Genomic DNA, 576,716 nt, shown 5'->3' on the forward strand with positions numbered 1-576,716 from the left:
TAGCTTAATTAATTGCACTTATCCAGAATGAGTCATCAGCAGAGACAATGTTTTACAATGCTCCAGTAATACACGGACTATTCTGCCTTGTCATTTTTTGCTTTCTACACAATTATCAGTGTTGATATCAGGGAATCATTGATGTATAACCTGGTATTCTGATTTTAGTTGGTTACATTTATGATTTTAATTAGTTTTAAGTGGGAAGTGTGATGCCTGATGGTACCCTAATTTATCAAAAGAATGGAAACATAATTATGTGTATTTCATTTTGTTTATATATAAACAAACATGTTTGTTTATAACCATTTTTTTATGTCTTCAAGTCACCAACAATTCCAAAAGTAGTTTCAACAGCCCCTTTGTCATCTAGTGTACCTTTTTAACTTTCTTAAATTCTAGTTAAATAAGTGACATCTTGAATAAAGACTAAATTTCTTTAAGTATCACGTATCACCATGTATTCCTCATTGGCTTTGATGAATTAAAAATGCACTATTGGACCACATCTTATATAAATAAATCTCAATAGCTCCACATGGCTTTAGAGCACATAGACAACACAAACACCTATGTCAAGATGCTGTTCATCGACTATGGCTCAGCATTTAATACCATCATTCCCACAATCCTGATTGAGAAGTTGCAGAACCTGGACCTCCCTCTGTAATTGGATCCTTGACTTCCTATCTGAAAGACCACAGTCTGTGCGGATTGGTGAAAACATACTTTCCTTGCTGACGATCAAAACTAGCGCACCTCAGGTGTGTGCTTCGTCAACTGCTCTGCTCTCTGTATACACTTGACTGTGTGGCTAGGCATAGCTCAAATACCATCTATAAATTTGCTGACTATGCAACCATTGCTGATCGAATCTCAGGTGGTGATGAGAGGGTGTACAGGAGTGAGATATGCCAGCTAGTGGAATGGTGTCACAGCAACAACCTGGCACTCAATGTCAGTAAGGCAAAAGAGCTGATTGTGGACTTCAGGAAGGGTAGACGAAGGAACACATACCAATCATCATAGAGGGATCAGAAGTGGAGAGAATGAGCAGCTTCAATTTCCTCAGTGTAAAGATCTCTGACGATCTAACTTGGTCCAACCTACCGATGTAGTTATAAAGAAGGCAAGACAGCGGCTATACTTCATTAGGAGTTTGAAGAGATTTGGCATGTCAACAAATACACTCAAAAACTTACACAGTTGTACCGTGGAGAGCATTCTGACAGGCTGCATCACTGTCTGGTATTGGGGGTGGGGGGGGGGGGTACTGCACAGGACCGAAAGAAACTGCTGCAGAAGGCTGTAAATCTAGTCAGCTCTATCTTGGGCACTAGTCATAGTCATACTTTATTGATCCCGGGGGAAATTCGTTTTCGTTACAGTTACACCATAAATAATTAAATAGTAATATGTAAATTATGCCAGGAAATAAGTCCAGGACCAACCTACTGGCTCAGGGTGTCTGACCCTCCAAGGGAGGGGTTGTAAAATTTGATAGCCACAGGCAGGAATGACTTCCTATGACACTCTGTTTTGCATCTCAGTGGAATGAGTTTCTGGCTGAATGTACTCCTGTGCCCAACCAGTACATTATGTAGTGGGTGGAAGACATTGTCCAAGATGGCATGCAATTTGGACAGCATCCTCTTTTCAGACACCACAGTCAGAGAGTCCAGTTCCATCCCCACAACATCACTGGCCTTAAGAATGAGTTTGTTGATTCTGTTGGTGTCTGCTACCCTCAGCCTGCTGCCCCAGCACACAACAACAAACATGATCGCACTGGCCACCACAGACTCGTAGAACATCCTCAGCATCGTCCAGCAGATGTTAAAGGACCTCAGTCCCCTCAGGAAATAGAGACGGCTCTGACCCTTCTTGTAGACAACCTCAGTGTTCTTTGACCAGTCCAGTTTATTGTCAATTCGTATCCCCAAGTATTTGTAATCCTCCACCATGTCCACACTGACCCCCTGGATGGAAACAGGGGTCACCGGTACCTTAGCTCTCCTCAGGTCTACCACCAGCTCCTACAAAGTACCCAGGACATCTATAGGGAGTGGTATTGGAAAAAAGCAGCATCCATTATTAAAGACTTCCAGTACCCAGGGCACGCCCTTTTCTCACTGTTACCATCAGGTAGGAGATAGAGAAGCTTGAAGACACACACTCAGCGATTCAGGAACAGCTTCTTCCCCTCTGCCATCCAATTCCTAAATGGACATTGAAGCTTTGGACACTACTACACTTTTTATTGAATATACAGTATGTCTATTTTTGCACATTTTAATTCTATTCAATATACGTAATTGATTTACTTGTTTGTTTATTATGTTTTCTTATCATTTTTTTCTCTCTGCTAGATTATGTATTGTATTGAACTGCTGCTAAGATAACAAATTTCATGTCACATACCGGTGATGATAAATCTGATTCTGATAATTCCTTCAAGAAGATGTTCAGATGCAGTGAATTACATAGATTGTAAACTGTTGGAAACTTTGTATGTAGATCTGGGCAAATAGTTGTCTTTTAGCCTATGTTATTAAAGTTTTCCATTACAGATATTTATTGAACTAGGAGATATGAAACTGCTGTTGTTAAAATCTGCAACACAAAACAAACTGTTGGAGGAACTCGGTGCTTTCAGCAACAATCATGAAGTCAACATTTTGAGTCAACACCTTGCATCAAGACTGAGAATGTGGAAGGGAGCTATCTAGTATGAAAATGAGGGAAAGGTGATGCAGGGACTGACAGGTGATAGGTGGGACCAAGTTGAGATGGTACCGGGGAGGGGTCTGGCAGGGAGACCGGCTAGTGGATGATCGGTAGAAATAGATCTTGTATTTGGGTATTGTGAACCAAATAATTGATCGGGCAAATGACCAATAAGATTTATGAAGGTGAATTACATGATATGGTCCTTATTTCTAGTAGTACCTGTCTTCCTCTGTCTTACACGATTGCGTAGGATAATGACTAGGTTGAAAACAGTAGATTTACAAAACTGAAATTAAATAGTTATATTTCCTCTTAACAGTTCATTTATTTGAATACATTCAAAGGAAACCCCGGTCCTTTCTTTTACATATGAATTTAAATCTGTGTTGGAAAATAATGTAAAATTTTAACAACTGGTTCATGTCGGTAGGAAAAAATATGAAAACTAATTTGTATTGTTATGGGTGCATAGTGGTGTAATAGGTGGTGCTGCTATCTCAGCTTGGATCCTGCTCTCAAATAACATCCATGTGGAGTCTCCACATTCTCTCTTGTTAGCACAAGTGTTCGTCTGTTCCATCTCAGGAATGTGCTGGTATAAGTTAAGTGGGTGGTAGCAGAAACAGTGTGGACTTGATGGGCATGTGAAGGAGAACTGTTTTGTGAGTCAGCATAGGCTTGAGGACAATCGCCTTATCCCTATGTCATAAAATATAATTTTGAAGTAGATACAAAAGCGGATTTCTGAAATCTATGATCATGGTAGGACAAGTTGAGAAACATTTGTTTAAAAGCGAAACCTATACTTTAAATGCCTTGAATGTATCTTCTAAATCATGAAGTGTCAGCTTCAGTACTGCATACAATTCTAGATGTCATAATCGACATCCTTCTGAAAGGGGTGGAGATGAAATTTAATAAAAGCAGGATTGAAGGATCAAAACTGTAGATGCTGACGTTTGAAAAAGATTCAAAATCGAATTATTTTGAAACAAAAGTAACATTTCAAGTTCATAGTTTTGATGAAATACTTTCCCCATGTGATGGGTGAATAACCATATTTTCGGTGTCATTCTGATCTTTTCTAAACCCACACCAGAAAATGAGCATGCAAATAAGCAATGCTTCATGTTTGCTCTGACTTGTAACTCTGTAATACTCCAAGATCCTTACTTTCCAACTTACACTCCCCTGGATTTCATCATTCTATCGTTGATGACTGCACTTCTAGCTCTCTTGGCCCTTACTTTCTTTTATTCTTTTGAGGCTTTTCTTGAAACATCTTGGAAAGTATTGGATCAAAGTTGCTGGTGAACGCAGCAGGCCAGGCAGCATCTGTAGGAAGAGGTGCAGTCGACGTTTCAGGCCGAGACCCTGACGAAGGTCTTGGCCTGAAACGTCGACTGCACCTCTTCCTACAGATGCTGCCTGGCCTGCTGCGTTCACCAGCGACTTTGATGTGTGTTGCTTGAATTTCCAGCATCTGCAGAATTCCTGTTGTTTGTTGGAAAGTATTGGGTTCACTTGCCTAGTGTTTTTATTTTCTTGCATGTTTGAAAGGACAAGTGAAATGTGGTTTTCTATACTGAGGTGAGAGTGATGGTTAACACCAGCAATCATTTACTACCTTGGAGTGCTGCAGCGCTAGTTACCAGCTCCTTGTGTTTTTGTTATACGTGCTGTGCACAGTAAGTATCATCAATGCCAGGAAGCTGACCACTTCATGCCATCTTCTGTGGAACAGTCTTTGACCTTATCAATTATTGCAGAACTTGGAATCATACTTGATTTCGAGGGACTCAGAAGGTTTTCATTTGAAATAACTTTGTATTTATCATTTGGGTTGAAATATACTGAATCAGAAAACTTCATTTAAATTTTAACCTTTTACACCTGAGTAAACTTCATGCCACCTCAAGGGTAAAACCGAGCTTGCCCTATTCCTACACCTGTGTAAAGACACTGAAGATTCTAAAGGTTTTGTAGTTTACTTTAGGGTTTAGATACAATTGGTGAGCAAAACTGTAGAGGATGAAGTTCTCCGTATCGCACAAAATAGCAGCATAATAGATGGGGTAATGAAGATTGGGACTACTTGGAATATATCAGAATTGTTACGTTATAGGACAGTGACTCATTGCTGGCTTTGTCACCCCATAGTTCTGTTTCCCTATAATCGTGCAGATTTTCGCGTATGTACTGTAATTTTCTTTTGAAGATAATTGATTGCTTCACTAAGTCTTGAAACAAAAGTTTCCTTGTTCCCTTGTATCTTGCTGAAAAAAAATATTGCATTATTCACTGATGAAATGGATCTTTTTACCCCCATCCAAAACAATAGCAAGAGGAAATATTGTGCAAAAACGATAAATAACAATCATTAAGCTGCAAAATTTAAAGTAGGAAATAGGATTTAACAGGTAGTTTCAAATATATATTTTATTTTACCTTGCGTGTAAAATAAAACCCACCATTGTTTAATTAATGTTAATGTTGATTAATGTCATCTACTAGAATTGGGAGAGTGCAGTGCGGAATCGTACAGTGCGTCAGACGGGTGTCCGCTGTCATCTTCGCTCCACCCCTTGGGGGTGTGGGTGGCGGAAGAACCCGAACATGGTGCTGAACAGAAGTTTGTAAAATTGACGAGGTGGAGGCGTGGCTGGTTTGATGGTTGCTCCGGGTCGGGTAAGCAGCAGTGTCATTGTCATTGTCCTGGAGTGAGTGCTCTGTGTGTAGCGGCTAGGTGACGCTGCTCCGCTCGTGGCTCGATCACAATCTCCGGGCGGTGACGAGGTGACGGCTCTGGCTGAGGCTGCCGCAGTTGGCAAACTTAGTCCTGTCAAGTGCGGGATGGGGTCTCAGGAGCAGTGCCTGGGGGAGAAGCTGCTGCAGGAGGCCGAGCCAAAGCCCGGGGGCTCAGTGCGGGTCCTACAGGTGAGAAGCAGCTAGGAAATCAAATGCTAAAAAGATCGGTCGTTTGCTGAGGAGCAAAAGGGGAAATGCAGATTTTAAATATGCAATAGGTGTTAAGGTAACGGAAAGAGATCAAAGCTTGCTGGAATAAAACCGAAATACTAAAAAATTTAGCATCTCGGACAGCATCTGTGCCGAGAGCAATTGTTAATGAGTTGGGCAAGTACTGGATAAAGTTAGAGGAGACTGTGGAGAAGTTAAATTGGAGAATTTAAGCTGCAAAGTGACAGTAGTTGTGAGACGAGTTGCTGTGTGGTCGAAAAGTACTCCTTCCACAGGAATGAGCTCTGCATTTCAGCCTCCTGTGGTAACAAGTTAAGAGCCCATGACATTTAAGGAAATGTGTTAGCATCGATAGAGCTTTGGCTAATTGGCAGGAGGCAAAAAGTGGGAATAAAGGGAGCCTTTCCTGATTGACTGCCGGTGACTAATGGTGTTCTACAGGGGGTTTGTGTAGGACCGCTTTATTTTGCATATATGTCAATAATTTTGGCGAGGGGTTTTGTGGCTAAGTTTGCAGAGATACGAAGGTAGGTGGAGGGGCAGATAGCGTTGAGGAAGCAGTGAGGCTATAGAAGGATATAGACAGATTAGGAGAATGGACAAAGAAGTGGCAGATGTGGTACAGTGTTGGGAAGTGTATGGTAAGTAGACTATTTTCTAAATGGAGAGAAAAAGCAAAAATCTGAGGTGAAAAGGGACTTGGGAGTCCTCGTGCAGGATTCCCTAAAGGTTTAATTTGCAGGATGAGTCGGTGGTGAAGAAGGTAAATGAAATGTTAGCACTCATTTCAAGAGGACTAGGATATAAAAACGAGGATGTAATATTGAGGTTTTATAGAGCACTGGTAAAGGCTCACTTTAAGTATTGTGAACAGTTTTGGGCCCCTTATCGAAGGAAGGATGTGCCGACATTGGAAAGGGTTCAAAGGAAGTTCATGAAAACGATTCTGGGATTGAAAAGCTTATCATTTGATCAGTGTTGATTGCGCTGGACCTGTATTCACTGGAATTCAGAAGGATGGGGGAGGAGGGTTGATCTCACTGAAACCTATTGAATGTTGAAAGGCCTCAATATAGTGGATATGGAGATGATGTCTCCTTTGGTGGGGGAATCTAAGACCAGAAGACGCAGCCTCAGACCAGAGGGATGTCTATTTAGGAAGGAGATAAATAGGAATTTCTTTAGCCAGGGAGTGGGGATTCTGTGGAATTCTTTGCCACAGGTGGCTGTGAAGGCCAAGTCATTGGGTATATTTAAGGCAGAGATTGATAGATTCTTGATTAATTAGGGCATGAAGAGGTATGGGGAGAAGGCAGGAGATTGGGGTTGAGAGGGAAATGAATCAGTCATGGTGGTGCAGACTAGATGGGCCAAATGTCCTAATTCTGCTCCTATATCTTATGGTAACCCTTAAATTAATTTGACAGAACATTTATTTTAACTAACTGCCAGAACAAAATACAAGCCTGCTTAAAATTTAACAAGATAAATTCCAAAATACTTTTGGCCATATTTAAGAGGACCAGTCAAAGCAGTAATGATTCCTTTTAGATCCAGTGTTTCCTTTTAGCAATTATTCCCGAGGGATTTGGAGTGAGATCAGAACAGGAGGCGATTGTGAAACATTCTGTAGTAAAATACCTGGCACATGAAGGAATATTGACTGGGTGAGTTACCAAAATTTGTTGATGATTGAGGAACAATATTTCAGTAAGGACAGTATAACAAGGAAGAATAGGAATATTGATAACATGACCTTTAGTTTAACTGTCTGTTTAATCATGCCTTTCTCTGAATCTGTTGGTCTTTCTTCCCCACAGAAGAGCAATAGACAAGCACTGCCACTTTCCCAGAAATTTTGTTTTGCTGTGGGAGGTGCTCCATATCAAATGACAGGGAATGCTATTGGGTTTTTCCTCCAGATCTTCTTGCTGGATGTGGTCCAGGTAGGACTTAAGTACATAAATCCTCCTTCATTTCCAAATTTACTAATCTGTGTAATCTGGTTGGATTTGTTTATCTCTCTTCACTGTTGAACTGGGATATCCAGACTTCTCCTTTCTTACTGAAAGTTCCCAAAGTGAAATCATACAAAGCAAACTAATGTAACTTGCCCCACGTCCGAAAGATGGCTAGCTATTAGGTTAATTGGCCATTCTTTCTTCAGCAAGATGATTGATGTTACCAGTAATGCAATCATGCAATATCTGATCACTCGTAGCCTGTTAATTAATTCACTGTTCTGGATATGTTGATCTACTTTGCTCAAGGCACAGTGTCACGTACCCCATGACGGGGATAAAGAACCAGCAGAAATGGAAGTCACTTTGGAGTCTCGTATTGCTAACAACTAATAATATTTATTAGTAACTATGCAATACAGTAATATCAAAGTAAATAATTCACACAGGTTAGCAATGAATATATATATATATATATATGTACACAAGTCAGTAAGTGTGGAAATATGTGTATGAAAACCAAGCTTCTTTAAGTCTAGGGGTAAAAAGATACAGTCTTACGATGTTGAGTAAAGTTCAGTTCAGTTCATGGTATGTAGTTGAATAGCACTGGAGAGAGAGAGAGAGTTGAGTCTTCAGGTGAGCTGATGTCGTCGATCTTCTCATCGTCCTCTGAAATCCTTTACAAGTCACCGACTGTGACTTTTACCAGGGGGACCGGTTTTCCTGTGGTGGAGCTATCACTCTGGCAAGGGTGGACACATAAACAACTCCCCACCAGTCAACCCCTTCTCCTTCACTGGAATAGCAATTTGGATCGATCTGCCTAATCGATCCTTCAAAACCCACTTTCTCTGTGGGCACAACAATGCTCATTCAGTGTCCAGATCATGTGTCTGAGGTCTGTATCAACTGACCTCCCATTTATTTAACCAGGCTGAGCATCACCTGTCATTCAAAGAGTCCCTCCTTCCTTTGTCCGTGAAGAAATGCACAAGCAGGCAACAAGTCCTTGAAAGTAACATCAATAATGTCCTGTCAGTCACCATAGCAACTTTCGAGCTGCTCGGTGATGTCTCCAACTCCAAACTCAGTAGAAATCCAAAGTTACTTCCAATGCCTTAAAGTGACAGTCCAACTGTTAATCTTCATCTCTCTCTCCTTTCCAAACAACCCATCAATGACGAATGTCTCTCTCTGTCTCTCTTCAAACAGTTAATAGGTGCACTCCTGGATCCCCTCACAATAGTTACAGCTGAGATTGTTCTGTTGTATCCACTGCAATAGAATCCATGCATCTGATGTATGTAGATTGGTAACTTGTCCACCAACCCTCATTTTAAAGTCTTCCAAGATATTGCTGCTACTCACTTTTTAATCATTTGTACTGTTGCAGCTATATTGCCTTGACCTTGGCACTATGTCCTGGAATTAGTTCCTGAACATTACTGATTCATTTTTAAGGCATACCCAATTGTTCTGTATTATTTCCTTTTGATGTTTGGTGTTCACTGCCCATGTGAAATTGTATTTTTTAATGTTTTATGAATGTTATATAAATTTAGATTTAAGTGTTAGCCTGCATTATTTTGTATCAATCTGATTCATTTGGAGGCTTTCTCCTGACTTTTAAATTAAATCTGGGGCTTAAAAAAAATTGTGAACCATATATGCACAGTAATATGTTTTGTGAACCTTTTGTTTCAGATGGAGGCTTTCTATGCATCTCTGATTATCTTCATTGGTCGAGTTTGGGATGCCTTCACTGATCCTATTGTTGGGTTCCTTGTCAGCAAAAGCAGAAGAACAAGATTTGGCAAGTTGCTTCCTTGGTAAGGTTGTCCTAAATAATATAAATGTATAGAATTGCAAACAGCAATATGTTTGGAGCTGTGTTTTATAATAGACTCTGTGGTCAGGAGAATTTCACTTGCTTTGTTCTTTGAACTAAGCAAAGGTATTATGAGTTAGGTGAGAGATCACACAAAATTCTTGCTTGGCAGTTGAAAACAGAGCAGGCTCCAAAACAATAAATGCATTTAGAACAAGTGCAAATAAAATTACTTATAAACCTTTAGAAATCAATGAAACCTTCAAAAGTTTCCACTCTGAATTATATCAATTGCAGTCACAAAACGATGTTAATGAGATAGGAAGATTTTGATCACAAATAACTCTTCCAAAATTGAATTCAGAAGAACAGAAGGGATTAGATATGCCTTTTACATTAAAAGAGGTTGAAGAAGCTTTAGGATCACTTCAAAGTAATAAATCTCCAGGAGAGGATGGTTTTCTGCCTGAGTTTTATAAAAAGTTTAAAGATTTATTAATTTCTCCTTTTATGGAGTTAATACGTCAAGCGGAAAAAACACATAAACTTCCAGAATCTTTCTCGACAGCGATTGTAATAGTATTGCCAAAAAAAGATAGAGATCCTTTAAAACCAGTATCATATAGGCCTATTTCTTTGTTGAACACGGATTATAAAATAATAACAAAAATTTTATCTAGTAGATTACTACATATTTACCAAAATTAATACATATGGATCAAACAGGATTTATTAAAAATAGAAAATTGGCAGATAATGTAACTCGGCTACTTAGTATAATTCATTTGGCACAAAAAAGGGAGGAAATGAGTATGGTAGTAGCCTTGGATGCAGAAAAAGCATTTGATAGATTGGAATGGGATTTTTTAATTTAATGTATTAGAAAAATATCGGTTAGGAGTACCTTTTATAAACTGGATTAAAACCTTAAACACTAATCCTAACGCTAAAGTAGTGACAAATAGTCAAATTTCAACACCATTTCCAGTTAAAAAGGTCAGCTAGACAAGGTTGTCCATTATCACCTGCTTTATTTGTATTGGCGATAGAACCATTAGCAGAACTAATTAGAATTGATTCAGATATTAAGGGTTTTAGAGTTAATCAGGAGGAATATAAGATTAATTTATTTGCTGATGATGTTTTGATTTATTTAACAAACCCACTGTATTCGTTACGTAAACTATCTTCTAGATTGGAAGAACATGGGAAAGCATCAGGGTATAAAATAAATTGGGATAAAAGTGAATTCTTATCTCTTACTAAAGGAGACTATAGTCAATGTCGATTAGCAACCCAATTTAGATGGCCGATAAATGGTATAAAGTATTTAGGTATAAGACTTGATAATGATATAAAGAATTTATATGAATTTAATTATTTACCACTGTTGGAAAAAATTCAAGAAGATCTTGACAAATGGATGATGTTACCAATAACATTAGTGGGTAGAGTTAATGCTGTAAAAATGAATATATTTCCTAGATTACAGTATTTATTTCAAACACTACCAATACAACTGCCACAGAAATTTCTTCAAGAGTTAAATAAATGTGTGAGGAAATTTCTTTGGAAAGGTAAGATGTCAAGAATATCATTGGAAAAGTTGACATGGAAATTTGAGTTAGGTGGGTTACAACTTCCAAATTTTAAGAATTATTATAAAGCAAATCAACTTAGATTTATTGCGTCTTTCTTTGACGAACGAAAACTGGCATGGATTAGAATAGAATTAGATAAGATAGGACAAAATATACCCGAAGATTTTATATATAAATGGGAATCTAAATGGCTATAGGAAAAGAAAGAATCTCCTATATTAAAACGTTCGATTGATCTATAAGATAAATGTTGATGATGAAATAAAGAAATCTTTATTAGCAAGGAGACCTTTGATCCAAAACAGACATTCCTTTTACAATGGATAATCAACCTTTATATAATTGGTACCAAAAAGGGATTAGGTGTATAGGAGACTGTTACGAAGGAGGTATATTGATGTCATTTGAACAATTAAAGAATAAATAGAAAATATCAAATAACACTTTCTTTTGTTACCTTCAATTAAGGGCTTATTTAAGAGACAAACTGGGTCAAACAATGTTTTTGCCGAAACCTAATGAAATTGAAATTTTAATTCAAAAAGGAAAAACTTAAAAAAATATTTTTTTTATGTATAATCTGATTCAAAACCAGACACTTAAACAAGGAATTCACAAGTCAAGACAAAAATGGGAAATGGATTTGAGTATTAATATTGATGAAACAAATTGGTCAAGACTATGTCTTGACAGTATGACAAATACAATAAATGTTCAACTCAGATTAATACAATATAATTTTTACACCTATTATATATTACACCGCAAAAAATAAATAGATTAAATTCAAACTTATTTGATCAATGTTTTCGGTGTAATCAAGAAATCGGTACTTTTTTACATTCTAGTTGGTCCTGTTCCAAAATTCACCCTTTTTGGATAAATTTAAGGGTTTTATTGGAACAAATTACTGGAACTCAACTTCCACATAACCCTATATTATTTTTATTAGGTGATATTGAAGGGATAAAACCGAAACTTAAATTGAATAAATACCAGAAAGAATTTATGAAAATTGCATTGGCAGTAGCCAAGAAGGCTATAGCAGTTACTTGGAAATCGGATTCGTATTTAAGTATGGATCGTTGGAATAATGAAATTTTTAGCTGTGTTCCACTTGAAAAAATTACTTATAATTTAAGAGATAAATATGATACATTTTTGAATATTTGGCACCCTTATTTACAAAAGATAGGTTGGCATATCTAGGTGCTCCAATGATAAAGATGTTGGTCCTTGGGGAAAGTAACAAATAAATATATTAAATTTATTTCGAATCCCATGGAGCATGTGAAGACCTTCCAATATCCAGGCAGTCTTTCTTTCTTTCTTTTTTTTCTTTTTCTTTTCTTTCTTTTAGGTAGGGGTATATATCGGGGGAAGGGTTGGGGGGGGAGGGTAGATATTATTATTCCATGTAATCAAGTTTGAAAACTCATTAAAAATTATGTATATATATATATATATATATATATATAGGAACAAACTTATATGAAGCAATTTCCCTGTCAGCTCAGCAGTTTTTGATTCAGCTTCTGTTAAACATGCTGTGATTTTAAGCTCAGAGTATTCACTTAACATTGTGCATATTATAGTCACTACTGTTGATATAAAAAGACTGGATCCACCATCTTCAGTGATCATGATAAAGATTAGTTTTTTTTGTCATGTGCACAATTGAACATGCAGTGAAATGTGTCATTAGCGTCAAATCAAATCAGTGAGGATTATTCTGGGGGTAGCCTGCAAGTATCGCCCGTGCCAATGTAACATGCTCATAACTAACCCTGACTGTACGTTCTTGGAATATGGGAGAAAGCAAGAGAGCTTAGAGGAAACCCACACGGTCACGGGATAATGTATGAACTTCTAACAGACAACTGCGGGAATCGAATCCCAATCAGTGATCGCATGTGAGGTAGTGTGATATTGCTAACTGCTATGTTACCCTGCTACCTGGTTTCCTTAAGAGGAAAAGCTGCATGACAAATCTGTTGGAATTCTTTGAGGAAATAACAGGTAGAATAGACAAAGGAGAGTAAGTGGATGTTCCTTACTTGGATTTTCAGAACGTGCCACACATGAGGCTGCTAAGTGAGATAAAAGCCTATTATATTACAGGAAGGGTACTGGCATTCTGCCAAATAATTGGCTGACTAGCAGAAGGCAGTAATAAATGTGGCCTTTTCTGATTGGCTAGCTGTGTTCTGCAGGGGTCAGTGTTAGGTCTGCTACTTTTCACGTTATATGTTAATGATCTGGATGACAGAATTGATGGCTTTGTGACCAAGTTTGTGGATGATATAAAGATAGGTGGAGGGACAGATAGCGTAGAGGAAGCAGCAATTTGCAGAAAAACTTGGACCTATTAGGAGAACAGACTAGAAAATGGCAGATGGAATACCGTGTAGAGAAATGTATGGTCAGATTCAGGAATCAGAAGTGCACAGGGACTTGGGAGTCCCTAAATGTTACTTTACAGGTTGAATCGGTGGTGAGGAAGGTAAATGCAATGTTAGAATTTATTTCAAGAGGATTAGAATATGAAAGGAAGAAAGTAATGGTGAGGCTATTATAAGGTGTTGATCAGACTAGGAGTATTATAAGCAGTTTAGGCTTACAGTTTAGTATTATAGGCTCAGGAGCTTGAAGACTCGTACAGCCAGATTTGGGAACAGCTTCTTTCCAACTGTGATAAGACTGCTGAACAGATCATGACCCAGATCTGGGCCGTACCCTCCAAATAACTGGACTTGCTTCTCGGTTTTTTTTTTTGCACTACCTTACTTTCCCTTTTCTATTTTCTATTTATGATTTATAATTTAAATTTTTAAAATTTACTATCGATTTGTACCCCAGGTAGCACAAAGCGCAGAATCAAATATCACTGTAATGATTGTATGCTCTAGTATCAATTGTTTGGCGACAATAAAGTATAAAGTTTTATGCCCTTTAAGAAAGGATATGCTGGCATTGGAGAGGGTCCAGAGGAAGTTTACGAGAATGTTCCCAGGAAAGGAGGGGTTAACCTATGATGAGCATTTGATGGCTCTGGGTCAAAACCCACTGGGGTTTAGACGAATGAAGGGGACCTCATTGAAACATATCAAATATTGAAAACTTAGATAGTCTGGATGTGGAGAAGATGTTCCATTTGTGGGAGAGTCCAGGACCAGAGGGCTCAGACTCAGAGTAGAAGGATGATCCTTTAGAACAGAGATGAGGAAGACTTTCTTTAGATTGAGGGTGGTGAATCTGAGAAATGTATTGCCAAAGACAGCTGTGGAGGCCAAGCCAATGGGTATATTTAAAGCAGAAGTTGATAGGGGTTCTTAATTAGTAAGGATGTCAAAGGTTATGTGAAGAAGGCAGGAGAATAGGGTTGAAAGAGAAAATAAATCAGACGTGATTGAATGTCAGAACAGACTTGATGGGCCAGATAGCCTCATTCTGCTTCCATGGCTTATGGTCTTAAAGCATCTATTATTCATTCTTTAGCAAGACTTTCTGGTGATTAACATTTCTAAGGAAAATGTTCTCCTTCTCCTTATTACAATGTGCAATCCATTTTACTACTGACAAATATTCTATGCTTGTCTTTTAATTGATGCTATAGAATCACTTTAATTCTTGAAGCCTTTTACCATGTAGATGAGGTAAATTATGATTCTGTTCTAACACAAAAAGCTAGGATCAAAGTTTTGCGTTGTATGTAACAGCAAAAAAGCTGAGAAGGATCAGCAGGCCAAGCAGCATCTGTAGAAAGGAAAACAGTATTTCAGGTGTAACATCTTCATCAGACTGGTCTTTCTCTTGAAACACTAAATCTGGTTGTGTAGCTAGTGGAGCTGCTACATTAGTTTCAGAGACCTGGGTTCAATATTGACTGGGTGATCAGTTTGTGGACATGAGGAATTTCTTTAGCCAGAGAATGGTGAATCTGTGGAATTAGGCCTGTATATCGGATATATTTAAGGCAGTGGTTGATAGATTCTTGATTAGTCAGGGCGTGAAGGGTAACGGGGGAAGGCAGGAGATTGTGGCTGAGAGGGAAATTAGATCTTCTATGATGAAATGGTGGATCTGACTCGATGGTGAGAAAATGAGTGGCCGAATTCTGCTCCTATATTTTATTGTCTTTTGGTCTTCCCACGGTGCCTGTTTCACCTCACTACTCCATTTTCCTCTCACATCATGTAAGCTGGTGCTAGTGTGTAGGTGAGTGTTAGAATCTGAAGGGAGGCAATGAGAATATGGGAAAATTAAAATAGGGATTGATGTTGATGGTTGATACAGACGTGGTGGGCCACAGGGTCTCATTCTTTGCCATTTCTCTGTATGGTGTTATGATTCTATAGATCAGGAGTTTCTAGCCTTTATTTTGCCATGGACTCTATCGTTAACTGAGGGGTCAGTGGACCCTAGGTTGTGGCTCCTGCTATACATGTTGCTTTCTAAAATTAAGAACATTTTCTTTCTTTATACCCTATATTCACACTATTAGTTTCTTGGACACTTTTTTGTCAACCATGCAGAGATTAAAGAAATGTTTTATCATGAAATAGAACCTGAACGATAAAGAAGATCTATTAGAAAAACAAATATTTATTAATGAATGCAGTGCATATTTTCAATGTCTTAACCAGCAATTGTTCTGAATACAGTCGTCCCTCAGTATCTGCAGCAGGATTGGTTCCAGGACCCCCCCGCAGATACCAAAATCCGTGGATGCTCAAGTCCCTTATATAAAATGGCGTAGTATTTGCATATAACCTATGCACATCCGCCGGTGTACTTTAACTCATCTCTAGATTACTTATAATACCTAATACAATATAAATGCTATGTAAATAGTTGTTATATTGTATTGTTCAGGAAATAATGACAAGAAAAAAAGTCTGTACATGTTCAGTACAGACGCAACCATCGTAGCTCTTCTGGGAACGCTGATGCTCCCATGATCTTTAAGTTCTTGAGGCTGTAGTGCTTTACATAGCCAGCCAGCCAGCCCTTACTAGCCTTAAACTCCTTCCTCTCGCTCACAACACAAGTGGCGAACGAACGAGACGAGAGGCGAACAATGCTCAAATTCAAGTTTTGCTCTTTGGAACTTTCTGGAATTTTTTTTTCAAATGTTTTCGATCCGAGGTTGGTTGAATCCGCAGATGCTGAACCTGCGGATACAGAGGACCGACTGTACAAGTCATATATTCATTCTTCAGTCAGATGTTCTATATCTTCAGTCGTGATGAAGGTCTCGGCCTGAAACATCAACAATTTATTCCTCTCTGTAGATGCTGCCTGGTCTGCTGAGCTGCTCCAGCATTTTGTGGGTGTTATTCTGAATATTAGTATCATAAATTGGTCATTAGGTGGTGGGACTGTTCGCTGTGAATCAATCATTTATACGTGCAGGTGTGAAAACACATGTGGTGCACACTACAGCCAAACTAAATCTCAGGAATTAAGTGAAGGGAAGAAAATATTCTACAAATAACGTTTTTTTTGGATTTAATTTTAAAGAATCTTGCCACTGCTGAATAATTTCTACATTCTGATTTTTCCAGGATTATGTTTTCCATGCCATTTGGAATTGTATCATATTTCCTGTTATGGTTCAGTCCTTCTTATACAATGTCCTGGGAATACAGTTTCGTCTGGTACCTTATGACCTACTGTGCCTTTCATACCTGCATGAGTGTAAGTATTTTTTTTAAATCTGACGACCTAATTAAACTCAGTTGTATTGTAACAAGCTAATGCTTGCTGATCCATGTAGGATGTTCAATATCATATCTGTGGATCTAAATATTGGGACCTTTTTCCTCCCTGTTCTGAGAAGCAAAGCATTTTGAGTTCAAGAGTCAAGAGGCTACGTTGCAACTTTATAAAACTCTGGTTAGACTGCACCTGGAGTATTGCATACAGTTCTGGTCGCCACACTATAGGAAGAATGTTGAGGCTTTGGAGAGGGTGCAGAAGAGGTTTGTCAGGTTGCTGTCTGGTTTAGGAGACATGTGATATCACGAGAGGCTGGACAAACGTGGGTTGTTTTCTTTGGAATGCCGGAGGCTGAGGGGAGATGTAAGGATGTAATGTTGAGACTTTATAAAGCACTGGTGAGGCCTCACTTTGAGAATTGTGAGCAGTTTGGGGCCTCTTTCCTTAGAAATGATGTACTGAAACTGGAGAGGATTCAAAGGAGGTTCATGAAAATGATTCCAGAATTGAATGGCTTGTCATATGAAGAGCGTTTGATAGCTCTAGGCCAGTATTTACTGGAATCCGGAAGAATGAAGGGCAAACTGATTGAAACCTATCGAATGGTGAAAGAATGGATGTGGAGAGGATGTTTCCTAGGGTGGGAGAGTCTTAAGACCAGAGTACCAGTCTCAGAATAGAGGAATGTCCTTTTAGAATGGAGATGAGGAGGAATTTCTTTAGCCAGAGAATGGTGAAACTGGAATTCTTTGCCACAGGCAGCAGTGGAGGCCAAGTCTTTGTGTATATTTAAGGCAGAAGTTGATAGATTCTTGATTGGTCAGAACATAAAGGGATACAGGGAGAAGGCAGGAGATTAGGGCTGAGGAAAATTGGATCAGCCATGATAAAATGGCGGAGCAGACTCACTGGGCCAAATGGTCTAATTCTGCTCTGATACTTTATGGTCTTATGGAAGAACTGATGGAGGTTTACAAGATTATGGAAGGCATAGATAGAGTGGATAGAGAATATCTGCTTCTCAAGATTGCAATGTCTAATACCAGAGGGCATGCATTGAAGGTGAGAAGGGGTAGGTTCAAGGGGGATATGAAGGGTGGATGCCTGGAATGCGCTGCCTAGTATGGTGGTAATGACAATGTATTCAAGGCTTTTAAGAGACATTTGGATGGACATATGGATGTAAGGAAGATGAAGGAATATGAACAAGGTGTAGGTAGGAGGGATTAATGTTTGCATCTTTTTGATTTGCTTTTTAGCTGGTTCAGCACAATGTGGACTGAAGTCCGGTTCCTGTGCTGTACTGTTCTATCTTCTATTAAACTGTATAAAATAATATCCTAACGTGACAGATGTTTACAAGGAAGTATGGGGATAAAAGACAGTAATGTAATTCAATTCTTCTTTGAGTTAAATCCAGCATGCAAAATTAAGCCATTCTTTGTGATGCTTTGAGATTAAACTGTAGATAAATACAAAGTAAAGCTGCTTTCGTGCCATATCATTCAAAGTTTAGATCGAGCAGATAGTCAGATTTTTTTTCCCCCAGAGTGGAAGTGCCTACTAGCAGGGGGTATAATTTTAAGGTGATTGGGAGAAAGTCTGAGGTAAATTCTTTACACAGAGTGGTGAGTGTGTGGATCACACTGCCAGGGATGGTGGTAGAAGCAGATACATTAGGGACATGTAAGAAACTCTTAGATAGGCTTAGATGATAAAAAAAAAAATGAAGGGCTGTGTAGGAGGGAAGTGTTAGATTGATCTCAGAGTAGGTTAAAAGCTCGGCATAAAATCGTGAACTAAAGGGCCTATGCTATGCTATAATGTTTGGAATCCATCATTAGGTGGTTTACTTCACTTCATTAACATCTGAATTGGATGTTTTGTTTAGATTTAGGTCGAAAAAAGCTGAGGGTGACACGTTATCTCACTGTGGCATCTAAATGATGTCTTTACAGTTGCCTGGTCTGTTTGAGCTAAGGGGGAGAAAGGCTGCAGACATGTTAGTTCTCTTCAGTTTCTAAGATGCTAAAACTGCATAATTTCCAGTACTGCTAGACGAAGTTTGTAGGTGTGCAGGCACGTTCGGAGCAGTAGTGATGCACTATTTTGACAGTAGAATTAAAACATGGTGAAACCAGTTAGGTTCCTTGTGCCCGCACTGTTATTCATTTAGGTTGTGGCTGATTATATTTTTTAACTTCAGCTTTACTTTTCTGTACTATATCTGTGTAGACTGATAGAGCAACACAGCACAGGTGCAATCTCTTCAGCCTTATGTCCCCATGCTGAACACTGCGCCAACCTAACTAGTCAGAATTTGCCATGTTTGACCCTTGCCCCTTTAAGCCCCGCCCCTCCACGCATCTATCCAGTGCTTCTTAAATGATACTGCTCAACTAGCCTCAACCACTTCCTCTGGCAGGTTATTGCACATATTTGCTATCCTCTGTGTGTAAAAGGTGCCCTCGGGCCTCTTTTAAATCTTTTCCGTCTCACCCTAAACCTACGCCCATAGTTTCCCCTAACCTGGGGAATAGACTGTAACCATCAACCCTATCTATGCCTCATAATTTTAAACACTTCTCTAAAGTTGCTCTTCATTCTCCTATGTTCCAAGAAATAATGACTTGGCCTGGCCATCCTCTTCCTATGATCCACATCCTTGAAATCTGGTAACATCCTTTTTAAATCCTTTCTATACTCTTTCCGGTTTAACCATGTCTTTTCTGTAATATGGTGAGCAAAACTGTACACAGTAGTCCATGAGTGACCTCACCAGTGACTTAAACAACTGGACTACAATGTCCCAACTCTTATATTCAATGCTTTATTGATTAATGCCTTTAAAATCTTTTACCAATCTGATGTAGCAAGTGTGGTCTTCTTTGTGGCTTTTTGTTGAGGAAGCAGCATCGGTGCTGGTGATGCAAAAAGACTAAATAAACTCACTAAAAAGCCTGGATCTGTCCTTGGCTACAACCCGGACTCTTGTGTTAGTGGTGGAGAGGAAATTCTTAAACAAACTGTTATCCATTATGGACAATCTGACACATCCTCTCCATGACCTACTGAATAAGCAGTGGAGCACCCTTTCAAACAGACTCATTTAGCCCCGCTGTCACAAAGATCCTTACAGAAAATCTTTCCTAGCAAATGCAATAAGCATATACAGCCATTCATCTCTGTGCGACAGGAGAACACACTGTACAATAGTCTCTGTTTTATTATTTTGTACATTATTATTGCACATTGGTAAATTATTGTGTATAGTTTTATTCTGTACTTTATTAGTTAAGTCTACACTGCTAAGTGTGTTTTAAATGTTGCTGCTGTAACAAAAGAATCTCACATTCGGGATCAATAAAGTATTTATTATTATTATTATTTTTAAAAATAATTTCTGTCTTGTGTATATTCAGTGACTGAGCTTCAACAGCCTTTGTTCAGAGAATTCCAAATACTTACTGTTGTGCTAAATCTCAAACCATCTAAATCACCATTATTATAAACTGCACTTCCTGTAGTTTGGATTCTCCCCCACTGTACATATGGTAAACTGTTGCATTTATCTAAAGTTTAATTTTTAAATATGATTTCTAACTGCACATGAAGCAACTGTTATTTTTGCTCAGGGATTTATTTAGTCCTGTAAAGCCTTCTTTCATTTACTGCTAACTTCCAAACTTGGTATCAATGTTATGCATATGCAACTTGGCTGGAGATCTTCCTAAAATCCTTAAAGAATCTAAGCCAACAGTATAAGCAAAGTGTCTTTTCCCTCTTAACCTTGACGAGAATGATAATTCAGATTTCACGGGAGGAAGCACATTCTTATCCCACTTAATCTCTTAATCCTGATTAGTTAATTATTTGATGTTGCCTATAAAATCTTGGCATTTGTGGATCTGTCTCTGGCAATTGCTTACAGGTTTTTTTCGTGCTTTGAATATTTCTGTTCCTACAGTGTTTCCATGTACCCTATTCGGCATTAACCATGTTTCTAGGTGGTGGTCAGCGCGACAGGGATTCAGCAACAGCATACCGTAAGTGTTAATTTGCCCTCTTCCAAAGCGTTAATATTATTTTAGCTGCTTCTGACAATTCCATGTGGTTACTCTTTCCTTGTGTTTTATGTTTTGCATATCTAATATTTACTACTTTCCCAGAATAATTCTTTTGGTGTAGTTAATCTCTGTTGGAATACAATTTCTTAATCAGGAAGATACCACATCCTGCCAGCTGAATGTGTTGAGTTTAACTGATCTTGACTGAGAGAGTGGCAGAAATATTACAAATTGATTTCGGTCTCTACAAGGCATCGAATGAGTCAGTCGGGTAGGATTCCTCGTGATCAATATGCAGAGGTGCAAACTGTTTGCTAAGACATTGAATGGAAAGGCTTTAAACTTGGCAGTTCTGCAATTAGTAACATTCTTATAGGTTTACAAATGGCTATTCCAGTACTTAGTATTGATCATTCCATACCCTTTATCTGTAGTTATTCAAATTTCAGCAAAAACATAACACAAAAGCCTTTTCTGGAGAATGGATGACTTAGATATTTTGTCAAGTAGGGCAATAAAGTAACCATGTTAGGATCATGTATTGAAACTGTGTGTGGTAATGCTAATGGGCTATTGTAGAGTATGTTTTCTTATTTTATAATTGGGTGATCTTGTCTGTCCATTTATAGGAATGGGAGTCGAAGTTGTGGCAACTCTGGCAGGAGCTGCTATTCAGGGGCAGATTGTAGGTGCCTATCACAAGCAAACTGTAAAAACCTGTCGCTTGATCCAGAATGGGACAGCAGACAACGATACTGTTCCACTAGTAAACAGCCTCAATGACACGGTCAGTGGTGCTCTTTGAGAAACCTCAGGAACGTCTTCAGTCTATAGCAATTTTGTTCAGAGATGAGTGGATATGACAGAAGGGCAAATCTGTACTGTTGTATGTTATGAATATAACTTCCCTGAAGCCAGCATCTTTCTTTTCTAGATTCAGCACATAAATTTTTGTGTCTTTTTAAAGTGGGAGCTTGATCAGATTAAAGTTAGTCTAACCAGAAATTATATATAAACTCAACTCTCCAATCTGTATTGTGAATCTTATTACAAGGTTTTTCTTTGTCTGCTGTTGCTGGGGCAACCTCCTTGGTAAAATGGAGTCAGAAGGTAGGATAATGTTTCCTAATGCTACTTCCTGTATTCTCCGTATCCATGTTAAAATTACAAGCCCAGAGTAGATTCTGCTGTCACTGTATTTCCTCAATCTATTCTGTAGAGGGCAAAATTTTGTGTTTTAGGTTATAAGAAAATACGAAAAGTGTCTCTTAAACCTGTTCTAAAATTCACGGAAGTCATAGCTGAACTCCATCAACGTGCTTAAGATCCATTTCCTGTAACTGTATCTTGCAAATTGAGGCAGTTAGCAATATGATAGTCATTGCATGGTCTCTGTGTTACTTTGAGCACAATGAAATAAATGATCAGTAAACCAAAATGGAAGCTATTATGTGATCCTTTTGGTATTCATTTCTAAATAAAAAGAGAAATTAGATGGAGAGCGAAAGAAACCAGAACACAGCTAAATGCAAATTTAAACCATAAAGCAAAATACTGCAGATGTTGTTAATCTGGGGGGTGAGGGGGAGAAAGTAAAAAAAATATTAGAGATACTCTGCAGCTGATGCAGCATTACTGAGGAGCAAAACACTTAACTAATCAGTTGGCGATCTTTTATCAAAACTGGGTAACATTTGGCATGAAATGAGTTTATAGTTGTAGAAAATGAGATGATGGGTGGAGAGAAGAAAAAGAAATCATTATGATGGAGTGGAGACTAAAATTTAATTAGTTAGTGCTGGTGCCGACTGAAAGAAGCCCTTATCACAGTCTTGCAGCAGGCACTCCTACTACTTGATTTGCTCTTTCCAGCATTTTCAATATTTATTACACCTAATATGTTAAACACTCTGGTCTATATGCAGTATTTTACTTTGACAAGGACAAATGTGTGCACAGCAGAAGAGTAACTGGGAAAAGCAAATGCATTACTGTATTGTACAGTGAGAACAACAAAAGATACATTAGAGACAGCAGTTTTTGAACTTGAGAATGCTGTTACTCTAATCTGCCTGAGGCAGTGACTGCTGTTCAATGTATTGTTGATTTCCCTGCATTTCCTGTTCAAATCATGATGCCATTGCTTGCAGTATCCCACTTGCTTCCGTAGAAGACCAAAAGAGCAGTAGAACTTGAAGTTCTACTGCTGTTTTGTCTTCTGTGACTGCTAGTGCTGTAGTAATTTAAGGTCTGTATATGGCATAGGGAAGAGTGAAAAATGGCCCCAGGAATTAAGGGAGTGTGTTAGGAGAAAGAGAGCAGAAACTTGGCTTTTTTGTTAAATAAGAATGGTCTTGTAACCCTGCATAATAAATAATTTTTTAGAAAGTAAGTACATCCATAACACTAGCATGGTTTAATGAAACATTAAAGAGTAAAGGGGAACATATTGAAAATTTAAGATCACTTCTTCTTTATATCTCTTAGGCAGTCCCACGGGATCAAATCAAAGTTGCTGGTGAACGCAGCAGGCCAGGCAGCATCTCTAGGAAGAGGTTCTTATCTAGGGAGAGATTCTTACTAGCTCTTCCTTCAGTTAGTCCTGACGAAAGGTCTCGGCCCGAAACGTCGACTGCACCTCTTCCTAGAGATGCTGCCTGGCCTGCTGCGTTCACCAGCAACTTTGATGTGTGTTGCTTGAATTTCCAGCATCTGCAGAATTCCTCGAGTTTACGTGCCCACGGGATCAAATATGACTTGTTTCTGTTCTGGTTTGTGTTGTGAAATGGCTAAAGAGGCTAATGTAGGAACTGCAGAGCGTACCACAGATAGGGCAAGAGCTGGTAGATGTGTAGTGTCTGAAGTAATGCCCTCCTTCTTGGCCACTTTGGCAGGGCTTTGATATGCTCTCCAATACATGCCTTTTAAGGTTCTCAATACCTCCCTGAAGGCTTGGCATAAAAATTGATCAATAAGTGGAATAAGTTTCAGTTAGAATATTTGGTTAAATAAAGTAATTGAGTAGCTTGATTACTTTTTAATCAGAAGAATTATTCGTACAGTTACAATTGTCTAAGGAGATTTTATATACGTGGGTTTAGGTTTTTCCATACCAGAAACAGGTCATTTTCTATTTCTACAGAAATGGGCTTATATGCTGGCAGCAATAGTGATCGTCGGTCTTTACTTACTCTGTTCATTGATTCTGCTGCTTGGAGTAAAGGAACATGCAGGTAAGTGACTGGGATGTGACTGCAATCCAGAGACGTGAAAGCAAATTAAGGTTGCTCAGTTTTAATTGCTGCCTGGATGCTGTTATGCTGAATTACTTTTTTACATTTTTTTCCTTTTTTTTTCTCCATTCCTATCTATTAAAGATTGCATCCTGTTGGAGTCAGTTGACATCCAATACCTTACCAGAGCAGCCACTTTTCATGCATGGGGCCAGCTACTGAATTTTACAACTTAGTTTAAGAATGGCAAACAGATTGGACAGGTTTAAGTTTTACACATTCTTGACAGGTTTTACTCATTACATATATCCTCAGGAGGTGACTGAACCATTTAGTTGTATTTCAAAGGTATTATTTGTATAATAATTGGCTGTTTAATTTTTTTTGAAACCTCTGCAACTGGATCCTTGACTTCCTAACCGGAAGACCACAATCTGTACGGATTGGAAATAACACCTCCACCTTGCTGATAACACTGGCGTTCCACAGGGATGTGTGCTTAGCCCACTGCTTTACTCTCTCCACACCCATGGCTTTGTGGCTAGCCATAGCTCAAACAGCATCTATAAATTTGCTGATGATACAGCCATTGTTGGCAGAATTTCAGATGGTGACGAAAGGGCATACAGGAGCAAAATAATACCAGTTAGCTGAGTGAGGTCACAGCAACAACCTTGCTCTCAACATCAGCAAGACCAAAGACCAGATGATGGACTTCAGGAAAGGGTAAGATGAGGGAACACAAACCAATCCTCATCGAGGGATCAGAAGTGGAGAGAGTGAGCAATTTCAAGTTCCTGCGTGTTAATATCTCTGAGGACCTGGATGCAACTTACTGATGCAGCAATAAAGAAGGCAAGACAGTGGCTATATTTCAATTTCATTAGGAGTTTGAGGAGATTTAGTTTGTCAACTAAAACACTCAAAAACTTCTACAAATGTACGGTGGAGAACATTTTGGCTGGCTGCATCACCATTTGGTTTGGGGTGGTGGGTGACTACTGCACAAGATTGGAAAAAGCTGCAGAAACTTGTAAAATTAGTCAGCTCTATCATGGGTACCAGCCTCCATAATATCCAGGACATCTTCAAGGAGCAGTGCCTTAAGAGGTGGTGTCCATCATTAAGGAACCCCACTACCCAAGACACGCCCTCTTCACACTGTTACCATTGGGAAGCAGGTAAAGAAGCCTGAAGGCACACACTCAGCTCCTTCCCTTCTGCCTCCTGATTTCTAAATGGACGTTGAACCCACGAACACTACCTCATTACTTTTTATTTCTGTTATTTTGCGCTACTTATTTTAACATAACTATTTAATAGTCCATACATATACTGAATGTAACTCAGTTTTTTTTCTCTATATCTATTTATCACGTATTTCATTGTATTGCTGCTGTAAAGTTAAGAAATTTCATGACATATGCTGGTGCTATTAAATCTGATTCTGATCAATGCAGGTTGTTACGCTGCCAAGGAACATTTACGTGTGTCATATAGGACAGGTTTGAAGCTCGTAATGAGTCACAGACCATACCTGAACCTAACCTTTGGCTTTCTGTGTGTCTCATTAGCTTTTCAGGTAACTGAACAAGCAAAAATGTTGCAGTGTATTTACTTGTTGTTATTAGGCTTTTGCATCAACTATTTATTTAAAAAAAAGCTTGTTTTTGATGTAGAAAATCAACAGTAGTGCATCTGAATAAATGGCATAGTCTTGAATTCTCTATTTGATTACTCATAATTCTGTCAATAAATCTGGCCCTACATTATCTTGAAACTAATGGCATTATGATCACGAGATGCAAAGTGTTCCCCTGCACAACTTCTGTCACTTGCCCTGTCTTATTCCCGAACAGGAGATCTATTATTGCCCTTTCTCTAGATGAGACCTCTATGTATTGATTAAGAAAACTTTCTTGAACACATTTCCCAAACCCTATCCCATCTAGCCTTTTTACTGTATGAGAAGTATGTGGAAAGTTAAAATCACCTACTATCACAACCTTATGTTTCTTACAACAGTATGCGATCTCTCTACAAATTTGCTCTTCTAAATCCCACTGACTGCTAGGTGGTCTATAATATAATCTCATTGACATGGACATCCCTTTCTTATTCCCCAGTTCCACACACATAGCTTCAATAAATGAGTTCTCCAGCCTATCCTGTCTGAGCACTGCCGTGACTGATAATGCCATCCTTCCCCCTCTAATCCCTCCTGCGCTATCATGTCTAAAATATTAAAACTCCGGACATTGAACTGCCAAGTCTCACTAATGGTTACATTGTCGTAATTCCACATGCTGATCCATGACCGAAGTTCATTCACTTTTCCAACAATACTCCTTGCATTGAAATATACCAAACTCAGAACATTCGTCCCATCGTGCTCAACCTTTCAATTCTTAACTTTATATGTAAGCTCGACAACATCTTTCCCCACAACCACTCCAGTATCTGCTCTGGCATTCTGGTTCCTATCTTCCTGTAATTCTAGCTTAAGTCACTTTCCCTGTGTAGCACTAGCAAACCTTCCCGTAAAGGTATTAACCCTCTCCACCATAGGTGTAACCTGCCCATCTGCACAGATCCCACCTTCCCTGGAAGAATGCCCAATGATCCAAAAATTTGAGGCCCTCCCACCTGCCCAATCTCCTGAGTCACATGTTAATAGAACATAGAACAGTACAGCACAGTACAGGCCCTTCAGCCCACAATGTTGTGCCCACCCTTAAACCCTGCCTCCCATGTAGCCCCCCCCCACCTTAAATTCCTCCATATACCTGTCTAGTAGTCTCTTAAATTTCACGAGTGTATCTGCCTCCACCACTGACTCAGGCAGTGCATTCCACGCACCAACCACTCTCTGAGTAAAAAGCCTTCCTCTAATATCCCCCTTGAACTTCCCACCCCTTACCTTAAAGCCATGTCCTCTTGTATTGAGCAGTGGTGCCCTGGGGAAGAGGCACTGACTGTCCACTCTGTCTATTCCTCTTAACATCTTGTATACCTCTATCATGTCTCCTTTCATCCTCCTTCTCTCCAGAGAGCAAAGCCCTAGCTCCCTTAATCTCTGATCATAATGCATACTCTCTAAACCAGGCAGCATCCTGGTAAATCTCCTCTGTACCCTTTCCAATGCTTCCACATCCTTCCTATAGTGAGACGACCAGAACTGAACACAGTGCTTCAAGCGTGACCTAACCAGAGTTTTATAGAGCTGCATCATTACCCAGCGACTCTTAAAATCTGTCCCTCGGCTTATGAAAGCTAACACTCCATAAGCTTTCTTAACTACCCTATCTACCTGTGAAGCAACTTTCAGGGATCTGTGGACATGTACCCCCAGATCCCTCTGCTCCTCCACACTTCCAAGTATCCTGCCATTTACTTTGCCTTGGAGTTTGTCCTTCTAAAGTGTACCACCTCACACTTCTCCAGGTTAAATTCCATCTGCCACTTCTCAGCTCACTTCTGCATCCTATCAATGTCTCTCTGCAAACTTTGACAATTCTCTACACTATCCACAACACCACCATCCTTTGTATCATCTGCAAACTTGCCAACCCACCCTTCTAACCCACATCCAGGTCGTTAATAAAAATCACGAAAAGTAGAGGTCCCAGAACAGATCCTTGTGGGACACCACTAGTCATAACCCTTTCCAATGCTTCTACATCTGTACGATCTTCCTATTTATGGCCTCAGTAGCACGTGGGATGTTAGCAACCCTGAGATCACAACACTCGTGGACCTGTCCTTTAACTTTGCACCTAACTCCCAGACATCATCCCCCCTCTGATCTATGTCATTGGTACTGACGTAGATCACGACCACTGGCTGCTCACCCTACCAGTTAAGATTGTTCTGGGCTTGATACAAAATGTTTCTGACCCTGGCACCCAGGAGGCAACATACTTTTTGGGAATCTTGTTCTCATCCACAGTATCTCCTATCTGTTCCCTAAGCAATTAAACTCTTATCACCTCAAACAGGAGGAAATCTGCAGATGCTGGAAATTCAAGCAAAACACACAAAATGCTGGTGGAACGTAGCACGCCAGGCAGCATCTATAGGAAGAAGTACAGTCGATGTTTTGGGCCGAGACCCTTCATCAGGACTACGAAGAGTCTCGGCCCGAATTGTCGACTGTGCTTCTTCCTATAGATGCTGCCTGGCCGCTGCAAACTCTTATCACTACAGTTCACTTCACTTCTTTTCCCTTCTGAGCCACAGAGCCAAACTCAGTGCCAGAGACCTGAGTGCTGCGACTTTCCTCTGCTAGGCATCACCCCAATGGTATCCAAATTGGTACATCTGTTATTGATGGGAATGGCTACAGGGTACTCTGCCTAACCCTTTCAGCTCCATGATGTTACTACCTCCCAGTATTGCCTGTAGGTCAACCGCTCAGCCTTAAGAATGATTCAGAGTTCATCCAGCTCTATCTCCAATTCCGTAACACAGTCTGAAAGAAGCAATTAGATTCACTTCTTGCAGATGTAGTCATCAGAGATGATAGAAGTCTCCTGGCCTTCCCACATCTCAAAAGAGGAGCATTCCACTATCCCTTGCCTGGCATCCCCACTGCTCTAACTATGCAATAAAAAAGAAAGAAAAAAATGAAGAATAAACATCTACCTACAGCCTAAAGCTCTCCTCACCAAAGTCTCTCTGAGCCAAAGCCTGAACTCCCCTACTCCAATATTGGTCCACTCCAACAATGGCCACACCACTTAAGCCTGGCTTCTTTTTATTGGTCCTTGCCAAGTGCCTAATTCAGTATCTTTGGGAATGGTGGTGCGCACAATGTTCTGACTGCACCCACCTTTTTTCTCTTGAAATCTTTCTCCCACTATGCAAAATTCAATGTCTCGTCAGTAATTGTGATGCACAGAATGTCCTGACTCCCCCCCTCTCTTATTTTGAAACCTCCCTCCTGTTACGCAGAATCCAACATCTCCTCGGGAACTGTGGTGTGCAGAATGCCCTGACTGCCCCCTGCTCTCTTCCTTTGAAATCTGTCTCCCACTGTGTAAACTCCAACGGGTCCAAAATCCAATGATATTAATCCTGATTTTGATTCTACTTTCCAAATGAAGACATTGAGTACAAATCATATTGTGGCAAAGAGAACATGAGAAGAGAAGGCAATGGAGGAATGCACTGTGTATTCTAGCACTTCCAGTAGGGCAAACAAATGAGAAAATCTGCAGATGTTGGAAATCCAAGCAACACACACAAATGCTGCAGGAACTATCTATGCTGCCTGACCTGCTGAGTTCTTGGAGCATTTTGTGCATTACTTCCAGTAGGGTTCAACCAGCTTCACGAGTAGGAAGACCAGGTACTGCCTTTGGTATTCACAGAGAAACCAAATATAGATTGAGTGACAGCTTTGCAGAACTCCATCATTCACTCTGCAAGAAAGATTTGGACCTTTCATTTTCCCCCTCACTTTCTCTCTGTGTCCCATTCCCAGTCCAAGTACAAGCCTGTTCCAGAGAAAGCTCAAGAACCATTAACTTGACTCTTTATCTTTCTTGCAAGTGCTGCCTAACTTACTGAGTACTTCCTGAATTCTTTTATATTTAGATTTCATAATTCCAACATTTGCAATGTTTGCTGTGTCAGAGTATTATTTCAGCATTGATTATTTTCCACCTTCTTCTGCCCTAACTACTATTTCTTATTCTCATCTCCAGTTAGATCAATTGTGATTAACAAACTTAACTACTGTAACTCTCAGCTGTAACCAACTCCATTTGTGTGCAAAAGAAAAACGTGTCATTCAGTCCCACTTGGTCACCATGTCATATTTTCTCCTCCTTGTATTTCTGCAATTCTTCAAGTGTGCTGCCTGAATTACTGAGTATTCCCAATATTTTCTGCTTTTAAATGCTTTCAGCAAACGAGTGAGGAAATAATGGAATTCAGCGGCACTACAGTATTCTCCAGTGCTCCCGCCTCACCCTATCCCCACAAACTAGTGACCTTTGCATTCTCTGTTTTGAAACATGTGAAAATGACCATACGCGTAAGGAGCTGGAACACAGAGTGAGCATCAAATGGAAAATAAATTCCAAAGCAATTTTATGTGCATTGCTCTAATTTCCAAGATTTACAATCAAAATTTGTGTTTGCTTTATTAAAAATAGCCTGGTTTATATCAAAATTTAATATGTATAATATTTCTTCCTGTTGCTTTCCTACTCAGCTCGTCCAGAATAATTTTGCTTTGTTTTGCACCCATGCTGCTGGTCTAGGCAGTCACTTTCAGCACATCATCTTTGTAATTTTGGTATGTAAACTGTTCACTTCCTCAAATTTAATTCCACATGGAACTCTTTTGAGTGATTAATATGGTTATGCAAACATATTTAAATCTTTCCCAATTGCAAAACTTTTTTTTTTTCTTGCCTGCCTACATATCAGAGACATTTCATTATTTGCTGTTTGGATCTTTTGATCACATGAATTCTGGTAAATCTGAAGATTTGTTCCAGTTACTTTTTATGAATATCAGCACTATTATTAAGTGGACCATTTCAAACAAAGTTTACCTCAAGTTTGTTCACATATGTAAAGAATTTGTACAAGTCTCATCCAAATTGACTTTAATGTTTCTTAAAGTAGATGCATTACATTTTGTCTTGTCACTACCTGAATATATTTGGTTGTCTTTTATGTTCCCATAAAAAGGGTGAGCAATCTCAGCAAACCTTTCAACACTAGTTCAAATTTGCTTCCCTGAAAGATAACATATTACAGGGAAATGGAATGATGCAGAATAAGGAAAAGCTAAAACTCACAAATTCTACAAAATATTAAGAAGTAATATAGCAATTTAGAGACACACATCCATTGAAGTGTGGAACATAATTTACCTACTCACTAGTTACTCTCCCTCATAAATATAGATTAGATAATCAGTACTTGTCCCATGTACATCAAATCACAGTGAAATCCATCATTTCCAAGGACGTGCGGGGGGGGGGCAGTCCACAAGTGTCACTGTGTTTCCAGCGCCAGCATGGCATGCCCACAACTTAATAATCCAAACCTGTATGTCTTTGGAATGTGGGGAGAAACTGGAGCACCTGGAGGATATCCGCGTGGTTATGGGGAGATGATACAAACTCCTTATGAATAGTGTGAGAATTAAACTCCAATCGCTGATCTCTGGTGCTGTAAAGCATTGCATTAATCTATGTTGCACCTTGGTGGAGGTTAAGGGGATGTACATATAAAGTTTTAAAAAGAGTTAAAAGATAATTGATTATTACAAAGGAATAGGTCTAACTAGGAGAAAGGGAACCAGACCATAGGCTGGGTTTTGTGATAACTGTAATAGAGGTCATCACTTAAGCCACAGTGACTCAAATAAATATTTCCCATTTGTACTTGTGCACATAAATACGGAAATACAGAATTATTCTGCTCCTTAGCAGATTGTCTAAATATAGCTATGCTGATTGACTATAGAGGAATATGCCATGTTAACAAAGTACACATTACTGATGACAGTATAAATTAGGGCTGGGCCATCTACAACATCCTTCCATGCAGTATATTTAGCTGATAGGCAGTTTGCAAAAATCCTCTTTGTTCTTTTGTATCGTTATTTCTTCTCATTGGGCCCCATAGAAATGCTGTGTTGGTCATTAAAAAAGTGAAAATGATCACTTTAGAACTTTGATTTCTCATGGAAAGCATGAATGGTTAGCCATATGATCTGTTATCTACAGGTAGAATGCCCAGTAAATCACCGTCAGGCAGTGCACAGATGCTTAGTGGTGTTATGTATTTCTGGTTATCAATCCATTCAAGCTTCAGGCTATTTACTTTTCGTTTCAATGTACAATAGATTTATTCTGGTTTTGTTTTCCAGTGGTAATGGCTTTGCATCATTGGTATTTTGGTGCTAAATGCCTTATACTGCTACAGCAAGTTCTCAGATCTCAGAAGGATTTTTGAGTATGTATCTTCATCTCTTCCCCCATTGATTAGGGCTGATCTTATTGCACAGGACATGAATTGTACATGAAAAATGGTAAAAACCAGGGCTAATAATTTAACGTAGAAATCACTATAACTTGGCTGCCTCTTGCGTACAGTATTTTGAGCAATTTCTCATCACTTAACCAAATGTTGTTGTTGAGATTGCCAGAGACTGATGGTCCTTCAGCTCACCATGTCCATGCCAAGCAACAAATAACTCTATACTAATTCCATTGCTGCATGATATCCCTAAGTCTGATTTCATTTTAATGTAACGTTATTGGCTTATTAATTTTTGTTTTATTTCTCATCAGGTCTCTGCAACAATTACAGTTCCAGTCTGGCAATGGGTCTTGGTAAAAGTAGGAAAGAAAGTTGCACTCTTTGTAGGACTGATCGTGAGTTAATTTATTCATTATTAAAGCTGAATTCTTCTCTTTCAGCTTTCTAAAAGCCATAGAATGAAAATCATCTTGGCTTTCAGTGGATGTTCCTTGTTTCAGATTGTATTGACAATTGTTTAAATGGTGATGGGGTATGCTGAGTGGGATATTTGGGGTAGTCTTTCCTGCTGCTGAACACATTCAGATGTATGAGAGGGCATGGGGTGGCGTACTGAGCTCAAAATGGAAGGACAAAATGGTTATAGCATATTGACCAAATTTATTCTGCATGCTTCTGAACAACATACGTTAAAACACTGTTGTCAATATAACATTGGGTGTGATTTATCCCACACCATGGACATGATTTTGATGCTCTCACGGTGGCCAGTAGTTCATTAACTTGGAAGGTGGAAGGAAACCAGCGCACCCAAGGAAAACGTATGCGGGCATGGGGAGAACGTACAAACTCCTTACAGACAGTGGCGGAATTGAAGCTAGGTTGCTGGCACTGTAATGTTATGCTAACCCTACACCACTGTGCTGCCATTAATTGTTATTTTTCTTGTAGATGCATTCTAGCTTTATGTGATAACTGTACTTAGACAACAAATTTATGTTTTTCCATTGCTCCTAATCGCATCATTTAAAATTAATCAATCTTTCATTGATCCAAACCCTAACCCTAAGAGTGGGGAATGTAAAAAGAGAAGGGAAGGGAAAAATGAGGAGGAGAGGGGTAATTACTGGAAGGTAAAGAAATTGATATTCATGCCATCAGGCTACCGAACAGAATATGAGATGTTGCTCCACCAAGCTGAGTTTGATCTCATCGTGGCAATGAGACAATTGCAGATATTTTGGTATGGGAATGGGTAAAATGAAATGGGTGGAAATCCTGACTTTTGCAGTGGACGGAGCAAAGGTGTTCAATGAAATGGACCCCAATCTGCACTGAGTCTCACCAGTGTAGAGGAGGCTGCACTGGGATGCAATAGGTTACCCAATAGACTTTCAGGTGAAGTGTTGCTTCACTGGAAGGACTGTTTGGGGTCCTGAATGGTGTTGAAAGAGGAGATGTAGGAGAAAGTGAGGCACTTATCACAGTTGCAGGGATAAGCGCCAGGAGGGAGATCAGTGGGGAGAAACGAGTGGGCAAGGGAGTCATGTAGAGAGCAATCTCCACATAAAGCAGGTGGAGAAAAACTCAGTTGTCACTCCAGATGCAAAATCTGCAGCGTGGTTTCAGAGTGAAACTTTTCTTGTGTCCTTGCAGTCTAGGAGGGGATGATCTAGTTCATTAAGTCTAAGACAGCCAATCCTATTCTTCCATATAGTCCCTTGCAATCTATTTTCTCATGCTCATTTACATTGCCACCCTCCATCCTCAGTTTTCCTGCTACCCACCTGCACCTAGGTTTCTTCACATCAGCTATTTAGCCTAATTAACATGTCTTTTGGAATGAGGCAAAAACTAGTGCATCCTTAGAACAGTTCTGTGGTCACAGGAACAACATGCAAGCTCAGTGCTCAATGCACAATGCAATGGATCAGGACTGGTTCAGTGGAGCTATGAGGTGGTGCATTACCTGCTGTTCTGATTCATGTCAACTTGTATGAAGTGTAGAAAGAAAGAAATGATGAATTTGGTCCTTATTTTTATCTCCACTGGTTTTAATCAACTACAGATTTTAAAGTTGAACCCAGTAATGGACCTCTTACAGAATTAAGCAGGTAAAATATTGAGCAGGAAGGTTGATTTGTTAAACAGTGAAAAGCCATCACACATTATGCTGATTGTCAGTTTAATCTTGTTATAGTTTTTATTTGCTATCATCAGTTAGGTAGTATATTTCTAAAAGAGCTGCTGTAAATGCTCTAAACTTGCCAATTTTTTTTAGCATTGTATTTTGATTGATTGTTTTAGTTCTCACCACTCGAAGTCTGGACTTTGTCAATGACAGATATATCTTTTCCTTTTTTCTCTTCTGCTCAGTGGTATATTCCACCGTTGATCACTATCGTTACAGTTAATGGTAACCTGCCAGTTATCATCGTCATGGCCATTGCCACTGGTATTAGTCTTGCTGTTGCTTTCTTGTTACCATGGTAAGTTTTATGCAGTCACTGTGATGTCATGTTCTAGATGAAACATGTTCCATTAATGTGATGAGTAATAAGCTTCAGTGTGTTGAAATTTTAAAGCAAGGTAGAATATAAAGGGAATGAGCGATTCAGAACCTAAAGAAGAACAGGGTTAAAATGGACAACAAACCAAAATGAAAATCAGAAAGAGAGCTGAAAATTTTAACTGAGAAGTTGCTTTTTTAGCAAGGTCTTAGTAGAAGGAAGTTTGCATTTAAGAAGAGTTTCCTGTGTTTATTTTTGGGAGAGTTTCAGCTGAAATACTACATTGCCCAATCATTTTGGAAACTTGGAGCTATGTTAGTTTTTAACTGTTTGCTTGTCTGCTAGCCAATTCCAGGTGCACGGCTTATTGTTCTGAATTCTTTTTCTAGGTCAATGCTGCCAGATGTGGTGGATGATTTTCGAGCAAAGAACCCTCGTTGCATAGACCTGGAACCACTATTCTACTCCTTCTATGTGTTCTTCACTAAATTTGCTGCAGGGGCTTCCCTTGGATTTTCTACTTTGTGTTTGCAGTATGTCTCTGTTATATATTCTTGAGTATTTGCTTGATCCAGGCTTATAGCTGGCTTTGTATTTCATAGTTCTAGAGTGTGAAATGTGATGTAAAATACAGGTATATTACTCATGTTCACAGTAAGCACTGGCACATTTCAATCTTTAACAATGTGCTTTGGTAAAATGCTTGTTTCATAGACATTATCCTTTTAATCACTCCTTACATTAAATCTTTCATTTATTTGAAAGGCTGTATTCCCCAACTTCCCACAGGAGTCTGTTGCATTCTGGGACAGCTGAGAGGTCATAGGAACTGTTGATGGAAGTCGGTTACAATATCCCACTCACATTTCAGTGATAAGGATACATAACCTATCACTAAGTAACTGTAAAAAGAGACATCCTATGGCCTCACTTGTGAAAGACCATGGAAACAAGCTGAAGGTTAGATGCCAGCACATCTGATCAGCTGCTGAATTCAGCATTGAATTGGTCCAATGACTCTTAAGTTTCATAGACACAGGAGGCACTGCAGATGCTAAAAATCTAGAGCAATACACGGAATGTGCTGGCCGACATTTCAGGCTGAGACCCTGCTGAAGACTGTCCTGATGAAAGGACTCAGCTCAAAACTTTGACTGCTTATTCCCATCCATAGATGCTGCCTGACCTACTGAGCTCCCCCAGCTCATGCGTGTGTGAGTTTTGTGTCATTTCAGCTTTTGGTGAAATCCTTGTCAAAACTCTAAATCACCACTATTGGTATAACTCTGGGAATGATATAGCATTGAATTCAATTTTTGATTTTTAAAATCTCATTCTGTCTTCTATTATCAGACAGAAGGTTGAAATGGTGCTCAGGTATCTGGATTGGACTGAGATGCTTTGATTCTTTCATCATGACCTTTTTAATATAAATCAAATGGCAGTGCCGGGCCAGAAAAAGATCCCTGATTCACTAAAGAAAAATGCATCCAGGATTCTGTGCTTCATTAACCGAGGCAAGGAATCCAAAAGTCAGATGTTAATGCTAGACATTTACAAAGTAAGATGACAAGGGGATACTTTAATGTATATTCTAACTGTACAGACTTTTTGATAGGGCAAGTGGGAAGTGTTACCACTGATAGGTCTGACAATTGAAGGAAGCGCAGAGATTTAAAATTATTTTCAGCATTTACTCTTGGTCCTGTGTTGGGCCTTGGCAAGTGGTGCAGTTGCTCAGCGTTGCAATGTCAGGCTTGGGATACCACACTGAATTTGGGCCATTGCTGGGGACTGGCAGTGGATGTTCCATAGACTGTCCAATTCCTACAGATTTTCTCAACACTAACAGTAGGATGTGATATGAACTGCTACATCCATCTCTGAAAAGTTCCAAGCTTGTTGCTATAGAAAAACCCCACCGTAGCAGCTGGAATGAATGCTTCAATTAATGATCTGGAATTTCTAAAAAGAGTTATAAGTAATGATGACAGCAAAACTACCAAATTGTCTGCAAAAATCTACCTATATCACTGACATCATCTGTACGTGGCAGCGGACTCAAAGGTGGCATCAGCACTTCAGTGCTCTCTGAAATGGATCAATTCAGTGGCAGTTAGGGATAGGTACTAAGGGTTGCCAACAGCAGCCTGAAAAATGAATAAATATGTTTTAAAGAAAATCAGGCAAATCTCAACAAAAGGCTCCTTATGCTCCCATCAATAGACACCAACAGTCTGAATCTGATGCAGCCTGAGTTCTGTTCAGGGTATTTTGAATAAAGGATTTTGATTGTGACCGTGTGGGTGAGAAAAGGTAGAAGTGGACTGTCTGGAAGTAGGAGTGTAATTAGTTTATCGTGGAGATTTATTGATTCAAAACTGATAAAGAGGCTAAAATGGGACAGCTGTTACTAACGGCACCTAAAATATTCCCACTTAAACCATGAGCTGATAATCACAAGTGAAAGTGAAACAAGAGGATAGACCATCATTCCTGCTGTGGAAAACTAATTATCACTGCACTGAGCTATTCCTTTGATTTGCAGGTTGTGGGCATTAGCGGGGCTCACATATGACCTAACACAGTCTCAGAGATCAGGTTGATCTATCACATGCCTATAGGTATATATTACATCTTCTGCAATACTTAGCCAAACTGGCTCAACCTTCAGAGCAAGGGGAGGGGATTGATAAAGAATCTCTTTTGTAACATACAGTATAAGCAAGTCATCTTTGTTTAATCAGAATCAGGTTTAATATCACTGGGATATGCCATGAAATTTGTCTTTGCAGCAGCAGTAAAAAGAAATACATAATATTAGAAAAAAACTGAATTACAGTAAGTATATATATATATCCTCAGAATAGAGGGGCATCTATTTAAAGCAGAGATGCAGAGAAATGTCTTTAGCCAGAGGATGGTGAGTTTGTGGAATTTATTACCAGAGGCGGCTGTGGAGGTCAGGTATTTGTGTATTTGGCAGAGATTGATAGGTTCTTGATTAGTTACGGGAGAAAAAAAGCATCAGCCATGATTGAAGGGTGGAGTAGTCTCAATGGGCCAAATGACCTAATTCTACTCCTATGTCTTATGGTTTTTATGGTTTGTGCCTTCAGCCTCCATACCTCCGTATCTCCTCCCTGATGGTGGCAATGAGAAGAGGGCATGATTTGGGTGATGGGGGTCCTTAATGATGGATGCCACCTTTTTGAGGCATCACTCCTTGAAGATACTCTGGATACTACAGAGGCTAGTACCCATAATGACAATGACTAAATTTACAAGTCTCTGCAGCTTATTTCAATCCTGTGCAGTGGCCACTCCGCACTTGCATGCCAGATGGTAATGCAGCCAGTTAGAATGCTCTCCATGGTACACATGTAGAAATTTACAAATGTCTTTGGTGACATCCCAATATCTCCTCAAACTCCTAATGAAATATAGCTGCTGTCATGCCTTCTTAGTAGCTGCATCGATATGTTTCAGTATAACAATATGTATAATTTTAATTTATTTTGCTTCTGAAATGTTATGGTGTTAAGGGGCAGAATCACAGCTTTTATGAATCTGGATTTATTTTTACCTATAGTTATGGAAGCGGAGGTGGAGGTGAGAATGGCCACAGTTACACACGTGGTTTGGTTTCAGTTTACCACCACAGAATTGCTTTATGGAAGAAATAGTGTGTAAGCGGAAGGCAAAGAAAGTAATGCTAGAAGGGAAGAAAGAATGTTTTTTTCAGTTATACTTTCCGCAACCTATTCTATCCCTAACTGTTTGACAGTGGAAGTAATACTTTATGAATCGTAATGTGTTGACAGCAAGACCACACAGACAGCAATAAGCAGGCACTTTGTTCTACTAATGCTGTTAGTGCTGGCAAGACTCAAGAAGTTTGTAGCTCATTTGTATAATGGAGTCTTTTATATCTAGCAGAGTGCAATCAGGACGTCAATTTAACATTCTTCAAATGCAGCTATTCTGACAATAGAGCAATTCATATACCCGCCACCAAAATTGTATCAAGTCTTTCAGCTGGAACACATGACTAACTTTGGGGTAAGGGAGAAGGGAGTGGTGAGAAGTGTGGTTTTGTGTGTTCCTAACTATCATCATTGATATCATTACTGATGCTACCAGAACTTTGGAAGAGAATAATGTCAGGAAGGGACTAATACTATTCTTAAAATGAACGTCAGACTTAAATGTTAGTGCAACCTAGTTTTTCAGAATCAGGTTTGATATCACCGGCTTATGCCATGGATTTTGTTGTATTTTCAGTAGCAGTACAATGCAATACATAATAATAGTAAAAAAAATCTGTGAATTACTGTAAGTATATACGTCAGAAATTGGATGGCAGAGGAAAAGAATCTGGGAGTGTGTGCCTTTTTGACTTTTTAAAATTGCCTTCCTACTGCCTGTTATGCAGCTGGCATTTAAGGCAGCAAGATGGGGCCTCTATCTCTGGCAGTGTTTAGGGCTTCCTTCATCTTGTCAGTAGCTCGGTTTCTGCTCATGCAAATTCTGGGTGGAGGCTCAGGAATACCGTCGCACTCAAATATAGAATGATTCTTCTTTGATGTTTCCAAAACAATTTTGTTGTACCAGTCAGGGTTGTTAGCCCTGAGCTAAACCCCAGAAACTGGAGGAATGGTGGACCACTCTACCTGTTTGGTATGGGTGACCCTGACAAGAGCCAAAGCATCAAGCCCTGACTTCAGCCAACATAGCTCTCCGGGTCATTGAGGCACGCAAGCCTCCAAACCAGGACATTTGTGGTCCTGTTGGAGATTTTTAAAAATGAAATTAGTGTAAGTGAGGTAGTACTGCCCCACTGTAATGTGATGTTCCAAAAAAACATTGGTACTTCAGGTGGTTGGACATGAATGGTCAATGGACTGTCTTTTTGCACTATCCTGTTCCTTAATGAGTTCATATCTTATATCATTGTTGTATTTCTTGTGCATGGATACATTTCATTAGCTGGCATGTTAACAACTCTCCAGAGTTTACAGGAGTTGCATTATTTGTGTATCTGTTCAGCTTTTCAGGTTACAGACCAGGTTCCTGTGAGCACGTTCCAACTGTGGCAAAGACACTGAAGGTGTTGATGGCACCGGTCCCAATAACGCTGGTGATCATTGGTTTAATAATATTCTATTTTTATCCAATAAACGAAGCTCGAAGAAAGGAATTAAAAGTGGAGCTTGAAGGAGTCGTGTAAGTGTGTGGATTATCAATCTCTATATATTTTTTGTTTGGGTCTTTGGTTGAGAAGAAAGTTAGCAAGAGTGAATTGATTCAAGTGAAGTTCAGGATTTGTCTGTACCAGAAACCCCCAGGTTACCACAGGGTTACATTCTGAGAGCTGGTTATAACTCAGAAATGAACAAAGACGTGTGTATGTGTGTGCAAGAGCCTCACAAAAACAACTGTGACAGTAGAGTGAGCAGGCATGGGTAGAGTGACGCACAGCCATCTGCACTGACTCCCAGCTCTGCTCGACTTGACCCAGCTCCCGATTGGAGGTAGAGCTCCCTCTCAATAGAAGAGGCTTGCAAACTTACAGCGGCTGGCAAATGCAATCCCATCCATTCCATATGTATGGGTTGACCTTATTCTGGCACTTGTAGCGGGGAGAACCTGTACACAGTGCTTAAGGACAGAGGGTAGAATAATTGAATATGTTTGTAACTGCCTCCCTGCCCAGTCACCTGGGTCTTGTGTGGGATGAAACTAAAGTACTGAACAAAATTTGTCCTTTTTACACATCCATCCCACTCCTTCTCGAAATGTCCTGCCTAATAATTGCTTATCTCACCTGCCTTGTCTTCTAAGGGAATGACCTTGATTCCACTCCTTCTCATTCTCCAAAGTGTCTACTGATTCTATCTCCAATGTGTAATCCAACCTAATGATATTTTGTGTGATGTTGCCAGGGCATTTCTGTTATCTATCAGATGTAATAGGGTGAGGCAGTCATGCCCAGTCACAACCATGGAGCTTTGAAAGGAAGGGTGCTTTGTAGCCTGCTATTCCTGTACATGCAGGCTTTCCAGGAGGAAGAGTGGGAGAGTGATATAGCGTAGCCAATGTGTAATTAGCTCATCTGTTTTGTGTGTAAATGAAGGAATCTTTGAACAATGATAAAGAATTGAAGAATAACTGGAGTATCAGTGTCTTAGTACAGGTGATACTCCATGTGTGTACTTGTGGTATACTCATGTTCTTTGGGTTTGCTGAACATATTTTACACAAACCATATAAATAGCAGCACTGAACTGTCTTCTGGGAGGTACAATATATTCAGGTTTATTACTTGAAAATGCTAGCATCATACTTTTAGATATCTTTTGACAATTGAAATTAAAATATTTAGATTGGTTTAAAGCATTGCTTATTTCTTTACAATCTGTATATAAAGGAGTAATTAATACAGTTATTTAATGTGTTATTGGTTATCTGTCAATGCTTTACTACTATTTAAAAAATGAAACAGTTGAGAATACAAAGGAGAATTAATCATCCCTTATTGTTGCACATTTTTGCTTTTGTAATATGCTATAACAACAAACTATGAAACTACATTCACTTAATTATTTTATTTGTGAAGCAATTCTTGAAAAGTAACATTGGCCTGTATCACTCCTCATAAGCAATTGTGCTGTACAAGGAAAGTTGCAGTATCAGTTACCATCATGAAACAAAGCAAATTGTAGGATTTGAATAGATCAGAGAAAAGCTTTGTACGGTTGTTATTATGTAACCTGATCATCAACAATATCTTTCTTTGATAGAAAACACTGGGAGATGGAACTTGAAGAGAATACACTTTAAAGCAAAATGAACACCCTTCATAAGACCTGTGACTTGTGCGGATTCTGGCTTCAGATGGGTTGAGATGCAGAGTTCTTGGAATACAGATATAAGGATGACAGCTCACTAAAGTGTGCTTCCTTGTGTAAATAACCACATCTAGCTCATCAGTGAGTTGTCACAGAGAGATATGGAGACTGAAGTAGACCACAACAAACCAAACCTTGCCTCATGACCCATTATGGCCAAAACAACCTCAAACTAAAAATAAAGGGAATTTGTTTTTAGTTTTTTTAATTAAAAACATGTTTATTAGTTTGTATCAAACCATGCACTAACTCAGTCTTCTCATACAGCAGAAGTTTATTAAGGGACCCCAGTGCTTTGGATGAGATGCAGAAGTTGAGAATATTTCTTTGACACTTATTCTTTTTTTTAAACTTCTGCGTGCCACATTTGACATTATTGCAAAGGAAGCAAGTATGAAATGTAATGTCATAAATGCAGGTTACATTTTCAATATCTCATTTATAAAAGATGGATTTAATATATAATATCAGTTAAACTGAGGCATGTGCAATAAATGAATTGAACTACAGAAGCCAACTGCAAAAAGAAAAATCCCTATAATAGTGTGAATTTTGCCTTGTAGTCTATGGGAGAGAGGCCTTCATCATTGCTTAAGTGTTTCTCCAGTCAAACTTGTGTACAAGTATAGGAAATTAGTTTATTAATTTTTGCAGCAAGCATTAATATAGATTCAGTAAAATAATTTAATCCAATGCATACTGCTCCAAATGCCACTTAGTTTTGGTCAGAATCATTTGAAAACTATTTGGGAGAGCAATGACTGTGTTCATGCTGTCAAAAGAACAGAATTTCAATCCTTTAGTGCTCTAGTTTTTGCTCTAAGCTGGTACATGGAGGTTAATGGTTGTTAATTTTTTTAAGTATTAAATTAAATACTTCTCAGAAAAATGCCACTATATTTTTACACAATACTAGATAAATGCACTGCATAAATGTGAACAAGTATGAAAATGTTATATTAAAATAAGTAAATGAGTAATAGGAACAAGAAGGATATATGTAATTGGATGTTTATTTTTGGTGATGTTATGGGGTGTTTAGCATTTTCTGAAAATGATTTAAGCTCTTGATTTGAAGAATGAGCCATTCTGTTTTTGTTCTGAGGTCTAGTTGATGGTGAATCTGAGACTATTCTGCTATTATTGAACTGATCTTAAGAGGACTGATGCAATTCATGCTGACAGCGGTTTCTTGGAAAAGAACCAAAATATAACCACTTCCTACCAAGATCTATTACTAAATTTAAATACAAAGTAAATTAAACTGCATTCTGTACCAATATACAAAATGACTTGAGAGGCTCAGTAATTTTTTCAGTGCTCCTCCTATGGTCTCATTCATCCTCTAAATTTAATTTTCAGGTACGAACAGTGTATTGTGAATGAGATCAAAACAAATCCAACACAAACAACATACAGATGATTATCTGTTACAGACTTCAGTAAATAATCCTGATACAGTTCCCAACCTCTGGATTCAAATAGTGAAACATTTGACATTTCCGTAAAGAAAATTACAACATGTAAATGATGTGTAAAAAGCATTGTGACTTTATGCAGGAATGAGACCATTGGCAGCTTCCAGTAAACAGTGTAAATTAAATGACAGTGGAGGACTTCTGTGTATAGAAATTAAAAATCTTATTAATAGCAACATACCTTTCAAACAAATGATGATCATAGTGTACCATGATTTCTGTTCTCCCCTCATCGACCCTCTTCACCCCCCCCCCCAGTAGTCTTCTGCTGCTATAGCCCATCTCTTTCAAGGTTCAACATGTTCTGTATTCAAGCATGCTCTTCTGCAAACCACTGTTGCAACATATAATTATTTGAGTTACCGTCGCCTTCCTTTCAGCTTTAACCAGACTGGCGATTCTCCTCTAACCTCTTTCATCAGCAGGGTGTTTTTGCCCACAGAACTGCCGCTCACATGATGTTTTATTTGGTTTTCCACACCATTCTCTGTAAACACGAGAAACTGTCATATGTGAAAATGCCAGGAGGTCAGTTTCTCAGCTCAAACCACTCTATCTGGCAACAACAATCACTCCCTGGTTAAAGTCACTTAGATCACGCTTCTTCCCCATTCTGATGTTTGGTCTGAACAACTGAACCTCTTAATTATGTCTGCATGCTTTTAAGCACTGAATTGCTGATTAGATATTTGCATTAGTGAGCAGGTGTACAGGTGCATCTATAAAGTGGCCACAGAGTGTATGTTAGTATTGAATATTTTTAGAAAGTAGTTTATTGTAAAATATTTCTGAAACTTAATTTGTAAAATCTGTTGTAAGTTTATATCTTTTGTATTCTCTGATTACATGACGTGAATTTACTTTGCTGTTTGCAAGATTACATATTAAATTTATTAAATGTTTCTTTTCCAACTTCTTGACCAGTTTTAATTATAACTTTGGTGTTCCCAGTGAATGGCATTGGCCTAACTGAACTTCGGATTTACTGTGTTTTATTAATAATATACTAGACAAGTATTTATTACAGGCAGTCTCAATTGGTTTATACAATAAATTTAACCTATACAGATACTCTGTTCTCAAATATTCAAAGTGCAAAACTGGCTCCCCATTAAACTGAGGCCATAATGAACATCAGCCTTAAAATCAAGTCTTATTTCCCCTTGGACTTCGCTGTCTTCATCTAATCACCAGTCCTTCCATAAGATAAACGTCACTGACTTTTTTGATGACTATTATCTGTCTCGTTCTCACGCTATGCTTATCCACAGTTTACAAAGCTATTGCAATTGTTGCATTTCTTAAAGATCCAATTGGTATATTATTTTCACATATGCTGAGGTACAGTGGAAAAACTTCTTGCATATGGTCCATACTGTCCAAACAGATTAATTCATTACAAAGAGCATTGAGATAGTCCAAGGTAAAACAATAAGAGTGCAGAATAAAATGTTCGACAGTGTGAAAGTGCAGTGCGGGTAGGCAGTGTAAGATGCAAGGTTGCAATGAGGTAGAGTGTGAGGTCAAGAGTCCATCTTATCATTCCAGAGAACCATTCAGTAGCTGTATTACAGTGGGCTAGCACGTCATTCTGCCTGGTGGTACATGTTTCCAGAATTTTGCAACTTCGGTTCTCTTCAACTAAATCTCCATTTTGCGCCTTCCCCAGCAATTCTTAATGAACCCATGCATATCTCGGCCACAGCTCTTTTAAAATCACCTAAATCAAGAGCTCTTCTTCGATGAACACTTGGTTGGATCACAATGCATGAAACCTTTTCAACATTTGAAACGTCATGGTTTGTTGACTGAGCAAGGCATTTCAATGGTTCAATGCCTTACAAGGAAAAATTGATGTCCTTGCTAAACATCACTAGTGACACGTAAAACTTCTGGTTTATCGTCAGGGATACTTGGATCCAATAATAGTTAATTGGAAGAGAAAGCTATCTTATATTGTATGTTTATGAAATTCATCTCATGGATACTATATTCCTGATAGTCCTAGTTTTGAGTAAGAGTATTCAGGCATGTGGGTAATCATATATTGAAATAAATATGAGATGGATTTACATATTGTAGTTAACCAGTCCAGTTTATTTCACTTTTTTAATTTGAGTTTCCAAATTTTCATCAGGCACCCTAATTTTTTTTTTAACTCTATGGCATATTATAAGACACAGGAGTGGAGTTAGGCCATTTGGTCTATCAGCCATTTCATCATGGCTGATTTATTTTCCCTCTCAACCCCATTCTCCTGCCTTCTTCCTGTAACCTTTGACACCCTTAGTAATCAGGATCTTATCAACCTTCATTTTAAATATTCCCAATCACTTGGCCTCCACAGGTATCTGTGGCAATGAATTGCACAGATTCACCACCCTCTGGCTAAATAAATTCCTCCTCATCTCTGTTCTAAAGGGACTTCCTTCTATTCTGAGGGTGTGTCCTTGGGTCTGAGGCTCATGCAATGTCCTCTCCACATCCCCTCTGTCTCATCTTCAATATTTGATAGACATTATTAATCATGTAAGTTTTTTCATATACACAATACTTAAGTTATTTGAAAGTTTATCAATTTATTATTCCTGTACATTGGTTAAGGCAATGCTAGCAACTTGTTGATAAGATCTGTAAAAGATGCTATCGACCTGCACAACTTGGTCTTATTTCAGCATAACCATGGAAATATATATTGGGTGGCTGCTCACAGCATCTCAAGTAGTTCTGCTAAGTTTGGAAGCAAGTTTTTCACATTCATGAAAGATATAACCTACCCATCAGTTCCTGTAAAATCTGCTGAATCCTTTGATGTCATAAGGCGGTGGCTGGGAACGGACCCAAGTGCAAGACACAGACACTGAAGTACTAGGGACAGGACTAGGATACAGGGTGAGGGCAAGGACATGGACACAAAAACTGGGAACCCGGAACAGGACCGGACAAGAGAGTTAGGAGCCCCGGCTTGGACTTGGAGCCAGAGACTGGACAAGGACCCAGTACCTGGGTCTTGCCTGAGGCCCGGACCCCAGAACTAGGCAAGGACGAGGCTGGAGTCTTCAGGCTTGAGGCTAGAGGCGAGGCTTGGCAGGAGGCAGGAGGCTGGAGTAGTCAGGCTTGAGGCTAGAGGCTAGGCTTGGCAGGAGGCTGGAGGCTAGAGGCCAGAGACCTGAGGCGAGGCTTGGCAGGAGGCTGGAGTCTTCAGGCTTCAGGCTAGGCAGGAGGCTGGAGTCTTCAGGCTTGAGGCTAGGCAGGAGGCTGGAGTCTTCAGGCTTGAGGCTAGGCAGGAGGCTGGAGTCTTCAGGCTTGAGGCTAGGCAGGAGGCTGCAGTCTTCAGGCTTGAGGCTAGGCAGGCTCCTCCTGGGCAGGGCATGGATCACCACCCGATGGAGGCATAGGATAGGAAGGGACAGAACCAACCACAGGTAACGGCAAGATGGCCTGGCTTACCTGGGCGGAGGCAAGGGGCAGGCAGGGAGCTAGGTACAGGGTGGCTCCAGGACAAGACTGCAGGTGAGACGAGGCGAGAGTTACCAGCAAGACAAGGTAAGGATTCAGGCAATGCAAGGCGAGACGAGAAGTTCAGGCAAGGCAAGAGTTACTGGCAAGACAAGGCAGGGCTTCAGGCAAGGAAACAGAAGGCAGAGGAAGGGATACAAGGAGTAAGGACAAGAAAAATCCAGCAGCCACGCCCTGGTCTCTGAAGGTATTTATGCAGCCAGCCCCAACAAGCATCGGCTGGCTCAATTAGAGCTCAACAAGAAAAGAAACAGGGTTGACAGTAAAACCTGGAGCAAGGGTCGATGGACCGGACTGTGAACCGGAATACAGACTTCACGGATCGGACCATGACAGTACCCCACCACCCCCCCCCAACCCCAAGGGAGCCTCCTGGCGACCAAACAGGGTATCCAGACTATGGACGACCCGGGTGGGTGGCAGGGTATTTAACACAAGGGAACCCCGGATGGCAAGAGGAAAACGACAGTGTCTGTGTCGCTGGGTACATGGTTGGCTGGATTGTTCTGTCATAAGGGGGTGGCTGGGAATGGACTCAAGTGCAAGACACAGACACTGAAGTACTAGAAACAGGACTAGGATACAGGGTGAGGGCGAGGACATGGACACGGAACCCGGAACAGGACTGGACAAGAGAACTAGGAGCCCGGGCTTGGACTCGGAGCCAGAGACAGTTCCTGGGTCTTGCCTCTGGCTCAGACCCCAGAACTAGGCAAGGACGAGGCTGGAGTCTTAGAGATTTGAGGTGAGGCTTGGCAGGAGACTTGAGGCGAGGCTTGGCAGGAGGCAGGAGGCCAGAGACTTGAGGCTAGGCTTGGCAGGAGGCAGGAGGCCAGAAACTTGAGGCTAGGCTTGGCAGGAGGCAGGAGGCAGGAGGCCAGAGACTTGAGATGAGGCTTGGTAGGAGGCAGGAGGCCAGAGACTTGAGATGAGGCTTGGCAGGAGGCTGAAGTCTTCAGGCTTGAGGCTAGAGGCTAGAGACCTGAGGCGAGGCTTGGCAGGAGGCTGGGCTCTTCAGGCTTGAGGCTAAGCAGGAGGCTGGAGTCTCCAGGCTTGAAGCTAGGCAGGAGGCTGGAGTCTTTAGGCTTGAAGCTAGGCAGGCTCTTCCTGGGCAGGGTGCGGTATTCCTGGGTGGAGTGCGGATCACCACCCGACGGAGGCATGGGACAAGAAGGGACAGAACGAACTGCAGGTAACGGCAAGACGGCTTGGCTTACCCGACGGAGGCAAGGGACAAGAAGGGACAGAACCAACCGCAGGTAACGGCAAGGCGGCCTGGCTTACCTGGGCGGAGGCAAGGGACAGGAAGGGAGCTAGGTACAGGGTGGCTCCAGGACATAACTGCAGGCGAGACGAGGCGAAAGTTACCAGCAAGACAAGGTAAGGCTTCAGGCAATGCAAGGCAAGACGAGAACTTCAGGCGAGGTGAGAGTTACTGGCAAGGCAAGGCAGGGCTTCAGGCGAGAAAACAGAAGGCAGAGGAAGGGATACAAGGAGGAAGAACAAGAACAATCCAACAGCCGCGCCCTGGTCTCTGAAGGTATTTATGCAGCCAGCCCTAATGAGCTTCGGCTGGCTCAAGAACAGAAACAGGGTAGACAGTAAAACCTGGAGCAAAGGTCGATGGACCAGACCGTGAACCGGAATACGGACTTCACTGACCAGACCATGACATTTAATCCTTTTTCAAGAATAAACAATATTAAATTTTATATAAGATTAAACTGTAAAAGGGTTCCTTTAAAAACTTACTGACAAGGATGCTCTGCACTTCAAATGATCTCTTGGATGGAGGTCCTGGGTTCATTTGGGAATTAATTCAACATCATAGACAATGTGAATGTGTATTTAACATCTGCAAACAGAACTATAAGTACAAACTTAGGATATTGGAATCTATAATTAGAAGAGGTCCACACAACCTAATTGAATTTATAGCAAAATTTTTGGAATTTCCTAAAAAAAACTGTTAGTTTGATTATTTAGTTGGCTTACTATCCTCAGAGGAGGGTGAGGGAATAAAGCTAGGTGAACAAATCATCTTGTCACATGCTGAGGTTGGTACGTTGAGTATTCACAAGACCATAGGATATAGGGGCAGATTTAGACAACTTGGCCCATCGAGCCTGCTCCACCACTTCATCACAGCTGATGCAATTCCCCTCAGCCTCGATCTCATGCTTTCTCTCTGTAACCCTTCATGTCCTGACCAATCAAGAATCAATCAACCTCTGCCTTAAATATACATAAAGATTTGAACTCCACAGCTGCCTGTGGCAAAGGATTCCACAGGTACTTCACTCTATGACCAAAGAAATTTCTCCTCACCTCCATTCTAAAGGGATTAAAAGGATGCCCCCATCCCCATTCTGAGGCTGTGTTCTCTGATTTTAGACTCTCCCACCATAGGAAACATTCTTTCCACATCTAATCTGTCAAGGCCTTTTACCATTCGATAGGTTTCAATCAGGTCATCCCTCATTCTCCTGAATCCAGTGAAAACAGGCCCAGAGCCATCAAATGCTCTTTGTATGATAAGCCATTCAATCTTGGAATTATTTTCGTGAAACTCCTTTGAACCCTCTCCAGTTTCAGCACATCCTTTCTAAGATCTAGGGCTCCCAGTACTCCAAGTGAGGCTTTATAAAGTCTCAACATTACATCCTTGCTTTTATATTCTTGTCCTCTTCAAATGAATGCTAACATTGCATTTGCCTTCCTCACCACAGACTTAACCAGCAAATTAACCTTTAGGGAAGCTCTTCCCACCCCGCCACATGCAAAAATGCCATTCCCTATTCCCAGTTCACTGGTTTTCATAAACTATGTTGTGCTTAAATTTGGAAAAAATTAGAAGTGTGGTTTACACCCCTTCCATTAAATTTGAAAAAACTTGGAGACCATTTATTCAGCATTTTCATATGATGTAATTTGACCATTTCGAAACTTATTTTACTTCTCTATAGCGTTGGTTGAGAGGAACGAAGTCGTTGACACTAGGGTTTTCTTTTCTCCCATTTTTTATGATGTTAAAACAGCCCAGGTCTTTTTTTTCAGTTTATTTGATTAATTCTGTTAAGATTCATTTTTTTTTTAAGGTTTTTTTAATTTTTTTTCTTTTTTCATGATTTTTGTCCAGATTTTTTTTTGTTCTGCATTATTCATTGGTATCATATATGATTGGGAGTTTTGTCAATTAAGTACTATTTGGTTCTATAATTACTCATGTTAAGTATAACAATGTATCCCAATAACTTTGTACTATTATTATGTTATGTTTATATTTTATGAAACTAATAAAAAGATTGAAAAAGAGACAGGGAAGTTATGGTAGGGGACGGGAACCATGGTGTACAAAGGCTGTAATAAATCTAGTCAAGAAGAAAAACAAAGCTTACAAAAGGTTCAGAGAGCTAGGTAATGTTAGAGATCTAGAAGATTATAAGGCTAATAGGAAGGAGCTTAAGAAGGAAATTAGGAGAGACAGAAGGGGCGATGAGAAGGCCTTGGCGGGCAGGATTAAGGAAAACCCCAATGCATTCTACAAGTATGTGAAGAGCAAGAGGATAAGGTGTGAAAGAATAGGACCTATCAAATGTGACAGTGGGAAAGTGTGTATGGAACAGGAGGAAATAGCAGAGGTACTTAATGAATACTTTACTTCAGTATTCACTGTGGAAAAGGATATTGGTGATTGTAGTGATGACTTTCAGCAGACTGAAAAGCTTGAACATGTAGATATTAAGAAAGAGGATGTGCTGGAGTTTTTGGAAAGTATCAAGTTGGATAAGTCGCTGGGACTGGATGAGATGTACCCCAGGCTACTGTGGGAGGCGAGGGAGGTGATTGCTGAGTCTCTAGCAATGATCTTTGCATCATCAATGGGGACGGGAGGGGTTCCGAAGGATTGGAGTATTGCGAAAGTTGTTCCTTTATTCAAGAAAGGGAGTAGAGATAGCCCAGGAAATTATAGATCAGTGAGTCTTACCTCAGTGGTTGGTAAGTTGATGGAGAAGATCCTGAGAGGCAGCATTTATGAACATTTGGAGAGCCATAATATGATTAGGAGTAGTCAGCATGGCTTTGTCAAGGGCAGGTCATGCCTTATGAGCCTGATTGAATTTTTTGAGGATGTGACTAAACACATTGATGAAGGAAGAGCAGTAGATGTAGTGTATATGGATTTCAGCAAAGCATTTGATAAGGTACCCCATGTAAGGCTTATTGAGAAAGTAAAGAGGCATGGGATCCAAGGGGACATTGCTTTGTGGATCCAGAACTGCCTTGCCCACAGAAGGCAAAGAGTGGTTGTAGATGGGTCGTATTCTGCATGGAGGTCAGTCACCAGTGGGGTGCCTCAGGGATCTGTTCTGGGACCCTTACTCTTTGTGATTTTTATAAATGACCTAGATGAGGAAGTGGAGGGATAGGTTAGTAAGTTTGCTGCTGACACAAAGGTTGGAGGTGTTGTGGATAGTGTGGAGGGCTGTCAGAGGTTACAGCGGGACATTGATGGGATGCAAAACTGGGCTGAGAAGTGGCAGGTGGAGTTCAACCCAGATAAGTGTGAAGTGGTTCATTTTGTAGGTCACATATGATGGCAGAATATAGTATTAATGGTAAGACTCTTGGCAGTGTGGAGGATCAGAGGGATCTTGGGGTCTGAGTCCATAGGACACTCAAAGCAGCTACGCAGTTTGACTCTGTGGTTAAGAAGGCGTACGGTGTATTGGCCTTCATCAATCGTGGAATTGAATTTAGGAGCCGAGAGGTAATGCTGCAGCTATATAGGACCCTGTTCAGACCCCACTTGGAGTACACTCACAACACGCTGGAGGAACTCAGTAGGTCGGGCAGCATCCGTGGAAAAGATCGGTTGACGTTTCGGGCTGGAACCCTTCATCAGGACTGTAGAGGGAAGGGGCAGAGGCCCTATAAAGAAGGTGGGGGGAGGGTGGGAAGGCTGGTAGGTTCCAGGTGAAAAACTAGTAAGGGGAAAGGTAAAGGGGTGGGGGAAGGGAGGCAGGGAGGTGATAGGCAGGAAAGGTGAAGAACTACCTCAACTATACCTCTTCCCACCTCGCCACATTCAAAAATGCCATTCCCTATTCCCAGTTCCTCCGTCTCCGCCGCATCTGCTCCGAGGATGAAGTTTTCTGTTCCAGGACATCTCAAATCTCCTCTTTCTTTAAGGATTGTGGTTTCCCTTCTGCTGTCATCAATAATGCCCTCACTCGCATCTCCTCCATTTCCCGCACTTCGGCCCTCACCCCATCCTCCCGCCACCACAACAGGGGCAGAGTTCCCCTTGTCCTCACCTACCACCCCACCAGCCTCTGGATCCAGCACATTATCATCCACAACTTCTGCCACCTTCAACAGGACCCCACAACTAAGCACATCTTTCCCCCTCCACCCCTCTCTGCTTTCCGCAGGGATCGGTCCCCCTGCGACTCCCTGATCCACATGTCCCTCCCCACAGATCTCCCACCTGGCACTTATCCCTGTAAGCGCAAGTGCTACACCTGTCCCTACACCTCCTCTCTTGCCACCATTCAGGGCCCCATCAGTCCTTCCAAGTGAGGCAACACTTCACTTGTGAGTCTGTTGGGGTCATCTGTTGCTCCTGGTGCGGCCTCCTCTACATCACTGAAACCCGATGCAGATTGGGGGACCACTTCGTCAAGCACCTCCACTCCATCCGCCAAAACAGACAGGATCTCCCAGTAGCCACCCATTTCAACTCTGTTTCCCACTCCCATTCAAGTATGTCCATACGTGGCCTCCTCTACTGCCATGACGAGGCTAAACTCAGGTTGGAGGAGCAACACCTCATATACTGTCTAGGTAGTCTCCAGCCCCTTGGTATGAACATGGAATTCTCCAACTTCTGGTAATTCCCTCCCCCTCTCTTCCTCCATCCCTATGTCACTCTGCCCCCTCCCCCAGCTGCCTATCACCTCCCTCATGGTTCCGCCTCCTTCTACTACCCATTGTGTTTTCCCCTATTTTTTCTTCACCTTTCCTGCCTATCACCGCCCTGCCTCCCTTCCCCTACCCCTTTATCTTTCCCCTTACTGGTTTTTCACCTGGAACCTACCAGCCTTCTCCTTCCCATCCTTCCCCCACCTTCTTTATAGGGCCTCTGCCCCTTCCCTCTACAGACCTGATGAAGGGTTCCGGCCCGAAATGTCGACCAATCTTTTCCACGGATGCTACCCAACCTGCTGAGTTCCTCCAGCGTGTTGTGAGTGTTGCTTTGACCCCAGCATCTGCAGATTATCTTGTGTTTACCACTTGGAGTACTGTGGTCAGTTCTGGTCGCCTCACTACAGGAAGGATGTGGAAGCCATAGAAAGGGTGCAGAGGAGATTTACAAGGATGTTGCCTGGATTGGGGAGCATGCCTTATGAGAATAGGTTGAGTGAACTCAGCCTTTTCTCCTTGGAGCGACGGAGGATGAGAGGTGACCTGATAGAGGTGTATAAGATGATGAGAGGCATTGATCATGTGGATAGTCAGAGGCTTTTTCCCAGGGCTGAAATGGTTGCCACAAAAGGACACAGGTTTAAGGTGCTGGGAAGTAGGTACAGAGGAGATGTCAGGGTAAGTTTTTTACTCAGAGAGTGGTGAGTGCATGGAATGGGCTGCCGGCAATAGTGGTGGAGGCGGATACAACAGGGTCTTTTAAGAGACATTTAGATAGGTACATGGAGCTTAATAAAATAGAGGGCTATAGGTAAGCCTAGTAATTTCTAAGGTAGGAACATGTTCGGCACAACTTTGTGGGCCGAAGGACCTGTATTATGCTGTAGGTTTGCTATGTTCTATGTTTCTATGTTCTATCCCACTTTTAGGTGCTTGAGATCTCCATGATACCATGTAAATAAAATTCTTTAGTCTGAAACAACTCTCTGAGTCGGCCTGATCTATTCTGTCTGCTGCTCCTGAGATTTATCCGCAATAGTTGGCAACGAGGATGGGATCCTCAATCTGGTCTCCTAGCTGAAAGGGGGAGGCTAGAAGAGTAGGATCCAAAAAAGACCCCTTGGCAGAAAAGGAGAAGCAAGACAGAAAAGTGCCTTCCAAGTTGGGAAGGAAAAGGTGCCTTCCAAGTTGGGAAGGAAAATCAGTCTCCTAGCTGAAAGGGGGAGACTGGTGGCCTGTCTCCTAGCTGAAAGGGGGACGGTAGGGAGTTCCTGTAGGAAAATCAGTCTCCTAGCTGAAAGGGGGATGACGGGGAGGGGGGTGGGGTGCTCGTGGGAGTACCAATGTAGCTACCGATTTATTCCGTGACCGAACTCAGAGACTTGTGGAAAGACAGAGGAAGCACAACCAGTGGGTGCTCATTGTGTACACAGTGTGAATTGTGCTGTCTTAACTGAAATTGAAATCCTGAACAGGAAAAACAGGAAGTGCGAGCAGTCGATCGGCTAGTGCTGATCCTGCTAATAAACTAAAGAGTTCCAGTGGTAAGACGAAGGCTTTGAACACTCAACTACAGGTAGGAAAAAGGCTGCCAAAAAGAAAAAAAAAAGATTAAAAAGATAAAACGGCACCAGCAGCAAATAGGAGACCCTTTAGTTCTGCCTGGATCCCTGGCGGATATGGTAATCAGAGAGACTGGAGTTGATCCTTATGCGGTAACATTCAGTTGTGATTTGCATGAGAGGTCACATGAGGGTTGGCTATATGGAGGAAGTTTTAATTTGAGACTAATCCAGCACTGGGAGGACACCACTCGAAATGGAGACAGTGACCCAAATTGGGATGCTGATTACATGTTAAGACGTTTTAAATGATGGAAGGAGGTGCTTAAAAGACACCAACCTCCAAAGAAAAGGAGATTAAGCAGCTTGAAACAGAGAAGGCTGGGGGTGAAACAAAACCTGCCACAGGACTTTATCCCCCAACTCCCTGTACCGGCTAGTGCCCCACTGGCACCCAATAGTCAAAAAGACTATTTAATAATGACGGTAACTGCCTTGGGATGACCCGCACCCACTCCTTGCAACCCCCCATGCCAGAGGTGCAGGCACCTGACACTCCCAGCGGAGCAGGTATCTCTGTTATGAGTGAGGGTTCTCAGGAAAGAGGAATTGAAGCTAAGAGAGCTGAAGGAAGTGTTAGCAGTAGTAGAGATGAGAAAAAAAATGCTTGAAAAGAAAAAAAAAGAGGCAGGAAAAGAGAAAAAGAGAATGGAGGATAAGCTTTTAACAGACACCTTCATTATATCTAGAACAGCCCCACTTCCCCTGCTGGGTCCACAGACCCTTTATAAATTAGGGGCAACACTGCACAGTACAGCTGAAGGTATATACTTGGAGCTTCCTCAGATTAGGGTCCTTCAAATGCTAAAATTAATGAATGGGCGAGAAAAGGACAGTTCAGGACCCATACTATACTGTTGGCAGCTGGACAGCAATCTCTGTGCTTGGCAAGTTAAGAGACTGTATAACACAGAGATAGGACGAGCCAACCTCCACATGTAAAATCTGCAGTACTTGATTAATAGCAGCCGAGAAAAGAAGCAGCTCCATTGCATAGTCTTTTACACTTTATAAACTGACCCACACTACAACCAGCCTGTACACTCTTATTTAAATGGTAAAGCTGAAGGCAACAACCAGGGCCAGATTAACCTAGTAGCAAAAGTAGCATATGTTACGGGCCCCGCATTTTCAAGGGCCCCGCCCGCACTAAATGCTTGCAAGCTGCAGTCTGGTGAAATCGGCATCTCACCGTATTCTCACAACTGTTAGAGTGAGTTTTGGGTAGACGGTTCATTTACACTTAAATAAATGACTTCAGCCATCAGTCTTCTGTTCTTTGACAAAGTACTGTGGATTGAGTTCATAACAATGTATGTCCTAAAAGCTGTGACCCCAGGAAAAGACTGGTAAAGACAAATGTAGGTCCCCTACAGACAGAAACAGGTGAATTGATTATGGGGAGCAAAGGACATGGCAGACCAATTGAATAATTACTTTGGTTCTGTCTTCACTAAAGAGGACATAAATAATCTTCCAGAAATAGTAGGGGACAGAGGGTCCAGTGAGATGGAGGAACTGAGCGAAATACATGTTAGTAGGGAAGTCGTGTTAGGTAAATTGAAGGGATTGAAGGCAGATAAATCCCCAGGGCCAGATGGTCTGCATCCCAGAGTGCTTAAGGAAGTAGCCCAAGAAATAGTGGATGCATTAGTGATATTTTTTCAAAACTCGTTAGATTCTGGACTAGTTCCTGAGGATTGGAGGGCGGCTAATGTAACCCCACTTTTTAAAAAAGGAGGGAGAGAGAAACCGGGGAATTATAGACCGGTTAGCCTAACGTCGGTGGCGGGGAAACTGCTGGAGTCAGTTATCAAAGATGTGATAACAGCACATTTGGAAAGCGGTGAAATCATCGGACAAAGTCAGCATGGATTTGTGAAAGGAAGATCACGTCTGACGAATCTAATAGAATTTTTTGAGGATGTAACTAGTAGAGTGGATAGGGGAGAACCAGTGGATGTGGTATATTTGGATTTTCAAAAGGCTTTTGACAAGGTCCCACACAGGAGATTAGTGTGCAAACTTAAAGCACACGGTATTGGGGGTAAGGTATTGATGTGGATGGAGAATTGGTTAGCAGACAGGAAGCAAAGAGTGGGAATAAACGGGACCTTTTCAGAATGGCAGGCGGTGACTAGTGGGGTACCGCAAGGCTCAGTGCTGGGACCCCAGTTGCTTACAATATATATTAATGACTTGGATGAGGGAATTAAATGCAGCATCTCCAAGTTTGCGGATGACACGAAGCTGGGTGGCAGTGTTAGCTGTGAGGAGGATGCTAAGAGGATGCAGAGTGACTTGAATAGGTTGGGTGAGTGGACAAATTCATGGCAGATACAATTTAATGTGGATAAATGTGAAATTATCCACTTTGGTGGCAAAAATAGGAAAACAGATTATTATCTGAATGGTGGCCGATTAGGAAAAGGGGAGGTGCAACGAGACCTGGGTGTCATTATACACCAGTCATTGAAAGTGGGCATGCAGGTACAGCAGGCGGTGAAAAAGGCGAATGGTATGCTGGCATTTATAGCGAGAGGATTCGAGTACAGGAGCAGGGAGGTACTACTGCAGTTGTACAAGGCCTTGGTGAGACCACACCTGGAGTATTGTGTGCAGTTTTGGTCCCCTAATCTGAGGAAAGACATCCTTGCCACAGAGGGAGTACAAAGAAGGTTCACCAGATTGATTCCTGGTATGGCAGGACTTTCATATGAAGAAAGACTGGATGAACTGGGCTTGTACTCGTTGGAACTTAGAAGATTGAGGGGGGATCTGATTGAAACGTATAAAATCCTAAAGGGATTGGACAGGCTAGATGCAGGAAGATTGTTCCCGATATTGGGGAAGTCCAGAACGAGGGGTCACAGTTTGAGGATAAAGGGGAAGCCTTTTAGGACCGAGATTAGGAAAAACTTCTTCACACAGAGAGTGGTGAATCTGTGGAATTCTCTGCCACAGGAAACAGTTGAGGCCAGTTCATTGGCTATACTTAAGAGGGAGTTAGATATGGCCCTTGTGGCTACAGGGATCAGGGGGTATGGAGGGAAGGCTGGGGCAGGGTTCTGAGTTGGATGATCAGCCATGATCATAATAGATGGCGGTGCAGGCTCAAAGGGCCAAATGGCCTACTCCTGCACCTATTTTCTATGTTTCTATGTTTCTATGTTTCATTTGTAACAATGCATCTCTGGCGCCTCTGAGACAAGAATGCTAAGTTTACAGGTAGTTGCGAAGACACCCTAATCTATGCATTTTGAATATGAATTGTCCTCTATGTTAGCACATAACATACCAAATAATGTATTATGGATTTTAACTTGCATTCCTAAAGGACATGAATGCCAGTTTAGGCATGCTGGCACCAGTAGAATGAACTTAATCAAAAGATGTGAAAACTTCAAAGAATTGTCTATACTTGTAACTATGAACTGTCCTTTGTGTTGAGCAAATAAATATGGAGCCTCAATCACAAGGCAGTTAGATCTGTTCTGCCAGGGGTCTCTGCCAGCTGTAACCTTGTTTTGTCGAATAAAGAAATTGTCTTGTACCTACCGGTAATGCAACACTCTGTGATTTCATCCATGCCACAACAACAACGATCTGGCAATGCTGTTATTTTCATGTCGGGGGAGCTGCATGCTATATGGTACAGTATGTGTGTGCAACATGAGTGGCAAGTATAGTGGCTTACAAGCATGAATTAAAGAGATGAATGAGTTTGCGGATTACATTCCATGTTTTGCATGTTCACTAAATTTGGTTGGAAAATGTGCTGCTGAATGTTGTCAAGAAGCATTAATTTTATTTCAATTTGTAGAAAGCCTGTACACTTCTTTTTCTGCTTCTACTTCCTGCTGCATTATCTGATGGTGGTGCTCATTTGCCCATTGTGAAAAGATTGGCAGATACCAGTTGGTCAGCTCGTGCAGATGCAACAAAAGCACTTTTACACAGCTGTCTGCAATGAAACAAGTTTTAGATGACATTTCAAATAACAATGATCAGAAGGCAGAGTGTCAACAACAGGCTTGTGGACTACTTTCAACCATGATGAAGTTGGAAACAGGAATAATGGTCATATTGTGGGATCAAGTATTACAGCGTTTTCAAATGACCAGTGCTTCTTTGCAATCTTCTGGCCAAGACTTGAACACAGTGTTACATACCTCATGGATATCTTGTGACTGTCTTATGAGGATGATGTAATGGTCTTTTGGAGGTCACCTGATGTAATTTTCCTGCCGATGTGAGGTCACGTGATGACCTGTTCACCACAGGTATAAAAAGAGACCCTGGGGTGACGCAGTTGGTTTTCCAGTTAGAACGTTAGCCAGAGACTCCGCTCCGTTGCGTATTTGCCTTATGACGCAGTTTCGATTTAAAACAGAGCTTTACATTCTATTGTAAGGTACAACAGTGTTGGGCCGGCAGTGTAATCAATTGCTGCCAGGTTTGTTGATGTATCTTTTCAGTAATATTGGAGAGTGAAGAAGGAAACCTGAAGGAGTCGTTCGACGGTTGAAAGGATCGACCACCACTGAATTTGTTCAAGCAAGAATGATCTGCATGAGATAGCCTCTGCTAAAAGTGGCAGAAAAGGCTGTGCAGGATATAGTACCTAGAAGGAAAGGTCAGTGCCTTTAAACCGTTTTATTTCCGTCATTGTGGATCCTGTGGACAGGGCAGGATCCGGCTGGGACTGGCGTGATGTTGTGTCTTCGAGGAATTCTTTACTTCAGGAAAGTCTCTCCTAATTACTGTATAAATCTCTTGGACTTTCGAATTTACCATTTTAAGAACTGTGTTTGAATTTACCGCTTTAAGAGTTGTTTTCGCATTTATCGCTTTAAGAACTAGTACTGAGTGGCGGTTTGTTAAATGGCCGCATAGCAGTTTACTTCTGGTTAAGATTTTCGTTTGTTTTTTTTATATTAAGCAGAGTTTAATAAATGTTTGATTGTTTTTATAAAACCTGACTCAATTCGATTGATACATTCATTGTTGCCAGTCACGTGACAACAGCTTGTGTAGTCTATGAATCCTTGCATGGATATATTCAAGCTATGCGGTCTACTTCTTCAGATATTGAGCAAAAAGCCAAGGATCTGACTAAGTGTGAAGATTATCAACAGCAAACTCGAAGAAAACACAAGCAAAATCGCATGTATGATGATTTCAGTGGTTCCAGCATTCTTGATTCACTTGGTGAATCTCAAAAGCCTTCTCAGAAGTTTAAAAGCTGAACATTTCTTGCCATTATTGACAGCTTGCTTTCTGCCCTGTCAGAAAGGCAGAAAACTTATCTAAGGGTGAATGGTGTTTTTGGATTCCTTCATCAGTTACAATCGTTTACACCTGAAGAGATCGTAAAGAGGTCATCAAATTTTATTAAATCATATCTGGAAGATCTGGAAGAAAGTCTTAATGAAGAATTTGTGCAGTTTACTGAACTGTTGAAAACTGATCTTGCTTCTCATATTGGTGCCAAACCAGACCTTGTAGAGTTACAGTTGTACCGTTTCATAAAACTGACAATTCTTTGGAGTCATGTTTTCCAAATGTAGAAAATACCTTGCACATCTATTTATCACTCATGGTTACCAACTGCAGTGGAGAGCGCTCGTTTTCAAAACTGAAAAGGATTAAAAATGAACTAAGGATCACCATGGGTCAAAACAGATTGAACAATCTCACTCTAGTGAGCATTGAACATGAACTTCTGCATGAAATAGACATTTCCAGTACCATCAACAAATTTGCTCATGCTAAATCTAGAAAACGTAACTTTTAAATTTTAGTTTTGTTATTTTTCACATTTGAAATTGATACCTACAAGTAAGTAATTCTATTACTGAAGTGTCAGACATTTGTTGTATTATCTGGCTGTACAGCAAATGAAAAAATTGAATTACTTTACTATGCAAGTAAATAATTTATGTTTTAATACTTATGTGCATTTTTAAAATTTAGGGCCCCTTTATAACATATGCTACAGGCACCGCACTAGCTTAATCCGGCCCTGGCAACACTGTACGTGCATTTTGGTCCCGAGGAATTAGGGCTCCTGGTGGACTTAGTGGAAGATCAGGAAAAAAGATTCTGACCTCAATGCCTCATTTGACAGTGGCCATAAAACCACCAGCAAAGCCTAAAGATATCGGGACGATGATAAAATGATTGGCGAAAGAAACCAAGGCTGCTTATACTGTAACTCTGCCAGTACTGGGAGAAGCCCAAATAGAATTCTTTAACAAAAAGGAGGGGAGAATTATGTTAAAGTCCGAGAGCTGGGAAACAATCTTTGAAAAGCAACAACCACCAACAGAAGACCCTCTACTTCCCCCTAGAACCTTAGCGCAGGTACCAGGGAACATATGGGTCCAACATAAAAATCATGTGGGAAAAGCCCAAGTATCTCTGGAGCATAAAGTTACTCAAAAAAAGAATGTTCCACTGCTCTGTATTAAACAGTACCGTATAGCTACTGAAGCTGAAAAAGGTGTCGCTCCAGTATTTGCAGACATCCCACCCTGCAAAAATTCATTTCAGGGAGATAGCACCATCAATTTGCGGGAGACTTCCGGGAGAGGTGGGATGTCTGCAATAGAGTAGCTCCTTAGCAGCTAGCCAGCTAGTTTAAGTAACGTTAGCTATGCTACTGAACGAATGACACCTGTTAAAGTCACCTCAACATGTCTTTTACAGTCTTAACCCACCATGGGCAATAGAAAAGTCACTGTTGCAAACAGCGCAGCGAGCAACATTGTCATTATTTTTGACCCCTATTAGACAGGGGTACACTTTAGTGTAGTCTGGGGTGACGTACGTTTTATATTTTTTTGGAACAGTGCCACCCTCTGACTTTTTTTGGAACTCTCTCACTCTTGCTCTTGCTCTCTATCGCGCGCGCTCTGTTGCTCGTACTCGCGCTTGCTTTCCTGCTCTTGCTCTAACTGCTTGCGCTTGCTTTCTCGCGCTCTCTCTCACGCTTGCTTTCTCACTCTCTCTCACGCATCCTCTCTCTCTCTTGTGGTCGCTCTCACTCGCTCTCTCTCTTGTGGTCACTCGTGCTCACTCTCTCGCTCTTGCTCTCGCTCTCTCGCTCTCACTCTCGCGCTTGCTTTCTCGCTCTCACTCTCGCGCTTGCTTTCTCGCTCTCTCTTTCGCGCATGCGCTCACTCGCTCTCTCTCGTGGTCACTTGGGCTCGCTCTCTCGCTCTCACGCTCTCTTGCGCTTGCTTTCTCACTCTCACTCTCTCTCGTGCTTGCTTTCTTGCTTTTGCGCTCTCTCTCGCGCACGTTCTCTCACGTTCGCTCTCAAAAAATTCAATTTTCGGGACATTGTATATAATTTGCGAGCATCAGGGAGCTACTATTAATACGTGGGAGACTCCCAGAACTTCTGGGAGAGGTGCGATGTCTGTAATTGACTCATTGCAGCAAGGGGTGCTGGTGAAGACACAAAGCCCGTGTAACACCCCTATATTACTTATCCCAAAAGCGGGCCGGAGAAATGAGTGGCATTTTATGCAGGACCGTAAGAACCATTAATGAGATAGTCATCCCTATCACTCCGCTGGTTCTGGACACCAACATTATGCTTACTTCTATACCTGCAGGAGCTCGTACCTTTACTGTAGTCGATCAGCGCTCAGCATTTTTCTCCATACCTGAGCACGAGGATAGCCAGTATTTATTTTCCTTACTTATAAGAAAGAGCAATATACGTGGACCCGTCTGCCCCAGGGATATACCGAAAGACCCGCAGCTTAAGATGCAGCAGTTAAAAATGATTTGGCTGAATGCCAGCTGTCCGAATATTCCACACTGATTCAGTATGCAGACAACATCCTGATAGCTTCTGCTACAGGGCCACAACATCTGACCGATTCTTTAGCACTCCTTGAACTTTTGGTGAGAAGAGGGTATGATATACTTGTACATGCACTCATGAGCAGATGATTAAAGTTGGTGCACATGCGCCATTGTTTTTACCTGAAATATCTGTCTCGAAACATGGTGGCTGCGGTGGGATTGGGAAAATTGCTTTTTTCAACCGCAGCCCCGGGTTTTCTCAACTTGCAGTTGGCAGCATAATAGTAGCGCAACTCTGAAACATCGGAGGGTGAGTGTAAGAGTAGGAAAATGTCGATCAAGACGAGCAACCAGCCACAAATAGAGACGGGTGCAGTAGCAATGCCGGGAGGTGAGACAGCAGAATCTCAGTGGCACCCAGCACCTGCGGGCGACCCCATGCCGGGGAACCATGGTCGGGGCAGGAGTCTTCTCCCAGTCAGCGGCATCCGCCGGCCACCAGCCGTGACGGTGAACCGCAGAGTGATAGACGGATGGAAGACATGGCAGCAGATGTGGACTAACTACAGCGTCGTAGCACAACTGCACAAACAGGTTCCAGCATACCAGACGGCATTATTTTTACATACAATTGGACCGTCAGGACTTGAGGTCTACAACAGTTTTGTGTTCGCAGATGAGGCTGAAGGCCAAGACCTCACAAAGATTTTAGCTGCGTTTGACAGATATGCTATCGGTGAGAAAACTGAGCCATATGAACGGTACTTGTTCAACAAGCGGCAACAAGAACAAGGTGAGACCTTTGCATGGTTTCTTGCCAGCCTTAGATCTCTTGCAAAGACATGTAATTTTTGCTCGTGTTTGTCAGATAGTCTGCTGAGAGACAAGATCATACTGGGCATTAATGACTCCCAAACCAGAAAACGCCTGTTACAAGAGAGAAAGCTATCACTCAGTGATTGTATTGACATCTGTAAAAGCACAGAAATGGCTGAATCACACCGACAAGCATTCAGTACAGCTGCAGACAGCAGGTCCGCTACTGTCCATGGGATTAAACCTCGCACTAACAAGGAAGATTCAAAGCATCCTGGACAGAAGACTAGTGCTAGTGGTGGAGCCAGAGCAAAAGGCACCTTGAACAGCCACCGAAGCAAAGCGAACCCTTGCAGGTATTGTGGCACAGAACATGCAGGAGACGAGCAACAATGCCCAGCAATCAGACAGGTGTGCAAGGTGAGTGGTATTCGAAATTACTTTGCAAAGGTGTGCAAGCAGAAGCCCGGGCATGGGGTGGAAGCACAAAGCGGTGACCAAGCCGACAGTGAGTTTATCCACAATGTCACACTGGTGGTCAACAGTCTGAAGACAAAGGATGTCGTATTCATGCAGATGCTCATCAATGGAAAGCCAACAGACTTCCGAGTCGACAGTGGGGCGAGCATTAACATCTTACCCTCAAATACTTGGAGGGAGTAGACCACACACTAAGACAATGCACAAAAAAGCTGACGATGTGGAACAAAACCACCATAGATGCAGAAGGGATGTGCAGTTTGAAATTACGTAACCCATGACGAACCACAAGCATTCTGTCGAATTTGTCGTGGTCATTGACGACTTTACACCATTGCTGAGAAGCAGGGCCAGCCAGCAAATGAAGCTGATTACGGTCAACAATGACAACTTTCGCAGGGTGCATGCATCTACACTTAAAGAAAAACAACGCACACCAGAAGAACGTTATGCAGAGGTGTTTGATGATGCGCTTGGGGAGCTTCTGGATGCAGCCTACCTGCAGATTGATGAGGAAGTTCAACCCATAGTGTTACCCCCACGACGTCTGCCTCACGCTATGAAGCCGAAAGTGAAAACTGAGCTTGATCAACTGGTAGACCGCAAGGTGATAGCTCCAGTCCATGAACCTACAAGGTGGGGTAGCCAGTTAGTGGTGGCAGAGAAGAAGAACGGCAATCTTTGTATATGCATTGACCCTCGATCATTGAATAAAGTGCTAAGGAGAGAACAATACCCCCTTCCAGTGATAGAGGACAGTTTGCCAGATCTTGGCCAGGCTAAGGTTTTCAACAAGCTTGATACGAGTTCTGCATTCTGGCAAATGAAATTGGACAGTGAATCAAGAGTGCTCACCACTTTCAACACACCTTTCGGGCGGTATAGATGGCTCAGACTCCCATTTGGAACCAGCATTTCATCAGAGATCCTCCAGCGCAGGCTGTATCAGGAGTTGGAATGACTATCGGGAGTGATCTGCATGCAGACGACATTTTGGTGTACGGAAAAGGGGAAACGCAGGAAAAGGCAATCGCCGATCATGATGTGAAACTTGAGCTGCTATTACAGCGTTGTGCAGGGCGGCATATCATGCTCAACAAGAACAAATCTGTCTTCAGAGCAACAGAGATACCCTTTTTGGGGCATCTCATCACAAGTGAGGGACTTCAGCCTGATCCTAAAAAGGTTGCTGACGTTCTCAACATGCCAGCATCAACGGATGTGCAGGGAGTGCAGCGATTAAGTGGATTTGTCAACTACCTGAGCTGTTTTCAACCAAGTCTCTCAGATACCCTTGAGCCAATAAGACAGCTGACAAAGCCAGATGTAGCATGGGAGTGGTCAGCTGAGCAGCAAAACGCTCTCTCCAAGATCCAGCGGATGGTATCCGGTGTTAGCATACCACAATTCTAAGGAAGAGCTAACCATCCAAAGTGACGCCAGCAACAAAGGCCTAGGAGCAGCACTCCTCCAGAATGGACGTCCAATCACATATGCAAGCAGAGCGCTATCAGACACAGAAACGCGCAGCGATCGAAAAGGAAATGCTCGCAATCGTTTTCGCACTTGAGCATTTTCATCCATACACTTTTGGCCGCTTCACAAGAGTACTCAGCGATCACAAGTCACTCGAAATGATAGCTAAGGAGCCGTTGGTGAAGGCACCAAAGCGCCTACAGGGAATGCTTCATCGCCTGCAGAGCTATGACTTCGACATCATCTACTGTCAAGGAAAGCTCATGCACTGCGCGGATACACAATCGCAAGCAGTTAGCGGTACTCCAGGCCAGGAGAACAGCTTCTACGGTCAACATGCTATCGCACCTGCCAAACCGCGATGAGCGTCTAGAGCAGATTCGCATAGAAACAGCGAAAGATGACACACTACAGATGTTGAAACGGGTAATCATCAGTGAATGGCTGAGCGAACGTGACGCGCTACCAGAGCAACTCACAGCTTACTACAGCTATAGGGATGAGCTCGCAGTCCAAGACAGCTTAATCTTCAAAGGTGAGTGTGTCATCATACCGCAAAGTGAGCAAAAGCAAATGAAGGAAAGAATTCATTCGTCACATTTGGGCGTAGAAGGATGCCTCAGACACGCACGCGAATGTCTTTTTTGACCAGGCATGAGCAGCGACATCAAGCAATATATTGCCACATGTGATGTTTGTTGCACATACAAAATGAGTCAGCAGAAACAATTGCTTATGAGTCATGAGGTACCTGCTCGGCCGTGGGAAAAGATAGGTACCGACCTGTTTACATTCGAAGGAAAAGAATACCTCGTCATTGTTGATTACTACAGCAATTTCTTTGAGTTAGGTCTTTGTGATACGACCAGCGCAGCCATTATTCACAAATTGAAGGCTCATTTTGCGAGATATGGTAGCCCAACACAAGTGGTTAGTGATAATGGGCCACAATACACGTCAGCGAAGTTTCACAGATTTGCATGAGAATGGGATTTTGAGCACTTGTGTCGCAGCCCCGGAAACAGCAGAGCGAATGGAAAAGCTGAATCAGCAGTTAAAACAGCGAAGCGGATCCTCACAAAGAGCAACAAATCACGAGCAGATCCCTACCTCGCACTTCTAGACCATCGCAACACATCTTTGCAAGGGCTCAGCACGAGTCCTGCCCAGCGTTTGATGAATCGCCCACACGCACGCTCCTGCCTACAACGGAGAGTTTACTGGAACCCAGATTTGTACGCGAACGCGCGCGTATGAAACAACACGTCCAGCAGCAGGCCAACAATTACAACAAATCAGCCAAAGATCTTGCCCCACTCGATGAAGGGGGTACCGTGCGCATGCAACCCCTGGTGCAAGGTAAAAAGAATGGGGAGAAAGCAATCGTGTGTCGACGCCTTGATGAGCGTTATTATGTAGTTCAAACCCCTTCTGAGATCTACCAACGTATCGCACACATCTACGAAAGATGGCTGAGGAACCGCCTGAAAAGCTAATCACATACGAACAGGCAAAACTAGGTCAAGCAACCGAGATCTGTGACCACAGTGCGCCTACCACACAAGCAAATGCACACAGCCAAACACTAGCAGAGGCTAATGACACAACACAAACACTAACACAAACGTTGAAACATGCAAATAACAAACAACAGGACTTGGACAAAACAGTAAAAACTCGTTCTGGCCGCACAATGAAAAGGCCACAATATCTAGAAGACTTTGTCCCACATTGAATAATTACATGAACAATTGAACAATAAGTCTGTGACACTAGTTGGCATTTTAATGTCATGTTTATACTCAAAGAAGGACAATGCCCTATTTGAGGTTGTGTAGTTTGTACGTTTGTAGTTTGAAGTTAGAGTTGAATTTTAGTATGCTTTATATTTAAAAGCGCTGGGGACTGGAAAGCAAACTTCAGAGAAATTGAGTTTAATTGTTAATAAAATTGTTCCTTTTCTTTGTTTTGCTAAAAAGGGGGATGTTATGATATACTTGTACACACACATGTGAGCAGATAATTAAAGTTGGTGCACATGCGCTGTTGTTTTTGTCTGTGGAGAAAATGCAGTTTTGCCAAGAGACTGTCCAGTACCTTGGATTCCAGCTCAGTAAAGGTTGGTGAAGTTTGGGAAGGGATCGAATAAAAGCAATAAAGAAGGCCCCAGTCCCCAAAACAAAAAATGACATTCTTTCTTTCCTGGGCATGGTAGGGACAATAGGAACATCAGTGCAGGCGGCAGAACTCTATGCCATTACCTTTGCTTGCATTTTGGCGTAAGGAAAAGCTGCCAATGTTTATTCCGACTCATATTATGTGTTTAGGATAGCACATGACTTTGGGCAATTGTGGAAAAATAGAGGATTTATCACCTCCTCGGGGAAAGCGATTAAACACGCCTCCTTCGTACTGAGCCTTTTAGAAGCTATACAGTTGCCACAGACTTCAGTAAAAATTAAGTGCGAGGCACACACCTCCGCCGAGAATGAGGTCTCCAAGGGGAATCGGTTTGCAGGCATGGTAGCAAAACAGGTGGCCCTTCAGCGACAACCTGTGCTACAAACCACTCAGGCTGAATCGGGAAGGAAGGAGCTCCCTGTGTGTATTGACGTCCAGCAGCTGCAGGAAGCCCAAAATCTTGCCTCACAGCAGGAGAAGTGTGCCTGGAGCAAACCTGCATGTTACCAGAATACCGGGCTATGGCGTCACCCAGACGGCCGAGTAGTGTGCCCACATAGTTTACTTTTGCCCGGCTTGCCTGGCACATGGCCAGGCTCATATGGACAAAGGAGGGTTTGTAGCATGCTATCACTCAACAATGGTACGTCCCTGCAAATTGACTTTGTACATATGCCTGCTGAAAGGAGGTTTAAGTATATATTGGTAATAGTAGACTTGTTTTCCAGATGGGCGGAGGCCTATCCAACTAGGAGGAATGAAGCAAGAACTGTGGTGACTATATTGATGAAAGAAATTATACCTAGGTTTGGATTCCCCTAGGGTTAAATAGCGACAGGGGAACCCATTTTACAAGTAAATTTGTGCAGGGACTGAAGGAAACCTTGAGGTGCCAATAGAAATTGCATATCCTCTACCAGCCTCAGTCCTCAGGTATGATAGGAAGAGAAAACAGGCAAATAAAAGCGGCTTTGACAAAAGTTTGTCAGCAAAACGGTCTTGGACAGCAAGAGGCAATGCCCTTAGTAACGTACACTCTGCAAAATCAGAAGAATAGAAATACAGGACTTACTCCTCATGAAATTTTGATGGGGCAGCCATCAAACAGGAACTAAGCCTCCCATGACCCCAGAAAAGGTAGTGCTAATATGGAGTGATGAGAAGACACTGAAATACACACAAGCATTGTGTCAGGAGGCAGGGACATTGTATGAGAAGGTCTGGCAAGCCCAGGCACCTGTAACTGAAAGCAATGTGCATCCGTTTAAGCCAGGAAATAGATTATACATGAGATCAATGAATAAAGGTTCTCTCTCTCCCAGGCTGCTGAGGACCCACACAGCAATTAAGGTGACGGAGAAACCTGACTGGATACTTGGCACCAGGTTCAAGCTGCACCACGACGAGGACGAAATAAAATACTGAACAAGTAACATCTTCCCCGAGAGAGAGAGAGGAACGACACAGAGAACCAAGAACAAAGTGTTATTGAGAGACTGGAACATAAATCTATCTTAACCTGCACCTCATGTTATATACATAGTGACTGATTATTAACAAAATATATATCAATAGAGGACTAACATGAAGGAAGTAGTGGTAATAATCACATGGGGGGTGGGATTGAAGGAATATTTTCCTGGCTACAGCCCCTCTTTTACTGCCTCATTGCCCTGGTCTGCTTAGCGGTGGTAGTGCATTGTGTCATACAACTATGCATTTGCTGGATCTGCGCCCATACAAAGTCAGAGTCGGGGGAGACGGTAGCATTACTCTATGCTCAATCACACAAGCACGTTAATGAGAAAGTTAAGGAGATTAGGAAGGTGGGAGAACAGTGGAGGATCTTGGTGGGACGGAATATGGGGATGGTTTTCTGGCTGGGGAAGCTGGATAACGCATGGAATACTATTAGTGGCAATGATATGTGTTTTAGGGTGCAGTGCATGTGGAGCACTGAGGTTGCGCTGTTATCAGTTGATAAAAAGGTCTTTGTCCAGCCCCGCGGGTGTCCCGATGATACCCCAGATGGTAAAAGATAAAGCTAGCAAGGAGCACTGGTGGGGTGAAGAGGTGTGCCCAGGGAAGGAAAGACCCTTCCCCTGTGGATATGTTTCCCCTTATGAGGAAGAGGAGGAAATACCACAGTAAGAAATGTTAATCTAGAAGATTAACAAGGAGGGAACTGTGGAAGAAAAATAGTAAGACATTGTGACGAATGTTAAGGGGTTAATGACATTTTTCTAGTATGTGAATTCGAAGTCTGTAATCACTTATCTGCGACTAATGTACACTGTGTGACTGAAGTGTGCTTTGTAGACAGGATGGAAAAAGAACTATGTCTGTGCTTCCTTGTTCTAAGAATCATCACATGTCTGCACTTGGGAAAGCCTGAAATACTGTCCTGAGAACCAACACTTAGGAAAATGTATAACCTCTCAAGGACATATTGTGAAACTTCACTATTCTGTAGAATTGTAGTTTAAGTTCCTCCTTACAGATTTGAGTGCTATTTGGTGTATAAATAAGAGTGTACTCTATTGTTAAGCAGAATTCTAAGATCCCGCTTTTAGGTGCTTGGGGTCTCCATGATAATCATGTACAGTAAATAAAATCCTTTAGTCTGAAACAACTCTCTGAGTCGGCCTGATCTATTCTGTCTGCTGCTCCTGAGATTTATCTGCAACAGTCTGAATGGTCTCAGTCTGAAACATTGACTGCACTCTTTTCCACAGATGCTGCCTGGCCTTCTGAGTTCCTCTAGCATTTTGCGTGTTTTGCTTGAGTTTCCAGAATTAGCAGATATTCTCTTGTTTGTGCTAGGATATTAGTCCCTCTCCAGTTCAGGTGCAAACTCTCCCTTCTGTACAAGTCCTATCTTCTCTGGAAGAGAACCAATGATCCAAAATTCTTAGGCCCTCCCTCCTACACCAATTCCTTAGCCACGTATTAAACTGTATAATCTTCCTAGTCTTGGCCTCACTAGCACGTAGCATGCGTAGCAATCCTGAGATCACAACCCTGAAGGTCCTGCCTTTTAACTTAGCACCTAACTCCCTGCACTGCCTATGCAGAACCTTGACATTCATCTTACCCATGTCATTGATAGCTACATGGACCATGACCTTTGGCTCTTCACCCTCCCTCTTCAGATCCTCAGATTTTTGTATTTTCTCCTCATTTAGGAAATAGTTTACACCTTTATTCCGACTACCAAAGTTCATGATCATAAACTTTCCTACACTATATTCCATCTGCTACTTGCTTGCTCATTTTTCCAATCTGCCTAACTCCTCCTGCAATCTTCCTGCTTCCTCAACACTACCTGTTCCTCCACCTAGGTATCTTTGTTTCATCTGCAAAGCTGGCCACAAGCCATCAATTCCATCATCCAAATCATTGACCTATAGTGTGAAAAGAAGCAGCTCCAGTAATGGCCCCTGTAGCACACCACTAGTTAGGAGCAGGCGACCAGAATACACCCACTTTATTCCCACCCGTGTCTCTTGCCAGTTAGCCAATCTTTTATCCATGTGAATATCTTTCCTGTAATACCACGTGCTCTTATCTTGTTAAGCAGTCTCATGTGCAGCACCTTGTCAAAGGCCTTCTGAAAATCCAAGTTAATAACATCCACTGACTCTCCTTTGTCTATTCTGCCTATTATTTCCTCAACAAATTCCAACAGATTTATCAGGCAAGATTTCCCCCTTAAGGCAACCATGCTGACTTTGGCTTACTTTATCATGTGCCTCCAAGTACCCCAAAATCTCATCCTTAATAATGGACTCCAACATCTTCCCAACCACTGAGGTTATGCTAACTGGCCTATAATTTCCTTTCTTCTGCCTCCCTTAAAGAGCAGTCCTCTGAAACCATTCCAGAATCTCATCATTCTTGCAAGATCATTACTAATGCCTCTACAATCTCTTCAGCTGCCTCTTTCAGAACCCTGGGGTATAATCTATCTGGCCCAGTTAATTAGCTATCTTCAGACTTTTCAGCTTCCCAAGCACCTTCTCCTTAGTAATGGCAACTACACTCACTTCTGCCCCCGATGGTCTCAAATTTCTGGCATACTACTAGTGTTTTCCACAGTGAGGACTGACGCAATATACTTATTAAGTAACATCCTCCAGAACAGATGCCAATAGGCAGTAATATAAACTTAGCAGTTGAAATCGTATTGTGGAAGAAAACTGATAATCTCTTTGTTTTTGTTAATGTATGAGTATGGGACAATAAACAATCTCTCGACTGCCAATCTTTTCCTGATGGCTGATTTGGGAGATAGACCAGTAACTGCAAGAACATTTAAATTGATTTATTCAGAATTTACTAAATACATAATAAAGATTAAAACCTGTCTCTAGCATCTGGAGTGTGCAAGAGCTGGATAATGGTGGTAAAATTTTAAATGGGTTTTGGAACAGACCTTATGCAAGCAAGGGGTTTGTACATTTACAGTTGCAAGATTCTACAGAACTGTATCCATGTCAGCTTGGTAGTGTGCCCTCTGAAAAGCAGAACTCAGCTGTGGTAAGTAATATGTTTCCTAGCTATGTTATCACCAGAAACTTTGTACCAGCTTTTGCATGTGTATGATTTTTATTTCGCTTTTCTGAACAAAATATTTCAAGTTTACAGCTTACTACAAAAAAGAAATGGGAACCAGTGTTTTGGTGGGTTTTTGTGTAAGTGTGCTACTTTCAATGTCTTCTAGTTTGGTAATTAAAGGCTGAATGTTATATGTGAACTCCACATGGATAATTCAAGTGATCTGGAAAATGATTTGACCATAAGTCATCGTGAAAGCTACTATATCCATCAGGAGGGCCCTGATCATCATTGGCACCACCGAGGAGTTACGAGAATTAATTTGTCCTCTGTGCCAAGCCTTGAAACAAGTTGAAGTCAGAGAAACCTCCATGCTCTACATTGTTTACAATCTCGCTGGCAGGCTTCACAATGCACTGAACATTTCCCTCTGCCTTCTTTGTCTAGCTGAGCCCTCCTTTTGAATTCTCAGCAACAGAAACAGAATGCCACCTATTTCCCTGCTCTAAACCTATGCACTTCTAACTGTAAATTGCATGTGTCAAAAAACCTTCTAGTCTAATAACCTGTGCATCTGAGTTAATCACAAAAGGTTGATTAAGTATTGGTGCATTTTTTTTTGGTAGGCTTGTTCCAGCATCTGGAAGAAAAGAGAGGGCTAAAAGATAACGTAGAGGAGAAGAAATGAAGAGAATGTTGTTAACATTCACGATCGTTCAAACTAAACCTTTGGAATGAGAGAAACATAATAAATTAGGCATCACTGTACCCCTTTTCTTGCTTTCTCCCCATGACCACTTACATTCTTCTTCAACTAAATAGTACAATCATTCATTTTAATACTGGTGTACTAAACCACAATGTATTCCACACCATTATTGAAATACCTTATTGAGACAGAGTCATAGAACACTACAGCACAGAACCAGGCCCTTTGGCCTACGTAGTCAATGCTGAACCATTAATATGCTTAGTCTCATTGAGCTGTATCTGAATCATTGTTGTCCATGTCCCTCCCATCCGTGTACCCATCCAAATTTCTCTTAAAATCGAACATGTATCCATCATTTGCAGAGGGACCTTATTCCACCCTCTCACCACCCCCTGAGTAAAGAAGTTCGCCCTCATGTTCCCCTTCAACATTTCACTTTTCAGTCTTAACCCATGATCTCTTGCTGTAGTCTTACCCTAACTCAGTGAAAAATTCCTGCTTGCGTTTACATTATCTACACCCTTCATAATTTTGTATACCTCTATCAAATCTCCCCTCGATCTTTTATGTTTTGTGGAATAAAGGCCTAACCTTTTCAGCCTTGTCCTATGACTCAGGTCCTCAAGTCCTGGCAACGTCCTTGTAAATTTTCTTTGCACTCTTTCAATCTTCTTTACATCTTTACTGTATGTAGGTAACCAGAGCTGCACACAATACTCCAAATTAGACCTTAACAACATCTTATAGAACTTCAACATAACATCTCATCTCCTGTACTCAGTACTTTGATTCATGAAGGCCAATGTGCCTAAAGCTTACTTTATGGTCCTGTCTACCTGTGATGCCATTTTCAAGGAATTATAGACCTGTATTTCCAGATCCTTCTATTTACTGCACTCCCCAGTCCCCTACTGCTACCTACCCTGGTTTGTCCTTCCAAGGTGCACATCTCACACTTGTCTGCATTAAATTCTATCAGCCCATTTTTCCAGCTGGCCCAGATCCCGCTGCAAGATCTGATGGTTTTCCTCTCTGCCCACTACACTTCCAATCTTTGTGTCTGCAAATTTGCTGATCCAGTTTACTGCATTATCATCCAGATCATTGATATAGATAACGAACTACAATGGACCCAGCACCTATCTCCTTTACATATGTTCACTTGCTTATGTCCATGGTCATTTTCTGATGCCTAAACACATTACCTAACAGACTCTGTAATCAATGAATGGACATTATGAATATATAATGTGACTACTATCTGCGGACACCTACTGATTAATATATACTGTACATACTGCATATGATAGTCTCTGCCCAGTGTTCATTTTCGTTACCACGTATCTCCAGTCATGAGCCCGGATCTTCCAATCACTAGACTGTATTACTACTTAGATCAGTGCTCTACTATTGGACTCCCTTCAGGTGGTGTTTGGGTTACAACCCTATCTATATTTTCAATCAATAGGGTAGAAAGTTTACCCCCTAGACCCATTTAACATAAATGCATCATGCAGGTCTTTCGACTGTAATGGTCAAGATCATTCAGTGAGAAAAGGGCGAGTCTATAGGTCTTGGTAAAATAGATGTAGAGTCGATGTTTCCCCTATCAGAATATCTGGAACCAGTCTCAAGTTAACGACTCAAGCAATCAGAACTGAGGCGAGAAAGAAATAATTATTCTTTACCCATTAGAGAGAGAATCATTGGACTCTTTACACAAGAGGACAAGCTGAGTTGTTCAGAATCAAATTTATTATCACTGTCATAAATTATGTGGAATCTGTTCTTTCCCAGCAACAGTGCAGTGCAAAGGCATAAAACTACTATACATTCCAAAAAACAAGTAAATAGTGCCAAATGAAGGAATAGTGTGGTTGTATTTATGGCTTCTTAACCCATATTCAAGACCGAAAGATAGATTTTTTTGATATTCAGTGAATCAAGGAATACCTGATTAGATCAGGAAACTGGTGCGGAAGTAAAAATTATTCATGATCTATTGAATGCAGGAACAGGCACGTAGAGACCAAATGATCTCATATTTCTACTTTCTTATGTTTCGATATAAAATTTTAAGCTGTATCAGAAAGGAGGTACAGGAACTTTTCCCCAATAGACCATAAGGTATTGGAGCAGAATTAGGCTATTTGGCCCATTGAGTCTACTGCACCATTTCACCATGGCTGATCCATTTTCCCTCTCAGCCCCAATCTCCTGCCTTCTCCCTGTATCCCCTCATGGCCTGACTAATCAAGAATCTGTCAATCTCTCCCTGAAAAATAGATAAGGACTCGGATCAACTGCCTGTGGCAACAAATTCCGCAGATTCACCTCTCTCTGGCCACATTACCAGGTTTAGGAACAGTTATAACCCTTCAACCATCAGGTTCTTAATATCCATCAAGTAAGAAAAAAACTACTATAGACACTTCAACAACATCAAGAACCCCCACCATACAAGTTATGTTCTCTTCTCTCTGCTGCCATTGGGAAGGAGGTACAGGAGCCTAAGGTCCAACCCCACCCTATTCTGGAACCGTTATTATTCTTCAACCATCAGGCTCCTGAACTAGCGTGGATAACTTCACTCAGCTCAACTCTGAACTGATTCCACAACCTATGGACTCTCTTTCAAGGACTCTACAACTCATGTCTACAGCATTATTATTTATTTATTTTCACTGTTTGTCTTCTTTCTCACAATGGTTCTTTGTCAGCCTTTGTGTGTAATTTTTCACTGATTATAATGTATCTCTCTGCTCTACTGTGAATGCCTGCAAGAAAATGAATCTTAGGGCAATATATAATGACATAAACGTACTTTGAACTTTTGGCTTCATAATTTCATTTTATAAAGTTCAAAGTAAACTTATTATCAAAGTGCCTATGTATTGAAAGTATGGGCATGTGGCCAAGCGGTTAAGGCATTGGACTAGCAAACTGAAGGTCATGAGTTCGAGCCCCAGCTGAGGCAACATGTTGTGTCCTTGAGCAAGGCACTTAATCACACATTGCTCTGTGATGACACTGGTGCCAAGCTGTATGGGACAACATTGGTGTCGTGGAGATGGGGGACTTGCAGCATGGCCTTCCATACAACCTTGCCCAGGCCTGCGCCCTGGAGAGTGAAGACTTTCCAGGCACAGATCCACGGTCTCGCAAGACTAACGGATGCCTTTACTTTACTTTATCGATTGAAATGATACAACTAGGTTATAGTTTTTAATTGATCCCTAGTGATCTGAAGACCCTTCTATATTTTTTCGTAAGATCTTTAAGATTAAATAGATCTTTAATTGTTAATTATTTTTGATTGCATTTTAACCTTTGTGAATATTAGGCAATCTCACAAGCAGTCAATCTCATTGATTGCTTTGGCAGCTGGTAATGAAGTGTGCAAGGCTTAAATGGTTCTCAAAGTTTTTCAAGGTATAGAGTTTGCCTACTTAGACTGGAAATATCCTGTATTGTACTGAACCTCAACAATCAGCTGGGAAATGACTTCACAGCAGAAGTGTGCACCCCCAATTCTCATCAGGTACGACCGGGATTCGAGGGCAGGCAACCAATGAGCCTGGGGAACTTGCAGCTCAGCAGCATATTTACTTTACTTCACACTCATGTGGATTATTCTGATGCTCATATTCATCACTTGAATTCCATAGACATTATCTACTGCACATGATGAGTATTGCTAAAAATGGAAGCAGCATTTAATCTGTAGTTTAAACAATATATTGGCATTGGACAAAGTATTTACTACTTGCTTTCCCTTGCACCCAGTACTTTGATTTATTAATCCCAATTGTGCAAAACTACTTTTTCAGCCTTTTTAATCTACACTCACAGAACTACCTATCAATCCAGCATTTCAGTTAATGACCACACAAGTAATTTTGTAATAAAATACCCTGTAGTACACTTTTATTGACTTTAAAATTTAAATTTATCTTTGGTTTATTAGTATCTTTAAATTTAAACAGTCTCTAAAAAATTTAAGCACACTGCACCTTATCTGAAAAAGATTGGAGATTGGGAGTATCTCAGTTTTTGTTCTCTTAAAGTTAGCTTGCGAATGTTTATCTGCATGTTTTGCCTCTCTGTGGAGCTTATTTGTTACTTGCTGCTGGAGAGTGTGGATGTTCACAATATTCATTGTAGCATGAACCCATGAGCTTAGCTGCTTGCTCTGCATCTGTAATTTCCACACATCGCTGTTTCCCTAAATCTATCCAAATAGTCTCAAAATTTTCTTGAGACATATTTCTTACGGTTAGTAATTTCGTGTTAGCTCTCACCAAGTAGCACATATATTTCTAAATACCAATGAATTATGTCTGCAGTTATGAGTTCAGAAGGACCTGATAGAGAACAAAGGAAAAATAGATGAGATTTGATTTCATAAACCTTAGTATTTCCTGACGCTGTATTCTCATTTATGTTTGGAGCTTCAAATAATGAATTCACATGGCCAAAAGGCTGGATATAGAGGTTAGCTGCTCCGTATAAGGCACGCCTTGGTTCTGCCTCCTTCTACTACCCATTGTGTTTTCCCCTATTCTTTCTTCACCTTTCCTGCCTATCACCTCCCTGCCTCCCTTCCCCCATCCCTTTATCTTTCCCCTTACTGGTTTTTCACCTGGAACCTACCAGCCTTCTCCTTCCCAGCCTCCCCCCACCTTCTTTATAGGGCCTCTGCCCCTTCCCCCTACAGTCCTGACGAAGGGTTTCGGCCCGAAACGTCGACCGATCTTTTCCACGGATGCTGACCGACCTGCTGAGTTCCTCCAGCGTGTTGTGAGTGTTGTTATAAAGCACGGTAGTGTAGCAGTTAGCACAGTGCTTTACAGCCGCCAGCTGAAAGACTGGGGTTCAATTCTCACTGCTCTCTATATGTTATTCCCATGACCATGTGTGTTTCCTCCAGTTTCTCCAGTTTCCTCCCACATTCCAAACAAGTATGGTTAGGTTTAGTGAGATGTGGGCATGCCTAAAGTGGGCCAACACTTCCTGATACAATCTGATGCAAATGGCACATTTCACTTTATGCTTCAAGGCTTTGATGTACAGGTAATCTTCAAAATATGCTCAATGCTAAATGAGTAAAGATAAAGATCTTCCTTTATTATTACTAAAGAATAATAAAATTCTTTATTCATTTAGTGCTGAGCATATTTTCATACATAATATTTGTTACCATAGAAGTGCAGTCACAGGAAGACAGGATTTCTGGCATGCTGGCCTTTGTGAGTCAGGGCATTGAGTTTAAAAACTGGGAGGTCATGAATCTGTTGTACAAATTGCAGGTGAGGCCACACTTGGAGGATTGTGTTCGGTTTTGGTTGATGCTGATATCGGAATGATGGTTTTTTTAAACTCTGAAGAGTGTAGAAAATATTTTCAAGGATATTGTCCGGATCTGAGGGACAGCGTACGGGGAGATATTGGACAGACGAGGACTTTATTCTTAAGATTGTAGAGCTTCGAGATGATGTTATAGAAGTGTATAAAATCATGAGGGGCCTAGACAGGGAAAGAGCGCTCAACCTTTTCCCCTTGGTTGGGAAATCAAGAACCAGTGGAGATAGGATTAAGGTGAAAATAGAAAAATATAATAGGACCTTGAGGAGCAACTTTTTACACAAGAGTGCTATGGATGAGCTGCAAGAGGAGGTGAATAAGGCAGGTACAATGCCAATTGTTAGAAGTTATTTGGACAGGTATGTGAATTGGAATTCTTTAGACATTTATGGCTCAAACGCTGACAAAAAGGAATAGCGTGGATGGGTTAACTTCCTTGTCATAGATCAGTGGTGTTGAAGAACCTATTTCTCTGCTGTACAAGTCCAGACTCTATAATGTTTCGAAAGGCAACAGACATTTCCTGAGGCACTGGAAGTGATGAATGTTACATATCAAGATTGCTATGACAAGTTACTGCACTGTCTAAATAGTCTCCTGTGGTTTATTAATATGTTCAGTTTTTTCTTGCTGATTTCTGGCACGGACAGTTTTTCACCTGGAATTTCCCTCCTCTGTTATTTTGTCAGCAATCACCAGGTGGCAGCATTTCATATTGAATATTCCCGTTAGATGTTCAGGGAAAAAAAAATGTTTCCAGTTTTTTTTCCAGGAAACACCTGACACATAAACAGCTTATGGTAAAATTAGTAAACATCCAACAATCAGTGAACCAAAATATTACAAAAGTACATCGTAAATTTTCGAAAGCATCATTTCAATAAGATCAATACACACAATGTGCTGAAGGAGTTCAGCAGGTCAGGCAGCATCTTTAGAAGATCTATAGATGCTCCCTGATCTGCTGAGCCCCTCCAGCCAATTGAGGGTATTGCTCTAGATTTCCAGCACCTGCAGTGCTTCTTGTGTCTATTTCAACATGATATTAGGACTACAGTCTGGAAGGGGATCAGAATGGGAATTAAAAATTTAATTTCATTCTGATCTCATTCTGGAGTGCAGGGCTAATATCTCACATAAGTACTGCATCTTGTTAGCAACATGGTGCCTATTTGTGCAGTAATTTATCAAATGTCAGGTCTGGATATGGATAAGGTGTTAAGGCACAGCCGGACAGAGATGAAAATCCCGCTAACACCCACTTTCTGCACCTACCAACTGAGAGTAGTGTCTGTCCCTGGCAAATTGGCATTGAAAAGGAGATCAGATCTGGGGTGGATTAGTCATGATCATATTATATGGTGAGCGAGGCTTGAGAGGCTGAGAAGCCCACTCCTGCTCCAATTTTCTTATTATCTTACTGGTCATCTTCTGGCACTACATGATGAAGTGCATTCTCACTAATGTCACTCTGTTTCACCCTCTTAAAAACATGCAATGTGAAGTCGTAACACGGATCTGTGGAAGAGGTTTGAAAAGCATCTCACTTGCTTCCCTATTTCTAGACAAAGTTAAATTACCAATATTAATGATAGGTACATATACTACAGTTACAGCATCTATTTTTGTAGCTGGAGAAGCAGACTATATATCTGTGATCCCTCTTGTCATCATTGGTACACTCTCTGGCAGCAACGTGCAAATCATTTTACTTATACTTTGTATTCAGAGTAAAGGTGTCCTCAATATATGATCCAATATGAAAGCTACCAGTGATTAACGTTGATAACGTCGGTAATCAAAGCTTATCAATAGATTATTTAAAACCATGGCTAGTCCCAGATGCATCAAAACAAAAAATAAGTGCTGTAGAGCCACATAGGAGAAATCACCAGATGACTATTATCATGGAGAAAGTCATGATGCTTTAAGGTGTTTCCGAAAGGAGGAGCAAAAGAGATGGAGATGAAGACCCTGAACAAATGGAGGCTGGACATTCAAAGTTCAAAGTAAATTTATTACTGAAGTACATAAATGTCACCTTATACTACTCTGAAATTCATTTTCTTGCAGACATTCACAGTAGAAATGCAGCAGAAACAATGAAAACATACATAAAGATTGACAAACAATGTGTGAAAGAAGGCAAACCGTGCAAGTCAATAAATAAATAAATAACATCGAGAACGTGAGTTATGGAGTCATTGAAAGTGAGTTATAGTCTGTGGAATCAGTTCATTGTTGAGTGAAACTATCCATGTTGGTTCAGGAGCTCGATGGTTAAAGAGTAATAACTGCTCCTGAATCTGGTGGTGTGAGTCCAGAGGCTCCTGTACCTCTTTCCCACTGGCAGCAGCGAGACGAGGGCAAGGCTTGGATGGTGGGGGTCCTTGACGATGGAATGATGATACTGCAGTTAAATTCAACAATTATACGAGTCCAGAATTAGAGAACAAATATCTCAAGTGGCCATGGTTGAGAAGGAAGTTATTCAGACTGTGGGGTATAAGACCATAAGGTATAGGAGCAGAAGTAGGCCATTTGGCCCATCGAGTCTGCTCCGCCATTCAGTCATGGGCTGATCCAATTCTTCCAGTCATCCCCACTCCCCTGCCTTCTGGCCATACCCTTTGATGTCCTGGCTAATCAAGAACCTATCTATCTCTGCCTTAAATACACCTAATGACTTGGTCACAACAGCCGCTCATGGCAACAAGTTTCACAGATTTACCACTCTTTGACTAATTTCTCCGCATTTCAGTTCTGAATCGACGATCTTCAATCCTGAAGTCCTGTCCTCTTGTCCTAGACTCCCCTACCATGGGAAATAATAATCTATGAGATTCCCCCATCATTCTCCTGACCTTCAGGGAATACAGTCCAAGAGCTGCCAGATGTTCCTCATATGGTAACCCTTTCATTCCTGGACTCATTCTTGTGAATCTTCTCTGAACCCTCTCCAATGTCAGATTCCCAGGATTCCCACATCTGACACCCAGAGCAAAATACAAACCCTACCGATATGCTCTCTTTAAAAAAAAAAAAAAATGCAACTCTGTAGGCACCCTGGAGGAATGTAAAATCAAAGGTTAGAATTTTAAAATTCAGCAGTTACCTAACTGCGAGACAGGACAGTTTAGGAAGTTCAAAAGCATGCCAGGTGAGTGATTGGACTACTGGAAGTTTAGATTTAGTCAGCAGAGTCTTTGGTGGTATCAATTTTACACTTAAATATGCGATTCTGAGTTATCAGCTGCTACAATCAGGATGGCCATCCTGGTCTCTATTGAAATTGGCAGGTCTGGAGGGAAGACAAGAATGGGCGAGCCACGGATGTTTCACTTAGAAGGGTTGGTTGGTACCAGTGGACATTGTTTCAGAATATAGGATTACCAATTTCAGATATAGATGAGGAGAAAATTCTTCACTGAAGAACCTTTGGAAGTTCTTACCCCAGAGAGTTGTGTAATATTTTTGAAGTTCAAGATTAAATGACATTTTAAACTACAAAGAAATTGAAGGGATTTGCAGAAAGAGTACAGAAGTGCTGAGGTTAAGATTAGATCAACCTTCATCTTATTGAATGGTGAAAGAGGTTGAAAAGACTGATTAGTCTTCTGCTGTTCTTTTATGATTTTACACCAGGCAGCAGTTGTGGAGAGAGAAACAGAACTGAAGGATTATTGACATGAAATATTAACTCTGTTACTCTCGCCATTGATAAGTTGCTGCTGGAAGTTTCAACAGGAACTTATGTCTGACATCTGAAGTTCAACTTGGTGAAGTATGACACTGAAATGGCAAACAATTTCATTCAGTTTATAGAGAGAAGGATGGACTAGTTACTAGAAGAAATTAAAACTATTTTCCCCATTTAATAAATACTGAATGCTTGAGTTGAGTGAATTACTTCCATTCACATGTACATTAGTGAATGAAAATAATGCATCCACCCCGAATTTATTTTTAGAGAAATTCCCATTTTATTTTCATTTACTTAAAAACTGGGTGATTAATGTCAAAGTGTGCACATCCTTCTTCATCACATCCAAATTCCATGTCCTTTCTTACCCTTTTCAACATGATAATTTTTCAACAAAATCTTCACATATTTCTCTTTATTATCATTTTCTGCATTATCCTTCTGCTGAGAAGGAGGAAATGACAGCAGCCTCGAGTTGTGCAGAAAGATAGTATGCTTGCTATTTGCCTGCATTTACTGTGTATAAATTTTTACTATAAGATGTCATGTACATATCCCTTTTAACCTTCTCCTTTATTCTTTTGTTATTTGGTGGACACTTAATAACATAGACCCACTGTAGTTATAGAACCTATATTTGTAAAATAACAGAGTACTTCCTGAAGCTTCTGTTGAAACATGCACACAATGACAAATGCTGATGAATGCAATCAGGCAATTGTTTTCAAAATTAGATTAGAAAATATTATTTGAGATAGATAATCTGCTGTAGGAAGATTAATACAGTTTTTTCAAAAAGTAATTGGCTATATGGTGCTGCATTCAACCTCCCCATTCAGAGTTCCCAACCATTTAGACTCTCCTTGGCTGGGTGCATAGGGCCAATAAAGTTGGTCTTCCACAATCATGAAGCATGTGTCAAGATGAAGAGAGGCCTCAGGGGAGAGAGTACTTACCACTAAAGGTCAGCTCCTGGAGTACAGTATCTATTTAACCACAGGGAAAGATCCTTGCCTTTTGTCAAACTCTTCTGAAGTTTTTTACAATTTTAATATTTCTTTGATAGCTAGAGTCATTTGCAAAGTGCTAATATAAAAATAACCATGTTGTCAAAATGAAATGAAATACTTAATGAATTTTAACTGAAATGTTGAAATGACTGGCTATCCATCTCAAATCAATGGGTCACAGATATTATGGTGGAAAGTCCCACTATAATGAGTTCCAAGGCTGACATGAAATTCAGTGGCAGAGCAGAGTGACTGAAACAATGGTATTAGCCAGTCATAGCAGATCTGCCCACCGCCACTAGAACAATTATATATCAGCAATTCCCTTTGAAACAGCTGACCACATCCAGACTACTTCCGCCCATTGGGTTTAGTTATAACATATATGCATCTTTATCATGGTGTTGAAGCCTCCAATTGGAAAGAAAATACATTTCATAGAAGAGATACAGCCATGTGTCCCACCATAAGAGCATTGATTCTCTGCCATAACAACTCATTGTCACCCTCTCTGCCCTTTCTCCATAATCTTGTAAGCTTTAATTCAGCATATATTCACCCAGTTTCATCCTACTTAAATGATCAAAAATGACTTTAACAAAGACCAGAACACCATAGGACATAGGAGTAGAAGTAAGCCATTCAGCCCATCGAATCTACTCCATGGGCTGATCCAATTGTTCCAGTCATCCCTACTCCTCTGCCTTCTCTGCATACCCTTTGATGCCCTGGCTAATCAAGAACCTATCTATCTCTGCCTTAAATGCACCCAATGACTTGGGCAACAAATTCCACAGATTTACCACCCTCTGACTAAAGTAATTTCTCTGCATCTCTGTTCTAAATGGCCATCCTTCAATCCTGAAGTCACGCCCTCTTGTCCTAAACTTCTCTACCATGGGAAATAACTTTGCCATAACTAATGTGCTCAGGCATTTTAACATTCAGAATGTTTCTACCCCTCACTCTCCTGAAATCCAGGGAATACAGCCCAAGAGCTGCCAGATGTTCCTCATATTTTAACCCTTTCATTCCTGGAATCATTCTCATGAATCTTCTCTGAACCCTTTCCAATGTCAGAAGATCCTTTCCAAAATCAGGAGCCCATAACTGCACACAATACTCCAAGTGTGGTCTCACGAGTGCCTTATAGAGCCCAATATCACATCCCTGCTCTTATATTCTATACCTCTAGAAATGAATGCCAACATTGTATTTGCCTTCTTCACCACCGACTCAAACTGGAGGTTAACCTTTAGGGTATCCTGCACAAGGACTCCCAAGTCCCTATGCATCTCTGCATTTTGAATTCTCCTCCCATCTAGATAATAGTCTGCCCATTTATTTCTTCCACTAAAGTGCATGACCATACACTTTCCAACATTGTATTTCATTTGCCACTTCTTTGCCCATTCTCCTAAATTATCCAAGTCTCCCTGCAGGCTTTCCATTTCCTCAACGCTACCTGCTCCTCCACCTATCATTGTATCATTGGCAAATTTAGCCACAAATCCATTAATCCCATAGTCCAAATCATTGACATACATCATAAAAAGCAGCGGTCCCAACACCGACCCCTGTGGAACTCCACTGGTAACTGGCAGCCAGCCAGAATAGGATCCCTTTATTCCCACTCTCCGTTTTCTGCCAACCAGCCAATGTTCCACCCAAAGCTAAGGGGATTTTTTGTGCATTATATTTGTTCATAGTAATCTATTTTTCAGTGTGCTAAAATGAATGAAAGCTTTTCGATGACCTTCACTGGAGCCCTTGCACATTCAAAGACATTCTCAATTTTCAGAGACTCCACAAAAGGCTGCAAAGGAGTGTAATTATTGGAAAATTGTCATGGTGATTAATTCATTTTAAGGATGGGGCTAATTTGTGGTGTCAGCATGAAGCAGAGTGGTCTTTAGAGCAGTGTAGTGATCCAGAACCTGGATTTACAGTGGATGCAATTTGCACTTGAAAATTATTAGTTGTTTTTTTTTGTTTTGTCTGTGTTATTTTAGGTGAATTCTAGCAGAAACCCCCTTGCATGGATAATGCCATTGATTAGTTGGCTGATCCAAAAATAATTTTATGGATTTGAAATACTTTTAAAATATAATACTCAATTTAAGCAACTGTATTTAAACTTTGCTAACAGGGAAAGAAGATCAAATACCAAAACAGTATGACAAAAATTGGACAAATAACAAAGTAGGGAAAAGTTTACTTTTGTGTCATTGGTGCTTGTTTATTCTTTGTACATGGAATTTATTTCTTGGAAAATAATCTTAGTTCTTATTAAAACTTGGTAAATAATACCACTCTGTTAATTCAAATTCGCCTTTGTTTTATTTTGCAGTGCAGCCTGAGATATTTCTGGTAGATGAAATTTTCAAATCATTCAGAGGTGTTCAGAGTTACTACGTATAAATGACACCACGTATGGAGATTGGTGTGTATTATGTTTGCATCAGATAGTCAAAGTCTAGTACCAGCATTTCCTTCACTTTGTAATATTAAGGGTTTTGTCCATTTGAGTTTAATAAGCAATATTTCAATTTGTAAATTCTAAGTACTGCAGAAATATTTCTTTCTGATTTAATGAAAAGTGTTGTCATTATAGTTTTAATAAGATCTGAAGAATGATACTTTATGTGCTGATTTTTTCTGTAGCTCTTTACATTCCTCTTAATCTACTTTAAGATACTCTATTAGCATGATAAATGCATAGAAAATCAATTTTCAAAGATAGATATGATACTCAGGGTATCGTTAGCATTCAGATGCTAATTTCAAAAGGACATTGAATAGGGGAGGTATTTCTTAACAAAATACCTTCGTTCTTCAAATTGTTGCTGAAATTTATCCTTACCCATTTCTATGCTAAATTCTGTTTGATTTTACTGTCCGAACAAACAGAATGTGCCACAAAACTGTTTTAAAAATTGGTAAGGTTTTAGGCTTGTTGATAAAGGCTATAGACAGACACTTATTTAACACATCACAGTAAAATTTTAATAGTATTTTAAAAAGGTTTTAGTCTTGTAACTGATGTTTGTTGTCGACGTTGTTTCAGCAGTCCGAAGATTACAGACTGTTTCAACACTAATGTGAGAAAGTTACAATTACAAAATCAGATATTCTATTCTTGTTTAAAATGCCTGAAAGAATTAAAATATTAATACACAAGCTCAGACAAACACCTCATAATAACAACAACTTGTTTGTACAACTGCATCATATGCAACAATGTTTCTCAAAATTCATATTATATCTGTAAGAAATGTTAAAGGGCAAATTTTACAACATATTCTAGATAACTTTAGCAATAGTTGAATGGTCTGTAGGGACCAGCACACAAAGGTATGGCGAGTTGGAGAGATTTTAATACTGTGGTCTTTTCTTTGGTGCTTGCTCATTTCAAAGAGTGCATTTCAGTTTGAGGCAGGGATTATTCAATTCACTCATTAGATTTTGAACTAGCCGTTCATTTATATATTCTGATAGTAACCTACTTTGATGACAAATTATTTTATAAACAATGTTGCAATTAATGCAATCTTACTAACAATGCACACAGTTTTTTTTAAAGTAACTATTTACAGTCTGGAATGATTCATTTACTGGATTAATAATTCTCCATAACTTGTGTATCAAAAATGTCCCTTGAAAAGAATTACACATTTTCATTTGAAAAAGCAAGCAAATTGTAAACCACATCAACTTTGTTTTGTGCTTCATGTTAGAACATTTTAAAAAAAAAGGTAAATTTTCACTTAGTCTGCTAGATCATAATTGATTGTACCCATTTTTAGATTGTTATTTATAAATTCATCTCCGGTCACCCTCAGTAACTGTGCTATTGTGGTGCCAGCATCTTCCACTCTGGCTTGGAACTGAATTTTGGAGGCAGAGTAGACTGCATTGTGGATAGGATGTAAAAAGTTGGTGACGGGAAATATGCTGTATTCCTATGCATATGATTTTGTTCAGTTAAGGATTACCTGACATTCCAACTTCAGACTATTTGGGAACGCTAACTGATCCAATTTTATTCTGTTAGATTAATCTGTATACAACAAAGGAGTGTTAAATTTCTTAGTCTATGGTTTATTTCATAGCAAATGATTCATTTTTACTTATACCTAAATGAAAAAAATTAGGCTAGAAATCCAACACAGCCAATAGAAACTACTGTAATTTGGAAGAGGGTTATAACACACAATTGTAACGATATTGTGCATCCAGTGCCAGAGATAAATTTTATGCTTTCCTTTTTTAAAAGAAGAAAAATCCAGATTTTCATTTCATCATTTATGTAAAGTCAAGTTTCAATGAAAGCATTACAGCTGAACTTATGGAACTTAATTCAACACGGAACAAGATATTAAAACTTATTAACAATTAGATAAGTCAAAGAGCTAATTTTAAAATGTAATTGAATTCCTGACATTACATGTAGCCGGACATTCCAAATTGTATTACTTAAATTCTAAACCACTTAAATGAACTTCATTGATGGATATAAATGCAGTAAATATTTACAAATATAATTTTACTTATTGTACAGAAGCTGCTCTCCCTTAAATGTATGTACTTCAAAGGTGTATAGAAATAGAGGGCTTAAACTGAATGAACACACCATCATGGCAACAAAGCAGAATTCTCAGAATTATGCTGGTAATTGCTAAAATCATTATGCACTATTAAAGCATTCAGTTCCTTTTCTGTTCAAACCAAAAGTCATATTCTATAAGATCTTCTCCAGTTATTTCACCTTGTTCTGTGATACTCATTTCCATTTATCTCTCCTGCATTTGCATTGATATTTGATCCAGTCGTCCAAATTGGTCTTAACTGGTTGATTCTTCTCAAAGACCCATTGGCAGTGGCTGAAACTTGCATGACTTCATTACCAACAAATTACAACTTGCACTGGTAAGTATCCAATAACTCCAGTGTTCCACGAAAAATAAATCACCTCTCTCCTCCATGACTGTAGAATCGCTCGTTTACTGTATTTCAATAATATGGTATGCTGAAATGATGGCTTGAGAACAAAGGATGGAATGCTTTGAGCAAATAGGCTAATAATCAATGGAAGAGACTTTCCACTCTCATTTACATAATTGGCCCTTGAAAGTTTGTTTTCATTAAATTTCCCCAGCAGTGTGAACCTTCTATCTACATAAGCCCCATAGTTTATCCAATCTTCAAGGCTAAAAATGAAATTCAGTCCATGATCATACAGGATTACCATCCTGTCAGTATGGACTTTCAAGTTGTCACCAGTTGATGTTGTTGATGAAGTCATCATTGTCCAGAGTCTAACCTTCCCATCCTTCCCAGAGTTGTCCTCTGAAATAAACCATGAAACAAGGTTAAATGATAGGAAAATGATGTTGGAATATGAAAAGCCTTGGCAATTGTTTACTACTTTAAATAATGTAGGTCTTGCATCATAATATAGCAAATAAAAGCTGAGCAAATGAGAGTTTTTGTTTATAAGCAAGGGAAAGATGCTTAATGTTGGAGCACAAGGATTTCACGTTTCCCTTAACTAGAGAAGTCCAAATTTGAATACAGGTGAGATGAACAGGCAAATATAAAGCATATTTGGATTGATGGCAAACTAATTCTTTGGGTACATTTAAACTTGAAATGGATGCGTAACAACTGACTCAGGTAAGCAATGTGATGCGTAGGAATAGTGGCAGCATTGGGGCCAAATGGTAAGTCATGAACACAAGAGGTTCTGCAGATGATGGAAACTGAGGGCAACACAATTCTGGAGGAACTCAGCAAGTCAGGCAGCATCTATGAAAATGAATAAACAGTCGATGTTTCAGGCTGAGACTTTTCATCAGGACTAGAAAGGAAGGGGGAAGACACCGAATAAAAATGTGGAGGGCAGGCTAGAAGGTGATAGCTAGGTAGGTGGGAAAGGTAAAGGGCTGGAAAAGAAGGAATATGATAGGAGAAGAGAGTGGGCCATGGGAGACAGGGAAGAAGGAGGGGCACCAGGGGAGGTGACAGGCAGATGAGGAGAAGTAAGAGGCCAGAGTGGGGAATAGAAGAAGAGAGAAAAGGGGGCGGAAAAAGGAAAAAAAGAGAAAAATGCCAGAAAGTGAAATAGATGTTCATGACATATATGGGTGGTAAGTGAAACAAAATCACTTCTGGGTCATTTGTAGATCAAACAATGCTCTGAGAGAGGATCTACCATTTACTTAATGGTGCAGAGCAAGTCAAGTGTCAAATTCTACAAAGTAAGGCAGGTATCTTTTTTAATAAAAGAATTTTTACCTGAATTTCAATAGTGATCCATCTGAGGACCATCTGTATCTCCATAGAGATATGGAACAGTTGCTGACTCTGTGTTTGGAGTCATACAACAGGGTTTTGATTTTTATTTAGATTTTGGAGTCTGGGTGTTGCAGGCATTTATCATCCATCCACAGTTGTCCTTAAGGTGATAATAAGTTGCCCTCTTTGAGTGGCTGCAGTCCTTCTATGAAGGTACCCCCAACTCTGTAGGTTGGGAAGGTGTTGCAGGATTTTGACCTGAAGATAATGAATACCGATGGCATATTTCTGATTTGGAACTTGGAGGAGCACATGCACCTGCTGCCCTTGTCCTTGCTGGTGAATGTTCTAGATTTGGAGTTGCTATGGCAGTATTGCTTTGTGGTGCAACTGGAACCACAGCCACTGTGCACTGGTGTGAGGTAGTGAATGTCCAAGGTAGTGGATAGTATGCAAATCAAGTGGACTGTTTAAGCCTAGGTGGTTAAAAACTTCCAATCTTTGATCTGATCTATGGTTATGTGAATTGTACACCGTTTTTGATACTATCTTATTTTACAACTCCAACAGGTTGACACTTTATCTTAGGTGTGTCTGGTGTAGCTCTTCTACTCTGCATTGGACTAGGGCACATTCATTGGCTTGATACCAATGCCAGAGTGAGTGATACACCAGGCCATGAGTGACAGCTTATGACAGTGTACACATCTGCTTTTCATGCTGCTGCTGGAATTTAGTGCTCTTGGATACCTAACTTTAAGTTTCTAGATCTGCTCTATGCCTATTCTTTTTAACACCATTGTGAAGCCACACATTATTATGTGTGAAGACAAAGCCTCCTAGTCTCCACATGTCTGTGTGCTGTTTACTTCTATCAACACAGATACATCAGCCATAGCATGCTCCTTTCTAACGTTGTTCACCGTGAAGAAGCAATGGTGCGGCTGAGCAAGGAGAGTAATGGCAATCAGAAAGAGGTTTCCTTTTCCATGTTTGATCTACTGACAGGAGACTTCATGTGAGCTGGAGTCAAATCCCATGTCCTGTATATTAACTGTGCTACTCTCGCTGGTGAGTCAGTTCTAGGTGTGGAACAGTATGTAACTAGGAGAAAGCAAGAAATAGTTGAAGTATTCAGCCAGTCAAACAGCATCCGTGGAAAGGGAAACCAGTAGTCTGAGAAAGGGTCACTTTCTCAGACTGTTTTGTCTGGTTCAGTACTTCAAGTCTCTATTTTTGGATTCCAACATCTGTAGATTTGTTTTCCACGACGTATTCAGAGATTGTGAAAGTGAACCTGGCACTTTAACTTTGAGGCATAAGTCTGTGAGTCCAACTGTGTCAGACTATTGTTTGACTGACGGGTTTGTGCAATAAATTCCACCAGTCCCAGATATTCATATGAAGCATTTTTCAAGGTCCATTGGGCTGGGGAGTGACACGGACATATCCAAGTTCATTGCCTGGGGCAAGGCCAGCTGGTTCATCTGGTTTTATTTATTCTTTAGTTCAATGTAACTGTTATGGTTTGTTGTGTTTCTAAATATCAACAACATTACTGGGTCTGAGGATGGGTTGCTTTGAATAAAGATGGCTCATGATTAATACAATAATAAATACCCATACTATTAACAATATTCCAGATAGTCAAGATGTCGGGAATTTAAATTTGAGCCTCTGGCCTTTTAGTCCAATTTTAATCACTGCTCTGCTGCTATACGCCCAGTGGGGTCCACCGAGAACCATAGTGAAAGGGTATTCTACATGATTTAGGCAGGCATGCTATTTTCCAGTTATCACATTTGCAAAGTTCATGTTTAGAAACCAGACATGAAAGTTATTAGTTATTCATATTAAAATTTTCACAATACCTTAAAAATAAGAAAGATAGTCAAAGAACATTAACAATGATAGGGGAATTAGATGAAGAACATGAAGGAATGTTAGCAAAGGTTGCCACACTAATATCATTTCAAATAAAAACCAAACTCACAAACGTTATGAGTGCATGCAGTGTTTTAGCAGGCTAATCCAGCAGAAGAGAAATAAAGAATGTTTTGAGTTCTCCTTCACTGAGAAATCAATGCTGATGAAAAGAAAAGTAAAAGACAGTAGTTAGGATTTTGGAGTCATAGAACGAAACAGTTACCACACGTTCCATTAAATGTAATTTCTTTTTGTTTGTTTTCAATACAATTTCCAAATCTTTCAAAGTCTTGTGTTATGCTCTTTGCTACAAAATATCAAACCAAGCATGAAGTGATTCTAGAGACTGTAAACATATTTACATAAACTGTACCTCAGTACTGTAGTCACGTTTGTGTTAAAATTTATGAAAAGGTAGGTTTTTGGAATAGTTGTAATGCTGCCAAAATATAAAAAAAGTAATATTGTGGATTTAATTGGTTATTTCATTCATTATATCCAGCTTTCCTGTGTTTTGGGGACTTTCCTGGCCCTCCTGAGAGGCTGAGATGATAGTCCCTGCAAGAATCTGTAATACCTTATGTATTTTCTCATTACAAAAAATTTGACTCAGACAAAAATTATTTTAAACCGGTCAAATTTAATCAGGAAACTGATCTTGTTGTACTTTATTTGATCATCCCTTTGCTATTATTGATTCCATTCTTGTCATTTGCAGCTGAATCAACTCTGATGGGCATTTTCACAGTGGTTTTAGTACATGACGCCTTCCACCTGCAGATTCATCCACCCAGCATCATGCCCAATTTTTTAATTTAAAATATTGTATTTGTATAACAATGTTTATAAGAAATTAGTGTGCTCATGGAAGGTGAAAAAAATCATTTACCTTTTTTTTGGCCATAGAATTCTCATGGATTTGGCTTAGAAGATGTTTACCAGGATGTTGCCTGGATTAGAGAGTAAATGTGATAAGGAGACAAACTTGATTGTTTTCTCTGGAGCAGACAAGGCTAAGAGGATACCTGACAGAAGTTTATAAAATTATGGGAGGTATAGATAGGGAGCCAGCCAGAATCGATTTCCCAGGGTAGAACTATTATACTAGAGGGCATACCATGAGGTTGAGAGAGGAAAGATTGAGGGGGTAGGTGGGTCAAGTTGTTTATTTGCACAGAGAGTGGTAGGTGTCTGGAACACACTGCAAGGGGTGGTAGTTGAAGTAGATATGATTGTGGTGTTAGAAGGCTTATAGATGGGCACATGAATATGCAGGGCCTGGAGCGATTTGGATCATGTGCACGAAGAAGGGATTACTTTAATTTGGCATCGTGCTCAGCTGAAGGGTCTCCTCCTGTGCTGTAATGTAATGTTCTACGTTCTGCAATGAACCTTAAATCAGAGACCCCAAAATACAAACTTTATTGCCAGTACTACCAACTGACATTCGCAAATAACGATCAGCCCTCTTACACTCCTGTGTGCACTCACAGTCTTACAGGATTCCACCTACCAATTGTCACTGATCCTCTGTAGCAGTGTTAACTAGCAAATCATAATGCAAATACTTCTATGTGGTAGTTTCATTATTGACCACAAAAGTTACACTTAGTTAACCTCAATGGCACAGGTAAAGAATTAACAATCTGCTACAATACTATCCTTATCAGAGATCTCTGAATTATACTAGTCTTCATTACAACACTCTGGTCTGAGCTAGGACTTAGTAACCAATACATGATGAAAACTTGATCAACAAATTTGTAGTCAATAGTACATATCATGATTTCTCAGAATGCACAGGCTTTGCGGAGATAGATCTGTTCACAGGTTAGCAAGTTCAGAGCATCCATCAGTATTTCACTATCCAGGATATGCCCTCTTCTCATTACTACCATTGGGGAGGACGTATAGAAGCCTGAAGGTTCACACTCAGTGATTTAGGACAGCTTCTTCCCTTCCACCATCAGATTTTTGAACAGTCCACGAACTATTTACTTATTTTGTAATTTATCGTAATTTTATGCCTTTGCACTGTACTGATGCTGCAAAACAACACATTTCACATATCCAAGTCAGTCATAATAAAACAAATTCTGGTTTGCAAATGAGATAATGGGTCTTTCCTGAGATAAATAGCTTCTGCAGCGTTGTTTTGAAGGCAATTAATCTATGCAGAGAAGCAGAGAGAACTGACAAGTCTGCCTCAGGTAGATAAAAAATATACTGAAGCAATCTGCGAGATGAGGAGCCTCCTCGAGGTAAGAAATTTATGGAAGAGAACGCACACACTTGAAACACCCTTCTGACACTAAATTGTTGGGCTCCTTCCCAGAGCTTCTAATAAATCTTTCTCATCTTTGACAAAGCACCCCAGACTTCTCTACAATCTTTCTTCCAGCTCTTCCTACTCTCTACTACCTCTCTTAGTAGAAGAAAGCCCAAGCAAAGTCCAAGTTATAGCTGAGGTACAGGTATTCCTGGTAGATGCCAGCTATAGTTATAGAAAGAGTAACTCTATGAATTTACATCTTTCTTATTTCTGATGAAAGGCCTTCAACCTGTAAAGTGGACAGTTTATTTTTCCACTGATGTATCCTGATTGCTGAAATATTCTAGTATTTTCTATTATAATTTCAGATTTCCAGCATCTGTATTTTTTAAAATTTTCCTGGAATTTGTTTGGACCTGAGTTGTTTAGCGTGGTTCTATGAGTTTCATTCTTAGTTTGTTCATTGATTGGTAACCCGACTAGTTTTTGATTACAGGGTAGAGTTTTTCAAATTTGCTGTGCATATTAATTCCTCAGTATAGATTTGTTGCTTTGCAAATAGAATAGCTGAGCAAAAGAAATGCAAATACAATGCTTCACCTGTCTCAATTTCAAAATGCTGAGGCAAATACAAGACTTCATACAAATAGATAAATAGAAATCATGTGTGAGTAACTGTTTCTTTGAAATAATCTCTCCAAGTGCATATTATATAGGAAGCCTTTTTCCAGACATGCTATTGTGAAGTAACATGGAGAATTAGTGGTGTAAATGCTCTGGCTATGCATGCAAGAAGCAGCAAGCGGTTTGCTGCAGTTGCAGAGTTGTAGGCAGATCTATTGAAGCAGTTCTTGCACAACTCACAGGGACTTGGAGTTTGGTCTCTTCGTTTTAGGCCATTTCCGACGCTGATATTGCCTGTTGTTTAAGCAGCAAAACAAACAAACAAATAATAATGCTTAGCATCTTGAAACAGGAACTCAAAAGGGGAACATACATGAAAGTAGTATTGAGTTTGTTCATGTTGAGTGCAAACTCAATTCCTGGATGAAAAACTATGAAGAGAAACATGCTGAAAATTGGATGCTATACATATTTACTGATATCTGCGTGTACCTATAATCTTATCCTACCATATCATTCCAGTTTGTCATTTCCGTACATAAACAATCTGTGTGGCTCTTTTAAAGAGAGATCATGAAAAGCAATATTCTGATGAAAGGTTATTGACCCGAAACACTGTTTCTCAATACAGACATGCTGCACATAAATAGCTCAGTTCTTTCTCAACATAGATACAATGATTCTGTCATTTCCTAATTATCTACCCACAATAAACTAGAACAAATACAGTGGATTCTGATTAATTGGGCCATCAGTTAATCGGGCCAGCCTCTGAATTGGGACAACTTTTAAAGAACAAAACCTAATTGAGAAAATTGTTGGGAGGATTCCCTTCATTTATTTGGGACACTATGCTGCTTAATTGCGGCAGGGGACTGTTGCCGAACAGTCTTGAAGCAGAGTCTGTTGCGTGCACTTGTGTGGCTGTTAGGCACGACACCGTGCTTGGAGTGCACACTTTTCAAATACCACCACTTGCATATGTTTCTGCTCAACAATCAGAGATTTTTATCACTGATAGTTGGTGAGCAATAAACAGCAAGACAATTCAGCACAGTTTTGCTCACTGGCATTTCAAGCATTTAGGCTTAGAGATGCCAGAAACAGCTTGGGATTGAAAATGAAACACTTTTGCTACTTCAACAAGTTAGGAACTATGCAGAATTTGAAGGTTTTTACAATTATCTTGAATATTTCAATGAAAATGAAGATTTGGAGGATACAATCATCAAAAGCTTTGTATGAAGGTATTTCATTATCTGCACTAGTTGTCTGTGCTGATTTTGTTCATTTGCAGTCAATATAAAGGTCTTGCAGTGTACCCTGGATGAATTCCTCCATTGATAACTATTAAGAATTAATACACAGTTTTATAGTACCGATGTAGTATTGGTACTGTTCTAATTTGTTCTCTATTTCATTTAAGTACATAATTTATTACTCAGTGAAACTTTGTTTTTATTTTTTTTTGTACATTTTTACCTATTTCCATGAAAGTTCAGCAAATTGAGGCACATGCTTAATTGGGCCAAAATTTACTGGTCCCAATGTATCCTAATTAATCAGAATTCACTGTAATAAAAACATTCATGAAGAATAAACAGGCTTTTATTGCATTAATTGATATCGTTGCCAATGCATAAAAAAACAATATTAGATGAAATGGCTACCTGTATTGATCAAACTTCTCTTCATCTTTTCCTCCTAAACAGAGAAAAAGTCTTGAAATTATTTAAGTGAGTCACAAGGCTGCTTGAATTTAAAGAATTCAGTTTGTATTTTTGAAGAATCATTACCATGCAACTAAACAAAATGGAGGAACTATTAGAATGAGCTTGGATTTTCCCACAGACTTTCAGTTTTAGGTGAAATTTGAATGACTAGCCACCCTCACCAATATGAATGTCTTCACTGTAAGAGTGCAGAGATGTATAACACACAACTCAGCCCTTGGGCTAGCCCATACTCCATAAAAATCAATATTAATGACATACCAGATATGAACTCAGACCTTTGTTCAGTCATAATGGTCAATCCTAAATTTTAAAAAAGGATATTAATTTCTGAATGAACTGTATTATAAAATTAATAGGCCCCATGATGAATCTAATATTTTTATTGAACTATCAGACTTCTCTCGTGATCCATAAATTATAAACATAGAAAAATAATGTTACTTGCTCACATGTAAAAATAATTAAGTTTGATATTAAAAGTTATTACATTTGGCATTCTTCATAATGAGTATGACATTCTTACCTGTGTCCATATTCCTGGTCCGTGGGTTACACTTCTTAAAACCACGGCAGGTTCGTAATTCCATTAGCTGAACATGCAGCTGGTTCAAAACATCTCGATCTAATGTGTTCACTGCATTCATCAGCTATAAGTGGAAAATATGGAATTTCATTAAATGATTCTTATGCATTAAGATTATTTTCCTTGATGTACTCTTCAGGGTAGACAAGCTAGAATTCTAAGTAGTCCTCGAGGACAGATACTGTCTCTATGCTTTTAGAAATTATTAGCCATACTTCAATGGCAGACTACATTTTTCCACAGCGTAGTTTGGTTTGTTAAAACAGCATGAACAGACCTTATTATGCAAATCAAGTGAATCGGCTTCCACCTCCTATACAGTCAGTTTGCATGATGCTGTGTTTAAAGCGTGTGGCGTGTGGTCAGGTGGTTAGGACATTGCACTGAAGGTCGTGGGTTTGAGCCTCGGCTGAGGTAGCGTGTGTATGCTTGAGCAAGGCACTTAACCACGCAATGCTCCAGTCTACCTAGCTGAGAATGGGCACTGGCAAACCTCGCAATAAACTGGCATCCTATCCGGGGGGGTGGGGGAGTCTCGTACAGTCGCTTCATGCCATGGAAACTGGCATAAGCACCGGCCTGATGGGCCACAAGGCCCGTGACAGACTTTAATCTGTTTACAGTGTTAATTTTACTCTTTACAGTACTAGTACATTACTGATATAAGAGTTCCTAATTTTTCTGTGCATATTTTAAAGTGCCCTTTTTTCAGGCCATGCTTTTCATTTTGTGCGATGATGATTTCGTAAAGAAGCAGAATCTTGACACTTTGTTCTTTTTTTTGTTTGCAGATGTGGCATTTCAGCTCTGTTGTACCTTCACAAGTGGGTGATATAGGCAGAACAATCAAGCAGCACCTTGGAAGTTGGTGTGGTCTGAGCTCAAAGGGTAAGGGCAAACCAGGAAGGATGGCTCCAAAGTACTCATTTAGAATCAGTAAGCAACTGTAGTGTCTAAGACTTGAGGGAGTAACTGTGTAACAAATGGTCATTCATTTTCTTTTAATCCTAATTAGTGATTAGGTCATCTACAAATGAGCAAAGCAGTTGTTTTGCAGGTGGAGATGATGTGTTATAAACCTTAATGAACTGCTGCTTCTCTCAAAGGTGAAAGAGAAGTTTGATCCCTGGACCTAAGCATTTTTGCAACAGTTGCAGTAATATGTGGCCTTTCAGTGTTGGCTAGTGTCAGCCACTCTTGAGGTGAAAAGATATGTTAAGAAGAAGACAGGCTAATGGTCATTCTGTTATCCATCTCTATTTGGATATTATTACTGAAAGCTCCCACTACTTATTAAATTTTCCCAATGGCATGCATCTCCAATAGCCTCTGACAACCAAGTCCAACTTTTGGCCTCCATATGTGGCTTAACTGCAAAGCCTGGCAGAACAGTTTCCACTGACAGGAGAAGGGGCAAAAGGATTTTACTAGCGCCTTACAGCCAGTTGCTTCAAGTAGATGGGGCTTGTCAGCTGTGGTTGGCAGCTCACCTAGGAGAAGGACAATTCTGATCTCAAACCTCTGCTCTTTTGTGGCTACACCCACTCTTGGGGAAGGCTTCAGGAATAAATCCCGAGGAAAAATCCAGAGCTGGAGTCCCTGAGGCAGTCCTACATTGAGTTCAACGCCTACTGGCAGCCCCTGCGATAGTGCTGGTCCCAAAATGTATTGGTCTCTGCTGTTCCTTTGGATTCTTCAGCTGTGTGGAGAGGGGAAGCCTACTACATGGGCAACAGTTTATTCTCCGTATCGTTCTGTCCCAGCTTGCACATCATTTAGACCGCTAGGACGCAGCATCCCCTGTTGACTCCGACCAGCAGAGGGCCTCACTGCAACCTTAGTCAGTTGCATTAGAACAGTCCAGTGAGTGTTTATAATATATAAAGATGCAATCAGTCTGTTTTATGGATAGTTGTTCAAAGCATTTTCAAATCAACTGCTAGTTTAATGCAACTAAATGCCCAACTCTAATTGTTCCAATGCCAGCGGTTAGAAAATTTCTGTGAACACTGCTTTATGCTTGCCTCTCACTCTTTTAGGATCTATGTTCTGAAGGTGGTGTAGCTATGTCGCTCTTTGGTTGTGACTACATGGGAACAGATTGTGCCAAGCAAAATGTCTCAGTTAGCCCAAAACAAAATGTACTTAAGGTATGAAAATAAGACACTCAATATAACAGGTTATTGGCAAAGTCAATATTCTACACTAGCCTTTTCCACTAATATATTCTCCTATAACTTTCTTCTTTCATGCGCCTATCTATCCTTCCTTTGGATGTATTAATGTTACTCCCCTCAGCAGCTCTATGTGGCATCTGCTTCCCAGTCTAAACATTTGCTGAATAAAAAGATTCTCAGGATTTTCCTTTAGATTGTTGATGACTTTCCTGCCCAGCACTGAGTACATTTATAATAAAGCAGCATCCATCATCAACCCCAACCATCCAGGCTTTGCCCCCTTCCCACTATTGCCATCAGGCAGGAGGTACACAAGCATTAGGTCTCACAACACCAGCTTCAGGAACTGCTACTACAACCATCGGGCTCTTGAACCAGGGTGGATAACGTCATTCACTCTGAACTGATTTACTCTGAATCTACAGACTCACTTTCAAGGACTCTTTACAGCTCATGTTTTCAGTATTATCTTTATTTGCATTGTTTGTATTCTTTTGCACATTAGCGTTTGGCAGTAATTGTTTGTTTTTGCATAGTTTCTCATAAATTCTATTTTATTTCTTTTTTCTCTGTTAATCCCTGCAAGAAAATGAATCTCAGGGTAGTACGTATATGGGTAACATTTGATAGTAAGTTAACTTTGAACTTCGAAGTTGAATCTTATTCTCTTGCCTAGTTCTAGTCTCTGTCTCTGCTCTTTCGAGTTCCTGCATATTCCTGAGGAACTCTACCAGACATTCCCTGGATGTCTTTCTGATGAAAAGAGATTCAATCTTCTTGATCATTCTAGAGAGATATAGAAATAGTCCTGGTATCACTCTGGGAAAACATTCCCCAGAATCTTTATATAATTTGTATAATTAAACTGTTCTCATTACTCCAACTGTGGCACAGCCAAGGCTCTATAAAAGTCTAACATTGTTTACTGATCATACCGCAAGACAGGCAATTAGAAACTTGAAAGAAGCACCAGATGGTGTGCATAATTAAGGAGTACATAGAGGGGACAGGATTCAATTAGCAAGGTATTGACATTCAACAGATCCTTCTTCATATAAAAGTCCAGATAATGCTCAATGTTTGCAGCAGCACCATTTGTATTCTGTAGAATGTATTTGAATATGTGTATTAGAACATCTCAAACGTGACTGTGTGATACTGAAAGAATTTTCTGTAATACAGAACCAATGGAACTAGTGTCAATAAATGGAACAATAATAAGAATTGTTTGCAGTTAATAGCAATTACTAATCTGTTCACTTTGCATATCATGAATTTGTAACAATTTTGTTCTGCTGCAGAGCTATATGTATAAACAATTCATACTGGTTTAGTTTGTAATATGTTAGTAAATATCCTACAGTTAAATGGAAATGATAAGAGATGGAAAACCATTTTCTTTCCAGCTTGTATTTATGCAAGAAAATTGTTTTTAAAATATTGCAGAGCTGATCGGCATTCTCCCAGGAACTAGTGAGTAAATTTACCTGGTAAGGGTCTGTGTTGAGATCAAAGTACTCCAGGAAACCAGTCGCAAACTCACAGAACAGGAAGTTATGGGTCTCATTGAATGTCCTCAAGCACCAGTAGGTGTTGTTATTTGCACTGGTACATGCACAGAAAGGTCCCACTAGAAGAGATGTTTGATTTACAAAAAGAAAAATATTGGTGACAGATCAAACCTCTTAATTACTGTTGTTGAATTGTATATTGGACTGTCTAGCTATTATTTACTCACAAACAAAACAGCACTAATTAAACTAAGCACTAATAAATCAAAATTTCTGTTTTCTTGTCCTCCCGCTTAGAAACAAATGATGGGTGACTTGATTTATTTGATTCAGACCAGAGCTGAGCTTCACATCCCATTTTCTTTTCATCACCTAGAATGTTTATTAATGGTTCCACAACATTTTCCATTTCTGAATTCCACAATCATGGAAGTACATTAATATTTTCAATAGAATAGTCGACTTTAATTCCAATTTGCAGGAATACATTCCTCAGGAAATCCAAATGACTAAAAACTCCATGTTGATTTAAGCCATCATCTACCATACTTATAAATGAGTCACATCCTATATTACTCCTCCTAATATTTAGCTGTCAAAATCTTCATAATTCCCTTAACTTACTTAATTTATATAACTCCGTCAAACCCTCTACTTTCTCCTAATCCTCTAGCTTTGCTCTTCTGTTCATTTATCTTCATCAATTCACTACACATAGGGTGACAGAAATGAGTCTCACATTGTGTTCTGTTTTTACCAGCTACAGAAACATCCAGAGTGCATCCATTGTTCATAATTTTGATCCACTTTTACAACTTTCTCACTATAGTTCAACACCTCTTTTCCCTTATCTGTGAAACAGTTATCTCCATATTCTACTTTCAAGATGCAATAAACCAAGAATAAATTATTGCTGTCACTTTTCAAGAATCTTAGTAGACTTCATTATGCAAGTCTGATTTACGTAGGTCAGATTCTACATGTACAATTTTAACTTGCAATCTACTGTATTGTTCTCTTACATGTCCAGAATGGAGGTGACTGCCAGTGCTGGTTGTCATGTGTGAAACAAGTAAGGCCAGGCATACTGCACGTGTCATTGTTTCTCAGTCTCTTCAGCATTTTTCGTAACTTCTTTCTTTTTCTTTCATCCTTAAACATCCAAGCATTCTCACTTCTTTCCTGGCCTCCTTTCCTGTGGTTAACAGCAAAAATTGAGACAAAAGCTTGAAATATTCTCATCACTTTGATGCATTTTCAAATGACCCACCAAATTCATCCCACTTTTTTATTGAATTCATTATATAATGTAACATGTTAGTTAATTGGGTAGCCTGGTCAAATAGACATAAAGTTATGCAACTGCGAGACAGACTCTTCCGTTCACCATTCCAACCTACAACCGATTCTGATCCCATACACCAGCACTTGGAATATATGCCTTGGTGATCCAAGTGCTCATCTAGACACTTCCTAAATGTTCTGAGAATACCTGCCTCTACCAACTCTCTTCAGGCCATGTGTTTCTGATTCCAGTCATGATCTAGGTGAGAGAACTCCTCCTTAGGGTCTTCCCAAACCTCTTGCTTTACTCTAACCCTTGATACATAAACATTTACCCAAAGCCATCTAACTTAGGCACTTCTGCAAGAGGGTAATGTTTCCTACTGCCTACCTCATGTTCATCACTATCTACCTATCAAATTTCCCTCAGCCACTTCTATTCTGAAAATGACAAACCCATCGTAGTTAGTGTCTCCTCATAACTGAAATGTTCCATCACAGGCAACTTTCTAGTAAATCTCCTTGCATTCACTCTAATGCACATAAAAATGTTTAAATAATACTCTGAAATTAATGACACTTTGGATACCATAATTATTGACACGTAGGCCTCTGGATAGAATGATAAATTTGTTACATCTTATTGTACATATAATTTCCTAGTAGCATCAAAGCCTAATTATATTTTATCCAGTTTTAAACAATATCGTTACTTATAAGATAGATAGTTTCATAGACAAGATATGGGAATTACAAAAAATAAATTTATGTGGTGGAATAAGGAATCCAGTGTCCTAAACCCAAATGTTTATGGCTGATTTGTTCCTCTTTTCCCAGAAAACAGTTTAATAAACATTGTTTCCATGCTGTCGGACGCTATATCTCAAAAAACTAACAGAGAGCTATGGCAAGCTTCTGTAATAGGATTTTTAATGGTGTAATTGTACAATTCTAGAAAACATCATCATGATAATACAATCAACCCACACAAAAAATGCTGGTGAATGCAACAGGCCAAGCAGCATCTATAGGAAGAGGTACAGTCAACGTTTTGGGCCAAGACCCTTCGTCAGGACTAACTGTAAGAGATTTGAAAGTAGGAGGGGGAGAGGGAGATCCGAAATGATAGGAGAAGACAGGAGGGGGAGGGATGGAGCCAAGAGCTGGAAAGTTGATTGGCAAAAGGGATGGAGAAGGGAGAGGATCATGGGACGGGAGGCCTATGGAGAAAGAAAGGGGGAGGGGGGGAAGCCCAGAGGATGGGCAAGGAGTTATAGTGAGAGGGACAAAGGGAGACAAAAGAGGGAAAAAAGGGAAAAGAAAAATAATAAATAAATAAATAAGGGATGGGTACAAAGGGGAGGTGGTGCATTAACAGAAATTAGCGAAGTCAATGTTCATGCCATCAGGTTGGAGGCTACCCAGACGGAATATAAGGTGTTGTTCCTCCAACCTGAGTGTGGCTTCATCTTGACAGTAGAGGAGACCGTGGGTAGACATATCAGAATGGGAATCGGACGTGGAGTTAAAATATGTGGCCACTGGGAAATCCTGCTTTCTCTGGTGGACAGAACGTAGGTGTTCAGCGAAACAGTCTCCCATCCTGCGTTGGGTCTCACCAATATATAGAAGGCCGCATCGGGAGCACAGGAACAGGACCTGGTAAATGTAAAGGGAGTGTAAAATATGGAAACCCAGTCGATTCAAAGGAAGTGCTGGAAGCAGAACCAGGAGAGCCTAATGCTTAACCATTGGGATTGGTGTATTATTGTTATGTACTGAGGTACTGAGTGAAAAATTTATCTTGCATATCATTTGTACAGATGATTACAGTGCATTAAGATAGTACAAGATAAAACAATAACATAATGTAGATTAAGATGTAACAGGTGCAGAGAAAGTGACGTGTAGGTAGACAGTAAAGAGCAAGGTTGTTTAAGATCATAGCAAGTTGGACTGTGAAGTCAAGGGTCCATTTTATCATACTTGGAAACCATTCAGTAGTCTTATAGCAGAGGGATAGAAGTTATCCTTGATCTTCTGTCCAATGAGAGAGGGGAAAAGAGAGAACATCCGGGGTGCCTAGGTTCATTGCTTGCATTGCTGAGGCAGCAAGGAGCATGGACAGAGTTAACGGAGGGGAGGCTGGTTTCTGTGATGTGCTGAGCTATATCCACAACCGTCTGTGGTTTCTTCTGGTCAAGGACTCAGCAGTTGCCATACCAAGTAATGACACATCATCTCGATAAAATGCTTTCTATGGTGTATTGATTAAAATTGATAAGAACTGACAGGGATATGCCAAATTTACTTAGCTTCCAGAGGAAGTAGAGGCATTGGTGAGCTTTCTTTGCTATGATCCCAACATGGTTGGACCAGGACAAGCTGTTGCTGATATTCATTCCTAGGAAATCGAAGCTCTCAACCTTCTCAACCTTAGCACCACTGATGAAGGCAGCAGCATGTCCTTCCTAAAGTCAATCTCCTTCCTGTACTTCAACTTATTGTCATCTGAGAGGTGGCTCACTATTGTGGTATCATTTGCAAACTTATAGAAGGAGTTCAAGCAGAATCAGTTCATGCAGTCATGAGTGTACAGGCAGTAGGGGGTTGAGGATGCAACCTTGTGGAATATCAGTCTTTAAAATGAACATGGCAGAGGTGTTGCTGTCTACATTTACTGTAGAATTTTTGATACTTTGGGCAAAACTTCATGTACTCTAAAATGCATTAAGCAGTTAGAAAAATCATTTTTTCTAATTTCTGCTCCACTATTCAATGAAATCATGTCCTATCTTTTTACCTCAGTACCACTTTCCTATACCATCTGTAATGCCTCTGTTCTCCCATAATATCCAAATATTCATCAATTTATTAATTTCTCTCTTGGATTTACTCTGAGCTTCCAGAGCTAATGGAGATATAGTAAATAATCATGAAGACATTAATAATATTTTTCAGGATTTTTATTCTGATCTTTATAGATCTCAATTTCCTGCAGACTCCTCCAAAATGAAGGCTTTTTTACATAAGATTAAATTTCTTTTCATTTTAGTCCTGAATAACACACCCATTATTTGGTGAGTGTGACAACTGGTTCTACCATCCTATCCAAAGAAAATAACATCCCCATCCTGTCAAATCCCATTAAAATTTATAAATCTAAATGATATCAACGCTTCTTTCTTTTTAACTTTTTAACTCTGGTGTGCTTAATCCTTCCTCGTTTAATAATTCCTCATCCCAGGATCAATCTGTTGAATTTTCACTGCAATCAATGTTTGGTATCATTTACACTAACCCTAAACTTTTCAGCCAATCCCACTGCATTAAAATTTAAAACCATAGCATTTATGGCAGTTGGCATATTGAAGATGTATGTAACAGTTTCAGTTACAGTCAACAACACACTCTCAGAAACATGACTATCTCCAGTCCCAGGAGCTGAGGTTACTGTGGTGATCACTCCAATCTGGCTCTTTAAATAGGATTAAGTATACTCAGTGGCTTAGTCTAAATAAATGGTCTAGATTTGCAGTAATATTGTCAGGGTAGTTAGTCCCTGGTTGAAATATATGATTCCAAAGTTGCTAACAAATGATTTGCTGTGCTGTGATCTTCATATAAAATACAATTGCTTATATGATGATTTCCATCAACAACTGTTAGCAGTTTATAATTTATAGTAAAAAGGTCTAAACCAGCAATTTTTAACATAAGAGAACTATGACAGAAAATATCAGAAGTAGTAATGGAATAGCTTATCTGATACTCACTCCCTACAGCAACAGATTGTAGAGTAATCATTTGCCCATGCTCACATGTTAAACATCTATCATTATAGTGTATCCATTTTGAAAGTGAATTTCAGGATCTATGCAAAGCTAATTTATTTGGATACTTAGCACATGTCAACAAGAATGATTTATAATTATGTGTTACATCATATTTTAGTACAAATGTTGAAGCCATTGGTGAAGCCAAATTTGGAGTACTGTGTGCAATTCTGGCCACCTACTTATAGGAAGGATATCGATAATATTGAATAAGTACAGGGAAAACTTGCACAGATGTTGCTGGGTCTTGAGACCCTGAGTTAAAGGGAAAGGCTGAGTAGGTTAGGACTATTTTCCAGAGTGTAAGAGAATGAGGGGAGATTTGATAGAGGTATACAAAATTATGAGGGATGTAGATGGGGTTAATGTAAGCAAGCTTCTTCAGTGAGACAAGAACTGCAGGTGATAGGTTAAGGGTGAAAGGTGAAATATTTAAGGGGAACCTGAGTGGGAACTTTTTCACTCAGAAGGTTCTGCCAGGGTGGAATGAGCTTCCTGCAGAAATTATGGGTGAGGGTTTGATTTCAACATTTAAGAGAAGTTTGTATAAGTACATGGATTGGAGAGTTAGAAGGTCTTTGTTCCAGGTGTGGGCCAATGGGCTAGCCAAAATAATAGTTCAGCATGGACTAGTTGCATCAAAGAGTCTATTTCTGGACTGTAGTGCTCTGTGACTCTAAATGTATTAATTTAAGCACTTATTCTTTTCCTACTTTTCTAAAGAAGGTTGTGAGGAGTGAATCACCCACTGGAGACTTGTTTCAATGTTTCCTTCTAAAACTAACTGGAGCTCCTTTTCCTGCAATCTCTGTAAACTCACAGGGCCTTGTTTCCCATGCTTCCTCCAAACAGACTGGGCCCTGTCTCCTGTACTCCCTTTAACTACGGCTCATTGATTGGAAAATTTATTATATTACTCTGCATCATCTAAAGAAAAGTGAATTAAAATTTGGCTGCAGTATTAAAAGGAGCATTGTCCAGTATCTCAGGAAATCTGACAGCCCAGCACTACCAAAGACCCAAGGAAATTGGACTATCAGAGTTTTACTCTTACACTCTTGTGCTTGGTAGATGACGCTTGGCAGACAGATAACTCGAATGAAGAGTTAATGTTTTTAAAATGTGTTCTTTATATTTAATTGGTTTATATTCTAAGCCAAAGCATAGATTTGAGGGATTAACATGAATTAATTATACTCCTATCAACCTCCACTGACTTACAGCTCAGATTTATTGTTTTTTTAAAAATATTTTGATTGTTTAATTTTTAATAGTTTTGTTTTCAGTTTTTCAGAATGGTTTGACAAAGAGGGGAGATAGGGGTCAGGTTAGGGTTATAGGAATAGGGTTCTGGGGAATTAGAGATCAGGCTGAAATTTAAGTCTTCTCTCCGCATTTGAGGACTAGCAACACAGACATGGGACATCTGTGGTTGAATGATGGATACCAGGCCAGCAGAGAGTGGACAAAGACTTCGCCCCGTCCTTCATTGCCCCAGGTCAGTGAGCTGTTGGCTCTTTCAGTGCAGGCAGGAGGTATGAGTTCTGACAGCCCCTTGGGCTGGCGAATCGGTGAGACTGGAATTTGAGGCTTGGTGCTCAGGTTTCTGCCGACAGCGATTCCAGATTTCGAGGCCTGGTGTCTGGTGATCAGTGGGTCCTGGGATCATTGCTGAGCCTGTGAACCTCTGTGAGTCCACTGGTGAGGTCGAAGCCCAATGTCTGCAAACCAGTGTCTATGTCTGTTGGAGGCTGGAGTAGTGGACCTGTCTTGGGGTTAAAGGACTGTGTATGTGCGTGGATGGAAGTGAAGAACGGGGCTTGATTTTGTTGTGCTTGTTTGTTACTTTTTGTGTTCTATGTTGTTCTACTGAGCTTAGTGGGCATGATATATTGATGCCAGAATGTGTGGTGACACTTGTGAGCTGTCCCAAGCACATCCTTGGAAGTGTTAGTTGTTAATGCAAATGGAACATGCACGTTTCAATGTACATGTGAAAATAAGCTTGGATCTTAAAACATAAAAGTCCTGCTGTTGAAGAACTATCCCAGACATTTCAATGGTTTGGCTCTGAACATCACCATAGCAACAAGATAGTTGAATCCTTAAAACAATATAGCTGAGCATTTCAGTTTATTGTAAATAATTAACTCTATCTAGTCCCAGGATTGATGCAGAAGAAAAAGTTTACTTTACAAATGTCTGGTTGTGACGTTTCTCTATTTTATTTGTGTGCCTCAATGACCCGGAGAGCTATGTTGGCTGAAGTCAGGGCTTTATGCTTCGGCTCTTGGTAGGGTCACCTATGCCAAACAAGTCAAAGGGTGGAGGCCAGACTAAGAGTAGTCCACCAGGTTCAGGGGTTCAGCTCAGGGTTAACAAATCTGACTGGTAAAACAAAATTGTTACAGAAACAGCAATAAAGAGTGCAACGGTATTCCTGAGTCTTCACCCGGGACTTGCATGACTGACAGTAGTGAAAACTAAAAGGAAGCAACTGAACTGGCACCTTCAGAGGTGGAAGACCTTCATTGTTGCCCTAAACACCAGGGGTGTAACAGACAGGAAGTCTATTTTATTGCCTAATTTTAAGCAATGCTTGCTTGAAGCAGAACAGTAGCTAAGGCTTTTGACCCAATTATTCCTGTCAATTGGGAGAGCAAGACTTACATAAGATAGTGTTGATTAGAAGCTCTTTGGTCATGTAAAGTTAGTAAACATGAACATAGACAACTAATTCTATTGGTTTACAATGAATGGTACCTTAAATGAATGTTCTTATAGTGGGATCAATGTGAGGTTACCTTGTTATGATTTTGCACCTATTATCTATCTGCGCTGCACTTTGTAACAGTTGTATTTCATTCTGCATTCAATTATTTTTTTGCTTTACCTTGCCTTCATGCACTGTGTGATGATTTGATTTGTATGAACAACACGCAAGACAACCTTTTCACTGTTCCTCAGGTCCTATTCCAATTCTAATTGTAAATACTGTAGAATGTCACTGGATACTTCAGGCATCTCAGTAATGTTCTTAAAGATTTGAGTAAATAACAAACTTACTTGAAGGGATGATTAGCTCCTTTGTGCTTGAGCTTTCCTTTCATTCCCTTATGCTTAGAGGGAAAACTATAGAACACGAAGAGGATGGGACAAACATAATTTATAGGCAATGTGAGTAAATATTTCACTGGTCATTCACAATTTTCAATATTATCGTCAACTTAATTCCCCACAAAATGCACACCCCAAACTATATGAAGAGATTATGTAAGTGAAGGAAAATGATTTTTAGTGTAACTGCAAAGCTCTAAAGTGTGTTATTTTCATAATCTTTGAAAAAAAATTGATTGTAACACCACTCCCTCACCCCCTTCATCAGTTTAACAAATCTCAGTCTTCATTCAGAAGGTTGTATTTTTTATTATAATTTTACCAGTAAACCTTGCCGAACTCATGATCAGTACTTTTAAGTACATATATTGTTAAGTACACTGTTAGTACACAGATTACTACAGGATTATGTAAACTTCCAATGCTCTTGATTTTTTAATTTAAAAAGTCACCAGCTTCACCAAAAGAATTATGAACATTATACTCTAATTAGAAAAAAAAGCTACAAACATTATCTAGGCCTGAAAATGTACAGAACAATTCCAACAGCTGAAATTCATTACAATAGCCACCACTGGCCTTTGATACTAACAGTGTCTGGAATGTGGGGTGAGGAAAGGTTATCCAATCAGTAAATGTGGGTAAGTTTCTGTGTTATTTGGATGTTTGCAGAAAAGACTGGACTTGGAATAGTGGAAGTGCAGGGAAAGTGGCCAGTTGCCACTATAATCAGCTTCATATTCATTTGGTTAGGCCCCATACTAATCTATTGTAAGATTAGGCCCCATGAGAATCCATCTGAAGATGAGGCACTTTGTTAAAGAACCATATAGGAGAAAAGACTCCCTCCTCCAGCCACATCCTCTTGGACATCAAAGACTAAACTTGTTTTGGCTGAAATAAGCCTTGGCATAATAATATCTGAATTCCCCATAACCAGGTCCGAGTTGATTTAAACCTCTCCTTTTGTAGTCCAGATAGAAATGCACTGGAGATATGCTACTGCATCCAAAGAGATAGATGATAAATTACAGTGGGACAATAATAGGACACTGGTACACAGTTACCATTTTAATGTGGTGAGTTCATTAAAAAAAGGACATATCCTTATAGTGAACAATGAAAAGTTTCATAAGGGTATCAACTTAAGTAACAACCTAAGTTGTTTGTTAGCCATCTTTGGCTGTCATCTTCTTTCTCTTATCTGTAAAATGTCACGTAACACCAATTAAAGATACCCACAAAAATGACACAATAAAAGTTACATGCTGCAATATTTAATGGAAACAAAATTGTCAACCAATTGTTCAAAATGTCTTTTTAACTCAGTGTACTTGGGGCGTCTACATGAAAGTTGGTGTATGCAAAGAAGACTATTCTAGTGACATAATGAAGGAAGCTGCAATTCCAGAACAAACCTCATCCTTGAACAGTCACATTCTTCTGGTCTCTTTTTTTTCAAGTGACCCCTGACCTCTCGTAAGTTCTTTATTTTGGTTTGGAGGGTTTCAATCTAAGGACAGAGGTCAAGGGAGGATTACCTGCTTATATCATTAAACCACCAGAATCAAGTTTTCATGTGGTGCAGATTGTACAAAGTATATTTCTAGCTGTAACATTTAAAATAATATATTGTGTCTTGAATATATTAAAAAACATTTAATAGGTTACTCAGCTAATCAAATCCACACTTTCATATTGACAATGTTGAGACGAGACTGATTGGTATCTTACTTACTTAACAGAGAGGAGAAATAGCTAGAGGTTATTTAATGAAGATATTACTCTGCCAAATTATTCATTGAAGGCCAAAGGTATTAAAGAACAATTCCAAGGCATTATTTTAATAATTAAAATCAGCATCATGCAAACCTGACTGACTAAAATCCACAGATACCTGTGCAATAGCCTCAATAAGGTTATGTTAAGATGGTTCCAAATGGTACTTAATCAATACTCAGTTAATCCTTTTTTTTCACCAAGAATTCATTGGACCCTCTGTTAATATAACTTTAACTGCTGGGTCTTTTCCATGAAGCTACATGGAATTCAATAGCGAAATCTTGAGACTTGATTATTTTAAACTTGCCTTCTGGTTTTAGGTAAAGTTTCCTGTATGATTAGAAGACAAACACTTGGAAGTGTGAAACTTTCTACTGAAATTGTTTACACTATTATCTTGTGAAGTCATGACCTATATTAATTTCAAATTAATTCATTCATTGTTTTGAATAAGAGATAAGTTTCATTTATAGCTTGTGTTGGGAAATGTATGATAATGCATTTTGGTAAAAGGAACAATAGGGCAGACTACCATCTAAACGGGAGAAAATTCAAACATCAGGAGGTGCAAAGGGACTTAGGAATCCTTGTGCAAGACTCCTAGAATGTTAACTTACAGGTTGAGTCTGTGGTAAGGAAGGCAAGTGCAATGTTGGTATTTATTTCAAGGGTAATAGAATAAAAAAACAAGAAAATTATGCTGAAGCTTTATAAGACACTAGTCAGGGTGCTCTTGGAGTATTGTCAACAGTTTTGGGCCCCTTATCTCAGGAAAGGGTGTATTGTCATTGAAGAGAGTCCAGAGGAAGTTCTTGAGGATGATTCTTGTAATAAAGGTGTTAACATTTGAAGAGCATTTGGCAGCTTTGGGCCTGTAGTCTCTGGAATTTAAGAGGAGCTCACTGAAACCTACTGAATGTTGCAAGGACTAGATAAGGTGGATATGGAGAGGATGTTTCCTCTGGTGGGGGTATCCAGAACCAGAGGGCACAGCCTCAAAATTGAGGGACAACTTTTTAGAACAGAAGTAAGGAGGAATGTTTTTTAGCCAAAGAGTGGTGAATCTGTGGAATGCTCTGCCACAGACTGTGGAGGAGGCCAATTCCATGGGTATATTTAAAGAGAAAGTTGATAGATTCCTGATTGGTCAGGGCATCAAGGGATATGGAGAGAAGGCAGGTGTATGGGGTTGTAAACACAAAATAATCTGCAGATGCTGGGGTCAAAGCAACACTCTCAACACGCTGGAGGAACTAAGCAGGTCGGGCAGCATCTGTGGAAATGATCAGTTGACGTTTCGGGCTGGAACCCTTTGTCAGGACTGTAGAGGGAAGGGGCAAAGGCCCTATAAAGAAGGTGGGGGGAGGGTGGGAAGGAGAAGGCTGGTAGGTTCCAGGTGAAAAACCAGTAAGGGGAAAGATAAAGGAGTGGGGGAGGGGAAGCAGGGAGGTGATTGGCAGGAAAGGTGAGGAAAGAATAGGGGAAGACGCAATGGGTAGTAGAAGGAGGCAGAACTGAGGGAGGTGATAGGCAGCTGGGGGAGGGGGCAGGGTGACACAGGGATAGAGGGAGGGAGGGGGAGGGAATTACCAGAAGTTGGAGAATTCTATGTTCATACCAAGGGGCTAGAGACTACCTAGATGGTATATGAGGTGTTGCACCTCCAACCTGAGTTTAGCCTCATCATGGCAGTAGAGGAGGCCATGTATGGACATATCTGAATGGGAGTGGGAAGCAGAGTTGAAGTGGGTGGCTACTGGGAGATCCTGTCTGTTGTGGCGGATGGCGCGGAGGTGAATGGGATCTGGAATCAGCCATGATGAAATGGCAGAGTGGTTTCGATGGGTTGAAAAGCCCAATTCTGCTCCTATGTCTTATGGTCTAGCTTGAGATTAGAATCTGCACTAAGTATGTACAAAATTCAATGCATTGATACAGAAATTTAAAAAAACCATTAGCACAAAAATATTCCAGACTCTACATTATGCATGATAAGAATGATATACTTTCAGAATTGATTCAGGGAACACTGAAATTATTTACATTTTTCATGAGTACATTTCAAAATGAAATGTTACTACTTATTTCTCTATGACTAACCTCATGGTCAATGTGTAGTTTGTGATCCTTCCATGCTTGAAGTGATTTGTATAGATCACCATCACACTGAACAGTGTCATTGGCCAATATGAAGCACCTATGAGAATGACAGAACAGTCCGTGTAATTCTGTTTCTCAGCACATAAGCTATGTATAGTAATATACTGACATTTACGGCAGAAGCTGTATGAAAGTAAGTAGTATTCTTTCACAGTAGGCAATAATCTTTGGTTAGTAACCTGGAAGTCTAGACTATTGGTCTGAAGATGCAAGTTCAAAGCCTCCCACGGCAAATTCAGTAAATGAAACAATTTTTTTTATGATTTACACTCAACATTGTTCTTGATTTTGCAAATTGAGATATCTTTAACACCCTCAGACTTCATAAGGGGAGAAACAACACTGTATCTTTGTGTTTGGGTTAAGTTACGAACTTTTCTCATATGAGAAGAAACTTTCCCCTCATGTTTCCCCTGAACTTGCCTTCCATCCTCCTCCAATCCAATACAAATTTTACAATTCCATGTTCTTTCATCCACCATTCCTCCTTAATCAAAATCATTGCAATTCCTTGCATAGTTCCCGAGAAGAATTTCTGTGGGTCCTTAGTAATGGCATGAGTCCCGTCCTAGGGAGATTAACAATTTATTCCATTTTTAAACAGGAGCCAGATTGTGGAATGTGGATGAAGTTCTGACATTGAACTTCTCTGAGGTGCTAGCCTGTCTGCTGCATTCTTTTACGTCTTTCATCCAACTCCTGGCCTGATTTAAAATGCTTTTAATTCAAAGGCAATTCTTCCGCACACAATTTGAATGCCTCTTAAGAATTCCTGGAAATCAAGATAAGTAACATACACCAAGATAAAATCAGTTGAAGTAGGCTAAGATTTGGCCAACCAATGTGATACCTCTGAATCAGAATAGAAACATATTTTCTTGCATTCCTGGTTGCTGAATAATATGACAAGTAAATGCAAATAAAAGAGATGTTAAATAACTTTACTAAATAAATATTGTTAAATGTGGCAACTTACTTATGTGTAACTTTAATTGAAGAAGGTACAATTAATTCATTGCTATTGCCAGTGCCACTGCTTTCACCCATGTTTTCTTCATCCTCATCTGCTACATCGTGTCGTTTTGGCAAAACAGGATCAAATCCCTCATCTAGATCCAGATCATAAACTTCTCCCTCAAGTTCAATGGCTACGGATCGGACTGACCGATTTCGTATATAGCTTTGCTTAAATTCTGAAAGCAAAAAATAAAAACATTAATGAGACTGGAGCCGGCTGGTGGCGCAGTGACATCAGCGCCGGACTCTGGAGCGAAGGTTCCTGAGTTCGAACCCAGTCGGGCCGCTCCCGGGAAAGTTTTCCATCCGTGCCAGGTTGAGTGTCGAGCTCGCAACTTGGCCTCGTAAAAAAACTGTGCTGTGAGAAGGACGTGGGGGACCCCTCACAGAATCTTTCCTCCAAGACAACCACTTGAAACGTGGTCGCCAAGGCTCTGGCAGAGTATGGCACACACACAAAAAAAAATGAGACTGGACTATGAAGTGCACATCTAAAGCTGTAAGGAACAAACATCACAAGTTACTCGCACAACTGTAGACTGAGGTGAGTGTGGTAGGATTCAAAGACAGCTGTATCTTGAAAAATCTGGCAGTGAAGGTACATGCAGAAAGAATAGTGCTTTACTTTACCTTCTTTAGTGGGACAGAACAAATGTATAGTGAAGATAATTTGTTACTCACAAACACAGAATTGTCCAAAGATTTAAAATCTCAACACACCCTGTGAGATGATATGGAGTAGTCGTGAGAATAGAGGGGCAAAGAGAGAGTGAGAAGTGTAATTTGTTAGTCTAATTATATTTTTTTCAGCTGACTCCCTGTAGTTGCTAACTGTACATAGGACTATAAAATTTGTGATACTAGCTCACCTCTGGAGATCTATCTTTGTACTGTTGGAAATACTAATAGCTAAATGGTATTGGATCAGTTGAAAATATTTAGAAAAAGTCCTGAAGGACTCTTTTATTTATATGCAGTCTTTCATTTCTAATGTAATGGTTACTGACTTCGGGCTAGTTTGCTAATCTTGCTTTTTAAACAATAGCTGCAACTTGTAAGATTACAAACAATTGTAAGGAAACTTCCAACTCTCAGTTGTTTAACTGGTGGTCATAAATGGAAGTCAGTCTTCAACTCTTAAAATATAAATAACGAGCAGTAATCAGCTTGAAGTTAAAACAAATACTGTCTATATGACAGCTCTGCAAACAAGCTTTGTAGATAGTAGATGCTCTGTGCATGAGAAGCATGATTGAGCTCATTGCCCATGGTTTATTATTTCTCTAGATGCAGTATAAAATAATGGGTTATTTAAATGGTTTGCTTCCAGTAGACAAACTGACTCTAAGTTGCTTAGTTCAAAGAAGCTTGCAGGATTAGATGGATAATATCATTTAGTATATCAAAAAAACTGATGTGTTTATAGTTGGGAGGTTTATGCACTCAAAGAAGTTAGCTTTACAAGATTAAATGTGAACAGTGAACATTAAACTTGTGTCTCCAAAATGTGTTTATACCATTTGTGTTAAAAGGGTATTTGAGGAAATATCATATGTGTGTGAAGTCACCCAAGTGGTAGGAAAAGGGTGTAAATATAGAGTGCAGTTCAGGCTTATTAGAATAATATCAAGAAGAAGAAGAATAGGAAGACAAGGTGAGTAGAATCCCGTCATCTGGCTTAGGTTTTAAAGTTCAAAGTAAATTTATTATCAAAGCACACATATGTTGTTATATTCAACCCTGAGATTCATTTTTGAGGGCATATTCAATAGATACATAATAGAATAATAACTATAATAGAATTAATGAACGATTGCACCAACTTGTGAGTTCAATCAGTGTAAAAAGGTAATAAACTATGCAAATACAAAAAGAAAGAAATAATAATAAATAAATAAGCAATAAATATCAAAACATGAAAGTGAGTCCATAGGTTGCGGAAACATTTCAATGACGGGATAAATGAAGTTGAGTGAAGTTTTCCCCTTTGGCTCGAGAGCCTGTTGGTTAAGGGTAATAAGTCTTATCCTCCAAAGATATACCAGTTGGTAGGTTAAATGGTCATTGTAAATTGTCCCATGATTAGGCTGGGATTAAATTGGGGGATTGCTGGGTGGTGTGGCTCAAAGTGCCTATTCTGCACTATATGATAACTAATAAATAAATAAATAAACTGTTCCATGATTAGTTTCTGAAATTTGTGGTGTGAACCCTGAGGCTCCTGTACCTTCTTCCTGATGGCAGCAGTCAGAAGAGAGCAAGGTAGAAGTTTATGCAACAGATGGTTCATTTATCTACATTATTGGTATGTCTTTTTTTTAGTTTATAGGAATTGCACCAGTGTTTTGGAAATCCTTTGTATTTTAGAAATGGTTTGAAATTTGGAAATGTTTTATAAGGTAGAAATCCTCTTTGAGTTATAAATGTATTTGAAGAAAATTGGATTTAAACCCATAACACTAAAAATAAATGAACTGTGTTTTAAACTAGCTGGAAATATATTCTCCTTGGTAGAGAAGGGGACCTGTACTGTGTTGAATACTTCAGTAATATCTGAGTAGTATTGTAAATACACTGTTTGATTAAGCATTATTGGCCTTCATTATTCATTATGGTTATATGTATGAAGCACATGAATGGCATACCTCATTATGCCATCATGTCATATGTAACCGCTGCACTGAACTAAAACAAAATAAACACATCATCCTGTGCTCCTGTGTTTTTCTTTTGAATAGTTTCTTAAGTTACAAAATGTAACAATAGCATTGAATGAATTTTAAAACGAACCCGAGAAAAATACCTGCTTGTTGAAGTGCAACACATTTTTTTCTTCTTCAGAAGGGAGAGAGAGACAATCGATTTAAAAATAAATGGCACATATTTCTTCAGAATGGGGAAGGGAACAGTTGAGTTTAAAAAAAACAGAAACCTGATGAAATTTACGGGTACATAAACAGAGAATTCTGGGTGATAATAATAAATGAAAAAAAACCAGAAATGGCTAGTTACATTGGAAAGATAGACACATTTGATTTGGCAACAGATAACTGGGTGAGGTAATCTGAATGAATTGAGCAGTATTTCAAGCAAATGGAATAGCTGTTAAGAAGTGAGTGCAGTATTGCGGAGTATATGTGGAAGGCCACACAGGTTGCTTAAAAGTTTAATTGTTCCAACCAAACCAGCTAAAGTGAGCTTTGATGATATTGTGAACATGATGCAGGAACATTTAGAATCGAGACCATTGTTGATTGCAGAACGTTTTGGGTTTCGTAAGCAGAATCACAAGGAAGGGGAGTCTATTTCAGCTTATGCAGCGGAATTGAAGAAATTTTCTGGGTATTGTCAGTTCAGTGGTGAGCACTGTGAGATCGTTTGGTTTGTGGAATCTTAAAAGAAAGCATTAAAAATGGTTCCTAACTAAAGCACAACTTGCATTTAAAAGAGTTGTTGAAATTGCTGTATCAATGGAAACAATACCAGAGATGCAAATGAGTTGCAAATAGGAATGGAAGTGAGCATGAACAAAATTGCACCATCTAAGCAAAACCTGCTTGGCTAAACCTTGGTGTTACCTTTGTGGTAGGGGCTCACATACACCACACTAATGCAGGTTTAAAGGCGAAGCTTACAGTAAATGCAAAAAAAAGTAGGGCACATATGAAGAACATTTTGGGCAGCTGAAAATGAATAGACTGCCCAGGGAAGGGAAAAAGATAAAAAGTCAAGTCACAGTTTCAAAAGAAACACTAATCTACATGATGTTGATGAAAAATCTGATAATGTTAAGCGTTACACAGGACTGAGTAGCCTTGAGATTTACAATGTGAAAGCTAGCAGGAGACAAACATTATGGCTTCTACCAGCAGTGAATAGCAAATTAATTAAAATGGAAGTGGACACTGGCTCAGCTGTTTCAGTCATTCTACAAAATGAATTTGAATATCATTTCAAAGATACTGAACTGAAGCCAGCAGATATCTAACTAAGAACTTATAATGGAGAAAAGATAATTTCTGTGGGAATGACATTGGTAACAGTGAAATACAACAATTAACAAGCCATACTGGGTTTATAGGAGTTAAAAACAGAAGGGTCAGCATTGCTAGGCCGTGATTGGTTGAGTCAATTACAACTTGATTTGAATTTGACTGGCGATCCATCCACCATTTTCATCCCACACTCAAATATATCAAGGGTAAAAACTATTAAATGAAAATGCCACACCCAAGTTTTATAAAGTCTGTCCAGTTCCGTATACCATCTGTAATAAAGTAGCCTGCAATCTACTACGTCTGTAGATTGCATGGAAGCTGAAGGAATTCTTTCCAGGACTGAGTGGAGCTGACGGGTAACAACAGTAGCCAAAAATAATGGGTCTGCCAGGATTTGTGATCATTTTAAGGTCACCATCAACCCAGTATTGAAAATAGATCAATACTCTCTGCCCAGTATAGAGGATATTTTTGCAAACCTTTCTGGAGGGAAACACTTTACCAAAAGTGGATTTAGCTGAGGCCTACTTCAGACAGAGGTGGAAGAAGAGTCCAAAGGGTTTCTCACCATAAACACTCACAAAGGGCTTTACCACAATAGTAGAATTATTTATGGAGTAGCATCTGTACTTGCACTCTTGCAGAAAGTTATGGGCCAGGTGCTGCAAGGCTGTTGAGGCACTCAGTGTTACCTGGATGACATCATTGTTACCAGTGAGGATGACGTGCAAGGTCTCCAAATTCTCAAAACAGTGTTAAAAAGATTAGAAGCTTAAGGGCTTCTTTAAATCAAGCATCACTTACTGTGGTGACTCATTTGACACAGAAGAATTACACAAGTGCGCTGAGAAAATTCAAGCAATGATGGATGCCCTGAGGCCAAAGCACATATCACAACTGTGATCCATTTTAGGATTTGTCAATTACTATAACAGATTCCTCCCAAATGTGTCTACTATGCGCCACCAAATTTACAAAATATATATTCTCCCTAATACGAATTGAAAGTCTCCCCCTTCTGGCAGAGATTATCCAAAGGGAAGCGATAAAAGACCCCACACTGTCTCAGGTCTATTTGACAGCCCAAAATGACTGAATGTGCAGCAGAAATTCCAGTTCCTCCATTTTTACCACTGCTGGTTTGAATGTGACCCTGATGGGGGTTTCTTTATGTGGAAATTGAGAGTTGTACCATCCAAGCTGAGAGTTGAAGTGTTGGAGGAGCTAGCTACTTGTCATTCATCTAGGAGCGGTCAAAATGAAAGGTTTGGCTCAAAGCTTTGTCTGGTGGCCTGGGACAGGTCAGCCTATCAAGCAGCGTGCCATGTGCTGCTCGGAATGCCAACACGTTCAGAGAGTAGTACCTCTCTATCCCTGGCAATGGCCTGCATTGCCCTGGCAGGGGACACGTGATTTTGCTGGACCACTCATGGGCACAGATTTTTTGGTAGGAGTGGATGCAGCTACAAAGTGGCCAGAAGCGTTCCTAATAGCTTCCACTACAAGCTCGCAGATTGTTGATGTGTTGAGAAGCCTCTTCTCAAGAGTGGTGTTCCAGGACACTTAGTCAGTGACAATTTACCACAGTTTGTTCTGAACAGTCTCAGTTATTTCTGAAAATGAATGGAATAAGACATATTACATCTGCATCGTTTCACCCAGCTACAAATATCTTGGTAGGAAGTTTTGTCCAGAGTCTAAAGAATGCACTGTGACAATCTTAACATAACACACTACACTGACACTGAAGCAGAAACTCGTCATTTGCCTCCTTGTATATCACAATGCAGCACACTCCACAGCCAACAACTCACTGTTCCTGTTTCGTCCCTTGAACTCTTGCTTAGATCTCCTCAAAACCAATTTAAGAAGGAACATGCAAGATAATCAGTTGAGATGAATTGAGGGCTCCTAAACAGGGAGCTTTGATGTTTCACTCCTGAATAAGCAGTCTTGGCGAGGGACTACTAAAGTCGTCAAAAGTGGGTATTTGGAAAGATTAAGGACAGAACTGGATCACTCTCCTGCACAGTGGAGATTGTATCTGTTGTCATCTGGAGGTGGCGCATCGATCGGATGAGGAGAGCAGGCAATTGTTAGAGAAGAAAGGTGTCCAGAGCTGTCAGAACCACTTCCTGCAGTCGCAGTCCCAGAGTCGACTCCTACAACCACCACAGAGGAGGCACCAGAACCTGACACTGTTTCACAGCCACAAGTCTCACTAGGGTGTAGAGTATTTACTATTTCAGTAATATTTGAAGAATATTGTAAATATATTGTTTGATTAAGCGTTCTTTGTGTGTTTACATTATTTGTTATGGTTTCTATGTACAAAGTACGTGAATGGCAGTAAGTATGACATTATACTACCATGTCGTATGTGAGCACTGCACTAAAGTAAAATGAAGTAGTCATGTTATCCTGGGGTCCCGTGTTTTTCTTTCAATTAGTTTCTTAAGTTACAAAACATAATAGGATGCACCGCTTGAATAATGGGTACAAGCTACTAAAGCTTGCCATGGAGAATAAACAGGAAAGCAAACTAGTCTTTGAAGATTGTGTAGTTACAGTATAATCTCCCTTTAGTGAGAGTGCTCGTGGTTATTTATATCCGATCAGCTTAAGATCTCGTTTGAGTTTAAAACTTTGCAGTCAGCAAATCCTATACCATCACACATTTTACACTTAGCTTATTATGAGCAGAAGGAAGGAACTGCAAAGTTTTGAAAGTTTGACTTGCTATCTAATATGCAAGTCCGATGTAAGTATGAAGTTCTGTTTGGTCAGTCCAGCAGGGACAGAAAAATGCAAACCTTGGTGATCAAAGAGAATGCTTCTATTTCAGCCATGGCAAGTAAGGTTTTATCCTAAAATTAATACCTCTCAGGCACTAAGGTCGTGGAGTTAGAAAATGTGATCTAGCCAGTCCTTGGGACATTAGGTTGTTTGCAGATTGACCTCTGGAATGAATGTGAAAGTACACGAGGCTCAGCTTGCAACAGAGAGTGAGTGAAGGAGAAAGGGAAGGGTATCCTGGTGTCAGCTTTCACATAAGGTACTGTAATCTCTCACTGTTGTGTAATGGAATTTCATCACAGAATTAGGAATTCTTGTCTTGTTATTTATTAACAGTTCCTAGTCAGGACTTTGGCACAGTTGATAGTAATTTAAATACCGGCCCATGATAATACTGATAATATGACTATAGTTAAAAAGATAAAAGTGGAAATCAAAGTGTTGAGAGGGGGTGTGGCTATGGGGGTAGAGAAATGGAGAGGAAGGTGGTGGAGAAATTTCAGAAAGGAATTCCAGAACTTAGAGGCTTGACAGTCACGTGCACCGCTAACAGTTTTAGCTTCCTTTCTCCAGCTATTTTCCTAATTTGGGGTTGACAGGTGAGAAATCAAATAACACTCCCTAAAATTTTCATATGTTTATTTACCGTGTGATCATTTCAGTTTGTCACATGCAGGTGGTAATGACCAGGGAGCTCTTTTTCCTGTGCTGTCCTTCTTGGTCAGGCTGGAGAAGGAGAAATTGACAACCTTTCTTATAGCTGCCAAGGGTCTGAGTTCTGGAGATCCTATCTGAGATCCTTCCACCGTAGTCCCCTCCCTCCCACCTCCTTCCTCTCTCCATTTCTCTCACTTCTCACTTTCCTCTTTTAACATGCTCCCTTCATCGACATTTTAGGTAAAGCCTAAGGCTTTTCTCTCATCACATCAGCTGATTTTGATGGTGCTCCTATCAACCATTTGACTCTATTTTGATATGTTAAAATGATACACTGTACAAGTGTAAGTTATTGTTGTAAAGTGAAAACAAAGGGAATGCAGTGGATATGGGATGAGATTGTGCTTTCTAATGATCGCTGATTCTCCGGTTGACATTAAAACAAAGTGTTCAAATCATAGTAAAGGAATTAGTGGTGATTTCTACAATGCCAAAACCAAGTGAATTTTGGATGGAACCTGGCAGAAGTGATGGAAAAGGACAATATCAGCTGGTAAAACATTCCTGATATGATTCACAGTCATATTGTGCTGCATTCCAGAAGTGATCCATTGCTGCCATTTTATCCTTGAGAGTGTGGCTTGCACTTTGCACAGATGAGTGCTCAGAACACTGTGTTTTGCAAAATGTAAAGGGGGAAGAAAATCAAATGGAAGAGCAAGATGGTAACAGAGAAAGACAAAACTGAGCCAAAATTAAAATTTTTAATAAATAAATATTCTGAAGCAGAATATATAATGGAAATGTAATAGACAAAAATAGAAAAAAAATTAGGAGAGAACTTTAACAAAATAGATTGGATATGATACTATAGTTGCATAAAGATAAATATACTGAAAGTTAATGGCAGAAAAAATTACCAATCTCATGAATGAACACGTGGGTGGACATAAATTTGATTATTGTTCTTTGCCAGTGATTTCCTGGTTGTGTCCAACACTGGACTTGTCAAGAAGCTCAGAATGGAACATGAACTCACAATAATTGTTCGGCATTTTACTTAGAAAAACCTGCCTATGAAATCAGCACTGAAAAAGGTTTCAAACTCATTGCTATTATGGAGCCTGCTGTTTAATATTTAATGAAAAATTAATGATATGTATTAAATTTATTTTGAAGTTATAAATTTTTTAAACTATTATAATTACATGTCTGTTATTGTTTCATTAAAAATAATTTATGTGCTAATTTTCAACATGTTTGACTGTTACTAAGCTGTGGGATATGGCTTAATTGGCTATGAATAATTATTCAGTAGTTGCTTGTGTGGGGGTTGTTTTTCCTTTAAACATCTGGTTCCCCCATCCTATACATTTCAGATCAGTCTATGGTATCTCCCCCATCCTATCATTTTCCCAGACAATAGCATTAGTTCACTTGAGGACCTGCTGCCATGCATGGATTCACAATTTATGTATGTAGTAGCTGGAGAAGGGAATTTTACAATGGCAGATCTGCAAAGTTTGCTTTGCACTGACTCCATTGGTCCATGGTTAACTCAGGTGACTTGCCACTGGCAGCAGCCTCTGGCCTGTTACAAATAATGAATAATGAAAGAGATAAAAGTAAATATTGTGTGTCAATAGATGAGCCAGTCTTGCATATCTGAGGAAGGGTTGCTGCTTAAGGCAAGTTTGTTTTCAAATTCTTTCTCCTGATAAGGAATTCCACTCTGTTAAGGCTCGCATGGTAGTGTGGCATTTAGTGTAACACTTTACAGTGCCAGTGATTCAGGTTCAATTCTTGCCACTATCTGCACGTTCTCCCTGTGACCTCGTGGGTTTCCGCCGGTGCTCCAGTTTGCTCCCACATTCATAAGAGTTAGAAAGGGTAAGTAAGCTATGTTGGAGCTAGAATTTGACACTTGCAGGCTGCCATCAGTATATCCTCAGAATAAATTGAACTGAATTGACTTCATTACTTACATCCTTCGTATACGTACATGAGGAGTAAAAATCTTTACGTTACATCTCCGTCTAAATGTGGAATGTGCAATTTATAGTAATTTATAATAAATAGTTTGTACAACCTAACAATCAATATAACATAGAAATATAATTGTATCAGCATGAATTAATCAGTCTGATGGCCTGGTGGGAGAAGCTGTCCCGGAGTCTGTTGGCCCTGGCTCTTATGCTGTGATACAGTTTCCCGGCTGGTAGCAGCTGGAACAGTTTGTGATGGTCCCCAATGATCCTTTGGGTCCTTTTTACACACCTGTCTTTGTAAACGTCCTGAATAGTGGGACGTTCACACCTAGAGATGTGCTGGGCTGTCCGCACCATTCTCTGCAGAGTCCTGCGACTGGGAGAGGTACAGTTCCCATACCAAACTTCTTCAACCGTCTGAGGTAAAAGAGGTACTGTTGTGCTATTTTCACCACACAGCTAGTATGTACAGACTACGTGAGATCCTTGGTGATGTGAATGCTGAAGAATTTAAAGCTGTTCACCCTCTCAATCTCAGATCCATTGATGTCAATAGGGGCTAGTCTGTCTCCATTTCCTCCTGTAGTCCACAACCAGCTCCTTTTTTTTTGCGACATTGAGGGAGAGGTTGTTTTCTTGACACCACTGTGTCAGAGTGATGGCTTCTTCTCTGTAGGCTGCCTCATTATTTGAGATTAGGCCAATCAGTGTAGTGATTTTTTCGACAGCAAATTTGTTGGTGTTAAAATAATAAAGTTAAATAATAAATGTGGCAAAGTGGGTCTGACAGGTCAGTTACTGTAGGTTCATTGGTCAGACCCTTTTCAGGAATGTGTTGGTTGTTGATGCAAATGATACATTTCACTGTATGTTTCAATGCTTTGATGTACATATGACAAATAAAGCTAATCTTTATCTATATTTTCCAGCATATAACTGTCATTTCAAAAGAAAACCTTTAGGTGTCACTAGAAGTCAGCAAAGCTGAGCCAAAGAATGACCAACTGTATTTATCCATTCAAAATGCTGGAGGAACTCAGCAGGCCAGGCAGCATCAATGGAAAAGAGTAAACAGTCAGTGTTTCAGGCCAAGACCCTTCATCAGGACCAGCATTTTGTGTGTGTTACTTGGATTTTCAGCATCTGCAGATTTTCTCATGGTTATATTTATCCATTGAACATCCTACTTTTACAGGAAGCACCCACTTAGACAAAACAGAACTTCCATATTCTGCAATGATAAAGAAATGCAATACCTTTTCATTTAATAAGGGCAACCATACAACATAGGTTATGAGCTGGTATGAATTCTTGGGATAGGAGCACAAGGTGGGAATCGGGTGATCACTGAAAAGGTCGACTTCAGGGTAAAAGAAGAAGTGGAGAATGCGCAGGTCAACTTTGAAGTTTCATATGTGTAAAGGTAGAAAATTAGATGAAGTAGCAACCCAATTATTTGTAATTGTAAACTCATTCGTAACGCCAGTGATGTTGTGGGGATGGAACTGGACTCTCTGACGGTGGTGTCTGGAAAGAGGATGCTGTTCAAGTTGCATGCCATCTTGGACAATGTCTCCCATCCACTACATAACGTACTGGGTGGGCACAGGGGTACATTCAGCCAGAGACTCATTCCACTGCGATGCAACACAGAGCATCATAGGAAGTCATTCCTGCCTGTGGCCATCAAACTTTACAACTCCTCCCTTGGAGGGTCAGACACCCTGCGCCAATAGGCTGGTCCTGGACTTATTTGCATTTGGCATAATTTACATATTATTATTTAATTATTTATGGTCTTATATTGCTATATTTATACTCTATTCTTGGTTGGTGCAACTGTAACTAAACCCAGTTTCCCTCGGGATCAATAAAGTATGTCTATCTATCTATTTCTGGTAGTCCTAATCCACAAGGAACTTAAACAGAGTTAAATAACAAATGTATGCCAGACTTCCTATGGCAAAGTGGATCTGAGGGGTCAGGTACTGCAGGCCCTTTGATCAGGCCCCCTTCAGGAATTTCAAAAGGCCTCAGCTTTGCAATTTAGATTAGGTTTCCACCCCTTCAACCTTCAATGCTGGAATTCCGACAAAATTTAGGGGCAAGGGTGAGTCAGGGGAAGGGGTAAGGACATCTGTACCATCCTAACTTTTTCTTGCACCATTGTTGGGGGAAGTGGCTTATTAACAAGAATATAATGATCTATAACCAACCAGTAACATGGTTTGATGCATTGAATAAACAACAATTATACAAATTAATAGCTTCTCTTGGTTCCAAAAGTATAAAATATTTTTGGTAACAGTATGAATCAGCTATTTTATTTGTAGTATCATTCTTCGCTTAGTCTTACCTTTTTTGCCTTCTTTGTACCTTAACATTGCATCACTTAAAATATTATCCAAAAGATTTCTCACGTAGAATTTAAACTTGTGATTGACAGCCACAGGAAAATTGCAAAAATTGCTTACTTCGCTTGGAGAAAAGTTTCTGTTTCTGTCGGACAGCTGGGCTCAGTTTGTACCCATTCTGCTCACAATCGCAGTCTTGCCCATTGGAGTCGTAGTATTTGGACTGAAATCGCCCAGAGCTCTTCTTGTCAGCGGCTGCAGCGTCAGCTACTCTTTTGCACTTATGAAGTCGAAGCTTTCCTGTGACATCCTCCACGCACTGCCATTTCTAGAAATAATAACCACCTTGTGATTAAAAAGCCAAAGGCAATAAGGCTGCACGGCTTATTCTTCAAGAATATCCACTTAAGTCAATGAACTGGAATAGCCAGGAGTGCATCAAAAATCATATCAGGTTTCCTGCTTGTGATTCCTCATTAGACCTTGCTCAGAATAAGTGGATTTAAGATTCTCCATGGTAACAGCTTCTTAGTAATCACTGTCTCGGTGTTCCCATGAAGAATAGTGACTGGACTAATGATTGAAAGATGTCTGGGCCCATAGAACACTATAAGCCACCATCCTCAGAGAGGAGAGGAAAAAAAACGAGAAGGGTGGTAGCTACATTGACTGAGATGACCATGACATTATAAATGAATCAAATAGATTAAGACTGAAACTACTTTTTACTGCCAACGTGCACTGGGCTGTAGCCAATCAGTCAGCAGCATTGTTAACCAAGTGGCTATGAGCAATAAAAAAAGGTGATTAAGCCAGTCAGTTTTCCAGCTACCGTCACACTGTGCCCCTAAGAAGACTATTGAAAATCAGGGGGAGAAAAGTGAAAAATAAAAAAAACTGAAAGCCAAAAGTGTTTGTCCACTTATTTTCCTGTGTGCTTGCCTCTCACACATGTCCAACATTCACCTACAATAGAGAATTTTCAGTTAGCCTACAGTTAACCAGCACAAATCCTAGGGATGTGGGAGCAAACTAGAGTAATCAGGGAAGCCTATGCAGTCACAGGTAGAACTTGCAAACTCCACACAGACAGCACCAAAGGTCAGGATTAATTCCAAGTCACTGGAACTATGAAGCAACTGTGCTATCTTATGTCAGTTTTTGTTCTTTTGCCAATTACCTTCACTCTCGGAGTCATAATGCTACCCAGATTCCCAACAACTGCCATAATGCATTCATCCTGTGGCAAGCTATCTTTGTCTCTTTGAATCTCCAAACAGACTTACTGTTGTCCATTGTCACGTGCACTGTCACTACGGCGTCCTGTGCTTTTGAATGGCATGGAGGGATTACCAAACAGCCAAGAGATGAGGTACACTGTACAATGAACTCAATGCCCTGGCTTTGTTTGCATACTGTCTGTCTTGCTGATTCGATGCTTTCAGGAATGGTGCTCCTTCTAAATCTTTTTTTAAGCTATCAATGACATGAGTGCTAACTAAGTTTTCCAAGAAGCTACTTCTAAATATTGTATAGAGCTGTATTCACTAGAGTAGTTCTAGAGTTGGTAAAGTGTATCTGTAAACAGAGACATGAGAAACTGAGATTATGATTTCCGGCAACACACATAAAAGTTGCTGGTGAACGCAGCAGGCCAGGCAGCATCTCTAGGAAGAGGTACATACGACTTTTCAGGCCAAGATCCTTCGTCAGACCTGATGAAGGGTCTTGGCCCGAAAAGTCGACTGTACCTCTTCCTAGAGATGCTTCCTGGCCTGCTGCATTCACCAGCAACTTTTATGCGTGTTGCTTGAAATTCCAGCATCTGCAGATTTCCTCGTGTTTATGACTTCTGGTACAGGTGCAGCATGCTTCCAATTTCTGAACAGTTTGACAGAGTAAGGAGAAAGTAGGCACTTTATGTTGGGGAGTTACTGAAGTAGAATTTGATAGAGACACAGAAAAAGTAGAATATACATTACTAGTGCAAAATTAAGTTATTTTATTTGGTTCTATACTAGGATTTCACTGTAAGTACTAAATTTGTTTGCACAGATTAACGACCAATGCTATGCAAGTGACAGGAAATGTAAATAAGGAACACATGTTACCACAGCAAACTGCAAATAAGATAAGGCTGTTTATTTAGTACCACAAGAAGGTGTTAAGTTTATGTAGTGCTGTCTCAAAAAGGGCTTGGATTTATGTAGTGGTAGAGTGGAGCTTAAAACACCACCAATTAGACATTTGTAGAAAGAATAACTGAATCACTTTCCTATCTGGCTACATAGACATTTTTGCATGACCTTGTTATTTTTACAACTATACCTTAATTATTCTTACCTTGTTAAAAATTCAATATTTCATTACAGTACTTTTAATGCTTATTGATCTCCTTAATGTTTAGATTTCTTATAGAGCTTATCCATAACTATATTTGTTTTGACTTTGTAGTTCTCATGAACAATTGACTTTTGAACTACGTCCTTTAGCTCATTAGCTTCCTTCAGGTCTAATTTCTTATGCCAAAGATCTGACTGTGACATCCATTATAGAATCAGTCAGTAAAATGACAATTTCAAGTGATCTAATTTCTCTCTAGATCTAGAGACTGAACAATATTGGTGTGAAGTGAATGCTGTCTACGAGCTTCACAAGGGGTGAGGTGTCATCACTGAAGATGCCATGCATCAGCACAGATCCTCTTGCAGTTCACATGACAACACTTTTTCGGAATTGCACCTATCATTCCAAATCTATGTCATTCACTGAAACAACGTTAGCATTTCGCTGGTAGAGCTAATGCAATTAGGCAGGCAGATTTAATTTAGGAAATAATTTACAATAGCAGTATTTCTTGCAACTCAACTTGATCATTGCTATACCAAATAAAATGATTCAATAAATGATCATGAATCATCTTTGGTTCTTAAAATATTTTGGAACTTGAAGCTAAGAGGAAATGAATCCAGGATTATTTTCCTTAATAAGAATTTAAACTTATATAAATAATTTAAACTTATATTGGCCACTTCATAAGGTACAACTATACATCTGCTCGTTAATACAAATATCTAATCAGCCAATCAAATGTCAACAACTCAATGTCAAGAACTACAGTTGTTGTTCAGACCAAACATCAGAATAGTGAAGAAAAGTGACCTAAGTGACTTTGACCGTGGAATGATTGTTGGTGCCAAATGGGGTGGTTTAAGTATCTCAGAAATTGCTGATCTCTTGGGATTTTCACACACAACAATTTCTCGAATTTACAGAGAAAGAAGCTGCAGAGGGTTATAAATTTAATTGGCTCCATCTTGGGTACCAGCCTACAAAGTACCCAGGACATCTTCAAGGAGCAGTGTCTCAGAAAAGCAATGTCCATTATTAAGGACCTCCAACACCCAGGGCATGCCCTTTTCTCACTCTTACCATCAGGTAGGAGGTACAGAAGCCTAAAGGCACACACTCAGCGATTCAGGAACAGCTTCTTCCCCCCTGCCATCTGATTCCTAAGTGGACTTTGAACCCTTGAACACTACCTCACTTTTTAAAATATACAGTATATCTGTAATTGATTTATTTATTTATTATTATTTTATTTCGTGTTTATTTTTCTTCTATATTATGTATTGCATTGAACTGCTGCTGCTAAGTTAACAAATTTCACTTCAGATGCCAGTGACAATAAACCTGATTCTGATTCTGATTCTGAATGGTGAAAATAAAGATAAAAAAAAATCCCCTGAGAGGCAGTTCTGTGGGCAAAAGTGCCTTGTTAATGAGAGAGGTCAGAGGAGAATAGCCAGACTGGTTCAAGCTGATAGTAACTCAAGTAACCATACATTATAACAGTGATGTGCGTGTCTAAACGCACAACATATTGAACCTTGAAGTGTATGGTCTACAGCAGTGGATGATCACGTTGTGCCCCATTCGCAATAAAGTAGGCACTGAGTGAGTGTCTGTTTTGCAAGATAATGGAATGAATTCAGTGAGGGTCACCAGAAGGCATGAATTAATTATGACTAAAATAATTTTAAATAAAAAACAGAAAATCTGGAAACACCCATTTGTGGAAAGAGAAATTAAATTAACATTTCAGTTTTAAGACCATTTGTAATAAGTATTTTGGTTTGGATTGCTTCTGGTAAAGATATAGATAAATGCACATAGGTAAGACTAAAGTAAATGCAGAAGATTTTTGTTACAAATGTATAATTTAAAAATAATATTTTGATGAGTGACTGTCTAAGGATGAGTTTATTGCTGCAGTTGAAACTTTACCCACAAAAATGTTGTGGACTGTATCAAGGGTGGAGATGAATCAGCATAGAGGAAGGAGATTGAAAAGTTAGCTGAGTGGTGTAATAACAACACCCTCTCCCTTAATGTCAATAAGACCAAGGAACTGATTGTAGACTTCAGAAGAGGTCCATGAGCCAGTAATAATCCAAGGATCTGAGGTGGAGAGGGTCAGTAACTTTAACTTGCTGGGTGCCACTGTCTCGGAGGACCTGTCCTGGACACATCATATAAAATATAATTGCAAAGAAAGCATAACACTGTCTCCCTTTCTTCAGGAGTCTGTGGAGATCTGGCATGTTATCAAAAACCTTGGCAAACTTCTATAGATGTGTGGTGGAAAGTGTGCTGACTGGCTGCATTATGACCTGGTACAGGAACACCAATGCCTTTGAGTGGAAAATCCTACAAAAGGTAATTGATTCAGCCTAGTACATCACAGGTGAAGCCCTCTCCAAAGCTGCTGAGCTGCTCCAAAGAGCATTATATATGGTCATTCTTACCCTCGGCATTAGGCTGTATAATGAATCAGCCTATAGCTGGAGAAGTGATGAACCCCTCCTGTTAGACTATTTGAGCTTTCTTAGTTTTTATTCTTTCTTACTTCTCCTCTAATATTTGTATATTTGTATATCTGTGGACTTGTAATGCTACTGTGACATTGTAATTACCTTTGGGATCAAAGATCTAACTATCTGTCAGAATCAGGTTTATTATCACCGGTATGTCTTGTGAAATTTGTTAACTTACCAGCAGCAGTTCACAGCAATACATAACATAGAAGGAGAAACATATAAATAAATAAATGAATTACAGTATATGTGTATTGGAGCTTAAAACTCATGCAAAAACAGAAATAATATACGAGGGGTGATTGATAAGTTCGTGGCCTAGGGTAGAAGGAGTCAATTTTAGAAAACCTAGCACATTTATTTTTCAATATGGTCCCCTCCTACATTTACACACTTAGTCCAGCGGTCATGGAGCTTATGGATGGCTTTGTCAAAGTTGGCGTCTTGGACCTCCAGAAAGTGGTCCACAGCAGGGGTGATTGATAAGTTCGTGGCCTAAGGTAGAAGGAGGTGGGTTATTAACTTCAAACTTTCTGCATTATCACTCAAAGAGTTGAACTGCACGTGCATGTAACGAGAGCTGTATAACTTATCTCCTTCTAACTTAGGCCACAAACTTATCAATCACCCCTGCTGTGGACCACTTGCTGGAGGTCCAAGAAGCCGCCTTCTACAAAGAAGGGATCCGTATGCTCCACGACTGTTGGACTAAGTGTGTAAATGTAGGAGAGGACTATGTTGAAAAATAAATGTGCTAGGTTTTCTAAAATTGACTCCTTCTACCTTAGGCCACAAACTTATCAATCACCCCTCGTATATTGAAAAAGTAAGGTTGTGTTCACGGGTTCAATGTCCAGTTAGGAATCAGATGGCAGTGGAGAACAAGCTGTTCCTGAATCACTGAGCGCAGCTACATGAAACGTTTCTGCAGGAAAGCAGCATCAATCATCAAAGATTCTCACCACGCAGGCCATGCTCTTTTCACACTGCTGCCATCAGGTAGAAGATACAGGTGCCTCAGGACTCGCATGGCCAGGTTCAGGAACAGTTACTACCCCTCAACCATCAGGTTCTTGAACAAAACTACACTCATTCTATTTCTGGTGGTCCCACAACCAATGATCTGACTTTAAGGACTCTTTATCTTGTTATTTCATGCTCTTGTTATTTATATCTATTTATTAATATTTACATTTGCACTGTTTGATATTCATTGATCCTGTTTATAGTTACTGTTCTATAGATTTGCTAAGTCTTCCTGTAGGAAAAATGAATCTCAGGGTTGTATGTGGTGACATGTATGTACTCCGATAAAAAATTTTATTCTGAACTTTGAACTTTTAAAATGAATGGCAAACATTGGAATGGAAAGTAAATTTGTGTCTCTATTTCAAAAAGAAAATCAATTATTATTGGCTTAATATGCCTTAAATATTAACAAATGAAAGCAACACTAGAAATTCCAGTATTAAAAATCAACTACAGTGCTACATTTCCATGAAATTTCGGCCTAAGAAGCTTATCTGTATTGAAAGCGAGATCCTCAACAATAGATGATTCAAACTGGGTAATATTTGGTGTGCTGGTTCAAGAGAGGCAGAAACCTCTCTAGAACTGGCATTATACACCAAGCAATTAGGGAGTCAAATGGCACTTTGGCCTTTATTGTGAGGGATTTTAAGTACAAGGATTTAAGCAAGTGTTTCTGAGCTTGAACTGGGCTTTGAAAAGGCCACACTTATCTCTATACTTGGAAGAATATACTTGTCAGAATCAGAATTAGAATTCAGGTTTAATTTTATTGGCATATTTTTTTGAAATTCATTGTTATATGATAGCAGTACATTGCAATACATAATAAAATCTGTAATTTACAAGTAAGTATATATACTCAACATATCTAGTAAACCAGCTTTCTGAACTGATATTGAAGAGTTTATATGTAAGGGGGTTTCAGCTTTTATGTTACTGCGGAGGCTAATTAAAATGGCGTCTTTGTTATGTTAATCTGGGGAATGCGGCTTTGTTGTTTTAAACGCTGAGAAAGTTTGCGCTAGCAGCTTGTTTTTGCTTTAGAGTGTGATAAGAGAGTGCTATTAACCAATTGGGATAGTTGCTATGGTTTTGGTGTATTTGAAGATACTGTATGCGCAGGGTTTTGGGGCAGAAGGCGGGAGAGCGAGACAGAGGATGGACCACGTGCTGTGAGTCCGCTAACGGGGTTGGACCCCGAGCGGGACGTTCGGCGAGGAGATGGAGACGGACTCAAGTGGAGCGTCTGGTTGACCACCGTTGTTGGTCCCAGGTGGCTGGTCGAGGTGGTCCGAGGGGGTCGCAGGGTGAAGAAGAAGGTCCTTGAGCTCCAACGGTTTTTGTGCACGAAGAGATTGAACTTTGATAAGTGTGGTGCCTTTTATTTTCCTTTTATATTTTATTCTCTCTTAATTATATAGTTCCAGTAATATATATAAACTGTATATCTGATACATCTGATGTATTGTCTGTTATTTGGGCGGGGTGGGGTACCTCCCACAGCATCCACACAAACGAATTACCCAGTTTGCCGAGGCCGAGGCTGTTTCCCTAGATGACAGTGAGCCGAGCAACCCTGAGGGTGGCCGGGGTGGGGGGGGGGCTACATATATATATTTAAAAAGTTAAATTAAATAAGTAGCGCAAAAAGAAAGAGAAATTAGGGAGGTAGTATTCATGGGTTTAATGTCCATTCAGAATTCTGATGGCGGGGGGAAGAAGGTGTCATGTGGCACAGGTTTACTAGATTAAGTGGTAGAATGAAGGCTTTGCATACCAAGGAGGCATTGTAAGATTGTCCCTCATGCATTAATGTTTTGAAGTTTAAGAGCTGATCTCAATGAGAAATGCAAGATTCTGAGAATGGCTATCAGGATGTCTGGTAGAGATTCATAGGGTTATAGAATGCAAAAACAGAGCTTTCAGCCCACCTCATCCATGCTAACCACGCTGGGTAATCAAGATGAGTTAGTTTCATCTGTCTGTTAGGCCCATATCCCTCTAATTTTGCCATCCATGCACTTACCCAAATATCTTTAAATTTTGTTATTGAACTGATAGCTACCATGTCTTCTGGAAGCTCGTTCCACATACCCACCACCATCTATGTGAAAAAAATGCCCTTCAGCTTCCATTTAAATCTTTTTCTTCTCTGTCAAGAATGATGAATACTGCAGCCACTGCACATTTGCTAACAAGTCAGGGCCTCAAAACAGCCCCAGCCTCTCCAGTGTCTCCTTAAAGCTCAAGCCATTCAGTGCTAGTAATGTCTTTGTAAATCCTCTCTCTGCCTTTTCCACCAGTTTTCTGAGTTGTTGATGGTATTCAATTCTGAAATTGTTAGAATTTTGGACACTAACAGAGTCAAAGGTATGGTAAGAAAACTAGCATGATATAAACATAAACACTAGGCAGGCAGAAGAGACTTGAACAATTTGTGTTCATTTTTACCAAATAATTGCAAAACTGATAAATATTTCATAATTTAAGCAAAACACAGCCTTTATCTATCTATCTATATTGTACTTTTAGTGAAGAGAAGAAGGCGAATTATATAGGATTAAAAGAAGAAAATAGCAGAACCTGGATCCCAGACAACTGAAATGGGGCCATAATGCAGAAAGTGGTCTTAATAGATGATGTGACCTCAGATGGGACTTTGAGTTTCTACATCATTTCCAACCATCATGTACTGAAGATCACAAAAGGGTCAGCAGGATTCCGGACAATTATCTCTGTCTCAGTTACAAAAAATTTCATATTTTATTAAATATTGGAAATGAAAGTGACAATTGTAGAAAATGGAAATAATTGGGAGTGTTGAAGGAAAACCATCTGATAGCCGTGCTTTTCAATCTGATTGTAGATTAATAAGTAGTTTAAATAGAAAAGGAGCATGATTTGGGCATAGTCTTGAATTTTAGAAGTTTAAAACAGATTTGCACCAGAATTGTCGTTTTTCAGATACTTTCTTGAGCTACTGTAGATCAAGATTACTCTAAAAAGATCTGTTACAAAATATTTCCGGAAATCTTCCTGCAATGCCATTGTAGTTTCATTGAATACGACAGTGTGTGTAGACTCATCTCTGTGTGCAAACAAATTCCCACTGTACTTCTGGTGAAGTTTCAATGATTGGGCAGGAAAATGTTTGAGAATTTTCCTGGCCCTGACCTGGCTGTGAAATTTCATAAATGGCCTTGAACAGAAATCTATTAACCAATTTACTTCTTATGATTAAGTTCCCATTCCTCATATTTCATGTTACTCATATGCTTTCTACTACGTGGCACTCAAACTGTACACAGTGAGCTTGTTCTTTTATATTTACAGTTAAAATCCTGAAGCTCTAATTATATCCACTGTGTAAATTATGTGTAACAGAAGCTTCTCCAAATATATTTCTCAAATATAGCAAAAACACAGTGGTACCGACTCCTTGCCCTCACACTCTGTCTTCCCCAGCTCACCCTCCAATCATTAGGAGTGAGCTGACTAATTCAAATGACCTGCATTGGAGCCTCCATTACAGCCAACAAGTTTACCAGCCCTGTTTGAGTGAGGCAAAAGCCTTGATTTCTTTAATGAGAACTGTTGCATCTCACATGCCTTTCTTCCAGCCAGAGGATAAAATACTGAGTTGGCTTTAAATAAATGTTTGTCCAGTGATATGTCTACATGGCAACACACAATGGTTTACAAACTGAAAATTATATTTTGCAAAAATGAAGTACACTTGAAAAGTAATTTTCAAGTGGTATGACACATTTATGTTCAATATAACACAAAGGACAGGATGTTCAAAATTTGTTAAACAGTTTTACAAGGGAATAGTTGACAATTTGACACTGAAAATACAGATTGGTGTTAAGTGAAAAAATGATTGTGTTTTTAGCATTGAAGAGAGTACTTATCACATTGCATCTCAGACAGATTAGTGACTTAATATTCCCTGTATAAGACCATCAGCCATAGGAGCAGATTTAGGCTGCTCGGTCCATTGAGTCTGCTCCACCATTTCATCATGGCTGATCCATTTCTCTCTGAACCCCATTTTAATGCCTTCTCCCCATAACCTTTCACAATCTGTCTAATCAAGAACCCATGAACATCCGTCCTAAATGCACCTTTCTTTTTCTTAACCTGCGCCACAATATATCTCGAAAACTAAAGTTCTATAAACCTGTTATTCTTGCCTTTTATCTGACTGGAACATACAAACATTGTACTCTCAAAATTTTACTTTTGAAGGCCTCCCACTTATCAAGTACACCTTTGCCAGAGAACTACCTGTCCCAATAAACACTTGCCAGATCCTTTCTGATATCATCAAAATTGGCCCTTCTCCAATTTAGAATCTCAACCTGAGCACCAGGCCTATGCTTCTCCATAATTACCTTGAAACAAATGGTATCATAATCATTAGATGCAAAGTGTTCCCCTACACAAACTTCTTTCACATGCCCTGTCTCATTCCCCAATAGGAGATCTGGTATTGGACTCTCTGTAGTTGGGACAACTCTACACTGATTGAGGAAATTGTCCTAAAGATATCTGAGAAACTGTAACCCGTCCAGTCCCTTTACAATATGGGAGTCCCAGTCAGTATGTGGAAAGTTAAAACTAGCATAGAAACCTTATGTTTCTAGCATCTCTCTACAAACTTGCTGTGACATTTTCCCTGATGAGTAATGCCACACCTTGCCTGGTAATCCTTCCCGCTCTATCATGTCTAAAACAGCAGAACCCTGGAACACTGAGCTGCTAATCTTGCCCTTCCTGAAACCACATCTCACTGATAGCTACAATGTCATAATTCCATGATTTAATCCATGCCCTAAGCTCATCTGCCTTTCCTACAATATTCATTGAACTGAAATATACACAACTCAGAACGTAAGTCCCACCATGTTCAACCATTCGATTCCTGGCTTGCCACATGGGCTTAACCACATTTTTCCCAGTTACCACTCCATTATATGCTCTGGCACTGTGTTCCTATCCATCTGCAACTCTCGTTTAACCACCTCTCCCCCTCCATGCTGCACTAGAAAACATTCCCGCAAGGATATCAATCCCCCTCTAGTTCATCCCTTCTGTACAGGTCCTGCCTTCCCAGAAAGAGAGCCCAATGCGCCAAAAATCTGAAGCCCTCCCACATGCACCATCTTATTAGTCATGTGTTAAACTCCATCATCTTCCTATTTCTGGTGCCTCTAGCACATGGTACGGATATCCATCTTGAGATCACAACTCTGGTGGTCCTGTCCTTTAACTTAGCACCCAGCTTCCTGAACTCACTTTGTAGGACCTCGTCACCTTTCCTACTCATGTCATTGGTACTGACGTGGACTGTGACCTCTGGCTATTCATGACACTTCATGACTGCCATGGACACCATCTGAAATGTCCCTGACTTGGCACCTGGGAGACAATATATCATCTGGGAGTCTTGTTCTCGTCCACAGAATCTCCTGTCTGTTTCCATAACCAGTGAATCCTCTATCACTCCAGCTCACCTTTTCTCCCCACTTCCCTTCTGAGCCAGACTCAATGCCAGAGATTTGGCCATTGTGACATTCCGCTACTATGTCATTCCAACCCCCCCACCCACAAATAGTATCCAAAACAGTGTACCTGTTGATAGGATCAGCCACAGGGATACTCTGCACTGGCTGCCAATCCCCCTTCCCCCTTCTGATGTTCATCCAGTTACCTGTGCCCTGCCCACATCCTGGGTGTAACTGCAGTACCTCCCTGTCTGTCCTGTTGATCAACCCCTTAGCCTCCTGATTGATTAGGAGTTCATCCAGCTCCAGTTCCGATTCCTTAACATGGTCTGAGAAAAGCTGCAAGTGGATGCACTTTTTGCAGGTGTAATCATCAGGAGCACTGGAGGCCTCACTGCCTTCCCACATCCCACAACAGGAGCACTCCATTAACCATCCTGGCATCCCCACTATTCCAACTGTGCAATAAGAAAGAAAGTAAAAATAAACAAAAAACCTACCTACAGTCTCTGCCTCTCCTCACCAAAGCCTGATCTCCGACTCTAACACTGGTGCACTCACACAATGACCACTTCGCTTAAACCGAAACTCATTTTATTGGACCTTACCAAATAATTAGTTATGCACACTCTGAGGTCTCCTCAGGATCTGTGGCATGAAGAATGTCATGACTGCTTCCACTCGCTTCTTTTGAAATCTCTCTCCCACTATGCAATTCAGCATCTCCTTGGGAACTGTGGCACGCAAAATGACCTGACTGTCCCGCTCACTTCTTTTGAAATCTCTCTCCCATTATGCAATCCAATGTCTCTTCAGGAATATGTTCAGAGAAAAGTGCTTGGTTCTGTTGTGTGCTTGCATGGTACTGAGTAATAATTTCTGCACTGCAGTGAATTTGAGAATTTATAGTCCACTGATCTCAAATTGAATCCACAGATGAAATGAGGTGCCCCTCATTCAATCTGCCAGTTATTTAATGATGTTCAATAAAATCATCAAGTACAAGTCCAGTCCAATCTAAGCCGTAAAATTGTCCTCAAATGTTTCACTGTATGACTGAGTACACTTTAATGTTCATATTTTCTGGCTGGAGTTCAATATTTATAAATCCTAAATACAGGATTGAAACCAAATTCCACATTCTGAAGCAATCAATGTAAATTAACAAAATAAAATAGGTCATACTAGAAGTAAGCTCAAAAACCTAATGCATCTATTCTTAACACAATTCCATATTTTAACTCTTGGTACAAAACCTACTTGAGAATACTAAGTCTTTACCATTTTTCTCTTTTCCTTGCTGTTAAATCCTCCACCTTTTCATTCCCGTTTCCATATCCTATGCACATTCCAAATCTTTTACATGGAGCCACATATTATCAGACTTTCACATGAAATTCACTTAATCATCATAATTTATGTATAATTATATGAATTCCTGAATCACAGAGTTAATGAAGAGCCCTGGGATTTGTTTTGAGGAAGCTTGTCCCTGTGATTGGAATTATTAATTTATTCTGCAGTTCACGAGCTTCAGTACCAGAATGTCCTTACCTGACCAATTTGCTCACAGGGTGTCTGGTATTCTGCCTTCTGGCAAAGATCTTTTACTCTTTCATATTTGGGTAGGAAATTTTCTTCTTGAGTGTTTTTAGTTTCATCTCTTTTGTGGAGTAGTTTACTAATAAAACAAAAGCACTGCTGCATTAAGTCTTGCTTTATGGAAACAATGATCATGCATTTTTTGCTTAAGAAATTTGTATTTCATACCCTCTTTCCACAAGAAATGAATCTCGCCAGACCTTGGTTTTCTTGTTTGAGTTGAACCTGCAAATAACAGAATGATTACATTAGTAAACTAAATACAGGTTTTTGTCTATCAGTATTAGTGGGATCTGTATAATGTTCATTCCTTTTTCTGTATAATGTTCATTCCTTTTTCTGTATAATGTTCATCTCCAATGCCAGTACAGTCGGCCCTCCTTATCCGTGGGGATTGGTTCCGGGACCCCTCGCGGATGCCAAAAAACGCGGATGCTCAAGTCCCTTATTCAACCAGTCTCAATGAGGTGGACCTTAGGACCCAGCGGAACCCCGGACCTTATTTAACCTGTCTCAGTGCGGTGGGCATTAGGACCGGCGGTGGAGCTCTGAAACCGCAGTGTTTCTGTTCACGAAAATAACCACGATCGCGATTGAAAATAAAGTGGAAATAATAAAGCAATAGGAAAGAGGTGAAACGCCATCGATCATTAGAAAAGTGTTAGGCTACAGTCGGTCAACGATCAGAACAATTTTAAAGGATAAAGTGAGAAAGGTCTTGTCCCAATGAAAGCTACAATTATTACTAAGCAACGCAGTGGTTTAATTATTGGGGTTTGGGGTTTTGGGTTTTTGATCCTCCACAAACCGGCAGGGATGGAGAGCGCGTTTGGGAGTGGTCTGTCACTGGATCGAACTGAAAAATAGCCTGGTGCTGAAACATACGTTTCTTAAGTGTTTTATATGCATAGAAAGGTAAAATATATACTATATACTAAAACAAACGTTCGACTAACTGATGCTAAATAATATCGGATGTACCTGTTCCAACTTACTTAGAAAGAGAACTTCCGTTTTTTTCTCGATCCCGATCCACGATAACCTATGCACATCCTCCTGTACACTTTAACTCATCTCTAGATTACTTACAATACCAAATACAAGGTAAATGCCATGTAAAATAGTTGTTGTACTGCATTGTTCAGGGAATAATGACAAGAAAAAAAAGTCTTTCATGCTTGAACAACAAGTGCTGGAAGAGCACTTCCGGGTTTCTCGATTCGTGGTTGGTTGAATTCGCGCATGCGGAACTCGCGGATAAGGAGGGCCGACTGTATATCCTTTCTTAGATATAGAACCCAATACCGTTCGCATTGCTCCAAATGTGCTCTGACCAGTGCCTTATAAAGTCTTAGCATTATCAAGTCTTAGCTTTGACAATTAGCTTTGACATTCTAGTCCTGTGGAAATGAATGCTAATATTGCATTTCCCTCCTTACTCCAAGTAATCTAAGGATTTTTGATCTTTCCATGACAAAGAACACATAATAGAATCATAAGAATAATGAAAATGTCCTGCAAAAACTAATTGCATGCATTTTATGAATTTTAATCAGTTTAATTATTAAAATGGCTTAAGTGGAAAACAAGCACAGTCATAGAAAATTATTGAAAAAGATCCATTAAAATGTCAGAAATTTAGATAATAATACACAAATTTGATGTACTTAGTATCAGTAAATTAGGGCACTCTTACCTGTTGACAGGTTTCTCAGTGTCTAACAGTTTCAGAATGGATTTGCCATCCATGTCAGCTGGAATATCTAGACCTGCAATATCTAAAATTGTCGGTGCGAGGTCTATGTTTAAAACGATTTGAGGAATGCTGAGAATAAGTAACAAAAAAGAAGATGATTTAAATAGGATCTGCACTGATTCTTTCACTCTACAAACAGCAAATGCTGAATGACTGCATTACTGACCAAAGTTGTTGTTAGCAGTCATAGGATTAACCAAGCATGTATTTCTTAAAACAGCCAAATTTGTAACCTGCAGTCCCCTCATTTTAAACCACAGTAAGACTGAACAATTACAGAGTTATGCACCATAGAAACATGTCCCTTGTCCCATCGAGTTCATGCTTCCATCAGACACCCATTTACACTAATCCAATTTTATTCTTCCTACATTCCTAGCAGATTCTATCACTCATTCACAACATAGGGACAATTTACAGCAGTCAGTTAACTTACCAGCCCATTTATCTATCTATCTCTCTATTTATTTATTAACATACGTTCTCTTCTGGTTCTTTGACCCGCAAAACCCAGCAACCCGATTTAACCCTAGCCTAATCACAGGACAATTTACAATGAGCAATTACCCTACCAACCGAAACGTCTTTGGACTGTGGGAGGAAACCAAAGCACCTGGAGGAAACCCACGCAGCCATGAGGAGAACATACAAACTCCTTACAGACAGCAGTGGGAAATGAACACAGGTCGCTGACACTGTAAAGCATTGTGCTAACCACTGTGCTACTGTGTTGCCCCTTTAAGGACGTGGAAGGAAACCCAAGCACTCGGAAGAAACTCTCTCACATGGACGACTTACAAATGCTACGCAGACAATCCTGGAGGTTGGGATCAAACCCAGGTCACTGAAGCTGTGGGGAAGTGGCTGTATTCTGCATCACTCTCAAAATTTAGCATGTTTGCAGATCTCCCATAAACTCTTAATTACATCCAATTAATCATGTAGAAAAAGGTCTGAGGTGAAAATCTCTCTTCAATTTAATACTTATTTTTAATTCATCTTAGGAACACTGTAACATTCACATATCAGTCAGTGTCACTTATATTTTATCAATGTGATTCTATGTGTAACTTAGTTCATGAACAGCATGGTCAATGACCAATGAATAACTGGGTATCAGGATACTGTTCCGCTATATAACTCTGCAGTTTGCACTCTTTTTCATATGAGTCATTTGAAACCTGCTTGTGCAATACTGACTACATAGTGTTTTTTGCTGCATGGATTTCAGACTGGGTGCATTAGTAGGTCACTTTGCTCTGCCAGCCAGAATATGACCTTGGGTATGATTTCTACACTCCTATCAGTTTCCTTCCTCTTCACCCATTCATCATAGGCTTCACCTATCACCTTCTAGCTATCCTCCTTTCCCCGCCCCCTTCCACCCCACAACCTTCTTATTCTGCCATATTCCCCTTTCCTTTCCAGTCCTGAAGAAGGGTCTCATCCTGAAATGTCAATTGCTTATTCATTTCCACAGATGCTGCCTGTCCAGCATTTTGTGTGTTGTTCTTTATGATAGTTGGGTATGCTAGCCTAAATTCAGGGGCACTCCAAAGCAGAAACTTATTTTCTCTCCCTAACACGAGGATATCTGATGCAATTTTTTCACATGTATTACAAGACCGACTGATTAAAAGCAAAACTGGAACCTTTGTGATTCGTGTCAATCATTTGCTGAACTTCTGGGGAGGATCATAATGCCACTAAAACAAATTAAAGTCATTATAATCAACCTTAACATCCAGCCTTTATTCATCAGCCATAATTTACTTTTCCTCAGCTATCGATGGTAGTGAAGTCACATAAAACTATCATTCTCTGAATCATGCATGTGACTTTGATTATACTGCTATTAACTTAAATTCTTATACAATCTTTTTAATCTGAGAAGAACGTTTTGCTAGAATTCACAAATGAAAGCATTGCTTAATCCTCATTTCATCTAATGAGTAACTTTCCAAATTTAGTTTCACTGTTCCCTGTTCCTGGTTCATTCAAAGTAAGGAATCGCATTAATTACATTAATGAGGCATAATTTAAATCTTAATCATAGAACCATAGAACCATAGAAACTACAGCATAGAAACAGGCCCTTTGGCCCTTCTTGGCTGTGCCAAACTATTTTCTGCCTGGTCCCACTGACCTGCACACGGACCATGTCCCTCCATACACCTCCCATCCATGTATCTGTCCAATTTATTCTTAAATGTTAAAAAAGAACCCGCATTTACCACCTCGTCTGGCAGCTCATTCCATACTCCCGCCACTCTCTGTGTGAAGAAGCCCCCACTAATGTTCCCTTTAAGCTTTTCCCCCCTCACCCTTAACCCATGTCCTCTGGTTTTTTTCTCCCCTTGCCTCAGTGGAAAAAGCCTGCTTGCATTCACTCTATCTATATCCATCATAATTTTATATACCTCTATCAAATCTCCCCTCATTCTTCTACGCTCCAAGGAATAATGTCCTAACCTATTCAACCTTTCTCTGTAACTGAGTTTCTCAAGTCCCGGCAACATCCTTGTAAACCTTCTCTGCACTCTTTCAACCTTACTTATATCCTTCCTGTAATTTGGTGACCGAAACTAAACACAATACTCCAGATTTGGCCTCACCAATGCCTTATACAACCTCATAATAACATTCCAGCTCTTATACTCAATACTTCGATTAATAAAGACCAATGTACCAAAAGCTCTCTTTACGACTCTATCTACCTGTGATGACACTTTTAGGGAATTTTGTATCTGTATTCCCAGATCCCTCTGTTCCACTGCACTCCTCAGTGCCTTACCATTAACCCTGTATGTTCTACGTTGGTTTGTCCTTCCAACGTGCAATACCTCACGCTTGTCAGTATTAAGCTCCATCTGCCATTTTTCAGCCCATTTTTCCAGCTGGTCCAAGTCCCTCTGCAGGCTCTGAAAACCTTCCTCACTGTCTACTACACCTCCAATCTTTGTATCATCAGCAAACTTGCTGATCCAATTTACCACATTATCATCCAGATCATTGATATAGATGACAAATAACAATGGACCCAGCACTGATCCCTGTGGCACACCACTAGTCACAGGCCTCCACTCAGAGAAGCAATCCTCTACCACCACTCTCTGGCTTCTTCCATCGAGCCAATGTCTAATCCAATTTACCACCTCTCCATGTATACCTAGCGACTGAATTTTCCTAACTAACCTCCCATGCGGGACCTTGTCAAAGGCCTTACTGAAGTCCATGTAGACAATATCCACTGCCTTCCCTTCATCCACTTTCCTGGTAATGTCCTCGAAAAACTCCAACAGATTGGTCAAACATGACCTACCACGCACAAAGCCATGTTGACTCTCCCTAATAAGCCCCTGTCTATCCAAATGCTTGTAGATTCTGTCTCTTAGTACTCCCTCCAATAACTTACCTACTACTGACATTAAACTCACTGGCCTATAATCATAAGTAGAAGCAGCTAAGAAAGCTTTAGGAAAATAAATTACTAAGTTCCCAAGCTTAAGGCAGAGAAAATGTCCACTTCATATTCTATGACTGCAGTATTTGCAACTAAAAACTTTAATATTTTTATATATTGCAACTTCAGTCTTCCTGAAGCATAAGAACAAGAGAAAAGCTGATTATACTTGCAATTTACATTTAAAAGTACTGTAATCATAGAATTTACAATTTATTTATGTTAATGCCAACGTTCGTGGAGCCTCCAAGGGTGTCCCCACCCGGCATCACCTCAGGTACTCTGACCACATATCCATTTTGCTAATCCTTGCTAATCATTGATAACCGAGTCAAACCAGTTCACAGGGAGATTAGGACCTGGCCAGAAGGTGTCACCTTAGCAATGCAGGACTGCGTCAAAAGCATGAACTGGAGCTTATTCAGAGAGGCGGCTACCTAACTCCGATCATCACATCAACATAAAGGAATATGCAGGATTGGTGACTGGAAAGTGCATTGAGGATATTCCCATGTTTAAACACTACACTGCCAGGGCAAACTAGAAACCATGGCTAACTGCAGAGGCTCATGCACTGCTTAGGGATCGGGATGCTGCCTTCAGATAGTAAACCGGATGACTCTAAGGTCAGCAAGAGCGTGAGTATGCACAGAAAATTCACAGATACCTTTATGCATCAGGGACATGCGATGCATGTTGAAAACTATACAAACTATGACAGATTACAAGTCCACCCTGCGCGTCAATGACCATGACGCCTCCCTATCTGATAGGCTGAATGCCTCCTATGCACTGTTGGATTCACTGAATCAAGTGACATTGAGGAACACCCTCTCTCCTCCTAAGGAACAGGCTCCCCCGTCTGGCCACAGCCGAGGAGAGGAGGATCCTAGCCAAGGTAAACCCACACAAAACTGTGGGGGCGGACAACATACCTGGTAATGTGCTTAAGGACCGTGTGGCCCAGTTAACAGAAGTCTTTAATATCTCTCTGAAGCAGATCTCTGTTACTGTAGGCTTCAAGGCAGCCATGATCACTCCAGTGCCCAAGAGAGCAACTGTAACTGGTCGAACTGATTACCACCCAGTGGTGCTGACTTCAATAATCATGAAGTGCTTTGAGCATCTGGTATTGGATCATATAAATCCCACCTTCCAGCTACATTGGGCCCTTTCTAGCTCTCTTACTGCTCAAACTAATCCACTGACGATGCCACAGCTTTGACCCTCCACTCTGTCCTGCCCTACCCAGAAAATGATAGCTCATACAGCAGGATGTTGTTCATTGACTTCAGCTCAGCATTTAACACGATCAATCATCTGTCAGAGGCTGGTAGGTAAACAGTCCTAGTTGGGACTCAACACCCTTCCCTGTAACTGGATCTTGGACTTCTTGATGTAAAGACCCCAGTCAGTCACAAATGGCAGCAACATCTCAAGTTCCATCATGCTGAGTACTGATGCTCACCAAGGCTGTGCACTCAGCCAATGACTGTTCATGCTACTGACTCGCAACTGCACTGGCGGGTTCTGCTCAAACTGCATCATCAAGTTCACCTTCACTGATGATATGACAGTTTTTGGACTCATCAGCAGCAATGATGAGTTGGCCAACGGAGAGGAGGTAGAGAGATGTTAAATGGTGCGAGAATAACAACCTAAGTCTCAATGTGGACAAGTCAAAAGAGATGTTTGTGGATTTCTGGAAGGCTCGGGTTGACCACTCTCCATTGCACATCAATGGCTCTGCCGTGGACAGAGTGAAGAGCACAAAGATCCTTGATGTGTATGTAATGGATGAGACAACCCGGATCCATAACATCTCCTCACTAGTCAAGAAAGCACTGGAGCATCTATACTTTGAGGAGATTGAGGTGTGTATTGTTCCCCGTCCCTATTCTAACAGGAGCACCACTGAGAGTGTTCTGTGTGGCTGCAACACAGTGCGGTACGGAAGCTGCAAGACATCAGAGGACAAAAAAAATATCCAGAGGATGATTGGATCCTATTTGTGAAATTTACTGTGAGTGTTACAGACATAGGGTGCAAAATATTGTCAAGGATCCCCAGTATCCATCCTTCAATCTATCTGATCCACTGCCGTGAAGAAGGAGGTAAAGGAGCATCAGGACTTGGACTGCTAGACTGGATAATAGCTTCTTCCCTCAGGCTGTGAGACTAATGAATGCCCCGCCAACGCTGAGGTCTTGTCACTAGGACAGTGAGCTGTTTGCTGTCTACTGTACTGCTTACTGTTTACCTGTGCTGTATAATACATGCTTTTTGAGTTGCATTTTATGAAATTATTTGATAGTAATTGTAATTTCTATTTTTTTTGAGCAATGGCCACCACCCACTTAGCACTATGTATTAATCTGTAGGCTGTGCATGCATTGTTGTCTATACATTCACATTGTTCTTGCTCTCTCACTGCAATGCAAGTACACCAGTAAAGCCATCTCCCACATCCATGCTTTTATTTTAATATGTATGTAGTTGTGCACAGACACAACAAATTGGCGATGAGTACAAACCTGAATGTCAGAAAGTATCATGAACTGCACTGACAGTTACAGAACAAAACAGCGCGAGAAAGCTGAAGGACCTGTGAGTAACAGTGAAAGATGTACGGAATCTAAAGGGAAAGTAACATGGCGAGGGCTTCAGTCGGGAAAGTTGGTGAATTTGATAGCACTACTGAAGGCTGGGAGATGTATATTGAGAGGCTTGAACTGTATTGTAACACAAACACCGTGAAGGGTCAAAAGACAACTCTCTTACTTCTTAGCTTAATGGGTTCAAGGACATACAATCTCTTATGCAACCTAGTAACTCCTGCAAAGCCAGCAACCAAGACGTTTGATGAAATTCTTACAATTTTACAAAACCATGAGCCTTAAACCACTGGCAATAACTGAGAGATTTAGATTTTACAAAAGGAACCAGTCAAAAGATGAAAACATTCCTGAATATATTGAAGAACTATGCAATCTTTCCCAATACTGTGACTTTAGAATGGACTTTCTGATGCATTGTGGGACAGGCTTGCATGTGGCATGCATAGTCAAAGCACTCAAGAGAGGCTATTATTCAAAAGAGACCTAACCTTAGAATGGGCCTAGACCATTGCAATATCATTAGAGACTGCAGCAAAGGATGCAGCAGAACGACAAAAAGGAGGCCAGAACATGAAATGCACAAAATGAACCTGAATGGTGCACAATGCCAAAGATGTTATCGATATGGCAAATCCTCCCATGGTTCAAAGAAAAAGTCTGCAGAAAGTGTCACAGACAAGGTCACATAGAGAGAATGTGCAAGGAAGACAAAAAGCACAACTGACTGAAAAGTCTCAGACACAAAACTAAGCAAATGCATAAAGTTACCGAATATAAAACAGCATCAGATAACATAGAGTTTGACAAGGGTGAACTGTCATGTCTACAACTGCACAGTATTACTAAAGCAGATCGCACAATCATATAGATCACAATAGATGTGTCCTGTGTAAAACTGAAAATGGAGCTGGATGCAGTGTCAGCTTTGTCTATAATTCCAGAGGCTGACTATAACAGACTGTTTTCTAAGATACCATTAGTGAAGACTTCAATGAAGCTAAAGACTTACACAGGTGAAAAAGTGTCTCACAAATGCAAACTGAAAGTAAATGTAATGTCTGGAGGCCAAACACATTAGTTTGAGCTTTATGTACTGAAAAGTCGAGGGCCAGCACTTTTTGGATATGAATGGTTGAGAAAAATCCAACTAGACTGTCACTCTATCAAAGTTCTCAGTGTGGCATCAACAGGCAACGGCTCCCAGATGGTAGCACTAAAAAGAGACTGGCACAGCTGCTTAATGCTAATGAGAAGGTGTTTGAGAACGGAATTGCACATGAAGGCCAGAATAGAATTGAATGAAGCAGCAACACCAAGATTCCGCAAAGCACGTCCAGTGGGTTACGCCTACGTCCTAAAGTGGATGCTGAACTGTAGAGCTTGGATGCATCTGGAATTCTCTCTAAGGTTGAGTGGGCCACACCCATTGTCCCAGTGATCAGAAAGGGAAGGCTGGAGTTGTTCGCATATCTAGAGATTTCAAGGTGAACATCAACCGGTGTTGCATACTGTGCAGTATCCCCTGCCACACATAGAAGACATGTTTGCATCTTTGGCAGGCAGGGAGAGGTTTTCAAAGACTGACTTGTTACAAGCCTATCTGCAAATGGAGACTGAGGAGTCAGGCAGGAAGATTCTCATAATCAACATTCACAAGGGACTGTTCCAGAATAATCGTCTTGTCTTTGGCATCACATCAGCTCCAGCGGCCTTGGTAAAGTGTTTACCAGGCTGAGTAAGTATGGTCTGTGCACAAAGAGAGAGAACTGAGAGTTTTCAAGAATGAAATCTCATATAGTGGACATGTCATTGACAAGTATAGCTTACATAAGTCACAGGAGAAGATTGAAGCAGTGCTCCAGGCACCAAAACCTGAAAATGTGTCACAACTGAGGACATACTTGGGCCTGGTAAACTACTACTTTCCCCCAAACATTCTACAGTGCTGCACACATTGAATGCATTGTTACAGGCAGGAGCAAAGCCGGAATGGTTAGAAAGATGTGAAAGACCATTCAAGGAAACAAAGAGACGAATAACATTAAATGAACTGCTTACCCATTATGACCCATCCTGCCCATCAGACTGGTGTGCGTTGCATCCTTTTACCGCAATGGAGCCGTTTTGTCGCACATTATGAAAGATGGATCTGAATGCCTGATTGCTTTTGCTTTGAGATCACTGATGATCACAGAATGCAGCTATGCACAGATGGACCGAGAGGCCCTTGGTCTAATATGGGGAATAAAGAATTTCTGCCACTACATTCACGGACAAAATTTTATACTGGTGACAAATCGTTAGCTCCTTGTGTCCATTTTTAATCCCAGGCAGGGAATTCCAGTGATGACTGCTACCTGGTTACAACGTTGGGCACTATTCCTCGGAGCCCACTCTTATGAAATCAAAATGCAATACTGGCTAGCTCATGGTAACCCTATGCTTCCAGAGTTCTCAGCAAGACAAGACCAACTGTCAGTTTGTCAAAGAATGCTGATTTGTGGATCTCATGTTGTGGTTCCCCCTAAGCTGCACATTAGTGTGTTAGAAAATCTGCATGAAGGACACCTAGGTACAATTAAAATGAAGAGTCTCGCTTGGAGCGATGTGTGGTGGCTGGGAATAGATAAACAGATTGAAAACTTAGCCAAAAGCTATTTGGGGGATGCCAAAAATTCAAAACGAACCCATATAGGCAACGTTACACCTGTGGGAGTGGCCAACATCACCATGGCAAAGAGCACATATTGACTTTGCTGGGCCATTCATGGACTCCATGTTTCTGATTGCCGTGGATGCTCGTTTGAAGTGGCCTGAGGTTATAGCAATGAAGTCAACACCTCAGTAAAGACCGTTTCTGCTCCAAGGACTATCTTTGCTAGAAATAACTTACCAGAACAAATTGTGAGTGACAATGGACCATGATACACATCATAAGAATTCCAACTGTTCATGAAGAAAAATAGTATCAGGTATTTCAAGTCACCTCCTCAGCACCCAGTAATGAATGGGTTAGCTGAAAGGTTTATCCAAACCTTCAAGAAGTCCTTTAAAGCAATGGACAAGGAGAACATTTCTCTCCAATACAAAGTGGACAACTTCCTTTTTGTGTATCGGATCTCTGTTCATGCGGCAACAAATCAAATACCTGCAATGCTGTTGATGAATAGAAATCTGAGATCTCACATAGATTTCCGGAAACCAGATCTATGGAGGGAAGTGCAGAATAAACCGTTCAACTGGTTGCTAAGTGAAGCAGCAAGGAACTTTGAGATTGGACAAGAAGACCTAGCACGTGATTACCGAGAAGACAAGTGGACACTCAGTCAGACAGCTACAAGAACTGGACCACTGATGTACATGGTAGATGTTGGAGATCAGACATGGAGATGTCATGTAGACCAACTACTGGAAGCTCAACCGAAGAACACACCTGAGTCAACTACATCCAACAAGATGGACACATTACAGTCACTGGACTTGCCTCTCAGTGATGATGTCACTGACAGCAATGTGACACTGGAAACTGAGAACGTTGTCTTAAACAAGACACTAACCAAACCCCAATGGCTCTTCACAGGTCCAGAGGTGTGACGAGAATGTTATCATAGACAAGACACCTGCTAAACCTGATACCATGGCACAGGTCCAGAGGTGTTATCCCGAAAGAAGCAGGGTGCCACCCAAAAGACTGAATCCTTAGAACTGTGAAGTTAGTGATAGACTGTTATTGTGAAAGCACGCTTATTTTAAATTTGGGTTTATGAAAGGGGAATTGAATGTTTTGTACACATATAGTTTTATGTTGCATTAATCTAAAGGGGAATGAAGTGGAATGTATGGATCTATTTCTTTTAGAGCAATGACTCTCCCTTAGGACTACATGTTGATCTATTGGCTGTGCATGCACATTGCTCTCTCTCTCTCGCTGCGAAGTGAAAGACATCTTCTGTGTCCATGCTTTTATTTTAATATATGTGTATTTGTGTACAGCCACAACAGTGGTTTATGTGCCGTGTGTGATATAAGCTTTGTGGCTGCACTGTGGTCTAGAGGAACATTGTTTCATTTGAGGTATATATGTACAGACATATGACAATAAACTTCAACTTGAACCATTTTAATTCAATGTAAATACATTCAATCAATTTTAAATAATAATTAAAGTATTCATTTTGTGTCACATGACACAAAAGCAAAGGCTTCATGCTGGTAAACAATAGGAGAACTGGTGATAGAGATTGTGGAAAGTCACTCCCCCATACCGTATGAGAATTAAACATTTCCTTCTTTAATTACTGTTGCAAGTAAATGTATTCTAACATGAATAACTTCCTTCCAGATCACGTAAACCCAATAGCAGCATTAATGTAGATCACATATCCAATTATGAGTTGGTCCAGGTCACCGAGAAAAACACATCAATGCAAAAATAAATGAAAAATAAGTTTGTATTATTGCAATATTAACTTATGTTCCATGTTCTATTTCTTAAGTTGTGTAATGAGATCTTCAGGATGTGCCTAAACAATCAGAAACACAGGAATGACGTTTGGTCTCATGCTGTACCCACACGTGCAAACCACCACTTTCTTACTGGGAGTTTGCAGAGAACGGCATGATACCTTACTGTATGGAACATACAATGGAACTTCTGTCAGTTTCGATCACATGTCTAAAACAGCTTCTGAATAATATGCAGCTCCAACTATATAATGAGATCTTACATTGATCCTGGTTCCACATTTGGTCCCCGCATGAAAAATGGCACTCGGATGTCAAACTCATACGGCATAGATTTTCCTTTCACAAGGCCAAACTGTCCAATGTGATAGCCATGGTCTGCTGTGTAAATGATGTAGGTGTTGTCCACTTCACCCAATTCAACAAGCATATTGTAGAGCTGAAACATCAATTAAATGCATTTTTGGTGAAAATAATAATGCATCATTTAACCTTTTCAACATTTCTAGGTTCTGCTGACAACGAAGGGTCATTCATTTTTGATTACTGATCAAATAAAACCATTCCGAAACTTAACTACATCCCTGATGTGATGCTAATTTTTGTGCAGGCACTGGGAATGAAGCAAGGGCAATCATGATAATATTGAAGGTGGTTTGCATCACTGACATAAGCACTGGATGAGTAAGTTCTCTATTCTGATTTGCATTGATGTGGAAGATTTGCTTTATATTAGGGCTCTGTCATAGCTGATCTGGAATGATTCTCTGCAGAAGCCTAAGAATAGTCTCGAATAATTCACATAATTCACCTTTCTCAACTTGCATGTCCCCAGTAATATCTAACTGCAAGATCAGTGACTTGAAGTAAAAATTACATTGCAGTGCTATGCAACATTAGATGAAAAGACCTTGCATTTCAAGGTCTTTGTCTGGATTAAAATCATAGAACTAAATAAGAGTACTTTATAATGTCTTCATTTTCTTGCTAAGGATTGTGGTGAAGTGAAGAACAATGTGTGTCATGGAAAAAGCTGCAACATATTTTTGTTCATTCAAAAAAAAAATCTCAAATAAAGTGATTATTCTACTTGAATCTGACTGGTCTGTTGCACACACAGAGTATGTGAGATTTTCACCTGAACAACTTGGGTATCATAATTATTAAGTTGCAAAATATACTCAGTCAAAGTCAGGGAACTTCTGTTTAGTGAATGAAATATTAGGAAAACAAAAGAAGTTATAATTTTATCGGATCTTAGTGATAAACTGTGCATTTATGCACTTGTTCAAAGATCTCTAACACGGCAGCAGTTAGCTTTTATCCAATTTCAGGATTGACTATTTACAACAATTGCTGTAAGTGACAGAATGGCCTTGAAATAATTCAATGTCTGGAAAGGCAGTGAATTGTAGGGGTATTTCTTTATGGACTAAACCCCACAGCCTGGACCAACATAGGGAAGTCTTGTTAAGTAACCCTGATGTAGGCCTGCGTGTGCTTTTGCTTTTGCTCAGTGTTTGGGTCATATGGGAAATGACACTCTGTTAGAATTTCATTATGTCTGTTGGGGTGTGCATTAGTACGTAACAGCCACAGAAAATATGGATAGTATTGAGCATAGAAGATAGAACTGTACAGCACAGTATAGGCTCTCTGGCCACGAGGTTTTGCCAACCTATACAAACACACCACATGATTAATCGAACCCGTCCCTCCTACACAGCCCATAATTCTCATTTTTCTTACATCCATGTGCCTATCTAAGAGACTTTTAAATGTTCCTATTGTAACAACTTCTAGCATAACTCAGTCATGTACTCCAGGCATCCACTGCCTGTATTTCTGGTTTTGCTCATTTTTTAGTAATTTATTCAATATGTGTAATTTACTTGTTTATTTATTATTATGTTTTATTTTATTTATTATTATTATTTTTTCTCTCTCTGCTAGTTTATGTATTGCATTGAACTGCTGCTGCTAAGTTTACAAATTTCACATCACATGCCAGTGATAATAAACCTGATTCTGATTCATAAAAAACTGCCTCTGACATCCTTACGCTCTCCTCCACTCATATTAAACAGATGCCCTCGGTATTGGCTATTGCTGCTATGGGAAATGATGCTAACTGCCCATTCTATCGATGCTTTTCATAATATTATACGTCTCTATTCAGTCACATCTCACCTGCTGTTACTCCAAAGAGAAAAGCCCTAGCTCGCTCAGCCTTTCCTCACAAGACATATGCTCTAATCCAGGTAGCGTCCTGGTAAATCTCCTCTGCATCCTCTCTAAAGCTTCCACATTCTTCCTGTAATGACTCAACTAGCACTGAATACAGTACTCCATGTGTGATGTAAGCGGAGTCTTATAGACCTGCAACACAACTGTGTGGCTCTTTAACTCAGTCACCAGATAAATGAAGGCCAACACCATACACCTTCTTAACCACCCGATTAACTTGTGTAGCAACTGTGTGGGATCTAGGGACTTGACCCCAAGCTCCCCCTGTTTCTCTATGCTACTAAGAAATCTGCCATTGATCTTGTACTCTGTTTTCAAGTTCAATCTTTGAAAGTGTAAATCTCCCACTTCTCTTCAACACACACAAAATGCTGGAGAAACTCAGCAGGTCAGGCAGCATCTATGGAAAGAGGTACAGTTGACATTTCAGGCCAAGACCCTTTGGCAGGACCACTTCACTGCCCAACTCTGCATCCTGTTGTAACCTGTGACAGCCTTCTACACTATCCACACCTTCGACGTTCATGTCACCTAACTAACCCACCCCTCTATTTTCTCATCCAAGTCATTTATAAAAATCGCAAAGATCAGGGATTCCAGAACAGATCACTCTGGGATATCACAAGCCACTGACCTTCGAGCAGAACACGCTCCATCTATTACCACCCTCTGCCTTTTGTGAGCAAGCCAATTCTGAACCCATACAGCAATGTCCCCATGGATCACATGCCTCATGACTTTCTGAATGAGATGACCATATGAAACCTTGTCAAATGTCTTACTGAAATGCATATCCATCACATCTATCAATCTAATTTCATCAATTTGTTTTGTCACCTCGTCGTAAAAATACATTAATCTCGTGAGGCATGACCTGCAGTTCGCAAATCCGTAATAGCTATCCCTGATAAGACTATGCTTCTTAAACGTTTGTAAATCCAGTCCCTAAGAATCCTTTCCAATACTTTGCCTAGCACTGATGTAAGACTCACTGGTCTATAATTTCCAGGATTATCCCTACTACCTTTCCTGAACAACAGAACAATACTTCTCATCCTCCAATCCTCTGGTACCAATCTCCCGGCCAGGAAAGATGCAAATATCTGCATCAATGGCCCATCAATCTCTTCCCTTGGTTCCTGTAGTAACCAGGAGTATATCTCTTCCAGCCCCAGTGAATATCCTAATGATTTCAGACACTATGCAAATATTCCACACAGTAAATCTTACAAATTTCTACAGATGTACAGTGAAGAGCATTCTAATTGGTTGCATCACCATCTGGTATGGATGGGCCACTGCACAGGATTGGAACAAGTTGCAGAAAATTGCAGATTCAGCCGACTCCCATCATGGACACTAGCTTTCCCAGCATTGAGGACATTTTCAAAAAGCAATGCCTCAAAAAGGTGGCATCCATCATTAAGGACCCCATCACCCAGGACATGCCCCCTTCTCATTGCTACCGTCAGGTAGGAGGTACAGCAGCCTGAATGTACCTCGATGTTTCAGGAACAGTTTCTTCCCCACTGCCTTCAGATTTTTGAATGGACAATGAACCCATGTACAGTAGTACCTCTTTTTTTTTTGCTTTTTTGCACTGCTCACTTAATTTAATTATAAATATACATATTTCTTATTGTAATTTAAATTAAGTTATTTAAATTTAAATCTACATTTAAATTAAGTATTACAATGTACTGCTGCTGTAAAACAACATATTTCATGACATACATCAGTAATATTAAGCTTCATTCTGGTTCTAAGCATATACAAATTTTTGCTATGCAATAGAATTTGTAAGCCAGTGAGTTTCAAGCTTTTCCATCAAATTACCTAATAAGTTCCTGTATTTTTTTTTAAAATAGTGCGTGTAGTCAGAGTAAAATAAGTTTACCATAATCACTTGGGAGATCTATGTGCAATAATTCAAAATGGTCTACTATAAAATTTCACATAGTACACGACTGCACAGGGACAAATCCTTCTGCCCACGATGATATATTGAACTGATTAAATTAGTAATCAAATCCCAACTAATTCCTTCTACCTATACTATATCTATACCCATCATTTTCCTACGTGTTCATGTGCCTCTCTAAGATCTAATTAAATGCTTCTATCAAGCCTCTATCACCATTTCAGGCAGCACATTCCAGGCATCCACTGGTCTCAGTATAAAAGATCTTGCCCCACACATCTCCTTCGAACTTACCCTCTTTCTCCTTAAATTCATGCCCTCTGGTATTGGACATTACAACCCTGGGAAAAACACACTGGCTATCTAGTGTTAAATATAGATTTTTAGCTTCAAAAACTGTCAAAGGTTTTGACAGCAATTAGTTTTATCTCAATTTGTGAATGACTTCCTGGTGTTTTATTTTGAGACAGGAGGATTCTGAATTTGCTTATGGAAGTATTATTTCACAGCTGCCATTTGATGTTATTTTTGTTGTCAATAGAATTTGTAAATCAAAGTCATAATGGTAGGGCAGAAGGGTGTGCTCAGCAAGCAGTGTATATAAAAGCATAACATACATTGTATGTATATTAAAGATCATAATGGCTTTTTTATTTACGATGCTTGCCACTCACCTTCCCACCAAGCCTCTTCTTACCTTGAGCTGGCCCTCACTAATATGTGTTTTTTTTAAATGGCCAGTCCCTGCACAGTGCAGAGCCTTTTCATTTTGCACCATATATTACTTCAATTGATTTTTTTTCAGATACCAAAATTTGTTTATTTTGTCATGAAGGCATTTCTAACGGTACATGCAACTTACCCTTTCAATTGATTCATCCACTGACATCAAGGTCTGCAGTCTCTTCCTCTGTAGCATGTTAGTAAATTCCATGTGAATGGGTTTCATTGGGCCAGTGTACCTCATGATCCAATGTTTGTCTGGATTAGGAGCATAATTATAGCTCGGAGTGCTGCAGGTGTGATTATAAAAATATATTAATCATATACTTTTCAAAGATTAGATATATAGACGTTAAAAATCTCTTTGCCTTGATTCCTACACACTCAATTCCACACATAAATTTATTTTTCCATTCTCTATACACAAAACTTAATATTGTTATTGCCTGGGGTGGTAGTGGGGAGAGCTCTCGCTACTTAATAAATGGTCCCAGTGGCGTGTGCCGTAAATAGCCTCTGACAGCCTAGTCCAGGTTCACGTGTGGCTTAGCTGCTAAGTCTGGCAGAACCATTTCTACTGACAGGAGAAGGGGCAAAGGTGGGTTGCTGGTGCCCTAAAACCAGTCGCTTCAGGCAGATGGGGTCTGTCAGCCGTGGGGAAGGAAATCTCTGATCTCAACCCTCCGCTTCTTTGTGGCTATACCCAGTAATGGAGAAGGCTTCAGGAGCAAAAACTGAGGAAAAAAATCCCAAGTTGGAGTTCCTAAGGCAGTCCTACATTGAGTTCAATACTGACTGGCAACTCCCGTGATGCTGCCGGTGCCAAATTGTATCAGCCTCTGCCATTCATTTGGGTTCATCAGATGCATAGAGAGGGGGAGCTTGCTCTCCATATTGTATTGCCCACGCTTGCATACCTAGACAGCTAGAACACACTACCCATGGTCAACCCTGACCAACGGAACCTTCATATGCACAAAACAATTGGAATTTGCTTTGCTTCACAACCTTTTATTCCAGCAGGGTCTGTACGTGGGTGAGAAATCGTAAGCTGATAGCTTTGTGTGAGTGTTCTTAGCAGTGAAATTTTAACTTGTTCTCAGTGAAGGAGTGGTGGGTGGAAATGTAGGGTGGAGTCAGTCATTGGAGGTGGTGATGGCGATATTGGACAGGGTGTCAGTTGGAATGTTGATGGGACTGGGAATGGGTGGAGGTTGAGAGATGCTTGGTGAGGGAGAGAATGGTGGGGGGTAAGGTTTCTGGAGAGAGGGTCAGCACTGCATCTGACAACTGTCTGTTTATTCTTCCAATACTTCCATGTCCCTCTTGGAAATGTTTACAGTTTGCCATGGCACCTAATTTAGTGTCATCAGAAAATTTGTTCCTATGCCTAAATCATTTATATAAATAGAAAATAACAGATGTCCCAGCTCAGAACCTTAGGTGGCATCACAATTTGTATCCTGCCAACTCAGAAAACATTAATTTGCTCCTGCCTTGTTTTCTCACAATCATCATATCCCACGCTTTATATTCACTTCAATGGCATGTGCCATAATTTTTCAATGCCTTTCATGAGACTTCTGCAAATTCATATCTTCACTGTCAACTGAATCATCTTTGCTTTTTACCTTCAGCTGCCAATCCTGCTGAGTGTCACTATTTAACTTAAGCATTTCTGAATGTTCATGAATTTTATACTGTGTATTTAGAATAGAAGAGGAACACCATCTAGGTTTGACCTAGAGCATCAGCTGGATTTATGGTTCTAGGTAGGTCTTCTAACGCCCTACAGGTGGGAGCTCTCCACTCTGGGAGCAGCCTTGGATATGCTCCTCTGTCAGGAAGCATCTGCAAGGTTTGCAACACATCCGCCTTTTAAATTATCCCCCTGATCCTCTGGCATTATCATTCGTCAGGCAATTAACATGATAGCAGGGGGTACAGAAAACAGGGAGGATGGAAACAATTGAAATTCTGTCATAATAACCACCCATCTGCTTCGCTTACACCTTGAGGATGGAGCTAAAATCTGATTACAGATTTACAGTAATTTTGTAGTTTAACTATTATTTTTGACTCAACTTTTTTGATCACATGCAGTCAGTTTTCTCACAGCTGTGATGGGCAGTTATAAAATTGGATGCAGTCATGGAAAGATGACAAGATGGAATTTAGAAGTATTTAGGTAAATGTTCAAATATATAAAGACTAATTAGATTTAGAAGGATATTGTGGAATAGCAAGTTACTGTAACTATACAGAAATAAGTATATGCAGAAAGTTAAGACCATAAGACATCAAGACATAGGAGCAGAACTAAGCTACTTGGAACATCAAGTCTGCTCTGCTATCATGGTTGATTTATTCTCCCTCTCAAACTCATTCTTCTGCCTCCTCCCAATAATCTTTGACACCCTTACTAATCAAGAACTTAACAAGCTCTGCTTTAAATATACCAAATGATTTGGCCTCAACAGCCATCTGTAGCAATGAATTCCACAGATTCACCACCCTCTGGAGCAGGTTTTCCCAACTCAGGGTCCATTGACCCCTTACTTAATGGTATTGGTCCATGGTATTAAAAAAAGTTGCAAACCCCTGCTCTTGAGAGATGTAATGAAATAATTGGCGGCATTGATAAAGAGAAATAGATATTGAGATGGATATGTTACAACAAACTGATTAAGAGGTTGGCTCTGTAACTGCATCTGACAATGGAGTGCTTCATACGGATGATTGATCTTTGTGAATATACTGTATGTATTTGTGTATCATTCAATGATGGATAAGAAAATGACCGATCACATCAATAGAATATAATGGGAGTACAAATCATTGAAAGCAGCTTATTGAAAATTAACTCAGGTTTCTGACACATGATAAGGCAACATCAATTCTTGTCTTTGGAATACCCAAGGCTGTTAACAAAGGCATTCTCCAAAGCAGAACTACATTAAGGTTACTAAAATATCAAATAAATGAACATTCAGGAATATACAAAATGAGAAAAAAAAAACAAGCCATCATTCAATTCTTCAAGCAATGTCAATATTCGATTATTTGGTTAGAGAAACATTCCCAAATTTGGAATCATTTCCTAAGAACACATTTCCTGGTGAAAATCATCTGTATTAAACTTCTGTTACTCTCAAATGCTATACAGGTTCTCCCGAGCTTATGGACTGTCAGCTTATGGACAGTAGATACATATGAAAGAGCATTTGTGAGATGGGTGGTATGGATTTACTGTCCACTGCAGTACTGCAGGCATCTCCTGGCATTCCACATTTCTGACTTGTGAACTGTCTGGGTTATGAACAGTTCACAGGAATGGAGTTACATTATAAGCTGGGGAGGAACTGTATTTAAACATGTCAAGATAACTTCTATAAATGTATCATATTCCACCTGTTCACTATCCTGCAAGAGTAAGAGGAGGATTTTCTTAACTTTCTGGAGGTTTTAAATTTTCTAGTAATTCATTTTTTGTAGTTCAATTATTATTTCTGATTTCATATTTTCAATTAGCTTTCCATGTAACCATTTTATTAATTTAGCCCTCTGATGCTATTTTAACTTGCTTGAAGTTAGTTCAGGAAGGTTGATCATGTCAGAGGAGATGAGGTATTTTTAAATAATGATTGTGTCTCATATCAATAAGATATATCTTGGCTGGAGTGCATTTGTTTGCCATATTCTCCAAGTTTTCAACTTTGTATGCATCAGTTTTATTTTTAGTTTCCATTATTTTGAACAATGGTTTGCATTATGTCTGTCTATTTGAACAGCATGTTTAAGAGATGTGCCTACGATGCTAATTTACAGAGCATGGCTTGCAGACCTGATTCAATGAGTTTAATATTACCATTTGTATGTGTCTTACACTGGAGAGTGAATGTGACATTAACTTAGCATCATCTTACTTCTACTGAATATTTCAAAAGAAAATAGGCAATTCAAAATGTATAAATGAACAAAATTAATGCCAAATTGGCACTGACACAAACAAGGCAAATCTCGATGGTAGATTTAACACTGGTACAGATTGAAACACATGGATGCCTGCCAGTATAAACTGCATCTTCCCACCACCTGTCACTTTCCTCATCTCCCCAGCAGGTAGTATGTAAAACAAATCTGTGTGCCTGTGCGAACAACATCTACTGGGCTCACATGTGTAACAAGTACACTTTTGTTCAAGTGCATTGAGTATTGGTGAAGGAACCTATCTGCACCTTAAATCTTAATACATTTACCCATATTGTCAGGTTTGCATTATATCTGCAAAGACTTCATTCAGATAATAATGTCTTATGATGTCAGAAAAACATCAGAATGATTGCAATGTACTGTGCTGACCTTTGTACTGCTTTATGACCCTGGTTATTGGGAAATGTGGATAATCTTGTTGTATATCAGTAGATAAGCTCTTCTTTCACAGAATGTGTCTTTCTCCACATGCCTAGTTACAGGTTTAACTCTAGTATCTATCTGGCAGACATTTATAAGCTTATCAGAAATATTGAGAAGAAAGAGGCTCAACCTCAAACTACATGGCACAAAATGATTTATTCAAGATGCTGATATCAGGTAAAGGATCTTGTCAGCAGACAGCTGCGAAGAAGTGAACAAGTGTGGTTATTTAAAACCAAAAGCAAGATGTCATGTGACAGATAGCTGCAACACCCCTCCCCTTCATTTCATAACAGATTTTTTCCACTAAACTCATAATTAATGCCCATTATACTTTTGGGCTTCAATATTCACCCCATGCTACAAATGACAGGAAAGGATGTTTCAATAATAATTAAATTAGTATAGTGTGGCCTCAATATCCCAGAAGCACCTAGTGTCATTTCTCTAGCTGCGAATATTGTGGCTTCCAGCAGTTCACTATGAAGAGTTAGCATAATTCATTGTATAACTGAGGACCAATATTAACATAATCCTGCTCAGCATTCCCAATGATAGAGACACCTGAGAATGAAATAAAAACTGAGAGTTGCTAGCTTCACAAATTAAGTACTTATGCAGCTTTGTGTGAGGGCCAAGAGGAGCAAAGTCAGTCAGCCCTACCTCTCAAGGAAATCATGAGCCACCCTCTTGCCCATCTCCACAGAGGGCAGGTGCACTCAATGAACAGATGATGTCTCACACACCGCAGACAGACAAGCACATGTTATCAAGATGTTTTGCCTTTGAAGGATGCTGCAGGATGCTTGTAAGGTCTGCTCAGCTGGATGCAGATACTGCATCCTGATGGTGTTGAAGAACAGAGAACTCAAACTAGACAAGCAAAAGTGTGTGAGGCCCTGTGAATTCCGGCTGAGAAAGATGAGGGGTGCTGTTTTTTTCCTAGTGAAGAGGATGATGTTTGATGATGTGCTGAGTATCTCAGGCTGTATCCCAATGAATGCCAACAGGTTCTCACCAAAAAACTGCATACACTATGTTCCCTCTAAGCTGTGCGCGCATGCGTGCGCACACACGTTTTTCAACCAGTGCACAAAGGAAATTAATGTGCGCACAAAAGGTTAGTTACCTAATGTAGTAATTAATTATTACACTTATCGAAAATAAGTTTCTATTGGAAAAGATCAGTCAAATGACCCTGTGACTAAATAATGTCACAAGAAATTGATAAACATTACATACACAGTAGCTTTACAGGTTTTAAGTGATGTCTTTGATGAAATGGCTGCACTGTGCAAGGTTCTGCAAAAGAGTGACCTGACACTGATTGATTCACTTCATTTTGCGTGAGGCAAAATTAACAAGATAAGACCATAAGACCGTAAGACAAAGGAGCAGAAGTCGGCCATCTGGCCCATCGAGTCTGCTCCACCATTTTATCATGAGCTGATCCATTCTCTCAGAAAGCATTAACTGGGAGACAATGTTTCGTGGAGTGACAAAGTTAAAGTTTCGCTAAGCCAACAACATGAAGAAAACGTCACAGTAGATACAAGTTTGCTGTTGACTTTTATAAATAGTCTTTGTATTCATTTAGAAGAAAAGTTTTCTGAAGATGAGGTACAAGAATGGTCAGCTTTTGATTTCTCCACAATTGCAGATTATGACTTCACATTTGGCGATGAACAAGTTAATGCCTTATGTCTAAAATATCATGATATTCTAGCTGAAAATACTGTAATAGTTAGACAGATTAATGATATCAAATTTTCCATGCAAGAAAAAATTAAATCCAAATTTATTTCAAACTTTGCTCAAATGGTGGCACTTGTACTTCAAAATGAACAGTTCTGCAACCTTGTATAGTTGATGGACATTGGGGGAACCTTCCTTGTGTCTCGTCCGGACTGTGAGTGAGGTTTTAACCTAATGAATCGACTCAAAAACAAGCTGAGAAACCGTTTAGGTGAATGTCATTTGGATATGTTAATGAAAATCAAAAGCTATCAATTGGATGGAAGTTCTATTAGTCTAGATACAGTTAACAAAGAATGGGTAAATGCCAAAGACAGGAGAGAGAAAAAATAACTGAGTGACTTAAATATGCATGTTATTTTGTTGTTATTCTGTGCAGTTTTATGTCAATTATTTTGCAAACTTACATAAACTGTGCCATGTGTGCATTTGGTGCGCACATACATTTGTCACAGGAAAAAAATTGCACGACATAAGATTTTTGCGCACACTGACTACTGAAAATTAGAGGGAATGTTGACTATGAGTGCCTAATCTCCTGGACATGGCTAATAACCAACTTATAATAAATTTATTGTGCCATTCATTGATAGCAGGAAAATAAGGAAAGGTCATGAAAGATCTGATTGGTATTGGTTATCGAGAGATGAAGCAATGATAAAGCTGCTTCTCTTTCTCAACCGTTATGTATTCCTCAGTTGGAAAGCCCCAATGTATGAGTCTGCCTTTGCATAAAGGTAAGATCTCAGCATAAGGGTATTCATGGGGTTCAAAGTACCAGGGATGTGACAAGCATCCAAGGATCCTGAGTGAATCCACAGGAACTGTTCTGAGTAAGGTTCATAGGAAAAGGAAAAATACATATTCTTGCAGAAAATTATGCAGATGAGGATTTTATACAAGGTATTGAATTTTCTTTGCTTGTAATCATGTAAAAATAATTGCAGATTGAGTTGTAGACACAGCCAGCTCTATCACAGGGACAACCCTCCCCACCACTGAGGACATATTCGAGAGGTGGTGCTTCAAGGTGATGGCATCCATCTCTAAGGACTGTCACCATCTTGGACATGTCCTCTTCTCATTACTACCATCAGGGAAGTGCAACAGGAGCCTGAAGACCCACACTCAATGAGTCAGAAAGAGTTTCTTCCCCTCCACCATCAAATTTCTGAATTGACCATAAACTCATGATCCTTTTTTTGCCCTATATATTTAATAAGTAATTTATACTAATTTTATGTCTTTGCACTGCTCTGCTGCATCAAAATAAGTATTTCATGTTCTGTAAGACAGTGATAATAAACCTGATTCTGATTCTAATTACTGCCTGCTATCAGTTCTGGTTCAACATTTATATCTGTAATCATGCTGCAAGCAGAAACTGGACAAGGAATGGTAGAGGATAGAGAGTTGAGAATTTTCCATCTAAAATTGACTTGGTAGCTTCGACTGAATTCGTCAGTGTAACCTCAGCATGCTGTGCAATAACGTGTGTTGCTCCTCTTTCAACAGCTGAATTTGCTTCCTACTCCCCCTCCACCTGCTCGTTGTCAAAGAATCAATGTCCTTTTTACTGGTGCATTCCACACTCACAACAGCAAAATCCAGTGTAGAGCTCAGCAGACATCATTTTTCTTAGAACCTGGGTAAAATTATATCCTCTGGAGTAGTCAAGATCTAAAACGCAATTGAAGTAATTCATTGACTGGTTCTATTGCATTCAAGTGACTGTCTAACTTCAGATGTAGTGCTCTGATGGCTGGCATCTCATTAGGACAGGAGTCAGGTTTTTTTTTCCTTTATTAGCTACTCTTCAGTCTGCTTCAAGGATTGAATAAGATGGATGATGGAAGTAGGCTGCTGTACGTTTCTAAGCAGCTGATTATCCCAAACATTCTGCCTTTCCCCCCATCTCTTTTACCTCTGCTTTCCCACAAGCAGCTGTCCTTCACAAGGCAAACAAGAAAAAATCTTCAGATGCTGGAAATCTGAGCAAAGCACACAAAATGCCGGGGGAATACAGCAAGCCAGACAGTATCAATGGAAAAGAGTACCGTCAATGTTTCAGACTGAAACCCCTCGGCAGATTGCTGAAGGGTCTCGGCCCGAAATGTCAACTGTACTCTTTTCCATAGATGCTGCCTAGCCTACTGAGTTCCTCCAGCACTTTGTGTGTGTCCTTCAAAGGACATTGCTTCTCAAGCCCTACAAATGAAATTCTCTACACAGGATCTCTTATTGTATGACACTAAACTAGACTGCCTAATTCAGTACTGTTTTAGGTATAAATACGGGTCCTTGATGATCTGCACAGCTCAAAAGTGTGACAAAACCAGTGCTCCATTTATTTTATGATCTAGAACAATGAAGCTATTAAAATGTAAATTTGTAACAAACCACTGGTAAGTGAGTTGAAGGGCTAAATAAGAAAATGATAATATCTGTGGCCACAAGACCATATTATAATAATAATACTCACATATGCTGGGAAGCATTTGGAAAAAGGTGGGAGAATTGTGGGGCTGAATCTTCAGGGCCGTGGGGTGCTGCATGACTGATCAGCAGCATAACTGGTCTATGTGGATAAATTTTCTTGGATGATTTAAAGTAATTGATGCTGTCATTTGTCATCAAGTCTGTTAGGTAATCCTACAAAAAAGAAAAGTAATGCATTGATTGTTAAATATTTTAAAAGAGACATTACATTGAAACGATTACAGTAACAAATTTCTCAGATTTGTAACCTTTTTGTGCAATACACAGTATTCTTAAAGATATCTTTGCAGACAAGAACATTAGTCAGTGCTATAGAACAGGGGTCCCCAACCTTTTTTGTACCGCGGACTGGTTTAATATTAACAATATTCTTGCAGACCGGCCGACCTGGGGGAAGGGTGGGGCGGGGTGGGTGTTAATCACGACCAGAATATAGGTGATAAGTCAACTATAAGTCACTTATAAGTGGCTAATACACACAACTTTGTTTCTAAAGGGGTTTATCTAACGAATTTGATATTAAACACGCAGCAGATATTTTCCTCGCATGAATGTAGTGATACGTCAATTATATCAGTGGTCCCCAATCCTCCGGGCTACCGACCGATACATTGCCGTGAAGAATGCAGCGGTACAGCGGTGGCCGGAATGCACCCAACACATCTTTAAGAATAAAGCTGAAGTAAACAAGCTAATTGATTAGGTGCTGCCCGGCATGTAAATGTCGACCCAGATCAGAGGTGATGCAATCAACAATCGCCTCTGATCTGGGCCGACATTTACGTGCTGGATGGCACCTAATTAATTAGCTTATTTATTTTGGCTTTTTTCTTAAAGATGTGCTGGGTGTGTTCCAGCCACCGCTGTACTGCTGCATTCTTCGCAGCCCGGAGGTTGGGGACCACTGAATTATAAGTCACTTATAAGTCAATAGCATCATAACATTTTAAGTAACGTTTGGATATTAAACACACAGCACATATTTTCCCCGTATGAACACATAAAATCATTGCAACACACATCGAGAGGTGATGGGAGACAGCGATACTCGAAGGGGGTTCCTTATGTCCAGTCTATTCCGCAATTTAGTTTTCGTTGCACTCATTGCAGAAAAACTCCGCTTCGCAGCGATATGATGTTGGAAATGGAAGCAACGTTTTCAGTGCTTTTGTGGCTATCTCAGGATATGCAACCTTGACTTTGATCCAGAATGCCGACAAAGACGTTATGTCAAACATACTTTTCAGCCCACCGTCATTTGCAAGCTCGAGGAGTTGATCTTTTTCCTGCGCTGACATGGAAGATTCACCAGAAACATTCACAAATGGGTCACGGACCCATTCCTTTGCATGTCTTGGGTCATTTGCATCTTGGGTCACTAATGACCTCACGTGCGTTAAAGTTCAACAGTGGGTGTGACAGGGAATGAGGAAAGGTGCAGCTGACCCATATCGTTTCATATCGTCAAATCATATCGTTTCCTCGCGGCCCGGTAGCACATGCTTTGCGGCCCGGTGGTTGGGGACCGCTGCTATAGAACTATACATTGTGTATGTGCTCTTGCATTAAACAACACATTCTATGCATATTTATTGAAAACATGCACAAAATGTGGCAGCTGCAAAATATTAGTGTTTAAGGCCAAGGATCAGCTTGGAGAATGTGAGAAGCAGGAAGCATCTTATTGCAATTGATGAAGCACTGTAATATATTGGCAGTGAAGCTGGCAGTAGTTTGATTATCAGTATAGTGAAGGGAAGAAATAAACAGTCTAAAGATAAAACAGAAGAAATTCTGCAGCTGCAGAATAACACACACAACATGCTGGAGGAACTCAGTGGTGGTGTGGTCAACCATTTTAATTCCACTACCCATTTCTCTTCGCACATGTCGGCCCAAGGTGTCCTATACTGCTACTATAAGGCCACTCACATAGTAGTGGAGCAATACCTCATGTTCTGACAGGGTAGCCTCCAACCTGATGGCATAAACATTGATTTCTCTAATTTCCAGTCATTTCTCCCTTATCCACTTCTCTCTTTTTCTTTTCCCTATTTTGGCTCCCCTCTTACCTATTCTGTTCTCCCCCACCTGCTCATCACCTCCCTCTGATGCTCATTTTCCTTCCTTTTCTCCCATGGTTCAAAGCTCAAGGTAAATTTATTATCCGAGTACATATATGTCACCATATACAACCCTGAGATTTGTTTTCTTGTGAGCATACTCGATAAATTCAATAACCATAACAGAATCAATGAAAGACCTCATTCAACAGGCTGGACATCCAGTGTGCAAAGGACAATATACTGTGCAAATACAAAAGAAAAAAAAAGAAATAATAATAATAATAAATAAGCAATAACATCAAAAATATGAGTTGAAGAGTCCTTGAAAGTGAGTCCTGGGTTGTGGGAACAGTTCAGTGGTGGGGCAAGTGAAGTTGAGTGAAGTTATTCCCTCTGGTTCAAGAGCCTGATTTTTGAGAGATACAATAATAACTGTTCCTGAACTTTCCTCTCTGATTGGATTCATTCTTCTTCTGCCCTTTATCTTTTCCACTAACACCTCCCAGCTTCTCACTTCATCTCCTCTCCCCCACCCACTCACTTTCCCCCACCAACTGCAACCCTTCCCTCCTCCCAACTTCTTTTTCTTCCTCTTTCCTTTCTAGTTCCGATGAAGGGTCTCAGCATGAAACATTGACTATTTATTGCTCTCCATAGATGCTGCCTGATCTGCTGAGTCCTCCAACATTTTTGTGTGTTACTCAGCCTGAAGACGATCTTTAACATTTTATTTCAAAGAACTGTACACGTTGCAACCCAGAAGAATTTTAATCCATTGTATTAACATGCATTAGTATTTTCCCAAATAAACCAGTAATTTTATTGTAGAATTTGAATGGAAAATTTTTGAGCATAAAGAGTAAATAGCAGAAAGGAAGAAAGTAATCTGTCATGACAAGAAGGTCTTTGACAAGATGCTGCACATGAGGCTGCTTAGCAACATAAGAATCCATGGTACTATGGGAACAATACTAGCATGGAGAGAGTATTGACTGATTAGCAGGAGGCAAAGAATGGGAATAAAGGGAGCCTTTTCTGATTGGCGGGCTGTGACTAATGTGTTCTACTGGGGTTGGTGTCGTGACCACTTTTTTTTACGTTGTTTGCCAATGACTTGGATGACACAATTGATGGCTTTGTGTCAATGTCTGCGGACAATATGAAGATAGGTGGAGAGACAAGTGGTGTTGAGGAAGTAGGGAGGCTGAAGAAGGGCTCAGATAGATCAGGGAGAATGGTCAAAAAAATAGCAGATGGAATATGGTGTAGAGAAGTATATAGTTGTGCACTTTGGAAGAAGGAATAAAGGCAAAGACTATTTTCTAAGCAGGAGAAAATTCAAAAATCAGAGGTGTAAAGGCACTTGGGAGTCCATGTGCAGGATTCCCTAAAGGTTAACTTGAAGATTGAATCAGTGGTAAGGAAGGCAAGTGAAATGTTAGCATTCGTTTTGAGAGGACTGCAATATAAGAACAGGGATGTAAGGCACTGGTGAGGCTTCACTTGGAACATTGTGAGCAATTTTGGTCTCCTTACTGAAGAAAAGATGTGGTAACATTGGAGAGAGTGCAAAGGAAGTTCACAAAAATGATTCTGGGAATGAAAGGTTTAATGTATGAGGAGCATTTGATGGCTTTGGGCCTGTGCTCACTGGAATTTAGAAGAATGAGGGGGGAGGATCTCATTGAAATCTATTGAATGTTTAAAAGCCTAGATAGCATGGATATGGAGAAGATATTTCCTATAGTGGGGGAGTCTAGGAGCAGAGGGCACAACCTCAGAATGGAGGGACATCCATTTAGAATGGAGATGAGGAGGAACTTCTTTAGCCAGAGGGTGGTAAATCTGTGGAATTCATTGCCACTGATCGCTGTGAAGGCCAGGTCATTGAGTGTACTCAAGGCAGAGGCTGATAGGTTCTTGATTTGGCAGGGTGTGAAGGTTTATAGGGAAATGGATCAGCCATGATGAAATGGTGGGACAAACGTGATGGGCCAAGTGGCCTAATTCTGCTCCTATGTCTTATGGTCCTACGGACATAAAGGGTTACGTTCTTTCTTATGCAATACTTCCAACATTTCAGAAAAATATATCTGCTCATATTTGGATTTTGTTCCATTTAATCCTTTATCTTATTGAACATTAAGACTGTATAAAACATTTATTCTCTATAGAACTTGGTAATTATGTTGTTCAGACTAAACACAGTATTCGAAAATAGTGGTAGTATCTAATCTGCCAGAATCTTTAAAATACGTGCCTTTCCAATTGCTTACTGGAAGTAATTATGCTTCCATGCTTTTATGAAAAACAGTTATGCTTTTCTTCATATTACATCATAATCTATTACTTTGGCTGTCACTAGCCTTTAACATTTAAACCACTAGCCAACTGAAAGTTTTGCCCGACCCTCCATACTATTTGAATGAAATCAATTTAATCTGGCCACAGTAGCCCAGTTATCAGCAGGGCACAACGAATGGTGCAGCTAGCAGAACTGCTGCCTCACTGCTCCAGGGACTGGGGTTTGTTCCTGACCTCTGCTGTTGTCTGTGTGGAGTCTGCAGGTTCTAGCTAAAACTTCATGCGTTTCCTCCAAATACTCTGGTTTCTTCTCATATCCCAAAGACGTGTGGTTTGGTCAGTTGATTAGGTATGGTAATTTGCCCTAGTATGTAGGTGAATGACACAATCTGAGAAGAATAAAGTTAGATTAGTTTAAATGGGTGTTTCAATGCTGGAGCAGACTCTGTGAGCTAAAGGACATTTATTCTTGTTTTGTGTAAGTCTTAGCGCCTAAATTCCAAAATGGATGTTGCCCTTTCAAGTGCACTAGAATTGCTGGGTACAAGAGTTCACTGGAATAAGGTCTGGAAAATAAACCATTAGTTTTAGCCAGATGGTGACAATTTTTTAAAGTATTTTGCACAAAGCTGTAGGAGTACTAAAAAGCTGAATTTCTGTCTCTTGCTCTAAAACCTGCTCTTCTTCTCCACATCTAGGTCAAAGCCAAAAAAAGCTCTACGTGTTCCATACTTCTGAGGTTTGGATCAAAATATCAGTCAAAAATTTAATGAGGATATATTTACAGAGTAAAAATTATTCTGGTGCTGTCACTGTGTAAAAAAAAACAGCCAGATTAATTGAAGTTCTTATTGCACACTAGCTAAGATGAATATACTGGTAACAAAGATATTTTGAGAATAGATGGTTGTGCACTAAAAACAGGCAGTTTAGCAATAGCGAAGCATAGTTCTCAAATAAAAACACCACCAACTGAATGACATATCAGAAATCAACAACAGTTAATGGAAACCAAATACTAGTTAAGCATCAATGTGAACTACAAGTTATACTAATTTCCCCCAGATGTAATTAAAACGACAGGGCATGGATATGAATTTGAAATTGAGCTACAGTGGTTCAAACAATATTCTTAAAACTGAGGTTTTGCTGAGCAGAAGCCCAGAACATCCACTAGAATGACCCAGGGTTAATAGAAACATGAGTAAAATTTATTTTCAACCACCTGCAATCAGTTACAATGCTCCATCCCAATAAAAAGCTTGGAAATTTAATGATTTTAAAATACATATGATATAGTTATTCTCAGACTAATTAGTAAGTTTCAAATTACCCGATTTTGTTTTGAAATCTGCTTCCTTGAATAATCTTCCTTGAGTATTCATTTCTTGCTGAGGAATGGCAACTATTAAGTAACAAGTGTTGTGGATACTGAGCAACAAACAAAAGGGAAGAGGCAGAAAGTGACTAGGGTGTCAGGTAACTTTTAGGTATTTCTCAGGTAGCTTTGCCATACTTACCCCATGGCAAAGTGCAAGATTTGGATATATAGAGAGTTGATCACGTGGTTGCAGCGCTAATAACTAACGATAGAAGGAGACAAGGACAATGCGCAGTGGGACAAAAGGGAGAGTTAGGGATAGATGATGGTTGGAAAGGATGGAAAACCTTCAGGTGTTTTTACGTGTCATGAAATGAAAAAGCCTGCTGGGGGACTGATGCAAACATTTCAGAAGTTAAATTGCCAATGCTGATAATTTTAAATGCAGGATTAAAAATGCCGTGCCATTATGGTTAGTTATCCAGATTAAAATGACAATAGAGTGGATGGGGGTGGGGGGGTGAGGTATAAGACAATATAGAAGATGGAGAACATGGTAAGGGTGTGAAGTTTGTGGCACGAGTGAAATATGGAGGACAGTTGGATGGTGAATCCATTCAAGAATATAGATGTAATGCAGGAATGGAGAGTTGCCAGAGAGGTAAAAGTGGGTGTCATTAGCTTACGAGAACCTACATCCACCCACGTATGAAGTTTCTAAGTGGAAGAAGACAGAGGAGAAAGATTTAAAATAAAGTTTTAGCAGAGAACCTTTCATTTGGTTTGTTCTCTTCTTCCTTTCATACTAACTGGATGAGAAAACTGTAAATAAATGACCAAATAATGGCTTCAATTATACAATCAGTGATGAAGTGCCAGCTTTTACCAAGATGTAGTGATCTCTGTGGTCTGTGCTTCACATTTCCCAATGTCATTTGTTGACAAGCATCAGCTCACAAGGAGCACTTATGTCCTATAACAATGGTATCAATTACTAATTTACACAGAAGAGTTCTTACAAGCTCCAAACTTTGGAGAAGAAAGTTAGTTTTTTATGATTACACAGCAAGGGTAATAGATTAGAGAGAACAAGGGAGAAGTTGAACTTCCTTAGCATTTTAAAAACCAGTCTTTTTGAGCCAGCAGGATAGTTGGGAACACGAAGTATAGCACAACTACTCTGCCTTTTGCAAAGTGCAGTACTTTTACAAGAGTAATTCTGAATTGTCAGGTGCTAGAAATCCTTTCACATTAAATTCCTTTTGCATAATGTTGTGTAACCCAGAAGTTGGTTATTAAACACAGATGAGTTTTGTGTGTGTGTGTGTGTGTGTGTGTGTGTGTGTGTGTGTGTGTGTGTGTGTGTGTGTGTGTGTGTGCGCGCGCGTGTGTGTGTGCGTGTGTGTGTGTGTGCGCGCGCACATGCACGTTTATTTGCATTCACATCTGTTCACTCATTGTGGGTCACACAGTCAAAAGAAATACGTATTTGCAGAGGCCGCTAGATATTTGTAGCGACATTACACAGCATTTAAGACATGTCTTGACTCCCCACTGTAAAATTAATTTGGCCATTTGTGGCTTGCAAATGTTACAAGTCACTCACACTGAAGTTGACCCTAACTGGAGAGTTGACGTCACTTTTGTACTAAAAGGGACCAGGCTTACAAGAATGTGATTCTGAAGTGTCTTACAGCAGATTTATCCTGTAGGCCTTCTGTGGTGTTTACTCCTAACTTTCTACTTGCCAACACTGAGGCACTTGATCATATGTCAAACCTGATTAAAGTTTGTGTTGACCCAATGCTCTTCACCTTGATACTGTCCCTTCCCTTAATATCACTCCTTGTTTTGATGTTATCACTTCATGCTTCAATTTCCAGACACTGAACCTCTCTAAGCCCACCCTTTAACTTTGTTCAATTGCATCTTCACTCTATCGATCGTCTCTCTTTCCTTCCCTGTCATTTTCACTCCCATAAAGCTGCTTGATATTTCCTTAATATAGGGCTAGTCACAGAAGTGTCTTTGTGTACCAAGTCAATCGTATAACCTCACCAGATGTCATGAGCAAAAGAATGTTGCTGACAAATGTCCTTGCACAGAACTGGCACTACAACACCAGTTCAATATTTATTTTATGTGCTGAAGAATTTCTGGGTCTGGAAGTACTTACCAGATCAAGAAACTCTGGAAACTCTGGAAAGTTTGCTTACAAAACATCTCCAGCAAAGTCTTCACAAATCACTAGGTAACAGTGAATCACTAACACATTTTGAATTTTGCATTATATACAATACATATGCACTCCAGAAACTGGTGACACTTACTCTTCATCATTATAGATTTTTAATTGCTTCTCACCATAAATCCTGGCAAAATGTAACCTAAATTTGCTCAGATAGACAGAATAGAAATCAAATGAATAAGGATCAGTAGATTTAAACACTTTTTTTTCAGTTGGCACACTTTTACAACACATCATTTAAATCTTAAACATCTGGAACTAATAGCCAGATATACTGAATTGTAAGCATTTCCAACTGTAGGCTCTCTTCAGATCATTTAAAAGATGTTGCATGCTGTTTTTTCGGTGGTGGAACGGAGATCACATCTCTACCAAAGGAGGTGTAAGACACTCCTTTCCTCTGCTAGCCTGTAGGTCACCCCTGGGCAAGATGTAACACCTGTTTATACCCCCAATCAGGGTTATGTGAAGCCATGAAAACAGGTGGTGGATGGTCATATAAGCAGGAGGTGCATATCACAAGTCCTGGTTATGTGACCATTGGCACCAGGCAGACAATCTCTGAAGAGTAATGATAAATGGCTGGGGTCACCCGTCTTGTAAAGACACTGCCCAGAAGAAGGCAATGGCAAACCGCTTCTGTAGAAAAGTTTGCCAAGAACAATGCTGGTCATGGAAAGACCATGATCATCTACGTCATACAAAAAGACACGACACGTAATGAATGAATGAGCATGCTGCTTTTATAAATAATACAGTAGTTGCTTTTACCGGCCTATATCCCTAGTGCTGAAATGTAGTACTTTAATCACTTACCTTTGGGAATATACTGAAAAACAAAGTATTTTGGGTAAGTTAGGCTACTGAGATACTGCCTCAATTGCTTTGATTATACCAGGTGCATCTTAGTCAGATATACTGTTCATCTCAAGCATTCGATTCTCATTTAAATATGCTTAAACTAAACAGCGTGAGGTACCTTTCAGGATACTATTGGGTTCCGTAATGTATGAATTACAAATTCACTTGAATGTGAGGTCAGGTTTTAAGATGTCTTCAGGCAGTCTGGTGCAACTTATGGCACTTTATTAATTTAGCACTGAGTTTTTAATGCTCTGAAAAACCGGGCGAAACTGCTTGTAAAGAAGAAACCTGCACTTACCTGATAGGGAAATGTGCAGCGCTGTCAGAATATATCTCAACAACACAGGGAATGGTCTGCATTAATCATACCATTGCTGTGATATAATGGCACCTTTTAAATATAGATTGAGCATCCTCAATAAACATTTGCACTCAAACATACAAGTGCACACAGCCTTCAGTGTGCACAATAAATTATAAAAACAGAGCCAATGGTCTTTTTAGTTTATATGACTGAATCAAGTGCCTTGGATGCAGTCTTCATGCAATGACAAGATCAGAAATGACAAGAAACTCTGTGCACCCAAATGGGTAGCTGGATAAGTGAGCTGCTTCTGCTGTTGGGTTTCCTGTTGTGAATTCATTTATGGGTGAGGCCATTTTTTGCTTTATGGAAAATGTAGCAAGCGGTATTTACTCCCAAGACTAGGTTCAAACAGGAAGGGCGAGGAAAGATTGTGTTGGTAGTCAGCTGTAGATCGAATAGTTCTCTGCTTGTGTGGGAGGGATGGAAGGAGTAATTGGTAACTTGTGGTGGGGAAGGGAGGGTGGCATTCTGTATTGCCACAGTGACAGGGTTAGGGGGACGGAGCCTACAATGTCATTTATGAGGCTGTTGTAGATATTCTTATTGTCACCATGGAGATGGAGTAAGCCTGCACTGTCACTGTCATGGGTGTGGGAAGATACAGAAGTTGTACTGTCACTTTGGTAGGAGGAATGGGAGCAGCGTACATTGTTGCTCTGTTTGGGGATGGAAAGAGATGGAATCTGTAACGTCACTCTGGTGGAGAAGATGTACCGCTGTTGTGGAAGGATGAAAGGGAATGGGAGTTTGGAGGATGTGGCCTTGCCCTCAGGGTGTCACAGGTTCAGAAGGTCACGGTGAAAGAGTATGATGGGCACACAGTTGGGAAGTACAGGAGAAAGCAAATGCATGGAGTTTGCTGGGTGAGAATAACAAACCAGCAGTGGCTCCACAGTTTTTCCCAGGGCAACTTGCTCCTAGTTCCTCAGCAAAGGTCTAAGGAGGTTGTTTTGTGGGAATTAGAACATCCTTGGTCCCAATGCAAAAATCACTTGAAAATGCCCTGCTGAATCTTTGGAATAATGCCACAACACCTGAAAATAGTTGTTATCACATTTCGCTGAAGAGAAAACAAAAATCAATTTTCAACCATATAACACAGAAATAAAAACCCAGTGCTTATCCATTAAATAATGTAATGAAACTGCGAAGCAAAATGTTGTTAGGTCTCAAGAAATTGCCAAGAAATCCTACTGATGTTGCAAAGCATGTAAACTCAACCCATTCTGAGAGCATTTTCTAGGCTCATGCACTTTAAGTAAAATTAGAATGCATACAATAATTGAAAGAATTGACATTCAAAGCACTTTTATATGGAAATATTGTATGTATCACATCTGACTATTTTCACAATGGAAATATCCAATGATTATGATAAGCTGAAAGGCGAACATTTGTTCTATTTGATTTTTACACAAATTCTGGAAGATTTTAGGAAGAGTTTTACAGTTACAAAATCCCACCATATTCAGGAATATTATAGTAACAGCATATTACAGAAATATTCCTAAACAAAAATACAGAAAAGTTACACAGAAAAATACAAAACAATCCCAACTAACTACCCCTCCTCCCAACCCATCATAGTGTCAAGTGCTCAGAGGGATCTAAGATTCATGTCACGGACATCTGAAAGGGCCAAAGAGAAACTGTGCTCTTTAAAAGCACTTCTGAAGAATTTCTGCACTGATCTGCTTAAGCAATTGAGAAATGCAAAAACCAATATTTAACTACAGCAGAGCTACTTAGTCAGAAGGTTCAATGGCACTAATCATATTTCAGTTTGCTTTTAAACTTCCTCATTTTTAAAAGTGGTTCTAAGGAAAATGAGTTCAGCCATGGGAACAGATTGGAACAGTTGTTCACCGTGGACCAAAGAAGGTACAATGAGGATCCTTGAGAGAGGTACAGAACATCATGACTCTGCAGAGAAGCCCAGCGCTTCTGTAGATGTGAATTGCCCTCTATTCAGGACATTTACAGAGACAGGTGCATAAAAAGGACCCAAAGGATCATTGGGGACCGGAGTCAACCCAACCACAAACTGTTCCAGCTGCTACCATCCAAAAAAGAGCACTGCAGCAAAAAGCCAGGACCAATAGGCTCCAGGACAGCTTCTTCCACCAGGCCATCAGACCGATTAATTCACGCCAATACAACTGTATTTCTATGTTATATTGACTGTCCATATTATTTACCACAAATTAGTAGAAATTGCACATTGCACATTTAGATGGAGATGTAATGTAAAGATTTTTACTCCTCATGTATGTGAAGGATGTAAGAAATAAAGTCAATTCAATCCATTCAAGAGTGATTGAGCTAGTGTACACCAAAGTTAGATGTCCTCATCTATTAATGGTTGAAGGATTGCAGAGTAGTTCAACGGGGATATGAGGAATATCCTTTACATGCAAAGAATATTTATGATCTGACATTTGACACCCGACAAGATGGCAGAAACAATGTGACTTAAAAAATTATGGGTAAGCACTTGTGAAAGAATATTTTGCGTGATTATGGGGTAAGGATGAGTGAATGTGACTGAGATGCCAACAAAGCAGCCAACAAAGACTCAATGGGCTAAATGGCTTTCTTTTGCAGTGTAGCAATTCTATGTTTTTTTTTACATTTGCTGTCTTGATGCAAAAAGAAAGGTAATTGTGTTACGGATATTGTGAACAGTTCAAAAGTGGTCAAAAAGGGAGAAAATTATTTTTTTTTACCAGTTTTGGCTAATTGTTCACCAGTGCACCATGAAGACTTTCTAATTTCAGGATGAACTTCCTGTGTTAATTTTCCAAATATTTCTCTTCATCAATTATCCATGCTGAGATAATTTGTTAAAGCTGAATAACAGTTTATACCATGCTAGGTTACTTAAATTGGTTAGCATTAAAATCCTTCTGAGGGGCTATAGTATTGAAGTGAAGCAAGAATAGAACTTTTTGCTACTTTCAAACATCTAAACTATGAGCAACTTTTCTATGGATACCAAAGTGATATTTGGGCACTTGCAATCTGCAGAAATGAGAGAAGAGTAGGTGGTTAATTTGTGTATTGTCTTGCTGGAATGAATTGATGACAATTTATAAATAAAAATGCCTTAAAACTCTCTTTTGAATCAATTAGTTTCCTAGTGACAAATTGATTAGTCAGTGTGGATAAATGGATTCATTTACATTAGAAACAAGATCAGGCCTCCAGCAAGTAATTATTGTAGCTGCTAAATACAGGATTGCATTTCAATCAGGTCAATAGAAGTAGAAGGTGCAAGCATTTCAATACAGATCTGCTCTTAGTTCTCTTTTCCTGAGATATCATCTTCCACTTGTAACCTATGTTAAAATGTACACGACAAAAGGTGCCCATTGTATAAATGGATTGCATTTCAAATTTCTCCTGTGCTTAGACAGGTAATAAGTGGGGTTGCTTCCCCAACAAAAAGGAAGTTGTTCACAGTTTATATACTTGCATATAAATTAGTTCATAGAAGAACATACTGTACTGTACTGGAGAAAAAAATCAAGTGACCATTCCAGTTTCACCAGGTTTGGACCTCTTGTACAACTACTTAAACGATTGTAGCATTTTTGGTACAAATTATTTCAATAGGTAAAGGGTAAATAGGTAATAAATAAATCTTAGATTTGTGTAGAAAAATATGTATTATTAAGCATGTTCTATCTGAATATTTTGAAGCTAATATGAATTCACAGTGACCCATATCAAATTCATCCCACTTTGAGTAACTGACATAGATTCCAGTATCTGGTGGGAATTTAGCTGAGAATAAACTATTTAGCACTTTGGACAATTTTCAAAATAAAACTAATTAAAATTAGGGGATGAGAGATTCACATGGCCTTGTAAGGTGACTGGAAAATAGAAACTACAACATGCAGAGACAATGCCGTATGTAACAGGATTATAACTTTTGCACTGAGGGCACACTATAGAGTATTATTATTCTGGACTCTTCTATTCAGTTTTCCATCGAAATCCGATGATGATGTCCACTCCTTTATCCACAGTTCAGCATTGAACATGATAATCCTCTCCAGACTCGACAGGAAGCTCAGAGACCTCGGCCTTGACCCTGCCTTGTGCAGCTGGATCCTGGACTTCCTGTCAGATCGCCGCAACACAGGAGCTCTTCAGGGCTGTGTGCTAAGTCCCCTCCTTTACTCCCTGTATACCCACGACTGTGTCACCACCCACAGCTCTAATCTGCTAATTAAATTTGTCAACAACACTATATTGATTGGCCTAATCTCAAACATTAACGAAGTGGCCTACAGGGAAGAAGTCATCTCTCTGACACAGTAGTGTCAAGAAAACAACCTCTCCCTCAATGTCGCAAAAACAAAGGAGCTGGTTGTGGATTACTGGAAGAATGGAGACAGGCTAACCCCTATTGACATCAATGGATCTGGTGTTGAGAGGGTAAACAGCTTTACCCTATTGACATCAATGGATCTGGTGTTGAGAGGGTAAACAGCTTTAAATTCCTTGACATCCACATCACCAAGGATCTCACGTGGTCCGCACACACCAGCTGTGTGGTGAAAAAGGTACAACAGCACTTCTTTCACCTCAGAGAGTCGAAGAAGTTTGGTGTGGGCCCCCAAATCCTAAGAATTTCCTACAAGGGCACAATTGAGAGCATCCTGACTGGCTGCATCACTGCCTGGTATGGGAACTGTACCTCCCTCAGTCACAGGACTCTGCAGAGAGTGATGTTTACAGCCCAGCGCATCTGTAGTTGTGAACTTCCAATGATTCAGGATGTTTACAAAGACTGGTGTGGAAAAAAGGGCCTGAAAGATCATTGGGGACCCAAGTCACTCCAACCACGATCTATTCCAGCTGCTACCATCCAGGAAACAGTACAGCAGGTTAAAAGCCAGGACCAATAGGCTCTGGGACAGCTTCTTCCACCAAGCCACCAGACTGATTAACTCACACTGATTTGAATGCATTTCTATGTTAAATTGACTGTTCTATTTATTATAAATTATTATAAATTACTGTGATTGCACATTGCACATTTAGATGGAGACATAAAGTAAAGATTTTTACTCCTCATGTATGTGAAGGATGTAAGAAATAAAGTCAGTTCAATTCAATTCACATGACATTGCTTGAACATAACTAATCTATAGTTATGCTGTGGACAAATACCTTTGAATAGTCAAATCCATGCTTTTCCTTTACACCATTTCTATTAAGTGTATAATTGTAGAATCGCGAGTTCTTTATTAATCCAACCCACTCACGCCAACCAGGTGGAATGTAGCTGCCATTGTATTCATTCAGGTATTTTCCAAAGAATGCTGTAATGCAAAAGGAGGAGATTAAATACCATCCAATTGAAAAGACTGTGCATTTAACCTGTTGCTTTAATAGCTCCAATTAACAGATCAGCAAACTGTAGATTACTGATCAATTTGTTCTTTATTGAACAACATCATTAGTTTGAGGCTTTGAGTTATTCTGAAATCTGTTACTCTTACCCAGTAATCAACTGTTAGGTAGTAAAAGTGAAAGAAACAGTTGAGCTGAAATGTATACCTTAAGGTCAATTTAGCTGGAGTCTGCTGGAATGACAAGTATTCTGAGCCAAACTTCTCAGGTAGTTTTGTGAAGTGCAGCTACAGAAAAAAGTTTTCTACTTAAGGTATTCTTATTACCTAGACTTTATAAATCCTCAGCTTAATGTCTGTGATTAGTATCGTGTGAGGGATGAAAGGTCATGTATTGTTAGACTGATTATAGGCCACTGCATGTTGGTGGTTAGACTATAGTCCAGACTATGATTATAAAAAGGGATTTCTTGGTGTTGTTTGTATTTGTAATTTGCTTAAAATTTGTACCACTTGGAAACTAGCTTTGGCATTTAGTAACACACACAAAATGCTGGGAGTAACTCCACAGGTCAGGCAGCATCTTTGGAAAGGGATAAGAAGTTTGCAATTTGGGCTGATACCTTTCGGCAGAACTTACTAGAAAGGTTCAGCTGGAAATGTTGACTGTTTATTCCTTTCCCTAGATGCTGACTGGCCTGCTGAGTTCCTCCAGCTTTTTGAGTGTGTTGCTCTGGATATCTACAGAATCTCACAAAGAGTGCTTTGTCACTCCATCTGCAACAAGCAGGATTTCATGGTGGTCAATCATTTTAATTCCAACCCCTGTTTGCATTTTGACATGTCAGTCCATGGCCTCTTCTTCTGCAATGATGAAGCCACTCTCAGGCTGGAGGAGCAACACGTCATATTCCATCTGGGTAGCCTCCAACCTGATCGCCTTCCCCCTTCCAACTTCTTCTATTCCTCACTCTGGTTCCCCTCTTACCCCCTCTCTTCTCCTCACCCATATCTCATGATTATTCTGTTTGATGGTAATTTATGTGTTTAATTTGGCGAGTGCATCCTCCACAGTAATTAAGCAGATGAAACATATTTCTTGGAAGGTTGAGACAAATGGGTGCCAGGGTCTATTTCTATTCATATCCAAGTTTACCAAGATTGTTCAAATTGAACAGATTGTGTTCAAAGTCTTGTAGCATTTCTGATGGAAAAGCTACCATTGCCAATGAATGGTGTGCAGTCAATAGAAGAGCACCTGGTTAAGTTTCCCTTTCCATTTCATCCATCCCATTATAGAAGCAGATTCAAGCAAAACTGAGCCCAATCTTTCTATGGCAGTAGTACTGAAAAGTGGAGAAAATAACTTTTGCAGAAGTATCTATAATGAGATTGTAAACAGAAAACTTATGATTTATTCAGTATCGAATATATTGTTTTGAAGAAAGTTATTAAAAATAGCAGCTAGGAAATAAAATTAAAAGTAGAATAAAGATTTTAAGTGCAGATATTTTAAGGCCAATTATGTACTACAGGTGATTATTATGCTAAAAAATAACTACATTGAATAATCAAATAACCAGTCCAATATTAGGGCTTGTTGAACATCACATTATGTGAGCTGATAATTTTTAAAATTTCCAACCCAGAGAAGCCAAAATTTCAAAAGCTGCTAGTACACAGATTTATATTTACTAAATGGAATGCAAATCTACCAGCCTCTGTTCATTATGATGGGCAAAATCAAGAGTTCAAAATGCTACAAACCTACCACCTCATCTACACACTAATTTATACAAAATTATATGAAGGCATCTAGTGGAAGATATTTTTTAAAATGTAACTATTGTTTCAACAGCCATCAAAATTTCTATATTGTACACTGTGTTATGGAAATTTGCCCTTACTAAATTTGAAAAAAAGTATCAAAATATTTCAGATAAGGAATAAAAATGTGTTGGTGAGATTATGTGAGGAAAAGCATAACTAAATAAATTCTTGGTTGCTATGTGATACAGTTAAAGGGAAGCAGAAGTTCAGAGTATTATTACCAACAATATTTTTTTATGTAAACTAAAGTTAATTTCATGTTATGCATTGAAGTAAAACTATATTTGGTCATGAGATGTGCAGTTATGGTCTATTCTTGTATTCCAGATCTCGCTATCCATTTAAAAAATATGGACCAAGTGCTCATAAGCGCAAATCAAAAATATGATTAGGTATTGTGAATAACTTAAATGGAAATGGGTTGTAGTTTAGAATAGGTTTCCTGATCTTAATTCCATTAAACTACAGATGGCATGTATATTTTGGTAAAGAGTAATTGAATTGTAAAGCAGAGTAGAATATTGGCCCATCATTCCCGAACTGATTTTGTGAAAAGAAGTATTGATTTGTTTTGGTTCCCTTGCCCATTTTTCTTATCCATATACCTCTTAATAGCTATTATGCATTTTGCTTTTATCACATTTGCCTTGAAATCCGACCAGTGAAACTAATTTCTCTTTATAAATATAAGAGCTTGCACAATCTTTGGAGTTTTGATGTAATTCGTGGTAAGTACATTACTTAAGACATATCTCAAAATGCACTATTATTTGACTCAAACTGTGTATATATCTCAAGAACATTTTACTTAAGGGGCAAACAAGCTATTGATGCTTCTTGTGGAGATATTTAGCTAACCTCTACTTTTTACAGAAGCACAAAATAATTTTCTGAGGTTATACTTATTATTAAATCAAAGATTTTGTAGTGTCAAAATAAGTTATTCCAAATCTGAATGTCAAGGCAAATTTCCCCAAAGATATTTCATTAGGGAATGTTTTGCCAATTGTCACTGAGCAACTTTTTAGGCAATTTCAAAGGCTGGAAGGAACATTTAGAAGTTTCACTGAAACCTAAAGGCCGAAACACTTTTATGAGTAAATCAGAGAGTATCAATTACATTCTGCATGGAATCAATAGAACCATCAGTAGGACTTCTGTTTAAATAAACCTCAAAGAACTAGGAAGAAAAAAATTTAGCTGTGAAGTATAACTCAATGTCAAAGCAATATCTGATATATGTTTTGAAATGTATGCTTTGAAATAAATCCGGAACCCATTTTCTGGATTGAACACATTTGTAATAAAATATATTTTTCTTACTTGTGGGTCTGTAAAATGTTACTGTTTAAGATTTTCAATATTTACAGATAAATAATTTCTTTCTACAAATGAATAATGATTAGCTTACAAGACGAGAAATTGTTTCATAACTATTTATACGTTCAATAACCATGTTCGATCAAAGAATGTAACAAGTAGTTATTCAGTCAAATCTTATATCTTATCATCTTAAAAAGCTGGAGGTTGAGTAGTCTTTATAAAGATCAACCAAAATGACTTCTGACGAAAAAAATGATACGGGATAGATTCCAAAAACATGATAATTCCCGCATATTCAATTAAATGCATTGCACCAATCCACTTGAAAGACTTGAAGATTTGCAGTCTGAAGAAAGTTTGTTTTTTTGTTAAGAATTTGTCAGTTATTAGGGTGTCAAACTGTCTAGTACTTGTGACTGAAACGATCTTAATTAAACAAGGAACCAGAAAATATTGATTAGAACAGCATTCTCACAAAATTTGTGTACTATTATTTATTCATTTATTAATTTAGAGACTCAATGCTCTCCTGAGGGTACCCAGAATCTCTTAATTATTGTTTTTCGATTTACAGATTTGAATTGAGAGAAAGTGATCAAGAAGTTAACTAGCCATATGGCATGGTTCGAAATCCATCAGTTTCCTATTATTTAAATAAGGGCCTTCCCAAAGATCTTTCTTCAGTTTATTTTCTACTATTAATAATAGTTTCCAACAACTGAAACTTACTCTATACTTCATTTATACATTTGCTTTCCATTTTATGTCACATTGGTTTTAATTTCAATATTTGAAACTGAACAAACTACAGATAGAATGGACAGTGGTTGGATGGTGGAGTGTTTCAGTTTCTATTTCACATTGCACAAACACTATACATGCTCCAAGGTCAAATTTTTGGTATACCTCTTCAAGGCAACTTAAGGAGAACTATTACAGGTCACACTCCTATAAATTCCTACCAACAGAATATTCAGTTATTGCTGTTTCAACATCCTGATCCTTACAAGATAACATTCTTGCTGGAGCTAAAGAGACAGAACTCAGACATCTGACCATAAAATATCATGTGGATTAACATTTTGTTTAAGACAAGGAATGTTAGATGCTCATCATATATCAACAGGGTACAAATTGCATCAAAATATGCTGTCTAGCCATGAAGGATACAGCCAAGCTTTGTTTTCATTTTGGCAACATGTAGATTTCCATCTGGTATGCTATTCACAAAATGATGTTAGTGACCAATATATTTTTAGAAACTTTTATAAGAGTTGAAATAACTGAATATCTGTCTATAACGGGCAACTTTCTCCTGCAAAATAGAAATTGTTAAACCATGGCTATTTTTCAGAATTATATTTGATAATGTCACACTTTATGAAATTTATAATTTTTATATTGGCATGACATAATATCAACTCCATGGCAAGACTAAATCCAATAAGATATGAACACATTTGGACTTGTATTGCAATTCTTCTAATTGAATCATGGAGCTTCCTAGTCTGAAAGAATCAGGTATTCAGCGAGAAAAGTTGCTGAGCTGTCAGGGAAGTTATAAAATGTTATCTTAAAAAACCTTTTTTAGATTTTCCATCATCTGTTCCCTACAGGGCCTGAGTGAAATTGCCAACTGGAACTGATTTCACTGACCAATTTACCTATGGCCAGGGCTGATGTGCTTTACTGCTAGAAATGTGAATAGAACTCACAACTGCTATTCATTACACTTTATCTCAGTAAAGGACGTCAATTAAATAAACAGAGAATACCTACAGCAAAATTATTTATGAGTGTTTATCAAACCACTGTGAGAAGGAACCACAAAATAATATATCACACCTTCCATTGTAAGACTCGTTGCAGCTAGTGGCATGATCTCAGGGGTGGCGCCCCCTCTCCGACCAAACTTTAGCACTCTTGTTTGGGTGGATGCTGTGTGCTGTGTCACCTGTGTAACATCAGTACCCCGAAATAACATTCAGTCCACAATGTACAGTTAAATGATTAAGATTTTATATTTAAGTATGGGGTTAGTAGAGAAATTATAACCCAAACATGCTGCTACAGAGAACTCAAACAACAGGAAATCTGCAGATGCTGGAAATTCAAGCAACACACATAAAAGTTGCTGGTGAACGCAGCAGGCCAGGCAGCATCTCTAGGAAGAGGTGCAGTCGACGTTTCAGGCCGAGACCCTTCGTCAGGACTAACTGAAGGAAGATTGAGTAAGGGATTTGAAAGTTGGAGGGGGAGGGGGAGATCCAAAATGATAGGAGAAGACAGGAGGGGGAGGGATGGAGCCAAGAGCTGGACAGGTGATAGGCAAAAGGGATACGAGAGGATCATGGGACAGGAGGTCCGGGAAGAAAGACGGGGGGGGGGGGACCCAGAGGATGGACAAGGGGTATATTCAGAGGGACAGAGGGAGAAAAAGGAGAGTGAGAGAAAGAATGTGTGTATAAAAATAAGTAACAGATGGGGTACGAGGGGGAGGTGGGGCATTAGCAGAAGTTAGAGAAGTCGATGTTCATGCCATCAGGTTGGAGGCTACCCAGACAGAATATAAGGTGTCGTTCCTCCAACCTGAGTGTGGCTTCATCTTTACAGTAGAGGAGGCCATAGACGTCCGCCAGAGAAAGCAGGATCTCCCAGTGGCCACACATTTTAATTCCACATCCCATTCCCATTCTGACATGTCTATCCACGGCCTCCTCTACTGCAAAGGAGTCTTGATGTTCTCCCCGTGTCCACTTGGGTTTCCTCTAGGTGTCCTGGTTTCCTCCCACTGTCCAAAGATGTACTGGTTGGTAAGTTAATTGGTCCTTGTAAAATTGTCCTATGATCAGGCTAGCATTAAAATTGGGTGCTTGCTGGGCAGCACAGCTCAAAGAGCCAGAAAGGCCCACTTCATGTTGTATCCATGATGTAGACATAATCAAACAACACATTCCAAACATTTGAGCTCTATATCAAATAGGTTAATGGGATTGGAATTACTTGTTTCATTATGACAACATCTGGTGAGGCAGATGATGATGAAAAAGGTTAAAGATCAACCTTCATCAGAGCACAATATCTCATGAATGTTGATTTGCTTCTTGCAAATCTGACTTTAAATGAAAGATATGTAATTTTCAGAAATATGCTGAAAGGGACTGTATTCTATTTGTGTAGATTTTCTATCCAATCCACCAAGTATGGGGGAAAAACAGCTATGTTGGGAATTGCTTCAAACTACCCAATACACCTTTTGAAACACCATGTACAATTTCTATTTTGATCATACTTGCATTGTCCTTAAACTATCACTTTCAAAGGTAAAATTGTAAAAGAAAAATAGATTTTAATGAGTCCAGGTCAAAGTGCTCCTCGGCTGTTAAGAATTTTCTTGAAGAAGTCAGCCCCTGCTTGTTCTTGCTCACATAGTCTACTATCTGAGTTATACAGTTTGGACAAATCACCCTTGCACTTTTTGTCATTTCTGTTTTGGGATCTGTGCCTGCTGGCAAGGCCAGCAAGTATTGCTCATCCCTAATTGACCAGGAGAAGATTTTAGTCAGCCGTGTCCTTGAATCATTGCAGTCCTTCTGCTGAAACGTACTGCGACAGTGCACAGTGCTGTACGTAGGCAGCTCCAGAATTTAGACCAGTGACAATGAGTCAGCACTGTATTGTGTTTCTGAATAAGAGAAGTGTGACATGGAGGAATGTACAGGTCATGGGTATTCACTGAACTTGCATCCCAAGTCTGTCTTCATGATAGAGGCTGCAAATTTGAGAGATGCTTTTGGAGTAGCCTAGGTGAAAAATAGTAACACCTTTTAATGAAGTTGCCGTGATCTGACACAGGTCATTTGGAAACAGACAATGATTGGTCCTTCAAAGTGCATATGTACTGTATATAGATTATAGAGCAACAAACAATCTGCTTGAAGGTTAAGCATCATCTGGGGATTAAAGGGATAGTTAAAGTTTCAGGTTGAAAAGCAAGCTGTCTTGATACCTCAGAAAATCAAGTACTGTCTTGGTTTCAAGAATAGTCTCTCTCTCTCCTCACCTCTAGAATCTAGCTCTTTGTTCTATGTTTTGACTAAGATTGTGATAAGGTCAGGAGCTGAATACACCTAATGGAACCCAAATTGGTACTAAATATTGCTTGATGTAACTGTTAATTACAGTTTATATCTCATTGCTTGATATTAGACTAATTTGATGGTTATTATTTGGATTGAATTTGTCTTGCTTTTTGTGGACTGGGCAGTTTTACACATTGTCAGTTAGATGTCAGTGTGGTCACTGTACAGGAAGAGCTTGGCTGGAGGACCAGTGACGTTTGGAGTGCAGGTTTTCAGTACTACAGCTGGGATATTAACTGATCCTGTAGCCTTTGGCTGTCCAGTGCCCTCATCAGTTTCTCGATATCACATGGAGTGAATCAAATTTGGCTGGAGTCTGTCTTCAATGAATGTAAGGCTTGCAGGAAGAAGCTGAGATGATTCATCTTTTTGTTATTTCTGGAGGGAGGTTGTTGCAAATGTTCAGCCTTGCCTTTAACACTGTCATGCGGAGTTCCAGTGTTACTGAGGGAGGAGATGTACGTAAAGCTGCCTCATTTCATTAGCTGTTTAGTTGTCCATCACCAACCCTGACTAAATGTAGGAACTCTTCTTTGGACATGAGAATACTTAGTTGTTCATTGCATACCATTCTACAGTTTATTGTGCTTGCAGAACTGTACTGTGGGCACCTCATTGTTCGTGGGGGTGCCTAATGCTGCTCACAGCTCTTGTCCTCACTTGTCATTAATAATGATGGTACAATGAGGGACCTGCCAGGTCAAGAGGCAAGAGACTGTGGTAGTGTCTATTTTATGCTGTTGCTATTGGTCTACAGCACTTTCTGGATGCCCATTTATCAGCTGACAGACCACTTGTGAATCAGTCCCATGCAACACAATTATAGTGCTGCACAATATTATTGAGGGCTTTCCTATGTGAAAACAGGACTTTATTACTGGAATCACTGTGAGTCAATCACTTCTACTAACTCTGCCAACATCAGGTGGTTTATCAGTAGGTAGTTTTGTGAGGACAAGATTTAGTAGGTTACCCTTCACATCAGTCCATTCACTACCTGTAGGATTCAGACAGCTCAGGTCCGTAAGCAGTGCTGCCAAGCTACTCTTGGTGACGGACATTAAAATCCCCAAAAAATGTTCTGTGCCCTTGTTCTTTTCAGAGCTTCCTCCAAGCATTGTTCAGCATGGAGAAGCAACAATTTATCAAGCTGAGAGAGGACTATAGACGGTAACCAGGAGGAGATTTCAGTGCCATGAGACTTCATGAGTTCTGGAGTCAATTTCAAGCATTCTAAGGACTACTTCTTCATGTCTGTGTACCAAAGTGCCGCCATTTCTTGAACATGGAAGTAATAATACAACTGAATAGCTAGTTGGTCATCTTAAGAGTCAATTACATGGTGTTCGTCTGGATTCAACCGTAGCATGATGACAGATGACAGACAAGGTGGCACGGTAGAGTAGTGGTTAGCACAATACTTTGCAGGTTCAATTCCCACTGCTGTCTGTAAGGAGTTTGGATGTTCTCCTGCATCTGGGTGGACTTCCTCTGGGTGCTCCAGTTTCCTCCCACAGTCCAAAGACACAGGTTAATTGGTCACTGTAAATTGTCCTGAGATTAGGTTAGGGTTAAATTGGGGGTTGCTGGGTGGCACGGCTCAAAGGGCTGGAATTGCCTACTCTGCACTGTACCTCAATAAATAGATAAGTAAATAAACTTTCTCCCTTGAAGGGTATATATGAAGCATGGGGGTTTTTGCAACAACCTAGTAATTTTCATTGTCATCATTACTTAGAATAGTTGGTCTTTCCCCAAATCATTTACTTGAATTTAGATTCAACAAGTATCCCGATGCGATGTGAACTCATGTCTCTGGATTCTTTGTGAAGACTCTTCAACTACAGATCTGGAAATCTAACTGTGATGGTCACCACTGTACCTATGCATGGAAAAACATCAAGGCCAGCAGGTAAAAAATATTACTGACATAGGAAGGGAGCTTCTCCAATAATTTTAATTATTTCATTAAATCAAGTGCAAGGTATTAAGAAATATGTAAATTTTTAGCTTAGAAGAATTCTTCAAAAGCCACCAACCATTGCAAGCTTTCATTGCAAGACTTTTGTTGCTCACTTGATGTAATAATGTTTTGTGTATTAATCTGAAAATGGAAGTTAAGTTCTTAAATAAGGTACACTTGCCTCTAATTGCTTATCAAAAATATCTATTGTCAGAGGCTGGCCACCAATTTTGTGTTGTGCTTAAGGAGCTGTGATGCATGGAATGTCTTGCAAAATATATCATTTTAAAATGTTTTTATTATGAGTGCACTATCCTGTTTTCTGGGAATGTATTATAGCAGTGTTAAGTTACCTGGAATGCTATGTGGAATTATCTAGTTTCATTTGAGTTGTTAAGCCAGCTTTAAAAAAATCAGTAACTTCAGACATTCCTCAGACACAATCTGAAAGCACATACAGGTTGTTCCAATAAAATAAAAACCAAAAGAGATCAACCTTATCCAAGACTGGTTTGACCATATCCAGGTACAAACTTGGACTACGGATGATGACAATAAAGATGTCATATTGTCATTTTTTGATAGCCATAAGATTATTAATTACCCTGGCTGAAAAAAATTTGTATCACTTTCTACTGGAATATATTATAACTTTTATAAAGAAATATAATCTTCATTTACTTAGCAAACATCTGCTTTCATTTAACTTAAATAAATTCCATCCATGAAGATCTTTCCTTTAATGTTTATGACTTTATCTGAAAGACTGGGGGAAATTAGGCTCAGAAATAATTACTACTCAGTGTTATTAGAGCCATTGATGGTCCAAATGGAGTGTATGTAATTGTGGGGCAATTTTCACCAGACAGAGTTTTAGTGACAGTGTTGATAAATGTGGAGTAAATGTGTGCAGAGCAGACAGATTGCAGTCATTCAGAGTTCTCCCTCACATATTGTATTTTGCATAGCACATCACTTTTTCCAGATTTGGGTCTCCCATCAAATGAATGCCAAAAACTCCTCCAGCCTCACAGCATCACACATTAAGCCCATAATAATTTATTGCTCTCAAATGTATTGTTAGTTAGAAGTGTCAATAAGAATTCTATAAATGATGCTTATCCCAAATATCCTTCAGTTCTTCGACTGAAATATTACCACATGACATGTAAGCCTCATTACTTGAAGGATTCTTTTTCTCCCATTTGCACGCACACCTCTTTTTCTTACAAATATCCAGTTCACTTTGAATAGATAGCATGAAGTCAGTAACAGACTGCAATGTTTTACAACAACCTACCAGTCCTATAACCAGTGCTGTTCAGATACACAGCAAATGTACGCTGTTCATGTGTAGCCTGCCAGGAAGAGGATGAGCAGTTCTCATTGTTGGTGTAGGTGTTGTGGTTGTGGACGTATTTCCCTGTCAACATGGATGATCTTGAAGGGCAGCACATGGGTGTTGTCACAAAAGCGTTTGTAAAATGAGCTCCTCCTTGTTCCATGATCCGTCTTGTCTTGTTCATCACTTCCAAGGATCCTAGAATTATTCAAATTGTAATTATCACTGCTCAGAATTCATGCTGTTAACATCATTTGATGAAGATTTGCAGACTGGAAATACTGACTATTTCTCTTTCTACAGATGCTGCCTGAGATTTCTAACATTTTCTGTTTTTATTACTCACAGTGTTTAGTTTGTCTGAGACAAATCCCTGGAGAGGTCATTTTGACTTTGGCTCAGTGACAAAAACTAAATTTTCAAAATTTGAATAGGAAAATCAGGATATTTGCTTACATTATAGCATCAGTAGAAAGCCATCACCGTATTACCTGGAGTCCCAAATATCACTATTATTTTCCATCATTATTCCTCAGTGACCTTAATCAAATACTTCAATAGAAAATTACCATTATTAAGGAATTATGTATCCCAAGCATGTCTGCAGCTTTAACTCTGACATTAGATAAGAGTTTAAGAATTTGCAGGTAACAATACCAAAATCAGAATTTTAGTTTTTTATCTCTAAAGGCCCTAAGACATCTTCTCTCCTGATTCAGTCATCAGCTCTATTGTCATTCACATGCATTATCATTTTCTAAATCAACTATCTACTTCACAAAACCTTCAGGAGTAATATTAGCCTTAGAAAATCAACCTTTAGTTGTGCCTACTGGAAAACACAGCCGGGCAGCTTCCGTGGAGAGAGAAGCAGATTTAACCATTAGGTTGGAGATCCCTCAGCAGTAGGGTATTTAACCTGGAATAGTAATTCTATTTCATTTTCCATAGGTGGTACCTGACTGTGAGACCTTCACTGGTCGGGGTCGACCATGCATGTTGTATTCCAGCTGTCTATGATCAGTTGATACACAATCTAGCATGCAAAACAGGGCAGTACGATATGGAGAGCAAGCTGTTGCTCACGCAGCAGACTCCCCATCTCCATACAGCTGATGAATCCAAAGGAACGGCAGACACCGATTCAGTATGGAACCAGTGATGTCACAGGAGTTGCCAGTCAACATTAAACTCAACATAGGACTGCATTAGGAACCCAAGCTCTCGGCTTTTCCTTGGGATTACATCTGAAGCCTTCCCCATGAGTAGGTATAGCCACCAGGCAGCGGAGGTTTCAGATAAGTTTTTCTTCTGGTACCTGCCTATTGAATGGAGGTATATATATATATATATATATATATGTGGAAAGGAAAGAATAGATACTTTGTCAAAAATATTTAAAGGTGTTCCAGTTGATCTTTCAACTTTCTTAATGATTTATTTCTTGGTTAACACTGCCAGGTAATCAAAAATTTAAAAAAAACCTTCATTTATTATCAAATTATTTATGCAGTACACAACTCTGAGATTCTTCTTCTTCAGATAGCCACAAAACAAAGAAAGCCATTGAAGTTCAAAGAAAAGCATCAAAACCCTGCCACACAAAAAAGACTTACAAATCGCCTCTAATTACATCATACAACATGTGCATTAAACTCCACCCTCACACTGCAGAAAAACAAATCGGGCAAAACGTGAAAACATCAAACCCCAACCCAGATTATTCCAAATTTAAATCGCTCAGTAGGCATCAATTAGTCTCATGAGACCATGGATTTGTGCCTTGGAAGGTTTCCAGGGTGCAGGCCTGGGCAAGGTTGTATGGAAGACCAGCAGTTGCCCATGCTGCAAGTCTCCCCTCTCCACGCCGCCGATGTTGTCCAAGGGAAGGGCATTAGGACCCATAGAGCTTGACACCGGTATCGTCGCAAAACAATGTGTGGTTAAGTGCCCTGCTCAAGGACAAACACGCTGCCTCAGCCAAGGCTCGAACTAGCCACCTTCAAATCACTAGACGAACACCTTAACCACTTGGCCACGCACCAACGCTTAAATCGCTCATTGGCAGCAATATCAACAAGCCACCCCCAGCCCTGCAGGAAGACAAATCAGATGAAAGGCGAGAACCAGTATCACACCCTCCCCCCACTGCACAAAAAAAGCTTACAAATCCCAGCAAAATTAAATTGCTTAGAAAGAATAGGAGAAAAAAAAGAATGTAACTGACAAAAATGATATGATGTTACTTGAAAACACATTTTATCCAACCTAAATACAAGCATAATATATTACACATTATGTTTTATGCTGCTGCACATTTAAACTTCCATATCAGAATTAAGATTGAGCGGACTTCTCTAAAATAAAATTTCATTTCCACAGAAAATAGCTTCCTATTGATTCCGAGGTAAAGTTAGACTGAACTATAATGAAGGGTTGCCAAAATAAAATCAGCTTCTAATTGATGCAGGAAGGTAAAGTAATTACTCACAAAGCCCAAAAATTCTTGCAAAAGTTAAATACAGCTGCACTTTAGCAGAAAACAATACGTCAATTCTAATGGATTATAATGACTCTGTAATGTGAAAACTGCTTGGTTAGAGTAAGAGTCAGGATGTTGGGAATATATATTCTGCATAGATGAATCAGGTATTCACAACAGGCAATGGGTAGTAAAATAGAGACCAATTTTAAGAGGCCTGAATCCCAGTTATAATGAAAAGAAGACTTTTTATGTGATATTTTTAAAATATAACAATTGCTTCATAATTAAGGTGTTTAACAAAAGAACCCAAAGTGATATGAGAAGAAAATACTTGCTTAATAAATGGTTAGGATCAGGAATGGATCCCAGAGCTCTTATTGAAAGTAGTCTTAATCAAGACATTCAAACAGGAAATCAATAAGGATATGAAAGGCAAGAATTTAATCAGTGTGGTAGATATGAGGGAATGGGATGAATGGTGTTTCTCTTGCATTGAACAGTACAGATTTAATGGGTGGAATGGATTCCTTCCACGCTCTAAGACTGTGAAACCACCTTTCCTGATCCATGACTGGCCTGGAACAAGATGCTAACAGTTGGCCTGTCTGTGCATTCAGAAAATGGATATACAGTTCCCAAATTAGTGGATATATTTCCACAACTATCCGTCCACACCTCTATGGCAATGCTCTACAGAGGTTACAATGACATCTGAAGATATAAAATTGCTTATTTAGGCATTTCTTATGCCAACATTAAAGTTCCAAAAGAGCCTTCTTCCACACATACTATATATTTAAGCTTTAACTATCTTTAAACCTATATATTATAATATATATAGGCATTCGTTAGTCTTGTGAGACCATGGATTTGCACTTTGGAAGGTTTCCAGGGAGCAGGCCTGGGCAAGGTTGTATGGAAGACCGGCAGTTTCCCATGCTGCAAGTCTCCCCTCTCCAGGCCACCGATGTTGTCCAAAGGAAGGGCATTAGGACCCATACAGCTTGGCACCGGTGTCGTCGCAGAGGAATGTGTGGTTAAGTGCCTTGCTCAAGGACACAACATACTGCCTCAGCCAAGGCTCAAACTAGCGACCTTCAAATCACTAGATGAAAGCCTTAACCACTTGGTCAAGTTTGTCCAACCACTCGTTATAGTGCATGTCATCTAATTCGAGCAACATCTTGGTAAACACCTTTTGCACCCTTTCCAAAGACTAGATATCCTTCCTATAATGGAGTGACCAGAACTGTTTGAAATATTGCCGATGCAGTCTAACTAGAGTTTTAAAAAGCTGCAACATACTGTAACCTCTCAACGTTTTGACTTATAAAGGCAAGCATGCCATCTGCCTTCTTAACCACCCTGTACCACTTTCAGGGAGCTATAAACTTGGACTGCAAGACCCCACTGCTCATTAACATTGTTAAGAATCTTGCCCTTATCAGTGTACTGTCTCTTTGCAATTGACCTACCAAGGTGTAATATTTCACATTTGGCTGGGTTAAACTCCATCTGCCATTTCTCTATCCATATCCGCAAGTAATCTTGCAGAAAATGGCGGTGCGACACAGCTTGCAGCGGCCACTCCGATGAATGATATCTGTTATCTGTGAAGTAGGGTGTCATGCACAATCCTGATTTGATGGAGACAGACATGAGAGCATGGACAAACATCTGTGAAACTTCTGAAATGACTGCTTCGCTGCCGCTGCTACTGTGTGATCCAGAATCTCCGGAGGGGAAAGCCCGGAGTCCTCGGCTTTGCTTGTTACTTGACAGCCGGGGCAGGGTCGAAGCCGCCGGCGGAGATAGTGCTCGGTGCTCGGTGTCGGAGGGCTGGTCGGAGGCTTAAAGTTTTCAGACGGACTCAGAGTCGGGTGTGGTCGGGTGCTTCCAAAGCAACCGCAAGTTTGCGGCGCTTGGAGTTCATGGCAAGGAGAGTTTCTCCCTTTTACCGTCTGCGTGAGATGATGGGGTTATCGGGACTTGAGACTTTTTTTTTTTACCGTGCCCATGATCTGCTCTTTATCAAATTACGGTATTGCTTTGTACTGTTGTAACTATATGTTATAATTATGTGGTTTTGTCAGTTTTAGTCTTGGTTTGTCCTGTGTTTCTGTGATATCTTTCTGGAGGAACATTGTATCATTTTTTAATGTATGCATTTCTAAATGACAATAAACGAGGACTAAGTGTCATCATAATCTAAAAAAAATCTATATCCCATTGTATTCTTTGCCAGTCATCTACACTATCCACAACACCTCCAGTCTATATATCATCTGCAAACTTAATAACCTACCCATCTACATTTTCATCCAGTTCACTTATATACAGTACATCACGAACAGCAGATGTCTCGGTGCAGATCCCTGCTGAACACCATGAATCACAGACATCCAGCTAGAATAAATCCCTTTGACCATTACCCTCCATCTTCTATGGTAAGCCAATTCTGAATCCAAATAGCCAATCCACCATGGATCCCACACACCTTAATCTTCTGGATGAGACTCCAATGAGGGACCTTGTAAAAACCTTACTAAAATCTATGTAGACAACATCCATGGTCTACCTTTATCAACCACCATCATCATCTTATCAAAAAACTCATTGAAGTTAGTAAGACGCAACCTGTCCCTCATAAAGTATTGCTGGCTTTCTCTAATTAGGCCATGGTTCACCAAATGCCCATAAATCCCATCCCTAAGAATTCTCTCCAGTAACTTCCCTACCATTGATATGAGACTCACCAGTCTATAGTTTCTTGAGTTATCCCAGGTTCCCTTCTTGAATAATGGAACAACATTAGCTACGTGCCAGTCCTCCGCGACCTCATCTGTGGCTAAAGATGACTTGACGATTGTGATCAAGGCCCCAGTAAACTTTTCTTGCTTCTCTCAGTAACGTGGGGTATATCCTATCAGCCCTGGAAACTTATCAATCTCAATGCCCTTTTAGAGACCTACCGTAACACTACTTCCTCCTTCACCTGGAATTGCCCTGGCATATTAAAATGATTGGCATTGATCTCCCTATCCTCCACATGCTTCTCCTTGGTAAATACTGACATAAAGTACTCATTAAAGACCTCACCCACATCCTCCGCATCCAAGCAAATGTTCCCCCCTTTATCCTTGAGTGGTTCTACCCTCTCCCTAGTTATCCTCTTGCTCTTGACATTTGTATAGAAAGCTTTGGGATTCTCATTAATACTACTAGCAAAGGACTTTTTTTTAGCCCCTCTTGGCTTTCCTAATTTCCTTCTTGAGTTCTTTTCCGGGTTCTTTATAATCTTCCTGGGCTCTAGCTTCGTAATCTTTAAATAATTTTCAATTTTCTCCTTGATTAAATTCATCACCTCTCTTGACACCCAAGTTTCTCTTACCTTGTCATCCTTGTCCTTCCTTCTGACTGGAACATACCTGTTCTGTACTCTGTGCAGTTGGTCTTTAAACATCTTCCATATTTTGGATGTGGACTTGCTCCAAACCAGCTGTTCCCTATCAATTCTCCCTAGTTCATGCCTAATGCTTTCATAATTTGCCCTGCTCCAATTTAATTCTCTCTCGTGAAATCCGTACTTATTCTTATCTATAGGTATCTTAAAACTTGAGAAGTTGTGGTCACTGTTCCCTAGCCATTCACCCACTGAAAGGTCGATCAGCTAGCCAGGCTCATTATCCAACACCAGGTCCAGTACAGCCCCTCCTCTTGTTGGACTGTTTACACATTGATTTAAGAAACCTTTCCTGGAACTACCTAAAAAAAATTGCCCAATCTAAACATCTTGCACTCAGAAGAACCCAGTTTATATTAGGCAAGTTGATGTTCCCCATGACAACAACATTATTGGTTTTACACCTCTCCTTAATCTGCCTGCATATCTGTTCCTCAATGTCCCGGTATCTATTGGGAGGTCTGTAGTACAATCCCATCAGGGTGATTGCACCCTTCTTATTTTTGAATTCTACCCATTTTGACTCGGTGAATGAAGCCACCATTATGTTTCTCCTGATGGCGGCTATGATATTATCCCTGATTAGTAGTGCAACTTGGGGGGCTTGCGGGTTGAGCATGGAGTGAGTAGGTGCGTGTAAGAGTGGCTCCCCATTTTTATTGAAAATCTACCTGTTTATCTTTGCCGTACGCTCAAGATAACTGAATATTTAACATTGTGAACAACCTGGGACGTTGCTGGACACTGAAATGGCAAATAAAATGCACCTCTGAAGTAAAACTGGGGAAAAAGACAGCAAAGCCTCAAGCAAGAAAGCTGATGTTATGGTTATGGCGCCGTTGCACGATGGCGGGCCTGTGCTACCTGATGACCTCAAGAGGCTTCGCTTAGTACTTCTGACTGACATGACGCAAGCGGTGCATTCTGCCCTAAAAAGAGAACTTGAAGATGCTTTGTCACCAGTGAACGCTACCATGGAACAAATTATGTCTTATTACGAGTCATAGGATGAACGCATTTGTGAGGTTGAAGATGGCCTAAATGATTACAGTGACCGACTGCAACCGAGTGCAATGGTGAGCACCGAAGCTGCCATTGCAGCATTGCAGAGTGAAAGTGCATTTCTGAAGGGGAAGCTAGATGACTTTTCGAAAATCGGTCGCGGAGATCCAATTTGAGAGTGGTCGGCATTCCTGAAAATTTGGAAGGTTCGGACCCTGTTAAATTTATGACCGAGTTTTCGACGAAGTGCTGGGGACAAATTTCTTCCCAAGGCCTCTCGTGCTTTCGCGTGCTTACCGGTCGGGCCTAAACCATCCAGCGTCCCTGAAGCCAAGCAAACGAGATCAAGAACGTTCCTGGTTCTGTTTCACTACTTTCAAGACAAGCAATGCATCATCAGTAGACAAAAGCAGGAGCTGTATTTCCGTGGGCACCGGGTGTTTTTTTAATGAGGATTTTAGTGGGGAGCTGGGGGGAAAACGAACAGCATTCAAGGAGGTGAAATCCCTGCTTTACGGGAAAGGGGTCAGGTTCGGCCTCTTGCTTCCTGCTGGGCTCCAGGTCACCCATGAAGGTAAAAAGCATTATTTTGATATACCAGAAGCAGCCAAAGAGTTTTACCATTCGCGCTGGGGAGAAGAAGAATGAGAAGAGCAATAACCTTTTTTTTAAGTTATTCATGCAGCATTAAAGAGGCCTCCCACTGAGGTAAACTGTTAATTTTCGCAACCCACTTCTTTGTTCCTTTTTTCCAGTTTAATTTGTGGAACGTGATCGGGTTGAACTGTTATGCTGCGGAATCTGATTAAGAAGAACTTTCAACCAGCAAAATGTAAATATTTGCAATTTGCATCTCTGGCGTTTAGTTTCCTAGTTTCTTGTTTTTAATGTTTTGCTTGGACTGTTATCTTTAGCCTATATATATTGAAGGTAGAATAAGGAAGTGTACAAATTTTAAGGAGGGGAGCTACCCTAGATTAGATTGAAAGTTTTAGTTGTATGGTGAATGCTTTGGAAGTTTTTTGTTTGGTAATGCCTGCGATCATCCTCAGTTGGGGAGGTAGATCTAGGTTTTGGGGGTTAATTGTCTTTTCTTGTTTGTGTAAAGGGGTGGGGGGAGTGTTTTGGGGGATCACCATGGCAGTTTATTCTTTTGTGTATTACGGATGGGTCAGACTTTTTTTTTCATTGTGCGTTATTGTGTGCAGTTTGTGCCATCGCACTGTTTTGGATTGTAGGCCCTGTGTGTCTTTTGATATGGTTAACATGGGTGATGGTGATGGAGGCCACCCTGTGAGGTTTATTTCTTGGAATGTAAAGGGGCTCAATGGTCCTGCTAAAAGAGCTAAAGTTTTCTCTCATCTGAAACAATTAAAAGCAGATATACTATTTCTACAAGAGACACATTTAAGAGTGGAAGACCATAATAGACTCCGTAAAGCATGGATTAGTCAGGTTTTTCATTCCAGATTTAATAGCAGGTCCAGAGGGGTGGCAATATTAATCACCAAAAGAATGCAGTTTACACCATCTGATGTAATCAGTGACACTAATGGTCACTTTATTATAGTCTCTGGATCTCTTTTTCAGATACCTGTCATTTTGGTAAATGTTTATGCCCCTAATTGGGACAATGTCCACTTTGCGAATAAGGTTTTGTCATTAATACCTAACCTGAATACACACCAGCGAATCTTTTCAGGAGATTTGAACTGTGCTATTGACCCACTGCTTGATAGGTCTAGCTCTGGGGAACTTCTTCTAGTATGGCAAAGGCTTTCTCTGTGTTTATGCTACAAAATGGCTATATGGACCTTGGAGATTTTTGAATCCATCAGTTAGGCAATTCTCTTTCTTTTCTCATGTTCACCACTCCTATTCCAGGCTAGACTATTTCATTATAGATAGCTCCATGATACCAATGATTAGACAAATTGAGTACACTGCTAGTTATATTTGATCACTCTCCCATGAAACTGGACCTATGTTTTTATTAAACATTAGAGAACGGCCTCTGTGGAGACTTAAACCCCTTTTGCTTTCCAATGAGAAACTTTGTAGTTATATACGGTTAACATTGATGCATTCTTCGAGGCTAACAAAACTGACTTGGTATCCTATTTTTTACTTTGGGAAATTTTAAAAGCTTACTTGAGGGTCAAATAATATCTTCTACTTCACATGCCAATAAAGAGCGTAGGAAGGAAATGCAAGTGTTATCGCAATCTATTTTGGACCTGGATAGGCAATATTCTGAGGCACCCACTGCAGAATTATATAAAATCTGGGCTGATTTGCAAGCAAAGTTTAATCTCCTATCTACAAAACCTATCAGAACAATTAATTCTTAAGACACATGGCCTCTTTTATGAATATGGTGACAAGGCAAGCTGGCTTATGGCTCATCAGTTGAAATGTCAAGCTGCATCACAACTTATTCCCCAGATAAGAGACACGCACCAAAACTTGACAAGCAATCCAAAAGAAATTAACAATATCTTTGCAGCTTTTTATTCCTCTGTATACCTCAGAGTTTCCCTCAGATACAACAAATATGGAACGTTTTTTAGATAACTCTTGAATCAGAGAAAGTGGAGAATTTAGATCGGGCTCTTGGGCGGGAAGAGATTAATAACACCATTATGGCTATGCAGAGTGGTAAGTCCCCAGGCCCTGATGGTTATCCAAAAGAATTTTATAAGAAATTTAAGGGTAAGCTCACACCAGTCCTTCTAGAAGTGTTTCAGGAATCTTTGGAGAATGGCTCCTTACCCCCTACTCTTTCACAGGCATCTATTTCGCTACTTCTTAAAAAGGACAAGGACCTGACGACTCAATGTGGATCATATAGCCCCATCTCACTTTTGAATATGGATTTGAAAATTTTGGCTAAAGTGCTTGCGTGCCGTTTAGAACACCCCCCTTCCCAAGATAATCTCAGATAATCAAACAGGTTTTATTAAAAATCTCCATTTTTTAAAATATCTGTCGACTGGTTGATGTGGTTTATTCACCCAGTGCCTCTCTGAGTCCGAAGGTTGTTATCTCCTTGGACGCGGAAAAGGGGTTCGATAGAGTGGAGTGGGTATACTTGCTTAGTGTTTTGGAGAAACTTGGATTTGGCAGAATATTTGTAGCTTGGGTTAAGCTATTATATCACTCGCCTTTAGCGTACATACAGACGAATTATTCTCGATCTATTTCCCATTAACACGTGGCACTTGCCAATACTGCCCATTGTCCCCTCTTCTTTTTGCAACTGCAATTGAGCCTCTTTCTATTGCACTTAATTCAACTACATTATTTCAAGGTGTTAGAAGAGGGGACATGGAACACTATATCCCTATATGCTGATGACCACTTACTTTATGTTAGCGACCCTGTAAGTAGCAGTCCTGCTATTGTGTCATTATTAGGTCAATATGGAGCCTTCTCTAGCTATAAAATGAACTTTCAAAAAAGCAAATACTTTCCCATTAATAACTTGGCCCTACAGATCCAACAGGAATCTTTGCCTTTTCCTTTATCTCAAGATGGTTTTGTATACCTGGGAATACACATTACTCACTCTTTTACATCTCTGTTGAAGCTAACTACAGGCCTCAGGTTAGCCAAATGAAGGCTGATTTTGAGAGATGGTGCAGTTTATCTCTTACTATAGCTGGGAGAATTCAATCAGTGAAAATGACTATATTTCCTAGATTTCTTTACTTGTTCCAGTGCTTGCCAGTTTTCTTACCTAAATCATTTTTCAAGTCAGTCGACCAAGCTATAACCTCCTTTATTTGGGAAAATAAGGTCCCAAGGGTTAATAAGCACATTCTCCAAAGAGGTCGTGACGTAGGTGGAATGGGCCTTCCTAGCTTTATTCATTATTACTGGGCACCGAACATTCAAAAGGTATTATTTTGGCTCCACCAGCCAGATAAAAACTGGTGCCTGCTTGAGACACAGTCTTGCCACTTCCTGTCCCTCCCAGCTTTAGTGTATTCTTCCTTGCCATTGAAATTCTCTCAATTCACATCTAACCCAGTCGTGCTCTCCACCCTCAAAATTTTTAATCAATTTCGCTGCCACTATAAGTTCACATCAGCTTCAGTTTTGGGTCCCATTCATAGAAACCATTTATTTCCCCCCTCTACACTCGATTCAGTTTTTAGACAATGGGGTTTGAATGGACTTATGCACATTAAGGATTTGTACACTGATAATATATTTGATAGTTTTGATGACCTGTGCAGTAAATACGGTCTTTCACATAATCATTTTTTTAAATACCCGCAGACTCGCCACTTTGTCAAGGAAAAATTTCCCTCTTTTCCTGATCTACCACCTCCTATGGTGTGGGAAAAACTCACTCTTAGCTTTAATGATAAAGGGCTGATCTCTTTATCAGCTGATGTCTTTGGGAGTTCAAGATCTAAATAAAACTAAGACTAGGTGGGAGGACGACCTTGGTATGGATCTGGCTGAGGAATATTGGATAAAAGCACTGAATAGGGTTCATTCTTTGTCATCATGTGCTAAACTAGGGCTCATACAATTTAAAGTTTTATGCAGGGTACACTTAAGTAAAGCCAGGCTTGCTGACATATATCCTGGGACAGACACTGGCTATGACAGGTGTTCCTTCTCTTCGGCTGGTTTAGTACATGCATTTTGATCTTGCCCTGGGCTTGATGGCTATTGGGCACTGGTTTTTAAAATTTTCAGTGAGGTTTTGGGGGTGACACTGAGTCCTTGCCTGGTTATAGTGGTATTTGATGTGGCAGATGATGTTTTGGGTTTAAATGCAAACCAGTCGGATATTATTGCATTTACATCGCTTTTGGCCCATAGGAGAATCTCGGTGGTCTGGAAATCTGCCACTCCCCATCTGCTGCTGCTTGGTGAGAGGACGTAATGTTTTTTCTGAAACTAGAAAAGATTAAATTTACTCTGAGGGGGTCTGTGAAAAAGTTCTATTCAAAATGGGGACCTTTCTTGTCATATTTTAGGAGCCTTAAGGAATTACCTACCAGTTGAGGGCACTTAATTGTACTTGGGGATTTACCCCTTTTAACGTATTTACCTCATAGGGTGGTTGATGCATTGTTATATGAGTGTATTCTGGATCATCTGACATTTTGTGGATGTGTGTGGGCCTTTGTCTTGAAGGAATGTGAGGGTATGGCTGTGTTATATGAGTGTATTCTGGATCATCTGACATTTTGTGGATGTGTGTGGGACTTTGTCTTGAGGAAATGTGAGGGTATGGCTGTGAAATGTCCGTCCTTGTATTTGTGAAGTGTTGTATTGTAAGTATATTAGCTGCCATGGTATGTTCGGGGAGGGTGGGTGAGGGGAGTTTTGTTTGAGGGTAAGATATAAAAGCAAAATGGAGGAAAATGTAATGCATTACGTATTCTGTATTGTGTCATTCCTTCAATAAAAAAATAAATAAAGTAGTGCAACTCCTCCACCTCTTTATCCTCCTTCTCTATCTTTTCTAAAACTTTGAAACCCTGAGACATTAAGCATCCATTTCTATCCCTCTCTCAACCAAGTTCCTGTAATAACCACAATATCATAGTTCCATAGACTGACCAATGCGTTCAGTTCATCACCTTTACCCATAATAATCCTAGCATCAAAATACACACACTTCAAACTATCCTTCCTATTGTATCTATTTGCACCTACCCGTTGTTACTGGCCCTGACATCGATCTTCCTCCCCATCCCTCCACTTTCTGATCTGGTGCTCTGGTCCTTGTGGTAGCAAGTTGCATGTTCTAACTATTTTTTAAAATTCTGACTGATTATCCTTTTGAGAATATTGCCAATTATCCAGTAATTACAGTATATCTATGGGGCAGGTTTCATATACATCTCCACATAAAGTTGTGGAATCCTTTTACAGCTTTGAAGATCTCTGTTGAGGTACTCATCTGCTTACCTTTATCTAGAGATTGGAGTCCTAGCCTGCTTAATCCTTCCTGATAGGCATAACCACCCAATAAAAATCAAAAATTCCTAACAAGATTTGCATGCAGCGTGGACTCTCCTCCAGCCAGAAGTGGTGCATTAAGGAGCATAATAGCAATACAGTACTCAGGGTGAAGAGTGGTGCAGCTGTTAGAGCTACTGGCATGCACACCTGAAACTTGGGTTTAATCTTGACCGTAGGTGCTGTTCGTGTGGAGTTTGCATTTTCTCTCTAGGAGTGTGTGAGTTTCTCCTGCATTTTCCAGTATCCTCCCACAACCTGAAGACATACAGTGTAGATTGTTAGGCTAACTGACCTCTGTAAATTGCCTTAGTGTACAACAAGTGGTAGAAACTGGAGGTAGTTAGCAAGGATGTTTGGAGAGTTAAAAAGGTAATGGGATTAATAGACGATTAGTGCGTATGGGTGGTTGATCATCTGTGAAATCAGGGGGATGAAGGTTCTACTCCCGTGTTCCATGCCTCACCAACCCCTTGTAAACACCTTATTCAGCACTAATCCCATTTCATCAGGCATCTGACATCAAGGCTAATGGTATTCTGTTTGGTAATTACCACTGACTCTTTTATTACCTTTGAATTTAATTGGTGTTCCAATTTTAGCCTCATTTCTTTTCCCATATGTACAATCTTAGGAAATATTTGAAAATATTTAATAAACATGATAAGTTTGAAGTACTGAAATAATGTTCACATATCTACTCTTGCTTGACTGTATCTCGATATTTTGCAATGGTTCAATAAAAGCTATCTATTCTCCGTTCCAGGGTCAGAATATCCAATTGACCTATCTTAATTATAAAATTAAAGCAAGACAAGGCATCTATTTACTTTGTGTGACAAATATGTGATGTATTTGCAATTCTGTCAAAACCCTGAAAGAACCACAAATATACATGTATGGTGCAATCTATTTCAGCAATGGTAATGGTTGGTTGCTGTGCAAAATCTCCTTTATGTATAATTTGTTTTGGAACATAATCAAACTGATGACATTTTCATTGCCTTGAAACTAACAGAATAAATCCAGAAGGCCTATTATAGATTTGGTAACAAAACAGTTAGTAAATTAATTATTATTATTGCAATATTTCTAACCAATGCAAAGATATTAGAAAGCCAGATCCATTTTTAACATTACGTCAATATACATATATAATGACGATTAAAGAAATCTTGCTTCAGGTCAATTAATATAATTAGAAAGAATTATATATATATATATGTATTTCTTAATGCTGAAATGCCCAGAATTTTAACTATGTAAAAGAGCAATAATGAAATAAATGTGTGTGTGTGTGTGTGTGTAAAAATTACATTGAGCGTTACTGGTTTGGTCTTATCATTTTCATTGAGGATCATTTATCAAATGTTGTTTGGTGGCTGGAAAATTGGCCTTGATATTAACTGGATGCAGATATGCTATGATAACAAAAAATGGTTAGAACCTAGTTTGAAAGAAGTGAGGAATGAAAATCAAATATCGCAGTTTCCGAAAATGTAAAATAAAATCTAGAAAACGCTTCTGACAATCAACAGTCAAGCAGCTTCTGAGGAAAGAGAAAGAGTTAACATATCAGGTCGAAGATCTTTTGCTGAAAGATGCATTGCCTGGCTGATTTAAACCGATGGGCCTATTTACATAAAACTCAACTGTCTCCATCCATAAGACCATAAGACAAAGGAGCAGAAGTAGGCCATTCGGCCCACCGAGTCTGCTCCGCCATTTCATCATGAGCAGATCCATTTTATCCTATTTAGTCCCACTGCCCCGCCTTCTCACCATAACCTTTGATGCCCTGGCTACTCAGATACCTATCAATCTCTGCCTTAAAGACACCCAATGACTTGGCCTCCACTGCTGCCCGTGGCAACAAATTCCATAGATTCACCACCCTCTGACTAAAAAAATTTTTTCACATTTCTGTTCTGAAAGGGCGCCCTTCAATCCTGAAGTCATGCCCTCTCGTACTAGACTCCCCCATCATGGGAAACAACTTTGCCACATCCACTCTGTCCATGCCTTTTAACATTCGAAATGTTTCTATGAGGTCTCCCCTCATTCTTCTAAACTCCAAGGAATACAGTCCAAGAGCAGACAAACGTTCCTCATATGTTAACCCTCTCATTCCCTGAATCATTCTAGTGGATCTTCTCTGTACCCTCTCCAACGTCAGCACATCCTTTCCTAAATAAGGAGACCAAAACTGCCCACAGTACTCCAAGTGAGGTCTCACCAGCGCCTTATAGAGCCTCAACATCACATCCCTACTCCTATACTCTATTCCTCTAGAAATGAATGCCAACATTGCATTCGCCTTCTTCACTACCGACTCAACCTGAAGGTTAATTTTAAGGGAATCCTGTACGAGGACTCCCAAGTCCTGTTGCATTTCAGAACTTTGAATTCTTTCCCCATTTAAATAATAGTCTGCCCGTTTATTTTTTCTGCCAAAGTGCATAACCATACACTTTCCAACATTGTACTTCATTTGCCACTTCTCTGCCCATTCTTCCAATCTATCCAAGTCTCTCTGCAGACTCTCCGTTTCCTCAGCACTACCGGCCCCTCCACCTATCTTCGTATCGTCAGCAAACTTAGCCACAAAGCCCTCTATTCCATAATCCAAATCGTTGATGTACAATGTAAAAAGAAGCGGCCCCAACACTGATCCCTGTGGAACACCACTGGTAACCGGCAGCCAACCAGAATAGGATCCCTTTATTCCCACTCTCTGTTTCCTGCCAATCAGTCAACGCTCTATCCACGTATGTAACTTTCCTGTAATTCCATGGGCTCTTATCTTGTTAAGCAGCCTCATGTGTGGCACCTTGTCAAAGGCCTTCTGAAAATCCAAATATACAACATCCACTGCATCTCCCTTGTCTAGCCTACTGGTAATTTCCTCAAAAAATTGCAATAGGTTTGTCAGGCAGGATTTTCCTTTAAGGAATCCATGCTGAGTTCTGCCTATCTTGTCATATGCCTCCAGGTACTCTGTAACCTCATCCTTGACAATCGACTCCAACAACTTCCCAACCACCGACGTCAAGCTAACGGGTCTATAATTTCCTTTTTGCTTCCTTGCCCCGTTCTTAAATAGCGGAGTGACATTTGCAATCTTCCACTCCTCCGGAACCATGCCAGAATCTATCGACTTTTGAAAGATCATCGCTAATGCCTCCACAATCTCCACAGCTACTTCCTTCAGAACACGAGGGTGCATTCCATCTGGTCCAGGAGATTTATCAATCTTTAGCCTATTCAGCTTCCTGAGTACTTTCTCTGTCGTAATTGTGACTGCGCACACTTCTCTTCCCTGCCACCCTTGCGTGTCTGGTATCCTGCTGTCTTCCTCAGTGAAGACTGATGCAAAATACTTGTTCAGTTCCTCTGCCATCTCCTCATCTCCCATTACAATTTCTCCAGTATCATTTTCTATCGGTCCTATATCTACTCTCACCTGTCTTTTACTCTTTATATACTTGAAAAAGCTTTTAGTATCCTCTTCGATATTATTTGCTAGTTTCCTTTCATAGTTAATCTTTTCTCTCTTAATGACCTTCTTGGTTTCCTTTTGTAAGGTCTTAAAGACTTCCCAATCCTCTGTCTTCCCACTAATTTTTGCTTCCTTGTATGCCCTCTCCTTAGCTTTAACTTTGGCTTTGACTTCTCTTGTCAACGACGGTTGCATCCTTTTTCCACTCAAAAATTTCTTCTTTTTTGGAATATACCTGTCTTGCACATTCCTCATTTCTCGCATAAACTCCAGCCACTGCTGCTCTGCCGTCTTTCCCGCCAGTGTCTCTTTCCAGTCAACTTTGGCCAGTTCCTCTCTCATGCCACTGTAGTTTCCTTTACTCCACTGAAAACACCGACACATCAGATTTCGGCTTCTCTTTTTCTAATTTCACAGTGAACTCAATCATGTTATGATCACTGTCTCCTAAGGGTTCCTTCACCTCAATCTCTCTAATCACCTCTGGTTCATTACACAATACCCAATCCAGTACAGCCGATCCCCTAGTGGGCTCAACAACAAACTGTTCTAAAAGGCAATCTCGCAGACGTTCTACAAATTATCTCTCTTGAGATACAGTGCCGACCAATTTTTCCAATCTACTCGCATGTTAAAATCCCCCACAATTATCATAACACTGCCCTGCTGACAAGCCTTTTCTATTTCCAGTTGTAATTTGTAGTCCACATCCCTGCAGCTGTTTGGAGGCCTATAAATAACTGCCATCAGGGTCCTTTTACCCCTGCTATTCCTTAGCTCAACCCATAAAGATTCTGCACCTTCCGATCCTATATCACCTCTTTCTAATGATTTAATATCATTTCTTACCAATAAAGCCACGCCTCCCCCTCTGCCTACCTTCCTATCCTTCCGATAAACTGTGTACCCTTGGACGTTCAACTCACAGAGACATGCATCCTTTAGCCAGGTCTCAGTGATGGCCACAATATCATACCTGCCAATCTGTAGCTGTACAACAAGATCATCCACTTTATTTCTTATGCTGCGTGCATTTAAGTACAACACCTTAAGACCAGTATTTGATACATTTTGCTTTGATTTCACTGCAACTTTATTGCACTGCAACTCATCCCAATGGCTACACATTTGTCCCATCACCTGCCTGTCTTTCCTGACATCTTTACTGCTCACTATCTTAGATTTATTTCTGTTTTCCCCTTCCTCCGCTCTATCATTCCGGTTCCCATCCCCCTGCCAAATTAGTTTAAACCCTCCCTAACAGCTCTATTAAACTTTCCCGCCAGGATATTGGTCCCCTTCGGGTTCAGGTGTAACCTGTCCTTTTTGAACAGGTCATACTTCCCCCAGAAGAGATTCCAATTATCCAAGAATCTGAAGCGCTGCCCCCTACACCAGTCTCTCAGCCAGGCATTCATCTGCCTGATCCGACTACTCTTGCCCTCGCTAGCACGTGGCACAGTTAGCAATCCCGAGATTACTACCCTGGAGGTCCAGCTTCTCAGCTTCCTTCCTAACTCCTGGAAATCTCTCTTCAGGACCTCCTCCTTTGTCCTATCTATGTCATTGGTACCAACATGTACCAAGACAACTGGCTGCTAAAGTTAATGGAAGCCAACATCTGCCTAAAACATAAGATTATGATAGAAGGTAGATGGAAAGTACAGGCAGTACAAACTGAGATTGTAGTCTAAGGGAGGACAGGAATGCAGAAAAGCAAAGCTCAAGATTCCCTGTGAATCATGTCTGCTATTCATAATCTTTCTAACTTTGTCCTTGTCAGGTTGCCCCAAAAATGAAGTTACCACTTTTCTCCTGTTCATATCTTGGGTTTGATGATTTCGTTAGAGGCCAGTATTTTAATTGCTTGCAGTTTGTTATAGATGTTCAAATCACTGCGAGCCACCACTGATTGAATTTCCACTTCCTATTTACAGTATACTAGTCCTGCTCAGTTGACATACTTGGATTGTTGTGAAAATAATTCTGGAGATGTTCTGATTTACTAATACAGTGATTGGAAAGTCACATTTGGGTGGGCTGTGTAGGAAGTGATCCAGGTCAGCTTTTTCTGAGCCACTGGCAGTGAAACTCCATTCTGCACAAGGTGTGAACTGTCGAACAGGGTGTGCACATTTTGTAGCCAAGGAGAATTTTCATCCAAAATCTGCAGCAATTGTGAAGTTGTCAGGGGAATCCATTGGACTTCAGGAGATGAAGGGCAGGGTTGGAAAAGAGAATTAGAGGATCAGAGGTAAAATTGGGAGGAGGGATGTGGGTAAGACAGAGCGGAGGTTGAAGAGGCTTTGACATTATTGTGCTCTGATTAGAGATGAAAAGGAATGATGAATGAACTAAAAATGAGTGGCAACAACCACACCAATTCTTTCCTTGCTAATCCGGATTGCCCCCTTCAAGAATTCCCATTTTAAGACTCCCACCATGTTAGGAAAGCATGTGTACTAAGTTGGTGGAGTGGTACCACAACAATAACCTTGCACTCAATGTCAGGAACACCAATGAATTGATTGTGGGCTTCACAAAGGGGATGTTGGGAGAACATGTACCAGTCCTCATTGAGGGGTCAGTGGTAGAAAGGGTAAGTTCCTGGCTGTGAACATCTTGGAGAATCTGTCCTGAGCTCAACACATTGACACAATCATAAAGAAGGCATGTCAGTTATGTGTTGTTATGCGTTGGAGGAGATTTGGTATGTCACCAAAGACTCTTGCAAATTTCTATTGATGTACAGTGAAGAGCATTCTGACTGGTTGCATCACCAGCTGGTATGGAAACTCCAATGCACAAGATCAAAGGGGGCTGATGAGGGCTGTAGTCTCAGCCAGTTCCACCATAAGCACAACCTTCCTGAACATTGCAAGAGGCATTAAAAACCCTCCTAATTTTGAACATGTTTTTTTCTCATGATTACTGTCAGAGAGGAGGTACAGGGGCCTGAAAACCCATAGTCAGTGACTTAGGAACAGTTTCTTCCGCTCTACCTTCAGATTTATGAATGGTCCATGAACCCACGACTACTACCTTATTATTCCTTTATGTATACTATTTATTTATTATACATATTTCTTTTTTTAGGCATCCGTTAGTCTCGTGAGACCATGGATTTGTGCCTTGGAAGGTTTCCAGGGTGCAGGCCTGGGCAAAGTTGTGTGGAAGACTGACGGTTGCCCATGCTCCAGGTCTCCCCGCTCCACACCACCGATGTTGTTCAAAGGAAGGGCATTAGGACCCATACAGCTTGGCACTAGTGTCATCGCAGAGAAATGTGTGGTTAAGTGCCTTGCTCAAGGACACAACACGCTGCCTCAGCCAAGGTTCAAACTAGCGACCTTCAGATCACTAGACGAATGCCTTAACCACTTGGCCACGCGCCAACACATTATACAAATTCGACAAATTAAAGTAATGTAATGTACGGCTACCACAAAACAACAAATTTCATATCTTATAAGATAATGAACCTGATTCTGATTCTGAGCCAATTCTGCTGCCAATCATCCAGCTATGGCATTGGCATTAGACTCCGCCACACTCCAGTAGAACATCCTATCCTGCTATTTTAACACACTTCTTCATCATCTTCTCGTTATTCCAATAATTCATAGCAGCCCAAGCTGCAAGTTATCATAAATAGCCAACCCTGCCCCAAAGTTTCTCTGCAACATAAAACCAATGTGCTTTCTCTCTCTGCTGCTTCAGATGGAGAACCTTCAGACTGAAATGTTAACTGTTTTCCTTCCCTCAGAGGTTGAATAATCTTCTGAGTGTTTCCAGGATATTTTGTTTAGGTTTCAGAACATATTAAATGTCTGTGTTGGAGGAAAAGCTAAGAGTTTTGACAAAGAAAATACTATGAATGGACATCAAGAAGGAAATCAAAGCAAGGCGCAAGTAAACGAATGGTTTCATAGCAATGAAACCATTTCCTATGAAAAAATATAGGAAAGACAATATACATGAATTCATTATAGAATTCATATTTTTGAACAGCCACTGTGTTTTTGTTAAATGATCTTACCAAGCTCCACATCCTGATCATCAGTGTAAATAAGGATGATATTTGGTCTGATATTCCTGCGGTCTCGCTGAAAGCGGCCTTTCAATCGTTGAGAAAGGAGAGCAGAACCGGGACTCATAAAAACCGTGACACCTAACACAATCCATCCAAGGGCAAGCCTTGACTGTAACATTTTGTCTCGCTTGAGTTCTTGCGACCTTCCAGTAAATCCTTCCTTTATCTATTTTCTGTCCTGCAATTTAAAAGAAAACAATGATGCAGCATTTGACAAGATGCACAATGTATGACTTTTCTTCATTTTAGACTGAGAAAATTGGCTCCACTCGGCAATTCCTCCTTTCGTTAACAGTTGGCTTACAGAATAGTACAAAATGTCGAGTACTTTTTAATCTTTTGTGGTTGAAATTGGTATGGCTGTGATCACGATCTTTTTGGGTTAACAAGAAATTTACATGAGCTGAAGTGTCTTTTGTTCTCCAAATCAATTGTCAGAAATAACTTTTCAGTGATATCTTCTTGTTGAGCAGTTAACAGGCTTGACAACAAGAAGATACCACTGAAGAGCAGAGTGCAGGGGGTTGGAGTGAAGTGTGTGGAGAATTAGTGCATCCTCTTACTGATTGCTTTTCTTAAGAGATCTAAATCAGCCATAACTTCTCTCGTGACGATGCATACATAGTCTTGTCCAGCTTCTATGGATTATTGAATAAGCTCGCTATGGCATTAGACATATTTCAGAGCACCAGAGCCCTGCAAAAATTGGTTCTATCCATTTCCTATCTAGAAAATGTACTTGACAATTTAGTATATGTCTTTTTGAGGTTATAATGGCATAAGACACCAAAGTAGGACTATACTTTCTAAAATAGTGCAGCAGCATTTTCACATCAAGGAAAGCATACTAGAAGAAATTACAATACATATATATTAGGGACAAATATATAATATGCCCACAACATATATCTTTGAAGATGTAAGTTTGCTCAAAAACATAGTTGTTCTGTCATATAAGGAGCATAGTTGTTGACTGTATCAATTGACGTGATGAAAACAAATGCAAAATGATCATGGGGAAAATATTATGAATTGATATGATAGTGAATGTTTCAACTTCAGGGAAAACCTTTAGTAAAAAAGTCTTTGACATAGTTATACACAGATCTTTATTTAACTGAAGCCACTCTGATCTTATTGTCAGAATCACGTTCATTTATGCAGGTATCAATGAGTTCAGACAATGCAGCTGGCTAATGACTCCTAATGACTAATATACACTTTTAGAATCATAAGAGGAGGACAGAGATAAAAGGAAGCTCAGAATGAATGTGGTGCCCAGAAATAATGCAAATGGAGTTTTAAACATGCAGTTTGACGTACCAAAGTATGAAACAACAGCAACACACACAAAATGCAGAAGGAACTCAGCAGATCAGACAGCATCTATGGAAATGAATTAATAGTCGACATTTTGTGCTACAATCCTTCTTCAGGTCCCTTCTACACAAACTGGGACTTAGGGATAATAGAAAACAAAGCAGATAGTCAGTTTGTAGGCAGTTTAAATGGTTTGGCACAATCTCGATGGGCCAAGGAGCCTGTTTCTGTGCTGTACTTTTCTATGACTCTATGACTCTAAAATGATGGGGACACTCAGTAGGTGGTACAGTATCAATAGAGAGACAAACAGAGTCAACATATCAAGCCAAAATGGTTCACCATCATAAAATCATTTAAATTAGTTTTCTAATCCATGTCGATATGTAGCTGAACTTTGTGCAGAGGATATGTGATGTGCACATTAGAACATGCAGGAAAGGTGAGGAATGGGGATGGATAGGTCAGAGGGAGTATCTCTGGTAGGGTGAGATCAGGATTAACATTAGGCTAAACTGTACATGTCATCCGGTAGATGGATGAATATGATTCAGTAAGAGATTGAGATACAGATAAAGGAATAAGGGAAGTGTGAAATGCATGATCATGCATGTCCATCTCACCGATACTAATAGCATGGTAAACAAACTAAGCCAACTTTACAGATGGTTCTATTACAGCTGAAGTTCCCAGCTCCGTTTTATATTTAGGAATTGAAGTATCTGAAATTGTATAATTTAATATTGGGTCCAGAAGGGTACAAAGTGCCTGGATGGAGGATTCAGTGATGTTCCTCACATTTGTGTAGCAATGCAGGATGCCATGGACCGAGTTTGAGTGGAATGGAAAAACAAAATAGCAGACAGCTGCGAACTCTGAGTGATCCTCCAATGGATTTAATGTAAGGAGGTAACCTAATCTAACATACTGCATGCTGTGTTCACAATGTGGAATCCTCTGGACCAGAGAAACCAAATGCAGATTGGGTGGCATTTTTGATTATTTATCACTATTACTCTCCAGAGCAAACCCGCTGTACATATCACATAATCCTCTGCACAAAGTGGAGCAATGCTCATTCTGTATAAACTGTTTAAAACAAAGGTCAACTCTTCTGAGAACAGCAGATACTATTTGTCTGGAAGATTGCATTTTCATTTTCTTAATTTTTATGCATTTCTTTTAGTAATTGTGTCAATCATCTTTAACAATACACAGATAGTTTCTGAAATCATTTACTTTAAGAAAACAAAAGGCTGGAAGACTGACCATTACCAGTTGGTGTTGCATTCAGTACCACCTCTGTTATTCAGAATCTATGAAGCTATTTCCTTGGATATATCAATTATCAGCATCCAGCTGAGTGCCGGAACCTAATGATCCTACATTGTTAACTACACCGATAGACATTTTGAAACATTACCATCCTACCTCAATTGTTGAGTCTTGTTCACAACTTCCATCTCCAGAGCTCCAAGTCCAGCCTTACAGTGTTCCTTCAGACTATGTAAGTCAGACAGCCGTGGCCCTTGCAAATGTACTACTTTAATTTCTCTGCATTAGCTCCTAAACATTCAGCTTCAATAAATGAAACTGGAGGTAATTTACCACCTTGTAGCCCTCTATCTTGTGGATAAACTGAGATTTATTTTGTCGATACACACTCCAGTGGGGATTTAAATGCTGAATGACAATAAAACATCCAGGCATCTATATTAGACGAGTGTTTAATTCTCTGAGAGCAGCAAAGCCATTGGTGCAGCTTTTACATTAGAGCAGATCAGTACTATAGTTCATTGGCTAAATGCTTTTTAACTCTATGCATTTAGGGACCAGCTTATTTTCCCAACAATGCTAATATTTTAATACATGTTTCTTAATTAACAACAAAATGGTTAAACATTATAACCACATTTGAATTAGTTTTCTAATCTATGTTGGCAAGTAGCTGAGCTCTGGTAAAATTCCACATTTGAATTTACAACTATTAGTCTTTAAATTTTAGAGCAGATCAACTGTTTTATTAAAATTCTGTGGTTGGCACACTAAGGGAGCCTTGAATTTAGCAGGATTCACAGGAAAATGGCATCAACTTGAGCTATTGTAATTATACTGCAATGTACAAGCTTGTGTATGATCACTAATGACATGGCCATGTCAAGAAAAAATATCCACAGATAGGTCATAATTCACTGTCAGAATAACAATGAGATGAATAACACATGATTTTATTGACACACAAATTGCAGAGCAATTTGGGGTCAGGAGCAGCAAGCAATACAGTAAAACTGTCCTTTGATTTCTTTTGCCTCCTATTTTCAGCTCCTCCAGGCTGTTTATGACTAATATGTCTCCATCAACTCTTTCAACTCAGACCATCATTACTCGCCTTTCAATCTCACTTCCTCTCCAGCCTAACACAAATATCACTTTAGTTCCCGCCACACCTCCCCAGTAATCTGTATGCTTGATTTCTAAATTTTCTCAGTTTCTGAGGAATGGCCAATTAATCTGAAGTATCACTCTCCACAGATGCAGCCTGACCTGCTGAACATTCGTGACTATTTCTGTTTTCAGTTCAGCCATCTGGCACCTGCAGTGATTTGTTCTTACTTTCAGCTCCTTTAGCTGATTGTGTATCAACACTTTGTTTCGTTAATCTCCACACTACAGCAAAACCAACTAAAGTAGATATTGTTACTGTGGGATCAATTTAAGTAAATTGGTAAAAAAGATTGAGGAAAGATAAAAGTAGATCAGATTGAAAAGATTGTTGATAACATGAAAACCAAAATAAATCAAAATCAAAGAATAATATTCTTATATTCTTGACCTTAAGACATTTCCCCCAGCTATGGACAATTAGCCTCACTGCCTTGTGGGCAGCCTTGGGAGAGACAAAGGCTACAGGACTAAATCAGGTGGAGAGCCCCAAAGGTGACAGGGTGTCACTGAACATCCTTATGGCAGCTCCTACAGCCAAGCTGGTGCCAAACATATTGCTTTGCTTTCTTTTGGACTACACTGATGAGGCCAAGAGGGGGATGTTGATGACTTGGCATCTCAGGATCTTTATACCTTCCGCCCAGGCTCGTGCTCTGGAGAGGTCACTCCAGTGCTGCTCTCTGCTGTCCTTTGAGAAAGATGGATGCCATCATCATCAGGACATTTCAATAACATACTGGTAAAAGTGGATCAAAGCAAAAAACAAACATTGCTTTTCCCAAACGTTATAGACAATGAAAGTAAATTAGCCAATAATATTAAAGAGGATACCAAAATTTTCTTCGGATGCATAAGAGAGGCGAGTGTGGATATTGGACCACTGAAAACTGATGTTGGAGAGGTCATAATAGGGGGACAAGGAAATGGGAGACAAACTGAGTAAGTATTTTGCATCAGTGAGGACACCAGCTGTATGGTAGAAGTTCCTGGTGTCAGGGGTCATGAGGTGTGTGAAGTTACCATAACTAGAGGGAAGGTTCTTGGGAAACTGAAAGGTTTGAAAGCAGATAAGTCACATGGACCAGATGGTGTACACCCCAGGGTTCTGAAAGAGGTGGTTGAAGAGATCGTGGAGGCATTTGTAATGATCTTTCAAGAATCACTAGATTCTAGAATCTTTCTGAAAGATTAGAAAATTGCAAATGTCACTCCACTCTTCTAGAAGAGAGAAAGACTGAAGAAACAAAACTATTGGCCAGTTAGTCTGACGTCAGTGGTTGGGAAGATGTTGGAGTTGATTATTAAGAATGAAGTCTCAGGGTGTTTGGAGGGACATGATAAATTAAACCATAGACAGCATGGTTTCTTTGAGGAAATAACAAGCAGGTTAGAAGAAGGAGAATTGGTCGATGTTGTGTATTTGGATTTCCAGAAGGCCTTTGACAAAGTGCCACACATGAGGCTGCTCAACAAGCTACATGCCCATGGTATTACAAGAAAGATTGTAACATAGATAAAGCAGTGGCTAATTGGCAGGAGGCAAAGAGTGGCAATAAAGAGAGCCTTTTTTGGTTGGCTGCTGGTGACTAGTGGTGTTTTGCAGGGTTACATGTTGGGAGCATTTCTTTTACATTATATGTCAATGATTTGGATGATGGAATTGATAGATTTGTTACAAAGTTTGCAGATGCTATGAAGATAGGTGGAGGGGAAGGTAGTTTTGAGGAAGTAGAGGGGTATAGAAGGACATGGACAGGTTAGGAGAATGGGCAAAATAATGGCAGATGGAATACAGTGTCAGGAAGTGTATGGTGGAAGAAATGAAAGTGCAGGTTATTTTCCAAATGGAGAGAAAATACAAAAGACTGAGGCTCAAATGGACTTGGGAGTCCTTGTGCAGGATTCCCAAAAGGGTCAATTTGCAGGTTGGATCCGTGGTGAGGAAGGCAAATGGAACATTAGCATTCACTTCAAAAGGACTAGAATATAAAAGCAAGGATGTAATATCGAGACTTTATAAAGTACTGTGAGCAGTTTTGGACTTGTTACCTTAGCAGGAATGTGTTGAAACTGGAGGGAGTTCAAAGATGATTCACAAAAATGATTCCTGTATTGAAAGGTTTGTCATTTGAAGAGCTTTTGATGGCTCTGGGCCTATGTTCACTGGAATTCAGGAGTATGAGGGGTGACCTAATTGAAACCAATCAAATGTTGAAAGTCTTTGATAGAGTGGATGCGGAGAGGATGTTTCCTATGGTGGGAGAGTCTAAGACCAGAGGACACAGACTCAGAATATAGGGGTGTCCTTTTAGAATGGAGATGGAGAAATTTCTTCAGTCAGGAGGTGGTGAACCTGTGGAATTCTTTGCCACAGGCAGCAGTGGAGACCAAGTCTTTATTCTTACTTGGGGCAGAAGCTGACAGGTTTTTGGTTGCTTAGGGCATGAAGGGAATTGGGGAGAAGGCAGGACATTGTGGCTGAGAGGAAAATTGGATCAGCCATGATGAAATGGTGGAGCAGACTCGATGGGACAAATGGCCTAATTCTGCTCCGATATCTTATGGTCTTATCGTAAGTAAGTACTGTACAAAGTGACTCTGGCTACAGACATTAAACATTATAGTGTCTCACATGAAATCACACATTCACTGCTGTCTATTCCTCAATCCGAAAAACAAAGTCAAAGTGCTGCATTTACAAGAATGCAGACGGTAATTTGTTTCTGCCCAATCTGATCTGCACTACAGACTAATTAGATTATGGATTTTGTCTATCAAATCTGACAATATTATGTCTTTTATGATTGACTGTGACAGTTCAATGCATTAAGCAAATTATTTTATTAATTAATTGGTATATTTTATTGGCTCGTATCCTGAAACAAGTTATAATAAAAATAAAAAAAATAAAGTTAAAGATCATTCCAAATGCTATGAAGAATGACACCTATTAAGGGCCCATTTGCCACTACTTAATTTAATCCATATTCCCTTTCCTTCACCTTAGCCCATGGTCACCATACTGACACAGTAGCCTCCTTAATTTGTCTTTCTACATGGGGGGTTTAGTAGCATGGTGATTATGTTCCTGCACCAATAATTCAGGGACCTAGATTAATGATCCACTACAAGAGTTCAAATCCCACCATGGCAACAAGGGAATTTAAATTCAATTAATTATATCAATCACATCCTGTGTAAACCAAGGAGCCTTCTCTTGGCAGACTTCCTCAAGCTTGAATTTTATCACCTACTCCCACGTCTTTTGATTATTGGCTTTAGTTTTGACTCTGCCTGCCACCTTTTATCAAGCAGATCTTTTGGAGCGTTTCTGATCTAAAAGAACATACTGTTCATCACTTCATCTACTTGATAGAAGGCTGTTTGAGTCCTTTGAAGTTGCCAGACACAACCTAGAAATTAAATTGTATAGAGCTTTTTACTCTGTGCTGCAGACTTCCCACCCCTTTTACCCCCTCTTGTAGAGCTCATCACTGTTCAGGCCATTCTAGAAATTAAACGACAATATTCCTTCTCATGAAAGTGATGTGAGATGTGAGTCCCTATACACCTTCTAGGCGCCTAAGTTGTACACTACAATAGTCAAGGCAGTCTTTGAAGTGGGGCTACAATTAAATATTATTTCTGTCTCAGTGTGGCAGGTCTTGTAAACTGAATTGTGTGTTTGGTGCACCCACAGTTCACTTGAATTCATTCCTATCCTAGTCCTTTGGAGCCAGAACTGAAAATAGTTCTGTGCAAACGAGTATTGAGTATTTGACACAACAGAAAGAAATTGAGAGCTCAGGGGATTAAGGACAGAGTGGAGCAAAACTACCAATTTCCTGTAGTGGGATTGGTATCTAAATGTACTCAACTCTTGTTCATTCCAGTGCAGAGATGCATTAAACTCATTACAGTTTGGCTTCATTAAGTAAATAGAACTCTGCATAAGAAATGAGTAAATCAGATCTATTCAGTTACTTATTGATTATTGCATCACCTAAAATGAGAAATTTAGCCAAGTGCTTAAAACTAGGCTATGGCTGATTTCCACATAATTGGCTGCTAACATAATAAATGGAAATCAGTAGGGCACAGCTGCAAATACATAGAAATAAATGTAGATTTAATGATGCTTAGGTGTTCCAGTCGACTACAGGAGGGAACACCATTGTGTTGATTGATAAAGCTACTAAGCTTACAGTATATCACAGCTTGGCTGTACATAATTTTCTAACTGAACAAAAATGTATTGCCCTATTAAAGATCATTTTAATTAACTAATTAAAATAGACTATTTTAGTAACAATGAGAAACTCTCCTTGTTTAGGGACATTTTGCATTGAGTTTAACATTTAAGATTCATTGTCATTCAAAACGCCAAGAAAAAATTCTTACACTTAATTATCACATATAAGTATGAATAGCTGTAATAGAGAAGAGAAATTAGTGTTGTACATTGAACTGACCTTACATAATACATAGGCCCATTTTATCATTTTAAAATCAAACAATCATTGAGCTTTCTCACAAGTAAATCTTATCACATTAATAAAGGAGCAAAAGATTGGTAATGAAGCTATTGCAAAAAATTATGAATAAAAATTCTAGAAATGAGTCCCGGATGATTGTCTGAACTTATAACTTCCTGACTGATTAATGTTGTATCAACATGCATAAATTGTGAAATCATTATTTCACAGATAAATGAAGAGCATCATTTCCTTTTCTTATATTTTGTGACATAGGGTCACAGTCATACAGCGTAGAACCAGGCCCTACAGCCTGATTGGTGTAGGCCAGCTAGAACATCCTCCCTGCTAGCCGCAGTTCCCCACATTCAGTCCATAACCGTCCATGCATTTATCAAAATGCTTCTTAAATGTTACAATTGTACTGCTTCAACCACTTCCTCTGGCAGCACAGATACTCACTACTCTGTGTCAAGAAACTGCTTGTCAGGTCTCTGCCCTCTTACCTTGTACCTATACCCTCTAGTTCTGGACTCACCGACCCTGGGGAAAAAACTATGACTGTCCACCTTTTCTATATCAGCCAGGGGTTTATGGGGTGTCAGGGAGGGGTAGCACCTCTGGTGGGGTAACATGTAATGTCCTTTTCAAGGCGGTTAGTCCACCTTTGCTCCCCACCTGGCACTCAACTCTCACCTGTGGCTCCCTGTAGCTGTTTGCATGTGACAGCGGCCACACCGCGGGCAATGGCTTTGACAAGCCGGCTAAACCAGGTGAAGGTAGCCGACGGGTCTCAAACCCTTGGTGAGATAGGGAGTTGTCTATCCCAGCATGTGAGACAGACTCCTTTGGATTGAGTGGACGAGACCAATGGAAGGTCCAACGGTCAAGAAGGCGTCTCTGCAAGTGTTGTGGAATGTGTAGAGCATGATAAGACACAGAAGAAGTCTAGGTCATCCACTGCGCCTAGTCCCATCTCCAATCGTCTCGACTCTTGTTTTGCCACTGGACCCAGATGGGAATTGGGAAGAGAGGGTGAGGCTGATGCTACGCAACTCTCCCTCACTTAAATCCGAATCAAGCGCTAGTCGAGGTCTTCATCAACGTCGATGATGGACGAACAACATCAGCCATGATTTTATAAACTTCTCTGAGGTTACCCCCTCATTCTCCTGATCTCCAAGGAATAAAAATCCAGCAAGAACAATCTCTCCCTATAACTCCGGAGGTCTCTAGTCCAGGCAGCATCATCATAAATCTCTTCACACAACACTCCAAGTCTCTTACTCCTAAACTCAGTGCTCTGACTGATGAAGGCCAGCATGCTAAATGGCTTCTTTGCCACTCTGTCGACTTGTGTGGCTGCTTCCAGTGAACTATGCACTTGGAGTCCTGATCCTTCTGTTCCCTTTGTGACAATCAGGAAAAGGAAAGGGGTTAAGGTACCAATGCAAAGTACTCCTGTAGCCATCCCCTCAACAACAGGTATATCACTTTGGATACTGTCTGGGGCGGGGGGGGGGGTTGACCTATCACAGTGATCTGGTCTCTAGCACTGGCTCTGGCTCTGTGGCTCAGAAAGGAAGGGGCAAGCTGTGGTGATAGGGGATTCATTAGACAGAAGGTTCCGTAGGTGTGAAGGAGATTTCCGGATGGTATGTTACTACCCAGTGTCAGGGCCCAGAATATCTCAGAGGATGGGAGGGTGAACAGCCTAAAATCATGGACCATATAGGCTTCAATTACATAGGTAGGATGAGTAATGAGGTTCTGCAGAGGGAGTTCAGGGAGTTAGGTGCTAAGTTAAAGGGCAGGACCTTCAGGTTTGTGATCTCAAGAATGCTAACCATGCCACGTGTTAGTGAGGCCAGAACTAGGAAGACTATACAGTTTAATATGTGGCTAAGAAGTTGGTGCAGGAGGGAGCGCATAAGATTTTGCATCATTGGGCTCTCTTCCAGGGAAGGTGGGACCTGTACAGAAGGGACGGTTTTCACCTGAAATGGAGGGGGACTAATATCCTAGCGGGAAGGTTTGTTAATGCAGCCTGGAGGGGTTTAAACTAGAGTTGCCGGGGGGTGGGAATCAGAGTGTCACAGTTAGTGGAGAGGTTGTGGAGGCAGGTGTTGGCAAGACCTCAGACAAAGTTAGGAATCAAAAGGTTGAGCGACTAGTATCGTGAGCTGCCTGTATTTCAATGCAGGAAGTATCACAGGAAAGCTAGATAATAGTGCTGAAAGTGAGGTAGCTGGTTTACAAACAGAGGCATTGCGTAGTGAGGAGAGGCTGTTGATAGGGCAGAATTGTAGTCAACAGGATCAGTTGCAACCTAAAATCAGAGAAAATTGAAAAGGGTGAATACAGGACTGCAGGTGTTATATTTGAATGCATGCAATATACGGAATAAAGTCGATGAACTTGTAGCCCAGTTGCAGATTGGCAGGTATGATGTTGTAGGCATCACTGAATCATGGCTGAAGGAAGATTATAGCTGCAAGCTTAATGACCAAGTATACACAATGTATCGAAAGGATAGGCAGGAAGGCAGAGGGGGCAGCATTGCTCTATTAGTATAAAAATAAATCAAATTATTAGAAAGAGGCGACATAGGGTCGGAAGGTATTGAATCATTGTGGATAGAGCTAAAGAAATGCAAGGGTGAAAAGATCCTGAAAAGAGTTGTATACAGATCCCCAAACAGAAGTAAGGATCAAGTAGGAGAATGGGAAAAGAAATGGCAGATGGAATACAATGTCAGGAAGTGCAGGGTCATGCACTTTCATAAATGAAATGAAATGGTTGACTATTTTCAAAATAGAGAGAAAATACAAAAAACTGAGGTGAAATGGGGCTTGGGAGATCTTGTGCAGGATTCCCCGAGGTTTAATTTTCAGGTTGTATTCACTGGAATTCAGAAGAATGATGGGGTTCTCATTGAAAACTATCAAATGGTGAAAGACCTTGATAGAGTGGATGTGGAGAGGATGTTTCCTATGATGAGAGAGTCTAAGACCAGAGGAGCCAGCTTCAGAATAGAGAGGCATGTTTTTGAATAAAGATGAGGAGGAATTTGTTTAGCCAGAGAGTGGTGAATTCTTTGCCACAGGCAGCTGTGGAGACCAAGTCTTGAAGTATATTAAAGGCAAGGTTGATAGATTCTTGATTAGTCAGGGCATGAAGGGATGCAGGGAGAAGGCAGGAGATTGGGACTGAGGGGAATATTGGATCAGCCATGATGAAATGGTGGAACAGAGTTGATGGGCCAAATGGCCTAATTCTGCTCCAGTATCTTATGGTTTTATGGTCTTATGACACCTGTCAGTGCTCTGCCATTCACTTTCTAAATCCTATGCTAGTTTTACTCTCCAAAATGCATCACCTCATACTCATTTAAGTGGAAATCTGCCTGCCATTCCTCAGCACATCTCCCTAATAGATCAAGATCTTTTTGCAAATCATTGTAACTTGCTTCACTCTCAACAAACTGCCTAATTTAGATTTGTCAGCAAACTTGTTAATTATGGTATATATATTCGTATCCAAATTACTTACATAAATAATGAATGATAGCAGTCTTAACAGTGACCCCTGAAACATCCCACCAGTCACTGGTCTGCAGTGGGAAAATCATCCTTCAGGCATCACCCCCTGCTTCTTATCATCAAGTCAATTCTGAATCCACCTTGCCAGTTCCCTCCCTGTGACTTAACCTTTCAGAACAGCCTTCCATGCAAGACCATGACAAAGATCATAAGATGGTCTGCAGGGAAACATACACTGCCTTACCTTCATCTATCCCCTTTATTAACTCTTCAAAAAACTCCACTGGATTTATCAGACATGACTTCCCAAGCACAAATCCATTCAGACTGTTCCGAATCAGGCCTTGATTATCCAAGTGATGGTAAATCTTGTTCCTCAGAATCCCCTCCAGTAACTTACCTGCAAATGAAGTCAGGCTCACCATTCCCTGACCTGTCCTTGCTACTCTCCTTGAACAATGGAGCAACATTAGCCACCCTCCAGTCTTCTGGAATTTCGCCAATGGCTAACTATGAAGCAAGTATCTCTACAAGGGTCCACATTTTCGATGATAGCCGTACAGCACCTCTGCAGTCTCTCATAGATATCTGTAGTCAGTTATTGTCCAAGCCTGATTAATGATAACTTTAGGTCATCTTCTTGAATTAATTTATATAGTCAGTGTGGTAGATACACCCAAACTTTGATTTCCCTTCAGCATCATAGATTAGGATTTCTGGAACTTCCTAACCAATGTACCCAAGTAAGGATGGTCTACAATGTAAAAAGGGGAAATGGAGATGATGGTGATCCCATGCTAAGCTGCCTTTTGAAATTGCCGGTGTTGGATGTACCAACAACTGGAGTAGTTCACTGTGGGTTCAGAACATACTGTAGCTATGGCATGTGAGAAAGGAATGGTTGTTCGAACCGATGGATGGGGCACTGGTCAGACTATTGCTTGATGGCTCCTGCATATTGTTGCAGCAATCCAGATGTATGAACAACATTGCACTACGACACTTTCATTTCCCTTATTGGAGCTGAAGAAAAATTTAGGAGTAAGATGAGAGCAATTTTCTGTAGAACACCAAGCCTCTTATTTTGTGAATTAGAACCATTGATTATGTGCAGATCTAGTTAAGTCCTGGTTCTGGTTGTTAAGAGGTGTATGGTATGTTGGTCTTCATTAACCTTGGGATTGAGTTCAAGAGGCAGGAGGTAATGTTACAGCTACTTCGGACCTTAGTTAGATCCCTCTTGGAATACTGTGTTCATTTCTGGTCACCTTATTACAGGAAGGATGTGGATGCTGTAGAGAGAGTGCAGAGGAGATTTACCATGATGTTGCTTGGATTGGAGAGTATGCCTTATGAGAATAGGTTGAGTGAACTTGATCTTGAAGAGGATGAGAGGTACTGATCATGTGGATAGCCAGAGGCTTTTTCACAGGGCTGAAATGGCTGACATGAGGAGGCATAGTTTTAAGGTGCTTGGAAATAGGTACAAGGGGGATATCAGAGTTAAGTTTTTCCCCACAGAGTGGCCAGTGCATGGAATGCACTGCTAGCGAAGGTGGTAGAGTCGGATACAATAGGGTCTTTTAAGCGACTCTTAGATAGGTACATGGAGCTTAGGAAAGTAGGGGTCTATGCTGTAGGGAAATTCTAGGCAGCTTCTAGAGTAGGTTACATGGTCGGCACAACTTTGTGGCCTGAAGGACCTGTAATGTGCTGTAGATTTTCTATGTTCTATGATCTGGTCACTGATGACTACAAATGCAGATGTTGCTGTATTCAACATGCTCTTTGCCATTAAGTATCTAAGAGAATTGACTAGATTTTTATTTCTTGTTCTGTTACTCTGGGACTTTTATTGAACTGGAGTTTCTAATGCAAGCATATCTACAATTAACCATTTTGCATCAGATGTATATAGAACCTTAATTTTGTCCTTTAATCATTCTGCAGGGGAAAACGGATTAAGAAAACACTTTTCTTTGCAGTCTTATTCATAAAAAAAGGATGAATTTTAGATAACTACATTCAACATTATGAAAGTTAGCTTAAAGTTGATTTTCATGAAGAACACTTTTTTCATCACATTGGTGAACAGCGGTCCAGTGGCACAGCTTGAAGACCTGTTGCCTTACAGTTCTAGTGACCAGGGTTCAATCCTACCTCCTGTGTGGTCTGTCCAGTGGCTGCATGTTCTTTGTGTGAATGGATGGGTTTCTTCTAAGTATTCTGGTGTTCTCTGACTTCCTCAGTTCCCTCTGCTGTGTAGATGTGTGGTAGAATATGGAGGAGTTGATGGGAATATTGGGAGAATAGAGAATGAGATTGGTGTAAACGGTGCCTTCTGGTCAGCATGAAGAGAGTGGGCAAAGCTAAGTTCAGTATATGAATCCAGTTCTTCAGTCACCGTCTGAAGTGTACTGTAGTTGCTGCCACTTTAAATTTTCCATCTAGTTGCATAAAAATATGAACTCAACAAAGCTTCAAGATTAAATCTCAGATAAAAGTAACTTCACGAGGACAATTATTTTCTAAATGGCTATCACAGGCAGTTGTTATCTCTCGGGCCAGGGGACCAAGCATGTTTCAATGATGAATGTAGAACAGCATGCCAGGACTGGCATCAGGTGTATCTAAAACGGAAATGCCAATCTGATGAAGCCATGGCACAGCATGCAAGCGCATAGCGGAGGCAGCATTCTACTCTCAGCATGCTAAAAGCGAAATGCCAGTGAGCTGAAGATACAGCGTATGACAATCTGTGGAAGCAGCATGTTGCAGGCAAAGCTAAATGATCCAAATATCAATAGATCAAATGAAGGGTCAGAAGTCCTTGCATATCCAGTTGTAAATAGCTGTGAAGTGAAAACATCCACAGACATTATTACAGTTGGCGGAATGAAATATATTAGAGTAAAAGTAGACTGAATTGTTCATAACCATCCTCAATGGAATTACCAGACAGATAGAACATAGATCCATAGAACATAGAATAGTACAGCACAGGAAAAGGCCCTTCAGCCCACAATATTGTTCTGAACCAATTAAGCTAATAATCAAATGGTCAACAGAACTAATTCCTCATGCCTACATAATTTTCATATCCTGTTTTCCTTCATATTCATGTGTCTACCTAAATGTCTCTTAAAAATTCCAAATATATCTGCCTTTATTACCACCCTAGGCAGCGCATTCCAGGTACCCACCATTCTCTGTGCTGAAAAAAAGCTTTCCCCTCACACCTGCTTTGAAATTACCCCCTCTCACTTTAAGTAGATGCCCTATGGTGTCAGGCATTTCAACTGTTGGACAAAGATGTGGTCGTCTACTCTATCGCTGCTTCTCATAATCTTATAAACCTCTATCGGATCTCTGCTCAGTCTTCAGAGAAAATAATCCAAGTTTGTCCAACTTCTCATTATAGTATATGCCCTCTAATCCAGGCAGTATCCTGGTGAACCTCTTCTGCACCTTCTCCAAAGCCTCCACATCCTTCCTATCCCAGCGTAGTGGTTAGTTCGTGGAATCAGAAGTTTGGAGTTCAATTCTGGCATCCTCTGTAAGGAGCCTCTGTACGTCCTCCCTGTGAAATGGGTGGGTTTCCTTCAGTTGTTTCTGTTTCCTCCCACAGCCCAAAAATATACCGGGCAGGTTAGATGGTAATTAAGTTTGGGTTATATTGGGATTGTTGGGGGTTGCTGGGCAGTGTATCTCAAAGGGCTGAAACAGTATATTTCATGCTGTATTGAAAAAAAATGGGGTGACCAGAACTGTATGAAATTATCTATTTCAGCCTCTTGCTGAGGATCCCAGCAACACAGTCTTCAGCTAATTCCACTTAAGCCATGCAACATCAAGGAAGAACAGGATGCGTTGGAAACAGCAAAGACTAAGGCTCCAACAAAATCTGGGCTGTGTTGCTGAAAACATTTGTGCTCTGGAGCTAATGCATTTCTGGCAGGCTACTCAAGTATAATGGTAGCATTGACACTGAGCCAGAAATTGCCCAGGTATGTCCTGCCCAGAAATGCAGGACAAATTCAATCTGGCTCATTGCCACCTAATTTGCCTACTCTCCATGAACCAGAAAAATAATGGAAAATGTTGTCAGTGGTGCACTGAAGTTGCTTTTCCTCTCCAGTGTTTCTCTGAAGCTCAGCTTGGACTTGGCAGGGCCGTTTGGCTCTTACTTATATCACAATAAGAGAACTCAATTCCAAAGGCAAAGTTGAGAATTACTGCTCTCTGCAGCAGGCAACAGGCAGAATGTGAATTGAGTGTGGCATCAAAGAAGCCCTCAATAAGGTTGAAGGTTGCCTCCACTGTAAAAAGAGATAACAAATTTATTTTGGAGGCCCAACACCCATACACTCCTGGACAACACTTCAAGAGTTCCTCAGGATAGTAACCCAAGGCCAGATATCTTTGGTTGCATAGGTCTCTCTCCTCTATAACATCAAAATTGGGAATGTTCACTAACAATTGTCCAAAGGCTTCATTCATAAGACTCCGTGTAATGAAGCAACCTTTAATTGCTAATGCTTAAGGACATTCATGTTCAGGATTATAAAAGACAAATAACGTCTACACTTCTTAAAACATAACCGTCTCCAATAAAAAAGTGCAAAAACTTACTCCTGCCACTCTGCAACATTACTATTCTTGTTCCCAGATCAACATCCTGCAGGTCATTGTGAACCAGAAATGTAAATATGCACACAGTGACAACAAGAACAAGACAGTGGAAACGTTCATAGTGATGGAGAGGTTACAAACCAACGTGCAACATCCACACCATCAGCAACTTCCAAGACTTCATCAACGGAGCCACCCGAGATAGTTACCTATCATATTTAGAAGGGCAGGGCAGTACCTGTAAGACCCCAAATTGCAGAGTATCATTCATCATCTCTGGGATATCATTCTGGATCTCCCTAACTAAAAGCACTATGCTGATACCTTCACCAATGCTGATGCAACTAGACACCATTTCTATCTCTATTGTATCTAAGAATGAACTTGCCTTGTCAGTAACATCCACATTTACTGTATGTGAATAAAAAAACAATCTGTAATCTGAAAACAGCCTTTTGGTAATCATATAAATATTTTCCCAAAATTATTTAGAAGGTTACTCTCCTGAGGAACTCTTGCAGTATTTTCCTCGGGTATGGGGGATGGGCCTCCAAAAAACTCAATGATCACCTTTTGCAATGGAGGTAACCATCAAACTTATTGAGGGATTCTTTGATGCCACACTCAAATCAAATGCTGCCTGTTGCCTAGTGCAGAAAGCAGTAATTCTCAGCTTGCCTGTTGACACCTATAACAATTTTGTAAGTTTCAATGAGATTCCTTCTCATTTTTTTCCTAAACTACAGAGTACGGCCCAAGTTCAAAGTAAATTTATTATTACACTGTTTCTTTGTATTGTTTGTGATTTAAATAAGGATGTTACTTTGAGTTTGAAATATTTGAATTATACTAAGAGTTTTTTTCCTATGGTTCAGTCAGTATTACAGCAGATCGGTTGCTTTTTTTCTGAGTTGTTTTTATTTAAATTGTTAGAAAATTAAGATGGATTTTAGTTAAGTGCTCAGATTTAAAAGAAACATCATTTCATCTTCTCTCAATTGGCAAATCATTGATGTTCCTAAGGGAATTGCTGTCTGATCTGTCAGTGACTGACCCTAAAGAATGTAGGGACAAGTCTATATTTAGATTTACAGTCTTATATTCATCCCTTTCTATTAATTCTGGATCACGACAGTCAGTTCCTCAATGGTAAAATTAAACAATTTAGCAATGAAAGACACAAGTCCGTGTTATCTGACGAGATTTATCTTTGTTAAACCTAATGTCCAATAATCAAAATATTTGTATTGTTATCTGCTTGGGAAACACATCCTAAATATTTCAGTCCTTCTCTGCTTCTTTAAAAATATGTAATTTTTTTACATGGGTGGTGGTGAAACTGTGCTTTGAACCATGATCCATCATGTATCTCGCTAACTGAACCATACCTATCCCTTCCTCTCCACCTCCAGTTCAATAGTTTAGCAGCAGTTAATTAAAACATATGCAAATTAGGCCAACATATTTGGTTGAATAGTGGGTACAGTGAATAAACTGAGATTTACAGACAAGACCAAGAAATGATTCCAAATGCCAGGTGTTTGCTTAAGCTCTCAGAACAATGCCTTGGACAGGATCAGCTATGCAATTTGAATAATTAAAGTTGGCAGTTTTCATGAACACTTCCGATGCTGCTGACAATTTCTTGCCGTGATTTGTTTTGTTCCAGTTTCAGGAGTGTTTAAAAATCTGAATTTTTCCCTGCTGCCCTGTTTCCAACGGTCTGAAGATATAATCCCCAAACAATCGGTGGAAAATCCCAACTGATTTGGTTTATTTCATGAGGAAGAGACTGGTCACTGGACCCTAGAGAAAATAATTGCCATGTAGAAATTTCCATCCCTTTATCTTCTGGAGTTAGTGACTCCCTTCAAATTGATTTTGATTGCAAAGTCTATGTTGAGCTTGCTTACTTTCCTGAGGGATTTCACATACCTTGCTTATAAATCATGATTTGATAAGCACAATACTGTCTCAAGTTTGTGCCTATTAACGGATGTACAGTAGCTATCAAGGCAAATTAGAAAGGGAAGAAATTTCAGTTTGTTGCTCTGAAATTTGGCAGGAAATTCCTTATATAGTCCACAAAATCACTGGGAGTTGCCACTCATCATTTTGATCATGTCATTACTGACAGTCAGGAATCATATTGCAGATGGAAGGTCAGTTTCTAATGCCTGGTGGAACTGAAAGAAAGCTCACTGCATTAATAAATTCAGTCAGACACTGGGCAATTTCAGCTCGAAACAACCCCCATAAATAAACCAATATCTGACAAAATCACAAGCGAGGTTTTTCTGTGTATTAAATTCCACAGTCACCCACTTTAGGTATTACAATGAGTTGTTTATGTGGCAGACCTCTGCATTGAACAAGTTAAGTAAAACAAACACAAAAATTAGAAGGATTTGCGAGTATCTCTATAAGCAATGAATATTTTTTCATTTTTTCATATTTAAGCATCACTGCCAAGCCACCTCTTAAAAGCCTTTAAGAATGTGGCAGTACGCTGATGCTTTAAAATACAGCTTTCTTTCTGGAGAATACCCTCTCCCATTCTTTATTATTCTCTCTCATTCTCTCTCTCTTGAAGATAGCTTCTCCATGACCATTTGGATCCTTCCAATGTTGACCTCTACTACTTTGTCTTACCAACCCCCAACACCCCCCACTCGCCTCACCTGCTAATCCATTTTTTAAAACTCCAGTCAGACACCCCTAACAGTCTTTAAGAAGGTGCAGGTATATAGAAGATGAAACTTCCATAGTTATGTCATGCAGGGGTTGATCATTACAGTACTGGTGTCATTGCAAGAGGCTTTAGTTTTAGCTGTGCTTTTTTGTTATTTGAAGTAAGGCAACATTGCTATCCCTCATGAATAACAAGGATTTAGTGTATGGTGTAAGGAGAAACACTGCCTTCCTGAAGCACTTCAAACTTCAAGTAATGCTTTTGTGGATAGATTGACACTGTTATACAGCATGGAAAGAAGTCTTTCAACCTAACTTGTTCACTGTCTAACCCTATTTGCCTATCTTTGGCCCATGTCCCTGTAAATCTTCTCTATACATGTACCTGTCCAAATGTTTCAACCGTCTTTTAAAAATTGTAATTATACCTGCCTCTGCCACATACTTTGCCAACTTGTTCCACATATCCAGCCAGCTTTGTGAAAATCTGACCCCTCAGAATTCCTTTAAGTCTTTCCTCTCTCAATTAAACCTGACTTTAGATTACCCTGCCTTCGGAAAAAGACTGTGGCAATTTATCCTTTCTATGGCCCTCATAATCTTATAGGCTTCTATCAAGTTTCAGCCTCCTCTGCTCCATGAAAAACAGTGTCAAGCCCTGAAACACAAGCAAAATTTCTGTGAATTGTTCTGAGTAGGCTCTTGCTTAATCACATCCTTCTAATGGAGTGGTAAATAGAGCAGCACACAATAGTCCACCTGAGGCCTCACCAATGATATGTATTTTTCTTCTCCTTAAGGGTAAAACATCATGTGTATTTAATCACTGTTCCTATAAGCCAATAGGCTAAAAAAAATCTGATTTCTAAAGAAATGGCAATTTAAGATTGCCACAAGAGGATCAATAATCTCATTCATTTACCATGATCTGGTACCTAAAGGATTTTATAAAATTGTCAGTAATCAAGCTAATCATGAGGAAAGCAGCATAAAAGGAACGTTCATAGCTCATGGCTTGATATCAAACTGAGAATGCAAAAGAGGTATTTTGCACCCTTTCCCACAGAATTCCTAAGCACTGCTAGGCAATGATTGGCATGTCAATTTTATTCACAGCTTTAAAGATGCAGAACACAGAAATCTTAGACAATATACTGCCTCTACCATAACACATCACATCCACATGAATTTTGCTCCCAGGCACAGCCCTTCACACAACCACAATGTCGCTACTATGTTCTCAATCCAGAATGTAGACGATCTCTTGCACTTCACTAATATAGATGATCCAAAAATGAAGCTATTGTTTCAAAAGAAGAACATTTTTGAATTCTGTTCCAAAGAGTTATAGATTATTAATGTACTATATTTTCCCAATTTAATTTTAGACAAGATCAAAAAATATAATGGTGTGGTATTTAAGTACAAAACATTTGCCACTTTCCAAAACATATTGTTGTTACAATGTAATCATTGCCCGATGTTTTAAAGAAAAACTAGAATTTTATCATAAGGTGATTGAAACAGAAGCTATAGGTTCCGTTAAAGGAGGGAAAGAAATAATCAAAACAGGATATAGGAATATCAGCCAAAATTTCAAAGCTAAAGAGTTAGCACCGTTCAAAAACAGAATGACCTTTTAATTTCTTCAAGTCTACAGGTCAGCCCAGCCACTTAAGCAGTGTTCACTCAAAAGGAACATCATCCTTACTGATTAATATGTCTGTAAGTTTGCGGTAAGGTCACAACTGAGAGCAATGGGAGTTAAAACCATTGCTTCAACAAGAAGAACTCAGCAGGCCAGGCATAATCTGTGGAAAAAAGTACAGTCAACGTTTCGGGCCGAGACCCTTCAGCAGGACTCTGAGTCCTCCAACATTTTGTGTGTGTTGCTCAGATTTCCAGCATCTGAAGATTTTCTCTTGTTTGTGGTTCAGCAAGAGTCTCATTCACACTTGTCCTGTTGCAAATATGTTCGAAGACATTTCAAGGTTTCAATGTTATGCAACTATATTTGGGAAGTTTTGTTTAAAAAACATTAAATTGAACTAGCAGTGATATTTTTGTTTTGTATGTTGAAATTTAAAGTCTGGAAATTTTATTCCACATCAAAATAGCATGTACTCTGTTTTCCTTTCTCTTTTGTATTCTGGTCCTGTTTCACCATCTAAGTCCCAGTAAATTCAAATAGTAACATGATTTATGGACAGAATAAATATTTTTATACAACATAGCTGGAAGCAATAAAAATCCATCTTGTTAGTTGAAAATGTCAGTAACTACCACTCCATTCTCTCAGCTAAATGCTTCTGTGAAATTGTCTATTTTTTGAAATTCTTTATTTGTATACTAAACCAATTAGGTTGAATCCTAAGAGGGCCTAAATAGATTAAAAAAAAACTATTAAAGCACTTTATCACTGTCAACTGTGAGGCTCGGCCTATAAAATAGGAATCCCTGATCTGAATGGGGTTATTTTCCATTGCTGTATATCCCAGCATTCCATCGTAATGTGCGCTTGTTATTCACCTTTTAGTTATATCAGAAAAGATCTTTATTATAATGCTAAATTCTATTTTAATCTCTTGCATAAATTTGAATTGTGGGTTACATGAAATGAGCAATAACAACTCGATTGTTTCTACCACTGAGTTTGCATACTCCAGATTGTATTTAGCTATCACCCATTTTATACCCCAAAACTCATTTGTTTTGCTTCTCAGAGATATTTTGTTTTCACATACTGGAATGCCATGAGAAGTAGATGTAAGAAACACTACAAATAATATTCTTTATTACAGCATTGATAAAAGAATGCTAACAATCTTCTATACTGGTGTCCCACTTATTTTCTATTGAAGCAAACACACTTTTGTTTCTGAGTAACCCGTGGTGCAGTAACACACAATTTCTATTGTTGTAGAATAACATGCACAAGATGCTGGAGGAATTCAGCAGGTCAAGCAGCATCTATGGAGAGTAGATCGTTTCAGGCTGAAATCCTTCATCAGGATTCTGTAGTAGAATCTCTTCACCACACCACAACATTGGTGTCAACATAACTAGTTCGGCAATATGCTGTACTATTAAAATCAGTGTTCATCCTTCTTGTAAAGCTGTTGACTTAGAAGTCCATTATCTGATACACAGGGCAATCAAATGCTGCAACTGATGACAATGACAATGAAAATACAGTGCCTATAAAAAGTATTCACCCCCTTTTGGAAGCTTCCATGCTTTATTGTGTTACAACATTGAATCACAATGGATTTAATTTAGCTTTTTTGACACTGATCAACAGAAAAAGATTCTTCCACGTCAACATGAAAACAGATCTCTACAAAGTGATCTAAGTTATCTACAAATATAAAACCCATAATAACTGATTATATAAGTTTCATCCCTTTAATATGACACACTAAATCATCACTGGTGCAGCGAATTGGTTTTAGAAATCACATCATTAGTTAAATGAGGATCACCGTGTGCAGTCAAGGTATTTCAATTGTTTGTAGTAAAAATACTCCTGTATCTGGAAGGTCCAACTCCTGGTGAGTCAGTATTCTGTTCAAACTTCTCAATTTTATGGAGTATATAATCTGTGAGTTCTCCCGCCTTCGTATTTGAGCCCATGATGTTGCCATATCCCTTTTACGTAGAAAGTTAATGATTTCTTCATAATTGTCTGTCTTATGCTTTGATTCTCAGGTTTTCCCACACATAGTCAGACACACACAAATGATTTCTTGAATGAGTATACATGGACTCTTTGGCATCCCGAATGGTATCTCCCAAACTATGCAAGTGTTCTCAGCTATCACACTCCCCTTAATTGGTTGCCTGGCATATCCTTTGGTATCCCACTAGTCAGTAGCCACCTTTCCCAACTGGTGGCCCTGTCTCGACAAACTACCCAGCGCTGTCTGGCAGCTGGCCTCCTACTCAAAAAATGTGTGCGCGCGCACACACACAGCTACACTTTCACAACTACCTCTCCAATTCTTTGATACCTCATGACCATGGTCATTGGCAGATATAAGCAGATCTAAGCATGGTATGTCACAGTCAGAAATATTCTTCCTCCTTAGACTGCTGAGGTTGCTGGTGATGTAAATGGGTCACAAATATAACCTGGATGAATCTCCAAATATGACTGTGATCAAAGTTGTCGGACAGACATTGCAGCTGTGGATATGAAAGTCTTTATTTATCATGACAGACGTTCTAATGGAGTCACTCATAGTAGAGGCTCACAAACCCAAAAATATATCACATTTCAATACCCTTAAGATTAAAGGTTACAGTAATTGATTCAATACAATTTCAAAAATTACAATGACATTATTTACTTCAATAATTTGGGTTGACAAATGGTTCTTTTGAGGTACAATTCATATTTACAGTGGGAGCATGTTGTTTTTGATAAAACATCACTGAGGGTTCAAATACCTTTGCCTATTGAATTTATTTACAATTGTGCAAATTATTTAAAGCGATAGCTGACTGGATGGCTGCAGGGTAATTAACTCAACTCTGTTTTTTTAGCATTGGCTAATGCATATGCAAATATCTCACTGTCACCATTTTATAAACCATATCTCATAGCCTGTGGGACAGTTTAACTTCAATTTACTGCTTGCAATTTACCAGAAAAATTGGTCTGGTTCTTCCTTGAATTAATATTGGTAATATTCACATGACTCCAGAATATACCCTAATAAGAGCTTAGAGAAAAACCTTGTTCAGGATAATGAACAAATATAACATACTTGCAATCAGAAGCAAAATGCGTCTTAGGATCTTTTAAGTTGTCCAAAGTTCCCTTAGCTTACCGGTTATATTTTACACCCCTAACCAGACTCAAGGTCTCTCTGTCAATCTGTGCATAACTTTTCCTCTGCAGTGGTAAGGAAATGTGGTGCAAAGCCTATGTGGTGTTCACTTCCATCACTCATCACATGTAATATGACTGCACCTATACCATAAGGCGAGGCAACGCGAACAAGCTTCAGTGGATGATGTGGATGGATCATAATGTGTGAGTACAGTGTCTGACATCGCCTTTTCCCTTGTCTTTTGGAAAGCCACCTCTGCTTTGCCCACAGCCATCTCCTCCGGATCTGTAGTAAAGCATTCAAGGAGTGGAGCACAGTAGCCTCATTTAGCAGGAACCTGTTATAGTAATTGACAAATCCTAAAAAGGACCACAACTGCGACACATTCTTGGGGCATCCAACACAGCTCAAAATATTTTTCAGCGCACTTGTGTAAATCCTTGTGTGTTAAAGGTATGACAGCAGTAAGTAATGCTTGGTTTAAATAATTCACACTTGTTGCATTGTGCTCTGAGCCCATAATCTTCTGACATTTTTAACACTGTCTTGAAATTTTGGAGGTGGTCCTTGTCATCTTCACTGGTAACAATGATGTCATCCAGGTAACACTGAGTGCCTGGGCAGCCTAGAAGGAAATAGACCATTGCTTTCTGCCAGAGTGCAGTTCCAGATGCTACTCCAAAACTAAACTTATTATACCGATAAGGCCCTTTGTGAGAGTTTATGGTGAGAAATACTTTGGACACATCTTCCATCTCCTTTTGTAGGAAGGTCTCAACAAAAATATCCTCTATCCTGGCTATTGATCTACTTTCAGTACAGGATTGACTGTGACCTTAAAATCTCCACAGATTCTGGTAGACCCATCTTTCTTGACTACTGGGACCATTGGTGATGTGCTCCACTCAAATTTTGGAAGAATTCCTTCAGCTTCCATGCAATCTAGCTCATTGGCTAATTTATTATAGGTAGTATAAAGAACAGGAGGGATATTGTAAACTTGGATGTGGCATTTTTATTTAAAATTAGTTTAACTTGCTCTGTTTGAAATTTCTGATGCCATTCCTGAACATCATCCAGTACTTTTCTTAATTCTCTTTCAGTTGACTCCATTGCAGGGGATGTGGCATATATCTGGTGAATGGATCTCCAATTAAGTTGCTGTTGTCTCGGCCAGTCATGGCTCCACAAAGCTGACTCTCCTGTTCTTACTACATAAAACCAAATGTGGCTTATTGGTTGTTGTATTTCACTGTTACAAACGTCATTCCCACAGAAGTTATCTTTTCTGCAGTAGAAGCTCTTAGTTGGATGTCTGCAGGCTTCAGTTCAGTACCTTTGAAATGCTGTTCAAACTCATTTTGTGAAATGACTGAAACAGCCAAGTCATTGTGTCCAATTCCATTTTAATTAGTTTATTCATTTCTAGTGTAAACCATATTACTTGTCTCTAGTTAGCTTTCATATTGTAAATCTTAAGGCTACTCCATCCTGTGTCACTTTCATCATTATCAGATTTTTCATCAACAGCATGCAGATTTGTGTTCCTTTTAAAATTGTAACTTGACTTTTTAACTTCCTCTCTTCCCTGTGCAGTACATTTATTTTTGTCTGCACGACATGCTCTTCATATGTGTCCTATTTTGTTGCATTTTCTGCAAGTTTTGCCTTTAAATCTGCATTGGTCAGGTGTATGTGAGGCCCTGCCACAACGGTAACACAATTTGTTCAGCCATTTCTGCTTAGACATTGCACTTTTGGTTCATGCTCACGTTCATATCTGACTGCAACTCAATTTTGTCTCTGGCTGATGTTTCCATTGATAAAGCAATTTCAACTGCTCTTTAAGTTGTAAGTTGTGCTTCAGTTAGGAGCCATTTTTGAATGCTTTCTTGTAAGATTCCACAAACTAAACTATTTCTCAATGTATCATTAAGCCTATTACTGCATTGGCAAAGCTGGGACAATTTCTTCAATTCAGCCACCTAAGCAGAAATAGACTCCCCTTCCTTCTGATTCTATTTGTGAAACCTAAAGTATTCTACAATCAACAATGCTTTCAGTTCTAAATGTTCCTGCATTTCTTTTATGATATCAGCAAAGCTCATTTCGGCTAGTTTGGTTGAAGCAGTTAAACTTCTAAGCAAAAAGTACCTTCTTCCACCTATTGCATTCAATAACACTAGCACTCACTTGGTTATTTCATTTTCTTCAAAATACTGCTCAATTTTCTCAGTATATTGTACTTCATCCAGTTATCTTTTGTGCAACCAAATGCCTCTATCTTTCCAATGTCTTTTCTGCTTTTTTTTTCATTTATAATTACTATCACCTGGTACTGACTATTTATGAATCTGTAACTTTCATCCATCTTCTGCCTTTTAAAAAAAACTTGAACATCTCTCTCCTCGTTCCAAAGAGAAATGTGCTGCACCTTTTTTAAAAACTCAAATGTCTCACTGTGCTTCAATGTGTAGATAGTCATATCGGATTAATTTTAAAACTACCTCCCCTCCACTATTATATTTTTTTAACTCCAGAAACTAATGGAAAGTAAAACATGAGAGACTGGGAAGTGTGACTTCTTTATTTCTCTTTAGTGAGGAGCTCGTGTATGACACTGTGGCATGATGGTGTATACTATTCATGTACTTTTACATGTAACCATAATGAATGTAGCCACACGTATGTTTAATCAAACAATATACTTACAAATATTACTGAAATATTAGACACACAACAGTCTCCACTACCGCCTGTGGCAATGAATGTCACAGATTCACTACCCTCTGACTCAGGAAATTCCTCCTCTTCTCTGCTCTGAATGGGCGTCCCTTTAGTCTGAGGCTGTGCCCTTTGGTCCTACATCTGGAATATTGTACAGGTCTTACTGCATGGAGTTGAAAATGAAACTGAAGAAAACACTTACAACAGTAAACATCCCATATCTGAACTCATGAATTCCAAAGTTCTGGTGCCCTTAATATGAATAAACTGTTTTGTGATATTAATCCTAAATAAACTAAGGCTCCAGGATTATTGCCCTGGTTCTTGATTATTGCTAGAACAAACAGTTTCTCTGCATAAAATATCTTTATCTTTTTAAACAGATTGATTGGACTACATCAGATATGCGTACTGTTGTTTTCAGCCTCCCCTGCTTCGGTATCATCCCCATATCATCTCCTTGTTTAACCTATTTTTCTAAAGCAAATGTAGCAACCAGATACCTCCTTCTATGCAGTGCCAGGGATTACTGTTCTTACATTTTGACAAAACGCAATCTATATAGGTAAGAGATGTTTTCAGATGTTATGCACCCATATTGACCAGTTTTTCAGTTGACATTATTTCAACAATCTTTACTGAAATCTAAATAATATACACTGTTTCCTTAGTCATAACCCTTACTGTGTTCTCAAAAGTATGCATGATATCCATCATAAAGTACAATTGTGTTTTCTCTTATAGTTCAGTATTTCTTCCAATAGTACATCATGCTTTCTATCACAGTGTCTTCTTTTGGTTTTCTTAAGATGGATGTTGAACCAAACAATTTCAAGTACCACAGTCATTTCTAAGGATAACACAAAATACTCTACAAATGCTGGAGTCAAAACAACACTCACAACACACTGGAGGAACTCAGCAGGTCAGGCAGGATCCATGGAAACGATCAGTCAACGTTTCGGGCCGGAACTCTTCATCGGGAGGGGCCCTAAATAGCCTCTGCCTCTTCCCTCTTCAGTCCTGACGAAGGGTTCCGGCCCAAAACGTTGACTGATCGTTTCTACGGATGCTGCCCGACCTGCTGAGTTCCTCCAGCGTGTTGTGAGTGTCATTTCTTAGGACGCCAACTTTAGTTAATGATAAAATATGCGTAAATTGGATATGCAAAGATGCAGAAATACAAAACAAATTCTCGAGCTTAGTTTTCATGTCTCAATGGACTGAAGTCAGGAAACACATAAAGATTACTTCCAATTTGCCTGTTTTGTAAAGAGTCTTAAGAAGATCTTTAGCTAGGTTTCTATCAAAATGCAGGAAACAGAAGGTTGTGAACAGTAAATCTCTCAGCATGAGGACTCTTGCAACCAACATGACAGAGAGGTCCATCTGTTGGGTGCAGAAGAATAGGAAAGAGCCATTTTTCTCCAACGTATACTGATTTGCAATTTAATAATCTAACAACAAGAATGTGAGGATACTTACTTCATTAATTTAATTTAACATAACCTTCCAATTTTACGATGGGTTATTGGCCTGAAGTGCTGGCATACAGAGTATAAGTACTGTAACATATTTTACAAGTTCAGACAGAAAGTGTTTATTCTTTTGGAGGTGCTTTTTATTACATAGGAAAATGGCCAAAAATGTTCCTCGTAGATACAGAACTTACATAGCCTGCAGAAATTAGATAGAATGTTTCAGAATTGGTAAAGACTGATGGTCCTGGAACTTTTGGCTGACATTGTGTTCAATTAAACTGTAGGTTTTGTTAGTTTGAAGTTATGCCATGGGGTTGTATGAAAACACTCTGCCAGAGAGACAGATTGGCACTTATATTCAACATTGAATTTTTGAACTCCATAGATTATTAACAGTAATAGACACAAGAACAAAGAGAAAAAAATAGAAATACAAGGAATATAGAAAATAATCTGCAGTTTTTCACTTTTCTAAGCAGAATACATTCTATTTTCAAGTTTCTTGTGAGTCTTTTGAGTCAGAAGTATAGAATGAACTGAACTAAATAATTTGCAAACTATATTTTTGCTGTTTCTTCTGATAGGGTTTCCAGCATTTCCCTTCTAAAGGCTATGGAATTAGGTAGGGTTTTTTTTATGATACTTTACCATTGTTTATTAATTTTTAAATAGTTGTATAAATAGGGAAAATCTGCCACTAAATTATTCCATTCTTATAAATTTATTGTATTTATGCTCTGAATAGGAATATTAAATAATAATTATACAACAATATTACAGAAATAAAACAATGGTATGTTTATATCTGTTGCACAATACCTCTAATCATTCATAAATTATACAGGTTGTTTATGTAGGATAGAATGTTTTCTCCCACCTGTTTTGTGATATTTTTACATTTAAGAAGTACCACTAGCTTACTATCTTACACCTTCTATTAATGATAGTGTTCAAAGTACAAAGTTGCATGTTTGTGTTTGCAATATTTGTGATTACCGTTTTACATGATTTAACTTGCAGTGATCACCAATTAGTGCAAACTACAAGATCCTATATAAAACATGATCACAAAAATGTTTAATTATTAAAACATCCTACAGGAAAGATGTAACGGCTTCTGTAGAGTATATATGTCATCTGCATTAGTGAGTAATTCTGGGAACTTCAATATTTTAAGGGCTGAACTGGAAGTAATTGAAAACACTTTTGCCAACATTTTAAAATTTAATAGCCCAGTAATTACTATTGCCTAATGTTACAGGGATGAATGTTTAACATGTTCATGTGTCATTTCTAATTTAATACAAATATTAAACTATTGGGCTAACTTGCCTCTTTTAAAATGGTGGATGAAATATGGTTTACATATGCAATAGGCATTCATTTGGTAATCTTAGAACAACATCAGTTTCCTGGTTAATGCAAATATGAATGAAAGCCCATTCATCAATGATTTACTTTTCAGATAAAAGGTTTGAATTTTTCACTGAAAATCATTATTCCATCTATATTCCAATCCTATACTGAAATCCGTTGATTGACTGTGTAGGTGTTATCAATGTTTTCTTCTAAATATCTATGAATTATAATTAACATATTTTTGGGGATAATATCCTTCTCATGTCCTGGACCCTTCTATAAATTATTTGTCAACACCAAGTTATAAATCAAAGGAAAGTGCAGGTGTCCAAAGTATGGTAAAACACAGAAATGTTGTAAACACTTCCTTAATTCAGTTAATTCTATTTCTTTTTCCTCAGATTCTGTTTGACCTAGAGTCATAGAGACATAGAACTTTACAACACAGAAAAAGGACCTTTGGCTATCTGGTCTATGCTGAACCATGCTAGTCCTGTCAATCTGCTCCCAGACTCTAGAACTCCGTGCCCTTCCTATCCATGCACCAATCCAAATTTCTCTTAAATGTTGAAATCAAACCCAAATTCACCACTTCTGCGAGCAGCTCGTTCTGCTCTCTCACCTCCCTCTGAGTGAAGAAGTTCCCCCTCATGTTCCCCTGAAGCTTATCACCCCTTAACCCAAGACTTCTAGTTCTAGCCTCACCCAAACTCAGCGGAAAAAGACTGCCTGCATTTATCCCGATCTATACCCCTCACAAAAAAATATGTATTTTGAAGTGTCTAGATAAGGTGAATCGAAGTATGCCTACTGATTGTTTGCAGCATTTTTTTGTTTTTATGTAATAAGTTTTACATTTTCAACATATCAACAGAATAGTATGTTTTTGGCATGTGTAAACTTCACAGCCAGAGACAGGAAGTACTTCCTAGCAAAAAGAAAAAAATAATTAACTGGCAACACACACAAAAACTGCTGGTGAACACAGCAGGCCAGGCAGCATCTATAGCAAGAGGTACAGTCGACATTTCGGGCCGAGACCCTTCATCAGGACTAACTGAAAGAAGAGATAGTAAGAGATTTGAAAGTGGGGGGGAGGGGGGAGATCTGAAATGATAGGAGAAGACAGGACAGGAGGGGTCGACCTGGTATCCTTCTTAGAACATAGAATAATACAGCACAGTACAGGCCCTTCGGCCCACAATGTTCTGCTGACCATCAAACTCTGCCTCCCATATAAGCCCCCACCTTAAATTCCTCCATATACCTGTCTAGTAGTCTCTTAAACTTCACGAGTGTATCTGCCTCCACCACTGACTCAGGCAGTGTATTCCACGCACGAACCACTCTCTGAGTGAAAAACCTTCCTCTAATATTCCCCTTGAACTTCCCACGCCTTACCTTAAAGCCATGTCCTCTTGTATTGAGCAGTGGTGCCCTGGGGAAAAGGCGCTGGCTATCCACTCTATCTGTTCCTCTTATTATCTTGAACACCTCTATCATGTCTCCTCTCATCCTCCTTCTCTCCAAAGCCCTAGCTCCCTTAATCTCTGATCATGATGTATATTCTCTAAACCAGGCAGCATTCTGGTATATCTCCTCTGTACCCTTTCCAATGCTTCCACATCCTTCCTATAGGGAGGCGACCAGAACTGGACACAGTACTCCAAGTGTGGCCTAACCAGAGTTTTATAGAGCTGCACCATTACATTGCAACTCTTAAACTCTATCCCTCAACTTATGACAGCTAACACCCCATAAGCTTTCTTAACTACCCTATCCACCTGTGAGGCAACTTTCAGGGATCTGTGGACATGTACCCCCAGATCCCTCTGCTCCTCCACACTACCAAGTATCCTGCAATTTACTTTGTACTCTGCCTTGGAGTTTGTCCTTCCAAAGTGTACCACCTCACACTTCCCCGGGTTGAACTCCATCTGCCACTTCTCAGCCCACTCCTGCATCCAATCAATGTCTCTCTGCAATCTTTGACAATCCTCTACACTATCTACAACACCACCAACCTTTGTGTCGTCTGCAAACTTGCCAACCCACCCTTCTACCCCCACATCCAGATCATTAATGAAAATCACGAAAAGTAGAGGTCCCAGAACAGATCCTTGTGGGACACCACTAGTCACAATCCTCCAAACTCAATGTACTCCCTCCAACACGACCCTCTGCCTTCTGCAGGCCAGCCAATTCTGAATCCACCTGGCCAAACTTCCCTGGATCCCATGCCTTCTGACTTTCTGAATAAGCTTACCGTGTGGAACCTTGTCCAATGCCTTACTAAAATCCATATAGATCACATCCACTGCACTACCCTCATCTATATGCCTGGTCACCTCCTCGAAGAAATCTATCAGGCTTGTTAGACACAATCTGCCCTTTACAGAGCCATGCTGACCATCCCTGATCAGACCATGATTCTCTAAATGCCCAGAGATCTTATCTCTAAGAAGTGTCTTCCAACAGCTTTCCCACCACAGACGTAAGGCACACTAGTCTATAATTATCCAGACTATCCCTACTACCTTTTTTGAACAAGGGGACAACATTCGCCTCCCTCCAATCCTCTGGTACCATTCCTGTGGACAACGAGGACATAAAGATCTTAGCCAGAGGCTCAGCAATCTCTTCCCTCACCTCGTGGAGCAGTCTGGGGAATACTCCATCAGGCCCCGGGGACTTATCCATCCTAATGTATTTTAACAACTCCAACACCTCCTCTGCCTTAATATCAACATGCTCCAGAACATCAACCTCACTCATATTGTCCTCACCATCATCAAGTTCCCTCTCATTGGTGCATACCGAAGAGAAGTATTCATTGAGGACCTCGCTCACTTCCACAACCTCCAGGCACATCTTCCCACCTTTATCTCTAATTGGTCCTACCTTCACTCCTGTCATCCTTTTTTTCTTCACATAATTGAAGAATGCCTTGGGGTTTTCCTTTACCCTACTCACCAAGGCCTTCTCATGCCCCCTTCTTGCTCTTCTCAGCCCCTTCTTAAGCTCCTTTCTTGCTTCCCTATATTCCTCAATAGACCCACCTGATCCTTGCTTCCTAAATCTCATGTATGCTACCTTCTTCCACCTGACTAGACTTTCCACCTCACTTGTCACCCATAGTTCCTTCACCCTGCCATCCTTTATCTTCCTCACCGGGACAAATTTATTCCTAACATCTTGCAAGAGATCTCTAAACATCGATCACACGTCCATAGCACATTTCCCTGCAAAAACATCATCCCAATTCACACCCACAAGTTCTAGCCTTATAGCCTCATAATTTGTCCTTCCCCAATTAAAAAATTTCCTGTCCTCTCTGATTCTATCCTTTTCCATGATAATGCTAAAGGCCAGGGAGCGATGGTCACTGTCCCCCAGATGCTCACCTACTGAGAGATCTGTGACCTGACCCGGTTCATTACCAAGTACTAGATCTAGTATGGCATTCCCCCTAGTCGGCCTGTCCACATACTGTGACAGGAATCTGTCCTGGACACACTTAACAAACTCTGCCCCATCTAAACCCTTGGAACTAATCAGGTGCCAATCAATATTGGGGAAGTTAAAGTCACCCATGATTACAACTCTGTTATTTTTGCACCTTTCCAAAATCTGCCTCCCAATCTGCTCCTCTGTATCTCTGCTGCTACCAGGGGGCCTATAGAATATCCCCAGTAGAGTAACTCCTCCCTTCCTGTTCCTGACTTCCACCCATACTGACTCAAAAGAGGATCCTGCTACATTACCCACCCTTTCTGTAGCTGTAATGGTATCCTTGACCAGTAATGCCACCCCCTCCCCTTTTTCCGCCCTCTCTATCCCTTTTAAAGCACTGAAATCCAGGAATATTGAGAATCCATTCCTGCGCTGGTGCCAGCCAAGTCTCTGTAATGGCCACTACATCATAATTCCATGTATGTATCCAAGCTCTCAGTTCATCACCTTTATTCCTGATGCTTTTTGCATTGAGGTACACACACTTCAGCCCTTCTACCTTACTGTCTTTACACCATTTATTCTGCTTCTCTTTCCTCAAAGCCTCTCTATATGTTAGATCTGGCTTTACTCCATGCACTTCTTTCACTGCTCTATCGCTCCGGGTCCATCCCCCTTGCAAATTAGTTTAAACCCTCCCGAACCATGCTAGCAAACCTACCTGCAAGGATATTGCTCCCCCTCGAGTTCAGGTGCAACCCATCCAATTTGTGCAGGTCCCACTTCCCCAGAAGAGATCCCAATGATCCAAAAATCTAAAACCCTGCCCCCTGCACCAACTCCTCAGCCACGCATTCAACTGTCATCTCCTCCAATTCTTACCATCACTGTCACGTAGCACTGGCAGCAATCCTGAGAACGCCACCCTTGAGGTCCTGTTCTTCAGCCTTCTGCCTAGTTCCTGAAACTCACACTTCAGGACCTCATTCCTCTTCCTGCCTATGTCATTGGTCCCTACATGTATCACAACTTCTGGTTGCTTTCCCTCTCGTACCAGAATGTCGTGCACTCGGTCAGAGACATCCCGGACCCTGGCACCCGGGAGGCAACAAACCATGCGGGTGTCCTTCTCATGTCCACAAAATCTCCTGTCTGCTCCCCTGACTATAGAGTTTCCAATGACGACAGCTCTCCTCTTCTCCGTCCCACCCTTCTGCACCACCGGGTCAGACTCATTTTTGCCAATCAACTTTCCAGCTTTTAGATCCACCCCTCCCCTCCTGTCTTCTCCTCTCATTTCGGGTCTCCCCCTCCCCCTCCCCCTTTCAAATCTCTTACTATCTCTTCTTTCAGTTAGTCCTGACGAAGGGTCCCGGCCAGAAATGTCAACTGTGCCTCTTGCTATAGATGTTGCCTGGCCTGCTGCGTTCACCAGCATTTTTTGTGTGTGTTGCTTGAATTTCCAGCATCTGCAGATTTCCTCGTGTCTGCGTTTTTAAATAATTAACTGATATAATTGCGTCAGTTGCAACTATTCTGATGAAATAAGGAATTTCATTTACAGTTTGTGGTACCTTGCTTAGCCTACAGACATCTTACACTCATTTACAATGAGGTACTTACTGAATTACAACCACTAAGCATTGTTATAATGTTGGAGCCACAAGAACCAATGCGTCACTGTTACGAAAAATGGCATTTACATCTACCTGAAAAACATGCTGTTGCTAGGCGACCTTACTTTTGGAGAGGAAGCAACAGCCAGCAGCTGCAGGGTAGGGGTTTTGGGAATAGAAGACAGACATAAAGGAGATGAGTGGTGAGGAACTGAATGGGAAGGATTGCAGAAAATGATTTTCAGTGAAAGAGTACATTGATCAAGCAGAGGACAGCAAATAGAGCTGTTGCCTTACAGTCCAGTCGCACGAGTCCAATCCTGACATCTGGTGCTATCGGTGTGGAGTCTGCATATTCTTCCTGTTCCCCACTTCCCTACTACCCTCACCCCCAGATGCTCTACTTTCCTCCCACCTCATCATGACAAGTAAATTGGTAATTGCCTCTTGTGTGTAGGCAGCTGGTGGAACCTGACTGGTGGAGATGGAGATTATGAGAATGTGAAGAGAATAGGTGACAGGAAAATTCGTCACCTTGATGGATATCACTAATGTTGCATCTGCAAAGTTCTCCAATTTCACTAGAAGGATAAGTAAAGCAAATTCATTGTTCTCTGCCATACCATTAGAAGGCTTGGAAGATCATCAGGGACACAAGTCACGTCAACTATAAACTGATTCAGCTGCTTCTGTCTGGCAAATGCTACCACAGCATTAAAGCCAGGACCAACAGGCTACAGGACAGCTTCTTTCTACAAGCCATTAGACTTTTAAATCCACATGCCTGTACATTGCAACGGAGTCAAAATGCAAAGATCATTACTCTCTCATGTTGTGGGATGGATGTAAGATTTAAATAAATTCCAATTCTAATCTCCACCATCAAGGCCCAATTACATTCATTTGGAGCCATTTTGCTGGCATGTCCAACATTAAACCCTCAAAGCAAGTATTTTCTTCTGAGCTCTCTGTCACTGGAAGAAATTTCAAAAAGGAAAATAGTCAAGGAAGTTTTCAAATCCTCCTTGCCAAGAAATGGGATGCTCAAGCCTATTTCTGCTGAAAGTAGAGGAGATCAGTTCCATCCTCAGGAGCGCACAGAAACCCAAAATAAACTGCAGGAGGAGGGCCATAATTCACAAATCCTCTGAGGGCCTCACGTCACTTGTCTTACTTCCCCCGAACATTGGTCCAAGAGCTGATTTTGTCAAGGCTGCATCGTAGCCAGTGCTTAACCATTTGATGAATAAAATCAGGAAATCATGCAGAGGAATCTCTCATTCCTCTGAATGAGTTGAAGTAAGTCATCTTCGAATCCACGGGACTCTTTCAGGTAATGAAAAGTCTGATGTTTGTGGATGATTGATGATAGGTATTCATGGAACACAGAAATGTAACTCCACATTGAACTCCAAGTGAGCACTTTACACTACATCTAGTCTTACCTTTCATCATAATTTATCAGATTTATTAAGTACTGACTGCTGCCATATCGAAGAGCAACAATCACAAATAAAGTATTTAATTTTTACCCTTCAGAAGGTTGGGCAACTGATCTTAACATGTTTAACCAGATTACATGTAGCCATATATTACATATACTAATAAGTTGATAGAATGCAATACACTAAATTGATAATATGTCACAGGAGAACATGTTTAATGTGTAGCGCTGTTTTACTTTGACAACAGACAATATCTCATCAAACATATGCCCTGCTTCCTCTGCTTGCGCTCTTTCTCTGACAATTTCAGCTTTATATAACACAGAATTTTATTCTTTGAAGTGCTATTAATTTTACAAATCGCAACAGCAAATGATGCTTTCTTGTAATATAACCGGGTTTGGACAACTAATTTTTTTTAATTGATTGCTGTAATGTGCAACAAATAATTTTGAGGCTCATGAAGATTTTTAAAAAATTATTTATATATTTTATAAATATTTATATGTTTTTGTATTTCCTTCCTTTTTTGCCACAGTGTTTTATCCAACTGCTTTATTTTCTTTCTACCCTGGTCCAGCAGGTCAAGCAGAAATCTATTTCCTGACCGAAAGGACACAATCAGTGCATTTGCTGCTGTGTCTCAGGTTAATCCTAACCTTGGGAACTACCTGTGTGAAAATACAGGATATTGGAAGAGGCTATGGACCCTGCTCCAACTTCAGTAGATATTACATAAAATGCTGGAGAAACTCAGTTGGCCAGGCAGCATCTACAGAAAAGAGTAAACTGTCAACATTTTTGGCCAGGGCCCTTCTTTAAGATTGACATCCACCAGCATTTTTATGTGTTGTTTTGGATTTCTAGCATCTGCAGCTATTCTCATGTTCTCGATCTGATGTACCGGGATACTGCTCTTCCTCCATTATCTTTTGCAATGAGAAGCTTACATAATTCCTTCTTCAATATATTAAGCAACTTTGCTCTTCAGCTCTTCATAATAAATTTTGCAGGTTCATCATCCTCAGTCTGACGTAATTTCTTATCACCTCAGTCCTAAATCTCTTGTCCCGTGAGTTGAATTTGTACATTACAAATTGAGAGTTTGTAAGTTTGTAAGTAAGAATTAAGTTGAGAGTTAAGGGGCAAAAGTTTAGGGTAACACTAGGGGGAACTTCTTTACTTAGAGAGTGGTAGCTGTGTGGAACGAGCTTCCAGTAGAAGTGGTAGAGGCAGGGTCGATTTTGTCACTTAAAAATAAAATTGGATAGGTATATGGACAGGAAAGCAATGGAGGGTTATGGGCTGAGTGCAGATCGGTGGGACTAGGTGAGGGTAAGCGTTCAGCATGGACTAGGAGGGCCGAGATGGCCTGTTTCCGTGCTGTAATTGTTATATGGTCATATTATCCCGTGACTCATTGGGTTCCCCCCCAGGTTGCTCCACTTTCTACTCACATCCCTAAGGTAGACTGGGATGTGAATTACCCTTTAACACAGGCGGATGATAGAAGAATCAAAGAGGAGTTGATGGGTATATGAGAAAATGTTGTAGAAGTCTAAGGAGGCAGAGAATGGCTTCCAAAGTTCAAAGTAAATTTTATTATCAGAGTACATATGTGTCACCACATACAGCCCTGAGAATCATTTTCCTGCAGGCATACTCAGCAAACCTATAGAATGGTAACGACAACAGGATCAGTGAAAGATCTCGTTGAGTGTAGAAGACAACAAACTGTGCAAATGCAAATGTAAATAAATAGCTATAAGTAAGGAGAACATGAAATAAAAAGATAAAGAGTCCTTAAAGTGAGTGTATTTGTTGTGGGAATATCTCAATAGATGGCGAGTGAGTATAGTTATCCCCTTTTGTTCAAGAGCCTGATTGTCATGGGGCAGTAACTGGATGGTAATAATTATTAATTATACCAATAAGTTATTTGTTTACTTATAGTTAATTTCACTTTGTGTGAGAATGAGAGGTAAATCCTAAAGTTGCAATTGTGTACCTCTGCCTAAATGAACTCCAAAGCTAAAACATAACAGCCATCTGTAAATCTGAATGGCAAAGAAGGTACACTTTCACAATCATTGCCTCTGAGGGCTATTTAATTTACAATTACCAGCCAATCTAGGATTGCTGATTGCTCACTTAGACCCTACTCAGTACTTGGTAAATTGGATTGGCTGACCAAGCTGCCCATTAGACCTGCTCAACTGGGCAGCACAGTGATGAAGCAATCAAAGCTGCTGCCAAACAGGCCCAATCATCAGATTTAGTTTGGACCTTGGCTGCTGTCAGTGTGAAATTTGCATTTTCTTCTATAACCATGTGAGCTTCATCCTCTCTTGCTACTAATTAAATTGGCAACTGTAAATTGCATCTGCTTGGGAAGATGATGGGCAAGTGAGAAAGAATAGTTTTCAAGGAAATAAGGGAATGCAAATGATGGCAAAATTCTGAGAGACAGTATAGGCTCAATAAGCTGAATGGCCTCCTTCCAATGCCTTGAGGAAATTGGAATGGACCCTATTAATCAAGTAGCCGACTTGCTCCACTCTCAGATGTAAACTGTTTACTTTATACTTTTATTGTCGCCAAACAATTGATACTAGAGCGTACAATCATCACAGTGGTATTTGATTCTGCTCTTCGTGCTCCCTGGAGTACAAATCGATAGTAAATATTAAAAATTTAAATTATAAATCATAAATAGAAAATAGAAAAGGGAAAGTAAGGTAGTGCAAAAAAAACTGAGAGGCAGGTCCGGATATTTCGAGGGTACGACCCAGATCAGTGTCAAGATCCGTTCAACAGTCTTATCACAGTTGGAAAGAAGCTGTTCCCAAATCTGGCCAAGGCAGAACTTCTGCTATGACAGTCAGCACTTAGACCATCAGTAGGGGCAAAGGTAATCTAATTTAATTACTTATCTATCATTGCTTCTAGTATGATCTTATTATGCACGAATAGACTTCTGTGTTACTTAACTTCAGAACATTGAACTCTTTTGACACTAGGTAATGAAAGGTACCACATAAATGCAAATTGTATTTGAAACCTACATTACATAATCTTTATTTAATTTTCTATGAACTTGTTGCATAATCTATTACTAGAGTTTATAGATATTAATACTGTAAATTCCTTTGCCCACCATACTGGACCTTCAGCTTTGGAGCCGTGAGTAAATGAGGGAAATAAAATAGCAAGGAGCCGAATTAAAAGGTAAAATGTTTTAACTGAATGATATGAAGTTTAAGTTTGTATATAAAGCTCAGGTTTCTCATAAACCAAACCCACTTTGTTTGAAAAGCTACATTTACTGAGTGTATAAGAACCTAACTTTTTTTTATTGAATACCACATGTTAATTAGCTGAAGTCGGAACATCTTCAATAGGCCCATCGTGGTATTTTGTCTATCGTCCCTGGCGCTAGATTATTGATAATATATCCTTTCCAGAAACTTGCAGCTTCTAAATGACTACATGAATTAATAATGTATATCTGCATTTCCTTTGGCGAATTGTAATAGCTGAAATTTGCTGCATTATTTAAAGTGCCATGTAATCTATACCACTATACACGTACGAATGAAGTTCCAATGGAAAGTTAACTATTAAAATAACACAAATTCAAGATTAAAAGATGGCTTGCAATTCAAAATATAATGCAAAACTTGGTATTGTTACAAAACTGGATTTTGCATTATGCGTAATTTATTAGAAAAATCAGTAAGTTTAATCTCTCATTGTTTAATAAAGTAAACCTATTATCATAACAATACAATTTCTTCTTTTACTGTACAGTATCAATTTGAGTCATACTCTATGTAGGAATTAACCTACTGCTGGTGGGAACATCATCAAAATTATTTATCAAGAGGTGCTATTCTATGCAAATTTGAAATGAAACTGGCAGGGAGTATGTTGGGTTCTACACTACACTCTAATTGCTTCTCCCTCTTCTACACATCATCGTTTATGCTAACATATTTCAAGAAGTACAAAATAAACTGTTAGGTGTTCTGCTGCAATATCCAGATTTGTCTTTCTGCCTCACCAATTGTTTATTAAAGGTAGAATAGAACTTGTGTTTTTAAAGCACCTTTCATAAATTCAGAAATCCCCAGATAGTGAAGTACCTGACGGTTTCCCTGATGACTACATCTGTGGGAAGGGCACCCAATTTCAGCACCTATCTGACTGGGTCAAGGCATTAGATATACTCAGTTGGATGTACTCAGGATCATTCAGGGAGCTGAAGATATAATCGATGAGACTTTTGAAGAGGAAGTCACACCCAGAGTACAGGCTTCAGGCAGTAGAGGTAAGGGAATCAAGAGGTCAGTGCAAGGCTCCCCATGGCCATTCCCTTCAATAACCAGTATACTGCTTGGTAGGGGGGTGTGACCCATTGGAGCACGGCGGCAGCAGCCAGGCTGGTGGCACTGTGGCCAGCTCTGAGGCTCAACAGGGAAAGATAAAGTCAGGCAGTGTGATAGTTATCGGGGACTCGATGTTTAGGGAGACAGAAAGGAGATTCTCTGGCTGCAAAAGAGACACCAGCATGGCGCGTTGCCTCCCAGGCACAAGGATCCAGGATGTTTCAGAATGGCTGCAGGATATTCTCGAGGGAGAGACTGAACAGCCAGAGGTCATGGTGCATATTGGCACCAATGACATAGGCAGAACAGTAGAAGAGGTCCTACTCAGTGAGTGTATAGGATTAGGAAAGTGGCTGAAGAGAAGGACCTCCAAGGTAGTAATCACCCATTGCTCCCGGTGGCATGGGCTAGTGCAGGTATGAATGGGGTGATAGCACAAATGAATGAATGGTTGAGCAGAACTGGAGCAGGAGATCAGTTAGCAGAAGATTGGACTGGAAGTTAGGTGTTCAGCAAGGTAGTGAAAGAAAAAATCAAAATAACGGGAATGATGGGTCAGATGGTTTGAAGTGTGGATATTTTAATGCTAGGAGTATTATGGGCAAGGGTGACAAACTTAGAGCATGGATCAGTACACAGAAATACAATGTTGTGGCCACCACTGAAAATTGGTTGAGAGATGGGTGATTAATGTACCAGGCTTTCAAAGTTTTAGAAAAGCTTGAGGGGGAGGAGAGTCACACTACCAATTAGAGACAATATCACAGCTGCGCTTGGGGGAGACGTAATGGAGGGGTCAGACACTGCATCCATTTGGATAGAACTCAGGAATAGAAAGGGTGCAACCAGATTGATGTGATCGCTCACTGGACCTGCTGTAGGGTAATGAGACTGGCCAGGTGACTGATCTTTCAGTGGGTGTGTTAGGAAATAGTGACCACAACTCCTTAACTTTCAGGATAGCTATAGCTAAGGATAGGTACGGTCCTTGCAGGGGAGTTTTAAAATTGGCGTGGGCAAATTATGACACTATTAGGCAGGAACTAAGAAGAGTTCATTAGGAACACTTCTTCTCCAGCAAGTCCAGATCAGAGATGTCGAGAGTAATTGAAGTTCACTTGCACAGTGCCCAGGAAAAGTATGTTCCTGTTAGAAGGAAAGATGGGGATGAAACAATAACAGAAACTTGGATTTCCAGAGACGTGATGAATTCAATCAAGAAGAAAAAGTAAATGTACGTAAAGCTTTGGAAGTTAGGATCAGACGAAGCACATAAGGAGTATAAAGAAGCCAGAAAAGAAATAAAGAAGGGAATGAGGAAAGCCAGGAGGGCTTATGGAAAGTCCTTGTTTATTAGGATTAAGGTGAATCCCAAGGCATTCTATACATACATCAAGAGCAAGAGGATAACTAGGGAGAGTGTGGGACCACTTAAGCATAAAGGGGAGAACATTTGTTTGGATGTGGAGAATGTAAGTGAGGTACTTAATAAGTACTTTGCTTCAGTATTTACCAAGGAAAAAGATATGGAGGACCAGGAGATCAGAGCTGAGTGTATAACTACATTAGGGCATTTAGAGGTGAAGAAGGAGGAAGTGTTGTGCCTCCTAATGAGAATTAAGGTGGATATGTCGCCAGGACCTGATGGGATTTCCCCAGGTTATTGAAGGAGTCAAGGGATAAACTTTCTAGGGCCTTGACCAGTACCTTGGTGTCCTCTCTAAGCATAGGCATGATATCAAGGTTGGTGAAGCTGTGAATAGTGTAGAAGACTGGCGAAGAATACAGCGCGATATAGATCAGTTGCAGATATGCACAGAGAAATGGCAGATGGTGTTTAACCCAGGTAAATGTGAGGTGTTGCACTTTAGTGGGCAAATGCAAGGAGACAGTACACTGTTAAGAGCAAGATATTTTACAGTGTTGCTGAGCAGAAAGATCTTGGGATCCAAGTTCATAGCTCTTTGAAAGTGGCCGATAAGCTGGTGGAGAAGGTTTATGGAATGCTTGCTTTTATTAGTCAAGGCACTGAGTTCAAAAGTCAAGAGGTTATGTTGCAACTTTATAAAACTCTAGTTAGGCTGCACCTGGAGTATTGTGTACAGTTCTGGATGCTCCTCTATAGGAAGGATATTGAGGCCTTGGAGAGGGTGCAGAAGAGGTTTACTAGGATGCTACCTGGTTTAAAGGGCATATGCTATTATGAAAAATTGGATAAACTTGGGTTGTTTTCTCTGGAGTGCCAGAGGTTGAGGGGAGATATGATAGACATTTATGAGATTATGAGAGGCATAGATAGAGTAGACAGGGAGTATCTGTTTCTAAGGGTTGAAATATCTCATACCAGAGGGTATGCATTGAAGGCAAAAGGCCGTAGATTCAAGGGGGATGTCAGGTAAGTTTTTTCACTCAGAGAGTGGTGGATGCCTAGAATACACTGTCTGGTATGGTGGTAGAGGCAAATACATTGGAGGCTTTTAAGAGGCACGGATATAAGGAAGATGGAGGGATATGGACATGGTGTAAGTAGGAGGGATTAGTGTTTGGATATTTTTGATTTACTTTTTAGCTGGTTTGGTACAACATTGTGAGCTGAATTGCCTGTTCCTGTGCTGTACTGTTCTATGTACATCTCAAGTGTAGTCATGCTGTAAAGCATAATTTTCTTTTACCTCACTCCTACACTGCTGTAGTAGAGAGCAAATTGCTTCACGATTTTTGCTCCAATTCTCCGAAATACCACTGCACAAAGTCTCCCACTGTAGCTTTATTAATGTCTTCAGTCAAAGAAGATGCAACAATGGACTATTTGTGTAAGCTAATATCAGGCGTGTATCTGTAGACAAATTTATCTAGATGGAAACTGGACTCCATGTTAGTGAATCCACAGCTGCTATTTAAACATCTAAAGATGAGTCTTTTAATGATTTCAAAAGTTTTTTTGTCCTTTGAATTAAAGAATACAAGAACAGCAATTTCATTACAGAATCTTTTTTGTTCACTAGTATATATATATATATATATATGTAAAGGCCATGGCTTTAAGTTCAAATATCCTTGTGAATTATTTTATGAACTGATTAAAATCTTCTCCTACCACAGCCTCAGTTATGGTATATTTGGAAGCAATCAGAGAAAACCACCACAGTTGCTCTGAATAAGCTTAAGTCATTGGTGCATGTCTTTCCTAAAGTAAGGACAAGTAAACACTGCGAATACATGGAACTCTCTCTAATCCTTACTCACCCTCCTCTCCATATCGTACTAATATCAATGAGAAGGTAAGAAGGGTATTAAATGAGTATTTGTTTTTTATGGTATACATTCATTTTTAATATACACGATACTCTTCATTGTTACTTATCCAATTGTTGGCACCACATTGCCTACTAATATCCAGCTACTTCCAAATCTCACAGCCAGAATGGCGGCTTTTCCTTGGAGTACCATTGCCAGGTCAGTGAAGAACCTTTGGAGACATTTGGTTTTATGATCAAAGGGAGGAGTCATTCATGAGGTTCTTGTGCATGTGGTTGAAGATGAGGGTGAAGGAGGCAGCAGAGAAAGCTGTAAAAACTAGGCTTGAAATAGAGTCTGGCAGTTGAGTTAACCTTTCAATTCTAAAGTGATCCTTAATTATTGAGAAGGTTCAGCTGAGGAACTCAATGCCCAATGGTCCTTATTGTGCCCCTGACATATTCAGCAATGAACAAGTGGTATTGTGATAAAGTATCTGTAAGCAGCATTGCGCTTGTAGTTTTGAACCTTGGAGCCTGAGGGAACGATGATGTAGACTTTTTTTCAGAGAGCAAACAGTTTGTGTGATAATGCAAATTTTAGTAGTAACATGAGTATTTGAATGGTATGGGGTGATTGAGCAGTCTGATGACTGAGGAGATACTGTGGTGAATGGAATCCAAAGCATAGAAAGGTGGGTGTTTGAAAATGCAATATGAATGACTTGGTAAAATGCTTTTAGGCATGGGTGCAAAGGAGACAGACTTGCGTTGACATAGCATCTTTCATATATATTTCTAAGGGCCTTGAACTATTTTACAATCAATAAATGTATTTGAAATGAAATCCCTATCAAAAACTAGCAACATTCTCTCTACATTATTTCCCACAGGAGCCTATTAAAAAACTGTGATCATGACCAAGTTGATGGATAAATAGTGGATGAGACACAGGGGAACTTCAACTGTGAAAAATAGGAACTTTTATACCAATCCCAACTTGCAGACAGAGCCTGAGTGATGCCTTCCTTCCATGGACTCTGCCAACACTTCTAGAAGCAGGCATAATCAAAGGCCCCACCCACCACAAGCAGAATATACAATAGCCTGATAGCAGATACCACTAGGCTCAAGGACAGCTTCTACCCCAGTTATAAGACTAATGAATGGTTTTGAGGGTAAGAAGGATTCTTAACCTCAAAATGTACCTCATTGTGACCATACATCTCACCTTCTGACTACTTACACTGCACTTCCTCTGTACTGTAACTGCTCATCTGCACTCTTTTATTGTTTAACCTTGCACCAATTCAATGCACTGTTGTAATGGATTGATCTGTATGGACAGTATGCACTGTAGCTCAGGCATCTGACAATAATAAAATAATTTACCAATTTATGTCTTCTCCAAAAATCTATTCAACTTTGTATGAAAAGGATTTAAGTTGTATGTTTTATAGGTTTAGAAGATGTTTGAATTAAAAACATAGTATTTTGTGGTACTGGAGTCTGCATCAACCATATTTTTTGGGAAAATTCCAGGATTAAGCCTGCCTAAAATAAGGTATGATTCCCAGCACCTGAAGAAATTGTTAAATCAGATGATAGCTTCGTAAATTTCTTATAAATTCACAGAAAATATCACTACTTATCTCTTTAGGACACTCAACACATTTTACTTTACATGTTCACATAGAGAAAACATGTATTTTAAAATCAAATACACTAAATTCCAATGATAAAGTTCCACATTTAAAGTCAATTGATAATCTAAGTATATGTATGTCACCATATACAACCCGAGATTCATTTTCTTGCGGGCATTCACAGTAGATCCAAAAAACAAAGAGGAATCAGTGAAAGACTGCACCCAACAAGAGAGACAATCAATGTGTAAAAAGTAACAAACTGCAAATACATAAAGAAAGAGGAAACAAAGAAATAATAATAATAATTAAATAAGCAAAAAATATTGAAAACATGGGATTGAGTCCTTGAAAGCGAGTCCATAGGTACACCAAAAATGAATATTTATTAGCCATTTTATCACATTCTTATCTGCTTAACCACCCTGTATCATCAAGAATTAATGGAAAACTATAATTATTCATTGGCATCAAATTATCTCAATACTAAAGATTTCGTAACTGGAGCAATGATACGGTAAAGAAGAATGAGATTTTAATTGGCTATATGCAGACAAAATACTATTGCATATAATTAGACAATTTGTTGGGAATATCTTTCCTCCTCAGACATGAAAACGTGATTATTCTGTTACTTGAATTATTATAATTATTATGTTTCAAATTGTTTTCATGTTGCTTCCACACAGTACACAGGATATTTCTGTCTAGGCGGTTTAAATCTGTATGGTTAACTCAAGAGTTTAAAATTGGATTTCCACCATAAATACATCTGCAGTCTCTTTGTTGAAGTAAAACTTGCAAAACATTTTCATGCAAAGAAGGCCAGAGATCATCACCAATGAATAAACAAGAAAAACGTGGCTTCTCAAGTGTGAAGTAGGGTTTAAATCCATTGTTGACTAAGTGCTTGTGGTTCTCAGGCAGCAAGGTCACTTGAAGAAGAAGAAAGCAGTTTAACCACAGTAGATTCAATTGTCATTGTCCTATCATATTTTTATTTGCAGTAGGTGTTTTCAACAGAAAATTATGTCTTGAGGTCAGCTAGACCTACAAGATTTTCTCGATAATTTTAATATCTTAGCAATTTAATACCCTCTCCTATTCTTAGAATCCTAGGATTCACAATTTCCTTTTATTTTCAAAATATATTAGTAATGCAGTTTTGGATGGATTATAGGAATAGATGCAGCAATGCTTTTAGCTTTAAATTCATTTTTAGACATACTCTCAGAGCATTTGTGCTGACAATTTTGTGATTGTGGGCTTTCTGTTTATTACAGTAGGAATGTAATACCAAACAGATTATGGAACTACATCCAGTTGTGCTTTAAGATATAAATTTAGACTTTGGCATGTTCCTGTAGACTGCATTGACATCATATTTATACTGTGCATTTACTGCCACATCTGTCTTGTACAAATATCAATCTGTGCCAACTTCTTCCTTTGTACCCTGCATTCACAAATCACATTTACACTCTACTTCCTAGGCATTCAATCAATTAGCTCCCAATTCTCATGCATATGTCATGCAAAGATCAATTTAACCTGGAGTAGATCACACTTGCGATCATTTCTAGACAAATTTGTGCTTAATGGAAAATTGAATTGGCCACATAAGTTTGATTAGCCAGCCAGTGATGTAGTGGCATCAGCACCAAAATTCGAGGTGAGTGGTCCCAAGTTCAAATCTGGCCTGGATACTTCACGTTTTCCATCCGTGCTGGGTTGAGCCTCGAACTAGCAACTTGGCCTCGTTAAAAAGAAGTCAAGTGCTATGGAAATAGCAAAAACAAAATGGTGCCCAATGTGCCACAAGGGACGAAAAGGAACAACACACATATCAGTGTGATATTCATTTTAGCAGCTCTGATGTATTTCTGGCCAAACACCAAGTTACTGTACGTCACTATTCATGCATTGCCCTTTGACTCTTCTCGACATAAATTAAAGCTTCGGTGTGCAAGTCTCAGTAAAACTAGGAGCATTTTTTTTGTTGTTTTGAACACTATTTCAATTACATATTCTACTAACATTGGCAAATGTCTGGGCAGCCATTGAATTCACTACTGGCTTTGTCAACATCTTCAAAAGTCACAACCTTCTCCAATTGACAAAAAGTGCTTTCTCCAGCATTTAGCTGCTGCTGTACTCATCCATTTAGTGCCTTAGTAATGCCACCAATGACATTCTGGCAATGACTGGACACGTTGAGTGAATCAGAGACTTTGAGGCCTCAGGCAAAGATAATGCTCTTTTGGAAATAGCCTACAGTGTCTTCAGGGACATTACTTCCTACCTGGATGTCTCGAATGAACGACTTCACAGCTAGCCTCGGTTCTGCAAAGGTGGCAATCACTGAGGAATTTGTAGGAAGACCTACACTGAGGATTTGTAGGTCATGCTCCTGTGCCTGGACTGCACATTCTGTCAAACTTAAGGCTATATTATATTAAATCTTCTTGCCATAGCTTCCTTCCATGAAACATAGCAGATAATGGCCTACTTCTCAATTTATTGGCTGTTTTGACTTTGAAGAGGTCACTGTATTTGCATTTAATCTGATTTCATACTCAGGTGCTAGGAGTCACTGGGTGTTTTCCCTGGTAGCAGTATCCAAAGAAATTCACAGAGAGATGATGGTGACCTTCACAGTTTACAGAAGCTCACTCTTTGAACACACCAGCTAAATGGAAACAGAACATCAGCCTCACAAGTAGGAGAATGGCAGGGGAGATTATCATTGCTCTGTCACAGTGCAGTCAACTTGTTGGGACTTCATAATAGTGGGATCATGAAAGTGAAGGCTAAAGAACAGCAAAAGCAAGAAGAACAGAAGGAGGTCCTAAGGGAACACCCATAAGAAGGGGTGGGAGGCTTTGAAACATAGGCTATAAGGAGGGGTCACTGATAGATGCTTTTTTACCAGGAGGCTGCTGAGTCATAGTCCCCAGCCAAAGGTACTCATACACTTCAGTATCAACACAGATACCCAATAGTCAACCAGGAGAATCTAGATGACACTCTCTGATCCTCCTCTGTAGAACAAACTGCATTAATGAATGAATCTCTTTTACATCTACCGATGTGGCTCACTTGTACTGTTTTCAGTAGTGCACAGCTCCTTGTGCCATATACTGTATCTGTCTGTTGTATACTCCTGTCAGTGGATCTGAAAGCTCACTGCCTCTCTCTCCTAGCTGGCAATAATGGTACGTGGCTGAGGTTGGGCCGTAATGGTGACTGAGTATCCAAGGGCCAATACCATTATTATTTTGGAAAATACCAAATTGTTGGATGTTGTGTTCGGTTGAGCTTCATCCAATCACATCTGTCCCATTTAGGCATGGTAAACCAGGCTCACCCAATTTCAAGTGATTTTGGCAGATTGCAAGCTTTTATTAAATCCATTTGAACTTTAGCTCAAACTAAAGCAACAGCTTGCCATGCCAAAAATTTGATCTATCCAATTTCCGGACAGGCATCCATATCCTGCATAAATAGCTTCTAATCCATAACCTGAATTCACACCATGACAACTACATTTCATACCACCTCTTCACTGACAACGTGTTGATTTTCTGCAGCTACACAAAGTATAATTGGTTTACTCAGTCTCTGAGTGATCTTTTTTTTTTGAACATAGCTATGAGACTGAAGTAAACAATATCATAGTGGTGAATGGAACTCCTCTCTTCCCCCACCAGTTTAATATACAAGTATGCTCAAAATATAATGGTAGAAGTTGCTTTTGTATTAAAATTTCAACATTCATGTTTAGTTATTGCCAAAATATGATAAAATTTTCATGATATCATAAAATTTCATGATAAAATTTTCATCCTACCTTCTCCTAAGCTATTATTTTTTTTAAAGAAAGCATTACTTGTATTATCAGCAGCATGCACAAACATGAAGTTTATTATCGTCACAAAATGAGAAATCAGCAAAATCAAAGTATCTGGTCTCTCTCAGCCTCCGGGCGCCTGCTAATGAGCTTACACCATTGCAAACCTTTAAACAATCTCTGATGAATCACTCTTCAGATCATGTTGTTCATACCAAGCCTATAGCTCGCTATTAATCAGCTGGGGCCTTATCCTGCCAAAGGATTCCTCAAATTCAGTGCAGCTCCAGTAAACAAGTTCTTATTATTTTACAAAAAATAATTTCTTCTATTAACATTTTCATTGTATATATTGAAAGAATAAAAAACACCTGAATAGATTCTAAAAGTTTATCCTGTTTAATGAAGTTCAAAAGAATGAACAGAGGCTCTTCTTATTGTGTACAAGCACAGTAAGCATTCTACAGTAGAGATGAATTATAAAGAGGAAAGGAACTATGTATCTCCTAGAACACAAAGTAAATGTATCCAAAGCAAAAATCTGGCCAATGCCAAAATGGTAGAGAAACTCATCAATTGATAAGCTTCAGTGGAGAAAGGAAGCTTTCATGTCGCATTGTTTTTTTCTGTGAATGGGGGTTGGGGTTTTGCTTTTCCAGCTGCAGCTTTCCATGGGGGTCGATCTGTTAGTTTTTTTTTGTGAGGGAGGAGGTGGGGGGTTTTGGGGTTGCGAGTTTTGTTTCTATTTCAGGCTGGATGTGGGGGGAGTTGATGTCTTTTCTTTCATCAAACCCTATGGTTTTTCTGTATTTCATGGCTTTCTGGAGAAGATTAATATCAGAGTTGTATTGTACATGTCCAGATGAAATCAGAAGTTTACATACACCTTAGCCAAATATATTTAAACTCAGTGTTTCACAATTCCTGACATTTAATCCTAGAAAACATTCTCTGTCTTAGATCAGTTAGGATCACTACTTTATTTTAAGAATGTGAAATGTCAGAATAATAGTAGAGAGAATGATTTATTTCAGCTTTTATCTCTTTCATCACATTCCCAGTGAATTAGAAGTTCACATACACTTTGTTAGTATTTGGTAGCATTGCCTTTAAATTGTTTAACTTGGGTGAAACATTTTGGGTGGCCTTCCACAAGCTTCTCACAATAAGTTGCTGGAATCTTGTTCCATTCCTCCAGACAGAACTGGTGTAACTGAGTCAGGTTTGTAGGCCTCCTTGCTCGCACATGCTTTTTCAGTTGTGCCCACAAATTTTCTATCAGATTGAGGTCAGGGCTTTGTGATGCCCACTCCAACACCTTGACTTTGTTGTCCTTAAGCAATTTTGCCACAACTTTGGAGGTATGCTTGGGGCCATTGTTCATTTGGAAGACTCATTTGCGACCGAACTTCCTGGCTGATGTCTTGAGATGTTGCTTCGATATATCCACATCATTTTCCTTCCTCATGATGCCATCTAGTTTGTGAAGTGCTCCAGTCCCTCCTGCAGCAAAGCACCCCCACAACATGATGCTGCCACCCCCATGCTTCACGATTGGGATGGTGTTCTTCGGCTGCAAGCCTCACCCTTTTTCCTCCAAACATAACGATGGTCATTATGGCCAAACAGTTCAATTTTTGTTTCATCAGACCAGAGGACATTTCTCCAAAAAGTAAGATCTTTGTCCCCATGTGCACTTGCAAACTGTAGTCTGGCTTTTTTATGGCAGTTTTGGAGCAGTGGCTTCTTCCTTGCTGAGCAGCCTTTCAGGTTATGTTGATATAGGACTCGTTTTACTGTGGGTATAGATACTTGTCTACCTGTTTCCTCCGGCATCTTCACAAGGTCCTTTGCCGTTGTTCTGGGATTGATTTGTACTTTTTGTGCCAAAGTACGTTCATCTCTCGGAGACAGAATGCGTCTCCTTCCTGAGCAGTATGACGACTGTGTGGTCCCATGGTGTTTATACTTGTGTACTATTGTTTGTACAGACGAACATGGGACCTTCAGGCGTTTGGAAATTGCTTCCAAGAATGAACCAGACTTATGGAGGTCCACATTTTTTTCTCTGAGGTCTTGGGTGATTTCTTTTGATTTTGTTTGTAAACTTCTGACCCACTGGAATTGTGATATAGTCAACTAAAAGTGAAATAATCTGTCTGTAAACAATTGTTGAAAAAATTACTTATGTCATGCACAAGGTAGATGTCCTCAATGTCTTGCCAAAACTATAGTTTGCTAATATAAAATCTGTGGAGTGGTTAAACGATGAGTTTTAATGACTTCAGCCTAAGCGTATGTAAACTTCTGACTTCAGCTGTATACTTTAACAATACAATGGACCTTTGACAGAGAAATAAATCAACTGTAAATCTACCAATGGCCATTCATCAGTGTTAAAGTTGATTCATATAAGAATTAATTGATTTAGAAAGCAAAAGGAAAACAAAACCTCTCGACACTAGAAGTTGGAAATAAAAGCAGAAAGTGGTGGGGTTACCAAGCAGATTAGGTCTGTGAGGGAGAAACAGCTAACGTTTCAGTCGATGACTTCATCAGAAGTGCAAAGATTAAGAAAACTATCGGGTTTTAAGATTCTAGATTATTTATTGTTATTCTTCAGTACAGGAGTATAAAGGAGAATGAAATGATTGTTCCTCCAGATCCAATGCATGAAAGTAATCTTACAAAGTACAACGTACATGTGTCTGTTAAGTGTGGCTGTATTACTAAGGTTATATAACTGTGGTTTAAGATTATATAAGTGTGGCTATATAACTAAGATTAGTTATGTACATAGACTTTTTGTATGTACATTAAGTGACGCTAGGTGTAGTGTATCTGAGCATTAAGTCACTCTGACAGGAAATGATGAAGTAGCAAAGTGACTTTTGGCAAGAGGAATTCTTCTAGGTAGCAGCAGGTCATGTGAAAACACAGTAAGACATTGACTGCGTCTATGCAGTTATGAAGAGTGAAGTGTAAGTATAAAGCGGCAGTGCATAGTGGGTGAAGGGGCTGAGAGGCTGATGTAGATGTGGGAGGAGGGGGGTGTAGTGGGTGGAAGTGTTGATCAGCCTGACGGCTTGAGGGAAGTAACTGTTTAGTGATCCTAGTATGTATACTGTGTAGCCTCTTTACTGATGGGAGTGGGACAAACAGTCGATAAGCAGGATGGGTAGGATCCTTCATGATATTGTTGGCCTTATAAGTAGGGTTCAATAGGAAGGATGGAGAGAACAAAGGGAATATCTGTCCAGGTGATGCAATTGTGTGCATTCAAGACTGATGAACTCACGTTGATTTGAGTGTACTCTATATTACATTGTCTGTTCTATTTATTATAAATTACTATGATTGCACATTTAGATGGAGGCGTAATGTAAAGATTTTTACTCCTCGTGTATGTGAAGGATGTAAGAAATAAAGTCAATTCAATTCAAGGGAGGAGTGTGGCATGTAGGCAGATATATACAAAGGGTAGAGAAAAGATCATAACAAAACATGTTGTAAGTGTCCAAACTGTAGGATCGTATTGGGAAATGAAATCATGAAACAAGTAAACAACTTCAGGTACCTTGGATCAAGGGTAACATCTGATGGCAAATGCGAAACAGACATAAAAGCAAGAATAGCAATGGCAAGAACAGCATTTACAGAAATGAGAAACATCCTAACGAAGAAGAAAATAGCAATTGACATCCGCCTTAGAGCTCTCAGCGGCTACATTTCCTATATTGATGTATGGCTGCGAGTCATGGACCATCACAAATGCAACGGAAAAAAGAATCAATTCAGCAGAGGTGTGGTTCCTCAGAAGAACGCTATGCATATCATATACAGTCTGGATAACCAATGAAGAAGTTCTACAGAGAACAAAAACAAAATGTACATTACTTTAAAAAATCAGAAAACAGCAATCAAAATTCTTTGAACACATTATGCGAAGAGAGACATTAGAACATTTAGTTACAACTGGAAAGCTGGAAGCAAAAAGAAGCAGAAGCATACAGAGAATGAAAATGATAGATGGATTAACATCAAGTCAAGTCAAGTCAAGTTTATTGTCATTTCGACCATAAGCTGCTGGTACAGTACACGGTAAAAATGAAACAACGTTCCTCCAGGACCATGGTGCTACATGAAACAACACTAAACTACACTAGACTATGTGAGACAGCACAAGGCTACACTAGACTACGTAAAACAACATAAAAACTACACTAGACTACAGACCTGCACAGGACTACATAAAGTGCACAAAACAGTGCAGGGTAGTACAATAGTTAATAAACAAGACAATAGACACAGTAGAGGACAAATTACAATATAACAATAAATGATGTAGATATCAGTCTAGACTCTGAGTATTGAAGAGTCTGATGGCTTGGGGGAAGAAACTTGTTGCACAGTCTAGTCGTGAGAGCCCAAATGCTTTGGTACCTTTTGCCAGATGGTAGGAGGGAGAAGAGTTTGTGTGAGGGGTGAGTGGGGTCCTTCACAATACTATTAGCTTTGCGGGTGCAGCGTGTGGTGTAAATGTCTGTAATAGCGGGAAGAGAGACCTCGATGATCCTCTCAGCTGACCTCACTATCCGCTGCAGGGTCTTGCATTGAAACCTGGTTAGAAACAGGGGAGGCAACAAATACAATTCGGGGTCAGGGACCGTGATGGATGGAGAGACATGATTGCCCATGCTGAACAGCAAGGCACCTAATCTAATCTAAATGTCCAAATAATAATCCATGGTGTTTGCTAGATGTATGAATGATTCTATAGCAGACAGCTCTGGAAAGGTAGTGCAGCTTGCTCTTCACATTCATTAGTCATCAAGAAATGGTACAAGTTGATATAGTAGCCCTTCTCAAGTGGTATAAGGGATAGGAAGTTGCTATAGGGCACAGAGCAAGACCACAGCAAGATTAGGTCAGCAATGACAAGTCCCATATGGGCCTTGAACAAACATTTGGTATCAAATTGTGCACATACAGAAGGAAAATAACATACTACAGCAGAGTTGGCAAAATCAGTCTAAAAATAAAATCAGAACATTTTGAAAATACTTAACAGGTCAGGAGCACCCATAGTAACACAAATGGTTAATGATCTTTGATCAGAGATGAAAATTCTAGACTGTTTTAAGATCTTGCTGCTTTAAATTCATTATTTTAACACTGTGACCAAGTTTCCATTCTTCCAGAATTGTCAAAGACTAACAGAAAAGAAGCAATGGGAAGGCTATAATGAGATGAGGCAAGGACACCATGCAAGAAATCATAAGACACTTTGTGTCTGTACACTTATGGAGAGATTGCTTAACAACTTAAACAGTGTTGTTTCAAAGACCCATTTATATTTAAATCAATATTAATTGGCAGATGCAGGTCAATGGGAGCATTAGGTTTCATTAAATGATAACTTCAATTATTTAAAAATAAGTCATATATAGTGACAGAGTTTCTCCACAATCACCTGTAACGTTCCGTTATATTGGCTCGTGTATGTCTAGGGGAAATCCCACCCAGCACCTGCCTCAACACTCCCCACAGGGTTGGTCGCTGCCCGAATCAATCACAAACATCAATCATCAACCAGCACACCCAGTAAATTTTAACAAGTACACTTTATAGATATTACTAATTCTATGACATTGATATAAATTTGATACAGAGGGGAAAGTAATGAAAAAAAAGGTGCCAAGACTTATCAAAGTCCAAGTTCTTCGTGCGCTACCGTTGAAGCTCAATCAATTCCTGACGACCACCCGAATCCTGTCGACTCACAGCTCGGGACCACCAGGAGTGATCAACCGAGCCTTTCCGCACGTCCGCCGTCCTCCCTGTCTCTCCTCCAACTCCCCGCCAAAACCCCGTCCCCAGTCATATGATACAGCATTGTATCCGAAAACAAAACGATACATGACCACCCATTGGCTAATAGCACCCTGCTATCTATATTAACCCAAGCAACTGTCTAGTTAGAGACTTTCTCAGCATTCCTCAGTATAACATAACAAAAGAAGCCATTTTAAATTTAACAAAAAGAAAGACCCCGTACACACCTATTTTTGTTTAAGTGAATTATTGCTATCATCAAATTAAATAATTTGAAAATATCTTCTCAGGGCATTTTTAGGACATTTTACAAGAAATATTCTGAAGTGAAAAGGATACAAGATCTACTTTCATGTCTATATTCATAAAGGGGGAAAGTTTTTAATCTTTCATAGCTTTCTCTGGTCATAAGAAGTAATAAATTGTTTAAACCACTGTTTCCAATTTTATATCTAAAACCTTTCAACCAACCTTTCATTCCAAATTAAATTAACATTTTATTTCAGGGAGTAAAAATCCATTGATAGCATCTTCAATTATATTGTCCCTGAAATTTACCTTGCCTGCGTTGGTACAAATGTTCTATAATAATGCTGCAAGATTACTCTATAAAATCCACAGCTGAAGTCTGCTCAAATGAGTGTACTGTTATATTGCATGAAATATGGAAAAAATATGAAACATTGCTGAATAAATTAACAATACATGACTGAAACCTACTATTTCTAACTCGTATTTCTGGTTGGCATTGAGACAAATTTTGCTAGGATGAATTACTCATTTAAAAAAATATTTATTGAGTCCGTTTTGTATATAAGGAAGTTTACTTTGAGGAATTTTGCATCGAAGCACTGTTAAAGTCACGTTCTTGCTCTTTACATTGATAATGTAACTTGTCTAAATCTGTATTGAGTTACTTGAACACTTTATACAATCATTAGATCCTGAGGATGGAGATGAATAAATCTGAATAGCTTGCACTTCCACAACAGAAAAAGAATCTAAACTATTAATCTGTAAGTCTCCAGAAGTAGCTGAGCATCTGGAGTTCTAAAAAATCATCAGTTCCAAAACTAAAGGATCTTGTGTGGCAAACTTATGCTTATTTCAGAATCAGAAGCAGGTTTAATATCATTGGCATATGTCGTGAAATTTGTTAACTTAGCGGCCGCAGCAATACATGATAATATAGAAAAAAATAAGTAAGTCAATTACAGTAAGTACATATGTATATTAGTTAAATAAAAGATAGTGGAAAAACAGAAAATAATTTTAAAAAGTGAGGTAGTGTCCATGGTTTCAATGTCTCAAAGTGCCAATACAGTTGTAATCATTTAACAAGATCCTTAGTAAAGAGCATTGTCAAATTCAGTTGTGTAATGACAGCATGGATGAATGATCTGTCATATGGTAACTCTGAGCAGCTCCCAACACTCTGTCTTGGAGCTGCCCATTGAGATCCACCCCTTAGAGGCACACACTTACCACAACTACAATCAATGAAGCTGTGCAAATAATGTCTGCAATTAATCTTGGAAACATGCTTCAAAATTCATTCAGTGCAGCTTGGAGAGGCTGAAGGGACAAAAAGTCAACTGCATGCAAGGTGCTAAGGAAAACATCCCAGGTTCTGAAGGGAGATTGCTGATACACCTCTGTAAGAGCAAACCCCAAGGTTGAAAAAAGCTTTGTTTTGGGCAGTCAGAAAATCCTCAAAAACAGTCTTATCTTGCCTGAGAGATGGGGAAGATGTCTTCTCTCCTTGCTTACTGGGTTTTGATGATCTCTGTAATGCAGGAGCGGACAGCAAGGTGAGTGTGTTGGTACCTATCATTCACAGCAACTGGGAATATGATCCTGACCTGAGGAAGTTGACTGTGATTTGTGTTGTGGTGCTGTAAAATGCTGGGGAATGTTACCCCTTAACTGTCTGCCAATGACAGTTGCTTAAGTGTAATTGATCTTTTAAAACAGCATTACTAAAAGCTGTTGTCCTGCAAATGAATAATGATTGCTATTGTTTAAATAATTGAGATCAAATATTATTCTGGAATGCCAAGAAATAGCAGTGAACCAATGCTGATATCGTCAAGGTGAATGTCATACTTGAACCTTGTTTGCAGTGCAATCAAAGATTGCATGGAAAGTCAAGGGTCAAATTTCCTGTGTGCAGAGACTTGGAAATGGGTACAACTTTGCTTGGCTCTGGTTTAAGTCTATTTTTAATTGCACAGTAAAGTGAAAGTACATTTCAAAACTATTATCTCTGTGAACTTTTAAAAATTTGGTAGTCCTGTCTTCAGAGATGCTCTTGCTGACTGTATGATCAACTTCTTTGATGGTGTCAGCTTTTATCTGTTTCAACATCTCAAGCTAACATACAGAGTCCAATCTAATCTGAAACATTGAACATATTCAGATATACTATAGAAGTTCAAAAGGGCCCTGAAACAGCCTCGCTGAGGAATGTTTTTGCAACTTAGCTTTACTGAATAATTAAGACAAAATTGCTTTCAATTCAAATACTAGGGATTCTAATTACATCCATTACATTTCCTAAAACTTCTCACATTATTCTGAAGAAGTAAAACACACATGTCAAAGTATAAATGTTACCAGACAGCACAGATCTCATTCCACTAAGCCCAAAGGATGGGCTAAAATAGTTGATCAAAATTGAAATGTGCTATCAAAAACAATCAGGGATACAGTAATAAAACACTGCAAATTATTAATTTCTTTAACTGGACTGCTACCTGTGGATCATAATTGCAAACAATCATAAACTAACATTTTATTGGAAAATAAAGCTTTTAAAACATCACCAGAGAATATTAAGATTTATTTATTCTTGTAGTTGTAGAAGTCAACTTATGAGAAGTTAACTTTTGACATGTCACAAGTTATGAAACTGAAGGTTGTGGAATTACCTCTGGAACCACAATTCTCTGTGTTCACATCAAGATCTCTACTACTCTGTTCCATTTCCCACTTCCATAGCCGTTCTTGAATGTTAATACTAAGACCGTCAGTTAACATAAAGGTTATTTTAACTTCACATGAATTTAGTTGCATGACAGCAAATGATTAAATTACTGGAACAATATTTAGGGTTATAAACCATTTATCCAGAGTTATGCATTCAAAACTTGCCATTAAGGAGCATCAGACAATTGTCTCCTGCATTATCACCAACTTCATTGTCTCTGGAGATCTCGCATCCACCACTATCAGCCTCATAGTTCCCTTATCCCTTACTTCTCATTTCTACCTCCTACCTGAGAATCACAAACCTGACTGTCCGGATAGGCTCATTGTTACTCCCTATTCCTGCCCCACCTCTTGAACTTATCTCTGCCTACCTCTTCAGGCCTCTTGGTTCAGTCCCTTCCCATCTCCATCCATGACACTTCACACACTCTCTATCGCCGCAATCACTTAAAGTTCCCTGGTCCCAATTGCTTCATTACCACTATGGATGTCCGGTCCTGAAGCACTCCTAACCCCCAACAGGAAGGCTTTAAATCTCTCTGCTTCTTTCTAGACAGCAGACCTAAACAGTTCCCCTCTGCCACAGACCTCCTCCATCTGGAAGAACTGGTCCTCATCCTCAACAATTTCTCTTTTGGCTCCTACCACTTCCTCCAATCCCAAGGTGCAGCCACGGGCACCTGTGTGCCTTTCTGTTGGCTATGTGGAACAGATCATGTCCAAGCCTACACTGGTAATATTCCCCAACTCTTTTTATACTACATTGATGACTACATTAATGGTACTTTATCCACCTATGGTGAGCTCATTAACTTTACCTCCAACTTCCACCCTGACCTCAAATTTACCTCTCTCCCTTTCTCAGTCTCTCTCTGTCCCAAGCCCTGGAGATATACTGTCTACTGATATATTTTATAATATCTGTCACATGTAAAAATGCTATCCCCTTTTCTCAGTTCTTCCATCTCTGCACTATCTATTCTCAGGACAAAGCTTTTCATTCCAGAAAATATGAGATGTCCTCTTCCTTCAAAGAATGGTATTTCCTTTCCTCTCCTATTGATGCTGCTCTCACCTGCATCTTCTCAATTTCCCGGACATCCACCCTTGCCCTCATCTTCCCACCGTTGTAACAGGGATAAAGTTCCCTTTGCTCTTCTTAGCAGTCCGTGAGATTCCACAGCCAGCACATTATTCCCCATAACCTCTGCCATCTTCAATGGGATCCTACTACTAAACACATCTTTCCCTCCCTCCACCCCCACTCTCTGCTTTCTGCAGGGATCACTTTCTACATAAAACCCTTGTTCATGTGTCCTCCCCCACTGAACCTCCTCCTGGCACAAATACCTGCAAGTGTGCCTACACCTCTTCCCTCTCCGCCATTCAGCACCCCAAACATCCCTTCCAGATGAGGTGATACTTCACCTGTACCTTAGGGTGTGGAATTAGCTGGATTGCTCTTACATAGATCCAGTATGGGTTTGACAGGCTGAGTGGCCTCCTCCTGTACTGTTACCATTTTATGACTCTGTAATTCTGTGAAGATCAAGGGAGTTTGCTTCAGCATTACTTGTTTCTCATTCCACATCATCAGAACAGATTATTTGGTTGTTGTGAATTTGGGGACCTTGCCACACTCCAATTAGCTGCTCCGTTTCCCATATTAATACATACCTTCAAAATGGCATTATTCAAACACAGAGATAAAGAAGTTTCTTTTAATCCCTCTACTTTTTTTTCTTTGCTGAAGTATCATGAAAAACATTATAAATTAACCAAATTAATAGTACTGTACAGTGAAAGCTGAATAAGTTGATCTTGAGGGCATTACTTGTTGAGGGCTTCCTGTGATATTCTAAGAAATGATTCCTATTTGGTGGAAAACATTTCCTTTTCATCTGAAGTCCTCTCCCTCCCATTAGTTACTATAGAAACATAATAGCAGTAATCACAGAATTCAGTAGGTATAGCACTGTGCTCTTGGCTAATACTAAATTTTATTGACTTGCATGGATTAGCCTGCAACCTTTATGATTATATATACAGAGCATAGTCAATTGTTTCCTCATCAAATCTGCCAAAAATCTATTAACTGCTCCTTAATTTCCCTTGCTCTTTGTGAGATCTTGCTATAGGCATATTAGCCTAGATAATAACGATGATTACATTTGAAAAGATAATACTTTGGCTGCAAGGTGTTTTATGGTGATTATAAAGACACAGAAACAGGCCCTTTGGCTCTTCAAGTCTGCTGCAAGAATCAGCTACCTATTTACACTAATACTACTTTAATCAGATTTTCGATTTTCCCCTGATTCTCTTCAGTATCACTCCACCTCCCATTCCAAGATTCTACCATTCACCTACATAGTGCAGGCCAATTTACAGTAGTAATTTAATCTACCAATCTACAAATCTTTGGGCTAGGGGAACAAATCCTTTCTGTCACGATGAGAAAGTCACTGAGACGGCACAGGTGGTCAGAGTTGAATCCAGGTTATTAGAACGCAAGACAGCAGTCAACTGCTCGTGATGCCCTGCATTTAGCATTGTGAGAGCTCTACTGGCTCTGATGCCTGGTGCTTGTGATGCTGGAACTATCATTGGTAGTTGCTGTGAACTTCTGCAACATTCTGAATTATTGTGTGCAGGAATGACATCTCTGAGGAAGTTAGACATTTTCAAGACAGCCAGGATCTAGCATCAGTTTTAGTAGTAACAGCTTAGATTAGTGATATGTACTACAGCTCCAAGTATTTCCTTGCAAAGTTAGAAACAAAGGTTTGTTTTGAAGAAAGAGAATGTATTTTCTCTTCGCTTTGTGCCCATATCTTATTGCTTCTGAATTGGTTGGCTGCATAAAATTAATGTCGGCGCTGATACAAAATGTTACAGTCCCAATATCCGCTAATAAAATGTACAAAATTTATTCCACCAGTATGGTGCATTTGTCCTAACCTCAAAAATATTAAGCTATAGAGAGACAGCAGCAGTTTGTAACAGGAAAATCAGCATTAGTGCACAAATTTTAGTCTTGAGAGTAATTTATCATGCAAAGGTAAATAATAGAGAAACATTGATATTAATTACTTGTTTGTTGTATTAGGTTAGTGAATTAAAAAGAAATTAGTGAAACTATTTCAGAAGTGGAATACAACATCTAGATTCTGCTATATTGCATATTTGGTGCATCTAATCTGATGATGAATTCCTTCTCTAATGTTTCTGTATCCATGGGGATCTGGAGCCAGTGGCTCACTCATTCATTTCTTTGAAATATCACAAGTGAAACTAATCTTCTTGAAATGAATTTCAATAAACACACACCTTTCCCATCTGTAATTTTTTAAATCTGTGGAAAATTGCACCATAAATTCACTTTAAAAACCACGGGGAAAAGTGTGCTGTAGTCATCAGCGTGCTACCATAGTTGAAGAGATGGAGACATTTTTTTTGACTGGTGTGAGTAAAATCCCTGATGGCAATCATTACTTTTATAAAGAGTGTGAATCCAGTGAATAAGCCTGTATTGAATGTTGCTGAAGCAGAATTATGATTTTTAAAGGATGTTGTGGATTTATAAAAGACGGTGTATATGGCCATAGAAAGTAAGGCAGTAAGTGGTATGGATGAAGGTGGTCTATGTGGTAAAGAATACTAGCACATAGCTGAGAGATCAGGGAGCCAGTTTCTTTGCTATAATATTGTGCTCCAGTGTTTATCAACAACTACTCAAAGCTACCTCATGAAACCAGCCAACGGTTTCACTCCAATCAATTTCCCCACAATTCAAAAAAACAACCAACCAACCAATACTAGCCCTTGAGAATAGAGGTATCCCTTTTACCGAATAAATTAGGTAGGAGATTCTCTATTTTAAAGTTTTCTGATGTCAGAATAAACCTTGTTTGCCCTTTGTCCAGAACTGTTTGTACAGTACTGTTTAAGGTATCTGAAATATTTGCTACAGATTAATAAAACCATTTTGCAAATTATAATAGATTTCAATATAACAAAATAAAAAGACACAACCTTCCTTTCAATACTTCTAATTTTTCACTGGTCATGCACCTTAATACCTTACTGATCTAAGTCAGCCCTCCAAGAGGGCTACAAGTTAGTTGTGGTTTGGAATCTTGTGTGCCTCAAGGACCTAGAGAGCTATGTTGGCTGGAGTCAGGTCTTTATGCTTTGCCTGTTAGTAGGTTCACCAATGCCAAACAGATCAAAGGGTAGAGGCCAGACTAAGAGTAGTCTGCCTGTCCTCCAGGCTTGGGGACTAACAACCTTGACTGGTAAAACAATATTGTTACGGAAACAGCAATGAAAAATCCTTTTGTATCTGAGTGCAACAGTATTCCTGAGTCTCCACCTGGGACTTGCATGGTTGACAGTAGTGAAAACCAAAAGGAAGCTACTGACACTATGAAGGTAGCCTTGAACACCGCTACAGATGGAGGACATTCATTGCTGCCCTAAACGCCAGTGGTGTTATGGACAGTAAGTAAGTAAGATCCAAGTAGGCATTGTAAGCCTGCAGAAAAATCACATCCACACTACTCTGGTCAATCATTATTACAAATATCCATTTTAAAGGCTATCAGACAGCTCTTCACTACATTTAAAGTTCTAGTGTAATTATGTTATGCACATGATAACATATTATAAGCCACACATTGAAACCTTAGGCAGGCAGAATTTACTTTGAAGTACTTCACTTATCTAGTGCCGTGCAGAACACCACAAAGAATATACCTATAAATGGAAGTTCTGCACAACCTGAGCCCGTTGCACAACTAACGTTTTACCTTCTTGAATAATCTGCTGTGAAAGACCAGTTAAAGAATGTCTCTGCAGAATCCCGCTGTGATGATATTTCATCTAATTTAGGTATAAAATTTAGTAAGTAATGCTTCAATGCCATACTCTAATGTGTACTATAATCAACATAGTATAGCTATACATCATCAAATATTTTGGTGAAACTTAATTTCATTGAAATCCTACAAAATCCTTAATTTCCTTCTTTAGTAAAGTTACTTGGAAGAAATTGTGGAAATGACATTTCAAGAAGAAGAATGAGAGAAAGGCCTTGAAATACCAGCCCTTAGTGCAGGAGTCCAAAGACAAGGGATGGCAGGCATGGTTGTTCCCTGTGGAGATCGGCTACAGAGGTTTCCCAGCCAAATCAGCTTGGCGGTTGTTGTCAGCTCTGGGCCTGGATGAAAGGAGCAAAAAACAAGCAGCTCGTAGGATGGAGGAAGAGGCAGAATGAGCCTCTTGTTGGATTTGGAGTAGGAGAGAAGAGGGAAGCTGGAAGCCAGGAGCAAATGGGCAGTGATTTGGCTACCACTGCCGGCCCACCAACTGGAGAGTGTCGTGGCTAAGGGTCAAAACACTCTGTGAAGGTTGAGAACCACCTGATGACATCTGCTCCTGGCTGAAGGCTATGGTTACTTATAGGGTATCTGGAGAATGCACCCTAACAAGTGTATGTAACAAATAATGAGGTTGAAATGTTTCATATTTTGCTGGTGAGATATGATAGAAACTGGATATTTGCAAGGACTGTAGTGTTCATTTTAACATTGCTCCAAAAAATAATTTAGTTGAAAAAAAACCAACAAAGTTTTCAGCAAGGATGTGAGGTGGGGGAGAGAACAGACTTTGGATGAGAGTGGATTTAATCATGTTAGTATTCCAGTTAGTTGCTGTGGCCTTTACATTTTTGAGGTCATATCCTAAAGTCATAATATAAGTAGCAAACCAGTGTTAGAATACTAGCAGCAAAGCTGATTGTCCGTGGAGAGATGGTTTAGTCAGTCAAAATTCAGATTTTAAAAAATTATATCCTATCACCCTTATTCTGTTGCATTCTCTGATAGCTTTCTAATTGTTCAGCCTGAATGAGTAAGTTTTCATTGTGCAATCTTCTGATTCATCTCTGAATTAATTTGTCTGTTGTTCAAAAGCAACTTCCAAGGGAAACACCAGGTGGTGTCAAGGCAGCAGTCGCTACAGAGGATCATGTCCTTACAAATAAGTCAAGAGCCAGAAAATACAGTGTTAAAACTCTTTTCATTTATGCCACCCTTAACTTTCCATCTTCAAACTTGAAATGGCCCTCTACACATCAATGATACATACATGCATATATCATCACAAGCTTTTGACATTTGTGCACATACAGCGCCGCAAAAAAATGACAGATCTTCTATCATTAGACTATCATTTTCTATCATCAGTTCCTGGCTAATAGTGCATGTTAAACATGAAGTGATCCAGGAACAGGCAAAATCTCAGGATAGTCTGCCAGAGGTGAATAGGTAGAAGGAGGTGAGGAATGTGGATCTCTCAGAGTCTGGCTGATGAATGCCGGAGCAAATGCACTGTGGCATGCAGGTCAAATGATTATTTGAAGCCGAGTTCTTAAAGTGGGCTTAAAGCTGTTAGAGCGCTAATTTACAAATGTTAAGCAACAGGTTTCTTTGTGTGTTCTGAAAGTTACAGAACAGCTCTGGCCAATATGGTAGGCTGCAGACTTTGGGTGCCAAATGAATATGTGCACTCAACAGGTCAGGAAGCACCTTGGGAGAGAAATAAGCAGTTGACATTTCGGGCTGAGTCCCTTCATTGGGCCTGGGAAAAAAAGAGGAACAAAGACAGAATAGGAAGGGGTTGCTGGGGAAGGAGAACAAACTGGCAGGTGGTCGATGAAACCAGGTGAAGAGGATGGTAGGTGGTTGAGGGAGGAGGGATGAAGTGCAAAGATGGGAGGTGATAGGTGGAAAAGGTAGATGGCTGAAGTAAGTGGAATATTATAGAAGAGGAGAATGGACCATGAGAGAAAGGAAGGAGGGGAACCAGACTGAGGTGATGGATAGATGAGGAGAAGAGAAAGAGTAAGAGGAGAGCCAGAATGGGAAATGAAAACAGAGAGAAATTACGAGAAGTTAGTAAAATCGATGTTCATGCCATTAGGTTGGAAGCTACCCAGATGCAATATGAGATGTTGCTCTTTCAACCAAAAGGTGGTCTCACTGTAACCATAGAGGAGGCAATGAAAAATCTTCTTGTATCTGAGGGCGACAGTATTCCTGAGTCTCCACCTGGGACTTGCATGGTTGACAGTAGTAAAAGCCAAAAGGAAGCTACTGACACTATGAAGGAAGCCTTGAACACCGCTAGAAATGGAGGACATTCATTGCTGCCCTAAACGCCAGTGGTGTTACAGACAGTAAGTAAGATCCTAATCCCACATTAACATTTTTGCCCATAATCCTATATGAACAAATACCATTGATTAACATGGATGCACAAGATTTCTGAACCCTAGCATTGTTTTTCTAACATCTAGCTCTCAAATAATGCTAATAGTTGTATTATGTTTAATATTTGTTGCTAGCAATGGTCTGAGTTACAACTGGCTCTGCTGACTCACAGTAAAACTAACTTGTAAGATTGGAAAAGACTCAGAATGAGCATTAATTAAAGGGCAGACACATTTGACATGCAGTCATAGGCTGAAAGTTACACAATTCTCTGCCAAAAAATCACAACAGACTGATCCAGACTGGAATCCCAGTCATTACACCACCACACCTCAGCTGGTTTGAACAGCTTTTCCATAAAATTCAAGTGGTTGAAAATGCCAGAAAAACAAATCCTACAAAGAAAATATTGTTTACTGGTCATCAGAAAAAGCAATGATATAAAACTGGAGGAAGACAACTGACAAAGAAGCTACACTCACAACATTATCAAGGAGTCTGTGCTCTCACTGAATGACTGTGCTTTTGGGAGCTCAGCAGTGCTGAGCTCCTTCAAGGAGAACACAAAAGTCACATTTATCAACGCTGAGAGATTTCGTACTTTGGTGCTAGAGTTATTTCTGATGACTGCAATACAACTGTGACCTTTTGGCTGCAGTGCACAGTACCCAAAAGAATAGGCTCTCATATTAATTACCTTCCATGTGTGACCATGTAGAATATTTCTCCTCAGTTATTACTTGAGGAGAAGGACATGAAGGCTTTGGACTTGGAGACAATTAAAAGGGAGATTGTAAGCTTTACTGCAGAGGAAGTATTAGATGTTTTAAGATATATGAAGGTAGATAAATCTCCAGGATCTGACCAGGTAGATACAAAAGCATTGAAGGAAGCTAGGGAAGAAATTGTGTTTCAAATTATATGGAAATTGTGTTAAATTGTGTGGAAGAAATCCACATTCCTCACCTCCTTCTACCCTGGTTGAGATATATCCATCATCATTAGTGACAGGGAAGTTCTGGAAGACCAGAGGCTGGCTAATGTTGTGTCTTTATTTAAGAAGTGTGTAAAGAATACTCTGGGAACTATAGACCAGTAAGCCTAATATCTGTGTTAGGTAAATTACTTGAGAGGATTCTCAGGAATAAGTTAAAAAGCATTTCAAAAGTTAGCCCCTGATTAGAGATAGTCCACACACTTTATGCGTGGAAGATCATGTCTCACAAATTTGATTGAGTATTTTGAAGAAGCAACTAAGAAGATCTATGAAGGCAAGGAGGTAGATGTGGTCTAAATGGACTTCAATGAACATTGATGAGGTTCCTCACAGTAGGCTGCTTGAAAAGTTGGATCTTATGGGATCTTGGGAAAGCTAGTTAACTGGATACAGAACTGGCCTAATGGAAGTGATGGTGGAAGGCTAGAGACTTGTGATTTCAGTGCTAGGCCAATTTCTATTTGTCACCAATATCAATAATTTGGATAAGAATGCACAAAGCATAGTTAGAAGTTTGCCAATGGCACTAAAATAGCTGGTGTCATTGACTATGAGGATAATTATCAGGGTTTATAGAAGGATCTAGATCCCCTGGGTAAGTGGGCAAAGAATGGCAAATGGAGTTTAATTTGTATAAGGCCAAGGGGTTGCAATTTGGGAAGACGAATAAGGACAGGAATTTCACAGCAGTCAGTAGTGACCTGGAGAGTGTTGTAGAACAGAGGAGGCTAGTAATACAGAAGTGGTATCACAGATAGGCAAGGTACTGAAAAAGGCTTTTACTATTTAGGCCTTCATTAGTCAGGGCACTGAGTACAGAAGTTGGAATATTACGTTGCAGTTGTACGAGGTTGGTAAGGCCACTTTTGGAAAACTGAGCTTAGTTTTATTTATAGGACCCTGCTGTAGGAAAGATGCTATTAGATTGGAAAGAATGCAGAAGAGATTACAAAGATGTTTCCAGGATGCAAGGAACTGGGTTATGGAGAGAGGATGAACAAGTCAGGACATTTTTCATTAGAGTTTAGGAATAAGTGGTGATCTTACAGAGGTGTATTTAAAATTACGAGAAGCATAGATAGGGGCAATGTGCACAGACTCTTGCCAGGGCTGGGGAATTAAAAACTAGAGGCAAAGGTTTAAGATTAGTTTCACTGAATACAGAATTGGCTTGATGACGGGAAGACTGACCTGTTGAGTTTTCCAGAATTTTGTGTTTTTACTTTTTAAGAGTAATACACCTTTGCATGTTAGACGCAACTTACTTATTGACTGCCCATGTATCAGGGTCAGGTGTATCTTGCAGAGGTCCATTCTGGTTGCATTCCCTCCCATCTAGCTTCAGTCTTTTGCGTGGAATCTCCCAACCCCATCCAGACCCAGCACTGGCTGACCATCCTCCCAGTCTTCATGGTTAAAATTTATTTTAGTCGATCACTGTCCTGACCATCATTCTTCCTGTAGACTGCCAGTCCAGCATAAATCCTTTCAATGGATGCCCATTGCCCCACCCCTTTCATGTTGAACCATCTCTTAACCTGAGCTTTCCCAGGATCCTTTGCTTCTGAGAATGGTTTAACGGATACTTAAGTGTGAATTTTTAAATCTGATTGAGAAATCTGATGTAACGTGAAGTAGAAAAAATAGATTTGGAGAGTCTATTACATAGTGCAACCTTTGTGTACATAATACAATGGAAATTGAAATCTAGTAATTCACTTTTTTTTACAGTGCAGGGTATTGCAAATGTGTGAAGCAAATACTGTATATTTAAGTTACAATGCCATTTATAGCAGGAAAATCATAAGACATTCAGTGTCTCAATAGAATTTGAACTCCCGTTTTATTACAAATAAACTCTTCTTGGGTTTCCAGCTGGGTACAGGTTTCAATTTTAACCAATGTTTGGAAAACATGCCTGGGCATCATCCCTGATGAAGATGGCAGAGTTGTCATCGAAATGTTGGTTAAAATCGATACTTGTACCCGGCTGGAAGCCCGAGAAGAGCTTATTTATCATATATGTCGGGAAAGCATGAGATCCTTTTCCCTGTTTTATTGTTCTGCTGATAAATTATATTATTGAAGGAACAAAATCAAATTGCTAAGTAAAATGTGGATGAGTTCATAGAAAGATTAATTGATATTCAGTCCAGGGATGGCAGCACTGACCTTCGTATGTGAAAAGGCTAATTAAAAACTGATAAACATGGTAGCTTCACTATTATTATTTATTTAGTGGTACAGCGTGGAGTCAGCCTTTCCAGTCCTTCAAAGCATGCCGCCCCAGCAACTCCGAACAGGCCCGATTAACCCTGACCTAATCACGGGACAATTTACAATGACAAATTAACCTACCTGGTATGTCTTTTGACTGTGAGAGGAAATCGGAGCACCCGGGGAAAAGCCAGACATTCTACGGGGAGGACGTACAGACTCCTTACAGATGGCGGCAGAATTGAACCCCTGAACTCCAGAGCGTCCCAAGCAGTAATGGCGTTGCACTAACCGTTACACTACCATGGCAGCCATTATGAACATTGCAAATGACTGTCTTTGTTAATTAAAGCTTTCTTTCATGACAGCTAAGAAGTTGCAGACTGGGAGGGCATCTCCCTCCATAAAGACCTTGTTATTGTTGAGAAACTGATAGCACATCCATACTCAGGGACCTGCACTGCAAGATTTATTTTCCAGCACATTCAAGACCAAATACACCTCGGCCTTTCTGAAACATTCTGAAATATCTTAACAGTAATTTCTCCTTTCATTTCTTTGAATGTGCTGCTTCTGAGATACAGTGTATTCACACAGGTCTACGATACTCATTTAAGTTTTGGTTGAACATGCACAAAAAAAAAGCTTACACGTGATTCAATAAGATATGATAGTCATGCATTTGCTGGGATTATACCCAGAATGACAGGTTCTGCACGAGCAGAAGTTATCTGATGCTGGTACAAGTTAAATTTCTGCCGTTCAGTATGACATTTCCTTTCCATTTTGGGAACCTATGCTATGAGTTACGTGAATGCTCATTCTCAGTGCACCTGAATATTATCTGTCCTGAGGCACCTGACACTAATGTCATACCAACAGCCTTTCACCCCAATCTCAATGACTGACTAGACTAAGAAAGTGAGCTAAAATTTCCCTTGCCTACCTTGACTTTGCATGATAATGAGGAAAATGAAGAGCAGTTAATGAAAGAGTAGCATGAATGGTCATTTAAAGAGAAACTTGCCGCTCACAGTTACTCTGATAGATGTCATTGCACTTGTGCTGGTGTTTACTTTCCCACAAACTGCTGTAAGAAATGTTTTTTGCAAATTCCTTCTAAGAAGAATAACACGGGGAAATAGTATGACAGAAGTTCATGAAATTCAGCCCAAAGCTGAATGTTTATTCACTTCCATAGATGCTGCCTGACCTGCTCAGTTCCTCCAGTATTTTGTGCATGTTGCTCTCGATTTCCAGCAGAATCTCTTGCTTTTTGGATCCTTTGTGTTCAGTTCTCAGGACAGGGTTCAAACGCAACATCATTCTTATGTGGAGATGAATGATATCAGAGACACTTAACTTCATGTTTAGACCACAGTAAAATTCTTGTGGAGCAATTAAACCTTGCACAATGCTTTTGTGATGATTGTTGCTGGGAATTTTCAACAACTGATATTATATTTAATTGGCCATAAGATAAAGGGAATGAAAGAAAGCGTCCAATGGTGAAAGGGTATATCAGCACACCATTGTTTGAATGGAAATTGAATATAGCATTTTTCTTATATCTGCTCATTAAAAAACTGGCAAGGTTTCAATAAATACATCTTAAGTTTTAAAACCATTTAATTAACAAAATGACTCATTTTACTTGTAGTCAGTAACTGTTAATTCTGAATTAATGATTGTATTTTCTGAAGTTGTCAGCAAATATCCCTGGTGTCATTCTGGTCTAAAACATCTTTGAATATTCCATCCCAGCAGGTTTGATGCGTGGGATTTATCGTGCTACAGAATCAATTGACTTCATTATGAACAAAGTTTGAGCATGCAGGAATGAGTCAGTGGTTCCACAAAGACACAGAAGGGCCATAGACGTTAAACCATTGATGACAGCTAATTGGATAATTGGTAATTGTTTCATTATTATCACATGTACTGGGATAGCAAAAAGGATAGGTAAGGCAAGCGTACGTCAGTTGATCTTGAAAGAACAAAGTACACTATAATATTTGTGCTTTCTATATTCATTGACTTCTTTAGAATGTAGTCAGGGGAGAAACTGTGCAGCAACAAGTTACTATCCACAAGGCTTTAGTCAAAATATTTTGTCCTTTAAGTTTAGGATGTGAAAGAAATAACCTGAGTGTTTTCAGAACCTTGAAAATTGGGAAATAGCAACTGCAGCATTGGCAACAGTTGAATTCCTTACTGTTTATAACTGATTTATATCATTGCTTTCTTGTGTTTTGTTGAAAATTTCTGTAAAGCAGTCCAGGTTGACTCATATTATTCATTAGTGACTAATTATACAAAACAGAATCTCTCAAAATAAGAACTTAAGATGCATCCACCTCTGTTGTATAACAGCATGAAAAGTGTCACTTCATCTCAAACAAAAGTAAGACTAAAATTGTTCCCTTTACCTGTTGTCAACAATTCACGGACATCATTGTTGTACAGTGGACACTATTTTGGACAATAATTGCTTTTGTGATTGAAAACTATTTCTAGTGGATTATTCTACACTGATACTGATCTCATTATCCATGATTTTGCTGGAACTATTTATTGAATGTCACTGGGTTTATATTAGCTCATCTGAACAAAATCACACAATAATATGGAATTAGTACTAGGGTAAACAGCTCCAGGTGACGATATAAAACTGGCATGTGGAATAGATCAAAAGCCATACTTTATTCTTTAAATTCAACAGTTCCATTCTTTCTACCACACTTGATCTCATTATTTGGCAACTTTACTGAATATTGTGAATTAATAACTAATATGAACACTAAGTTATACATTTTGGTAAACCTGAATTAATAATTAAACCAGAGAAGCATGTTATCTATTAAATCAATTGCTGCTAGCCTCCACTTTTCCTTTAGTCACCTTGTATGATTTCACACTATGCGTTCTCTCCCAATCTCTTTAATATTTTTCCTTTTTAAGCAGAATATATAGACTGCATCTCAGTGGTACTGTGACAGAGATTTTCAAATTTTAACCATTATCTGTGTAAAGCAATGCTTTATAATTTTTTGAATTATGCAATAATTGCATTCTATAATGAGCAGGTCACAGGTTGTTATAATCTATTGCAGTTTTAAGTTATTACTAATAATCCCTTTAATTTTGAGTTTTACAGAAAATTACTATCAACATCAAATTAAAATGATAGTGTGATAGTTCATATAGTCACTTGAAACACTCCTGTCAGAAATCACAGCAAAGTCCTGTCAATAATATGTGTAATATGTTGTTATTCCACCCACTGGGAATGGTTAAACCATGGAAACATAACATAGCAGCTACACCTTTCATCAACCAAGCACTAAACAATCTGCTATCCCAGTCCTGCCTGCCGAGCCCTGCCCTACAGTTGTCTAAGTGTATGTGAAAGTAACATGAGAGCCAGAAGGAAAACATTCAGCACAATCACAAGCATGCATAAATTTTCTTTGAAATTTGATGACAAACTCAAGGCAAAGACATTACCAAATTTGTTTATTCAGTAAAGGCAGCTAAAAAAAGATGCAAGTTATTGGGTTATAAGCAAATTGTAATGCCGCCTTTGTCGCAAAGAATCCACGGTATCAGTATTTGTACTTAATTTGGCACAGTGCTCTGGCACTGCACCCAAATTTGAGGGATTTCCTGTCAACTAACTTTTGAAAATGCAATTTAACAAAGCATAAGGTAATAACATGCCAGTATCAGCTGTCTTGCTTGAAATTGGAATAGTAAACTAGGTCCCTAGGCCACCAAACAGTCTATTAGAGAATTTCTAATAAAAGTTATACCTTGATAGGATCAGGATTTCTGATACGATGAATATACTGTGTGTTTTTCCAATATATCTCAAGTTGCTCTAAAACACCAATGGGAATTTTACTTTTTATCTGTTTTGGTTTGTAATTTATTACAGTTACATAGAACATTTTATTTGAAACTTAAAATACATAGCATGATATGAAGCTGTACATTTATATGCTGAACACTCAATCTGAAAGCAGCAGGAAGCTGATAACATAATATTAGAAAGTTATTTCACCTATTGTGCAGTTCTTCTGAGAACGTCACTCAACACAACAGCTTAACATTCCAATTGAGATTCAATTGATGCAGATGCATAATAGAGAACTTATTCATTATCTTGACAGTTTGCCAGAAACCATGTATCCTTATAATTGATTCAATATCAGTGACAATCACATTCAATTCTATGATATATTCTGTCAGTGCTTTGACCTAATGTGGTTCTGAGCTATCACCCATTTTATTTTCTTATCTTCAAACTTCACCAGTTCAATGCCCTTCTGGCTGGGTTCCCATCCTTTGTTCTCCATAAATTTCAGCCCATTAAAAGCTCTGCCTTCAGTATCCTAATTATTCCAATCTTTTCCAGCTCTCAATGGTTTTCTCAAAATGGTCACTTTAAATTCTAATTCCCTTATGTAAATAGTCTAGACTTTCCTTTCTATAACCTCTTCCATTCCTACAATATCTCCAAAACTCACTATTCTTAAGACCCTGAAGTCCTGTGTAATTTGCTTTCACAAACTTCCAATGCGCCATCCTCCACCCTTAATTGTGATTGCGTTTTAAGACATCAAAATCCCTAAAGTATCCCTTAAGTCATTACTCAAAAAAAATCCCCTCATCTCTAGTTCAGGTTTACCATTTTTTGTGTGATTATGCCATACAAAGCACCTAGGGTATTTTTGTTTACCGCATGTAACTATGGAGACTTAAGTTTTTGTCTTTTTAAATCATTAATCCTTTGAGATTGGGAATGGAACTATGCAGATAAAGTTGAACTGCCAAGCCATCTGTCCACCATACATATGAGGAATATTTATATGGCAGTGAAACAGAGAACATCCTTCCCACTTTGAATGGTTGATCTAGCTTCAATAGTTCTAAAACAGTCCACACAGGATTCATTCTTGGTTTTTATAAAGAAAAAAGGAGAAGGTGTATTTTTATGATGATTAAAGAATGCTACTGACACGCCAGTCTCTCCATTGGTTAGCGTCGACATACACTCAATGGCCACTTTATTAGGTACACATGTACACCAGCTTGTTAATGCAAATATTTAATCAGCCAATCATGTGGTAACAACTCAATGCAGAAAAGCACACAGACATGGTCAAGATGTTCAGTTGTTATTCAGGCCAAACATCAAAATGGGGAATAAGTGTGATCTAAGTGACTTTGACTGTGGAATGTTATGTGCCAAACAGAGTGGTTTAAGTATCTCAGAAACTGACCCTCTGAGATTTCTTTACACACAACAGTCCCTACAGTTTACAGAGAATGGTGCAAAAAACAAACAAAAAATTTCCAGTGAGTGGCAGTTCTGTGGATGAAAATGCCTTGCTGATGGGCGAGGGTCAAAGGAGAATGGCCAGACTGGTTCAAGATGACAGGAAGGAGACAGTATCTCAAATAACCAATGGTGTGCATAACAGCATCTCTGAACGCACAACACGTCAAAACCTGATGGGCTGCAGCAGCAAAAGAACATGAACAGGCACTCAGTGGCCTCTTTATTACCCACAGGGGGTACCTAATAATGTGGTCCGTGAGTGTACACTTTGTAAATTAATGCATGAGTCATTTAACCTCATCCCACTTTTCATCCCATCATCTCAACACAGGTGCCCCCCCCCCACCTCAGGGCTGTGTGCTGAGCCCATTGCTGTATACTCTGCTAACACATGACTACATGGCCAATATCTCCCATCCACTACATAATGTACTGGGTGGGCACAGGAGTACATTCAGCCAGAGACTCATTCCTCTGAGATGCAGCACAGAGCATCATAGGAAGTCATTCCTGCCTGTGGCCATCAAACTTTACAATTCCTCCCTTGGAGGGTCAGACACCCTGAGCCGATAGGCTGGTCCTGGACTTATTTCATAATTTACTGGCATAATTTACATATTACTATTTAACTAATTATGGTTCTATTACTATTTATTATTTATGGTGCAACTGTAACAAAAACCAATTTCCCCTGGGATCAATAAAGTATGACTATGACTATGACACCCAAATAATCACATAATGTTTGCTGATGACATGACAGTAGTGGGGCTAATCACCAACAATGATGCAACAGCCTACCACAAAACAAGGTGGAAGAGTTTGAGGCAAATAAATACTTCCTTAATATCATCTTCCTTAAAGATGAAGGAGATGGTTATTGACTCCAGGAGAACTCATACCACTCACCCACCCCCCACCGACCCTTTAAATCATTGGCATAGCAGTGGAAACTGCAAGCAGTTTCAAACTCCTGGGAGTGCACATCACACACAACCTCTCATGGTCCCAGAACACATCCAACACGGGCAGGAAAGCTCACCAACATCTCTGCTTTCTGAGGAGTCTGAAGAGAGCTGGAGTTTGCACATCCATACTTGTGTAATTCTAGAGATGTACAGTAGAGAGCATCCTGACAAGCTGCATCACCATTTAGTATGGAAACAGCACTGCGGCAGTCATGAAGGATCTACATCGGGTAGTCAAAACTGCCCAACAGGTTACTGGCACCAGCCTTCCTGCTATCAAGGACATGTATACAGAAAGATGCTGGAAAAGGGCAGTTACATTGTGAAGGATCCCACTCACCCTGCTCATAGGCTGTTTGCCCCACTCCCATCAGCGAGGAGCCTACATAGCATCCACTCCAGGACCACCCAATTCAGAAACAGTTACTTTCCCCAAGCAGTAAGACTGATCAATATCTCCAACCACTAACTCTACCACTACTTAATCATTTTCAATCAGTCACCTTATGTGCAACCTAGCTTCACTTTAAGGACACTTTATTAAGCTATCTTATGTGTTTTTATAATATTATTATTGTGTTCTTTATCTTTTGTGGGGGCGTTTTGATGTGTCAGATCTGGAGTAAGAATTATTTTGTCTCCTTAAACTTCTGTAGAGGAAATGACACTAAATAATCTTGAATCTTTTTCTAATAGTTTTCCTTATTCATGTATTGCTCAGAAGAGTGCTGAAAGCAATTTCAGTAGTTGCTTTCATAGGCAAATTAGATAATACTTAAAGTGAAAAATTTTATAGGGCTATGGGGAAAGGGCAGTGAATAGAATTATTTGGATAATTCTACTAAAAACCTGGCATTAGCATCATGGAATGAATGAATAGCCCCTTTCTGTGTCATTTTGGCCTCCAATTTTATGATTTTTCTTTCCCAAATAACCACCCATTTCCTTTTCAAAAGAACATGAACTATCTGTCAACGTTCTAGCTTAAAGATTCTGAAGTCATTGCTTCAGGTGCCTTTTCATATTAGAAACTACAACCAATACAAAAACTATTTGTGAATGCTACATTGTACAATCTGCACCAACATAGCTTTTAAAATGTGAATCAATACAAGAGTATAAATACCTCTGTAGGACTGTCACTATGTAGAAAAAGACCTGGTAATTCTGTTCAAAATTTCATGAGTTAAACTTCATCATTATAATTTAGAATTAATTTCAGGATGTACATAGTTATTAGTCAGGCTCTGAGTCATTTAATAGCAGTGTCTGAGGGGTTGTTTTATTACATTTCTTATGCACTAGTATTATGAAGCATGTCATATTTTGTTTAATAAGCAGATGTGTGCACCATTTTCAACCAATAATCTTGTAGATAAATTATGTTTCAGAAAATGTATTTCATTGCTTTGTATACTTACAGACGAGAAAACTATGATCCATTACATCATCATGAATTGATGCCTTTTAAACATTTTTGTTTGGGTTACAGTTTCAGAAGCATTCATCAATCTTCTCTGCCTTGAACTGAATTAGATGAACATCACTCTTGCCAATATACAAAATTCTATCATAACCAGTGCAAGAACTTTAAAGATCTAAATTTTGAGATGATAAAATGTGTACAAATGTTAGCTTTACTAGTAATGTAAAGAGCTATGATTCAGTCATCTGCATCTGAAAGAAGGTACATTTCATTCCAAATATTGACCACCAACTTACAATCTTTAAAACTCTCTTTGTGTATAGGGTATGCTTAAACACAGAATGTGCCCTCATACTGTCATTTTGTTCAGATGCACCATTTCACTTTGAACAATTTTAATCCTATTCTTTAATCCAGCTGTTAACAGGATAATGAAGAGTATTGTTTAAGTAAGGACAAAAACAATTATAAAATAATAAAATAAGATAATAAATATGAATAAATATTGAGGCAACTGATATATTCTTTAAACCAAACCCAGCCATATTACAGATTAGATCTGTTCATTTCATTCACAACTGAACAGTTTGCAACTTGTATGGAAGTTTATCTCTGCCAGATATGTGTATAATACAAGTCAGAAGAATCTTGGTGAACAGGCAGATTTATAGGCACATTCCGCAGATGCCAGAAATCCAGAGCAACGCCCACACAAAATGCTTGAGAAACTCAGTAGGTCAGGCAGCATCCATGACAATGAACAAACAGTTGCAGTTTCAGGCCAACACCCTTCATCAGGACTGTAAAGGAAGGGGGAAGAAACCAGAATAAAAAAAGATGGGGGAGAGGAAGATAGAAGGTGATAGGTGAAGCCAAATGGGTGAGAAAAGTAATGGGCTGGAGAAAGAGGAATCTGATTGGAGAGGAAGGTAGACCATGGGAGAAATGGAAGAAGGAGGGGCACCAGGGGCGGTGAAGAACAGATAAGAGGCCACTATAGGGAATAAAAGAGGGAAGAGAAGAGGATATAAAAAAAACATTACCAGAAGGAGAAATCAATGTTCATGCCAACAGATTGGAGGCTACGGAGACAGAAAATGAAGTGTTGCTCCTCCACCCTGGCAGTGACTTCATCATGGTGGAAGATGAGACCATGGACTAACATGTCAGAATGGGAATGGGGATAGAAATTAAACTGATACACTACTGAGAAATTCTGCTTTTGAAGGATGGAGCAGAGATGCTCAACAAAGCAATCCCCTGTCTGCATTGGGTCTCAGCAATGTAGCCACCTTGGAAACACCAGATACAATAGACAACCTCAACAGATTCATAGGTGAAGTGTTGCCTCGCCTGGAAGGACTGTTTGGGACCATGAATAGAGGTGAGGAAGGAGATGAAGTGCGCAGTTGTATTATTTATGCCGCTTGCAGGGATGTGTGCCAGGAGGGAGATTAGGGGGAGGAGCAAATGGGCGCAGAGAGAGTGATCCCTGCTGAGAGTCGGGGGGGAAGGTGACAAAATGTTTTTGGTGATAGGATCACATTGAAGCTGGCAGAGATTGCAGAGGATGACGTGTTGGATGCAGAGGCTCGTGGATGGTAGATAAGGACAGGAGGAACTCGATCACAGTTAGGCGGTGGGAAGATAGAATGAACACAGATGTTCAGGATACGACGGAATGCAGGTGATGGCAGCATCAATGGTGGAGGAGGGGAAACCCCATTTGTTGAAGGAGGAGGACAGCTCTGATGTCCTGGAAAGGAAAGCCTCAACCAGATATGGTGGAGATAGCATTTTTACAGGAGACAGGGTGAGAAGAAGTATAGTCAATATAGCCGTAGGTATAGACTTTCTACATGCATATGGGGCTTGCAGATGTGTGATGAGCCCAACGAATACCACAACATCTGACCCTACAGAAGCTGTTGGGATAATACATTCAGCTCCCAGTCTTTCAGTTGGAATGCTCACATTCGTAAGTAGGAGATTGTACATTGCTGCAAGAATTTAATACCCACAGATTCTTAAAGGGAAAACAACATCAAACCTATTGTTGCAGAACAGAAAGGTTACAGATAGAATTTTTAAAGATGTGAATGCTACTATCTCCCCGAATGAGCAAGAAAGAATGACAGTTTGCTACTAACATAGATGCTTATGATACAATCAGTGTAGCAGGTGCTAATATAAGCACAGCCAGTCAATGCAGAAATTAATTTAATACTATTGCTTATCAGGTACATTAAAATTACATGGAAAATGATAGTAATGCTCTACATTAAAAGGATTTGCCACATAGAATAACCTCTCTTTTACACAGACATCGTTGAATGCCTTACCATCAATGCACAGGGTTTTGCACAATCTTGATCTAATAGCTTCCTTCACACACGTTTGTGCATGGCTGGACTCCACCAAGTTCTCAGATGAAATGCAGTCGCTCATTGAATGCAGCTGTTATCATGCCCTTCAACACTGCAGGCAATTTCTGATTTTACTTTGCGTCATGGCTTGTGAGAATATTTCGTCCATTTGCTCTATAGTTTTATCAAGACTGGCAGGGAAAATCATACAGAGCTTGAGAATCCAATCTCAGGCTTCGAACTCACAGTGAACAGGAGGTACAGCACCTTCTGGGGACATCATCAGAACCTTGCATTTAGCAAAGCAGGAGCCCATGGGTGAACCAAAACATCTTATTTCTTTATTTCTTCATGTTTTTATTTAGAGAAACAGCACAGAACAGGTCCTTCAGCCCCAATGAGCCAGAGCCCAGCAACCCATCTATTTAACACTAGCCTAATTGCAGGACAATTTACAATAACCAATTAACCTACTAACCGATATGTCTTTGGACTGGGTGAGGAAACTGGAGCACCTGGAGCAATCCCACACAGCCTCAGGGAGAATGTACAAATTCCTTACAGATGGCACTCGAATTGAACTCCAACCTCTGACACCCCGAGCGGTAATAGCTAGGCAACTGTGGCACCCTTTTTATCTTTGCGCACTAGAGAATATAACTATGAACATTAATTTGAATTAGAAAATCAACTTGCTATTCTCCCAACCCCTATAAGTACTGAAAACTAGTCTGATCTTGTTTCCTTGTTAGATGCGCCATTTGATTATTAAACAAGAAAAAAACACATTGAGAAATTAAATTGGCTCACCGTAGAAATGTTAAGCTGTTGATAAACAATGGATTCTCATATTTTATTTGAGGCCCTGCCAATGCAAATTTTGGAGCTCAAAGCATTGTACATGAGGAAAGACCTTTGCCTCATGAGCTATCACACTAGAGAAATCAGGAAAACAACTAAGTTGCAAGCAGGGAGTTCTTCAATGGGAGTTTTTGATTGGAGTATGGCGCAGACGCAGTAGAAGTGTTTCCACGCAAGTCAGGCAAAGAGCTTTTAAAAACCCAGTCTCCATGAAAGAGGGGTACCATCTAGCAGAGCAGTCATTATGGGAGCGGTTGTCGTTAGAGTGGTCTGAGTCAGAGTGGTAAGGCTTTGGATCAACAGGGCTTTGTCAAGAACAGGCGGAGACAAAGTAAATAGGTAAGTTTATTTCTTACTTAACTCTTGAGAGAATGGTGGGTATGTCTACAGGGCCAGTGTTCTGTTCTGGGTGTCAGATGTGGGATTTCTGGGAGACTGCCAGCCTCCCCGATGGTGACATCTGCACCAGGTGCATCGAGATGCAGCTCCTTAGAGACCGTGTTAAGGAAATGGAGCTGCATCTTGATGACCTTCGGCTTGTTAGGGAAAGTGAACAGGTGATAGACAGGAGCTACAGGGAGGTAGTCACCCCAGAGCTACAATAGACAATAGACAATAGGTGCAGGAGTAGGCCATTCAGCCCTTTGAGCCAGCATTCACTGTGATCATGGCTGATCATCCACAATCAGTACCCCGTTCCTGCCTTCTTCCCATATCCCTTGACTCTGCTATCATTAAGAGCTTTATCTAACTCTTCCTTGAAAGCCTCCAGAGAATTGGCCTCCACTGCCTTCTGAGGCAGAACATTCCACAGATCCATAGCTCTCTGGGTGAAAAACGTTTTTCCTCAACTCCGTTCTAAATGGCCTATCCCTGATTCTCAAACTGTGGCCTCTGGTTCTGGACTCCCCCAACATCGGGAACATGTTTCCTGCCTCTAGCGTGTCCAATCCCTTAATAATCTTATATGTTTCAATCAGATGCTGCTTAACTGCTTAGGAAGTTAAGTGGTTTGCATAAGAGTTCTGAGTGGGGGAACGGGGATGGCCTCACGAAGAAAATCTATCTGCTGGCCATTTATGAATAGACAAAAATCTCAGAAAAGCACAGCACGTCTCTGTGCACATCTGGTCTCCTCTCAGTGTTCATCAGACACATACAGGATCAGGAGGGAAAACATGGACCTTGTGCCTCTCTCATTAAGTCCTTAATCTGCCATTGTGTTTGACTTTTCATCAAATTTGAAGCAGATTGCATATAAAAATGTGATTCCAGATAAACGATGTTCTGGACAATGTTATCATATTGCAGCATGAACTATTATTTTTCTACCTTTAACAAGCACCAGATGGGAAACATCACTCAGGTGGGAAGATCAATATTTTGTTCCACTGAAGAAGTTTGTGTTCTTTCCATAATTCTTCAGTTGCATCTTCTAACTAAGGTTTTCCCAGTTAATGCAATCTATAAATCTACCCAGCTTATGTTAATATTCTGTGCACAATTTTATTTGTTTGTGAGATATGGGAGATGTCGTTAAGACCACTTTTTTGTTCATCTTGAGCTGTCTACACAAGAGAGCTTTTTTTCTTCTGATCAACTGCAGCCTTTGAAGTGAATTCACTCCTCTTATGCAGATTGGAAGGGACTTCTAGAACTTACTCTGTTATATTCAAGTCTTGTTTGAAGGTGAATTTTGGGTTAGTGGCTTGTAGTGACCGAGTCTAAGGACACTGAAACATTGTTGAATTCAATCTGATGACTTGCCATAGCACATTTTGAAGAAAGGATAGAGCTATTGGTGCATCCTTCAAAAGAATTGAGAAAAGACAATGATAAGAATTCTGAAAGCATGGCGTTATCCTTTCTCAATCTCTTCCACTTAACTTAGCTGTCAATAGAATCTCAGAAAACCACACTAGAAGAATGCACTTCACAGTCATGCAACTCTTTGGATTGGTGATAGCATCTCCTCCTTGCTGACAATCAACATATGCACACCTAAGGACGCGTAATTAGTTTACTGCTTTACTCTGTCTACACCTGTGACTGTGTGGCTCGGTAAAGTTCAAATGCCAGTTCTAAATTCACCAATGTTAGCAATATCACAAATGCGAACGAGGCGGTATCCAGGAGCAAGATGGATCAGCTGGTTGAATGGTGTTCCCACAACAATCTTATGCTCAGCATCGGCAAGATCAAAGAATTGATTGCAAACTTCAGGAAGGGGAAATCAGGAGAACACTCAATAATCCTCATTGAGGGGTCATCAGTGGAAAGGGTGAACAGTTTCAAGGACCTGGGTGTCAACATCTGAGGAACTATCCTGGGCCCAACAACTTGATACAATCATGACAAAGACATGCTAACAGCTGTACTTTGTTAGGAGTTGGATGAAATCTCAGCAAAGACTCACACATTTCTATAGATACACTATGGAGACTGGTTGCATCACTCTCTAGTATGGAGGCACCAATGTACAGGATTATAAGAGACTTCAGAGGGTTGTAGGCTAAACGAGCTCCATTACTGGCACAAAGCTCCCCACCATCAAGGACCTCTTCCAAAGATGGTATGTCATGAAGGCAGTAAAGTAAGGACCCTCACCATCCATTAATACCATCTGAGAGGAGGTACCAGAGGCTGAAGACCCACACTCAACATTTTAGGGACAGCTTCTTCCCTTCTGCCATTAGATTTCTGAACGGTCCCTGAACCCATAAATGTTACTTCATTATTCCTCTTTTGCACTATCTATTTAATTTATGTAATTGATAGTAATTTGTTATGCCTGCACTGTACGGCTCCCAGGAACACACAAAATTCATGATTCCTGTCAGTGAGAACAAACCTGACTTTGAATTTGATTCTGCAGTAACAGCAGGCAGAGAAACTGTATTAAACTTACCCAAACTTGTGCAGCTGTAAATGCAAGACCAAAGAAAAGCAAAATCCACATCAGAACCATAAAGAAAATATCTGAGATGAAAACAATCTCCAGGTTAGGTCTATAAAAGCAGAGCTGAAATGCAATATGATCTGGATTAGAGCTTTAAACTATTTTTTTTAAGTTCATGGTGTCAAGTAAAATGAATTGCTGCAAGTACACTACTGCCTGAGGTCTTTTATCTGAAGGAAATGAGACTCAAATTGAAATTGCAAGGCATTTTGAATAAAGGGCAATAATCAGGCATCTTTTTATCTATGAAATGATTGTCAGTTTTCTTTTTCAAAGGAGCAGCAAGATAGCTAATCTTGAGAAATTCTAACAATGTATTTAATACATATCAGGCGTTAATAAAACTGGGCTTGGTACTTGGCATAGATAATACCATACCCTCAACAGAAAATCAGTGGGAACCAAGTGGGTTTCAGCAGCGAACATGAAATAAACACTTCACAGGTAACACCAGAATAAAGTCATCACGACATACACCTAGGAACCAAATGTGTTTTGTTGCTTGGTAATAAATTCTATATGGTCTCAAAAGGTGTGGTTTATTTTGATGAGAACTGCTGATTAAATTGGTGGTGATGTGCTTGGCGTATTTCAGAGAATTACTTTTCTGAAACTAACGTTATGGACTAATGTAAATTTAGTAAATTAATAAAATATTGATGCTGAAAGGCATAAGAGGTACACAATTCTTCCTGCCTCAGTCAGCCTCAGCAACATGAGCCCGCTATAAATGAAGAGTTTTAAGATGACATGTAATGTGCCGGTTAGCAGCAGACTTGGCCTGTGCCTCTCATAGCCATGTTGTTTCCAACAACCTCGATGCTCTTTGTGTCAACTGCGGTGGTAACCAAGCCTCAGGTAGTGCAAGATGAACTCATATCCACAACCCACCCCCCGCCGATGGTCTTCTGACCAATCATGATCAGAGATATAAATAATCAGATTAACAATTAATTAGTAATTAAAAGAGTAAAAAACAAAATTACCTTATAATAAAATTATTAGACATAAAATTGAAACATTAAGTGGAAAGCAAAACTTTTACTTATCATTTTAATGAATGTCAGCTAGTTGCATCATCCGTGTCTGGCATTAAACTGAGAGGTCATCTATTTAGCCCCTCAGTCCAGGTCATTAAAGAATGCCTGGGCTCAATGGATAGGGCAGGAAATCACATGACCTCTAGTGCACTTGAACATCCAAGCAATAGTATGCATGTGTTTAAATCCCGAACTTGCTGATGTCCACACACCACAGCTAATGGCCATTCAGTGTAGATCTTGGCAGCTGTAATCCAACCCAGTACATTTAGAACTACACTGAAAATTGCCTCTTTTACAAGATCAAAGCATTTATTCCCTCTATGGTACCTTCTACTTTATAGCTCTACATTTTCAATTAATATTTAACTACATGAGTGATTAATGCTGTTTTTATACAAGCCACAGATGAATCAGAGTCGGCCAGTGTGATATTGACAAAATAAATATTAAAATTACATGCTTTGAAATTGTAGCCAGAGAAAAGAGCATTCTGCTGGAGTCTGCGGTAGATGTCAGAATCAGAATCAGGTTTAATTTCACTGACATATGTCGTGAAATTTGTTGTTGTATGGGTAATGAGGAATAAAGCTGGCTGTGTGATAGGAGTAAAGAAAACAAAGAAAGCTAACCTAGGCTTGGTATGATTGGTTAAAAAGTGTTCTAGCACCTACTGTTTTTGTCCAGCTGGTACTGCAGACATGCTGGAGACTTTGAGATAAATGCTGCCTTCCATTTGACATCACTATGCTTGCTTTTGTCCTCCATGCCTCAGTCAGTCACATTTCTGGAATTTAGTACTGATCCGCAAAAGATCCAGTTGCATTTAGTGATATGCACACTAACGAATGAGAGTGCAGTTTAAATCTGAACTGAGTAGTACAAAAAATGCACTAAATTATAAAATCTCTACGCCACCGCAGTTACCTAACTGTGAGATTACCGTGTAATCTAATTGTGATATGTGAAACAGTACTCAAAAACTTTGGTAGATTGTATGAGAAGAAAGAAAATTGAACTTGAAAGTTACTAGCTGGATCTAATTGCCAGCTGATAACTCTATGGTCATGAGGGGAATAGGTCTGTCTACTCTCAGCTCAAGATAACATTAGATACCAGTGCCGTATAAATGATTGGGCATTATATATAGGCCCAGGCAATTATCAATAAAATAATTTTACTTAAAATATTTGTTAATTAAAACATAATTCCATTAGCTTGTTCGATTATTTTCTGTATATGTCAATGCCATTTTGATGATCAATGTATATGGACCTCCACCATTTTCATCATTGGAAGGTACCCCTATCATATCACTTTTGCCCGCATTGAATGAAATCTATTTCCTGAATATATTAATATTTCAAAATACTTAATTCTTTTATCTACACTCCTTTCAATGCCAACTATATATTTTTTTGGTTAATTTAAATATATGGACTTCTATCCCATTATCTACCTCAGGAATGGACTATGACAATTCGTGGCTAAAGAACTAAACGACTGTGTTTACAGTGTTAATGAGCACAACCCCAAAAGCGTGATATACGTCACTCTAATCTGACTGGAGAGTGGAGATTGTGAAGGGAATGAATTGGAAAGAGGATCGGTTGAAGGCAGAGGACAGGGAAAAGATCAGGTCAATGATTGCAAGGAACAGTGTGGTCAGACAGATGAATGGAGCAGGGGAGGTGACTGAGGAAACATGGAGTGAAATGTAAAAGTTGGGCAGAGGATTGGAATGTGGAGGCAATTGGTGATGATGTTAATTTAAAGTAGGCTCACATCTGGAGAAAAGCAGAGACCTCATACTCTGGCAAAATACCAGCCATGATTGGTTTTATTGCAGAAGAAAGTTTCAACTGTCCATTTGAGACCTACGTTACTACTCCTGTGGCCTTTTATGTGCATTACTCACATCCTGCCTATTACAAAACCTGCCCACTGTTTCTTTTTCTCTACTATTCATTTTCATAAACTGGTCAAAATTAGCTTTCTGTTCCACAAGTTGAAACTTTAACTAATAATCTCTTACTATAGAACACATCAAAAGCCTTATAAAAGACAATATAATTAACATCAATTTACTTTTGAATTTTCACAACTTTAAGCAGGAAATGTAATTCGTTATCCAGGCATAAACTATTATTAAAAATGTCTAAGGGAGGAGCAGACTACGTTAGAACTGACAAATGGGGATCAGCTTAAAATGCGGCCGTGTCAAATGTAGGCAGTTAAAATGTTTTCTAGTAGGCAGGATAATAGCAAATGCAATTATTTTATTCAGTTTTGGTAGAGTCATCCTCATCATATCAACAAATAAAAACAAAATCATCTTGAAAAATTGGAAGTGAGAAAAAATAATATTGCACAACATGATTTTAAGAAAATCATTGGATCACGCATTCTGGAAGTAAAATTGTACTTTAAAAATAACAGTCAGATACTTCTTCAGTCAAAGCAATATAATGTGTATTAATAATTCACTTAGCCATTATTAAAAGGGTTTACTAACTTTCTAACACATCATTGTTCCATAGTGAATAAAACATTTTTAGCAGCACACACAAAATGCTGGAGGAATTCAGCAGGCCAGGCAGCATCTCTGGAAATGAATAAACAGTTGACATTTCAGGCCAAGACCCTTCTTCAGGACATTTCAAAGAAGGCACACAATTATAATAGTAATCTAAGATTGTTTTCAGAAACTTTTCAAAATTTTAGTTCAATATGGTGCCTCTGTTCAAATAAAGACAACTCAGTTCGTGTTTAAGTAAGGTGCTATGGAAACCAAAGCAGCTTTGCTGAAAATTATTGAGTCTAATGTCAATTGTCCTGTAACTCAGAGTTTCAGTGTTAATTATTTCTGCTCAGATGGCTACATGAATATTACATAGAAAATTAAATAGAAGATTGGCTGACTCCAGAAGGCAAATAGTGGGAATAAAGGAGGCCTTTGCTAGTTGGTTGCTGGTAATTAGTGGCTTTCCTTAAGTGTCAGTGCTAGATCCATTTAATTTCACATTATATGTCAATGATTTGGATGATGGAATTAATAGCTTTGTGGCTAACTTTGCAAATGACACATACTGTAGATAGGTGGAGGGGCAGGTAGTATTGAGGTAGTAGGGAGTCCGCAGAAGGACAAGCTCTGCCACAAGCTCCAGTGGAGGCCAAGTCAATGGGTATATTTAAGGTAGAAGTTGACAGTTTCCTGATTGGTTAGGGCATTAAAGGATATGGCAAGAAGGCAGGTATATGAGATTGAGTGGGATTCAGGATCAACCATGATGGGTTGAATAGCCTAATTCTGCTCTTACGTCTTATGGTTTTATAGTCTTATAAGAATGTGCAAAGAAGTGGCAGATGGAATACAGCGTAGGAAAGTGTATGCCATGCACTTTCGCAGAAGGAATAAAGACATTAAGTATTTTCTAAATAGGGTGAAAATTCAGACATCAGAGGTGCAAAAGGACTTGAGAGTCCTAGTGTAGGTGTCCACAAAGCTTAACTTGTAGGTTGGGTCAGTAGTAAGGAAGGCAAATGCAATGTTAATATTTATTTCAAGAGGACTAGAATGTAAAAGAAAGGATGTGATGCTGAGGCTTTATAAGGCACTGGCCAGACCACATATGGAGCATTGTAAGCTATTTCAGCCCCATAGCTAAGGAAGGATGTTCTGGCATTGGAGGGGATCCTGAGGAGGCTTACAATAATGATGCTGGTATTAAAGGAATGTATGAGGTGCATTTGATGGCTCTGTGCATGTACTCACTGGAGCTTAGAAGGATGATGAGTGATCTCATTGAAACCTATCAAATATTGAAGTATCTGGATAGAATGGATGAGGAGAGAATGTTTACAACAGAGGGAGAAGCTAGACTCAGATGGCCCAGCCTCAGTATAAAACAATGTCCCTTACAACAGAGACAAGGAGGAATTTCTTTAACCTGAGGGTAGTGAATCTATGGAATTCATTTCAACAGCGACCTGTGGAGGCCAAGTCTTTGGGTGTAAGTAAAGCGGAGGTTGATAGATTCTTGATTAGTAAGGGTGTTCAGGGTTATGGAGAGAAACCAGAAGCATTCGGTTGAGAGGGACAACTAAATCAGCCATGATCAAATAGCACAGCAGGTGCCGTGGGCTAACTAACCTAATTTTGCTCCTCTGTCTTATGGACTTATACAAACTTCACCCTGTGATTGCCACAGGTACCAGGGATAAAATGTACAGGGCTTAAGGAGATCCACACAATGGTGAATAGTGGTTTATACCATCTGCACTAACAATACTACACGTTTGTAGAATCAATGGAAAAACTAACTTCTGAAAGGGTTAAAATTTGATTGAACAGGTTTATGTTAATCTTCCCGGAAAAAAAAGAAAGGCAAGATATTTGATGGACTTTGATAACTATCTTATCAAAAACACAAAACAATCCATACTTTTGAAAAGGCTACATAAGTAATAGCAACTAACTAGGCTTCTTAAATCAGAAAAAAGCAAGTCGTTAAATAGAAAAGTGCTCTAAAATTGAGAGTTAAATCATCATTGTAATGATTAAGGTCCCTTGTATAGCCGCTGCCCTATGCCTTCCTACAGTTCTTTCAGACTGCAAGACATTAATTAGCTGCACAAAACCTTCATAGATCATGACAAAAATACTAAACTTAGGGCTCTTTGCATTGCCTGTGGGACCTATGTTTCTGTCTATCTGCTCTGAAATCTCACCGAGCCAAAAATCCACCAGTGGCTTAATTCATTGACAAGAGGCTACATATTTTCATGCTGGTGTGATGTGAAAGGATAGCATGTCTTTGTTCACTCTCTCTGTGGGGAATTGTGGAAAAGTGATAGCGTTGTCAGTTACCTCACTATAACCACATAAATGGAGTTTTTTAAAATCATATTCAACTTCAGACAAATTAAAACCTACAATGAATACTGATCACTGATGCCTCCAAGGGAAAGAAAAAGATTTTCTTTAATTACAGAACATGATAAATGTACCCCTGAGATATCTGGCATGGGAATATTTTCACCTGTTGGTTTGAAAATAAACATTTGTTTATTGTAGCTTTTTATTATCATATTTCTTAACAATACATCTTTCAATCCATTGGTGAGAAACCAGAAAATAACTATTGTGATTGTAGGCTAATAAATGAAAATCTATGATTTAGCTTGCTGAAAAAAAATAGCTATTACACACTTTTTATAGCCATTTCTTTTGTATATCAGAAAATGGCTTTGTACAATATTGTCAGGTATCAATATTCCAGCCAATATCCCCTGTAATTTTCTTCTACAATTGTAGGAAATAGTCCAGGCAAATAAGAACATTAGATTATGTTAGACAAATAGGGCTTTGTCTTAGAATCGCAATGAGCACAGTTCAGAAGCAAACCTGCTGACATTAGAATCTGTTGAACGTGAGACCAAACTCCCTGAAATCATGGCTCACTACTAAATCACTGAAGACTAGTGGTGCTTGGCATCCTTAAACAATCACCAGGTAAGCACTCCCAAAACAATTTTCTTAATGAACTCTGCCAGCAGAAAGACTTGCTCAAACATGACTCAATAACTTTCAATGTGAGCAGGGAAAAAAAGCCATGAGGAATGTGCTTTCCTTTCCCCTTACCGCTCCATTGCTTCACGTTTAATTATGGCATTGCAAGATAGATCTGGATCAAAATTACACTGCAGCACATTTACTATTAAGTTTGCAGAATACAACTTCCTTCTGCTTCCCATGATAACATTTGGCTTCTCCCACACTTAGTCTGGTTTTGATATGAATTTTTCTAAACAATGATGAAGGTGTTGAACATCCCCCTTCAGAATAAATGAGCATTATCTTAGTACTGTAGAGCAATAACTAGAATAGTACTTGCAAAAAATACTACCCCAGGAAAAAAGGCTAGATCTTATTAAACGCTCTTCATGTAATAAGTGATCCATCAGTAAAATTAGAAAGTTAAATCTTCCGCCTCCAAATATACTCTAGTTACTGCATTTTCTAGTTTCCAAAAGCCAGTTAACTTTATTAATATCACAATGCATGCCAAATATGTGCATTCTGTTTTGAAGGTTAAACAGTAAATTCTTTTTGATTAAAAACAGAAAATAGTCAATAGGTCATCAACCTGAAACGTAGTCTCCAATTGTCTCTCCACAGCTGCTGCCTTAGTTGTTGAGTATTATCTGAATTTTCACTTATTTATTTCAGCTTTCCTGCGTATTGTTTACTTTTGATTAACTACCTCCTTGGCTGTTCTTCTATATTGCTATTAGTAAGTTAATGGAGAAATTTCCATCAAACCACTATCAGTGTGATGCTATTACAGCTTGGGCCGTTCCAGTGTTTGGAGTTCAGTTCCAGCGCCCTTCTGTAACGAGACTTTCTACATCCTCCCCGTGAAATGCGCGAGTTTTCACTAGGCGCACCAGTTTACTCCCATAGTCCAAAAGTGTACCGGGTAGGTTAATCAGTCACTGTAAATTGTTGTGATTAGTTCAGGGTTAAATTGGGGTTGTTGGGGACTGCTCAGCTCAAAGGGCCTATTCCACGCTCTATCGTTAAATAATATTCTGCTACAAAATCCAGGAATAATTCAAGGCTGATGCTATTTCTAATACTTTCTTTTTTCCTGTGATTTGGTATTAAGTTGACCTTGAGACATCAGAGCAGAAATAAGTCACTTGGCACAACAAGTCTGCTCCACCATTTCATCATGGCTGATTCATTATCTTTCTCAACCAAACTCTCCTGCCTTCTCTCTGTAATCTTTGAACCCTTAGTTATCAAGAACCTATCAACCTTTGCTTCAAATATACCCAATGCTCTGGCCTCCACAGCCATCTGTGGCAATGAACTCCACAGATTCTCCACTTTCTAGCTAAAGAAATTCCTTCTCATCTCTGCTCTAAAGGGACATTCATCTGTTCTGAAGCTGTGTTCTCCAGCCCTAGTCTCCCCCACTACAGGAAACATCCTTTTCACGTCCACTTGGCCTTTCAATATTCGATGGGTTTCAATGTGATCCCCCTTCATCGTTCCAAACTCCAGTGAGTACAGGCCCAGAGACATCCAATGCTCTTCATGTTAACCCTTTCATTCCCAGGATCATTATTGTGAACTTCCTCTCAACCCTCTCCAATGCTAGCACATCTTTTCTTAGGTAAGGATCCAAAACTTCTCACAATAGTCCAAGTGCAATCTGACCAATACCTTATTAAGCCCCAGCATTACATCCTTGCTTTTATATTCTATTCCCCTCAAAATCAATGCTAAGATTGCATTTCCCTTATCATTACAGACTCAACTTTCAAGTTATCCTCAAGGGAACTCTGCACAAGGACTCCCAAGTTCCTCTGCATTCTGATTCTATGATTTCTGAATTTGCTCCCCATTTAGAAAATAGTCTGCGTCTTTACTCCTTCTAACGAAGTGCATGACCATACAATTATGATTTAAGTATAAACCTTGCTAGAGGCATTTCTTTGAATACTGATGCCAGTGTAAAGTTTCTTGAAACCGTATAACCATATAACAATTACAGCATGGAAACAGGCCATCTCGGCCCTTCTAGTCCGTGCTGAACGCTTACTCTCACCTAGTCCCATCTACCTTCACTCAGCCCATAACCCTCCATTCCTTTCCTGTCTATATAGCTATCCAATTTTTTTTAAGTGACAAAATCGAACCTGCCTCTACCACTTCTACTGGAAGCTTGTTCTACACAGCTACCACTCTCTGAGTAAAGAAGTTCCCCCTTGTGTTACCCCTAAACTTTTGCCCCTTAACTCTTAACTCATGTCCTCTTGTTTGAATCTCCCCTACTCTCAATGGAAAAAGCCTATCCATGTCAACTCTATCTATCCCCCTCATAATTTTAAATACCTCTATCAAGTTCCCCCTCAACCTTCTATGCTCCAAACAACTAGTTTACAATTAAATTAGGATTTGTTTTAGAACAGCATGTAGAATTCGACTTTTGTTTACTACAAAGTTGAATACATGTATCAAATGAACCAAAAATGATTTTTTCTGCAGAGATTAGAGACAGTGGATAGAGCATTTAATATACTTTGGACCAAAAGATTAAAAGATTTGATAATATAATAAAAGTGAAATTGAGAATAAATGTAGTCATATAAAGGACTCTTGATACACCAAGAACTTTTAAAACTATCCAGCATAATTTAGTGCTTCATGGAAAGCTATTAGAAGAACATTCAATATAATTGCCCTATCTCCTAAATGAAATATGGAAGTGTATAGATAAGCTATTAGATTGTCTTTTTAAGTTCATCTCCACATACAAAGGGTTCTTGGTGTACATTAATTTTAATGGAATACCCATCTGCTTCCAAATAGTAAATATCACAATTTGTTTCAGAATCAAAATTATTAAACCTAATGACATTTTCATTACTTATTAAATAAAATCCAAAGCTTTTTTGTAAGTTGCATCTTATTTAAAATGTGCTGGTGACTTATCTGAAAAATGCTTTGCCAATTGCAATTAAACAACTGGCTTTTATAGCAGAAAGCACAGCAGCTTTGCTGCCAGTTTAGTTTTGTGAATACTCTGAGTGACTAGGTTCTGTTTTCTTATTGGTTTAGCAAGGTATTCAGTTTCTGATAAAAACAGAAAATGCTGGAAACACTCAGAAGGTCAGGTGGCATCTATGGAAGGAGAAACTCGGTTAATGTTTCAGCTCAATGACCAGTGATCTGAGCTGAAATTATTTATTTATAAAAGCCTCATTTTAATTTGCATAGAAGTGGGGAGAGTGAGAAAATAGAGACAATGTCTTTATTAAAGCAGAAATCAAGTGAATATTTACCTGCAGTATCTCTACCAACTATTTTTGCTTGGTCTTCACCCTGTCACAATCATTCCCCATGTTCTCCTCAGTCTTGATTTACCTTTGCAACTTAAATTATGACTGCTTTCTAACTTCTACCAGTTTTGTTCAAGTTTTATTGTCCTAACATGTTACATTTTTATCTTTTCCAGGGATGCTGCTGGGCCTGCTGAATACATTCAACGTTTTCTATTCCTCTTTCAGATCCGTAGCAACTGCAGTTTTTGTTTAGAATTGGCTGATGCTTTGAGACAATCAGCCATTGAATCTCACGCTACCTAATATCCCTTTTCTCCCCTTCAGACAGAAGTGCAGCTCCTGCAGGTGTTCTGATACCCATTCCAATTTGAGAGATTTTCAAGAATTGTTTTTTTAGAAGATTGCACTGACCTTTGCAGTTTTTCACGTTTGGATGAGGAAGTGCACAAAAGAAATGGCTTGTGTTTATTGGGAGCTGAGAGACTCTGCAGTGACACTCTGGTCAGGGAGGAGAGGTTTGATAGTCAGTGCTGTGAAGTCAGCCTAAAAACATGGATACAGTGCACCAGAAAATCAAATGACCTTCCTTGCCCACATATTCCAATGAAAATTTCCACCAATATCTAGTGTCTTCCCGTAAATCTGCCTCATTATCTGCTGCACAACCTTTGTGATAATCTTCACTGTAAATTGGTTGAAAACAAACAGGAAAAGAGGGAAAGTGAAGGAAGGACATTATTTGACTGAGCTTTGTAATTTGTCACTACAAGTGCTGTTGTTCAGTGTAATTTGGAGATTGGTTTGATGGTAGTATCTGTATGTCATGCATCACCACGCCTGCGTGATTAATAGTCAAAAAAGGGGGATAAGAGACTGCAAGTCCCTTGAAGGCTATGATTGCACATAGAGTCTGTTATAAAGTACTTGGCTAAATACTCCAATGAGCTACCCACTGAAGAAATGTGGGAGTGTGCACCCTGCATAGATATGATCTGGCGCTTCTTCCAGTGAGGCCACACACAATGTCAAGTGCCATGTAGGAGTTGGGGAGCAACTTTACAGCGACTTTCGTATAGAATTTGGATTCTATCTTTTCTACTGTGGAATTAGGTCCAGGAATGTTGAGGTTGTCCTTTAGTATGGATGTGAATTCAACCATTAATGCTACATCTGATCACTGATATCTCTGTTATGATTCAAGATTGCTTAAGATTCAAGATTGTTTAATATTATTTCCTCAACACAAGCGTAAAGAGAGTGAAATAATTGTTACTTCAGATCCGATCCAGCACCAAAATAGCTCAAAAGATAAAAAACACAATCATAAAAATAAAAAAAGAACATACAATAAATGTAAATACTTAAAATAGATTATATACATCGATCAATTGTATGTCCATAAAGTGACGCTAGATTGTAAGAAAGTGATTGATGGGAAATAGTAAAGTAGTGTAGTTAGTACATGGAGGTGTTGATAGGCCTCACTGCTTGGGGAAAGTAACTGTTTTTGAGTCTGGTGGTCCTGGTGTGGATGCTACATAGCCTCCTCCCTGATGGGAGTGGAACAAACAGTCCATGAGCAAGGTGTGTGGAATCTTTCATGATGTCACTTGCCCTTTTCTTGTGCCATTCTGTATATATGTCCTTGATGGTGGATAGGCTGGTGTCAGTGATGCATTGGGCAGTTTTGACTACTCACTGTAGAGCCTTTCTGTCTGCCAATGTGCAGTTTCCATATAAGGCAGTGTTGTAGCATGCTAGATTCTCTCTCCTGCAAAGTCCAGCTCTCTTCAGGTTCATAAGCAAATAGAGGGTTGGCGTGGTTTCTTGATGGTGTACGGTATGTTCTGAAACTATGTGTGATGTGCACTCCCAGAAGTTTGAAACTGCTTGCAGTTTGCATTGTAATGCCACCAGTGCAAAGGGTGGTGTGGGTGCTCCTGAAGTCAATAACCATCTCGTTGACATTGAGCAATGTCAATTCATCTTGTTGACATTGAGCAATAGGTTATTTGCCTGGCACCAGACCTCGAGCTCTTCCGCATCCATCTCGTAGGCTGTTTCATCATTGTAGGTGAGCCTCACTACTGTTGTGTCATCAATTTCAAGCATTCGGGCTTGGAGATGCCAGAAATGGCCGGGATTAGAAATTAAGCAATTTCACTACTTCAACAGGCTAGGAACGATGAAGAATTTGAAGGTATCAACAATCATGTTGAAAGTTACAATGAAAATGAAGATTTGGAGGATGCAATTGCCGAAAGCATTGTATGAAGTTAGTCCATTATCTGCACTAGGTGTGCGCACTGATTTTGTTTATTTACAGTCAATCAAAAGAGTGCTGCACTGTACACTAAATGAATTCCTTTGTTGATAACTATTAGGAACTAATACACAATTTTATTATAATCAATAGTATTAGTAATGTTCTAATTTATTCTATATTTCATTTAAATACATTCTTTGTACTCAGTTAAAAGGCAGTTTGTCTTTTTGTACCTTTTTAACTATTTCCATGGAACTTTGGCCAATATGAGCAGCCACTTAATTGGGCCAAGATATATTGGTCCTGATGTGCTCCAATTAACCAGAACTCACTGTACTGGCAAAGCAGTCCACACTCTGCTTTTTGTTTTCTTGCTTGGCTGGAGCGATGTCATCATTTATCAGGGATTCCTTACTAAAATGCATGCACTTCACACTCTGCTCCTTGCTAAATTCCAGGTAGAATTGTTCTGAGAATACCTTTGGCACTGTTGGCAGATTGAATCTGTCAATTACTCGTCCTTCAGCAAGCTTCCCACCCTGCCAGAACTTGGCTCATTCTTCCAGTCAAAGCAGACACAAAAAGGAATGCTGTTATGTGCACTCTAATGTTTGTGCTAAATCTTTAATACAAAACAAAATACTTCACCACCTGCTGCACAGGTCTCTGTAGACCTTACCAACTTCAAATAACTCCAGAAAACATGATCATAGAATCATAGCAACACTAGTATTTGTCAACAACAACTTTTCATATAACACTTGCAGGAGTTCTACCTGCATTCAAAACCTTGTCCTGATACATGAGGGTAATAATAAATAAAAAGAGATTTTGGGAGGAATTATCACATTCAAATTGTGAAACATTGGCATTAAGTCGTTGTTACTTAGGGAATGGCATTTTAATCTACTGGATGATATTAGTTATGCATTTACTAATGGCCTTACTAATGTGGTGACCAATCAAAACAGTCCTAAATTTGAATTTGGTTTTACACCCACATGGGTTTTAAGCAATGATTCCAAGAGAAAAGCAAAGCTGAAAATCAAACACAGGTAGTTTACAATGTCCTTTTTGCTTAAGATTATTGCAACAACGCAATGAATGCAAACTATAAAATATCAAGTATAATACTGAGTAAGCAAGACTCAACACTGACTGAGAGGAAAACCTTTACCAGTTTCTATCATTTAAGCTCAATCTGCGTGAATTCAACTAAAACTTAAGTATAATGCGACTATTGGCTCGTGGAAAGCAGGTGATTCTTTTCAAAGGAGTAATGTCAGGAGGAAGTGTGTATTGTAGGAGCGGTTGTCAGGGCCACGGGTATGTAATTTAGATTAACAACTTAATTTCAGGAGTCAATGGAAACATAGACGATACCAACCAAAAAGCAGGCAGTTGAATCCAAGCAGGCTCCAGGGACCCTCTGTGCGAGTTACATTAAATATGTAAGTGGCAGGTGAAATTTAATATCAATAACCGCTGTACAGCAAAGAAATGAAATAACCATGAAAATATTCCATAAGTGTCACAATCACTCAAGGGTTGTAGGAGGTTTAGGGAGGTTTTACATTCTTAGCTCATCACCATCCAGCACTATGACAAATGGAACAAGGCTAATGGAATTCTGAATGACTGGAAGTCTGAGGGCATTTTGCTGAGGACGATTTGCTCAGAACATATGTTGAACATTGGTTTTATCTCTGGCCACTAAAAGCATGCTGAGACATTGTCCAGTAAGTAGATCAAAGAAAGATTCCAAGGAAATGAATGAAACATTTGGATGCTTCCCCCCTCCCCCCCCAAAAGAGCACAATGATGTAAAGTTTTGCTGTATTTGTTCATGTTGGTGGCAAATTCTCCCATCATTAATTACTTCCAAGTTGCCAATAAGGCCATTTCAGAGAGAAGTCAAGATCCAATTACAATGGTGAGTTTGAATTAGACTGGATAATGACAGAGAGATTCTTGAGAACCAATTATATTGTTAACAATAATCAAACAACAGGAATTCTGCAGATGCTGGAAATTCAAGCAACACACATCAAAGTTGCTGGTGAACGCAGCAGGCCAGGCAGCATCTCTAGGAAGAGGTACAGTCAACGTTTCAGGCCGAGTCCCTTCATCAGGACTAATAATAATCATAATCATTAACAATAATCATGTTGTTTTCTGATACCAACTTCCACATTTACTTGAACATGAATTTAAATTTAAATGCGATTCAAACTATTTTTCTGATTAGTAGGTCAGATGTGTTAGTCATGGGCTGTAAGTTGTAACATAAGAAGAAGATGCAAAATTTAATGGAAAGAATCTTCACATTTTAATGAAAACATAATTGCAACAGAACTTCAAACTAAACTTTAAAATAGTTTAGTTAGACTTAAAGATTTCTTTTCTTCATACACAATGTGGTCAACACAGGAAATGGACTTCCAAGTTGAGATAAACATCGGGATATGGTTTGCATGCTTACTGGGAGGAGATGTTTTCTAAGCTGAGATATCCCAGATTTGTCTATCTTCAGATTTTATGGTAGGTACCACAGTTTGTAGACACAAATGAAAAACATCCATCTATAAGGAGTCTATAGGATTGAACCACACAATAGGACTAACTTGTTCAGTCTAAGCTGATACTTCACTATTGGACTTGGAGTATGGAGCATTGTCCCAGTCCCCGTCCTTCCTGTCTGACATTCCAGTAGAATTTGAAGGTATCACATGACACTATTTCAAAGCAGCTTTAACAAAAACCTAACTGATTACTTCTGTGCCATGTGTTCTATGATTCCATCTCACTGGTATCTTCTAGAGTTAGTGGACATTTTAAAAGATGCTCTGCTGAAATGATTTATTGCAATTACAAGTTGTCTTGTGATATTTGTTAAATAAGTAATAAGATACATAGTAGTTATATCAAGTAGCATCAGTTTTTAAGTGCTATTTGACTATGATCAAAATCTCACGTAACAGTTACAAGCATTTTCTTAATAAATTAGTAAATGCAGAGTAAGGAAATTTAACAGTAATTTAGAATCCAACAATCTTCAGCATTAAAAAAAGTCACATGTATAGGAATGAGTCTTGCTGTGCATTACCTAAAGTTACCAAGTGCTATCATGTTTGATCTACTAACCTTCCTCCAGATGGGTCCTCTAAGTTTTCAGTTCACTCCTCTGCACCACTCCCCACTGCTTTGCTGCCAGTGATCCTGTCCCTGGTATCCACAACCTTCTCCCAGAATCTTCACTCCACCTTCACCATCACCATAATTGAGAACCTTGTTCCAGCTGGCTATATCTCCATTACATCCCTTCATGAACTCCACACTTCGTAGGAAATTATAGAGGAAAGACCTCTAGTACAATTTCTTTTTCCATGCAAGACCTTGAACCTGGTGTGGAATTGAATATGGCACCCTTGATAGCACAGTGGAGGTGGCACCTTTCAGCTCCAGCAATCTATTAAATCTTGACCTCCAATTTGTGTGGAGTCTACCCATTCTCCCTGTGGCTGCATAGGTTTCCTCCACATGCTCAGGTTTCCTCTTACATTCCAAAGATGTGTTGGTTGATAAGTTAATTGGCCACTGTAATATGCCCCTAGCATATCACTGAATGTAGAAACTAGGAGAAGTAGAGGGAAAATTGATTGGAATTGGAGTGCTTTGTGACCTGGTGTATATCTAATAAGTCAAAAGAGCCTCCTATATCAAAAGGAAATGGGGAAATATGGGAGCTTGCAGAATTTTGTCATGAGACCCCATTACTATGACTTAAATGCACATCAAAGTATTTAATAAATGGAATGATTTTTTTTCCCATTCTACTGTAAGGGGGTCTCGATTTTTATGTTACTGCGGAGGCTAATTAAAATGGTGTCTTTGTTATGTTAATCTGGGGAATGCAGCTTTGTTGTGTTAAACACTGAGAAAGTTTGCGCTAGCAGCTTGTTGTGGTTTAGAGGGTGATAAGAAATACGTTATTAACCAATTGGGATAGTTGTTATGGTTTTGGTGTATTTGAAGATACTGTATGCGCGGGGTTTTGGGGCAGAAGGCGGGAGAGCGAGACAGAGGATGGATGAGGTGCTGTGAGTCCGTTAACGGGGTCGGACCCTGAGTGGGATGTTCAGCGAGGAGACGGAGACGGACTCAAGTGGAGCGTCTGGTCGACCACCGTTGTTGGTCCCAGGCGGCCGGTCGAGGTGGTCCGAGGGGGTCGCAGGGTGAAGAAGAAGGTCCTTGAGCTCCAACGGTTTTTGTGCACAAAGGGATTGAACTTTGATAAGTGTGGTGCCTTTTATTTTCCTTTTATATTTTATTCTCTTTTAATTATATAGTTCCAGTAATATCTATAAACTGTAAATCATTTAATTGCCTCTGGTGTATTGTCTGTTATTTGGGCAGGGTGGGGTACCTCACACAACATCCACACAAACGAATTATCCAGTTTGGCGGGGCCGAGGCTGTTTACCTAGACGACAGCGAGCCGAGTGACCCTGAGGCTGGCCGGGGGGGGGGCTACATTATTCTTTGGTGTGTTGACCAGTGCAGTGGGTTATATTCCTTTCCAAACCAAATTCTCTCACGTCTGGAGATTTTTGAAATGCATTTTTGGATGATATTTATCACAGAAATTAGTAACCATGGATAATCAGACACATCCTAATTGCGAAAATACTGAGATGATCAAGCAATAGCTGTGGAGAGAGAAACTGAGAGATAATGGTATGTACTGTCTGTGGTTCTGCACCTTGCAGATCTCAGTTTGGAGGCCAAGCTCCACCAGTGACTTTCTGACTACTTTCCTGCATGGAGCTCAGCAGTGGAGCAAGAATTGTTGCAGTTCCTCAACACTCACACAGGTCTCAGATGATGTACCATTTTTCCATGAATAATAAGAAGAATAATATTAATAACTATATTTATATAGAACCTCTCATACTTTTAGATGCAGGCTCAAAATGATTTACATAGATTGTAAAAATAAATCAATATAGTCATAAAACTGAGACAAAATTAAAAATCATAAGTAAAGACAAACATTATATGGAATAATGGATATTCAAATATACTGAATTATCTAAATTTAATTGACATCAATGGGCATTAAGTAATCCTATAAGTAGGCCAAAGTAAAAAAGTATGTTTTTAGAAATATTTTGAAATATTCTACAATACTAGCCTGGTGTATATCCAGTCAGTAGATTATTCAGGTTTTTGGTGCATAAGAGCAAAAGGCCACATTACCAGTTCTTATATGTTTGGCTCTAGGAACACTAACAAACCAGTATTCACGGAGCTAAGACAATTATTGATGTCCCTTTTTTATACCCTTTAGAACAGGGGTAAGGAGGAACTTTTTTAGCCAGACAGTAATCTGTGGAATGCTCTGCCACAAACTGTGATGGAGGCCAAGTCCGTGTATATATTTAAGGTGGAAGTTGATTGTTTCCTGATCAATCAGGGCATCAAAGGATATGGCGAGATGGTAAGTATATGAGGGTTGAGTGGGATCCAGGATGAGGCATGATAGAATCGTGGAGCAGACTCGATGGGCTGAATGACCGATTTCTGCTCCTATGTCTTATGGTTTTCTGGTAAGGGATAGACACTCCAAGATATATGGAGCAACTGGATTATTCAGAGCCTTGTATACAATTAAGAGTATTTTTAAATTGATTCTAAAGGACACAGGCAGCCAGTGCAATGATCAAATCTTTTCTTTTTTTAAAAGTTAAGATTCTTGCTGCTACATTTTGAACAAACTGAAGCCGATTTAGGCAGCCCTGAAAACAATGCATTACAGTAGTCTAAATGACTAAAAATGAAGGCACATATTAATTTTTCTGCATCCTGAGGTGTCCTAAGAAATCAAACTCTTGCAACGTTCTTTAAATGAAGAGATGCAGCGTTAGTAATATGGTTAGCCCAGAGTCAACAACAGCGCCCAAGCGTTTTTACTTTTGGCTTGATTTGTAAGGCCAGATGATCATGTTTATTTCTAACATTCGCACTTTTTTTATATAAACATATTAGTAAAAATATATAAATATATCTACAAACAAAGAATAGAATCTTTGCTGACGCCACCCTGCAGCAGGATCTGAGAATGGAGATTTTATGACTCAGGGAGGGGGAGAGAAAGGTAAGATTACTTCAGTCCTCCATGCCTATCAGCTACTCCCAATTCACCCACCTACCACAGAAGCAATTTAAACCATGAATATATCCTTGAAATGTGGCAGAAGTCAGAACAACTGTGGAAAACCCACATGGTCTCAGGAAGAATATGCAAACTGCGTGCACGTGCGTGCGCGCGCACACACACACACACACACACACATACAATCCAAGGTCAGGATTCAACACAGGTCACCTGATTAGATTGGCAGCACCACCTGCTGCATCACTGTGCTCTCCAATGATGTTCTAGCCGTAAGTGTTTCACTCTCCACAGATGCTGCTTGGCCTGATGAGTATTTCCAGCTTTTTCTGTTTTTATTTCATATCGTTGTACCAGTCTGGTAGCAATGTCAATTAACATAGTTCAGGTGAAGGTCTGTCAAGGAAGCCAACAGGCTCCATTTACAAATTTGCTTTTTTACCCATTTATCATTACTGGGTAACTGTGGCCTTGTCTCTCCCATTATTGAAATCATTTTATTGCAAATAATATGAGACTCTGTTCATAATTTTAAGCTAAAGAGATACAATCTACACCATAGTGAAAGGCATGACTATACGCTTACCAGTGACAAGGAAAAAAGGTCATAATATCATAAGACACAGATTAAATTCTGAATTTCCCTGTTAATATTTCAAGTACCTGAAGAGAATTATAATTGCTGAATGTTGCTGTAAATCTGCTAAAAGTGTTAAATTTGATAATAGGGTGAAAACATATTCTAAATGGATGCTGTACTATTAACGCATGCCTGGTTGGAAGTCTGGCATTAGAATATAATTTTTTATCATAATTATTGTAATTTTAATTAGTCCAGTGGTATGAAATCTGGTTTTATGCCCAAGCAATGAATACATTCCATTTCCATAGAGGAGCATGTGGGCTCCCTATATCCATTCCCATTAATGGTATGGAGTAAGCAGTCCCTTACACAATCAAATGAATCAAATGGCTGAGCTACCGACTAAGAGTACATAGCTTCATGACCACAATGTTGGAAATCTTTAAACTGTTATGAAGAAAGATGCATTCCTGAAAGTTCAGGGGAAAGGAAACGACCTGATTTTCCTCCCTGCAGCAGACGACACTGTTGCACTTGAACTCATTTCAACCTCCATTGACCCTGCAGCATAGGAGGCAATGGTCAAGCTCGTTTTCCTTGTTGATTCCTAACAAGGTGCCTAACAATGCAATACGCTTTTCGTCTTTTCAGGTGCCCAGAATAATTGCTGCCAGAGGATCAGTAAAATCTTGATAAAGGCTCCAGAGATATCTCCCCTGTATTTCAAAACACTTTTCATTTATCCAGCTATATGTTGACAGTGGCAGTTAGCAGAGAAAAGATTGTATGTTTTGAAGTGCTGAAGATATCCTGGTCAATAATTTGCATTCTGGTGGTGACTGATGGGGACAGGATATGGAATAGGTAGTATTACTTCAAATATTGGCTATCAAAACAGCATGTAGCCTCATTCATTGGCAATCAGGAGGATGTCTGCTCCTACAACAAGCTTCAACTCTTTTATCAAGATAATGATGACCAAAAAGCTGACTAAACAAAGTGAGTTAGCTTGCACTCTTTACCACCCAAGAAACCCATCAGTATCTATGGAGAAAATTATTAAAATATTTGGTTTCTTTTGTCAGTTTCTCTGTGTGTGTTTATGTTTCTCTCCTTGGGAAGGATGCAGTGCAGAGTGCTCAGCTTAAAATTCAATTTTTGAAATGAAATGTCAAATCATCCCCACAGTCTAAAGAAAGAAATAGACTGGAATAAAGTTTCACTGTTAAGCTATGGGTGTTCTTGTGTCTAAAATTTTACGGCTGATGAGTTCAAACCTTATTCTTTCAAAAAGATTTAAAGGAGAAAGTAGAATTTGCTGTCACCAGTCCAGATTAAGTCAACACTGCCACCAGTAGTGAACTCCAAACACTACCACTCCTAACCTCATGCAATGTTTTCTCATAATTTTAACTTAGATAATGTCTCAGCCATACTGTAACCTGCAGTTTTGTGTATAAACTGCATTCCTGATGTGTGAGCTCCTTTTAGTGGAGCATGCCAATAAACACAAAATACATTTTCTGTGAAAGCTGCCATGTAGTCTACTGTCAAGAATTTAGCCTACCTGTGGTTACTATACTATTTTAAAATATATTTGAAGTTAGTAGTGTATTTTGAGTTAACAATTAAGGTTTGTATCACAATTGCATCTGAAGTTATGCATAACAATTTATACCTATATAACTATTATTAACATTTTCTGATTTTTTTTTGTCAGTTTCTGTGTGTCTTTATGTTTCTATCTATGGGAATGATGCAGTGCAGAGTGCTTAGTTAATGCACATTTTAACCTCTAACCAAGTAGAGAATCAGTGTAACATTGTCAAGAGAATCAGAGTCAGAATTAGGTTTAATGTCACCAGCATATGTCGTGAAGTTTGTTATCCTAGTGGCAGCGGTACAATGCAATACATGATAACATAGAAAAAAAAGTAAATTAATTACAGTTAGTATATCTATGTATATTAAATAGTTAAATTAAAAATAGTGCATAAACAGAAATTGTAAAAAAGTGAGGTGGTGTTTAAGGGTTCAATGTCCATTTTTGAATTGTATGGCACAGGGAAAGAAGCTGTTCCTGAATTGCTGTGTGCATGCCTTCAGGTTTCTGTACCTGCTTCCTGATGGTAACAATCGAAGAGGGCATGTCCTGGGTGATGTGTATTCTTAATAATGAACTTCGCCTTTCTGAGGTACCATTCTTCAAAGATGTCTTGGATACTATGGAGGCTACCTAAGATAGAGCTGACTAATTCTGGAACTTTCTGTAGCTTATTTCAATCCTGTGCAATAGCTCCCCCCACCTCCATACAAGACAGCGATGCAGCCTGTGAGAATGCTCTCCACAGTACTTCTGTAGAAGTTTACGAATGTTTTAGGTGACAAACCAAATTGCCTCAAACTCCAAATGAAGTATAGCTGCTGTCTTGCCTTCTTTATAGCTGCATCAATATGTTGGAACCAGGTCAGGTCCTCAGTGATCTTGACACCCAGGAACATGAAATTGCTCACTCTCTCCACTTCTGATCCCTCTACGAGCATTGGTTTGTGTTCCCTCGTTCTACCCTTTCTGAAGTCCACCATCAGTTCTGATGTAACAAACAGCTTGAACCTGAAACCTACCGTCTTTTTTACAATTATTTTGCTAGACACACTAAGCAGCATATATTTTGGTTCTGTTTAAATTTAGCAACAATTGTAAACGTATTCGTAGAAATCTGAATTTGTTCCTAGAATACAAGGAAGAATGAATATAAGAGCAGACGATCAAGTTGAGCTGCAACAGACCTCTTCTCCACACGTACAAGTTCCACATAGCTCTTAATTATCTTTAAAAAAATATTATTTACCCACTCTTTAAACTCTCCCCTCAGTAATCTGACAGCCGCAACCCTCAGGAGGTGGGAGTGATGTGGAAGAATGCCAGAGATTCATCACCCTCTGTGAAAAGATTTGTTTTCGACTGTCTCCAAAGCCAGTACATACATTCTAGCATTATATTTTTTTTTTTGAAATTGCAAAATGGCCTTCTGTGGTTTAATCTGAAGTGGATAAGGAACTCACTGTTTATATTGTGAAACTAAACTATAATTTTCAGTAAAAGATATCAGCCATGTATTGAAATCATTCACGGAATTTTGCAAAGACTCTCGAGCAAGATGTAAACCAATAACTTATGAAGAGTGAAGGCGGTTTTAATTGTAATAGATCGGGTGTCAAACATTCTTATCATTCTGGCTGATCTGAACACCTGAGTGGGTATAAGTGGACATTCAGCAATGGGAGATCAGAATCATCATGTAACACACTTTATGTGGTGTGGGAGTCCCTAGGTGGAATTACTTGGAGCACATATGTTATATATGTGACATAACATATGATCACACTAAAATCACAAGATAGCGGGTGATAGAATATGTGGGAGTGGATAAATCACAGGAGATCAGAGATTTCCTTGGAAAGCCCAGCAAATTCATATTTGCCCTCTTAGGGAATTTTCTCACCCATACTTCCCTGTTGTAGCAAAACTAATCCAAAATCAAAACGATTGACACTAGCCTGTGACCACCACTGGGTTGTTATACTTGCATAACATACATTCAGCTCCAATGAAATGATTGTTCCAAAGAGTTGAATTCCTTATTTCTATCCTTTATTCGCAATTAGCAAGCATACAATCTTGAAGTGATATTAATTGGTCAGCAAAGATATTACCTCTGCCAGCCCCAAGTTAAATTTGCAGCAGAATAAGCAAGAATACGTAATTTATTCCCTTCGTTCTTACCATGCCTCCACTTATATGATTAATTAACATAAAAAATGTAATAAATGTGCAACACAGAATACAAAGCAGATAAGAATGGATAGATGGCTCCTACATTCCCCTCCAGCAGGTTTGACCTGATGGGTTAGTCATTATTGTTATTAGTAAAGAGCAAATCAAAACCCTATGACTTTAAGTATGCAAGTCAGGCCTATTAAGAATGCCACTACCTTATTGATGAGTGACTGCTCAGATGCTGAAAACAGCATAGGATCAGACGAAGTAAACAGCTGTCTTCATTTAATGGCTTCCTGACATGTTCCTACCTGATATTGAGCAGATGGGGTGTGGTGATGGGCGATTTTTATTTGCAGGATGTAGTGTGTGACATATTTAAATTCATCTTGGTTGCATACAGTAGTTTTATTGGCACAAGTAGTGCAGGAACCCATCAGAAAGATAAATAGTACCTTCATCCCTGGGAAGCACCTGTAAATTATGGGGAATAGTTACAGAACCAACTATATTAAAGCATATATCCTTTCTCTGACAACTGCAAGATAATTGCATAGATACAGTCAGTGATGCTGAGAAGCATGTGGATTTTCAACATGGTTAAGTCGATGATTTAAGTGCATGCAGCCACAGGAAAGAACTACTGAACAAATATACAGAACTGTTTGATGGCGAAATTAACTATATGCTGTTCCTAAACTCATGTTGCCTGTTGTTTTAAAAGCAACATTACATCTGTGAAATTCATTGGATTGTATTTCAGGTGATTTGGACTGAACACTTTTCAGTGTATAAAGTATTAAATGTGAGTTTTTAAAACAAAGGCATATGCTCACATTAATACTGCTATTCAAATGTTAGGTGGAAGGTCTTGGTGCTTTTTTCCTTTTAGCCAACAGATAATTAATTGATTAGTCTCTCTTTGCAATCAATAAATTCCCTGCTAAAAAGAGCTGGTGGCAAGGTCAGAAAAGACACAAACCAACAGAACACTCGAACAAAGAGTCTACAACCTGATCCAGAAGCAATTCAGGAATACACCGGAATCTGGCTGTTGATACCAAGTTTAAATAAATAAATATAGTTGTGGTCAAAGCCAAGCATGCTTTCTTGGTACAGCAATGTATTTCAACATGCAGAAGAGGGACAAAGACATTTCAGTGGATACATCTCAGACAATGCCCAACCAGTGTAAGCAGGTATTGCAAAGACAAACAGTACAGCGAGAGCAATTCAACATAAAACAGAAAAAAAAACTATAAAGAGCACACAGAGATAGCAAGAAAAAAACTGTGCCATTCGGCCCATCATGCCAAACCTATCATTCAATAAAATCATGGCTGAACTTTAATCCAGCTTCATTTTTCTGCACTGATCCCATATTCTATTAAAGTACAAAAAATGATTGAAGGAATATAATGAATTAAATACAGCAAAGTTCCAACAGATACAATGAGGAGAGATGAAGTAGGCTGGACCTATAATTTCTAGTGTTTAGAAGCATCAGGAGTGATTACAATGAAACATGCATAAGATTGTCAAGGGGTTATGTTTTTTCTGACTATACTCACCCTTCAGAGTCCTCTTGTGTGGTGAATTCCCAAGATTCAATACCCTAGGTGAAGAAATTTCTTTTCATCTCAATTTTGTTTGACTGTCCCTTGGTTCTAAACACACCAGCCAGAGATAATATCTTTGCTAATATCACCCTGCTAATTTTGTACATTTCAATGCAATTAATCTTAATTATTTTAGATATTAAAGATTATAGACCCAGTTTGCTTCTTTTCCCATCATAGAATATACTGTATGTTTCAGATTCAATCTGGAGAATCTTTGTTGTACTTCCTTCACAACAAGTATTTCCTTAAGCAGAAAGAGCAGAACTGCATACGATATTTCATGTGTAATCTATGTTTGTAGCCCTGTGTAACTGAAGTAAGATATCCGTAATCTCCGTTATGAAGTTTTCTTGCACTGAAGGCCAAGATACCACCTGCCTTCTTAATTATCTGCTGGTTTTGCACAAGACTTTATCTATAAAATTGTGCTCAGTTTTAGGGTATTTAATGTACTGAATAACAGAAGCTCTGAAAATGGTTCAAAGAAGAGCTGTACATGAAATGAGCAATTCAAAGATCTCAGCTTTCACAATAGGATTTGTAGGTTGTATTTTGTATTTTTATTCTAAACAAGTACAAGTTAAAGGGAAATTCAACTGAAGTGATTAAAAAGTAAAAAAAAAATCACTATGTGCAAACGGATGGATGCTGGGAGGTGGTGTAGTGGTGGTATAGATGGATGGACTTCAGGGTGGGTGGTCCTGGATTTGAATCTGGCCGGCTCCTTACATGCTTTCCAACCATGCTGGGTTGAGCGTCAAACTAGCAACTTAGCCTCGTAACACAGACAAATGCTAAAGAAACAGAAAGGTTGTCACACAATATGCAAAACAAAGCACAGGGAGGAACTTAAACAGATGGATAATTTTCATTGGATAAAGAGAGAGAAATTATGGTGTTATAGAAATATTTATGGCAAGATTCGATGCCAGGATGTTTATCTAAACATAATGTTGAACAAATTATTATTTTCATGTGGCGAATCTTAGTTTGTTCTATTGGGTCAAAAGGAACGACATAAATTGGATTTTTTTTTTGTGCACCATTGTGTGGTTAGGATCAAGAATATGCTGCCAGGTATAAGTTTTAAGGGGTGATAAAGTAATGTAACCAGGTGCAATTATGGTTTTCAGAAGAGAAAAAATATTCTCCAATTTCAGGTAAACTGCTCCCCTTCTGTCCCTTTACTCTCTCCTCCTGATCTACCCAGTTGCTCTTACACTTAACCCAGCCCCCATCACCCTGTTTACTTCCCTTCCACTAGTTTCACCCCTCCCTCTAGTGTTCCTATCTCACATCCTCCCCTCCTTAATTAATTCCATTCTCTACCTTCCTCTCCTATCAAATTCCATCAGCTGCAGCCCTCTCCCTGTAAGTTCCCAGCCTATCATCTCCTCCATTTGACTATCACCCCACCTACCTCTTGCTAAGCCCTTGCTCCATCCCTTCACTTTTATTATACTGGCTATCTTCCCTCTATTCTAGTCCAGATGAAGGGCCTCAACCTGAAGTATCAACTGTTCATTTCCCTCCACAGATGTTGCCTGGTCTGTGGAGATCGATCCTCCAGAATCTTGCTTATTATATCTGGAACAAATTTGATGGTCTGAATAGCCATTTTCAATGTTCTAACCTTCTGCAACTCTCTAATTCAGGTCATCAATATGAACATGCATCTGAAAATCATGTTCTGATCTGAAGGAGAATGGAAGTGTTCCATCAGAAAACATTTTGTTGAAATCAGTAAAGAGAGCTTAATGATCTAAGGGAGCATTCTCAGTATTTTTATGTGATTACATAAAGAAAAGTTTTGGTTGTTGACGCAAGTGTGTTTGATCAAAACTATTGAGCTCAGTGTTCTCATGTTGTGAAGTGAAGCAGAGATCATATTTTCTAACTTGCTTTTATTGTGGGTTTTCTTGTTTCGTCTTCATAAAGAATGGGAAAGCAGTTGTACAAAGAAGCTGAATGCCTAGTTCAGGTCCAAATGGGATGTTAGTGTTACAGAAAAACATGAACAAAATGCTGGAAATCTGAAACAAAATTAGAAAGTGTCAGTCTTTGATATAATTGATACCAGTGTTGAGTTTGAAAGGTTGACAGAATACCTAGTGGGAAACTGAAGATCTGTTCCTTTGAGTTTTGTGCTTATCATTGTTACAAGTTTGTTGAAATCATTATATTGGAATTTCATGCCACGTAGACTCATTTGTAAGGTGATCAATTACTTACAGAATTGGCAAGTACACCTCAACTATAAAATAATAAATATTCAAGGCAAGACCATAAACAAAATATAAATATTCGTAAGCAGTGTTTGTAAGTATAATGACATGGAGTATTGTATCATTGTGATGAGAACACCTCTCAATTTTCTTGGTTTTTTGCCCTGCTCAAACGAAGGTTTGACTCATGGTCAAAGCTTAATGCTGCAGATAGAGCCTAATGTGTAGACTCTATCTGAAACATAGGTACAGAGTGAAGAATATTTTATATACAGTACTTCTATTTCCAGTTTGTGGTCTCCTTTGATTGCTGTATGGTTTATATCATGCAGCATCCTCTTCAGTTTTTATTCCTGTTTATGCCAACTTAGTTTGGTTCTGTAACTAATACACTGAAATTTAATATTGTAGAATTTAGCCAGTTTCCTTCACATATTGCCACACAACACAGATGGGGGAATATAACAATATCTAGATTGGAATCTTTTCCTATCCTCTTATTTCCTTTTTTCTTCCTTACCTTTAACTGTAAGGACTGAATTGCTGCTTCATTTCTGGCCACAGTAAGTTGGAATTGAAAAGGTATAACCAGCAACTGGGCAATCCAATTTTCAATTGAGTGAACAGTGACAAATGGACTGGGCTGCATCCAAGGCTATGGAAATATCTGAAGTAGTGCAAGAATTGTGTGATAGCAATGTATGCAGAAATTTCATATCCTCACGCAGGGAAATAACAGTGAGTGCTCCAAAAAGATTCAGTTGTACAATCTTTATTGACCATTATATTTGTTTCTCAGGAGTTCTATTGTGCACATTCTGCTGCAGCTCTGTTTTCTTTGATATCACTTAATTAGTTTTTTATTTAGCTTTCACTCTGTTTTGCTCTTCTTCCTGTTCAGTTCCATTATATCATGTTCTTGTGGTTGTAGCAGTGTAGAAGTGTACAAACCTATGAGGGGTATAGATAGGGTGGACATTGAGAAATAATTCCTATAAAAGAGATACATAAAACAAAGGGCATAAGTTTGAGATGAGAAGTAACAGGGTTAGATGATATCTGAGTGGAAAAAGGAATGAAGCTTCAGGATGATTGCATCAGGAATACATTGCTTGAGAAGGCAGAGATGGCAGATACTGTCACAGCAAGTAATAAACTTCTGGATGAGCACTTGAATTCCTAAGACATAGAAGGTTATGGACCAAGTGTAAATAAATGGGAATTGGTTAGATGCCTATTTGAGGATAGTTATGAACATGGTGAGCTGAAGGAACAATTTTTGTGCTTTACTGCTCTATGACTTGGAAATATCAATACCACAAAATGATAAAGAAGTAAGTTTCAGTAAAAAATGACACTATTTCATAGATTACACATTAGTTCCTTCACTGACAGCAATTCTGAAGAAATAAATACAATTTTTCTCCCAGCAACAGCAAGGAATTCTCTTTGTTAAGAATCAATGGCAACTCAGATAAATATGAACTAAATTATTTTTTAACAAATAATCTAAATTATTGGAATAATCAATAACTCACTTAAGCATCAAAAATGCACAAGTAAATAAATAATAATTTTTTGCATTTCAGTAGATGGATTTGCTGTTCCATCTATCAATAATTATGGACATTTACATCCATAATACTATTATAGTCTAAAAAAATTGACCATTCTCCAGAGCATAATTTTCACTCATGATGATATTATAATCAGATTAATCTTTAAAAATGGAAGATTTATTTCAAAACTTACTTCCTATCTTGAATAATAATTGTAAACAAATACCCCATCTTTACACTAGATCAAGGGCATAGAAAAACAAATTACATAAGATCGATTCTATTCCATTGGCAAAATTGCATTACCTGGAAATTTTCTGTAGTCCAATGGGCGCAGTCTATTTGGAAAGAATTTGCTGAATGCGGAATGAAGCACCCTTCTGAGATTTTGATCACCCACCCAGTTTACCTGTAACTGCAAAACAGGGGAATCTATTAGATTATTGTGCTTGAAGAGAAAGAATACAGCTTTGCTAAGATTTCAGTCTTCAACCTTGGGATAGGGTCCCATTGGCACATATATTCCTTTGCAGGCACTGTATATGAAATATGTCCTGTGGTATAATTTAGTATTGGTATCATGAGGGAACAACCTCAAGATCAGCTATACAGGGAGAACCTCAGGGGCCAGGAGGAAAGAGGCAGTCCAAGCAGCTCGTTTTGGTTGGGGTTGTTCATAAATTGCCTGAAAGTGATGTATTTAACCACAGCTTAATTTACCATCCATCTGCAGTCTGCACTGAATCTCTTTTCCATCACAATTAAAGTCAAAATAAAAGAAACATTAAACCTCTAAATGCCTATATAATTCAGTTAATCATCATTGTGCATTCCCTTTCTTCTCTGTGCTAATATTCACTCATCTAGTGTTTGAAGCTTGGCTCATAGAAATGTGTTGAATTTCAGTGTAGAAAATTGCAGCTGGCCTTGATGACATCGAACAGCTTGGGTTTGGCAGCTTGGGTGCAGACTGCACCATCTCAGCTCTGGAGGTGAGGTTGTATTATGCAGGCATACTGTCTGAGAGCAACAACAAAGCCACCAATGGCATGGCAAGGGTTGAAGAAAGGACCATGCTCTCCAGCAATTGTACTCCATGGAAACTACTGCCAGTTCCACTGAAGCAGTCCCTGCGTTCACTGCTGTGAAACTCTGCAGGTTGTTTTGAACTCAGTTGTCTATATACCAATGACTGATGTCGTCTTGCATGTTAGATATCTGACATTCAGCTGCAGGTCAAAGTCATAGGCTAGCCGCTACTGAGTTGGGATGGAACCACAGCAACGGCCGTTCAACACTTCATCATCAGCGCTGCCACTAAGATAGGTTGTTACCACCTCTAGGCTGGAACAGAGATTCCCAAACACTGCAGAAAACTTTGTGCCATTGCGATGCTGGGCTCCTCCATCCTCATTCATAATAATCACAAACTGTTTAAGTTGGCTTCTCATTGTACTAAGTGTTACATACCTCAAGGAGATCTCTGATTTTTTTTTGTGAGAATGATGTAATGGTCTTTTGGAGGTCACCTGATGTAATTTTCCCGCCGATGTGAGGTCACGTGATGACATGTGCCCCACGGGTATATAAGGGAGACCTCAGATGACGCAGTTGGTTTTTAGTTTTTTAATTTTCCAGCTAGAATGTTACTCTGTCTCTGCTTTTGTTGCGTATTTGTTTTTATGACGCCGTTTCATTTTTAAAATGGTTGTTACTTTCTGCTGCAAGGTACAATAGTGCTGGACTGGAAATTTTTGCTAAATGTGTTGATGTACCTTATTCCATCAGTAGTACGGGATAGTGAAGACTTTTTCGAAGTACAGGACCCGAAGGATTGAGAGGAGTTGGTATCATTCGGCAGTTTAACAAAGGATCGACCTTATTGAGTCTTCGTTGAAGGAGTAGTGACCTGCATCAAAGATAACTCTTGCCATAAGAGCAAAGAGTTCATGCAAGGTTCTGTCTAGAATTTAAGGTCAGTTGTTTTAAACTGTTTATTTCCTGCATTGTGAATCCTTTGGACAGAACCAACAGGAAAGTCGCGTCTATGAAGAAATCCTTCTCTAGAGAAGTCTCTCTAAATTGAACGTATAAATCTGTTGGACTTTCGAATTTACCATTTTAAGAACTATATCTGACTTTACCTCTTTAAGAGCTGTTTTCGCATTTAACGCTTTAAGAACCAGTGCCAAGTGACGATAACGGTTAACTTCCGGTTAAGGTATTTGTTTGTTTTTTTCATTGTTTATCCGTGTTTAATAAATGTTTGGTTGTTTTTATATAACCTGTCTCGATTGATATTCATTGTTGCCGGTTAAGTAACATAAGACAGTTTATTATGTACACTCAATCTTCCTCTATAGCTTTCTCCATTGGAGTCCTCATCCAGCAATAAAACTCTTGCTGGAAGTACCTAGAAGGTAATGTAGTGCAAGTTGTGATTTGTTCTGATAAAGAACATCCCACACAGTTATCTTTGCAGGTTTCTGTCCACCGATAACCTCAGTAGTGGCCATTTCAATCAAGGTCAGCCCCAATTAAAAGCTGGAAATCTACTGGCTGCCAAGCCAGAATGAAAATTTGAAATGCCAGTGGTCCACTCAGTAATGGATCCAACATCATGCTCTACCAGTTGAACAGAAGCTTATCTATATTTAACTAACCCTGTCTTGAAATGCATGTTGAGTCCAACACTGATGCAAATGACATCAAATGAAAACAAATTCGAGATGAAAGGTCCCAGAATTAAAATGTTAACTGCTTAACGTTCTACAGATGCCGCCTGAGCTACTGATTTCCCATTTTTATTTCAGATTTCCAGCATGTCCAATTTAATTTGATCTTTACCTGTTGTTTATTATTTTGTCCTATACAGCCATATGTAAAAATCAGAGTTGCCAACATGAAGTAAGAATGTCAGGATTTTATTCTGATTGAATTGTTTTATCCATCTTTCTGGAAATAATCCCATGGCCATTCAAAACTCATCCTTGTGCATCCACCAGATAACACAATTAAGAGTAAAACCATGTACTTCAACAAGGCTGTACCTCAGCAAACTATGCCACCTTGAATAACTGAGACTATTTAATGCACAGGGTTGGCATCGAGGCACACACTGACCACAAGGCTCCAGGCATGTGTGACTTGTTTCCTTGTACATATAAATTACTATTATTCACAAGAAACCAGCCCAGTGTTAGTTCTGTTGTTCGATCTTGGAGAAGAGTCAAAACTGAAGTAAAAGATTAAGCTGTTTCTCATGGCATTACTGTTCTTGGCTATGAGCAATAGGAAATTACATCATTTATATTTTGAAAACATTGGGAAACTTGACACAGGGCAAGTTTAAATTCTGTGATCCAATTGTTTAATTGAGCATATGAGTAAAAACTACTGCCAACCACATTACATTAACGAACTGGGCTCTTGGACTTTTTTCCCCTTTGGGTCAGTATATATACTTTGGATAACATAACCTCCCTGTGAGCCAAAACTCAACAGCAGTGAGATTGCTGAGAAAAAAAAACAATCACTTGGGCCTTTTTCTTAAAGAGAAGTTTAAGGTAAAGGTGTTTATTATGTAATCTTAGAAAATTAAACTATTGCTCCACTAGTAGCTCAGGTGGCCAAGGTGGCATTCAGCTGATGTAGAAAGACAAAAAGAATCATTGTCTGGATCTCAGAAACACTGATTTTATTCAGGGTGATGATAGATCACATATGAGACATTGAGCAGTACAAGGCCAACAGAATAGTTTGGGTCTTTCTATAAAGATAACAGTAGTTCAATGTAAAAGTTAATCCACAAGTTAACCGACAACCATGGTGGAGAACTGTGAAGTGCCACATGTTGTGGCTCAAATTGTATTGCACAAAAGAAACTCAGAGGTTTTATTTCACACCTCTTATTTGCTTTAAAATAGAGTTCTGCCTTATTTCCGAATTGTTATTTGCTATTGAATTATTTGAACTGGTAACACTGAAGAACAATTTTTTCTATAAAAGTGTTGCCTCCTCAGAATTTCTTTTTTTTTTTAATGATAGACCACTTGAAGCTGAACACAAATATAATTTCAGACTACTTGTAACACTTAGGAATTTGAAGAAACAAGAAATTAACTTTTATTGGATATAATGTGTTTAATTGCATAACTTTGCTGATGCTTTACAGTAGTTCAATTAAGCTAAAAGTGTTTTGTTGATGATTTTCATTCATGCTCAGTGTTTGAGGCTTTTCACTTGAGTGTCCAACAATAATCAGCCAGCACTGATGGATTCCAGTTGCCCTGATACTGTTTCTCCATGACCACAATTTCACCATGCTCGTCATTGACAACGCCAAGATTTGCAGGGAAGAAGTCTAAATGGGAATGCAGAAAATGAATCCTTAGTGACATGTTGCAGTTCATGCTTTTGTATGCTTGAAGCATGTTGTCAACCATCTGCATGTAGTTCGGTGCTCTGTAGTTGCCAAGAAAATTTTCAACAACAGCTTTCCATGTGATTTTCTCCGGTCCCACTAGATGTTCTTCAAATTGCCTGTCATTAATGACCTGTTTGATTTGAGGACCCACAAAAATGCCTTCTTAATCTTGGCATCAATTATTCTGGGAAATATTTGTCTCAAATATCAAAATCCTTCACGGAAATGTATAGCCTTTCTAAACTTTGTTGTGCCATGCAGTATCCATCCTGCCTAAACATGCCCATGCATGCCCGGACAAGATGGAAAACTTTTCAGCTTACATTGTGGGCAACATTTTAATTGACTTGAGTTATGAATTGAAATAACAAATATAGGCATTTCCAAAAAGAATACAGTGTGTGATAGAAAAATGTCATGGTGTTTTGCATGATCAGCAGCCCTGAATCAATAAGATACACCCAAAAGTATTGAGGAAGCAAAATCTTTGTTGTCCATTGCAATTAATGATGAATACTCCTTTATCAATAACAAGATTTATGATTCTGCTCTTTCATTTCAACACACAAGTGATATGATTATTTAGTTAGAGATACACTATGGTAACAGTGCCTACCAACTCTTCCATAAACAATCCCCAAACCCGGCTGCAAAAGGAAGAGGATTGGACATGAGACTAGGAAGCCCATCCTGTAAAAACCCAGAGCTACATAAATGCCAACAGAAGCTCCAGCGACATCATCCCTGGGAGAGGAAGGATACAATAAGGTGGGCTAAACCTGGAAACAACTGAAAGACAGGCGCAGGTGAGCTACTGTCAGCAGCCTGTGCCCCAGTAGGGGTGATGGGCTTAACACATTAACAATACAACAGGCCCTATCAGTCCAATGAGCCTGTGCTGCCTGCCCAATTACACCCATGTAACCAATTAACCTACCAACCTGTACGTCTTCAGAATGTGGGAAGAAACCAGAGCACCTGGAGGAAACTCACAGTCACGGGGAGAACATACAAGCTCCTTACAGACAGCAGCAGAAATGAACCTGGTTTACTGGCACTGTAATAGTGTTATGCTAACCACTTATTCATTCATTATTGATTATTCTTCAGAGATTTGAAACTTCTGTTTTTCTTTCTTAATTTTTGTGCCTCTTTTCCCCCATTTTTATTTTTCTCCTTCTTCTTTGAGTTAATACACTATATTTTCATCATCAATACTCCTATTTCTTTACTTGTCCTTTAGTCACACAGTTTAACATATCCCAAAATTCCTATAAAATGGGGGGAAAGAATTTTGATTTTAAACTGCACGGAAAAAAATGCAATTAGCATAACTTGCTACATGATGCTTCACACCTCATCCAAAAAAACATCATAATGTTCCTTTGGTAAAGCATGGGACTGTCAACCTATATTTTGTGCCTAATGACAGGAGAAGAATTCAAACCTGTTTCCTTCTGACTGGGATCCAATAGATTGAAAAGCTTCTGATATTGCTTGTCCATTTTATCTAATAATGAATATTAAATTATATATGGTATATTTTTGTATTACAGAAGGAGTCATATGGATCATGCAGATAGATGGAATTAGATTAATTCAGCCTCACAGTCAGTACAGACATGATGGGCTGAAGGGCATGTTTCTGTGCTGTACTCTTCCATATTCTATGTTATATCTGCAAATGGTGAGGTGGAAATGCATCTGTAACAAAGGAGATGTAAGACACTCCTTCACTCCACTAGCCTGCAGGTCACCCTTGGACAAGGTGTAGCACCTGCCTAGCCCACCCAGCCAGGGTCAGGTGAAGCCATGGGGGCAAGTGGTGGATGGTCATACGAGCAGTTCGTGCATATCACAAGTCCTGGTTATGTGACCACTGACGCCAGGCAGACAATCTCTAAATAGTAATGATAATTGCTGCTATCACCCATCTCATAAAGACACTGCCCAGAAGAAAGCAATGGTAAACCACTTCTATAGAAAAAATTTGCCAAGAACAATCGCGGTCCTGGGACCATGAAGGCCTACATCATACGACATGGCACATTATGATGATGAACTAGTTATATTTAAAAGAGACTGAATTATAAAGTAGAATAAAAACAGACAAAGGAAAAATAAGACCAATATTAAAAATTAATAATTTCTAAATGCTTGAGCAATCAACTTACTACCAAAATAAATGTGACTTAGGTTACCTGGGTGGCTAAGGGCATATTTTGCCCTTATTCAAACTCTGCCACAACACATTACCAGATAGACAGGAGAACCATTTCAAAAATATTCTCAAAGCCTCCTTGAAAATGAGCAATAGCAACATTAGACCCAGAGAGTCGCTAACCCATGACCATATAGATGGAGCTTGAATACACAGGAACACTGAAAACCCAAGCATAATTGTGTGAGGAGTGCATGACCCTACAAACCACACTGCCACTCACTTGTCAAGCTTCTCTTGGTCATCTGCAGTAAGGTGAATGAAGCAATCATACAGATATATGGACTGGTGGACTCTCTTGCAAAGGGGACCAGAGCATGAAAGTAAAATAAACCTTGCTAAAATTGTATTAAACTTGGTGAGACACATCTTGAATATTATGTTCAACTTTGGAGATATATACTTGTATTTCACCAGTTTGATTCCTGGGATGAAGGTTTTACCTTATAAGGAAACAGTCTGAGCTTAGCAGAATTTAGAAGAATCAGGGGTGATTTTATTGAAACATAAAAGGTTTGGAGTGGACTTGACAAGGCAGCTGCTTCCCCTTGTGGAAACATCTATAATTAGGGGTCATAGTCTTAGAATAAAGGGTCACCAATTTAAGAATAAGGTGCTAAAAAATTTCTTCATTAAAGGTTTTGAATCTCTGTAAATCACTACCCCAGGGAACTGCAGAGGCCGAGTCATTAAATATATTCAAAGTAACATAGAGAGGTTTTGATCATTAGGGGAAATCAAGAAGTAACCTCTTACCCACTCTTCCATTTGTAATGTCCTCTTATAACCCCAACTACACAGCTGTTAGCTCCATGGAAAACTATATTGTTGCCTAAATCTTCTGTCAGTTTCAATAAGGTCTGTAGTAGCACTTTAATTGCCAGTTTGTATTTGCCATAAGGACGGTTGGGCTAGTACATTATAATAAATGCATCTTATTAAAAACAAGATTTACATGCCTGCAGGGCTTTTTCTACTCTCACCTCTTTAGCTTTAGAAAAAGGAAATAATTGAAATGGTAGAGTCTCATTTCTATTCTTACTCTTACAGGATTTTTAAAATCTAATGATCTTTCCTTTCCCTCATATTCATTATCTGATTTTTCTCTCTGCTCCTTCATTGTAAAGAAACAGTGCAATAATTGTCTACGTATTTAATTAGGAATCTATGTCTTTTGCTGAGAAGCACATTCTATGAGAGCTATAGTGTCAATGCAGAATTAAATAAGTATTATAATTCATGGGAAATTTAAATTACTCTGATATCATAGATGTGTAGAATTTTTGAAGAAATTAAAATATTTCAGTTTAACTCAATATAATTTCCAAATGCCCTGGAAAAGCATTCTTTCTACAACTAGAATTGAAGATCTATAGGAAATAATTTGAGGCTTTCTTGGAGTTATTTAAGAATTTTAAGTAATACAAAAGAAAGAGAATTGCTTAATGGCACCAAGTATTTTATATATACATTTATCAAATAGTCAATTTAAGAGTGTTAACATAATTGTTTCATTATGAAATGGGAGTACTTACTGTAAAGCAAATGCAGCTCTTTGTTAACCCAAGTCTATACAAAGTGCTGTTGTGAACATGTGATTAATTAGGAACTTGGACATAGTTTAATTTCAAACTAAAATTAAAGTCCAATTAAATTTCCAAAGTTAAATGAAAGGGCAACAGTGCAGACAAATTCAGGACAAATTGCCATTTTCAGCTATCTAGTTTGAATTTCTTGGATGCGAAGAAAATAAACCATATGTCCACTGAACAGGATTGACCTAAACCATTCTGATGCAGCATAGTGATTTTGTTTTAATGAGAAGATATAAAAATGTAAACACAGAAATAGGTATGCATCAGTTTAACTCAATATATCTCTATGCACCATCTATACTTCAGACATTAAGAAATAGGCGGAAAAAGCATAATTCAGTTCCAACAGATTTACTTTTAAATGGCGTGAACTAAATTATTCACAGCACCTACATGTTACAGTTTCTAATTCACGCATGTGGTCATTTTCAGATCATACTTTAGTCCATACTTTGCTGCCATTAATCAGTGGATTTTTTTCTGAGATACATCACTGATTTGCAAAGAAATTACTCTTTTCATGACTCTATGTCGTCCCAAAACACGTCATAGATCATTTAACCTTCTTAACCTCTAATATATTTCTTCTTAAATGAAAATTGATGTACATGTGCTGACATGATTGCTGAGAGGGTTATCTCAAGCCTGGAATTGCCAAAGGTGTGTTGACGTGATTCAAAATTTAAAGACATCCCACCAATTTTTGGTTTATTATTTCTTGCTTTACTTTTTTAAAAAATCTACTCAGGTAATTACCATTATGAAGTACGGGTTTAATATCTGTGTGATCTGTATGGTTCGCCTTGTAATTACAGCTTTAACTTTGTGCAAATATTTCACAAGTATCCTTTCTCCCTATGTAGTAGTTAGCTCTTGTAGGACTGATTCCAGAAACCTCTTCTCAGCTACATTTAAACTCTTTAGGAGTGAAAAGAGGGACAGAAAAATATCAGTGATTGACTGGGACAGATGTAAACCATTTGTTGTCTCATGATTACCCACCATTCAATCTAGTCATGATTGATCTGTACGTTAATTCCACTGGGCCAGGACAATTGCATAATACTTAATGTTTCCCTTCCAAATAAACTATCAGAGTCAGTTTTGACATTGTTGCTGCTGTATACCATTCTTTTACTTACAGTCTTGGTTTAAGGTTATCTATGCCTCTTGTATCCTAACTCAACCTATTCTCCATTCTCAAAAGAGCTTAGTGTATGAGATTGACTTGCAATCAGAGTTACAGAATACACGTGGACTAAGATGTTAACTGTCCTGTGCTATCACCAGTGGGATCATCAGTTGATCTGCCACCTGTCTTCAGGAGTTTCGGCCCGCTTATGATCAAGACTCCCTAAAGGTGGTGGGCCAGCAGTGCTAAAGCACCACCTCCCACTGATGAGCTTAAAAACTTGGCATCTGCCTCTATCGGAGTTGTTGGTCACTTCCATCCAACAGATAGTCTGCTCTTCAGGTGGCTATGCAACTACTGAAGGGTTTGCAAAAGATGTATACACTGTCTGACTACCTGCCCCTCTGGACATACTTGGTCCATACCCATGCTGATCCTTTCTCTGCTGCAGCAGCTACAGCCCTGCTGGTTGACTTGATCTCTCTTCTAGTGAAGCCAAGGTCACGCAGCCACTTCTGGAGAGTGAACGCAATAAACCCACGGCAGCCTACTTCAAATGGATAGCATGAGACCTTCCACCCTCTGTCTCTGCACTCTGATCTTAATTCTGCATACTTGGTTAACTTGCGCTCATGACTTGCAATCATAATAACTTCCATTCTTATGTCATCTGTGTTCAGACCATTACTCATACATGATATCTTGCAGCTCTACAACACTCTGAGTATGGTACATTACATCAGCTCTGCTTCCTTACGATTTTCCATTGCATACAAGCATCCACTGGCAGACTTCCATCCTACCGCTGACCTACACATATTCCTTTCACTTTTCAGATGGCCAAGAAAGGTAATCTGACCAAGTGTTAGTTCAGAAATTGGTAGTAAAGATGGAAGCAATTTATTGCTTCTGTTGCTTGCAGCCATCATTCATGAACCACTTCATGTACAGACTATTCCCAGGCTATGAATGGGTTTCACTTTTATAGATGTCCATAAGATAATTTTATCCATATTTGGAAAAGTACACTGAATCAATCAATATGCTAACCGTACCTTCACATTATTTTAATAAGTAGCATCAACAGCACAGATAAGAAAGAGAGTAAGAGTAATTATGAGAGTGAGGGCGTGAGAGAGGGAGGGTGAGAGATTTATTCTGACACTCTTGGAATAAATTTATGTAAGTACGTATGTCCACTTTTGAATGTAATAAAACTCTGGGAACTCTTTCGCATCTGGGCAAGTCTTTAAGTTAGGTATAACCAGGTATTATTTTTAAGGTAATATTAATTTTATTGTTAAAATGCTCTTATGTGTTCACCCTGGTAATGCTAAAATAGCATTATGAGAAAACAATGACTTTATTATGCATGTGTGGAGTAGAAAGAAGAGTTACAATGTTCTAGAAAAACAAACATCAAGACCAGGAGCTGCTTTTCCTAAGGAGTACTGGTCGTATGGTGAGGAAAGTGAATAATGTTTGATAATATCCATGTAAAATCACTTATACTTTTTTGTAAATTTAGACTATCAGTAATTTCACATGTTTTACATGTAGATGCTTTAGACTTTCATGAGTAAGGAATCAGCACTGGACGACGTGCTTGTGCAAGTTCCTATTGACCTAATAGGTTAGTCTTTCTAGTAATTTAATTACAAGGTAATATATTTTAAGAGTTTTTGTAAAGGTTTATTTTTGTCTTACTTTATTGTTTTATGACTGAATGTGAATGTGACAGAGTAATGTGAATGTGTTCATCTCTGTTCACATAGCATGAGCGAGGAGAACTCGTTTCAGGGGCTATCCTATATGTTTTTGGAAGTTAAGCAGATGTGTGCCAAAGTGAGTATACATCTTAGTTAAAACGAGATATATTTATTCATATTTTTGATGTGTATAAGGTACGGGGTTGGTGGGATTCTAATGTTGTTTGTATTTTTTTTTAAGAATTGCCACCAGCAAATTAGTTTTGTATATTTTGTTTTGTTTATTTTCATACTGCATATGGAGCTAGTTGATGAACAAGTATGAGGACCGAAATTAAGCTGAGATTGTAACAGCAGGAACTGCGTTTTTTTTTAGTCCATTTTGTTGTTTTAATTTTGATACCCTCTTTCTGCATTAAAACATCTAAAACAGATAAAGAGATTAAGGACCTGAAAAAGTATTTGTTGTCCTGAATGTGTGTTTTTCCCGGGCTACAAAATAGGCATTCGCAACCAGTGAATGGACTGTAATAGAGAGGTTAATTAACAGATGGGATCTGAATGTGAGCCCCTGAGTTGAAATGGTTAGCAGCAAGGGTAAATAAAAATGATAGTACAGGAACTATTTCCCCCAAAGGCAAGGTTGTACAAGACTTTTGCTCCAGAGAACAGCTGATGACTTTGGGATAGCCTACAAAAGAAATACCAATGAGCATGTGCAATGAAATGCTTGGTGAACTGTGTAAAATATCAAGTAATCTGAGTAAGTCCAAACTTGAACATGACTTTGAACAGTGTATACAGTTCATCTGTCCAGAATGATTTTGAGTTAAATGAGCAGTTTGTGCATTGTATATTTTATAGCATTTTGATCTGCTTTATTCTCTAAACATTGATCGTAATATCAAAAACACGTTGAAGACTACTTTTGAAATTCATGCCCATTGATTGCAATGGGCATCAGCTGCCTTTCATGTCCTCACCCTAAAAGACCAGTACTCATAAACCTCAGCACAGACCGTCAATAATCTATTTTACCACAGGGGAAATCACAACCAAGCTAAATCCAATGCTTCACCCAGCATTTGGGGTGTTACAAATGGCAGATTTATTCAATAACTGCCACAATCACGAACCCATGGTGGATTACTCAATAGTGTAAAATCAATAACTCATTAAGGTACAGTGAGTATTATTAATGCTATAAATGGTGCCAAATCAATATATTCTTAAAAATGAAAAGATGGTCAAAATAGCCTAAAACTAGTGGAAATCTATAAATGGAAAACAAAAATACCTGTGGAAGATGGCTTAGTTCATCATTCATTGGGATAATGTGGAATGTGCCGGAAAGCATTTGGGCAGGGTTCTGATACTGCATTTGTTCACCTGGCACAGGCTCAATCATAAGGCCAGTTATATCCATAAGACCATAAGACAAAGGAGCAGAAGTAGGCCATTTGGCCCATCGAGTCTGCTCCACCATTTTATCATGAGCTGATCCATTCTCCTATTTATTCCCACTCCCCCGCCTTCTCACCATAACCTTTGATGCCCTGGCTACTCAGATACCTATCAATCTCTGCCTTAAATACACCCAATGACTTAGCCTCCACTGCTGCCCGTGGCAACAAATTCCATAGATTCACCACCCTCTGACTAAAAAAATTTCTTCGCATTTCTGTTCTGAATGGGCGCCCTTCAATCCTTAAGTCATGCCCTCTTGTACTAGACTCCCCCATCATGGGAAACAACTTTGCCACATCCACTCTGTCCATGCCTTTTAACATTCAAAATGTTTCTATGAGGTCTCCCCTCATTCTTCTAAACTCCAAGGAATACAGTCTAAGAGCGGACAAACGTTCCTCAAATGTTCACCCTCTCATTCCCAGAATCATTCTAGTGAATCTTCTCTGTACCCTCTCCAACGTCAGCACATCCTTTCTTAAATAAGGAGACCAAAACTGCCCACGGTACTCCAAGTGAGGTCTCACCAGCGCCTTATAGAGCCTCAACATCACATCCCTGCTCCTATACTCTATTCCCCTAGAAATGAATGCCAACATTGCATTTGCCTTCTTCACTACTGACTCAACCTGGAGGTTAACTTTAAGGGTATCCTGTACGAGGGCTCCCAAGTCCCGTTGCATCTCAGAACTTTGAATTCTTTCCCCGTTTAAATAATAAATTTAAATTCCCCATTTATTATCTTATCTTCAGTGACATCATAGCTTTAAACTTGAACTTGTGGTTTCTACCATAGAATAAGATTCATGATCTCAATCGAGCTACTCTGATCTGTGGTAATTTTTGGCAAGTCATCGCGTGTAGCTGTCACTAGTGCCAAGATCATGTTTTGGAAGCTTTGTCTTCCAGGCCCAAAGCTGCTAGCGATCGTCTTCCAAAGCCATTTGTTGCTGTCCCCATAGTGTCAGTAGCCTTCCATCTATTTGGTGGAGCCTCTAGGCAGGATTATAAGGGACTATAAAGAATTTCAGGATGTATATTGTATACATTTCTCTGACATTAAATGTATCTATTGAAACCTATTGAGTAGTAGACAAAGGCACATAGACGATAGTCACAAAGGGTGTACTCAAGGATGACAGCTTATTGTGAATATGATCTCCATCATAGTCAGATAAGTTAACAAGTTTTTGAATGTTAACCATCCTGAATATTTCTCATTCACTTTAAGCTGACATGGGCCAAGGATTCCCAAGAGCCACTGGGATAATATCCCAAATGCAGCAATTTCTTTTTAACAGTGAAGTGTTGCAGAGTTCTTCATCTTCTCATGAAAAATCAAAAAATACTGCTTGCCACTCACACATATACCACCGTTGGCAAAAATGCACAGGCATGTCAACAGCTAACTCTTTGCCTCGACTTAAGGTATTGTATAAAGAAGTATTATTCCCTTAACAAATGCCAAAAAGAATTTTACCAAGGCTCTTTCCTCCTCTCTGACCGTTAACCTTACTCTGACATCTTCATTTCCTGAAAATCTCACTGCACTGTCTGTGATTTTGTCTCCAGAAAATCTACGTGCATGAAGCACGTTGATGTAACACAGGCATCCAGTTTCTTCTACAAAACATATTGATGTCGACCACCCACCAATGCCACAATAGAATGGATAAAAGGCTCCTTTTCAGCAACAGCACACTGGAACTATGTTTTGCAATCTCAGTCTTTATACAAAATATCAAATTTGGGTGGGCACCATAGCATCGTGGTTAGCACAACACTATAAAGCACAGGAGGCCCAGGTTCAATACCTACCACTGCCTGTAAGGAGTTTGTACGTTCTCCGCGTGACCGCATGGGTTTCCTCCAGTTTTCTCCCACAATTCAAAGATGTACCGGTTGTTTAGTTAATTGGTCATTGTATGTTATCCCATGATTAGGCTCAGTTTAAATCAGGGGATTGCTGGGCAGCATGGCTCAAAGGGCCAGAAGGTCCTGCTCTGTACTGTATTTCAATAAAATAATTTAAAGATTCCTCTGAGTTACCGTCATTTTAAAATAGTATTCTGAGATTTCTTTTACTTCAGTAGAAAGAAACTGTTTAGCCTATTCAGGTCATGTCTCAGAGCATTCCTATCAGTCACAGTTCCCATTTATTTTCCTGTGAATCCTCACATGTCCCTCAAGTCCTTCCCCCAACCTCCACCCCCCCACCCACCCCCCAATCTCTCTTGCTGTCAATCTACACAACAGATAATTTACAACTTCCAATTAACCCACCAGCGCATCTTTGGGACAAAGAGGGGAAATGGAGCCTTGAACTGAATTTATTACTTATATCCTTCATATACATGAGGAGCAAAAACCTTTAGGTTACGTCTCTGGTGCAATGTGCAATTATAGTAACTTATAATAAATTTTATATACAATAGGATAGCCAATATAACACAGAAGTACAGCTGTGTCAGCATGAATTAAGCAGTCTAATGGCCTGGTGGAAGAAGCTGTCCTGGAGCCTGTTGGTCCTGACTTTTATGCTGCGGTACCGGTTCCTGGATGGTAGCAGCTGGAACGATTTGTGGTTGGGGGTGTCTCAGGTCTCCAATGATCCTTTGGGCCCTTTTTACATACCTGTCCTTGTAAACGTCCTGAATAGTGGGAAGTTCACATGGAAAGAGGTGCTGGGCTGTCTGCACGACTCTCTGCAGAAACCTGTGATTGAGGGAAGTACAGTTCCCATATCAGGCACTGATGCAGCCAGTCAGGATGCTCTCAATCATGCCCCTGTAGAAAGTTCTTAGAATCTGGGGTGCGGGGGGGTGGGGGGGGGAGCTATACCAAACTTCTCCAACTGTCAGAGGTGAAAGAGGCGCTGTGAGGAGAAATCCTACATGGTTAGAGGGAGAACATGCAAACCCAGGTCGGGATTGAATATAGGTCACTGAAGCTGTGCATCAGCTGCACAAACTGCTGCACCTCTGTACTGCCAGTATTGCTAAGGAGGCAAGGAAGAAATAATATATATTATCAAAACTTTGAGCCATTTGCTTCAATAGCCATTGAAGCTATATTTTACTCCAGTTGCAACTGCACGCAACATTGTCACAATTCAGCCTAACTGTGGTGTGCAATTATATTTGTAATCCCGAAGGCCTGTTACGGTTTAAGTTAATGAGCCATTGCATTCAAGAACAGCTGTACACAGTCCATTCAACTCATTAAGTAAACATCTGTAGAATCACATTGTGAAATATCCTGAACCATTTACAAATGGGTTTCTTTTTAAAAGAAATTGAGAATATTTCAATGAAAATTGTAAAGTACTATATACATTAGATATTTTGGATATTCCAGCTCTTCATTAGTCATTTATAATATGATATGATGAGTTATCTGTGAGATTAAAGACGAGCAATTTCATCCTTTCCTAATATCCCAGTTATACTGAGGTGTATTACTCTAATTTACTTGCACAGACTCAACCCTCTGCCTGATTCTCTTGATTAACAGCCAGAAACTTTACGTTTAATCAAGACTCAAAAATTCAAACAATAACTTCACAAAATAGCAAGGTAAAATTAGAAGGATGCAACAGTGCAATACTGTTCTTCAAGGACTCCAGTAAGATCCAACGTTGAAGCCAAATAAAGGTGCTTCACTTATATCTAACCCCTTAATCTGGAAATATTTAAAGCTAATTATAATTGCATACATGAAAATATTTTTATGGCTGAATTATTGTACCAAGATATTTCATGAAATTGTAAATTAATGAAATATTTTCCACAATGGTTATGGAACATTACGGTGTGGGCTCCTCACCTACTTGGGAAGCACATAGCTGACATCTTCAAAGCTCACAGGACTTGTTCTACTTGTATATTCGTGGCAAGCTTTGCTTTATTCAATTGTCTTGGGGAATTAAAATGAATGCTCCAGAGTTTCTCCTGACTTGATTACGGTTCCTTTTATTTCCTCAGATTTGTTTTGGCTTTCTCAGGAGAGTTCTGATTTGGGAATGGGGAAATGATGTGCCAGTTGGGCAGTCTTAATAAAGAATGCAACGGGTGTTCCTGCTTTTGATCATGTTGTGTTGATTTTTAAAAATGCTGCAATATTGGGACAAATCCCTCCACTTAAAAAGTACAAACTGCTTCTGCCAACACTGTTAGGGGCATTTTTAAATAACTTCTCCCATAAGAATAAACGGAGGTAATATCTAAAAGAATAGCTAAAATAGAGCACCTCTGACAGTTTAAGTAACATTATTTTCTTCGGTACTCTTAAGACATTCTCCTTGTCTCAGAGGAAGTGGTAACATGATGTAATGTAATCTGCAAAAAGATTATAGAGTCAAAGATGTGAAGATTCCGGCTATTATTGGGTCTACAAAATAGTAAACCACACAAAGCAAATAAGTAAAATATCCAGTTACGCTTTATTACACATTGAATGCTGATCATAAAGGATTCTGAAAATGTTACAAATACTTGAATGCACATAATGTAAGCACATCCTGTGTTTCCAGTCAAACTGCATGTTATCAGAGCAACTGTAGATCCCTGGGACATAATACTGAACATTTTTAACTTTTCAACAAGACTAAATAGTGCACTACAGACACAAATAGAAACTACCCATTTTTTCCCTGAAATGAAAATAGGTCAAAACCGCAAAGAACAGGTCTCTCCAACTATGATGGTGATAATTTTGAAACCCTTTCAACAAAAGATATAGACGACTCATGCCCAAGACAAATTATAGGATAGTCACTTGGAGCTCACACAGGCATCCTTGATCAAATGCAGCAAAAAAATTGCATTAAAGTGCGGTATTAACCTTCCAAAATTTAGCTCCATTAAAAAGCTGAAGATGAACTCAACATGTACGGTATTTGCTACTTATGTTGTGCATTTAATACATACAACTATGCATGATCTTGTACCCATTTCTTCCTGAGGCTTCTGATACTTCAACACTCCTTCATTGCTCCACATCACAATGATGGATAAAGTATAAAGTGGCCAAAATAACAACATTTGAGAAGGTAAAGTTTCATATTGATACCGGGAAAGAATAAATCTACAGGCAACCGACAAAGGGAAAAAAGCTATTATATTTGTGTCATTCTCTTTACTGCTTGCCTCCCAGCTTGTACATTCATTCTTACATAAGCACACACTTAAGTGAGGTACTACGGAGTAGATCATGTATCATTGTAAGTGACAGTAGGAGGCATATAGAATCATAGAGAACTACAGCACAAAAACAGGCCCTTCAGCCCACCTAGTCCATGCCAAACTCCTTAGTCCCATCGACCTGCATCTGGACACACATACCTTCCATCTATATACCTATCCAAACCTCACTTATGTATTGAAATAAAACCTGCATTCACCACCTCTGAAGATGGTTTATTCCACATTCTCATCACCTCTGAGTGAAGAAGTTTTCTTTTATGTCACAGTCCGGTCTGTTGACTCCTCATTTCAGTTAATTTCCTTTTCCCTGTGTTCCACTGGGCTCCTTGATTAGGGCACCTGATCCTCATTCGAACCGACAGCATAAAAACTCCAGCTTACATCTACTCGTGGCTGGTTCATCATCGTAGCCAGTGCGGCTATGCTTGTTCCGGAACCACCGAGAATCATGGACTCTAAGTTGCTTCGGTGCCTGTGGCTGCTTAGTGAATTCAGTGGTTTTCGTGTCCAGCTGAGTTGCTGGCCGATTGCCGCCACTCTGAGCCAAGATACAAATGGATTGTCATTGTTTGGTTTTTGTTGTCTCGTTACCAGCTGAGTAGGTCCCGCTGTTTGCCGCTTCTCCGAGTTGGGAATTCTGTCTCTTCATGTCCAGTTAAGTGATTGCCGGCCATTTGCTCCTTCATGAGCTACTCCGTGTCAAGATTCGTATTGTCAATCACTGGTTGGTTTAGTCGTCTCATTTCCAGCTGAGTAGGTCCGGCCGTTTGCCACTACTCTGAGTTGGGAATTCTGTCTCTTCGTGTCCATCTGAGTGATTACCGGCTGTTTGCCGCTTCATTAGCTACTCAGTGTCAAGATATGAATTGTCTGTTGTTGTTTGGTCGCCGCGTTTCCAGCTGAGTAGGTCCGGCTGTTTGCCGCTACTCCAACTTGGGTATTCTGCCTCCCCGTGTCCAAGTCCAGGTTCCGCGTCCAAGTCCATGTCCATGTCCAAGTCCAAGTCCAGGCACCAAATCCAAGTCCACGCTCTGGGTCCAAGTCAAAGTCCAAGTCCATGCTCCAGGTCCAAGTCCAGGCTTCGGGTCCAAGTCCAAGTCTGGGTTCCACATCCGAGTCCGAGTCCGGTTTCCACATCTGAGTCCAAGTCCAAGTCCAGGTTCCACGTCCGAGTCCATGCTCCGTGGCCAAGTCCAAGTCCGGGTTCCTCTGGTTTGTTGTCCAATGTTTATATCCATGTAAGCATCTAATCCTCGCTCTCCGGCCTTCCTGGTAACTTTTAATATAATACATTTCTGTTAATGTTACCTCCATGTCTGTGTCTTGCACTTGGGTCCGCTCCTCAATGCCCCATTGTAAAATTTTATGTCCACCTTAAACACTTAACCCATGACTTCTAGTTCTAGACTCACCCAACCTTAGTGAAAATGCTTGCATTTACCCTACCTATATCCCTGATAATTTTGTATAGCTCTGACAAATCTCCCCTCATTCTCCTAAGCACTCAGGAATAAAGTCCTAACTTGTTCAACCTTTCCCTATAAATCAGGTCTTCAAGACATGGCAACGTCCTTGTACATGTTCACTGTACTCTTTCAATTTCATTAATAACTTTCCTATAGGTAGGTGACCAGAACTCCATATGATATTCCAAATTTGGTCTCACCAATGTTCTATACAAGTTCCACATAACATCCCAACTCCTGTACTGAATACTTTGATTAATGAATGATCAATGTGCCCTATCTACCTGTGATGCCACCTTCAATGAATAATGGATCTATATTCCAGATCTCTCCGTTTGACCACACTCTTCAGTGCCCTACCATTCACCATGCAAGTCCTACCCTAGTTTGTCCTCCCAAAGTGCAACAGCACACACTAGACTGAATTAAATTTCATCTGCCATTTTTCAGCTCATTTTTCCAGCTGGTCCAGATCCCACTGCAAGCTTTGATAGCCTTTCTTGCTGTTCACTAAGCACCAGGTTTTGATGTCATCCACAAATTTGCTGGTCCAATTTAACACATTATCATTCAGATCATTAATATTGATGACAAACCACAACAAAACCAGCATCAGTCCTTGTGACACATCACTAGTCACAGGCCTCCAGTCAGAGAGGTAACCATCTACTACCGCTCTCTGGCTTCTCCCATGAAGCCAATTTCAAATCCAATTTACTACCTCATTTTAACTGCCAAGCAACTGAACCTTCTTGACCAACATCCCATGTGGGACATTGTGAAAGGCCTTGTTACAGTCCATGTAAACAATATGCCTTGCCATTGCCTTGCCTTCATCAACTTTCCTGGTAACTTCTTGAAAATCTCCACATAAAATTGGTTAGACCTAGATTACCATGCACAAAGCCATGTTGACTATCCCTAATCTATTCCTGTCTATCTAAATACTTATATATCCAATCCCTTAGATTGCCTTCCAATAACTTACCCAATACAGAGGTCAGGTTCACCAACCTATAAATTCTGTGCTTATTCTTAGAGCCTTTCTTAAACAATGAAACACCTTTAGCTATCCTCTAAACCTCTGGCACCTCACTGTTGGCTAAGGATGCTTTAAATACCTCTGCTAGGGCCCGTGCAATTTCTGAAATAGTCTTCCATCAGGTTCAAGGAACACCTTGTCAGACAATGGGGATTTAACCACTTAATTTTCCGTGACAGCAAGCACTTCCTCTTCTGTAATCCATATACAGTACCTGACCCCACTGATGCTTTGCTTCACTTCTATAGCCTCTTTGTCCATCTCCCAAGTAAATACAGATGCAAAAAGTCCATGTAAGATCTCTCCCATCTTTTTCAGCTCCATGCATAGATTACCACATGGATCGTTAAAAGCACCAATTTTGTCCCTTTTGCTCTTAATATATCTGTAGAAGCCCTTGAGATGCTCCTTCATCTTGTCTGATAGAGCAAACCATGCTTTCTTTTAGTCCTCCTCATATACCCCTTAGGGATTCCCTTGTATTTCTTACATTCCTCAAATATCTAATTTTTCCCGTGTTGCCTGTGCACCTCCTTCCTCTTTTTAACTAGGTCCTCAGAAACCGTAAAAAACCAAGGGTCCCTAAAACTGTTAACCTTGCCTTTTATTCTGATAGGAACATACGAAATCTTACTCTCAAATTTCACTTTTGAAGGCTTTCCACTTATTAAGGATTCCTTTCCCAGAAAACAACCTGTTCCAATCCACACTTGCCAGATTCTTTCAGATAGCATCATGACTGGTCTTTCTCCAATTTAGAATCTCTACCCAAGGACCAGCCCTATCTTTCTCCATTATTATCTTGAAACTAATAGCATTATGATCACTAGGTCCAAAGAGTTTCTCCACATACACCTGCTCTCGTTCCCTAAAAGGAGATCCAGGATCATACTCATTCCCTAAAAGGAGATCCAGGATCATACTCTCTCTAGATGGAATCTCTATATAAAGATTAAGGAATCTTGTCTGAACACATTTGACAAACTCTATCCCATCCAGCCCTTTTACAGTATGGGAGTCCCAGTCAATATGTGGAAAGTTAGTCATCTAATATCACAACCTTATGTTCCTTGCAGCTGTCTGTGACCTCTCTACAAATCTGCTCTCCAAATCCTGATGACTATTGGGTGTTCTATAATATAATCCCATTCACATAGTCATCTCCTTCTTATTCTTCACTTCCACCATATAGCCTCAGTAGACATCTCTCCAGTCCGTGTTCTCTGAGCACTGCAGTAACATTTTCCCTGACTAGTAAAGCAACCACGCTCCCTTTAATCCCTCCCACTATGAGTGATCATGTCTAAAGCAACAGAAATCCAGGATATCCTGGAAATATCTTTGGAAAATTATTCCTTTTGGCTTTAGGAGTCACGTAAACGAGCCAGGTGAACTTTCAAAGTCATGACATAATCCTGCATTATTCATTCCACCATTACTGCATCAAAACAGATATGCCCTCATGGAAGAACTGAATTAAATTAGTTTCTTTTTTTTATTTCACTGAATAAGGTGTGCTTGGGGCAGGGATGACATTGAAATTTGCTGGCTACAAAGTGCAAAACATATCTTTGAAAGTCTATATGGAGCACATTCTTCCTCAATTAGAGATGATTCTTTCATGCCCCATGCTAATAATAAAGGCCAATTTATACTTCTGTGTCAAATCTACGCCATACCCTATGCCATAGCCTGACGCACACCTCCCAAAAAATGTAACTACGCGTTGCGGTGACACAGACCACAACAACTGTGATAGGTCTGCTTGGTAGCATCACATTTCCTCCTACGCATTTCCGGTTGCTTCTTCTCGTCAAATCGTCAAATCTACCTGCCGACATCCGAAAACATCTGAAATGCATTTCCTCGCCTATGCCTCTCAGTGGCCGGACAAGCACAGAAAATTCACCCTCCTTCTGCCTCAATCCGCTCAATGGTCTATCTCCTCCGACGTCTTCTTTCTTTTCTGCATTGCAGTAACTTCAATAAAAGTAACTCTTGTTTAAATTTATTAGTTCCAACTCCAACATGATGCGCTCAGTTTCAGTCGCCATTGTTTGAAGTACACGAAGAAACTCAACACGAAGAAACTCCACTGCCAACTAGCGTTTTGGCAGTGAATTGCAGAGCGATGCAGACACACCAACGCACAAGTATAAATGCTCACAACGGCGTAGGCCACTTGCGTAGGCTACGGCGTAGAGCCTACGCAGAAGTATAAATCAGCCCAAAGCTAGAATCCATATACATATATTCTGTGCAGTCAGCTCAAGTGCAAAACATATCTTTGAAAGTCTATATGGAGCAGCACATGACCCAGACATGCAATCCCTCAATGTCGCAAAAACAAAGGAGCTGGTTGTGGATTACAGGAGGAATGGAGATGGGCTAACCCCTATTGACATCAATGGATCTGGGGTTGAGAGGGTAAACAGCTTTATGTTCCTTGAAATCCACATCACTGAGGACCTCACGTGTTCTGTATGCCAGCTGTGTGGTGAAAAAGACACAACAGTGCCTCTTTCACCTCAGATGGTTAAAGTTTGGTATGGAGACCCCAGATCTTAAGAACTTTCTACAGGGGTACAATTGAGAGCATCCTGACTGGCTGCATCACTGCCTGGTAAGGGAACTGTACCTCCCTTAATGGCAGGATTCTGCAGAGAGTGGTGCGGACAGCCCAGCGCATCTTTAGTTGTGAACTTCCCATGATTCAGGACATTTACAAAGACAGGTGTGAAAAAAGGGCCCGAAGCATCATTGGGGACCCAAGTCACCCCATCCACAAACTGTTCCAGCTGCTACCATCCGGGAAACGGTACTGCAGCATAAAAGCCAGGACCAACAGGCCCCAGGACAGCTTCTTCCACCAGCCCATTAACTCATGTTGAATTGTGTACATTTCTATGTTACATTTTCTGTTCTATTTATTATAAATTATTATAAATTACTATGATTGCACATTTATACAGAGATGTAAGGTAAAGATTTTTCTCCTCATGTATGTGAAGGATGTAAGAAATAAAGTCAATTCAATTCAGTAGATACATATCAACTGCAGGATTATCTGTAGAGACTTTGCTGTGGGATTTCTTGGTAAAATTCATCTTGTTTGAAAACTCGCGTTATTATATTGGAGGCATTATTATCTTTGTGCTTGAATTGCTGAAGTGCCCTTCTAAAATTCTGGATTAGATGAAGGAACCCAGGATCAAGGTATAACTATCGTCCAGACACCAAACATGAAGAAATTTATTCTGCATAAACCTCTCACTCTCTTTTTTATAGAAATTTACAACTCACTTAACTATTTCTCACACCTTTCCCAGATTTTCTACATCCACTCCCTGAGCTGGAAATGTATTCCAGATATTAATCGTAATGTGGCAAGGCATTTCTGACAATAATTCAGATCATTTGCTTTACCAATTAGTATCTACAATCCTTTAACATATTGTTACTGTTTAATTCTTAATAGCATTAATAATCCTATGGATTCAGTGAGTGAGATTAATATAAATCTGAAAACTACAGATGCTTGAAGTCTAAAGTAAAAAGCAAAAGGGACCTGGATTTGAATCATAGACCGTTTCTCTTTCCACAGATGCTGCCTGACTTTTTTGTTGAATCTTTCCAGCATTTTGTATTTAACCTTGTGAATACACTTGCTCTGTTGAATGAAACATCAATAACATTCTTAAGTATATCATGGCACTCCAATTGTACTTCGGTAAAAGACAAAAACAAAGGGATCAGAGCTTGGCACGAAGGGATGAAGCTAATACCAGAGCTTGATCACTGTTTTCCTAGTAAACCTCAGGCTGTTCATACTGACTATAATCCGCCATCTCTAATGCCAAGCAGGAGTCTGATGATCCCAACTTGTGCCCCGGATGAGTGCAGTTCTTAAAAAAAAAATACAAAAACACAGCTTTATCCAGGCCTGTTTAATTTGTAAATACAAGTGACTCTATAGATGCTGAAAATCTACAGCAATACACACAAAATTCTAGAGGAACTCTGCAGGTCAAGCAGCATCTATGAAAATGAATAACAGTCACTGTTTTGGGCTGAGACCCTTCATCAGGACTGGAAAGGAAGGGGGATGGAGCCAGAATAAGAAGGTGGGGAGAGGAGAAGGAGTATAAACTAGAAGGTGATAAGAAAAACAGGTGGGGGGGGGGGAAGCAGGATGAAGTAAGAAGCTGGGAAGTGACAGATGACGGCTATAATCACCCAAAGGTTTAAGCTTTTTTATTATCACTGCAAACACAGTTTTAAACTCAGCGTGATCAAACAAGTTTGCAAATCTCTTTAAATCATAATGGTTATTCCAAGCATTGACCTTCAAAACCAAACATTGAACACCTGTGCCAAGCACACTTAATTACCATTTTGTATGACATTGTCTTCAGAGTTAACTACAAAATCAGCTAATGATCTACAAAAGTATATCTTAAAGTCAGTTAATTTAATAGACCTTAGAGGACTATTGGTTAGGAAAATTTCTACAGATGTGCCATGCTTCTGACTGGCTGCATCACTAACTGATATGGGGGCGGGTGCTAATGCACAGGGCTGAAGCAAGCTGCAGAGAGTTGTAAAATTAGTAAGCTTCCTTATGGGTACTAGCCTCCGTAGTATCCAAGGAATCTTCAAGGAGCAATGCCTTAAAAAGGTGGCGTCCATCATTAAGAATCTCCAAGACACAGTACATGCCCTCTTCTCACTGTTTCCATCAGGAAGGAAGTACAAAAGCCTGAAGACACTCACTCAGTGATTCAGGAACAGCTTCCTTCCCCTCTGCCTTTCAATTTCTGAACAGACATTGAAACCATAAACACAAGCTCACTACTTTTTTAATTTATATTTTGCACTACTTATTCAATTTAACTATTTAATATACATACTTACTGTAATTCACAGCTTTTACTCTATTATCCGCTATTGCATTGTCCTCCTGCCGGTGATAATAAGGTTGATTCTGATTCGGTTTCTGAAGATTGGACAGGAAAACGGTGTTGAGAGAGAAGGATAGGTCAGCTGGATTTCATTGATTTTTAGAGTCAAAGGGGGAACGGAGACACAGTGGAAAGGTTATGTACACGCTCATGTTTCGTATGTAGTTTTTTCTTAAGAAAATTTCAAATTTTAGATGTTAGTAGTTTATACATTTGTGACCTGGCTGGAGCACAATTCCAACATCAAGTTTTCCAACACAGAATATATTTATTTAGATTAATTCAACAAATGAAAGTTTTAGATAAAAGTCTCATTCATATGAATTGCCACACATGCAAACTTAAACTGGAATTCCAAAAGTAATTTTACACAAATTAAATCTGAAAACAAAATTGATGCTTTTCATTTAAAAACTGGTGCCATTAATATTAGGTGAACAGTTCATATAAATAATAATCACACCATATATCGTACCGATACTCATTCCCAGTAGGAAGAATGCCATCTACATTTAGTGAATACTTTATTAGGTGCACTTGTACATCGGCACATTAATGCAAATATCTTATCGGCCATTCATGTGGCCGCAATTCAATACATAAAAGCATGCAGACATGGTCAAGAGGTTCAGTTGCTGTTCAGATCAAACATCAGAATTGAGAAGAAATGTGATCTAAGTGACTGACTATGGAATGATTGTTGGTGCCAGATGGGGTGGTTTGAGTGTCTCAGAATCTGCTGATCTCCTGGGATTTTCACACACAACAGTCCCTAGAATTCACAGAGAATGATATAAAAGGCAGAAAAAAAAAATCCAAGAGTGGCAGTTCTGTGGGCAAAAATCACCTTGCTAATGAGACAGGTCAGAGGAGAATGGCCAGACTGGTTCAAGCTGACTGAAAGGCAACAGTAATTCAAATAACCAAGCATTACAACAGTGGTGTATAGAAAAGCATCTCTTAATGCACAACATTTCGAACCTTGAAGTGGATGGGCTGCAGCAGTAGAAGACCACGAAAATATATTCAGAATATTCAGGAGGTACCTAATAAAGTGGCCACTGAGTGTACACTTTGAAAATTAATCCTTCAATGTAGTGTACAGTTTTGGCCAAATATAATTAATAATCTACTGCTACTTGAAAAGTTTAGTGCAATAGGGGCACGGAAGGCTACAATATCTTTTGAGATCTGGATTGTGGATGATGTTCCAAAAGATTGACACTCCAAATCACAGTATCGTTATGATTTCTTTGAATAATTACATGGACTATTTAATATTTTTATTATTGGATCAAATTTATGATATTTCTTCTTGTACAGTGTACTGCCATGAAAGAAAATTGGACTTTCAGGCATCAAACAAACTAGAGCTGAGCTTGCCAAGTTCATCAAATCCACACAACTGAAATATCACTTACCCCACCGTTGCCGGCATTTATGTGAGCCTCCTCCTGTTTATCTTTATTGAACCTCATTAACACACCTTTACCTGTGCTTACCGAGCTTCTTAAAGACATCTGAACTACTAAGCTCAATTGTTCTTGTAACTTAGTGACTAAGTTCTTAGTATGCATTAATCACACCTATACATTTTAAAGATATCTGTTGTTTTCATCTGTCACAATCTTCTATGACAACAATACAGTATATGAACTTCAATCTTAACAAAAAACTATGTTTTGTGTTTTTGTTATGACATTTTACCTAAAGGTAATGATTATAATCTAATTAAACATATGTATGAAAATTAAGAATATTAACTTTGCTTGGGGGTTTAATTTGTTCACAATTGCTTTTGGAATCATGGTTAATTTTACCTTAAACATCTTTATCAGGTTACCTCTTACCTTTTTCATCATCTGTTATGGTTATAAACTCTCAGTACAGGTATCAATTTTATAAATTATTCTTTGTTGCTTCTGTTCCCTCTTTATAATAACAATACTACTATGACTATACACAGTGCTTTTAGCGCGGTCAAACCTATTTTCTGATGATTAAAATAACTTCTTTGTTTTTTAATATTATCCCTCTGGAAACAAACTCAAGTACTCAGTTTGCTTTTTCCACGCTCTTATCTATTCAGAGATCTGCATCTGTTTTTAGCAATTTCTATAATTGCTTTTATGATCTATGTATTTTTAAAAAGGAATCGATAGAAGAAAGACACAGTTAAGAATGTTTCCCTTGAATTTTTAAATGGCAGTGAGAACAGTATAGAGCATAAAATAATACAGCACAGTACAGGCCCTTCGGCCCACAATGTTGTGCCGACCCTTAAACCTTGCCTCCCACATAACCCCCACCTTAAATTCCTCCATATACCTGTCTAGTAGTCTCTTAAATTTCACTAGTGTATCTGCCTCCACCACTAACTCAGGCAGTGCATTCAACGCACCAACTACTCTCTGAGTAAGAAACCCTCCTCTAATATTCCCCTTGAACATCCCACCCCTTACCTTAAACCCGTGTCCTCTTGTATTGAGCAGTGGTGCCCTGGGGAAGAGGCGCTGGCTATCCACTCTATCTATTCCTCTTATTATCTTGTTCACCTCTATCATGTCTCCTCTCATCCTCTTTCTCTCCAAAGAGAGAAGCCCTAGCTCCCTTAATCTCTGATCATAATGCATACTCTCTAAACTAGGCAGCATCCTGGTAAATCTCCTCTGTACCCTTTCCAATGCTTCCACATCCTTCCTATAGTGAGGTGACCAGAACTGGACACAGTACTCCAAGTGTGGCCTAACCAGAGTTTTATAGAGCTGCATCATTACCTCGCAACTCTTAAACTCTATCCCTCGACTTATGAAAGCTAACACCCCATAAGCTTCCTTAACTATCCTATCTACCTATGAGGCAACTTTCAGGGATCTGTGGACATGTACCCCGAGATCCCTCTGCTCCTATACACTACCAAGTATCCTGCTATTTACTTTGTACTCTGCCTTGGAGTTTGTCCTTCCAAAGTGTACCACCTCACACTTCTCCGGGTTGAACTCCATCTGCAACTTCTCAGCCCACTTCTGCATCCTATCAATGTCTCTCTGCAATCTTCGACAATTCTCTACACTATCCACAGCACCACCAACCTTTGTGTCGTCTGCAAACTTGCCAATCTACTCTTCTACCCCCACATCCATGTCGTTAATAAAAATTACGAAAAGTAGAGTCCCAGAACTGATCCTTGTGGGACACCACTAGTCACCATCCTCCAATCTGAATGTACTCCCTCCACCACGGCCCTCTGCTTTCTGCAGGTAAGCCAATTCTGAGTCCACCTGGCTAAACTTCCCCGGATCCCATGCCTTCTGACTTTCTGAATAAGCCTACCATGTGGAACCTTGTCAAATGCCTTACTAAAATCCGTGTAGATCACATCCACTGCACTACCCTCCTCTATATGCCTGGTCACCTCCTCAAAGAACTCTATCAGGCTTGTTAGACACGATCCGTCCTTCACAAAGCCATGCTGACTATCCCTGATCAGACTATGATTCTCTAAATGCCCATAGATCCTCACTCTAAGAATCTTTTCCAACAGCTTTCCCACCACAGACGTAAGGCTCACTGGTCTATAATTACCCGGTCTATCCCTACTACCTTTTTTGAACAAAGGGTCAACATTCACTTCCCTCCAATTCTCTGGCCCCATTCCCATGGACGACGAGGACAAAGATCCTAGCCAGAAGCTCAGCAATCTCTTCCCTCGCTTCGTGGAGCAGCCTGGGGAATACTCCATCAGGCCCCAGGGACTTATCCATCCTAACGTATTTTAACAACTCCAATACCTCCTCTCCCCTTAATATCAGCATGCTTCAGAACATCAACCTCACTCAATCGTTCCCTCTCATTGGTGAATACCGAAGAGAAGTATTCATTGAGGACTACGCTCACTTCCACAGCCTCCAGGCACATCTTCCCATCTTTATCTCTAATCTGTCCTACCTTCACTCTTGTCATCCTTTTGTTCTTCACATAATTGAAGAATGCCTTGGGGTTTTCCTTTACCCTACTCACCAAGGCCTTCTCCTGCCCCCTTCTTGCTCTCCTCAGCCCATTCTTAAACTCTTTTCTTGCTACCTTATATTCCTCAATAGACCCACTTGATCCTTGCTTCCTAAACCTCATGTATGCTGCTGTCTTCCACCTGACTAGATTTTCCACCTCACTTGTCACCCATGGTTCCTTCACCCTACCATTCTTTATCTTCCTCACTGGGACAAATTTATCCCTAACATCCTGCAAGAGATCCCTAAACATCGACCACATGTCCATAGTACATTTCTCTGCAAAAACATCATCCCAATTCACACCTACAAGTTCTAGCCTTATAGCCGCATAATTTACTCTTCTCCAATTAAAAATTTTCCTGTCCTCTGATTCTATCCTTTTCCATGATAATGCGAATGGCCAGCGAGCGGTGGTCACTCTCCCCCAGGTGCTCACCCACTGAGAGATCTGTTGCCTGACCCGGTTTGTTACCTAATACTAGAGCTAGTATGGCATTCCCCCTGGTCAGTCTGTCAACATACTGTGACAGGAATCCATCCTGGACACACTTAAACTCTGCCCCATCTAACCGATTGGAACTAATCAGGTACCAATCAATATTAGGGAAGTTAAAGTCACCCATGATAGCAACCCTGTTATTTTTGCACCTTTCCAAAAATCAGCCTCCCAATCTGCTCCTCTGTATCTCTGCTGCTACCAGGGGGCCTATAGAATACTCCCAATAGAGTAACTGCTCCCTTCCCATTCCTGACTTCTACCCATACTGACTCAAAAGAGGATCCTGCTACATTACCCACCCTTTCTGTAGCTGTAATAATATCCCTGACCAGTAATGCCACCCCTCCTCCCCTTTCCCCCGCTCTCTATACCTTTTAAAGCACTGAAATCCAGGAGTATTGAGAATCCATTCCTGCCCTGGTGCCAGCCAAGTCTCTGTATTGGCCACTACATCATAATTCCATGTATGTATCCAAGCTCTCAGTTCATCATCTTTGTTCTTGATGCTTCTTGCATTGAAGTACACACACTTCAGCCCTTCTACCTTACTGTCTTTACACTGTTTATTCTACTTCTCTTTCCTCAAAGCCTCTCTATATGTTAGATCTGGCTTTACTCCATGCACTTCTTTCACTGCTCTATCGATCTAGGTCCCATCCCTCTTGCAAATTAGTTTAAACCCTCCCGAACCATGCTAGCAAACCTACCTGCAAGGATATCCCTCCCCCTCGAGTTCAGGAGCAACCCATCCAATCTGTACAGGTCCCACCTTCCCCAGAAGAGATCCCAATGATCCAAAAATCTAAAACCCTGCCCCCTGCACCAACTCCTCAGCCACACATTCAGCTGCCATCTCCTCCAATTCTTACCATCACTGTCACGTAGCACTGGCAGCAATCCTGAGAATGTTTTTCAGCCTTCTGATTAGTTCCCGAAACTCACACTTCAGGACCTCATCCCTCTTCCCGCCTACGTCGTTGGTACCAACATGTATCACGATTTCTGGTTGCTTTCCCTCCTGTACCAGGATGTTGTGCACCCGGTCAGAGACATCCTGGACCCTGGCACCCAGGAGGCAACAAACCATGTTTGTTGGAAAATATAGTAGTGGAAAATATTTTATTCTCACAGAGATCAAAACAAAAGAGTAAAATTAAAACCCAAAATAGACTCAATATGCAAAAGAATACTCGATAGCTCACCCAGGTTTTTCGAGACTACATATTAAGTGCAGACAACGTAGGAAGATATTTGAACAACTTACACGTATTTAGCAATATCTTAGCTTCTGAAACGTAACAGATACACACCTCCTTTAGATTTTCTTAGGTTTCATGTGGGAAAGCCTCTGTTCTTCACAAAAACAAGCACTGAGGAGATTTGAGGCTGAGGTCAGCCTCAGTGTTGAGCCTGAGGTCAGCTATTCAATAATTAGAGTGAATTAATCGTGTATTTCAGGCACAGTTATAATTGAGTAGAATAACTTCATTGCAAAGCTAGTAAGATTATTATAATCTCTCAAAGGATTTTTTTTGTTTTGTCAACAAAATGCTGTAATTGGACACTTGTCCTTCTCTATTAAACATGTCGCTTACCTTCAGCTTCTATATCTTGAAACATAAGAGGGGATGCGGTCGTGCTGCTGCTGCTAACCTACTTGCAGCCAGTATGCTCGTCTGGCAAAGATTTGTGGCCACCTAAAACAACATATATAATGTTGGATTATTCGGCAGGAAAACAATTTCAAAGAAACAGTGGAATTAAAACATGACCATTAATTAAGTCATCAGACTTTGCTTAATGCATAGGCAAGTTATTAAATCACAATAAGATCCCACAAGGTAAGAATCACATGAGAAAGTATCCAGATGTATAGTGACTCCAAAATCAGCACCATGGTTTAAACTGCATGCTTGTATGAAGAGTTTGAATACTTTGAAAGGAAAGTCTACATTTATTTTGATATAAAATATGAAAATAGTGACCAGATTTGAGATTCTGTAGGTAGAAACCCCAAAAACCTTTTCAGTGGTTATATTGCTTTTCCATTTGAGGACCATCTACCTTTACTAAATGCAAAAGATTACGGTAACATTGTGATCTCATTTCATTGGCCAGTTTCACCACATTTGATCTCCAGGGATAAGAAATTTAGCCAAGTTAAAAATTCGTTTTAACAGTTTGGCAAGAAGGAAAGAAAATTAAGTCAACCCATGAATTTACTAATGTAGCAAAATGTAATGTACTTTCAGACATAACTAATGACTGTTTAATCCCAAACATTGATGTTTCCTGCCTTCTGGAACAAAAATGATTTTATGATTAAAGTATCATGAGACACAACAATAATAAATGCCAAGCATTGGCAGAACTGTCATACATCCAGCAACTAATCTAAAGGCCTATCAAATGTTTCAACACAGAAATTTCTGGAGGAAAACAGCAGGGTCAGGCAGCACCTATGGAAAGAAATTGACAACATCTCCATCTGGACTGTCAATCTGACCTATTGATTACCTCCAGCTTTTTTGTGTTGCTCCAGATTTCAGCATCTGCAGTCATTTGGCTTATGTCTTGCCGAAGGATGGAAGTATTTCATTGGGATTCAGATTCAGATTTAGATGAAATAAAATGAATGAAATTCAAGTTTAATTATCGTTCAAGCATACATGAATACAGCGGAATGAAACAGCATTCCTCTGGGGCCAAGGTGAGCACACATATAGTCATGCAAGGAGCTATATCTATATATATCCCGCGTCCTGAGTGACATGTCCAGCAAATTGATGGTGAAGTTCCTGGCAGTCCTGAGACAAACACACGAATGCAATCCAGCTTGTCATTCCACTGATTGGACACTGAGAGAAACACCAATGGGAGAGGCCAGCCCCTAACCGAGCATGGGCACCATGCTACAATGCCTCTGGTATTTTCTCTCCTGTACTGCAGCAACAGGCGAGCCCGCTGCTTGAGGCCTAGCCTTCACTGCAACCGAGACTATGCTGCTCCCCTGCCAGCCGTTACACCACCAAGCAAGGTTAACAGGCCTGCGGCATTTTACAATACCAATCTCCAACAGGGTCTTACAGTCAGAAGAGAAAAGTCCAAGACAATCACCCACTGTTACACTGCACACCACCTTTACGGACCAACTCCAATGCCTTCAATGGATTCCTGTAGCAGGCAGCAACAGGGTCTGCAACATATCCAGCTGCTCCACCAATGACCAGCTCTCTGATGGGGTAGACCTGCAGTACCTGAATTTCTTTGAGTCCAGTATTGTCTTGCAATCGTAAAAAAGACATTTAATAAACGAAAAAATGACTTTTGGTTGCCTCCCAAGAGGCTGCTGCATCTGAATATACTGCCGTCTTACCGGAATCTCATGTATGTCGAAGCATACAGTGAAATGTGTCATTTGAATTAACAACCAACCAACCCAAGGACTGGCTGGGGTCAGGCACAAGTGTAACCACAGATTCTGGTGCCAACATAGCATGCCCACAATGTTCGGCACAACAACACAACAAACAACATAGAACAACAATCAGCACCAACAGCAAGGCAAACCACTTTCCCACCCTCCTAGCCCTCATACACACAGGCCTCCAAACCCATGTCAGGTCACCTCCAAGCCTTCAATCCTTGACTCTGGATTCCCAGACGTGCAGACATCTGGCCTATCCTCCATTCTCTGGTCCAGACTCTGGATGGGGCAACTCAGGCATTTCTCCAGCTAGGGTTAAGGTCATTTATTAAAAAAACTCCCAATTCTTGTTTCCACACTCTTCATATTTACCACTACATTTTGGTTCATTAGAGCTTGCACCCTCAAACTATTTTTAAAAATGTACAGGGGAAAAGACCGTTAAAATCAAACACTGGCTGATCTGTAAGCACTTCTGATAAATGAAGGCTGTCAAAAGTGCAAGCACCAGTGTTGCAAGGAATCGTGATTAGTAAGTTCATTTTAAATCAATCTCCGTTGTCCACATGAGCAGACAGACTAGATAGAAAAATGTGCATGTCAAGGGTCAAAATGAACTAGAAATCTAGTTGGTGCCTACCATTTATTATCAAGAGCACAGCCGAAGAGAAATCCATAAACACAGCAAATTGTGTAAATTTACTACTGACAAGGTTGATAACTGAAAATGAAGGTGATTGAGTATTGTATGTTCAAGATCGATTCTGGAATTCTTTACTTTACATATTTCATGTCATATTTATAGCATGGTTTACTGTATTTTAAGAAACCAAATATCAGTGAAATTAATCAAATTCATGAACTATAATGGTACAATCTCTCTCTCTTTCTCACTCACACACAAGCTGGAACAAAGACAATCAGCATTCTTTTGATGGGTTTCATTTAGCTTAGACTGAAACTATTTCTAGGAACTATGTAAACATGAACCTGTTCAAAATTTTAAACAGAAATTTCTGCTACTTAATACACAGGATACTACCATGGTACTGGTTCCAGTTAAGAGTGCATATTTTACAGAATCCACTTCCAGAATTAACGGTGGAATCAGAAAATGATTTCTGATATCAGAAAATAATGTAGATGATAGATAATAATGCCAAGACAGCTTCCACCCAAAATCAAAAACAAACCTTCAGAATAGTTCAACCAATTGAGGACCTATATTTACAACAGTTGCCCTTCATGCAACTCATGTATTCCCAATAAATCAGGAAGTAATGTAACTTAGATAGATGCATGTCCATATACAACAAAAGAAAATAATGATACATTAAGGATGACAAACTGAGCTGTCAATAAGGGAAAGAGATCATGAAACAACAAGAGAATTTAATTTGTGCTGCTCCATGCTAGTTTGGAAACAATCAGCACATGCAGGAAAATTACTCAGATCACATACAGGAGAAGAAGAGACAAAAGGCGTTGGAAGAAAGAAAAATTTCTGGATGGAAGAAAGGGGAAGGACCTCAAAAATTTTGATAAGTGGCGAGATTACAGCATCAGAAGAAAATCATTGAGGATAGTGTTGTGATTGTGAATGAAGTCACTGAAACTGGTGATATAGAAGTCTTTATTCAACACAACAAGCAGGTATCATTCTGGAGACACTCTCGGTAGAGGCTCACAAACCCAAAGGGACATCACATTTTATATCCCTGAGATCAAAGGTGACTGTAGCTGATACCGCACAATTTCAATAGCTACAAAGACATAGCTTCCTTCAATATTTCTGGTTGACGATGCTTCCTTTGAATTACATATCTTCAGTGACAGATGCCTCTGAATGTTCAAACACCTTTGTCACAAAGTAATTTACACAAATAGTCTGAAAGCTTCTGGGGGAAGAAATCTCAGACACACAAAATTAATGTTGTTAAGGCCATCTCTAAATTCACAACTAAGTACATAAAAACTGTTGACTGCCTATACCTATGACCATGTTTGCCATGCTAAGTGACAATGTCTATCTGATGTGCCAGATTGAACTCAGTCACAATGGTGCAAGTAACTTAACCCACATTGCCCAATTTGATGCAGGCCAATTAACACAACCCCATTGTCTTAACATTTGGCTCACGAATATGCAAAAGTCTCATACTCACCATTTTGCACACTGTCTCTTAGTCTGTGGAGCAACTTGTGTTTTTAACTTCACTTCACTGCTCACAAATTACAAAATAAAGACCTGAAGGCTTATTGCAAGCTTCCTAAACTTATTTATATTTAAGGTAAGAACAAAAGCCTGAGTTTTGAATAATATCAGCTATATTCACAATAATGCAGAATACACCCAAATAGATAAGATTACAGATTCTAAGTCATAGGAAATCTTAGCCTTGAGTGAGGTGCTGGAGAACTGGAGGATTGCTAACGTTGTTCTGTTGTTTAAGAAAGATGTAAGAACTCGGGAAATTAATGCCCAGTGCACCTCATGTCAATAGTGGGTAAATTATTGGAAAGTAGTCTAAAGGACTGGATATATAAATATTTGCATGGACAGATCCTGATTAGTGTTAGTCAACATGGCTTGGTATGTGGTAAATCATGTCTAACCAATCTTATAGTGTTTCTTGAGGAGGTTACCAGGAAAGTTGATGAAGGAAAGGCAGTGGAACATTGTCAACATGGACTTTACCAGGGCTTTTGATAAAGTACCTCATGGGGGGGCTGGTCGAGAATGTTCATTCATTTGGCGTTCAGGATGAAATAGTAAATTTGATTCAATATCGGCTTAGTAGAAGCACGAAAATGGTAAGTAAGTGGTTGCCTTGTAAGTGAAGGCCTGTGACTAATGGCAGTGCTAGGTCCGTTGTTGTTTGTAACCTATATTATTAAATTGGATGATAATGTGGTAAACTGGATCAGAAAATTTGCAGATGACACCAAGGTTGGCTGCATAGTGGACAGTGAGGAAGGCTATCAAAGCTGACGCAATTGGCTGAAAAAATAGCAGATGGAATTTAATGCAGACAAGTGTGAGGTGTTGCGTTTGGGTACAAACCAGAGTAGAATTTATACAGTGGATGGTAGGGCTTTGAGGAGTGTAGTCCAACAAAGAGATCTGGGGATACAGATCCATAATCCCCTGGAAGTGGCATCACAAGTAGAAAGGGTTTTAAAGACACTTTTGGCACATTGCCCTTCATAAATATGAAGTTGTATAAGATATTGGTGAGGCCAGATTTGAAGTATTGTGTGCTATTCTGGTCACCTACCTACAAGAAAGATATTAATAAGATTCAGTGAATACAGAGAGCACTTACAAAGGTGTTGCTAGGACTTTAGGACCTGAATTATAGGAAAAGGTTGAATAGGTTAGGACTGTATTTGCTGGAGCATAGGAGAATGAGGAGAGGTTTGCAAAAAGGTATAAATAATGAGGAAGGGTATAGATAGTGTAAAAGCAAGCAAGTTTTTCCACTGAGGTTTGGTGAAACAAAAACTAGAGTCCATAGATTAAGGAGGAATCTGAGGGGGATCTTCCCCACTCAGAGGGTGGAATGATCTGCCAGTGGAAGTGATGGATGCTGGTTCAATTGCACCATTTAAGAGATGGTTGGATAAGTACATAGATAAGAGGGATATGGAGGACTATGGACCAGCTGTGGGTCAATGGGATTAAGTAGCATCAGAGTTCCATGGTAATGAACTCTTTGGTCCTATTTCTGCATTGTAATGCTCTATGACTCCATGTTAAATTATCATGGAACATTGATAGAAAATAGTTGGAACAAACTGATTAGACTTTCATAACACTACAAAACATTAAGACTTACCTTAAAACTATTCCTGAAATTACATTGCAGGCCACAAGCAAAATCATTCAAAATACAGCAAAGTCCAGTTAACTGAGACAGCAGTTTACGTGAGACAACTCTTAAAGAACAAAAGCTAATTTAGAAAATAGCCAGGATTCCCTTTGTTTATTTTGGACACTATGCTGCTTAATTGGGGCAGGAGACTGTTGCCAAACAGCTTTTAACTAGTGTCAGTTGCACATGCCTCTGTGACCATTAGACACTACACTGTGCTTAGGGTGAGCAGTTTTTAAATGGCACCTTGTGTTTAAAAAGGAGTGATTTTTGTCACTGATAGTTGGTGAGAAATGAGCACTGAGGCAATTCAGAACGGTTTGCTCATTGAGTTTTCAATCATTCAGGCTTGGAGATGCCAGAAATGGCCAGGAAAGAAAATGAAATAATTTCACTACTTCAACAAGTTGGGAACTACAAAGAATTTGAAGGTATCAGCAATCCTCTTGGATGTTACTTTTGATCCCCACCAGACACTCAGCCCTCACGGTGGCTCCAAGTAGCTGTTGACATGAAACAATGGACATACGCTGGTGCACTGCTTTAACATGTAGGTGAGGGTCACAGTTGGGTCCAATACCCTGGAGAGATAGGGATATGCCAGTCCTAGCATGCAAAGTCAGCTTCAGAGGACTGGATGGATGAGATCTACAGTACAATCCAACCACCTGGATGGCGGTTTTGCTGTGCTCTGTGGTGTGTGAAGGGTACGATGAGGCACAGAAGTAGTCATGGTCATTCACTACAACCAAGGAAGACCCCAGTTGTGATGATTACTCATACCATTGGACTCAGATTTCAGAGGTAGAGAGTGTAATTACCCCAAAACAATGGCTTTCCACTTTAAAATCTCTTTCACACGGGTTTCCTATTGTCATCGGATATGATGGACAACCTCCAGTGTTATTGATTGTGTTCTAATCCATTCTGTATTTCATTTAAATACATAATTTGTTACTCAGTTAAATGGTGGCTTGTCTTTTTTAACTACTTCCATGAAACTTGGGCTAAGGGGGGCAGCCGCTTAATTGGGCTAAAATGTACTGGTCCTGATGTGTCCCAGTTAAGTGGAACCCACTATATTTATCCTTGGTCCTTAGTGGCCCAGCTCTCATGTCACAGAGGAGACATGGAATCTTACAGCATGATGAGACCTGGTTTTTCACACAGGGTCGATGAACAGCTTCATACGGTCTCCTACAAATGTTTGCCAATCAGGATGAGGGCCAGTTTGGTTATATTTCTCCCCATGTTCTCTGGAAATTTGCACAACCTATTTCTTCAGACACAATTATTATCTTCCGATGAAATGCTTAGGTGATCGCTGAAACACAGAAACAGGGCATGTCCCACAATCACACCATTTATATCAACATCTGGAGCATCTTGCATGTGAGAACCCAGCTCTTTTCCGTAATCAAAAGTGAGTGCAACTCTTCCAAACAGTTTCTGTTTCAACACAGCTGGATTACATGCTGCCTGAGCTCTCTCACTTATGGTAAGGTCAGGGGTGTGGAGAGGTGACTGCATTTGGACTAGGGACTATGTATATCTTAGCAAGATCAGTATGAAAAGTATCTCTCTGAAAGTGAGCCAGTGCATCCTTCCTGAATGATGCAGCTGTGGCATTCTGCTGAAGGAAGGCAGTGATCCTCCACTGTATTCCTTATCATGCAGCATCTTTTGCTTCTGTTGCTCTTTAGTCTGCCCTTCAAGTCCCTTAGGTTCTGACTTTTCAGTCTGCCATCCCTCTAATACTGTCGTTTGCAATCAGATTGTTAGGTTGTGTGATATACAATACATAGTAAAGATACTTGTAGGGTGTTGACCACGGGGGAACCCTGAGCTGTTGCAGATGCCAGAGACTCCTTTTCGGAAGATGATATGCATTCTCCGTGATGCTTTTGTTTCCAGGGCACTCATTTTAACAACCCTCAGCTGTCATGGTAGGACTGCAAGATAGTCGAATTTTTACCAATAGAAATACCAATGGCATTAGCACTGGACTTCAAGGTAGATGGTTCTGAGTTCAAACCCAGCCGGGTCCCAACCTGGGCAGCAGCAGTATCTGCGTGGAAGACAGGCCTGGAAATCTACTTCCGCATCTTGCCGTGAAAAATCTATTGATAAGGTACCCCATGCAAGGCTTATTGAGAAAGTAAGGAGGCATGTGATCCAAGGGGACATTGATTCAAAAGATTCAAAAAACTTTATTGCCATTCTAACCGTACATCAGCTCTGCAGGGCAGAATGAGACAGCATTTCTCAGGAGCAGAACTGGCTTTGTGGATCCAGAACTGGCTTGCCCACAGAAGGCAAAGAGTGGTTGTAGATGGGTCACATTCTGCATGGAGGTCAGTGACCAGTGGTGTGCCTCAGGGATCTGTTCTGGGACCCCTATCCTTCATGATTTTTATAAATGAGCTGGATGAGGAAGTGGAGGGATGAGTTAGTAAATTTGCTGATGACACAAAGGCTGGGGGTGTTGCAGATAGTGTGGAGGGCTGTCAGAGGTTACAGCAGGACATTGATAGGATGAAAAACTGGGCTGAGAAGTGGCAGATGGAGTTCAACCCAGATAAGTGTGAGATGGTTCATTTTGGTAGGTCAAATATGATGGCAGAAAATAGTATTAATGGCAAGACTCTTGGCAGTGTGGAGGATCAGAGGGATCTTGGGGTCGGAGTCCATAGGATAGTAAAAGCAGTTGCGTAGGTTGACTCTGTGGTTAAGAAGGCATATGGTGCATTGGCCTTCATCAACTGTGAGTCTGAGTTTAGAAGCCGAGAGGTAATGTTGCAGCTATATAGGACCCTGGTCAGACCCCACTTGGAGTACTGTACTCAGTTCTGGTCACCTCACTACAGTACGATGTGGAAATCATAGAAAGGGTGCAGAGGAGATTTACAAGGATGTTGCCTGGATTGGGGAAGCATGCCTTATGAAAATAGGTTGAGTGAACTCGGCCTTTTCTCCTTGGAGCGACGGAGGATGAGAGGTGACCTGATGGAGGTGTATAAGATGATGAGAGGCATTGATCGTGTGGATAGTCAGAGGCGTTTTTCCAGGGCTGAAATGGCTAGCACAAGAGGGCACAGTTTTAAGGTAACACACATAAAAGTTGCTGGTGAATGCAGCAGGCCAGGCATCATCTCTAGGAAGAGGTGCAGTCGACGTTTCAGGCCGAGACCCTTCGTCAGGACTAACTGAAGGAAGAGTGAGTTAAGAGTGAGTCACTCTTCCTTCAGTTAGTCCTGACGAAGGGTCTCGGCCTGAAACGTCGACTGCACCTCTTCCTAGAGATGCTGCCTGGCCTGCTGCGTTCACCAGCAACTTTTATGTGTGTTGCTTGAATTTCCAGCACCTGCAGAATTCCTGTCGTTTACAGTTTTAAGGTGCTTGGCAGTAGGTACAGAGGAGATGTCAGGAGTAAGTTGTTTTTTTTTTAAAAACGCAGAGAGTGGTGAGTGCATGGAATAGGTTGCTGGTGACAGTGGTGAAGGCAGATACAATAGGGTCATTTAAGAGACTCCTGGATAGGTACATGGAGCTTAGAAAAATAGAGGGCTATGGGTAATCCTAGGTCATTTCTAAGGTATGGACATGTTCGGTACAGCTTTGTGGGCCGAAGGGCCTGCATTGCGCTATAGGTTTTCTATGTTTCTTCTGTGTTTTCTATGTTTCTATTCAGTGACGATGGAAAACAAGCACATCCTCCATGTAAAATAATAGCTCAGTCCATCGCAACAATAAAAATGACTAAATTAACCTCTGTTGCTACCATAGGATCTAGAATAAAGAGTGATTCATGATCCATGATTGAAGGTGACAGCAGCCATTATGTGTCCATTGGTCAGAGGTATTTTCAGATCTGGACAGCATTATTCAGCAGGCGCAATAATAAAAGAAGATAAATATTTTTTAAAAGACAAGAAAAAAATCAAAACTGATGCAAAACTGAGAGAGTCAACCTGGAGTTTTGCTTTGTGACTGTTAGAGTTATTCTTCCCGTTCCTTTACATAGACTGAAGGATCGCTCACACACATGCAGATGCAGGCAGCTTGAGTTCTTGTTTCTCGTGCTATTCACTGATCTCTCATACCCCTTTCATCCTTCCATCCCATCCCTAATCAGGAATGCCTGGCTAACTGCCATCATCGTTTAATGCAAGTGTCTGGGTGAAACAACATGTCAGTCACATGAAAAGAACCAATTCCATTCTTTCTTTAACGGCAACAACTTTCCCTGACAAATTAGTATGTTTTTACCCACCACAATCAGGGCAGACTCTGGCAGCTCCATGGGATGATTACTGAGGTAAATCATGTGAAAGAAGGAGGTACCCGTACTGTAAATGACCTTAAACAGCTGGTGCATTTTTACTTTGATTCTCAGTCACTGGATTAACTGAATATCCTGCATGTATAATCAATGACTTCTTCAAGCTGCTGTAGTGCCCCAATCCAGGGTTCAACAAGGAAAGAAAAGAATTTAAAAACAGCACAACTTAATTAATTTTCCTTTTCAGGTCAGCATCTGCCATTTTCACTTTCCAGCTGTGCACACAATGGTACCATGTAAGTAAAATTTCATGGCAAATGGAGTAGAGAATAAATTGAAGAGCAAATGCTTAGCTTTGGAAAAATATATACTGCAAGTCTCCTTATGAAGATATGGAAAACATTTACTTTTCCACAAGTTTGTTCTACCATCCTTTCCCAAACAATTTCTGTCTGCCTGTTAAAGCTCTAATAAAATCAGTCAGTAGAAGTGATAAAATGTACAATAAAATTGAATGCTCCTCATTTATTCCTATTATCTCATACCTCTAACAGCTTGCAGTCTGCTGCACTCTGATTGAATGCTCAAGTTGGGTGGTCTTTCATTGATTCTGTTATGGTTATTATTCAATAGATTTACTGGGTACGCCCACAAGAAAATAAATCTCGGGGTTGTATATGGTGACATATATGTACTTCGTCAAATTATATACTGTATGTAAAATTAGTCACCTCCATCATGTGTACTACCCTCGACAGTATCCAAGACACCTTCAAGCAGTGGGGCCTTAGGAAGGTGGCAGCCATCATTAAGGACTGCCCCCCACAACCAGGACATGTCCCCTTTTCATTGCTACCATTGGGAAGGAGATACAGAAGCCGGAAGCCACACACTCAGCAACTCAGGAGCATTTTCTTCCCCTCTGCCATCTGATTTCTAAATGGAGGTTGAACTCATGAACTTATTTCTGGTTTTTTGTACTACTTATTTTAACTTAACTGTTTTATAGATGCATATACGAGGGGTGATTGATAAGTTCGTGGCCTAAGGTAGAAGGAGTCAATTTTAGAAAACCTAGCCCACTTATTTTTCAACATAGTCCTCTCCTACGTTTACACACTTAGTCCAGCGGTTCTTGGAGCATACGGGTCCCTTCTTTGTAGAAGTCGGCGACTTGGACCTCCAGAAAGTGGTCCACAGCAGGGGTAATTGATAAGTTTGTGGCCTAGGGTAGAAGGAGATGAGTTATTAACTTCAACCTTTCTGCATTATCACTCAGAGTTGAAATGCACGTGCATGTAACGAGAGCTGTCTAAGTTGCATGCCATCTTGGTCAATGTTTCCCATCCACTACATAATGTACTGGATGGACAGGAGTACATTCAGCCAGAGACTCATTCCACCAAGATGCAACACAGAGCGTCATAGGAAGTCATTCCTGCCTGTGGCCATTAAACTTTACAACTCCTCCCTTGGAGGGTCAGACACCCTGAGCCAATAGGCTGGTCCTGGACTTATTTCATAATTTACTGGCATAATTTACATATTACCATTTAACTATTTATGGTTCTATTACTATTTATTATTTATGGTGCAACTGTAACAAAAATCAATTTCCCCCGGGATCAATAAAGTATGACTATGACTACTACTACTCATCTCCTTCTACCTTAGGCCACAAACTTATCAATCACCCCTGTCGTGGACCACTTTCTGGAGGTCCAAGACGCCGACTTCTACAAAGAAGGGATCCGTATGCTCCACGACCATGTGTAAATGTAGGAGGGGACTACGTTGAAAAATAAGTGTGCTAGGTTTTCTAAAATTGACTCCTTCAATTAGGCCACGAACTTATCAATCACCCTTCGTACACTTAGGGTAATTCAGTTTTTTATCTATATTTATTTATCATGTTGTAGCGGTGTGCTGCACACAGCGCTAGAATAACCACACAGAGTCGGTGAGTTGGAGTTGCGATGAAAGAGATTTATTCAAACTTCGCGGCCTGCTTTAAAGCCTTCCCGTTCCTGTCCTCCCTGGGCGGGACTACTGTGGGGAATGCATATTCCCAGACCCTGTCTGCGCGCGGGATTTTCCCCCTGCTGGTGACGATGGCCTGGCGCCCTTTTTGGGGCCAGCCCTCTGCCTGCGCACGCTGCTGAGCCGGTTCGTGGGTGCCAGAAAGTGGGTCGCCACATAACCCCCCCCCGAGAACCGGCGATACCTCCCCCAATGTCCACAGTCTGGATTGGCCTCTGTCTGGGAGGTCTGCCCCTGCGCCGCGGTGCCTGAGCCTGGACCGGCTGTGCCAAGTCCACATGGGCCGGTTTGAGTCGGTCCACCGTGAAAACCTCCTCTCTCCCCCCAATGTCCAGCACGAACGTGGACCTGTTGTTCCTGATCACCTTAAACGGCCCCTCGTAGGGCGGCTGTAGTGGTGCCCGGTGTCCGCCCCATCGTACAAAAAGAAAGTTACAGTTCTACAGGTCTTTGGGTACGCAGGTCGGGCTCTGTCCGTGCTGTGAAGTGGGGATGGGGGCCAGGTTACCGAGCCTCTCACGTAGTCTGTCCAGGACTGCTGTGGGTTCTTCCTCTTGCCCCCTTGGGGCTGGTATGAACTCTCCTGGGACTACGGGGGTGCGCCGTACACCAACTCGGCCGACGAGGTGTGCAGATCCTCTTTGGGCGCTGTGCGGATTCCGAGCAGGACCCAGGGAAGTTCGTCCACCCAGTTAGGCCCCTCCAGGTGGGCCATGACAGCCGACTTCAGGTGACGGTGGAAGCGCTCCACTAGTCCGTTCGACTGTGGGTGGTAGGCAGTTGTGTGGTGTAGCTGCGATCCTAAAAGGCTGGCCATAGCCGACCACAGGCTGGAGGTGAACTGGGTGCCCCTGTCGGAGGTAATGTGGGCCGGTACCCCGAAGCGGGCTACCCAGGTTGCGATCAGTGCTCGGGCGCAGGATTCGGAGGTGGTGTCGGTGAGCGGGACGGCCTCTGGCCAACTGGTGAAGCGGTCTATCATAGTTAGGAGGTACCACACTCCTTGCGACACTGGCAGGGGCCCCACAATATCCACATGAATGTGGTCGAACCTCCGGCGAGTGGGTTTGAACTGCTGCGGCGGAGCCTTGGTGTGCCGCTGCACCTTGGCTGTTTGGCACTGCATGCACATTTTGGCCCATTCACTGACCTGTTTACGCAGCCATGCTACACGAACCTGTTGGAGACCAGCCGGACGGTTGTCCTGATGGAGGGGTGCGCTAAGTTGTGAATGGATTCGAAAACCCGCCGGCGCCAGGCTGCTGGGACGAGGGGGCGGGGTTGGCCGGTAGCTACGTCACATAGTAGGGTCCTCTCACCTGGGCCTACGGGGAGGTCTTGGAGCTGTAAACTGGAGACTGCAGTCCTGTAACTGGAGATCTCAGCGTCTGTCTGCTATGCCTCTGCCAGCGCTGCATAGTCCACCCCCTGGGACAGGGCCTGTATGGTAGGTCTGGATAGTGCGTCCGCCATGATGTTGTCCTTTCCCGAGACATGCCGGATGTCCGTTGTGTACTCAGAGATGTAGGACAGATGTCGCTGCTGGCGGGACGACCAGGGGTCGGACACCTTCATGAACGCAAAGTTAAGCGGTTTGTGGTCTGTGAACTCGGTGAAGGGCCTACCTTCTAAGTAGTATCTGAAGTGCCGGATTGCCAGGTATAGTGCCAATAGCTCCCGGTCGAAAGCACTGTATTTGAGTTCAGGTGGTCGTAGGTGTTTGCTGAAGAACACCAGGGGTTGCCAGCGACCCTCGATGAGTTGTTCCAGCACTCCACCGACCGCTGTGTTGGATGCGTCCATAGTGAGGGCAGTAGGAACGTCCGTTCTGGGGTGCACTAGCATCGTGGCGTTTGCCAAGGCTTCTTTGGTTTTAACGAAAGCGGCTGCGGCCTCTTCGTCCCAGGTAATGTCCTTGCCCTTACCCGACATTAGAGTGAACAGGGGGCGCATGGTTCGGGCTGCTGAGGGGAGGAAACGGTGGTAGAAATTCACCATACCCACGAATTCCTGCAGGCCTTTGATTGTGTTGGGTTGGGGAAAGTTGTGGACCGCGTCTACCTTGGCGGGCAGTGGGGTTGCCCCGTCTTTAGTAATCCTGTGGCCCAGGAAGTCGATGGTATCGAGTCCGAACTGGCATTTGGCTGGGTTGACTGTAAGGCCGAATTCTTGCACCATGTAGGTTTGCTGCAAAGTTTTGAATGTGCGGCACAGGGTAGCGGTCTGGCGTTGTAGCCTTGTTCAGTCTGCGGTAGTCACCGCATGGTCTCCAGCCCCCCCGTTGCCTTGGGCACCATGTGCAGGGGGGAGGCCCATGGGCTGTCAGACCGTCGTATGATCCCCAGTTCCTCCATCTTCTTGAACTCCTCCTTCGCCAGTCGGAGCTTGTCTGGGGGAAGCCTTCGAGCACAGGCGTGGAGGGGTGGTCCCTGGGTCGGGATGTGGTGCTGTGCTCAGTGTCTGGGCATGGCTGCCATGAACTGCGGTGTCAGTACTGATGGGAAATCCACCAGGACCCTGGTGAATTCATCGTTGGACAGCGTGATGGAGTCCAGGTGTGGGGCTGGCAACTTCGCTTCACCCAGGGAGAACGTTTGAAAAGTCTTGGCGTGGACTAGTCGCTTCCCTTGCAGGTCGACCAGCAGGCTGTGGGCTCACAGAAAATCCGCCCCCAGGAGTGGTTGGGCCACAGCGGCCCAGTGTGAAGTCTCACGTGAACCGGCTGGAGCTGAACTGTAGCCGCACCGTGCGGGTGCCATAGGTTCGTATTGTGCTGCCATTTGAGGCCCTCAGGGTGGTTCCGGGTTCTCTGTTGCGGGTGTTGTAACTCATTGGAGGTAAAACGTTGATCTCCGCTCCGGTGTCGACCAAAAATCGGCGTCCCAGATGTACAGGAGGCTGTTCTGATGGCCAGCCGCCGTAGCGATCAGCGGCGGCTGTGCCTTGGCGTTTCCCGGGAACTTGCAGGGTGGTCTACAGCGGCGGGCCTCTGTGCCCCACCGCTGGTGGTAGAAGCACCATTGTTTGTTGGGCTCTGCTGCCAGGCCTGGTCTGGTCTGTTGTTGGGCACGCGGTTTGGTGATCTGTGCGACAAACACCCCTCTCTCCTTTTTTGGCATTCCACAACACATCTGCTCGGGCCGCCACCTCCCGGGGGTCGCTGAAATCTGTGTCGGATAGCAGCAGGCGTATGTCCTCGGGGAGTTACTCTAGGAACACCTGCTCAAACATGAGGCAGGGTTTGTGTCCTTCAGCCAGGGCCAGCATTTCGTTCATTAATGCCGATGGCGGCCTGTCTCCCAAACCATCCAGGTGCATTAAGCGGCGTGCTCGTTCGCGCCGCGAGAGTCCAAAAGTCCTAATGAGCAGGGCTTTGAATGCTGTGTATTTGCTGTTCTCTGGGGGCGACTGTATAAACTCCTCAACTTGTGCAGCAGTCTCCTGGTCGAGAGAGCTCAACACGTAGCAATAGTGAGTGGACTCCGAGGTTATCTGCCGAATGTGGAATTGAGCTTCTGCCTGTTCCAACCACAGACGGGGTCTCAGCGGCCAAAAGCTTGGCAGTTGTAATGAAACTGCGTGAACAGATGCGGCGTCGGTCATCTCTGGCCCAAATATCGTTTGGGCCGTCGGGGTCACCAAATGTAGCGGTGTGCTACACACAGCGCTAGAATAACCACATGGAGTCGGTGAGTTGGAGTTGCGATGAAAGAGATTTATTCAAACTTCGCAGCCTGCTTTAAAGCCTTCCCGTTCCTGCCCTCCCTGGGCGGGACTACTGTGGGGAAGGCATATTCCCAGACCCTTTCCGCACGCGGGATTTTCCCCCTGCTGAAGATGGCCTGGCGCTCTTTTTGGGGCCAGCCCTCTGCCTGCGCGCGCTGTTGTGAGTTGGTTCTTGTGTGCTAGGAAGTGAGTCGCCACAATGTATTTCATTGTACTGCTGCCATAAAATTAACAAATTTCACACAACAAATGCCATTGATATTAAACCTGATTCTGATTACAAATTTACTTTGAATTTAGAAACCCAATGCAACAGACTCGGACTCCAGACCAACCCACTCTCCTGATATAAATTCTAATAAACGGGAGACACAGGATACAAGTGAGGTCATTTGAAACTTGCACAGATAAACTACATGGAATTAATTCCTCACTTTGTTCTATTCAGAATACCAAGGAGGGTGATGATTTGCCTTGACAATGAGAATATTTATAATCAAATCATTCGAAATACTTTTCATCAATGCCCACATATCAGTATTTATGTGATCAAGATACATCCTGTATTTGTTATCAATTAGCCGTATAAACAGACCTAAGTACCAAGTGAATTGGTTTAAACACAAGGATGAAAGAGATGAATAACGAAGATGCAAGTCACTTGAGGCAAACTGTGAATCAGAACAAAGAGATGCAGATCTGTGGCTATTAGTTACAAATGAGTTAGAACGCTCTGGGCTTAACTCTGACTGGAGTGAACCTTCAAAGCAGACCCTTCAGTGCAGTATAAATGAACTGCTGCACTGCTGGAAGAACCAAGCGTCTGATGAGATATCAAACCAAACTCCTGTGTGTAAATTCAGGTGAAAGTAAATATCTTATGGCAATTTTGTAACAGAGACAAAACAGTTCTCCAGATTCCTTAAGCAGCATTTCTCACACAACCGGTACTAGTTTGTCAACGAGAACATATTTTGAAATACTTCCATTGGTGCTGAAACATAGGGTCTCTGGAAAATATCCTGCATGCATCCAGTGTCCACTTTATTAGGTACATCTACACACCTGCTCATTAATGCAACTCATGTAGCAACCAATCGTGTGGCCACTACTCACTGTACAAAAGCATGCAGACATGGTCAAGAGGTTCAGTTGTTACTCAGACCAAACATCAGAATGGGGAAGAAATGTGATCTAAGTGATTTCGACCATGGAATGATTGTTGGTGCCATATAGGGTGGGTTGAGTATCTCAAAAACCACTGATCAGGGATTTTCAGACATGACAATCTCTAGTTTACAGAGAATGGTGTGAAAAACAAAAAAACACCTAGTGAGCAGCAAAAATGCCTTGTTAATGAGAGAGGCCAGAGGAGAATGGCCAGACTGTTTCATAGTGAGAGAGAGGTGACAGTAATTTTAAAAAAATCACATGTTAAGAGAGTGGTGTGCAGAAGAGCATTACTGAGCACAATACATGTCAAACCTTGAAGTGGATGGGCTACAGCAGCAAACCACAAACATACACTCTGTGGCCATTTTATTAGGCACAGGAGGCACTTAAGTGGCCAGAGTGTAAATGTACCTGGAAAAAATAAACATTCAAATGAGACATGAGGTTACAAGATTTTTTTTTTTGACTTAAATGGAACTTGTAATTGAAGATCTTGAAGAGGTCAGGCAGCATCTATGGAAAGGAATAAATAATTGACGTTTTGGGCTGACCTCTCAACAGGACTGGAAAGTAAGGAGGAGAGAAGCCAGAATAAGATGGTCAGGAAGGGTAAGTAGTACAAGCTGGAAGGTGATAGTTACACATGACCAAAGAGCCGAAGAGCAGCAGAGATCACAGAGGCGGAGCAGTGAGAAAAGATCTCACTGAACTCCAGAAGGGTTGATTTAACCTTCTTCAGGGTAGAGATCCTTCAAAGGGACTTCACAGAGTGGAGCAGCAAATCAATAACACAAGAGATTCTGCAGATGCTGGACATCCAGAGCAACACACCAGCAGTGCTGGAAGAACTCAGCAGGCCAGGCAATATTGATGGAAAGGAATAAAGAGTCAATGGGAAGGGAGAGCCTTTGTCAGCTGAGAAAGAGCTTCGCCAATACAATGTCCTTAAAGTTTCTCAGTCAGCAGGTCAGCCATAGTCGCTCAGTCAGCAATTCATTCTTTAAATAGCCAAAGGTCTCAGGGTATAGAATTAGGTACAGTTAAAATTGAAAGCGCTTGGGAAGCTAAATGGACTAAGAATAGAGAAGTCTCCCGGACCGGATGAGGTGCACCCACGGGTTCTGAAGGAGATGGCTTTGGAGATTGTGGAGGCATCCAGGAACCCATAGACTCTGGCATGGTTCTGGAGGACTGGAAGGTCACAAATGTAGTTCTGCTGTTTAAGAAAGGAGGGAGGCAGCAAAAAGAAAATTACAGACCTGTTAGTCTGACATCAGTAGTTGGAAAGTTATTGGAGTCGATCCTCAAGGACGAGGTTATGAAATACCTCGAGGTGCATGACAAGATAGGCCGAAGCCAGCATGGTTTCATGAAGCCTCACCAACCTATTGGAATTTTTTGAGGTGATCTCGAATAAGATTGACAAGGGAGAGGCTGTGGATGTTGTGTATTTGGATTTTCAAAAGGCCTTCGATAAGGTGCCGCATATGAGGCTGCTTAATAAGATGAGAGCCCATGGAATTATAGGAAAGTTATTGAAATGGGTGGAGCATTGGCTGATAGGCAGAAAGCAAACGGTGGGAATAAAGGGATCCTATTCTGATTGGTTGCCGGTTACTAGTGGTGTTCCGCAGGGGTCGGTGTTGGGGCCGCTTCTTTTTACAATGGTATATCGATGATTTGGATTATGAATTAAATGGTTTTGTGGCTAAGTTTGCGGATGACACCAAGATAGGTGGAGGAGCAGGAAATGTTGAAGAAACGGAAAGGTTGCAGAAAGACTTGGTCAATTTAGGAGAGTGGGCAAAGAAATGTCAGATGAGGTACAATATTGAGAAAGGTACAATTGTACATTTTGGAAGAAGAAATAATCAGGCAGATTATTTAGATGGGGAGAAAATTCAAAAATCAGAAGTGCAAAGGGACATGGGGGTCCTCATGCCGGATACCCTAAAGGTTAACCACCAGGTGGGATTGGCAGCAAGGAAAGGGAATGCTATGTTGGCATTTATTTCAAGAGGAATAGTGTATCAGAGTGAGGAGGTGTTGATGAGGCTCTATGGGGCACTGGTGAGACCTCATTTGGAATACCGTGTGCAGTTTTGGGCCCTCTATCTTGGAAGGGATGTTCTGATGTTGGAGAGAGTTCAGAGTAGATTTAAGAGGATGATTCCTAGAATGCAGTGGCTAACATATGAGGAGCGTTTGTCAGCTCTTGGACTGTATTCATTAGAGTATAGAAGAATGAGAGGGGATCTCAGAAGCATTTCGAATGTTGAAAGGGTTGGACAGAGTGGATGTGGAAAGGCTGTTTCCCTTGGTGAGTGAGCCCAGGACAAGAGGCCACAGTCTTAGAATTAGAGGGTACCCATTTAAAACAGAGATGAGGAGAAATTTTTTCAGCCAGAGGTCATGGATTTATGGAATTCGTTGCCACTTACTGCCATGGAGGCCCGATCACTGAAGGGTGTTTGAGGAGGAGATTGATAGGTATCTAATTAGTCAGGGTATCAAAGATATGGGGAAAAACCGGGAATCTGGAACTAGATGGGAGAATAGTTTAGCTCATGGTGGAGTGGTGGAGCAGACTTGATGGGCCGAATGGTCTACTTCTGTTCGTCTGTTTTGTGAAATGCACCATTGTACAAAGTACAAGTTACCTGTGGAATTTACAATTTGTTGAAGTGCCAACATGTAGATATATTATTAAGTTGGACAACTCGTTTTTGAAATATTCAGTGTCAGCATGGAAATACCGTTAAGCCAACCAACAGGTAACCATTTATATATTTATTCTACTCTCCTCATATTCCCATTAACTCCTCCTTCCAGATTTTACTGTTACACACAAGGAATAACTTACAATGGTCAATTAAACAACCAACCTGCATATCTTTGGGATGAGAGAGCAAACCAAAACACGCGGAGGAAGCCCATGCAGTGACAGGGAGGACATGCAAACTCTACACAGGAGAGGATCAAACAATAGCTCTGCCAGCTGCACCACTGAATGGCCTTCCAAAATGGATCTATGCCTTTTTGGAGACTTCTAAATGTTTTAAAAACACTTGCATCGCAGCAAATGGTCCTGTTAGGAACACAAATAAAGACTAAAATAGCCAAAATTCGACAAATATCCTTTGTTAATTCAAGAGCATTATTCAAATCATGTGTGTGAGCTCTTATTACTGAGACCTGTGGGTAATATTGTCATTGACTGTAATAAAAGAAGGTGATTCTAATGCACAGAGAGAGAAGAACAAAATGAATGAGCAAAATTATTAGCTCCCTTCCTAAGCTATGCCTTTGAGAATGTATCAGAGTGAATGCCCTAGACTGGAAGTTACTAGTGTGTGACAACAGTGTGACATTGTTGAGTAGCTTGTTTAAACAGCATAAATGAGATGTTGATTTTCCTCGGCTATATAATCTGTCTAGAATTGGAAGCAGCAGCCACTTTGGTGAAGTTTATCAATTTTTTTTTTGCATTCTGCTGTTGGCCAGACTCAGGATTAACTACCATGGTTGATAAGCATCATAATAGCTGGTGAAGTGATCTATTTCAAAGACTGTGTATGAAAATTCTTCAAAGCCCAGACATAGTGCAGTGACACTCTACAAAAAAAAGTGAAATAGTCCACAAGGATTAAAGTGCATTGTACATTCTAAGTGTAACAGATGTTTAAATTTCATTTTAATATACTAACCAGCAGAGTCAATATCAGCTAATTATAAAACAGATTTAACATAGTTTAATTTATTTTATTAAAGATATTTTCCTGAATGCATTTTAACAGATCTGGATACTGTTTCATCTAGGATGGGAATTTGCACTGAGTGATGCACCTCCTGATACTTTAAAGCCTGTAGACTAGCGACAGTGCAGAAGGCAAGAATATGATGGAATACTGCCAACTTCCCTGGATGAATGCAACACCAGCAACACTCAAGAAATTAAACACCATTCCAAGCATTAATTCTTTTCACAGTGATCACAGTGTTTACTGTCTTCAAAATGCACTGCAGTTATTTACCAAGCTATTCCAATAGCACGTCCCAATCCGGTGACCTTGTCCAAGAAGCATAGTAATATTAAGCACACGGAAACACCACTATAGATTCCTGTTTGAGTTTAAACACTATCATAAATTATTGTCACTGGTTCTGAATTTCATTCCATTCCTTCTCCAGAAAGGAGGCAGTTCTTATCAAGGGCAATAAGAGGTATGTAATAAATGGTAGTCTTAGCAACAATTTTCAGATCCACAAAAAAATGAATTAAAAATATCTTCACGATGTCAGTAAGCAACCCTCCTCTTTACAATAAAAGATGATAATAACCCAGCATGAACACATTTTCCATTCTTCTTAATCAGGTAGATTCTTTGATAAATGCAATTTTATCCAATGTCTTAGTTTCCTTAATGTACATTGAAGGCAATTTATCTGATTACAATGAATGCAAGCATATTTCATGGCTTGAAATGTTAAATTATATGAACATTGTAACGATCACTTCAATCAAACATTCAGGTTAATGAAATTCAGATTCCAATATTAGGAATGTATTTATTAAAGTGACATATTACAATAAGTCAAAATGACTTCATTTAAAAAAAATACGATTATCAAGAATTTTCTAGAAGGTCAATACTATACTAAAGGTGTCCAGTACCCAGTAACTTGTATCAAAGAAGAGATATGTTCTGAATTATGAATTACCATAATCAAATAGACAATTTACATCAGCAACATTAGCTTCATGAGAATGGAATTCTGCTCTATACCACTCCACAAGTTGCATGAAGTTGCTCTATTGCATATTAAATAACAGTTAAACACCACAGAAAATTATGTCAGTGATGAAGGACCTCCTAATAATGTATAAATGCTGCTGACTATCAATCAGCTTCCTATAGCAATGAAATATTGTGGAAGACAAAAATCTGAAATTTAAATAGAAATGTTGGAAATAGTAAATCAAACCACATCTGTTAAGAAAGAAACAAGAGTTAACCTTTTGGGTTGATGATGCTTTAACAAATATAGTCCAAATGAGACTTTCCAGAAATTTGTGCTTATTTTCCATCAGCCTCCTTTAGTGAGAAAATATGTCAGTAATTGAGATGACCCATTATTTAAGATATGAAATGTTGTTGAAGATTCATTACAATGTTAATTTCTAAAGTTAATTTTTGTTTTATTTTCTGTAATACTTTAATAGCCAGGGATGGAAGTGATAGTGGGGATAAGCTCCCACTACCTATTAAATGCTCCCAATGGTGTGTTTCTCAAATAGTCTCTGACAACCAGGTTCAGCTCCTGGCCTTCACGTATGGCTTAGCTACTAAACCCGGCAGAACCATGTGAACGGACAGAAGGGGCAAAGGCAAGATACTGGCGCCTTGAACCAGTTGCTTTGAGAAGATGGTGGTTCATCAGCTATGGTTGACAGCTCACTTGGGAGAAGGAAAATTTTGATCTCAGACGTCTACTGCCTTGTGGTTACAGCCATTGATGAGAAGGTTCAGGAGTAAACCCCATGGAAAAATCCAGAGCTGGAGTCCCTAAGGCAGTCCGACATTGAATTCAATGCTGACAGTCAACTCCTGTACCAAACTGTGTCAGTTACTGGTACCAAAATGTATTAGGCTCTGCCTTTCCTTTGAATGCATCAACTGCACGGAAAGGGAAGCCTGTTGCATGGCCAACAGCTTGCTTTCTATATTGTATTGCCCTGGCCTACGAATCAACTGATGATAATGTAATCAGCTTGGACATAACAGCCATGGCTAACATTGACCTTGACCCATGGAGGGCTCAAGTAATCCCTTCCAGAGATTCACCTTCCTCCATGACATTAATTATGTGACGCAACACTAAATTATGCTCATAGTACTTTGCTTTCTACAATCTTGCTAACACTTGTTTCCACACAGTACCTTTGCACCATCACGTCTCTTTTGGTCCATGTCTAATGCTGCTCTAGTCAGATAATAAGTGGTTAGATTTCTGTTTTATTCTTCACGTCAGACATCTTATTCTAGATCTCCAGTCAGACGTTGAATTGCAAATTGGTGGACATGTTGAATGCATTTATCATTTGCTCTAATGTTCTGTCCTCTGCATGGTGGATCGTTTGCTGACCTCTTCCAACAATATTCCTGGATTGACTCATTATTGCACTTACAAACACTTTCAAAGTTTTATCAGCAAATTGATGGAATAAGCAAATGGAGCAAGAGGCCAGTGGCTAGAGCTGGATTAAAAGACAGTTGTCAGGGGTTGTTGGATTATGAAATTTACAGAAACAGGGAGGGAAGCAGCCAAGAAGTGGACTGACAACAAGGATTAGTATTTAATGCACATTAGGGAATACAAGGGTGATGAGTGGATAGCCTCGATGCATTTCTGAATATAGGCAGCAGAACTGATTTCAAGTCACTGAAGTGGAGAGGTAATGATATAAAGTTTGAAGGTAACAAATTCAAACGATATTGTCTGGCACACAATATGCTGAATCAGGTGCAGAGAAAGGAAATATTACATTGCTTATTGATCCACAATTTACAATACATGCTGTATATGTTTAATTCACATGCCAAAAGTTATTTTATATCCTCTCCACTAACAGTTAAAGTTTAATTGCCTCCTTTACTATAATGTTTGAGAAACAAATGTTTAATTATGGATTGATTTTTGATGCCAATTACTTCTCTCTTTTGGCTGGTAATAGCAGCATAAAATGTCACCGACACTATTAATTATATATTAATTAGGTTCTTGCTGTAGACTACTAATTCTATCTAAGTTAAACCAATGGAGACAAATTGTGAAGATTAAATCTGTCTGCAAAGTTTTAAATTTGTGGTAGTTTAAATGTGACTATTTAATGTGGCCCTAATTGTGAAATCACACAAAAGATTGCTTTGTGAACAAAGATCATGAGTAGCGTTTGGAGTAACGCCAAAGAAGATCAGTAGGACAAAATTAACTCATACCATAGCTGGCTTCAGATCTGATGCTTGCCGTTCTTTTGAAATATTTCAAGATCCAGACCACTTCAAAGAATGATCTAATGTTGAATGTTTATTTACAATCCATTTTTAAAAATAAATCCTGCAGTGGATCTTCTTGAAAAAGAATTGAAATAAATAATTCCTAGCATATTTAGAAGATTTTCCATCAAGCTATGTTGTTAGTATCACCTCTCCTTGGAAGATGTATTTGTCAACTGACCAATTTTATGAATGCAAATCAAATTTGTCCAACCATCAGCTACTATATTCTTCAGCAGATAGTTTGATAACTGGGAAAGGAGCATTTAAAGGAAGATAATATGGCCAATTTACTTTCTGCTTTGGTAGTTTATAAAATGAACACAATAAGCTTTATTAGAACCATAGTTCAAATATTTCATTTTTCCCTTCTGAAAAGCATTTGAATTAAAAAGACCTTAAACCATCTTCTTCGACTCTTCTGAAACTATCATTATATTGAAGTCTGCCAAGTAAAATACAGATGAAAGAATGCAGCTGTCCATAGAACACAAAGGCACACTGTTTCTCTCTATAAAAATACACAAATGTTTATCAGAGCCTTTCTCAGCACAGAGGAACTGAAGTACTTAGCCTACACCTTCAATGGCAGTGCCAAGGTTAGTGAACGGAGAATCTCAGGGTTGCAACAAGCAACAGATTTAACTTGACAGAACTTAACTATTATTGGGAACTGCATGTTCACTCACACTGTCAGCAATTAAGTATAATGGGAAGCTGGTAGCCATTTTTATTGAGTGTAAAATATATTTAATATGCTGAAACATTTAATGGGTGTGAAAATCCTTTCCATTTACTTGCCGCTTGCATGGCTTTTGTGCTCATTAGAGAGTAGAATACTAAAGATGCAGAGTGTAAGAATTCTCAGTCCCTCTCCAGGAGAAACAAGATTTTGGTTCGTGAAAATTACTTCAAGCCACACCACTCTCTTCTTACCATCCAATTCATTCTAGGAATTATCACATCCATTTCCCTGTGCATCTCTGATCATAGAGTACAAATCTTGAGCAGATATCTGGTATTTAATCTCTGAGAAACATTTAGTATATCTTTCTTCATTAATGTCAACAATGAATTAAAGAGCTTACAGTGATGTAAAACAGTAGCTGCCTTAACTCTGTCCAGTGCATCTTCAATTTCAAATTTGTTGGTATTAGGGTCCCAGTCATCAGATATACAGATAGGAAGAACAATCCTACCTCTAACCACCTGTACAGGATAATGCAAGTTTATGCAAGGATTTTATTCAAATCCCTTAATATTTCTAGTCTGAAATTCCTAACCTTCCCCCAAATATTCAAGTCTTTCACTATGTGACAGGCTGTTTGCTGAGAATAAAGGATTCCATATACAACTCAGAGAAATCCAACTTTGCCCGATTAAAAGAAGCACAAAGTAAAGGACCATCCTACTCAGTGTTTTTTTTTGTTTTTCAATGGCTCCTATGATTGCCCTGTTTGGGAGAAGGAGGCATAATCAGAAACTATAGAGTGTAACACAAGATAGTCAGTAACATAGACAAGAACAGATTTCCTCCCAAGTGTCTGCCTGTGCTGAAGAAAAACCATTTCCATTTACAGCTCTCAGCGTAGCTCATTCAAAGTCACAACTTGCTACATTTATTAACCTCCTATATCATGGTGCTGTGGAGCATCCTGTAGAACCTTCTTGAACATACTTGTCGAGAATAGAATGTATGTAGTTAGTAACAGTCTTCCTTATATGATGATCTTTAAGTCACAGAAAGATGGTGTCCTTTGGTTTTGTGGAGCCAGAGATGTCAAGGATGAATTAATTGTGTAGTTTTAGTTCCCTCATACTAAAAACTACAAAGGTCCCTTTGACATTAGCTGTCTTCTTGAAATTATTTGTCACACTCTTAATCCCACAGGAAATAACAGGAAACCATTCTCCCAACTTCAATGTCAATCCATTGATGTAAACTAAAACTGCTATAAAACCACACCAAGGATCCATGTGCTAATTATCATAAAAACTAAATGCAAAAAAAGAGTTGCCTTGATATATTTCTCATCCAACTATCAGTCCATTGTACCTTGATTAAAATATTTCTTCAGCCTACCTGCATTATGAAATGCAACTCTAGAAATCTCAGCAAAGCAGGTGGAAGGCTCTTCCTATCAGAGTTCTTGAGATTCCTGTATGCATAGACCACAGAGAGACTTGTGGCTGAATACTGATGCTCAGTTGCTAGCCCAAGTGGCATACAGATTCTAGTGATGGCTATCTTTCACAGGGTTATAAAGAAGGAAGTGAGCTGTTTTTATTTCTATAGGTTAGAGCTCTTCACTTCCACTAATCTCTATCAGTCTGCAGTGAGTCTTCATGCCTATCAACACCCATTGTGAACTGGCACTGAGCTGCAAGTATTGATGGCATTGGCAGAAATATTTCTGAAAGAGCCTATTCATTGCCTAGAGTGTGAAGCTGTAAAATATTTAGACAGTGTTAGAAACAAACTCATTCATCTTTGTTCCCTATGGCCATTGTTTTTGTTGTGCTTCTAAAGTCTTTAGATCTACCTGCTTCCTTTAGCCAGCTCCCTGTTGGGATTTCCCATGATAGTGTTCTACTGCTTAGAGTTTCAACCTTTGGACACTTCAAGGGAACTTTGTCTTCAGGAGGTCATCGCCTACAGGGAGATGTGGGGAAGACAGCAGAGATCGGCGAGAAGTTCAATATCAGCATCCAAAGTTCAGTTTTGAGTTACAGATGGAGAGAGATGGAGTAGTAGCTGTGGAAGTAGGTGATGCCGCTGGAGATGAACAGCATTTTCTGCAGATTACTGAACAGTTCTCAAAGTTAGTCGTAGGTTCAAGTATGGCTCACGCTATGTCACCCATCTGAAAAGTCTTAGACAGGAACTGATTAGCAGAAGCAGAACTTTGATACCAGACTACAGCTACAATACAAACAGTAACACCCTGTAGCAGCAGTAAAATTATATAAAGGTGTATTAAGATGTATGGCAGAAAAATTGTAAATGTAAAATTTAAGGACCTTCCAAATAGAGAAATTTGAGTTGGAGTGGCGGAGTTCTGTAGTGCATCACCTAGACATGGCAGGCATTAATGGCATGAAGGGAAAGTGGATGCATGAGAGGTTAGAGTATAAGAAACTGAAGGAACTGACTTTCCAGAAGAATTGGGAGATAAGATGTGAGGCAAAGAAGTGTTACACTTATAAACATAAGAATTCGACACTTTGTGTATGAATCACAATAAGTTATCGAACAAGTTCACCAAATAGAGAAGGCAATTAGCACACTGGTCTTTTTTGCAAAACAACAGTTTAGAAACAGACTAGTTTTGTTACAGTGTATTGGTGAAGGGTGGATTTGGAGTAGTGCATGCAGTTTTGTTCCTCTTACTTAAGAAGGGGTACAGTAGCATTGGAAGTAAACCAAATGAGACTCAACAGACTAATTCCTGGAAAAAGATTGATCTATCAACAGAGGCTAATGGGATTGCACCTATAATCCTTTGAGTTTAGAGGAACTTATTGAAACTTGTAAGATTTTAAAGGAGCTTGATATGGTGAACACTGAGATCCCTTCACTTCTGATGTCAAACAAGAGGCTATAGTTTCAATGTAAGGAATGGCCATTTAAAATTTCCTCTTGGAGAGGGAAGTAGATCTCTGAAAAGCCCTACCCTGAAAGATCACAAGGGTTAGATTATTAGAACTACTTAAAATGAAGCTAGATAAGTATTTGAAAGATTGGGAAGAACTGAAGGCTATGGGGATAGAACATAGAATATAGAACATTACAGCAAAACATTGTGCCGACTTTTTAACCTACATAGCCCTCCATTTTTCTATCATTCATCAGCCAATCTATGTGTGGTCTAGCAGAGGAGTTGAGGACTAGCTCAGCCAATAAATCACATGCAAGAGGGGCTGAGGGGCTTACGTTTATTCCTATATTCTTGTTCTCATAGACATCGGGTTCTATTATAAGCTATGAATGATGATGAAATGCTGAGGTTTTACAATTTATAGGTAGCATCGTTCTAAAACAGAGGTTCCCAACCTTTTTCTATGCCATAGACTAATACCATTCAGCAAGGGGTCCGTGGACCCCAGGGTGAGAACCTCTGTTCTAAAGTAACCAAAATTTGTGGATGGTAGATGGCAAGGTAGCCAAGAAGTTAATGGAATCAATGAAAACATGGGCGAGATGTTTGTGTTGCAGGTGGGATGAGGTTAAAAGGTAGCAAGTGGTGAACAGGGAATAAATAATTGACAATATCATTCTTGGTTGTGTGTGCAAAAACCAGACATTTAGTAATAGCCTCATGTTTTTCTCTTTTCCAGATTTTACGCTCCATTGATGATGACCACATTATAGAAATGGGGAGAATAGCACACTACCACTCTGCACTTGCACAAACTGCACGAGTGACCTAAGACAAACTACCAGTCCTGGTTATCAGAAGCTCTGCTCAGGGACTTAAAGAGTGACATTTCAGAAGATATCTAATTCGGTAGAAAACAATCTGAAAAGAAGGTGAAGTTGATGCTAAAGGTGCAAAGTTTGTATATTGGTTTTCCTATGCTTAGTTGCATAACCTGCAGCTTATCGCCAGTTATTATGCTGGATAAACAGAGTAATAGTACAACAGGTTAATCATGCTGGAAGGGTAATAGCTTGGTACCATAGCACATGAGCAAGTTGAGCCCACATGTTTCATCTCGTTGTTTTCAATTGTAATCTAGCCTCAGATCCGTGCCTTACAATGCACTTAGTCTTTCAGACTCCATTCCCTGTGAGACAACATATGTACAGTCCAATAAGAACAAAACAGTGTACATAATAAAGTAGTTCTTTCTTAATTCTTGCAATAATATACCAATTACAATGATATATTTTTTTCAAATAATGTTGCCAGTGTTAAATGAAGAAAAGAAACTAATGAATTCTGGATCCCTTCTGGGTTCAGAATCAATGGTGCATCTGGAAGAGAAACCACTGCTGAATTTGTATGAAGTATGATCATAAAGGCACAGGTGGAAGGTCTGAAAATACCTGGACTATATTCCTGCTGATTATGTTGCCCGGTCACTGGGCTTTTGGGGGATCAGGAGGAGATCACCTTATTTCAATCAATAAAGCTGGCACCTGAGTACTTTGGGTGCATACCTAGCATGACGTATCCACGAGAAAAGGTATAAGTAACTGCCTTGGAGCATCTCTTCTTCCTACACTTACTCTGACCAAGATGATAGGGGGGGGGCAAAATAAAGCAAATCCCAGCCTTTGGACTACAACCATGCAAGAAGATTATTATCCCTACAAAACCAAATATAAATTCCATTTATCCTAGGTCTCTATATATCCAAGTCCCACTGGAGCTTACTGTCAAAGTACACAAAGCAGGTAGATACAGCCTGTCAAATTAGCCAAGGACTTCAGAGGGGTAAGGGTCAACCTGCTTCTGCTTTATTTCAGTAATATTCCTTGATTAACTAGAACCTCCACAAGGCCCAGGACTAAGTTCAGACCCACTGCATAATACGATTTATTTAGCTCCCCACAGTACAGGAGCCACTTGAGGCTTGTGTGTGTAATTGAGAATTTAGTGTAATTGGTGCAGCTTGTCTCATTTTGTACAGTGGGTTCACGTCAAGGTGAATCTGCGCAGTCAATTGCATGGAACTCTTTTTCAATGCACTTTCATAAGTGAAAAGCAAAGCCATAAATCCACATTTCGATTGATTTTTTAAAAACATATTTAGGAGTGCTGCTATTCCTCTGCATAAAATAATATAAAATCGTTTGTTTCCTTGAAACATTTTGGTGCCAGCAAATTAATGTTGTAACGTTATGTACTTTCCTGGTTTAACGGATTAATAGTCTAGAAGCTAAATTCAGATTGAGGGGATTCAAATCTCTCTGCTGATCATTTGTACCTCAAGCAAAGTGATTTCAAACAGTTTATTGACTAAAAAATGCAGATTAGTAAGCAACAGGACTGAAACGCCACACGCAACCATGATCATATAAGATTTATACCGCAATGAAGAATTGATCTTCAGATGTTGGGGGTTACATCAAAAATGATGCAGTAGGAAGAAGGCAGTTTTAGTTTGCTTTCAGCCATGCATGTGTCAGGTGCTGGCTACTGACACTGAGCTAAAAGTAGAAAATGTTCCATTCACTGAGAGGAGATATTCCCAGTTGGGGAATTGGCACAGGTGCCAAAGCTGAATGGGCTGCTTCTGTGCTGTCATTCCCATGATTCAATAACAGTGTTTAACTTGGTCACCACTAATATAATTCTTATCCTCAATTCCCCTGCCAAATATACTATCACTATACACAGGAGGAAAGTTTGCTGGAGCTAGATATATTTCCAGTCCGAAGGTATTTTCATAAGTAAAGTGGGCTAATAGCATTTTTTAGCTTTCACTACAATGTTTTAATTTTGTGTTAGGATGGAATGTAAAACTATACAAAATTCTGTCGTATATGTGGTTGAGAGAACGAGAACACTAATGCTAACATTTAAAATTCCCACTACTTGAAGGTCAGGGAAGCTGTATTATTGGTTTTACTGGAGGAATGATAATATTTTACAACTTCAATGCACCAAAAGATGCTGCACAAAAGTGTTATCAAACTTGACCTCTTTGGTTACTGTCGAGGATGGCTGTTGAAGCAGCAGTCAGCTCTCTGGCACTGTGACCGGCTCTGATCCTCAGTGGGTAAGGGTGGGATCAGTAAGGGTGACAGTGACAGGCTAATGTTAGGGGGACAGACTCGAAGTTTTGTGGCTGCAGAAAAGATGCCAGGATGGAGTCCCATCTCTTGGGTGCCAGGGTCAAAGATATCTCTGAGCGGCTGCAGGAAATTCTTGAGCTAGAGGACAAACATCCACAGGTCACGGTACACATTGGTTCAAACGACGTAGCAAGAACTAACAATGAGGTCCTGCCGAATGACTATAAGGAGTTATAGAACATAGAGAGGGAGTACAGGCCCTTCAGCCCATGATGTTTTGCTGATCCTTTAACCCATTCCAAGATCAGTCTAACCCTTCCCTCACACAAAGCCCTTTATTTTTCTGTTGACCATGTAAGAAGTTAAGAGGCAGGACATTGAGAGTAAAGTGATCCCAGGATTATTACTGGAGTCACATTCAAGCAAGATCATAAATAGACAGATTCGTGACTGAGCAGCTGGTGCAGAGACTGGAATTACGGTTTTTGAACCAATTGGATTTCTGGGGTAGAGCCATCCCTATTCAAGATGGATAGGTTGCACTTAAACCTGCGAGGACAAATATCCTCACAGGGAAGTCTGCTGGTGCTAAATGTGTGTATTTAACCTAGATTGTCAGATGGTGTGGGGGGTGGTCACTGAGCAGGAATAAATCACCGAATAAAGCAGTAGTCTGTGAGAGTAAGTTTAGTAATCAGAATAACAGGGGGCACAATAGATGGAGAACATATACCTGTACAACACAGCGCAGACCTCGCTGCCCACAATGTAGTACCGACCAGTTAACCTACTCCAAGAACAATATAAATCTTTCCTCCTATTTTTCTTTTATGCATGTACTTAAATCTCTTAAATGTCCCTAATGTATTTGCCTCTACAACCACCCCCGGTAATATATTCTACACACTCACCATTCTCTGTGTAAAAACCTATCTCTGACATCCCACCTATACTTTTCTCCAATCTCCTTAAAATTATACCTCCCATATTAGCCATTGCTGCCCTAGGAAAAGAGATGCTGGCTACATTTCTATCAGTTCACCACTCATCCTCTTTCACTCCAAAGAGAAAATCCTTAGCTCTCTCAACCTATCCTCATAAGGGGGATCTCTAATCCAGGCGGCATCCTGGTGAATCCTCTCTTCACCCTCTCTAAAGTGTCCACATTGTTCCTATAAAGAGGTGACCAGAATTGAACACAACATTCTAAGTATGGTCTAACCAGGGTTTTATAGAGTTACTATATTACCTCATGGCTCTTGTATTCAAACCCTTGATCACTGAAGGCCAACACACCATGCACCTTCTTAACCACTCTATCAACCTGCACGCAACTTAGAGGGATCTATGGAGGTGAAACCCAAGATCCCTCAGTTCTTCCACACTTTCAAGAATCCTGCCATTATCTGTGTCCTACCTTCTAATTTGAGTATCTAAAGTGTATCACTTCACACATTTCCTGCTTGAACTCCATCTACAGCTTCTCCACCCAACTCTGCATCCTGTCAATGTTTTGTTGTAACCTACAACAACCTTCTATATTCTCCACAACACCACCACCCTTCATGTTATCTGCAAACTTACTAACCCACCCTTCCACTTCCTCATCTTAGTCATTGATAAAATTCACAAAGAGAGTTGGCTGAGAATAGATCCCTGCAGAACAGCACTGGTCATGATCATCCAGGCAGAATACGCTTCATCCTCTACAACACTCTGCCCTCTGTGGGCAAGCAAATTCTGAATTCACAAAGCCAAGATTCTCTGGATCCCATGCGCCCTGACTTTTTGAATGAGCCTATCATGGAGAACATTCATACTCTATTTTCATCAATTTGTTTTGTCACTGCCTTGAAGAAGTCAATCAGGCTTGTGAAGGACAAAGCCTCACAGAGCCAGACTGACTATTCCTATCAGACCATGCTTCTCCAAATGCTCATGGTCATAAGAATCCTCTTCAATAGTTTTCCCACAACTGAAGTAAGACCGATTGGTCTGTAATTCCTATGCTTATCACTATACCTTTCATGAACAAAGGAATAACATCTGCCACCCTCCATTCTTTTGGTACTACACCTGTGGCAAGTGAGAGTATAAGGAGCATCACCAAAGGTGTAGCAAGCTCATCCATCACTTCCCATAGTAACCTGGAGGTGTATCCCATTTAGCCTCAGGGAGTCATCTGTTCTGATGCTTTTCAACTGTTCCAGCACATCCCCTTTCTTAACGTCGACATGTTCCAGCACATTAGTCTATTCTATGCTGACCTCATATTCGTGAGGGCCTCTCTTATTGATGAATACTGGAGTCTTCATTAAGGATCTCCATTCCCTCCTCTGACTCCAGATATATGTGTTTCCTCTTTTACCCCTGATAGCGTTATAACCACGGATTCGGCAGTGCAGCAGATACAGAAATTGTGCTCGTGGATATGCATGTGTCAGCTAATTATTATTTCATTGTGATAGTATTTAACGCCATTCATTCCATCGTAGTAGTTCGAGACTTGGACACAGCAATGCTTCGTTGCCTGTTTACATTCCATCTTGCCTGAGAAATTGGATTGTCGTGTCAACTGACTCTGAAGACTAACGATGTTCGTTTTATTCTTAGTTGTTCTTTTTCAGCCACAGTGTAGGCTTTGTTTTCCATTTGAGAGTTTTAGTTAATGGCCCTGTTTGTCCTAGCATTTATTATTTTCTTTTCCCTGTAACACTGTTCGCATTGAAGTCTATGAAATATCGACCTGCTTCAGTGTCTCTCACTCTCCACATGGGCCATATCTGAACTCAGTGACAGATAGGTCACTCTCACATCACTTCAGCTATACATGTAGAATATCTTGGGATTTTCTCTAATCCTACTTGCCAAGGTGTTCTTATGTCCCCTTCTAGCTCTCCTAAGTCCATTCGTAAGATCATTCCTGACTACCTTATTATTCTCAAAATCCTTTCTCACTCCATATTACCTAAAGCATAAGTATGCTTCCCTTTTCCTCTTGACTAGATGTTCTACTTCTCTTGTCAACCATGGTTCCTTCATTTTACATCCTTTTTCTGCCTCAATGGGACAGAACTATTCATAACCCCATGCAAGTACTCCCTAAAAAACTTTCACATTTCCATGGTGCATTTCCCTGAGTACATTTAATCTCAATTTATGCTCCTAAATTCCCACCAAATAGCATCATAATTTACCATCCCCAAAACAATACTTTCCTATTCCATCGGCTTCTATCCTTGTAAAGGTCAGAGTTGTGATCAGTGTCTCTGAAATACTCACCCAACCAGAGACCTACACCTGACTAGGCTCATTGCCTAGAATTAGATTCAATATGGCCTCTCTTCAAGCTGACTTGAACTTCCTAAACACACCTAACAAACTCTGCCCCATCTAAACCTTTTGTACTAAGGAGATGCCAATCAAGATCAGGGAGGGAAAGGAATGCCCAGTTGAACTGCATTTATTTCAGTGCATGATGATTAACAGGTAAAACAGATGAACTCAGAGCATAGATTGGGTCTGGGGACTGGGATTTTATAGTCATAACTGAAACATGGCTGAGAGAAGGGCAGGACTGGCACCTCAGTATTCCAAGATGCAAATGTGACAGAGGAACTGGCAAACATCCATTCAAAATGACTAGGCATGACTCAAACACTGTCAGCACTGTTGTCAGCAGAATTTCAATGGAAATCAGGAGATGTATACACAGTGAGATAGATCAGCTAGTCACAGCAACAACTTCACAAATAATGACAATGAGACCAAGGAAATGATGGTAGACCACGTGAAGGGGAAGTCAGAAGAGCACATACTGAGGGATCAGTGGTGGAAAGGAAGAGCAGCTTCAAGTTTATGGGTATCAGCATCTCAGGGGGTCTTTCTGGGCCCAACACATTGATGCAATCATGAAGGCAGCACATAAGTGTCTATACCTCATTAGGAGTTTGAGGAGATTTAGTAGGTCACCAAAGACACTTGCAAGTTTTTATAGATAAAGAGTGGAGAGCGTTCTGACTGGCTGCATCACAGCCTTGTTTGGAGCCCCCAGTGAACAAAATCGTAAGAGGCTGCATGGGGTTGTACAATTCCATCATAACATAGCCCTTCCCACCACTGAGGACTTAAGAGACAGTGCATCAAGAGAGCAGTATCCGTCATTGAAGACCCTCAACATCCAAGACATGCACACTTTGTGTTACTTCCTTCAGGGAGGAGGTACAGGAGACTGAAGGCACACACTATGTTTAACAGCAGTTTCTTCCCCTCCATCATCAGATTTATGACCAGTCCCTAAATCCACTACCTTGTTATTTGCCTATTGTAATGAAACCCCACCGGTTTCCTTGGCTGCACACGGAATGCCGGAAAAAAATTGATGGGCCGAATGGCACAATTCTATTCTTTTGCCTTGAGGGAGTCTAGGGAAGACACAATCCGGTCCCACCAAACCTGTGAGATTGAAATGGCTCTCCCACCTCAAACCCCGGTTTGTGTGGATGTTATGTAATTTGCAACCCTGTTACAACTCAGTGCCAAACAACAACAGACAGCACACTGCATACGATTAAAGGAATTATATTTATGAATCTTAACTAAAGGGTTGGTAAGGAAAGAAAAAATGAAAAGGGCCCATTCTAATTAAACAGTCAAATGTGCACCAGTTGGAGCTTAATTCACTAATCCTCAGTCGATCTCGCCGCCTAGCTCCATCGAATCATGATCTCCCCACCAGGTCATATCCTACGACTAGTTCTCACCAGCATCTTCTCTCCATCTTATGCCGAACAAAAGACCCAGCTCACATTCCAAAGCATCCGTTATCTCTAACTATAACCCACACACTGCTTCTACAGAAAGACCATTATGTTACCAGATTGGAGGGTGCTACAGTAATATTTGCTTATGTAACTTAGAATATTTTATTGCACTGTACTGCTGCCACAGTACAACAAATTTCAAGACATACGTCAGTGATAACAAACCAGATTCTAAGTTATACTATTAATATATGAAATTTAAGTATTAACAAAATGACATAAATAAAACTCCTAAACATTTTCTTGCACATGTTTCTCTTTCCAGGATCACTGGCACCACTTAGATGAAGGCCAGGATAAATCTGAGTGGCCAGATGTGAAGTTCCTTTCTCCAAGATGTCATGTTCAAATACCGGACTTAACATTGACTCTGGTAACAGAGCAAGAGGTCAGGTGCACCAGCATCCGACCTTCAAGATTTTTTTTCAACATTTCATGTTCAGTGTACAAGCACAAAAGTTAGAGAGGTCCTGGGTATTAAATGGCCGATAGCCAGCAGTTCCCCACTGAACTTCTGTCTGCTGTTAAGCATGATTTAGCTTAGACACATTTTACAGATACATTAGCTTGGCAGTTATAAACAGACTTACAGCATATTAAATGAAGTTCCAAGTCAATGATCCAACTCAACTATCTCCAGAGATCCCATAATCACAGAAGCTGGTCTTTAACCTATTTGATTTTTTCCATTTGATATATCAAAAGTACAAGACAGCTGAGCGTACTGGATATAGGAAGGGCAGTGGGAGCAGAAACGTCCCAGCTGCTGTACTGAAGACCTATGCTCCAGAACAAGACAAGCCGTTCCGCTGAAAGTTACAATACTGGCAACTATTCAACAATGTGGAAAATTGTTCAACTATGTCTGTTTAGAAACAGCAGGACAAATGCAATCAGGTTGATTACCACATGATGAGCCTGCTCTCAGGCTGGTGAAAAGTTTCGTCAACAGTACCAAAGTGCACTCAGCATTACCTTGCTCACCAATGCTCTTTTTAGATTTTGCTGGGACCACTTGGCTTCAGATATCACCACTTTCTTGGACCAAATCATTCTACAGGTGGGATGAGAGCATCTCATCTTGACACTGACACAGTATTTGTCCAATTGTGGCACAGAAAGCTTCAGAAATTTGGAGTCAATGGACAAGAAAAAGAAAACACTCGTGGATAGAGATGTATCTCTGTCATGGGGCAGGGGGCAATGGGAGAGGACCCAAATGCAAGACACAAACACTGAAGTACTAGGAACAGGACTTGACTAGAGAGCTGGGTTAGGGATGTGATTGGATGCAGACTAGGAGCTGGCACAAGAACACAGACTTGGGCTAGGACATTGGTTAGGCAAGCAGGACCAGGACAAGGAACTGGGAACTGGGAGCCTGGGCTTGGACTCCGAGCCAGAGACTGGACAAGGACCCAGAACCTGGGCCTTTACTCAGGCTCGGACCCCGGGCGAGGACATGGTGTGGCTACAGGTCTGGACATGGCTTGGGTTCCTCGAGGCAAGGACATGACAAGGCTTGGGTTCGGACTCTGAGCCAGAAACTAGACTAGAACCTAGGTTTTGACTCAGGTTCAGACACCGGAACTAGGCGAAGCCATGACGTGGTCTTGAGAGACAGGACTAAGCGAGGCTATAGGACAGAACGAGAGACTCCTGGGCAAGACGAGAGAACTCCAGCACAGGACAAGGCACATGGACAGGACGAGGGAACTCCGGAACAAGAGCCTTGGTAATCTTGGGAGACAGGACCACAGAGCCTTGGTCGAGGGATAACAGGAACATAGAACACAGAGCCAGGACCCCTCCTTGGGAACAGGACGTAGGGTGGGGACTCATACACAGAATGCTGAACACGACAAGACAGTTCCCAACACTAGGTAGCGGCAAACAGCCAGACCTACCTAGCGAAGGCATGGACACAGAGACAGTTCCCAACACAAGGTAGCGGCAAATGGCCGGACCTACCTAGTGAAGGCGTGGACACAGAAACAGTTCCCAACTCAAAGTAGCAGCAAACAGCCAGCCCTACCTAGTGAAGGTGTGGACACAAGAGGGTTCCCAACACAACAAAAGACAGTTCCTTATCTAGGCACGGCAAGGCTCCAGTCTTGGTCCAATGGTAGAACTTGACAGTGATACAGGCGAGATTGCAGACAAGTCTTCAGGCCAAGGCTTCAGGCAGAGGTCGCAGGCAAGGCTTCAGGCAGAAGGTGAGGTGAAGGGCAGAGAAGGGAACAGTCCAGCAACTGAAGCTGAACCCAGGAGCTGTTTATGTAGCCAGCCCAAGATGAGAATCATGTGCTTCAATTAAGACACACACAGGACAAGGGAAAACTGGAAAACCTGGAATAAGGATCGATGAACTGGACCATGAACCGGAGTGCGGACTTCACGGACTGGACCATGACAATCTCACTTTAAGGGAAGAGGTAAAATTCTTGTGGGTCAACCACACCTGCTCCAGAGGACATCCTTTTAGAGCAGGAATGAGGAGGGAGAAATACAAGGTGATAGGTGAAACTAGGAGGGGGAGGGCTGAAGTAAAGAGCTGGGAAGTAAACTGGTGAAAAAGATACAGGGCTGGAGAAGGGGGAATCTAATAGGAGAGGACAGAAGGCCATGAAAGAAAGAAAAGGGGGGAGGAGCACCAGAGGAATGCAACGGGCAGGCAAGGAGATAGAGAGAGAGGGAAAAGGGGATGAGAAATGGTGAAGCTGTGAAGGGGCATTACAAGAACTTCAAGAAATCGATGTTCATGCCATCAGGTTGGAGGCTACCCAGATGGAATATAAAGTGTTGTTCCTCCAACCTGAGTGTGGCCTCATCACGACAATAGAGGAGGCCATGGATTGACAACTTGGAATGGGAATGGGAAGTGGAGTTAAAATGAGTGGCCATTGGGAGATCCCACTTCTTCTGGCGGATGGAGCATTCGTGCTTGGTGAAGCGGTCTCCCAATCTACATCAGGTCTCACCGATATAGTGGAGGCCACACTGGGAGCACCAAACACAGTATATAATCCGAACAGACTCACAGGTGAAGTGTTGCCACAACTGGAAGGACTGTTTAGGGCACTGGATGGTAGTGAGGGAGAAGATGTAGGGGCAGGTGTAGCACTTGTTCCGCTTGCAAGGATGTGCCAGGAGGGAGATCAGTGGGGACAGATGAATAGACAAGAGAGTCATGTGGGGAGCGATCCCTGTGGAAAGCAGAAAGTGGGAGGAAGGGAAAGATGTGCTTGGTAGTGGGATCCCGCTGTAGATGGTGGAAGTTGTTGCGAATTATGTGCCAGACGTGGAGGTTGGTGGGGTGGTCCATTTCTGACTCCACCCTCCCCAATCTTGATCTCTCTGTCTCTATCTCTGGAGACAGCTTATCTTCTGATGTCTATTATAAACCCATGGACTCTCACAGCTACCTAGACTATACCTCTTCCCACCCTGTTACTTGTAAAGATGCCATCCCCTTCTCTCAATTCCTCCATCTCCACCACATCTGCTCTCAGAATGAGGCTTTCCTTTCCAGAACAAAGGAGATGCCCTCCTTTTTCAAAGAAAGAAACTCCCCTTCCTCCACCATCAATGCTGCCTTCAACCGCATCTCTTCCATTTCACGCACGTCTGCTCTCACCCCATCCACCTGCCACCCTATCGGGGATAGGGTTCCTCTTTACCTCACCTATCACCCCACAAGCCTCCGCGTCCAGCACATAGTTCTCCGCAGTGTTTGTTTTGCTTGGATTTCCAGCATTTGCAGATTTTCTTTTGTTTGTGGATGCTCACAACAATCTGTTTAAATTGTGTCTGGTAATGGATATTTGATGTTTTAGCATAAGAACTGAGCTAAACGGAAAATGAAACTTGCAGCTATACAACTGAATCCTAGCAACCTTCTTGTCGCTAAATCTGTTTAGCTATGACAAAGGATAACAGGTCAAACTGATTTATATAGATAATATAGTATTTTAATAAAGTGGAATATAATATCTGGATTGTACTACAAACATCATTCACCTTCATATGGAACTCTGAACTGAGTCATGTTATTGAAATATACAATAAACTATTAATCAAAAGTATATTTTCCCCACTAAAAATGAGTCAGGATGGTGCAAATTGTGCAAAAATTAAATTATATTAAATCCAGCCATTTATAAATTAGATTTCTAAACTATAACAATGTCAGCAGTTCAATAATGTCCATTACAGGTCACTTCAGGATTTCAAAATGGTTCAGTATTCATTCTGTCTGAATAGCTAATTTCCTCTCTCATAACATGACTAATGTTTAGCCAGGGATAGTTACATAATTAAAAAAAGCTGTAGAGGAGGTAAGTAACATCATCCAAGGCCCTGAGCCTCCAAAGAACTGGATCTAATCACTTTCAGAGAAAGGAGAACTAATTGTAAACTATAGCCAATTCCTGATAAGGCAGGATTCCATTTTGTTTGCTTAGTCAGACCCATTGGATGTCATTCACAGTTGAATTAGATAATTGGCTGGAAAATCCAAATGTTAAAAAGAAATCCACATACTCAGTTAGTACTTTAGATCATAGTATTACTTTGTAGTTCAACGCCCTTTAGTTGAGCAAAAGAGTATACACTTTGCAAAAATGTTATTTTAGATTTGGAGGAGTTGCCAGGAATTTGCTTAGATGAGAGAATTGTTCACATTTCAAGAAGGGAACTAAACTTCATCCCTGAAATTCAAATCAGGTTGCTGAAGATGGCATTATTACAATGTTGAAACAAGTTTATTTTAACAGGGTCTAAAGAAAACTGAATTCCAGAGGAAGAGAGAAAAACTTGCTGCAGGTAAAATGCAAATGAAGCATCTGACAACTTTTGAATAGATTGTAAAAATATGACAGAACAACAGGTAATTAAATCAAATCAAGTTCCATTACTATTCAAACCATACATAGATACTGCTGGACGAGACAGCGTTCCTCTGGGCCAAAGCGCAAAGCATTCAAAATAGCAAGCAAACATTCAAAAATAGTGATAACATACTTCAAAATATTGAGTAACGAAGCAAATTCACTTGAAAAAAGTAGCATATATATTATCTAAGACCCTGAGCGATGATGTCCAGCAATCGATGGTACAGTCTCCCGGTAGTGTACAGACGCATGGAATCCAGCTTGTCATTCCACTGCACGAACACAGTAAGGCAGCACCGATGGACAAGGCCAAGCCCCAACCAAGCTCAACCACACTGTAGCACTTGTGCGTCTCTCACCTGGTCTGCAGCAGCAGGCAAAACCAAGGCTTGAGGCCTAGCTCTCACTATAACTGAGGCTACACAGCTCCCATGTTGACTGTCCCTCCACCAGACAGGGATAACAGGCTGTAGCAATTAACATTATCACTTTCCAACAGAGTCTTGAGATTGCAAGTAAAATATCTGAGGCAATCTCCCACGATACTGCACCAACTCTGATGCTTCTGAGTGGGCAGCAACATGGTCTGCAACCAGCTCCGCTGACACATTAGTGAGTTCCTCTGATATCCCGACAGGCTCCTCCAATATCCCGATCGGCTCCTTTGACACTTTGGCCGACCCCTTTGACATCTCGACCGACCCCTTCGACACCTCAGCCGACCCCTTCGACACCTCAGCCGACCCCTTCGACCGGCTCCGTCAATAACAACAGTCCAACTACTCCATTCAACAAGCAGCCCTGCAGTACCCAATTCTGTTGGAGCAGAATTGTCTTTGGATCGTAAAAAAAAATTTACAAAGAAAAATACACCTTTGGTTGGCCTCCAAGAGGCTGCTGAATATGCACGCGCCGCCATTTTACCCAAAGATCTCTTGAAGGTAACCAGTGTCCAATGGCAGAAACAATGATCAACAGATGTTTGCCAAGATCAGATATTGAAACTCTGATGATATTAAATCTTCGTCTTCAGAAGCAAATTAAATTATGTTAAAATACAGTTAATTATTTGTCCTGATAGTATAAATAAGGGGAAAAAAATTAACCTTGGATGATTGTAATAGAAACAGTAACATCATTTGCTAAAAGCATAATCTGATCAGTTGTCAAACTGATGAAAAATGAGGGAAATTTATAAAGAGTGCAGTACAGAAAATGTTAGTTGTTCCTGCAAATTGTATAATAAATTAGTTAATAGAAATAGAACTTCCATAAAATTTTAAGAGCAACTTTTTCCTGGTAAAAATATGATTTTCTGTACAGATAGTGAATGTGAAAGACTTGAATTAGCAATAAAGAGCCCTAAATCAAAAATCATAAAATATCTAGGTATTGAATTAATCTTATTACATGTTTATTCTGTCCAAAGAAATTCCAAACAGAAACAGTACCACAGGAACAATGCAAGAAGATGTTGGTTAACTAACCCAAAGGCAAATCAAAGGAGACATCATGATCTACCATAATTAATTGTGCGTTTTTGCTTAGCAAATGCAGGAACAAATGATACAAAGCATATTGTGTAATTTACAGTTAGAAAGTCATTAGTTCAATTGTTTATGATACCTTTTTTATCATTAATATTTTATACACTACTCCAGGGGTCCCCAACCTTTTTTTGCACCGCGGACCGGTTTAATAATGACAATATTCTTGCGGACCGGCCGACGGGGTGGGGGGAGGGTGAGGTTGTTCAAGTAGGGTTGCCAACTTTCTCACTCCGAAATAAGGGACAAAAGTAGCAGTCAAATATGGGACACTTGTGTTTACCCCGAGAAAGACTACCATGACCATGAAGCCTTGCGCGGGCACCTGTGTGTGCATGTGTGACATGCGCATACATGACGTGCTCATGCGTGTACATGCCAATTTTTTTCTACAAATCGGTTTTGGCTTAATCTTCCTGATTCTGTTAAGTGAAACTGCACTGTACATACATTATTTCTACTTTATATAGGCTGTGTATTTATCATATCATTCCTGCTTTTACTCTATGTTAGTGTTATTTTAGGTTTTATGTGTTATTTGGTATGATTTGGTAGGTTATTTCAAGTTCAACAGTGTGTGACAGGGAATGAGGAAAGGTGCAGCTGACTCATATCGTTTCATATCACCAAATCATATCATTTCCTCGTGGCCCAGTAGCACATGCTTTGCAGCCTGGTGGTTGGGGACCTCTGCACTACTCTAACAAATCCAGGAATCTTATGTTGAATGAACATTACAGTTAATTATGTTTAATACTAACCTGCTGTAGGTAAAGTAATCTTTAAAGAAGAACAATATGAGTGTATTGATGCTGGTTTCTTCATGTACAGAATGTCCTTGTTATGCTTGAAAAATCCCTTTGGTTGTCCATCACTTTAGCTCTACACCAGACTTCTAATTGCCTGGATATAACAAAAGTACACCCATTCTGACCAGAAGTTGAGGAATTGCCCTCACAGCTGTTTTGGCTCCTACTAAATTTAGTGCTAATGAACAAACATATACGTGCTTCTCACTTGACACAACATATTTCAGCAGGATGACTGTTGTGGTGCATAAACAATTCCAGTCTAAGGTAAAGATTGGAGTCTAAAGTTTGCATTTGTTCTGCTAGTTTATTTCAGAATGATATGCCTAAAACCAGCCAACCCAGCGAGGAATTTCAAGTGCAAATTGCTTACTGCGTTAGGAACTGACCACACAACCAGATCTATAAGTTGATTCCAAATGGGGATCTTTAACAGAGATTTTAAGATTATGCTTGCCTAGGTTTGATACAAAGATATCAACAAGCAGCCCCTTGATATTTTGTACAATTTTAAATATTTTAGATTATGAAGAAACAGTTATTGTACATCTGTTATCACAGCACACACAAAATGCTGGAGGATCTCAGCAAGCCAGGCAGCATCTATGGAGAGGAATAAACAGTCATTTGTGGAGGGAGTTCCATTAATTAATACTGGGACACCTCAAGGGTGGTAATGGTATGGAATGGGCAATGCACTACCCAGTAAGATTGATTGGTGAAACTTTATAAAACATCATAGATCTAAAAACAGGGTGAGGATTTTAACTATGGTTTATTGGCAAACTGAATAGAAATTTATAAGGAAAAAATAAAAATTGAAAAGTTGGTTGAACTGGACAAAAGGTATGATTTATTGAAGAGGAAGAAGCTGGCAGAGAGGACAAAGGAGAAGTCACATGGAGAAATTCTTGTTTGTTTTTTTAGTGTTAAAGAAGCACAGAAGTGTGAGGTATTGCACTTTGGAAGGACAAACCAAGGTAGAACATACAGGGTTAATGGTAAGGCACTGAGGAGTGCAGTAGAACAGAGGGATCTGGGAATACAGATACAAAATTCCCTAAAGGTGGTGTCACAGGTAGATAGGGTCGTAAAGAGAGCTTTTGTTACATTGGCCTTTATTAATCAAAGTATTGAGTATAAGAGCTGGAATGTTATGATGAGGTTGTATAAGGATTGGTAAGGCCGAATCTGGAGTATTGTATCAGTTTTGGTCACCAAATTACAAGAAGGATACTAATAAGGGTGAAAGAGTGCAGAGAAGGTTTACAAGGGTTTTGCCAGGACTTGAGAAACTCAGTTACAGAGAAAGGTTGAATAGGTTAGGACTTTATTCCCTGGAGTGTAGAAGAATGGGGGGAGATTTGATAGAAGTATATAAAATTATGATGGGTATAAATAGAGTGAATGCAAGCAGGCTTTTTCCACTGAGGCAAGGGGAGGAAAAAAAACAGAGGACATGGGTTAAGGGTGAAGGTGGAAAAGTTTAAGGGGAACATTAGGAGGGGCTTCTTCACACAGAGAGTGGTGGGAGTGTGGAATGAGCTGCCAGACGAGGTGGTAAATGTGGGTTCTTTTTTAACATTTAAGAATAAATTGGACAGATACATGGATGGGAGTTGTACGGAGGGATATGGTCTGTGTGCAAGTCAGTGGGACTAGGCAGAAAATGGTTCGGCACAGCCAAGAAGGGCCAAAAGGCCTGTTTCTGTGCTGTAGTTTTTCTATGGTTTCTATGGTTTCTAAGTCTGAGGACCCACTAGCAGCCATGAGCCAGGTCATGGTGCTGGTTTACTTGTGAGTCTGAGGTTAGCATCTGGCTAGTTGTAGTACACATGTTAGCACAATCTGATATCTGCCACTATCCACATATAACCACGCTGTTTAAGCTGAGTCCAGTGTTTCCCGTGGCTGCAATGTTGGGTCTGCAAAGAAACACAAATGTCACTTGTCAAGAGTACCACCGATGGTCCTATCCACTAAGGAGCAAAACCCAACCCTTTCTTTTCAGACAACTCCCTTATCATGACCTGGAATACCTTCTCTCCCTGATCAACAATATGTTGCTACTGCTTTGCTCAGTCCCTGTGTGTGTTAACCTGGTTACAATGGTCCTTCACACCCCCATATAATCTTATTAAATTGCTTTAGTAGTTTTTTTCCTGTATACTTGCAATTTTTGTTGAGTCATGTTCCATTTCTCTCTTTGCCCCATGATCTGCACCCTCGCTGCCCTTCTGCACCTTACTCTCCCCTTTTAATTGCTGCCATTTCTGCAGGCAGCTGCACTGTTTCTAACAGTTCTTGAATGCCTTTGTCATTTGGCACCTCCAGGCATGATTCCCACACATTGTCCTATCTCCCCTCCTTGCTTGTGGCCGCTGACTCTCATTGGGCCAAGGTGTCTCTGGGGATCTCACATGTTCATGGTCCCTGTCTTGTCTGTGTGATTCCAGCCTTTCTTGAATCTATAGCACCTGCCTTACTCAGTGTGCCTATCCCCAGGACAGTACCCTCATTGTCTGGACACACCCTTAATCTCAAGTCACCGATCTCACTTTTCTCTGCCCTAATTCCTTCACCCGCTACACTGGTAATGTAAATCGGCTCTCTGGTTTATGAGCAAGGGTAGGTCAGTTATCGACACTGGGGGCAGGGGGCAGACAGAGAGGGAGAGAGATAATCAGAGTGGATGTGAGTGAAGGACAGAGAGGGAGGGGGGTAGGGAAAGGGGAGGGGTAGGGTCAGAGAAAAGGGAGAAGGGGGTGGGTGTGGGGGAAGTGGAGGAGCAAAGGAAAGGGGGAGGGGGAAGGGGCAGAAAATGACATCATAATTTTGAAAAATGTCAGTGTCATTAATAAATAATGTACTGCTGTGATGGACTGCCTCTGTGCTTTCACTGTGAAGTATCCAAACTCAGATTTCAGTGAAGTGCACAAAAGCATAAATGAAAAATGTACTCGGCACCAACTGGTTTACTGAAAGGGATCTAATTGAACTAGATTTGCACAGTTGTCAGCCTCGTTTCTACTGGGAATAGCCTGAAAATCATAATGCAGCTCTAAATTTGCAAGTTCTCATTGAAAGCTGCATCGTGGCTGCTAGGGGAAACAGAATGTGTCACATTCTTTCATTGAGAATGCTTCTGAGATTGGAATAAGGTATGTGATTTGAATAAAGGGAGCTCTGCACTTCATCTAACCATATTATACCTAGCCTGCTCTATCTCTGGAAATTGGAATGGCTATATACTTTATCACCCTCTTCTCCAAATGGAAAGAAACATCATTTGGTGTTTAAAGACTTCAAAGTGAAGTAATGTTCAAAGTTTCTTGAAGTTTCCAATCAGATTAAGTTTCTTCACACTGGAGTTCAGAAGGATGAGTTCCTTTTGTTATTTTATGGGACAAAATGTGGTAAGACATTTGGCAGACAAAGACTTACCAAGTGTTTACAGTATCACTGACACCAGAGATTCTGCAGATGCTGGAAATCTTGAGGAATGCACACAAAATGCTGGAGGAACTCAGCATGGAGGGAAATAAAACATGAACATTTTGGGCTGACCCTCCAATGTTCTGTGTGTGTTACTAGCATCATTATTAACGTTACTTTCATACGTTAATTCTGTTTTCTTCACCACAGATCATGACATTGATTTCTTTTCAGGTTTCACAAAAAACTGGGAAAACCATACCTTGTATAGAATAAATTTCCAAGAAATAACTCCATACTTGTCTGTCACCACTGTGTCATTTGATGATGGGCACCAGACCCAGAGAGAAAGGCGCGTTTCTGGAAGAGCTATACCTCATTACAGATTGAGCCACACTTATCCTGTCAGATTCTATTAGTTTATTGGACGTTGACAGATTTCTGCATTAAAGGAACTACAAATAATCTCAAGGACTGCTTTTTCTCTGCCCACTTCCCTTATCTACAATGCACTAAATGAATTTATCAGACTGAAAATTACAAGATTGCTCACAACAGTAATGCAGTTTTGACAGATTTTTGGTTGGCTTTACTTAATTTTCACCATTGATTCTATGTATTCATTAAAACCTATTGTTCTGGTGGAAAAGCAGGTTTTGCTCTTAACATTTTTTTTCTTGCACAGGGACTACAATATGAAAGAAATAAGAAAGAAGATATTTCTGAGGAATAGAGTCTGATCTTAAATCTTCCATTTTTAAATGACAACAATGGTCCCATTTTTAAAAAGCAGCTCAGAAAAAGTAACAAAAATCCTGTAGGATTTGCAGCTTGTTCTGAAAGGATTCATGCCATGAAGACACTAATTCCTTGAGGCAAGGCTCCCAGAGGATCAAGGAATCAGGCATACTGGTGAGTACAGCCAATTTGCAGTGTTCCAGCTTTCCTTGTGATTGAGTTTAATTACCGGAACAATGTGAGTGGCACAAATCAGGCATGCTGATCTCTGCACTGATTCACACTCCCATCAAGCATGGCTCTACTCCTGGCAGAACTTGAAAACAGAAACCGCAGGAGCTCTAAATATAGCATTGTCTTTGCTTAATGGAGAAATGAGGATCACAAAACGGGTTGGTGGCCTAACTGCTCACTTCTGAGAATCCCCACTGCTATTTCTCGTTAGAATTAGGGGGGCCCCCATGCTCATTCAATGAATTATTTTTGTAAGCACATGAGAAGCTGACCTGGGAGCACAATAATAATCTGAGCTCTTTCCCCCAAGGAATTATCACTAATCATTTAGAACACGTCCTTGGAGTTTAAACCCCAGGGTTTGGATGTAGATTCTGGAGTATAGTTCTTTTCAGGTGAGGGCTCACAGAAAGAAGTGTGAAGATGCTGTTGATAAGGAACTTGTTTATAATGATGACGTGTAGTGAAAAAGGCAAAGCAAAAGATTTCGGAAATAACTTCATCAGAAACATTGAGTGGATGATCTTTCCAGGGTTCAATGTGGTTTTTACCACTTAATCAAGAAACAGTTGAGTGCACTGTGTGCAGCAAAGAGTGAGGCTCTCACAACCTCCCAAATCTAGTTATATAGTCAGCCAAGCTGTGATAGTGTTCAACAATGTGAACATTCCTCCAATCAAATACAGCACAGCTACAATTAGAGAACGACGAATCAAACTTGACCTAAACAGGTATTCTCATCAGCCCAAGAGTGAGCAATAATGCTGGCAAGTTACACTTCTTGCCCCCAACAACCTGCTCACAGGTGGTTGCTTTAGGTTCTACCTGCACAACTCAACAACAAAACTCATTGCAGCTCTGGTTCAACAAGAATTCTAAAGAACATAACAGATCAAAAAGAATTAGAGAAGTGATGTAAGCCTTATATTAAGAAGCATAAACAAATGTAATACCAAACAGTTTCTAAAGTCCTCAGAAATTAACTGAAATTGGGGGAAAGTTCTCTGTACCAGGTGTTAAATTTATTATATTGATTTTGTGTCCTGAGCAAATTGCATGAGAATGAGGATGGCATGTGTACATGAGTGTGTGACTGAGTATGGTGTGTGTGTGTGTGTGAGAGAGTGAGATAGTGAGATTGTGAGATCAAGTATGTTGTGTGTACGCATGCGTGTGTGAGAGATCGAGTATAGTGTGTGTGTGCGTGTGTGTATGTGTGTGTGAAAGTATGGTGTGTGTGTGCGCGTGTGTGACATTGAGTATGGTGTGTATGGGCACGCAGGTGTGAGAGATTGAGTATGCTGTGTGTGTGCACGTGATGTGCATGTGTGTGTGTGTGTGTGTGAGAGAGAGAGAGAGAGAGAGAGAGATTGAGTATGGTGTGTTGTGTGTGTGAGATAATGAGTATGTTTTCTGTGTGTGTGTGTGAGAGAGATTGAGAATGGTTTGTGTGTGTACGTGTGTGATTGTAAGATCGAACATGGTGTGTGTGTGTGTGTGTGTGTGTGTGTGTGTGTGTGTGTGTGTGTGTGTGTATGTGTGAGATTGTGTGATCGAGTATGGTGTCTGTGTGAGATCGAGAGATCGAGTATGGTGTGTGTGTGTGAGATTGTGAGATTGAGTATGGTGTGTGCGTGAGATTGTGAGATCGAGTATGGTGTGTGTGTGTGTGTGTGTGTGTGTGTGTGTGTGTGTATGTGATTGTGAGATCGAGTATGGTGTGCGTGTGAGATTGTGAGATCAAGTATGGTGTGTGTGTGTGTGTGTGTGTGTGTGTGTATGTGATTGTGAGATCGAGTATGGTGTGCGTGTGAGATTGTGAGATCGAGTATGGTGTGTGTGTTGTGTGTGAGAGAGATCGTGAGATCGAATATGGTGTGTGTGTGTGTGTGTGTGTGTGAGAGAGAGAGAGAGATTGTGAGATTGAGAGATCGACTATGGTGTGTGTGTCTGTGAGAGATTGTGAGATCGAGTATGGTGTATGTGCGTGTGTGTGTGTGTGTGTGTGTGTGTGTGTGTGTATGTGTGACAGAGAGAGAGATTGTGAGATCGAGTATGGTGTGGGTGTGTGTGATTGTAATATCGAGTATGGTGTGGGTGAATGAGATTGTGAGAACATGAGATCCAGTATGGTATGTGTGTGCGCATGCGCGAGTGCACGGGCATACAAAATCAAGTATGGTGCACACGTGTGTGTGTGTGTGAGAGTATGAGATCAAGTATGGTGTGGGTGAATGAAACTGAGTATGGTTTGTGTGTGTGAGTGAGATTGTGAGATTGTGAGAGTGAGTATGGTATGTGTGTGTGCATGCACACGTACACAGGCATACAAACTCAAGTATGGTGCGTGTGTGTGCGTGCGTGTGAGATTGTGTATGGTGTATATGTGTGCATGTGTGAGATTGTGAGATCGAATATGGTGTGTGTGTGTGTGTGTGTGTGTGTGTGTGTGTGTGTATGTGTGTGTATGCGTGTAAGAGTGTGTGAGATAGAGTATTGTGCGTGTGCGTGTGTGTGAGATTGTGAGATCGAGTATGGTGTGTGTGTGTGTGATTGTAAGATCGAGTATGGTGTGTGTGTGTGATTGTAAGATCGAGTATGGTGTGTGCTTGTGTATATGAGATCAAGTATGCTGTGTTCCTGTGAGTGTGGGATAAAGTACAACATGTGCATGTGAGTGTGAAATCGAGTATGGCATTAGAGTGAGAGTGTGAGTGTAAACATCAGAAGAAAGGCTAGCTCTATCTGGCTCCTAAAAGATGCACTGAAAATTTGATGAGATAACTTTTAATCCATAGCTCCATACACCAATTCTTACCATTTTCTTTAAATAATGTTATTATCATATATCTATTAGATAAATAGTTCACCCAGCATCAACTGCAAATGGGGAAGGCTATTTCAAACTTTTATGACTGATGGGGGAGTCTAGTACGAGAAGGCATGACTTAAGGATTGAAGGGCACCCATTCAGAACTGAAATGCGAAGAAATTTTTTTAGTCAGAGGGTGGTGAATCTATAGAATTTGTTGCCACAGGCAACAGTGGAGGCCAAGTCATTGGGCGTATTTAAGGCAGAGATTGATATGTATCTGAGTAGCCAGGGCATCGAAGGTTATGGTGAGAAGGCGGGGGAGTGGGACTAAATGCGAGAATGGATCAGCTCATGATAAAATGGCGGAGCAGACTCGATGGGCCAAATGGCCGACTTCTGCTCCTTTGTCTTATGGTCTTATGGACTGCAATTTTACATTACGCCTCCCAATCTTAATCATTTAATCAACAAGATTTTTTTACTCCTTCTTAAGCAGTTTCTTGAGATGGGGGATCAGTTATTTCCACTCCATTGTTGTGTGTTCTGTGGCAGCTAATGAAGCTAAGGGGACTGTAGAATCTTCCACTGATGAAGCAAACATGGGTAGCTTTTTAGGCAGGACCTCTGCATGCTTCTAGTGTAAGGCTTCAAACTTTCAGATACCATTCAAAGTTCCACTTCCAGTTGAGCAGTTGTGGGCTAGAGATGCCCAATGTCAGTGGAAATTATATATTTCTTCAAGGAGGCTATTGAGCATTTTCTTGAATGTTTTCTTCGGCCTGTCTAGTACTGTGCCCCATCCAGGTCCAACACATACTTACAATGCTGTGGTAGAAACTTCACTCTCTTGTATTAAAGTCTTTCAGATATAGTGGCTAACATCCCATTAATACTTTCAATTATTGTATTATCTGTGATAATTTAAAGAACCATAGGATTACAAGTCCTTCAGGAACTCAACAATTTCTTGCTTTTTCACTTTTAACAAATCAAAGTATCTGCTTTTGTTTGAAAGTAGATGAAGCTATGTTTCCTTACAACAAAATCAGTCTGTTATACATTTACCATGGAATAATTACAGCACATTCAGACCATGAAGTCCACGCCAATATTTTGCAAGAGCATTCCAATTCCTCTCCTTCCGGAGCACTTCCCTTTTGCAACGCATTATTTTCCTTCTTCAAACACTTAGCTAGTTCCTTTTGAAAACCATGATCGAATCTACTTGCATCCCTTTGAGGCGTTTAAATTCAGATCATAACTACTCACTGTTTAAAAATATTTATTCCTCATATTGCTTGATCCTTTAAATTGGCACCCCCGATTCTCATTTCCTCTACCACAACAAATAGCTTCTCCTGCCTCTTCAGGTCCCTTCATTATTCTGTTAACTCATTTCTCAACATTCTCATCTTCAGCAATCTATCCACATGAATAAGGTTATATGATCTTGGGACCATTCTGCTTTTTCAAAGTTCAAAGTATAATGCAAGTTTATTATCAGAGTATATAGATGTCACCATATATAACCTTGAGATTTCTTGCAGGCGTACACAGTAAATCCAAGAAACACAACAGAATCTATGAAAAGCCATACCCAATGGTTCGGACAAACAACCAATTTGCAAAAGACAAAAAAAATTGCAAGTACAAAAGAGAAAATAATATAAATAAATAAGCGATAAATATCAAGAACATGAGATGAAGAGTCCTTGAAAGTGAGTCCATAGGTTGTGGGAACAGTTCAGTGATTGGGTGAGTGAAATTGACTGAAGTTATCCCCTCTGGTTCAAGAACCTGATAGTTGACTGGTAATAATCTTCCTTAAACCTGGTGGCGTGGGTCCTGAATGTCCTATACTCCTGATGGCAGCAGCCAAAAGAGAGCATGGCCTGAGAGGAGGTGGTTCTTGATGATGGAGGCTGCTTTCCTCTGACAGCTCACCATGTAGATGTGCACAATGGTGGGGATGGCTTTATCTGTAATAGACTGGGTCATATCCACTACTTTTTGTAGGGTTTTCCATTCAAGAGCATTGGTATTTCTATATCAGTCCATGATGGAAACAGTCAATGTTTTCTCCACCACACATCTATGGAAGTTTATCAAAATTTTATAAGTCATGCTGAACCTTTGCAAACTTCTTAGGAAGTAGAGGAGCTGTTGCACTTTCTTTGAAATTTCACTTGTATATTTAGCCCAGGACAGATCCTCTGGAACAATAACACCAAGGATTTTAAAGTTGCTGACCATTCTCACCTCTGATCCCCTGATGAGGACTGGCTCATAGACCTCTGGTTTCCTCCTCCTGAAGTCAATAATCAGCTCCTTGCTGACATTGAGTGAGGGGTTGTTGTGCCCGATTTCAATCTCCCTCCTTTCATTTTTTTTCATTTGATTAATATATTAATGTCAGCTTAATGTATTCTTATATTAATATCAGTTTGTAATTTACTCTTTCCATCTACTCACTTGGAAGGTTGTCCACCTTTGAGTCTTATTTGTAATATTACTCAAATATTACTGAAATATGAAATACACAACACTCTTGTTTGCTTAAGCTAATATATATGCACACATACATACATACAATATGCTATATAATACAACCACTATATACACATCCATAGCATAGTGAATTTTAAACTGTTCCATTCAGGCCTGAAGATTTAATCGCTGTGGAGGATTTCTTATTCTTGTGGGATAGTGTCTTTCCTGACAAGAGCGTTCACTCTGCTTGGCAGATGAGACTTGTGGCTGTAAAACGATCTCAGGTTTTGGCGACTCCTCCATTGTGGTTGTAGGAGCTGACTCTGCAGCTGCAGGAAGTAGTGCTGGCAGCTCTATCCACCTTTCTTCTCTACAATTGACTCTACTTTCCTCAATAGATTGATGTGTCATCTCCAGACAACATCAAATGCAATCTCCGCTGTGTGGGAGAGGTATCCAGTTCTGTCCTTAATCTTTCCACATACACAGTTTTGATCATCTCTGTAGTCCCTCATCAGCAGTGAAACATCGAACTCCTTGTTTAAGGAGACTTTAATTTGTCCCAGCTGCTTGTTCTGCATACTCTTCTGGAGATTCAGTTTGAGAAGATCTAGGTGTGAATGCAAAGGGTGACCCAGGACCAGCAAAGCTGGTGAGTTGTTGGTTGTGGAGTGCGCACATTATATTACACGAGGAGGTAATTGGCAAGCGTCTGATTCAGTGTCCGTGTAGTGTGTTCTGCTGACATTGTTCGAGGTGTGTTCTTTAGACTCTGGACAAACCTTTCCACCAAGTCATTTGTAGCTGGATATAATATGTCTTGTTCCATTCATTTTCAGGAATGACTGAAACTGTCCCACAACAAATTGTTGTCCATTGTCACCAACTAAGTGTTCTGGAATACCAGTCCTTGAGAAGAGGCTTCTCAACACATCAGTGTGTGAGGCTGTAGTGGAGGCCATTGGGAACACTTCTGGCTGCTTTGTAGCCGCATCTACTACTATCAAGAAATTTGTGCCCATGAATGGTTCAGCAAAATCTACATGAATCCTCTGCCAGGGCGATGCCAGTCATTCCCAGGGATGGAGAGGCTCTGCTCTTGGCATTCTGAACAGTGCATGGCAAGCTGCTCGAGTTGCTGATCTATCCCAGGCCACCAGACAAAGCTTCGAGCCAACACTTTCATTTTCACCACAACTAGATGACCGGTATGTAGCTCCTCCAACACTTCAGCTGTCAGCTTGGATGGTACAACAACTCTCAATCCCCACATAAGACAACACCTGTCAAGGGCAAGTTCATCCTGGCACTGGTAAAAAATGGGGGAACTAGGATTTTTGCTGCATATTCCAGACATTTTGGGTGATTATGTAGACCTGAGACAGTGTGGGGTCTTTTCTGGTTTTTCTTTGGATCACCTCTGCTGTAATAGGTTGTATTTTGATTTGCATGAGGAGAATACGTCAACAGGAGTGTCCTCTTTTGTAAAATGTTCAGGTATTTCCTTTTCCAATGGCAAATGGGACAAACCATCAGCAGTTTCATGATTAGTCATCTTCTTGAATTCAATCTTGTAATTGTGTCCTCAAAGAAATAGAGTTCATCTTGGCATTCATGCTGCTACTGTTTGTAGTGCACCCTTCTGTGGATTAAAATGGTTGCAATGTTTTACACCCTAAAGCCGACTCAAGGCCTCTCTGTCAATCTGTGCGTAGTTTTTCTCTGCAGCGGTAAGGGAATATGATACAAAGGCTATTGGGCGTTCACTTCCATCATTCATAACCTGTGACATGACTGCACCTATATCATAAGATGAGGCATCACAGGCAAGCCTCACTGGATGATGTGGATCATTATGTTGAGGACAGTGGTTGATGTTACCATTTCTTTTACCTTTTGAAAACCACCGCACACTGCTTTGTCCATTACCATTTCTCCCTGATCTGTAGTATTGAGTTTAAGGGGTGAAGACACTAGCCATTTTTTTTTAACTCGAGCACCTTGCTGCTCTTCAACAGGTAGGTAGTTGTCTCGGGTTCGTTTAAAATTTCCTCGTTGCCATTGTTATATTTTGTAATTCTAAAACATTAAGCTAGTTGAAAGAAAAACACAGAGCTCAGAATAACTCGTGTATGTTAAATTTTAATTTAAACGAAGGGTGTGCTTATGACAGAGCTGCATAATGATGTGTGCAATTTGCATACTTTTACATGTAACCCACAATGCATTATGTAAGCAACAAGGAACGCTTAATCAAGCAACATATTTACAGAATTACTCAAATATTATTAAATACACAACAGTCCCCTCAGGTCTGTTGCAAATCTTTCCTCTCTCGCTGTTAATCCATGTCCTCAATTGTGTATTCAACAGACAGATTTAACTTCTGCTTTTTATGAAGGAAATCATCAAATGTTTTCTGGAAGATCATAAACAGTACTTATCAGCAGAATTGCCACAGCTGAAAAATTATCATCAACAAAAATCATATCTTTATAAAAATTTGAATGAAATTTGTCTCACACTCTAAGACACATACACACACACACACACACACACACAATCATTGTATAATGAGAGACATTTGCATCTTGCCCTAGTCAGAAGCCGCTTTAGCTTGTTAGCTAATTTCTATTAAATGACATGCAATGAGCACAATAAACATTGGATGCACATTTCTAAAGCCCTGCCACCTTTGAGAAAACAAACCTCTGGTTCCCAGGACACTACTTGTTAGACAATTGCCAAAGGTTAACAAGGTCATAAACAGGATCTCAATAAAGGTCACTCCAGCTTTATCCCTGCTCTTTCAACCACGGGATCAGATACACCCATCATCCCTCTCACCAGGGGTGACAAGGGATTTCAATGCCACAAGTGTGTCAGTTTATTATGTGGCTATTGCCAATATCAGAACACCCTGCTGGAATACTAACCAATATGACTGGCTCTGGTTCAGAATCCTATTCTACAAAGCAACTTAGGGCAAGGTGCCAGTGAATGAACAGAGTCCAGAGCAGTCAGAAGAAATTCCGAAAAAGGCTTCTTGTCTGTCTCGCGCCTTTACTGTGTTTTTTGAAAACCAAGGAGACATTCATAACACTGCTGAGGTTGTAGACAGTAGTTGACACAATCCCTTACTTCATTTCATCATGAATATTCATTCACACATCACATTTACTGCTTACAGTAGTGGCTTGTTGAAAAGAGACTGCTTTGCAGAATGAATGCTCATGGTTTATTTAGCCACATTAATAACTAGAATACGGATCGGCGGTGCTGGAAGTTTCAAATCAGTCATTAATAATTCATTGCACATAGCAAAAAAAGTGAATCATTAATGAAGGAGAGAAATAGACACAGTGACTTTGTTTTTATATATAAGCATCTCATATCTTAAACCCCTAACTCTCTAATGAAAGCATTATAATAGTCACACAAAATTTTTTATGACACTGAGAAACATTTGTAAATGTCAAGGGAATTCACATCTTTATGGTTTAATTCAGCTCTGAAGTTTCCCAGGGTGAGAAACCCTTCATCAGCTTCAATCTCTGTTCTTTCACTTTGCATATTTTAATCACAGAGGCTGTGCAGTATCTTACCAATTTTTAATTTCAGAATGCAAAGAACATCACATTTAGTTTAATCAGCTGATTTATAAAGAATGTAACCAGAGCAGAGGTATTCCTGTACAATCATTAATCTTGAAGTGACACATTTAGTCAAAGCCTGTAGGAACTCTGCTTACAGGTACAGACAAAGTCCTGTATAATTTGAGCCTCATCAGGAGAAAACATAAGGGTACACACTGACATACATGTGTGTGTATACACGCACACACACACACACACACACACACACACACTCAAACGCATAAGTACTCTCACCACTTCAGACAGAAAGTTAAAAAAAATCAAATCACCAGATTTTGCAGAAAAATATTGTCATTTCCTCATAGAGTTTCCACACAAGCATGGAAAGTTCAAAGATACTGTGAGCCATTCTAAACTCCATTTCGACATTGGAGTCTTCATGGAATTCAGCATAGAAGTGCAGAATTATAGAGGCTTCCCAGCACTTAAACTGGTGAATCAACTCATGTGTCCCCTGCCGTGTTCAATTGGCACAGAATGTGGAGAGGAGAGCCTGCAATGAACTAAGGCAAGTGTAGTTTACATTTCTAGATTGCCTGAGCTTACGGATTTTTAAAAATTTCTCTGCGAGTTTAACAGTGGAGGTACACTTTTTTCTTAAAACGTTTAATAGGTGTTAAACTTCTAATAGTTTAAGCATTTCTAAATGTGTCCAATTGTCAGATACACGCTGATTTGACAGGAGGCACGGCTTTGACAGCCAGTGATTGTTTATACTGCTTCTTGGGCAAGTTTTGACCTGATGCCCTCACACAATGGAATCACGTTGTGCAAAACTCTCCCAACATGAGGAGCCTCCCCAGGACTGATTGAACCAGCTTTGTCCAGCCAGATGGTCTCATGAGGTCTGTGCTGGATAAGCACGGACCAGAGCTTAGGAGAGCAGTGAACACAGATAGATCACTAATCTCTTCAAACTCAAACTTCACTCTTTTGAAATGAGACTTTACTCTTTTGAAATAAAACTTATGTGCAAACAGGAACAATTACAGACAAAGTTACACAGCAACCAAGGAAAAGAAGTAATTCCTTAATATACCAAAACTTAACAGTAATTATATATTACGTACACTTTCATTTAGTTTCAGCCACTCTGTCAGAGATGTGGGTATGTGATGTAGACTGACCATGCCATCATGCAGTACCAACTTGTTTCAGGCAGTCTTCTCCTTTTAGTATTCTTTGTAATATATCACTTCCTGCACATCATATAGTATATTAGTATGTGTATACAAAATGAAGAATACAGTTACACTGCACGCCATAGACTATGCTAATTGATGCACCCAGTCAGAAAATGTATTTGCAATGGATGCCTATGTACAATTTATCATGCAGTCTGCTAATCAATAAAGACAAAGCCATGTGCAGAATCTAAAATGTTGTTGTATATACAATATAACACCTGCGGTGTGTCATGATAGGGTAAAGTTACTAATGTACTGAAGGACCAACATGTAACAAGTATTAAATATTAGTCTCAGTAACAATAGGTGCATATAATGTGTCAGTATAATTAACCAATAAAATAGTCCTACTACAAAGGATTTCAAGGTACATTTATTATCAAAGAATGTATAAATTATACAGCCTTGATATTTGTTTGCTTGCAGGCAGCCACAAAGTTAGAAACCCGAAAGAACTCAAGTAAAAAAACAAAGACCAACACCTGATGTGCAGAGAAGGGGAAAAAAACACAAAGCTTGCGAACAACAGAAGCGAGCAAGAAGATTCCAAACCAAAATGTGTCCTTAGATCATTGCATGATATGTAGCATCAGTGATCAGTGTACAGGTTAAAATCCGAGTTACTATCAAGCAGGATAATTTCATGCATTCCCACATGAGACTCCCAAAACAGACATTCCATTCCACGTTCTGTTGTGGAGATTACCAGGTGGACAAGAGCAACGATTCTATGGTGTCGCCAAAGTCTGCTTGGAAATGTGCAACATCCCTATTGTCATTTGGAAACCTTTGACCCTTGAAGAGGAGGTGCAGCATTCAGGTTGGTGTTGAGAATTTTGATGCCATGCTGCTGGAGTATACAAAACCCCCATGTAAATGGCAGAATGAGTTCATCACTTCACAAAAACCCACCTGCCTGTCCTATCAGCTACCTCCTGCCTTTTCTGTGGAAAAGTTTATTGTTCCTACAATGTCCTCATTAGACATCTCTGTTCCTACAAGTCCACAGTGAAAACAAGTTCTCCTCACTCCTGAGGTACTGCCAGGAAGAAGCTGTAAACACTATACTGTAGCCTGTGATTGGGCATGATGCACTCCACATGTTAAGCCAGTAAACACACAGTAGACAACATTATAAGTCAGTGTATGTTAACTGAAAATCACAAATAATCTATCTACACTGTACCATATATGGTTGCCAGTAAATGCACATAATGAATGACATGCATATTCAAAGTATCAAAGTCAAAGTAATTTTATTATCTGAGTATAAATATATCACCACATACAATCCTGAGATTTATTTTCTTACAGACATACTCAGCAAATCTATAGAATAGTAACTATAACAGAATCAGTGAAAGATCAAGTAGAGTGCAGAACACAACAAATTGTGCAAATGTAAATATAAATAAATAGCAATAAATAATGAGAACATGAAATAACAAGATAATAAGTCCTTAAAGTGAGATCACTGGTTGTAGGAACATCTTAATGGATGGGCAAGTGAGTGTAGTTACCCCTTTTGTTCAAGAGTCTGATGGTTGAGGGGTAGTAACTGTTCTTGAAACTGGTGCTGAGAGTCCTTAGGCTTTTGGACTTCTACCTGATGGCAGCAGTGAGAAAAGAGCATGGTTTGGGTGGTGATGATGGATGCTGCTTTCCTATGACAGCCTTATGCCTTCAGGTCAGGTCAGGTCAGGTCAGGGCCTTGCCTTGCTGCTGGTACCACGTAGCCCAGTACTACCTGTCTCAGGTCGGGTTGTCGGCGACTGAACCGGCACACCCTCTGGTGCACTTCAGTTAACCAGGGTGGAGGGTGTGTAGGCACCCAGCAGGACTGAAAACTAAACCTGTCAAAGGGCGGATGAACTCTTTGTGAGTCAACGGCCACCTACTGTCTGTGTGAGAATTGGCACACCACACAGTCTTTCATTTCGTGCCTTGTAAGGCATATGAGAGCATTTCATGTAAATATGCTCATAGGTTGGGAGGGCTTTACCAGTGATGTACTGGGTTGAATCTACTACCTTCTGTAGGATTTTTCACTCAAAGGCATTGCTGTTTCCATACCAGACCATGATACAGCCAGTCAATACACTCTCCACTACACATTCACGTAGGTACGTAATATCAAGTTACATATGGCACAAGACATGGCTGTATTTATACTTGTGTGTCTAATTGCAAGTTCATTTGCAGTATTATTAGTCCTTGTTTGAGAGAGCCTTATTAATGTAAAATCTATTGTACTGTAAAATATTGTATGTAAGATGAGGACAAATAAGGGAAAGGGGAGAAAATTAACCTAAAGAGCTAACAAAACAAAAATGTGACCCAATCAATATTAGCCTTCTAAGAAGTGATAGGACAATCAGAAAATGAAATACTGTATTCAGCAACTCAGATGGAATATATAACAAAGAAACAGGAAGTTCAGTTTAGCTTATCTATTCTCTTGTTTATACTACAAACCAGTTCCCTTTCATTATATTTATCTTATCTCAACCTTTCAGCATAAACTTCCTCTCTATTTTCTCTCATATGCTTGTCTCAGTTCTTTTTGAAACAACTGAGCTATCGTCTCAGCCACTTCCTGTGGCACTGGAGTCCACATTGTTTGTAATCACTTTCTGAAGGACACTTCTCCATATTTTTTCGTTGGTAACAATCTTGAAATAGTGGGCTTTAGTTTAGTGTGCTCCTTTTGTTCAAAGCTCAAAGTTCAAAGTTCTAAGTATAATTATTATCAAAGTACATACGTGTAACCATATACAATACTGAGATTCATTTTCTTATGGGCATTCACAGTACATATAAGTAACACAATAGGATCAATGAAAGACTGCACCCAACAGGATGGACAAACAACTAATGAGCAAAAGGCAACAAACTGTAAATACCAAAAGAAAGAAAATAAATAAATTAATAATAATAATGCACCTGAAGTTACAATGGATATACAAAAATCAGTTATAAAAAATACCCACAACTGGAAGAGTACCAGCAGTAGTAATATTCATAATTATTGGTATAAAAATTTATTTCCTTTCCTCAGCATTTATTAATACATATCAATAATTTTCTTAAAAATCCTGAAAAGTGCTAGAATTTTTGACAGAAAGTAAAACATGTCTCTTACCTAAAGAGGAAATCACAAATGACCCATCCAAATATCGTCCTATTACTTGTTTACAAACTATGCAGTATATAACATTGGAATTTGGGTGGAATGGAGGAATGGGAAGGGTGTAGTAACACGTATAGGGGTGTATTATAGACCATCTAATGGGGTGTGAGAATTGGAGGAGCAAATTTGTAAGGAGATAGCAGATATTTGTAGTAAGCACAAGGTTGTGATTGTGGGAGATTTTAATTTTCTACACATAGACTGGGAAGCCCATACTGTAAAAGGGCTGGATGGTTTGGAGTCTGTAAAATGTGTGCAGGATAGTTTTTTGCAGCAATACATAGAGGTACCAGCTAGAGGAAGGGCAGTGTTGGATCTCCTGTTAGGGAATGAGATAGATCAGGTGACGGAGGTATGTGTTGGGGAGCACTTCGGGTCCAGTGATCACAATGGATAAGTTTCAACATTATTATGAAGAAGGATAGGCCTGGACCCAGAGTTGAGATTTTTGATTGGAGAAAGGCTAACTCTAAGGAGATGCGAAATGATTTAGAAAGAGTGGATTGGGACAATTTGTTTAATGAAAAGGATGTAATAGAAAAATGGAGGTCATTTAAAGGTGAAATTTTGAGGGTACAGAATCTTTATGTTTCTTTTAGGTTGAAAGGAAAGGTTAAAAGTTTGAGAGAGCCATGGTTTTCAAAGGTATTGGAAACTTGGTTTGGAAAAATAGAGATATCTACAATAAATATAGGCAGCATGGAGTAAATGAGATGCTCGAGGAATACAAAGAATATAAAAAGAATCTTAAGAAAGAAATTAGAAAAGCTAAAAGAAGATATGAGGTTGCTTTGGCAAGTAAGGTGAAAATAAATCCAAAGGGTTTCTACAGTTATATTAATAGCAAAAGGATAGTGAGGGATAAAATTGGTCCCTTAGAGAATCAGAGTGGACAGCTATATGTGGAACCAAAAGAGAACAAATTCTTTTCTTCAGTATTCACTAAGGAGAAAGATATTGAATTGTGTAAGGTAAGGGAAACAAGTAGGGAAGTTATGGGAACTATGATGATTAAAGAAGAGGAAGTATTGACGCTTTTAAGGAATATAAAAGTGGATGTCTCCATATCCTGACAGGATATTCCCTGGGATCTTGAGGGAAGATAGCGTAGAAATAGCAGGGGCTCTGACAGAAATACTTCAAATGTCATTAGAAACGGGGATGGTGCTGGAGGATTGGCGTATTGCTCATGTTGTTCCATTGTTTAAAAAGTGTTCTAAGAGTAAACCTAGCAATTATCAGCCTGTAAGTTTGACGTCAGTGGTGGGTAAATTAATGGAAAGTATTCTTAGAAATGGCATATATAATTATCTGGATAGATAGGGTCTAATTAGGAACAGTCAACATGGATTTGTGCGTGGAAGGTCATGTTTGACAAATCTTATTGAATTTTTTGAAGAGGTTACTAGGAAATTTGATGAGAGTAAAGCGGTGGATGTTGTCTATATGGACTTCAGTAAGGCCTTTGACAAGGTTCCACATGGAAGGTTAGTTAGGAAGATTCAATCGTTAGGTGTTAAAATTGAAGTAGTAAAATGGATTCAACAGTGGCTGGATGGGAGACGCCAGACAGTAGTAGTGGATAACTGTTTGTCAGTTTGGAGGCTGGTGACTAGTGGTGTGCCTCAGGGATCTGTACTGGGCCCAATGTTGTTTGTCATATGCATTAATGATCTGGATGATGGGGTGGTAAATTGGATTAGTAAGTATGCAGATGATAGTAAGACAGCTGGCATTGTGGATAACGAAGTAGGTTTTCAAAGCTTGCAGAGAGATTCGGGCCAGTTAGAAGAGTGGGCTGAAAGATGGCAGATGGAGTTTAATGCTGATAAGTGTGAGGTGCTACATTTTGGTAGGACTAATCAAAATAGGACATACATGGTAAATGGTAGGACATTGAAGAATGCAGTAGAACAGAGGGATCTAGAAATAATGGTGCATAGTTCCCTGAAGGTGGAATCTCATGTGGATAGGGTGGTGAAGAAAGCTTTTGGTATGCTGGCCTTTATAAATCAGAGCATTGAGTATAGGAGTTGGGATGTAATGTTAAAATTGTACAAGGCATTGGTAAGGCCAAAATTGGAGTATTGTATACAGTTCTGGTCACAAAATTATAGGAAAGATGTCAACAAAATAGAGAGAGTACAGAGAAGATTTACTAGAATGTTACCTGTGTTTCAGCACCTTAGTTACAGAGAAAGGTTGAACAAGTTGGGTATTTATTCTTTGGAGCGTAGAAGGTTGAGGGGGGACTTGATAGAGGTATTTAAAATTATGAGGGCGATGGATAGAGTTGACGTGGATAGGCTTTTTCCATTGAGAGTGGGGGAGATTCAAACAAGAGAACATGAGTTGAGAAACACACATAAAAGTTGCTGGTGAACGCCAGGCAGCATCTCTAGGAAGAGATGCAGTCGGCATTTTGGGCCAAGACTCTTCGTCAGGACTAACCGAAAAAAGAGCTAGTAAGAGATTTGAAAGTGGGAGGGGGAGGGGGAGATCCAAAATGATAGGAGAAGACAGGAGGGGGAGGGATGGAGCCAAGAGCTGGATAGTTGATTGGCAAAAGGGGTATGAGAGGATCATGGGACAGGAGGCCTAGGGAGAAAAAAAGGGGGAGGTGGGGAGAAGTCCAGAGGATGGGCAAAGGGTATAGTGAGAGGGACAGAGGGAGACAAAAGAGAGAGAGTAAAAAAAGAATGTGTGTATGTAAATAAATAACGAATGGGGTACCAGGGGGAGGTGGGGCATTAGCAGAAGTTTGAGAAGTCAATGTTCATGCCATCAGTTTGGAGGCTACCCAGATGGAATATAAGGTGTTGTTCCTCCAACCCGAGTGTGGATTCATCTTTACAGTAGAGGAGGCCGTGAATAGACATATCAGAATGGGAATGGGACGTGGAATTAAAATGTGTGGCCACTGGGAGAACCTGCTTTCTCTGGCGGACAGTGAGTGGGTGTTCAGTGAAACGATCTCTCAGTTTGCGTTGGGTCTCGCCAATGTATAGAAGGCTACATCGGGAGCACCAGATGCAGTATATCAACCCAGCCGACTCGCAGGTGAAGTGTTGCCTCACCTGGAAGGACTGTCTGGGGCCCTGAATGGTGTTGAGGAAGGGAGCATAAGGGCATGTGTAGCACTTGTTCTGCTTACAAGGATAAGTGCCAGGAGGCAGATCGGTGGGGAGGGATGGGGGGGTGGGGTGAATGGACAAAGGAGTCGCGTAGGGAGCGATCCCTGCGGAAAGCAGGGGGGGGAGGGAAAGAAGTGCTTAGTTGTGGGATCCCGTTGGAGGTGGCGGAAGTTACGGAGAATTATATGTTGGACCCGGAGGTTGGTAGGGTGGTAGGTGAGGACCAGGGGAACCCTATTCCTAGTGGGGTGGCGGGAGGATGGAGTGAGAGCAGATGTGCATGAAATGGGGGAGATGCGTTTGAGAGCAGAATTGATGGTGGAGGAAGGGAAATTGAGAGTTAGGGGTGAAAAGTTTAGGGGTAACACGAGAGGGAACTTCTTTAGTCAGAGAGTGGTAGCTGTGTGGAACGAGCTTCCAGTATAAGTGGTAGAGGCAGGTTCGATTTTGTCACTTAAAGTAAAATTGGATAGCTATATGGACAGGAAAGAAATGGAGGGTTATGAGCTGAGTGCAGGTCGGTGGGATTAGGTGAGAGTAGCTTTCGGCATGGACTAGAAGGGCCGAGGTGGCCTGTTTCCGTGCTGTAATTGTTATATGGTTATATGGTTAACAGGACACATGTCGCAACTAATCACCACTCATTTAATTAACCACAATAAACTGACAGAAGAGTAGAAAGGATGCCATAAGGGTATGAATGGATGTAATGAACAACTGATAATAGATTTCGTAATTCTAAATGAAGCCTGTCAGAAAAACAGAAATCTTTCATGATGTTATATTGACTACCAAAAAGCATTTGATTCTGTCCCACACACATAGTTAATAGAAGTTCTTAATATATATAAATTACACCCAGTATTTGAGAAATTCCTACATTATCTGATGGCTTACTATAATCACTCTATTAACAACCACTGTTATCAAAGTAAACTGAGGCATTTTCCGGGGTGACTCTATAAGCCCATTATTGTTCTGCTTAGTTTTAAACAAGCTCCCTAATTTACTGAATCAGATGAAATTGGAGTATCAAATCAGAGGCAACCAAACAAATTATACCTTGACACACCTTCTATACATGGAAGATTTTAAATTATATGCTCCTTCGTCAGTAAAGCTAAAGCTATGAATTCTAATAGTAGAACTATTTTCTAAAGATATAAACATGAATTTTGGACTAGATAAGTGCAGAACATTAAACATAAAGAAAGGTGCAATAGAGCTAGTAGAACATAAAAGAAAGCCGCAGGATGCAATACAACCGATGGATGGATGAATATAAAACATACCACTGTCCGGAATATCAACAGGCAAAGAAGATAGATCATAGTGTGATAAAGGGAACATTTTCTACGGAATTTTCTTCAATGCTTAAGAAAATTTGCCAAACAGAACTTAATAATAAAAATATAACAAAGGCATAAGTACTTTCTCTATACTCATAATAGTATATTCTTTTGGCATAATATCTTGGTCTGAAACCAATCTGGAAAATTTAAAAGGAAAAATAAGACACACAATATGCTGGAGGAACTCATCAGGCCAGGCAGCATCTATGGAAAAGAGTAAATGGTTGATGTTTCAGGCTGAGACCCTTCTTCTGGATAGAAGAAACATGCTGAAGAAAGGTCTTGGCCCAAAACGTTGACTGTTTACTCTATGTCTGTTGCTTTGGATCTCCAGTATCTGCAGATTCTCTTGTGTTTAAAGAAAAATAAGAACTGAAGTGACAGTTTAGAAAACACGATGACACTTAGATTAACACTACCTAGGACTGAAGGAGGCAGAGAAATAACAGACGTAAAAAAATTTACACAACAGTCAGATAAGACTTCTAAGGACATATTTTCATCAACGAAAACAGGATTCAGCACTCCATGCGAGCACATTCAATTCTGATTAGTACTAAACTTAAATGAAAGCACAACCTAGAAAAACGAAGAAATTATCACTGCAGAAGGAAAAAAACACTGCAAGAGCACGACTCTCCATAGAAGACATCCACATGATCTAAGCATACTAGATGTTGATGAGGAAACATCGAACGCCTGGCTCAGAGTCGGGGACCTCTTCCCAGAAACAGAGGAGTTCCTTGTGGCAATACAGAACCGGGTGTTTAACACAAAATATTATTAAAAATACATAATAAAAGACTAACCAATTCAAGATAATAAATGCAGAAAATGCCAAGAGAAACCAGAAACAATCAAACATATTACAAGATCCTGCAGCAATTTAACTCAATCTGATTACTTACACAGGCACAATCAAATGGCAAACATCATTCACCAAAATCTTGCTTTAAAATATAAACTCATAAACAACAGGAATTCTGCAGATGCTGGAAATTCAAGCAACACACATCAAAGTTGCTGGTGAACGCAGCAGACCAGGCAGCATCTCTAGGAAGAGGTACAGTCGATGTTTCAGGCCGAGACCCTTCATCAGGACTAACTCATAAAAGACACTATACCTTACTATAAATACAAGCATGATACAATTTTAGAGTCAGAGTCTTACAAATTCTGTTATGACTAATCTATTATTTCAGACAGGGCGATCCATAACATCCAGCCAGAAATAATATTACAAAAAAAAACAAGCAAGAACAAATTTATTAACAGATATAGTGATTCAAAGCACACATAACAGCAGTAAGTGAAAAACACCAGAAATGTGCTGATTTAAAAGGGGAATTTGAATGGCCAAGGAACATGAACAGGGTATATACATTGTCCCAAAAGTAATATCTACAACTGGTATCATCCCAAAGTCACTACACAATAACATTAAATAATGAGGCCCATACAGCAAATTTATGTAAACTCCAGAAAGCCACAAAAGTTCATTGTAATTGAGAAATGAGTGCACTTTGCTATGCCCATACCTCAGGTTTTACCAGATTTAGCTGAGAAAAGAATAAAAACACAAATAATAATATCATATAAATAAGCACGCAATAAATATTGGGAATATGAGATGAAGAGTCCTTGAAGGTAATTCCATAGATTGTGGGAACATTTCAGTGATGCTGTGAGTTAAGGTATCCCCTCTGGTTCAAGAGCCTAATGTTTGAGGGGTACTAACTGTTACTGAACCGGTTAGTGCAAGTCCTAAGGCTCCTGTGTTTTCTTCTTGAGAAGAGAGCATGGCCTGGATGGTGGGGATGCTTTATAAAGGATTCTGCTTTCCTACGACAATGCTCCATGTAAATATGCTTAATAGTGGGGAAGGCTTTACCTGTGACGGACTGGGCTATATCCACTACTTTTTGTAGGATTTTCCATGCAGAAATTGGTGTTTCCATACCAGGTCACAACGCAACCCATCAATATACTCTCCACCACACATCTACAGAGGTACGTCAAAGTTTTAGAAGACATGCCGAATCTTCGCAAACGTCCAAGAAAGTAAAGGCACTGCCATGTTTTCTTCATAAAGAGTCCAGGGCAGATCCTCTGAAATGATAACACAAAGGAATTTGAAGTTACTGACCCCCTCCACCTCTGATTCTCTCATGAGGACTGGCTTATGGACCTCTGTTTTCCTCCTCTAGAAATCAATAATCATCTCCTTGGTCTTGATGACATTAAGTGAGAAGTTGTTGTTGTGGCATCCCTCCGACAAATTTTCAATCTCGCTCCTATATGCTGATTCATCACCACATTTGATTCAGCCAACAATAGTGGTGTCAACAGCAGACTTAAATATGGCATTGGGGCTGTGCTTAGATGCATAGTCACAAGTATAAAGTGAGTAGACTGGGGGAAAGTACTCAGCCTTGTGATGCACCTGTGCTGATGGTGATTGTGGATGAGATGTTGTTGCCAATCCAAATGAACTGGGGAAGTCGAGGATACAATTGCACCAGGAGTTATTGAGACTTAGGTCTTGAAGCTTATTGATTAGTTTTAAGGGGATGATAGTGCTGAATGTCAAGCAGTAGTCAATGAAGAGCATTCTGATGTATGCATCTTCATTGTCCAAATGCTCCAAGGTTGAATGAAGTTCTAATAAGATGGCATCTGCTGTTGACCTGCTGTGACAGTAGACAAACTGGAGTGGATCCAAATCACTTCTCAGGCAGGAGTTGATATGATTCATCATTAACCTCGCAAAGCACTTCATCACAGTGAGTATTAATGCTCCTGGACGACAGTCATTGAGGCAGGTTACCATGATCTTCTTAGGCAGTGATCAGTGCTGGGCCCTCTGTTGTTTGTCATATGCAATTCTTTGGATGAGAATGTAGTTGGCATAATTAGTAAGATTGACTGGTGGTATATTGCAGAGTGAAGAAAGCTGTCTAAGGTTACAACAGAATGCAGACAAATTGGGAAAGTGGGTAAAGGAATAACTGATGGCATTTAACTAATGTATTTTGAGAAGTTAGTTCAGGAGATTGCAGAGTTCCTGGGCAGTGTTGTTGAACAGATTCCCTGGGGTCCCTGGAAATGGACATAGATAGACTGATGTTCAGAAAGATGTAATACACAAGAGCTGGGATGTCATGTTACAAATGAACAAAACATTGGTTAGATTTCACTTAGAGTTTTGCAGGCAGTTCTGATTACCACACTATAGGAAGGGTGTGGTTAGGATGAATAGGATATAGAAAAGTATCACAAAGATGTTATCTGGATTGAGTTATCAGAAAAAAATGATATGACAGGCCTGTTTCTCATAGAATGTAGGAGACTAAGAGATGACAAGATAGGAGTATGCAATGCATAGATAAGTTAACTACTGCCTGTTTCCCACGGGAGGGCTGTCTAAAATTAGAAGGCATAGGTTTACAACCACAAACAGAGAAGATACTGACAACGTATACATAATTTCAAATTTTCCATATATAGAAGGTGTGTCAAGGTATAATTTGTTTGGTTGCCTCTGATTTGATACCCCATTTTCATCTGTTTTGTTAAGTGTATAAACAATGTTGGTACCTCAAGAATGGTCGTCTCGCAACCCAACCAAAAGTCTTGACTGAACACAGAGGTGTGCTCCCTACTAAAAGCCTGGGTGCTGCCTTCAAGTTTAGAGACAGAACAGCTCTCAGAACAGCCAGAGAAACCTCATCTTAGGCATCGAGGGCAAAGACAACCTACAAACAAGAAATCCAGGAAGACGAGTCTGATAACAATCCCCAGCATATCAAGGGCATTAGTGACCACGTAAGGAAAAATGTCATTGACTATACCAGTGACGCCTCCCCCTGTGACACTCTAAACAACTAAATAAATGCATGCTTTGAGGCATTAAACGCACTGTCAGCCGTGAAAGCTATCCCTCTCGCAGGTGAACAGCGACTGTCTGTAACAGCAGACATGAGAAGCCCTCTGCAGAGGGTCATCTCCGTGAAGCTGCCGGGCCAGGCAACATCCCAGGTCGAGTCCTCAGTGAGTGTGCGCACCAGCTCACTGATGCCTTCACAGATTTCCTGAGCACTTCACTCATACAGGCTGCTGTCCCTACATGATTCAAGTCAACCACATTCATCTCTGTATGAAAGAACTTTACATCTTCAGACCTAAATGACTACTGACTGGTGGCACTGATCCCAATCATCATGAAGTGCTTTGAATGGCTAGTAACGGCACAGCTCAAAAACTCCATTCCTGCCACACTGGATTCTCACTGACAGAGCCGCTTTACAACAATCCCATAGCAACTGTCATGCACCTGGCCCTGACACACCTAGATACTTATGTCAGAATGTTCTTTCTGGATTTCAGTTCCACATTCAGCACTATTGTCCCACAGACTTTGGTGAACAAACTCCTACTCCTCCGTCTAAATACACCACCGTGCAACTGGGTGTTGGACTTCCTAACCGGCAGACCTCAGATAGTCAGGATGCACCACTGCACCTCCCTCACCATCATCAGGATGCACAACTACCCAACCCTCCCCACCTTCCTCAACATGCGTGCCCCCCAGGGCTGTGTGCTGAGCCCACTACTCTACACTCTGCTCACACATGTCTACACGGCTAAACACCCGAGTAATCACAATGTCAATTTCGCAAATAACACAGCTGTGGTGGGGCTCATCATGAGACGGCCTACAGACAGGAAGTGGAGGAGTGACAGGCAAATAACCTCTTTCTCGATGTCAACAAGACAAAGGAAATGGTTAACAACTTCAGGAGAACTCGCACCACTCACTACCCTCTTTATATCGGAGGCACAGCAGTGGAAACTCCGAACAGTTTCAAACTCCTAGGAGTACACAGCTTGCACAACCTCTCATGGTCCCAGAACACATTCCACACAATCAGGAAAGACCAATATCTCCACCTTCACAGGAGGCTGAAGGGAGCTGGACTATACACATCGATATCCATGTCATTCTACAGGTGCATAGCAGAGAACATCCTAACAAGCTGCATCAGTGCATGGTACGGAAACTGCACCGCGACGGACAGGGAGGCTCTACAATGGGTAGTCAAAACTGCTGTGCATCACCAGCACTAGCTTACCTGCTATCAAGGACATATACACAGAAAGGTGTAAGAAAAGGGCCAGTAACATCATGAAGGATACCACTCACCCTGCTCTTGGACTGTTTGTCACACTCCCATCAGGGAGGAGGCCACATAGCATCCATAACAGGCCACCAGACTCAAGAACAGTTACTTTCCATAAACAGTAAGGCTGATCAGCACCTTCACCCACCCCTCTATACCCCTCAGCATCAGTACCTTATCATTCCCTGTCTGTCACCTTATGTACAGACACTCCTGTGCCTAGTGATAATTTATGGACATACAGTAGGTTTTCTTCTGTATTTATGTATATTTATTGTGTTCTTTTATTATTGTGTTCTTTATCTTATTGTGTTTCTTTTGTGTCACATCATATCTGGAGTAACAATGATTTTGTTCTCCACTACAGTTGTGTACTGGTAATGATAACTCCGATATTGACAGTCCGAAGCCCGGCTGTGAAAAGAGGAGGGTCGGGCATTGAGCTTGCAACCGCTTCCTGTAAGATCCCAGTGCTACAGAAACAGCAAAAGAAGCTTCAAAGACCTCATCCCTGGGAGAGGAAGGATACATCGAGAAGAAGGGCTACGTCTGGGAAAACTTGATAGACAGGCACAGGACAGTGGCCTCTGTTGAACTGCTGTCAGAGGCCTATTGCCCAGTGGGGATGATTGGTTTAAGAAGACTGGAAATGACATTAAACAATCTTGAATCTTAAGGTAAGAAGATAGGAGGTTTAAAAATGGTGATGGGTAAATACTTCCACACAAAGCGTAGTTGGTATTTAGAATAAGCTGCCAGAGGTGGTAGTGGAAACAGGAATAGTACAACATTTACATCTAAGAAGGTATCTAGACAGATACTTGAATGAGCAGAGAATAGATGGATGTGGAATTAACTCAGATAACTGGGATTAGAATAAAGAGGTATGATAGGTATGCTGAAGTGCCTGTTTCAACTCTACAACTCTGTAATTACTCTATCCTTGTTTATATGGGTGAATAACCATGGAATTTAATCGAATATTAGCATTTTGCTTTGGTTAGAATCTGCTCTTATTACACTTCCTAACCAAAACATTCTCAACCTGAGTCATATCCTGAGAGCCCCCGGCAAACTATAATATTGGAATTTTATTGTAACAGGAGATCTAATGGATTTAAGGCCAGGACATCTCCGGTTACTCTGTAACACTTCACATTGAAGGTTGTAAATTTGGACTGAGGAATCTCATTTCCCAAAGATTTATATAAGCAAGGATAAAATTTGAAAACAGAGAAGTTATGGACAACTTATGTTAAATATTGTTGGAATCACATTTGGAATGTTGTGTGCAGGCCTGTTTGTCATAAAAAAGGATATGGAGGTAATGAAAGAATTGCTGGCGAGAATACCAAAGAAGATTGACAAAAATTAAGCCTTTCAGTGTGAACATCTTGTGCTGCTTTTCCCTTGTAAAGACAAGCCAAAAAGTTAAAATTGCACAGCATTTAATGGACAAGACAAAGGGAGAATGTTCTCACTTGAGTGAAAGAATAACATTAAAGCCCATTGGTATAAGGTAATCATTTAAAGATTAAATAGAAAATTCAGCATAAATTTCTTTACCTAGGATGTAGCAAGAATGTAGAACTCACAATCAACGAGGTAGTTGTTTAACAGAAAGTTAAACATCCGTATCAGGTAGAAGGAAATTGAAGGTTATAATGAAAGATAGGGGACTAGGTTGCAAGGAACATGGAACACATGCCAGAAAAAAATTGATTGGCCCAAATGGTCAGCTTCTATTCTCTAAAATCTATGTCTTCCATTATAATGGAAAAGCACTTGCCTTGAACTGACAGTATTTATCAAACATTCCAAAGTTCACCTTAAGAACTACAAAAAGGATAATGTCCTGACGAAGGGTTCCGGCCCGAAACGTTGACTGATCGTTTCCACGGATGCTGCCCGACCTGCTGCATTCCTCCAGTGTGTTGTGAGTGTTGCTTTGACCCCAGCATCTGCAGATTATTTTGTGTAATGTACGTGCTTATTGCCTAGTTTGTTTTTATTGCTAATCTTACATGCACAGACTGGTGGAATTAAGCCTTTTCGATCAATAACACTGAGATGTTACTTTGTTACCATAAAACATTGTCAATATTTTGAGGGAAATGCAATGGATTTTATCACTTTCTCAATGAATACAGACATTAATACAGTGCACAGCAATATGTGCCACTTCACTGAGTACGTAGCTTCACACTAGAAAGGAGAGAATAAAACCACTGACATGCCAAGTAAATCAGAACGAAGCAAATGATTTGGGGTGAAGTTACTTTAGGTCAGAATTATGGAATGTAGTAAAGAGGAAGCCTCTGTTTATTAAAGGTTAATTAACAATAACACTGATAACAAGACTTCCTGTTTTCAACAAATTTGCCTGCAGGTTGTGTGTGACCTAACAAGTTCTGATCATTTACACAAAGAACTAACTTTTTTTGAAATTGATATATGCTTTAGTTCAATCATTAAAATTGTAGCCAAGATTTGAATGTAGTTTAAAGCTATTAAAAAAGAAATAGTAGCATTTTACAGCACCCAGAATTAGATTCAATTGTTAGGAAAGGAAAATTGGTGCTGGCCAAACCGAATAGCAAAATTTTCTTACACCTTAGAAGTCTATGAGTGCCTATAAAAAGTATTCACACCCTTTGGAAGTTTTCTTGTTTTATTGTTATACAACACTGAATCACAGTGGATTTAATTGGCTTTTCTGACGCTGATCAACAGAAAAAGACTCTTTGTGTCAAAGTGAAAACAGATCTCTACAAAGCAATCTAGATTAATTACAAATATAAAACACAAAATAATTGATTGTGTTAAGTATTCACCCTCTTTAATATGACACACTGGTGCAGCCAATTGGTCTTAGAAGTAACATAATTAGTTAAATGGAGATCACCCTGTGCAGTCAAGGTGTTTCAATTGATTGCAGTAAAAATACACCTGTATCTGGAAGGTCCAACTGCTGGTGAGTCAGTATCCTGGCAAAATCTACACTATGAAGATAGAAGAACACTCCAAGCAACTCTGCAAAAAGGTTATTGTACAAGTCAGGAGATGGATACAAGAACATTTCCAAGTCACTTAATATCCCTTGCAGTACAGTTATGTCAATCATTAAGTAATGGAAAGAATATGGCACAGCTGTAAATCTGCCTAGAGTAGGCCATCCTCAAAAACTGAATGACTGTGCAAGAAGGGAACTCATGAGGGAAGCCACCAAGAGAACTATGACAACTCTAGAGTGTTACAATCTTCAGTGGCTGAGACGGGAGGAACTGCACATACAGCTGTTACCCAGGTGCTTCACCAGTCGCAGCTTTATAGGAGAAAATATGTTTTCCAGCAAGACAATGACCTCAAGCATAAAGCCAAAGCAACGTAGGAATGGCTTAAAAATAACAAAGTTAATGTCCCAGAGTGGCCAAGTCACAGTCCAGATCTCAATCCAATCAAGAATTTGTGGCCGGACTTGAAAAGGGCTGTTCGTTCATGATCCCCATGCAATCTGACAGAGCTTGTGCAGTAAAGCCTTCCCCACCGTTGAGCACATCTGCACTGAGCAGAGCACTGTTGCAGGAAAGCAGCATCCATTATCAAGGAGCCCCACCATCCAGGGCAGGCTCTCTTCTTGCAGCTGCCATCAGGAAGGTGGTACAGGAGCCTCAGGACTCACACCACAAGGTTCAGGAGCAGCTACAGGTGTCCCCCACTTTTCAAACGTTCACTTTATGAAACTTCACTGTTACAAAAGACCTACATTAGTACCCTGTTTTCACTTTCAGAAGGTGTTTTCGCTGTTACGAAAAAAATTCAGCGTGCGATAAAAATCAGCACGCGATAAAGAGCAGTGCGCGCCCCGAGCAGTCGCTCTCCCCGGATTCGGAACGGCATTCTCGCCAGCATTGCTTTAACACGAGCCTGTGAGCAGTCATTTACAAGATGAGTTCTATGGTGTCGGAAAAGCCTGGAAGAGCTCGTAAGGGTGTTACACTTAGCGTAAAACAAGACATAATTAAGCGTTTCAATCGTGGTGAACGAAGGAAGGACAAAGTAAGTTTGGCTTGTGGAAGCTGACAAAGATGATGTTGAAGAGGTTTTGGCATCCCATGACCAAGAACTGATAGATGAAGAGCTGATGTAATTGGAAGAGGAAAGGATAACAATTGAAACCAAATGAGTAATGATAAAGTACGACTTTAATTTTGAAAGGGTACGTAGGTTTAGGGGATATTTGCAAGATTCTTTGAGTCTTTACAAAGAACTGTATGATAGAAAAATGCGCGAGGCTCAGCAGTCAAGCAAGCCTTCCACATCAGCCACAGCAGACGATGAACCTCGACCTTCGACATTGAGGCGGGCAGTCATAGGAGAAGATGAGCTGCCTGCTCTAATGGAAACAGACAAAGAACTGACACCCCAGTGTCCCACCACCCCAACACCCAGGCCGCGGACAGATACTGTACCGATTTGCGGAGAATGCAGCAGTAGCCGGGAGGCACACAGCACATCTTTAAGAAAAAAGCCAAAATAAACGTGTTAATTAATTAGGTGCCACCCCACACATAATTGTCGGCCCAGATCAGAGGCGATGCAATCGGCAGTTACGTGTCGGGCAGCACGAAATTAATTAGCATGTTTATTTCGGCTTTTTTCTTAACAATGTGCTGTGGGCCTCCCAGCTACCGCTGCACCCCTGCGTGCTTCGCGGCAATGTATTGGTTGGTGGCCTGAAGGGTGGGGGCCACTGCACCACCCAACCTGCGACGACTCAGCCTAACACACCATCATCAGTGTGCTCTGCGCTGTCCTGATTCCGGTAAGTGATACTACACTGTACATGCATTATTTCTACTTTATATTGGCTGTGTATTTTTACGTGTTATTTGGTATGATTTGGCAGCTTCATAGCTTAAAGGTTACTGCAGAGCGCTTGCACCGTGTTTTTGCCAACAGCGCTTGCGTGAGATTTCCTGCCGACAGCGCTTGCGTGAGATTTTCGCTACGGAGAACAATGCAGTAATGATTGTGGAAAAGTATTTCTACTTTATATAGGCTGTGTATTTATCATATCATTCCTGCTTTTACTATATGTTACTGTTATTTTAGGTTTTATGTGTTATTTGGCATGATTTGGTAGGTTATTTTTGGGTCTGCGAATGCTCACAAATTTTTCCCATGTAAATAAATGGTAATTACTTCTTTGCTTTACGACATTTCGGCTTATGAACCGTTTCATAGGAATGCTCTACCTTCGGATGGCGGCGGAAACCTGTATAACTCCTCAACCATCAGGCTCTTGAACGAAAGGGGATAACTTCACTCAATCCATTACTGAACTGCTCCCAGAGCCTATGGACTCTCTTTCAAGAACTCTTCATCCCATATTCTCTATAATTATTGCTTATTTATGTATTATTTACTTTCTTCTGTATATGCACAGTTTGCTATCTTTTGCACATTGGTGTTTGGCTATCCTGTTGAGTACAGTCTTTCAACAATAAGCAAATGCTTTGAGGGGCTGGTCAAGGACTGCATCTGCAGCATGCTACCACCCAAACTGGATCCCCTACAATTCGCCCACCAACACAACTAATTGACATATAATGCAATAACCACTGCTGTACATACCGTCCTTACACATCTGTAGAAGAAGGATGGCTATGTGAGAATGGTGTTCTTGGACTACAGTTCAGCATTCAACGCCATAATTCCAACCAGGCTCGACAGGAAGCTCAGAGACCTCAGCCTTGACCCTGCCTTGTGCAGCTGGATCCTGGACTTCTTGTCAGTTCACTGGCAGGTGGTAAGAGTTGGCTCCCTCACCTCCAAACCTCTGACTCTCAATTACAGGAGCCACTCAGGGCTGTGTACTAAGTCCCCTCCTTTACCTCCTGTATGCCCATGACTGTGTCGCCACTCACAGCTCTAATCTGCTAACTAAATTTGCTGATGATACTACAATGATTGGCCTAATCTCAAACAATAATGAGGTAGCCTACAAGGAAGAAGTCATCTCTCTGACACAGTAGTGTCAAGAAAATAACCTCTCCCTCAATGTCACAAAAACAAAGGAGTTGGTTGTAGATTACAGGAGGAATAGAGATGAGCTAACCCCTATTTACTTCAAGGATCTGGGGTTGAGAGGGTAAGCAGATTTAAGTTCCTCGGCATCCACATCACCGAGGACTTCATGCGGTCTGTACTCACCAGCTATGTGGTGAAAAAGGCACAGGAGCACCTCTTTCCCCTCAGACGGTTGAGGAAGTTTGGTATGGGCCCCCAAATCAGTGGTGCGGACAGCCCAGCACATCTGTAGTTGTGAGCTTCCCATGATTCAGGACATTTACAAAACCAGGTGCGAGAAAAGGGCCTGAAGGATCATTGGGGACCCGAGTCACCCCAACCATAGTCTATTCCAGCTGCTATCATTTGGGAAGTGGTACCGCAGCATAAAAGCCAGGACCAACAGGCTCCGGGACAGCTTCTCCCACCAGGCCACCAGGCTGATGAACTCACGCTGATTTGAGTGTATTTCTATGTTACATTGACTGTTCTATTTATTATAAATTATAAATTACTATGATTGCACATTGTACATTTAGACAGAGATGTAACATAAAGATTTTTACTCCTCATGTATGGGAAGGGTGTAAGAAATAAAGTCGATTCAATTCAATGATCCTCTTTTACTGTGTATGCCCACGAGAAAATAAATCTCAGAGTTGTATTTGCTGACATAAATGTACTTTGATAATAAATTTACTTTGAACTTTGAATCCAGAACCTATCATCCTCCACTTTAAATATATCCAACGACCTGGCCTCCACTGCCATTCACAGCAATGAAATTCTACAGATTCACCACCTTCTGGCTAAAGAAATTCCTCCTCATCTCTGTTCTTGAGGGATGTCTATGCACTCTGAGGCTGTGCTCTCTGGTCCTAAACTCCTCTGCTGTAAGAAACATCTTCTCCATGTCCATTCTGTCTAGGCCTTTCAATATTTGATAGGTTTCATTGAGATTTCTTCCCACACACACACTCTTCTAAACTCCAGTGAGAATAGGCCCACTTACAAAAACCCTCTATCAGTTTCTGTTTTCACTATCTTAATCCCCTGGTACAATTCAGTATCGCCTATAAAGTTTAATTATTTTGACTTTAGGTAAGCAGCAATGAGTCTAGTATTGATTCCTTGACACTCAATCAAGGGCACACCTCATTTCACAACCACCTTTCACTTCAAAATACCCTGGATATGTTTGACATGGTTGTGGATCCTGCCTCCTTTTCCAGTGACTTCTGTGCCTTATTACAGTGTAAATCAATACCTTGATTGTATCTACAAACTATTCCAGGAATCCCTTCCATTGAATTCATACCTACTCCTTCATAATACCTGTATAGGTGTTTCAATATTCTGCCTTTCAGGATTCCTGCATCCAACTGGGTTCTAACTGCCAAGGTCATCATGATACCATTTAAAGAAGCTGTGGTGTTCTGTGACTCTATTATATTTGTCCAGCCACACCTCGGTTTATAAAGATTGTGGAAAGACTATCAATGGTTTCAACAATCACTTCTTTAAACATTGTTGACACTCATCAAACTGGTACTGCTTGGCTTCCTTAATCAGAGGTCAATCTAAACTTCCCATATCACTTAATCCAACCCCTGCTGTTTGCATGCTTGAGAAATCTAATTGCAAACCAAAATATCTGTTCTTGACTTGTACAGCAGAAAGAAAGAATTCATGATTTTGTGATGATATTACACAGCCATTAATCTTCATTTCCTCTTTTATCTTCTCATTCAATGACACACATAGGAATACCAGAACCCTATGCTTGGACCCCTTTCCCAACTGTTTTCTTGCTAGGTTCTACCTGACCCCATAACCATTTGTTCAATGTGACAATCCAGCATTACATCCAGAATCACGTTCTCATGCAGAATGTGCTTTTTATAGACCTCCTAATCTACCCGTGGGAAATTCAAGTCAGCCATAACAAAGACAATTATCTTTGTACACATTACCATTAGTTGGCTCAAGTTTTTATTCTCTGGTGCCTCCACCTGTTGCAGATAGAATAAGAACCCATGAAATAGTACACTAATAGCATGCATTACTAGGAGCATAATAAATCATGAAGAGACATGGAAAACCACTAAAGTGTAAGCACTATTTTTATTTCATAAATACACTGAGGTCTAGAAAGCATACATAAAGATCGTCTTGCATATTCTTGTTCTTTCTTAAAAAGGACACATATTTATATTATTTGTAGATTTAATTTATCATTGGTTATTCTGAGTCAGCAGTCTTCTCAAAGGACCATCCCAGTGGTATTGTACCTACTTGTTGACATGTAAATGCTGCCACTCCTTGACTGACTTCAAAGGCGTCTTGTGTCACCTCTTCTACAGCCTCCATTGGATTAACTTCTAGGCTATCTCAAATATATAATTTTATGATATTCTACTGTGCATCTTTTGTAGGTGTCAAATAATTTCTGTGTCCACTTCTAACTCAGTAAATCTGTATAAACTTTCAAGAGTTTTTAGTGACATACCAAATCTCCTCAAATGTGGCCCTAGTATGCTTTTCTTTGTGATCAGATCAATACGTTAGGCCAGAATAAATCCTTTGCAATGTTGACACCCAAGAACTTGAAACTGCTCACCCTTTCCACTGCTGATGCCTCACTGAAGACTGGTGTTTGTTCCCTAGACTTCCCCTTCCTGAAGTCCACAGACAATTCCTTGGTCTGCGTAGGTTCACTGGGTTAATTCCAGGGATGAAAGGAATGTCATATGTTGAAAGATTGGAGCAACTAGGTTTGTATACACTGGAATTTAGAAGGATGAGAGGGGATCTGATTGAAACATATAAGATTATTAAGGGATTGGACATGCTAGAGGCAGGAAACATGTCCCCGATTTTGGGGGAGTCCAGAACCAGAGGCCACAGTTTAAGAATAAGGGGTAGACCATTTAGAATGGAGTTGAGGAAAAACTTTTTCACACAGGGGGTTGTGGATCTGTGGAATGCTCTGCCTCAGAAAGCAGTGGAGGCCAATTCTCTGGATTCTTTCAAGAAAGAGTTAGATAGAGCTCTTAAAGATAGCGGAGTCAAGGGATTTGGGGAGAAGGCAGGAACAGGGTACTGATTGTGGATGATCAGCCATGATCACAGTGAATGGCGGTGCTGGCTCAAAGGGCCGAATGGCCTACTCCTGCACCTATTCTCTATTGTCTGGCTGACAGTGAGTGCAAAATTATTGTTGTGTCACCACTTAACCAACCGATCTACTCCTGTACACCTCTCTCCTCTCATTTCCATCTGAGATTCTGCCAGCAGTGGTGTCATCAACAAATATACAGACGGAATTTGAGCTGTGCCTAAACAGTCATGAGTCTAGAGAGGGTAGAGCAGTAGGCTAAGCACACATCCTTGAGGATTCCCCTCCATCATTCCCAACCCAATTTTTCCCCAACCCTGCACTGTTCATTTCTATCTGCCTGCTAGCTTTTGCTCCACTCTTATCATCCATCCTTTTAATACTAGCTCCCTTCTCTCTATCATTCAGTCCAGATGAAGCATCTCAACCCAAAATATTAACTGTCCATTTCCCTCCACAGATGCTACAGAGCATGAGAATTCCTTCAGCATTATGTGTTTTTTTTCTGCAGGTGCCTATCATTCAGCATCTATAGGTAGATAGTTCACTGTTTCAAGCTCCTCTTAATTTGTAAATTGGGGTGATCTGGTATTCACAAATTCCAGCTGTTACTTAAAACAGAAAATAAAGCAGGACGATGTAAAATAAAGTTAAAATATTTTTGTCAGGATCTGAAAGTTCAAGACCCAAATGGTCAAAATTTATCCTTTTGTAAATAAGCTAAGGACAAAATCTATTCTATTGTCTGTTCAATGGCTCAATATCACTTCAGGATTGGTAAAGAGCAGGTAAAACTTTGTTAGGCTGAACGTCTGCCTTCACCTTAACTATGGACTATAATAAATGGCTCCCTCTGGTGGCCCTGTCAAGTTCACACATTGCAAAGGATGGAAAATATCCCTGCTGAAGGTTGCACACTATTTAATATCCACATTTAAAAGGGAAAAAAATTCAGAAACAGCCATAGTGTCACACCATACTTTGCTTTCTTTTACCTCAACAGCTTAATTCCTTTTTATTCAGAGACACTCATTTGGGGATAAAGCAGTCAATCCTCAATGTGCACAGAATTCTAATTTTGGCTTTTGCAAATTATCCACTATTCAAATTGCCTCATTAATATTTAAATAAATTCTGCGCGCAACCTGACCACTTTTGCAGCCATTGCTGTAACATACACAAGAGAAGGAAGGGCTCCCTCAGCAGGTAAGGGTCCATCTCTGAGGATAAATATTTAGTATGATCCCATTTCCATAAAGGTCATTGGCTGCCCTGTGTCTCAAACTATCCAAATGCTACTTTTAAATAAGGGTTTTTTGTTTACGCATCAGGATTGTGCTCACATTACACTGGAGATTCACCTGGATCTAATCTGCACATGAATTATGTCTGTGTTTATTACGCTGGGGAAAACCCCTTCTCATTTCATATTCATGTAGTTCTGTGTGAATCCAGCACATGCAAACAGAATGTAGGTGTAAATAACAATAAATGTTTTGTCATTTTTCATGAGTAAATACAAGGAGGAAATAAAATGTTTTTTTAATATGTTGCACTTTTATGTGGTAATTTTAGTGCATTGTTGAATCATAAAGACTACTGCATGTTTCTGGAATTATACTCAGATTGGATTTGGTCTATAGATCAATGACAGCTTAGTTATTAAACAAAACCAGGCCAAATCCCAACACAATCACAGGCATTCTGTGAGATGTGATCTGTACCCTTGGACGCAAGCATTCAAGGCAGAAGTCAGATCATGCACTTTCAGAATGTGAATAGAGTGGAATGTAACATTTGAAGAGACCGGCTGCAAAACGTAAATAATTTCTAATCATCGATGTTTAATATTTCTTTTACATTGGTAAATTGTCTTGCTTAATGTTATATCAATAAAAAAACAGAAAAAATCAAAGTAATTCTGAATCCTTTCTCTTTGCATTCTGTTAGTCCTAATGCAAATAATCTTTGTTACTTTGTATATTCAAAACGCTGAACATTAAAATGACCAAACTGACAGTTTATACCACCAATATAATGTGCTGATAACATAACAATCAATTGTATGATAACTGTCATTTACATTATAATCTAGGCTGATTATATCATGCCCTCATTGAACCCTGTTTCCTTTTACACAAATCATAGAACCAGTATCTATAATATTGTGCAAGCCAAGTTGCAATGTCTAAATATAAGAAGGACTTTCATATGGAAACAGTGGAAGATTAATCAGAAATCATAAATAAATTTCATTCAAAATACAACTATTTTATCCTCAGCAGAATACTTAATAAATGGAAAATAAAATTTAATATGAAGGAATACAAAGTTATCATGAACCAACATTTTAAACACAATTAAATAAAATGACACTCTTAAGAACCACGCAAGGTTACAAATGAATAATAGAATGTAATAAGTGTAAGTTAGTTTAAGTCATAAGATGTCCAAAACATGCTCTTATAGCAGGCTGAAAGGATTGTAAAGATCATCATTGCTTCATGTCATAGAACTGATCTGAAGTGTTTCTCTATTATGGTTTTTATGAGAGCTCAAAATAGGTAAAAATAAACAAAGAAGTTAAAGTTTTATAAGTATCTAGAACTGTATCGTGAACTGTTCTGCAACTTCATCCAGGCAACCACACAGAATTATAGTCTATAATTAAGAATTCACTCTCAGGGAACTAAAAACACTATTTATATCTTCCCAAAATCTATGGGAAATAGAAATGATAAGCATTATTAAGTTAATTCATTCATCTTGACAAATGTTATGTCAGACTGGTGTTCAATATTAAGATCACCGTGAGATGAAATAGCGGTGGTGAAAACATTAGAAAGGCAGAAATTACAGCCATCAGTGGCTCAGCATAGGGTTTACTCCAACCATTCTGAATCATTCATTTTAAAACAATTTCCATAAAATACGATTGCCTTACTTTCAGCATGGTATAATCTTACTGTAACTGTTACCAGGCTGGTACACATCGCTGATACACAGTAATACACGCTGACTCACAAAGTAATGCACAAAACGGCAGCAGTTCACATTACCTTTATCAGTCAGTCTTCTCTCATTTCTGGGACACAGGGCTGCTCAGAAAGGGACCCCTTAACAATGCCAGCAAGCTGAGACCACACAGCTCCGAAAAGGGATCTCAATGGCTTCTCCTCTCAACCTCATTCAACTGCGATGACTGAATTAGGCCAGATCTAACCATCTGTTGAAACACGCCTGGATTAGTCACTGTACTCTGTTTGCACCCAGTCTGAAAGCTGCAGGCTGGGTGTTTCCAAGGAGCAGAGGCGGAGCATAGATTGCCATCTAAAGCACTCCAGAATTTTATGATTGGTACCTTGCACAGCTAATTGGTAAATGAGCTGTGTGAGGTGGAGAAAGTTACTAAGTGGATCGGTTGTGTGTAAGCTGCTTGATGCTGCCTGTGATTCAAGGACCTTGCAGATTCTTGGCAGAGTATTTTTGTGTATTCACGGTACATCTGCAGCAGACATTTCCATCTGATCAGCTCCTTATTATGCATACATGGGGAAAAAGGTTTACTTTATTTATCAGGAAACAGCTGACTTAATTGTTTTTCAGCAGCAACCTATTTCATTCACCTTAATATAGTAAAAAGATGTACAATGAAAATACCATATATATTGTAAGATTCCAGATGATACACCTTACTAGAAATCATATCTAAAAAAACAAGTAAGTCACAAAATATACAAGAGAATACATCAATCTGAAATCCTGCTTAATAAATACTCAGTAGTAAGTATCTGTGTTACTCTGCTAACAAATCACAAAATTCCATACATTTTTTTACGTGGCTGTCCAAGTGGAATATAGTTTGTTTAAATAACCAAGCAGTATGTTTGAACAGATATTGTCATCATTTATTTCCTTCATTATGAAGGAAGCATCTTTGCGATCAATTCTGTCGAGAGTTAAAAGCAGGTGTGTCTTCTTATCAGAGAATGTCTGGGAGTGTACATGATGCTCAGCTTCAGTCAGCTCTAGTAAAAAAAATGGACTATAACAAATTGCCAGACCATCTTTTATAGACAACTAATGTTAATAGAAGAAAAAGCCAGGCAGACAACTCACGGCATCCTTTTGCATCACCAGTGAGGAGGAATTTCAGTGCAATAATTTGCAATTCCTACGATTTTATCGATCAACTTTGCAGAGATCATGAAATTTTTAAAGATCAAGACACAGCTGCAAAGCTAAGGGATTTCTGCCATCACTCAGAAAGCTAATGCATACTTCCTCCACTAAATTATTATCTTGTGGGTGTGATTAGTAACTTCAGTAGCCTCCCATTTCTAAAACTTCCCAGGAAAATAATATCAAAGTAATCATTTGTGTGAAATTAAAAGCAGAGGCATAGGTAAGGTATCTGCAACAATCAGAAATAGGCTTTTCCTCTCACCTTTAAGTATTTTTGTGTTACAACTCACTCCAAGACATAAAGGAGCCATAAATCCCTAACTCAGGTGAAGTGAGATTCAGCTAGAAGGCCGTGTAAAAGATTTTCCTCGTTCACTTTCTTTGTATTTGGAAAACAAAATACTGACAAATTTCAACCCAAAGCTATTTATTTTCTTGCAGTGATCACAGTATTGCTGACTTAGGAGATCCTTCAACTTACATCATCAAAACAGACTCACCATCCTCATGATATCACCTTAAGCTCTTTAAAATTTATTATATAATACAGATTTATTATTTCCCCTAACCTAACTCATCCTGTTTTGTATAAAAAGTTCCTCCTTTATCCGTACTGTCAGTTGATTTTGCATTAACATTCTATTTCGTCACTATCCTAACCTCAGCTCTGATCAGAGTAAAAAAAATTCTAACTTTGTAAATCAGTCCTAGCACTTTGCAGGAGCATAAGATATCTTGAGCCAAATACTGTAGATGAAATGGAAACATATATATGGACCATTTCAGAGACCTTTCAGGATGTAGGTGTATAGTTAAGAAGGAGATTAGAAGAGCAAAAAGGGACCATGGGATATCATTGGCAAATAGGATAAAGGAAGATGCTTATAGATTTTAAGTAAATTAAAAGAAAATGGGTAGCTAGAGAAAATGTACGTCTGCTGAAGGATGTATCTGGTAATCTATGTGTGGAGTCATAGGAAATGACTGAGTTTTTAAATGAATATTTCTCTTCTGTATTTACCATGGAGAAGGAAGCTAGTGAATTCAGAGAGCTAGCAATGATATTCTGAAGTAAATCAACATTACAAAGGAGGAGGTGTTGCAGATTCTGAAACACAAAAGCCTGAGGAAGTGTATCCTAGCATGTTATGGGAAGCAGGAGAGGAGATTGCTGGGACCACGCCAGAAAATTTTGTGACTTTCATGAGGTGAAGTACCGGGTGACTGGATGCTGTGCTTTTACTTAAGAACTGCTGCAGGGATAAGCCAGGGAACAACAGGCCAGTGAACACTGCATCAGTGGTTGGAAACTTATTGAAAGCAATTTTGAGAGACATGATTTATTTACATTTTAAAAGATAGTTATTGATTAGGGAAAGTCAGCATGCAGGAAATTATATCTCACAAATTGACTTAAGTATTTTTAAAAATGTGATCAAAAAATTGAGGAGCACAAGATGGTAATGCTGTCTTCATGAACTTCAGCAAGTCTTTTAGCAATGTCCCACTTGGGACATTGATCTGGAAGGATCGAATGAGCAAAATCCAGAGTGAGATGGTTATTTGGATACAAAATTGGTATTGTGGTAAGAGGCAAAGGATGGCAATCTTTTTCAGATTGGGTTTCTGTGAACAATGTGGTGCCACAGTGCTGGCAGTCTCTATTTTTCATCATATATATCATGATTTGAGCAGTAGATGTAGTGTATATGGATTTCAGCAAGGCATTTGATAAGGTACTCCATGCAAGGCTTATTGAGATAGTAAGGCGGCATGGTATCCAAGGGGACATTGCTTTGTCGATCCAGAATTGGCTTGCCCACAGAAGGCAAAGTGTGGTTGTAGACAGGTCATATTCTGCATGGAGGTCAGTGACCAGTGGTGGTTCTGGGACCCATACTCTTAGTGATTTTTATAAATGACCTGGATGAGGAAGTGGAGGGATTAGTTAGTAAATTTGCTGATGACACAAAGGTTGGGGGTGTTGTGGATAGTGTGAAGGGCTGTCAGAGGTTACAGCGGGACATTGATAGGATGCAAAACTGGGCTGAGAAGTGGCAGATGGAGTGCAACCCAGATAAGTGTGAAATGGTTTATTTTGGTAGGTCAAATATGATGGCAGAATATAGTATTAATGGTAATACTCTTGACAGTGTGGAGGATCGGAGGGATCTCGGGGTCCAAGTCCATAGGACACTCAAAGCTGCTGCGCAGGTTGACTCTGTGGTTAAGAAGCCATATGGTGCATTGGCCTTAATCAATCGTGGGTTTGAGTTTAAGAGCCGAGAGGTATTGCTGCAGCTATGTAGGAACCTGGTCAGACCCCACTTGGAGTACTGTGCTCAGTTCTGGTCACCTCACTACAGTACGATGTGGAAATCATAGAAAGGGTGCAGAGGAGATTTACAAGGACATTGCCTGGATTGGGGAAGCATGCCTTATGAGAATAGGTTGAGTGAACTCGGCCTTTTCTCCTTGGAGCGACGGAGGATGAGAGGTGACCTGAAAGAGGTGTACATGATGATGAGAGGTATTGATCATGTGGATAGTCAGAGGCTTTTTCCCAGAGCTGAGATGGCTAGCACGAGAGAGCACAGTTTTAAGGTGCTTGGAAGTAGGTACAGAGGAGATGTCAGGGGTAAGTTTTTTTAATGCAGAAAGTGGTGAGTGCATGGAATGGGCTGCCAGAGACGGTGGTGGATGCAGATATGATAGGATCTTTTAAGAGATCCCGGGATAGGTACATGGAGCTTAGAAAAATAGAGGGCTATGGGTAACCGTAGGTAATTTCTAAGTTAATGTCATGTTCAGCACAGCTTTGTGGGCCAAAGGGCCTGTATTGTGCTGTAGGTTTTTCTATGTTTCTATGATTTGAATAAGAATGTAACTGGCATGATTGATTCTATTGTGCACAGTAAAGAAATTTTCCCACTATTACCAAAGGATAGTTATCAACTGCGAAAGTGCTCAAAGGACTGGCATATGAAACTTAACTCAGTCAAGCATAAAGTGATGCATTTTGGGAAGATAAACCAGGACAGGACATATACGCACTCAGCATCCACCTTAATAGGCACCTACTATACCTGATAAGGTGGCTGCTGAGTGTATGTCTGTGGTCTTCTGCTCCTGTAGCCCATCTACCTCAAGGTTCAATGCATTGTGCATTCAGAGATGCTCTTCTGCACACAACCATTGTAACGTCTGGTTATTTGAGTTACTGCCACCTTCCTGTCAGCTTGAACCAGTCTGGCCATTCTCCTCTGATCTTTCTCATTAACATGGCATTTACACCCACAGAACTGCTGTTCCCTGAATGTTTCTCGTTGTTCACACCATTCTTTGCAAACTCTGGAGACTAGTGTGTGTGAAAATCCCAGATCAGCAGTTTTTGAGACATTCAAACCACCCTGTCTAGTAAACACTCCACAGTCAAAGTCACCGAGATCACATTTCTTTCTCATTCAGATGTTTGGTCTGAACGGCAACGAAACCTCTTGACCATATCTGCATGCTTTTATGCATTGAATTTCTGCCACGCAATTGGCTGATCAGATATTTGCTTTAATGAATAGGTGTGCCTAATGAACTGGCAACCGAGAGTGTTTGGCAGGACCACGAGGAGTGATGTTGGACACAGAGATCTGTGTTACAAGTACAAAGTTTCCCGAAAGTAGCAAAGCAGGTAGACAGATTCGGATTCATTTATTTTTTACACATACATCGAAACATGTACAGTGAAATGAGTTAACAACCACATAACCTGGCAATGTGCCAGGGCAGCCCACAAGTGTCGCCACACGTTTTAGTGCCAACATAGCATGTCTACAATGTTCGGCAGAAAAACACAACCGCAAATCAAGCTTCTTTCCTCCCTTCCACACACCGACCTTTCACACACAGGACTGGCTGCCTCTGGAGTCATTGGCCATGGATTCTCAGACCCACAGACAGTGGGCCAGACCTACAATTGCAGATGTTAGGCCTCTGACATCTGGACATGCCAATCCAGGGACTTCGAAAAGATTGTCAAAATTGACAGACCTCGGATGACAGACTCAGGTCATAACTGCGGTTCCCCTTTAAGTAAAAGGAAGCAGGGTTAGCACACTAGCTTACAGGTACAACCGAAACGCAGAGGCCTTAGACCCCCACACCCGACCATCCTGCTGGCAAATGTACAGACTCTGAAAAATAAAACTGAAGACCACAGAACAAGATTGCAGTACCAGAAGAACATCAGGGACTGTTGTGTACTTTGTTTCATCAACATGTGGCTAACTCCAGCCATTTTGGGCGCAGTGCTGCAGCCCTATGGCTTCATCAATCTTGCAAAGTCAGGACATTTTAGGCTTGTAAAGGTGGAGAAGATGTGACCTACAGAAGGCTATTTTAAGTGTGAAAAAACAATTCCGATTGAACTTAGAAATGGATTCAGATGCACAGCAACTTTATCAGGGTTTGCAAACCATTACTTCCTACATGGTGAAACCACGTCACGAATGGCTGTGATGCTTCACTCCCAGATGAGCTCTAGGCCTTTTATGTACACTTTGAAAGAGAGACTGAAACTACACCTGTGTGAATTCCTGCAACATCTGGTGACCCTATAATCTCTGTTTTGGAGCATCCTTCAAAAGGTGAACCCTCGTAAGGCATCATATACTGATTGTGTAGGGCATTGAAAACCTGTGCCAACCAACTGATGGGCATTTTCAAGGCCATCTTCAGTCTCTCATTGCTGCAGTCAGAGGTCTTACCTGCTTCAAAAGGGCAACAATCATACCAGTGTTCAAGAAGAGCAGTGTGAGCTGCCTCAGTGTTTACCTCCCAGTTGCACTCACACCTATGGTGATGAAGTGCTCTCAGAGGTTGGTCACGGCAGAATCAACAACTACCTGAGCAAGGATCTTGACCCACGCAACACACGTCAGAATTGCTAGTGAACGCAGCAGGCCAGGCAGCATCTCTAGGAAGAGGTACAGTTGACGTTTCTGGCTGAGACTCTTCATCTGATGCACTTCAAGGATGTGTAATTAGCCTACTGCTCTACTCTGTCTACAACCACAACTGTGCGACCATGCACAGCTCAAACACCATCTATCAATTTGCCGATGACACATTGTATTATACACAAATACACACACTTATATACATACATATATATAATCATAAGACAGAAGAACAGAATTAGGCCATTTGGCCCATCGATTCTGCTCTGCCATTCCATCATCGCTGATTTAATATTCCTTTCAACCCCATTATCCTGCCTTCTCCCTGTAACCAGTGATGACCTGATTGATCAAGTATCTATCAACCTCTGCCTTGAATATACCCAATGACTTAGCCTGCGCAGCAGTCTGTGGCAAAGAATTCCACAGATTCACCACCCTCTGGCTAAATTTTTCCTCATATCTGTTCTAAATGGATGTTTTTCAGTTCACAGGCTGTGCTCTCTCGTCCTAGACTACCCCACTATAGGAAATTTTCTCTCCATATCCACTCCATCCAGACCTTCCAGCATCTGTAGAATTCCTCGTGTTTGCGCCTTTCAATATTCGATAGGTTTCAGTGAGGTTCTCCCTCATTCTTCTGAACTCCAGTGAGTACAGGCCCAGAGCCATCAAATGCTTCTCATATATTAATCCATTTACTCCTGGGATCATTTTCGTGAAACATTTCTGGAGTCTTTCCAATGCTAGCATATCCTTTCTTAGATAAGGGACCCAAAACTACTCACAATACTTCAAGTGTGGTCTGATCAATGCCTTAAAACGCCTCAGCATTACTTTTGTATTCAAGACCTCATGAAATGAATGCCATTCAGGCTTAAAGATTTAATCGCTGTAGAGGGTTTCTTGCTGTTTTTGGATAATATCTTTCATGACTAGAGGGATCACTGCTCGGCAAGTGAGACTTGCATCTGTGTAACAACCTCAGGTTCTGGGTCCTCCCTCTTGGTAATTGTAGGAGATGACTCTGAGACTGCAGGAAGTGGTTCTGCTGGTAATAGCCAACTTTTTTCTCTATCAGTTGAATCTGCTCTCAACTGATTGATGTGTCATCTCCAGATGATATCAGACTCAATCTCTACTGTGTAGGAGAGTGATCCAGTTCTGTCCTTAATCTTTCCAAGTACCCATTTTAGATCACCTCTGTAGTCCGTCACTAACTCTGCTTCTCTAGGAGTGAAATATTAAACCTTCTTGTTTGACAAGCCTTCAATTCGTCTCAGCTGCTTGCCTTGCATCCTCCTTCTAGGATTTGGTTTGACGACATGCAAGAGTGAATGCAAGGGACGATCCAAAAACAGCATTGCTCATGAATTGTTGGTTGTGCAGAGTATTGTGTCTGTACATCTGCATATCAATTAAATAAAGGGACACACACAGAGGTGGCTTTAACTGGTTTATTCATATAGGGGATGGGGAGGGGGAGGGAACAGATCAATGTGCGTAGGTAAGCTATCATTCCATAAACAGTGCTAAGTGGGGTCATTGCCCTAAAAGAAAAAGATCCATACATTACACTTCCTCCCTCTTTAGATTAATGTAATATAAAATTGTATATGTAACAAAACTTTTAATTTCCCTTTAACAAGCCATATTCAAATAAACATGCTTTCACAATAAAACTCCATAACTAACTTCACTATACTAAAGATTCAATCTTTAGGGTGATGCTCTATTTCTTTCAGTATAGCACCTTTGGACATCAGGTTTGGCAGGTGTCTTGTCAAAGACAACTTTTTCTGTTGCAGGTGTTGCATTGCTGTTATTGACATGATCATGACTCAGAGGTAAGTCTGGTGGCCATAATGTATCCATCTCGTTGGATGCATTTGGTTCAGGTGTGTTCGTTCGCTAAGCATCCAGTATCTGGTCCATATGACATCTCCATGTATGGTCTCCAACATCCACTGTAAACATCAATGGTCCGGTTCTTGTAGCTGTCCGATCAGGAGTCCACTTGTCTTCTTGGTAATCATGAGCTAGGACTTCCTGTCTAAGTTCAAAGTTCCTTACTGATTTACTTGGCAACTGGCAGAATTGCTTATTCTGTACTTCCCTACATAGATATGGTTTCAGGAGGTCTATGCGAGATCTCAGATTCCTGCTCATGAATAGCATTGCAGGTGTTTGATCTGTCATTGCATGAACAGATTTCTGATGCACAAAAAAGAAGTTGTCCATCTTGTGCTGTAGAGAAATGTCCTCCTTGTCCATAGCTTTAATAGTCTTCTTGAAGGTTTGAACAAACCATTCAGCTAACCTGTTCTTTGCTGGGTGCTGGGAAGCTGACTGGAAATGTTTGATGCCATTTTTCTTTAAAAATAGTTTGAACCCTTCTGACGTATATTGTGGTTTGTTGTCGCTCACAATCTGTTCAGACAAGGTGTTTCTGGTGAAGATAGTCCTCATAATGGAGATAATCTTTTCTGAGGTGGTTGACCTCATTGGTTTGACCTCTGGCCACTTTGAACGAGCAAACACAGCAATCAGAAACATGGAGTCCATGAATAGTCCAGAGAAGACAATAAGTACTCCCATGGGTGTAACAGTGTCTACGGGGTGCATTTTGAAATTTGTGGCATTCTGAACAACTTTTGGTCAAACCTTCAATCTGTCAATCTATTCCTGGCCACCACACCTAGCCCCGGGTGAGTCCCTTCATCTTGACTGCATCCAGGTGTCCATTGTGCAGGTTTTCTGATGCTGTTTAGAGGGAACCACAACATGAGATCCACATATCACCATTCTTTCACATACAGATAGTTGGTCTTGTCTTATTGAGAAATCTGGAGACATAGAATTACCATGATCTGGCCATCCTTGCATGATAATGTCAGAGGCTTTTGACAATGTCGGGTCATTCCTTGTTTCTCTTTGTATTTCAGAATTTGTTACTGCCAACTGGTCCACTAATGCTGGGTCACAGAATGAAAACTTTTCTTCTTCAGTTGCCAACAGTGGAAGATGTGACAAGCTGTAAGTGTTGCTATGTTGTTCGATATCCTTGAATTCTATGTCATAAGAGTGGGCTCCTATGCTCAGTGTCAGATGTTGCAACTGGATAGTCGACATCACTAGGATTGAAAATAGACATAAGGGGCTGGTGGTCTGTGTCTACAGTAAACTTTTGTCCATAGAGTTAGTGGTCGAACTTGTTTATTCCCAATACTAGACTAAGAGCCTCTTGGTTGATCTGTGCATAGTTGCATTAAGATCCATATTTCATAGTGTGTAAGAAAATGGGACCAATGCCATAAGGGGATGCATAACACCCCAGTCTGATGGGCAGAGATGGTTCATAATGGGTGAACAGTCATCTGATGTTATTAGTCTCTTTGTTTCCTTGAATGCTTTTTCACATCTTTCTGACCATTCCCACTTTGCTCCTGTCTGCAACAATGCATTCAATGGGTGCAGCACCGTAGCAATGTTTGGGAGAAACTTGTGGTATCGTTTACAAGGCCCAAATATAACCTGAGTTGTGGCTCATTTCCTTGTTTGGGTGCCTGTAGCACTATTTCATTCTTCTCCTGTGACTTATGTAAGCCATGCTTGTCAATGACATGTCCACAATATGAGATTTTATTCTTGAAAAACTCACATTTCTCTCTCAGCACACTGACCATACTCACTCAGCCTGGTAAGCATTTTACCAAGGTTCTGGAGGTGCTCTTCATCATTCTTGGTAATCATGATTATGTCATCAAGGTAATATTATGTTGCTGGGATATTTTGAAGCACTTGGCCCATTGCTCCTTGTCAAATTGCGGGAGATGTTGCGACACCAAAAACATGATGATTATACTGAAACAGTCCCTTGTAAGTGTTGATTGTGGGAACTTCCTGCTTGACTCCTCAATCTCCGTTTGCAAATAGCCTTGTGACAAGACAATCTTTGAAATGCTCTCCCACCTGCCAAAGATGCAAAAATATATTTTATTCATGGCAGGGAGTACTGCATAGTACGCAGCACTGAGTTAACACTCACTTTGAAATCCCCATATATGCAAGTGTCTCTGCCTTTCCTTTCTTGATCACTGGGACAATGGGCATGGCCCAATCACTCCACTCAAACTTGCAGAGAATTCTAGGCACCTTCGAGCTCTGAAGTTCAGCATCCACATTAAGATGCAGGATGCGATTTATGGAATCTTGGTGTTGCAGCTTCATCCAGTTCAACTCTGGCCTTCATGCCTTTGAGTTTACCAATCCCTTTCTCAAACACCTTCTCATTAGCATTAGGCCACTGTGATAGTCACTGGTTAGCACTACCATTTGAGCTGCAGTTGCATTTAGCTTGCATATTGAGAGCTTTGAATGTGTGCCAGTCCAGTTGAACTTTTTCTCAAGCATTCACATTCGAAAAACACTAGCCCTCCACTTTTCAACACATCAAGTTCTAACTGCTATGTTTGGCCTCCATATTTCATATTCACTTCCAGTTTGCCTTTGGGAGACACTTTTTCAGTCTGTTGTAGTCAGCCTCTGAGATTATGGACAAAGTTGACTCTGTGTCCAGTTCCATTTTCAGTTTTACACCAGACACATCCATTGTGATCCACAAAATTTTGTGATCTGCTTCAGTAACACTATGCAGTTCTAGGCATGACAGTTCACCTTTGTCAGACTCTATGTCGTCTGATTCTGTTTCCCATTCCCACCCTCCCTATGTGACCTTGTCTGTGACACGTACTGCAAAACTTTTCCTTGAATCAGCAGTCATTTGCATCATGTGAAGATTTGCCACATGGATTAAATTTTTGGCTTTTTGCACCATTCAGAGACATTTTTTGCATTTCACATTCTTTTTCTGCAGTTCTTCTACATCCTTTGCTGCAGTCTCTAATGATATTACAAAGGTGAATGCCCATTCTAAGGTTAGGTCTCTTTCTGACAGTAGCCTCTTTTGAGTACTTCGACTAGGCATGCCACATACAAGTCTGTCCCTTAATGCATCAGAAAGTCCATCTCTGAAGTCACAGTACAGGGAAAGCTTGAGCAGTTCTGCAATGTATTCAGAAACACTTTCATCCTTTGACTGGTTCCTTTTGATATATCTAAAAATCTCAGCTACTACCAGCAGTTTAGGGCTGGCAATTTTATTAAATTGTAACAATTTCATTGAATGTCTTGCTAGCTGGCTTTTCATGGGTTATTAAGTTGCATAACAGACCGTATGTTCTTGCACTCATTAAGCTAAGAAGCGTGGAGACTTTCTTTTGCTCAACCACACCTTACAATACAGTGCAACCCTCTTGATTTACACCTTCCAACCTTCATTAGCACTATCAAATTCATCAACTTCCCCGACTGAAGCCATTGCCACATTATTTTCACTTTAGCTTTGCTAGTTGCATCTTTTACTGTGTACTATGCACTGTCACTCACACATCTCTTCGTTAGTGTCTGTGATGGCCTTCTCTGTACTGTTTAACTCTTTCTTCTCACTGTTTCGTCCTGTAATTGTTGGTGCAGTTGGTAATAATCTCTGACATTCAGGTTCATATTCATTGCCAATTCTACTGTGTCTGTGCACAACTACATATCAATTAAATAAAAACATCTAAATACTGTAAGGTCCTGAAAGGAGAATATAGGGAGCTAGGAAGGGAGTTGAGAAAAAGGAATGCAAAGGTAGTAATCTCGGGATTACTGCCTGTGCCACGCGACAGTGAGATTAGGAATGTGATGAGGTGGAGGATAAATGCGTGGCTGAGGGATTGAAGCAGGGGGCAGGGATTCAAGTTTCTGGATCTTTGGGACCTCTTTTGGAGCAGGCGTGACCTGTACAAAAAGGACGGGTTACACTTGAATCCTAGGGGGACCAATATCCTGGCAGGGAGATTAGCGAGAGCTACTCAGGTGACTTTAAACTAGAATGGTTGGGGGGTGGGAATCAAATTAAAGAGGCTAGGCGAGAGGAGGTTAGTTCACAACAGGGGGATGGGAACCAGTGCAGAGAGACAGAGGGGTGTAAAGTGAGGGTAGAAGCAAAAAGTAGTAAGGAGAAAAGTAAAAGTGGCAGGCCGACAAATCCAGGGCAAGCATCAAAAAGGGCCGCTTTTCAACATAATTGTATAAGGGCTAAGAGAGTTGTAAAAGAGCACCTGAAGGCTTTGTGTGTCAGTGCAAGGAGCATTCGTAACAAGGTGGATGAATTGAAAGTGCAGATTGTTATTAATGATTATGATATAGTTGGGATCACCGAGACATGGCTCCAGGGTGACCAAGGATGGGAGCTCAACGTTCAGGGATATTCAATATTCAGGAGGGATAGACATGAAAGAAAAGGAGGTGGGGTGGCGTTGCTGGTTAAAGAGGAGATTAACGCAATAGAAAGGAAGGACATAAGCCAGGAAGATGTGGAATTGATATGGGTAGAGCTGCATAACACTAAGGGGCAGAAAACGCTGGTGGGAGTTGTGTACAGGCCACCTAACAGTAGTAGTGAGGTCGGAGATGGTATTAAACAGGAAATTAGAAATGTGTGCAATAAAGGAACAGCAGTTATAATGGGTGACTTCAATCTACATGCAGATTGGGTGAACCAAGTTGGTAAAGGTGCCGAGGAAGAGGATTTCTTGGAATGTATGCGGGATGGTTTTTTGAACCAATATGTCGAGGAACCAACCAGAGAGCAGGCTATTCTAGACTGGGTTTTGAGCAATGAGGAAGGGTTAATTAGCAATCTTGTCGTGAGAGGCCCCTTGGGTAAGAGTGACCATAGTATGGTGGAATTCTTCATTAAGATGGAGAGTGACATAGTTAATTCAGAAACAAAGGTTCTGAACTTAAAGAGGGGTAACTTTGAAGGTATGAGATGTGAATTAGCTAAGATAGACTGGTAAATGACACTTAAAGGATTGATGGTGGATATGCAATGGCAAGCATTTAAAAATTGCATGGATGAACTACAACAATTGTTCATCCCAGTTTGGCAAAAGAATAAATCAAGGAAGGTAGTGCACCCGTAGCTGACAAGAGAAATTAGGGATAGTATCAATTCCAAAGAAGAAGCATACAAATTAGCCAGAAAAAGTGGCTCACCTGAGGACTGGGAGAAATTCAGAGTTCAGCAGAGGAGGACAAAGGGCTTAATTAGGAAGGGGAAAAAAGATTATGAGAGAAAACTGGCAGGGAACATAAAAACTGACTGTAAAAGCTTTTATAGATGTGTAAAAAGGAAAAGACTGGTAAAGACAAATGTAGGTGCCCTACAGACAGAAACAGGTGAATTGATTATGGGGAGCAAGGACATGGCAGACCAATTGAATAACTACTTTGGTTCTGTCTTCACTAAGGAGGACATAAATAATCTTCCAGAAATAGTAGGGGACAGAGGGTCCAGTGAGATGGAGGAACTGAGCGAAATACATGTTAGTAAGGAAGTGGTGTTAGGTAAATTGAAGGGATTAAAGGCAGATAAATCCCCAGGGCCAGATTGTCTGCATCCCAGAGTGCTTAAGGAAGTAGCCCAAGAAATAGTGGATGCATTAGTGATAATTTTTCAAAACTTGTTAGATTCTGGACTAGTTCCTGAGGATTGGAGGGTGGCTAATGTAACCCCACTTTTTAAAAAAGGAGGGAGAGAGAAACCGGGGAATTATAGACCAGTTAGCCTAACGTCGGTGGTGGGGAAACTGCTGGAGTCAGTTATCAAAGATGTGATAACAGCACATTTGGAAAGCGGTGAAATGATCGGACAAAGTCAGCATGGATTTGTGAAAGGAAAATCATGTCTGACGAATCTCATAGAATTTTTTGAGGATGCAACTAGTAGAGTGGTTGGGGAGAACCAGTGGATGTGGTATATTTGGATTTTCAAAAGGCTTTTGACAAGGTCCCACACAGGAGATTAGTGTGCAAACTTAAAACACACGGTATTGGGGGTAAAGTATTGATGTGGATAGAGAATTGGTTAGCAGACAGGAAGCAAAGAGTGGGAATAAATGGGACCTTTTCAGAATGGCAGGCAGTGACTAGTGGGTACCGCAAGGCTCAGTGCTGGGACCCCAGTTGTTTACAATATATATTAATGACTTGGATGAGGGAATTAAATGCAGCATCTCCAAGTTTACGGATGACACGAAGCTGGGCAGCAGTGTTAGCTGTGAGGAGGATGCTAAGAGGATGCAGGGTGACTTGGATAGGTTGGGTGAGTGGGCAAATTCATGGCAGATGCAATTTAATGTGGATAAATGTGAAGTTATCCACTTTGGTGGCAAAAATAGGAAAACAGATTATTATCTGAACAGTGGCCGATTAGGAAAAGGGGAGGTGCAACGAGACCTGGGTGTCATTATACACCAGTCTTTGAAAGTGGGCATGCAGGTACAGCAGGCGGTGAAAAAGGCGAATGGTATGCTGGCATTTATAGCAAGAGGATTCGAGTACAGGAGCAAGGAGGTACTACTGCAGTTGTACAAGGCCTTGGTGAGACCACACCTGGAGTATTGTGTGCAGTTTTGATCCCCTAATCTGAGGAAAGACATCCTTGCCATAGAAGGAGTACAAAGAAGGTTCACCAGATTGATTCCTGGGATGGCAGGACTTTCATATGAAGAAAGACTGGATGAACTAGGCTTGTACTCGTTGGAATTTAGAAGATTGAGGGGGGATCTGATTGAAACGTATAAAATCCTAAAGGGATTGGACAGGCTAGATGCAGGAAGATTGTTCCCGATGTTGGGGAAGTCCAGAACGAGGGGTCAGAGTTTGAGGATAAAGGGGAAGCCTTTTAGGACTGAGATTAGGAAAAACTTCTTCACACAGAGAGTGGTGAATCTGTGGAATTCTCTGCCACAGGAAACAGTTGAAGCCAGTTCATTGGCTATATTTAAGAGGGAGTTAGATATGGCCCTTGTGGCTACAGGGATCAGGGGGTATGGAGGGAAGGCTGGTGCAGGGTTCTGAGTTGGATGATCAGCCATGATCATAATAAATGGCGGTGCAGGCTCGAAGGGCCGAATGGCCTACTCCTGCACCTATTTTCTATGTTTCTATGTTTCTATGTATATATTTATTTCTTATTGTAATTTATAGTTTTTTAAATATGTAATGCAATGTGCTTCTGCTGCAAAACAACATATTTGAAGACTTAGGCCAATGATATTAAAACTGATTCTGAGTCTGATTCCCAACTTCCTAACTCACTGACTTTGGGCTTCAACATTTGGTATTGACCCCAGGACTCGCCAGTCACAGGACTTTGAACTCTGAAACTTGCACGGACCTCCAACCCTGGGATTCACTGACCTTAGTGGTCATCAACCATTGTGCCTCTTGCCCTGCCCTCATAGACCTCCAATCCCGGGATCTGTCAACCTGTGGGTCACCAGCCCTTGTCCACGTGTCTCACCTACCTCAGTCATTGACCACAGGGATTGTCCTTGTCCTCGACAATTGCCGATGTGAGAATTGTACACGGAGATCATTGGTCTTTGACCGCTGAGTACCCCAATCTGGACTCCAACCACAATCTCCTCCTCCTGACATCTAGTTCATCCTCATCCCTGTCTATCAACCCTAACCTGATCCCAAACTTCTAGTGCTGTACCCAAAACCGTCCCTATGAACCTAAAAAACAACCTAGTCTGAGCCATATTCTCAATGGATATTACAGCTCAGCATTATCTTGGCCTTTACACAGTAGTTAAGAAGGCATATGCCATGCTTGCCTTCATCAGCTGAGGCAATGAGTACACAAATTCGATGTCACACCACAATTGTACCAAACAATGGTTAGGCCATGCTCTTAGTGTCGTGTGCAATTCTGATCAGCATGCTACAGAAGAAAAAACATTAAGCTAGAGTGGGTGCAGGAAAGATTCACATGGTTTTAGACTCTAAGACTATAAGACATAGGAGCAGAATTAGGCTATTTGGCCCATCCAGTCTGTCCCACCATTCATGGATGATCCTTTTCTCCCAGGTCTTTTCCTCATAACCTTTGATGCCCTGTCCAATCAAGAACCTATCAAGCACCCAATGACCTGGCCTCCACAGCTGCCTGTGGTAATAAATTCCACAAATTCACCACCCTCTCGCGAAAGAAATTTCTCTTCATCTCTGTTTTAAATGGACGCCCCTCTATCCTGAGGCTGTGCTTTCTCGTCCTAGACTCTCCTGCCATGGGAAACATCCTTTCCACATCTACTCTGTCTAGACCTTTCAACATTCGAAAGGTTTCAATGAGATCTACCCCTCATCCTTCTAAATTCCATCAACTACAGAGCCAGAGCTCTCAAACATTCCTCGTATGATAACCCTTTCATTCCCAGAATCATCTTTGTGAACCTTTTCTGAATCCTCTCCAATGCCAGCACATCTTTTCTTAGATGAGGAAACCAAAACTGTTCACAATACTCAGGTGAGACCTCACCAGTGCCTTTATAAAGCCTCAGCATCTTGTATTCTGCTCTTGTATTCTAGACCTCTTGAAATAAATGCTAAAATTGCATTTGCCTTCCTCACCACCATCTCTACCTGCAAGTTAACCTTTAGGGTGTTCTGCACAAGGACTCCAAGTCTGTTTGCATCTCAGATTTTTGGATTTTCTCCACACTCAGAAAATAGTCTGCACATTTATTTCTGCCATCAAAGTGCATGACCATGCAGTTTCCAACATTGCATTTCATTTTCCACCCTCTTGTCCATTCTCCTAGTCTGTCTAAATCCTTCTGCAGCCTATCTGTTTCCTTAACACTACCTGCCCCTCCAGTAATCTTCATATCATCTGCAAACTTGGCAACAAAGCTGTCTAATCATCATCTAAGTCATCAATATACAGCATAAAAAGAAGCAGTCCCAACACCAACTGTTGCAACGAATGAGGCGAACCCAAGCGCAGGACACAGGCACAGAGATTTAGTTGGGATGCAGACGCGGGCGTAAGCGTTGAACGGCAAACAGGAGAGAGAGCAGGAAGGCAGGAAACAGGCAGAATTTATCTTGGCACGGAGAGACTGGATTTCACAGGTAAACTTCGGAACTGGAGTAGAACTTAGAAAACTGATCTTGACATAGAGAGACTGAGTTTCACAGATAAATCTCGGTACTGAAGCAAAACTTAGGACACACACTCCTAAGCGGCCGGGAAGCGTTAGTCACCACACTGGCAAAAGCAACGATCTGGCAACTAGTGGGTGCAAAGCTGGGGTTCTTATGTTGCGGGTCTTGCTGAAAACCAGGTGTGCCGTCATCAAAGGGAATTAGGAGAAAATGGAGAATTAACTGTCAGAACAGTGGCACAATCAAAGGGAATTAGGAGAAAATGGAGAATTAACAGTCAGGACTGTGACAGTAAACCCTACCCCCCCCCCAATGGGGGTGTCCAGGTGAACCATCAGACTTGTCCAGGTTTTCTCAATGGAAATCACGATGAGGGAAGGGTCCAGGATGAAGGAGCGGGGAATCCAGGTGCGCTCCTCAGGGCCGTATCCCTCCCAATCGACCAGGTACTGGAGACCCCTGCCTCAGCAGCGCACATCCAGTATTCTCCAGATGGTGTACGCTGGGTAGTCTTCAATGGTCCAGACGGGTTGAAGGAGGTTCAGCAGATGGGCACAAAGGACTGACAGACACAGGTTTCAATTGGGAGATGTAGAACGTGGGATGAATGTGGATGGATCTGGGCAGTTTGAGTCTGACCACTGAGGGGTTGATAATGCTCTCAATCTCAAGTGGCCCGAGGTACCGAGGGGCGAGCTTCTTGGATTCATTCTTGAGGGGGATGTCTTTAGGACAGAGCCAAACCTTCTGACCAGGCCAATAATTAGGTGCAGGAATTTGATGGTGAACGGCAATCCTCTGGTTGCGGTCAGCTGAGCGGAGCAGGGCCGCGCGTGCATCCTTCCAGATCTTGCAGCACCGGCGGAGATGAGCCTGAACAGAAGGCACAGCAATGTCGTCTTCATGTGCAGGAAATAGAGGGGGTTGGTAACCGAGGGAGCATTCGAAGGGAGACATTCCAGTGGCAGGGAGTTGTGGGCATACTCTACCGAAGTGAGATGTGTGCTCCAGGATGACGGGTTGTTGGCAGTTATGCAGCGCAGTGCTTCTTCCAAATCCTGGTTTTCTCGCTCTGTTTGACCATTAGTCTGCGGATGGAAGCCAGAAGACAGGCTGACTGAGGCTCCAAGGGATTGACGAAAGGATCTCCAGACTTGAGTGATGAATTGGGGCCCCGGTCAGAAATGATGTCAGAGGGAATTCCATGAAGGCGGAAGACGTGATAGACAAGGAGGTCGGCTGTTTCATGCGCTGTAGGGAGTTTGGGAAGGGTTACAAAGTGCACAATTTTGGAGAAGCGGTCCACCACGGTGAGTACAGCAATGTACCCATATGAAGGGGGTAGTCCAGTAACGAAATCCAGAGCACTTTGAGACCAAGGGTGGCTAGGGAGAGGTAGGGGACAAAGCAACCTAGCAGGCGGTCAGTGGGAGGCTTTTCTGCAGGCACATACCGAACAGGCAGAGACGAAGGAGCGAGTGTCAGCATCCATGGAGGGCCACCAGAAATGCCTCTTCAGAAGGGACAGAGTTCGATCGATTCCATGATGGCAGGCGAAATGAGAAGTATACCCCCACTGGAGAACCTTATACCTAACAGTGTCGGGCACGAAGAGCCGATTGGGGGTTCCATTGCTTGGGTCAGGTTGGGTCCGTTGGGCCTCTTTGACTACGGATTCGATCTCCCAGGTGGGGGCAGCCACCACACAGGATGGTGGAAGAATGGTCTCGGGGTTGGAAGTGTCCTCCTTGGAGACATATTGCCGAGTGGGAGCATCGGGTTCCCGTTCTTGGAGCCAGGACAATAGGTGACTGTGAATCTAAAATGGCCAAACATTAATGCCCAACGGGCTTGGCAGGAATTTAGGCATTTGGTGGTTTGGAAGTATGCGGGGTTCTTGTGGTCCTTCCAGATGATGAATGGATGTTCAGCTCCCTCCAGCCAGTGCCTCCACTCCTCTAAAGCGAGTTTGATGACCAGTAACTCCCGGTTCCCAACGTCGTAGTTCCGTTCTGCAGGGCATAGACAACAAGGGAAGACACAGGGGTGGAGCTTTTGGTCTGGGCCAGAACGTTGGGAGAGGACCGCTCCCACCCCAGAGTCAGAGGCCACGACTTTCACAATGAATTGACGAAAGGGGTCTGGTTTGGCCAGGATGGGAGTGGAAACGAAACGCCTCTTCAGCTCTGAGAAGGCTGAGTCCGCTTTGGGGGTCCAGTGAAAAAGGGGTCACAGGAGAAGTGAGTCGAGTAAGGAGCGCTGCCACCCAATTGTAATTCCCGATGAAGCGACGGTAGAAGTTTGCGAACCCCAGAAATCGTTGGATTTGCTTGAGCGTCGTTGGTTTTGGCCACTCCACCACCACCCGCATCCGCCCTCACTTGCCCGCTCTCAATGATGTACCCAAGGAACTGACAGAAGGGACATGGAACTCGCACTTCTTTGCCTTAACGAATAGCTTGTTCTCCAAAAGCCTCTGAAGAACCTGACGGACATGGTGGGTGCATTCCTGAAGACTGAGGGAGAAGATTAGGATGTCGTCCAAATAAACGAAAATGGAACAGTTAATAAAGTCCCTAAGGACATCGTTTACCAGGGCTTGGAAGATGGCGGGGGTATTGGTGAGACCGAATGGCATGACCAGATATTCGAAATGACCAAGAGGGGTGTTAAAAGCTGTTTTCCAACCATCTCCCGCCCTTATCTTGACCAGGTGATAGGCACTCTGCAGGTCCAACTTCGAGAAAATTGTGGCTTCGTGAAGGGGCTCGAAAGCAGAGTTGATAAGGGGCAATGGATACTTATTCTTCATGCTGATGCTATTTCAATGCAGGAGCGCAGTGAACCGTCTTTCTTCCCCACAAAGAAGAAACATGTGCCTACAGCGAAAGATGAGAGTTGGATAATGCCAGCCGTGAGAGAGTCACTTAGGTAAGCCTCTATTGCTTCCCTTTCTGGTCGGGACAGGTTATACAGCCGACTGGTGGGTAGAGGGGCTCTGGGGAGAAGGTCAGTTACGCAATCGTAAGGGCGGTGTGGAGGCAGTGAAAGAGCCCGTTGTTTGATAAACACTTCTCCCAGATCGTGATACTCTGCTGGAACCTTGGATAAGTCAGGGGGTTCAGCGGCAGACAAGGTCACGGTGACTTTTACAGGGGAAAGGGCCGATTGTAGAGAAGTGGAGTGACAGAATGAACTCCAGCTGACTATCCTCCCAGTGGACCAGTCAATGTGGGGGTTATGACAGCTTAACCAGGAGTACCCAAGAACTATAGGAGCTTGAGGACAGGAAATTAAATTGAATCTTACCTGATCCTGATGGTTCCCAGAGAGAAGGAGAGACAAGAGTGGTGTGCTGTGGGTGACTTGGGCCAGTAGTCTACCATCCAGTGCCCAGGCTTCTGGGGGGCACTCAACGGCTCACGAGGAATTCCGACCTGGAAAGCTAAGTCTTCATCCAAAAGGCTTCCCTCAGCGCCAGAGTCTACTAGTGCTGACAGAGGCAGGGACTGTTGGTTGTAATATAAAGTAGCTGGAAGCTGCATCCGGGTTCGGGGAACGGAAGGGAATGTTGTCTGTCTCACAAGGGTCCCCCTTTCTACTGGTGAGCCTTCCCTTTTGGCCGAAGGGGACAGGTAGCACAGAAGTGGCTGGACTGGCTGCAATATAGACACTCACCCGCTCTCAATCCCCGTAGTCGTTCTGTGGGGGAAAGGCAGTTCTGTCCCAGCTGCATGGGTTCCTCTCCCGGGGCGGTGGAAATGACCAGGCTGGGAGCAACTCTAAGAGCAGGAAGAGGAGAGAGGCTTGTTCTTGCGGGAGGTGGAAATGAGTGCCGAGGAGTGGCCAAAGGTGGTGGACGACCAGTTCTTTCTCTATGGCGCTCTCGGAGGCAATTGTCCAACCTGGTGGCTAGGGAGATCAGGGAATCCAGGCTGTCGCAGTCATCTCTTGCCACCAACTTGTATCTTACCATGTCGCTGAGACCATCAAGGAGTATTTTGGAATGGTCTCATCGATCATTCCAAAGTACCTCATCGTTCCACCCCGAGTCGGCCACTAATGTCCGGAACTCCACGGAATATTCGGCAATGCTGCGTGAGCCCTGACTGACAGCGAGTAGATGCTTGGCGGCGTCTTTACCACAGACAGGGTGGTCAAAGATCTTTCTCATTTCCGCAATAAAAGTGGCGAAAGAAGAGCAGATATCCCATTGGTTATCCCAAACAGCTGTGGCCCACGCTAAGGCACTTCCTTGCAACAACCCCACGATGTAAGCAATCTTTGACTTATCCGTGGAGTACGTGGACAACTGCTGTTCGAACACCAAGGAGCACTGAAGAAGGAAGGCCCGCAACTTCCCCAAATCCCCAGCGTAGTGCTCCGGTTCAGCTAAGTGAGGCTCTCTTGGTGGCGGTATTGCTGGCACATAGGGGGTTGCAGCTACAGGCTGCCAAGGCTGCTTAGACAGGGTTCCAGGAGCAGATGGGGTAAAATGAATGGATACACGGTCCACCCAGTCACCGATCTTCATTACGTCAGCAGACAGAGAACAGAGGTTCTTCATGACCTCCCGGAGGAGTTGGTCATGAAGACCCAGTTGGGAGCCCTGGCTGGCGAGGGCTTGTTGAAGAGTACTCGTGTCCGCTGGGTCCATAGTGGCCAGATCGTTCTGTTGCAACAAATGAGGCAAACCCAAGGGCAGGACACAGGCACAGAGATTTAGTTAGGATGTGGACACAGGCGTGAGCGTTGAATGGCAAACAGGAGGGAGAACAGGAAGGCAGGAGACAAGCAGAATTTATCTTGACACAGAGAGGCTGGGTTTCACAGCAAAATCTCGGAACTGGAGTAGAACTTAGAAAACTGATCTTGACACGGAGAGACTAAGTTTCACAGATAAATCTCGAGACAGAAGCAAAATTTAGGACACACAATCCTAAGCGACCGGGAAGCGAAAATTACCACACTGGCAAAACCAACTATCTGGCAACTAGTGGGTGCAAAGCCAGGGTTCTTATGCTGCAGGTCTTGCTGAAAACCAGGTGTGCCGTAATCAAAGGGAATTAGGAGAAAATGGGGAATTAAAGGTTGGAGACTTTATGCCATAAGCTTTTGACACATTGTGTCGGGAAATATACAGTCATACACCTTTGTAGAAAGAAAAATAAAAGTGAAGATTATTCTTTAAATAGGGAATTAATTCAGAAACTGGAGGTTCAAAGGGACTTGGGAGTCCTAGTGCAGGATTTCCTGATGGTTAACTTACAGGTTAAGCTGGTAGTAAAGAAGGGAAGTGCAGCCTCAGAGAGAACTAGAATATAAAAGCAAGGGTGTGATGCTGAGGTTTTAAGGCATTGGCCACACCACATTTGGACTATTATGAGCAATTTTAGGTCCCTTAACAAAGAAAGGATGTGCTGGCATTGGAAGAGATTCACGAGAATGATCCCGGGAATGAAAGGTAAGCCTTTGTGGAGTGTTTGACGTCTCTGTGCTTGTACTTACAAGAGTTTAAAAGAATGAAGAGGGATCTCATTGAAACCACAGAATATTGAAAGGCCTTGATAGAGTGAATGTGAAGGGATGTTTCCATTAATGGAAGAGTCCAGGACAAGAAGGCATAATAGAAAGATATCCCTTTAGAACGGACATAAGGAGGATTTTTTTTTAGCCAAAAGGCAATGAAACTGGAATTCATTGCCACAGGCATCCGTGGACAGCAAATCATTTGCTATATTTAAAGTGGAGGTTGATAGTATTTTAACTGTAAGAGCATCAAAGGCTATGGAGAGAAGGCATGAGAATGGGCCGAATGGCTTAGTTTTGCTCACATGTCTAAGAGCCTTCTTTTGCAGCCCCTGTGCGCTGGAAATCAACTGGTTGTTCATGAGGTTCTGACTGAGAAGGTCTACCTTTGTTGGATCCATGAAATTAATGACGTATTGATATTCTGGTAACTATACTTCTGTTGACACTGATGGTTCTGGAGATATTAGAGCAGTGTGCCTTTATGAAGGTTATGCATACTTTGTGGTCCATATTTGGACAATAATAAAAAAAACTAACAGCTGCCAAGCTTGGACTCAAGTTGTTACTATGACTTCTTGTATTTGTCTCTTTACTTTTCAATATTTTTTATTAGTTTCTACATTAAATGATACAGAGTACAAGAAAGTGTATATAAAAGGTCAAAACATTTTTTTAAAAAACCACCAATTACATTATATCTATTCATAATAACAATCTCATTACCCCGTATTCATGTAAGTTAGTCAATAGTTATATTGAAATATACTAATTTATTACAAAAAAGAATCTAACCCCAAGACCGAAGCTGTTTATTAAGGAGAAAGAAGGTAAAATACCTTCTCGTATAATAAAAAATTAATAATAGCCAACATCTGAATTTAAACAAATTCAGGGTTTTGAAGTTTTGAAAATAATTCAGAAAGGGTCCCCACAATATTTGAAAGTCTTGACGAGATTCAGAAATTGAACATTGAATCTTCTCTAAATCTAAGCATGACATAACATCGCATAACCATTGAGCATGAGTAGGAGGAAAAATACCTTTCCATTTAAACAAAAGCGCCCTCCGAGCTATAAGAGTGCTAAAGGCCAAAATATGTAAATCAGATGTCTTCAGCTTGATATCTTGTCCTGCAACAATACCAAATAGGGCCGTCAGAGGATTAGTCAGAAAATTGACTTTGAAAAGTAAAGAAAAAGTTTGAAAAACTTCCTTCCAATATTTTTCAAGACACAGATAAGTCCAGAACATATGAATTAATGAAGCTTCTCCATTATTACATCTGTCACAGTAGGGAGATATATCTGAATAAAAACGAGATAGCTTATCTTTAGCCATATGTATTCTATGTACCACCTTAAATTGTATGAGGGAGTGGCCCACACATAGCGATGAAGTATTAACTAGTTTAAAAATTTCATTCCAAGTTTCCTCAGATATTGATGTCGGTAAATCTTGTTCCCAGACATTCTTAATTTTGTCTAAAGGAACATTCTTCGCCTCCAGTAACATACCATAAATAGTAGTTATTGAACCATTATGAAAAGGTGTCAAATTAAAAATTACGTCTAGTAAGTTATTATCTGAGCTTATAGGAAATGTGCATAATTGAGATCTTAGAAAGTCTCTGATTTGTAGATGTCTAAAAAAGTGAGTTTTGGGTAAGCTATATTTAGCTGACAATTGCTCAAATGAGAAAAGATTTCCTCCAACAAACAGATCCCAAAAACATTTAATACCCAACCTGTCCCATTCTTTAAAAACTAAATCAGTCATGGAGGGTTTAAAAAAAATTAGGATAAATGGGATTAGAAAGGTGGATCGGGTAGTTAAGAAAGCTTATGGGGTGTTAGCTTTCATAAGTCGAGGGATAGAGTTTAAGAGTCGCGATGTAATGATGCAGCTCTATAAAACTCTGGTTAGGCCACACTTGGAGTATTTTGTCCAGTTCTGGTCGCCTCACTATAGGAAGGATGTGGAAGCATTGGAAAGGGTACAGAGGAGATTTACCAGGATGCTGCCTGGTTTAGAGAGTTTGTATTATGATCAGAGATTAAGGGAGCTAGGGCTTTACTCTTTGGAGAGAAGAAGGATGGGAGGAGACATGATAGAGGTGTACAAGATAATTGGAGGAATAGATAGAGTGGATAGCCAGCACCTCTTCCCCAGGGCACCACTGCTCAATACAAGAGGACATGGCTTTAAGGTAAGGGGTGGAAAGTTCAAGGGGGATATTAGAGGAAGGTTTTTTTACTCAGAGAGTGGTTGGTGCATGGAATGCACTGCCTGAGTCAGTGGTGGAGGCAGATACACTAGTGAAATTTAAGAGACTACTAGACAGGTATATGGAGGAATTTAAGGTGGGGAGTTATATGGGAGGCAGGGTTTGAGAGTCGGCACAACATTGTGGGCCGAAGGGTCTGTACTGTGCTCTATTATTCTATGTTCTATGTTCTAAAGGGAAAATCTCAATAAACCAAAATGTTTTCTAAATTGTATCCAGATCCTCAGAGTATGTTTAACTATTAAATTATCAGCTAGTTTACTTACAAATAAAGGAAGTGAGTATCCAAGAAGAGAAATAATAGAAAACTTATTAACAGAGTTAGCTTCTGAAGAAACCCATACCGGGTAGTTTACACAATTAATATAATACAGCCAAAACGTAAGATATTGTATATTAACTGCCCAGTAATAAAACCTAAAATTAGGTAAGGCTAAACCTCCAGACTTTTAGGTTTGTGACGATGAACTTTATCAAAATGGGGACGTTTGTTTTTTCCATATAAAGGAGGATAAAATAGATTCAAGAGAGTCAAAAAGGGATTTAGAAATAAAAACAGGTAAAGCCTGAAAAAGATATATAAATTTAGGTAGAATATTCATTTTAATAGAATTAGTTTGTCCAATCAAAGATATTGAAAGAGGTGACCAACTTAATGATATCTTTTTTACATGGTTCAATAATGTAAGAAAGTTTTCTTTAAACAGGTGTTTGTAATTCTTAGTGAATATTACACCCAAATAAGTAAATTGATTCCTTACGATTTTAAAAAGGGAGATTAGGATTAATTGATACCCAATTACTTAAAAGAAGTAATTCACTCTTATGTAGGTTTAATTTATATCTTGAGAACCGGCTAAAACGGGAGAGTAAAGGAAGTACGCAAGGTAACGAGGTCTCAAAATAAGAGATAAAAAGCAATATATCATCAGCATAAAGCAAGATTTTGTGGGTGATAACTGTCCTTAAAATACCATAATTATCATTAGATTCTCGAAAAGCAATGGCAAGGGGTTCTAAAGCTAGATCAAAAAGCAAAGGACTCAACGGACAGCCTTGTCTAGTTCCGCAGTAAAGTTTAAATGGTTTGGAATTTTGAAAATTGGTAAGAACCCGAGCAGAAGGAGATAAATAAAGTAATTTAATCCATTGAATAAAATTTGGTCCAAAATTAAATTTTTCTAAGGTTTTAAATAAATAATTCCATTCAACCCGATCGAAGGCCTTCTCAGCATCTACGGATATCACACATTCCGATATCTCCTGAGAAGGAGAGTAAGTGACATTTAACACACGGTGTATATTAAAATAGGAATGTCAGTTTTTAATAAATCCAGTCTGATCATCAGAAATAATAGAAGATAAACTATTTTCAATCCTATGAACCAGAACTTTAGAAAGAATTTTCATATCAACATTGATTAATGAAATTGGCCTATATGAAGAGCATTCAGCTGGGTCCTCGTTGTTTTTTGGGATAAGCGAAATAGAAGCTTCATAAAAAGATTGACGCAAACTACCCAATTTGAAAGAATCCAAAAAGACTAAGTGTAACTGTGGTATAATTAATGAAGAAAAAGCCTTATAAAATTCTCCAGAAAATCCATCCAGACCCGGAGCCTTCCCTGAGTGTAATGAACGAATAGCCTTGCTGATTTCCTCATCAGAAATGGGTTGATCCATCTGTTTGCAATTACTTGCAGAAAGTGCAGGGATATTTAATTGATCTAGAAAATTATTCATTACAGTATTGTCTTTAGGGGAAACAGAACTATAAAATTTAGAATAGAATTCTCTAAAGATATCATTTATTTCAGAGTAATCAGTTGTCCTATCACCATTAGGTTTGCAAATTTCTTTAATTTGTTGTTTAACTACAGCAGTTTTTAATTAGTTGGCCAATACTTTGCCTGATTTATCTCCATGAATGTAAAATTGAGTTTTATCTTTAAGAAGTTGAGTTTCAATTGGATATGTTAACAGAAGATCGTATTTAGTTTTAACTTCAACATATCTTTTATGTAAAACAGAGCTATAGCATATTTTTGATCCAATTGTTTCAATTGATTGGCTAATTCAATTCTTTCTTTATTAGCTTTATTCTTAACGCTCACAGTATAAGACATAACTTGTCCTCTAATATAGGCCTTGATAGTATCCCATACAATAAGATTAGAAGTCTCTTCCTCTTTATTCTCTTCAAAAAAGAAAATAATACGCTTCTCTAGAAATTTAAAAAATTCCTTATCAGATAACAGAGTTGTATTAAAATGCCAAAATCTGTTGGTTTGAGGAAGACCAGGGAGTTTAAAAGATAGAAATATGGGAGCATGATCTGAAACAGCAATCTCTTTATATTCACAAGAGCGAACTGATGAAACCATTTGACTATCAATAAAAAAAATAATCAATCCTGGAATATGTATGATGAACTTGAGAAAAAAATGAATACCCTCTATCTAAAGGATATAAAAATGCTAAACATCAACAATACCACACTTTAATAAAAAGGATTGAATAAACAAAACTGATTTATTAAGAAACACTGGTTTAGAAGATGATCAGTCTAAAATTGGGTCTAGCCAACAGTTAAAATCTCCTCCCATCACCAAAGAATAAAGATTCAGATCTGGTAAAAACGAAAAAAAAGCGTTCAAAGAATCCTGGATCATCTACATTTGGGGCATACACATTGGCAAATCCTATTAATTTATTATCTATTTTTCCTGAAACTATAACAAGACGTCCATTAGTATCAGACACTACTTTATGTTAGACAAAGGAAAGTGCATTATCTATAAGAATCGAAACTCCTCTAGATTTGGCCTGAAAAGAAGAGTGAAAACAAAGTCCGTTCCAACGGCTAAAAAAAAATATATGATCACATTTGCATATGTGAGTTTCTTGTAAGAAAATAATGGGGACCTTAAATTTCCTAATATAAGCAGAAATCGTATTACGTTTAACAGGGTGATTTAACTCTTTCATGTTAAAACTAAGTAAATTAATAGTTAGGTCTATTTTTAATATTATTTAAAGGAGGGGTTAAAACGTAAGTTAAAAACCAAGCCATAACCTTGAGAAATGGTAACCAAGCAACAAGTTGGCTAAAAATTCGAAAACAGTTTCTGAGAAAAAAAACCATAACCCACCTCCCAAAGAAAGAAAACCGACCAATAGAAAGTCAACATCTACAACTACAGACAACCCCCCAAAAAAACCTGGTGATCGCTCCAATTAGTTTCAAGGTTATTTATATTCCAACCTAGACTAAACAATATCCAAACAAGAGATTCAATTCTCATATATCAAAAATACAGTATTAAAAATATGAAAGGAAATTAGTTACAAAGGTTTACCAAAGTAAAAGATACAATTATTCATACAGAAAGACATTAAACATTTAATCTTATATCTTCATGGAAAAATAGACTAAGCAGTTAGCCTTCAAATTTAAAAAATTGTTATGCTTCAGCATTCAAACAAAACTATTTGAAGGATCCATCTTTAATGAGATTCTCAGTCAAACTGGGTAGCCAAGGGATGGGTTAAAACCCCTGTTAAAAAAATTCCAACAAACCTTGTTTAAACTCAAGCGAATAATCTTTGAGAATCTTAATATTCCACCCTATTAACCAATCATGCCCCTTCGACGGGATTTGTGAATTAAAAGTTTCTCATTTAATCTTGTGTCTTCAAGTAAGGAGAAACTAAACAGCTAGCCTTCGGATTTAGCCTCTGGATTTGAAAAACCTTTGTGCTTCAACAGTCAAGCGGAACCATTCAAAAGATCCATCTGTAAGTGTGATTCTGAGTTGGGCTGGGTAGCGAAGGAGAGACTTGAAACCGTTATTAGAAAGCTCGGACATAACTTCTTTGAACTTAACACATTCTTGCATAACCTCAGGTGAATAATCTTCGACAATTCTAATCTTGAGTCCACTATAATCAATCATGCCTCTCGACAAGATTTTCGCGAATTAGGAGTTCCTTTGTTTTAAATTCCTGAAAACAAATTATTACTGATCTTGGTCTCTGACCTTTAAGAGGTCTAAACACCGGAGATCTGTGAACTCGGTCAATCATAGACACAGACGTCAAAATCTCCAGAAATAACTCTTGCAAAAAGTTAGCAAAAAACTGCATAAGATGATTACCTTCAATTAATTCTTCGAGAGCCAGAACCCGTAGGTTGTTCTTTCTACTTCTATTTTCTTGGTTGACAATCTTCTGTCTTAACTTTTTGTTGGACTTCAATTGCTTTTCACAAAGCTTCTGCAATTCATCCATTTCCGTTTCCAGAGACAACAAAATTTCTTCATTATTTTTATACATTTATTGTGTTCATTAAGCATTTGTTGAATAGAATCCAATTTACCATCTATTTGTTTAAATCCAGTGCTGAATTGTTGAAACTTCTCAGAGGCTTCTCGTGTATGACTTTGGAGCAAATCCATAATAGAATCAAAAGCAGGGGAATCATCCTTTTTAGTACCTCTGGCCCTCCTTTGTATCCATAATGAAAGAATATCACACTTAAAAAAGAAGTTTCAAGACAGGTTGGAAATATTAAGATAATCAGAGTTGGAGCAACGGCAGATTGCTGTTACTCAATCAGCCACTGCCAGGAAATCTGTATTTGTCTCTTTGATGAAATAATGTGTTCACTGCGGAGAGCTCTGCTCCAAGGATTTTGTCACGAGGAGGAGCCTGTTGCATTTCACCACTAATTTAACAAATATAGTGCTGCACCTCTACAAAGCAAGCTCTATAAACAGAAACAACAGGAATTCTGCAGATGCTGGAAATTCAAGCAACACACATCAAAGTTGCTAGTGAACGCAGCAGGCCAGGCAGCATCTCTAGGAAGAGGTACAGTCAACATTTCAGGCTGAGACTAGTCCTGACGAAGGGTCTCGGCCTGAAACGTCGACTGTACCTCTTCCTAGAGATGCTGCCTGGCCTGCTGCGTTCACCAGCAACTTTGATGTTCTATAAACAGAAACGTGATAATGATATAACTTTGAAGATAGCTAAGGGGTAAATATTAAGCAAAGCACCAAGTATTATATTTAAGTCCCAAACCAAAAGCCATGGATGAACAAGGAGGTACGTTGTCTGCTGAAGGCTAGATCTGTGGAATTCAAGTCTGGTGACCCAGGCCTATACCAGAAAACCAGATATGATCTGTGGAGGGCTATTTCAAGGGCAAAGAGACAATTTTGAACAAGGTTGCAGGTGACATCAGATGCACGGCAACTCTGGCAGGGTCTGCAAGACATTAATTCCTACAAAGCGAACCCAATAGTATGAATGGTAGCGATGCTTCATTGCGAGATAAACTCAAAGCCTTCTATGCACGCTTTGATAGGGAGAACACAACTACAGCTGTGAAGATCCCTAATCCCTGCTGCACTTGATGACCCTGTGATCTCCATCTCAGAGGCCAATGTTAGGCTGTCTTTAAAGAGAGTGAACCCTTGCATGGTGGAAAGTCCCAAATGAGTACCTAGGAAGTCTCTGAAATCCTGCGCCAACCATCTACTGGGAATACTCAAGAACATTTTCAACCTCTCCCTGCTATGGGTGGAAGTCCTTACATGCTTCAAAAAGGCAACAATTATACCAGTGCCTAAGAATAATAATGTGGGCTGCCTTAATGACTATTACCCGGTAGCACTCACATTGACAGTGATAAAATGCTTTGAGAGACTGGTCATGACTAGACTGAACCCTTGCCTCAGCGAGGCCTTGGTCCCATTGCAGTTTGCTGATCGCCACAATAAGTCAATGGCAGACATAATCTCAATGGCTCTCCACATGGCTTTAGACCACCTGGACAACACAAAAACCTATGTCAGGATGCTGTTTATTGACTATAGCTCGGCATTTAATACCATCATTCCCACAATCCTGATTGAGAAGTTGTAGAACCTGGGCCTCTGTACCTCCCTCTGCAATTGGATTCTCGACTTCCAAACCGGAAGACCACAATCTATGTGGATTGGTGATAACATATCCTCCTTGCTGACAATCAACAATGGCGCACCTCAGGGGTGTATGCTTAGCCCACTGCTCTACTCTCTATATACACATGACTGTATGGCTAGGCATCGCTCAAATACCATCTATAAATTTGCTGACAATACAACTATTGTTGGTAGAATCTCAGGTGGTGACGAAGGGGCTACAGGAGTGAGATATGCCAACTAGTGGAGTGGTGCCACAGCAACAACCTGGCACTCAACATCAGTAAGACGAAAGAGTTGCTTGTGGACTTCAGGAAGGGTAAGACGAAGGAACACATCCCAATCCTCAGAGGGATCGGAAGTGGAGAGAGTGAGCAGTTTCAAGTTCCTGGGTGTCAAGATCTCTGAAGATCTAACCTGGTCCCAACATGTCAATGTAGTTATAAAGAAGGCATGACAGCAGCTATACTTTATTAGGAGTTTGAAGAGATTTGGCACGTCAACAAATACACTCAAAAACATCTATAGTTGTACCGTGGAGAGCATTCTGACAGGCTGCATCACTGTCTGGTATGGAGGGGCTACTGCACAGGACCAAAAGAAGCTACAGAAGGCTGTAAATCTAATCAGATCCATCTTGGGTACTAGCCTACAAAGCACCCAGTACATCTTCAGGGAGCGGCGTCTCAAAAAGGCAGCGTCCATTATTAAGGACCTCCAGCACCCAGGGCATGCCCTTTTCTCACTTAAACCACCAGGTAGGAGGTACAGAAGCCTGAAGGCACACACTCAGCGATTCAGGAACAGATTCTTCCCCTCTGCCATCCGATTCCTAAATGGACATTGAATCTTTGGATACTATCTCACCTTTTTTTTAAAATATACATTTTTTGCTTTTGCATGTTTTGTAAAAATCTGGTCAATATACATATTCCATAACTGATTTACTTATTTGTTATTTTTTTAAAATTTCATTTATTATTATTTTTTCCCCTTTTTCTCTGCTAGATTACGTATTGCATTGAACTGCTGCTGCTAAATTAACAAATTTCAGATCACATGCCTGTGATCATAAACCAATGACCTATTTTACAACCAAAAGAGCGGGGGGGGGGGGAGCATGGTTTAACCTCTCATTGGAAAATGCCACACTGTTATGCTTTGCTCCCTCAGTACTGCCTGTGATAACAATCTCACTTTTTTTTTATATTTTGCTCAAACTTCAGGAATGGGATTTAAATTCACAACCTTGTAGCTTGGATACTAAATCACTAGCAACGGAGTAGCACTGGGCACAGGAGACATCAAGACAAACTTGTCAAAGAGGTAGGTTTTAAGAAATATTTTTGAAGTGAAAAGAGCAGGAGAGAGTTGGAAAGTGGAGAAAATGTACACATCAGAATAGTTAAAACTGCAGCTATAATGGCACATTCAGAGTCTTGAATGGATTACAAAGATAGAGGATTAGAAATTATAAAAGGATCTAAAAATACGAATATGAATTTTTAAATTTTATTGCTGCTTAAGCAAGAATAAATTTGATAAATTTGATCCTACAATGAGACGTAGCGAGTGAATGGTTAAATCACTATACTATTAATCTGGAGGTACTATAGGGTTATGATAACATTGGAAAAGCACATGATATTTACTAATATGCTTTTAAGGGGGGAAAACAGTGGCCTTACCCAATCTTCCTTAACTGTGATTACAGAATAATAGCTGTATAAAAGCCCTTCAAATTGATCCGACAAAAATTAGTATTTCAAGGCTAAACCTGGACAGTCAACCCAGCATTAAATACCACATAGCTATGATACATTAAAAAATTAAGGTCTACAAACCAACCAACCTTGCAAAAATCCCATTAATGTAAGACTTTTCACCTATATTTGCCAAAGTATCTTACAAGCTGTTTACAAAACATAAAAGCTAGAACTACTCAGCATCGTCCACATAGAAATAAACTGCATCAATATTTCAGGTCATTGACCTTTTATCTATTTCTTTTGATCCTCATGGCATCCTGGCAAAACCAGGCTGCAATGCTCATCCAATATGTCACAGCCATTAAGATTTGACCAACTGTAATTCATTTCAGAGTATTAACCCCTTACAGAGATACAAAACCATAAGTCATAGGAGCAGAATTAGGCCACTCAGCCCATTGAGTTTGCTCTGAAAGAAGAGCTCTTCCTTCAAGCAGGAGGACAAATGTAGCATTGAAGTCTGATGACAAGTAGTTCAATCTTGCTTTATGTTTAGCAACTGATTTAACCAAACTCCAGCCAGAAAATACACAGAAGAAAATGAGTTGGCAGGCATTTCCCATTCGATCATTTTAAACGTAATTTTGCTTTGAAATTTCCTTTACATTACACTGATGCTACGGCCTCTACCTAATGTTCAGCTTGTTCTGTTCCCATATATTGTTAAAATTAGTAATTCATTTCTTGGATTGGTTAACAGAGACAAGAGAGTATTGGAATATGTTCAATTATTGAGAGATTCTGATGTACCTATCCAACCAAAACTGACTATTACAGCTTTGGCCAGAAACTAAGACTAGACCTATTTAAGCCTTTACCAGCAAAATACACAGCAATATTTGTAGTACATTTTGAAATACATATCAGTTTGCAGCTCTAGGCATCATTGTAGTTGAGGGTATAATATCAGACATCTACCAATCAATTGGAAGTGTTAACTTGGAATAGATATAGAGTAATGAAAGAGTTAAACTTTACACCTTATGGCACCAAGCTAGAATCAAAAGCAAACCAAAGTCAGCTGATGCAGCTGCAAGCAGTGTTTGCTTTGTTTAATAGAGACGTTTTACTAACTTCCAACAGGGCATGAGGGTTCAAGGTCCATTGGGGCACTGGAGGCAAGACTTCCCAATTTTATAACCCTGCTGTCTTGAACTACCTATCATGCCAGCAAACCAGGAAAAGCATCTAAAATGCATGTGTTCGCTGAATCAGCTGTGCTGATAATCAGAGCAGAATGAGATCCGTGACCTCATCTCAGCTCAGTTCTGAAAATCACACAGCTGCAGACTAAGACCTGCTGAGAGAGTAACAAACCTGGAATACAGAGCTGGTCTTCCGACGCTGACTGTGTCAGCAGCTTATCGAGTCTCTGGAATCTCGGAGAAGTTAGCAAAAGTAACGTTTGCCCAGATAGCTACTCCATTGCAGAAAGGTGAAATCTACAAATTGTTAGCAAACACATGTTCAATCTGCATTATCATCAAGACTTATCAGTTCCATTTCCTCCACTGTTTGCTACCTTCCCTCCAGTGAAATCCACCTTTGACACATTTCGTACCAAAATCTTTTGGTGTTAAATTTCATAAAGTAGTTTTTATTTATCTTTTAACACTGCCAGGATTTAATCTTTCTGTTTATACTAACTTAGTCTAAAGGGCAACAAGTTTGACTCCACTGCTATTGTTAACTTTTCCACTAAATGATTACTTTATACTGGACTACTTACTTTGAACCGTAAGATTCTTTGGTATCTTGTGGTTCATTAGGTAATTCCATCCCAGTCTCTTACAGAACAGATGTTCAATTAAACACTTAAGTATGAGAGCATTTTCAGGCATTTGACAGGTCACATTTCATCAGGCTGAATGATAGTGGATGGTTCCATTGGGAACTGTTGGCTGTCATCCATTCACTGCTCAGCTTGTCTCAGACTTCAGCATGTGTGCCCCGAGACACAGAAGTAGGAGATGAGCTGAATTTCAGATGCCAGCGTTTGACCTCCCACTTCACTGCTGGATTCACCACTGAACATAGATGACCTGAGAAGAGGGGCCAGGTGCCTTCCTGTCTAATTACACCAAGTTACCAACCATCTGGGAAAAGATAAGTCAGGCAAGAGTCATTTTTATGTTTATTATTATTTATCATGTAAAGGCACTTTAAATCATTTATGCAAGTGTCTCTCAATATTGTAATAATTCTTGTTCATTCATTTAAACCTGCTTGAATGGCTTACCAACGTGCCTGTTTGCTGAAGAACTTTTAAAAAAATCAGTGAGCTGTTCGAGATTGGCACAGCAAACCAGCAGTAGAGACATAGCATCCAGTGTATGAAACAGATCCACCTTGGATGTGCCTCGAGGGTGTGTAGTGTCAAGATATTCAGCCCTCTGCATCCAGAAAACACAATTCTCCAGGTAGCACAAGTGGCAATTCCAAGCAGTGGGCTGGCTCCAATGCCATCAAGTCCATTATGCCAACTGTTCAGCTGCTCTAACTGTAAAATGAAGTATTTTCCTTTATAAATTCCACCGCTGGTAGTGTTGAGAGGCAGAGACGCAAGTACAAGCTGAAAACCGTGCAGTTGATAATGAGAAGCTGGTGGTGCAGGCACCATGCAATTAACAACCTATTGCAATTAATAAGCTTTCACAATTAACCAGTGATTGCACAGTTACTATGCAATTAACCACACAATTGCAATTAACAAGCCTTCACCACCCTCTCAGCCAGCAGCACCAATGTTTGTATCACATAATCTTAATACCAATCTTATCACAGGCCTTCCATTTGATCTCTCCACGTTTCCGCCCTTCTCTGCTACTTAAAACATGACAGAAAATGGAGAGAGATTTCAGGGTGATCAGAAACTCACTTCAGTTATTTCAGTTATAACGGATTAATCAATCTGTTAAGGCAACTCAAATCCCAAACACCAAGTCTCACCTTACTATGAGCTAAGAATTGGGGTTATCTCATCTCAAACAGAGAAGGAACATTTTAAAGATTTCCTTAGCCCAAAAGACATGGTCTACAGGGCATCAGTGATTCTTGCCCTCCTATATACTTCTGACATGCCGACTACCCACAGCAAGAAAATCAAAGCAGTGGATTTGAAAAAAACCAAACTGTCTCTCAAAAATACAGATTTACTGGAAAAACAAGCAAACCAGTGTTAGCATCCTCATCCAAACAAACATACCCAGCCTTGATTACAGACAGACAATTAAAGGCATCCATTAGTCTTGCAAGACCATGGATCTGCACCTGGAAAGTCTTCATTCTCCAGGGCACAGGCCTGGGTAAGGTTGTATGGAAGACCGGCAGTTCCCGTGCTGCAAGTCTCCCCTCTCCACGACACGGAACCAGGGAACAGCAAGGGCCGATACAGCTGGGCACCAGTGTCATCGCAGAGCAATGACACTGGTGGTCAAGTGCCTTGCTCAAGGACACAACACGTTGCCTTCGCTGGGGCTCGAACTCACGACCTTCAGATCACTAGTTGAATGCTTTAACCACTTGGCCACGTACCCACACAGACATACAGCTACATCCTTTATATGGCCAACACACACTCCTGAACCAATTCCCTAATCCAGAATCTGTTTTGGAGAGAGATTGCCAGGTGTTTAGGGGAAAAGATTGAAGGATGTGTTAAAAACTTTTGTTGAAAGAATTCAAAAACATAATGACTTCTGGGATTCTCTGGCTAATGATTGCACAAAGTGGAGAAGAGTTACTGAGGGTGGTATGAGAACTGCAAGCATACAAAATCAGGACAAAACATGGAGGAGTGCACCACCCATCTGCTTTGTCAAGAATTTCCTGGCCTGTCTGTGGGGACCTATGGTTAATACATTGTCCTCACTATCCACCTTACAAGCCATAAAGCAAGGTCATGGCTGATCTCAAGGGACTATTTAAGAAAGAAAGAAATGGTGGTTGTGTTACTGGTAATCTAAACGTTGGATTAACTACCTTCAAATTTAGAATACAAATCCCAGCAGAGCAAAATCTGGTTAGAAATATGTTCCTCAAGCACCTTTTTCATTAGTGATAATGATGCATTATTGTACAGCTGTCTATTATATGGTCATTCATAATACTGTGTTCTATTGAAGCCACTGGTAATAAATGTCAGGAGGATTATAGTGGGCCACTGATATTGTAGTAGCAGCTGTTTTGCCCCAGTGACCAACAACCAAGCACAACTCCAGGAGTTTTGGTAAATTTGCTATGAAGTTGTTGAATCATCATTAAAACTTGTTTTGCCCACCCTGAACTTAATAGGACTTTGTTCCCAGACCAACATGACTGCCTTTTAGTTGTTTCCTGAAGTTATGTGGTTAGTTATTCTGTTATATAGAACTAACTCAAACAGCACTGTGATATTTGACTTGCAATGATAGAAAGGAAGAGCAGATCACTTCTCTCTCTCAGGCAAACAAAGAATGTCTATTATATGCCAGGAAAATCAGTAATGTTCACATCCCAAGAATGAACATTTAGATGTGACCAACTCATCTAAAACTATTTTCATAAAAAATGGACCCAAGGAGTGTTAGCAGTTACTGCTTATTAAAGTAATTAGAACCTTATTCTATCACATTACAATTAGTTAGCAAAATAGCCATCTTTAATCTCAAGAAACATTGGATTTGTACGTGAGCTAACAGGAGAGCTAATCAATGCTCCATCTAAGGTATGCGCCAGTGTGTGCGCACACGTCTTTTGCTACTAGTGCACAAAAGAATTTAAACTGCGCACAAAATGTTGTCACTTTCTACCTCGTTAGCATGATAAGTATAAGAACATAAGAAATAGGAGCAGGAGTAGGCCATCTGGCCTGTCGAGCTTGCTCCCCCATTCAATAAGATCATGGCTGATCTGGCCATGGACTCATCTCCACCTACCTGACTTCTCCTGATAACCTTTAATTCCCTGCTATGCAAAAATTTATTCAACCTTGTCTTAAATATATTTACTAAGTATATTTCACAATCGTACACAATCACATTTCCTTTTCCAATTTCTGATTCAGACAGTGTTGACAACATGGAGTTTATAATAATTTGTCTGCAGATTTTAGAACTGGCTTACTTGTACTGTTTTATTGGAGAAATTATTGATTTGCTATGTCGAATCCCAAAGAAACAAAGGGCGTGAAGCACAAAAAAAACAGCAAGATCATTTAAGATGCAGTGGTTTATTATCCTTAAAATAGCTTCAGGTTTACTTCCACTTAAAAATGCAGTGCAGACATGTTGTTGTTACTGGACAAAAAAATTGCACAGCGCAAGATTTTTGCACACACTGGTCATTTCAAATTCGAGAGAACACTGGGGCTGATGCTGCAAAGACCCTACAAGTACATGATAATGTCAGCCACATTAATGCAGGTCCCACCGTACTTCTGAAATCTTCTAAGTCTGATTAATGCAGTCTCCAGGAGAAGTATTAGGTTCACATAGAAAAAATACTTATATCCAAAGTCAAAAGAGCAGAGGATTATATTTGATGGTAGATTTTAAAATGTCCTTTCCTTAAAAGAATTTATCATAATTTGAGGATTGCAAACTCTTAAGAAATTGGGAAGTGAATTGTCTTATTTCAACTGGAAGACTTCATCTTAATAATCTTATGAATGTTCATGGATGTTGCTACCCATATTTTTGTTTCATTTTCTGATTCCTGCTCTGATTCCCTTCACATTTTTTTTGTTCTCACATCACCAGTCAATTGGTGACCTCCATTTATTCTCTTGATGCTAGTTTATAGACCCATTCAGAACCATAAAATGACAATATGTTAACTGAGATTCTTGATGAGCCATATGATTAGTCTACCATTCATGTCTGGGGAATTTCAGAATTCCAATGGTCTACTGAATAACTACACTGGTAACATCCAAGTCTAAATTGAACCTGTTGTCAATAAGTGTCCTCCAGTGACAGATGTGTTATCAGATAATTCTAACTTGAGTCATGGGAATTTCAAAGCAATCATTCTGGCACATAATACAAGTTACAAAACACTGCGATCTTTGAGAACAATGGCAATTTATGAGATACTTAACATTCTCATGTAAAATGATCTGGCTAGCCTTATTCATATAATGCAAATCTTTCCTGTTAGCGAAATATGTTGTAGGTTCAGTTCTGGAATGTGATATGAGTGACAGTAATGACACCTTGGGTTATAAGAAACATCACCACCCAATTAACACGATTGCTAATTATCTCTGCTTCAGTGAATTATTAGTGAATGCTGTAAAATCTGACACTTCTTTGATCACTTATTTACTGATGTGTGCACAGTTGAAGTTGCAAGCACTAACATGTTTCTTGACTCTAACATATTTGTCCCTCGGGTAGAAAATGGCTTCACCGAAAACTGGCACCCACTTTGTCATAGGAAGTTAATCTTCTGCTAGGATACTACCAAGAAGAATCCATACCCAACTTTGCAAAACCAGAAGACTGATGAAGTCTGAAATGAAAACAGAACATGTCGTAAATGCACAGCAGATCTGACAGAAGACAGAAACGGTTGATATTTTAGTTTGATGGGCATTCATTTCAATTGGGAAAAGTTAGAAATGAAATTATTTTACGTTATAGGGAAAATATGGAAGGGCAGAGAGAACAAGAGAGTGGAAACTAGAGGAAAACGAGAAAATCCGCAGATTCTGGAAATCCAAGCAACACACACAAAATGCTGGAGGAACTCAATAGGTCAGGCAGCATCTAAGGAAAAGAGTACAGTTGACGTTTTGGGCTGAGACCATTCATCAGGAAAGAAAGGTGAGAAGTCAGAGCACAAAGGTGGAGGGAGGGGAGGAAGAAGTGCCAGGTGATAGGTGAAACTGGGGAAGAGGGGTGAATTAAAGAGCTAGGAATTTGATTGGTGAAAAATATACAGAGCTGGAGAAGGGGGAATCTGATAGGAGAGGGTAGAAGACCGTGGAAGAAATGGAAGGGGGAGGAGTAGCAAAGGGAGGTGATGGGCAGGTAAGGAGATAAGGTGAGAAAGGGAAACAGGAATGGGGGAATGATGTCTTTAATGTGCAATGTCAGAAGATAAAGTGAAGCTTACAATGAGCTTTGTTGGATCACAGCCAGGAGACCAAAGTCCAAATGGTTAGAGTAAAGTAAATACATTGCCTATATCACCAATCAGGGCAGAGAAAAATATTCCCCTTTTAAAAATAGATCCTATTACCGGAAGCTGAATCACCTGTCTCACATTTACCAGTGGTCATCACAGCCAGACTTCCTGCACATAGAAGAGTATCAAAATCACAATTAAGTAACTATAAGACTCTAACATCTTGTCAAATACATAATACCAACCCCAATGTTTGATAGTTAGTGTTTGTTTTCAACTTGACTCAAGGTCAGGCTAGAAAGTATTATCAATAATATTCTAATGCAATGCAGCTTTCAGATATGATAATCCTTATGCATTCAATCCAGAATGTAATATTCTGTGTCTTAAACTTTTCAGTTTGTGAAATATAGTGAATAACGTAAATCTAAATGAACATAGGTTCCATGGCAACATCCGTAAATTAAAATTCTCATTCTTTACTTTACATTTAATCATATTGGCTAATCATGCTCTTCACTGTCTCCTACAGTCCCCATTGAACTCTCTTTTCTTTTTGTCTAGCCTATATCCTTACCATTAGCAGCCATGCATTTTGCGATCTGGGCTCCATGCTCTTTCCATTAGACCATAAGACCAGAAAATATAGGAGCAGAGTTAGGCCATTTGGCCCATTTAATATGTTCTGCCATTCAATCATGGCCGATCCTTTTCTCCCCTCCTCAGCCCCACTCCCCAGCCTTCTCCCTGTAACCTTTGATACCATCTCCAATCAGGAACCTAGCAAGCTGTGCCTTAAATACACCCAACAACCTGGCCTCCACACCTGCCTGTGGTAATAAATTCCACAAATTCACCACCCTCTGACTAAAGAAATTTCTCTGCATCTCTGTTTTAAATAGATGCCCCTCTATCCAGAGGTTGTGTCCCCTTGTCCTAGACTCTCCCACCATGGGAAACATCCTTTCCACATCTACTCTGTCTAGGCCTTTCAACGTTCAAAAGGTTTCAATGGGATACCCCCTCATTCTTCTAAGTTCCAGCGAGTACAGGCCCAGAGCCAACAAACATTCCTCAAAAACATTCCACAATACAGGGATAAGATCCAGCCACAACTCTCCAACACATGCAGCTTATGGCAAGGTCTGCACACCACTTCAAAGCTAAACGCAGTGGTGCTGCCAACATTGCTCCCTCTCTCCCAGACGTGCTAAATCTTTTCTACGCTTGGTTCAATATCGCCAACACTGAGCCCCCGAGGAGAGTTGTCGAAACGACCTGCACCTTGGTCATCTCTGAGGCTGAAGTATGCAGGTGTTTCCAATGAGTGGACAGCTGCAAGGCTGCGGGACCGGATGGCATCCCAAGGTGGATACTCAAGATGTGCGTGGCACAACTGGCAAGTGTGTTTATAGACACTTTTAATCACTCCCTCTCCCTCTGTTGAGTGCCTTCCAGCTTCAAAACATCCACCATTATCCCTGTATCTAAAGAGACCAAGGTTACATGTCCGTACGACTGGCATCCTGTTGCACGCTGGTCAAGGGCTACATCTGCAGCATGCTACCACCCACCCTGGATCCCCTACAATTCGCCTACTGACAGAACTGATCAACAGATAACGCAATAGCCGCAGCTCTACGTACCGTCCTTATACATCTGGAAACGAAGGATAGAAAACATAGAAAATAGGCGCAGGAGTAGGCCATTCGGCCCTTCGAGCCTGCACCGCCATTCAGTATGATCATGACTCATCACCCAACTCAGAACCCTGTACCAGCCTTCCCTCCATACCCCCTGATCCCTTTAGCCACAAGGGCCATATCTAACTCCCTCTTAAATATAGCCAATGAACTGGCCTCAACTGTTTCCTGTGGCAGAGAATTCCACAGATTCACCACTCTCTGTGTGAAGAAGTTTTTCCTAATCTCGGTCCTAAAAGGCTTCCCCTCTATCCTCAAACTGTGACCCCTAGTTCTAGACTTCCCCAACATCGGGAACAATCTTCCTGCATCTAGCCTGTCCAATCCCTTTAGGATTTTATACATTTCAATAAGATCCCCCCTCAATCTCCTAAATTCCAACGAGTATAAGCCTAGTTGATCCAGTCTTTCATCATATGAAAGTCCTGCCATCCCAGGAATCAATCTGGTGATCCTTCTTTGTACTCCCTCTATGGCAAGGATGTCTTTCCTCAGATTAGGATACTTATGTGAGAATGCTGTTCTCAGACTACAATTCAGCATTCAACACTATAATTCCCTCCAGGCTTGACAAGAAACTCAGAGACCTTGGACCTCACCCTGCCTTGTGCAGCTGGATCCTGGACTGCCTGTCAGATCGCCGGCAGGTGGTAAGAGTGGGCTCCCTTACCTCTGCCCGTCTGACCCTCAACACTGGTGCCCCTCAGATCTGTGTCCCAAGCCCCCTCCTTTACTCTCTGTATACTCACGACTGTGTGCCACCCACAGCTCCAATCTGCTAATTAAATTTGCTGACAACACTACACTGATTTGCCTAATCTCAACTAAATAATGAGACGGGCTACAGAGAGGAAGTCATCACCCTGACACAGTGGTGTCGCAATGTCACAAAAAAAAGGCCTACAGGAGGAATGGAGACAGGCTAATCCCTATTGACATCAATGGATCTAGGGTTCAGAGTGTGAACAGTTTTAAATTCCTCAGCATAAACATCACCAAGGATCTCACATTGTCTGTACATACCGGCTGTGAGGTGAAAAAGGCACAACAGCGCCTCTTTCACCTCAGGCGGTTGAAGAAGTTTGGTTTGGGTCCCCAAATCCTAAGAACTTTCTATAGGGGCACAATTGAGAGCATCCTGACTGGCTGCATCACTGCCTGGTACGGGAACTGTACGTCCCTCAATCGCAGGACTCTGCAGAGAGTGGTGCAGACAGCCCAGTGCATCTGTAGATGTGAACTTCCCACTAGTCAGGACATTTACAGAGACAGGTGCATAAAGAGGGCCTGAAGGATCATTGGAGACCTGAGTCACCCCAACTACAAACTGTTTCAGCTACTACCATCTAGGAAACAGTACCACAGCTTAAAAGCCAGGACCAACAGGCTCAGGAACAGCTTCTTCCATCAGGCCATCAGACTGAACAATTCACACTGGTAGAATTATATTTCTATGTTATATTGACTGTCCTGTTGTACATCTATATTAAAAATTACTATAAATTGAACATTGCACATTTAGAGAGACACAATGTAAAGATTTTTATTCCTCATGTATGTGAAGGATGTAAGTAAAAAAGTTAATTCAATTCAAATGATAACCCTTTCATTCTCAGAATCATTCTTGTGAAACTCCTCTGAACTCTCTCTAACACCAGTACATCTTTTCTTAGATGAGGAGCCCAAAACTGTTCACAACACTCAAGGTGAGGCCTCACCAATGCCTTATAAAGCCTCAGCATCACATTCCTGCTCTTATATTCTAGGCCGCTTGAAATAAATGCTAAAATTGCAGTTGCCTTCCATACTACAGATTCTACCTGCAAGTTAACCTTTAGGATGTTCTCACAAGGACTCCCAAGTCCCAATGCATCTCAGATTTTTGGATTTTCTCCCTGATTAGAAAATAATCTGCATATTTATTTCTTCTACCAAAGTGCATGACCATGCATTTTCCAACATTATATTTCATTTGCCACTTTCTTGCCTATTCTCCTAATCTGTCTACGTCCTCCGGAAGCCTTTTCATTTCCTCAACACTACCTGCCCCTCAACCAACCTTCACATCATCCGCAAACTTGGTAACAAAGCCATCTATTCCATCATCTAAATCAGTGATATACAGCATAAAAAGCAGATGAAGCACCACTAGTCACTGGCAGACAACCAGAAAAAGATGCTTTTATTCCCACTCGCTGCCTCCTACCAATCAGCCAATGCTCTAATCATGCCAGTAACATTCCTGCAGTACCACGGGCTCTTAACTGGGTAAGCAGCCTGATGTGTGGCACCTGTCAAAGGCCTTCTGAAAGTCCAAATATACAACATCCACTGCATCCTCTTTATCTATCCTACTTGCAAACTCCTCAAATCATTTCAACAGTTAAGATTTTCCCTTAAGGAAACCATGCTGACTTTGTCCTATCTTGTCCTGTGTCATCAAGTACTCCATAACCTCCTTATTAACAATTGACTCCAACATTCTCCCCACCACTGAGCTCAGACGAACTAGCACATAATTCCTTTCTGCTGGGTCCCTCCTTTCTTTAAGAGCGGAGTGACATTCACAGTTTTCCAGTCCTCCGGAACTATGCTAGAGTCTAATGATTCTTGAAAGATCATTACTAATGCCTCCACAGTCTCTACCTCTATCTCTTTCAGAACTCTAGGCTGTGGTTCAACTGGTCTGGATGACTTGTGTACCCTTAGGTCTTTCAGCTTTTTGAGCACTTTCTCCCTTATAATAGTATCTACACTCATTTCTCTTCCCTCAAACCCTTCAACATCTGGCACACTTCTAGTGCCTCGCACAGTGAAGAATACTCATTTGGTTCATCTCTTTATCCCCTGTTATTATTTTCTGACCTCATTTTCTAGCAGTCCTAAATCCACTCTCATCTCTCTTTTATTTTTTACATACTTGAAGAAGCTTTTACTATCCAGTTCGATGTTGTTTGCTAGCTTGCTTCCATATTTCATCTCTTCCCTCCTAATGATTCTTTTAGTTGCTCTTTGTAGTTTTTTAAAAGCTTCCCAATCCTCTATCTTCATGCAAATTTTTGCTTTGTTGTATGCCCTCTTTTGCTTTTACATGAGCTTTGACTTCCCTTGTCAGCTGTTGTACTATTTTACCATTTGAGCATTTCTTTGTTTTTGGATACACATCTGTCCTGCATCTTCCTCATTTTTCTGAGAAATTCAAGCAATTGCTGCTCTTCTGTTATCCTGCCAGCATCTCCTTTTAACTTACTTTGGCCAACTCGTCTCTCATACCACTGTAATTTCCTTTACTCCACTGAAATACTGTTACATCAGACTTTACTTTCTCCCTATCAAATTTCAAATTGAACTCAATCATATTGTGATCGCTGCCCCCCAAGAGTTGCTTTTCCTTAATCGCCTCCAGTTCATTACATAACACCTAATCCAGTATCGCTGATCCCCTAGTAGGCTCAACAACAAACTGCTCTAAAAAGCCATCTCATAGGCATTCAATAAATTCACTTTCTTGGGATCCTTTACCAACCTGAATTTCCAAATCTACATGTATGTTAAAATCTCCCATGACTATCAAACATTGCCTTTTTGACACACCTTTTCTACTTCCCATTATAAATTCATATCCCAGCTACTGCCCTCAGGGTCCTTTTACCCTTGTAATTTCTTAACTCAACCCACAAGGATTCAACATTTTCCAATTCTATATTACATCTTTCTAATGATTTGATGCCATTCTTTACCAGTAGAGCCACAGCACCTTCTCTGCCTACCTTCTTGTCCCTCCAATACAATGTGAAATCTTGGACATTCAGCTTCCAACTACAACCATCCTTCAGCCACGATTCAGTAATGGCCACAACATCATACCTGATAATGTGTAAAAGTGCAACAAGATCATCCACCTTATTTCTTATACTCTCTGCACTGAGATATAACACTTCGAGTAACGTATTGCCTACTCTTTTTGATTCTACATTCTTAACGCATTGATACTTACTCATTGGCTGCAATTTTGGTCGATCATCTGTCTGCCCTTCCTGACAATCTGACTGCACGCTATCTTTGTTTTTAACCAACCGTCCTATCCTGAGTCCCTTCACTTCGGTTCCCATCCCCCTTGCAAATACATTTAACCCCGTTCCCAACAGCTCTAACAAACCTGCCTGTGAGACTATTGGCCCCCCTCTGGTTCAGGAGCATCCTGTCCCTTTTGTACAGGTCATGCCTCCCCCAGAAGAGATTCCAGTGGTCCAAGAACCTGAAGCCCTGCCCCCTGCACCAGCTTCTCGGCCACTCATTTATCTGCCAAATCATCCCGTTTCCACCCTCACTGGTGTGTGGCACAGGTAGCAATCCAAAAATTCCCTTCATGAGTATCTCTGGATCCCTCTCTCCTGCTGGAGAGGGAAAACGCAATGGACAAAATATTCTGGCTGGACATTTCTAATACAAGCAGAGCTAAAAATAGCAGGAAATGTTGCTATGTATCACACGAGGCCAACACTTTGTAAAGACAAAAGGAGAACAAAGGAAACAGTGAAATGGAGAAATTCAACCAACTGTATCCAAACTGGAGACAAAAGAAGCTGCAGATAGAAGAAAGAACAGAATGCTAGTGGAACACAACATATCAATCATCTAATGTGGGACCAAAAGGTGTAAGTCAACATTTTGGACTGAACCTCTGCATCAAGGCTGAAAGTGAAGGGGAGGATGATTGTCTGTAGATAGCAGTACAATTCTGGATGGGATAGAGGCCAGTAGAACCACATGGGAAAGGGATAAAAGCAGGTGGTGAGGATAAATAACTTGAGAAGAGAACATCAAGGATTTGGGTTACCTGTTGTTGGAAATTTCAATGTTTTCTCCTTTTAAGCAGAATGCAGTTCTTCCAGTATGTGTTTAAGCTCTCCGTAGCAATGGAGAAGGTCAAGGACAGACAAGTCATTGTGGGAGTGGCAAGAAGATTTAAAGTGATGTGCAACTAGAAGCTCAAGATGGCCTTTATGGACAGAACTCAAGTACTCAGCAAAACAGATGTTGAGTCTAGCCTCGGTCTGGATAGAATAACTGTCTATGATACCCAAGAGTACACAATGTTGAACAACATATGCAAGGGTTCTTTTTTATTATCAGGCCTCCAGCACACCTAGTACAACGAACACAAAGTAACTCATCAGGAACAGATCGGCTGCTAATGTACATTAACACAAGCATTTTTGGCTGTAAAATCTGCAAACTATTCAGTCCAGAATTGCCACCACTCTTGACAGACAAGTTGAAAAGGCCATGCACATCCTGTGTAAAAATAACAAGGACTCAGGATCTGTGGCATTCTTCCTGAGCTTCAAACATGAATTTAGAATCTCATTGTCCACATCTGGGAAGAGGAGTATGTAACAGATATGTGTCAGGGGTGTCATAATAATGATCACCTCCAAGAAAGAAGTCTGATGGTTGTAATTATAGAGGGGTCTCCTTCTTGTCCGTCAAAGGAAAAGTCACCTTTCCCCTGTCGAAGAGGAAGTGCTCCCCAGATTGCAGTGTGCATTCCATCTACGTAAAAACACAAGCGCATGACCTTTGAAGGAGGTTATGGTGTTTGAGGAACTGTGATCCTACCTCCTACATGCTTCTAAAACCTGGATCACCCACAGAGGGACCTCCAAAGTAGTAGAAAATTACCTACTTTGGACTGCAAATTTCTCCAAATCCACTGGAATGGTAAATGAACAGATAGTGTCCTGCCGAAGGGTTTCAGCCAGAATGTTGATGTACTCTTTTCCTAGATGCTGCCTGGCCTGCTGAGTTCCTCCAGCATTTTGTGTGTGTTGTTCAGATAGTGTCCACTCCCAGTCCAAAATTTCAAGAATTAAGGTCCTAATGACATTTAGTTAGCTATAATATATACAGTCAGCGATAACACAAGCAAACACGACAAACAATGGCAGCGTGACCCTTAGGTTTAGTTTTACCTCCTGCACCTTACTTAAGGACATTCACTGAAAAGGATCAAGTCATGACAATCCTCCTAATTCGCAGACAATTTCTAAAGGGCTAGCCTTTGAAAATCTGGAATACGTTCCTTAAAGGGAAATTATATTCCCTGACAGAAGTTTTAGCATTTCACTGTTATGTTGTGTATTTAATATTTCATTAGTATTTGAGTAATACTGTAAATATATTGTTTGATTAAGCACTCTTGTTCATTTAAATAATTCATTTTGAGTCACATGTAAAAATAAGTGAATTGCATACCTTGTGGCGCTACCACATGATTTGTGAGCACCTCGTTTAAAGAAAACACGAAGTTAGACTCACTTCGGACTCTCGTCCTTTCCTTTCAATTAGTTTAACGTTCCGGAGTTGCAAAACATAAGTAGCGATGAGGTATTTTTAAAATGAGCCTAAGACGACCACCTAACTGTTGAAACAGAGCAACACGTTAAAGTTAAAAAAGAGCACCGTGAAATGGTCAAGTCAAAATGAAAGTAGCGCAGCATGTGTTCTTTGGAAAGGAAGTCACGACTGAGTTTAAAAATAAAGCATAAAATGGAAGAACTAAGCATTCAAAAACAGTGATAATAATGTAGAAATGGCTGACTACATCAGAAAAATAGACACGTTCCAATACACAACAAACAACTGGATTCTGTATATTGAATGCATTGAGCAGCATTTTAAAGCATCGGATTAGATTTAAAGGCATACAGTTTGCTTTAAAGTTTAACAGCTCCAACTAAACCATCTAAAATGAGCTTTGCTGATATCATGAAAGTAATGCAAGAACATTTAGAACCAAAAACATTGTTGATGGCAGAACGCAAACAACAGGAATTCTGCAGATGCTGGAAATTCAAGCAACACACATAAAAGTTGCTGGTGAACACAGCAGGCCAGGCAGCATCTCTAGGAAGAGGTACAGTCGACATTTCAGGCTGAGACCCTTTGTCAGGACTAACTGAAGGAAGAGTGAGTAAGGGATTACCTTACTCCCTTACTCATTCTTCCTTCAGTTAGTCCTGACGAAGGGTCTTGGCCTGAAACATCGACTGCACCGCTTCCTAGAGATGCTGCCTGGCCTGCTGCGTTCACCAGCAACTTTTATGTGTGTTGGTTGATGGCAGAATGCCTTGTTTCTTAAGGGGAGTCCATTTCAATGTATGTGGCTGAATTGCAGAGATTGTCTGAGCTTTGCCCGTTTAGTTTTGGGCTTAATGATGGACTGAGAGATCATTTAATTCTGGAATCTTACAAGAAAACATTCAAAAATGCCTCCTAGCTGAGGCTCAACTTATATTTAAAGCAGTCGAAATAGCTATATCAATGGAAATATCAGACAGAGACAAAATTGAGTTGCAATCAGGAATGAAAGTGAGAGGGAACATAATTGCAACATATAAACAGAAATGGGCCTGGCTGAACACATTGTGTTACCGTTGTGTAAGATGCTCACATACACCAGACCAATGCAGATTTAAAGGCAAAACTTGCAGAAAATATAACAAAGTAGAACCCATACAAAGAGCATGCCAGGCAGACAAAAATAAATGGACTGCACAGTGTGCAGAAAATGATTAAAATATCAAGCTACAGTTTCAAAAAGAGATTAATCTGCACACTATTGATGAAGTATCTGATAATGATGAAAGTGATACAGGATTGGTAACCTTGAGATTTAAAATATGAAAATGAACAATGGACAACAATTTGGCTTACACCAGAAGTGAATGGTAAATTAATTAAAATGGAATTAGACACTGGCTCAGCTTTTTCAGTTGTTCCACAAAGTGAGCTTGAATGGCATTTTAAAGATACAGTAATGAACTGAAGCCTGCAGATACCCAACTAAGAACTTATAATGGAGAAAAGCAGCTCTGGTGGGGAATGACATTTGTAACAGTGAAATACAACAACCAACAAGCCACATTTGGTTTGTATGTGGTAAAAACAGGAGGAGCAGCATTGTGGGGTCGTGATTGGCTGAGACAACTACGACATGACTGGAGATCCATCCACTATTTGCATGCCACATCCCCAGCCAGAGAGTCAATTAAAGGCGAATTAAGAAAGATAATGGATAATACCACAACTGTTGTCCAATAAAGGGCAAACAGGTGTTGGTGGCAACTTCTATACCTCTGGTTGGAGAGCATTTTGGACTAGGTTGCTCAGAGGAAATGTGAAAGTGATGAAAGCAGTGGTCAGAATAAAACAGTTTTTGTAGGCAACTGTGAAAGCTTCTGATATGTAAGTCAGGCAGTTACTTGTGAAATGTGGCTTGGATTTAAGCTAGGAGGGAGGTCAAGGAGCTTCAGGAAAGTTGCAAGCATTTGGCTTTTGTGAGTATGAAGGACCAGATTCTATTCTGCGTGCATTAATGCTATTGTATGAACTTCAAGTGGGTACAGACCCAGAGTCATGAAACACTCCTCATATGTTCAGTCCTCCATTCCCGAAATCATTCTCATGAACCTGCTTCCCCAACCACCCCCTCCCCCCCCCACCCCAGTACCAGCACATTTTGCTTAGGTAAGCGGATGCACAGACCAAAGCCCAGCTGGATGAATGGAAGGCCAAAAAGAAAGGAGTCAATGGAGATACAAAAACAGAGGATTTGTCAGATGATTTTGTGGATGAGGAAACCAACAGGAGAGATTAGATTGTAAAGGGAATAACAGAAGGATTTATGAGAGAATGATCCAGTAAGCTAAATGGTTCAATCTAATGTCAGAGAATGTATACAGTATACAACCTGAAATCCTCACTCTCCAAGCCATCCATGAAACAGGAGAGAAAAAAGCCCGGAGAATGAATGACAAAAAAATGTTTGAACCCCGAAGCCCCCTCCCCCCTCTGACACACAAGCAGCTACAAAGCATCAACCCTTCCTCTACCCCCCCCCACTTGTTCCAGCAAAAAGCATCAGCCCTCCCACCATCACCCAGCAAGCCCCCAAAGACCATGATCTATATTCCATGAAAAAATTCTTCTTGGACAGATGATGACATCAGTGACGCCTCTGATTAAAGCGAAGCCTGAACTGAGAAGCACAGATGCGCCAGCAAGTCAAGCACATTACGGTCATTGAAGAGTCAGGTTGTCTGTCTTTGCAGTCCTGGTGTTTTTGATCAAGGCCCTTCAGCCGTTGCTCTTTGAATGTGCTGGTGCCTTTGTAGACTACCAGGTGCCAGGCATTGCAGTCCTTGGTCAGGGCCTCCCAACCAGTCACAGGGATATTGCATGCCTTCAAGGACACTTTCATGCAGTCTTTATAGCACTTCTTGGGGCCTCCCTGCTTTCTGCTGCCATGTGTCTGTTTGGAAAAAAATATCATCTTTGGAAGGCGGTTGTATTCCATCTGGACCACATGTCCAATCCATCGAAGTTGAGCCTTCACGATCAGTGTCTGTGCCAGAGCTCTCGACCCTTCATAGACCTTCTGTGGTGGGGAGTGTGTCTCGCCATGAGATGCCCATGATCTTGCAAAGGCATCGCAGGTGGAATTGATCAACCATCTTGATGTGCCTGCGGTATGGGGTCCACGTTTCACAGTCATACAGCAGAGAAGTCAGGACCACTGCTCTGTAGACTGCCATCTTACTTATTTTGTTACATTCTCCCCACACACGTGTCTATAGCCTGGCAAAGGATGCCTCAGCTTTTGCAAGTCTGTTTGAGACCTCTCAATCTAGACTGCAGGAAGTGCTGAGGCAGCTTCCCAGGTAGGTGAAGGTGTCAATATTGTTGAGCTGTGTGCCTTCAAACTCAATTCGTAGTTCCTCAGGGTTGGTATGGGGTGAAGGCTGAATTAGAGCTTTTGTCTTCTACAGGCTGATGGTTAGGCAATTTTTCTTGCTGCCACAACGAGGCAGTCAGCAAGCTCCTGCAGGTCCCTTTCACTGTGCGCTGCAAGAATGCAATCATCTGCAAAGAGGAAATTTCGTACTATTGCTTCTAGCACTTTGGTTTTGGCTCTGAGGCATGGCAGATCCAAGAAGCATCCATCGGTCCTGTAGGAAAGTGTTATTCCCACGTCAGTCTATGAGAGGGCATAGAACAGTATCGTGGCAAACAGCAGGCTGAACAGAGTAGACGAAAGGACACAGCCCGGCTTGACACTGTTAGTTACTAGGAAGGGGTCAGAGGTGCAGTCATTTTCAATGATGCTGGCCATCATGCCATCATGGAATGACCTGACAATGCTGACCAGCCTTGGAGAAAGGGGGGGGGGGTGCAGCCTAGCTTGGTAAGGATGTGCCAAAGGCCTGTGCGACTGACAGTATCAAGTGCCTTCATCAGGTCCACAAAGAAGATGTAGAGGTTCTGGTTCTGTTCCTGGCACTTCTCCTAGATCTGTCTGACAGCAAAGATCATGTCTACTGTCCTCCTGTTAGATCTGAAACCACATTGGCTCTCTGAGACAATGTCATCGAGGAGGTGAGAAGTAATCCTGTTCAGTATGATACGGGCCATGGTCTTCTAGGCTATGCTCGGGAGAGATATGCCTCTGTGGTTGTCACAGGATGCCCTGTCCCCCTTATTCTTGTACAGGTGGATGATGTTTGCATCCCTAAAGTACTGTGGTACACAGGCTTTTTCCCAGAACTGCTGCATAAGCTCTGTCAGCCTTTGAAGAAGGGTTTCGCCACCCTCCTTGGAGACTTCTAGTGGGATCCCATGGTGGTTCCAAATGGTTGTCATAGCCAAGGTGGTAGTGACAACTTTATAGTGGGCTACCTATAAAGTGCTCCCAATGGTGTGCATCTCAAATTAGCCTCTGATAACCAAATCCAACTCCTAGCCTTCAAGTGGCAAAATTGTTTACACTGACAGGAGAAGAGGCAAAGGCAGGACACTGGTGCCTTAAAAAATCAAAAACTACTATTCATCCCAACACCTCAGCACTTTAGAGGCCCTATCTCTCACAAACAAGGGGGAGAGAGATATCATCCCTGCCATAGTGTGAGGGGAAGCCAATAGCTCACTTATTTTTTTGTTTATAGTCTGCAGTGTTGCTTATTTCAAGATCCCCTGACCTGAGACTCAACAGAGTCCCTCTCACCTTTGAGAGAGAAAGAAAGCGAGAGTGAGCAAGCACTTGAATGCAGATGCCTCCAACAGCTGCACCCACTGTCTCAATGTTGTCATGTCCCACGACACCTCAGTTGGTAACATCGGAGGATAATTGGGTCATCCACAGGGCCACTCTAAACTACACCCCAAGTGCACATCTTCCAATTTGGTCCTCAAGATACCAAAGTGCAGGCAGCTTGGTGAGTTCCAGAGAGCAAGAACCTTCACTTGTGGAAAACATAGTTAGAGCACACCTGTAGATTATAGATTCCTACAGGACCCTAGCCACTTTGAAAGGGAAAAAACAGACATAAGAACAGGATATTTTAGCTGTTTTGTGGATGAACACGAAGAAATCGCCCTGCTCCGCGAAAACCTTAGCGCCATCTTTATCTCCTCCCACTCCATTAAATGCACCTCCCCTATCAAGATATACAAACTAGGAGAAGAAATATGTCCAGAGTTGTCAGAACCACTTCCTGCCTTCCCACAGTCAACTCCTACAACCATAACGGAGGAGGCCCCAGAACCTGAGATTGTTTCACAGCTACAAGTCTCACCAGCCAATCAGAGTGACTTCCCTTATTAGGAAAGATGGTACCCCACAAAAGTGAGAAACCCTCCACAGTGTTATATGTAAAAATAAGAGAATTGCCTATATCATGATGCTACCACGTGATACAGTATAAGCACACCTCACTTAAAGTAAGCACAAAGTTAGACTCACTTTTTGGACTCCTTTACTTCCAATTAGTTTAATGTTTTGGAGTTTCAAAACATAACATGCTGGAAGAAGCATCTTCAGCAGTTTGAGCCAAATATTGCATTCAGTTTTTCTGATTCATCAAGGAGATAATTGAAGTAGGATTAGGGAAGAAAGTATCCTCTCATAGCATCCCTAGAGTTTGACTGTGGATGGATGAATAGTGCCAATAGACTGGCATCCTTGTGACAATAGTAAACAGATCTATTGGAAGGGATATGAAGTAGAGCAAAAGATAATTGGAATGAAGTGGTTATTAGCCACTGTTGACAATATTTTTCCCATCTCAGTGCAACTGGTTTACACAGAGTGGAAATTTTCCAAGTGTCAGGATGACAAATACTTTTAAAATATTTCAGTAAGAAAAGGATTAAGGAAAAGAGAAGATAGGAAGTAAATTCAGACCATTATACAGTGCCAAGGGCACAAACAGAATCTAGAATGCAGGTGCACCCCTCATTCTAATTGATTGCTACAAAATGAACTCCTCCAGAGAACACAGGGTTCCAAATACGCTTCAATAAATGAAAAACATTTTCCAGCTCATGTAGCTTCAAGAAGCCAACAAATACAACTACCCAAGATTTTTTCAGGTCTAGACCTCTTGATTTTCTGTTGGTGCTAATTCAAAAGGGAGAAAATTGTGCAATCAAATAATTTCACATGCACATTCTATGCACAGCCGAAGACTTATAAACAGATTGTGAAGATTGAAAGATCTGGAATGAAAATGAGCACAACTAAAACAAAACAAAATGATGAAATTGAATCAGAAGATAATGTACAAACATTTTGTTGCATCAAGAACAATGCAACTGAATAAATGAGTGATTTCCTGAACTGGGAAGCAAGAGGACAACACATGGAGGCACTACCAAAGGAGACAGCTCAAGAAATCAAAAGGCAAACAGCCCTTTGTTGAAAAATATCTTGGGTATCAAGGTTAATGGGAACAAAGTTAAAGCTAAGGAACGTCACAAGCTCCTCAGTGTATTGTTAACTTCCTATGTGATGAGCCAAATAAAAACAGGAATAATTCGTGTGCTGGAGGCCTTCCAAACAAAATGCTAATGGAAATCCTTGTACTCTCTGGCAGGTGAAAATCTCAATCAAGAGCTGTATCAGAGAACTAATACAAAACCCAAATGTTCAAATAGTGAAAGTGTATTTGCAAAGATGGCATTGCAATAGATGTCAAATGCCACCAAAACATGGCAAAGAGAAGCAGATAGCAAGAGGGAAACAATTGGCTGACATGGACTGCCTTCATCATACAAGTTCCACACTGGTAGCAGGAAGCCTATGTGTCAATTGACGTATGAAAGAGACTGAATCATGCTGAACCATTTTATTTTTAAAAAAGGAGCAGCTTTCCAAAATATGAGTTTGGTAACCAACCAATGTTTCCATGACCAAACAATGTCTGTAACTTATGAATGCCATTAAAAATTCACCAATAATAATTTCCACATAGTAGCAATGCATTAATTGTGTATTATGTTTCTGATATAGTTTTAATTCTAAATAAACCATGTAGTCGATTTGCTCATTAAATCTATATTAAATGTGTTAGAGACCCAAAGGAAATGAGTTGAAATTAGCAATTAGAATCCAAGTGAAATCCTGCTTGTCCCTAGAGTTCTGGCCATCGGCCCAGATGGATTTGCAAATTATTAATGTAATATTGGATAGACTGACAAAATATTCAAATCCCATTTCCATAAGATCACTGAAGCAATATAAAGCTACTTCTAATGAGCAGACAAGAATACATCAGCTGTATAGACCTGTCCGGGATCGTTAACAGATGGGGCTCTGACATTACCAACTAATTATCAAGAGCAGTATGAAATGTCAACGTGTTCACTATTATTGCTTAAGGGTCCTAAACTGATAGAAATCTGAACAATTGGTTAATATAATTGGTTAATGAAATTACTTTTGGCAAATCAGTTAGTCTGCAAATGTTCTCACAGATGACCATAGTGCAGTAGCATAGTTGTTCAGCCAGAAGAGCCACTGCCCCATATCCCCTGATACCAAGGTCCTATCCAGGCCCAGGTGCTGTCTGCATAGAGTCTGCATGCTCTTCCTGTGATTGCAAGGGTATTCTCTGAGTGCTTCGGTTCCCACACACTTCCCAAAGACATATGGGTTGCCAAATTAATTGACCTCAGTAAATTACCCCTAGTTTGTGGAAGAATCTGGGTGGAGTTGATGAGAATATTGGGAAATATTAAAAAAAAATGAAGGAGTGTGGACTTAGTAACTGGGTGATTAATGGTATAGTCTATGAGTCAGGACCCCAAATTTGGGTCACTGGTACCATCTGGGGGGAATAATTCTTATAGTGATTTTTGGCAAGGTATACACCCCTTGTGCTAGAAAATTTGTGATAGCATTGCAGCAGCGGTAGCTTTTCAAGTATATCAGAACCGATATCATACCCAACAAGATAATTGTAGAAGTCTCTTCTTTGGTCATGTAACTTGAATCTGTCATGCTATCTAGTGGAGCTATGCTCCTGCCAGGTTCTACAAGGAAACACATTCGTAAAAAACTGGAACCTGAGCTGGGCAATTCAGTACATATATTTCCAGAAGACAAAGGAAAATTGTTAATGGTTCCTGAAAGTGTATCATCAAGGGACATTGTCTTGGAAAATCAAACTCTACAGAGGGAACTCAAAGTTTGGAGGGTCAAGGCAACCAATTTTGACAAGATCATAGATCAGACTTCATCACATTTCAGATCAATCATTAGACAGGACATGACTGACTCCCTGGCCATTCCATCCATCTGATGTGAAAGATAGTGCTCATACCTCCATACCGGATCAACTAGAGCGGCTTCTTGTTGGACTGCTCACTGGAAATCCTGACACCAATCCTCAAACACAGAGGATCACTACTCTGGTCCAGTCATTTAGTCAGGACATAATATATGCTGTGACATGTGGTCAACATAAACCACCAACGCACCTTCTACTTCATTGTGCAGTAAAAACACTGACAGGTAACACTGAGCTCATCCAAACACTGAACAGTCTCGGGCATGGGGTGTCTTACTCCCAACTTGAAGAGAACGACACTGCTCTGTGTCTCCAAAAGCTAGCAACAGCCTCCAACCAGAGAACTGTACTTCCAGTCTCCATCAAGCCTCATGTCTTCACTAATCTTGCATGGACAGTATCGATAGACTTGAGGAAACTCTCACTGGAAAGGGTACATCACATAGAGTCAATGGCATAGTGGTACAGGCCAAAGCCTATGGACCACATCTGCCAAGAGCTGAGCTTCCACACATTGAGAAACTGAAGCAGAGATCAGTCACCATTGAGGACCAAGAACTGGAAGTATATGTAGCCGGTGCAAATGTGGGCCCACAGCCTCTCCCAACCAGGGAACACTGTGTCCAGGCAACTAAGGAAGCTGCTCTTCTTGCCTGCACGAAGAACCTGGTGTGGACACTTGCAAGGCAAACAGATCCAGAGAATTAGACAATCTCAACCTGGACTGGTTTTAATATCTGCACCAGGGACCAAGAACCAATCTTACAAGATATTGTTGGGTATCCGCCAACCATCAATTCACCAGCCACAGAGTTGACCACAGTATTTGAAGTCCTGAACCAATCAGAGCTAATCAGGAAGGAACTTCATCTAGGTACAATTGTGGTAGTCATGGATCAAGCACTCTACGCAAAAGCCGCTGAAATTGCCTGGAAGCACAAAGAGCGCTTCTCCAACATTCTTCTCAGGATGGGGACATTCCATACCATACATAATGCCTTAGCAATCCTAGGAAAGTGATTTTGGGATGCTGGTCTAAAGAACAATTCATAGAGGCTGGAATTGTCGCAGAGGGGTCCATCAATGGATTCCTTGATGGTAAACACTACAATCAGGGTCCACAAGTGTATCTATGAAGCACTGATGAGACTCACATAAAGCTACCACTGGTGCAATGCTATCACATATTTTCTAACTCTAGAGATGTATACCTTGCCAAAAATCACTATGAGCATTATTCCCCTCAGGTGGTACCGACCAACCCTACTGGCTCACGGGCTAGTAGGGATGGGCTTGGTGGGTCGAAAGGCTTGTTTTTGTTCATTCTATCTCTAGAACTCACTCTCAACAACTCAAAAATTCATCTTGTACATCAATCTTTTATGTAATGGAGTTAGAATATATATCAATACTGGTCCTTAGTGAGTCAATTTATTCTTCTGAACCAAATTTACCAAGTGAAGGAACAAATATTTGAGATGAGAAAGGATGAAGTGGGGTGAAATTGATTCTGAGAAAGAAAGTAATGCCATTAATTTCCTGAAAGGGAAAACAAATTTGAGGGGCTGTTTCCTTTTCCTGTTTCATATAGCATGTAGTTGCATTTTAAAACTAAGTGCAATTATCACCTTAAATACCACAGGCAAATAGTAAAGATTTAAAAAAAAGTTGTAATTGTAATCCAGTCTTAATTCTGTTCCATTTACCTGTTAAATTAAATTCATGACCAGTAACCATCTACAGCTTGAGCCAGAAAGTAAATGTCTAGGTGGATGTTTTGTTGTGAATGTTTCAAACCATAAATAGGATTTCAGTATATTAAGAAGAAAACATGGATAAAACAAATATCAAGAAAACAGATGAAATTATATATCCGTACTTTGGTTCAACATAGGGAGACTGTAGTGTTTATACCATTGAAGAGGTTGTGAAAGAAGGGATTTTTACCCTCACTGTTAAAACAGTAGGGCATGTAAAAGTTAGTAGTAGCGCTAGAGAAGTAGGGAAAAATGAAAGCCAATAAGGTCCAAGGATCTGGTGATCGACATTCCCAAGATTTGAAAGAGGTAGAACGTAGAACAGTACAGTACAGGATAAGACCCTTTGACCCACCATGTTGTGCTGAACTAATTGAGTTAATGATACCTACCTAATTCTTTCTGTCTGCACAAGGTCTATGTCCCTCCATTCTCTACATATTCATGTGCCCAACAGTCTCTTAAGGACTTCTGTCATATCTGTTTTCACCACCATCACTGACAGTGTATTCCAGGTATACGCGGCACAGTGTAAAGAAAAAACATACCCTGTACATGTCCTTTGAACTTGCCCCTCTTGCCTAAAGTACATGCCCTCTATTATTAGCCACTTCCACCCTGAGAAAAAGATACGAATTGCCTACTCTATCTATGCCTCTCATAATTTTATAGCTTCCGTTGGGTGTCCACTCAGCCTTGTCTGCCCAGAGAAAACAATACAAGATTCTCAAACCTCTCTTTATAGAATATGCCTAATAATCCAGGTAGAATCCTGATAGGTTCTAAATTCGGGTAGGTGGAGCTCATCAGCTTGGGAAGGCAGTCCATCTAAGAGAGGGAAAACTCTGATTTCAAACCTCCGCTGCCTTGCGGCCATACCCACTTATGGGACAGGCTTCGGGAGTAAACCCTGAGGACAAATCCGGAGCTGGAGTCCCTAAGGCAGTCCGACGTTGCCTTCAACTTCGCTCTGGCAGCTCCTGCGACGTCACTGGTGCCAAGCTGTATCAGCCCTTGCCCTTCCCTTGGACAACATTGGTGGCATGGAGAGGGGAGACTTGCTGCTTGGGCAACTGCCGGTCTTCCATACAACCTTGCCCAGGCCTGCGCCCTGGAGAGACTGAAGCAAGACTTTCCAGGTGCAGATCCATGGTCTCGCAAGACTAACGGATGCCATCCATCCTGATAAACATCCGCTCAACCTTCTCCAAAATCTCAAAGTCTTTGATGACTAGTTTGACCAGAAATAAATACAACAGTCCAAAAATGGCCTGCACAGATTTTTATAATTTCCTGGCTCTTGAACTCAGTGCCTCAGCTAAAAGTCAGCCATCCATCTTCTTCACAGTCTTATCAACCTGTGCAGCCACTTTCAGGGACTATGGGTTTGGACTCCACGAACCCTCTGTACATTAACATTGTTAAGGATCCTGCTGTTAACTGTGTATTTTCACTTTACATTTGATGTCCATAAGACATAGGAGCAGAATTAGGCCATTCAGCCTATCGAGTCTGCTCTGCCATTGCATCATGGCGGATCCCGGATCCCACTCAACCCCACACATCTGCCTTCTTGCCATATCCATTATGCCCTGGCTGGTCAGGAAACTATTAAGACCATCTTCTGCTGATTTATCTGGATTGCAGATGAAGACAATCCAGCTTGTCTTCCAGAGAGAGAATACAGGAGAGCAGCACCACCAGGAGAGCCAGCCCACAACCCAGCATGGACTCTGGCATGCTCACAGCACCTCTTCTCTCCCACACCACTTCTAGTGCCTCCTCTTCTAGTACTGTGGCCATAACAGTGACACTGTGGTATGACGGCCTGGTCTGAGGTCACGCAGCTCCCCCATCAATGAGCCAGTGAAATGGACTTGCAGTATTTTGTATTGCCAATGTTCAACCAGGTCTTGAATTCACCAGAAAAAAATGTTTGAAACAAACTTTTGAACCATTTGTTGAACTCAGAGAAACCATTGCAACTAAGTGCGCAGCCATCTTATCGGAAGTACCCCTTCATTTTACTAAACTCCAGTGAGAGCAAGCCTAGAGCCATCAGATGCTCCTCATATGTTAACTCTTTCATTTCTGGAATCATTCTCATGAACCTCCTCTAGACTGTCTCCAGTGCCAGCACATCGTTTCTCAGATAAGGGGCACAAAACGGTTCACAATACTTCAAGTCTGACCAATGCCTCATAAAGCCTCAGCATTATATTTTTGTTTATAAAATGAATGCTAACATTGCATTTTCCTTCCTTACCACTGATTCAACCTGCAAGGTAATCTCTAAGGTAACCTGCACAAGGACTCCTAAGTCCCTCTGCACCTCTGATTTCTGAATTTTCTCCGTTTAGAAAATAGTCTACAACTTTATTTCTTCTTCCAAAGTGCATGACCTTACACTTCCCAATACTATGTCCAATCTGCCATTTCTTTGCCAATTCTCTTAAACTATCTAAGTCCTACTGCAGAATTTCTGTTTCCACAACACTACTTGTCCTTCCACCTATTTTTGTATCATCCACAAACTTGGCCACAAAGCCATCAACTTCATCTTCCAAATCACTGACATATAACATGAAAAGAAGCAGTCCCAACGCTGACCCCTGCAGAACACCACTAATCACCAGCAGCTATCCAGTAAAACCCACTCTTGCCTTCCTTTCAGACAACTAAACTTCAGTTCATGCTAGTGGCTTTCCTGTAATACCGTAGGCTCTTATATTGTTTACCACTCTGATGTGCCTCACCTGTCAAAAGGCTTCTGAAAATCCAAGTAAACAACATCCACTGACTCTCCTTTGTCTATCCTACCTGTTATTTCTTCAAAGGATTCCAACAAATCTGTCAGGAAAGATTCCTCTCTTAAGGAAACCATGCTGACTTCAGCCGACTTTATCATGTGCATCCAAGTACCCCGAAATCTCATCCTTAGTAATGGACTCCAACATCTTGCCAACCACTGAAGCTAAACTAACCAGCCTATAATGTCCTTTCTTCCGCCTCCTTCCCTTCTTGAAGAATAGAGTGACATTTACAATTTTCCAGTCTGGAACCATTTCAGAATTTAGTGATTCTTGAAAGATCATTATGACTGCCGCCTCAGACTCTTCTGCTTCCTCTTTCAGAACCCTTGCGTGTAGTCCATCTGGTTCAGGTAATTTATCTACCTTCAAATATTTCAGCTTCCCAAACACCTTCTCCTTAGTAATAGCAACAACACCCACTTCTGCCCCTGACATTCTCATATTTCCGGAATTATGCTAGGGTCTTTCACAGTGGAGACTGACGCAAAATACTTATTAGATTCATCCGTCATTTCTTTGTCCCCATTACTACAAACTCCAGCGTCATTTACCAGCAATCCAATATCCACTCTCACCTTGCTCTTATTCTTTATATTTCTGAAAAACTTTGAGTATCCTCTTTGGTATTATTGACTAGCTTACCTTTATATTTCTTCTTTTCTCTCCTTATAGTTTATAGTTCCCTTCTGATGGTTTTTAAAAGCTTCCAATCCTCTAACTTCCCACTAATTTTTGCTATATTATATGGCCTCTTTTTTTCTTTTATGCTGCCTTTGACTTCTTTTGTCCACCACGGCTGCCTCATGCTTCCTTTAGAATACTTCTTTAGGATGTATCTATCTGGCGCCTTTCGAATTACTCCCAGCAATTTCACCCATTGCTGTTTCATCATCAGCCCTGCTAAAGTCTTCTTCTGCCATCATTTCCAAAAGTGCAACACCTCACATTTAGCTGGATTAAATACCATCTGGCATTTCTCTGTCCATATCTACAAATGAGCTATATCCTTTGATAACCTTTTTTGCTCTCTCTAACATTATCATTCTTTGTGTTATCTTCAAACTTACTAACCCTCCCATCCACATTTTCAGAGAAAAAAAATGTATAAATGTGTGTGTATATTATATCGTAAACTGAAGAAGAAGAGGTTTCACTACGGATCTTTACAGAAAACTACTAGTCACAAAGCTCCAGCTACAATAAGACCATCAGCCATGACCCTCTGACCTCTATGGGTAGGTAATTCTAAATCCAAACAGCCAACTCACCACTGACTCAATAAGTCTTAATCCACTGCTTGAGCCTATCATCAGGGACATTGTTGAATGGCTTACTAAAACCTACACAGACAATATTGATTTGTCACCTACCAGAAAAAAAAATTCAATCAAGTTAGTGAGACATGACCTACACTGTATTGGTTGTCACCTTTCAAATATCTACAATGATCTCAGCATCATGAAGAGTAGAAAATATACCCACACTGTTCTAAATGAATGGGGGCAAGGAAGGGTTGGAGGGATCATAGAAAACAGAAATAGTAAAACACGAGTTCTATAATGTAGGCTGCAAGAACAAAATACCTTGTAAAGAGTAATAATATTTGGCAGAGTAAATATGGATTTATGAAAAAAGTCATGTTTGATTAATCTCTTGTCATCTAGGACTTGACTAGTTGATGCTGTATACTTAAAATTTTAGAAGGCTTTCAATGCGGTCCATGATTATGACTAATATACTGACATGATTGATAATTGATTGGCAGGCAGAAAGCCAACAGCTGGAATAAACTAGCCTTTCCTAGGTTAGCAGGTTGTAATTTCTGGGGTTCATTAGGAAGTGGTGCTTGGATATGAGCCATTTACAGACTTTGAGGGAATCAGACATTACATTTCCAAATTCTGTGATGGGATAAAACTAAGTTACTGGGTATTTGAAGCACATGGAGAGGCTGCAAGCAGTTACAGACCAGCTCAGGCAGGTGAAAATAATGCAAGAAAATGTGAGGTCATCCATTTTGGTTTATGAAATGGAAAGAAAGACTGCCATTATAAATGGTAACGTATTGGGAAATACTGAGCTCAAAGGGGAGCAGGTTTTCTTGTAATAAGTCACTGAAATATAATATGCAACTACAGCACACAATTAGTACAAATTATTTTTTATTATTATGTAAGGATCTGATTTCCACAGTAAAGTATGCATTAAATTATGTAGAACTGAGATGAGACTTCACCAAGAATATTGTCTGCACACCTAAAAAAGGAAATACTTGCAGTAGAACGATTGCACAAATGATTAACTAAACTGGTCTATGAGTTGGTGAGTTCACGATGCATAGAACAAAATCTAAACCCATTTTCTCCAAGGCTTAGAAGAGAGAGAGGCGATTTGATTTAAATTTTAAAATTTCTCACTGGAATCAACAGGGTGGATACAGGAAGTATGTTTCCATGGTGATTAGTTCCAATAGGGCTGTCACATACGTTGAATAAGGAGGAGTTCATTTAAAACCAAGATAAGAACATGAGTTGAAGATTCCTTGAAAGTGAGTCCACAGGTTGTGGGAACAGTTTGGTGATGGGGCAAATAAAGTTGAATGAAGTTATCCCCTCTGATTCAAGAGCCTGATCGTTGAGGGGTAATAACTGTTCGTGAACCTGATGGAGTGAGTCCAGAAAATACTGTATCTTCTTCCGATGGCAGCAGTGAGAAGAGAGCACAATCTGGGTGGTGAAGATCTCTGATGATGGATGCTGCTTTCCAGTGACAACGCTCCATGTAGATGTGCTCAGTGGTGGGGAGGAGGACTTTACCTGTCATGAACTGGGCTGTATCCATTACTTTTTGTAGTATGTTCTGTTAAGGGTAGTGGTGTTTCCACAGCAGGCCATGATGCAGCCAGTCAACACACTCTACACCACATAGCTGTAGAAGTCTGTCAAAGTTTTAGATGTTATGCCAAATCTTTGCAAATATCTAAGGAAGTAGAGGCATTGTTATAAACTCAACCAAACAGAAATCAACAGATTGCTGGATATTAAGTGGCATAGTTGTTATGCAGAGAAATGGGACTAAGTAACAAGGTGAGCCATGGTCTTGATGAATAGCTTCCTGGGAGCAGATAAATGAATGGGCCATACACTTAAATCTGCAAAGCAAATTTATTCTGCTAACCTACAGCACCTCCACTTTAAAACATTAGTTTCCTACATTTAAGGTTAATGACAAGACACTGGAAAAAGTAGACCACACCTTACCTCCAAAGAAACCGACTTAACAAAGACAACATTGATTATAAAAATCTCCATCTCCTTTACTGCATCGGCACAGCCTTTGGTTACTTGAGGAAAGATTGTCTGAAGATCAACTCCTCAAATCTGTACAAACCTGAAGGTCTACCAATATTCGACAATCCCTGTCTTTCTGTATGCTTCGGATCCATAGTATGTATTTCAATGCACTGGAGAGGTACCACTAAGTCACAAAATTCTTCAAATCCACTGGGAGGATAAGTGAACAAATTGTCAGGGTCTTCTCCAAAGCCACCAATCCCAGGATTGAGACTCCAGACACTATTCTCAGTTCTGTCCAGGCAAGGACTGACCACATGAGTAAAAAAAAAAGATTCAAAGACATTCCCACAACTTTCTTGGAAAAAATGTATAGCCCCACTGAAAAGCAAGAATTCTCAGCCCACAATTGCTCTAAATGGAGACAGAGTATTCAGGACAACATTGTGAACCTGCATCAGGAGAATGCAGAAGCCTGATATGAATGGAGGAAAGATACCACAACTCCCAAATTACACCATCAGATACCTCCTGCCCCACCTGTAGCAGAGTCCGCAGATCTGGTACATATTCCCCTCCTCAGTCGGTTTAGAGCCCACGGAACTAAAATGTAACTAGTGCTTATCCACACAATTTAAAATAGAACTGTTTCATACCACACATCCCCCATTCTCCATTTACCCCAGAAAATCAATACGTTATTTAATTGTTGGCGGGAGTTTAATTGCTTTTTGAAGGATGTCTTGCATGAATTCCATTTGAGAAAAATGAGCTTTGATTCAGACGAAACATAAAAGGCAAAATATTACTTAGAATATTTTCTAATTATAGATAGTAAAATTATATATAATTAATAAGGATCATTGCAACTTTCACATCAAGTAGAATGCACATTACAATTTATCATTCTTTTCCATTCTAATTGACAGAATTAACTATTGCAATCCAGCTTCACTTAATTTGAATTTGAATAATGAAGGAACACATTCTGCTTACTATACCCATGTCATTCTCTGAAAGAACTGCTAATTTATCTGACGTTTCCTGCTCATTCCATTTGAGCTTCTATATTCCCCGCTCAAATACATATTAATTTTAAACAATTTTATCCAGAATGTGAAACAATACAATCAACTACATTGTACATCTTGAATATTTCAAGACTGATATACCAGAGCTGGTTTGTTTACCCAACACCCTAGAATTAGATTCAGAAAGAAGATACTGTAATCATGATAACTAACCATAATAAATCTTAGCCCGTTTACCATCCATAAAACTCTCTGAGGAGGCGCAGGATATGCTGTAGAAGCCACATACGCTTTCCCAAATAAGGGGGCACTAACATTAGTACCAAATGTAATAGTACTGGACTGGAACTTACTCACAGTCAGCCAGTGTATCCAGACAGAATCATTGGTATTATGGAGTGCATGTATCAGTATTCAGCAGACTTTTGACCCTCCATATACAGCATTAAAATGCATGATGCATGAGAGGACAGAAGTTGTCACATTTGATCTCCCTTTCCATCCACCATTCAGTACAGGGTCAATAAGTAACTAATATTCAAAGGGGCTGGGTACACTTCATATCTGGCACATGCCCAGAGGCAGCCAAACTAGCATAGTTCTCCATTCATTAGAATAAAGGCAACAAACATTGCTGAAGAGATTAGTGAAGCCAACAGTTTAAAAAAATATATTAATTTTAAAAAATTAAATTAAATTAGATTTCTAAGTAGATATATGCTTACCATTATTGTTTTATTGATATATTTTATTTTTAACTATATGCAACCACCTTTAAGTAGCAATTCGGATATAATATATGGACCAACGTTGTGTAGTGTTGTTGATTTTTTATAATTCTGAGGTACAAGATGTTATCTCACACAAAAGGTGAAACACCCAACTGCAGCTGGATAAAATGAAGCACAAACTCAAAGTGCCAAAAATGCAATATCTGAATTAACACATTTTATTTGTATTGGTTGAGGAAAATGTTACATGAGCATATTAAAAGTGAAGTTTTTATCATTACATAATCCAAATCCAAAATCACAGGTGCCCCTCGGCTCCTTTGTCAAATTATTCAATAGGATCATATAGGTTTAAAATTCAAATAAAAAGAGTAATGGTTGAAAAAATTTTGCTTCAAAGTGCTTAGGAGTCTTTAGTGTTTAGATTTCTAAGAGCAAAAGATTACACTCAGCTTGCAAAGTTTAGCATTCTTTCAGAAGTAATTACACTTAGAAACTAAAAGGGAGAAATTTTATAAACCTATTTATGTATGAAATGTGTGCATGCCAAGTTGTATGTATGACCATACATTTCTGTATGCGTGTGTGTGCATGAATGTTTGACTGTTTGTATGATTTAGATGTCTCTATGTGAATCTTTTGTGTACCTGTTGGTAGCTGGGTCTGTCTGTCTGTCTCACTTTCTGCTGCACTACAGTGCTAACTTGATTTCATATTCAGGAAGGCCTGTAAAGAACAAGTAGCTGTCAGACTCATACTGATGCAAGGTCATTTCACAATGCAAATTAAGTTGCCGCACTCTCTGGAGAGACAAAGGTAGAAGTTAATCAAAACTGTAGAATGCTTACATAATTTTCCCACAATTCCACCAGGTGGAGCATTGGATTTTTGGACAAAATCTCTAATTTTTAAATCAAATATGATCAAATAAATTTCTGTGTTTTGCCTAATATTTCAGCATGTAAAGGCAAGATCAAACAATTCAGTCATATCTGAGAAATTCAATTTATCACAAAGTATTTTTTAAATCCTGATTACAACATATCTTAAGTTGACATTTCTCATCCTGTTCCACTTCAAATGGAACATTTCAATTCGATAAAGGTTTTCTCCAATAGCAATAATAGGAATGAAATTTTAACAGGATGATCTGTTAAATTTCAGTCTACTTTGTTCTGATATGTCAACAAGAATTTTATACATTACATAGGACATGATATTTTATTGCAGATTCATTTGCAATTTGCTCTAGTTTTAATTTGGTTAGAATAACACTAATGGACAACATGCAATTTTATAACTGTATCCCTTCTTTTGATCAATTACAAATGAGACACAACCAAATCATTATGCTGCTGTTTAACACTGCATGCACCAAGCAAAATGGTAATAATTATAATAATTATCTTCATCTGAGAAAGGCAAAGCAAAGTTTTGGATGAAGCCTTGTAAGCAACTAGAGCTGTCAACTTTCCAATAATTGTTAAGTCTGATCTTCAGGGTATGTTTGCTTCCCAGCAAATTTGGAGAAATGTACTTGATTTTTGAAATTCCTGCAAACTTACACAATGTTCAACTGTCAATAATTACTACTTCTTTATTCTGCCACCTGGTGAACTCTGAACCAGAGATTGTCCAGTCTGACGTCCATTTCCAGGGTTGCTTGCAGAAAGTCAGTGACAGTGCACCAGACCAGAAATGGAACATAATGGTTCTTAATTGCAGTTGGGGCTATTGTAGCTCGGTCTGCCCAAGAAACTGCCTATTAGTTCATCTTTCCTGAACCTCATCTAGAGAGCAAGAGAATACATCTAATCTTCACCCCAAATTTTATGTAGATCAAGAAAAAGTGTGAATATGAAGTCTCCTCAGTCAAACAAGGAGCAAATAAATGCAATTAGTTAGGGCCCTTAGCAAACAATATTATCAATTTGGCATTGCACAGCAGAAAGCTTACTCATAAAAGATATTTGCTTTTGCCATAAGCCTCAGAATTTACAAACATAAAAATATCCCCACTTAAAAGTGCATTGTTGTTTCATAGCTGTCTTCAGAAAATTGAAATAATCCAATCTGTCATTCATGATAGAAAATCTGGTTGCTGGTGCCTTTCCCTCAATTCAGTCCATCTGGAAGAGGCAAATTAGAGGCACTGTCTAGTGGAGAGGTCATCGATGGAGTGGTCTGATGCAGAGTGGTAGGGCTTTGGTGAGGTAAGTGGACTTTGCTTTTTTTCTCCTTGCATGTTTTTTTATGAATAGAGAGCATGTCTGTAGGGTTAGTACTTTGCGCTGGGTGTCAGATGTGGGAATCCTGGGATTCTTTCAGTCTCCCAGATGACTACGTCTGCACCAGGTGCACCGAGATGCAGCTCCTGAAAGAACACGTTAGGGATCTGGAGTTGCGGCATGATGACCTACAGCTTATTAGGAGAAGTGAGCAGGAGATAAATAGGAGCTACAAGGAGTTAGTCATCCCAAGGCTGTGGGATTTAGATAAGTGGGTGACTGTCAGGGAAGGGAAGGAAAGAGCTCAGATAGTAGAGAGCACCCCTGTGGCCATCCCCCTCAGTAATCGTTATCTCGTTTTGGATGCTTTTGGGGGGGGGGGGGGGGGTGACCTGACAGAGGACAACCACGGTGACTGGGACTCTGGCACTGAGCCTGGATCCGTGGTGCAGAAAGGAAAGAGGAAGATGAGGAAGCGGTTATCATAGGGGATTCCATAGTGGGGGGAACCAACAGGAGGTTCTGTTAACCTGATAGAGATACCCGCATGGTGTGTTGCCCCCCAGGTGCCAGACTACGGGATGACTCGGATCAGATGCAGAGTATTCTGAAGGGAGAGGGTGAACAGCCTGTAGCCTGTTACACGTTGGTACCAATGAAATAGGCAGAAAAAGGGAGGAAGTCTTTAAGAGAAAATTCAGGGAGTTGGATAGGAAGCTGAAAAGCAGGACCTCCAAGGTAGTAATCTCAGGATTGCTGCCTGTGCCACGTGCTAACAAGCACAAGAATAGCATGATCAGGCATATTAATGCATGGCTGTGAGACTGGTGTAGGGGGCGGGCTTCGGGTTCCTGAATCATTGGGGCCTCTTCTGGGGGAGGTACGACCTGTATAAAAAGGATGGATTACAGCTGAACCCAAAGGGGTCCAATATCCTAGCAGGCAGGTTTAATAAAGCCGTTGGGGATAGATTAAACTAATTTGACAGGGGGATGGGAACTGGAGTGATAGGGCTGAGGAAGGGGAAAACAGAAACAAATCAAAGGTAGCGTGCAACAGAGATGTTAGAAAGGACAGGCAGTGGGGTTATTTAGAGGGCAATAGAGGCATGGTGCAGTTAGAACAAAAAGCAACAAATATTGGACTGAATGCACGCAGCATAAGAAATAAAATAGATGATCTTAAAATTCAGCTACTGATTGGCAAGCCATCTCTGAAACTTGGCTAAAGAATGGCTGCCATTGGGAGCTGAACGTCCAAGGATATATGGTGTATCGGAAAGATAGGTTAGTAGGCAGATGGGGTGGTGTGGCCCTATGTATAAGAAATAATATTAAATCATTAGAAAAGGATAACATAAGATTAGAAGGTGTAGAGCCTCTTTGGGTTGAGTTAAGAAATGGCAAGGGTAAAAGGACCCTAATGGTAGTTGTATACAGGTTTCCAAACAGCAGCCGGGATGTGGATTACAAATTACAGCAGGAGATAGAAAAGGCATGTTAGAAGGGCAATGTCATGATAATCGTTGGGAATTTTAATATGAAAGTGGATTGGGAAAACAAGGCCAGTACTGGACCTCAAGAGAGAGAATTTGTAGAATGTCTAAGGGATGGCTTTTTAGAACAGCTTCATGTTGAGCCCAATAGGGGATCAGCTATGCTGGAATGGGTGTTGTGCAATGATCCAGAGGTGATAAGAGAGCTTAAGGTTAAGGAACCTTAGGGAACAGTGATCACAATATGATCGAGTTCACATTGAAATTTGAGGAGAAACCAAATTCCAATATGTCAGTATTTCAGTGGAATAAAGGAAATTACAATGGCATGAGAGGGGAACTGGCCAAGGTTGACTGGAAAGGGACACTAGCAGGAAGGACAGCAGAGCAGCAATGGCTGGAGTTTCTGCAAAAAATGAGGGAAGTGCAAGACAACTATATTCTAAATCAGAAGAAATTTTCAAATGGAAGAAGGACACTACTGTGGCTGACAAGTGAAGTCAGAGCCAAGGTAAAAGCAAAAGAGAGGACATACAAGGAAGCCAAAGCTAGTGAGAAGATAGAGGATTGGGAAGCTTTTAAAAACTTGCAGAAGGAAACTAAGAGGTTATTAGGAAGGAAAAGATGAATTATGAAAGGAAGCTGGCGATCGATATCAAAGAAGATACTAAAAGCTTTTTTAAGTATATAAAGGGTAAAAGAGAGTTGAGGGTAGATATAGGACCAATAGAAAATGATGCTGGAGATATTGTAATCAGAGATGCAGAGATGGCAGAGGAATGCATATTTGCTTATGTCTTCATAGTGGAAGACGTCTGAAGTATACCAGACATTCAAGAGTGTCAGGGAAATGAAGTATGTGCAGTGAAAATTACGACTGAGAGGGTGCTCAGGAAGCTTAATGGTCTGAGGGTGGATAAATCTCCTGGACCTGATGGAATGCACCCTTGGGTTCTGAAGGAAGTAGCTGGAGAGATTGCGGAGGCATTAACAATGATCTTTCAAGAATCGATAGATTCTGGCATTCTATCGGATGACTGGAAAATTGCAAATATTACTCCGCTATTTAAGAAGGATGGGAGGCAGCAGAAAGGAAACTATAGACCTGTTAGCCTGACATCAGTTGTTGGAATCAATTGTTAGGATTGAGATTGCGGAGTACCTGGAGGCACATGACAAATAAGGCCAAAGCCAGCACGGTTTCCTGAAAGGAAAATCCTACTGCAACTGTTTGAGGAAATTACAAACAGCGTAGACAAAGGAGATGCAGTGGATGTGGTGTACTTGGACTTTAAGATGGCCTTTGACAAGGTGCCACACTTAAGGCTGCTTAGCAAGTTAAGAGCCCATGGAATCACAGGGGAGTTACTAGCATAGGTGGAGCATTGGTTGATTGGCAGAAAACAGAGAGTAGAAAAAAAAGAGATCCTATTCTGGCTGGTTGCTGGTTACCAGTGGAATTCCATAGGGGTCGGTGTTGGGACTGCTGCTTTTTTCGAGGTATGTCAATGATTTAGACTATGGGATTAATGGATTTGTGGTTAAGTTGCCGATGATACAAAGATAGGTGGAGGAGTGGATAGTGTTGAGGAAACAGAGTGCCTGCAGAGAGACTTAGATAGTTTAGGGGAATGAGCAAAGAAGTGGCAAAGGAAATACAATGTTGGGAAGTATATGGTTATGCACTTTGGTGGAAAAAATAAACGGGCAGACTATTATTTAGATGGGGAGAGAATTCAAATTGCAGAGATGCAAAGGGACTTGGGAGTCCTTGTGCAGAATACCCTAAAGGTTATCCTCCAGGCTGAGTCGGTGGTGCAGAAGGCAAATGCAAAGTTGACATTCATTTCTAGAGGAACAGAATATACAAGCAGGGATGTGATGTTGAGGTTCTATAAGGCACTCGTGAGACCACACTTGGAGTATTGTGTGCAGTTTTGGGCTCCTTATTTTAGAAAGGATATAGTGACATTGGAGAGGGTTCAGAAAATATTCACGAGAATGATTCCAGGAATGAAAGAGTTACCATATGAAGAACGTCAGGCAGCTCTTGGGCTGTATTCCCTGGAGTTCAGAAGAATGAGGGGAGATCTCATAGAAACATTCCAAATGTTAAAATGCCTGAAGCAATTAGATACGGCAAAGTTATTTCACATGGTAGGGGAGTTGAGGACAAGAGGGCATGACTTCAGGATTGAAGAACTTCCCTTTAGAACTGAGATGCAGAGAAATTACTTTAGTCAGAGGGCGGTAAATCTGTGGAATTTATTGCCACAAGCGGCTGTGGAGGCCAAGTCATTAGGTGCATTTAAGGCAGAGATAGATAGGTTCTTGATTAGCCAGGGCATCAAAGGGTATGTGGAGAAGGCAGGGGAGTGGGGATGACTGGAAGAAATGGATCAGCCATGATTGAATGGCAGAGCAGACTCGATGGGCAGAATGGCATACTTCTGCTCCTAAATCTTATGGTTTTATGGCCTTCAATTCAAAGTATACAACTTTGAAATTCTTTGATTTTTTATCAAAGTATACAACTTTGAAATTCTTCTTCAGGTAGACATGAAATCAAGAAGGAAGAAAAGAAAGGCAGTAAGACCATCAACACCCAAAATTCCCTCTCCCTGCACAAAAAGAACAAACAAAGTGGAACAGACACATCGACCCCCCAAATCCCCCTTCCCTGCATAAAAAAAATTCAGAAAGATCAGGTGAAATACACAGAATATATAAAAACCTATAAGATTGAAAATATACTATAGTCCAAGTCCATATCCAAAATGCAGAAAACCTGGGTTACATTCTCCAGCACAGTGGAAGGCCTTATCCTCTCTGTAGCAGACTGATCAGAAGGCAGGCAGCCAGTGCGTACCTTCCGCATTTGCCTCAATGTTTCATTCTCCCTTGTCACTTTAATCGGTGCACAATGGGAACTTTAATCAGCGAAATGGAGTCAAACATTGGCCTGACCTCTGACCCGCACCCTGCTCACCATGAGGTTCACACACGCTGCCTCCGTCTCCCAGAATCCTCTCAAAGACTGTGGAGCACTGAAGCATCCAAATGATCTCCAAACTTCTGCATTTTCCTCGATGTTTCAATCTCCCTCATCACTTGAATTTGCGAACAATGGAAGCTTTAGTTGGCAAGATGGAGTCAAGCATTGTCTTGCACCCTGCCTTCCATCAGGTTTGTGCCTCTGCCTGTGATGCCCAGAATCCTCTCAGAGACTGCAGAGTGCTGGAACACCCACGCGATCTCCAAACTGCAAATCACAGGCTCCAGCAGTTCCAGAATCACATCCAAGACAAAATACAAATGTAAAAGGCATAAAAGAAGTGAATTATAATGGTGTCATGATCTACTCAGCAGATGTCGACTGAAGGAGCATTTTACGCAGGCGGCATCTTGACCGGACAAGCAAATAAGTGCAACACTGAAAAGGCCAAAGTCTTGACCTTCTTGGAGCAAAAAAGAAACTGCTGCAAGGACTCTGTGGGTCCAACAATATGTGCGTGCATGCGTGCGTGTGTGCACGCGTGTGTGTGTGTCTTGGAGTGGGGGAAGAAATTGCTGAAATTTTAGGTCAAGACCCTGCATCAAGACTGCGGTTTGTTTCTTTCCCATTGCATCAAAGAAAGGTCACCCATAAAAGGTTTCATAGTTAGCTGTTTTTTTTTGCTCTAGATTCCAGTAACTGCAATATCTTGTGTGGCTTTCTCTTGATTGGAGCCAGATTGTCTGTAGATTTACCAATGATTGCCCATATGTTGAGTACAGAAAAACAAAATTATCTCATTCCCTTTGCAGAACAGTTCTGGATGTTGTCTGGTAATAATTGATCATACAAGTATTAAATAATTATGTGTTATGACTAAAGATCCAAGACCTGGTAGATCTACACTGAGTGCATGTAGAGCTCCCCCAGTACTTGCAGCTAAATCAGATTGTATTGATTTGTGGGACCCCCTATAAAGTCATTCAGTGAATTTATTCCATAACACACAGAAGAAACGATTTTAGTAAAACCTCTCTAGCAAAATAAGGTTTAAAGTTCAAAGTAGATTTATATTCAAAGTACCTCTTTGTCACCATATACTAGCCTGAGATTCATTTTCTTGCAGACATTCACAATAGATCAAAGAAATACAACAGAATCAACGGAAAACTACATCCAAGGCTGACAAACAACCATATGCAAAAGAAGACAAACTATGCAAATAAAAAAAGAAACTAATAATAATAAATGGATAATTAAATAATACTGAGAATATCAATTGTGAAGGTGAGTGCATAAGGTTTGTGAAACCAATTCAGTGTTGAAGTGAGTGAAGTAGAGGAGCTGGTTCAGAATCCTGATGGTTGAAGGCTTACAAATGTTCCTGAACCTAGTGTGGTGGGACCTAAGGCTCCTGTACCTTCTTCTTGATGACAGCAGCAAGAAGAGAGCATGGCCTGATTGGTTGGGGCCCTTGATCATGGATGCAGATTCCTTGTGGCAGTGCTCCTTGTAGATGTGCTCAAAGGTGGAGAGGGCTTTTCCTGAGATGGTTTGGGCTGTATCCACCACTTTTGTAGGTTTTTCTGGTCTTGGGCATTGGTGTTTTCATACTAGGTCAACAAGTCGGGATACTCTTCACTGTGCATTGATGGAAGTTTGTCAAATTTTTGGATGACATGCCAAATCTGTGGAAACTTCTAAGAGAGTTAGAAGAGAGCTGTGCTTTCCTTACAATGGCACTTAAGTGCTGGCCCCACAACACATCCTCTGAAATGATATTTCCCTGAAATGGTATCCCTGATTTGAATTGATCTTCTGAAACACGTTAATGGTTGTCTAAAAGTAACTTAAGGCCTTATCCATCTACTAACAATGGTGAAGAAACCAGTTCCACTAGAAAGGGTCCTAGCTAGTGGATGATAAACCAGTATTCAAGCCAGTTGGAGCCATTTTGTTTTTGTGCATTTAGTTGGACAACACTGTAACAGGTTTGCAAGCACATCTACCTGATTATATCATTGTGAGCCTGTGTAGGTGTATGTGCTGGTATTACTTGAGGTTCATGTTGGCTAGAGTTGTTCTTACACTTCAGACAAGGATGTGTAACTAGACAAAATAATGTACAATAGGTGGATATTTACAGACAAATCTTGGAATATATTGTCATAAGCTAAGGTTGCTAAGTTTTGGTTGTGTTCCAGATTTTGGGTATTAATAAAGAATTTAGGAAAAACAGACAGGGTGACAAAAAAGGCATAAGGAATCTTAATAACTGAGACAAAGATTGCCTGATCTGCTGATTTCCTACGGCACCTTGTGTGTGTTACTCTGGATTTCCAGCATCTGCAGAATCTCTTGTGTCTTTGATTTATTCTTTCCTCTTTTGTTTTTAACTACGGGCATTTCAATCAATTGATATCTTGATAATTCTAGTACACAAGGCATCATTCCCATTGTCATCTCTACACCTTCCCTTACTTCCCTTCCATTTAGTTCTTGAACCAACCTGCTTCATTTATGCTTTTCTTGTGAATGGCACCTGTATGATGCTATATGCCTGTGACGCTGCTGCAAGTACATTTTTCATTGCACTTGTGCATATGTGTACTGTACTTGTTCACATGACAATTAACTCAATTTCATATGCAGCTTAAAACACACTTGTTTTCCCCCTTTTCCAGTTCTAACAAAGGGTTCTCAAAGTCAAAAATTCATTCTGTTTCTCTCCCTATGAAGGCTGCCTGACTTTGAGTTTCTTCCAGCACTTTTTGTCTTTGTTTGGATGGGGTAATACTTTTGACCATCACAATCAAAATGAGCTGAGTTGCCTTCTTCTGTTCTGCAAAACTTTGTGATTCCATGAAGGAGAAAGAAATAAAAGTAGGAGCACATTGATAAAGCTCCCCCAGCAAGGTAGGTCCAGTATGACAATGAAACTATTCAACACAAAGAACATTTAAAATATTACTAACTTGAATTCATTAAGGTGTACTCTCTGAGCAGACCAGGAGCCTGGGATTATCTGGTTCCACCTTGAGGAGTTGCAATGCTACCGGCAGCTAGTAACACTCACAAAGGATAATGTTCATAATCTGTTTATAGCAGTGCAAGTTTTATGAGACTTTAGGTCAGCACTGACACTGATCTGGAAGTAAGCTGGTTATAGGAAATCTATAGCTTAATCAATGCCTAATTTATGAAATCCCCTGAGCATTCTTGGCTGTCGGAGAAGAAGGCAGCCTGAGTCTCCATGGGTTCTCTTGAAAGTTGCAGCAGTTCTTTCACAAGAGTGAGTTAGCAAGACCATCTTCAGCTTCTGAGGGCACACATATTATAAGGTCAATTTTGTGTTTATCATGACTCGGCACCAACGTTCTCTTCTGCACCTGATGACCCTGTGATCTCTATCTCAGCGGCCAACATTAGGCTGTCTTTAAAGAGAGTGAATCCTCGCAAGGCGGAAGGTCCAGATGGTGTACGTGGTAAGGCTCTGAAAACCTGTGCCAACCAACTGGCGGGAGTATTCAAGGACAATTTCAACCTCTCACTGCTATGGGTGGAAGTTCCCACTTGCTTCAAAAAGGCAACAATTATACCAGTGCCTAAGAAGAATAATGTGAGTTGCCTTAATGACTATCGCTCCGTTGTATTCGCATCTATAGTGATGAAATTCTTTGAGAGGTTGGTCATGACGAAGCTGAACTATTGCCTCAGCAAGAACCTGGACCCATTGAAATTTGCCTATCCCCACAATAGGTCAATGGCAGATGCAATCTCAATGGCTCCCTACGCAGGTTTGGACCACCTGGACAACACAAACACCTATGTCAAGATGCTGTTCAGCGACTATAGCTCGGCATTTCATGCCATCATTCCCACAATCCTGATTGAGAAGTTGCAGAACCTGGGCCTCTGTACCTCCCTCTGCAATTGGATCCTCAACTTCCTAACACGAAGACCACAATCTGTGCGGATTAGTGATAACATATCCTCCTCGCTGACGATCAACACTGGTGCACCTCAGGGGTGTGTGCTTAGCCCACTGCTCTACTTTATATACACATGATTGTGTGGCTAGGCATAGCTCAAGTACCATCTATAAATTTGCTGACGATACACCCATTGTTGGTAGAATCCCATGTGGTGACGAGAGGACGTACAGGAGAGAGATATGCCAACTAGTGGAGTGGTGCCACAACAACAAACTGGCACTCAACGTCATTAAGATGAAAGAGCTGATTGTGGACTTCTGGAAGGGTAAGACGAAGGAACACATACCAACCCTCATAGAGGGATCAGAAGCGGAGAGAGTGAGCAGTTTCAAGTTCCTGGGTGTCAAGATCTCTGAGGGTCTAACCTGGTCTCAACATTTCAATGCAGTTATAAAGAAGACAAGACAGCGGCTATACTTTATTAGGAGTTTGATGAATTTGGCATGTCAACAAATACACTCAAAAATGTGTATAGTTGTACCAAGGAGAGCATTCTGACAGGCTGCATCACTGTCTGGTATGGAGGTGGGGGGGTGGGGTGGTTGGTGTTACTGCACAGGAGCAAAAGATATTAAAGAGGGTTGTAAATCTAGTCAGCTCCAGCTCCATCTTGGGTACTACTCTACAAAGTACCCAGGACATTTTCAAGGAATGGTGTCTCAGAAAGGCAATGTCCATTATTAAGGACCCCCATCACCCAGGGCATGCCCTTTTCTCACTGCTACCATCAGGTAGGAGATACAGAAGCCTGAAGGCACACACTCAGAGAGTCAGGAACAGCTTCTTCCCCTCTGCCATCCGATTCTTAGATAAACATTGAACCCTTGGACACTACCTCACTTTTTTTAATATAAAATATTTCTTCTTTTGCACTTTTTAAAAATCTATTCAATATACATATACCGTAATTGATTTACTTTTTTTTTCCTCTTCTATATTAGCGTTGAACTGCTGCTGTTAAGTCAGTAAATTTCACGTCACGTGGCGGTGATAATAAACCTGATTCTGATTCTCTATTTTTTATACAGCTGTGCAGCCCAGCCATTGCTCTGAGCAGGAGATTTATTTATTTACACATGGTAAAAACTGTGTGACACTTTAATAAAATATTGCCGCAGGGAAACAAAAGCTACGTGCATGGCAGCATTTCACTTACTGTGCGGCTATGCACACGCGGCTGAGAGGGAACAGTGCTTGGAACTACCTTTTTGAGCTTGAGGTGAGCCTACTGATACCTTCTTCTGCACCCTCTGCAAAAGCTCCTTATCGATCCTATAAAGGGGCAGCCAGAACTAGAAGTAATACTCCAGATGCTGCCTAACCAGAGTTTTATAAGGCTGCAACATAACCTCCTTACTCTTGAACACATTAACTTGACTAAAAAAGGCAAGCATGCCATAGTCCTTCTCTAGCAGCCTGTGGATCCACTTTTAGGGAAGCAAGGATCTGGACTCCAAGATCCCTCTGTGCATCAAGTCTGTAAGATGCAACACCTCACATTTGACCAAATTAATTTCCACCTGTCATTTCTTTGCTCACATTTGCAACTGATCTATATCCCACTTTATCCTTTTGGCAATCTTTTCTGCAGCACTACTAACCTTTATTCACTTTGTGTACAATAAACTGGTCAGTGGGTGAATGTTTGTGATCTTCTGCTGCTGTAGTCCACCCACCTCAAAGTTCGACACGTTGTGTGTTCCGAGATGTTCTTCTGCACACCACTGTTGTAACACATAATTATTTGAGTCACTGTCACCTTCCTGTCAGCTTGAACCAGTATAGCCATTCTCCTCTGACCTCTCTCATTAACAGGAGTTCTCACCCACAGAACTGCCACTCACGGGATGATTGTTGTTTTTTGCACAATTCTCTCTAATCTCTGGAGAGTGGTGTGCGTAAAGATCCCAGGAGGTCACCAGATTCTGAGATACTCAAACCATTCTGTCTGACACCAACAATCATTCCACAGTCAAAGTCACTTACACCACATTTTTTCCACTTAGTTTAGTCTGATCAACAACTGAACCCTCTCGAACATGTCTCCATGCTTGTATGCATTGAGTTGCTGCGTGACTGACTGCTTAGATATTTGAATTAATGAGCAGATATACCTAATAAAGTGGCTCCCGAGTGTATCATCTTTCAGCCAAATGACCAAGTCACTGTGAATCCCATGCACCTTAATCTTCTAAGTGATCCTACCAAGATACCTCTTGTCAAACATTTTACTAAAACTCATGTACACAAGATCAGCAGCTCTACCATCATCACTCACCTTGGTCACCTCCTCAGAAAACTCAATCAAATTAGTAAGGCATCAGTTTCCCTGTCCAGAGCCATGCTGACTATCCCTAATTAGACTAATGTCTTCCAAATGCTCATAAATCCTATCCCTAAGAACCTTCTTCAATTGCTTCCCTACCAATGATGTGAGACTCACTGTTCCATAGTTTCCAGGATTATCCCTCTTTCCCTGCTTGAATAACAGAACATCACTAGCTATTCACCAGTCCTCTGGCATCTCACCTGGTGTTAATATGAAGACATTGGTCAAGGTCTCAGCAATCTCATTGTTCACCTCTTTGAATATCCTGGAGTATATTCCATCAGGCTGTGCAGAATTATTCAGCTTAACACTTCTACGAGATCCAACACCACCCACTTTCGGGAAATCTCAAAATGCTTTAAGCATATTAGTATGCTCCACACTGATCTCATTATCCTTCACATCCTTCCCCTCGATTAACATCCTCACCCTCCAAGCACATTCCCTCCTTTATGCTTAGGTGGTCCTACCCTCTCCCTAGTTACCCTCCTGACTGATGTATAGAATGCCTTGGGATTCTCTTTAATCTTAACTGCAAAGGTCTTTTCGAGGACCCTACTGGCTCTGCTAATTTGCTCCTTGAGTTATTTTCTAATTTCTTTATAATCCTTGATTTAGCTTCCTAAAATGTATCTATGCTTCCATTTTCTTCTTGACTAAATTCACCTCCTCTCATTATCTAAGGTTCCCTTACTTTGTCATTCTTGTCTTTTTTTCTTACTGGAATATACTTGTCCTGTTCTGTGCAGTTGTTCCTTAAGCACCCTCCACATGTCAGACATGGACTTGTCTAATAACAACTGTTACTAATTAACTCTCCCTCGTTCCAGCCGAGTACTCCCATAATTTTCCCTGTTTGAACTTATCACTTTCCCACAAGGTTCAAACATCTTTATCTGTAGCCATCTTAAAACTTCAGGAGTTGTGATCATGGTTCTCTGAATGTTCTCTTACTAGAAGGCTAGTCACTTGGTCGGTTCATTTCCCAGCACGAAGCCCAGTACAACGCCTGCTCTCCTTGGCCTATCCACATACTGATTTAAAAAATCCTCAGATGTACCAAACAAATTCTGCCTTCTAAATTTCTTGCACCAAGGAGATCCCAGTCTATTTTAGAGAAGTTGAAGTAACCCACTATAACGGCCTGTTTTTTTTACGCTTTTCCCTAATCTGCCTATATATCCGTTCCTCGATGTCCCAGTGGTTGTTGTGAGGTGGGGGAGGAGTCATCATATGATCCAAGAGTAATTGTGAGTTCTACCAATGCAGACTCAGTAGATGAGCCCTCTATTATGTCCCCTATGAGTGTAGTTATGATATTGTCCCTGATTAATAGTGCAACTGCACCCCAGCCTCCTTTACCTTTTCTAAAACATCAAAACCCCGAAACATTAAGCATTCGGTCCTGTCCCTCATTCAACTGTCTCTTTAATGGGCACAGCATCATTGTTCTATGTACTGATATCTGGGTGTAGATTAGATTGAATATCAGCTCTTTCACAGGAATCCAAAAGAAACAATAGTATTAGGAGTATTTTCCCGCTGTTGCAAAAGCTGGTACATCAACTAGGAATTATGACTGTTTTTTTTCATATGACATTTCATGAACTTTGTCATGTTCCATCCAGTTTTGATACATTTATAGCTGTTCAAATCTGTCACAATAGCGGTGCTTTCAAAACAAAACCAATAAATCCATCCTTTTACACTTATAAAACATATACCATGACATTACAAGGAGATGATGTAGCATTACATGGAGCCTTGTTGAACAGATCTAGCTGATGCTGTCAGTTTTGTAAAGGGACTTCATGCTGTGATATTGTGCTGAGTGCATGCAATAACACAATGAAGTACCAGGCAATCTTTGAACAAAGTCTATCAACAGAATGGCGATTTCTGAAGGGTTTTAAATCAGCAGGTGAGAGGAAAATGCAGATTTAAGAAGTACCATTTCTCCATTACTTTCAAAAGTTGAATCAGTAAAACCTGCCAACACAAAGAAGTAAATTCCAATTACTCGAGAAATTGCTGCAACACATACAAAATGCTGGAGGAACTCAGCAGGCCAGGCAGCATCTACGGAAAAGCGTAAACACTCAACATTTCAGGCTGATACCCTTCGTTAGGCCTGGAAAAAAGATGAGAAGTCAGACTAACGTGGTGAGGAAGAAGTACAAGGTGATAGGTGACAGGTGAAACTGCGGGAGGGGGAGGCATGAAGTAAAGAGCTGGAGAGAGCTGGAAAGAGGTAAAAGGCTGGAGAAGGGGGGATCTAATAGGAGAGGGTAGGACCACAGAAGAAAGGGGGAAAAGACCACAGAAGAGGAAGCACTAGAGGGAGGTGATGGGCAGGTAAGGAGATAAAGCGAGAGAGGGAAATGAGAGTCCAGCCAAAGAGGTACATTTGAGGCTGAAGCAGTATAGTGCATCACGTCAAAGTTGCTGGTGAACGCAGCAGGCCAGGCAGCATCTCTAGGAAGAGGTACAGTCGACGTTTTGGGCCGAGACCCTTCATCAGGACCCTTCGTTGAGTCCTGACGAAGGGTCTCGGCCTGAAACGTCAACTGTACCTCTTCCTAGAGATGCTGCCTGGCCTGCTGCGTTCACCAGCAACTTTGATGTGTGTTGCTTGAATTTCCAGCATCTGCAGAATTCCTCGTACAGTGCTTCAGGACAGGTTTATAGTCTAATTCAGCACAGAGCATTAATTTTGCAGTGTATCACAACAGGACGCCTGTAGTTTGTAAAATGTGAACGTATATTGTAGATAGCATATGTATACAATATACAATTTGTATACATTATACGAGGATGGCAGTTAATCAGCAGAGCACTAATGTACTGTTGGCCTAGTACAGTATTCTAATGCAGCAATATTTACAACAAATAGAGTATACCTTGTACAACATAATAAACTGGAATAACTTAGAGAACTGAAGCATCATGGAGAACAGCAATGTGGAAATAAAGAAAGCAAACAACCAACGCAAGTCTGAAACTACATCTCATGAGCAGAAGGACAGTACAGATACTGGATGGAGTAGAAAGTATTCATGAGGCCTGGGACTGAACAGTTATCATCGTTAGGTATGGATTGGTAGCCATTGTTAAAAGTAAAATGCCCACTCTTTCATGATTCTACTGATATAATACACCATGGCTGGACTTTTGCACTGATTAAACAATAGTGTTTGAATCTAACGTTGGGAGAAAAATAGATAAATGATCTTGCAATCAGCAGTGTGAATTTTCTTCAGTTACTTCCTAGCCTCCATTTAAAGCGGTGATTCCCAAAGGGGGCTGTACTTTTGCTCAAATTTGGCAAGAGCTTGGGAAACAAGATTGAACTTCGACATGGAGATGGGGCATACCTATCCAATCTGTATGACAAAATAAACATTCTAAATATGAAACTCTCGGGTGAGTACTTCAATTTAAGCCAGGGAAAAAGTGCAGTGTCCACTTTTATCACAAAATTGTAAATATATAAGCAAAACATTGGGAGAAGAATATTCTCACATTTTCCTCCATAGAAGGTATAGTACTCTGTTTCACAAATGTTGATTTGCAAGAGTACTGCTTACACCAGCAGTCCCTGAAGAAGGATTTGAATGATCTGGAAATTCCGGACTGGGTAATTAACCCATTTCTTTGCAAGGTGGAGGAACAGGAAGAGAGCTTGCAAGAAGAAAGTGTTAAAATTCAGAATGAAGAAGAAGCGAAAATGCTTTTCAAAACTTTTGGCATTTTGTGGTATGTGGCTATACTGTCATACAAAGTTTCTTGGTCTTTGGAGAAGAGCCAAACAGCTCTTCATTGCATTCCCATCCTCCTACCTTGTTGAAAGAGGCTTCAGTGTAGTGAACCACGTACTCACAAAAAACAGAAGCCACTTGAATATTGTTAAGCGGGGGACTTAAGGCTTTTGCTGTCACAAGTTGAACCACATATTTTAACTCTTGCTAAAAACCACATTGAAATCAAAGCTGTTGTACTTTGCACAGGTACTGTGTAGGCTGGGTTTAAAAACAAGGAAAAACTTAAAGCAGAATCATTTTTCTCATGATAGCATATGATGGACATGTTTTTACTCCATGTTATACAGCTCTCATGACATGCACGTACAGTTCAACTCTTTGAGTGAAATGCAGATAGTTTGAAGTTAATAACTCATCTCCTTCTACCTTAGGCCACGAACTTAATCACCCCTGCTGTGGACCACTTCTGGAGGTCCAAGAAACCGACTTCTACAAAGAAGGGATCTGTATGCTCCACAACCGCTGGACTAAGTGTGTAAATGTAGGAAAAATAAATGTGCCTAGATTTTCTGAACTTAACTCCTTCTACCCTAGGCCACAAACTTATCAATCACCCATCGTATTTTGATACTGAGAGAACTTCACAAATACTAGAAAGATTTTAAAAATTCTCTGCTATCCCATGATTTCAGTTAAGATCAGAAATTTCTATAACCCATTGAATAAATCGGTGCCCCTGACATTTCCATGTCAAACTATGTATGTGCAGAAGTTAATAAAACTACAGATGCTGTAAAACTGAACAGAAAATGCTAGTGACAAATCAGCAGTTCAGTTAACATATGTAGAGAGTAAAACAAGAAAGTAACTTTACAGATAAGGTCATTTCGATGAAGGGTTACTGAGCTGTAATGCTCTGCTTCTCTCTCCATTATTGCTGCGTTACCTGCTGAGTATTTCTAGCATTTTCTGTTTTTAGCCCTGAAATTATCAGCTTCATGGTATAATTAGGTCAAGTGCTATTTCATGACTGCAAATTCTAGGCCAGTGTTTACCATATAGTGCAACTTAAAGTGTATCTGACTTTAGCTAATTTGGAGAATTGGCAGAAGATAAGAGTGCAATCATAATTGAGATCTGACAAGCAATTGCATTCTAGTATACTGGAGCAAATCTTTTGAGACAATGTTGACAATGTTGAACTCTTTCAAGATTAGCACATACTCTGAAAACAGCCCTTTCAATTAACAATTCAGCTAATAATGATCAACCTGACTGAGAGACAATTAACCATATACAATTCCAGCAGATGTTTACCACATATATGTTATGAGAGTTATAGCATATAAAAAGACACTAGTATCTCATATAGATCACTATGCTACAATCAGAGCACCAGAACATATCTGACAACAAGTCATAGTTTGATTAGTAGGAAGTAGATTGGAAAAGACATTGGGATGACCACATACGTTCCTCTGAGAAGTCCTGTTATTCCTTTTCATTCCTTGTGGTGCATCATGCAGCATTGTTTTGCCACTTCCCTAGCATTTTTCTGTATTTACAAATCCAAGTTGCTAGCTCGATGCTCAGCCCAGCACAGATGGAAAATATGCAAGCAGCCAGTCGGATTCAAACCTGCGACCATTTACCTTGAAGTCTGGTGCTGATGCCACAAGCACCGGCCAACTCTGAGAAGAGGTGCTGAAAAGTAACTTGCTTTCATATTGGGTTTCAGCTACCAATTTCTATTTCATAGACATCAAAATGCAAATATTGGGTTTTATCAGGAATCTTCATGTGATATGCTGTTTTGGAAGCACTGGTGAACATGACAAAAGAGGATATCATAACTTCTCGCAAACTCATTGCAATTATCCCAATGCCAAATTTATAATATAAAATTGTGGTAAAAATGCTCTGTGTGTCTGCATTGTTGAAATGTTGCAATGCAAAATGTCCCATTTATGAACCTCAACGAAGCAGTTTTAGATAGTTTCATCTCTCCTTAAAATGACATCAAGGCTCATTTGATAAGAATATTACTAAATTTAAACTTAATATAGTTTGAGAAAACCATTGGAATGTAGTTGGAGGATTGATTTCCTTTCAGTTCAACAAAATAGATCTTCTCGCCATTAAAGTAACAAATGCTATCATCTGACAGGCTAAAGAAGACAAAGATTTATGTTCTACCATTGGTAATCCAAAAATTGCCGTAATAGGATGGGGTTGTAAATCAAAGCATAGAACTGTTGAAATAATATCAAAAATATCTTTCCAATATTTTTCCAAAAGAGGACAAGACCAAAACATATGAGTTAAAGAAGCCACTTCAGAGTGACATCTATCATAAGTAGGGTTTATATGGGAATAAAAACAAGCTAGTTTATCTTTGGACATATGGGCGCTGTGTACTACTTTAAATTGTATTAATGTATGTTTAGCACATATAGAAGAAATACTAACATTAGAAGTGATATTTTTGACCCTTCGGTTAAATTTGAAGAAACTTGGAAACCTTTTATGCAACATTTTCATATGATGTAATCTGACCTTCCCGAATCTTTTTTTAAAACTTAAATTATACGATTAGAGGAGTGGAGTTGATGACATTACTGAACATGTCTGATAGAAGATATTGGTCTAGCCCTGTTTTGTTCTTTTTTGGGGTTTTTTTTTTCTTTTTCTTTTGGGGATTTTTTTTGTTTATATATATTTTTTCTTTTTATTTCTTTTTTTATGACTAATTTCATTATGAGTTTAGAAGTCTATTATATCTATGTTACTTAAAATCCTTTTCGTATATGCTGATTAAGATTATTCCAATCTCTTTGTACCAACTTTGTTATTGAGTTTATAATTTTGAAAATTAATAAAAAGATTTAAAAAGGTCAGAATATTACTCACATTATTTTTTTTTCTCTGTGCTGAAAATAACTCAATATTTTAGAATAAAAAAGATCTTCATTTAGGATATCACTAAGCAAAGTTAGTTAAAAGTTTCTATCACAAAATTTAATAACTCTTCCCACAGCAGCGCCTCTACTTCCTTAGCAGTCTGTGGAGATTAGGCATGATATCTAAAATTTTGACAAACTCCTATAGATGTTTAGTACAGAGTTTATTGACTGACTGTATCACGGCCTGGTATGGAAATACCAATGCCTTTGAATGAAAAATGCTACAATAGTAGTGGATTCAGCCCAGTATATCACAGGTACATCACATAGAAAAGTAGCATCTATCATCAGATCCTCACCATCTAGACCATGCTCTCTTCTCGCTGCTGTCATCAGGTACAAGAGCCTCAGGGGCTCCTACTACCAGCTTCAAGAACATTTACTATTCCACAACCATCAGGCTTTGAAGAAAAGCTTTCCCCATCATTGACACGTGCCTACAAGCAATGATCTCACTTTAAGGACTCTTTATCTCTTTATCTCACAATCTCATTATTTATTGCTATTTATATTTACATTTACACAGTTTGTTGTCTTCTGCACTCTGGTTGATCTTTCATTGATCCTGTTATAGTAACTATTCTATAGATTTGCTGAATACGCCGCTAGGAAAATGAATTTCAGGGTTGTATATAGTGACATACAGTATATGTACTCTGATAATAATATTCACTTTGAACTTTGAACTATCCTTTACCTGTTGGCGCTTTACAAACATGAGATAAGTACATTCCAGATAAAGTTAGATACTGGTTTTGCGGTTTAAGCAAAGTAGAAATCATTGGTATTATTAAACATTATGGTCATTGATATGTCTGAGTGATAAATAACTGCACTTTTGTCAGAACGTAATATGTTATCAGTGCCCACCTTTGTCATTGAAACAAAGTCAGAGTACAAACTTATTTTCTGGAATTCCCAACAGTTCATTTGGTGCCAAATTATAAGCCACAAATGATAAGGCTCCGTATTGAAAGTTTCTGATAAACTAAGAAGCATTAAACTACTACCAGAATTAATTTCTCAATTAACAGGCTACAATATTGATTACAAGAAAAATCCTTTAAATACAATTGTCCTTTATACAATTAAGAATACCAAACAAAATAAACTAAAAACAACATAATTGCACTTGTACTGTTTATACAATCCGTGGCCACTCTATTAGGTACTTCCATTATCTAATAAAGTGACCACTGAGTTTATGTTTGCAGTCTTCTGCTGCTGTAGCCCATCCATTTCAAGGTTCAACATGTTTTTTGTTCAGAGATGCTCTTCTGTACACCTATGTTGTAATGCATGGTTCTCTGAGTTACCTTCCTGTCAGGTTGAACCAGTCTGTCCATTCTTCTCTGATTTCTCTCATTAATAAGATGTTTTCAACCACAGAACCTCCACTCACTGAAAGATTTTCTTGTTTTCATACCATTCTCGAAGAACTCTTTGAGACTGTCATGTGTGAAAATCCCAGGAGGCCAGCAGGTTCTGAGATACTCAAAACACTCTGCATGACACCAAGTCAAAGTCACTTAGATCAGATTTCTTCCCCATTCGGATGCAGTCTGGACAAAAACTGAACTTCCTGAGCATGTCAGCATGAGTTGCTTATTTGTATTAATGTACAGGTGTACCTAATAAAGTGGCCACCAAGTGTAGTGTCATAGAGTCATAGAGACGTACAACACAGAAACAGCCTGTCTGGTCCATGCCAAACCATTTAATCTGCCTACTCCCATCGACCTGCACCATATCCTTGTAAATTTTCTCTGTACTCTCTCAAATTTATTTACATCTTTCCTGTAGGTAGGTGACAAAACTGCACACAATACTCCAAATTAGGCCTCACCAATGTCTTATACAACTTGAATATAACAGCCTATCTTCTGTACTCAATACTTTGATTTAAGAAGGCCAATGTACCAAAAGCTTTCTTTATAACCCTATCTACTTGTGACACCATCTTCAATGAACTATGGACCTGTATTCCCAGATCCCTTTGTTCTACAGCACTTCTCAGTGTCCTACCATTCACTGTAAGACCTACCCTGCTTTGTCCTACTGAAGTGCACTTGTCTGCATTAAATTACATATGTGACTTTTCAGCCCATTTTTCCAATTGGTCCACATCCCACTGCAAGCTTTGATAGTCTTCCTCACTGTCCACTACACCCTCAATCTTGATGTCATCTGCGAATTTGATGATCCAGTTAACCACATCATCAACCAGAATGTTTATATAGGTGACAAACAAGAAGGGACCCAGCACTAATCCCTGCAGCATTCCACCAGTCACAGGCCTCCAGTCAAAGAGGCAACCATTCACTACCAATCTCTAGCTTCTCCCACAAAGCCAATGTCTAATCCAATTTATTACCTCATCTTGAATGCCAAGTGACTGATCCTTCTCAACCAACCTTGCATGCTGGACCTTGTCAAATGCTTTGCTAAACTCCATGTAGACAAAACCTGCCCTCCTTCACTTTCCTGATAAATTCCTCGAAAAATTCTATAAGATTGGTTAGACATGACCTACCACACATATAGTCATGCTGATTATCCTTAATCAGTCTATGTCTATCAAAATACTCATATATGCAATCTCTTAGAATATCTTCCAATAATTTTGCTGATGTGAGACTTACTGGCCTATAGTTTCCTGCTTCATTTTTAGAGTCTTTCTTAAACAGCAGAACCGCATTAGCTATCCTACAGTCCTCTAGTACCTCACCCGTTAGCAAGGATTATTTAAATATTTCTGCTTGGATCCTGGCAACTTCTTCACTTGCCTCCCACAGGGTCCGAGTGAACACCTAGTCAGGCCCTGAGGAATTATCCATATTAATTTGCCTCAAGACAGCAAACACCCCCTCCTCTGTAATCTGTATAGGGTCATGCTGCTTTGCCTTACTTCTACAGACACCTGGGTAAATACAGATGCAAAAAATTCAGTTAAGATCTCCCCCAACACACGCAAAATGCTGGAGGACCTCAGCAGGCCAGGCAGCATTTGTGGAAAAGAATACAGACACCATTCTGAGCTGAAATGCTTCATCAGGACTGGTGCAAAAAGATGAGGAGTCAGATTTAGGTGGGGGAGTGGAGAAAGGGACACAGAGCCAGACTCAATGCCAGAGACCTGAATACTGCGAATTTATTCTCTAGGTCACCCCAACCTGTTGTTGAGGGGGGTGGCCACCAGGGTACTCTGCACTGGCTGTTTAACCCCTCTCCCCACCTTGACTGTCATCCTGTGTTCTGTGTCCTACACCTTGGGTGTAAGTACCTCTCAATATGCCCCATCTATCACCCCCTCAGTTTCCCGAATGATTCAGATTTCATCCAGTTCCAGCTTACCTCACCATGGAGTGTTAGAAGCTGCAGCTGAATGCACTTCTCACAGGTGAAGTCATCAGAGACACTGGAAGTCTCCCTGCCTTCCCACATGAGAAGCATTCAACTATCTTGTCTGGTATCCCTACCGTTCTAACTGAGCAAAAATAAAGAAGGAATTCTATAAAGAAATCGGGGGGAAAATCTACCTAAGGCATTTTTGCCTTCTGTCACTCAAGCCTCTTCTTGCTAAAGCTCGAAATCCCCACTCTAACACTGCACCCTCCAATGATATCCGCTCCAACAATGACTGCTCTGCTTGCCCCCGCATTATTTTAACTTGCTCTTGCCAGTCAATCCCAATCGTTTCTCGGCCACTGCTCAAAACATCAACTGCTGCGAGGCAATGCCTTATGTACTCAATCAGTGAACTTCAGTGAATTATATCTTCTCATGCTTCAGATCTCTGATTGGCCACTGCTCAAAACACAAACTGCCTCAACTCGATGCCTTATATACTCAATCAGAGTGAGTTCTGTTTTCACATGCTTTGAATTTCCAATTGGACATCACTCAAAACATGGTGAGATGTGGAAACAAATCCTTCCGCTCACTGAGTCCATGAAAACCACCAAACATCCATTTATATCAATCCTAGACTAATTCAATAGTATTCTTTTCTCCATCTCCTCATACCCAGCGTTCTCCCTCCATCCCCAATTTCTACCGCTCACCTATGCACCAGAGGCAATTTAAAAAGACCAATTTACCTAATAACATGTACATCTTTGGAATATGGGAGGAAAGTGGACCAGGTGGAGTAAATCCACATGGTCACAGGAAGTGTGCAAACTTCACACAGAAAGTACCCTTTCACTGCCCCACACACATACCACACCACCTGCACCTTCCTTTCATTGTTCCTTCTCTATCAACATATGTGCTCATATTCCCCGCATTAGCTTTAGACCAATTCAGACAATTTCTCTAACATAAAGTCACTGACACCTGTGAGATATAAATGATACCAGTTCAGTGCCAAGCTGCTGGATTTTCCAGCAAGTGCCAGCTAAAGGAAAATTCTTTAGAATGAATTTGTCAAACGTTATAAAGTATTTGGTAAGTAATATAACCAATTGATACTAAATAAAAGTAAATCCAAGTCCTATAAAGTTTTTACAACTTGTTGAATTCTTTTTGATTATTGCCAGTATTAGAGATAATTTAATATGCTAAAATTAACTCAGTCTTAACCTATGGTCAATAAACCTGTGCAAATGTTGAAATTATTCCAAATTCCATCGAAGGCAAACACACAAACAGGTCTTACCCGGTCATTTATACAAATGTATTTTATACCTTTCAATGAGTCTGATGATATACAACTCCCACATCAAGTGCATAATATAATTCATGAGGAACATCAAAATTTGGAGGAAAATTGCAAATTGCCTTATTTTAGATGCACTGATAATTGGTTTAATACAGCCATCTGTGTATATTTAATTAACTGTAGATCCACAATTAATAACAGAAAAACAAGCCAATTCAAAATTAATTGTAAGATATGATTTTTTTTCTTAAATCTCAAATGCAAGATCTTTATGCAAACTAAGACTTCTTTTAGAGCATTGAAGGAGATTATTAAAACCATATGCAAAAGCCAGGCATCTCCCAGGTAGCTGAAAAGACAGTGTTACACTGCACTGAGTTTAGTTACAAATTTAGACCTGAGAATGGGAACATTTTCAATTAAATATTTATAAACTGTTTTGAATGTGGTCCCACCCAAATTGTAAAACAAAAATAGTAATTAATGAGATATGCATTTCGGGATCATTTTATAATGTACTCATGTACATTTGTTCATTAATGTAAATATCCAATCAGCCAGTCGTGTAGAGCAACTCAATGTATAACAGCATGCAGACATCGTCAAAAGGTTCAGTTATTTTTCAGACCAAACGTCAGAAATGTGAAGAGGAAGAAATGTGATTAAAGTGACTTTGACGGCGAAGTATTTGTCAGATGATTTGAATATCTCAGAAATTGTTGATCTCCGGGGATTTTCAACCACAATAGTCTCTAGAGTTGTTCATGAGAGGGGTCAGAGGAGAATGGCCAGACTGGTTCAAGCTGACGGCCCAGTGATTGTAACACAAATAACTACATGTTACAACAGTGGTGTGCAGAAGAGCATGTCTGATTGTACAACATATCAAATCTTGAAGTGGATGGGCCACAGCAGCAAAAGACCGTGAACACACACTCAGTGGCCACTTTATTAGTCATAGTCGTCGTCATACTTTATTGATCCCAAGGGAAATTGGTTTTCATTACGGTTGCACCAACCAAGAATACAGTATAAATATAGCAATATAAAACCATAAATAATTAAATAGTAATATGTAAATTATGCCAGGAAAGAAGTCCAGGACCAGCCTATTGGCTCAGGGTGTCTGACCCTCCAAGGGAGGAGTTGTAAAGTTTGATGGCCACAGTCAGGAATGACTTCCTATGACGCTCTGTGTTGCATCTCGGTGGAATGAGCCTCTGGCTGAATGTACTCCTGTGCCTACCCAGTACATTATGTAGTGGATGGGAGACATTGTCCAAGATGGAATGCAACTTGGAATCTCCTGTATATTCTTTGAGTACTTTTTTTTATATTTATGGAATTTTTTTTTCATTTTTGTGGACGAAATCTATTTAAATCAAAGGTAGTTATGAATATGAGATAGTAAAATGTCTAAAAAAAATGCTAGGCATTTAGATCAGCAAATTGGTGCTATCATAGTATGCCAATATAGGATAGAGTTGATTGAGTCATATCAGGGTTTATTGCCTTTAAGCTGCTGTTATGTTATCCTTTGAAGTAAAGTCATAATCATAGTCTATCAAGCATTATTACTCAATCAATAAAGAGATTTTTGTCGCATGAAGTTTATCTAACATACCCTTAGTTCCTTTGCACGAAGTCAATAAAGTGACATAGTTCACATTCACTGAAGCAAAATCAAACATGCCAGCAAAGGAAGGATATATCAGGTATAGGAAATTGTTGCTGAACAAATTACTAGAGGCTCATAGAAGATAGAGCGGGAAGCACAGAATCAGATATCGCTATGATGATTATATATTCTACAATCAATTGTTTGGCGACAATAAAGTATAAAGTATAGGAAGAAATTAAAAATATATATTAGGAGGGCCAAAAGAAGTCATGAAATGGTCTTGGCAGGTATAATTGGGGAAAATGATAAGTACTTCAGAAGTAAGATGGTGCCGTACCTGAGGAATGGACAGGCCTGGTCAGGAACCAGAGGAGTAATCAATGTTTGGAGACAGGTTATACAAGCAAGATTGTAAATAAACACCTCTGGAAGGGTTCAACCCGAAATGTATCAGGACTGAGAAGTGTTTGATGTATTTGAGCACATTATGATGGTGGGAGGAGATTGCTAGAGCTTTGATAGATTTTTCATCTTTTTTTATTTATGACTGAGGTACCAGAAGATTGGAGGACAACTAATGTTGTCTCCTTATTCAAAACTGGCATTAGGTATAAGGTTGAAATCTATGGACAGTGAGCCTTACATCAATGGTAGGGAAGTTGCTGGGAAATATTTTTGAGGGACATGATTAATATTCACTTGGAAATATGGAAACTAATCAGGAGGAGCCAGCTGGTTTTGTGCAGGGGAGATCATGTCTCACAAATCTGATTTAGGTTTTCTTTGAGGCAGTAACCAATGAGATTAATAAAGGTAGAACAGTACATATTGTCTCTATAGACTTCAGGGAGGTTTTTGACAATATCTTGCATGGTAGATTGGGAAACCACAGATGAACCAGGAAATCCACACCCTGTTGAAGTCTAAGACAGAAATATTCAAATCATGTGATAAGAAATCAAGATATAAACTCTTTAAAGCTGTCAGAGATAATCTGAAGCAATACTGTACTGGACTAAAATCGAGTCCCAGACTAGCCATCAGTTCTGGCATGGCATACATGGTACAACCAGACTTCAAAATTAAGTCAGGCAGCATCACCAACAGCAGCAAATCTTTTTTCCATGAGCTTAATGCATTATATCCATGTTTTGAACAAAAGGGAATTAGAACATCTTCGTCCACCTCAACAGCCTCCAATGCACCTGAACTGACAGTCACTGTTGCAGACATAACATCATTCTTCCAGACAGTGAACCCAAGGAAAGCATTTGGCTCAGATGGTGTCCCAAAGATCCTACTCAGATCAGCTGGCAAGAATAGTTGCATACATTTTTAACCTTTGCCTCAATCTGCATTTCCCTCCTGTTTTAAGACCACTACCATCCCAGAAGATGAAAAACAAGAGAATGTACCTTAATAATAACTGCCATATGGTGGCTATAATGTTCACCACCATGAAGTGCTTAAAGATCTAGTAATGGCACACATTAACTCCAACTTCCCAGATAACCTCGACCCTGCAATTTGCTCACAGCCAGAGCAGGCCTATGGCGGACACCATCTCCCTGAACCTACACTAATTTTTGGAGTATATGGGCAGTAAAGATATCTACATTGGTCTATTCTTTATTGACTACAGCTCTAGCTTTAAACTATAATTTCAAGTAAACTCATCTCCAAACACCTAGACCTGGTACTTCACACCTCCTTCTGCAACCGGATCCTTGGCTTCCTGAACACCAAACCATAATCAGTCAGACAAGACAGAAAAAAAACTTTGGCCACAATATCCTTAACATCAGTGCTCCACAGTGCTGCACCCTCAGCCCTCTACTCTGCTTTCTCTACACTCAACGACTGTGGGGCCAGATTCTGTTGAACTATACCTACAAGTCTGCAGGTGGTACCATCATAGTGGGACATATCTGATGTAACAATGAGTTGGAGTACAGGAAGGAGGTGAGGGACCTGTTGATATGGTGTCATGCCAAGAACTTTTCCATCAATGTTAGGAATACAAAAAAATCTCATCATTAACTTCAGGAAGGGAGCTGTACACATGCTCCTGTTTACATCACAGTGCTGAAGTTGAGACGGTTGAGTGCCTTAGGTTCTTAGGAGTAAAGATCACTAGTGATATGTCTTGATCCAACCATATAAATATCATGGTCGAGAAGCTCACCAACTCCTCTACTTGCTTAGGAGGCTAAAGAACTTTGACGTGTCCCATTTGACCCTCACCATTTTTTAACTGATGCACATCAGAAAATACTGTATCCGATCTTGATTTATCATGGCTCGGTATGGTAACTACTCTGCACATGACCACAAGAAACTACCAAAAGTGTGGATACAGCTTGGCACATCACAGAAATGAGCCTCCCCTCTGTGGACTCTGTTGTCACTTCTTGCTGCCTTGGTAAAGCAGCCAGCAAAATCAGAGACCTCACCAACCTAGGGCGTTCATGGAGATGTGGGCTCATGGGTGATATGGGTCAAACACAAGAAATTGGGCAAGCTGGGTTTGGCACCATGATCAACATGGACTCTTTGAGCCAAAGGGCTTGTATCTGGCCTGTATTGCTCAATGATAGCTTCAAACCTGCTGTTATAAGATTACTCAATGGTTCACTATTTGATAAGACTTCAGTCTAACTTGTAATACCTTAGACCTTGTTGTCAACCTGCACTGGAACTGTAACCATTTTTTTCTGTACTGTTATTGTTTTACATCAATGCAGTGTAGTTGTGAATTGATCTCTCCATGCAGTGTTCAGGACAATCTTTTCACTGCACCTCAGTACATCTGATAATGAGCATCTTTTCATACAAGTCCCTCTTCTCTAGATTAATTTCAGTAAATTTCTTCTACTCCCTCTCTCAAATTTTTACAACTTTCCTTAAGTGCAGTGCCTAGAAATGGCCAAACCAATGTTTTATGAAGGTTCATTGTGACGTCCTTGTTCTTGGACTCTATCCCTTCATTTATAAACCCTCATTTCCAAAAACAAACTTTAAATCAGGGGTTCTCATCCTGGGTCCATTGACCCCTTGCTTAATAGTATTGGTCTATATCATAAGAATGGGAACCCCTGCTTTAAATGGAGGAAACACACATACCCAGAGCACTCAGTCATATTCATCATTTAGAATTGTACTCTTGAGGTTGTAGTGTTGTGTTTCATCCTTCATAATACTTCACATCATCAACTTTAACCTTCACCTACCAGCATTTCTATCAGCCCACTTCTGTCTCCTTGAAATCTAGAACTATTGTCCTCATAGTTTACTACACTCCCATGGTGCACATCTCTCCTGTCTGCAAAACCATCTTTCCTTACTACCTTATTATTCACTTCCTTCATTTCCTATTACTTAGCCCATTTTTAATCCATGCTACTACATTTTCTTTGATTTTATCTCCTCAAATGCATTTTAGAAGTCCATAACTCTCTGTTGCTTCAATCAGAAAAAAATTCAACAAGTTTGTTGGACACAGATTATCTTTAAAAATATCCATCTTGGATTTCTCTGATCAATCCACACATTATGAATTCTATCCCTGTTGCAAGGACATGGCTGGGGACAAACCCAAGTGCAGGACACAGACACTGATGCTGATGCTGAGGCAGAGTCATTAGGCATAGCACCTCCGCAAACAAAGAACCAATATCCAGGAGATGATACAAAGCTTAGAACTAACAGTTCTCAGAAATAGGAAACAAGGTTTACTCTCACAAGAGTCAACCAACAAACTGGTAGCTTCTTGCTGTGGTCACAGGGTTTTTATCCTGCTGTTTGATGGGAAGCAGGTGTGTGTAGTTAGTGGTACCTGGGAATGATTGGAATCTAAATGAGGTGATTGAAGCCCAAATCTTGAGACAAATGGCAAGGTGGGGGATTGCCAGACAGGACCATGACAATCCCTGATTATTGTTTCTAGAACTCTTCACACTACTAATTACAAACTATTGTCAGATTAATTGGGCTTATCCTTGCACTCTCTTTTTTGAACAAGGCTGTGGCATTTGCACTTTACTGTTCTCCAACACCACCCATTCATTGATGAATGCCCAGAGGTTAACTGAGGAAATTAATGTCTGTTACTACATGTCAGTTTTCTTACTCCAGCATATTAAATCCTAATCCATCCATTTCAATGGAAGATAAATCATCTTGCCACATAAGCCACTTATAAGTAACATGAACAAAGTCATAATGTAAGAAAATAACCAAGTTATAATATGGAAATAAAAGTCAGGACAGTGAAATTTGACCATCAAAACTTCACCAACTTCTCAGATCATGAGTTTGGACAGATAAGACATGGGTCAAGTGGAACGAATGTCAGTGGGGAACAGTTAAAGGACTGTGACTGTGGCATTTAAATTGGATATGGAAAAAGGACAATCAGTAGTCTAGAATAATACTAAACAATTGGAAAGCTATTGAAATCATCTCCAGGGTAAACCAGGTCTGGAAACACAAATGCCCTTGAACAGAAATGCAACAAAAAGAAGTGGATATGGCCCAGTCCATCATTGGTAAATCCCTCCCCACCATTAAGCACCTCTAGACAAAGCATTGTCACAGGAAAGCAGCATCTATCATCAGGAACCCCCACCTCCCAGGTCATGGTCCCTTCTCACTGCTGCCATCAGGAAGAATATACAGGAGCCTCAAAACTCACACCACCAGATTCAAGAACAATTGTTACCCCTCAACCATCAGGCTCATGAACCAGAGAGGATAACTTTACTCACCCCATCGCTGAATTGTTCCCACAACCTATGAACTCAGTTTCAAGGAATCTTTATCTCATGTTCTCAATATTTATTGCTTACTTATTATTATTATTATTATTAATTTTATCTTTCTCTCTTTTTGTATTTGCATAGTTTGTTGTCTTTTGCGTACTGGTTATCTGCCCTGTTACTGCAGTATTTCATCAATTCTATTATTGTTGTTGTACTTACTGAGTATGTCCTCAAGAAAATATATCTAAGTGTTGTGTATCTTGACATGTACAGTATGTACTTTGATAACACATTTACTGTGAACTTTGAAATTCTGGCAGACAGAGCTGTCATCAAACAATGAAATACTATAAAAAGATGATTTGGATGCAATGACAGGAGGGAAAAGGTAGAACAGACAAGATAAAGAGCAGGATGAAGCAGTAAAATCTAAAGTGTGATGATAATCAGGTTTAAAATAAATGAAGGAACAGTATTGAGTAGAGTAAGGCCAAAGGGAAAGTGAAAAAATAAATGTCATTATGGGCTTAATAGGCCAAGCAGACTCCTTCTGTGTTCGAACACAAAACAGGATTGCATAGGAACAGAGCCTTCGGCCCAAGACATCCTTATTAACCATGATGAGAAATTAAACTAATCCCATCTAACTACACATGATACACCTCACTTCATTCCATGCATGTTCCTGTGCCTGTTTAAATGCCTCCTAAACATCATGATCCTATCTGCTTCCAGCACCCCTTCAGGATGTCTATGTTGTTGCTGTTCACTGTAAAACAATTCATTGCTGGATTAAAGAGCTAATGGAAGTAGAAGGTGATACAGAAATGTGACACTCATTATTTTGCACCAGTGGCCATGAGTGATTGAAAGCCAAAAGAACCAAGGACATAATAGCTGTCAGCATTTTCCGCAGTTCCCCTCCTACACCTGGATTAGTACATCACTCTGACAGGCAAGGATGAGCAGACAAATGCCTAGAGCAACGTCCTCTCACATATCCAACTGGAAATAATATATTCACCCATACCTAAGCACTGTGTACACCACTAGCAGCAGACGACAGGCTGATCCCTCAAGCTTTTCCCCTTTATGCACAACTTGCTTCCAAGTTTGTCACTCCAAACAGCCCCACTCATAAAACATTCACAATAACCCACACCTCCTTAATAAGCTCAGATGTTGCATTTGGATTCCTCCAGCAGTCGGAGAACAAAATAAAAGATGTGATTGTTAAAGTCAACTAAAATGAGGACCCTTGAGAAATGAACAATGTGGAAACCAGACCTTTTACCACAGGGCTAAGGAAACATTTAGAACATCCAAGATCATTAAAGCGAATGGAATTATTTTCTGTTCTTGCTCCCACTAAACAGATTTTTGAACAGATATTATACTACCCTTCACTATCATGAATTGCAAATACCCACTGCTACTGAAAAAAGAAGTTTGGCACAAGTCACTTTTATCCGATCATCAGTTTGAACACCTACTCCTTTTGGCTTCTGTTGACTGAAAGTTTCAGCCAGACACAAATCAGCGTATTAACAGCCCACGCAGAGATTATCACATTTCCCTTTATTTCGTCAGCCTAATCTTCTCTTTTCCTCCCACCCCTGTGAGTGCATACGTCACCCTCATAATGGTGCTCAGATAAAGCTTCTTATCTCTATGCCAAGCCGTCTCTTGCACCCCCACAGAACAAATTTAGGCACATCTTGCCAATCTTCAACCGCAACCCACTCTCCCATGCAGAGACAGATCATACCTCTGCAGCCAAACAACCAAAGTAAAATGAGGCTAACCCAATTCCTAAGCCAACTCTGTCCCTAATTCTGAAGGTAAAGTTAAAACTTCTTACTCGCTCTCATCATGGTGATGAATTTGAGAATATAATAAGTCCAGCTCTCCCAACCACCCAAAGGTCTGGCATTACCCATGCTTCGTCTATCCAATGGACCTTCTGCACCTTTCTCTCCACTTTACTCCTATTCTCCCTGATCTTTCGTCCCGCCACATTCATCTTCTGTTCTTGCTCTACTTGATTCTCTCTTCCCTTCTCTTATTATCAATAAGCCAGTCATCCTATCCATTTCTAAGCTGCTCATGCCAAGATGTTCTCTAATCAATCACACAGGATATTGCCTATTGCATCGATATGTATAATACAGGCTAAAATTTAATATTAAATCAATCAGGTTTCATCATAATTTACTTATGTTATAGTTAATTTATGGAAGCAAAAACTTCAAGATTATTAACAGAAGTATTGAATTGTTGAGGCAATTGACAATTGTTGAGCCTCTTGATTTCAGAGACACAAGTTCAAAGTTTGATGAAGTGAAAATACAAAGATACAATGAAAAAGTAGCTTCGATTAATCCACTCATGCACCATACTACTGAAACTTTCTTCTCCTTATTATACTGGATAGCTTCATCTCCAGGCTGACAAAAATAACGAATGAATGCAAAGCAACCTGCTGCCTATGCAAGTCTTCCCAGTGGTTCTAATGTATGGAACCACTTGGCTTCTGCTGATCTTTTATCACATCTGCTAGCTGTTGTAGTAGAAGGAAATAGATGTCAAATCCTATTTTCATCAACACCTTTAATAGTGAAAACTTAGCGTCCTTCAGATTTCTTATAGAGGAATGGAAGCAAAGTGATTCATTGAGGCAACTCCTGTTTACTACTCTGAATGAGATATTAAATGAAATATAGTTGGATTGCATCAAACCTACACTGCAAAATATTTAATTCTGATACCAAATTCACATATCCCTGGGTTGCGTGCAAAACACTTATCTCAGACAATAGTTAGTCAATAGTCATCAACATGATGGGGTGCCAAGACCAGGTGGATGTGCCTGGAAATTCAATTGTACAAGTCTTCTTCCCCACCAGTATAACAATTGAAAATAGATTGATCCTTTGCTGGAGTCAAACACGTTTTATCCAGGCTGTTCCTGGCATGAATCACCGTTGTGCCCCTAGCATGATTTCTTCAGCAAAAATCATGCCAAAATATATTTCTTGTGTAAATTTGCCATTTGTGTTTCAGTGGAAATTAGACTGCATTATATGCTAAAGATTAACTCATGATCTCTCAATTTATCTCTTCATGGCTCTTGCACCCATTGTGTTTTGTCCATAACTATAATACTGCTTGTTTTCTGTAATGACATTTCTTTTGCAAAACCTCAATGCACTTACATATGGAATGATGTGTTGGATAGCATATAAACAGCATTTTCACTGTACCTCAGTCCATGTAATAAAACAACTACCATTATACAGGGGGCGAAGGGACGCTCACTGATGTCCACTTGTAGGACAATGTGGTCTTTACACCACAGCAGTAACTTGCAAGGACAATACAATGATTTATCTACTCCTTCGAGTCTTCCGATCCACCGCTCCCTCAACAAATGGCACATTCTCCAACCTGCCACCTGACTTCTCCTGAACTGTAAATCTTCTGACCCTACAAGCACCTGAATCCCTGCCCTAATTTGTCACTTGGCTCAACCATTCCATCACTAACAATTTACCAACCTCTTACTAAAGATTTACTAAATTCTACTCCCCTTCTCTCTTCCTCCCTTCATTCTCAATCACCTGCAACTTAAAGTCTCCCTGAAAATGAAGCACAGTTAAAAACAAAGATCAAGATTAGTATTATGATTTTAAAATACAAACTAATGCACTGGTAACACAATTAATTTCATCTGCCACTTATAATTAAACTAGGCAGAGAGGAAGTTAATTAAATGTATTATATTAAAATACAAAATTAGTATGTAATTTAGAATTAAAGTAAAAAATGAGATTACAACACACAACCTGAAAAATCAAGTCTGATAAAATGAAATATAGCTGAACTATCTTTACAAATCACATTCGTTTCTGGATGAGTAATAAATTGTCCCTCATAAATAATCAGTTACAAATGTGCTCATTTTACACCGAACCACTCTTTTTCATACATCGCCAATATTAAGAGTTTTATACCTTTATTTTACATGTCTTTTAAACTAAGGGAACACTCTATAAGTCTTCAATTTTCAAAAATTCGTTCAGTTGAACTTAAACACTACTACTAATTTTTCAAAACACTGCACTCCAGACTCTGTTACATGCCATAAATAGTAACTGCTTAGATCTTTGCACTAGCTAATTGACTGGAGTTTTTCAATCAGTAAATGTTCACAGCTGCATTGCTGAATATTGTTAGCTCGTATTTAAATCATGGAAATACATGATATCCTATTAAGTCTCAGTCATCTCTTTACTGTCTGCTACACTAGTCCAAGTGATTGCTGCCATAATTGTCAATGGACTATTATTTGACCATGACAACTCAGGAAGCCTGAATTCTAACCTTGATCCAATGCCCGCATGGTGCATCTCCATTGGGAAATATTGCATACTGATTCTTGGCACTGGGCCCAGTTTTTATGCCATTAACACTACATCGTTGAGGCAACACTAGGCCTGGAAATATTCATTAACAAGCATATAAAACCAAGCTGTTTCATATGCTTATAATATACAGAAAATGTGGGAAATACCCAGCAGGTCAATCAGTGTCTAAGGAGAGAGAAACAGAGTTAACATTTCAGGTTGGTTACCTCCTTCATATTGTCAAAATAATGTGTGTAGTTTATCGTAACTAGCTGATGAACTTAGCAATTCAACAAGAGTTGTATTGTTGCAAGTTAATAATACTGGATATATACACATACACATATCTCTGGGAAAGTTGGTTACATTCATTTATACACGATAATTACTTGCCCATGTCATTATACATACTACTTCACAAATTTGATTTAAGAAATAGTATAAAAAAAAGTCTGTCAACAAAATTCAAGCAGAGCAAATAAGCAACTCACACAAAAAATGCTGGTGAACACAGCAGGCCAGGCAGCATCTATAGGAAGAGATACAGTCAATATTTCGGGCCAGGACCCTTCGTCAAGACTAACTGAAAGAAGGGATAGTAAGAGATTTGAAAGTGAGAGGGGGGAGATCCGAAATGATAGGAGAAGACAGGAGGGGAGGGGTGGATCTAAGGGCTGGAAAGTTGATTGGCAAAAGGGATACCAGACTGGAAAAGGGAGAGGATCATGGGACGGGAAGCCTGGGGAGAAAGAGAAAGAGGGAGGGGAGCTCAGAGGGTGGAGAGCAAGCAAGGAGTTATAGTGAGAGGGCAGAGGGAGAAAAAAGAGAGAGAAAAAAAGAGAAAAAAATAAAAAATGTATTAAATAAATAGATAAGGGATGGGATACCGATCTCCCTCCCGGCACTTATCCTTGTAAGTGGAACAAGTGCTACACATGCCCTTACACTTCCTCCCTCACCACCGTTCAGGGCCCCAGACAGTCCTTCCAGGTGAGGCAACACTTCACCTGTGAGTCGACTGGGGTGATATACTGCGACCGGTGCTCGCGATGCGGCCTTCTATATATTGGTGAGACCCGACGCAGACTGGGAGACCGTTTTGCTGAACACCTACGCTCTGTCCGCCAGAGAAAGCAGGATCTCCCAGTGGTCACACATTTTAATTCCACGTCCCATTCCCATTCTGATATGTCTGTCCACGGCCTCCTCTACTGTCAAGATGAAGCCACACTCAGGTTGGAGGAACAACACCTTATATTCCGTCTGGGTAGCCTCCAACCTGATGGCATGAATATTGGCTTCTCTAACTTCCGTTAATGCCCCTCCTTCCCATCACACCCCATCCCTTATTTATTTATTTAATATATTTTTAATATATTTTTTTTATTTTTCCCCCTTTTTTTCTCTCTCTTTTTTTTCTCCCTCTGCCCCTCTCACTATAACTCCTTGCCTGCTCTCCACCCTCCGGGCTTCCCTCCCCACAGGCTTCCCATCCCATGATCCTCTCCCTTCTCCAGTCTGGTATCCCTGTTGCCAATCAACTTTCCAGCTCTTAGATCCACCACTCCCCTCCTGTCTTCTCCTATCATTATTTATCTCTCCCTCCCCCTCCCACTTTCAAATCTCTTATTATCTCTTCTTTCAGTTAGTCCTGACGAAGGGTCCCGGACCAAAACGTCGACTATACCTCATCCTATAGATGCTGCCTGGCCTGCTGCGTTCACCAGCATTTTTTTGTGTGTGTTGCTTGAATTTCCAGCATCTGCAGGTTTCCTCGTGTTTGCACAAATAAGTAACTATTCATCTCACCTGAAATTCCACTCAGATTTTGAAATGAGGTTCCCAGTCAACATTGATCATATCCAAAGAAACTGGACTAAAACCCCTAACTTTCAACAGGGTTTTCAAGACCAAGGCCTGTTTGTGAGCCAAAGATTGGTTAAAAATGTCATAAATTACTTGCTAGATCTGGTTCAGAAATAGTGTAGATGAATCAATAGGACTAAAAGGACAACAGATGTGTACAACAACATGGCATACTCTAATTCAGTTAATAGTTTCCATTACTGATTATTAATAAACAAACAGATCACTGCCTACACCTCAGTGAATGTCAGAACATTTCATCTTCCTGAAGTTGTACCATGCTATTCTCACCCAAAAATCAGCGAAACAGCAAATTTTAAATGAATTGCCCCTCTCTGCATTATTGTAATCAGATATCCGAAAATATGTTACCAATTCTGCTTTCCAAACTATTCTGCTTCACTTTGGAAAGTCACTTCATTTAATCAACCAATTAAATATTGATATGCTTCACAGCTTGAAATCCACCTACTTAAGAAATTACACTGCATAAGATTTTAATTGGGACTAAATATCAACCAGAATGTGAAGCAAAATGAAGATTAATTTGCATTCAGGATGAAATATTGTACAGTGAAAATCTGCACTGTCTGCAAGACAGAAACTGTTACTCATCCAAAGGGTTAGTTAATTTAAATAGAAATAATCTTACTCGAGACTTAATTGCTCTCTCAGCATTCTTTTGAATCCCCATTGTCCCTTGGTATCTATCTGCTTAGTAACAGACATAATTAATTCAAATCTATACGAACAAAGAATAATATAATCCTGATTATCATGCTTCATTGTCCTCAAAGTGAAAAGGAAAGGTGAATAGAGTATAAGTTATAAACTTACTGGAAAATTTTAAGTCAAAGATACCAAAAGCAAACATTGTGTTTTCATTCACTTCCACTTCATTGTGTTTATCTACTCAGGAGATAGGAGATGAAGTTAGCTCAGTTTTAGACTATAAGACCATAAAACATTGGAGAAGAGTTAGGTTATTTGGCCCTTTGTGTCCGCTCTCCCATTTGATCATGACTGAATTATTTCCCTTTCAACCCCATTCACCTGCCTTCTCCCTGTAACGTTTCATGCCTGACTTATCAGGAACCTGTCAAACTCTTTGGGCTTTAAGTATGCCCAAATGACTTGCCCTTCACAGCTGCCTGTGGTAATGAATTCCACAGATTCACCACCCTCTGGCTAAAGAAATTCCTCCTCATCTCCATTCTAAATAGATGTCCCTCTATTCTGATGTTGTGCCCTTTGGCCCTAAATTCCCCCACTAAACATCCTCTCCACATCCACTCTACCTAGGCCTTTCAAGATTCGATATGTTTCAATGAGATGTCTAAATTCTAGTGAGTACAGGCCCAGAGCCATCAAACACTCATCATATGATCATTTTTGTGAACCTCCTTTGAACCACCCCTCATCCTTCTAAATTCCATTAGGTATAGACCCAGAGCCATCAAACATTCTTCGTACGATAACCCTTTCATTCCTGGAATCATCCTTGTGTACCTCCTCGAACCCTCTCCAACTCTAGCAGATAAGGGGCCCAAAACTATTCACAGTACTCCAAGTGAGGCCTCACTAGTGCCTTATAAAGCCTCAGCATTACATCCTTGTTTTAATATTCTAATCCTCTTGAAATGAATGCTAACCTTCCTCTCCACTGACTCATCCTTTAGGGAGTTCCAAGTCTCTTTGCACATCATTTAAAAAAATTTTTCTCCCCGTTTAGAAAATAGTCTGTGCTTTTATCCATTTTACCAAACTGCATGACTCCCTATCACTGTAATTCCGTCTGCCAGTTTTTTGCCCATTCTCTTAATCTGTCTAAGCCCTTCTGCAGCCTTCCTGCTTCCTTAGCACTACCTGCCTCTCCACCTACCTTCATATCATTCACAAACCTGTCCACAAAGCCATCAATTCCATCATCCAAATCATTGACATATAATGTTAAAAGAAGTGGTCAACACAGACACCTAGTCACAAGCAGTCAATCAGAAAAGACTCCCTTTATTCCCACTCTTTGCTTCCTGCCAATAACCGAATGCCCTATCCATGCTAGTTTTGTTCCTGTAATACCATGGGCTCTTTTCTTGCTAAGCAGCCTCATATGTTGCACCTTGTCAAAGGCCATCTGAAAATCCAAGTACACAACATCAACTAATTCTCCTTTGCCTATCGTGCTTATTATTTCCTCAAAGAATTCTAACAGATTTGTCAGGCAAGATTTCCTCTTAAGTAAACTATGCTGACTTTGGTTGACTTTATCATGTGCCTCCAAGTACCCTGAAACCTCATCCTTAACAATCGACTCCAACATCTTCCCAACCACTGAGGTTAGACAAACTGGCCTATAATTTCCTTTCTTCTGCTTCTCTCCATTCTTGAGAAGTGGAGTGACACTTGCAATTATCCAGTTCTCCAGAACCATGCCAAAATCTAGTAATTTTTGAAAGATCATTACGCATATGCCTCCACAATCTCTTCAGCTGCCTCTTTCCAAACACTCAGGTGTAGTCCATCTGGTCCAGGTGACTTATTTATATTCTGACCTTTCAGCATTCCAATCACCTTCTCCCTAGTAATAGCAACTCACTCACTTCTGCTCCTTGACACTCGCAAACATCTGGCTAGTGTCTTCTTCAGTGAAGACTGATACAGAATACATATTCCATTCATCTGCTATTTCCTTACTCCACATTACTACCTCTTTAGTATCATTTTCCAGCAGTCCAATATCTACTCTCACCTCTCTTTTACTCTTTATATATCTGAAGAAGTGCTGGCACGTGGCCAAGTGGTTAAGGTGTTCGTCTAGTGATCTGAAGGTCGCTAGTTCAAACCTTTGCTGAGGCAGCGTGTTGTGTCCTTGAGCAAGGCACTTAACCACACATTGCTCTGCGATGACACCGCTGCAGAGCTGTATGAGTCCTAATGCCATTCCCTTGGACAACTTCGGTGGCATGGAGAGGGGAGACTTGCAGCATGAGCAACTGCCGGTCTTCCACACAACCTTGCCCAGGCCTGCACCCTGGAAAACTTCCAAGGCACAAATCCGTGGTCTCACGAGACTAATGGATACCTATGTATAAATATCTGAAGAAACTTGTTTGGTATCCTCTTTGATATTTTTGGCTCGTTCACCTTCATATATCATCTTTACAATCCTTATGGCTTCCTAGTTTCCTCCTGTAAGTTTTTAAATGCTTCCCAATCCTCTAATTTCTCATTAGGTTTTGCTCTATTATATACGCCGTCTCTTTTGCTTTTCAGTGGCATTGACTTTTCCTGTCAGCCATAGTTGCATCATCCTGCCTTTAGAATACTTTTTGTTGTTTGGGATGTATCTATCCTGACCTTTCCGAATTGTTCCCAGAAACTCTAGTCATTGCTGCTCTACCATCATCCTTCTGGGTTGAATTAAGAAACTGCAAGGGTAAACAGACCCTGATAGCAGTTTTATACAGTAGTTGGGATGTAGACCACAGAATACAGCAGGAAATAGAAAAGATGTGTCAAAAGGGCAATGTTATGATATCATGGGAGATTTTAACATGCACATGCACATCGATTGGGAAAATCAGATTAGTAATGGGTCTCAAGAGAGTGAGTTTGTTGAATGCCTACAAGGTGGCTGTTTAAAGTAGTTTGTTGTTGAGGCTACTAGGGATCACCTGTACTGGATTGGGTGTTATGTAATGAATCAGAGGCGATTAGCGAGCTTAAGGTAAAAGAGCCCTTAGGAGCCAGTGATCACAATATGTTTGAGTTCAACTTCAAATTTGATACAGAGAAAGTAAAGTCTGACGTAGCAGTGTTTCTGTAGAGTAAAGGAAATTACAGTGGTATAGAAGAAGAGTTAGTCAAAGTAAACTGGGAGGAGATACTGGCAGGGATGACAGCAGAGCAGCAATAGCTCGAGTTTCTGGGAAAAAATGAGGAAGGTGCAGAACAGGTGTATTCCAAAAATGAAGAAATACTGAAATAGCATAATAGCACTTGTGGCTGACAAGAGAAGTCAAAGCTAATGTAAAAACAAAAGAAAGGGCATACAACTATGCAAAAATTAGCAGGGAGATACAGGATTGGGAAGCTTTTAAAAACCTACAGAGTGAATCATTAAAGAGAATTTTAGAATCATTAAATCTAAAAGAATCATTAGAAGGGAAAGTGAAATATGAAAGCAAGCTAGCACACAATATCAAAGTGGATAGTAAAAGCTCTTTCAAGTCTGCAAAAAACCAAAGAGAGATGAGAGTGAATATCAGACTGCTAGAAAATGAGGCCGGAGAAATAATAACGGGAAAAGGTGATGGCAGATGAACTAAATGAGTATTTTGCATCAGTCTTCACTGTGGAAGACACTAGCAGTTACTAGGGAACTGAGTGTAGTTACTATTACAAGGGATAAGATGCTCAGAAAGCTGTAAGCTGAAAGGGTACGTAAGTCACCTGAACCAGATGAACTGCACACTAGGGTTCTGAAACAGGTAGAGTTAGAGATTGTGGAGGCATTAGCAATGATCTTTCAAAGATCATTGGACTCTGGTATGGTGCTAGAGGATTGGGAAATTGCAAATATCACTCCACTTTTTAAGAAAGGAGGAAGGCAGCAGAAAGGAAATTATAAACCAGTTAGCTTGACCTCAGTGGTTGGGAAGATGTTGCCGTCAATTGTTAAAGATGAGGTTTTGGAGTCCTTGGTGACACAGGACAAGATTGGACAGATCAGTATGGTTTCCTTAAGGGAAAATCTTGCCTGACGAACCTGTTGGAATACTTTGAGGAGACTACAAGTAGGATAGGTAAAGGGGATGCAGTGTATGTTGTAAATTTGGACTCTCAGAAGGCCTTTGACAAAATGCCCCACATGAGGCTGCTTACTAAGTTAAGAGCCCATGATATTACTGTAAGGTTACTAACATGATCAGAGCATTGGCTGATTGGTAAGAGGCGGTGAGTGGGAATAAAAGGATCTTCATCTGTTTGGCTGCCAGTGACTCATGATGTTCCACAGGGGTCAGTGTTGGGACCACTTTTGTAAGTCAATGATTTAGATGATGGCTTTGTTGCAGATGATACAAAGATTGGTGGAGGGAAGGTAGTGTTGAGGAAATAGGTAGGCTGCAGAAGGACTTAGACAGATTAGGAGAATGGGCAAGAACATGGCAAATGAAATACGATGTTGGAAAATGCATGGGCATGCACATTAGTAGTAGAAATAAATGTACAGACTATTTTCTAAACAGGGAGAAAATCCAAAAATCTGAGATGCAAAGGGACTTGGAACTTGGGACACCTTGAAGGTTAACTAGCAGATTGAGTTGGTGGTGAGGAAGGCAAATGCATGTTAGTATTCATTTCAAGAGGTCTTGAACACAAGAGCAGGGATGTGATACTGAGGCTTTATAAGGCACTGGTGAGGCCTCACCTTGAGTATTGTGACCAGTTTTGGGTTCGTCATCGAAGAAAAGATGTGCTGATGTTGGAGAGGGTCCAGAGGGGATTGACATGGATGATTCCGGAAATGAAAGGGTTATCATGCAAGGAATGTTTGATGCTCTGGGTCTGTACTCACTGAGATTTAGAAGGATGAGGTGACATCTCATTGAAACCTTTTAAATGATGAAATGCCTAGACAGAGTAGATGTAGAAAGGATGTTTCCCATGGTGGGAGAGTCTAGGACAAGAGGGCACAATCTCTGGATAGTGAGGCGTCCATTTTAAACAGAGATGCAAAGAAATTTCTTTAGCCAGAAGGTGGTGAACTTGTGGAATTTGTTACCACATGCAGCTGTGGAAGCCAGGTCACTGGGTGTATTTAAGGCAGAGATTTATCGGTTCTTGATTGGACATCACATCACAGGTTACTGAGAGAAGGCCCGGGAACTGGGGTTGTGGAGGAGATAGAGGAAAGGATCAGCCATGGTTGAATGGTGGAGCGAATTTGATGGGCCAAATGGCCTAATTCTGCTCCTATGTCTTATGGTCATCCCTGCTCTTGTTCCCTTCCAATCAACTTTGGTCAGCTTATCTCTAATGCTGCTGTAATTCCCTTTACCCCACTCTAATACTGATAAATCTGACTTTACCCTTATCCCTCTCAAATTACAGGGTGAATTCTATCATAATCTGGTCCCCGCCTCCTAAACTCCCCAATCAAATCTGGGTCATTACTCAACACCCAATCCAAAATAACGGATTCCCTAATGGGCTCAGCCACAAGCTGCTCCAAAAAGCCATGTTGTGGACATTCTACAAATTCCCTCTCATAAGATCCAATGCCAGCCTTACTTTCCCTGTCTACCTGTATATTGAAAACCCCCATGACTATTATTACACTGCCCTTTTGTAATGCGTCTTCTGATGTTGACTGTCTCAGATAAATTGAGTCTGGCAGTTGTGGGCCATGCACTAAAAAAACACAGCTTTTAATGTTTCTACATCAGCTCACTGAAAGCTAAGCTAATAGTGTTTTCTCCCAGATGTGGAAGTAAACTGGTACGGGGGAGTACAGCATACAAGATTCAAGATTGTTTAATGTCATTTCCAGTACACAAGTGTAAAGGAGAACAAAATAATTGTTACTCTGGATCCAATGTAGCACAAAAAAGAATGAAATAAGCTAAGGAGCACAATAATAATAAAAAACTAACTAAATATAAATACTTAAGATAGTTTATATAAATAGATTTATTGTATGTGCATAAAGTGATGCTAGGCACAGGAGTATCTGTTCCTAAGGTGACTGACAGGAAATGATAAAGTAGTGGTGATGCAGAGTGTAGAGGGGTGGGTTAGTGGGCGGACATGTTGATCAGCCTACTGCTTGGGAAAAGTAACTGTTTTTGGGTGTGGAGGTCCTGGCTTGGAGGATACGTAGCTTCCCTGATGGGAGTGGGACAAACAGTCCATCAGCAGGGTGGGTTGGAAACTTCATGATGCCAATGGTCCTTTTGTGGTGCTTTTCTATATATATGTCCTTGATGGCAGATAGGCTGCCAGTGATGAGTTGGGCAGTTTTAACTACCTGTTATAGAGCCTTCCTGTCCTCTGCAATGCAGCTTTGCATCATGTAGTGATGCAGCTTGTTAGGATGCTCTCTACTGCACATCTCTAAAATGGCATTAATATAGACATCTCTCTCAGCCTAATTAGAAGGTAGAGGCATGTGTGTTCTTTCCCTGGCTGAACCTTTCCCCACTATTATTTAGTGCTCTCAAATGATCTTCATAAGAAGATCACTTCCAAATGCTTTACACAAATAATTTGGGTTTAAAATTCTCTTCCAACCCTATTGCTAAAAACAAGTGCTGTTCCTTTACTGATGGGAAGTCAGTGTTACCCATTCAGTTTATAACAACCACACAGCTACTCTCTGCTATCATGTAAAATTATCTATCTTGTGAAGTGCCATAACCTACCATGGTGCTTTGGAATGATGGTAAACTTTATTCACTACGCCTTGTCGAAAATACAGATAATTCTAAATTTCTACTAAAGTGATATTAAATACCATTTGTTATCAATGTTTAATTCACTCAGTAAGAGCATCAACCACCACTGTTTAAATTGTATTCTTTCTGGGCTGAAGAGTTTTATTAGCATTTCAGGAATATCAATTCCACTGAAATGTAAGATTTCTGTATTTTTAGGTCTTCTTTGTAAGTTTACATAGTGAGTTAAAAAAGGCATCCCTTGAGAAATGCAGCTTAAACTTCATGAGGAAGCTGAGGGTGAACCACTTTGTTATTAAGTACATCAACTCATGTTGATTCTCAATTCACAAGCTATCTCTTCCTGGCCACAATTCACTCGATGAATCAAACATTAATGACAATAAATGCTATCTTTTATTACTCGACTAGGAGATCTTGAATAATTGGAGGCAGGATTTTGAATCCGAGTCACTTGCAGATAATGAACACTGAGCTGAACTGAATATTCCTGGGCCCTTTCAATTTTATGTTTTATATTCTGTTTTTTTTTTCACTTTTTTTTTGTTGCCATCTGCATGATTTGTTTTTTTTTGTGTGTTGGGGGTGGGAGTGATGTTTTTCTTTAAATGGGTTCCATGGTTTTCTTTGCTTCATGGCTGTCTGGGAGGAAGACAAATCTCAGGGTTCTATATTAAACATAGAAACATAGAAAATAGGAAGGCCATTCGGCCCTTCGAGCCTGCACTGCCATTCAGTATGATCATGGCTGATCATTCAACTCAGAACCCTGTACCTGCCTTCTCTCCATACTCCCTGAACCCTTTAGTCACAAGGGCCATATCTAACTCCCTCTTAAATATAGCCAATGAACTGGCCTCAACTGTTCCCTGTGGCAGAGAATTCCACAGATTCACCTCTCTCTGTGTGAAGAAGTTTTTCCTAATCTCGGTCCTAAAAGGCTTCTCCTTTATCCTCAAACTGTGACCCCTCGTTCTGGACTTCCCCAACATCGGGAACAATCTTCCTGCATCTAGCCTGTCCAATCCCTTTAGGATTTTATACGTTTCAATCAGATCCCCCCCCTCAATCTTCTAAATTCCAACAAATATAAGCCTAGCCAATCCAGTCTTTCATCATATGAAAATCCTGCCATCCCAGGAATCAATCTGGTGAACCTTCTTTGTACTCCCGCTATGGCAAGAATGTCTTTCCTCAGATTAGGGGACCAAAACTGCACACAATACTCCAGGTGTGGTCTCTCCAAGGCTTTGTACAACTGCAGTAGTACCTCCCTGCTCCTGTACTCGAATCCTCTTGCTATAAATGCCAGCATACCATTCACCTTTTTCACTGCCCTCTGTACCTGCATGCCCACTTTCTATGACTGGTGTACAATGACACCCAGGTCTCATTGCACCTCCCCTTTTCCTAATCGGCCACCATTCAGATAATAATCTGTTTTCCTGTTTTTGCCACCAAAGTGGATAACCTCACATTTATCTACATTAAATTGTATCTGCCATGAATTTGCCCACTCACCTAACCTATCCAAGTCACCCTGCATCCTCTTAGCATCCTCCTCACAGCTAACACTGCTGCCCAGCTTCGTGTCATCCGCAAGCTTGGAGATGCTGCATTTAATTCCCTCATTAATATATATTGTAAACAACTGGGGTCCCAGCACTGAGCCTTGCGGTACCCCACTAGTCACTGCCTGCCATTCTGAAAAGGTCCCGTTTATTCCCACTCTTTGCTTCCTGTCTGCCAACCAATGCTCTATCCACATCAATACCATACCCCCAATACCATGTGCTTTAAGTTTGCACACTAATCTCCTGTGTGGGACCTTGTCAAAAGCCTTTTGGAAATCCAAATATACCATATCCACTGCATTATACTGCATACATACTTTGATAATAAATGTACTTTGACTCTTTGAATCTTCGAAAGAAATATAAACGTGTCCTATTCATGCTGTCAGGTAACTGGCCCAGCCAAAATTCAATAATTTTCTTCAAACAATGTGATTTTCTGGTTTTGTTTTAGATGTGATAAAGATAAAGATAAATTTGAAAGTAGGAGAAACATGTACTGGAAATGAACTACTTCCATTTTTCCTTCACACTACTTTTGGTCTAAATTGGAATGGGATCAAAATGCCTACTAATAATTCCAATAGGCTGAATTCATCACCACTTCAAACTAATTATTCCAATAACTTACCCTGAAAATTAACTTAGATTTGAATAGAGTACTTCAGCAGAAGGTTAATTTCTTTTGCATCATTTTGATATTGCTAAATAGTGCGATTCTTCTTCAGGAATCATGGACTCCTGTTTTATGAAATCATAGTTTACAACTGAAAGAAGTCATACAACCAATTGAATGTGTGAGTTAGATTGTCTTGAGGAGCATTCTAATTAGTTCCATTTCTCTCTTCTATTATCATGTTATGGCAATGTTCTTTTACTTTAATTCTTGTTTAGAATTATTTTCAGACTGTCCTTTCCAAGTCATTAGAAGAGAATCCTCATGTTATTGTTCCTGATTGTAAACCACCTTAAATCTTTGCCCACTGGTTATCAACCTTTCCACTACTGGATAAAACAAAGTTCTCCTTTTTACACTTCAAACAGTTCTATCACATCAGTTCATTGTTTTCACAACAATCTACTCAATATGAGATTTTATTGGTAATCCAGAAATTATTGGTGGAAACTGGTATTATTTTATCACTTTTTGTTAGAAACTGACACCAGCAAGATCAGTAACGCAAACAGACTCATTTATAGAACTAATAATGGAAACTGGCAACACACAGGCTCTAATAATAGACTGCCGCTTAAATAAGAGTCCAGTAATGAAAAATGAAGCTCACATAGGGAGTAATAATGAAAACGAACATTAAAACAAGAACCAATATTACATCTGATACCAACACAAGAGCTATTACTGGCAACTGATACAGACATTAAGGGTAGAAGTTGGAACGTTGTATCTACATTGCAGCTCAGAAGGAAACTGCTAATTCCAGTAAAGCAAACTAATATCTGTCCATGAATCAACCTGATGATGTATAAAGAACAATTACCACAGTGGGAGGGGGAATAGGAGCAAGAGCCAGTTTCTCAGCCCTTCAATCCTCTGCCATCATTTAATGAGATCACAGGTGATGTATTTGTAACTGCATTCCTATCTATCCATAATCCCACTCACATGCTCCTTTAATGTCAAAGAGATGCAAATTTAGATTTCCCAATCTTTCCTTGTACAGCAGCTTCAAGTATTAGTTCTCCAAACTGTCCAATACATTAACAGTCTTCAATAGATGAGGGGACCAATGTTGTACACAGTAACCCAGATATCCTCACCAGTGCCCAAAATTGATGCATAAACTCCTTAATCTGTATTCTATTCCCCTAGCAATAAACAATCACCTTATGTTCAATTTCCTAATTGCTGTACCAGCTAGTAACCCTCATGCAAAGCAAATGCTGGAAGATCCTTCTGCCTGGATAATAGGCTTATTTCTTAATTTTCTTGCCAAAGTGGGAAATGCCAGTTACATCTTCAGCTATTCAACGCATCTGTGATGTTTCAGGTTTTCATACAATGATGTGGCAATTGACTAAACAATGTAGCTCAGAAGAAGGTATGAAAAGCAATATGATGAAGAAGGGAAGTAGTGAAAGAGTCACTATCACACAGACTTTTCTCAGTGTGGTTTCGATGGTGTGGTTGGAAACTTGACCATGTAACATCAAATATGGTGTGGAGCAATGGATAAGCTATTGTTGCTTTTTTACTGAGTTGGCTGAGAATAGAACCAGGGGTCATAGGTTAAGGGTGAAATGTGCATCATAGGTTAAGGGTGACCTGAGGGCAAACTTCTTCACTCAGTGGGCAGTGCAATTATGGAATAAGCTGCCAGCACAAGTAGTGGATGCGGGTTCAATTGCAACATCAAAGAGAAATTAAGGTAAGTACATAGATGGGAAGGTTATGGCGAGCTATGATCCAGGTGTGGGTTAGTGGGACTAGGCAGAAAAACAGTTTGGCACAGACTAAATGGGGCGAATGGCCTTTTTCTGTGTGGTTGTGCCTTATGATTCTATAACTCTAAAAAGGGAATCTGAAGATTCCAGACAAAAAGTCTATGTATTGGTACTAGTTTGTGAGAACTAGCTGAGGCGTGACTCTAAATTGCTTTTAATAATTGCATGTTGAAGTGCTTGAAATGCTCCTTCTTCCTCTGTCAATGATTTCCACTTTAGAGGAAGGAAAATATTTTTATTCTTGTTGACTCCTGCAACGAAATCTTTCACAATCACATGGTGGGAACAAAATATTAGGTCCCAGAGGGCAAGATACATTAAGGAAGAAATGATTGCGTGCAGAAAGCTCAAATTCCCTTTTCGATGTGATTGCCAAAAGCCAACCATCTGTAATATATTCACAGCAGAACATACCACTGGCTGAGTATAGTTAGACTTAAAAAGCACTGTTTGCTGACATGGCAGCATGATATCTTTAACAGTAACAGAGGAATATTGCGTACTGTCATTGGTGCTGTTTTCTCTTGAGCTATTTTAATACTATTTTTCAAATAATTACTCAATTTGACTCCTTCTGTAAGACACCAGTTAGTATGAAGAGAGTTATTACTGAATGATCTTTGCATGTGGTGCTCTGACATGATGACCCCATTTTGCTCAAATGAAATGAGGACTGACAAACTTGGTCAAGAAGCTTTTCTTTGTTCTCTTGTCAAAACGAAGAGTAAAGGTATCTACAAGCAGAGAGGGATTAGGTAAGGGCATCATCACAAAGACTGTACTTGTCAACAGGTGGCCACACCCCTTAAAAGCCTCAGGTCTCATTTCCACCCCACTAACTGCCAGTGAGAGCCAAGGAATAGGAGAGGGACAAATAATCACAGCTTCATAAATGGGATGACTTCAGCATGGGATCTTTGGAAAGTTTAAAGATGGATGTATTCATAATCTGTCACACACACATTTTCCACTATTAAGATGAAATATTTAATTGTCCATTAATTGCTTAATTGTTTACCATCATTCAAAGTGCATATATGTCAGAAATGTAGAGCAGTGATTGATAGTTATTTTTGTCTATATTATGCTTTTTCTGTTATTTTGCAGCCTCATAGTTGCCAATTCATCATTAGGTATGCCTAGTGCTCTACCAGTCATACTGTTTCGAATTCCTGTAGGAATGAAGGTTATTCCCCTGGTTTTAAAGGCAATGGGAAAGTGAGGAGAACACCAGATCATTAAAGCCAGTGACGTGATACAATTCAGCTGTTGTTGCTGGGATACAATATCCTGTTTTGAGCTATTAGATTGGATTTGAATATATCCCACTTACTATGATAGTATTGTCACTCCTAGAGGGTGATGACAATGAGAGTTTATCTCTATCAGTTCTATGCAGCAGTCACTTCTACCAATGCATCAAAAAAGCTGCTAATGTAAGGTTTGGGTGCAGAAATATGTCATTCAACCCTTCAAGACAGTATCAATATTAAAAAAAAATTAAGTCTGATCACATTGTAAGCTCAGATTCACGTTCCTATAAATGTCCTGCTTACTTATCAAAAATCTAAAATTCTCTGCTTTAAAAAGTTCACGCAATCTGCTTTCGATCTGATGAAGAGATTTCTAAACACTTGAGAAAATATATTTTACCTTATTTTTGTCTTACGCGAGCACCTCTTAAGCTGTGAACCCTGGTTCACAGCATGCTTCTCCAAGAAGCATGCTCTCCACATGCATCCTTTTAACACCTCTCAGGATTTTATATATTTCAATCAACTCTGCTCTCCTAAACTCCAACAGATGCAAGTGTAACTTGTCCAAACATTCCTCAGAAGAGAACCCAGTCATTCAAAGCATTAATCCAGTAAAACCATTCTGAACTGTTCCCAGAGTAGTAGGATCCTGCCTTCAGAAGACTAAGTACTGTACACAGCATTAGAAATATAATCCTATCAATGCCCTATATCAGTGAAACAGAATTTCTCTATTTTTTGAATTAAACACTCCCTGAAATTCTAATAGTTTTCCTAATTCCTCTTTATTAACCTTTTGTAAAACATCTACTGGAACTCCCAGATAACTCTGTATTCCAGAGTTCTGAAATTTCTTCTCATTTAGATTATATGTTTCTTTTTCATTTTTCCTGACAAGCTGGATGCTATCACATTGTCCATATTATACTCCATTATGTACATCTTTGCCCATTTGATTAGCCTATCTATTGGTTACATTTATAGCCTCTTTATTTCCTCTTGACAGCTTATTTTCTTATTAATCTATTGATATCAACAGGTTTAATAACCACACCTTCAGAATCTTCATCTGTGTCATTTATAAAGATTGTTAAAAGCTGAGGCCGTAACACTGGTCTTTGTGATATACCACTTGTTTTATCTTAACAAAAAAAATACCCATTTATTTCAACTCCCTATTTCTTGTTGCACATTGATTATAAATCTCACAAGGATATTACTTTTAAACTGATGGGGAGAAACCCATCTCTTGTAATACGTTTGTTTCATGATCCACCCAAAAATCTCTTGTATTTCCTTCTGTGTCCACTCTTAGTGGAAATTTTCATCCAACTATTTACAAATGCAGTTTGAAAATCTGACCTAACCATTCTTTGATCTGTTATTCACTCAAAAAAAACTCTGCAGCTTCTAATCTGTTTAATCACATTTTAATCTCCACTTTTGATGCTTCAATCTCCGTGAAAACCATTTTCTCTCTCGTTTTGATCATTCCACATGGTATTACTCCATTCCCTGAAAATGAAACTGAATGCAGAAGAAAGACACGTTTTAGCCATTCATTGCCAGAAAAGGTTTAATAAATGAATGAATACTTTGTCAAAATTACTCGCTATTCTGGGATTACTGGTATGCAGGACCTTTAGTATTATTAAGGATCCCACCCATCCATCCAGCATACTCTTTAACTTTCTACAATCAAGCAGGAGACTACGATGCATAAAAACAAGAACAGTCAGGATAAGAAACAGTTTCTTCCCTCAGTTTCTGAACTCCCTGCCACATCGTATTTGAAGTGTCACTAGTTAATCTGTTCCATACCTTACAGCATTTAATATTAATGCACTTTAGTTTGTTATTTATGTGTGATTCTTCTGTAGATTTTATCCTTACATTATGTATGTTATGTATGTTGTGTCTGTGCCAACTACATATCAGTTAAATAAAGAGCACACATGTGAAAGATGGTCTTAACTGGTACATTTACATTGAAATGAGAGAGAGGGAGAACAATGCACTTGCATAGGCAACAGATCAATACGTAGCGCTAGTGGGGGAGGTTCATTGCTCTAAAGAAATAGATCCATACACTACACATCCTTCCCCTTTAGGTTAATGCAACATAAAATTGTATATGTTAAAAACATTCAATTTCCTTTCCATAAACCTATATTCCAAATAAACATGCTTTCAGAATAAAAGTCCATAACTAACTTCACAGTTCTAAAGATTTAGTCTTTTGGGTAGCGCCCTGTTTCTTTCAAGATAGCCTCTCTGGACCTGTGGAGTGGCACCAAGCTTGGCAGGTGTCTTGTCTAATATTCTCACTGCACCACTGGAACTGTGGAATGGCATCAGGTTTGTTAAGTGTCTTGTCCAAGACAACGTTCTCGGTTTCCATTGTCACCTTGCTGTCCGTGACGTCATCACTGAGAGGTAAATCTGGTGAGTGTAATGTGTCCATCTTGTTGGATGCAGTCGACTCAGGTGCATTCTTCAGTTGAGCATGCGGTATCTGGTCCACATGATGTCTTCATTTCTGATCTCCATCATCCACTGTGTACATCAGTGGTGCAGTTCTTGTAGCTATCCTACCGGGTGTCCACTTGTCTTCTTGGTAATCATGCACTAGGGCTTCCTATCTGACCTCGAAGCTCCTTGCTGCTTCACTTGGCAACTGGCTGAACTGTTTATTTTATACTTCCCTCCATAGACCTGGGTTCAGGAGGTCAGAATCAGAATCAGGTTTATTATCACCGGCATGTGTCATGAAATCTGTTAATTTAGTAGCAGTGGTTCAATGCAATATATAATATAGAAGAAGAAAATAAATAAATAAATTACAGTATACGTATATTGAACAGATTAAAAATCATGCAAAAACAGAAATAATATATATTTAAAAAGTGAGGTAGTGTTTATGGGATCAATATCCATTTAGCAATCGGATGGCAGAGGGGAAGAAGCTGTTCCTGAATTGCTGAGAGTGTGCATTTAGGCTTCTGTACCTCCTACCTGATGGTAACAGTGAGAAAAGGGCATGCCCTGGGTGCTGGAGATCCTTAATAATGGACACTGCCTTTCTGAGACACCGCTCCTTGAAGGTATCCTGGGTACTTTGCAGGCTAGTACCCAAGACGGAGCCGACTAGATTTACAACCTTCTGCAGCTTCTTTTGGTCCTGTGCAGTAGCCCCCATCTCCAGTACCACACAGTGATGCAACCTGTCAGAATGCTCTCCACAGCACATCTATAAAAGTTTTTGAGTGTTTTTTGTTGCCATACCAAATCTCTTCAAACTCGTAATGAAATATAGTCACTGTCTTACCTTCTTTATAGCTACATCAATATGTTGGGACCTGGTTAGGTCCTCAGAGATCTTGACACCCAGGAACTTGAAACTGCTCAATCTGATCCTTCTGTGAGGATTGATATGTGTTCCTTTGTCTTACCCTTCCTGAAGTCCACGATGAGCTCTTTCATCTTACTAATGTGGAGTGCAAGGTTGTTGCTGTGGCACCACTCCACTAGTTGGTATATCTCACTCCTGTACGCCCTCTCGTCTCCATCTGAGATTATACCAACAATGGTTGTATCATCCGGGTCATATTACGATCGAGGAATGTGTTTGTAGACCGGATATTGAACTTTTTACTGTTGGACTTCGGCCACATTCCACCGAAATGCAACACTGGGCAGCACGGGAGGTCGTTCCTGCCTGTGGCCATCGAACTTGCAGCTCCTTCCGTGGAGGGTCAGACACCCTGAGCCAATAGACTGGTCCTGGACTTTTTTCCATCTGGCAGAGTTTGCATTGTTTTGTTTGATTGTTTGTGGTTTTTCTATTGCTATATTTATGCTCTATTCTTGGTTGGTGTGGCTGTAACCAAACCCAATTTCCCTCGGGGTCAGTAAAGTATATCTATCTATCTATCTATCTATCTATTAGCAAATTTATAAATTGTACTTGAGTTATGCCTAGCCATATAGTCATGGGTACAGAGAGAGTAAAGCAGTGGGCTATGCAAGATCTCAGTTTCCCGTTCATGAACAGTATTGCAGGTGTTTAATTTGTCATCACATGGACAGAGTTCCGATACACAAAAAGGAAGTTGTCCACCTCGTACTGTCGAGAAATGCCCTCCTTGTTCATTACTTTAATGGACTTCTTGAAGGTTTGGATAAACCTTTCAGTTAACCCATTCGTTGCTGGGTGGTGAGGAGCTGACTTGAAATGTCTTATGCTATTTTTCTTCATGAACAGTTGGATTTCTTCCTAAAGAGTATTGTGGTCTGTTGTCGGTTATAATTTGTTCGGGTAAGCTATTTCTGGCAAAGGTAGTCCTCAGAGTAGAGACAGTAATTACTGAGGTGGTTCACTTCATTGGGATAACATCCAGCCACTTTGAATAACCATCCACGGCAATCAGGGACATAAAGTCCAGCAAAGCCAATACATACTCTTTGTACTGGTGACAAGGAACACTCCCAGGGGTGTAATGTTGCTTGTGGGGGCGCACTTTGAACTTTTTGGCATCCTGAACAGCTCTTGGACAAGTCTTCAATCTTTTCATCTATTCCCGGCCACCACACATAGCTCCAGTGAGACTCCTCATCTTGACTGTACCCAGGTGTCCTTCATACAGATTTTCTAACACTCTGGTGTGCAGCTTAGAGGGAACCACAACGTGAGATCCACACATCAGCGTTCTTTAACGTACTGACAGTTAGTCTCATATCACTGAGAACTCTGGAAACATAGGGTTACCGTGAGCTGGCCATCCCTGCATGCTGATTTCGTAGACTTTTGACAATGTTGGGTTAGTTCTTGTTTCCCTTTGTATTTCGGAATATGTTACCGGCAATTGGTCCAACCATGTGGTGTGGTACACTTCTGTAGGGTCACAGTATGAAGACTTTTCTTCTTCACTCAAAATACATGACAACCATCAGCATTGCTGTGTTGTTGGGTACCCTATATCATAAGAGTGGGCTCCTAGGAACAGTGCTCAATGTTTTAACCGGGTAGCAGTCATCACTGGAATTCCCTTTCTGGGATTGAAAATGGACACAAGGAGCTGGTGATCTGTCACTAGCATAAAAATTTTGACAATAGGGATAGTGGTGGAACTTCTTTACTCCCCATACTAGACTAAGGGCCTCTCGGTCGATCTGTTTGCATTCTGCACTCATCGGTGATCTTGAAGCAAATGCAATTGGGCGTTCAGATCCATCTTTCATAATGTATGACAAAACAGCATCAATGCCATGAGGGGATGTATTGCATGCCAGTCTGATGAGCAGGGATGGATCATAATGGGTGAGTAGTTCATCTGATGTTATTAGTCTCTTTGTTTCCTTGAATGCTCTTTCACATTTTTCTGACAATTCCCACTTTGTTCCTGTTTGCAACAGTGCATTCAATGGATGCAGCACTGTAGCAATATTTGGGAGAAACCGGTGGTAGTAGTTTGCAAGTTCCAAGTATGTCCTGAGTTATGACACATTTTCAGCTTTTGGTAGCTGTAGCACTGCTTCAGTCTTCTCTTGTGACTTATGTAAGCCATGCTTGTCAATGACATGTCCACAATAATCGATTTCATTCTTGAAATACTCATATTTCTCTCTCTTTGCACACAGATCATACTCACTCAGCCTGGTAAGCACTTTACCAAGATTCTGGGGGTGCTTTTCATCATTTTTGCCAGTCACAATGATGTCATCAAGGTGACATTGTGTTCTTGGGATATCTTGGAGTACTTGGTCCATTGCTCTTTGCCAAGAGTCTGGAACTGATGTAATGCTAAAGATGAGATGATTATACTGGAACAGTCCCTTGTGAGTGATGATTGTGAGAAACTTCCTGCTTGACTCCTCAATCTCCATTTACAGATACATTTGTGACAAATCAATCTTTGAAAACCTCTCTGCGCCTGCCAAAGGTCCAAAAATGTTTTCTATTCATGGCAGGGTTTACTGCACATTACACAGCACCAGGTTGATGCTCACCTTGAAATCCCCACATATGCGAATGGCTACAGCCTTCCCTTTCTTGATCACCAGGTCAATATGTGTGGTTCAATCACTCTACTCAGCCTTGGAGAGAAATCCAGACACCTCCAAACTCTGAAGTTCAGCATCCACTTTAGGATATAGTGCATTAGGCACTGAGCATGCTTTATGGAACCTTGATATTGCTGTTTCATCCAGTTTAATTCTGGCCCTTATGCCTTTCAGTTTACCAATGCCCTTCTTAAACACCTTCTCATTAGCATTAAGCAGCTTGCCGGTGTCTGGTTAGTGCTACCATTTGGTCTGCCATTACCTGTTGATGTTACACTGAGAGCTTTGATTGAATGCCAGTCTAGTTGGATTTTTCTCAACCATTCATGTCTGAAGAGTACCGGCCCTCCACTTTTCGATACATAAAGCTCTAACTGCTGTGTTTGGCCTCCCCACGTCACATTCACTTTCAGTTTGCATTTGGGAGACACTTTTTCATCTGTGTATGTATTTAACATCACTGAGGTCTTCTCTAGTGGTGCCTTAGAAAACAGCCTGTTGTAGTCAGCCTCTGGAATTATGGACAAAGCTGACCCTATATCCAGCTCCATTTTCAGATTTACACCGGACACATCTATTGTGATCCACATGATCCTGTGATCTGTTTCAATAATACTATACAATTCTAGGCAGGCTCACTTTCACCAGACTCTGTGTTGTCTGTCTCACATTTGGTCACTATATGCATTTGATTAGTTTTGCATGTGAGACTTTTCACTCAGTTGTGCTTTTTATCTGCTTTGCACATTCTCTCTATGTGACCTTGTCTGTGACACTATTGCAGATTTTTTTCTTTGAACCAATAGTCATTTGCATCATGGGAGGATTTACCACATCAGTAACATCTTTAGCTCTTTGCACCATTCAGGGACATTTTGTGCATTTCACGTTCTAACCTCCTTTCCCGTGGTTCTGCTGCATCCTTTGCAGCCAGCTTTAATGATATTGCAATGGACAATGCCCATTCTAAGGTTAGGTCTCTTTCTGCCAGTAGCCCCATTTGAGTACTTTCACTATGCATGCCACATACAAGTCTATCCCTTTATGCATCAGAAAGTCCATCTCTTAAGTCACAATACAGAGAAAGATTGCGCAGTTCTTGAATATATTCAAAAAGGCTTTCATCTTTTGACTGGTTCCTTTTATAAAATCTATATATCCCAGCTTTTACTAGTGGTTTACAACTCAAGTGATTTTGTAAAATTATAACAATTTCATCGAACGTTTGGCTTGCTGGCTTTGCATGGGTCACTAAATTGAGTAAGGGATTGTACATTCTTGGGCCCATTAAGTTAAGAAGTGTATGAAGTTTATTTGCTCTTCCACAACATTCCTGTTACAATACTATTCAATTCTGTTGATATACAACTCCTGTAAATGATTAATAGCATTCAAATCTTTATGACAATCGGGGATACTTAATTAACTAGTAACATTGAAACAGTAAAAAATTATGAACTTTATTAATATTTTGAAGTAATAACAAAAGTAACAACCAAGATATTTATAAATTATTCGATTGGATTAAGCAAAACCAGGCTTTTTCCTCATAATTTCTTCCTACCATCCCTACAAACCTATACCTATTACTCCCTGTTACTATTGATGGTGAGGACGTGGATGTGGTGAAGGCCTCCAAGTACCTGAGGGTGCACTTGGATAACAGACTTGAGTGGAGAACCAACACAAAGGATGTGAACAAGAAGGATCAGAGTCATCTCTACTTCTTGAGGAGACTGAGGTCTTTTGGCATATACAGTCTTCTCCTTCACATGTTCTACCAGTCTGTTGTCACCAGTACAAACTTCTATGCAGTGGTGTACTGGGGTAATGATATCAACACGGGTGATGCCAAAGGGCTCAATAAACTGATTAGAAAGGCTGGCTCTGTTATAGGAGTCAAACTGGACACACTGGAGGCTGTGGTAGAACAAAGGACCCTACGGAAAATCCTGAACAATGTTGCTCACCCTCTGCATGCCACCTTGACTGAACAGAGGTGCACTTTTACTAATAGACTAAGTCAACTGTACTGTTCCAAAGAGCGCTATATGAAGTCATTCTTACCCTCAGCTATTAGGCTCTATAAAGAGTCAACCCATAGTCGGGGATGTGATGGCCCCCTCCTGTTACACTGTTTGTGGTAACTTATTTTTCACCTTTCTGCTTCTCTTCTAATATTTATACCTGTGCACTTGTAGTGCTACTGTGACACTAATTTCATTTAGGATCAATAAAGCATCTATCTATCTACCTATTGGGTCAGAATGAAAGAGCTGATCCTGCTGGCTCTTAGTACCTTTGAAGCCAGAAGCAAGGCCAGGACAGTGACAGAGTCTTCAGCAGCCACATCTGGAGTCCCTCCCTCTGACAGAGGGAAAAGCTGTCATTGATTTTAACTGTCATTTTTTTTCTCTCATTGCCTTTCAATGTTGTTGGCATTTAGAATCATTCCAAGGATGATTAAAGCTAGGAAAATTTAAAAAAATACAGTAATAGTTTTATAATAACAATGTAATTAAATCCATTGTATAATTAAAGACATTACACTTAAGCAACTTCAGTTCTACATCAGATCTGACCTAGCGCCGGATCTGAACAGCGTTTCCCCACTGTAACGACAGTTATGTAGGGACTTGGTCAAACCACCCCTGAAGCATTGTCTTCTTAGTTAAAAAAGGATGTACTTGCTATTGTGAGTGGATTGGGGAGTCACTAGTCTGATTCCTATCATGGCAGTTCTGTAATGTGAGGAAAAAGTGAGTAGGTTAGGCCTCTGTTCCCTAGAATTTAGAAGTATGATTAATGATCCACTGAAACAAAAAACTCTCAAAGGGCACAAACAAGGGGAAATCTGCGGATGCTAGAAATCCAGGCAACACACACAAAATACTGGAGGAACTCAGCAGGTCAGGCAGGATCTGTGGAAAACAGCAAGCAGTTTACTTTTCAGGCTGAGACTCTTCATCAGTCCCAATGAAAGGTCTCAACCTGAAACATCAACTGTATCTTAGAGGACTTGACACAATAGGTGTAGGAAATTATTCTCCCAGACTAAAAAGTTTAGAATTAGTGATAAGATTCTCAAGAGAAAAGATAGGACATTTAGAATATATTTTTATTTAGAGAGCAGTGATTTTTTTGGGGGGGTGTTTTTTCCCTACCCTAGATGGCTATGGCTACACAGTCATTGAGCAGCGAACAATAGATTTTTGGCTGGTAGGGGAATCAAGACAGTCTGGAACAGGGTAAGTATATTGTGCTTGAGGCGTAATATCAACCACAATCCCACTAAATTGCAGTGCAGACACGAGGAAATCTGCAGATGCTGGAATTTCAAGCAACACACATCAAAGTTGCTGGTGAACGCAGCAGGCCAGGCAGCATCTCTAGGAAGAGGTACAGTCGACGTTTTGGGCCGAGACCCTTCATCAGGACTAACTGAAGGAAGAGCTAGTAAGAGATTAGAAAGTGGGAGGGGGAGGGGGAGATCCAAAATGATAGGAGAAGACAGGAGGGGGAGGGATGGAGCCAAGAGCTGGACAGGTGATTGGCAAAAGGGATATGAGAGGATCATGGGACAGGAGGCCCAGGGAGAAAGAAAAGGGGAAGGGGGGAAGCCCAGAGGATGGGAAAGGGGTATAGTGAGAGGGACAGAGGGAGAAAAAGGAGAGAGAGAAAAAAAATATGGGTATATAAATAAATAAATAAATAAATACTGGATGGGGTACAAGGGGGATGTGGGGCATTAGCGGAAGTTAGAGAAGTCAATGTTCATGTCATCAGGTTGGAGGCTACCCAGATGGAACATAAGGTGTTGTTCCTCCAACCTGAGTGTGGCTTCATCTTTACAGTAGAGGAGGCCGTGGATAGACATATCAGAATGGGAATGGGAATTGCAGTGCAGGCTTGAGGAGCCGAATGTCTTCTCCCTGCTACTCTTTCTTTATAACATAGTTATTGATTACTGATGAGCACAAGAGATCTCAATGAACTGACACAGTGGTACCAGACAATAAAACTGGTGAAGTATCTTCATTCTCAAAGGCAATGGTGTTCCAAACAGCTTCAATGCTGACTGCAATGTCTGTGTCATTGCAATATATAATCAATACAATACAATAAAACCACCTAAATACCATACAAAGATTTATATAAAAATGGTTTTACAAATGGCAGTGGAATTTAAAACTGCTACTAGTCATTAAGCACAATATTTGTCGTTGTTTGACTTAAGCAGATGACCAATAAACTGCTCTGTGTTCACAGTGGATGTAACCTAAAACTTTCTCTTTTTAAATGAAAAGTGCTCTTATTACCCAAAATCAATAAACAGCCAGGATTTGAGACAAGTACTGTCTTAATGGAGGAGAAGGGCAATAAAACTCTTTGAAGTGAAATAGAGAATATCCCAGGAGCAAAAATGTCCTAACAGTACTTCACTGCAAGGTTATAAACACAGTCAGAGGAATAAATGAAATATTTAATCATTTCCACTTGTATAACTTTAAATTTAAAGAATATAAAGATGATGCCTGTGAGTATTTTACAATTTATGCAAGCCACATTTTTAAAAAATAATGTCAAATGGCAGAAGAAGCTAAGCAGTACTGTGTGGAGATCAGGTCTCAAAGATAGTCAAAGTTATTCAGTGATTCAGTAGCTTTTAGCAGTAGAGAGAACATATCAAAAGCACACTGGAAAACACCCACAGCTGATTAAGATCCAACATGTTTTGTGAATATTCATTTGGAGCTTGTCAGTGGATATTGCAAAATGATTCAAAGCATTAAGCCGAAGACTTTCCCAGGCATTTGTTATGATATTTGCTCTTGGCTCAGGATTATTAGGCATAACACTCAGGGTGTTTTTTTCCATCATGTACTCGGCATTCTGCGCATATGTTAGATTTTATGTATTATTTGAATGAATATGTAAAGTGGTTTGGAATGGAAATTACTTACAGTGTTACTCCATATACAGTAAGGATTGATGAACTCTCAGCATTGTTCAGTGAGGTAGGATTTTTTTTCTGGTATTATGGTAAATATTTGTGCATCAATCAGTATTTATTTTGAAAATGAATACCTCACTTAGCTTATTATAATATGGAATAGTTAATGTACTAATTTACATAACCAAGAGTAATATCCTCTTCTTTTCAAGAGAATCCCTGGCCTACTACTGATCAAGATGGAGGAGGAACCAGGAGTCACTGAGCAGCTCAAGTCTCTTTGATTCAAGTATACAGAACCCAGGTGGAAGCAATGGGAAAATACAGCATTCTAAACAATCCCCCTTCCCCACTCTCCCTGTTAAACCCTACCTAACCCATTTGTGTCAGAGAAAGGTGCTACATGCTGGAAATCTGAAATAAATGAAGGAACTGGTAGATGTTCCAGGGTTTCGATGTTCTAAAGGTGACAGTGACTGAGCTGTATGAGTTGGGAGAGTAGCATTGCCGATCAAGGATAGTGTCATCATCATCATTATCATTATATGCCGTGCCAGGGTTGGTATCACAGATGCAGAAAGAGATGATGTTGTGGAGAAAAGGTCTAATAGTGTGTGGCTGGAAATCAGAAACAGGAAAGGAGCAATCAGCCTATTGAGTGTGTTCTATAGGCACACCCCTCCCAACAGTGCCGGAGACACTGAGGAGCAGATTGGCAGGCATATTTGGGAAAGGTGCAAAAGTAACAGGATTGTTGTCACGGGTGACTTCGACTGTCCTAATATTGATTGGCTCCTCGTTAGTTCAGAATGGGGCAGAATTTGTTAGGTGTGTCCAGGAAGGATTACTGAGACAATTTGCTCAGGTGACAGATCTCTCAGTGGGTGAGCATTTCAGAGACAGTAACCACAACTCCCTGATCTTTAGCATTGCCTTGCACAGAGATATGAGCAGGGTATGTGGAAGTACTTCAGTGGGAGAAGATGGATTATGATGCTGTTAGGCATGTGTTTGGCAGTGTAAAATGGGAACAGATGTTTTCTGATAAACATACGTTATTTAAGGACCACCTGCAAGGTACTCTAGATAGTTTTTTTTTCCATTGAGGCAGGTAAAGGATGGTGTGATGAATAAACCATGGTTGACAAGTGAAGTGGATCATCTAGACAAGTGCAAGAAGGATGTATAATTAAATTTTAGAAAGCAAGGTAGCTAGAAAGGAACTTAAGAAGGGATGCAGGAGAGCTCAAAAGGGGCCTTGGAACGTAGGATGAAGAAAAACACCAAGAGATTCTACTCATATGTGAACAGTAGGATGACTAGAGCGAGGATAGGACTATTCAGAAAAAAAAAGAGGAAACGTGACTGGAGTCTAAGGATATAGGAGAGGTCCTTAATAAGACTATAAGACACAGGAGTAGAATTAGGTCATTTGGCTCCATCAAGCGTGCTCCACCATTTCATCACGTTTGATCCATTTTCCTCTCAACCCCATTCTCCTGCTTTATCTTCTCCCCATAACTCTTATGCCCTGACAAATCAAGGACCTATCAATCTCCGCCTTAAATATGCCCAATGACCTGGCCTCCACAGCCACCTATAGCAATGAATTCAACAGATTAATCACTTTCTGGCTGAAGAAATTCCTCCTCATCTTTGTTCTACAGCAACTTCCCTCTATTCTGAAGCTATGCTCTTTGGTCCTAGACTCCCCCACCAGAAGAATCATCCTCTCCAAATCTACTCTATCTCGGCTTTTCAACATTCAGTAGATTTCAATGAGATCCCCCTTCATTCTTCTGAATTTCAGCAAGTAAAGGCCAGAGCCATCAATCACTCATCATACAATCAAGCCTTTCATTCCTGGAATCATTCGCATGAACTTCCTCTGAACCCTTTCCGATGTCAGCACTTCTTTTCTTAAATAAGGGGCCCAAAACTATTCACAATGCATCAAGTGAGGCCTCACCAGTGTCTCCTAAAGCTTCAGCATTATATCTTTGTTTTTTTTTATTCTCGTCCTCTCAAAATTAATGCTAACATTGTATTTGTCTTTCTCACCACTGACACAGCCTGCAGATGAATCTTTCATGAGTCTTGCACAAGGACTCCCAAGTCCCTTTGCCCATCAGATTTTTGAATTTTGTCCCCATTTATAAAATAGTTTATGCTTTTCTTTCTTCTACCAAAGTGCATGACCATACACTTTCTGACACTGTATTTTGCTTCCCATTTCTTTGCCCATTCACCTAATCTATCCAAGTCTTTCTGCAGTATCCCTGCTTCCTCAACACTCCCTTCACCTCTGCCTATCTTTGTATCATCAGTAAACTTGGCCACAAAGTTATCAATTCTATCATCCAAATAATTGACGTACAACATAAAAAGAAGCGGTCCCAACACCCCGACCCCTGAAGAACACCACTAGTCACAGGTAGCCAATCAGATAAGGCTTCTTTTAATCCCACTATTTGCCTGCTGCCAATCAGCCAATCCCCTATCCATGCTAGTATCTTTTTGTGCAATATAAGGGCTCTTATCTTGCTAAGCAACCTCATGTGCGGTACCTTGTTCAGGGCCTTCTGACAATCCAACTGCACAAACGTCCACTGATTCTCCTTTGTCTATCCTGCTTGTTATTTCCTCAAAGAATTCTCATAGATTTGTCAGGAAAGATTTACCCTTAAGAAACCATGCTGACTATGGCCTATTTTACCATGTACCTCCAAGTACCCAAAAATTTTGCTTCAGTATCCATTAGTAAGAAGTACCTTGATGAATGTGAGGTCAGTCTAGAACAGAATAATATGCTCAAAATGATGAGGTTAAAAAAGAACTTATTCTGGAACTCTGGGATAGATAAGACTCTGGGGCCAGATGGGATATACACCAGGTTACTATTGGAAGTGAGGGAAACGATTGTCGTGCCTTTGGCAATAATCTTTCTGTCCTCACTGGCTATAGGAGTAGAACCAGAAGATTCAAGGGTGTCAAATTTTATTCCCTTGTTCAAGAAAGGAAAGAGGGATAACCCTGGGAATTATAGTCTAGTGAATCTTACTTCAGTGATGGGCCAACTAGTACAGAGCTTTCTTAGAGAGAATTTACGAGCATTTTTAAAAGTATATTCTGATCAGGAATAGTCAACATGGCTTTGTGAGGGGCAGATCATGTCTCACAAGCCTGACTGATGAGGTGAAAAAACAGTTGATGAAAGTGAAGCAGTTGATGTGGTATATATGGATCTTAGTAAGGTTTTCAGCAATGTTCCACATGGCAATCTCATTCACAAAGTCAGGAGGCATGGGATCCAGGGAAACTTGGCTACATTGGTTCAGAATTTGTTTGCGCATAGAAAGTTGAGGATGGTTAACCACTAAACCAGTGGTCTTCAGCAGGGATCTGTTTTGGGACATCTGTCCTTAGTGATTATTATAAATGGCTTAGCTAGGAAGTAGAAAGGTGGGTTAGTAAGTCTGCAGATAGAAACTTGTGAAGTTGTACAACTTTGGTGGTCAAACTTGAAGGCAAAGTACAAGATTAATGGCAGCATTCTCAGCAGTGTGGAGGAACAGAAGGATCTTGGGGTTCACATTAATTGAACGATTACTTTAAATTGTCACACAAGTTGATAGGGTGGTTAAGAAGGTGTTTGTTGTGTTAGCCTTCAGTAGTAGGACGTTTGATTTCAAGAGCCATGAGTAATGCTGCAGCTCTTTAAAACCCTGGTTAGACCTCACTTGGAGTATTGTGCTCAGTTCACACTTGGCATATTGTGGTCAGGTCATCACAATAAGGTTGTGGAAGCTTTCGAGAAGGTCCAGAGGAGATTTAGAAGGATGCTGCCTAGATTAAATAACACGTCTTGAGCGGATAGGTTGAGAGAGCTGGTATTTTTTGGAATGAAAATGGATGAGAGGTGACTTGATAGAGGTGTATAAGATGATAAGAAGCATAGATAGGGTGGACAACCAGAGACTTTTTCCCAAGGTGGCAATGGCTAAATAAGAGAGGACATAATTTTAAGGTGATTGCAGGACAGTATAGGAGAGAATGGCAGAGGTAGATTCTTACATAGCAACTGTTAAGTGCTTGAAATGTACTGCCGGAGTGATGGTAAAGGCAGATGCATTAGCAACATTTAAGAGATTCTTAGATAAGCATATGGATGAAAGAAAAATTGAGGCATACATGAGAGAAAAGTGATCTTGGAGAAGATTAAAAAGTCAGCACAACATCATAGGCCACAGGGCATGAACAATACTGTACTGTTCTGCGTTCTGTATAATTCTCAGCAAGCCAGGTGACATCTTTCTCCACAAATTTTGACTGAATTGCTGAGAATTGTTTTATAGAATCTGCAGATACCACATAAAACTCATCAACCACTTCAGAGCCGATAGAAATGGAGTCGAAGCAAGTTATCCTCAATCCAGAGAGACTACCTGAAAAGAGGAAACAGTAATTTATGTATTACAAGAGCCACGATATGTCTTATTGATGTGATGTCATATTTTACCATTTTGCTTCAAGGTAAATCTTCATAATATGATTAAGTATTTTAAAAACTAAAATAGAACATTGAGAATAAAAATACAAAGATAAAATTAATTAATATGCATGGAATGATTACTTGATAATGAAGCTGTAATTGCAGAGAAAAAGTACTCCTTTTTCTTTGTTAGATGCAGCTTTTCAAGGGATGGAACTTATTTAGCTACCCTTAAAATATTTATTTTCAAGTCTATTTAAAATATTTAACTGAAGCCTTTTGCATATTTTACATAAATACATCACAGACTAGTCATGTGCATATTTATTGCTTATGGGATTAAGCCCAATGGCTGAAAAAATATCCTAATGTTTGTAACTCAAGCCTTTAAATGGACCATAAGCTGGTCTATTTATGGACCTATGCAGAAAAATGTCAAATTCAATGTGATCCAATTTGTTGTTTTAACATTATTGGGCAATAAAATCTGATAAAACATACTTCCATTGAGATTTTGTAAATTATGAAAAGAGCTTATAAGGTATAGAAGCAAAATTAAACAAAAGCATCATGAGTTATTGTACGTTAACTTTTCTGTCTGTTCAAAACTATAAAGCTGATACAGATCAGGATTTTCAGAATGAGATATGGATGAAAAAGTAAAAACCCCTTGTTATAAGAATAAAAGGTATCTGGCATACCATCTGACTGCAATGACTCACACTTGCAGAGACACAGTGCCTTGAAATAAAACATGCATTATAAATACCAAAGTCATTTACAAAGAAGCAGCTCAGCTTGAAAATAACAACTTTTTTGACAAATTATTTCATCAATTTAATTTAAAGCCTAGTTCATAAAGACAAGTGAATTCTTGTCAGATGTTAGTTACCAATACATAGGAACTAAGTTCCAATGAAGGAATGTCAAGTATCCAGAGGTCTTGGCAAAGTTGCACAGAACACCAAACAACATTCTACTATTGAGAAACACATTAAAAAGTATAGCTGTTATTTTATGTTGCCCAGATATAGTATCTTGCAGCAATTATTTAGCAATATTGTTTAGCAATAATTTTGTAAACAAACAAAGATTTTTTTATTGAGTCATAGAACACTACAGTACAGAAAGTGGCTCTTTGGTCCATCTAATTCAGGCAGAACTGTTATTCAGTTTAGTCTCATTGACCTGCCCTCCATACCCCTCTAATCCATGTACTTATCCAAACTTCTTTTAAATTGTACCATATCAACCACTTCTGCTGACAACTCATTCCACACTCGCACCACCCTCTGAGTGAAGAAGTTCCCCTTCAAATTCCCCTTAAATATTTCACCATTCACCCTTAACCTATGACTTTAAGGTCTGATCGAACTTTAGTGGAAAAAAGCTGCTTGCAATGACCCTATCTATACCACTCATAATTTTGAATACCTCTATCAAATCTCCCCTCATGCTCCTATGCTCAGAGAATAAAGTCCTAGCCTATTTAACCTTTCCCAATAACTCAGGTCCTCAAGTCCTGGCAACATTCTTGTAAAGTTTCTCTGCACTCTTTCAATTGTATTAATATCTTCCCTGTAGGTACCGAAGGGGACCAGAAATGCACAAAATACTCCAAATTTGCCCTCATCAATATCTATACCACTTCAACATAACGTCTCATCTCCTGTACTCAGTACATTGATTTATGAAGGCCAATGTGCCAAAAGCATTTTTTATAACCCAATCCAATTGTGATGCTACTTTCAAAGAATTATGGATCAATATTCCCAGATCCCTCTATTCAACCACACTTCTCAGTAGCCTAACGTTTACTGTGCAACTCCTATCCTGCTTTGTCCTCCCAAAGTTCAACACTTCGCATTTATCTCCATTAAATTCTATCTGCCATTTTCAGCCCATTTTTCCTGTTGCTCCAGATCCCACTGGAAGCTTTGACAGCCTTCCTTGTTGTCCACTAGTCCCTCCATTTTGGTGTCATCTGCAAATTTGCCAATCCGTTTCACCAAATTATCATCCAAATCATTAATATAGATGACAAACAACAACAGATCCATTACCGATCTCTGTGGTACATCATTCTTCACAGGCCTCCAGTCAGAAAGGCAACCATCTACTACCACTCTCTGGCTTCCCTCCCTAAGCAATTCAAAACTTTTACTTCCAAGTTTCCTTTGTAATATTTTCAGGAATAAAGCAACGAGTACTGCCAAAAAGAATTTAGTTATAGTATATAATTCTGAGGCTCCTACTCACTACATTGAAGAGAATAAAGAAGAATTATTTTTCATCATTATGTCATAAGAAGAGCAAGTCAACTCTTTAGAGAACTTGAGTGCATTTTCCTTCAGAACTGTAGCGTGCTTTGGAACCTCAGCAAGCTCATGCTCCAAAGCAGCAATGCTGGAGTGTTATAAATGATGTTGATTGTGGACTTGACTAATCAATTCAAGGCTTCAGTGTTCGGATGGGAGTTCTGGAACTTTCCACCCTATGTTGTGAACTGAGGAACTGCAATCAAACCCAACAAAATGATGAAAACCCAGAAAAGAGGAAATATGAGAGCAAGCTAGCAAACAATATCAAAGTGGATAGTAAAAGCTTTTTCAAGTATGAAAAAAATTTAAGAGAGATGAGAGAAGATATAGGATTGTGAGAAAATGAGGCCAGAGAAATAATAACCAGTGACAAGGAGATAGCAAATTCAAAGATTCAAAGATTCAAAAAACTTTATTGTCATTCCAACTGTACATCAGCTCTGCAGGGCAGAATGAGACAGCGTTTCTCAGGGGCAGTGCAATCATAACATAACAAACACAACACTAAATAATAAACATAACAATAAATAGTAAAACACAACAGCCTCGTGTCAGTTAAAATCAGTTATAAGTGTCCAGTGCAAATTAAAAGTGTCCAAAGCAGAGTCAGGTAGAGCAGCTATTTAGCAGTCTGACTGCCTGTGGGAGGAAGCTGTTTAGCAGCCTTGTGGTTTTAGTTTTGATGCTTCTGTAACGTTTGCCTGATGGCAGAAGAACAAACAGTTCATGGAGAGGGTGTGAGGGGTATTTAATGATGTACCGTGTCTTCTGGAGGTATCGACTCTGAAAGAGGTCTTGGACAGAAGGTAGGGAGACCCCAATAACCTTCTCTGCTCCCCTAACCACCCTCTGCAAGGCTTTTTTGTCGACAGCACTGCAGCTGGAGTACCAGGTTGTGATGCAAAAGGTCAGCACACTCTCAACCACGCCTCTGTAGAATGTAGTTAAGAAGTTAATTGAATATTTTGCATCAGTCTTCACTGTGGAATACACTAGCAGTGTGCCAGATGTTGAAAGATGTAATTGACATACAAAATAAAAAGAAGCAATCCCAACTCTGAGCCCTACAGAACACCACTAGTCACTGACAGCCAACCAGAAAAGGATCCTTTTATCCTCACTCACTGCCTCCTACCAATCAGACAATCCTTTAGCCATGCCAGTAACTTTCCTGTAATGCCACGGGCCCTTAAATTGGTAAGCAGCGTCCTGTGTGGCTTTATGTCAAAGGCCTTCTGAAAGTACAAATATACAACTTCCAGTGCATCCCCTTTATCTATCCTATGTGTAGTCTTCTCAAAGAATTCCAACAGGTTTGTCAGGCAAGATTTTCCCTTAAAGAAACAGTGCTGACTTTGTCCTATCTTGCCCTATGTCACCAAGTACTCCATAAGCACATCCTTAACAATTGACTCAAACATCTTCCCAATTACTGAGGTCAGGGTGTCTCATGAAAATAGGTTGAGTGAACTTGGCCTTTTCTCCTTGGAGTGACAGAGGATGAGAGGTGACTTGATACAGGTGTATAAGATGATGAGAGACATCGATCATGCGGATAGCCAGAGGCTTTTTCCCAGGACTGAAATGGCTAACACGAGGGGACATAATTTTAAGGTGCTTGGAAGTAGGTACAGAGGGGTGTCAGGGGTAAGTTTTTCACACAGAGTAGTGGGTGCGCGGAATGTACTGCTGGCAACAGTGGTGGAGGTGGACACATTAGGGTCTTTTAAGAGACTCTTAGTTAGGTACATGGAGCTTAGAAAAATAGAGGGCTATGCGGTAGGGAAATTCTAGGCAGTTTCTAGAGTAGGTTACATGGTCAGCACAACATTGTGTGCTGAAGGGCCTGTAACGTACTGTAGATGTCTATGTACTATACCATTTGGGTGTCCCATTCATGTCCACAGAATCTTCTGTCTATTCCCTCGACTACTGAGTCTCCTATGACTACCATCTTCTCCATCTTTCCTTTCTGGTCTACACACCCATGCTCAGTGCCAGTAACCCGGTCTCCATCACATTCTCCTGAGAGATCATTCCCCACAACGGTATCCAAAGTGGTATACTTATTATCAACAGAAATGTCCACAGGGTGCTCTGTGCTAACTGCCTATTCACAATTCCATTTCTCCTGACAGTCAACCAGCTACTCGCTTCCTGCAGCTTCGGGGTGACTACTTCCCTGTAACTCTAATTGATTATCTCCTGAATCTCTCATACAAGCCAAAGGTCATCCAGCTGCGCTCCAGATCCATAACATGATCTTCAGGGAGCTGCAGCTGGATGCACTTCATGCAGATGTAGTTCCCTGGGAGACTCTGGTTCTACCAGGACTCCAACATCCAGCATGAAGAACACACAACAGCCATTTGCTATGCTAGGAACAATAAGGGAGAAAAGGAACCTGAATCAGAAAGTTACCCACAGTCAATGCCTCTTTCGAGCTGAGCTCTCCTGCACCCACCACTGGCCTACTCCCAGCAATGGCTGCCTTGCTCGTCTCTTCTGTACTTTCAAACAAGCGTTGATGACCTCATCACTGTGGCCTACTCCTGCCGCTGTTTTGGCCATTGGAATGAGTCTGAATGCCCGTGAAGCTCTCCTTTTAAACGAACATCACTGACCTGCAAGAAACATGTCGAGGAACCAGCTAGAGAGCAGGCTATTCTGGAATGGGTTTTGAGCAATGAGGAAGGGTTAATTAGCGATCTTGTCCTGAGAGGCCCCTTGGGTAAGAGTGACCATAATATGGTGGAATTCTTCATTAAGATGGAGAGTGACATAGTTAATTCAGAAACAAAGGTTCTGAACTTAAAGAGGGGTAACTTTGAAGGTATGAGACGTGAATTAGCTAAGATAGACTAGCAAATGACACTTAAAGGATTGACGGTGGATATGCAATGGCAAGCATTTAAAGGTTGCATGGATGAACTACAACAATTGTTCATCCCAGTTTGGCAAAAGAATAAATCAAGGAAGGTAGTGCACCCGTGGCTGACAAGAGAAATTAGGGGTAGTATCAATTCCAAAGAAGAAGCATACAAATTAGCCAGAAAAAGTGGCTCACCTGAGGACTGGGAGAAATTCAGAGTTCAGCAGAGGAGGACAAAGGGCTTAATTAGGAAGGGGAAAAAAGATTATGAGAGAAAACTGGCAGGGAACATAAAAACTGACTGTAAAAGCTTTTATAGATATGTAAAAAGGAAAAGACTGGTAAAGACAAATGTAGGTCCCCTACAGACAGAAACAGGTGAATTGATTATGGGGAGCAAGGACATGGCAGACCAATTGAATAATTACTTTGGTTCTGTCTTCACTAGGGAGGACATAAATAATCTTCCAGAAACAGTAGGGGACAGAGGGTCCAGTGAGATGGAGGAACTGAGCGAAATACATGTTAGTAGGGAAGTGGTGTTAGGTAAATTGAAGGGATTGAAGGCAGATAAATCCCCAGGGCCAGATGGTCTGCATCCCAGGGTGCTTAAGGAAGTAGCCCAAGAAATAGTGGGTGCATTAGTGATAATTTTTCAAAACTCGTTAGATTCTGGACTAGTTCCTGAGGAGTGGAGGGTGGCTAATGTAACTCCACTTTTTAAAAAAGGAGGGAGAGAGAAACCGGGGAATTATAGACCGGTTAGCCTAACGTCGGTGGTGGGGAAACTGCTGGAGTCAGTTATCAAGGATGTGATAACAGCACATTTGGAAAGCGGTGAAATGATCGGACAAAGTCAGCATGGATTTGTGAAAGGAAAATCATGTCTGACGAACCTCATAGAATTTTTTGAGGATGTAACTAGTAGAGTGGATAGGGGAGAACCAGTGGATGTGGTATATTTGGATTTTCAGAAGGCTTTTGACAAGGTCCCACACAGGAGATTAGTATGCAAACTTAAAGCACACGGTATTGGGGGTAAGGTATTGGTGTGGGTGGAGAGTTGGTTAGCAGACAGGAAGCAAAGAGTGGGAATAAACGGGACCTTTTCAGAATGGCAGGCGGTGACTAGTGGGGTACCGCAAGGCTCAGTGCTGGGACCCCAGTTGTTTACAATATATGTTAATGACTTGGATGAGGGAATTAAATGCAGCATCTCCAAGTTTGCGGATGACACGAAGCTGGGTGGCAGTGTTAGCTGTGAGGAGGATGCTAAGAGGATGCAGGGTGACTTGGATAGGTTAGGTGAGTGGGCAAATTCATGGCAGATGCAATTTAATGTGGATAAATGTGAAGTTATCCACTTTGGTGGCAAAAATAGGAAAACAGATTATTATCTGAATGGTGACCGATTAGGAAAAGTGGAGGTGCAACGAGACCTGGGTGTCATTATACACCAGTCATTGAAAGTGGGCATGCAGGTACAGCAGGCGGTGAAAAAGGCGAATGGTATGCTGGCATTTATAGCGAGAGGATTCGAGTACAGGAGCAGGGAGGTACTACTGCAGTTGTACAAGGCCTTGGTGAGACCACACCTGGAGTATTGTGTGCAGTTTTGGTCCCCTAATCTGAGGAAAGACATCCTTGCCATAGAGGGAGTACAAAGAATGTTCACCAGATTGATTCCTGGGATGGCAGGACTTTCATATGATGAAAGACTGGATGAACTGGGCTTGTACTCATTGGAATTTAGAAGAAACGTATAAGATCCTAAAGGGATTGGACAGGCTAGATGAAGGAAGATTGTTCCCGATGTTGGGGAAGTCCAGAACGAGGGGCCACAGTTTGAGGATAGAGGGGAAGCCTTTTAGGACCGAGATTAGGAAAAACTACTTCACACAGAGAGTGGTGAATCTGTGGAATTCTCTGCCACAGGAAACAGTTGAGGCCAGTTCATTGGCTATATTTAAAAGGGAGTTAGATATGGCCCTTGTGGCTATGTGGGTCGGGGGGTATGGAGGGAAGGCTGGGGCAGGGTTCTGAGTTGGATGATCAGCCATGATCATAATAAATGGCGGTGCAGGCTCGAAGGGCCGAATGGCCTACTCCTGCACCTATTTTCTATGTTTCTAAACCTCGTGGCTGTGGCCTGCTCCTGCCGCTGACTGGGCCATCGAAATGCTTGATGGCAGTAATTAGAAAAGGCATGCCCTGAATGGTGAGGGTCCTTCATGATGGATGCCACCCTCTTAAGGCACTGCCTTTTGAAGATGTCCTTGATGATAGCGAGAGCTGTTCTCGTGATGAAGCTGCTGAGCCTACAACACTCTGCAGCCTTTTTTGATTTTGTGATTTGAGCCACCATACCAGGTTTTGATGCAACTAGTCAGAATGCTCTCTACCATATATCTTTATACATTTGCTCATCTTTAGCATACCATATCTCCTCAAACTCCTAACAAAATATAGCCATTGGCAAGCCATCTTCATAATTGCACCAAGGTATTGGGCCAGGATAGATCCTCTGAGATGCTGATGCCCAGGAACTTAAAGCTGCTGGCCCCTGAATGAGGACTGGTGTGTGTTCTCCCAACTTCCCCTTCCTGAAGTCCACAATCACATTGAGTGCAAGACTGTTGTTAGGACACCTATCAATCAGCTAATCTATCTCACTCCTGTATTCATCCTCATTCCTATCTGAGATTTTGCCAGCAACAGTGGTGTTATCAATGAAGTTATAGATGACATTTGAGCTGTGCCTGGCCACTCAGTCATGAGTGTGCTGAGATGATATTGGTGTTGAACACCAGGCTGTAATTAATAAACAGCCAGAAGTAGGTATTGCTGTGGTCTAGGTGGTCGAGGGCGGAATGGAAAGTCGGTGACATTGCGTCCACTGTAGACCTATTGTGCAGGTGTGCTAACCGCAGCAGATCCAGGTCTTTGTTCAGACAAGAGTTCATTCGAGTCAGGATCGACCTCTCAAATCAGTTCATCACAGTAGATTAATGCTACCAGGTGACAGATGTGGAGGCATTTCACCCTGCTCTTCTTCCGCAACAGTATGATTGATGCCCTTTTGAAGCAGGTGTGAACCTACACTGCAGCAGTGAGAAGTTGAAGATGTCCATGAACACTCCAGCTAATTAGTTGGCACAGGTTTTCAGTACTCTGCCAGGTACATCATCAGGGCCCGACACGTTGCAAGGGTTCACCCTTGTGAAGGATGTATTAATATTGGCCTCCAAGACAGAGATGACAGGGTCATCAGATTCTGTGTGGATTCACACAGCTGCAGTTTTATTCTCCCTTTCAAAGCTGCTATGAAATGCATTGTGCTCATTGGAGAGTGGAACATGACAATGCATATTTCTGTGGTTATGTGCCTTTGAAAATATTTAATGAAAAGGGATTCAAAGTAATATATCAATATTTCCACATAGTATTCTGAGAATGTGTCATTACATAGTTTCTCACCCAGGGAAGTTTGAAATCTCATAACAACATGGGGGCTGAAGCAATTGCAGTCTACTGCACAGCCCTTAGTTTTGAACTGCAGAAATTGTCACTGAAACTGTAAACAGTGTGTTTCTAATGCTCATTATATACAGATCAAGATATTGGGATTGTGCAATAGCATATTGCAGAGAAGTCACTGAATATTATACAGATGTGGGGGGAATGTAGGGGATTATGTATTGATATAAATTGATGAGAATGGAAGAGTATAAAACACAGAGCTAGGATTTATATAGTGCACTGCTTTTATGAACGCTGCAATAGATTTTATCAGAAACCAATTAACAAAATGCAAATAACAACTCCACACTTGGCCAAGGAGTTTTCCAACAAAAATACTGCAATTCTCCCCACACAGGATGTTCTTATGCAGATAGGTGTTGTTGTAATGGTGACCAGCAAACAATATGGAAGTCAAAGTCACATCCCCACACCACCTCACAAGGCAGTCCCAAGGTCAGGCTGTAATAATATATCTTATGTGGGACCACTCTAGCCTTCAGGACCCCTATCCCACATGCCCACCTTGGAAAGCACTCGGGGTGTGATGTCTGTGCTCAGTACACAACTAGCCATCAAGTGCAACTTCCATCTCGGCTGCAGCACTGGTTCAGGCGTGGCTCGTGGAGTGAACTATTACTTTCAGAGCTTCCCCTGTAGTGGGCAGTTCGCCTTCTCACACAGCAGTGCTCTTTGTCCATCTTATGTGCAGTTACTAATGGGTGACCTGAATAACTCTAATGTGCTTCTGATGTCAATATACGTTTTAAGTTCAAAGATTAAAGTACAAATATTATCAAAAGATGTATACATTATACAACCTTGAGTTTCATCTCCTTACAGGTAGCCACAAAACAAAGGAACTCAAAAGAACCCATAGAAGAAAGACAGTCAACCATGAAATTTGCAGAGAGAAAAAGAAACAAATGCAAACAATAAAAGTAAGCCAATAGCATTCAGAATGAAAGCAAGTCCAAAGACACAAAGCCAGGAGCAGCCAAAGCAAATCATTGTCTCACCCTCAGTTCAGCACACCTGGCTCAAATTGTGGAGCATCAAGCAGAATTGGCCCAAACCTCTTCTCTGGTCCCAACTTCTCAATCCATCTGGCCTGGCATTTAATTTGTCCAGACACCTGGTCATTCCTCACTCTAGAACCTGCGTCCTGTCACATCAATACACTCTGGGCCTGAACCTCACCACCATGTTTCAGACCATACCAGGCCTTTCCAAATCAACCTGGCACTTAGATCGATCAAACCTTACCCTCAGTTTAGGTGGACAGGCCTCGAATCTGCCTCTCCTCTACTCCAACATTGCTTTGCTCCACTTGCCCTGACGTTGCCTCAAATATGCCTCAACCTCGCCTTGATTTTAGATTTTTGGATCATTGGGATCTCTTCTAGGGAAGGTGGGACCTGTACAGATTGGATGGGTTGCACCTGAACTTGAGGGGGAGCAATATCCTTGCAGGTAGGTTTGCTAGCATGGTTCGGGAGGGTTTAAACTAATTTGCAAGGGGGATGGGACCCAGAGCTATAGCGTAGTGAAAGAAGTGCATGGAGTAAAGCCAGATCTAACATAGAGAGAGGTTTTGAGGAAAGAGAAGCAGAATAAAGGTAGGAAGGTAGAAGGGCTAAAATGCGTGTACTTCAATGCAAGAAGCATCAGGAACAAAGGTGAAGAACTGAGAGCTTGGATACATACATGGAATTATGATGTAGTGGCCATTACAGAGACTTGGCTGGCGCCAGGGCAGGAATGGATTCTCAATGTTCCTGGATTTCAGCGCTTTAAAAGGGATAGAGAGGGGGGTAAAAGGGGAGGAGGGGTGGCATTACTGGTCAGGGATACTATTACAGCTACAGAAAGGGTGGGTAATGTAGCAGGATCCTCTTTTGAGTCAGTATGGGTGGAAGTCAGGAACAGGAAGGGAGCAGTTACTCTATTGGGAGTATTCTATAGGCCCCCTGGTAGCAGCAGAGATACCGAGGAGCAGATTGGGAGGCAGATTTTGGAAAGGTGTTATCATGGGTGACTTTAACTTCCCTAATATTGATTGGCACCTGATTAGTTCCAAGGGTTTGGACTGGGCAGAGTTTGTTAAGTGTGTCCAGGACAGATTCCTGTCACAGTATGTTGACAGGCCGACTAGGGGGAATGTCACACTAGATCTAGTATTAGGTAACGAACCGGGTCAGGTCACAGATCTCTCAGTGGGTGGGCATCTGGGGGACAGTGACCACCGCTCCCTGGCCTTCAGCATTATCATGGAAAAGGATAGAATCAGATAGGACAGGAAAATTTTTAATTGGGGAAGGGAAAACTATGAGGCTATAAGGCTAGAACTTGTCGGTGTGAATTGGGATGATGTTTTTGCAGGGAAATGTACTATGGACATGTGGTCGATGTTTAGAGATCTCTTGCAGGATGTTAGGGATAAATTTGTCCCAGTGAGGAAGGCAAAGAATGGTAGGGTGAAGGAACCATTGGTGACATGTGAGGTGGAAAATCTAGTCAGCTGGAAGAGGGCAGCATACATGAGGTTTAGGAAGCAAGGATCAAATGGGTCTATTGAGGAATATAGGGTAGCAAGAAAGGAGCTTAAGAAGGGTCTGAGAAGAGCAAGAAGGGGGCTTGAGAAGGCCTTGGTGAGTAGGGTAAAGGAAATCCCCAAGGCATTCTTCAATTATGTGAAGGATGAAAGGATGACAGGAGTGAAGGTAGGACCGATCAGAGATAAAGATGTGAAGATGTGCCTGGAGGCTGTGGAAGTGAGTGAGGTCCTCAATGAATACTTTTCAGTATTCACCAATGAGAGGGAACTTGATGACGGTGAGGACAATATGAGTGAGGCTGATGTTCTGGAGCATGCTGATATTAAGGCAGAGGAGGTGTTGGGGTTATTAAAATACATTAGGACGGATAAGTCCCCGCGGCCAGACGGAATATTCCCCAGGCTGCTCCACGAGGCGAGGGAAGAGATTGCTAAGCCTTTGGCTAAGATCTTTATGTCCTCGTTGTCTATGGGAAAGGTACCGGAGGATTGGAGGGAGATGAATGTTGTCCCCTTGTTCAAAAAGGGTAGTAGGGATAGTCCGGGTAATTATAGATCAGTGAGCCTTACATCTGTGGTGGGAAAGCTTTTGAAAAAAATTCTTAGAGATAGGATCTCTGGGCATTTAGAGTCATGGTCTGATCAGGGACAGTCAGCATAGCTTTGTGAAGGGCAGATTGTGTCTGAGGAGGTGACCAGGCATATAGATGAGGGTAGTGCAGCAGATGTGATCTATATGGATTTTAGTAAGGCATTTGACAAGATTCCTGTCATTGTCCGGTCCGTAAAGTCCGCATTCCGGTTCGCGATCCAGTCCATGTACTGAGGACTCTGGGTCTTCTAGCTGTCCCTTGTTTGACTAAATCAAAGGCACCTGATTCCCATCTTTGGGCTTGCAATATAAGTAGCCTTGGGATTGAGTGTGGGGTGCTGGTTTGTCTTGTCAGACCCCTTAGAGCAACCTGCTGATGGAAGGTTAGTGAAACCATTTGTGATCTCTAGGCCTGGTTGGAGGATCACTGCTTCATGGAGCCTGTTGCCACTTGTTGAAGTGGTCTTTGTGGTATGGATTTGGCTGTTTCCTGGGCCAGCTGAGTGGCTGCTGGCCACTCTGAGCTAGGTAGGGATCTGGCTGTTTCTGTAGCCGGTGGAGGTTGCTGGCTGAACTGAGACTT

At 40.2% G+C, this 576,716-nt stretch overlaps 2 protein-coding genes across 8 annotated transcripts; one reads left to right on the forward strand and one right to left on the reverse strand.

Moving 5' to 3' along the window:
* The first annotated feature begins 5,265 nt into the window (after positions 1-5,265).
* Positions 5,266-43,890, forward strand: LOC140186393 (sodium-dependent lysophosphatidylcholine symporter 1-like). 2 transcript variants are annotated; one of them, XM_072240626.1, is made up of 14 exons: positions 5,266-5,418; positions 7,530-7,655; positions 9,378-9,502; positions 16,670-16,802; positions 20,791-20,869; positions 21,520-21,677; positions 24,033-24,123; positions 25,584-25,705; positions 30,344-30,427; positions 32,442-32,525; positions 34,507-34,619; positions 35,030-35,173; positions 39,690-39,866; positions 41,444-43,890. In XM_072240626.1, the coding sequence occupies exons 1-14, from the start codon at positions 5,401-5,403 to the stop codon at positions 41,481-41,483; spliced, it is 1,494 nt and encodes a 497-aa protein (XP_072096727.1). In that variant the 5' UTR covers positions 5,266-5,400; the 3' UTR covers positions 41,484-43,890. The 2 variants fall into 2 exon arrangements, with proteins under 2 accessions (XP_072096727.1, XP_072096717.1); XM_072240616.1 differs by lacking the exon at positions 5,266-5,418 and adding an exon at positions 5,431-5,667.
* A 41,323-nt stretch (positions 43,891-85,213) lies between these two features.
* On the reverse strand, positions 85,214-433,381 carry LOC140186401 (extracellular sulfatase Sulf-2-like). 6 transcript variants are annotated; one of them, XM_072240655.1, is made up of 24 exons: positions 433,161-433,381; positions 350,699-350,800; positions 319,675-319,783; positions 315,534-315,577; positions 208,829-209,060; positions 188,311-188,550; positions 177,571-177,722; positions 163,200-163,369; positions 154,686-154,836; positions 149,919-150,094; positions 139,051-139,179; positions 137,523-137,579; positions 137,307-137,433; positions 124,454-124,661; positions 112,500-112,716; positions 111,464-111,560; positions 109,000-109,094; positions 107,531-107,596; positions 100,367-100,539; positions 99,321-99,463; positions 95,597-95,720; positions 95,008-95,041; positions 93,578-93,631; positions 85,214-87,567 (listed from the first exon to the last, which is right to left on the reverse strand). In XM_072240655.1, the coding sequence occupies exons 5-24, from the start codon at positions 208,998-209,000 to the stop codon at positions 87,537-87,539; spliced, it is 2,616 nt and encodes an 871-aa protein (XP_072096756.1). In that variant the 5' UTR covers positions 209,001-209,060; positions 315,534-315,577; positions 319,675-319,783; positions 350,699-350,800; positions 433,161-433,381; the 3' UTR covers positions 85,214-87,536. The 6 variants fall into 6 exon arrangements, with proteins under 6 accessions (XP_072096756.1, XP_072096747.1, XP_072096740.1 ...); XM_072240646.1 differs by lacking the exon at positions 315,534-315,577 and adding an exon at positions 344,545-344,626; XM_072240639.1 differs by lacking the exon at positions 315,534-315,577.
* Positions 433,382-576,716: the final 143,335 nt, after the last annotated feature.

Source organism: Mobula birostris, chromosome 2 (assembly GCF_030028105.1).
Source record: "Mobula birostris isolate sMobBir1 chromosome 2, sMobBir1.hap1, whole genome shotgun sequence".
Lineage (NCBI taxonomy): Eukaryota > Metazoa > Chordata > Chondrichthyes > Myliobatiformes > Myliobatidae > Mobula > Mobula birostris.

Coding starts and splice junctions, on each gene's coding strand:
- LOC140186401 (XM_072240682.1), bottom strand. CDS start 209,000: ATGTTACAGTCAAGGCTTGCCCTTGGATGGATTGTGTTAGGTGTCACG. Junction 163,370..177,570: donor ATGGATTTGACTATTCAAAG/GTATTTGTCCAC, acceptor TCTTTTTTGTAG/GATTACCTAACAGACTTGAT. Junction 137,434..137,522: donor TCATTTCTTGTGGAAAGAGG/GTATGAAATACA, acceptor TTGTTTTATTAG/TAAACTACTCCACAAAAGAG.
- LOC140186393 (XM_072240616.1), top strand. CDS start 5,584: ATGGGGTCTCAGGAGCAGTGCCTGGGGGAGAAGCTGCTGCAGGAGGCC. Junction 32,526..34,506: donor CACTCTTTGTAGGACTGATC/GTGAGTTAATTT, acceptor TCTTCTGCTCAG/TGGTATATTCCACCGTTGAT. Junction 34,620..35,029: donor GTTGCTTTCTTGTTACCATG/GTAAGTTTTATG, acceptor TTCTTTTTCTAG/GTCAATGCTGCCAGATGTGG.